At 39.3% G+C, this 461799-nt stretch overlaps 3 protein-coding genes, 1 long non-coding RNA gene, 3 other non-coding genes and 3 pseudogenes across 11 annotated transcripts; 6 read left to right on the top strand and 4 right to left on the bottom strand.

Annotated features, from left to right (window-relative positions):
• The first annotated feature begins 410 nt into the window (after positions 1-410).
• Positions 411-74542, top strand: RAB3B (RAB3B, member RAS oncogene family). The gene is made up of 5 exons (XM_065929061.1): positions 411-508; positions 12851-13078; positions 48746-48864; positions 51692-51816; positions 70741-74542. The coding sequence occupies exons 2-5, from the start codon at positions 12851-12853 to the stop codon at positions 70926-70928; spliced, it is 660 nt and encodes a 219-aa protein (XP_065785133.1). The 5' UTR covers positions 411-508; the 3' UTR covers positions 70929-74542.
• A 7724-nt stretch (positions 74543-82266) lies between these two features.
• On the bottom strand, positions 82267-104791 carry LOC136151891 (uncharacterized). Its single transcript, XR_010660104.1, has 3 exons — positions 104582-104791; positions 102371-102460; positions 82267-82492 (listed from the first exon to the last, which is right to left on the bottom strand). It is a non-coding gene; the product is annotated as an uncharacterized lncRNA (long non-coding RNA).
• A 156-nt stretch (positions 104792-104947) lies between these two features.
• NRDC (nardilysin convertase) lies at positions 104948-205567 on the top strand. 2 transcript variants are annotated; one of them, XM_065913231.1, is made up of 33 exons: positions 104948-105447; positions 130517-130838; positions 133460-133593; positions 134530-134599; positions 134756-134837; positions 135659-135812; positions 154532-154605; positions 159768-159863; positions 160905-161027; positions 162910-162967; positions 164931-165004; positions 166378-166447; positions 168486-168563; positions 169859-169979; positions 170061-170119; positions 170637-170691; positions 185237-185341; positions 189571-189694; positions 190248-190334; positions 191751-191870; positions 192988-193039; positions 194116-194266; positions 197412-197539; positions 199029-199191; positions 199947-199978; positions 200221-200359; positions 201582-201629; positions 201919-201971; positions 202403-202486; positions 203014-203104; positions 203639-203755; positions 204724-204813; positions 204967-205567. In XM_065913231.1, the coding sequence occupies exons 1-33, from the start codon at positions 105107-105109 to the stop codon at positions 205162-205164; spliced, it is 3693 nt and encodes a 1230-aa protein (XP_065769303.1). In that variant the 5' UTR covers positions 104948-105106; the 3' UTR covers positions 205165-205567. The 2 variants fall into 2 exon arrangements, with proteins under 2 accessions (XP_065769303.1, XP_065769311.1); XM_065913239.1 differs by lacking the exons at positions 133460-133593; positions 134530-134599 and having other exon boundaries at positions 104949-105447.
• On the bottom strand, positions 113709-113952 carry LOC136164298 (V-type proton ATPase subunit e 1 pseudogene; annotated as a pseudogene).
• A 341-nt stretch (positions 205568-205908) lies between the features above and the next one.
• OSBPL9 (oxysterol binding protein like 9) lies at positions 205909-371577 on the bottom strand. Of its 4 annotated transcripts, XM_065913280.1 has the most exons (24): positions 371441-371577; positions 344770-344820; positions 319058-319136; positions 283896-283972; positions 247286-247381; positions 246442-246489; positions 245426-245455; positions 244348-244398; positions 234182-234220; positions 230500-230590; positions 229101-229205; positions 226451-226610; positions 221042-221154; positions 220791-220909; positions 215388-215473; positions 213033-213204; positions 211494-211578; positions 210652-210762; positions 210367-210430; positions 210107-210247; positions 208670-208748; positions 208065-208156; positions 206811-206946; positions 205909-206592 (listed from the first exon to the last, which is right to left on the bottom strand). In XM_065913280.1, the coding sequence occupies exons 1-24, from the start codon at positions 371549-371551 to the stop codon at positions 206518-206520; spliced, it is 2211 nt and encodes a 736-aa protein (XP_065769352.1). In that variant the 5' UTR covers positions 371552-371577; the 3' UTR covers positions 205909-206517. The 4 variants fall into 4 exon arrangements, with proteins under 4 accessions (XP_065769352.1, XP_065769358.1, XP_065769337.1 ...); XM_065913286.1 differs by lacking the exon at positions 234182-234220; XM_065913265.1 differs by lacking the exons at positions 283896-283972; positions 319058-319136; positions 344770-344820; positions 371441-371577 and adding an exon at positions 261765-261922.
• On the top strand, positions 337244-340297 carry LOC136164305 (sterol regulatory element-binding protein cleavage-activating protein-like; annotated as a pseudogene).
• Positions 371578-396434: 24857 nt separating the features above from the next.
• Positions 396435-430720, top strand: LOC136149609 (calreticulin-like; annotated as a pseudogene).
• LOC136156665 (U6 spliceosomal RNA) lies at positions 409992-410098 on the bottom strand. Its single transcript, XR_010661154.1, has one exon. It is a non-coding gene; the product is annotated as a U6 spliceosomal RNA (small nuclear RNA).
• A 14522-nt stretch (positions 430721-445242) lies between the features above and the next one.
• On the top strand, positions 445243-445345 carry LOC136156782 (U6 spliceosomal RNA). Its single transcript, XR_010661259.1, has one exon. It is a non-coding gene; the product is annotated as a U6 spliceosomal RNA (small nuclear RNA).
• A 5473-nt stretch (positions 445346-450818) lies between these two features.
• On the top strand, positions 450819-450953 carry LOC136156460 (small nucleolar RNA SNORA48). Its single transcript, XR_010661010.1, has one exon. It is a non-coding gene; the product is annotated as a small nucleolar RNA SNORA48 (small nucleolar RNA).
• Positions 450954-461799: the final 10846 nt, after the last annotated feature.

Here is a 461799-nt window from a genome sequence, read left to right on the forward strand (position 1 = left end):
GTAGACAGCCACTCAGATCCTGCCTCTCTCCATGTGCTTCTTTGAGTACGAAGTGATAAATGCACAAGTAAGAGCTGTAGAAATGGCAGAGTTACAAACCCGTCATCATCTACTTTATCATCAAAGCCCTTTGATCACCCTACTAGTTCAGTCTATGGAACGAGGCGTGAGAATTAAGATAAATCACGATAGTCAACCAGGTACTGGGGATCTTCGGGTCCCCAACAAACCTCATATTCCCTACACCTGCCGGGAGCCCAGGGCCAGGGGAAAGCGGGCTCCGCCCCTGGGCGGGGCATGGGTGGGGCCTGGACTCGGCCGTAGCCCAGCCCAGCTGCAGCCCGAGCCTCTGCCCGAAGTCGCCGCGGAGGGGACCGGACCCGCCCCGCCCCGCCCTCCCACCTCCCTGCTCCGCGAACCCGCTGCGCCTTCTGCCGCCCGCCGCCAGGTCCAGGGGTTCCGCGGCGCTGCCAGGGAGCGAGCCGCTCGTCCTCACCCGGAGTCCCAGGTAAGGGGCGCGGCCCGGCAACCCGCCTGGGGCGGATCTGGGACCGATCCCCGGAGCGGTGCGCGGAGGACAGTGAGCGGGCATTGAGGAGGAGCTCAGGGCAGCGGAGGGGACCCCAAGAAGAAGGGGCCAGGGGAGACCACTAAGGAGAGGTACCGCGGCAGTGAAGGGGCACGGAGCCTGGCAGGGGCCCTGAGGAGGGTCTACCCGGGCTTTGAGGGCCGCGAGGGGAGCCTCAAAGGCAGGAGCAGCGGGATCGGAGGAACAAGAAAGAGGGCGCCGGGGCTGGGGAGAGGGCTGAGCGGCAGCTGGAGCGCAGCGAGGGCCGGTTGTGGGGGAACCTGGGCGGAGGGGGATGGAGGCGGGGGAGATGTCGGAAGGGAGCTCAGAGGGGCAGTGCGGGCAGAGGGTACCGAGCAGACGAGGGGTGGGGAAAGGGGTGCTGAAGCGTAGGGATTAAGGAGAGCGAGGGAGGGGAGGCGTGGAAGTGAAGAGCTAAGGGGAGGGGACTGGGTGGTGGGGGTCGTTTTGAGATGGAGGGGTGAGACGACGAGGGGAAGGAGCGCTGGGCTGGAGGGGGTGCTGGGCGGGGAGAGGGTAATGTGAGTGTGGTGTGGAGCGGAGCCCAGCTGGGTATAGGCAAGGTGGGTAACTGGAGTGGGGGCTTGGAGGTGGGAAACTAGGAAGAATGAGAAGGTGGGAGGCAAGGCTAGGTCTATCCAGGCTGCAGAGAAAGCGGGTGGGGAGCTGGTGAAGGGAGAGTCCTGGCCTCCGGTATGGGCTGTGGCAGCCTGAGTTCTGGCTAGAGGTGGGCTGTGGAGAGGCACTGCAATTTAGCAGGGGGTTGGGGGAGCTGTCCTGGAACTTGGAGAGTTTAGGGTGGTGGATGGGCTAGGTCTTAGTGTGGAGAAAGCCAGGTGTGGCTTGTGGTGTGAGAGTGGGAAGATGATGGGGGCCCAGAGTGGAGTCCGAGTGCATCCGAATGCTAGCCCTGTCTTAGCTCCTCACAAGCCGAGGAGGGGGCACAAGCACTGGACCCTATTATACTGCTACCTGGGACCAGAGACAAGAAAAGAATCATTGACAGGGAAATTCATCCACAGGCAGACTCTTGTTCTAGAGTCCAAGTGTAGGAAGAAATTTTTAGGGAGGGCAAGGTGGCAGCCTCTGGCAGCTAGTAGAGGTGTGGAGGGGAGTGAGAGGAGGACAGGGACATCTATCTCAATAGTAAAAGGAGCTGGATGTGTGTGTGTGCACAGGTGTGTGCCCACCTGTTCTACTCTTATAAACGGAGGAAGACAATGGAAGTCTGTGAAAAGCCGCCTATGGTATAAGGAAGCCCTGGTGCTGTGTTGTTGCTGTTTAGTTGCTCAGTTGAGTCGGATTCTTCGTGACCCTGTGAACTGCAGCCTGCCAAGTTCCTCTGTCCATAGGATTTACCAAGTAAGAATACTGGAGTGGGTTGCCATTTCCTCCTCTGGGGGATCTTCCCAAGCCAGGGATGGAACCCGTGTCTCTGCATTGGCAGGAGGATTCTTTACCACTGAACCACCGGGGAAGCCCCTGGTGCTTGTTTGAGGGAGCAAAGACATTCTGCTAGAGGATGGTGGGTCAGGGAAGACTTTCTGGTCATGAAGGATTTAGCTAGCAGCAGAGGAAAGTATGTTCCAATCAGAGGAAACAGTATGGAAGAAGGCAAAAATCTAAAATGATCTCCAGCCCAAGAAATAAATCTCCAGTTTCTTAGGGATTATGATGTGAAGGGAGGCACCAGTAACCTGTAGAGGATGTTTGAAAAGGTTTTCCCTCTAAACTGGAATTCCTATGGTTTCTCTTCATCTCCCCAGAGGACAGGGGAGATGGCACACAGTAGGTGCTCAGTGAATGTTGACTGAATGAATAATTGAGCTGTGGTTTTGCTCTTGCCTCGATTTCCTCACCTACTCCCAAGAACTGTGAGAATCAAATATAATTTGGGTAAAAGAGCTTCATAAACTGTAAAGCACTGTATAGAAGAGAGAGGCCACTGACGTTATTATGCAGGTTTGCCTACATTATGGTGGTGGTCATATCAGCCGCTATCTCTTTCTAGCCTGGAGAAGGAAGTAAATGTTTATCAAGCATCTATCGTATGCAAGGCAGAATACAATGAAAACGCCTGGTAGAGTGTCTGGCATTTAGTAGTAGGTACTCACTAAATGATAGCTATTACAATGTTGTTTCTGTGGCTCTAAGAGATCAGGGGAAACAAGAGGAGCTGGGCTGGGCTGGCCTGGTGGTGGGGAATGGTTTCAAGAAAGGTTGAATCAGAAAAACGAGTAGAGTATGGCTTTAGGGAGGAGAAGCAGGGTGAAGTTCAATTGTCTAACTCCCTCTTTAACCTCATGGATAAATCTTCCCAATAGGAAGACAGAATTACATTTACTGTGTCACATAGCAGAATATCTGTATGCTTTACCAACATTGTGAGTGAACTGAAAGTGTTAGTTGCTCAGTTGTGTTGGACTGTTTGCAACCTTGGACTGTAGCCCGCCAGGCTCCTCTGTCCATGGAATTCTCCAGGCAAGAGTACTGAACTGGGTAGCCATTCCCTTCTCCAGGAGATCTTCCCAACCCAGGGACTGAACCTGGGTCTCCCCCATTGCAGGCAGATTCTTTACCGTCTGAGCCACCAAGATTGACTGTAATCCTCCCAACAATGCTTGTTTTACAAATGAGGAAACTGTCTTACTCAGGCAAAGTTTCTTGCCAAGGTCTCATAGCTAATAAATGTTAGACCTGGAAACTGAATCTGGCCTGTTTGTTTGGAATCCCAAGCAATTTCCACTACCCAGGATGACTTGGTAGAAGAAAACATGAAGCACACAGACAAAAAAAATTTTTTTGGAAAGGAGTTATAAAACACTGTCATATACTAGTTTTAATTCTTCCAGTAGTTTGCCCAGAAGTCATTTTATTAACCCATTTTATAGATAAGGAAACTGAGAGCCAGGGTGTGATCTGCCTGAGGTTACACAATTGCTTAGAGAGCCAGGGCTCAGTCCAGGTGTCTCTGACTTAATCCTGTGCTCTTTCCATCAAAGGGAATTTGCTCCGTGTACCTCTCCACTATGTGTATTCAGTTGATCTCTTGCTGCATTTAAGGGCTGTCTCCTCTCCTTCCCCCTTTCATGGCTGAAGCTGGCCTCTTCCTTAGTCAATCAGACTCAAAGTGTTATTTTTCACGCCAGTTCTCCTAGGAGCCACTTCATTCTTCTCCCAACCTGGAACCAAAGATGACTTCCTGGATGGTCCCTGGGCCTTCATCTGTATTGCTTGTCACGGAAGAGCAAGAGCTACAGAGCTCTATCATTTATGTGACTGTCACAAAAGAGAGGGAAGATCTGATTGATGCTTATCTGACAAATGCAGTTCTTCATTGACCTGTCTGCTCAGATCTGCCTCAGGCAGTTGCCTGCTGGGGTGGTTTTTACCTCTCTTTTGAATGTCTGCCTTCCTTTTGAAAAGATCTCCTTGTGTGCTCCCATCTGAACCTATCTTCCAACTGAACTTCTCAGCTCTCTGCCTCTCCCTGTTCTCACACTATCTTCTGGGAAAGCTACACTGTGTGCACATAAACAGAGGTTGACAGTACAGTATGGCAAATGCTAGGAAAGAGATCTCAGGGTGCTGGGGATGTTTTTCTTTTCTCTTTTAAATTATGTCTGTTTATTTTTAATTGATTGATGATGGCTTTACAAGACTGGTTTTGATTTCTGCCATACTGGGGATGCTTTTCTATTCACCCTAAAATTGTTGTGGGCTTTCCCAGTGGCTCAGTGATAAAGAATCCGTCTGCAATGCAGGAGTTGCAGGAGATGCAGGTTCAATCCATGGGTCAGGAAGATCCCCTGGAGGAGGGCATGGCAACCCACTCCAGTATTCTTGCCGGGAAAAAAACCTCATGGGGTCACAAAGAGTTGGACACAACTGAGCACGTATGCAGTAAAATTGATGTGGTTATTATTTTCTTTAAGCCCAATCCAATCTGAAAGTCATCAGATGACAGAAGTTCTAGTAATGATGCTCCAACTGACTTGCTGTGTGACCTTTGACAAATCAATTCTCTTTGTGGAGCCTTGATTATTTTTTCCCCTGAAAATTAGGAGAGTGTATCAGACCAGGAACTGAAACTATTTTTTACTCTTGGCTCACACCTATGGCAGACATAGCTAATAAAGGCAGACACTTTACCTACTAATTCTACACAAGGCTAGTATATTTTTTTTCCATACACTGTACACATGAAGCACCATTATATACGTTTTCTTATTTAAAAATCATAGCAACCTTCTGCAGTAGGTAACATGATCTCATCATAGATGAGGACACTGAAGCTCAGAGTTTAGGTTACTTGTCCAATTTCATACACTGAGTTACTGTGAAAGCTGGGACCAAGAACCAGACTTTTTTGTTATGATAAAGTTGCCACTCTAAAATCTCTTCTAATTCTAGAAATCTAAGAGTGCGAGCAGCTGCATCAAAAAAAGAAGACCAATAATACAACATTTACATCAAAGTTTGGCACACGGCAAATGCTCAATAAATGTTTATTGATAGGAGTAACATGCCCAAGGATTTAATCTAGGTTCAGTGTTGACAGGGTGTAAGGATAAATAAAACTCAGCTGAATCCAGAAAGAGAGATAGACAGTTAATTGTCAAATAAGCTCAAATTATGGAGCCCAGATCAGGTACGGGGCACTTGACTACAGAAGTGAATTAAAGAAACCAGTGAATTAATATTTACTGAGTACCTCCCATAGGTCAAGAAACCACAGCAGCTTATTTACATATGATAAATACTCACTCTTTTGGTACCATCGCTTACTGAAGTAGGTGGTATTTTCTTGGTTTCAAGGTAAAAATACTGTGGCTTAGAGAGCTGATATAACTCACCCAAAAACTCAGCTGAGGAATAGAGCAGGGATTTTTACTTTTCCCTTATTACTGCATAAAGTGAAGTTGCTCAGTCATGTCTGACTGTTTGTGACCCTGTGGACTGTAGCCTACCAGGTTCCTTCATCCATGGGATTTTCCAGGCAAGAATACTGAAGTGGGTTGCCATTTCCTTCTCCAGGAGATCTTCCTCTCTCCCAAACCAGGGATTGAACTAGGGTCTCCCGCATTGTAGGCAGGCACTTTACCACCTGAGCCACCAGGGGACTCCTTATTATAGCATGGTACTAAGCTAATCTCAGCTGTTAGCTGTGCTGCTGCTACTGCTGCTGCTGCTGCTAAGTCACTTTGGTCGTGTCCGACTCTGTGCGACCCCATAGACGGCAGCCCACCAGGCTCCCCTGTCCCTGGGATTCTCGAGGCAAGAACACTGGAGTGGGTTGCCATTTCCTTCTCCAATGCATGAAAGTGAAAAGTGAAAGTGAAGTCGCTCAGTCTTGTCTGACTCTCAGCGACCCCGTGGACTGCAGCCCACCAGGCTCCTCCATCCATGGGATTTTCCAGGCAAGAGTACTGGAGTGGGGTGCCATTGCCTTCTCTGTGTTAGCTGTGAGTCCTGAGCAGATCCTCACAATTTCTGGCTCTTAGTTCCTTTCTTGCTGGAGCAAGAAAGTAATCACTGCCCTTCCAATTTAATCCTTCAGGTCTGTGTATAGGGTAAAATAAGATAAAGAAAATGAGTAAGGATCAAATCTGTGTTTTAATAAAGTTATCCTTTGACCAGAAGTTCCACTTCTGGAGATCTCTCCTAAGGAAATAAATTGTTGTGTTGTTCAGTTGCTAAGTCATGTCTAACTCTCTGCTACTTCGTGAACTGCAGCACACCATGCTCCTCTGTCCCCCACCATCTCCCAGAATCTGCTTAAATTCATGTCTGTTGAGTTGGTGGTACTATCTGACTATCTCATCCTCTGTCATCCCCTTCTGCTTTTGCCTTAAATCTTTCCTAGCACCAGAATCTTTTCTAGTGAGTCAGCTCTTCCCATTAGGAGTCCAAAGTATCAGAGCTTCAGCTTCAGCATCAGTCCTCCCAGTGAATATTCAGGTTTGATTTCCTTTAGGATTGACTGGCTTGATCTCCTTGCTATCCAAGGGACTCTCAAGAGTCTTTTCCAGCACTACAGTTCAAAAGCATCAATTCTTTGGTGCTAAGCCTTCTTTATGGTCTAACTCTCACATCTGTACATGACTACTGAAAAAACCATAGCTTTGACTATACAGATCTTTGTTGGCAAAGTGATGTCTCTGCTTTTTAATATACTGTCTAGTTTTATTATAGCTTTCTTTCCAAGGAGCAAGCATCTCTTAATTTCATCCTGTCATCACTGTCTGCAGTGATTTTGGAGTCCAGAAAAATAAAATTTGTCACTGCTTCTACTTTTCCCCTTCTATTTGCCATGAAGTGATGGAACTTGATGCCATGATCTTAGTTTTTTGAATGTTGAGTTTTAAGACAGCTTTTTCACTCTCCTCTATCACCCTCATCAAAAGGCTCTTTAGTTCCTTTTCACTTGCTGCCATTAGAGTGGTATCATGTGCATATGTGAGGTTGTTGCTGTTTCTCCCAGCAGTCTTGATTCCAGCTTGTGATTCATCCAGCCCAGCATTTTGCATGATGTACTCTGTATATAAGTTAAATAAGCAGGGTAACTGCTTTCTCAATTTTGAACCAGTCAATATTTCCATGTCTGGTTCTAACTGTTTCTTGGCCCACAAACAAGTTTCTCAGGAGACAGATAAGGTAGTCTGGTATTCCCATCTCTTTAAGAATTTTCCACAGTTTGTTGTGATCCACACAGTCAAAGACTTTAGCACAGTCTTAATGAAGCAGAAGTAGATGTTTTTCTGGAATTCCCTTATTTTCTCCGTGATGCAATGAATGCTGGGAATTTGATCTCTGGTTCTTCTGCCTCTTTGAAACCCAACTTGTACATCTGGAAGTTCTCCATTCATGTAGTGCTGAAGCCTAGCTTGAAGGATTTTGAGCATAACCTTGCTAGCATGTGAAATGAGAGTAATTATATGGTAGTTTGAACATTCTTTGGAATTGCTCTTCTTTGGGATTGGAATGAAAACTGACTTTTTCCAGTACTGTGGCCACTGCTGAGTTTTCCAAATTTGCTGACATATTGAGTACAGCACTTTAACAGTATCATTACTTAGGACTTTGAAAAGCTCAGCTGGCATTCTATCACCTCCACTAACTTTGCTCATTGTAATGCTTCTTAAGGCCCACTTGACTTCACATTTCAGGGTATCTGGATCTAAGTGAGTGATAACCATACCATCATGGTTATCTAGGTCATTAAGACCTCTCTTGTATAGTTCTTCCACGTACTTTTGCCACCTCTTCTTATGACAGTGACCAAAACCATCTCAAAGAAAAAGAAATGCAAACAGGCAAGTGGTTGTCTGAAGATGCTTTACTAATAGGTGAGGAAAGAAGACAGGTGCAAGGCAAAGGAGAAAAGGAAAGATATGCCCAACTGAATGCAGAGTTCCAGAGTATAGCAGAGTATAACTTTTCAATAAACACTGCTGAGAAATAAGAGGAGAATGATACAATGGGAAAGACTAGAGATCTCTTCAAGAAAATTCAAGATATCAAGGGAACATTTCATGCAAGGGTTGGCGTAATAAAGAAATAAATAGGAAAGAGAACAAATGTTTATATAAAGAAATGGTCACTCTAACTTAATTATAATAATTGAGACCAGAAAAATAAATATACAACTTTAAAGAATTGGTCATGTGACACAAACATAGGGTGAAATAAGGTGTAGTCAATTGAAATGGTATTTACAAGGAATTTTTAAAGTGTAGTAAGATGTTTATGATATAATGTTAAGTGAAAAGGAGTAAGATACAAAACTAAAGATCTCAGCTACTAAAATACACATGGAAGATATAGACTCGAGAGTATGGTATGCTACCATTTATATATATATATATGTAAATATATATAAAGTATGAACAGACTTCTATGCTTATATATGCTATATAAGACTACCTTTGAAGGATACATAAATTGTTAACATGTTTGCCTCTGGGGAAAGGAACTAGAGATTGGGAATCAGGGATGGAAGCAACACTTACTTTTCACTGTAAACCTTTAGGTTCCATATTACTTACTTTTTATGCTGAAAGTTAAGAAAATAATGCAAATGTGATAAAATAATAGTAATTTTACTTTATGATAACTAGCAAATTGTAAAATTTGAATTATTTTTAGTGTAATATAAATGTTTTCAACATATATTATTTATATATATAAAGAGTAATGCATACACTGCTTTATTATAAAAGTGTAAAAGGAAACAACTTAGGAACAGCTAAGTGGAAGAGATGCATAGGGCAGGGTATGGGGAAAGGGAGGTCTTGGAGCTTCCATGGTCTCTCTAGGTGTACCACCCTTCCAACATATCAATGTCATCACCAGCCTGGAAGATCTCCACACCCATTTGGTTAGGGTTGTTTATGAAGACTTCGTTCCTGTAGTCATGATTGATTAAGTCGTTGACCTTTAGTCATCAACTTAATTTCCCGCCCTTCTCGTCTTCCCAGAGGTTAGTGGGTGATGCTGAAAGTGCCAATCCTCTAAAATGTGGTTGGTTCCTCTGGCAACAAGCCCCTACTCTGAGGTTGTCCTGGAGCCCCAGTCACCAGTCATCTCATTAGCATACAAGAAGACACTTTATCACTTGCACTTCCAGACATTCCAAAGGTTTTAGGAGCTCTGCCTGGAACCAGGTACCCAGACCAAATGTGTATCTTTTATTATATCACAGTGCTCAATAAATGGTAACTGTTACATGGTTATTGTCACCACCATGTCCCTCATGGAAAATAACGAGTACTTAACAAATATTTACTGATAATATTAAGGCCCAGGTATACCACAATATATATACCATTTAAATTAAATAATAAGATATAATTTCAAAATAGATGGCACTCTGGTGTGTGAAAAAATAAAGGAGGAAATGTACTTCAAATATTAGTGATGGCAGTTTCTGAATGGATGGGGTGTCTAGTAATTTAATATTTTTCTTTTTTATAGTCTTGTGTTTTTCCCTAACATTTAATAATGGATATATACTTTCAAAGGCAAAATTTTGTCTTGAAAACAAACAAAGATGACCAGTAGCAGAGCAGAGGATGGTGTGAGGTCATGGTGATTGCTTCCTTTGTCTTAGATAGAAAAAAGCATAATTCCTTTGACTTGCCAGTTCTTGAAATGGGCTCTGCATCTTGTACAATGAAAAACTGTAAAGTTCGGGCTGTGAGACAGTTGGATCAGGCCAATTGTTCCCCTCTAATCTCACCATCTTCTTTCATGTAAATGCTATGTCTGAGTCTCCAACTGTCCTGGGCATGTTCCACACCCACCTAGTGAGCTTGCCAAGGGGCAGGCTGACACAGGGGTGGGTGTGTAGGTCCTAAAAAAGCCTTGAGAGCTGGGAGAAAAAGAGAAGGAAGAGCAGAGGCCTGCTCACCAGAGAAGGAAGGCTGATGGTAGCCTATTTCAGGAAGTATTATTAAGGGCTGCTAACAATCCTACATATTCATCTGGCTTTTCTTCAAATGAGCTTTTCACCTTCTCCATTTGTCAACATCTTATCTTTATAGCTCACCTGAGAGGCCCAGAGAGATAAATCCATCTCTTTCTTTTCTTTTGAGGAAAACAGCAGGAATTCCTAAAGAGGATGACACTCTGGACATCTTATGTCAGGGCTGTCCTTCCACCCTCCTCTTGACTACACACCCCGCACACCTGAATACCCAGTGTTAAGTAGAAGGAGTGATGGCAGGTGGAGAAGTGATGCAGGGTCCCTGCAGAAAAAGAAATAAGAAAGCAAGTAAGACTATGGGGCTGAGTGCTTGATTATGGATGGCATTCAAACTCAATTCATTCTAGAAAAGGAGAGGATAGTGGCAAGACTGTGAGTGCTGAGGTCTCAGGGAAGGAAGGTCTGGCATGTAATAAATACTTGCCAGATGAATGAATGAACAAATGAACAGGTAAATAAATGAAGGAGCTAGGCTTTGAAGGACTTGGAATAATAATAACTTATATCCACACTTGTTGGGATTTACCAGCTTATTAAGATCTTACTCCTTTTTATCTCATTTGAGTCCTGTAATAGCCCTGTGAGAAAAGCACGGCAGAAATTGTTCTCCCCATTTTCCAGATTATGAGATTGGGCCCCAGAGTGGTGATGTGACTTTTATTATTTCAGTATACATTTACTGGGTGCTGATTACATACTAGGACTTGTGCTGAAACTAGAGAAATACATTAAGAAAGGAAATACATTAGGTCCAAGATGCTTGGTCTAAAGGAGACGCTGGAATAGTAAACAGTTCTGAAATGATACAAATGCTATTGGAGCGCACTGGGAGCCTGGGGCCAGGAGCGCATGCCTCTGCCCTGCCCAGGGGAGGTGAAACTTCACATGGATCTGCAAGGTTGAATAGGAGCTGATTTGAAGGAGAAGAGTATTGTGGGCAGAAAGAAAACATAGCTAAAGGGACAGAAGCAAGAAATAACAGCATATTTGGAGTGGAGTATAATTTGGTATTGGCTTCCCTGGTGGTTCAGTGATAAAGAATCCACCTCCCAATGCAGGAGACACGGGTTTGATCCCTGGGTTGGGAAGATCCCCTGGAGAAGGAAATGACAATCCACTTCAGTATTCTTGCCTGGGAAATCCCATGGACAGAGGAGCCTAGTGGGCTACAGTCCGTGGGGTTGCAAAAGAGTTGGACATGATTTAGCAACTAAGCCACAACAACAGCAGCATAATTCTATAAAAAGTAGCACAGATTGGTAGGGAGAAGCCTTCAGTTCAGTTCAGTCGCTCAGTCGTGTCTGACTCTTTGTGACCCCATGAATCACAGCAGGCCAGGTCTCCCTGTTCATTGCCAACTCCGGAGTCTACCCAAACCCATGTCCATCGAGTCAGTGATGCCATCCAGCCATCTCATCCTCTGTTGCCCCCTTCTCCTGCCCCCAATCCCTCCCAGCATTAGGGTCTTTTCTAATGAGTCAACTCTTCACATGAGGTGGCCAAAGTATTGGAGTTTCAGCTTCAGCATCAGTCTTTCCAATGGACACCCAGGACTGATCTCCTTTAGGATGGACTGGTTGGATCTCCTTGCAGTCCAAGGGACTCTCAAGAGTCTTCAACACCACAGTTCAAAAGCATCAATTCTTTGGCGCTCAGCTTTCTTCACAGTCCAACTCTCACATCCATACATGACCCCTGGAAAAACCGTAGCCTTGACTAGACAGACCTTTGTTGGCAAAGTAATGTCTCTGCTTTTAAATATGCTATCCAGGTTGATCATAACTTTCCTTCCAAGGAGTAAGCATCTTTTAATTTCATGACTGGAATCACCATCTGCAGTGATTTTGGAGCCTGAAAAAATAAAGTCTGACACTGTCTCCACTGTTTCCCCATCTATTTCCCCATGAAGTGATGGGACCAGATGCCATGATCTTAGTTTTCTGAATGTTGAGCTTTATGCCAGCTTTTTCACTCTCCTCCTTCACTTTCATCAAGAGGCTTTTTAGCTCCTCTTCACTTTCTGCCTTAAGGGTGGTGTCGTCTGCATATCTGAGGTTATTGATATTTCTCCCAGAAATCTTGATTCCAGCTTGTGCTTCTTCCAGCCCAGCGTGGGAAGGTAAAATTTAGAAAATTTATTCTTTGGTTAGGTGGTTCTTTGTCAAGTTGAACAGTTTGGGCATGATCTTTAGAACTATAGGGAGCCATAAATGTTTTTGAAACAGGAGAATGAGAGCCTTGTGTTGGCTTTTCCTGGAATGTTCAAACATTTGCTGTCTTGACCTTCCTCCCTCCAACCACTCCCAAACTCAGCTTAGGAGCTGTCTCCTAGAGTAGCCTCTCCTTGACCACCATGTCTTCAGGCTGGGTTAGGTGCTTCTGATGAGCTTCCTCAGCCAAGGCTTCCCTCTGTCTTATCACTTATCCACTGCTTTGTTACTCTTGAGTTTTTAACTCTAATCTGCGGCCGCTCAGAGGTCAGACACCATGTCTGATTCATATTTGTATTCTTTGTGCCCAGCACAGGACTTGACTCAGAACAGTGTACTCAGTAAATATTTGCTGAAGAAATATTTAGGAGGATCTGGTTCCACCCCAATCCTGAGATGACATTTGGGGCAGATTCAGTGCGGGGGTGATTCTGAGTAGTGTATTTCCTCAGTGATGCTGGGGTGGGGAGTGAGTGTGTGAATGGGTGTGTGACCATTAAAAGTTAGGTGACTCAGTGTGAGACTGGAGATGTGTTCCTGAGTGACCACAGGTCTCTCCTGCAGATGGCTTCAGTGACCGATAGTAAAGCCGGAGTTAAAGATGCTTCTGACCAGAATTTTGACTACATGTTCAAACTGCTCATCATTGGCAACAGCAGTGTTGGCAAAACTTCCTTCCTCTTCCGCTATGCCGATGACACCTTCACCCCAGCCTTCGTCAGCACCGTGGGCATCGACTTTAAGGTGAAGACAGTCTACCGCCACGAGAAGCGAGTGAAGCTGCAGATTTGGGTGAGTCCTGAGCGTCTTGGGCAGAAATGTCCTGAGAGCTGACTCGCTTGCTAGTACAAAGGCTGGGCAGTGGGGCCAGTTTAGAACTTTGCTGGGGTTTATGACATTAGACCCCAGTGCTATTGCATATCTGGCCCCTGGACTGCCCCTAGCTGATTTTATGCATTTACTTTCATCTGGGGACTCAGTTGCTTCTGTTGCTTAACTGTCCAAGAGGTTTTATCCTGGATTATACAGATGAGTGACTAAGAGTCTGGGCTTCAGAGTTACAGGCCTGGATTCAATTTCAGTTTTGCCAGTTACTAGTCATGGAACCTGGACTAAGTTACTTAACCTCTCTAGGTCAAGCGTTCCTCTTTGGGGATTATAATGACATCTATATCATAGGGTTGGTGAGTGCTTAGCATAGTTCCTGGAGTGTAATAAATGTACAGTAAATATTAGCTACTATGTCCATAATCTATCACTGTGTAATCACCTTAAAACTTGATGGTTTAAAACAACAATAATTCATTAACACACAGTTCTATGGATCGAATATTTGGGAGTGGCTTGGTTTCTGGCTTGTGATCTATTATGAGGTGGCTGGCAGATGTTGGTTTGGGTTGCAGTCATCTGAAGGCTTGAGTGGACCTGCAGGATTCCTTTCCAAGGTGGCTTACTCATGTGTCTGGCACTGACTTTAGTAGGAGACCTCTGTCCCTTCCTACATGGCTCTCTTCATACAATGTCTTAATGACATGGAGCTAGCTTGTCCTAGGGGGAGCGATCCAAGAAACCAAACCAGAAGTGGTGATGTCTCTAATTAGAGTATGCTGTCGGTCACTAATTCAATGTAGAAGGAAACTATACAAAGGTATGAGTCCTGGGATGTGAGGATTATTGGGGACCATCTTGGAAACTGGCTATCACAGCTACTATTATTGGTATTTACCAGTGTACTAATAAAATATATACATATTTGAGATGATAATAGCAACATGTACATCATATACTTTTTGATAATGAATTATCGTTGAGATTGGAAATTTTAAAAATCTGTGATTTAAAGTATTCAAAATGTATTATTTATTATCAGTCCACTCAACATTAATACATTGTGCATATATGTTATTAGTATAATCTGTATACAGTGCTTTTTGTTTTACAATTTTTTCCATGTATTAATATTATCTCACAACCCCATGGGACAGATATTCAGAGCATAATTAATTTACCTTAAGTTGACCTCACAGCTACAAAGTGAGATTCCAACTCAGATCTTCTGATTCTAAAGTATGAGTTTTTTTTTCCTACACTGTGTTCATTAGGTATTATAGAGCCCATGTTTCCATTTGTGGTCATATTAAGTATTAATTTATATAGAGATAAAAGTTTATTTTGTTTATTTATTCTCTATTACAAGCATCAAGGAATCATAAGCCATTGGAAATGGGAGAAACTATGCAGACCATTTAGTTCATTGGTTCTAGAAGTGTGATGTCCAGATCAACAGCATCAGCACCATTAGGAATTTGTTAGAGATGAAGAATCTCAGGTCCCTCCTCACACCCAGAGAATCAGAAACTCTGGGGTATAGCCCAATAATGTGCTATAACAAACCATCTGGGTGTTTTGAGGTAGGCTAATAGCTCAGACAGTAAAGCGTCTGTCTGCAATGCAGGAGACCCGCGTTCAATCCCTGGGTTGGGAAGATCCCCTGGAGAAGGAAATGGCAGCCCACTCCAGTATTCTTGCCTGGAAAATCCCATGGACCGCAGAGCCTGGTAGGCTACCGTCCATGGGGTTGCAAAGAGTCGGACACGACTGAGTGACTTCAATTTCAATTTCAAAATTGAAGAACCACGGATCTAGTTTAACTACCTCATGGTGAGGATCAATCAGCATTTATTAAGTGCCTATTATGTGCCAGTGCTTCCATTTGTGTAGTCTGGCATCCTCCCTGAAGCCAGTGCACAGAGGGGGCTGAAAGCACAGGATATTTGGGGCATGGTGAGCAATCCAATGAAAATGGAGCAAGGCCGAGAAAGAGCGCGGAGGGGATGCTGAGAGAAATTTGCTGGAGAGGCTGTCGGGTGGCAGTTTGGGGGCTAGAGAGACCTTAGACAACAAATAAAAAGTTCTTGACACGGGCCAGAGGCTACGTGCCTGATTATTCCTTAGGGAGCTGAAGAAGCTTACTAGAGTTTATTATCTTGGAATACAAAATCAATGTATACTAATATTTGCTATATGGATTTACACGGATGTCTTCATTTGATCTCCACATTAGATGGTCATATATCCTGCACTCAAATACCCTTCAGGTAGAAGGAGACAGTCTATATTCTACACTCAAACACTCTTCAGGTGGAAGGAGACAAGTCTGCCCTTCTAAGGGATTGGCAGTAGCGGCTCCCTTACTCTTTTATTCATTTTCAGCCCATTGTGAGCTTTTGCAGTTTTCCTGTGCCTCATTAAGTGGGTTTATTGATTGTACTATCTATTTTTAACGAAATGAACCCCCATGATATATATGTAGCTTAAAAGAAACCCACAAAGAAGCTTCTGATTGAGGACTATACTAATTATAGTGAACCTAAGTGAGCACAGAAAATGGCTAGACATGTTTCCCCAACACCTAGCATAAGTTCAATATTAGTCATGTTTTGAGGTAAAATCAATGACAATCTAATATGATCTGACATAAGCACATTGCTTTTGCTAAAAAAAAAGATTAGCAAAGGTTTTTGTGTGTGTGTGTGTTTGTATGCATGTGTACTTTCTGTAGCAGAAAATAAACATTTCTGTACTGTTCATAAATGCTTTAAAATGTATGCATTTGAATATTGCCTTTGTTATTGTAATATATTTTAATATCTTTTGTGTACCGAAGCAGGCAGATATATAGGCTTTGGTAAGTCACTCCACTTCTATGAGTAGATAATATCCTCAACTGTAAAGGTCTCATAGGTTTGTTGAGGGGAAGCCACACGTGATAACATAGTATTGTGCCTGGCACATATTAAGAATACAATAAAAGTTAAGTCCTGTCCTCTCTCTGCTCCTGACCCTCATGCAGACAGTGACTGACTTCCCTCCCAAGGTTTCCCACCTGTGGTTCCAGAAGTGCTGGAATGGCATCCAGGGATTCATTAACACTGTATGAAGCGTTCAATTAAATTTCTCAAGCTCATTCAGTCTCTCCCGGGGGATTTCAAAAACCCATTGTCAGGGTGGAAGGTGGAGAGGGAAGAAGAGGAGGTTAATATTGCTGAGCAGGACCATTCACAAAAGGAGTTTCTGCCGTCTCTGGGGGATCATGAGGGTACTGGTGGTGCCTTGTTTCCCAGCGTCCCTTGCCATATAAGTCCTTGAGAGCCCCTTCTGTGTCCGGAATGGTTAATTTTTGTGGACTAGAGAAGATAATCTGACTGGGGAGGTAAGGGTAGGGGAGAAATCTCATTAATAGAGGGTGAGAGCATGCACAGGTGTGGAAGGAGGATGGAGGATTGGTAACTACACAGCGACAGACCTGACTAGAGGCCACTTATTGCTTGGGTGCTGGTTGCCAAGCAGCCCCCTGGGACTTGTGGGAAGAGAATAGTGGTAATTGGCTTTCCACTACCTCCACGTGGGACCCATTGTGAGGGCTATTGGGTCTGAGGGAAGGGAAGAATCCAGGGTTCTGTGGGATGATGGAGCCAACCCAGGAATCCTGGGTTTTAGTCCTGGCTCTGCCCTGGTGTGGTCATCGTGTGATCTGGAGTAACTCTTCCCCTCCATGGACCTGTTTCCCCAAAGATCAAAAGGATAAAATAATCCTCTCTCTTCTTGCCTCATGGGATGTTGTGAAGTTCAAGGGAAGACATGGAAAGGAAAGTCCAAGGAGAATTATGAAGCTTTGAGTAGATCGGGATTATGGATATTGTCAGCCATGTGAATTCTTCCTGTATGTGCTTTAAACCATTCTTTGTGTCTTCACATCTTCCCTCTGACCCAAGGAAGTAGTCATCTCCTTAAAGAATGGGTGGTTGAGCTTCCCTGGTGGCTCAGTGGTAAAGAATCCATCTGCCAGTTCAGGAAGATATGGGTTTGACCTCTGATCCAGGAAGATCTCACAAGCTACAGAGTAACTAAGCCTGTGCACCACAACTACTGAACCTGTGCTCAAGAGCCTGTGAGCCGCAAATGCTGAAGCCCACATGCCCTAGAGCCTCTGCCCTGCAACAAAAGAAGCCACTGCAGTGAGAAGCCCATGCACCACAACTTGAGAGTAACCCCTGTTCATCACAACAGCCCATGCAGCAATAAAGACCCAGCACAGCCAAAAATAAATAAAATTATATATATATGCTTAGTTGTTCAGTCTTGTCTGACTCTTTGTGATCCCATGAACTTTAGCCGGCCAGGCTCCTCTGTCCATGGGGATTCTGCAGGCAAGAATACTGAAGTGGGTTGCCATGCCCTCCTCCAGGTGATCTTCCCAACCCAGGGATTGAACCCAGGTCTCTGCATTGCAGGCAGATTCTTCACTGTCTGAGCCACCAGGCAGGTATATATATACCCCACCAATATAGGTGGTTGAGCCCAGAGATGTTGACTTACTTGTGCAGAGCCAAACAGTAAACTTCATTCTTTATTCATTCAGTAGACATTTATCTGGTACTCCCTCTGTGCTAGGCACTGTGCTAGCTGTGGGGAAGTACTCTTCTTACTCTCTTGGGAGTTTTCATTGAAGTGGGGGAGATAGACACTATCTCGTCTATCTGTCGTCGTTCAGTCGCTCAGTTGTGTCTCATTCTTTGCAACCCCGTGGATTGCAGCACCTCAGGCTTCCCTGTCCATCACCAACTCCCGGAGCTTGCTCAAACTCATGTCCATCGAGTTGGAGATGCCATCCAACCATCTCATCCTCTATTGTCCCCTTGTCCTCCTACCTTCAGTCTTTCCCAGCATCAGAGTCTTTTCCAATGAGTTAACTCTTTGCATCAGGTGGCCAAAGTAGACACCAAGTATATGAATGAAAAATATCTAATTTCATCTGTGTTAAGGGCCATGAAGAAAAAAATAATCAACTTATTTCAAACTCAAGCACTGAGGTGCTGAGCTCAGGAATCAGTGAACTGTGACTTGGGTCTCATCACCAGCTTGCAACTGCAGCTCAGGCTCAATTCTATTCACAATTTAAAAGGCTCACTCCAGGCCTGGTCTCTGTCAGGGGATGCAATGGCAGGGGCCTCCACTGTGGAAGGCCAGGATGTCCTCTTTCTCACTCCCACTAGTGAGGCTTTTTTTTTTTTTTTTTTGGTGACCTTCTTGTCAGGAAGAGTTAAAAATAGGTGTGTCTTTTGTGTCTGGGATTACTTATTTAGAGACTGAGAAATGGATTGGCTGGCCCAACACTTTTCTGTCGAGAGTTCAAGAACTCTGTGTTTTGTGAAGGATTTGAAGACCACTGTCCTCATTCCCAGGCTTGTCCTGGAATTGCTGTTCTCCATCCTCTTTCTTTCTCTGACCTCCCTCCTCTGAAATCCTCAGTCACTATGGTGCTTGTGTGTACCTCCATTATTCAACTTGTTTTGTTGTGTTGGTGATGATTTTGGGGGAAGGGGCACTGCACCACACAATCCCTTCCTCCGTCTTTTAGCCAGCTGTGTAAATTTTGTCAACCTCTCTCTCTGACTTCCTGCCTTTCTCTTATAATGACCCATATGATTACCCTGGGCTCACCTGAATGATTGAGATAATCTTTCCCATTTTGAAACCTGAGCTTAATCACATTTTCTAAGTCCCTTTTCCCATGCAAGGTAACATATTCACAGGCTCTGGGAATTAAGACATGGATATCTTTCGGGGACCATTATTCTGACTACTAAAGCATCTATTAATAACATGGAAAAGTCCTCATATAAATTCTCCCCATTTTTCAGGGCTCTGACTCGGGTTCCCTCATCTCTAATGATAGCCCCCTTTGGTAACTCCCTGAAAAAGGTCCTGTCTGTGGCTTAGGCTCAGACTTCCTGCTGAGAACGCCTGCCGTCATATTTGGTGCCAACAAGCCTGTGAGCTTGGAGCTTATTTCATCTCAGTCTCATTTTAGACATGAGGAGGCTGAGGTCCAGAGAGAGAGGACTTTACTAAGGGCCATTGCAGGGTCCTTATGCCACCTTCAGGAAGTTGGAATCTGGTCACCAGAACATAATTTGGACCCACAGAGAGACCGATGGGCAGCACAAAAGAGGCTGGAGGCTGAGCGGGAACATGAGGCTGTGACAGGTCCCTGTGGCTTCAGGAATATGGAGACATTGCTGAGTACAACATTCCCTACTTAGTTCTTATGATATTCAGGATCGATTTTTCTAGGCAGCAAATTTCCTGGTATGGCTGCAGAGACATGTTGACACTTTCATCTTCCTAAAGCCGGTAGGAACCAGCTCCTAGGGAAGTTTAATCTGATTTTTAAAATCACAACAAAGACTATGGGAGGTCAAATCAGAGTTGCGGGCATAGTCTGCTTTTGTAATTTGCAAAAGAGTGAACCAGCAGTCCTGATCGGCTCTTCTAGGGGCCTGTATATTTTAGGGCCACCACTGCCTTCCTGCCACCCAAATTGGCATGGGAGGAAAAGAAGTAACCCACACGCCATTTGCACATTCATTCATTCAATAAACATGTGTGCCTATTATGTGCCAGGCACTGTCATAACAGGGCAAATAAACAGCTACAGTACAAAATAAATGATATAAAGGGATGAAGAAAGTGCTGTGGGAACACAGGAAAGGAGCTACTACCTCTGCTTGGGAAAGTTATTTTAAGCTTCACTAAAAGGGGCCATTTGTACTGGGTGTTGGCAATTGAGTTAAGAGGTTTCCAGGTTAGTGTTGGGGAAGATCTTTAGAAGCGAAAGATGTGTGCAAAATCACGATTGCTTTCAAGGACCCATATTGTGTCTGGCTCTGGCAGGCTTTGCAGGGATTGGTGAGACAGTACCCCTCCTTCAAAGGAGAGGGTGGTGCTCGGGTGTTAAGAGAGGTATGACATGTACACAAATAGCGATGATGCTGCAGATATTAATATGCCTTGAGAGAGGTGCAGAAAGTTTTGAGAGTTCAGAGAAGGAGCAGTCCTTCTAAACTTGAGAGCATCAGAGAGGGCTCCATGGAGGAGGTGGCTTTATAGTAATGAAAGTTAGCTCTAGCATATAATATCCTCAGGGGCAGGGCTCTCCGTTTCATTCATTCCCTCTGTGGTTCAGGCTGACCTTAGTTTTTGACTCTGAGGCTGCGTGCTGAGATCCCTGCAATGATTTACTTGATCAAGAAGCAGCACAGCATGTGATCAGGGTCACAGCCTTTGGATGGAGCAACCTATGCTCCAAAACCACTTCTGCTGCCATCACCTAGTTCAAGTCCCATTATTTCCCTGTACTTCACTTTCCTCTTTCTGAAATAAGGATAATTTTAGTAACAACTGCATTGTGTTGTTGAGAGAATAATATGAGATAATGCTTAGCCTAGTGGCTGGTACATAGTAAATGATCCTTAATTGGTAGCCTTGTTCTTACTAACTCTGTTACTCTCAAGGGTTGATTTGTGGCAACTGAAAGCCTGAATGTGATCTGAGCTGATTCTTCTGAGGAGTTGAGGAACATTCACCGGAATTCTTTCTCTGACTGTCAAGCTGAGTCTGTGGTGTTGATGGCTGACCGCTTTGTCAGAGCCCTGCCATAATGACACATGCAGTTTAGTTGGGAAGAGAAAACAATTCAGAAGACGATTAAGGGCTAAAATGTGTGTTGCTGATAATTTTTCATCAGGACTTTTCTTTATTTAATGAGCACAATACTGTTTTGGTTTTCCTCCCCTAACCACACAGCTCCTTGTATAATTTTTAATTGTATAGCTGTAGGAAAGAAGTAGCCAAGACCTTTGCTGCACACACACGAACTGTTGGGTCAGCAGCTTTGTGTTACTGCCCTAACTCAGCGAGAAGGTATTTGTGTCTTACGGGAATAGGTAGCTATATATTTTGTTTGTTTTTATTTGTTTTAGTCACTGAGTCGTGTCCGACTGTTTGCGACCCCATGGACCCCCTACCAGTCTTCTCTATCCATGGGGTTTTTCAGGCAAGAATACTGGAGTGGGTTGCCATTTTCTTCTCCAGGGGATCTTCCCAACCCAGGGATCAAACTCACATTGGCATGCAGATTCTTTACCACTGAGCCACTGCTATGTGTTTTACTAATTGTGAAACACTGGAAATTAGTGATGTGGACAACTTGATGTGGTCTTTAAACAACTCTCTGCAGTATTCTTTTCTGTTACCATAAATTGTATTTTTTTTCATAAATTGTATTTAAGTGCTTGCTCTCTTTTGCTTTTTGGTTGTATCGATACAATTGGTAACCCTCAACATTTTAATATTAATAAAATAAACTGTGGTGCTGAGTGTATGTAGTGGCATGCAGGGAAAGGAGAGTTCAGTATATAAAGTGGGTAAGAAAGACCTGGGAGGAAGGTGGGGGGCATTGCAGGGTAAGGCAAGAGAGGAGAGTATAATAGAGATATTCCAAGCAAGCGGGGGCTCTCATAAACTGAAATGAGGGCAGATATTAAGAGATAGGGTGAGTTGCCATGTGCTTTGTAGGATGTTCTTTCTGTGAGGTGACTGAAATCCTCCCACATCTCCCAGTCACAGCTCTTGCCTCTGCTCCACCTCCCACTCGCTGTATCCTTTCCAGCCACAACAAACTTCTATGTGTTTGTTCGTTTATTCATTCATTCATTCATTCAGCAATATTTACACTGTGTGCACCAAGCATTGTTTCGGGTGCTACAGACACAGCAGTGAAAGTAACAAATGGAATCCCCTTTCCCACATTCCCCTAGATTTAAGGAGGGAGACTGGCAATAAATAAATATGTAGTATACTCTGTGATGATAAGTACTCCGGAGGAAGGTGCAGCAGGTAAGGGGGATAGGCTAGGATAGGTGGGCTGTTTATAAATTTAATCAAGGTGGTCAGGGTGAACTTCATTGAGCAGGGCACTTTTCAGTAAAATTCTAAAGGAGATATAGGGTATTTGGAGGAAGAGGATCCCAGGCAGAAGGGAAGGCAAGTGCAGAAGCCTCAAGGCAGGGATATGCTTGGCATATTCCAGGGACAGTAAAAGGCCAGTGGGACTGGAGTGGGAGTGTGGTCAGAGATGAAGCTGAAGTTAGTGGGAGGACTGGGTTGTGTTGGGCCTTGGATTCCTTGTAAGCCTTTGAGGTTTTTTTTAACCCAAAAGGTGTAATTGTTATACAAAAACCTGTACATATTTAATGTCTATAATTTGATGGGTTTGGACACATGCAATACCTCTGAAACCATCAGCACAATCAAGATAATAGATTTATTCATCAACTCCAAAGTTTCCTTGTGCCCTCTTACCCCCTCCTTTTTTTTTCAGTAGTAAGAGCAATTAACATGAGGTTTGCCCTCTTAAAAATTTCAAGTAAATACTACAGGTCTGCTGACTTACAGGTACTATGTTGTATACCAGATCTCTAGAACTTACACCTTGTATAACTGAAACTTTATAGCAAATTCATCAAGTCCTCATTTCCTCTCCCCTCAGCCCCTGGAAACCACTGTTCTATTTTCTGTTTTTATTTGACCATTTTAGATATCTCATATAAACAGAATCATGCAGTAATGTTATTGGCTTATTTCACTTAGGATAATGTCCTCCAGATTCATCCATGTTGTTACAAATGGCAAAATCTCTTTTTTTAAGGCTGAATAATATTCCATTGTGTGTTTATACCACATTCTCTTCGTCTGTCTAAATCAATGGACGTTTGGGTTGTTTCCATATCTTGGTTAATGTGAATAATGCTGCAGTAAACATGGGATTCAGATATTAGTTGCTCAGTCGTGTCCGACTCTTTTCGACCCTATGGACTGTAGCCTGGCCCAGCTCCTCTGTCCATGCAATTCTCCAGGCAGGAATACTGGAGTGGGTAGCCATTCCCTTCTCCAGGGGGTCTTCCCAACCTAGGGATCAAACTGGGGTCTCCCGCATTGCAGGCAGGTTCTTTATTGTCTGAGCCACCAGAGAAGCTGAGAAGATTCTTGAGAGTCCCTTGGACAGCAAGGAGATCAAACCAGTCAATCGTAGAGGAAGTCAACACTGAATACTCGTTGGAAGGACTGATGCTGAAGCTGAAGCTCCAATACTTGGATCACCTGATGCGAACAGCTGACTCATTGGAAATGACCTTAATGCTGGGAAAGAATGAGGGCAGAAGAGAAGAGGGAAACAGAGGATGAGATGATTGAATGGCATCACTGATTCAATGGACATGAACTTGGGCAAACTCCAGGAGATAGTGAGGGACAGGGAGTCCTGGCGTGCTACAGTTGGTGGGGTCGCAGAGAGTCAGACATGGCTTAGCAACTGAACAACAACAAAAAACATGGAATTGCAGGTATCTCTTTGAGGTTCTTATTTCAATTCTTTTGGGTACATACCCAGAAGTAGAATTTCTGGATCATATGGTAGCTCTGTCAAAGGACTTGAATAGACATTTCTCCAAAGACACATACAAAAGGTCCAACAAGTGTGTGAAAAAATGTTCGGCAGCACTAGGGAATGCAAATCAATGCCAGGAAATATATTCTCATACATGTTAGGGTGGCTATTATAAAGTTAAAAAGATATTAACTGTTGCCAAAGACTTGGAGCCCTTGTACACTGTTGCTGGGAATGTAAAATGGAGCAGATGCTATGGAAAACAATATGGAGTTTCCTCAGAAAAATCTTTGAAGGCTTTGGGTTTTACTCTGGATGAGATGGGAGAATTTTGGGCAGTGGAATTATATGATCTGACTTACATTGTTTAAAATAAACTTTAGTTTTTGATAATTTTAGATTTATAGAAAATTTCCAGTGATAAAACAGAGACTTCCCATATATCCTTCACCCAGTTTCCCTATATAACCATGGTGCGTTTGCCAAAACTAAGCTAAAATTGATACAGTACTAGTAGCTAAATAGACTTTAATTGAATTTCACTAGTTTTTCCAACTAATGTTCTTTTACTGCTTCAGGACCCAATCCATGCTGCACTTAATACCTTTTAAAAATTGAGATATAATTCTTATATTATAAAATTCACTTTTTTAAGGTTTACAGTTCAGTGATTTTTAGTATTCACAAAATTGTGCAACCATCACTACGAATTCCAGAATATTGTAGTGTCTTGCACTTTAATATTTAACCGGATTGCTCTGAGGCAGGGTATGTCTGTTTCAAGAATAAATTATAAACCAACAACAGGCAGAAGTGGGAAGATTGGTTAGGAGGTGTAATAATCCAGGCTGGGAATGATTGTGGTTTGAAGTAGAGGGGTAGGAGTAGTGGTAGTGAAAGTGGTCAGTGATGGTAGTCCAAGTGTGTATGGTTTGAAAATATTGTTGACAGGTCTCCTGTTAAAGTGGATGTGGGAGAGAAGGAAGGAGAGGAGTCAGGGGTGATCCCAAGTGTTTGGACTGAGCAGCGGGAAGGTTAGTGATGCCTCTGACTCAGATCTGGAAGACTTCGGGGACATCAGGGTTTGGGGAGACAACTGGGTACTGAGTTTTGCTTATGTTAAATTTGAGATGCCTGTTAGATAACCAAGTATAGGTATAGAATAGGCTGTTGGATAAATGAATCTGTGGGTCAGGACAGAGGCCCTGCCTGGAGATATAAACTAGCAAATCATTAGCATAGAGAAGGTATTTAAAACCATGAAGCCAAACAAGATAAAAAGGGATGGTGTGAGGATAGAAAGGAACATCTTAAGGAGTAAAGACCAGAGATATTCCAACATGAAGATGTTGGGAAGATAAGAATCACAAAGGATACTGAAAAAGAACAACTGAAAAAAAGAACAACTGAAAAGGGAAAATGTGGGGTCTTTGCAGCCAAACAGAGAATTTTCTAGAGGGAGAAGAGATAAGCTGTGTCCAGTGCTGCTGCTCTGTCTGTATGAGGATTGAGGATTGACTACTGGATCTAGCAGCAGGAATTTTATTGGTAACCTTGACACTAGCTGTTTTGGTGGAGTAGTGGCGATGACAGCCTACTAAGAGTGAGAGAAGAGAAACTAGAGAGACCAGGCGTACATAGCACTTTCTAGGATTTTTGGTAGCTGAAGATGAAGGGGGATGTTAGTCAGAAAATGTTTCTGATTTTTGTTTTTTTAAGATGAGAGAACTAGCAGCATGTTTGTGTGCTGGTGGAACAATTCAATAGAGATCAACAAATCAAGCAACCAACAAAGAAAGAAAACAAAACTGACATTGTGGGAGACAGAGGAGAGCTTCTAGGACAGTATCCTTGAGTTGATGAGAGAATGGGATGGCAAACACAGTGTGAGTCCTTGCTAGGAGCACAGACTGAATCCATATTAACATGGCAGAGCGCGGAAGGAATGGGTGCAGGTGCAGCTAGGGGTTGGGTTCCCAGGTGGCGCTAGTAGTAAAGTACCCACCTGCCGATACAGGAGACATAAAGTGATGCAGGTTCGATCTGGATTGTCCCTAAGTCGGGAAGATCCCCTGGAGGAGGGTATGACAATTCACCCTAGTATTCTTGCCTGGAGAATCTCATGGACAGAGGAGCCTGGGAGGCTACAGACATAGCATCGCAGAGTCAGACACAACTGAAGTGACTTAACACACACACATGCAGCTAGGGGCTACATGTGCTGGTGGGAGTTCTCTTGGATACACTTTTTTTGGTGGAGTAGGAAGCAAGGTTGTCAGTTGAGAGTGAGGTTGAGGGAGGGGACGTAGAGATTCAAGAACAGAGGAGAAAGTCGTTTCAGAAGGTGGGAGAGGGAATAGACTAGGGAAATGTAATTTGATTGCTGATTAGCATTAAGGCTCCACTTGAAATTAGTGATCATAAATTTAAATTCATGAATTCAGAGCATAGTTGTGTGTTTTCTCCGACCATGTTTTGCTCTGTGGATGCAGTCATAGAAGAGGCAGAGAGCTGGCTCTAATGAAAGTTTTGTTTTGCTGAATGGGTATGACGAAGGAATAGAGGACCAAGGGAGTCTGAGGTGTGTGCGGGAAGCCATTGAATTCAAGCTGGGCAGAGAATTCAAGCTGGGCAGAGAAGGAGACGATGATGTGAAAAGATGGTAGAGGTTGAAGACTTGCAGCTGGGAATCTAGAAGGAATGAGCTAGAAAGATCATAGCTATCTGAGAATAGGAGGTTGAAATTCCTATTGGTATCAACAAGGTGCAGGGCATAATTGTGAGTGGCTGAGGTAGGGATGGAGATCAGCATGATGGGAGAAGAGGAACTTGAGGGAAGATGTGGGAAGGCTCACCTCTGTGGCTATGAAATCACCAAGAATTATGGAGAGAGTAACATGAAGCAAGAACTGCTCACTGGTCAGCAGAGGGATGAGTGGGTGGTATAATCTCATAATGTAAGACCCAAAGCTGGAGGGCATATTGTTTTTTGAAGGAGGGAAAGAGAATGATCTGCAGGCAGGGGTGGAAAGCAATAACATGTGTCCTACTTTCTGGCCCAGAGATTCAGAGGTGGTGAGAGAGGAGCAGCCATCAATTTGGGAGAAGCCATGCCCTCAAGGAGAATCAGCTTTCAATCACAGCAGGAAGGTGAGGAAAACATCCAGACCAGAGGTGGAGGAAAATGAGATTTTTCTGATGACCAACTGTGGGTTTCAGAAGGCCCAGGGAAAGCCTTCAAGGGGAAGAGGAGAAAATAGGGTTAGAAAAGATGATGTACACAGCTGTATGGGAATCAAGGCACAGTAATTAGGAATGGCCTGGAAGACTGGGGCTTCTTGCCATGACTAACTTGAATAGAGGAATAAAGGCTACAGACAGTGGTTGTGTGGGGGCCACAGGGGAGGGATATGGGTCCTCTTGATCCCTGGTTTTAGAGGCCCGGAGGCTGGAGGAGCTTGCTTGCTGACTCAGAAGGCCTCCCTCTCCATTTCACACATCAATAGTTATGGTGGCAATAAACAGCAACCACCATTTATGTAAAATATCTTCACCTGTAAAATGGGGCCAATAATACCTCCAGCAGGCTGGATGTGAGCTGACAATGGCACTGGCTAATGGCCAGCACTGTGCTCGGTGTTTTTAGCAACTCATGTTATTCTCACAGCAATCCTGTGAGCTAGGTAGGTATTGTTATTATCCCTGTTTTGTAGATAAGTAAACAGGTCCAGGTTTCCCCAGTGGCTCAGCAGTAAAGAATCCACCTGCCAATGCAAAAGACACAGGTTTGATCCCTGGGTTGGGAAGATCCCCTGGAGAAGGAAATGGCAACTCATTCTAGTCTTCTTGCCTGGGAGATCCCATGGATAGAGGAGCCTGACAGGCTACAGTCCATGGGGTCTTTAAGAGTCGGACATGACTTAGTAACTAAACAACAAACTGAGGTCCAGAGAAGTTAGGTAGCTTACTTAAGTTCACAAAAACAGTAAGTGGTAGAGTGCAGATTTTTTTTTTAAAGATTTTTATTTTGATGTGGAGTATTTAATCCCATCAGGGATTGAACCCACACCCCCTGCATTGGAAAGCAAAGTCCCAACCGCTGGAACTAGGGAGTCTCTACACTCCAGATTTTAATCCAGGCTTTTCTGACTTTAGGGGCTTCCCAGGTGGTGGTAATGGTGAAGAACCTGCCTGCCAATGTAGCAGACCTAAGAGAACAGGGTTCGATCCCTGGATGGGGAAGATCCCCTGGAGGCAGGCATGGCAATCCACTTCAGTATTCTTGCCTGGAGATCCCACAGACAGAGGAGCCTGGCAGGCTACAGTGCATAGGGTTGCACAGAGTTGGACATGAACGAGGCGACTTAGCACGCATGTACATTGAACTTCAAAATCCATGTATGATGCCCTATACCCCACCCTCCTTGTTATATCATTACATATGTAACGACTTGGGTGCTCAGAAAGCGCTCAATAGATGGTGAAAATATTGTTGAGTTATAATTTATCGGGCAACAACTATAGATTGTACAGGTACTTTACATACCTTTAAAAGAAAATCACAGTGATGGAGCACAGAACAGATGATAAAACTATCAGACTCAGAAGTTAAGAGACTTGAACAAATATCATCAAAATTAGTAAATGGCATAATAGGGGTTCAGAACTTGTGCTCTTTTGATAGCTGACTGCCTTCACCACTCTTCCCGTGGCCCTGTGATGCCCCAGGGACCTCACAGGTGGTTAAGAGTCAGTGTCATAGCTGAAATTCGGAGCTGCGTCTCCAAGGAAACACTCTCAGAAAGGGATGGGTTATCTGTTTCAAACTATCTCCTGTTAGCTTTCCAGTTTCTCTCCCTTTCTACCAGCCCTGTCTCTCCACAGCTTCACAGGTGATTCTAATGGGCATCATTGATAAACAGGTATGCAATTAAGTGGCCCAGCCCTTAACGCAGCGCTCGGTGAGGGGCGCATTCTGGCAGTATGAGAGGATGGGTGGGGGCTTCGTTCGTGGTAGAGGTGGAGTGAAAACATGGCCCCAGCAGTGTGACAAATAACAACGTCTCTGAACCTCTGTCTCCTCAGCTGTAAAATGGGGATAACATTAGTAGCTACTTTAGTAGTGCAGTAAGGGAGAGAATAAAAGGAAAGGACTTAGCATGGTGCCTGTAACATGTTAGGTGGTCAGTGAGTTTGCCCACAGTCACACAGTGCATGGAGGAGCGGGATAAGTTCATGAGTGCTCTCTTGTACTGTACTGTTGTGACGAGTCTTGGTTGCTGCGATTTTTAAGATTGGAGCCGTGGTGTGTACAGGGTGGAGTTCATCAGCAGAGAAGTCAGATGTGAGCTGTGGACCTTTTACTCCCATTTTCAATGGGGGCTAGAGAGAGCAGCAGTGCTCTGCCCCTGAAGAAGCCTGGATACCTTCAAAGGCAGGGACATTCTCCTTACTTGTTTGGGTTTTGCCTGACGGGTTGCTAAGGGCAGGGGGAGGTGTCAGGGAGGCCACTCAACTGAGGATTTATCATTCCTTTCTTCTGCAGACTCCCCCTTCCCCCACACCGTGGCCCACACCACTGTCCCACACCTTGTTGCCAGGTGACAGCTGGAAACTCTTATCCTCTCTACGCCTGTGCTTCTCACCTTCCTCTGTGAAGTCTGTCGACTCTGTGTTAATGACGCAGAGACTTGGAGCTCAGGCCCAGGAGGTGGTGGGGAGGGAGATGATGGGGGGGTCAAGTCCAAGGAGGTGTCTATGCTCCCTCTCTTGAGCACCCCAACCACTGCTCCCAGCTTAAAACTGAGGGTCCCCCTTTATTCTCAGTTCTGGTCCTACTCATCCAGTTGTTCATAAAAACTATCAGTTCTATCCTCCAAATTTCTCCTGTATGCATCTCCTCCTCAGTTCTGTCCCCTAAATATTAACCAGGGCAATCTGAGCCTGGCTGTCCCTCTGCCCCTTTCCTACCTCAGATTCTTGTTCTCTCCTCCTTAGACTGTATCTGGAGCCTGAATGGATCTCCCTGCCCTCAGCCTTGCTTCCTTCACATGCTCTCTGATCACTGTCACTGCATGGCTTTAAACCCAGGGAGGGCTGCCCATCCATACCCAGGACACTGCTTTGCCTGGCATTCCAGGCCCTATCTTACCTTCCCAGTTCCATCTTCAGTCACTCACCCTTTAGGCAGTCCACACTCCACCCTTGTGTTCTCCAAGCTGCCAATTCAAACATAGGATGTGCTTTAAAAAACCCCAAAGTTTATTTTTAAGGATAGTTTTAGATTTGCAGAAAATTTACAAACAGTGTTGCAGAGAGTTCCCACTTATCCCATCCCCAGTTTCTCCTTTTATTACCTTATTACACTAGTATGGTACATTTGTGCAATTAAACAATATTGATATCTTATTATGAATTGACATTCACAATTTATTCAGATTTCCTTAGTTTTTTTTTTTTTTTAATCTAATATCCCCTTCCTGTTCCAGGATCCCATCCAGAATGCCATATTACACTTAATTGTCATGTCTCCTTAGGCTCCTCTTGGCTGTGAGAGTTAGGATGCAAGTTTTTGCTACTTCCTCCCCCTTCTCCAGAGGTGACCTCTCGTCCACATTTCCCACCAGCAAACTTCCATTTGACTTAAAGACAGTTCAAGTCTAAGCTCCTCTGGGACTCTTTTGCTGACCCACCTCTCCTTCAGTCTGGGTTTAGGGCCCCTCCTTTAGTTGTCACACTTACCAGAAATATTGCATTTATCTGGAACTTGTCTGTCTTCCTCTCAGACTGCAAGCTCCTTGAGAGCAAGGACCAAGTCTGACACAGAGCCACAGTTCCATCCCACAGCACAGGGCCTGGCAAGGAGTAGGCATTCAGTAGAAGCTGTCAGAATGAAACTGAGTTCTCAGGTTGTACTTTATACCTCTCAAAGTCAAGGCCAGCATTCTCTGTGCATCTGACATGCTCGACCCTTCCCTTGGCCCCAGATTAAGTTTTACCTCCCTCCAGGGAACCTCCTCTGGACAGTTCTGCCTTCAGTGGCTGGGAGGCCTGGGCTTTCTCTCGGGTTGGCCTCTCTGGAATGGACATGCTGCTTTCTTACTTGCTGTCCTCTCATTGCCCTCTGGACACTAGTCCGGTCAGATCATCTGGTATATCTGATCTCATTTGATCCTGAGAGGTCTTGTTATCCTCATTATATACATGCTATATACATGAGGCCCAGAGAAGTAAAACATTTATGCTTTATCAGAGGTCACATAGCTGGATTGCGTGAGACTCGAACCCCAATTTTTGTGACTCACCTCCAAGCCTGGGCTCTTCCCACTGGACCACATGATTTCTGCATATAAATATTGAGACCTAACCACAGCAACAGTTAAGTGCCGCCGTGAGCCATCCCAGGACACCCCAGCCTCTTCTGCAGGGACGGTACTAATAGGGCTCCGGGTTGAACCCACAATGCCATAAACTGGCTGAAGCTTTCAGTTTTCTCTGCTGGGACTTGAGGAGGAAGAGATAAGGGAAATAAGAGAGAAGAGAAAGAGTGATTGGAGAAAATCAGAGGTGATTCTAAGGTTGGACTTTGTGTCCAGGCTCCCATGAGATGCCATTTTGCGGGGAGAGAACGCGTTCTCTCTGGCTCCTGTCCTCCTCCACTGCTGTGTTGCTGTGTTAACTGATTGAGCCCAAGGCTGGCCTGGAAATTTACCACCAGCAGAGGCGTAATTAGACCTTTAATTTCCTTCCAGTGGAAGTTTGCTCAGGCAGTTAGCATCCCTGCTTTCTTGGATTCCTCCCTCTTCACACTTTCCTGCAGCTCCAGCTCTCCGGGAATCCAAGGCCTGTCCTGCATATGACACCAGGGGAAGAGCCACAGATTATAAGAGCAAACTGTCAGTTGAATGATTGTGACTAATGTTTATTCAGAACTTTACAGCTGCCCAAGCACTATCACAACATTCATCTCATTTTATCCTCCCAACAACACCAAAGAAAGGATGTTCACTTTGCAGCTGACTAGTTGGCTCTGAGTTAGATCTGGTTCAAGGTACGGTGTCAGGAAATGGCAGAACTGGAATTTGAACTCAGATGTGCTTAACCCCCAAATCTAGACTCTTAACCACTGCCCCTCGCAGAACCCACTCATTAATACTTGGCTGTATTTAATTAAATGAACTATAAATGCTGAAGGACACTAAAATTAATGGGATGATGAGAATGAGGATTTCGAGTGGCTTCTTGGAGGAGGTGGTTCACCTATACTCCTGAGATGGAAACTAAAATGGTGCCAAGGTATATAATTAAATATATATACTTATTCCCAAAGGGATTTTTAAAACCTATTTTTTTTAAATTTATTTATTTGGCCTTGTTGGGTCTTAGTTGCAGCATGTGGGATCTTCAGTCTTCATTGAAGCATGCAGCATTTGGGATCTTTAGTAGTGGCAGGTGAACTCTTAGTTGCAGCAAATGGGATCTAGTTCCCTGATGAGGGACCAAACCCAGTCCCCCTCCATTGGGAGCATGAAGTCTTAGCCACTGGACCACCAGGGAAGCCCCTCCCAAAGGGATTTAAATGGCAGAGAAAGATTAGACAGAATGAAGAACTTCGTCTTTCATCTTTTCTATGCTGCTCCAAATTACTTTCCAGCAATTCAGTTAATCCTATAAAACAAAAAGCAAAGCAAAAAAAAAAAAAAAAAGAAGAACTAGAAGAGTTTGTCGTCTGGTGGAGGAGACAATCACCTTGGCAATTCATACGTGATTTCATTAGAGAGAGGGTAGAAAAGGGCTTAGGAAGGCTGTGAGGTCAGATTATCTGATTCAGATCTTTTATGTAGTTATATGACCTAAGGCAAGTATTTAACCGCAGGAACTTCATCTGTAAAATGGTTGTGATAATAGAACCTCTCTCAAAAAGTTGTAAGAATTAGCATAGTACCTGGCATACTCTTATTCTCAACAAATGGCAATCAGTCATCACTTCTGCCTGTGGGTATTTGAGAAAATAAATCATTGGGAAGGAAGCATTTGAACTGAATTCTGATTGGTAAGTGGTAGTTCAGCAGGGCAGGGGATCAGGCTGTTCCAGTCAGAGGGACCAGGATGAGAAAAGCAAGGAGACTTTGAAGAACACAATGTTTGGGACCTGGGGAACAGCCTAGGGTGGTTAGAACCTGAGGAGAAAGAATGTAAGAGATGGCATGAGCTTAAGGCAATGAAACTGTTAGATTAAAAAAATCAGGAATAAGTGTAATATTTTAGTATTCTGGAAGTCACTCTAGCACAGGGGTTAAACTCCTACCCCCAACATTTGTTAGTTTGGGCAAGTACTAACACATGTTGTGCCTCAGTTTCTTTCCTGCCTGCCTCAAAGAGCTGATTGTGAGGGTTGATGAATAATGCAAGAAAAAATGCTTGTCACACTGCCTAACACTTAGTAGGTACTCAGTTCATGCTAGCAATTATTATTACTCTTGCTATTATTATTACTACTACTATTGCTATTTACAGAGCTAGAAGGGACTCTAAAAATCATCTAAAGATGGAAAACCCAAGACCCAGAGTGTGGGGGGTTGGGTGGGGTAGCTGGTATTCATAAACCCACAAAGCAAGTTAGTGGTAGAATTGAATCATACCCAGGCCTCCTGACTCCCAGCCTGCACCATGTGGCTCCCTTATTGTCAGGCTGCCTCTGACAGGTCCCCCTCCCTCTTTAGGTGATTGTCTCCCCTCCCTTGTAAATAAATTTCAAGGCATTTGCTTTGTAGAGCTGAGTGTTTATTCTATCTTTAGAACACTGTGGCACCTGTATGCAAATGATCCTCAGGGGACTTGTCTGCTATGGTGACTGAGGCCAACTCCCAAGAGAAAGCAGCTATGAGACCAAAGGGAAAGCCCAGCCCAGGGTAGGATGGAGATCCTGGACTGTCTTTCTAAGTTAAGTCCCAGAAGTCCTAGGGAGTTCATTCTAGCCTATTACCTGCCTGTATATATTAACTCCCTATGTCTCTGTTTAGAAATGAGTTCATAAGTGAGTCCCTGGGCCAGGCTTTAGCCCAAGGTTTTGCCTTGGGCTAGAAAGGTTTTGTTTTTTTTTTGTTTTTTTTTGCTAGAAAGGTTTTAGAATGTCATGTCAGAAGGTACCATGGAACCCAGGCTTGTGGACATTTACATTTATTTAGCTTTTGTTGGCTCGGGTTCTGGGAAAGTATTTCTTACTATCAGGAAAATGGAAGTAACTGGGGATTTGGAGAGAGAAAGGCTTTATCAAGACAACCTGATGGTTTTGCCCTGCAGAGCTGGAGAGAAATGGGACTCATGAGATGACAAGCAGGCGACAGCAAGGCCTCAAATTCATCTCCCATAAAAGTCAGTGCAGTGTCCCGGTGTCCCCTGGCCCTTGGCATAAGCAGCAGTTTCCCCATCCTCAAAAGCCCCACCATTTAGCACACACTTAATGAATGTCCTCTACACAAAGGTTGGGTGCATGCCTGTTAAGTCACGTCAGTTGTGTCTGACTCTTTGCAACCCTATGGACTGTAGCCCACCAGACTCCTCTGTCCATGGGATTTTTCAGGCAAGAATACTGGAGTGGGTTGCCATACCCTCCTATAGGGAATCTTCCTAACGCAGGGATAGAACCTTACATCTTAGATGTAAGATGTGTCTCTTCCATCTCCTACACTGGCAAGTGTGTTCTTTACCACTAGTGCCACCTAGAAGCCCCCTATGTTGGGTGGGTACCACTAAATCCCTCAGTGGTTCCCTGTTCTCTTCTGGACAGTGTCCAAGTGCCTGGCATTCAAGACCTCCATGATCTAGTTCCAGCCTCACTTCCTACTTTAAGGACTGTGTTTCGAAAATTGAAAATGCTATCAACTGTAAGGTATACCCTTATTTCAGCGATGTTAAAATGTGAAACAAAAAAGGGCACCTTAGAATCCATACAGTATTGTACTTTACACTTCAGTGGAAATGGAACTGCTTATACTTTCCCCAGATGCCATGCTGTTTTAGGCCTTACTATTTTTTTTCTTTTTAGCTGTTTATAATGGAAAATTTCAAACATACACTCAAGTAGGAAGACTAAGGAGTACTTGAGTACCATCATCCGTCTACAACAATGATCAACTTATGATTTGTCTTCCATATTTTTTCCCATGTTTCCTTCTTCCTGGACTATTCATAATAATAGCAACTGCCAGTATTCATTATGAGTTTAGTTTTTCTTAATTATAAAAGTAATATATGCTCATTAAAAAACACTTTGAGATTATATACAAACAAAGAAGAACATTTTACTGACACTGTGGTTGGTTTCTTTTCTATGAATTTTCAACATAATTGAGGTCATGATGTATATTCAATTTTATATCTTGTCTTTTTTAATATAAAACTATGACATAAATACAGCTAAGGTTGTTAGAAAATCTTTTAAAATATGTTTTTAATGACTTCATAGTATTTTACAAGGAAAATATACCATATCTATTCATTAATTCATTCATTAACAGTATTTGTTGCATTTACCACATTTTGGTCACTCTGAACAGCAGCAAAACAATGAGATACAAGCTCTGGCCTCTCAAAGTTTAGTTGTTCTCCATTGCTTGAACATTTAACTACTTTCCAATTTGGGTCTGTTATGGATCACATTGCAGTCATCAGTGATCATTTTTGTATGTAAAACTCTTCCTCAGTTTCAGATTATATCCTTTGGATAGACTTTCATTAGTGAGATTCCTATTATACTCTACCTTTGCCAGCATCACATATTATCTTAGTTTAAGTTTAGCTAATTTAATAGGTTAAAATGGTATCTCATTATTTCAAATGGCATTTCTCTGATTACTTATTGAACAATCATCTATACATTTATTAACCATTTGTTTTCTTCAAGGGACAAGGGCCCTATTTTTATCACCAGCCATTTCTTAATATAAGACCTAAAAATCATTTCCTTTTGCTTGCTGTTACCTGGGGATATATTAAGTATAATCTTGTTTCAAGGTTCTCTTTTTTCTCCTGGCCCTCTCCCACATCACTTCTTCTCCCATTTCTTCCTGTCTTGAAGGGGAGTTGGGTGAGTCACTGAAAGGATACAGCAGGTGGCAAATTAAGCAGATTCCCTAGGGAGACTCCTCAGCATGCTCTGAATAGTGCTGATGTCAACTGGGAGGCAAAAAGACTGAAGAGGAAATGGATTGGCAACTCTGGTGCTAAATTTGTCCATTCCAAAGCACTGGGGTGTCAGGGATGATTGTTCTTTCAGCAGGCATCTTTAAAATACCTGCTACATGCCCAGATCTGTCCTGGGTACTGATGAGGGCTTAGTAACTGGAGAAGACACAAATGAAGTAGGTCTTACTTAATAGTCAACTATGTACATGTCTAAGGCATTCAGACTAAATGGAGATGTCCAGTAGACAGTTGGAAATTTGCATCTGAAACTCGGAAGAGGCCCAGGGGATAAAGAGCCAGTTTAGGAGACAGGAGCAGGAGGAGGTGCAGGGGAAGCACTCGTGAAGTAAGGTTTCATAGAAACTGAGGTAAGGAGGGGTTTTGAGAAGAGGAGCAAGTATGGGGCATGTCATCTTTGTTATCTGAGGCAATGGAGAGATAATATTACCCAGCTTTCTCTCATTTATTCATTCCTTTGTTCATTCAGTATTTTTGGAATACCTGCCAGGTGCTATGCCTTGTTCTAGGCTGTTGCTGAGGCGATAGAAATGAAAGGCACGGCCCTGAATCCACAGCCTAGATGAGGAGATGTAGATGGGAGTTGAAACAAATCCCTGATATAGATTCTATGATCCATTCATTCAAGAATATTTATTGAAGGGACTTCCCTGATGGTCCAGTGGTTAAGAATCCGCCTGCCAGTGCAGAAGACACCATTCAATTGCTGGTCCAGGAAGATCCCACATGCAGTGGAGCAAGTAAGGCCATGCGCCACAACTACTGAGGCCCCCTCGAACTAAAGCCCCTGCTCCACAACAAGAGGAATCTCCACAATGAGAAGCCTGTGTCTGGCAACTCGAGAGTAGTCCCCACTCACTGCAACTAGAGAAAGCAATGAAAACCCAGCACAACCGAAAACAAATAAATAAATATTGAAAACCTAAGATATGCCAGGTTCACTGAGGAGCAATGAAAGGAACCACTGTATCTTTAGTTTATCTGTGTGAAGTAAAATGTAGTGCCTGTATCTTAGTGGAAATCATTCGTATCTGTAAGAGGCTTTGAGGGTTTTGTGTGAGATCAATGCCAAAAATAAGAACGCAGGGTATTCACCTCTCTGGGGCTGGACTTCTCACCTGTAAAATGAGGGAGGTGACCCTATAGGTATCATATGTATCGTCCTATAACCTCTCAAAGGATTTGCCACATGTGAGGTCGCTTCCCTGCTAGACTGAGAATTCTGGGGGCAGAAATCATGTGGGTCTTATTTACCAGCACAGTGTAGGTTCAGTAAATGTTTGTGGAATTGATTACTCTCACATATGTAATCAGTCCTACAAGGGCTTTCTAACTTGAATGTTCTGTGTTCTGCCATCACTAAAATAAGGCGCAGGTATATTCTGTGAAGGTCCAAAAAAACGATGATGAATTTTGATATTGGATCCCCAAGAACTTCCCAGAGTAGGTGCCCTTTGACCTGGACCTCAAAGATTAGAGAGGAATTACGGTGGGCAGGGAAGTGCTTCCGAATACCCAATCCTGGGTTCCAGTGACCTCTTTTCCTGCCCGCTCTCCACAAGGATCACTACCTGTGACTGAACTCCTTGGACTCCAATCTTATCTGTAAATCAATAGTGACAGTAATTCATGGTGTGATGGAAAGAATACTGGAGGTGGAGTCAGAATATTTGCATTTGAGTCCCAGCCTAGTCAAAAAAATGAGTAGCTGTAACATCTTAGGAAACTCACTCTACCTCTCTGAGTCGCAATTTCGCTACATGCAAAATAAAGCAATCAAAACTGGATGAGCTCAAAGACTGGTTTCTTCTGACTCGCAAAAGTTTGTATCACAAGGTCATTGTTAGAATCCAATGAGATGATGCAACAAAAATGCTTATAAACTGTAGGGTGCTCCAAGTGTGGTCTATACTACTGAGGACAGATGGGTGTAACACCAAGCCAGCTTTAAGGGGACACTCTTTCCTTTCCTCAATCCTTTGCTTCTCCTTGGCTCCACCAAATGTCCCTGAAAAGCTCTCTCCTTCTGCTTTCCTCCCATTCTTATGGGACATGATGCCTCGGCTCCCAGGTGCTGCAGAATACAAAGGGTTTGGAGTTTGGCAGCTGTGGATCAGGGTGTAGGATAAGGGGAGAACCAGCTCAGAGGCTTTTATTACCTGCCTTCCTGATGCTCATCATCCCGCCACCCCACCCCCTGCAACCTCACCTGGAGGGAATGAGTTAAAGAGTGGCAGGGAGAAGTTTGACTAGCAAGTTTGACTAGCGAGCTTGTATATAATAGGGCAGGATCCAAGCAAGGACAGAGGCCCCAGAGTTAACCTCTTCCTAGTTGTGTGACTTCTTAAGTCTGTCACTGCTCTGGACCTTCCTCTTTTGTCTAATAACTTGGAAAGGAATCAGAAAGAAGAGGTAATTACCTTTTCTCACAGGTAATTTTTCTACCAGTCCTGAGTTTCTAAATGAGTTTTCTGTCCTTAGCACAGGATCAGCCTTTGAGTTTCATTCACCAGCATTCTTATTAAGTGCCTACTATGTGCTGGGTTGTCTGAGGAGGTTGTCTGAGGAAGCCTTACAAATAGCTGTGAAATGAAGAGAAGCGAAAAGCAAAGGAAAAAAGGAAAGATATTCCCATTTGAATGCAGAGTTCCAAAGAATAGCCAGGAGAGATAAGAAAGCCTTCCTGGGCGATCAATGCAAAGAAATAGAGGAAAACAACAGAATGGGAAAGACTAGAGATCTCTTCAAGAAAACTAGAGATACCAAGGGATCATTTCATGCAAAGATGGGCTTGATAAAGGACGGAAATGGTATGGACCTAACAGAAGCAGAAGATATTAAGAAGAGGTGGCAAGAATACACAGAAGAACTGTACAAAAAAGATCTTCATGACCCAGATAATCACAATGGTGTGATCATTCACCTAGAGCCAGATATCCTGGAATGTGAAGTCAAGTGGGCCTTAGAAAGCATCACTACGAACAAAGCTAGTGGATGTGATGGAATTCTAGTTGAGCTATTTCAAATCCTGAAAGATGATACTGTGAAAGTGCTGCACTCAACATGCCAGCAAATTTGGAAAACTCAGCAGTGGCCACAGGACTGGAAAAGGTCAGTTTTCATTCCAATTCCAAAGAGAGGCAATGCCAAAGAAGGGTCAAACTATCGCACAATTGCACTCATCTCACATGCTAGTAAAGTAATGCTCAAAATTCTCCAAGCCAGGCTTTGGCAATACGTGAACTGAGAACTTCCAGATGTTCAAGCTGATTTTAGAAAAGGCAGAGGAACAAGAGATCAAATTATCAATATCCGCTGGATCATCGAAAAAGCAAGAGAGTTTCAGAAAAACATCTACTTCTGCTTTATTGACTATGCCAAAGCCTTTGACTGCGTGGATCACAATAAACTGTGGAAAATTCTGAAGGAGATGGGAATACCAGACCACCTGACCTGCCTCTTGAGAAACCTGTATGTAGGTCAGGAAGCAACAGTTAGAACTGGACATGGAACAACAGACTGGTTCCAAATAGGAAAAGGAGTATGTCAAGGCTGTATATTGTCACCCTGCTTATTTAACTTCTATGCAGAGTACATCATGAGAAATGCTGGGCTGGAAGAAGCACAAGCTGGAATCAGGATTGCCAGGAGAAATATCAATAACCTCAGATATGCAGATGACACCACCCTTATGGCAGAAAGTGAAGAGGAACTAAAAAGCCTCTTTTTTTTTTTTTTTAACAATTTCAATATTTAATAGAGGATTATTTGGCTTAATTTCAAAATACAGTCATTAAAAGAAGAGAAATAGAAACAGAAGAAAAGAGTTATAGCACATACATCACCAAATCGGGCTGTCCAACATCCAGACTTTAACAGCACTGGGAAAGTCCCTTGCTAACAGCAATTGGGAATCCCAATTGGGAAAAGGTTCTGGGCGGTGCAGACACCCCATGGGTGAGACTTGAAATTGCAGTTTGGGGTCTCCTGGTTCTAATCCTAGGCCGCATACTGATATTACCATTAGTTTGCATGCAAAAATGTAGCTCTGATTTACTTTTTATAATGCTGTTTGTTTCACCTTGTGAGTCATAGGATTTCCTTAGACCCCAGGCAGGGTGGGGAGGTGGGGTTGGCCAGACCTCCAGGGGCCTAAGACTTCCAAGACCCACTCCCTTCTTTTCTTTTTTTTTTTTTTTTTAATTAGTTGGAGGCTAAAAAGCCTCTTGATGAAAGTGAAAGAGGAGAGTGAAAAAGTTGGTTTAAAGCTCAACATTCAGAAAACTAAGATCATGGCGTCTGGTCCCATCACTTCATGGCAAATAGATGGGGAAACAGTGGAAACAGCGTCAGACTTTATTTTTTTGGGCTCCAAAATCACTGCAGATGGTGACTGCAGCCATGAAATTAAAAGATGCTTACTCCTTGGAAGGAAAGTTATGACCACTCTAGATAACATATTAAAAAGCAGAGATATTACTTTGCCAACAAAGGTCCGTCTGGTCAAGGCTATGGTTTTCCAGTGGTCATGTATGGATGTGAGAGTTGGACTGTGAAGAAAGCTGAGCGCCGAAAAATTGATGCTTTTGAACTGTGGTGTTGGAGAAGACTCTTGAGAGTCCCTTGGACTGCAGGGAGATCCAACCAGTCCATCCTGAAGGAGATAGGTCCTGGGTGTTCATTGGAGGGACTGATGCTGAAGCTGAAACTCCAATACTTTGGCCACCTCATGTGAAGAGTTGACTCCTTGGAAAAGACCCTGATGCTGGGAGGGATTGGGGGCAGGAGGAGAAGGGGGCAACAGAGGATGAGATGGTTGGATGGCATCACCGACTCTATGGGCATGAGTTTGAGTAAACTCCGGGAGTTGGTGATGGACAGGGAGGCCTGGCGTGCTGCGATTCATGGGGTCGCAAAGAGTCGGACACGACTGAGCGACTGAACTAACTAACTATGTGCTGGGTGCTATAATTGAGGACCTGGGATTTAATTTAACTAAATAAATATTGGGTCTCAGAGATGAATAACCCAGTAACTCTAATAAATGTGATACATGCAATGATCTAATGCCAAACTAAAGAGGGCAGAGAAAGAAGTTCCTTTGTCAGGGGAGAGGAGGTCAAGGACAGTTCAGAGGATGTGACCTTGAATAAAGTTGTGAATCATAAAGGAGAAAGGGGATTTTAGGCAAAGATCAGTGTATCAGATTAAGGTCCAGGGGTGTGAAGGAGCAGTGTTTGGAAAACCACAAGTAGTTAGGCAAAGCTGAAACTCACTGGTTCAGTGGAGGAATGGGAGGGAAGGAACTGAATCAGTCCTGAAGGGTCTGCTTTCTACTGAGATGCTTGTAGTCTATGAGGTGGCCTGTGGGAAGTAAAGGGAGGGATTTAGACCAAAAGAAATGAGATTTTAGAAGACGAGATTTAGAAAGACCCATCTGACATTCATTGTGCTCTATCAGAAATGTTGCAGTCACTCTCAAAGTTCACCCTTTCAGTCCTTTTCAAATATTTATTGGAAATCTCCCTGCCCCCTGTGCCAGTGTTTTGCCAGGCACTGGACACCAAAGAATAAGCAAAACCAGACACCTTGTTCTTATGGCACTTGCAGTTTGGCAGGGGAGACAGACTTTAATCAAATAATTGCACAAAGAAATGCAAAATTGCAGTGAGGATGAGTGCTACAAAGGAGAAGTACATGGTGCCAGGAGAGGATGTAATTGTAGCATTTAACATTGCCAGGATGGTCAGGGCGGCTTCTCTGCTGAGCTGAGCTGAGCGCCAGAGGAGGAGTGTTGCCTCAGGGAAAGGTGCTAGAAGGCTCTGTGGGAATGGCCCCTCCTGCTTTAAAGTCCCCATTCAATACATGTTTCTCTTGACAGTAAACAGACAGTATAGAGTTTAAGCAGGCATGTATAATATTCAACCTTATATCTTCAGGACCTAACCAACACTTACCACAGAATCAGTGCCCAGTGAAGATTCAGGAAAAAAAAGAAAGGAAAAGAATGAAAATCCTTTAGGCACTTTAGATATTTGGAGATGGCAGTACCCTTCCTCAGAGCTTCTTTCTTGCTTCAGCTGCTCTCCCCATGACACTGTTTCAAATTTCCGTCACTGTTCTTTCTGGTCATTCCGTTTGATTGTGGCTCCTGTGACAGATGATTTGAAACATCAGAGATGGAGTCCAGTGCCAAGAACATTCATCCCTTGGAGCCAGAAGACCTGGTTTTATTTAAGCCTCTTTTCATCATTCACCTCTACAAGTCTCAGGTTTTTGTTTTTTTTATATGGAATGGAGATATTGGTTATTCTTTCATAAGATTTCTCTGGGAACTAACTGAGATAATAAGAAAAAAATACTTTGTAAACTCTAAGAGCTAAACAAACATAGGACTTAAATATTTGGAGGGCTGCCACATGAATGAAAAATTAAATTTATTCTTTGGGTCTCCAGAGAACAGAATTAAATCAATGGGTAGAAATTACCACATGCAGCTTTCAGCTCAACAGAAGGAAGAAATGTTGTAATACTCAGAACTGTCCATCAGTGGAGTGGCTGCCTTTTGAGGTGGTAGGCATCTAACACTGGGAACACTTAAATGCAAGTATACTATAGAAGGAATTCGTTTTTTAAGTAAGTGGGTGGATTGAGTAACTTCTAAGATTTACTTTTAATTTTAGAATTCAACAGTCTGATAGTTAAGACACGTGGAGGAGCTGGGAGAGGGCATATGTGGCCAAGAGAGTACATGAACAGACATATGGAGCAGAAATGAGTAGTGCTTGTGTGGGTGACAATGTGGAAATTCCAGAAATGATGGATGTGTGTTGGATCGATGATTCAGTGGGAGATAAAGAAGATAGCTAATATTGGCTGAACACCTGTGTGCCAGACACATGACTCTATTTAAGATTTGTGGGTGATTTCCAGCCCTTTCCTATGGTGGAGGAGAGATGTTGGCCTTAGGAAACGTTAGACATGGTTGGAGGTTCTCCTGTCTGGAAGTGGGCTGGGTCCTATCCTGAGGAGCGGAGAGGAATTCAGAATATACAGTCTGGTTGGGCTATAGGCTGTGTAGAAAATACACAAACTTTTGTCAAAACACAGAATTTGAATCCTGACTCTACTTCCTTATAGTTTGTGACTCTAGCAAGCTACTTAAACTCTGTGACCCTCAGTTAATTCATATATAAAATGGGGACTCAAACTTGCCCTGCTTCAGGCTGATGTAATAGTTAGGAGGAATAACCTACAGCAAAGGATATTCTGGGAAGAGCACAGGCTTTGGAATCAGACCTAGGTTTGAATCTCAGTCTGCCATGAACTGGCTACAAGATCTTAGGCAAGTTATTTAAATTTTCCTTATCTGTAAGTACAGAAAACAGTATTTCAAGGCTGTTTTGAAAATTAAGTAAAATAGGAAAAGTGCTTAGCATAGCGCCTGGCACTTAGCAGGTTTTATTTGGTTAGTAAAAATAATAAGATGCCATATATGAAGCACTTATTGAAGTGCCTGGCACATAGTAGGTGTTCAGTTAATGTTATCACCCTTCTCTCTGGCCCCTGTGTCTGTCAGTCACGCTGACAGGGCTGCTGGAGGCCAGGGCAGTGGCTTGCGTGTCCCCGTGTCCAGTCTCTGGCATAGTGCTCTGCCCATGTGAAGAGCTTAATGAATGTCTGCTTCGTAGAAGTGAATCAATTGCTCTTGATGACACGGTCTCCTTCTTCAAGTAGATAGTGAGTCATGCCTCTTTTTTTCCCCTCCTTCCTGTCTTCTCTTTGGTTCTATTTCTGACTCTCATCAGTGGGAGGGGAATCAATGTTCATCAAAGTGATTTTTAAAAATAAAAGAGAGAGGGAGTTTCAGGAGCAATTCTCTGGGCCACTTTCCATTGAGCACAGGATCGTGAGAACTGGATTGTTGTTTCCAACCTTGGTTTTCTTTAGGTGAAAAACAACAATATCGACAGTAATAAGCACAGCTACTATAAGCTTTATTACACACCTACTATGTACCTGGCACTCTCCCAAGCTCTATGAATACGTTATCTCTAATCCTCACACAACCCCTTCAGGACTGGTGTTACTATTTTGCAGACAAATACTATTTGATTTCACTTATAGGAGATACCTAGAATAGTCAAATTCATAGAGTCAGAAGGTACATTGGTAGATGCCAGGGGTCAGGGGTGGGGGTTTGGGGAGGGGGAACAGGGATCAAGTTTCAGTTTAGGAAGATGAAAAATTCAGGGGATGGGTGGTGGTGCGAGTTGGCCAACAATGTGAATGTACTTAGTGGCACTGAACTATAGACTTAAATATGGTTAAAATAGTATGTTTTATATTATGTGACTTTTACCACAATTAAAAAAAAACAACATTAAAGAAAAGGACTGGTATTATTGTCACCACTTTATTAATGAGGAAATTAAGCCTTAGAAAAGTTAAATAATAATACAAGGGGCAAATACTCCTATACTTGAGTACCTAGTATGAGCTAGACATTTAAAAAAATCTTACTTAATTACAAACACCCTACAAAGTAGGTATTATTATTATCATTTAAATTGTGAAGAAACTGAGCCTCAGAGAGATGAAAAAACCAAGCCATCCAAAATCACACAGTTAATGATAGGAAAAACTGTGAGTCAGACCAAAGCCTGCTCAACTCTTAATTCATCCACTCCCTTTCTGTCTGTCCATTTTCTGCCCTTTGAGGGAAGCTTCATATTGAGGAGCTTCCCAAGTGGCTCAGTGGTAAAGAACCAACCTGCCAATGCAGGAGATGTGGGTTTGATCCCTGGGTTGGGAAGATCCCCTGGAAAAGGAAATGACAAGCCACTCCAGTATTCTTGCCTGGAAAATCCCATGGACAGAGGAGCCTGGCAGGCTACAGACCATGGGGTCGCAAAAGAGTTAGACACAACTAAGTAACTAAACAATGACAACAACGACAAATCATATTTAGACCCTGAGTGGATGCTGCCCTGAGCAGGTCTGAATGAGAGCAGGGTGGCCTGTGGCATGAGACTTGTTCAGTCCTGCTGGGCAGACCCTTGGGAGCTGGCCCTGCTCCTAGGGCTGACTGTGGAAGTACAAAAACAACGCCTAAGTGGCACTTATGCTGTATAAGGAACTGTTCCAAGCATTTCAGATATAATAACTTTCTTAATCTTTGAGGTAACTTTGTGAAATAGGTATTGTTATTATTCCCACTTTATAGATGAAGAAACTAAGGCCCCAAAAGGAAAATTGCCCCAGGAGAGAATTATCTACAAGTGTGAATACTAGGACACGGGAATCATTGCGATTCATTTTAGAGGCTGTCTACCATTGTCACAAAGTTAGTAAGTGCTAGAATAGGGGTTTACACCCAGAAGTCTAACTCGAAAGACCACGCTCTTAACCTCAAAACCATATGGGCTTTTTGTTTAGCAAGTGGTGATTGAATCCCTAATGTGTGCATAGCCCTGTCCAAGGCACTGAGAGTGTAGAGGTAAAACTAATTCCTTGTCCAAGCTTATTTATTATTCAGTACCAGGATTTCCAATTAATTGGGCATCAGTTGAGTAGTAGGATTCTTTGTCAAAGAGATGGGGCACAGGTCCAGACTCCAGGTAGAGATGGCAGACTGGAAACTGTCACAGAGAAGTGGTATAATGCAGGTGGAGTGAGGAGAGATGAGAACTGCTGGCAGTGCAGTTGCTCAAAAATCCTGCTTGGGCCTTCAGATCCCTAGTCTGGACAGGTGGCTTAATTCTAAACCCTACAGAATGAGATTTGGGGCCTGAGAAAGATTTGGGACTGGTGGAAAGAATCTCATCTGTCTTGTCGGCTCTGAGGAGTTCAGGAAGTAGAGGTAAGAGCTGCTGCAGTGGTTCATAGGTACACACGCTCAGAGCTTTTGTGTAGATATAACAGACAGTGAGTATCTCTCTAATATTAGTGCCTAAGATTTCTGTGTTAGATGTTTACTCACTCACCCTCACTCACGCACTCACTCATCTATCTCTTCATTCATCTTTTAATTCATTCATCTACTCACCCATTCTACACTACGTATTCATTACACCCATCTACTCATTCATTCTACACTACTCATCCATGAGCTGGATACAATTCTATTTGCCAGAACTCTTAGGGAGAAGTACTGTATGTGGTCAGAAGGAATAGTGTGATAAGCTGCTTGAAGTAAAGAGTAAGACACCCCCAAACCATGCTTAACAAACAGGAGATGGTGACGCAAATGCTCTTCAGGGATGGTGGATGTGTTAAATGCAGACTTTGTTTTGCTGAGTAATGTGCAAGTCTGGGTCAGAGCTGAATTGCATAGGACGTGAAGAAACTGGGCCCTGCCAGAAAAATAACTGACCTGTTTGCCATGTCTGTAAGTCACCCCTTAAATACTTGTTGAATCTATTTCTACTCCATCCCCACAGCTACCACTCTAGTTCAAATCCTTCTTGGGTCTCACCTGAGCCATTGCAAAGATCTCACCAACCAGCCTGCCTGCTTCCCATCTCTACTTTCTCCAATTCATTCTCCATATCACAGTCAGAGTGGTCTTTCTAAAGTTCAGATCAAATCATGTTAATATCCTACCTCAAAATCTTTGATCCTAAAAGATCAAATTCAAATTCCATAGCATGGCATTCAAAGCTCTTTCTAGTTTCATTGCCTACTCATTTCCCACACTTCCTTAAGTTCTTCTGGAGTAGCCACAGGAAAAAACTCTTCCTTATGCCAAAATACCTTTCCTTTACTTCTCTGCTTGGAAAATTCTTATTTAGGAAAATCCCTGTTGTCTTCCTTCTATTACCAAGTAACCACATCTTTAGCTAATGCTGCTGGACTTGGTAGAGATTCCATCCATGGGAGTGGTTATGCCATCTACCACATTTCCCATTCTCCTCCTGGACATTTTATAGGATTGTGCTTTCTTGGGTGTGGGCATGTGACTTGCTTTGGTCAGTGAATGAGAAAAATGGAAGAGCCAAAACATCACTTACACACTTTCTTTCCTTCTCATAGCTGCTCTGTCAGTCTTTATCCTGGAATGAGGCAGACAAAGAGCAGAGCACCCAGCCAACTCTTAATGGATATATAAAAATAGTGAAAGATAAAAGTTTGTTATTGAAGCTGCTGAGATTTTGAGATTGCTTATAATTATTGAGTAACCCAGTCTATCCTAACTGGTGCACTATCTCTGCTTTGACATCTTTCATAACTGCCCTAAATCACCATATTTCTACTTTATCTGAATTGTGTGACAACTTTTCTTTATACCACTTATTTGATACTGATGACATTGCTAATTATGAATTTGGTGGTATGTCTTAGCCACCTCTATACTTTTTCTGAGCCTTCCTGAGGGCAAGGATAATGCTTGTTCCATTTCTGTATCACACAAATTATGATTCATAGCCAAGGTGAGATACTGAAATAGGTGTAGAAGTCAGACAGACAGACTTGTTTTGAATCCCAATTCTTACATTTGATGGATAGTCTCTGTGAACCTCAGTTTACTCAACTGTAAAGTGGGAGTAATAATATGTACCTTACAGGGTTTTTCTAAAGTTTGTGGATAATAGGTGTAACATATGTACTAATAATGGCATGTTATAATTCTTTTGTTCCCATTTTTTGTTTGTAATATCATTATGGGTAGTGTTCAATAAATGCCTGTGGATAAACCTTTCACTGACTGAGGTATAATGGTATGTGCATCAGACTTGGAATCAAAGTCCTAGATTTAAGACATAGCTTTTTTTTTTTAACCAGTTTGTGCCCTTGGGAAAGTCACTCACCCTCTCTGCAGTTTTGCATTCTCAACTATAAAATGTAAATACTGATCCTTACCTCACAGAGTTTTTTTAGTAAAATTTAAATGAGGTAATATATGAAGAAATGCTTTATACGTGCTCCAGTATCACACATCTAAAACTATAATGATGCAGAGATGACTGATTGGTCCCTGACATGAGGACTGTGTGGACATTGTGAAGCACCCCAGAGTATTCCATTAGCGCTTTATTGTCTGATTTGACTTAGCTTGTTTGTGTTCGTCTTTCCAACTAGACTGTGAGCTGCTTGAGATAAAGAATTGTCTTAGTCATATATATATATATATATATATATATATATTTAGTGAAAATGTTTGTTTCTCCTTGTATAAATAATACATGTTTAGCATTAGAGACAGTAAAAATACCTGAAGAAAATGAAAATCCTGATAATTCTTACCTTTCTTACAGAGATAGTCACTATTAACCTTCTGATGTGTTTCTTTTCAGTTTTCTTCTCTGCAAATATCGTTATGAAACTGACATTACAAAAAAAAAGAAAAAGAAACTGACATTACATTGCACATACAAGCATTGTTCCATCTTATATAAATAAACACATAACCATTCTAAAGTTGGATATATGTTAATGATACTTTTACACTGTCTAAATAGAGTTGTAATCAAAATTTTTGTGCATAAATATTAATGTTAGTCTGATTTTCTATTTTTGTAAAAAAGTTTTTAGAAGGAAAAATTTCCAGATAAAAGGGTACAAATATTTTTAATACTTTTGGGACTTCCAAATTGATTTCCAGAAAGACTGAACCAAGTTCCACTTACACAAACAAGGTGTAAGGTTGTACATCTCACTGACATCTTTGTCTGTAACAGAATTATAATTAAAAACAAAGAAAAATCTTTTAATATAATAATTATCTATTTACAGTTTTTTTGTGAAATGTTCTTTCCTCCTGCTCATTTTTCTACTGGGATTTTAATTATTTTCTTATTAATTTCTATGATGTTTCAAAAACCATTTTATTATAGTCACCAAGTACAAGGTAAATAATAGATGCTCCTTAAATATACTTTGGATTATTAGTTAATTGTCCTGGGGACTTTTTAGAAACAAAAACAGATTTTCTATGAGGCTGACTCCTTCCTTTCCCCACCTAGGACACAGCTGGGCAGGAGCGGTACCGGACCATCACCACAGCCTATTACCGTGGAGCCATGGGCTTCATTCTGATGTATGACATCACCAATGAGGAATCTTTCAATGCTGTCCAAGACTGGTATGAGATTCATTCATTCATCCATCCATCAAATTGTTCATGAAACCCTAGCTTGTGCTAAGCCCTATGCTATGTGTTAGGGAAAACCAGGTGAATAAGACATGGCTCTTTGTCTTCACAAAGTTCTCAGATGAGCAGAGAGGATAGATCAGTGAACAAGCAATGACAATATCCTGTGACATGTGCAGTGATGAGAGTGGTACCCGGGCTGTAGAAACCTAGCTTGGGGAGTTAGGGAATGTGTCCTGGAATTGCTGACATACTATGGTTTGAAGATGGATAAGAATTAGCCAGAGGGACAAACGGATAAAAATGTTGCATAAAAAGAGTACAGATGTGCAAAGACAAGAAGGTAGGTGAGAGGGTAGGAAGAGCAGAGGTCATGAAGGATTTTATGTGCTGGGGTAAGGACTTTGGATTTTATTTGTAGGTAAGGACATTTGAACTGGGAAACAACAGGTTCAGATTACTGTTTGAGAAAAATTCATGCTGGATAGAGTACTAAGTGAATCCACATATTGTTTCCCTATAAAGTTTATCCCTTGGCTGGGGGGTGGGGGTCAAGTTCATAACAGTTCAATATACAATAGAATCTGACACAATTCCCTAGAGGTATAGCCTCTGAGCAACTTATATCAGGGGCCCCCAGCACCCCCTGGCCACATCCCCATCTCTTGCATTACTGCCTGAACTAAACTCCCCTACCCCAATCCTGGAAAGACTGCCTTCCATCAAACCAGTCTCTGGTGCCGAAAAGGTCGGGGACTGCTGACTTACTTCTTTCTCCCTGGAAAATTACTCACAAGGAGAAGGGAGCATGAAGAGACGGAGAGGCGAAGAGGGAAGGCCAGGACCGGGTGTCCCTGTTCAGTGGAGAGGATAATGTGGAAGATGGAGAATCTGTGCCTGGTCCTTACCCACAGTCGGAGAGGCAGAGCAGGCAGTGCAGCACTGCTGGCCAGTGCCAAGCTTGCCTTCCGCTCTTTTTTGCCCAGCGGCTTCCCTCTGAAGACTTCGCTTCTGCCAAGGAACAGCTGCCATGACCATGTAGGCACCATTGGTTCCTTGGAGCCTTGAGCTGGCAGTGACCTTTCAGGCTGCCTACCCCCGCTTCCCAGTTCTGAACAGCGGTCTAGGGTGCCACCCACATGCCTGTCACTCATGTGTTCTTCTCAGCCTCTTGGTCATTCCCTTCTTCCTCCTTTCTCCCTCTTTCCTTTTAACAACTCCTTTTCTCCACCTTCCTTTTTTTCTCCTTTCCTCCCTCTTTTTTCTCTTGCTCTCTCATTATACCTTTTTTTGCTCCTTTTTTTCCCCCTGTCTTATTCTCTCCCTTCCCTCCAGTCATGACTTTTCCCTCCTCCTCCCTTCTCCCCTCTGTCTATGTCCTCTCATCCTCACCTCCCACCATGAAGAGATTAGCTCTTTCTTTAAGTATCTCCACACTGCCCATTCCCTGCCAGCCTTGACCTCCTTCCCTTTCTCCATCAGTCCCTGTTCATCCTGCCTCAGGAACACAGTGACTTTAACACCTGGTGATGATTCCTCCAAGAATAACCTAAGTTGCTAATCTAGGAGCTGAGAGTGGATGGAGGTGGGAGGAGGGAGGAAGATGACAGAAGAGTGGCACAGGGAGTTGGCTCCAGGTCCCTGCCTTGAGGCTGAAGTCTATCTTCTCCAAGCTCTGGCCTTCAATTTTGCCTCTGGGAAACTTGGTCCCAACCTAGCACCCATCTGCCATCTAAACCTCAGTGCCCAGCACAGAACCTGGCTGTATGTATTTTCACCACAAATGGTGGTTGAGTGAATTCCATCCAATGAGGAAGTGGCTTTTCACCCTTAAAGAGAAGATGGGTAGTGAAATCAGCTTTAGGAGCAGGGTTGGTAGTTGGTTCAGTCTGCAGTTAACCTTAACTGCAACCTTGAGTTAGATTGAATGTCAGTATCAGGATAGGATCAGAGTTTATTTAGATCTGCTTCAGGATTAACTATTTGCTGGCTCCTTCCTTTGTCAGACATTCACTGACTTCTCTATGCTCTATGCTGGGGGGCGGGGTGGCTGGCACCACAAAGATGGGGCTTCCCTGGTGGCTCAGTGGAAGAGAATCCGCCTGCCATTGCAGGAGACATGGGTTTGATCTCTGATCGGGGAAGATCCCACATGCTGTGGAGCAACTAAGCTTGTGCCCCATAGCTACTGAACCTGTGCTCTAGAGCCCAGGAGCCGCAACTACTGAGCCCATGTGCTGCAACTCCTGGAGCCTGCGCTCTCTACAGCCTGTGCTCTGCAACAAGAGAAGCAACGACAATGAGAAGCCTGTGCAGGGGATTGAAGAGTAGCCCCCACTCGCTGCAACTAGAGACAAGCCGGCATAGCAACAAAGACCCAGTACAGCCAAGAATAAAAAATAAATACATAAATAAAATTATATATAAAAAAGAAAAAGCCTATCTCTGCCCTCAAGGAGAGACAGATAAATCCAGCCAAATGTAATAACAGATGCCACAGTAAAGGTGTAGGGAAACAAAAGCGGGGTAACTGTTCCTACCTGTGAGGCGTTGGGGGACTGAGTTAGACCTGCTTCACAAAAAATGTATACTCAATATAAAGATCTGGTTTTATTTCCTCTATTTAAAAGTTTATTTCTCATTTTAGAAATAATACGTGCTCACTTTCAAAAACTTGTCGAGAAAAGGTTTTTTTACTGGCCACAATGCATGGCTTGTGGGATTGCAACCTTGTTGAAGGGGCTTCTGTGAGCGCCTCGAGGTCCTTTCTAGCCTAGGAGGGTGTCAATAACACAGTCCTCTCCCTGTCTCTCTTTAGGGCTACTCAGATAAAGACCTACTCCTGGGACAATGCGCAGGTCATCCTGGTGGGGAACAAGTGTGATATGGAGGAAGAGAGGGTTGTTCCCACTGAGAAGGGCCGGCTCCTCGCAGAGCAGCTTGGTATGTATATGACACATGTGGGTGCATGTGTGCACTGGAGTGGGGCAAATGGAGGGAATAAGTGTGTGTTTGTATTTGGGACATTAAGGATGTGCTGTGATCTTGAATTATGTGCATATGTGCTCTGTGTGTGTTGTTTCATATTTAGGGCATATACATGTAGGCGTCACGCTAATGAATTCTAGGTAATGCATTATTTATGATATATATATATTTTGTTACACTGGATGTATCAATAAAATTTAAATATATGAAATCTTTTTTTTTAAACCAGTTCCTTCCACAAAGGATTTGAGGTATCTGATAACATTGTCATAGTATATCAACAAAAAAATGAAACAATTGGAGCAAAGGGAAAAAAGGCAAGGGTAGGAGAACATAAGAGAAGGCCAGGGGTGAGATAACTATATTTTGTAAGTTTTGGGGCATGTGCAAGAGCTGGACTGAAATAGTCACTTTGAGCTTCCTAGCAACCCTTGCAAAGAGGGAAACAATCAGTTACATGGTTCAGAGATGGTCCTTAAGATAAAAACAAACCCATTATTCCAGAGAAGCACTGCTCTCCACTGACAACTGTAGACTGAGTGTGTGCATGCTCAGTTGTATCTGACTCTTTGTGACCCCATGGACTGTAGTCTGCCAGGCTCCTCTGTCCATGGAATTTTCCAGGCAAGAATACTGGAGTGGGTTGCCATTTCCTTCTCCAGGGGATCTTCCCAACCCAGGGATTGAACCCGCGTCTCTTGCGTCTCTTGCATTGGCAGGCAAATTCTTTACCACTGAGCCACTTGGGAAGCCCGGCAACTGTAGAACAGACTCTATATGCTGAGTGTGATGATGTTCTTAATATCAAACATCCTTTATAGCAACTACAACACTGAATATCGTAGGCTGTGTCTTACAATTTCTGTCACTGTAAACTGATGTTTTGTCACCAAAATACAATTCACAGCAAAAATGATTGTATGAAGTCACGAGACAATGTAGATTAAACATGCTGCTCAGTGATGCTCTTTTTCCAAGGTTAATGCACCTTGATCCTTGTGCTCCATTGAGACCCAGGTGTCTCAGGTGTGTCTTAGTGGCCACATAGCAGGACACCTCCCTACACCTGCTTAAAAGAGAAGCTTTTCTTTTCTTTTTCCTACTGGGGTTTAATACAAGATCACCTTAGATAAGTCTTCTTTTAGAAGAATGCGTGTACTGCTTAGCTTTTAGCCAGTATTTCTCACAACCTCAGTGCTGTAAGTATTAAGGAGAAGGAAGTTTAAAGTTATATTCTCTGCCAGTTTCTGAAGTTCAGATATTTGGGCTGGTAGGTGGGTAAATTGTGTAATATATAGGTGTGAATTTGTGTTGTATGTATTTGTATTATGTATATTATGAGGACATGTATAGCAGAGTGTCCTATACTTCTTTATTCCCTCTCCTATTTTCCAGTGTGGCCTGGAATAGAAATTAGCACAATGAAGGTGCTTAATAAATAGGGAGGGTGGGCCATTTGGCTCTTGATGGTTCTTAGCCCATCACAGGTGTCCTCAGGGCCCATAGAATGTGCCTATACCCATTCCCGTGGTTCACAGGACAGTAAGCATATGGCCAAGCCCACACATGAGTGACCTCTGGCTATCTTATGCCTTCAGCCTGCTGTCCCCAAAATGCCCTGCACTTTCCCTGGACCAACAATACCACTTCTGTTTGAAAGGCTCTTTTTAACCCCCCATCTCCCACTCTTATCTAGCTGTTGAACCCCCACTCAGCTTTTAAAACACACCTCCCCAGCTCTTTTCTTGGTTCCCCCACTCAGAGTACCCTATGCATGCAACAGTCACAGTACCCATCTCCCTTGGGTGCACTTGTTTCCTTATCTGTCTCCAGAAAACTTCATGAGGACAGGAAATGAGTCTTGTTTATCTTTATACCCATAGTGCCTGGCATATGGTCTGGCAGTGAGTAAACACTGTAAAAATATATTTTGATTAAAATTTTATGGAGTCAAGTATTTGGCTACTTCATTTTACTTCATTCTAATTATGACTTCCTAAGCTCCTACTCCATGCCAAGTACTGTACTGCAAAATAGGCTATGTTCCCTGGTCTGAGACAGAAACTGTGATAAGCCAGGTGATCAGTGCTGTGATAGAAGGATGCACCAGGGGCTGTGGACACAGAGGAGGCACATATTCAGTTTGGGTCAGAGAATATGAAGCTCATGCTGAGTTTTTTTTTTAATTAACTTGATTTGAGTACAGTTTGCTTTACAATGTTGTGCCATTTTCTATTGTACAGCAAAGTGAATCTGCCATACATATTTACACGTATTATCTCCTCCCTTTTGAATTTCCTTCCCATTCAGGTTGCCACAGTACATTACAAGGGAGTTCCTTGTGCTATACAGTATGTCCTCATTAGTTATCCATTTTATGTGTCATATCAAGAGATAACTCATTGAAAAAGACCCTGATGCTGTGAAATATTGAAGACAAAAGGAGAAGAGGGCAGCAGATGGTTAGATGAATTTGAGCAAACTCCGGAAGATAGTGAAGGACAGGGAAGCCTGGCATAGTGCAGTCCTTGAGGTCAAAAAGAGTCAGACATGACTTAGCAACTGAACAACAACAATCAATAGTGTGTATCTGTCAATTCTAATCTCCCAATTCTTCCCACCACCTTCCCTTCACCCTTGGTATCCATGCATTTGTTCTCTACTTCTATGTCTCTATTTCTGCTTTGAAAAATCTTTAAAACATTTAAAAAATTTGTTTTTGGCTGCACTGGGTCTTTGTTGCTGTGCTTGGGCTTTCTCGAGTTGCAGTGCTGAGCTTCTCATTGTGATGGCTTCTCTTGCTGCCGAGCATGGGCTCTAGGGAGCTTGGGCTCAGTAGTCGTGGTGCACAGGCTTAGTTGCCCTGAAGCATGTGGAATATTCCTGGAGCACAGATCGAATTCCTGTCCCCTGCATTGGCAAGTGGATTCTTAACCACTGTACCACCAGGGAAGTCCCTGATTTGCAAGGAAAACAGAGCTGGAGGGGTCAGGTTCCCTGACTCCACATTAGGTCTTGGAGATAAATAGGAGCAGTCAAGTGAGGAAGAAAGGCAAGGACATTCCCGGCAGGGGGAATAACACTGGCAAAGGCAAGGAACAGTCCTGTGTATTTAGGGAACCAAAAATGATTGGAGATACCAAGGGAACGTTTCATGCAAAGATGGGCTCAATAAAGAACAGAAATGGTAGGGACCTAACAGAAGCAGAAGATATTAAGAAGAGGTAGCAAGAATACACAGAAGAACTGTACAAAAAAGATCTTCACGACCCAGATAATCACCATAGTGTGATCACTCACCTAGAGCCAGATATCCTGGAATGTGAAGTCAAGTGGGCCTTAGGGAAGCATCAGTACGAACAAAGCTCGTGGAGATGATAGAATTCCAGTTGAGCTGTTTCAAATCCTGAAAGATGATGTTGTGAAAGTGCTGCACTCAATATGCCAGCAAATTTGGAAAACTCAGCAGTGGCCACAGGACTGGAAAAGGTCTCTTTTCATTCCAATCCCAAAGAAAGGCAATGCCAAAGAATGCTCAAGCTACTGCACAATTGCACTCATCTCACATGCTAGTAAAGTAATGCTCAAAATTCTCCAAGTCAGGCTTCAGCAATACATGAACTGTGAACTTCCAGATGTTCAAGCTGATTTTAGAAAAGGCAGAGGAACAAGAGATCAAATTGCCAACATCTGCTGGATCATCGAAATAGCAAGAGAGTTCCAGAAAAACATCTACTTCTGCTTTATTGACTATGCCAAAACCTTTGACTGTGTGGATCACAACAAACTGTGGAAAATTCTGAAAGAGATGGGAATATCAGACCACCTGACCTGCCTCCTTAGAAATCTGTATGCAGGTCAGGAAGCAACAGTTAGAACTGGACATGGAACAACAGACTGGTTCCAAATAGGAAAAGGAGTACGTCAAGGCTGTATATTGTCACCCTGCTTATTTATTTAACTTCTATGCAGAATACATCATGAGAAATGCTGGGCTGGAGGAAGCACAAGCTGGAATCAAGATTGCCGTGAGAAATATCAACAACCTCAGATAAGAAGATGACACCACCCTTATGGCAGAGAGTGAAGAGGAACTAAAAAGCCTCTTGATGAAAGTGAAAGAGGAGAGTGAAAAAGTTGGCTTAAAGCTCAACATTCAGAAAACTAAGATCATGGCATCTGGTCCCATCACTTCATGGCAAATAGATGGGGAAACAGTGGAAACAGTGTCAGACTTTATTTTGGGGGGCTCCAAAATCACTGCAGATGGTGATTGCAGCCATGAAATTAAAAGACACTTACTCCTTGGAAGGAAAGTTATGACCAACCTAGATAGCATATTAAAAAGCAGAGACATTACTTTGCCAACAAAGGTCAGTCTAGTCAAGGCTATGGTTTTCCCAGTGGTCAAGTATGGACGTGAGAGTTGGACTGTGAAGAAGGCTGAGTGCCAAAGAATGGATGCTTTTGAACTGTGGTGTTGGAGAAGACTCTTGAGAGTCCCTTGGACTGCAAGGAGATCCAACCAGTCCATCCTAAAGGAGATCAGTCCTGGGTATTCATTGGAAGGACTGATGCTGAAGCTGAAACTCCAAAACTCTGGCCATCTCATGCGAAGAGTTGACTCATTGGAAGAGACCCTGATGCTGGGAGGGATTGGGGGCAGGAGGAGAAGGGGACGACAGAGGATGAGATGGCTGGATGGCATCACTGACTTGATGGGCATAAGTTTGAATAAACTCTGGGAGTTGGTGATGGACCAGGAGGCCTGGTGTGCTGCGATTCATGGAGTCGCAAAGAGCTGGACGTGACTGAGCTACTGAACTGAACTGACTGAAATCATTGGATTGTGTGAGTCTACTAGAGTAGCGACTTAGCGGCAGCAGCAGCAGAGTAGCACTTCCCTAATTAAGAGATTCATGCCACTAGATGTTCATGATGATTTAATGTATGTATTTTGGTGTATATTAGGAAAAAACATAATTAGCATCTCAAACCCTTAAGGTTAAACAAGACTGTTTTTAAAAGGTGAGTTAATTTTATATTAGGAAAAAATATAGCTAGCATGCCAAGCCATTATGACTAACGTTTTTAAAGGTGAATTTGTTAAACATTTATTAGATATTTACCATGTGCCAGGCCCTATTCAAAGTGTTTTAAGTAATACTCATTTAATTTAAGAGTGCCTAATTTAATTTAGGTACATTTCTTACAGAGATGAGAAAACTGAGGCACAGAAAAGTTGAGTAACTTGTTTAAGATCACATAGCTAGTAACAGGTAGAGTCAGAATTTGAACTCAAGTAGTAGTCTGGCTCCACAGCTGCACTTTTAACCACTTAACCTCACTGTAAAGCAAATATTGTAATAATAGCTAATATATATTGAGCCAGGCATTATATGAAATGCTTTGTGTTAATTATTTCTTTTAATTCTCGACATAACTCCTCAAGATAGGTCAAGTTCAGCATAGGTTCATGAGGTTCTTGCTTAAGATTATGCATTTAGGAAGTGGTAGAGCCAATAAAGGGGCTTCCCCAGTGGCTCAGCAACAAAGAATCCGCCTGCGATGCAGGCGCCAGTTTGATCCCTGGGTCAGGATGATCCTCTGGAGGAGGAAATCCAACCCATTCCAGTATTCTTGCCTGGGAAATCCCATGGACAGCAGAACTTGGCAGGCTACAATCAGTCCCTGGGGTCACAAAGAGTCGGACACAACTGAAGTGATTTAGTACACGTGCGTACACACATATACACACACACACACAGAGCCAATAAAAATCTATCTAATTTATGTAGAAAGAGACGGAAGTGAGATTAATTCTTAGTATAGAGTTTAGGAAGACACTTAAAGAGGGTGTTAATGAATTGATTAGATTTGCGTAGGTCAATGTAACCCACCTCAGTCCTACTGAACTTCCTGAGCTTTTCTCTACTACTTACCAGAACGCAGCTGTTTACACGTCTGTTTCACACTACACCTCAGCAGTAGTCGGGGTTATGTCTAATTGTTTTCATTATCTCAACCATCCAGCACAGCATACTCATTCACTCATACATTTATACACTGAAAAATATTTATTGAGCATACACTCTGAGACAGGTTGTATCTTGGCACTTAGGTGTGATTCTTACTTTCATGGAACTAATGGGGAAAAGAGACATTAAACAAATAATCATACAAGTTAATATATAATTAAAAATTTATAAATGGGTAAATCATATGCAAATTACATCTCAATAACACTGTTTAAAACTGTGATATGTTCTGTATGACTTAGGACTCTCATTATGGCAAGTGATAAAAATCTCAAACTATCTTTAATTTAAAAAAAAAATGTATTAGCATATGTAGCTGGGAAGTCCACTAGTCACAGGACTCAACTGGGTCTCTATTTCTCAGCTTTGGACATCCCTTCATCCTCTTTCCGTAGCCAGACTCTGAATGGGGAATAAGATAAATGATGGCAGCTCCAGATTTATATCCTCCAACTTCTGTAAAAGAGGATTCTTGCTCCCAACCACTATATATCAATCTCAGGGAAGACTATGATCAGATACCTGTGAGTTACATGCCTATTTCAGTGGCTGAGGGAGACAAGTATTATAACCTATAGTCCCACCACAGTTGTTTAAAGTAGCAGTTCCATAAAACAAGGAATGGTGGACAGATAAAAGTAAGGTAGTGAAGTGAAAGTTGTTCATTTGTGTCCAACTCTTTGCGATATCATGGACTGTATAGTTCTTAGAATTCTCCAGGCCAGAATACTGGAGTGGGTAGCCTTTCCCTTCTCCAGGGGATATTCCCAACCCAGAGATCGAACTCAGGTCTCCTGCACTGCAGGTGAATTCTTTACCAGCTCAGTCACAAGGGAAGTCCAAGAATACTGGAGTGGGTTAGCCTATCCCTTCTCCAGGGGATCTTTCTGACCCAGGAATCAAACGGGGCCCTGCTGCATTGCAGGCGGATTCTTTACCAACTGAGCTATGGGCTCCCACTAAAAGTAAGGTAAGTCCACCACAAGTGATATGAAGAAAGTAAAAAAGAGAGACCTAATTTTAGACCGGAGCATCCAAGTCTTCTGAGAAAGTAACACTTAAGCTGAGAACAAACGGATCAGAAAAATATTAGTTAGGCAAAGAGTCAGGGGGCTGGAGGGATTGGGAGGGGAGTATTCCACACCAAGACCAGACCTAATGTGGTTTACTTATTTATTATTTATTTTTGACTGTGCTGGGTCTTCATTGCTGCATGTGAGCTTTCTCTAGTTGCAATGAGTGGGGGATAAATAACCCTTTGTTGCTGTGTATGGGCTTCTAATTGCAGTGGCTTCTCATAGCGGAGCACAGACTCTAGAGAGCTGGCTCAGTAGTTGTGGAACATGGGCTTAGTTGCCCCAAGGCATGTGGGATCTTCCTGGGTTCGAATTAGTGTCCCCTACATTGGCAGGTGGATTCTCTACTGATGGACCAGCAGTCAGTTCAGTTCAGTCGCTCAGTCACGTCCAACTCTTTGCGACCCCATGAATCGCAGCACGCCAGGCCTCCCTGTCCATCACCAACTCCCAGAGTTTACTCAAACTCATGTCCATCAAGTCGGTGATGCCATCCAGCCATCTCATCCTCTGTCGTCCCCTTCTCCTCCTGCCCCCAATCCCTCCCAGCATCAGGGTCTTTTCCAATGAGTCAACTCTTCGCATGAGGTGGCCAAAGTTTTGGAGTTTCAGCTTCAGCATCAGTCCTTCCAATGAATACCCAGGACCTATCTCCTTTAGGATGGACTGGTTGGATCTCCTTGCAGTCCAAGGGACTCTCAAGAGTCTTCTCCAACACCACAGTTCAAAAGTATCCATTCTTTGGCGCTCAGCCTTCTTCATAGTCCAACTCTCACATCCATACTTGACCACTGGGAAAACCATAACCTTGACTAGACGGACCTTTGTTGGCAAAGTAATGTCTCTGCTTTTTAATATGCTATCTAGGTTGGTCATAACTTTCCTTCCAAGGAGTAAGTGTCTTTTAATTTTATGGCTGGAATCACCATCTGCAGTGATTTTGGAGCCCCCCAAAATAAAGTCAGTCACTGTTTCCACTGTTTCCCCATCTATTTGCCATGAAGTGATGGGACCAGATGCCATGATCTTAGTTTTCTGAATGTTGAGCTTTAAGCCAACTTTTTCACTCTCCTCTTTCACTTTCATCAAGAGGCTTTTTAGTTCCTCTTCACTCTCTGCCATAAGGGTGGTGTCATCTGCATATCTGAGGTTGTTGATATTTCTCCCGGAAGCTTCATTCCAGCTTGTGCTTCCTCCAGCCCAGCATTTCTCATGATGTACTCTGCATAGAAGTTAAATAAGCAGGGTGACAATATACAGCCTTGACGTACTCCTTTTCCTATTTGGAACCAGTCTGTTGTTCCATGTCCAGTTCTAACTGTTGCTTCCTGACCTGCATACAGATTTCTCAGGAGGCAGGTCAGGTGGTCTGATATTCCCATCACTTTCAGAATTTTCCACAGTTTGTTGTGATCCACACAGTCAAAGGCTTTGGCATAGTCAATAAAGCAGAAGTAGATGTTTTTCTGGAACTCTCTTGCTATTTTGGTGATCCAGCAGATGTTGGCAATCTGATCTCTTGTTCCTCTGCCTTTTCTAAAACCAGCTTGAACATCTGGAAGTTCACAGTTCATGTATTGCTGAAGCCTGGCTTGGAGAATTTTGAGCATTACTTTACTAGAATGTGAGATGAGTGCAATTGTGCGTAGTTTGAGCATTCTTTGGCATTGCCTTTCTTTGGGATTGGAATGAAAACGGACCTTTTCCAGTCCTGTGGCCACTGCTGAGTTTTCCAAATTTGCTGGCATATTGAGTGCAGCACTTTCATAGCATCATCTTTCAGGATTTGAAATAGCTCAACTGGAATTCTATCATCTCCACAAGCTTTGTTCGTACTGATGCTTCCTAAGGCCCACTTGACTTCACATTCCAGGATATCTGGCTCTAGGTGAATGATCACACCATTGTGATTATCTGGGTCATGAAGATCTTTTTTGTACAGTTCTTCTGTGTATTCTTGCCACCTCCTCTTAATATCTTCTGCTTCTATTAGGTCCCTACCATTTCCGTCCTTTATCAAGCCCATCTTTGCATGAAATGATCCCTTGGTATCTCTAGTTTTCTTGAAGAGATCTCTAGTCTTTCCCATTCTGTTGTTTTCCTCTATTTCTTTGCATTGATCGCCCAGGAAGGCTTTCTTATCTCTCCTTGCTATTCTTTGGAACTCTGCATTCAAATGGGTATATCTTTCCTTTTCTCCTTTGCTTTTCACTTCTCTTCTTTTCACAGGTATTTGTAAGGCCTCCTCAGACAAGCATTTTGCTTTTTTGCATTTCTTTTTCTTGGGGATGGTCTTGCACCCTGTCTCCTGTACAATGTCACGAACCGCCATCCTTAGTTCATCAGGCACTCTGTCTTTCAGATCTAGTTCCTTAAATCTATTTCTCATTTCCACTGTATAATCGTAAGGGATTTGATTTAGGTCATACCTGAAGGGTCTAGTGATTTTACCTGCTTTCTTCAATTTAAGTCTAAATTTGGCAATAAGGAGTTCATCATCTGAGCCACAGTCAGCTCCTGGTCTTCTTGTTTTTGCTGCCTGTATAGAGCTTCTCCATCTTTGGCTGCAAAGAATATAATCAATCAGATTTCAGTGTTGACCATCTGGTGATGTCCATGTGTAGAGTCTTTCTTGTGTTGTAGAGTTAGGAGCAGTTAAAGTAAAAACCTAGGAATGTTCAGGCCTGCTCACTGTTTTTTTTATCTTCTTTGTTCTCAGGAAAGGCAAGGAGAAAAATCCATTCTTTTTTTCCTTTTCATTGCAACATCTGTTCAAAATGTGGTTTTGAAACACATGTATAAATGTTCACTGTAGTGAAGTGTGGAGGGAAAAGTACCAGCCTACGCGTTTGGAGACTTGAGGGTTTTATCCTGCTTCTGCCACTAGTTTACTGCGTGACCTTGAGCGTCTTATTTCCTGTTTCTGGGTCTCAATTTGCCCTTTTGAAAAACAGTGGATTTGGATTAGCTGAGTGGGAAGATCTGTTCAGCTCTATCCCTCTGATTCCATGATTTCAATTCACACAATTCCTGACTCATCATTCAGTGCCCACAGACCCTTGTACATGGCCCCTTTTTGAAGGAAATGTTGATATATATTAAATTTGAGTAGTGGATGCATCAGGGTGTATTATGTTATTTTGTCTACCTTTATATTATATGCATCAAGATTGCCTCTTTTATTTTTAGGTGCTCAATAAATGCTTTTTGGATTGGGATGAATTGAAACCTTGCATCACTCAGCCTTGTTGCAGATAAAGACCTACTTGACACTGAGAATAACTAACTTTGGTGTAATGACTTGTGATTCACAATGTGTTTTCACAGCAGGTCTCTTGTGACTCTTACCCTCTCCCCTATCCTGGGAGGCAGCATTGTATTCAACTCCATTACACTGAAGAAGCTGACCACTTATGTTTTCTTGCACACAATGAGCTATGCCACACCTCCATGTCTTTTTTTTTTTTAACTTAAAGACGATGTAACTTTTCTAAGCCACACAGGTCACAGGTGGCAGGTCCAATACTCAAACAGCCTTCAGAGTCAAAATCCTAATGCTCCCATTGTATCATCACCCAGTGATGTTTTTGCAAAAGCTTGACATAGTTTCTCTTGGTATTTCCGCCCTCAGTCATAATGTTGGTGAGAATTCTTTAGATTACGACAGCATAATGGTATGTGGTAACAACCCAAGTCAGGAGCTTAGATAGTAAAGGTTGATTTCCCACTCACATTATATGCCAGTTGCAAGTCAGCTGCAACTCTGTCCATGTCATGCAACGCTGAGATCCAGTCTGGGAGGCCCAAGCCACACAAAGACGTTCAAAGCTTCCACTGGCACTTGGAATACACACATTCCTTGTCCAAAGCAAGTTAACATGATGAAATCTGATGTTGATGGATGAAGGAGATACATTCCTCCCACAAGGAGGCACTGCAAGGCACTTGGCAGTGGGTGAGAATATAAAATCTTCTACAGGGAGTTCAGTGAACAGTCTGCCACCATCACTGAACATGTGATGGACCCTGGTGACATAGAGGTGGATAGGTTCCCTGCCCTCAAGGTGCTCATTGATCAGGGAAACAAAATGGTAGAGAGATAAGCTCAACATCCTGTGCCAGTCCTTAGCTTGTTTGCTGTCATTCCTCACCCTTCTCCTGCTCTGTCTCTCTCTCTTGAAACTGCCCAAAGGCTGTGTTTCCCAGGCTCCTTTGATAGCGGCTTCTGGCTCGGTTTAGCCAAGGAGAGACACAGGCAAGTAATTGACATGTTGAAAAGGGGAGAAGTCTGCATGTGTATCTCCCATACCCCTTGGCTGGCTCCTCCAGGAGGGGCTGCTCTTCTTCTCCGACTCCTGCTCCCATGGTTTTAACTTCCTTTGGTCCCGTTAATAGATCCCCCCACCCCACTGTTGATAATCTCTGGGTTTCTTCACTATTCTATTTGGCCTCTTAGTTCTTCTGTCATCCATATAACCATTTCCCTCTGTTTAAATGTAGAAAATAGTTCGCATTTTCCTGAGGGAATCTGACTGAAACAGTCATGTCAGGTGCCATGGGGGCCTAGGGGAAAGACACATTGTATGTCCTGAGTTCTGAGTGGTGGAGATGGGGTGGGAAGAGAAAGGAAAGGCTCTTTGGAGTCAGGGATTCCACAGATGAGTAATAAAGAGGATCAGGAGTAAGAGCTAGAGAGTAGTAGCATGAGTAACAGCACCAAATAAGAAAGTGTTGTTTTTGGAACATGGTGTGAGTCAGGGAGATGAGGCTGAGGAAGTGGGCAGAGGCTGAGCCATGCAGAATCTTGGGTGTTAACCTAATAAGGTGAAGGCTGGATATTGGATTAATTAGACCTTTGTGAGCTGTAGTGACACAAATCTAGACAAACCTAAACAGTTGTATAGGAAAGCAAAGACATCACTTTGCCGACAAAGGTCTGAATAGTCAAAGCTATGGCCTTTCCAGTAGTCACGTATGGATGTGAGAGTTGGACTGAACGCTGAGGAATTGATGTTTTTGAACTGTGGTGCTGGACAAGACTCTTGAGAGTCCTTTAGACACCAAGGAGATCAAGTCAGTCAATCCTAAAGGAAATCAACCCTTAATACTCATTGGAAGGACTAATGCTGAAGCTGAAGCTCCAGTACTTTGGCCTCCTGATGCGAAGAACTGACTCATTGGAAAAGACCCTGATGCTAGGAAGGATTGAAGGCAAAAGGAAAAGAGGGTGGCAGAGGATGAGATGTTTGCATAGCATTACCAGTTCAATGGACATGAACTTGGGCAAACTCTGGGACATGGTGAGAGACAGGGAGGCCTGGCATGCTGCAGTCCATGGGATCACAAAGATTTGGACATGACTTAGCACACAAATCTAATTCAAAATAGCTCAAGTTATAAGGACAGTGACATAGCATAAGCAAAACGGAAGATAATTTTGTTGGAAATGAGATGGTTAAGAAATTAAGAGCCAGGGTATTGGGGTGGATTGTGCACCTGAAAGCCTAAGTTCCTGAGAGTGAGTACATGCCTGGGTGGAAAGGAAGACAGTGAGTCACTTGTCAAAGTCATCAGTGACTAGAGGGGCTTGAGTTGCAGATTGATATAATACAAGATGGAGATGAGGAGGTACCAGAGCCAGCTAGAGAAGGGATTTAAATGTAAAAGTAGGGGAGAAATGTTCTGGGGCAATGTCAGGGTGAGGAGAGGTGAGTTTAGTTCATTGTGAGTTTCTGAAAAGAATTCTGAGGTCACATTCAGAAGCAGGCAATGTGGCCAGAGCCAGTGGAGCCTGTGGGGCTGTGACAGCTGCCTTTGGACAGGATGGGTAAACAGGAGCATTGGGGGGGGGGGCGGTGAGGATTTTCTCAGATTCAATTAAGAATTGGGCCCTGTTAAGGGCAGCAGAAATTCCATTGTTCTGAAGCCAATTAGAGGGAGGAAAGGACTGGGGGTTAGTCTGATTAATTGGTTGTCATCTTCCAGAGCTCTGCAGATTCTCAGCTCCTGAGACTCCTCACTAATGAACCTGAGGAAAAGGTTACCATCTTGGCCTACTAATGAAGAGCCTTCCAGTAGTCTGACAGTAATTGGTTGGAGATGCATTTGAGGTTGTTCTGATAGCAAAAGAGACCCATGAGCTGGCTAGGGTGATGCACCGCTTACTTGAATCAGAGGTCTCCTACCTTGGGCACCTTTGAGAGGACAGTGATGACATCTCCTTGGCATGACATACACACTGTCTGTGTTTGGTTACTTATGGCCTCTTATCTCGCCAATTTGAGCTTTCTGCTCTAATGATAACAAACTGCTATGGGCATTCTGGGATAAAAAAGGCTGTTTTCTGCTCCCTTATATGTGTTTATGCTGTTTCCTGGGCCTAGTGTTCTATATGTGTGTGTGTGCTCACACTTATACTATGTGTCCTTTTTTTCTTTCTTTCTTTTTTTTTTTTTTTAAGATTTCTTTATTTTTGGCTGTGCTGGGTCTTCATTGCTGCACTGGGTCTGCAGTTCATTGTGGTGCATGCGCTTCTCATTGCCGTGGCTTCTCTTTTTGCAGGGCACATGCTCTAGAATGCTGGCTCAGTAGTTGTGGCCCACGGGCTTAGCTTCTCTGAGGCATGTGGAATCTTCCCAGACCAGAGATGGAACCCATGTCCCCTGCATTGGCAGGCGGATTATTAACCACTGGACCAACAGGGAAGCCCCCCTCCCCCCCACCCCACAGCTTTATGTAGCTGATATATGCTTAGGAATCAGCTTTTCCAAGAAGCTTTCCTTGGGCCCCAGGCTTAGACAGGTGCCTCCTGTGTGCCTGACAGTCCCCTCGCTACCTGCCTTTCCAACATTGTCTATATATCTATCTTCCACACTAGAGTAGGAGCTCCTCAACAGTGGGAACTGCATTTGATTCACATCAGGGTCCCCAGTGCCCAGCACAGGATTTGTCCTGCTTGTTGAGGTGAGTTCTCATGACCCTCACTATCCACAGCCCCCTAGCCACACCCTCCATGCTCATTCCTGTCCCCTTCATCCACCTGTCCATTCATTCAGTTAATACTCAGCAAGCCTCCTCTGGCTGGTGCTGGAGCTCGGATAAACGACATGATCCCTGCTTGGGGAGCTCCTTGTCAGATGGACTTGCACTGTGCAGGGTAAGCTGTGCTGTGGCAGAAGAAGCACAGAGAACCACAGAAGAAGCCATATCTAAGCTCAGGCTTAAAGCATAAATTCATTAGGTGAAGAGTTTTGTTCGATTCTGGCCTTAAAGTCTCCCCTCTCTACTGACTTTTGGACGCTTATTCCCCATCCCCTCCCCTCCCGTTCTCTCCCTCTGCTGCACTCCTGCACAGCCTCTCGTTTGCTCTCCCTGGGTTATAATATGTTTGTCACTGTCCCAACTGAGAGCGAGCCAAAGGCGCATAAGCAATAAGAGCCCTGGTTTATGCTCCGTCCCTGAGCCTCAGTTTTCCTATCTGTGAATTACAAATGATAACCCTTGCCTTGCCCCACTCCCATCACAAAGTTGCTTTAAATTTGTATTTGTGAATCATTAAGGACTATGCACACGTGAGGAACTGACACTCTGATTGGTGTGTTTTTTCTCCATAATTAGATTTGGTCTTCTTTTGTCCCTGGCACTCAGTGCAAGACATGGTACAAAGTCAATGTTCAGTAAAGACCTGGTTTGTTGATCGGCCCTGAACGATGAAGACAAAAAGAGGCTTTCCTCCAAAGGCCCTGGGAAATGATGGAGGGGCAGGGAAGCTAGGACTCAGATGGGCTGGGAATATAAGAGAAAGGGAATTGCCATTGATTTCACATGCCAATCACTTCACGTACTTTCATGCATTTAAACCTTATTCCCACTCTATGAGGTAGGTCATATTTACCTATTCCACAAATGAAGAAACAGGCTGGGAGAAATTAGGCAACTTGCTTGAGGTCACACAGCTGGTAGCTGACAGAGACTGTTCAAATCCAGGCTTTCTGACTCCTGGGTTTCTTACCCACTGCCCTCTTGTGCAGTGAGCATGTCCTCCCCTCGGTGCCAATTCCTCATAAGGGATCAGTGCCCCTGGCCTTGACCTGTGTCCCCATCTTCATCCAAATTGATGATTTAAGCCTATTTACTTCTTTACCTATTTTCCCCTTTCCTAGGCAAGCAACATATACTGCCTGCTTCCCTAAACAGTATCACTTGTAACAAACCCGTCAAAGGCCAGAAAGTCAATTTTTATGATATTCATTAAGGACAGGCTACATGCTGAAGAGTCTCTAAAGCCAGCTGAGTTTCAACAGCCCGTGGATAACGACCCAGCACCCACTTCCTTCCTTATCTTGTCCTCAATTAGCAGGCACTTCTATGGCTTGCCTTACTCAGGTCGGGAAGTGGACCCCAGAAGAGGCTGTCCACCAGAGGTGAGCTAATGTAATTGTGAATGCCTTCAGGCAGGGATGGCCTAGGGAAGAGGAGCCTTGTTTGTGCCTGGGGGGCTTCAGCCCTCTCTGTGGACAATGAGATATTAGAAAGAGGGAGGAGGAAAAAGACTCCCCTCCTGTGTGTATGAGAGGATGATCAAAGAGGGAGAAAGTGGTGAAGTGGAGGTAAAAGGAGCAGATGAAAGAAGAGCAGAAAGAAGCTGTCATTGTAACAAGCAACTTTGTACAGCAATTTATCCATCATCTGGCTCCATGCTCCCAACTGCTCTTGGCAGGAAGATGCTGTGATTATTCCTATTTGACAAATGAGGAGTTTGAGGCTCAGAGAGGTTAAGTGATTCAGAAAGATAAAGTGACTTGCCCAGATTCAGATACTGTGGTAGACAGATAAAAGCAAAGGAGGCCAAAGAGACTTGTAAAGTAAGAAAAAAAATATGAGCAGAAAGAAAGAAAAAAGGAAAGTGAAAGGGAGAAAGATGAAGAAATGAGAGGCAGGGCTGTGTATGGACATGGAAGCCAGCCAAACCCAGATCTAAACCCAATTTCCACTCACACAGTCATGTGACCTTGTGTGAGTTATGTAATCTCTTGGAGCCTTCATTTTTCTTTTACAAATTGGAGTTGATATATTTACCTCAGAGGCTATTATGAGGATTAAGTAAGAATATTTGTAAAGCTCCTAGCATAGCATCTGGCATACAGTAGGTACTCAACAAATATTAATGATCCCAAGGAATGTGAGGAACAGAAGAGAAAAAGAGCTAAAATGGGTAAAAGCAAAGAGGGAAGTTTTTGAAGAGAAATAAAAGATGGACTTGGAAGGAAGGGAAAGAGGAAGGTGGATGGACAAAAGAGGAGGAAATAGGCTGGTGCAGGGATGAAATAGAGAAAGCAGGTTCATGCATCTAAGGACTGCCACCAACCTGGCTAGGACTCCTCAGTTGGGAAGTGGCCACTTTATCTGAATCAGGAGGACCTTTTTCTCGTCTCCTGGGACAACCAGGTTCTGGTCATTGTCACAGAAAGTATCTTTGAGGGTCTTAAGGCACAAAATGTAAGAAAGTCTCACGCTTCAGATGCAGTTTTTCCTGGGCCATTTGTCAGGATCTTGTGAGGCAGGAGAGATCCAGAGTAATTCCTGGGAATTGAGGGAGGAGAAAGCCCTTAGAGGGGAGATAAGCCAGTGTGTCTGTGGGTAGAAAGAGCAAATGAAGCTTTACTTATTTGGTGAAGATCTTGGGGTGCCTCCCAGAGTCTAGACTAGAGCTGGCCAGGCTGCGGTAACCGGGGGGCCCAGGGAAAGAGGAGCAAAAGCCCTGGTCAAAAAGGACAAGCTTAGGCTTCTTATACTGATGACCTTGGGCAGGTCAGCTTTTTTCCTCAGAGCCACAGAGTGGGTGTTAGTGAAATGGAGAGGGTCTGCCTGGATCCTCCATCCCCCAGAGGTGACATGAGGATCAAATGAAATAAGGCATGCAATCAATGCCTTGGAAATGGAAGTGTTGTATATACATAGTCACGTAGTCACTCTCAAAAAACATCTAATTATTACTCCCACGCTGTCTCACCCCATCAGGTACAGGAGTGTATACTTTACCTGCATTCTCTTGTTTAATCCTTGAAATAAATCTATGAGATAGGTAAGATTATCCCAATTTACCAACCAGGAAATTGATTCATAAAAAAATAGGTGACTTGCTGGGGATTACACAACTAGTTAATGATAGAGCCAGGAACAATCTGACTCAGGATCCTGGGTCACTGAACCATCTCCTTCAAGCAGAGACCTCCTTGAAGCAGCAAGCCCTCCTTGCTTCAAAGCCTGAGCACTGGCTATATTAATGCAGAGTGTTCTATCAAGGGGGCATGAAAGGGAAGGGAAAAATCCTTACTGCTATCTCTCTTCTCTCTCTTTTTAAAAATTTTATTGGAGTATAGTTGCTTTACAATAATGTGTTAGTTTACACTGTACAGCAAAGTGAATCAGCTGTACATATACATGTATTCAGGCTTCCTTGGTGGCTCAACCAGTAAAGAATCTGCCTGCAGTGCAGGAGACCCAGGTTCGATCCCTGGGTCAGGAAGATCCCCTGGAGAAGAGAATGGCTACCCATGCCAGTATTCTTTTTTTTTTTTAATTTTATTTTATTAGTTGGAGGCTAATTACTTCACAACATTTCAGTGGGTTTTGTCATACATTGACATGAATCAGCCATAGAGTTACATGTATTCCCCATCCCGATCCCCCCTCCCACCTCCCTCTCCACCCGACTCCTCAGGGTCCTCCCAGTGCACCAGGCCCGAGCACTTGTCTCATGCATCCCACCTGGGCTGGTGATCTGTTTCACCATAGATAATATACATGCTGTTCTTTCAAAACATCCCACCCTCATCTTCTCCCACAGAGTTCAAAAGTCTGTTCTGTACTTCTGTGTCTCTTTTTCTGTTTTGCATATAGGGTTATCATTACCATCTTCCTAAATTCCATATATATGTGTTAGTATGCTGTAATGTTCTTTATCTTTCTGGCTTACTTCACTCTGTATAATGGGCTCTGTATAATTTCATCCATCTCATTAGAACTGATTCAAATGAATTCTTTTTAACGGCTAAGTAATATTCCATGGTGTATATGTACCACAGCTTTCTTACCCATTCATCTGCTGATGGGCATCTAGGTTGCTTCCATGTCCTGGCTATTATAAACAGTGCTGCGATGAACACTGGGGTGCACGTATCTCTTTCAGATCTGGATTCCTCAGTGTGTATGCCCAGAAGTGGTATTGCTGGGTCATATGGCAGTTCTATTTCCAGTTTTTTAAGAAATCTCCACACTGTTCTCCATAGTGGCTGTACTAGTTTGCATTCCCACCAACAGTGTAAGAGGGTTCCCTTTTCTCCACACCCTCTCCAGCATGTATTGCTTGTAGACTTTTGGATAGCAGCCATCCTGACTGGCGTGTAATGGTACCTCATTGTGGTTTTGATTTGCATTTCTCTGATAATGAGTGATGTTGAGCATCTTTTCATGTGTTTGTTAGCCATCTGTATGTCTTCTTTGGAGAAATCCATTCCAGTATTCTTGCCTGGAGAATCTTAGGGATGGAAGAGCCCAGTGGGCTATAGTCCATGGGGTTGCCAAGAGTCAGACATGACTGAGTGACTAACACACACATACATGTAGCTCCTCTTTTTTGGATTTCCTTCCCATTTAGGTCACCAGAGCATTCAGTAGAGTTCTCTGTGCTATACAGTAGCTATTCATTGGTTATCTATTTTATGCATAACATATGTCAATCCCAATCTCTCTTCTGTCTTCAGGGTTTGACTTCTTTGAAGCCAGTGCCAAGGAGAACATCAGCGTGAGGCAGGCCTTCGAGCGCCTGGTGGATGCCATTTGTGACAAGATGTCTGATACTCTGGACACAGACCCCTCCTTGCTGGGCACCTCCAAGAATACCCGTCTATCAGACACCCCGCCTCTGCTGCAGCAGAACTGCCCATGCTAGGCCAGGCCCACCACCCCGATCTCCTTTCATTGTGGCCCTATTCCCACTCTGCTTCCCTGTTACACTCTGTCCACCCCAAGCTGCGTTGCTGCTGTCGCTTGCCTGCAGTGGAGGTGGAAGCATGGCCCTGGGGTTCTCTACGGGTGGCCCCACTCACAGACACTCAGCACTAGACTAACTAGGTTACAATGTGGGTGGAGATTCGTTTGACAAAAGTTGACTCCACTCTACGAAGGCAGTTCACTACAGGGACTTGGAAAAGCAAGTCTCTTCTCTGCCTTTAAAATAAGATTCTCTCCCTCGACCAAAATTTGTCACACCCTTGCACACTTTTCAGGGCCTGGCTAACTGTGTAAAGTGAGACACACCTGCATAGCTAATCTTGAAAAAAAAAAAAAAAACCACACTCCTTACACAGCCTGCTTGTTTCATATCAGGCTCCCTGTGGGGCTTCCTCTCACCACTAGACAAGCCTTGTTTCTCAAAGCCCTCGTCTGTTACCACGGAGGCCCAGAGGGCTTGGGCAGTTGCTGTGGTGACAGGCCAGAGCTAATCTCCAGAGAGCTCAGCCTCTCTAAATGATGCTGAAAGAGCAACGGCTGAGTCAGGAAACACACTTAAAAGAAAAAGATTATCCCCTGCAAAATGTCAAAGGTTCCTGCTATATGGAAGAGCAAATGCATAAGTTCGAGGAAGACAAAAAGAGAAACACAGGCAAAATCAAGAAATGGGTCATAAACCTCTGATTTTGCTGCTTTCCAGTGGGTTCTCCACTGTGAGAACTCCATGACATTGGTCGTTGGTTCTTAGGCTCCCAGAATCTAAAAAATTTACAATTGGTGGGATCCCAAATTTTACCAAGTCTCACTAGTCAATTCCAATCTTCATATCTCTGACAAGTGGCTGTCAAGCCTCACAGTCAATCTCTTCTAAAGCATACTTCCTAGGCAGGGATGGGAGCTCAGTTTCCACACTATCTTTGGGTAGCTCATAATCAGAAAGTTTTCCTTGCTTTAAGCTGAAATCTGCCTGCTGGAAATTCTTCTTCCTCTTCCAACCCCATTTGTAGCATCTCTGTTGTCAGAGACTTCACAGTCTCTACTCCCTCTGCCATGTGACCCCCTTAGATGATTTGAGAACAGATACCATGACCCCTGGAAACTGCCGTTTCTTTAAGTCAATAGTTCTCATCCCATCTGCCATTCTTCTTAGGGTCCTCTCCCCATCCTGCCTTTTCCTCCAACCCGTGTTTCTATCACTCTTGAGTAGTCCAGCTGAGAAATCTGATTCAAAGCAGAATAAATCTTAAGTGGGCACAACCCTGAAAAAAAAATGAGAAAAGTGAACTCAGAGGTCCCTCATTCTCCTGAGAGTGAAACTTTGGTTTCTACCCAAGAGCTGATGTGAAACTACTACTTCATTTAACACCTGAAGAAAACAAAACCAGAAAACCCCTCTGGTACTGGAAATGAACCTAATGCATTAGCTCATGGTTCTAGCTTGTTTGGACACATTTGATTTGTTACTGAAACAATGATGTGGAGCTAGCAATGATTCCTGAAAATCTTTCATCCAGCCCTGGCCTGAATCTCCAGTTGTCTTCTGCACTAAAATGCTGCTTCAGAATTCAGTGGAGGAGGTGGGAGAGTCTCTCCCAAATTTACCTTCCATTCTGAACACAGTTTATTGTCCTAGGAAAGTGCATTAAAGAACCTTCAGGTTCAACTCTGTGGAGAGGTTACCTTCTGTGACACAGTGCAGAGGATAGCACTTTGAACTTGGAATCAGGAGACTCAGGCTCTGCCCTGAAATCAGGAGACTTAAAATCTCTGTCCTGTGATTCTGGACCAGTTCCTCCCCATCAGTGAGTCTTGATTTCCCACTTATAAAATGAGGGGACATTTGGGAAATCTTTTCAGTCTTTTCTGGCACTAATAACTCTGACAGCCTAATTTTCACCTTCAATATTTCAGTTGATCTGCAAAATAAACCCAAGAGATGAGGATTATCACCCCTATATCACTGTATCCAACACTGATATAAGTAAGCAAGTGATGCTTACTCAATACTAGGTGTTGCTCCAAGCACTTAATATGTATTAACTCATTTATCTTTTCAACATCTTTGTGAGGGAGGCACTATAACCCATCTCGTTTAAAGACAAGGAAATTAAGGAACAGATAGGTTCCCTAGCTTGTCTAAGGTCACCTAATGAGTAAATGGTAGAGCTGGGGTTCAAATCCAGAAAGTAGGCTCCAAAGTCTGTGCTCCTCACCACATTCTGTAGTACATTTTTATAGATAAACTGTGATCAGAAGAAGTTAAGAGACTTGGCCAAGATCACACAACTAGCAAGGGTTAGAGCCACAGTAGAATTCAGCCCCAAGGCCATCAGATTCCAAGTCCACTGAATAAAAGACATATCTCTAATTCGTTAATGAATTGTTCAACTACTCAGACTAATCTGAGGTGATAGCTGTCTTAACACTTCTGGGAAGGAGTCTCTGAGGAAGCCCAGGTACCATGGGCCTGAGCAAAAACTGCTCAGTGTTTCTGAGGCTTACGTGCTGGTGTTCCTTGTATCTGCCTCTGTCAGGCAATTTTTATCAAGCTCTGAAGCAGTGCGGTGAGTAGCCTGCCTGTGTCAGCAGTGGGTCATCTTGGGAGGTGTAACTTGATAAAATTCTCTGACTAAGAAAGAATGTGGTCCCTTGCCAAGGCAGTGTTTCTGGATGTGCTTTTTACACTATAAATTCCTATACAGGTCAGGAATAATTATTTTTCTGGGCAGTCACACCCTTCTACCCCAGTATTAGGATTTCAGACCAAGCTCCTCAGGACCCCTGGGTTTGTTAGTACATGTATTCAAATCCTTTCTCTCCTACTGAGTATCCAGGCAAAAACTGAATTTTTCACCTAAAGATTGTCAAAATCCTGAAAACTCAGGAGCCAATTCAAGGGAACAAGCATCTTCACAATAGACAGAATCAACAGTTAAATGTAATAGTGGCAAACTCTTCTACCAGGCAACAGACAGATCTGCTTGTTAGATGGCAATTCCTCAATCCTGCTCTGTGACCTCGTTTCTGCAGAGTGAAGGCAGCAGCTTCCAGCTGATTGTGGTGAATGTTCATCAATCATGGTAATAGTGCAATTAGGTTCAAGCTGCATAATATGTGTTATGGCAACTTGTCCCAGTTTTCATTTCGCTTAACATTCCAAATAAAAAGAGATTAAAAAAACCTCTTGACCTCTAAAAATGCAAAAGTTGGCCAAAAGTGCAATACAGTATTGTAGCTATTTACAGGATCTGGTTTAAATGCATGTGTATCTGTAAATACAAAGTGATTGGTGACAATACTGTCTTCTCAGTCTGTAGCATTATTAACTTCTAGGCAGAGCAATGCAGTAGATTGTACTGAATGGTCACAGACTCATTAAATATTGTATCTGGAAGGGAGTTTAGAGGAAATCTTGTCTGGGCTCCTCTTGGTACAGAAAGGAAGGTGGAGGCCCGGGGAGGGGGAGGAAATTTCTTAAGGCCACTCTGAGTGAATTTGTGATGGAGCCAGGACTAGGTCTTGGATCACCTCTAGGAAGAAATTCACTTCTGTATCTACTATAGGTCTGGCACTATTAAACACTGAATAAATATACATGAAAACAAATGGTCCCTGCTTGCAGGTACCTATAGTCTAATGGAGGTGCTTTTTTTGGAAATATCATTATCCCCAATTTGACAGGTAAGGAAACATAGCCTTGAGAAAGTTAACATGCCAAAGTCATTCATTTACTAATTGAACCCACCTCTGTCTAACTCTTGCTCTTTCAGTTTTCCTCTTCAGATTGTGTATTTGGGATATTGGTAGTAACAGATTTCCAAGGATTGTCAGAGTTAACAGCCTCACTTGGGGCATTTGTTTCACAATTGCTTTGTGACTGCAGCCTTATAATGTCCACAGAATGATATGAACATTCTCCAGACATGACTTTCCCACTTATACCACCTGCTCTTGCCCCAAGCTCCTTGCTTATGTATCAAGTTTCTTAAAGTGTCTTGAGTAATGTTTATTTGAGTTTGTTTGCCAACCATTTGGTGTAAGTAGAAGGAATTACAGCAGCGAGTGTCCTGGGATTTCATTGATTTCAGATTCCCCATCCCAAACCTACACTTGATTACCTGCTTCTGCTGAAGAATCAAGCAACAACCTGTGACTGGGAGGGCCTGTGAGAGGCAGGTCCATTGGATACAAATACTGTTAAGTGATGTTTTTGAAGGCCTGGATCCCTTATATGAAGTAGGCACAATTGAAATATATTCTTTCAACAAATTAGTGTCTAGTATGTGCCAGGATACAATCACTGGTAAACTAGACACAATCCTTGCCTTCATCAAGCTTATAATCTAACAGCTTGTTGTTTAGTCTAGACATTGTAAAATAATCACCAAAATATAATTACAAAGCACAATGAAGGAAAGCTACATCATTCTACGAGAACACAGAACTCTGAAACCTGTCACCTTTGTGGAGCTATTTCAGGGACCTCAGGAAGACCCCACTGCCCCTGGCCATCACTCTACATTTCTAAACAATTAAGCTTTCATCTTTTAGTTTAAACCTTTGATGTAACCTGATTGAACACAAATCCTCCAAAAAGAGTAAGAAGGAATTCCTTGGAGGTCCTGTGGTTAGGACTCTGACTTCAAACCCTGATCGAAGAACTGAGATCCCACAAGCCATGTGGTGTAGCCAAAAAAAAAAAAAAAGTGAAATATAGAATATCTGTACTTGTGAAACATCTGTAGACCACCTGATTCAGAGTTAATTGTCCTCTGAGACACATAACAAACCACTCCAAAATTTACTGATTTAAAATAATAAATGTTATTTCTCATCATTGGCTAGAGATAGGTAGATGGTTCCTCTGGCCAAGGTTGGATGGTCTAGAGTGGCTTCATTCATATGTCTGGAGTCCCAGCTGAGAGGACTAAGGTGGTGAGATCTTCTCTCTCCATGTTTTCATTCTTCAGAAAGCAACCCAAAGTTGTTCTCATGGTGGTAGAAGTTTTCCCAGCAGCATGAGAGGACAAGCTCCAATGCAGAAGCATTTTTCAAGCCTCTGTTTATATCATGTTTGCTCATGTCCAACTGAATAACAAGTCATACGGCCAAGCCTAATTTTAAGAGGTGGAAGAATAGATGCCATCTCTTGATAAGAAGAGCTGCAGAAAATTATGGCCATTTTTCAGCCTACCAAAGGAAATAACCCTAAGTCATCTGAAACCAAGTCTGGTAAAATTTCCTGGGACCTAAAACCTGGCTCTGAAGATAACCAAGGGAAATGACACAGCGGTTTACAACAGGCTTGTTTCTCATCATTTGTTTAGTTGTCCAAAGGGTATACTTTGGAGCAATCAACACATCTCATGGAGTTTAGATGCTTGTTTAACAGTTCATTTGGTTAGTTCTTAGCTCCCCACTGAGGGATGAGTCTGTCTTCTCATTCCATGGGATTCACTGTAATAATGATTGTGATTCCCATCTGAAGTTCCTGGCTGGAAGCCCAGCAGAAGGATTCAGTATATGCAAAAGAGATGACTAAAAGAACAGTTGATCCCTCTGCTCTAGATACACTTTCTTCCTTGAAGTCTCATCTATTCCTGAGGCTTTAGGTGCCACATCTTTGGTGATGACATGTATAAACAAGTGCCTAATATACATCTCCATGTCTCAAACTTACCATGTCCAGGAACTCTTGATTCTGCTCCAAATTTATTTTAACCCTAGTTTTCACAGAAATCTTGGTATAATTCCTAATTCCGTGTTTTTTTTTTCTTTTTCTTAGTGTCGACATCTAATCCAACAGGTCCTGTGATTCTCCTTCTAAAGTCTATCTCAAGTCTTCCCACTTTTGGAAGTAAGGCTTCCCTGATAGTTCAGTTGGTCAAGAATCCACCTGCAATGCAGGATACCCCAGTTCAATTTCTGGGTCAGGAAGATTTACTGGAGAAAGGATAGGCTAGCCACTCCCGTATTCTTGGGCTTCCCTTGTGGCTCAGCTGGTAAAGAATCTGCCTGCAAAGTAGGAGACCTGGGTTTGATCCCTGGGTTGGAAAGATCCCCTGGAGAAGGGAAAGGCTACCCACTCCAGTATTCTGGCCTGGAGAATTTCATGGACTGTGTAGATCATGGGGTTACAGAGAGTGTGACATGACTGAGCCATTTTCACTTTCATGGCCATGACATTGGTCCAAGGCACCATTGTTTCTCCCCTACCTAGGAGCTAACACAGAACTTGTAGCCACTTTCCCTACTCCATGCTTGCTCACTTATGGTTTACCCTCCACACAACAGCAAGTTTTTAAAAATATAAATGAATGAGCATTCAGTAACACTGAAGTCTACTTCAATGCCAGACATGAATCTAGAGACTTCCATTATTATTAATAATCATTATTTTATTGATTCTCGTTCTAGCCCTGAATCTGTTCCTCACTTGCGGCAGGATCTCTGGTAAATCATTTCTTTTGATAGCCAGCTATCATGTTTTCCCTCATTTCTTCCGAAAATGGCAACCTCTTCTTTTGTAGTACTACTACTTCCTCATCCAAACCAGGTGATTCTAGTGAAGACTGTCAGTAAAGGGGGCATGTGATCAAGTGGGGCCACTCAGAATCCTTCCTTACAAATCTTTTTAGCTGGAGCTATTTTCTTTCCTTTTGAATGGCAAATATACAGGGATGTGTGCTCTAAAACTGATGGTGTATCCTCAACCCACATGTAGAATACCACTCGGTAGTAAGAGAAAACAAGCTCATCACGCAGAGAGAAGCATAGATTTAAGATAAGAGAGTGTGTCTTGTGGATTTCTTATTGATTCTGGCTTCTTGAGGCTTGACTGGTCACCACATTCTTTGATTCTGCTAGACACCTCACTAGTTTCAATAAAGTCCCTATTGAGCTTTGCTCATTAGAGTTAGGTTCTTATCATTTGCAACCAAAGTCTATTCTTTCCTCCTTGGTTCTCAGTTTTCTTACTGCTCCAAATTTTTAAACACCAAGACTTCAGAAAATCCCATTTCTATGGGATTTTCATTTCTTATACCTGAATGCCTGAGGAAGAGGATTTTGCAAGGCAAAAAGCAGTTCTCCATGATGTCATCTCCTGATGATAGCACAGGCAAAGGTTACTATGGTTAGGTCACTGATCCACACAGTGTCTGGCTTCCCAAGTACCCAGAAACTACACAAAACATTTAATACCACTGCTGCAAGTTCATATCTGTTCCTATTTCTGTGCCAACTCAGTGACAGCCACCATCTTGAGAGAACACAGTTGAATGGACTGAGTTGTATGGCATATGCCTTCACCTGCTTCTCTTCTTTCATCTTGAAGTGACCAAACAGCAAATACCCAAATAGGAAGTCTCTTGAAAAGAGACTTGATTAAAAGAGTTTCCTTTGCTTGATGTAAAATTGTGCAATAGAAATGCAAAATAAGTCAGTAAGTCTCCGAGGAATGTAATTAGAATTGCATCTCTTCCTGGGGTTCACCAATGGGCTGGGATAAAGTTAACAGGTTGTGCAACCTTAGTTAAGTCACTCCCTATCTCTGAGCTTCAGGAGCTTACAGCAGATGGTTTCTTCAGGCGCTTGGCACTAATACTCTATGATTTTATGCCCATTTTCTGTAAGAGCTGCAAGTGGCAAACAAGGTTTTGGCAGGGAAATGTTGACTATGAAAGCCTCTTCTCTTCTTGGGTATAATTAAAACAGCCAAGGCTTTGTAACCCCCCTCATCACACAACCAGGTTTGTGACTCTTGTTTCTGAGGCTGTCAGAAAGCATCTTAACAATTAAGTGCATCTTAAGTGATGCACTTAAGTAATGCATCATTAAGTGATGGTTCCTGACTGCCTGTCCCAAGTCAGAGTTTCCTAAAGGGTCACAAGAGGAAGAGAAGAAACAAGAATCTCTGGGGAGACTTATTAAGAATGCAGCACAGACTCATGCATTTTGAGAAGAAATACTAGGGCAGGCAATGTTTAAGAGCCATAAATGCATTCTAATTCAAGGAGGACTAATTTATAGAGCACTAAGTGGATGCCAGACTCAGCTGGGTAAGATCTTTCTGAGGACAATCTCTATCATGCAGCTGGAATCCTGGAAACTAAAGGGTTGAGAGATTTGCATGTGCTGAATTATCTTCCAATCCCTCTAAACTTCAGACCACAGAATGAGGACCGAATATGCAGTATGGTGAGTGGTCTAAGATGGCTTGTAGTTCAACGGACCCAGGTTCAATTTGGTTCTTTGTCATTAACTAGTTGCATGACTTGGAGCAAATTAATCTCTCTCCATGCCTCAATTATTTCATATATAAATGGAAAATTAACTCTCTCCTCAAGAAACTGTTGAGAGGATTAATTGTGAGAATAGTATAAATAAAGTCTTTAGTGCAGGGCCTAACACACACAGTAAGTGCCAAATGTGTGGTGTTGCCAGTTGTGCTGCAGAAGTTCATCCCAATCGGGCAAAGCAGGGAGAAAATCCAACCTAGGATCTTTGTAAGGGCTCTTGGAGCAGAAACCAGAAAGACCCTGTGTAAACACTATGAGCAACAGAGCAATGGGGGTGGGACAGGGCCTGTAAGGAGGAGATGGAGCCTGAACTTGGAAAGTGGATGGAGAAAGAATCTCATTGGGAACAAGGGAAGAGAATCCAAGAAAATGGCTTTGAACAGTTCCGTTGCATGACCTTGTTGGGCTGGCTGCCCCCAGACACCTGACAGAATGTAGAAACCAGCCTCCGGAAGTGAAGAATAAGCCAAAAATGAGGTTTAGTGTTCTGGAGCCTCTGTTAGAGATTTCCTCCAATGTCCAGGAAACCAGGATCCTGGAGACCTGGGTTTGAGTCCTGCCTTTGCAATATATTAATAGTGTAACCTTGGGCAAAGATGTGTGCATGCATGCTAAGTCGCTTCAGTCATGTCCAACTCTTTACAATCCTCTGGACTGTAGCCTGCCAGGCTCCTCTGTCCATGGGATTCTTCAGGCAAGAATACTGGAGTGGGTAGCCATACCCTCCGCTAGAGGATCTTCCCGACCCAGGGGATCAAACCCACATCTCTTACATCTCCTGCATTGGCAGGTGGGTTCTTTACCATGAGCACTGCCTGGAAGCCCTTGAACAAACATGTATTCATCTGTAACATGAGATTAATAATTTTGCCTACTTCACAAAATACCTGTGACAGTCAGATGAAAGTACATTTTAGGAACTGCAGAACACTGGAGGCATGTAAGATGGAACCACTGAGAAGGGCTGGGGTAGGCAACAGGTGGCATTCATCATAGAATGAAACTGAGCATACCCCTCCCAGAGCCATTTCCAAAGATCCCCTCCTCCCTCCACCTCCTTTCCCATTCCCCTACATTTTGGTCCCTCACATGGAAATATCAGAGCCAGCATGCCCTACACCCAGAGGTTTGGTTGACTTCAGAGAAACTTCCAGAGGCTAAGAGCACTGAAAGGAATTAACCAGTGCATGTGGGACTGAATGAGCAGATCAGTGAGCTGAGACTGGGTGGGGACCCAGGAGGGGCAGACAGTGGAGTCCATATGCACTGTAATTAGAATAGCATAACAGAAATCACTAGTCACGTGTTTGGCACTTTATAGTTCCCAAAGCACTTTCTCACTGAAGCCCTAATGATCTTTGACACAACCCTGTAATGTGGGTTTTAGAATTTCCATTACTCAGATGGGGAAAACTGAGGCCTGACTCTGAGAAGCAACCAACCCAAGACTACATAGAGAAAGCAGCAAATGGCTTGGTTGATTTCAGAACCGGGTAGGGTCTGCCCCCAGGAGTGGGCAGTCTTGGTCCTGAACCCTGTGTATTGTGGGCAGGGGGAGGGCAAGCTGAAGGAAAAAACCTAAGCATCCGTTGTGTCTACATCTGTCTTCTCTGCTTGGGGGAAGGATGAAAGCAAGGAAAACACGTTCCTCATGGCACCCACACCCTCAGTAAAATGAAACCCTGGAGCAGGGTTGAGCAGCAAAGGCTTTCCTCCCATCACAGGGGCAGATGGTCTCCCGAGTCACACAGTGAAATGTCACCTTACTCAGTTTGCACAACATCTTCAATTCCCCCGATGACTCTTTCTAATTTATTCAATCAGGGACCAACCTGTCTCATGCCAGCCTAGGAGATGTACCACAACTGGCTGAAAAGAATTCCTCAGGAGGAGCAATTAGCAAAAATCAGAGTTGTTGCTCTCTAAGACTGAGCAGAGAGAAGGATCATAGCTCTCTTGTCCCCATCCCTCCATCAGATTCTAGCTAAACACATGTTTTCCTGGTTTTATATTTTCTGCTTACTGACACCCCTTCTCAGTGACATATGAAATATGAAATGTCATGCAGTGTTGTGAGTTTGTACAAATATAAAGAAACACCAGGGTATACACAGTAACAAAAGGAAAGATCCTATTTGCAAGTATCTGTGGTGTCTCCTTGTTCTGTGTTGATATGTTGTATTGATATAAGTTGGCTTTTCTTAATATACCCTTTACCCTCATCATGGTGGCAGTGTTGGGATATGCATTAAAGTTCATCTGAAGTATGCATTATTTATGCATGACTCTTCCTTGAGTTTGTGCTAAGAGCTTTGGGAAAAGACTCCTGCCATGAGATCTTAGGAACTAGGGAGACAGGTCCAGCACCAATGCAATAAAAGTCACAATACAAAATAGTAGTTCATGAATGACTCAGAAAAGGGGGAGATCAGGACAGACTATAACAGGAAAGGCTTACTGGAGGGGGAAGGCTGCAAGAAGACAGGTATGGCCATTCAGCTTGCACTTATGAAGATCCTCTGGGTCCCAGTTCTGTGCTGGGTGATGCAGAGAATTACAAGGATCAGTGTGTCTCCAAGGAGCATGGCTCACTATTGATGCCCAACAGTGGGTTAGGATACACTGCTGGAGCACTGAGGAGCAAGAGAGCTACTCAATACATGGCTGAGCTGGAGAGAGTGCTCAGCCCACAGGAAAATGAAAAAGTATAGACAGAAATCGCAGCTTCCCAAAGGGACATAACCTACGCCCCACTTACCAACTTTCAAAAGTATAACATAGTTCTTCACTTTTCCCCACCACAGTGTGATAGGAAGCCCTTTCCTTTTCTCTAGCCTGGTTAACTCCTATTCATCTGTAAAGACGCAGGCACCAAGACCCTGGTGAGCCAGAGATGATGTGAAGCTTTGGAAACAGAGCAGAAGTGATGGAAGTGTCAGATACTGCATTAGTGAGGATTCTTTTGATTTTGTGACATATGCCCACATTTAATAATCACAAGGGGGGAAAAAAGAGATCATGGTAGAAGGGGAATTTGTTAGCTCATGTTACTGCAAAGTCCAGGAGTACAAGTAGCTTCAGGCTCAGCTAGAACCAGGTAATTGATTTATATTATCAGGATTCCATTTATCTCTCAGTTTTACTCTCCTCTGGGTTGGCTTCATCCTCAGGTTGCTTCAAGTTTATCTTAGCATGTAGCCATCTGTACAAAAAAAGAGAGTCCATTTGCTTCAATAGCTTTCTCTTTTTTAAAAAAAGCTGATTTACAATGTTAATTTCCACTGTATAGCAAAGTGATTCAGTTATACATACATATACATTTTTTACATTCTTTTCCATTATGGTTTATCACATAATATTGAATATAGTTCTCTGTACTTACAGTAGGACCTTGTTTATCCATTCTCTATTCAATAGTTCACGTCTTGTAACCCTAAACTCCCAGTTAGTTTCTTCTAACCCCTCCTCCACCACCCCTTCCCCTTGGCAACCACAAGTCTGTTCTCTATGCCCGTGAGTCTGTTTCTGTTTTGTAGATAGGTTCATTTGTGTCATATTTGAGATCCCCCAAATAAGTGATGTAATATGGTATTTGTCTTTCTCTTTCTGACTTACTTTGCTTAGAATAATCCTTAGGTCCATCTGGGTTGCTGGAAATGGCACTATTTCATTCTTTTTTTATGGCTGAGTAGTATTTCATTGTATATATACATGACATCTTTATTTATCTGTTGATGGATACTTCAATAGTTTTAGCAAAAGTCCTGGGTCATGTACCTGTTTTAGAATCAATTATTATACCAGGAGTCAAGTGTTCTGATTGGCTGAACCTGTACCTTGCGCCCATCTCTGCATTTGGGAAACGGAGTTAGTCCCACTGAAACCAGATGAACTCCAAGTGGGAGAGCAGTGGTGCCCCCTAAGGAAAATCTGGGTGCTGCTTTTAGATGAGAAGAGAATGGGTGCTGGCCAGGCATAAATGCCACCACCTATTCATAGGAGATACAGAATCAGATCATTTCACAAAAGATACCCAAAGACTAGACATAGGAGAACAAGACTGAGTTCTACTCCTAGGATATGGAAAGGGAAGGAATAATGCAGGCAAGTGTTGTGGTCCTTTAATGGACCAGAACCTGGTGGTCCAGAGTTGATGATAAGAAAGTAAAAGAGAGAGCTGGAGGGAGGGAGAGAGAAAGACAGACAGACAGACAGACAGACAGACAGACACGGGGACCCAAGCTCTGATGGAACAAGGGTGTTTTATTAGCAGAAATGCAGGCTTATATATCTTTAGTAAGATGATTACTCAGATATTACACAGGATGAAATTTTATCAATAGTCACAATATGGATAGTCCTAATACATACAAGTTTGCTGACACAGAAAAGAGTCACTGAAGGGGATTCATACATGTCTTATCCTATGACCTCAGTCCTGGGAACAGCATGCTGTTTCATTCGTTCCCAGAATAGGAACTGATACAGAACAGAGAATCCTTGAGAAATGGCAACATATTGAATTCCTTAAAGTCAAACATCCCCTGGCAACTCCCCCTTTTTTTTCATAATTTGAGTGACTGCAGATATTTTAGTGAAAAGGGTCCTAATCAAATGAGTTTGTTTAGTTTAAACAATTTTTGCATAAAGGCAATGGTAAGCAGTGCATACAATTGTAACAAAAGGAAGGGGAACACAAGCTTGTATGAAATATGATTGATTATAATGAAAGAAATAGTTACTATGACTACAATTGGTCTCTGTGAAATGTCCAGTCCAAGTTCTAAGTTCTTTGGTGTTCGTAGCAAGTTTCCAGATGTCTCATTGTTTAGGCCCAATTCGTTTATTGAGGACTATTTGAGGGCGAGGTGGTGTCATTTTGCCGTCAAGCCAACCAAAGAGTCCTTTTCATGGAAGTGTTTTATTGAACTGTTGGTAATCTTCTATGCTACTTGAGTAACATAATCATATATAGTACTGTTAATATCATCTGAGCAGTTAAATAACCATATACAATGGGGTCCCCAACTACAATTGTATGATCAGCCATAAACATTAATTCTTCTGATTTGGGAAATCCTGATTTTGGATTCTGGTCCCTTTTGATACCCTGCTCATGTCTAACTGTCTACCTATTTCCCTTCTCAGGCATTTGGGAACCCAGTCTCAGGGGAAAGGGGGCAATGACTGCTCTGGCTTCTTCAGGCTGTACAGGGGCATCATGGGGTTCTGGGTTCCCTTTGTCTGCCCTCTGTCAGGGTGCATTAACAGAGAGAGATGAGAGTCCATGGAATGATTAGGTGACTTGTTTCAGCATTGTCTAGGTGTTGGTCAGGGAATATTCTTGTCATAATACCATTTGGAGATTTGTTGTATTTTGAAAGAAACAAATTTAACAAGCAAGTTAAAGGTACATGGCCCAAAGATTAATAGAAGTAGAAAAGCTGTTCAGGGGCTACCAGGAGAATTAGGACCAGACATTGGTTCATGACATTAGTGTTTTTCTAGGTATGAGAAGATGCAAGAATTTGGGCTCATAAAATCTTTACCTGAAAACATCTGACTGTCTGAAGGCCAGTTCTTCTGGGTTTTTCCCAGAGCAAAGAGTGCCTTATTTTTTATTTCTACCCTGAACTCCTTTCAGGGGGTGTCGAAGGTGAGCAGCTTGCAGTGGTCATGATGTAATCTTTATAGAGGCAGCTGGCAAGTACCAACTTCCAGTCAGCAGGGTCTCTTCATAGCCACATATTTGACCATGTTTGGGGGGCATTTTATGGCCCTTGTGTCCCATGGTGCTGGGAAGGCTTATTCCCAGGTCTAGCGAAGATTCCATTGATAGGCCACTCAGGGTGCTGTTACTGGACCAGGCCTTGCAAGTAGCAAAAGTCTCTGGACCACTGTCTTACTAGCCTCTTGGTCCAGGAAAAATATTTCCTCTTTTTGCTTCTTCCCATATCCAGAGTTACATTATTACAGTCACTGATCTCATATGGAAATGTATATCAGCATTATATCATAGGCTCAGTCACACATTTGTTAATGTAAGAAATAATCTTCTGAAACAAGTGACATAGAAAATAATATAGCTATAGCTAGCAGTTATTAGTAAAGTCATAAGTCTTAAGAAACTTGTATCATGCATAAAAATCTCTTCTATTTGCCACAAACCTTTTTTACACTTTCTGTATTCATCACTTTATTTGTCCATTCATAGAACAGCCATCTATAAGCCATATTTCTTTCTTTTTCTCTTAATAAAATGTACCACACATAGAACTTTCTTTTTGGGTTTCATTTTTCACAAACCTTTTTTACACTTTCTGAATTCATCACTTTATTTGTCTATTCATAGAATAGCCATTTATAAGCCATACTTCCTTTTTCTTTTAATAAAATGTAATTCCATTTCTTAAACCCTTTTTACTGAAAATATGCATCTTACTTTCTTTCAGAAACCATGAACTGTTGTTTAGCTCATTTGTAAATTAATCTCAGCAATATTATCTAGAGACAAAGACATACATTGAGACATATATATATATATATATATATATATATATATATGTGTATATATATATATATCTCCAGACAGACAGAGATCTCATAGTTTTCTGCTTTAAGATTTAAAAGGTCTTTTTGAACAAACGGTGAAGTAGAGAAATGATGGGACTTTTCAGCCGTTTGACCCGTGTCTTAGAACTTACCGACCTCAATAGGCCCTGAGTCACTCCGTCTAAAATGCCACATATATCAGGTCCCTGTTCGGGCGCCACTTGTTGCAGTCCTTTAATGGACCGAAACCTGGAGGTCCGGAGTTGACGATAAGAAAGTGAAAGAGAGAGCGGGAGGGAGAGGAAGGGAGGGAGGGACAGAAAGAGAAAGACAGACAGACACGGGGACCCAAGCTCTGATGGAGCAAGGGTGCTTTATTAGCAGAAATGCAGGCATATATATCTTTAGTAAGATGATTACTCAGATATTACACAGGATGAAATTTTATCAACAGTCACAATATGGATAGTCTAATACATACAAGGTCGCTGATGCAGAAAAGAGTCACTGAAGGGGATTCATACATGTCTCATCCTATGACCTCAGTCCTGGGAACAGCATGCTGTTTCATTCGATCCCAGAATAGGAACTGATACAGAACAGAGAGTCCTTGAGAAATGGCAACATATTGGATTCCTTAAAGTCAAACGTCCCCTGACAAGCAAGGATGGCATGGGATGGGGGTGTGCAGAGACCCAAGGCAGGCAGCCGAGTGTAGAGCAGGCAGGATGAGTATCTATGATTGAATAGGTTGTGTCCTGCAAGAGGGACTGTGTGAACTGAATGGCAGTTGAAATGCAGCCTGGGCTCCAGCTGCTGAGTTTTGTGTCCTAGTGTGGGGCTGCCTCACCAGAAGGAAGGGTTCCTTTGTATAATTCACCCAAAGGTGCTATCAGCTCGCTAAGCCATGAGTAGAAGGGCAACATCCATCGAGAGGGAACACCTGCTTCCAATTTGCACAAAGATGCTGTAGTGGGTTGAATTGTGTCCCCCTAAAAGATATATTTGAGATAGGCTGGGGCCTGGGACCCTTTGCTGCACTGGTGCAATGCTTGCACCTGAACACACCTCTCCTCAAGCAACCAAATACAAAGAAATTATATGGGACTAAAAATAACTGTGTGCACGGTACAGTTAGAGCAAAATTATGGACAAAAGATACAAAGAGACCAAAAAATCCAAATGCCACGTTTGAAGAGCCTGGAGCAAAAGCAGAGGGTCAGGATCAAAAGCAAGAGAACTAAAAAAAAAAAAAAAAAAGCAAGAGAACTCAACATACACCCTACACACACCACCACCTAAGGGGCAGGCAAAATACCTAAGCCATCCCTCCACCAGACCCCTGGACATATGCCTACCCTCACCTCCTGAAAGGAATAAGCTTGCTCCCACTCATGGAGTGAGCAAACAAGGGAACCTGTTGTTTGTTCTTATTCCCTGCTGCTGCAGTAGGGGCCCCAATAAACCCTTGCCTGTATTTCTTGCCTGGTCTCTGATCAATTCCTATTGACTGAGGAAGGCCAAGAACCTTGGTAGATATCATATTCAGTCCTAACTCCTGGTACCTACAAATGTGACCTTATTTGGATATAAAGTCTTGGCAGATGTAATCAAGTTAAGATGAGGCCATACTATGCATAAGTGCAGCGCTAAATCCACTGACTGGTGTCTTACAAGAAGACAGAGATTTGATCACAGAGACACAGAAGAGACACAGGGAAGAAGACTATGTGATGATGGAGGTGGCAACTGGAGTAATGCAGCTACAGGCCAAGGAATGCAAAGGATTATTGGTAACCACCTGTAGCTAGGAAACAGGCATGAAACATTCCTCCTCAAAGCCTTCCAAAGAAACCATTGCTGCCAACACCTTGATTTTGGACTTCCTGCCTCAGAGCTGTAAGGGAATATGTTTCTCTTGTGTTTGTGGCACTTTGTTACAGCACCCTTAGGAAACTAACACAGGTACTAAACGGGCTAGCAGCAGCCCCAAGAGTGATGTTCTCCTCTACCCTCATGTCCTGGTAGAAGATATATAGAAAATCTAGGGGCTCAAGAGATCCCAGCAGAAGTAGTTGGACCTCCTCATAGGCACTACTCCCCAAAAGTGTACTGGAAGCGCCTGTCACTCCACCATCGCACAGCAAGTAAACAATATTTTCAAACGTAGTAGTTCATAGTGAGGATTGCCAATAAAACTAGTGACAAACTTTTCTTGGTTTGAGAAGATGAATGGGGCACACATTAGATTGGAGCCTCTGCATCTGCTGTTCTTTCTGCTTTCTGTCTCCCAAGCTTCCTTATGTGCCTCCTCTGAGAAACCACATCCCCCTTTGTTTTCCTTTGCCGTAGAACTTACTGTGCCATATTGTAATTTTCTGAGTACTTGTGGGAATAGATTGCCCAATGACACTGAACACAATTTTTTTTTTCTGTGAAATAAACCAGGCAAGAACTAGGCAAATGTGCAGGAGGAGTCTGGAGACCTACTTAAACGAAGGAAATGAGACTCCAATAGTTTCACTAACAAGATTCAGAGTTATTGAAATGTATTGAGGTAAACCAGGGTAGCTATGAACACAGGCCAATGACAGGAAAGGCTGGGGAGTCCCTGGAATGTCATTCCTCAGAGAAGTATACCCTGACTCTATCATACCCCCTCAGCTTGTTTTATTTTCATCATGAAAATAAATCTTCATTAATCATCATGAAATTAATTTATTTGTTTGATGAAAGGTTCACGAGAGTGGGGATCTTGCCTGTTTCGTCCACTGCTGCACCCTCAGAGCCTTGGGCAAGTTACTTAACCTCTGCTTTGCTTAAACCTCTCATTTGTAAATCATGCCAACCTCATATGGTTATTGTGAGGATTAAATGCATTAATGTAAGAGCTTAGACCAATGTCTGGCACATAGCTGATAACTGATACTAGGTAGCATTTATATTGTGCTTGCTATGTTCTAGGTACTAGTCTAAGCACTCTATATATACAATTGGCCCTCCATATATGTGGGTTCTGTATCCACAGATGCAATGAACAGCAGATTGAAAATAGTCAGAAAAAAAAAATCCAGAAAATTCCAAAGAGCAACACTTTGTCACGTTTGACAACTATTTACATTGTAATAAGTATTATAAGTAATATAGAGATTATTTGATGTACACTGGAGGATGTACATTGGCTATGTACAAATATTATGTCATTTTATATAAGGGACTTGAGCATCCACAGATCTTGGTATCCTCAGCAGTGCTATAACTGATCCCTCATGGATACTGAGGAGGACACTACATCAATTTAATCCACAAAACAATCTTATAAGATCACCATCTTGTAGATAAGGAAACAGAAAGTTATTTATCTAAGACCACGCAGCTGGTAAATGCAGAGCAGGCATTGAAACCTCAGAGTCCCAGTGCTTCACCATGACAGCGTGCTGACTTCTAATATAAATCCTTTCAAATGAACATAATCACCAAGAGAATGGGAAAAGATGGAACCACTGGACTAGTTCAAAAATCAAGACAAGTATTGAAGGGGAATGGTTGTTGGGAGTCTGTGAGGCAATGACACTGAATTTTCAGCTATTTTATATTTCTGTAGGGGTTTCCCTGGTCAATCCTGTATCTGGGGAAATGGCTGTGAGGGTTAACTTATAAAGTAGTAAGGAGTAATGCAATTCTTGACTGAGTGTAGCGCTGGGATGGGATGTTGTCTTTCTTCACATCCTAAGAGCCTTGAAAACCTGGTGAGGGATTCTCCCAGTGTCGAGAGCAAGGACTGGTGCTGGAGACCCAGCCCCTATCTCATCCCATGAAACACACTGAAAGCAACTCACTCCAGCGGTGACAGAAGAGGAGAGGATCTCTTTTCTCTCGACCGCCCATGTTTCAGCCCCCTCTCTGGCTTTGACAGCTGCACCAGTGCTTTATAGGACATTGCTGGGGCATTCTTTAAGAAATAAACTGCTATGGGACCCAACCATTTGTCTTTGCCACCACTAGAAAGTGAGTTACTGAAGGCCAGGGAATAGAGTTTTACTTCTATCTCAAATCCCAAGTCCCCCACAGATTACAGCACTTTAAGGGTGCTCAGTGGCTATTTGCTGAATGAAGAGAATTGAATGCTCTTGATCAGCAGATGGGATAATGCCTAGACAAGGCAGTTACTATCTTAGATTTGTAGCTGAAAGGTGGCAATGGCGATAGCATTTTGGAAGGGTGTTGAGAGGATGAAGAGATCACAATCAAGCTATTTCTGGAGGAAGCTATAAAAAAGAAATAATGGTTTGTACCCGTGGATATAAATTTAAAGCACTTCATGGCCAAAGGCCTTTTAAAAATCTTTCCTTCAAACCTCTGGAGTCTGCTTAAGTTGAAGAATCTTTTTCCCCCTGTTTTTCTTTAAGGATAAGCTGGCAGCAGTATCCAGCATCCACCACCAGGCACTCATAGGGAGCTGTTTTTCCCAGCTCCCAGTTCTTAAAAGAACTGCCTAGATCACAGTTGTGCCTATGGAAACAGAAGTCTCTACCTTCCCATATTGGTGTCTTTCTGCCTTTCATAGTGTATATACAAAATACCTGGGAATCAGCTGGCAATTGTCTAAATTAAATACTTAGGTTGTCTATGCATGACTCAATAAGTGACTCTTTAAAAGAGCAGCTAAAAATAAAAGTACCTATTTTCCCATATATATTACTGTATATGTATATATTGTATTCATTACATAAGCAGATTTCTTCACATCATATGAAAATATGACTCTAGAAATACTTCTGCTCCATACACATGCTTGTCCTCAACTGATCAGATCTGTATAAATATCCCTTGGATGCTAGGATTAAGGTCATCTTCCTTGATCTGTTCCCCTTTGCAAAGGGAACCACCTTTCATGTAACAAGTGTTTTCATGCTATCTTAGAGCCTTCTTTTCCCATTTTTCTCCCAACATTAAAATAACCACATTCTCAGTCCTGATGTAAGACAGATGCTAATAAATTACTCTCCCATTGAGATGAGCTGAAAAGTAATGGATTAAAATATATTTTCTCCAGGGGAACTAATATCAAATAAAAGCCTTCAGGAACTGAAGTCCTTAAGGGTAGATACTCAAGCTCTGTGGCAGGCCAGCAGAATACACTGAGAATCCTAGAAAAGATTAATACATACACGGAAACAAGTTTTTTTTTGTCACAGAAAGTGTTTACAGATCAGTTGGGAAAAGATGGACTATTCAATAACTGGTTATCTATATGGAAAAAAAAATCTGATCCCTACCTTATACTATATACAAATATCAGTACTAGCTAGACTTAAGACTTAAATCTCAAAGCATAATGTAAAACAACTGAACTTTGAGAAGACAAAATAGGAAAATATTTTATGACTTCAGGATAGAGAAGGATCTTTTTAAATGGAAACTAAAAGTGCAAGCCATGAAGGAAAAAAAGTCTAATTTAAGATAATCTTATTCTGAATGAAAAAACAAACCTAAGGGGGAGAGGATATTGATAACATATGACTGACAAAAGAAAGAGAGAAAAATTCAATAGTAAAATGAGCAAAAGGAAAAATACCATTGTATTAAGGCCCAAAAGCATGTGAAAAGATGCTTAACTTTGTTAGAAACAAGAAAGTGAAAATTAAAATCACAAATCACCTAAAATCATTTCTCACCTACCAGACTGACAAAAATTAGAAACTCAGATAACCAGGTATTGGTGAAACTGTAGTGACAGGAACCCTCATTTAGTGCTAGTTGGAGTTTAAATTAGTAGGACTTTGGAAAATAGTTTGGTATTATATATTTAACTTGCACACATTGCACGATCTAGCAACTGCATATGTATATGCATTCTTGTGCTTGCATAGCAAGAGATATACATAAGAATTCTAAAGCAGTATCACTTGTGAAAACAAAAAGCTACTAACAGTCCAAATGTCTGTCAACTACAGAATAGATAAGTATATCATGGTAGATTCATACAATGGGCTATCATGCAGAACTGAATATGAATGAACTGTACCTGCACACTTGGGACTCCCAGGTGACTCGGTTGTAAAAAATCTGCCTGTCAATGCAGGAGATGCAAGAGACATGAGTTCGACCCCTGGGTCAGGAAGATCCCCTCGAGAAGGAAATGGCAGCCCACTCCAGTATTCTTGCCTGGAAAACTCCATAAGAGAGAGGAGCCTGGTGGACTATAGTCCATGGGGTTACAAAGAGTTGGACACAGTGACTGAGCACGCACACACGTAGCTATACAATTGAACTATTTTAATGAATAAACAATAAAGGTAAGCAACAGAAGAATAACATACTAAATGGTTCCATTTATGTAAATTTAAACAGGCAAATCTAAGCAATATATTTTGCCCAGATAACTTCAGTTTGACCCTCCAGATTCACTTTCCACACTTCTATTTCCAGGAGGCAGCACTGAGTGGACCGAATCTATGGGCCCTTTATGACTTATAGCTTCTGGTTAGATTTGGCTGATGTGCGGTGCCAGCAGAATATTGGATAGGTAGAAGCAAGTGGGGTTGAGTGTTTATTCTCTGGTAACCTTGCTGTGGGTTGCTATAGGCAGGCTGGATTCCCTCCAATGAAGGTCTCAGCTCCTATCAGGAGGGTCTCTCTGTCTGGCTTCCTGAAACCACCTCCACTACTCTTGCTTCAAGCCCATGGTGATAAAGAGCACTGTTACTAAAGATAATATCCTGTTGTTGTATTCTTCTGTATCCTGCCTGCACCTTTGTAAATAATTCCTTTAATAAACTCTCCTCAAATTATACTAATTTGAGTGTGCCATCTGTTTCCTGCCAGGACCCTAACTGATACAATATTGTTTGGGGATACAGAGACACTGTGGTAAAACTTACAAGGAAAAGCAAGGGAATTATTAACATAAAATTCAATATAGTTATTACCTCTATGGGGGAGGGAAATATGATACAAAAGAGCCACATGGGGGACTCATGTACTGGTAATATTCTATTTCTTAAACTAGGCTGTTTGTAGATGTGTATTTGCTTTATGATTATTCTTTAATATAATTATTCTTTAATACGTTGTAGATAACCTTTTGTATGTGTAATATATCTTAAAGTAAAAATTCAAATAAAATATAATAAACTCCCACTAGAATGAAAGATTGTGAGGACAGAGCTTTTTGTCTTGTTTTTTTGCTAGAATGGTGTTGACACTAGAAAATACAAAAATATCTGTTTGAACAACTTAATGGATATCCAACTTTGGCCTAGGACCTCCCCATCCATGATAGGGAGTCAAGGAATTTTTTTAAACTCTGAATCCCACTGTACAAGCTAGGAAGAGCTTTCCTTGTCCTGTCGTCCTTTTTACATATTCCACAGACTCTCTTTCCCTCTCTTCTTGGTGACTACCACAAATCTATAGAATGGATAAGTATATCATGGTAGATTCAAACAATGGGCTACCATGTAGAACTGAATATGAATGAACTGTACCTGCACACTTGGGACTCCCAGGTGACTCAGTAATTCTGTTTTGGGTTATTCTACTCCACCTCCACCCCATCCTTCTCTCAATCCAATTCCAGAATTAAAGGTACTCTCCCTTCATCTTTCTTTCTCCTTAGACCACAAATTCAAAGAGTCATTTTATTTAAAGGATTTTATTACCAACCATTTGGGGGGAATAGAACAGGAATACAAAACAAGAAATATTTATATATGAAAGTCTTGGTCCCCTGGCTGTGATCTGAATTCCTTGTAGGAAGTCAGGTTTTAGCCCTTCCCTATTCACTATTTTTCCTGTGGGTTTGGTCATTACAACCCACTCTGGGTTGGTCCTTGAAGGAACAAGCTTGGTGGAATGACAGTGAACAACTTGCTTCTCTGAGGACTTCCAGGGAGCATCATTTCTCATTCTAGGAATTATTCATTTGAAGGTGAAAGTCGCTCAGTCCTATCTGACTCTTTGTGACCCCAAGGACTGTACACCACCAGACTCCTCTGTCCATGGAATTCTCCAGGCAAGAATACTGGAGTGGGTAGCTATTCCCTTCTCTAGGGGATCTTCCTGACCCAGGGATTGAACCTTGGTCTCTTGCATTGCAGGCAGATCCCTTACTATCTAATCCACCAAGGAAGCCTTTTTTAACATGCTCTGATAGTGGGTAATGGGATAGCTAAGAACAGGCAGATCAGCATAAGAAAAACAAAACTATAAATCAGTCTCTTCCAAATTTTTTCTCACAGAGTAGAATATTCACTGCCAAAAAATAAAAATTAAAAAAAAAGAGAAGCAGAGGGTGTCCTATAGTCAAGCAAGTTTGGGAAATGCTGCATGTTACATTATCCTTTTCGAGAATCAGAATATATGTTACCAGATTAATGACCTTGAGAACCAGCTGTCTCTCTCTCTCTCTCACATACACACACACACACACTCACACACACACACACACACACATTTCGTTGCTAACTTGTGCCCAGCTCTTTTGTGACCCCACACACTGTAGCCTGCCAGACTCCTCTGTCCATGGTATTTCTCAGGCAAGAATACTGGAGTGGGTTGCCATTTCCTTCTCTAGAGTATCTTCCTGATCCAGGGATCGAACCTAAATCTCCTGCATTGGCAGAGTCGTTACCACTGAGCCACCAGGGAGGCCCTATATATATGTGTGTGTGTATGCGTCTGTACAGGGTTCTATTTTCTTCACATTCTTGCCGACACTTGTTATTTTGTGTCTTTTATTTTTATAATAGCCATTTTAACAGTTGTGCAATGATATCTTGCAGTTTTGATTTGCATTTCCCTGATGACTGGTGATGTTGAGCACCTTTTCATGTACCTTTTGGCCATCTGTATGTCTTCTTTGGAATAATGTCTATACAGGACCTCTTTCCTTTTTAAAATGAGAGTCTTTCTCTTTTTGCTATTGAGTCATGAGTTCTTTATGTATTTTGTATATTAACCCCTTATCAGATATATGATTTGCAAATATTTTCTCCCATTCTGTAGGCTGCCTTTCATTTTATGAATTGTTTCCTTTGCTCTCCAGAAGCTTTTTAGCTTGATGTAGTTTCACTTGTTTATTTTTATTTTTGTTGCCTTTGCTTTTAGTGCCAAATTCTCCAAAAATCATGGTTAGACCAATCAATGTTAAGGAAATTACTCCTTTTATTTTCTTCTAGGAGTTTTGCGGTTTGGTGTCTAAGTTTAAGACTTTGATCCATTTTGAGTTGATTTTTGTGCAAGGTATAACATAAGAGCTTCATTCTTTTGCATATGGATGGCCAATTTTCCCAACATTTATTGAAGAGACTGTCCTTTCCCCATTATATATTCTTGATACCTCTGCTATAAGTTAATTGATCATATATGCATGGGTTTAATTCTGGACTCTATTCTGTTTCATTGATCTGTGTGTTTTTGGTCCAGTATCATACTGTTTTGATTACTGTAGCTTTGCAATATAGTTTGAAGTCAAGAAATGTGATGCCTCCAGCTTTGTTCTTTCTCAAGACCGTTTTGGCTATTTAGAATCTTTTGTTGTTCCAAATAGATATACAGTCTACAAGATCAAGGCTGAATGTAATGAAAATTCAGATTTTTTTTTCAATTTTTATTAGTTGGAGGAGGCTAATTACTTTACAATATTGTAGTGATTTTTGTCATACATTGACATGAATCAGCCATGGATTTACATGTATTCCCCATCCCGATCCCCCCTCCCACGTCCCTCTCTACCCGATCCCTCTGGGTCTTCCCAGTGCACCAGGCCCGAGCACTTGTCTCATGCATCCAACCTGGGCTGGTGATCTGAGAAAATTCAGATTTCTTTTGTGAATTAAAGTGTAGATGATTTACAATGTTGTATTAGTTTCAGGTGTACAGTGAAGTAATTCAGTTATATGTATATACACACATGCATGCATGCATGCTAACTCACTTCAGTTGTGTCTGACTCTTTGTGACCCTGTGGACTGCAGCCTGCCAGGCTCCTCTGTCTATGGGATTCTCCAGGCAAGAATACTGGAGTGGGTTGCCATGCCCTCCTCCAGGGTATCTTCCCGACCTATGGATTAAACCCTTGTCTCTAACCTCCCCCGCACTGGCAGGTGGGTTTTTTACCACTAGTGCCACCTGGGAATCCCATATATACATATATATGTATATATTCTTTTCTAGATTCTTTCTCATTATAGGTTATTACAAGATATTGAATATACTTCCTTGTGCAATGCAGTAAGTCCCTATTGTTTATCTATTTTATACATAGTAGTATATATCTGTTAATCCTAAACTCCTAATTTATCCTTTCCATCTCCTTCTGTAATCACAAATTTGTAATTTTTTTTTTTCAGATTTCACATGTAAGTGATGTCATATATCTTTGACTTATTCCACTTAGTATGATAATCTCTAGGTCCATTCATGTTGCTGCAGATAGCATTATTTCATTCTTTTTTATGGCTGAGTAAAATATATTTGTTGTTCAGTTACTAAGACATGCTCGACTTTTTGTGACCTCAGGGACTGCAGCACGCCAGTATATATATATGTGTGTGTGTGTGTGCCACATCTCCTCTGTGTGTGTGTGTGTGTGTGTGTGTGTGTGTGTGTGCGCGCGCCACATCTCCTTTATCCATTCATCTGTCAATGGGCATTTAGGTTGCTTCCATGTCTTGGCTATTATAGTGCTGCTATGAACGTGGAGGGGCAGATATCTTTTCAAGTTAGTGATTTTGTCTTTTCTGGATGTATGCCCAGGAGTGGAATTGCTGAATCATATGATAGTTCCATCTTTAATCGTGTGAAGAATCTCCATACTGTTTTCCATAGTGACTACACCAATTCCATAGTGACTACATTCTTACCAACATGGTACTAGGGTTCTTTTCTCCACACCCTCTTAAGAGTTAAGTTTTTAATGAGCTTATGAAAACATTCAAAGTGATCCTCTGAGAACAACAGAAGCCTAATTTACATCCTTAGAATCTTGGGATGCTAAGTAGACTTCTATGAGTCCTATTTGTATGGGTACACAATGGGCTCCTTGGGAAAAATGATAAATATGCCTTTTGGAGCAAGGGGAGTAGACAAGAACTGCCTCCGTTCTTTGGATTGAAGAAGGTAAAGAAAATAAAGTGAATTAAAAATTCTCTTTCATAACTGTATAGTCTTCTTCAAGTAGAAGTGAAATTTACATCATTAAGGAGTAGCTACTGAAATCTCCTCTGTCCATCTGGCTCTTTTTGCAAAACAAAAACCAACAAGCCAAACAAAAACCTCTGAGCTCTCACAATGGAGTAATATCAGCAGTGGCTTAAAGTGAGACAGGATTTATTTTGTTAAGACTAGAACAGAGTGGAAAGGAGGTTCAAGAGGAAGGGAATATTATATGTTTATAGCTGATTCACGTTGTACAGCAGAAACCAACACAACATTGTAAAGCAAATATACTTCAATTTAAAAAAATAGACTTCTCTGACTGTTCAGTGATTAAGAATCTGCCTGCCAATGCAGGGTACACGAGTTTGATCCCTGATCCTGGAAGATTCCACATACCTTGGGGCAAACTAAGCCCTTGGGGCAACTAAGCCCATGTGTCACATCTACTGAGCCCAGAAGCCCTAGAGCCCATGACCCCTGCAACAAGAGAAGCCACCACATTCAGAAGCCTGTGCACTGCAACCTGAGAGTAGTCCCAGCTCACTTGAACTACAGAAAGCCCACACACAGCAAGGAAGACCCCACACAGCCAAAAATAAACAAACAGGACTCAAATAGGCTTTTCTTTCCCAGCCTAAAATCCAAAATTCTTGCTCAAGTACAGGACATACATTCCCATGGCTCTAGCTCCACCTTGTGATTAATCAAGAAATCACCTACTTCCCATCAACTGGGCAGTTGAGTAGTCATCGGGATCTTTGCAGTCAATACTTGCCAACAGTTCCTAATAACATATTAATTAATACTTTAGGCCAGGCTCTGTGTACATGATATTCAAGAACTATGGCATTTAAACTTCATAACAACACTATGAAAGATGTATTTTATAGATGGAAAACCAATGTTGAGAGAGTTTACCAGAGTTTGTTGTGTCCAACTCTTTTTGACCCTATGGATTGTAGCCTGCCTACATGCACCTCAGTCCGTGGGATTCTCCAGGGAAGAAAACTGAAGAGGGTTGCTGTGCTCTCCTCCAGGGGATCTTCCCAACCCAGGGATCAAACCTGCGCCTTCTGCATTGCAGGCATATTCTTTATCCCTGAGCCACCAGGGAAGCCCCTTTCCAGAGTTCAGCACTTTTCCAAGATCATACAGGCAGGGAATTAATTCTCTGGTGGTCCATTGGTTAGGACTCTGCTTCCGTTGCAGGAGCCCTGGTTCAGGAACTACGATCTTGCAAGCCACATGGCTTGGCCAGAAAAAAATCATACAGGTGGCAGTTAGGTCTTAAACCAACCATTTCTAGGCTTTTCTTTTCAATCACAACTGTCTGCTTATAAACTAAGGCACACATACATCACATACATTTTTTTCCCTTTACAACACACATGTAAATACATATCTTATTTAATCTTCTATTGCACAGATTTGTACTTTCAAAGCAACCTTAAGTTGAAATGAATGATCCAAAGGAACAAATTAATGTTTAAATGAGCATTGGGCCCTAGAATTAGGCTGTTTCTTGGTGATAAAATGGTATATTGGAAAAGCCAAGAGATTTGCTAATTTGAATATCTGCTCTACCACTTAATAGCTGTGTGACCTTGGGCAAGTTACTTAAGGTCACTGGCCTCAGGTCCCTTAAGTGAATTAAGAACCAATGAACTCAAATAATGCTAATTTTTGTAAATCAAACTCTGGCTTACTTTTCATAGAAACTAATTTCTAAAAGTTACTGTATCAGTAAACAAAGAATCCTGTTGGAATCTGGAGATTGATTTTTAGTAGGTGGAAAAATTGGTCCCATAATGAGTTGTTTGAGTTGTTAAAATGCTCAGTGAATCTTTGAGAAGTGAAACTTTAAGAACATACACATAATAGACTATTCCCCCCACCCAAAAGATGTCCACATCTTAATCTCTGGAATCTAGGAACATGTTCAGATACACGGCAAAGGAGAACTAAGGTTGCAGAAGGTATTAAGATTGCTAAATCAACTGACCCTAAAATAGGGAGATAATCTTGGATTATCTGGGTAGGTCCAACTTAATCATAAGGGATTTTTAATAAATGGGAGAGTCAGAGGAAGATGTAATTGTAGAGGAAAGACTTTGAGAGATGCACTATAGCTTGCTTTGAAGACAGAGAAAGAGGGACATGAGCAAAAAAATGTGAGCAGCTTCCAGAAGCTAGAAAGAGCAATGGAACAGATTCTCTTCTAGAACCTTTGGAAAGAAATGCAACTCTGCTGAATCTTTAGTTTTAGCCCAGTGATACCTGGGTCAGGGTTCTGTCCTATAGAACTGTAAGATAATATATCTGTGTTGTGTTGGCCACTAAGCTTGTGGCAATTTGTTATAGGAGCAATAGAAAACATACAGTATCTATGACCATCGGTGTGTCCAGACTTCTTACCTGTTTCCTATGGTGGTGTGGAAAAGGCACTGGACTTGGAATCTAAAGACTAAGCATCTCAGTTCTGCTTTTAAATAGCTGTGTGACTTTCAGTAAATCACAATTCCTCTCTAAGCATGTTTATCATGTCCTGGCACCTACCTCACAGAGTTGTTATGTACAGGAAGCGAGATAATGGATGTGTAGGTGCTGTAAAAACTATAAAGCATTCTATATATGACAGGAATTATTATTTACAGGGCCTAATACATAGTTGATATGCAAGAAATATTTGCAAAGTGGGATGTGGAAACTTGATTGCCAGGTACTCGGGAGAACAAGAGATCATATCTGATACCTGCTCTTAAGTTTTGTTGTTGTTTAGTCACTAAATTGTATCCCACTCTTTGCAACCTCATGGACTGGAGCTCACTAAGCTCCTCTGTCCCTGGGATTTTCCAGGGAAGAATATTGGAGTGGGTTGCCATTTCCTTCTCCAGGGAATCTTCCTGACCCAGGGATCAACCCATGTCTCCTGCATTGGCAGGTGGATTCTTTACGGCTGAGCCACCAGGGAAGCCCTCTTAAGTTGATTACATATAATTATGGAGATAACATATTCAGAAGATTTAAACTGTAACTCAAAATTTACATAAGATAATAACACAAGAGAAGTCACAAGGTTATATATGATTAAGCAACAAAGAAGTGATATAAAACAAATATGTATCCTGAGTTCAAGTATGGAATGGATGGTAAGTGTGGGATGAAAGACTCACAGAAGGATTCCAGCAGGAGGAAGGTCTTGAGCAGGATCTTGGAAGGTGTGGTCAGATGGAGAACAATTGCTACCATTATACCTACAAAGCACTGTTTTTCCACACACAATTCCTGGAATCGTATTTTACATTTAGGATACTGGCATGCAGTTCCAGTGTTTCAAATGGTATTCTTTTTGATCCCCTTGGTAATGTTTTTTCTTTTTAAAAAATTTCAAACTTAGAGAAAATTTGTAAGAACAGTACAAAGGAGGTCTTTTCCCCCCCTGAACCTTTTAGAATAAGTTACCCATATGATGCCTCACCACCCTCAAATTATCAATTATATAGGGGTTCCCTGGTGGCTCAGTGGTATATAACATTATGATAATATTATATCAATTATCATATATAACCTTGTGACTTCTCTTGTGTTATTGTCTTATATAAACTTTGAGTTACAGTTTAAATCTTCTTCTGAATATATTATCTCCATAATTACATGCTATAAACAATTCAGAGCAGATATCATATATAATCTACTGTACTCCTCCAAGTATTTAGCATGTTTCCACATCCCACTTTGCAAATATTTCTTGCATATCAGTTATGTATTAGGCACTGCAAATAATAATTCTGTTTATATATAGAATGAATGCTTTATAGTTTTTTACACCTATACATTGTCAAGAAATTAACATCTATGCCTTACTATCGTCTAATCCACAGATTCCATTCAAGTGTAGCCAACTGTCCCAATAATGTCCTTTATAGTGATGCATTTAATTTTCAAATCTCATTAGTCTTAAAGCAAAACAGTTCTTGAACCTTCGATTTTCATGACCTTGCCCTTTTAAAGATCATGTAAATTATTTTACAGAATATTTCTCCCAATCTGTATTTCTGATGTTTCTTCTTAATTAGATTCAGGTTTTACATTTTCAGCAGGGATAGCACAGAAGTATGCTGTTTTTTTCCCTCATTGCATACCATTCAGTTCAGTTCAGTCGCTCAGTCGTGTCCGACTCTTTCTGACCCCATGGACTGTAGCCTACCAGGCTCCTCTGTGTGAAATTCTCCAGGCAAAAATACTGGAGTGGGTAACCATTCCCTTCTTCAGGGGATCTTCCGGAACCAGGGGTTAAGCCCAAGTCTCCTGCATTGCAGGCAGATTCTTTGTTTGTTTGTTTGTTTGTTTTTTTCAGGCAGTTTCTTTACTGCCTGAGCCACCAGGGAAGCCCTTCTTTTAGATAGAAAGTAAGAGAAGGCCTCTCTTAAGAGGTGACATTTGCGCTGACATACAATGGTAAGAAGGAACCAGTGATGCAAAACGTAAAGGAAGAACAGTCCAAGCAAAGGAACAGATATAATGATCCTAAGGCAAGAAAAACCTTTGTATTTTGGAAGACATTAAGATTTCAAAAATCTCAAAATCTGTCTTTTTAGATCAGAAATGAGGAGCACTTACAAATGAGGAGTATTTGTAACAGATAAACTAGTGATAAATGGGATTCCCAGTTGGCTCAGTGGGTAAAGAATCTACCTGCCACGCAAGAAATGTGGGTTCAATTCCTGGATCAGGAAGATCCTCTGGAGGAGGGCAAGGCAACCCATTCCAGCATTCTTGCCTGGAGAATCCCAAGGATAGACGAGACTGGCGGGCTACAGTCCATAGGGTTGCAAAGAGTTGGACACAACTGAAATGTCTGAGCATGCATGCACACAACTTGTGGTAAAGAATCCACCTGTCAATGCAGGACATGCAAGAGACAAGGGTTTGATCCCTGGCATGGGAAGAGCCCCTGGAGGAGAAAATGGCAACCCACTCTAGTACTCTTGCCTGGAAAATTCCATGCACAGAGAGCCTGGCAGCTACAGTCCATGGGATCAGAGTCAGACATCACTGACACACACAGTAGCATGAGCAATTCACATATGTTTTAGAGTTACTCAACTTATTTTGAAGTTTGAACACCAACTTCTTCCTAGAAGTATGCTTATACAGGAGAAAACTATTTTTATAGTCACACAAACTCCTTGGTATGTTTTGCACATATTTAGTCTCACAACAGAAGATTCTATAATATGCCTACATCTTGATCTTGATACAAGGCTACCAAATGTGGAGTGGGCAGGACATTAATAACTAAAGCTCCAAAGGCATAACTGCCTAGAGTGTGGGTCCAGGACTTAACTGTAAATATGTTGTTTACCTATTTCCTCTTTCTGTGCCTTTCCTCCCACATTTAGCAATGTCTTCATCCACCCCAGGTTCATGGTGATCTCAAGCTGGCCACAGGGTGCTTCAAGCAGGGGGAAATCAGAACAAATCGATTCACAAAATGTTACTCATTTTAAATTTCTCTCAAGGGTATTATTGGCATTTAGGAGGAGTTGTAAAGAGGACACTGCATCATTAACAGAGAAATTTTAGACACTAAAGTAAAATAGATAACTCTGTACTCTTACTCGACTTAGAATCAACATTCCACATTTCCAATTAATCCACTTGTAAGCTTCAAGAGAACAGAAAAACTTTTGTTCATTACTCTATTCCCAGTGTCTGGTACATGTTAGAGCTCACTTTGCTGGCTAAATGAATAAAGGAATGCCTAATTACAGACTGTTACTATATTTCAATAATAATATAGTAATAACCTGTTACTACATATATATAGTAATAGTCTGGTGACCTGCAAGATTCAGAGGTCTCTTTGTAAAGGGAAAAACAGGTCACACTTTAGGATGTGGCCTTTGATTCTAGTCAGAAAATTCTAATTATTGTCTGCATTTGAAGCTTCCCTACTGTAAGTATATAGGGCAGGGAGTCCTGGGAACAAAAGAACCAGGAGAAAAGAACTAGATACAGTTTTTTGACATTTGTTGTCCTTGTTCAGTCACCTCTGACTCTTTGCAACTTCATGGACTGCAGCATGCCAGGCTTCCCTGTGAGAGTTAGACCATAAAGAAGGCTGAGTGCTAAAGAATTGATGCTTTAGAGTTGTGGTGCTGGAGAAGATTCTTGAGTCCCTTGGACAGCAAGGAGATCAAACCAGTCAATCCTAAGGGAAATCAATCACCTGATGCAAAGAGCCTGCTTACTGGAAGACCCTGATGCTGGGAAAGATTGAGGGCAGGAGAAGAATGGGATGGTAGAGGATAAAATGGTTAGATAGCATCACCGACTCAATGGACATGAATTTGCACAAACTCCCAGAGATAAAGGACAGAGAAGCCTGGCGTGCTCCAAGTCCACCCGGTCGCAAAAAGTTGGACAAGACTTAGTGACTGAATATCCACCGCCAAGAGGCAAACCCAGTTTTGGGAATCATTACTTGTAACGTGTTACTGCTTTGGAGAATTTCAAAACACAATACCTCAAAACAGACATGTCACTTCAGGTATTTATTCAACAACAAACATCACAGGCTATTTTACTATAATGTACTGGGAAGCTGTGCTAGGAATTGGTAATAAAGGGAAAAGAAAACACTGCTTTGAAGGAGGACAATCTAGGGGAGTTGCTTACTATAAAAACGATAGGTTCTTGCAAACAAACGAATATAAGAGGAATATTTTTCAATGAATTTATCTCATCTGCTGCCCTAGTTCAGGTTTCATAATCTACTTGAATCTTTGCATTCTCCTTCCCAACTTTTTATTTATCCTGCGTTGTCATAGCTTTCACTTAAAAAAAAAAAATAAAATCGATTTTATGTTTCTCTTTGAAATCAAGCTCCAAAAGGGCAAAGATTTTTTGTTTTGTTTATGACAGTATTCCCTGTGCCTGGAGTTGGGGATGCCTAGAAAAATTTAAAGACTTACGACAATCATCAATAAATCTCCTTGCTTCAAGTGTTTTTCCATTCCTTCATATTTATTCCTTTGATGTGCTAGGAATCCATATATCATGGTTAATAAAATATATTGTATGGTAGTTGCTTTTTATTTTCCAGTATGTCTGTTTCAATTACATTTTGCCTACCTAAAGCCGTTGAAAGCAGAAAAACCTTTGGGAAAAAGGACTTGAGGGTAGAAGCCTGACACGAGATGGCTGCTCAATAAAAGTTGGCTGACTTAACGCTGTGAACTCTTCTCTGCGAGGGAGCTAAAAAATGTTTTCGCACAGTAGAGTGAACACATCTACACCTGTCTTTTAAGCACTTTCTAGGCCTTGAGGGCGAGCAGCATTTATGTCTGGCAAGCTACAAAAAGGAGACTCAAAACGACTATTTCTATCGTTCAGCTCAGCTCCACTCACATGCCGCTTCCATCCGGCGGCAGAAAAATACTTCCGGCGTTCTGCTTTTAACGTGCTGAGTCACTGCCAAAGTCTCCACCATAGGTTTGAGGCGCAGGATGCACAAAATATGACATAAATGGTGGGGGGAAGGCTGGGGGATTAATTTTCTCCACTCGCTTACCAGTTTTCGCATCAGGGGAATATTTTCCTCTGAGCCAGAGAGCCCACTCAGTTTCTACCTCAAACCACCTCCACGCTTACGTCATAAATGCTGCGCATCAGTCCTGGCGCCCTTCTCCCGTCGTCCTCCGCGCCGCTCTCTCCGCCTCTTCTTCTTCGCCCCTCCTACCTCTGGTTTCGAAAAGCTCGCTGGGTGCTCTGAGAATCCGGCCCGGTCTCTTTGACTCCTTTTTTAATTCTCTGTTCCTATTGGTTGGTTACGTGCGCGTGACTGCTCTCTTGCCTTATGATTGGCTAGAATCAGTTGCGTCATCGACGGTCTGGAGGGCGGGGGGGATGAGGGAAGTTGGCTTGAGGGAGACCGAATTGGGGGAGGGGTTCAGGCCTGTCCACCTCAGCGGCTGCGGCAGCAACAGCGCCGGCCGCCACCGCCTCTGGAACGCGGAGGAGGAGGAGCGGCTGGAGGAGTAGGAGGAGGAGGTGGACCCTAGGGTACGGCATGCCCAGCGTTCCGGTTTGGTAGTGAATGCTGAGGAGAGTTGCGGTTGCTGCAGTCTGTGCCACCGGGAGGAAGTTGTGTGAGGCCGGGCGGGAGCTCGCGGCGCTTTGGAGAATAGAAGCGCGGGGTCGGTGTGAAAACTCGGCGGCTGCCAGACGCTTTCCTACACTGACCATGCCTGGAAGGAACAAGGCGAAGTCCACCTGCAGCTGCCCTGACCTGCAGCCCAATGGACAAGATTTGGGCGAGAGCGGCCGGGTTGCCCGTCTCGGAGCCGATGAATCTGAGGAGGAGGGACGGAGGGGGCCTGTCAATAATGCCGGAGACCCTGAGATCATTAAGTCTCCCAGCGACCCCAAGCAGTACCGGTAAGGGAGGAGGCTTGAACCCGGGAGAAGAGCAGGAGGCGGGCCTCTCTGTTCCTGCTGTGGTCCCTTCGTTTATCCTAATCTTCCGAAGGAGCGTCAGGGGCACTATTTCCCACCCCAAAAACTTGCTTGGATGGAGGTGGCAGTTAGGGGCATCTATGTGGTGTCAGCTCTAAGAGGGGGAGATCTTGGGTTCCATCAGGAATCAGGAAGTCAGAATGGGGAGGGTTTGTTCGAGTAGTTTTGACATTGTCTCAGGCGAGAATGGAGGTTTTTCTTCACTTTTTAAAAAAAACTTCTTATTTTGTATTGCGGTATAGCGGATTAACAGTGTTGTAGTAGTTTCAAGTGAACAAACAAGGAATTCAGCCATACAAATGCATGTATCCGTTCTCCCCCAAAACGCTCACCCATCCTGGCTGCCACATAACGTTGAGCAGAGTTCCGTGTGCTATCCAATACCTGTTAGTTATCCATTTTAACTATAGCAGTATGTACCAAATTCCCTTTTTCCACCAGACAGCCATAAGTTCGTTTTCTAAGCCTAAGAGTTTCAGGTTTTTTAAGTTCATTTGTATCTTTTTTTTTTCTTTTTAGATTATATAAGGGATATCATATGGTATTTATCCTTCTCTCTCTGACTTCACTCAGTATGACACTCTTCTAGGTCCATTACTTCATTCTTTTTAATGGTTGAGTAATATTCCATCGTATGTATGTACTACGTCTTTTATTCATTCCTCTGTCCGTGGACATTTAGATTGCTTCCGTGTCTTGGCTGTCGTAAACGGTGCTGCAGTGAGCACTCGGGGTGCAAGTATGTGCCTAGGAGTGGGACTGTAGTGTCATTTGATAGCGCTGTTTTTACTTTTTTAAGGAACTTCCATACTATTCAAGAATGGGGTTTTTCTGAGGAAGGCAGGCTGGGTGGTCAGGGACACTTGGTATTATATTTAGGGAAAGGTTGAAGGAGCTGGGGGTTTTAATTTTGAAGAGGATATGTAAGGGGCATAGTGTCACTATCCACAACTACTTGAGGTGCCTGTAATTGAAAGGGGTAAAACTAATGGCTGTAAGTTACTAGAGGATCATGTAGTTTCAGTTAAAGAACTTAGGTATTAGAGTTGGCCTAAGATGAGGTAACTTATTTCCATGGGTTGTTTCTCATTGCTAAGAATGGTTGGGTGCCCTCTTCTAAGAATATATTGGAGAGATCTTGAGTGTCATTTGGGTGAGTCAGAGAAGACTTTTAAGATTTCTCACAATCCTGAATATTTCAATTTTTGGTTTTTACCATAATCCTCTAAACATCTGTAATAACAATCCCCCCTAAATATTTTCTTCACATGTAACTTATTCCATAGAATGCCATAACTATAATGTATTTTAAAGAGAGATTATATTGTCCAACTTTATTTTAAAGGTTGAGAAAACTGAGATCCAGAGAGTTTGCTTCTTGCTTAAAATTACACACCTAAATAATTATAGAGTTGATATGAACACCCTGTCCATCTGACACCAAATCCAGTGCACCATTTACTGATTTTTATAAAGTTTTTATTCATATTGAGTTGGAACCTGAAGCATTCTGGTTTTTAATTTGTTTTATGCCCCTACATTGTTAGAGCTGGAAAGAACCTTAGAGATAATCTTTTTCACTCCCCATCACTCCCAATGTATAGGTTACTGAAACTAAGGTAGAGAAAGAAGTGTTTTAGCCCTAAATTGAAGATAGGCCTAATTTCTTCCTTCAGTCTAAGTCTAGAGATTAACAGAACACAACTCTTTATACTGTTTTTCCCAGGCGGTAGGTCTTTATGAATAGGCCAGATTTTCCCTCCTTCTCATCAAAAATGTAGTTATATTAGAGCTAATTAAAACTTTGAGAAAAGTTATTTAGTTTTTGCCATCCAGATTAAATAATAGCTTCAGGTTTTGTTTTTTTTTTTTTTACCTATATAAACTTACATAATATCAGGTAATGTTTACAGAAAGTACTCTGTGTGTCAGATGTTGTTCTAATTGCTTTCAATATATCATTTAACGACCTAATTTTTGGCAAATTCATTTGAAAAATACTAAAGTCTTACTGTGTTTTATGCACACATAAAGATATGAGATATCTTTAATTCTTTTCCGAGACGTGGTTGGAATGTAGCTTAATAAATGATATTTTATTCTGCATACTGGGTATACAAAGATGATTAAGACAGTCCCTGCCTTCAGGGAGCTTCCACTATAGTAGAGGGACATAGACACATTAAAAAGATATAATTAGAGCACTGGAGTTTTATAGAAAACAAAATAGAAGCATGTTCTGGGTATAGCAAGGAATAAAGTGAGAAGTGGTAAAACTCAACCTGGGGAGAAAGTTAGAAAAAGACTTCAAAGAGAAGATAATGCTTAAAAGGTATTCTTTGAGTAGTTGTTGCATTTCTACATTTTTGTGGTCTTTTGCCAAATCATTGTCCTTCTTAGTGTCTCAGTTTTCTTATTTTAAAGTGAAGGGAGTTGATTAAGACTAGCAATGTTTTCCAATAACTTCCTCTTCTTTCAAAAGAGCAGGTCCACGTTTATCTGTTCTATATACTAAAGTTTTCAGTTAGACTTTTAAAGGAAAGATTTTGTTACTTTAAAACGAAGATGGAAAACCTGGATACTAGATGCTTTTTAAAGATTTACCCATCCCAAAGTTAATTCTCTGAATTTTGTAACCAGAAGTAGACAGGAGGTATGTACAACCAAAGATCTGAATTATTCTTCCAGAACCTGCTCAAATGTTATCTCTGTGAAGCCTTTCCAGGTGGAATTAATCCTACCTTTCAGTGTATTTCACTGGGACTTTATACATAATCCATTACAGTTCACATCCATCGTTATTATAATTTATTTATCTTTTGAATGTTTGATTAAGTACCAGAGGTGGACTTGATTAGAATATTTTTTGTTAAAAATAACACCTTGAAATAATTGTTTACCAATCTGCATTTATTAAGTAATAGCCTGTGGAATTGTACTTCTCTGTGTAATTTGTTTTAAGCTTTTTTGAAATGTTAATCATACCTCCAGGACATCTCTTCTGCTTTTTTTTTTTTAAGTGATCTGTATAAATGCTTGGTAAGTGTTGATTTCTTTCTCTTCTGGAAGGATTAGGGACTTTTTTTTTTTCCTGTGAAGTAGGTACTGAGGTCTACCTAAGTGGTCCTCTAAGAAGTTGTAGGGGAAGTAGTGGGAAACATAAGGAAAGCCTTTAGTGGTAAAGGTTTGAAATAGTGTAGAGAATGAGTTAGGTATACTTGGGAAATACTAAAGAGAGAAGTTAATGAGTTCTTCAGCATGAAAATTGTATAAGTAAAGCAGTATTTTAAGATTAAGCTGAAAGTATCAGTAGTAGCTAAGATCCACAGGATGAGGCAAGACTGTTTTAAAGAGGTAATTATAATTGTGTATTGACTGGTGTAGTGTTTCTCTAATTGATGTGTTCCCCTGGTCACTCTTTTTTGCTTTCCTCTTATTAACCCAGTGTTTGTTAGGCTAAAAACTTAAGAGTCCAGAGTTCAAGTCTGTTTTGCTCACTCATAGCTTCTCAGATAGTATTTGTGGAATGTATAAATGCCCGTATGCCAGACATTTTCTTGGAACTCCTGGGAATATTCTGCTAGAAACTTTTTAGATCAAATTTGTATCCTGGCCAATTTTTAAAAAAAGAACTCAATTTTCAGAGGAAACAAGCATGAATAGGCAGGTTACAGAAAAAAAAATGTGTTATACAAATAATAATAATAATATGAATAGTGATATTGTAGTATGTTAATTCATATAAAAGCTTGTGGCAGTTGGCATATAATAAGCATTCAGATGTTAGCCATTATTGTTTTAATATGTTCACAATTATTAAATGATATTTACAGCACTGTAATAGCAAAGAATTGGCAATAACTTTATTGTCCATTCTTTGGCTAAAAATTGTTATTATACCATTCTACAGTGAAAATGGTATATAGCTGTAAGGATAAATGGTTTTATATATCAATATGGAGAAATGTCCCATGGTTTACTATTGAATGAAAAAGGCCAGTTGCAAACCAAAATATATTGTACAATTCCATTTTTATAAAGAAAAATACCCCAGAAAATAACACTTCCCGTTATATATTTGCCTAAAATATAATTTTCTTGTGTTTAGATATGCACAGAAATGATTAGAAATGATATTAAGCAAGCTTATTTCTAGAGAAAAGTGGAGAGTTGAGTTGTTTACTTTTTAGTAATTAAAAAATTGATCAATAGACAAAGTATTATTTGTTTCTTGCAGGAAATTTAGATAAGAAAAATTTTTAATTTCCTACAATTATTCTGTCCAGCACTAACCACTGGCAATGTTTTTTATAACCTTATTTCTTTTTTGCTATGCAGGTTTAATTTATAGTTTTAAAATGGTATAATACCATATTGAGCAATTGTGTGAGCATTTTCTTGTTGTGCTTTTCAATATATTTTGTCTAGTTAGAAGTCCAAGGTATAGATATATCATAATTTAATCGTTAGCATTTTATAGTCTAGATTGTCAGATTTTCTTTAACTTAGAAATCTTTATTCTCAACTGAATCCTTTGGGTGTAGACTCAATCATAATGGTTTTGATAGATATGTAGGATAACTTTTGGTGATTTGACTTTTTTTCTAGGATATTCTTTAATCGGGAGAACTGGCAGACAAGATGTTTTGTTCTGGGACTTCCACTCTGACATAGGTCTTACATTCATACTGGTTCCTAGAACAAAGTCAGTCATTTAAGCCTATCCAACTCAAAGGAAACTGAGTAGATTATAATCCCTTTCTAGTGTGTGTGTATTTCTCTCTTTTTTTTTTTTTTTTGTGGCAGGGATGATGGGCTTAGTTATATGGTTGGACCGGAATTAAACTTTGCAGAAAGGTTGGAAGTTGATTGTAGTTTGAAAAGTTCACTTGGTATTCTAGAGATGTGTTTACAGAAGTTTTATATTTTTATTACCACCACCACCGATGATCTTTGTTCTCCTGAAATAACTGGTATTTGCTGGATTCTTACTAGGTACTAAAAAATTTATATAATATCTCATTTAATCTTTATAGTAGCCCTGTGTTAAATACTATTTTATGAAAACATACTACTGAGCAAGTACTGAGCACTAACTAGACTATAAATGAATTGTGTTCTCTCATTCAGTTCCTTCTAAGCAAAGTTCTTACCATGGCAGATAAGGTCTAAGTGCCTCCATTTTTTGGTTCTTAACTTTCCAGCTTTACCATCTGTTAATATGGTTTTGTGCTACTTTTCTTGGCACATGCTATACTCTTTGGTCAAACATTACCTCCTCTGTGAACCTTTTAACTCTCCATTCAGTCTTCCCCTCCTACATGTGAGTTATTTACACTCTTGTGTGCCCCTGTAGCAATTTTTTCAAGGTATTTTGTATTTTTCTAAGTACTACTTTGTCTTTCCCCTCTATCATGCTGAAATTTTTGTAGATAGGGACTTTATTTGAGTCTTTGTGTGCCTTCTCTTCTGTTGTTAATAAATCAACTGTCTATACACATAAGACCCATTTCTCTGCTTGTGCAAGCCAAGATTGCTTTGGCTATTTGGGGTCTTTTGTATAATTTGTATAATTCCATACAAATTATAAAATTTTTTGTTGTAGTTCTGTGAAAAATGCCATTGGTAATTTATAGAGATTGTATTGAATCTGTAGATTTCTTCGAGTAGTATAGTCATTTTCACAGCTTTATTCTTCCAATCCAAGAACATGGTCTGTCTTTCCGTTTGTGTTGTCTTTGATTTCTTTTCTTTGTTTTTTAGAGTTTGGACATTTTATTTCTGTATTTAATGATTCTTTAAAGTAAAATCCATATTTCACAGATAAAATGATTTTTAAAATTTATTTATTTTTATGCAGTTTTTAAGAATTAATTTATTTTTTATTTGAAGGATATTTGCTTTACAGAATTTTGTTGTTTTCTGTCAAACCTCAACATGAATCAACCATAGGTATACATAAATCCCCTCCCTTTTAAACCTCCCTCCCATCTCCTACCCCATTCCACCCCTCTAGGTTGATACAGAGCCCCTGTTTTAGTTTCCTGAGACATACAGTAAATTCCTATTTATTTTACGTATGTAAGTTTCCATATTACTTTCTCCATACATCTCATCCTGTCCTCCCTTCTCCCCATGTCCGTAAGTCTATTTTCTTTGTCTGTTTCTTCATTGCTGCCTTGCAGATAAATTCTAAAGTACCATTTTTCTAGATTCTGTATGTATGCATTAGTATACGATATTTATCTCTCTCTGACTTGCCTTTGATTTATTTCATCAATAGCATATAGTTTTCTTTCTTTCTTTTTTTTAAATATTTATTTAGTGGCACAGGATCTTCATTGCATTGTGTGAGATCATCCATTGCGGACTCTCTGTGGTGCTTGGGCTCAGTAGTTGCAGTGCATGGGCTTAGTTGTGGTGTGACATATCAAATCTTAGTTCCCTTGCCAGGAATTGAACTTGGGTACCATGCATTGCCAGATGGGTTCTTAACCCCCGTTGCAGCATGGAAGTCCACATGTGGTGACACTGAAACAAGAGGTTAAGGTGGGCACTTGTCACCTATGGGAAAGCTGCATTCTGTGGTTTGGGTGTTCCCAGATCCTTGCCTCAGAAGGGCACTTCCCTATATTGGGTGCCATAAACTGACCAGGGTTCTTGGCCTTTTCCCATCAATAGAAATTGATAGACCAGAAATTCAGGTGAGATTTTATTGGAGCTCTTGCACTGGGCACAGGAGGGTCATGTAGTTTTCTGAATACAGGTCTTTTGTGTCTTTGGGTAGGTTTATTCCTAGGTATTTTATTCTTTTTGATGCAGTGGTAAATGGGATTGTTTCCTTAATTTTTCTTTCTGATCTTCTGTTGTGAGTATATAGGAATGTAAGAGGTTTTTGTGTGTTAATTTTGTATCCTACAACTTTACCAGATTCATTGATTAGCTCTAGTAGTTTTCTGGTGGCATCTTTAGGATTTTCTGTGTGTAGTATTGGGGCTTCCCTGGTAGCTCAGTTGGTAAAGAATCTGCCTGCAATGCAGGAGAAGATCCTGGTTCGATTCCTGGGTTGGGAAGATCTGTTGGAGAAGGGATATACTACCCATCCCAGTATTCTTGGGCTTCCCTTGTGGCTCAGCTGGTAAAGAATCCACCTGCAATGCGGGAGACCTGGGTTCTATCCCTGGGTTGAGAAGATGCCCTGGAGAAGAGAACAGCTACCCACTCCAGTATTCTGGCCTGGAGAATTCCATGGACTATATAGTCCATGGGGTTGCAGAGTCGAATATGACTGAGCGACTTTCACTTTACTTCACTTCATGTGTAGTATCATGTCAGTATGTTAATATGATGTATCACATTGGTTGATTTGCATATATTGAAGAATCCTTGCAAACCTGGGGTAATCCCACTTGATCATGATGTATGATCCTTTTAATATGTTGTTGGATTCTGTTTGCTAGTATCTTGTTGCAAATTTGTGTTTATCAGTGATGATGATGATGTTCAGTCATTAAGTCATGTGCGACTCTTTGTGACCCCATGGACCAGGCTCTGTCCTCCAGTACTTCCTGGAGTTTGCTCAGATTCATGTCCATTGAGTTGATGATGCTATCGAACCATTTTTTTTTTTTTTTCCGTATAGAAAGCAGAAAAATAGTTTATTCCAAAAGATGGCAGAAATAAGAAATTCATCCCCAAAATATTTTGGTATAATACACTTTGGTTCAATTCTGTGGGACAGACTTTTCCCTTGAACGTGTTCTCCTACTGACTGCCCAATGGGAGACTTATTGTCATGTAACAGTTCCTAAACACTTCACTGATTCTCATTTTGTGAGCAGGCAGGCACCGTCTTCAAATCCATCTGTTCCGAGAAGAGAGTAATAACATTTTTATTTCTCAGAAGATCAACATTTTTCATTTCAGAAGAGTACACACACATTTTACAGAGGCAGCGCAGTTTAGATTAAATAGGCACATCATTTATCAAAATGTAAAAAGGGTAATTGAAAAAAATACTGCATTGTAGAATAAGATATTCAAATGTGGGTGAACATTTAAGGCAACTGATGGCCACAGTGGGCAAGTCAAGGGAGGTGGTCTGGGTATAGAGGTGATTTTGCATTTAGAGGAGTTCTCTCCTTGATATCAGTGACTGAGTACCGGCAAGGAGGTCTTCTTTCTCAAGGCCAGTGATACTTGAGATACCAGATGGTTTCATTTTTCAACTGTGGTCTAAAGAGAGAGCTGGATTGGGCCAGAATTGCAATCAACCAAAAGAGATAGCAGCAAACTGAACAGATCACTAACAGTGATGATGACTCCCCATCTGGGACCTTTAGAGATGAACCAGGGCACCAGGAAGCCGACAATGCCCCGGAACATGCTTATCATGATGAGAGGCATGGTGAGGCTGGTATACGCCATGGTTGCTGTGGGAGGCACAAACCTCTGCCCAGCCACCTTGCTATGTAGCCATCTTGGCCTGTATTTTCTTCTTTTGTGTGGTATCTTTCTCTGGTTTTGGTGTCAGGGTGATTGTGGTCTCATGAAACGAGCTTGAGAGTGTTTCTCCCTCTGCAGTTTTTTGGAAGAGTTTGAGGTGTTAGCTTTTCACTAAATGTTTGTTAAAATTCACCTGTGAAGCCTTCTGGTTCTGGACTTTTGTTTATTGGAAGATTTTTAATCACAGTTTCAATTTCATTACTAGTGCTTGGTCTGTTCATATTTTCTGTTTTTGCATGGTTCAGTCTTGGAAGGTTGTACGTTTTTAAGAATTTGTCCACTTCTTCCAGGTTATCCATTTTATTGGCATTTAGTTCCTTGTAACAGCTTTCTATGATCCTTTGTATTTCTGTGGTGTCTGTTGTATCTTCTCCTTTTTCATTTCTTATTTTATTGATTTGAGTCCTCTCCCTTTTTTCCTTAATGAGTCTGGTTGAAGGTTTATCGATATTGTTTGTCATCTCAGAAAACCAGCTTTTAGTTTCATTGCTCTTTGCTATTTTTTCTTCATTTCTATTTCATTTATTTCTGCTCTTATCATTATGATATCTTTTCTTCTAACTTGGGGTTTTGTTTATATTTTTTTCTCTAGTTGTTTTAGGTGTAAGATTAGGTTGTTTATTTGAGATTTTTCTTATTCCTTGAGTTAAGATTATTTTGCTATAAAATTCACTGTTAGGAATTGCTTTTGCCCTTTCTTAATGTCATCTTTGTGGTAGTGGCAGTGGTGTCTGCAATCTAGTCACCAACATGCAGCTTTTTGTCCGTGCCCAGGAGCTACACACTCTTGAGGTAACTGGTCAGGAGACACTTGCCCAGATCAAGGCTTTTGTAGCCTTGTTGGAGGGCATTGCTCCAGCAGATCAAGTCCTGCTCGTGGCAGGGACACCCTTAGAAGATGAGGCTACCCTTGGCCAGTGTGGGGTAGAAGCTCTGAGCATTCTAGAAGTAGCTGACCGCATGCTTGGAGGTAAAGTCCATGGTTCCCTGGCCTGTGTTGAGAAAGTAAGAGGTCAGACTTTCAAGGTGGCCAAAAAGAATTGCTTTTGCTGAATCCCATAGGTTTTGGGTTGTAAATTTGTTGTCATTTGTTTTGAGGTAATTTTTTATTTCCTCTTTGATTTCTTCCATGATCTCATGGTTATTTGGTAGCATATTGTTTAGCCTCCATTTGTCTGTTTTTTTTTTTTTTTAACAGTTTATTTCCTGTAATTGGTTTCTAATCTCATAACACTGTGGTATGAAAAGATGTTTGATGCAATTTCAGTTTTCTTAAATTTACTGAGGCTTGGTTTGTGACCCAAGATGTGATCTATCTTGGAGAATGTTGTGTGTGTACTTGAGAAGAAAGTATATTCTGCTGCATTCTGATGGAATGTCTGTAAATGTCCATTCAGTCTATCTGGTCTAATGTGTCATTTAAGGCCTGTGTTTCCTTATTAATTTTCGTCTGGATGATCTGTGCATTGGTGTAAGTGGAATGTTAAATTCCCCAGTGTTACTGTTGATTTCCCCTTTTGTGACTGTTGGCGTTTTCCTTATGTATTGAGGTGCTTCTATGTTGGATGCATAAATATTTACAGTTGTTTATCTTCTTCTTGGATTGATCCCTTGATCATTACGTAGTGTCCTTCCTTTTTAAGTCTTTATTTTAAAGTCTATTTTGTCTGATATTAGTATTGCTACTCCAGCTTTCTTTTGGTTTTTGTTTGCATGAAATAACTTTCCATCCCCCAACTGTCAGTCTGTATGTTTTCCTAGGTCTGAAGTGGGTGTCCTGTAGATAGCATATATGCGGTCTTATTTTTGTATTCATTCAGCCAGTCTGTCTTTTGGTTGGAGCATTTAATCCATTTACATTTAAGGTGACTATTGTTATATATGTTCCTTGTACCATTTTCTTAATTGCTTGGGTTTGTTTTGTAGGTCTTTTTCTTTTGTGTCTTCCACCTAGAGAAATTCCTTTAGCATTTGTTGTAAAGCTGGTTTGGTGTTGCTGAATTCTCCTAGTTTTTCAGTTCAGTTCAGTCACTCAGTCACATCCAAATCTTGGCGACCCTGACCCTCTGGACTGCAGCATGCCAGGTTTCCCTGTCCATCACCAACTCCTCCTGGAGTTTACCCAGATTCATATCCATTGAGTCAGTGATGCCATCCAACCATCTCATCCTCTGTCATCCCCTTCTCCTCCTGCCTCAGTCTTTCCCAGCACCAGGGTCTTTTCCAGTGAGTCAGTTCTTCACATCAGATGGCCGAAGTATTGGAGTTTAAGCTTCAACATCAGTCTTTCCAATGAATATTCAGGACTGCTTTCCTTTAGGATGGAGTGGTTTGATCTCCTTGCAGTTCAAGGGACTCTCAAGAGTCTTCTCCAACACCACAGTTCAAAAGCATCAATTCTTCAGCTCTCAGCTTCCTTTATAGTCCAACTCTCTCATCCATACATGACTACTGGAAAAACCGTAGCTTTGACTAGATGGACCTTTGTTGGCAAAGTAATGTCTTTGCTTTTTAATATGCTATCTAGGTTGGTCATAACTTTTCATCCAGGGAGCAAGCGTCTTTTAATTTCATGGCTGCAGTCACCATCTGCAGACCAAGAAAATAAAATAAAGTCTCTCACTGTTTCCATTGTTTCCCCATCTATTTGCCATGAAGTATTGGGACCAGATGCCATGATCTTAGTTCTTTAAATGTTGAGTTTTAAACCAACTTTTTCACTCTCCTCTTTCACTTTCATTAAGAGGCTCTTTAATTCTTCTTTGCTTTCTGCCATAAGGGTGGTGTCGTCTGCATATCTGAGGTTATTGATACTTCTCCCAGCAGTCTTGATCCTAGCTTGTGCTTCATCCAGCCTGGCATTTCACTGATGTACTCTGCATGTAAGTTAAATAATCAGGGTGACAGTAGACAACCTTGATGTACTGCTTTCCCAATTTGGAACCAGTCTGTTGTTCTATGCCTGGTTCTAACTGTTACTTCTTGACCTTCTTACAGATTTCTCAGGAGCCAGGTAAGGTGGTCTGGTATTCCCGTCTCTTTAAGAATTTTCCACAGTTTGTTGTGATCCACACAGTGACAGGCTTTGGCATAGTCAGTAAAAAACTAGTAGATGTTTTTCTGGAACTCTCTTGCTTTATTGATGATCCAGTGGATGTTGGCAATTTGATCTCTAGTTCCTTTGCCTTTTCTAAATCCTAGCTTTTGTTTGTCTATAAAAGCTTTTGGTTTCTCCATGGAATCTGAATGAGATCCTTGCTGAGTAGAGTAATCTTTGTTGTATGTTTTTCCCTTTTGTCCCTTTATCTTGCTACTCCCTTCTGGCCTGTAGAGTTTCTGCGGAAAAATAGACTGATAACCTTATGGTGATTCTTTTGTATGTTATTTGTTGCTTTTTCACTGATGCTGATAATATTTTTTTCCTAGTATTTTTGTTAGTTTGGTTACTGTGTGTGTCAGTACCTTTCTTCTTGGATTTATTCTGAATGGGACTCTGCATTTCCTGGACTTGGGTGTCTTATTTCTTTTCCCTTGTTAGGGAAGTTTTTGACTATAATCTCTTCAAATATTTTCTCAGATACTTTCTCTTCTTTTCTGTGTGCGTTCAGTTCTTATTCCAGTGGATCTTCCTGATTCAGGGATTGAACCTGTGTCTCTTTCATCTCCCGCGTTAGCAGGTGGATTCTTTACTGCTAGCTCTGCTGAATGATGGTGCTTTTAATGTTGTCCCAGAAGACTCTGAGGGTATCTTTACTTCTTTTCGTTCTTTTTTCTTTACACTGCTTCATCACAGTTATTTCCACCACTCTGCCTGCCAGCTCACTTATCCTTTCTTCTGTCTCAGTTATTCTGCTGTTGATCCCTTCTAGTGTATTTTTTATATATTTCATCTTTGAAAATATGTTTTTACACTGCCAGGTATTGCCAGATACTGGTATTAGTCTATGAGTGTTTGATTTTATTTGATAATATTCATTACTTGGAAGGCATTTATAGAATTCTGTTAGGTTCTTCTCTGACATTTGCTGTTTAGAATGTCATTACAGTGTAGATTAATCACTTCTGATTGAAAAGTAGATGGAAGGTCCTCAGTTGCACAGTTAAAAAATACTTTGAAATAAGGAAATTTCCTTTGTGCTTGCACCAACATGTGAAAAACACTGCTGCCAGCGTAGTTTGCTTAGAAAACAATCTGTGGCCAATTTGTGTAGGAAAGGAGATAGGTCTTCTTCTTTTGACAGCACAGTAAATGTATAAAGTGGCTTGCCACTGCTTGTAATTAAGGTAACTGTTTTTGAAACATAAGTTTTGCATATAAGCAATTTGATAATTTATGGTTGAAATCATTAAGAAACATTATGAAGACTGCAGCAAAAACTAACTTCCAAAGCCATCTGGTATTTAATAGTGGTTGAAGGTTTTTCTTCAGAAAAGCTTTTTTTCTACTCTGAGCTCAAAACATTGCAATAAAATGTTCCTATTGCTAAGCCATCAAACTGCTTCCTCTGGAGTAAGGGAAATTAAAAATATTCGGCTTCTGGGAATTACCTGATTGTCCGGTGGTTAGGACTTGGCGTTTTCACTGCTCTGACCTGGTTCAGTTCCTGGTCGGGGAGCTAAGATCTTGCAAAGTACACAGAGCCGTCAAAAAGAAAAAATCAACTATTTCTCACAGAAATTAACAGAATTAATGATTGTGAAGTCTCCAAGAGCAAATGGCTATATTGAAGATAAGAATTTAATAGCAAAATCTACATTAAAAGTGTGACGTTTGAATTCCACATTCTCCTTTCCTTATTTGGACGTGATAGATACATGCTGCTGTTGTGAAGAAAAAGTTATAGTACAGTTATACTGTAATGTTGTTGAGTTATAAATACATTGCTGACACTTTGAGTGTCAAGCAGCAGTGCAAAGCAGTGAAAATACTACATGTGCTGTCTCACAACTACCCCATTTTTCCATTGTGGCTCAAAATCAGTTATAGACAATTAAGTAAATGAATGAGTGCGGCTGTGTTCCAGTAAAACTTTATTTATGGACACTGAAATTTGAATTTTAGATAATTTCATGTATCATGAAATACTAATCTTTTGTTGGGTTTTTCCAACCACTTAAAAAAGTAAAGTGTTAGTTACTCAATCGTGTCCAGCTCTTTGCAGCCTCATGGCTCCTCAGTCCATGGAACCTCTAGGCAAGAATACTAGAGTGGGTTGCTATTTCCTTAAAAAAGTAAAAACCGATTAGTTTGAGGGCATTTTTCATTAATAGGCCTTTTTTGAAAATGAATCTTAGATTGTAATACCTTACTTCCTCTATCTATTCTAAAATACATCCGAATTTTTTTTATCAACCAGTATTCAGTTATTTATAACTCAATATATTGTTCATACTGAAACATATAGTCTATTATGATTACATTTTCCTTCTCAAAGAACTTTGTTTTCTGTAGCATTAAAAATTGCCTTATTTTTTTCCCATTTATTTTTATTAGTTGGAGGCTAATTACATAAAAATTGCCTTATTTTTGAAAACAGTTTTATGGAGATATAATTCACATACCATCCAATTCACCCATTTAAAGTGTGCAGCTCCCTAGCTTTTAGTATATTTACAGAGTTGTGCATTCATTATCAGAATTTTAGAACATTTTCAATATCACAAAAAGTAACCCCAGGGACTTCCCTAGTGATCCAGTGGCTAAAACTCCATGCTCCCAATACAGGGGACCTAGGTTTGATCCCTGGTCAGGGAACTAGATCCCACATGCCACACCTAAGACCCAACACAGCCAAATAAATAAATTAAAAAAAAGAAAGAAAGAAATCCCACACCCCTTACTGTCAGCCTTCCCAGTGCGCCAACCCACACATGCCCTAGACAAAGACAAATCTATTTTCTGTCTCTAATCCACTGTCTCTCTAGATCTACTTTCTAGAAGTCTTTCTACTTTCTGTGTCTCTGTGTATACTGGACATTTCATATAAGTGGAATCATTTAATATGTCATCTTTTATGATTGACTACTTTCACTTAGCATAATGTTTTTAAGTTCACCCATATTGTTGGGTGCAGCAGTACTTTTATTTCTTTTATTACTGACTAATTCATGGTATGGGCTTCCCTGGTGGCTCAGATGGTAAAGAATCTGCCTGCAATGCAGGAGACCCGGGTTCGATCTCTGGGTCAGGGAAGATCCCCTGAAGAAGGAAATGGCAACCTACTCCAGTATTCTTGCCTGGAGAATTCCACGGACAGAGTAGTCTGGTGGGCTACAGTCCATGGGGTCACAAAGAGTCAGGCATAACTGAGCAACTAACACACAATCCATTGTATGGGATATATTTTGTCTGTCCATTCAGCAATTGATGTATACTTATTGACTGTTTTGAATAATGCTGCTATGAACATTTATGTTTAATTTTTTCATTTGTTTTCATTTATTTAGAATATATAATAAATAGGAATAGAACTACTGGATCACATGGAAAGCACTTAACCATTTGAGGATCTTTCAGACTGCTTTCCAAAGTGACTATACCATTTTACCTTTCTTCCAGCAGTGTGTGTGATTTCCAATTTCTCTGTATCCTCACCAACATTTGCCACTCTCTTTTTGATTATAGCCACCCTAGAGGGTATAAGTGGTATCTCATTGTCATTTGCATTTCCTTGATGGCTGATGATTTTAAATATCTTGTCATGTACTTATTAGTCATCTGTCATATTCTTATCTTGGGGGCTTCCCAGGTGGCACTAGTGGTAAGGAACCCAACTGCCAATGCAGGAGACACGGGAGACTTGGGTTCGATCCCTGGGTTGGAAAGATTCCCTGGAGAAGGACATGGCAACCCACTCCAGTATTCTTGCCTGGAGAATCACATGGACAGAAGAACCTGGCAGGCCACAGTCCATGGGGTCACAAAGAGTTGGACACAACTGAAGCAACATAGCATCTTCTTATCTTACGTGTATCTTCTTTGGACAAGTATCTGTCTAAATCCTTTGTCCATCTTTAATATTTTTGAGTAGTAATAGTTCTTTGTATATTCTAGATATAGGTCTTCTTAGATAAATGATTTGCAACAATTTTCCCTTGATGGTATCCTTTGAAGCACAAAAGTTTTAAATTTTGATAATTAGTTTATTTTTGTTGTTGCTTATGCATCATATCCTAGATGCCTGATTATTATTTTGTTCAGTGCTTTGTGATCTAACGTGAGTTCTACCCTAATTCTTTGTCAGAGTTTTTAAATGCCTTTAAGTTTTAAAACTTCTAAGTCAAATTCATCAATAAATCTATCAGTTCAGTTGTTTTCTTGTATCTTCATTCCTTAATCAGTTTAGAATGTACGTTTTTCAGTCCTAGGAAATTCTTATTGAATTTTTTTCTGTAATTCTTCCCCTTTGTTTTCTTTCTTTTGAAACTACTTTATAATATGGGAACACTGGGTCAGTGTAGAGGAACTCGACTATGGTAACACTCTTAGCTTCTTTCTCTACCTCTTCTTCTCTTTCACAGGAGGAAGTTAGTGAGTACAGTAGATTAGTGAGTGCAGTAGAATGACCAGCATGGTCAGTCTAACCTTTTCATTTCTTGCTTCATTCTAGCCTGCAGACAGTCAGTATTTTGCCATATTCTTGGCTAGTGCAGTAAACTGAGTGCGGGACATGCTCTCCATTTTGGGGGAAATAGTTCTAGTGGATAACTTCAATTAAGAGAGTGTTAGCAAGCTGTTTCCAAACCACTTTTGAACCATGTTTTCCAACCAAACTTTATGTCAGAGATAAAACTGACATTTTGCTCTCTTTTTTCTTTTCCTTTTTTTTTTTCTCATCTAATTCTGAAATCAAGTGGGAAAGAGAGGTGCTTTTAAAAATTTTTTTAAATTAATTTTTGGTTGCACTGGGTCTTTGTTTCTGTACACAGGCCTTCTCTAGTTGTGGAGAGTGGTGGCGACTCTCTGATTGCGTTGCTTGGGCTCCTTGTGGTGGTGGTTTCTCTCATTGAGGAGCACAGACTTGGACATGCAGGCTTCAGTAGTAGCAGTGCAAGGGCTTAGTTGCCCTGTGGTATGTGAAATCTGTCTGGACCAGGGATTGAACCTTTGTCCCCTGCATTGGCAGGCAGATTCTTATCCACTGTACCACCAGGGAAGTCCGAGAGGTGTTTTTTTAAAATTGTGGCACGCTGTACATAACAGAATTTACCTTAATCAATTTGAAGTGTACTGTTCAGTGGCATTAAGTATTCACATTGTACAACCATCACTACCGTCCATCTCCAGAACTTTTTTCATCCTAAACTGTGAAATAATAACTCCCCATTTCCTTCTCCTCCTCCAAGCCCCTGACAGCTACCATTCTATTATCTATTTGTGAATTTACTCTGGGTACCTCATGTAAGTTGAATTATATAATGCTTGTCCTTTTGTATCTGCTTTATTTCATTTAGCATATCTTCAAAATTCATCCATGTTGTGGTATGTATTAGAATTGCCTTCCTTTTTAAGATTGAATAATATTCCTTTGTTTGTATATATCATAACTTGTTTGTTCATCTGTTGATAGACATTTGAGTTGTTTCCTCTTTTTAGCTATTGTTAATAATGCTGCTTTGAACATGGGTTTACAAATTCTGTTCTAGTCCCTGCTCTAAACTCATTTGGGTATATGTATATATATCTAGAAGTGGACTTGCTCAGTTATTTGAGACCTCCTAGTGTCTTAGTGGGCTTCTTCGATTGCTCAGTGGTAAAAAATCTGCCTGCAATGCAGGAGGTGCAGGAAACGTGGGTTTGATCCCTGGGTCAGGAAGATATCCTGAAGGAGGAAATGGTAATCTACTCTAGTAGTCTTGCCTGGAAAATCCCATGGGCAAAGGAGCCTGGTAGGCTACAGTCCATAGGGTTGTAGAGTCAGATACGACTGAGCAAGCAAGCCAGCAAGCATATTAGCATTGCCTTGTAATAATCCACCTCAAAATCTAAGTGGCTGACAGCAACAATGATTTATTATGTTCTTGCAGTTCTCTCAGATGGCTGGGCAATTTTTTGTTCCTGTTATCGGGGCTTACCTGTGTGGCTATATTCATTATGTAGGTCGATTGAAGTTAGAGGATCTAAAATGGCTTTAATCACATGTCTAGGGCCTTGGTGGGAATAGCTAGAAGGTGGGCCTTCTCTCTGCACTTAATCTGTCCTCATGCATAGTCTAGTTTAAACTTCTTGACATGGCAGTTAAGTCCCAAAGGAGTGAAGAGAGAAGCTGCAGGACATCTTGAGGCCTAGACTCTAGGACTTCACCACAAATTAAAGGCAAAGTTGGCTCAGACAGTAAAAGCGTCTGCCTACAATGCAGGAGACCCAGGTTCAATCCATGGGTTGGGAAGATCCCCTGGAGAAGGAAATGGCAGCCCACTCCGGTATTCTTGCCTGGAAAATCCCATGGACAGAGGAGCCTGGCAGGCTACAGTCCATGGGGTCATAAAGAATAGGACTGAGCGACTTCACTTCACTTATGGAGTTAGCCCAGATTCAATAAGTGGGAAGAAATAGTCTCCAACTCTTGTTGGGAATATTGACCAGGTCACTATGGGACCATTATTAAAATGGTTAGTTACACCTAATAACCTAACAACTGATCCATAGATGAGGAATCTTGAGAAATAGGGATGGACTGCTATTGGGGAACAAAAAGGCCTTCTGGTAGTCCCTAAATGGGTTGGCTTGCTATTATGTTTTAACAAGTATAGAACCATGTGGATTTTTTTGAGCTTGGTTGTTTGTAAGAACTATATTGTACCATGCAGTAAGTTTTTGTTTCTTTTTCTTTTTAAAACAGTTATATGGTTAGCTTTAAACTAATTCAGCTTGGGTAAGAAGGCTTTGACTGACTCAGGCTATATCAACTTTAGAGTTATAACTGCCCTGGACTTACAGGCAAAGCTACACAGATTTAATTTTTAGTGGTTTGGGTGGGCATAACAATTAATACTTCTATGGACTTCTTAAACCAGGTCTGCAGCTTTAAACTGCAAAGATGTATACAGTTTAAAGTATAGAGTAATTAATGACTGAGACTCTAGCCTTCAATTGTTAATTCCAGGTCTAGACAGATAGTACCCTTCCCTGACTTTGTGGTATCAAGTATTTCTTATGTATTTTTGCATTTAAATAAATGAACTCTTAGCTGTGGTAATTTTAATGAAAGTAGCTTCACAAAAGTTTGGTTCATTTTATGAAGGAACAAATAAAAATGAATGAGTGGCTACTTTATTATAAGAAAATAATACCACCTTCTTGATTCTTGGGCTTGGTTTGAAGAAACCTACTTCAGTCTTTTAATTTCTTTTTCTTTTTTTGGTCATACTGTATGATTTGGGGGAATCTTAGTTCCCCAACCAGAAGTCTAACCTAAGATGACAGTGAAAGCACCAAGTCTTAACCACTGAAGTGCTAGGGAAGTCCCTACTTCAGTCTTTATAGTCAGTACAGGAACCATGAGAGGGTGAAACCAAATTGATGTAGACAGGTTGAATAAGCTAAAGGGAGAGAGGTTTTCTTAGACATCTTAGAAGAGCCTTACCCCTCCAAAAATTTATACACAGTCACACACACACATAAATAGAGACTACATGGTTTAGTTGGGAGGTAATGACAAGTTATATAATTACATGGTTATCTTCCCAAGTACCCTTTTTTGACCTGTAATGACTTAGCACTATCTAGGTCTAGAAATAGCAATTTAAGAATGGAACCTGAGTGGCTAATTATTTTATCTCTGTATATGAAAATGAGGTCTTGAAAGTTATATAGTATACTATGGTATGCCCAGGAGATAATTTATTTGCATGTTTTTCTCTATGTGGAAATTTGGATGATTTCCAAATTTTCTCTATCACAAATGTTGCTGCAGTGTGAACATTGTTACATATCTTTGTGCATGTGTGTGAATATTTCTCTGAGACATCTAGAAATGTAATCACTGGGGTAAAAGGTATGCAGAGTTCTCATTGTTAAGAAAATAGGTTTGCCATATACTACAAAAATACGATACCCACTGAGATTCATAAGCAAGTGTGTGAGAATACCCTGTTTGTATATATTTTTAAACTTATTTTTAATTTGTTTTTGTTTTATGCTCTTATTGATTTGAAGGAACTCTTGTATCTTGTTACAGGCTTCCCTGGTGGCTCAAATGGTAAAGAATCTGCCTGCAATGCAGGAGACATGGGTTGGAAAGATCCCCTGGAGAAGGGAATGGCAACTCACTTCAGTATTCTTGCCTGGGAAATCCCTTGGACATAGGAGCCTGATGGGCTACAGTGCATGGGATCGCAAAGCATATCTGACACGACTTGAGGGACTGACACTTCTTTTGTATATTGTTATTCTCTTCTCTCAGTATACAGTTTTCTGTTAGATTTAGTTTATGATGTTTTGTTTCAGAAGAATTTTAAGTTAGAATACAGTGAAATCTCCCCCAATACAATAATTTTGTATCTTATTTAGCATAAATTTTCTTCATCCTAATATTGTAACAATATTTTCTCTAATTACTTTTAAGACTTTTTTTTCTTTTAGCTCTATAAGCTATTGAATTTATATGTGTTAGGTGTAAGGTAGAAATGGCTATATTATCTCCCTAAAGAATTAACCTGTTGTTTCAAGATCATTTATTGAAACATAATAAACAGTGTTACAACGATATTATAAACAGTGCTCTGTTTCTAAAACCTGTTTTCTTAAATTGATCTGTCAGTATTTTTGTACTAGTATACTCTTTAATTTTAATTGTTTTAAAAGATTATATTTTATAATTAGTAAGGCAGTTCCCATCATGTTTTCCCTTTTGAAAAAGTTCTTGACATATTTTTTTTGGTCCATATGAATTTTAGAATCAGTATGCCAAATTACCCAGGTAGTGCAGTGGTAAGAATCCGTATGCAATGCAGGGAGGTACAAGAGATGTGGGTTCAATCCCTAGGTTGGGGAGATGCCCTGGAGTAGGGAGTGGCAACCTGTTTCTGTATTCTTGTCTGGAAAACTCCATGGACAGAAGAGTCTGTGGGGGGCTACAGCCCATGGGACAGCGAAGAGTCAGACTCGACAGAGCATAGCACAGTCTCGACAGCTAGTTACACACACACACACTTACTGGGATTTTAAAATTGGAATTGTCTTGAATTTATAGGTTAATTTGGGGGAAGAATTTATATCTTTGTAATACTGGGTGTTCCCATTCCAACTGCATGGTATGACTAGTCATGTCTGTTATCTTCTCATGTAAAGTTTTCTAGTTTTACTATTGTTGGATGAGGAACAGATTAGCTTCTGGTGCCATGCTACTTGGGCTCAGTCCCTGCTAAACTTAGGCAAATAAAAATCCTTTTTTGTGTGCTTTAGTTTCCTCATCCGTAAATTGCAAAAAATATGTAAAAATTATAGTGTAAAGCATGAAAGTTCTTGTATCTTGTTCTAATTTCATTCTCTCTCCATATATATATATATGTATGTATATATATATATTACTATTGGTTTGTGTCCTTTTAGTTCTTTAGCTACTCCTTTATGTACATTTAGGGCTTCCCAACTTCCCTGGTGGCTCAGATGGTAAAAGCGTCTGCCTACAATGTGGGAGACCTGGGTTCAATCCCTGAATTGGGAAGATCCCCTGGAGAAGGCAATGGCAACCCACTCCAGTACTCTTGCCTGGAAAATCCCATGGACAGAGACGTCTACAGTCCAGGGGATCGCAGAGAGTTGGACACAACTGAGCAATTTCACTTTCACTTTCATAGCTCAGTTGGTAAAGAATCCATGCCTGCAATGCAGGAGACCCCGGTTTGATTCCTGGGTCGGGAAGATCCCCTGGCGAAAGGAAAGGTTACCCACTGTGGTATTCTTGGGCTTCCCTTGTGGCTCAGCTGGTAAAGAATCTGCCCACAGTATGGGAGACCTGAGTTCGATCTTTGGGTTGGGAAGATCCCCTGGAGAAGGGAAAGGCTACCCACTCTGGTATTCTGGCCTGGAGAATTCCATGGACTGCATAGTCCCTGGGGTTGCAGAGAGTTGGACATGACTGAACGACTTTCACTCGCTTCACTTATGTACATTTAATGTATATTTGTGTACATTTTATGTGTATGTGTGTACACAGTTTTATTTATTTTACAGAACTACTGATATTTTGTTTCACTTAGCATATTAAATACCTATTATGTATCAGGCCCCCTTTAGGCTGGCATTCTTCTGCTCATTCAGCAAATGTTTCTTAAATGTTTCCTATGCCAGGCAATGTCTTAGGTGCTGGAAATATAGCTATGAAGAAAAAGAAAAGCCTGTCCTCAGACCTAACTTTCTAAAGGTGCAGACAGAAAATTAAAAAACAAAACAAAACCAAAACCAGAAAAAAGGGATGATAAATGGTATGAAAAAAAGTTAAAACAGGATAAAAGAGGATAGGGATTGTTGTTCAGTCGCTAAGTCCTGTTCGACTCTTTTCGACCCTGTGAACTGCAGCACGCCAGGCTTTCCTGTCCTTCACTATCTCTCTGAGTTTGCTCCAATTCATGTCCATTGTGTTGATGCCATCTGACCACCTCATTCACTGTCGCCCCCTTCTCTTGCCCTGGATATTTTCCAGCATTAGCATCTTTTCCAGTGAGTCAGCTCTTTGCATCAGGTGGCCAAAGTATTGAGCTTCAACTTCAGCATCAGTCCTTCCAATGAATATTCAGGGTTGACTGCCTTTAGGATGGACTGATTTGATCTTGCAGTCCGAGGGACTCTTTAAGAGTCTTCTCCAACACTACAATTTGAAAGCATCAATTTTTTGGCACTCAGCCTTCTTTGTGGTCCACCTCTTGTATTGGCATATGACTACTGGAAAATCATCGTTTTGACTATGCAGACCTTTTTCAGCAAAGTGATGTCTCTGCTTTCTAACACACTAAGCTTGTCATTGCTTTTCTTCCAAGGAGCAAGTGTCCTTTAATTTCATAGTTGCAGTCACCATCCACAGTGATTTTGGAGTCCAAGAAAATAAAATCTGTCACTGTTTCCACTTTTCACACATCTATTTGCTGTGAAGTGATGAGACTGGATGCCATGACCTTCGTTTTTTGAATGTTGAGCTTTAAGCCAGCTTTTTCACTCTTCTCTTTCACCCTCATCAAGAGGCTCTGTAGTTCCTCTTTGCTTTCTGCTGTGAGAGTGGTGTCATCTACATATCTGAGGTTGTTGATATTTCTCCCAGCCATCTTAATTCTAGCTTGTGAGTCTTCCAACCTTGCATTTTACACGGTATACTCTGCTTATAAGTTAACAAAATGATAATATACAGCCTTATTGTACTCCTTTTCCAGTTTGAACTAGTCTGTTGTTCCCATGTAAGGTTCTAACTCTTGCTTTTTGTCCTGCATCCAGATTTCTTAAGAGACAGGTAAAGTAGTCTGATACTCCCATCTATTTAAGAATTTTCCAGTTTGTTGTGATCCACCCAGTCAACAGATTTAGCGTAGACAATGAAGCAGATGTTTTCCTGGAATTCCCTTACTTTTTCTATGATCCAGTGGATGTTGGCAGTTTGATCTCTGGTTCCTGTGCCCTTTCTAAATCCAGCTTGTACATCTGGAAGTTCTTGGATCATGTACTGTTGAAACCTAGCTTGAAGGATTTTGAGCATTACCTTGCTAGCATGTGAAATTCATGCAATTGTGCGGTAGTTTGAACATTCTTTGGCGTTGCCTTTCTTTGGAATTGGAATGAAAACTGATCCTTTTCAGTCCTGTGGCCACTGCTGGGTTTTCCAAATTTGCTGGCATATTGAGTTCAGCTCTTTAATAGCATCATCTTTTAGGATTTGAAATAGCTCAACTGGAATTCTATCACCTCCACTAACTTTGTTTGTAGTGATGCTTCCTAAGTCCCACTTGACTTTGCACTCCAGATTGTCTGGCTCTAGGTGAGTGATCACACCATTGTGATTATCTGGGTCATGAAGATCTTTTTTGTATAGTTCTTCTGTGTATTCTTGCTACCTCCTCTTAATCTCTTCTGCTTCTGTTAGGTCCATACCATTTCTGTTCTTTATTCTGCCCATCTTTGCATAAAATATTCCCTTGGTGTCTCTGATCTTTTTGAAGAGATCTCTAATCTTTCCCATTCTGTTGTTTTCCTCTGTTTCTTTGCATTGATCACTGAAGAAGACTTTCTTATCTCTTCTTGCTATTCTTTGGAACTCTGCATTCGATGGATATTTTTTTTTTCTCCTTTGTCTTTAACTTCTCTTCTTTTATCAGCTATTTGTAAGACCTCGTCCGACAACCATTTTGCCTTTTTGCTTTTCTGTTTCTTGGGGATGGTGTTGAACACCGTCTCCTGTACAGTGCCACAAACCTCCATCCATAGTTCTTCAGGCACTCTATCATATCTAATCCCTTGAATCTATTTTGTCACTTCCACTGTAAAATCATAAGGGATTTCATTTAGCTCATACCTGAATGGTATAGTGGTTTTCCCTACTTTTTTCAATTTAAGTCTAAATCTGGCAATAAGGAGTTCATGATCCGAGCCACAGTCAGCTCCCGGTCTTGTTTTTGCTGATTGTATAGAGCTTCTCCATCTTTGACTGCAAAGAGTATAATCAGCCTGATTTCGGTATTGACCATCTGGTGATGTCCTTGTGTAGAGTCTTCTCTTGTGTTGTTGGAAGAGGGTGTTTGCTATGACCAGTGCGTTCTCTTGGCAAAACTCTGTTAGCCTTTGCTCTGCTTCATTTTGTGCTCCAAGGTCAAATTTGCCTGTTATTCCAGGTATCTCTTGACTTTCTACTTTTGCTTTACAGTTCCCTATGACGAAAAGGACATTGTTTTTGGGGTGTTACTTCTAGAAGATCTTGTAGGTCTTCATAGAACCATTCAGCTTCTTCAGCATTACTGGTTGGGGCATAGATTTGGATTACTGTGATATTGAATGGTTTGCCTTGGAAAAGAACACCGATCATTCTGTCAATTTTGAGATTGCACCCAAATATTGCATTTTGGACTCTTTGTTGACATGAGGGCTACTCCATTTCTTCTAAGAGATTCTTGCCTACAGTAGTAGATACAATGGTCATCTCAATTAAATTCACCCATTCCAGTCCATTTTAGTTCACTGATTCCTAAAATGTCTATGTTCACTCTTGCCATCTCCTGTTTGACCTCTTCCAGTTTACCTTGATTCACGAACCTAACGTTCTAGGTTCCTATGCAGTATTGCTGTTTACAGCATCAAACTTGACTTCCATCACCAGTCACATCCACAACTGGGTGTTGTTTTCACTTTGGCTCCGTCTCATCTTTCTTTCTGGAGTTATTTCTCCACGGCTCTCCAGTAGCATATTGGGCACCTACTGACCTGGGGAGTTCATCTTTCAGTGTCATAGTATAATGAATAGCTGAGTTGAATGTTTTGTGATTTTTTTTCATTTTTATTTTTCAGGTACATCAAATTACGAAATGGCTTGCAGGCACTTTTGATTTCAGACCTAAGTAATATGGAAGGTAAAATGGGTGATGCAACAGATGATGAAGAGGAAGATGAGGAGGAAGAAGAGGAAGAAGAAGATGATGATGATGATGACGACGATGATGATGAAGATTCTGGAGCAGAAATAGAAGATGATGATGAAGAAGGTTTTGATGATGAAGATGAGTTTGATGATGATGATGATGAACATGATGATGATCTTGACGCTGAGGATAATGAGTTGGAAGAATTAGAAGAGAGGGCAGAAGCTAGAAAGAAAACCACTGAAAAACAGGTGTGAGTCATGTCTGTTACATCTTTTTCTAATTTGGGAATTCTTTGTGATAAGTTCCAAATTTATGTTTTGTCTCTTACTGGCAAATAGGAAGTATATATCTGTTGATCTTCAGTAAAGGAATATTTATTCTATGTAAAGATTACATTTAAAAAAACATTTTCCTCTAGGGACTTCCTTGGTGGTCCACTGGTTAGCAGTGGTTAAGACTCTCCATTTCAAATACTGTGAGCCTGGGTTTGATCCCTAGTCGGGGAACTAAGATCCGTCATGCCAGATGGTGTGGCCAAAAAATTTAAGGAGAAAAAGCTTCTTTTTGCTCTATTATAAAAATGACAAATGCTCATTATAGAAGCTAATGGAAAATAAACAAAAATATAAAAGTTGTCCATAACCATAACTCTCAGAGATAATCACTGGGAGTATTTGACTGCATGTTTTCAAAACAAATGCCTGGAGCTGTGAATCTGCAAAGTTCTTAGCATGGGATAGAGGAATAAGAGAATGTATTATCCTTGGAGAGACTGGAAAAAGCATAAGAGAAGAACAAGTGTAGTGTAGAATTCTTACATAGGCCTGTGTTTCTGAGAATCCTCATCGGTAATTTCTATGTAAGTAACTGAATGTAATTTGTATTTTTATGGGGAAGCTTCAGTGGTCCAAATAATTAATAAGTAAATTGGAAGAATTGAAATAGAAATGGGGAGTTGAGCTTAGTTAGTGGATTATATTAATAATAGTAGGTGAATAGATAAGTACTGGTTGATAGAAATAATGTTTCTCTCTGGATATTTTTTGAAGAATGCTTCCATTTTGAAGTAGAAAATATCTACACTGGAGTATAATATGCTGGAGCCATTATAGTGGAATTGACCAGCAAATGTTTGTTAAAGCTAGTATCTTAAATATTGGTAATATATTCAACATGGTACCATTCTCAAAAAAATGAATTAAAGTTCAGATTATTAATACTAAAATCTAAAAGATCACATGTATAACACTATAAAATCAACCCTCAAAATTTGACAGTTTGAAATGTAAGTAGTAGGTATGTCTTATATAAATTAATAGGTATTCTTCCTGAAAAAAAAATTTAAAAAAAAAAAAAAGAAAAAAGAAAAAAAAAATTTTTTTTAAAGAAGATTGTGCCAGTTGTTTCACTTAGGTGTTGGAGGGATTGAGTCATGTTTAAATCAGCTATTCCCTCTTGCTATTCAGATTATGATTGATGCCTGTTTTGGCAGAGCAGGATAGGCCAAGTGATTTTAGCTTGGAAGGCTTTATGGATAAAAACCAAAACACCAGGAAAAAAAGTATATATATGTAGATAGTCTGTTGTCTTTATAGTCTGTACTAAAGTCTTTATAAATAAATCAGGAGTTAATGAACTCACTTTTAATTTAAAATAGATCTTATAATTTCAAATAGAGAAATAATAGAAGGGAAGAAATAAGTCAAGTGAGAAGAACAGTGATAGTTAGGAAACCTGAATTCTAATTCTGAGACTGCCGTTATCTTTACAAATGATCTTAGACCTTTTCATTTTCTCATTTTTCCCCCTCATTTCTGAAACAAGAGAATTAGGTTACATACATTTTGAAGTCCATTTTAGCTCCAGACATACTGTGTTATAACTTCATAACTGAATATTCCTGGTTTATAATTTTCTTCCTGTATCTCTGTTAATAGCTTTTCCTGTATTTTGGACTTCTTCATACCCTCTATCAATTGATAAGCAAAACTCTAGGATTAAGTTAAAAAAATTTTTGATAGCCAATTTTATTGTCAAAATGTAATAAAATATTTTAGATTTATATAGCAATTGTGAACCTGTTTGACAAAAGAAGATGTGCATACAGTATTTTGGGAACCCCTTTTTATTTTGCTTATTACGTACATCAAACTCTAAATGTTACCTTGTCTAGAAGCAGCAGGGTCAGATTCTAGTGATCATTTAAAAAATAGCTTAGATGCTGCCTGTCTTTTCTGAGAACTTGGTATGATATTATTCCCTCTTAAGATACTGATAGCTGATTTTCTGGATTTTAGAAAGGAATGGAGGAGGTTAGTGCAGTTTGAAGATGAGATCAAATTGTTTTATGCTGTGGATACACTAGTGAAAGGAAAGATCCCATGATTGTAGTCATGGAAAATTATTTCTATTCACTGAATGAATAAATGCCTACAAAAGGTAAATAAAGTAGATAGTCTAGATAAGAGGTGGCTTAAGAGTAGTATAGGATTTTGCAGTGGTTTTATGATTTTTTATTTGAAAAATGTGAACTGTGCTTAAGATGAATATGTGAATGTGTAAGGATAGTAGGAAGAAAATTTTTTGAGGTTTTTGGAGAACATTTACCTAATTAGGAAGTTGGCTACTCTTTCGAATCATCATTTTTACCCCCCTCCACTTTCTTTCTCCCAGAGGGAAGTTGTTCTTGATCTTAAAGTTTTGATTAAAAAAAAAAAAAGTTTTGATAAATTAACAAGATTGGAATTTAAGTTTGATATATGCTGAATTATGATTTGTTCAAGGCTTTCTTAAATCAAGTCTCAAGTATGAATTTCTCAAGTATGAATTTTTTGGATAGATAATTCTCAAGTATGAATTTCTTTTCTAGCAATTGCAGAGCCTGTTTTTGCTGTGGTCAAAGCTGACTGATAAACTGTGGTTTAAGTCAACTTATACAAAAATGTCTTCAACCCTGCTGTTCAAGACAAGAAATCTTAATGGGGTAGTTGGAGCTGAAAGCAGGTTAGGCATCTATTAAACACATCACAGAACCCATTAGACTGTGCTTTGAAGAAGTGGATATTCCCTCATGTTTTAACTGAGTTTATGTGTCTACGTCTTAAATAAGGGATTTATGAGTATTAAGTGAGGCTGTTTGGTTCTTCCAAAAACGTACACCCCCGCCCCCTGCCAACACATGGTTAGACTTTATACCAGGTGTACACTATTTTTTTTGAAAGCCTTCTAAGAGGATAACCATTTATCAGAATAGTCTGTGTCATCAAATGTGTTAGCCCTTTAAAATTGACATTTGTAAAATTTGGGAAAGTTAATAATTCAGCTTTCTGTCCTTAAGGATTCAAATTGACTATTTTTCTCTCCTTTTTTATGTCTTTTAACTTACTTTGATATAATGTTTGCCCTGATCATTTTAAATGCAGAATTTGGTATACCTCCTGACCATCTATTTTGTTGTGAATTAATTTTCCCAAAGTACTGGGAAAATGTCAACCAATAAGTAATGTATCTTTTTTTTAAAGTAATGTATTTTTTATACCTTAAATAAGAAGTGAAGAACTAAAAAGCCTCTCTAAAGTTTAGTTCTATAGTTCTTTAATGGCTAAAGATTTTTTTAATAACCATTAATTTATTATCTTTGTTAGATGTTTTCCTGACTTGTTATCTTATGCCCTGTTTTAATAAAAACAATATTTTCTGAGTGACATATTGAGAAGTTTCCATCTAGTAACTTGAATTAACGAACACAGAGCCTTTAATTGTTTAGAGATCTTTCGAGAAAATTTCCTCAGATATATTACTTCTGCAGATTTCTGAAATCTGGTTAATCAGGAAACAAACTTGGTTCAGAACTTTGAAATGCTGACACAAAGTGATACTTGGGTGGGCTGGCCAGTCCCCCTTGGCTTTTTTTCTGTCTGTTTCTGCTTTTTCCCTTAGGTCTGCACCTGTTCAGCATTTTGCAGGATGGCAAGAGGAGGAGCAGCAGGGTGAAACTGACACAGTTCTGGTGAGTTTCACTTTGCTGCTCCTCCTGATTCTCAGGGAAAGAATTCTGTTACTTTCTATTGGATAAGGTCCATCTCCAAGTGAATCCTTAAAATGAGATGACATTATTACTCCTGTAGGATTGACTCACTATTTGTATGTGTTCTACTTACTCCAGTCTGCAGCGGCTCTTTGTGTTGGAGTTGGGAGTTTTGCTGATCCAGATGACCTGCCCGGGCTGGCACACTTTTTGGAACACAGTAAGATCTTTGTAAAATATTCTCGGGTGTGTTTTTACCTCCAAATTTGTAAGAATTGATTTCAAAGATAAGTAACTGGTTTGATAGGATTGTGATAATGTTTAATAAGAGAAAAACTAAGAAAAGAAATCTTAGTGAATATCATAGGGGAAAGACTTAATTTTAATCTTGAGTGTACTTGTTTTGAGGATTAAAGTGAAACTGCTTAGAAAACTATGTTAAAATGTAAGTCTTATTATTCAGGTACACTAAGGCCAACCAATCAGGAGGAAATTGCTAATCTTGAGGAGTTTAGACTGTCATCTTGGGAGGGGCAGTTCCTTCCAGGGTTGGCAAGACCTCAAGATGTCAAAGCATTAGAAATATGCTTTGAAAAGTAAAGGCACGATTAATATCAAAGCAAAACAGTAAATCTTCAGTGTAATTATTAATGTACCCAAGTAAAACCTTTGTGAATGCTATCCAGTTATGAACTCTTGAATTACTACTTCTTTGTATTCTAGTTTTCTCAGCTACTCAAGGGTGAATTTCTTACCTTATGAGTTTTTATAGTAGAAATTAGTTTGCATATATGTCAGTTTACATTTTAACCTTTTACAAATAAATTACATATTTCATTAAAAATGTTTAGTTTTTGAATTTAAAAGATATATGAGCATTATAGAAAGTTAAAAAACAGAAGTACTATGAAGAAAATAAGTATTATCCATATGTAACCATTGTTGGCATATTTTATACCAGTTTTTTTGAAACTTCATCCTTGTTAATAAAAACATTGTCTGTATCTTTGTGTTTTGTGACTTTGTATTCTTTTCACTTAGTGGTATTCATGGGTAGCTTGAAATATCCAGATGAGAATGGATTTGATGCCTTCCTGAAGAAACATGGGGGCAGTGATAATGCTTCAACTGATTGTGAACGTACAGTCTTTCAGTTTGATGTCCAGAGGAAGTCCTTCAAAGAAGCCCTGGATAGGTAAATAACCCAAAATATATTTTTATTTTGATTATCTGGTGCCATCTTACAACTGGCAATGTTGGGCATTGTTCTGTGGTATTTCTTTTCCAGTACTCTTAATTCTGTAGGATTATCAACAGTACTTTATTTGGAGAAAAGAGCAAATTGTGAATATACCTTGGCTCTTGTTCTGTATACTTAGTCTTTGTATTAAAGATTAAATTGAAACCATTTAAACATCTTTTGAATTTTGTAAATAATGTAGTCTCTATTGACTCATTATTGCAATTATTATTTTCTAATTTAGTAGAAAATATGGAAAACAGAGAAGGGAAAAAGAGGTAAGATTGCTCTCAATTTCACAATCTAGAGATAACCATGATTGATATTGTGGAATGTAACCACCTATAATTGTAACATATATGGGATCAACTTATTCATATCTTTTCATATTTTAAAACAAGGTTTATCACATTTGCATATAGTTTTATAATTTACAAAACATGACTAAGTAATTGTGGATCTGTTTAGCCATTCACATATTATTGGACAGTTGAATTATTTTTATTTTTCTGGTACTGTGATGCTATAGTGAATATTCTATTTGTGTACATCCTTAATCATTTCCTTTTGCTAAGTTCTAAGGAGTGAAATTTCTGAGTGTATTTGCATGGATTTTTTTAAAACTTTTTTAAAAAGAGCTTTTGATCCTCAAAGTTATCTTCTCAAAAGTTTGTCAGGGCATTAATAGAGCTTTGATATAGCAAGGTTGTAAGGCAAAGCATACAGTAGTAAAAAGAAGTCACTTTATACCAAAATCTAGATAAATACAAGATTGAAATACTAAGAAAGAAAGAAATAATCGCGTTTGACCAGTATAATGTAAAGTCTGATGGCAGTTTTTGGTCCATTTTTTGTTGGTTGTCTCTAGTATCAAGAATCTGGCAGATACCTATTTGAGATGTCTTGAATGAATTAATACAGATTTTTTTAAATATAAAAAAATGCCATAAAATCAAAACACAAATGACAAAAAAAGTTTCTCAAAACATGACAGTGGTCAAGTTTTCTTAAATTGTCTCATCTCTAAGAATTAATTTGACCCTGAGAAAACTTTTGGGTAAGGTCCTGTAAGTTTAAAGAATATGCCATTATTTTCAAGGAAATAAATATTTGTCTGTTATTGAACCCCCAAGTTAACAGCTTTTCCACTAAAACAATGCCAGAATCCCATTAAAATTGACATAATTACTTTGATGACAGTGTTTATAATAGGATACAACATAGTGGTTTTTCTTCTTTAATCTGAAATATGGCTCTCTACTTTGTATTCAGTGAAATAGTTTATAGCTCTTTTTAATTGCATACTTAAGGATATGCTCACAGCACATATATTTGATATCAGTGTTTATCTAATTAAACATTTAATTCCAAAGTAACAAACAAAAGAATAGAGACAAAAGAAGTTAATCAAGCAGTGCAAATGAGGCCCAAATTTATCTTTTTTATAAACTTAGAAAATCAGGGATACTCTTTAGGGTGACTGTGTGTTTGCTTTTGTTTCAAAGTTTTCAACTCCCAAGTTTTACAACATGTTAAGAAAACTTAAGCAGTAGACAAATTGAATACTCATAAATAAACACATTTCATTGGGAAAAAAGAAGAGGCAAAGGATATGTTGAAAAAATTACGACCATCTCAGAGATGATGAAATCTGCTATAAAGTCTAGTTAAAGAACTTGTTTCATTTCTTCTTAAGAAATTCTGTACATTTTTAATCTAAGGAGTACTTCAGGAAATCCAAAGATATTTGTACATTTATTACAGATTATTTCTACTTAAAAAACTGTCAGAATTAATAAGAAGAATGCTACTGCCTAATAGAAGAAATTATTAAGAATATCAGGCCAGGAATTTATGCCATAAATGGTAGACAGTGGTAGAGCATTAAGCATTGCATATTCTATAATACATATGATAATTATTATACTTCTGCAGTTAATATGACTTCTTTGGTGGCTCAGACGGTAAAGCGTCTGCCTACAATGTGGGAGACCAGGGTTCAGTCCCTGGGTTGGGAAGATCTCCTGGAGAAGGAAATGGCAGTCCACTCCAGTATTCTTGCCTGGAAAATCCCATGGACAGAGGAGCCCCGTAGGCTATGTCAGTGGGCTTGCAAAGAGTCGGACACGACTGAGCGACACTTTAACTTTTTCACAGTTAATATGAAATAAAAAGTCTTTGGATAATTTGCAAAAGACTCTTACACAGCATGGATTAAATGTGTCTATTTTTTAATAGGTCAGTAAAATCTAGTTTCCTCACAGGTCATATTGTTCAGTATCTTGAATCATTTAAGTAAAAAGTTGAGGAAATAACTGAATTTTTACTCTATTAAGTAAATGAGAATGAAAGCTGCTTTTACCCTGGTGGCCTTTGCTAATTTCAATAAATTTGAACTTTAGTTTATCAGTATTTCAGGGCAAGAAGAAGATTTATCAAAGTCCAGGAAGTTCACAAAGTAGGCTATTTAATAGGAGACTCTTCTCATGATAAATTGGGACTTCAAAAGGCATCACCCTTAGGCTGAGGAGATGGATTAGCCATCCTGAGGAGTTACAGACTACTTTGAAAAATGCCTATGTTGTCTAGTGAACCTTAAGCCTTGAATATAGTTTAACATGGTCCAGAACCGGTAGGGTTCTCTGATGCCCAAGAGAAGCAAAAACAAACCCTCTCAAAAAGAAAATGCCTTTGTTTTATCTACTCTAAAGTAGAGTGACCAGCATTCAGTCAAACATAGAGATTGGCATGGTTAAGTATTACAAAGATGATTCCTTTTTACAGAAATAAGGGACAAGTTTGAATACAGTTGTAAGTCATAGAAAACTATAAAATGTGACCTATGAGATTTGAAATATAAAAAGTAAGAAAGGGCATTGTGAATTGAGACATGATAATTGAAATTTAAACCATGGATAGGTTTAAGAGAGGAGTACATATAGATGATGTTAGAATTTGTGAATTGAAAGATAGACCAAGAGAAATCCCAAATACAGTGTGAAGAGAAAAGAAAAATGAAAGATACAGAAGAAAGGGAAAGTAGCATAGAGAATAGAGTGAAAATGTCCAATATATATATATACCTAGAGAACTAGAAGGAGAAGAGAAAAAATTAATATGAAATATTTGAAGGGTTGATCACTGGAAAATTTCTAGAACATCAAATCAGAGGGTAAAGAAGTCTAACAAATTCCAAAAGTATATATTAAATCCACATGTAGAAAGTTATAGTGACTACAGAAGACCAAATATAGAAAATCTTTGCCAGATGAAAGGGCAGAAGTTCTTTAAAGTCATGTTAGTTAGTCTGATGGATGACTTTTCAGCAGCAGTAGTGGAAGCTCAATGACAGTAGAATATTTGTAATAGCATGAAAGAAAATAACCACCAACTACAAATTCTACACCAAACAAAAGATATCTTGTAAGAATGATTGTAAAATAGACCTTTAGACACACAGTTGAGTGTGCATGCCACCAGCTTACCAAAGAAAATTCTAAAGAATATATTTCAGGCAGAAGGAGAATATAGATCAGAGCTGGAAAAACGATAGTGGGGCAATGAAAGTCATTTTATATGAATAATATAAATGAGCATTGATTATTTAAAACAGTAATTATGAAACTTAAAAGTATACAGAGTTAAAACAACAACAACAATGTATCAGGAGTAATGCTAAATGGAGAAAAAGGTATTTTTATAAGATGAATATTAGACTTTGATAAGTTAAAAGGATACATGTAATATTTTTAAGGGTAACTGCTGAAAGAACATAGTTTGGGCATAAAAATTCCAAACCAGTACAAGGAAAGCGTTTGGAATAAGTCTCTCAAAGAAATTCAAAGAAGAAAACTGTAGTAGGAGGGATAGAACAAGTGGGACAAGCAGGATGAAGGAGGATGGAGGTAGATGTACATCCATATGTAACAGTAATTCTTATTAAATATGAGTGGATTAACTTCCAGTTAAAAGATAAACATCAGACTGGATTTAAAAAGCCTAAGCAAATAGTTTTTAAGACTTCTATATCTAAGACTTGGGAGGGGTTCCCTGGCAGCTCAGATGGTAAAAGAATCTTCTTGCAATGCAGGAGACCTGGGTTTGATCCCTAGGTGGGGAACATCCCCTGGAGAACGGAATGGCAACCCACTCCAGCAGTCTTGCATGGAAAATTCTATGGACAGAGAAGTCTGGCAAGCCACAGTCCATGGGGTTGCAAAGAGTTGGACATGACTGAGTGACTAGTACATGTAGTAAGTCTTGGAAAAAAAAGTGTTGCTCAAGAGGCTCATGTCATATTGATAAAACTTAACAAGGAAGACATGATTGTTTCCAGTCTGAACTCATCTGATAGCATAGCCTCAAAGTAAATCAGATGTAAAGACCAAAGAATAAGTAAACAACTGCAATGGGAGATTTAACATCCGTTTCTCAGTATTTGATAGAATAACTGTAAAATCAGTAAGAACTTTGAAGATTAGGACAAAAAGATTACCACTTGAATCCTCAGTCAACACCTTCCAGCTACAAAAATTTTCATTTGAGCATATTTTAAGCCACAAATTCAGTCTCAAATTTCAAAGCATTGAAACCATATTATTAATGATTGTGTTTTCTAATCACAGTGTATGTACAGTTAAATTTTAGGTAGAAATCAGTAACAGACAACTAGAATATTACCTTATGTTTGGAAATTAAATACATTTCTAAGGAACACCTGGGTAAAGAGGAAAGCGTATCAGAAATTAGAAAATACTTTGTATTGAATTATAAAAATATTATAAGTTGTGGGATGCAGCTGTAATCGTTCTTAGAGGGAAATAAATACTTTTAAATGTGTATTCTGTCAGCTTCTCTCATGTCTCAGTTGGTTAAGAATCTGCCTGCAATGCAGGAGACTGCCTGCTATATAGTAGACCTGGGTTTGATCCCTGGGTTGGAAAGATCCCCTGGAGGAGGAAATGGCAACCCACTCCAGTATTCTTGCCTGGGAAGTCTCATGGACAGAAGAGCCTGGCAGGGTACAGTCCATGGGATCCAAAGAGTCAGACACGACTTAGCAACTAAACCACCCCTAAATGTATATTTTAGAAAAGAAGAGTTTAAAGTTAATGAGCTGATCAATCTCAGGAAGTCTGAGTAAGACCAGCAAAGTATGCCCAAAGAAAGAAGAAAGAAAAGGTGAAGATAAATGAAATAAAAAGCAGATTGACCTCAGCAGGAATAGTGAAATAAGGACTTCTGAAAGCCCCTCTGTAAAAGCAATGAGAACCTTGCCAAAAATTGTCAAAATCAACTTTTTCAGAACTCTGAAAATAAGAAAAGCTTGCAACAATCCAAGGAGTTTATTCAAGCAGGTGACTAAATCTTAGTAAGAACGGTTTGCTTTGTGACATTTTAATTTGCCCTGTTTCCATTCCCTTCTACCCAACTCTACAGTAATCTTGAAAACGAAGAGGTCCCACAGTCTTAGTGAAAACAGCAGTCTAGCAGCCACTGAAAGGGGCTGGATGGATTAAGAGATCTCTAAAAACATCATTCTAGAGAATCTTCATTATTTGACCTGTCTAGAAATTCCCTGGGAACCACCATTCATGAACTTTTATGATTTGGTCTGAGTGGGAGCTCACGTATTTGCAAAAATCTTTTTCTCTGGAGACATTTGTCTATAGCATTTAGATGGCAATAGTTTAACTTTGTGACCATCTGAGGCAGTGGATAAAAGTTGGAGCAAACAAAGCTTAAAAGGAAGAACTGCAAAATAAGATATCCTAAGGGGCTTTGAAACGCTCCAGGATATTCCTGGGAATTTTGAAGGTCACGTATGTGCATAAAGCTGTGTCATGTCCAGGGCTGTATGCATGCTCAAGAAAGACTTAAGGCCTTACACTCTTGTCATGGCTGATCTTGAGTCTCTGTGCAAGCAGGATGTGATGGCTAATGTAGAGTTGTAAACTGCCTGACTGAATGTTGAAAGCATCCCCCAATATGCATAGAGAACCCCTTGGCAAGGCATTTAAGGAAATCTCTCTGCAACTAGAGATTATCACTAAGCTAACCAAGCCATCAAAGAATACAGACTTCACAGGATTAGTTTAAGGTAAGTGTGAGTTGCTCAGTCATGTCTGACTCTTTGCAACCCCATGGTCACAGGCTCCTCTGTCCATGGAATTCTCCTGGCAAGAATACTGAAGTGTGTAGCCATTCCCTTCGCCAGGGCATCTTCTTAAACCAGGGATTGAACCCAGGTCACTCATTGCGGACAGTTTCTTTACTGTCTGAGCACCTAGGGAAATCAGAAGAGCACTAAATATGTAAATGGTAACAACAAGAAACAGCAATAACAAGAAACCCTGAAGAGGGAGGAGAGGCTTGATGAGTTGCTACATTATATTACTAGAAAAACTTTTTTCAATAAAATTATGAGGGATGCAGAAAAGTATAGATACTGTTCCTACTAAAGCCTAGATTCTGGAGTTAACTAGACAGAAACTTTAGATCACCTGTTTTAATTATGTTCAAGGAGCTAAAGAAAACTATGTCTAAGAACTAAAGGAGAACACAAGAATGATGTCTTACTAAATAGAGAACATCAGTAAAGAGATACAAATTATTTTTTTCCCAGGTAAATAGTTGCTTTATTTTTACTCACTTAAGGAAAAAAAATTAGAGTATCATTGCTGTACAATTCTGTGTTAGTTTCTGCTGTACAACAGAGTGAGTCAGTTACATGTATACATGTATCCCGTCCCTCTTGAACCTTCCTTCTAACACCCCCCAACAGATACAAATTATTAAAAGAACCAAATAGAAATTCTAGAGTTGAAAACTACAACTTGAAAAATTAACTAGAAGAGCTTAACAGGAGATTTGAGCTACCTGAGGAAAGAATGAAAAAACTTGAAGAAAGATTAATTGGGATTGTCCAGTCTGAGGAACAGAAATAAAGAAAAGGGATGAAGAAAAATAAAACAGAGCCTCAGATATCTACAGGATACCATCAAGCATACTAGCATGTGTTTTATAGAAGTTCCAAGAGGAAATGAGAAAAACATAGAAAGTATTCTTGAAGACATAATAGCCAAACTCTTTGCAAATTGGTAAAAGACAAACATCTGCACATTCAAGCACCTCAGCAGATTTCCAGAAGAATAAACAGTGATATTCACAACAATGACTTTCACATTAAGATATGTTATAATCAAGCCATTAAAAGCTAAATGTAAAAAGAATATTGAAAATAGCAAGAAAGGAGCAGCTTTTTTCATAAAAGTAAATCTCAGTAAACAGGTGCTTTGAGAAATCATGGAAGCAAGAAGACAGTGGTATGATACATTCAAAGTACTGAAAGAGTGCAAACCCAAGTATTTTTTATCCAGCAAAAATATCCTTCTAAATGGAGAAATTAAGACATTCTCAGCTAAATTAAAATTGTCATTAAGCAGATCTTCTCTGTATGACGTATTAGATGGATGGAGTCCTTCAGACTGAAATGAAAGGACACTCAATTCCACATGAAGAAATAAAGCACACACTTATAAAGATAACTTATACTATACTATATAATTTATACTGTCTTTGTTTACCTATATAAATATAAAAGATACAGTTTTTGTAATTTTTTCCTGATTTAAAAGATAGCTGTATAAAGCAAAAATTATAAATGTGTTGATAGGCATATAATGTATAATGATATCATTTGTATGGCAATAATAGCACAAAAAAGAGAGAACAGGTATATAGAAGTGAAGCTTTCATGTAATATTGAAGTTAAGTTGGTATTCAAAACGGATTGTTATAAGTTATTAGTTAGGAAAATAACTCAAAAATATAGTAAAAGAAGTGGCAAGGGAACTTAAGTGGTACTGTAAAAAATACCTATTTTAACAAAAAGAAGTCAGCAGTTGAGGAATAGAGGGGAAAAAAGGCATAAGACTTGCAGTAGATAGCAAAGACAGATATAAATCCTGTCTTATCAGTAATTAAATGTAAATAGATTAAGCATTTCAATTAAAAGATAGGACATTGGCAGACTGGGTAAAGAAACATGAGTCAGCTATGTAATATTCTGCCTGTAAGAGACCCACTGTATTTTTTTAATTGACATATGATTGCTTTGCAGAATTTTGTTGTTTTCTGTGAAACATCAACATGAATCAGCCATAGGTATACATATGTCCCCTCCCTCCTGAGTCTCCTTCCTCCCTCCCTCACCATCCCGCGCATCTAGGTTGATGCAGAGCCCCTGTTTGAGTCCCCTGAATCATACAGCAAATTCCCATGGCTTTCTGTTTTACATATTGTTATGTAAGTTTCCATGTTACTCTCTCTGTACGTCTCACCCATTCCTTCCCATCCCACCCCACCCCCCATGTCCATAAGTCTGTTCTCTATGTCTGCTTCTCCATTGCTGCTGTGCAAATAAATTCATTGGTACCATCTTTTTAGATTCCATGTATATGCATTAGTAGACGATATTTATCTTTCTCTTTCTGACTTACTTCACTTTGTATAATAGGCTCTAGATTCATCCACCTCATTAGAACGACTCAGATGTGTTCCTTTTTATGGCCAAGTAATATTCCATTGTGTAAATGTACCACACCTAATCCATTCACTCTGTTGATGGGCATAGAGGTTGCTTCCGTGTTCTAGCTATTGTAAATAGTGCTACAGTGAACACTGTGTACATGAGAGAGACACACTTTAGGTTAAAATACACCAGTAGATTGGCAATTAAAGGATGATATGTGTCCTGCATTGGCAGGCGAGTTTATCACTGAACCACCAGGGAACCCTTAAATATACACCAATAGATTGACAATAAAAGGATGAAAAAGTATATACAAATACTGTTTAAAAGGGAACTATGGTGGCTGAACTAATATCAGACAAAATAGACTTTAAGATGAAACTTGTTACTGGAGACAAGGGAATTTTATAATAATATAAGGGTCAGTTCATCAGAAGGTGTAACAATTATAAACACACGTTCATCTTTCAAAGGAACCTCAAAATACATAAAGCAAAAACTGACAGAATTGAAGGCAGAAATACACAATTCAGTAATATTGGTTGCAAATGTAAATATTCTACTTTCAATAAGGAATAGAACAACTGGGTAGATCAACAAGAAATAGAAGACATGAACAAGCATGTAAATTTTAACAGAGCACTTCACCCCAAATCAGCAAAATTCACATTCTTCTCAAGTATTTCATGTACTTTTCTTCAGCATTGATATATATTAGGTCATAAAATAAATTTATTTCCAATATATTTGAAAGAATGAAATTATACAGAGTATGTTCTCTAGCTGTAAAGGAATGGAATTAGTAATCAGTAACAAGGAAATTTGGGGAATTTCATGAATCTGTAGAAATTTAACAGTCTTCCCTTAAATAATCAATGGGTCAAAAAAGAAATCACAAGGGAAGTTAAAAAATACTTAGACACTAGTGAAAATGAAAACAACATACAAAAAATTATGAGATGTATCAAAACCAGTGCTCAGAGGGAAATTTATAACTGTAAACCCCTCCATTAAAAAAGTAAGATCTCAAGTGAACCTAAACTTGCATCTTAATTAGCAAGGCAAAGAAGAGCAATCTAAACCCAAGTAGGCAGAAGGAAGAACATAATAAACATTTGAGTGGGAATAAATGAAATAGGGAATAGAAAAACAATAGAAAATAAACAAAATCAGAATTTGGTTATTTGAAAAGGTGAACAAAATTGACAGACCTTCAGCTAAACTGACCAAGAAAAAGAAATGAAAGAGTGGACATTAGTATAATATTAACCAAAATTTAAAAATTGTAATAGAATTGTGAACTATTGTATGCCAACAAGTAGATAGCCAAGATGAAATGGACAAATTTGTAGAAAGACACAAAACTATTGAAACTGACTCGAGACAGAAAATTTGAATAGACCTATAATGAGAGATTGGATTAGTAATCAAGAACTTACCAAAAGAAGAATATAGATCCATATGACTTTACTGGTGAATTCTACCAAACATTTAAAGAATTAAAACTAATGCTTCATAAACTCTTCTGAAATATAGAAGAGGGACACTTCTAAGTCATTCTATGAAGCCGGTATTACTCTGATATTAAAACTAGACAATGATTGTACAGGAAAACTACAGGCCAGTAGTAGAATGTGTGTGTGTGTGTTAGTTGCTTAGTCATGTCAGACTCTTTGCAACCCCATAGACCGTAGTTCACCAGTCCCCTATGTCCTTGGGATTCTCCAGGCAAGAACACTGGAGTAGGTTGCCATTTCCTTCTCCAAAAGGAACTATAGAAAGAAAGAAAGTGAAGTCACTCAGCCGTGTGCTACTCTTTGCGACCCCATGGACTGTAGCCTACCAGGCTCCTCCATCCATGGAATTTTCCAGGCAAGAGTACTGGAGTGGGTTGCCATTTCCTTTTCCAAATAGTAGAATATAGATGCAAAAATCTTCAGCAAAATGCTACAAAACTGAATCAGCAGCATATAAAAAGAATTATGCACCATTCAGGTGGGATTTATCCCAGGATTGCAAGGGTAGTTCACCATACAAAAACCAGTCAACATAATTGCCAAATTAATGGGAGGACAGAAACACATTTCAAAAATTATCTCAGTATAAATAGAAACGGCGTTTAATTGAATTCAGCACCCTTTCATGATAAAACCTGTAATAAACCATGAATGAAAGGGAACTTCCTCAACTTCATAAAGAGTATCTATGAATAACCCACAACTAACATCATTTTTAATGGTTGAAGATTGAAAACATTTCCCCAAATATGAGGATCAAGACATCAGCTCTGTCCACCTCTATTTGACATTGTAGTGGAGGTTTTAGCTAGAACAATTAGACACAAAAAAGAAAGCATTCAGATTGGGGAACTAGTAAAACTGCTTGTAGATGGTATCATCTTATATGAATGATTCTCATTATTTATGGAGAATTCATCTACCCACTTAAATTTTTTGTAGCTCCAAGATGAATACTTGTGATGCTTTTGCAGTCATTCATGGACATATGGGGAGAAGAAAAGGAAAATTGTGAAAAAGTTGAGTTGCTTGACCTACACATTCTCACCTGAGGTTAAACAATGCAACACTCTGCCTTTTTATTTCAGCTTTCATACAGAAGTGACCGGAGGATTAGGGAACAGAATAACATAGTAAAAGCAGCTCTGGCTCAGGAGCCAGTTCTATGGAGTTTGAGTCTCAACTCTGGTACCCATTGGGAAAGGCCCCTTGGAAAAGTGGCTTTAGGCAAAGTCCTTAATGCTTCTGAATCTCATTCTCTTTTTTGTGAAATAAAAGAGAATCAACTAGAATGAGATACCTTTAGGATTTAAGGTCATAATCTGTGTGTGTGAGTGTGTGTGTGTGTGTGTGTGTGTGTGTATGTATGTGTATGTATTACTCCTGGAGAGTCATTCAGTACTTGCTTATTCAGCAGATGTGATGACTTTAGAAAGCATAACTACTGCAAATAGCAAGAACTTAACTATATGTGAATAACCCTACAAATTCTATAGATGAACTGTTAGAGCTAATATCAAGTTAATGGGGTTGCAAAATCAAGATCATTGTACAAAAATCAACTGTATTTTTACACACTAGCAATGAAAAATTCAAAAATGAAATTGAGAAAATTCCTTGTATAGTAGTATTAAAAAGAATAAAATACTTAGGAATAAATTTAACAAGAGAGTTGCAAGAGCTGGAAAGACATCCCATGTTCATAGATTACAAGACTTAATATTGTTAAGATGGCAGTACATCCCAAATTTGTCTGTAGATTGAGCTTAGTCCATATCAAAATTTCAGCTATCTTTTTTGAGGAAATTGATGAGTTGGTTCTGAAATTCATATTGAAAGGAATTGACCAAGAATAGCCAAAATTAATCCTGAAAAAGAACAAAGTTAGAGGACTCACATTCTCAGTTTCAAAACTTACTCAAAGCTGAATGATACTGACATAAGAATTGACACATAGGAGAATTTCTCTGGTGGTCCAGTGGCTAAGACTCCATGCTTCCAATGCCTGGGCTCAACCCCTAGTTAGGGAACTAGATCCCACATGTGACAACTAAGACCCAGCACAGCCAAATAAATTAAAAAAAAAAAAAAAGAATAGATATACTGATCAGTGGAATAGAGTTGGGGCTCCAGAAATAAACCATTACACTTATGGTTAGTTGCAAGGGTGCCACATCAATTCAATGGGAAAAAACAGTTTTTCAACACATGGTACTGGGACAGCTGGATATGCACATACAAAAGAATCAAGTTAGATACTTTGTCCATACCATATACATATTGAGACATATACTTAAGTGTAAGAGCAAAAGCTGTAAGACTAAAGAGAACATAGGCTTAAATCTTTGTGACTGGACATGGTAATAGTTCTGCAGATATGCCATGAAACACAGAAGGAACAAAGGAAAAACTGGATAAATTGGACTCCACTAAAATTAAAATTTTTTTTGCTTTAATGGGTCCTATGAAAAGACAGTTCATAGAAGGGAAGAAAATATTTTAAAATGGTATATTTGCTAAGGTGCTAGTATCTATGTTCAACAGTAAGACAAATAATCCAATTTTTAAATGGGCACAGAATTTGAATAGACATTTCTCCAAGGAAAATACTCAGGTATCTTACTCAGGTATGAATAAGCACATGAAAAGATGCTCAACATCTTAGTCACTAGGAAAGTGAAAATCAAAATTTCAGTGAGGTGTACCACCTCACACTGGTCAGAATAGCCATCATTAAAAAGTCAACAAATAATAAATGTTGGAAAGTGTGTGGAGAAAAGGAAACCCTTTTACATTGTTGGAGGGAATGTAAACTGGCGTATTCACTATGGAAAACAGTGTGGACAACATGATCCACCGTCATGGTCCAACAGTCCCACTCTTGGGCATACGTCTAGAAAAGACGAAGACTAGTTTGAAAAGATACATGCACCCCAGTGTTCATAGCAGCACCATTTACAATAGCCAAACATGGAAGCAATCTATATGTCCATCAATAGATAAATGGATAAAGAAGTGCTGTGTGTATACAATGGAGTACTACTCAGCTATAAAAAAGAATGAAATGATGCCACTTGCAACAACATGAATGGACCCTAGAGATTATCATACTAAGTGAAGTAAGTCAGAAAGAGAAAGACAGAGACCAATATGATATCACTTATATGTGGAATCTAAAATAGAACACAAATGAACATATCTATGAAACAGAAACAGACTCAAGGACATAGAGAACAGACTTGTGATGGCCACAGGAAAGGGGGGTGGAGGGGGAACAGTTGGGAGTTTGGGGTTAGCAGATGCAAACAAGTATATATAGGATGGATAAACAATAAGATCCTACTTAATAGCTAGGAAATTATATTCAGTATCCTTTGATAAACCAGAATGGAAAAGAATAGAAAAAATAGGTGTAACCGAGTCACTTTGCTGTTCACAGAAAACAGTTATACTTCAATTAAAAAAAAACTTCAGTGAGGTATCACTTCAAAAAGGAGAACATTAACAATTATTGGTAAATGTGTAGATAAATTAGAACCTTCATACATTGTTGGTGGTATAGCTGTGTTAGAAAATGTAGTTAGAAAACTTCATCAAAAGTTAGAATTACAATATGACTTAGCAGTTCTACTCTTTGTATACATTCTCTAGAGAATTGAAAACATACGTTTGCATAAAAATATCTAAATGAGTGTTTGTAGCAGCATTATATATAATAGGTCAAAAGTGGAAAAACCGAAATGTCAATCCACTGATGAATGGATAAACCAAATGTGGCATATCCATACAGAGGAATGTCACTTGGTAATAATAAGGGAATGAAGTTCTGGTGCATGATACAATGTTTGAATGAATGTTGAAATGAATGTTGAAAACATTATGCTAAGAGAAAGGGGCCAGACACGAAAGGCCCCATATAAGGTTTGATTCCATTTACATGAAATGTCCAAAATAGGCAAATCCATAGAGATCAAAAGTGTTACAGGGGTTAGAGGGATGGGGGAATAGAAGATGACTGTTAAGAGGTACAGAGTTTATTTTGGGGTTAATGACTATTTTCTGAAATTAGTGGTAATGTACACAATTCTGTGAATGTAGTAAAATTCTTTTAATTATATACTTTTAAAGGGATATTTTGTGGTATGTGAATTATGACTCAATAGAAACAGCAAACATAGACTTTCTAGAAAGCTAAATGTTGGTTTGAAAAAACTAGCAAAATAGATAAACCTTTTATGAGACTGGTCAAAGGAAAAAAGTATGTGAAAATATCAGGAATAAAAAAGAATATGATATATTGGCTGATATTGAAAATATAATAAGATATTTTGAAAACTTTTTCCAGTAAATGAAAAAACTAGAGGGCATTCCTAGTAATATTATTTATAAAACCCACATAAGAGAAATTATAATTTAAAAGTTTGCATACTCATAATCATTAAAGAAATCAATCAGTAATGAAAGATCTTCTCAAAAATAAACTTGTTTTCTTTAGAGTCTTACAAAAAAATGGAGGAAAGAAATAATTCCTCCCTCGTTTAAAAAACAGCACAACCTTGATATAAGAAAGTATAATATAAGAAAAAATATAGACCAGATTAACAAACAGGCTGATACAGCAGTACTGAGTTGGGTTCATCCTGGAAATACAAGGTAGGGTTAACAAAATCAGTGCTGTTCATCTCATTGCCAGATTGAAGGAGAAAAAACCATAATTCTGTGTATGTAGAGAAAAATTACATGGTAAAATTGAGTATCTGTTAATGAAGATGCTGTTGGCAAGTGGAATATAATCTCAGTGTGATATTTGATATTTTATTTATTTATTTATTTTTTGATATTTGATATTTTAAATCAAACCTTATATTTAATGATGAAACTTTGAAAGATTTCAAGCTGGGATCAACAACAAGGCAGATGCGGTTTATGGTCACTTCTATTCATCATTCTATTAGGGAAGAAAGAAAAATAAGCAAAATAAACTGTCATAGCATATGATATGATTATGAACATAGAAAATTTAAATATACAGGTAAAAATTACTAACAACAGAATTCAGTAAGATAGCTGGATATGCACAAATTTAAAACCACAAAAATTATGTTTAACATATAAAAGTATAATTTCTGTGTATCTGCAGCAGTTAGAAATTGAAATTTAAAAACAAGTTTATAAGAGCTACATAATCAGACATTCAAGAATCATTCCCCATAACCAACCAGGGACCTGTTGTATAGCACAAGGAAGTCGGGTCAGTGTTATGTAGAAGCCTGTAAAGGAGGGGTGTTTAGGGGAGAATGGATACATGTGTATGTATGGCTGAGTCCCTTGTTCATCTGAAACTGCTGCAACATTGTTAATCAGCTATACCCTAATACAAAATAAAAAGTTTAAAGTTTGGGGAAAAAAGGAATCATCCCCCAAATTATATATAAGACTTCTTCATGGAGGATATATTAAAATCTTATTTAAATATTAAATAAAAGACCTAAATAAATTGAGAGAAATACTATTTATGGATTTTAAGCCCTTTTAAAAAATTAAATTAAAAAATTTAAGCCCTTTTAAAAAATTGAAAAAAATTTTTCTTTTGGTCACTTTGCTAAGCGTAGAGGATCCTAGCTCCCCAACCAGGGATCAAACCCCTCCCACCTGCATTGAAAGTGCAGAGTCCTAACCACTGGACCACCAGGGGATTCCCCAAAATCTTTCTCTCTTGTTTTTTTCAGTGACATTAGTTCTTCCTATTTAATGTACAGATTCAGTGATATCACAACCATAATCGTAGAAGATTTACTTAGTCTTAAATAGACAACCTAACTCTAAGATTTATAAGGAAATACAGAGGGCTAAGTATAGCCAGGATACTTTTGAATTGGAAAAATAACAAGGTCATAGAACTTGACCTACTAGATATTAAGATTTGTTTTGTAATTAGGACATTGTGGTGTTAGCAGAAGGCTAAACAAAGAGACGGTGGAACAGAATGTTTCTTGGAATGGAAATAGACCAACACATACATGGACACTTGATTTTTGATAGAAACATTATGAAGCAGTGGTCAAGGGCTTTTTAAAAAAATAATACCAAGATAGTATAATGGCAAAAACAAAATTGACTCCCTATCTCACAACATACACAAAAAAATCAATTCTATGTGGATTATAGACCAAAAAGTGAAAAGTGCCATTAAAAGTTTTATGGAAAAGTGTGACTTTAACCTTAGATAAGGATTATCAAACAAAATGGAAAAACAAAAAGGAGAGATGATAGTACATTGTGTTCATGTAAAGGTAACATAAAGAGAGTGAAAAAAGCAAGTGTAAAGTGGAAGAATATATTTGTAACACATGTAACTAACAAAGAACTTAGAATAATACCATTGAGTTTTAATTATTAGATTACATATGTTTACATATGATTATATATGCTATTACATTATTACATAAGTGAAGTGAAGTCGCTCAGTTGTGTCCAACTCTGCAACCTCATGAACTGTAGCCTACCAGGATCCTCCGTCCATGGGATTTTCCAGGTAAGAGTACTGGACTGGGTAGCCATTTCCTTCTCCAGGGGATCTTCCCGACCCAGGAATCGAACCCGGGTCTCCCACATTGTAGGCAGACGTTTTACCGTCTGAGCCACAATGGATAATTAAATATATATACTGTTAGAATCAATAAGAAAAGTACAACCCAATAGAAGAAGCCCTAAAACAGGCATATTATAACAGAAGAAATTAAAATTATTACTAAATTTACAAAATGTTCTATCAGGAAAATGTAAATTCAAATCATTATGAAATTTAATTATCCTTCTAAAAGTTACAGAAAATTTTAACGTCTGACAGTACCAAGTGAAGATGAGGTTGTAGAGGATTGGAGGAATGTTCTGATGCAAGAGTAAACTGGCACAATCACTTTTGGAAAGGTTTGGTATTAACCTGGTGATGTAGAACATATGATGCATATGCTGTTTCCTTGGGGTTCTTAGATAGATATTTAGACAAACTTGTGCATATGTGCCGTGGTACATATTTATAAGAATGTTTTTGACAACAACCAGCACAGATATCCATCAGCAGTAGAATGGATGAGTAAATTCATGCAGTGGAATATTCTTTTTTTTTTTTTTTTTGGAATATTCTATTGCAGTGAAAATAAATCAGCCAGTGTAAGATCGTGAATGACTATTAAAGTGTTGAGTTAAATAAATCATGTAAAGGGTATATAAACTACATATCCATTTATATGAAGCTCAAAAATGAAAATATATTGTCTAGAACATGCATTCTTGGCAGGGTTCATATTGTTTCTTTTGGTAGCAGAAATTGGTTCTTGGAGGTAAAAAAATGTTTGATATTATAATGGTTTGTGGCCCTCCAAAGCTTAACCCTATCTGCAAAATCTTCACTTAGTATTAATTTCTGTCTGAGTTTTCTCAAGAATCACATGAGCACCATTTACACTGACACTGAGTTCATGGAAGAGATGCAGAGCGTATGTAAGGTCTGGGCTACAATTGTGGTGATAGATGATTGGAGGACGTTCACATGACTGTTTGATCATGAAGTTATCACTAGAGGTAGTCTGCGTGTGTCAGTTGGTTGTCATTAGCTGCCTTGTGGATATTGTTTATGTTTGACCCTTTCTCTTCTTTTGTGTGTGACTTTGATTTTTAGAATTAAATAGAATCTGTTTTATTATTTAATTCAACAAAAGTTATTTAGCCCATCATTAGTTATAACAAGTACTGAAAAGAAAAAACTGTCAGTAACATTTTAATGAGTACTAGTAGCTAATTAAGTTAAAAGTTTCTTCTCAGAGCAACCAGAAGTTCAAAGTTTATTAAATATTGTAGGAAATTAATTTTTAATGTCTTGCTGGAAAAGTAAATATTAATTTTTAAAAACTTGATTGTATTAATGTTATTATATAAATGGGTAATTTGCATATGTAATTTGATGTACTACAACCTCTATAAGGAATAAATTATATTAAAGCTTACAAATACAGTTATACAATTAAGTGAAATACTATTAACTGTTAATATTTTAACTTAAAAAGTTAAAAAAGAGTAGTCCTCAGATACTTTTTACTTATGAAATCAGGTACACATACAATATGTAAACAGGCTGTATATGTGTGCAGAAATTTCATAGGGTAGTGACTGGAATAAGATTTCTGAAAAGGCTCCTTAGGGTTGATAATGGAAAAAAAATCAAGAAACATGTCTAGAAACACATGTATATGTGTTAAAACTACCAAGAAAAGCAGAGAAGTGATTACTGTAACTTTTATGATATTACTTCTGAGATGGGTACTGGGTGCTTCTAGAGCTTCGACAGTGTTCTAGTTCTTGAACTGAGTAGTTGCCACTTTGGTATTTGCCCTGTAGTCTTTATGCTCATGTTTTATGTATTTTTCTGTAGTGGGTGTTATATTTCATAATAGAGAAAAAGTGGTTCATAGACTTCAAAATCTAGAAATGCTGTATATTGTTTAGGTTTTATACACATGATTATGAACTAAATCTCCAACTTAGTAAAGTTTCTTACTTTAAAAAAATAGATGTTGGCTGGTGAACAGCTTTTACCAGACCCTGTTTTTTTTTTTTGTCTTAAGATGGGCCCAGTTTTTCATTCATCCGCTAATGATCAGAGATGCAATTGACCGAGAAGTTGAAGCTGTTGATAGTGGTAAGTGCTTTATGTCATACTGTTTTTTCCTTCATTGATCCAGTTATTTAGCATATTTATCATTCTTTATCACTGTTTATGTCATAAGGGGCTAAATTAAAATAGAAATGTCATGTTTATTACTGAAGCCATTAAGTGTCTATTCAGTATAGATTTGAAATAAATTGAAGGATTGTGGATTTTTGATTTTTCAGCCTTTGCTTTTTTTGAGGGTTTTACCACAGTGACTGACCTCTTACCATGATTCTTGATTCTTAAGATTAATACTGGGTATTCAAACTTTAGAAGTTCATATACTCTTTTTGCATGAAGAAATATTTCCTCTGAGGCTTTACTTTATGCACCATCCTGATATTAAAATAGCTTATTTTTTGTTACTTCTGTGTGTCAGTGCTTTGTGAATTTAGCTTCTGTACTGATAATAATTTTGGTATGTTTGTGGATGAAGAAACTAAACTCTTGAGCAGGAAACCTGTTAATTTTACTTTTTGATGGTCTTTCTTATCTTTGTGATTTAAAGATTGAAGACAATAAGGAAAACTGTGTGTCTGTATAGGGTGAGGATTCATTAGAGAACTGTGCTACAGATATCCCTCAGTTACAGGATATCAGTAAATAATATCACTGCAGATTAACCCTGCTTCCTTATTTTAGCATTAGAAACATATAATAGTACACTTGGGGGGACTTCTAGTTCATATAAGTTAGGCTTGGCTTGCATAACTGAAGAGGCAAGGTCTTTGTACTAGTTCTTCCTTTTGTAACATTTTCCCTTTGGTTTGATTGTGTGTCTATTTCTGATAATCATTTACTGCCTTCACTAGGCAAAATAAACTGCAGATGACTGGAAAGGACTATTTGTTTTCAAGTCAGCAAACTGTGTTTTACTTATAGAAATGTCACTAATTGTGGCCCTCAATTTATTAGTAAAAGAGAGTAGAATGGAATTAGATTCCTCCTAGCTCTAGTCGCTTCTTATAACCAAAGATTTATTTTCTTCATTTTTGTTATTTACTTACCCACAACTGGGTTTTTTCATAGGCCCAGATAACTTTGTTGAATGCATGAAAACTAAAATAAATAAGAAAAACTCTAAAAGCCTTCCCTGCTTTTGGAACCTAGGAACTATATTCTGTGTCTTTAATTCTTTCAGGTGTGTTTTTATTTGTATAGTTTCAAGAGTGGGTTGAAATTGCCATTTAAAAGGTTAAACCCTGATAGTCCAATGATAGGACTCAGAAATTGTACTGCTGTAGCCAGGCGACTTCACTTTCACTTTTCACTTTCATGCATTGGAGAAGGAAGTGGCAGCCCACTCCAGTATTCTTGCCTGGAGAATCCGAGGGACGGTGGAGCCTGGTGGGCTGCCGTCTAAGGGGTCGCACAGAGTCGGACACGACCGAAACGACTTAGCAGCAGCAGCAGCCCAGGCTCAGTCTTTGGCTGACAGACTAAGAGTTTGCTAGCTGTGTGGTGCACCCCCCCCCAAAAAAAAGATTAAACATCTCATTTAATTTTATGAGTTTAATTCAGAATATATTTTATTTTGAATGTGTGATATATGATATGTACTCACACACTCACAATAAGTAGTTTTGGTTTAAAATGAACTTAAGCTAAAGGCTCTGTTTGTTTTGTTTTTGATGATAGGAGACCTAGGTTTCAATTTGTAATCTGATACAAATAACTAGGTATATATCATTAGTTACTTAACCTTCTAAGTATAAAGGATTTACTTGAGATTAGGGAGATGAAAGGGATTTCCCCAGTGGCTCAGCGATAAAGAACCCACCTGTAGTGCAAGAGATGCAGGTTCGATCCATGGGTCGGCATGATCCCCTGGAGGAGGGCATGGCAACCCACTCCAGTATTTTTGCCTAGAGAATCCGATGGGCAAACCTGGCGGGCCATGGTCCATGGGGTCGCAGAGAGTCGGACACAGCTGAAGCGACTGAGCATGCCATGTATGCAAGGAGATGGGAGCGGTCTTAAAATTTTGGTGTAACAAACTAGTATTCATTAAGTAGTTGTTTTTTAGCTTATTAAGATTAACTAAGTTTAGGTTCTGTGAACATTGAACATATGAACATTTGGGGACTCAGTATTTACACATTGGTAGATACTGATATTTATTATGAACACAGCATAAATTTATCTTGGCTAAAGCCACAAAACATTTATAATTGAATAGTGTCACATGTTAACACATATCATATGTAGACCATTAAGAGTTAACAGCTCTAGGCCAGGTCGAAGTCAGTATTATAGTCACACATCTTAGCCTTTCTTTTTCCAGAATCAGTATCTACAAATAATGAGGTCTATTAAGCACTTCTGAAAGCTTCACAATTGGATGTTATTTTCTTTTATTCAGATGTAATAATCTTTATTCTATCATTCTCACCTCATTTGCATGTTTTTAGTTGCCTGCATGTTCTAATGACCCATTCAGTGTGAGAGGAGTTGAAATGAAATTCAACTGTCATGGTAGATTCATCTTTTCATTTTCATTTCCTTCTCCTCCTGCTTATGGAAGAGATTCTTTCCTAGGTTTTAAATTTATCACTTGTTGTACCTTCATTACCATGCCCTGCATTGACAGTCTGTTTTTGGTCTGATCTTTCAATGGAGTGGTTATACACATAAATATAAGAATTTGTTTGTACAATGCAGATAGGTCTGTTCAGTGTTTTATAATTTTCGTGAATACATTTAATCACAGAAGCCACAAATGTACACAGGATAGATCTTAAAATCAGATTGACTTATTGCTAAAATAAGATTGTAGAGAAAATATTATTCTTAATGATTAGCTCTTTATTTTAATGATTATTCATACTCTTACATAATCATGTGTAATTGCTTACATATTGTACCTTAGTAATTGAGATTGGGGATATGACCAAAGCTTTTTTTTAATATAATCAAGTGGTTGAGTGTGTTCTTTAAGTGTTCAGTATTTGTACTCTATTTTTGTCAGTTGTAGGGAAATTCTAGATTACTTTTTGTAGATATGTTTATATGTCTACTCTATTATAGTTTCCTGTTGCCGCTGTAACAAATTACCAGAAACTCAGTGGCTTAAAATAACAGGTTTTTTTTTTAAACTTTTGGAGGTCGGAAATCTAAAATAATTTCCTCAGGACTGCATTTCTGTTGGCAGCCCCAAGGAAGAATCTGTTTCCTTTCCTACCTTCTAGATACCACCTACTTTCCTAGACTGTGGTTCCTTTCATTATCTTAAGAGCCATTGGTGTGGAATCTCCTTTGCTATCTGACCCTGCTTTTGTCTTAACATCTTCTGCCCTTGATCCTCTTTTAAGGACCCTCTGATTACATTGGGACCACCCAGATAATATAGTAGAGTCCCCTCATCACAAGATCATTAATTTAATCACAGTACAAAGTTCCTTTTACCATATAAGGTAACACATTCACAGGTTTTGGAGATTAAGATGTGGCCATCTTTGGGGGCCATTGTTCACTTAATAATGGAATTGTTTCTTCTGTGTTATAGCCACCATATTTTCATATTTTTACAGAGATTTTAAAAATTTGCTCTGTTGAAGCTATGTATATATACTTTTTACTATGTATACTTTCCAGATATGGAAATTATAAATGTAGTTTTTTTTACTGTCTCATCTTTAATTTAGATTTCATGATTTATAACTGAAGTATGTTATTTCATATATGTTTCTACTACTTTCCATCTCTTCCGTCACCACTTTGGTTTCTGCTCTCTTTTCCAAGTATAACAGTGATGGCTCCTCATCAGTTTTCCTGTCTCTGCTTTTGCTTCCGCATTTACAACCAGAATGAACTTACTGAAGTCTAGATCTATGATAATGATAATGTTACTCTCCTTACTAAACATTTGTAATGCCTTACCATTATTCCTGTAAGTAATAATAGCTAACATTTATTGAGCTTATTATGTGCATCATTATGATTATTACCTCCATTATCCTTGTTTGACATGCAGTGAAACTGAGGCTTAGAAGGGCTCTTTCAAAAATTGTTTCTTCCTTATCTCTTCAGCCTGATATCTTGACTCTGCTTTGATTCTGAACTTTCTACCTCCAGCAACTAGTTTAGTAGTATAGTAGATGTTCAGTGTAGGAATGTATCTTATTTTAAAAAATCCTATGAGCTTGGTACTAGTAACTCCATACTGTAGACAAAAAATAGAATTTGGGAGGTTAGATAACTTTCTCAATGTTGTGCAGCTTAGTTATTGCAGAACTTGGATTCTAGGCAAGATATTTCTGACTTCAAAGTGATTGTTTTTAACCATTAGTACTTTATTATCTACATAGTTGGCTTTGGAGAAAATTTAAATAATATATATAGCAAAGTTCTCAGATAATAAGGAATTTGATTTAACATTTTATTAACACCTTCATTAATAAAATCTTGGACATAGCATCTGTTGACTGAATAGAAATGCACAGCCTAAAAGTTGAGAGTTATATTTAACTTGACGGGTTCTCTGAGGACTTCAAGCCTGGGACACAGCATCTCAGATAATGCTGAAAAAACTGTTCCAAAGTGGCAAGGGGGATCAGGGAGCCAGGATATATAGGAGTTTTTTGCAGCAAGAGACCAGGTGGTTGAAACATCAAAAGATTACTGTTAATAAAAGAAAATGAGATATCTCAAGATAAGGAATTTAGTGCTTTTCTATGTATGGGAAGATGCAAGAGTCTGGACTCATTGAAATCATTCCTTTGATAGCATCTCAGCTATCTGGGGGCCAGTATCCTGTGTTTTCTCATGCTGAGTTTCCTTAGGACGCACTGTCCCTGTGGCTGTAATGTGATGGTTTGATGGCTGTAACATCCTTTGTTTACTGATATGGCAGGCAGTATTTTAGTTCTCATATTCTAGACTTGAAACTTTCAAGTCATTAACTACCTGTTTCATTGGAAAATAAAGGAAAATCTCTAGAGAGGTGAATCGACTACCCAAAGTTACAGAATATATTAAGTCATAGAACTTGTCCTAGATCATTGAATTCCCCACTTCAGGCTTACTACACATGATTCATAAAACTAATTTTTGTTACTTCCTTACTTTCAGGTCTTTAAGCTTTAATTTCCAGATAGTAAATCAAGATACTGAATTTCATTTTATTAAAAGTATTTCTTTAAAATTGACAGAATATCAGCTTGCAAGACCCTCTGACGCAAACAGAAAGGAAATGTTGTTTGGAAGCCTTGCTAGACCTGGACATCCTATGGGGAAATTTTTTTGGGGTAAGAGACTAAATACTTCATCCTGTTTCATATTTTCTAGTAAAGAAAGATTAAGAGCATGAAGAGTTTATAAAGAATGGAAAGGTAAGGTAATTAGGTACTTTTTACGTTTGGGGGTAGATAAGTAGCTTTTCAAATAGAAAGCAGTTAAGTATGCCTATATTTTGGTTCCCTAATGTTGGATATATGAGGAATAGCACCTAATATTTAGAAAATGTTTTTTGGGTGCCAGATGCTCTACTACCACAGTGTGAATTATCCCATTTAATCGTCATAACAATGTTATGAACCTAGATACCATTATAATCTCCATTTAAAGATAAAGAAACGGGCTCAGAGAAGTTAATTTGCTTAAATACGATAATGGTGGATGTGGGATTTGAACCTCTTAAAAAACTGTGTTATAAGATATGTGCTTTACCCCAACCTGAATTTGCCTTTATCAACAGAGATTGAGCAGTGATTTCTCTAGTAGTTTTTGAGCTGTGACCTAATTTTGTTTAATTGGTAAGCTGTTTAAATGGTGTCTGTTTTTCATAATGACTGTTTCTTATTGTTAGAATTCAGTTATTATAGCCTTGTATTAATCCTCTTGACAACAGAGTAGAATCTGGAATGAGTTGGCCTAATAGCATTTAGACCAGTCATTCAAAGGATGATTTGCTTGTTTGCTTGTTTGTACAGTTGTATACTCTTTATATGGCATCCTGGCTGTGTGTGGTTTATGTTTAAGAATTATGCAGAATATTGCTGAAATAATTCACAGATAAAACCTGATAGACTAATTGTTATGAAAGGAAGTGTAAGGCAAGTGCTGTTGTTGAGGTATTGCTAACTAGAGACTAATTCCTTATGTGTTAAAATATACCTTGAAATTGTTTCTTGTGAATTTTTGTCTTATTATTATAAACTATTTCAGTATTTTGAGTCACTTGGGTTGTTTCCTTAGTTGTATATAGTAGCAGAGGATGCGTTGTCAGTGTAGAGACTTTTAATACAGTAAACTTAGTCATATTTATAATCTTTTTTGTTTTTTTATAGGAAATGCTGAAACTCTCAAACATGAGCCCAAAAGAAATAATACTGATACACATGCTAGATTGAGAGAATTCTGGATTCGTTACTATTCTGCTCATTACATGACTTTAGTGGTTCAATCCAAAGGTAATATCATCTACTATGGCCCTTAGAATTACTTGAAAGTACTGCTTTCTTAGGATTTGTCTGTCATATCAGTGTTGCTGTGCAATGTTAACTTACTTTAGTGCTTGATCCTAATATGAACTAAAGGATATCAGAATTTGAAGAGGCAAAGCTCAGGGACACACAAGATCATCTGATTCTCAGGCAAATGTTTTTTCTTTTATAGACATAAGTCTTATCTCTTGGCTAGTGTTAGTGTATTAATGTACTAATAGATTGTGAATTGGTCTTTTGAGCAACATTTGGCTGCTGCCTTTATCACCTCTGCTTTTGCATTTAATCTGTGTTAATCATTAACTCTTAGAGGGCACAGTGTTTGTCTTTTCATCATTACATAGCATCCAATAAAATGGCATGATTAATTGAAGCCTATCAATTAAGTATCTGAAATGTAAAAGTATTGGTCAGTACCTCTACACTTTTCCTTCTTTTTTTTTTTTCTTCTTTTATCTTTAGTGAAGATAATGTTGTATCAACTTTTCTCATGAAAGAAATCATAGTATCTTTCTTTTGTTTTCTTTATATTTTTTTCTCCTTAGGTTACTTTTCAAAGTCAGTCATTTGCTGAACTATATATTTTGATATACCTCATATTTGATATACATTTGATATACCTCAGTTTGTATATTTCTTTTTAAAAAACAAATTTTCTCACCCTAATGTAATTCTCCTTTTTATAAAATTTTGCTCTCTCATTGTCAAAATTAAGGTCAGAGCTGACTTGGCACTTAATTATAAAACATTTTTATATTTAGAATCAAAATTAGTCCACTAAAGTTGACATGAACATAAGGTTATGGATATGGTATGGCAGTTAGACTGCAAATGTGCATCTCATTTTTTTTTACAACATTTGTTAAAATAGGCAATTCTATATTTAGTATGTAATGTTAGTTTGCAATTTTAAACTAATTTTTGTTTCCAGATCTGTCGTGAACATGCATTTTTCTCCAACTGGGTGTTGCTTCTTTTTCATTCTTTTCTTCAGTGATAGCAAATATAAGTATAGTAATGCTTCTTGCAAATTTCTAAAATAAGTCCCACATATTTGGTAAGAGAACTTTGTCCAATCTAGAGTCAGTTGGGAGCATCAGCATTTATTGTATCATTTACAAGTTAAATATCAATATAAATAGTATGGAGTAAATTTAGAACTTGATTACTGATTTGCATCTTGTGTTATAAATCCTGGGGCATCTCTTTTTGAGTTAGTGAAACTCATGTGTCTGTTGGAACTAACAAGTAATATCCAGTGATGGTAACGAATCACTGGGATAAGACTAGAAGATTTCCTTTTTCATTTAGAACTCCTGCTTTACTAGAAATTTCAAAAGAATTTCTTATGAAATATAAGAAAAAGAATCGAGAGAAGATAGAAATCATATCAACCTAAGAAGACCTCAACAAGTGTATATTGATGTAAAACAAATGGAATATAATAGTACTGATGAGCTGCTGAGAAGGGTCAGTGTAGTTAGTGTAGGTTAGTTAAGAGAAACCTTCTTAGAGGAGGTAAGTTTTGAAATGGTGATTGATACATGCTCATTTCTTGGTCCTTCAGTCTTGCCTAGCAAAACTTTTTTTCTACTTGTGTGCTTTCTCTAAATTCACTAGGAAAAAAGAATAAAGGAGTCTTAACAAAATTAAATTATATGTATCTCAAGGTTTTCTTAAATATTGTTATTTTTTCTGTTACTGTTTACTGGTTAAGGAGTGGCAAGTGATGCCCAAATTAAAGTATTCCTTTGTTTTATAGCTAAAGATCCATGAGAAATCTAATTGCATTTCTACTTTTAATAACAACATTGCCTTTCCCTGTCTCCTTCCTGCCTTCTCCACAAAGAAACTCTGGATACTTTGGAAAAGTGGGTGACTGAAATCTTCTCTCAGATACCAAACAAGTAAGACATTTATTTTCATAAATCATACGCCTATGGAGTTAAAGAGGCTGCTTTTTGCTTTTAGTTTATTTTTTAAACAGGTGATTAAATTAAAACCTGAAGTAGTTTGGATAACAGCAAGATAACACAGGCTTTGAGAGGGAAAACTGACTTGAATACCCAAGTTTCCATAGTTTCTGTAGTTCAAAACTTCCAAGCTTGTAAACTTATAGTAAGCAGTAACTTTGAAGAATTTATGCCTCATTTTATGTTTGTTCAGAGCTTTTTTGTTACTGTGTCCAGTGCTTGAAACTCTGATATTATTGTGTTGAGAGGTAGAATATACATATACTTACATGTATCCCTTGCCTCAGAACAAATTATGTTCTGAAGGTTTGTTTTTTAAGTCCATGGTTTGGATTTTTAAGTCCATGGTTTGGAACTTGGAAAGCTTTTCCCTTACAAAAGAATCATCTTGTAGATGATAATTGACTTTACATATTGCCTGAAAAGCCAGTTGCATATATTCGAATCAAATTGCCTTTTATTAGAAATTGGATGTAGAGTTCCAGCTCAGAAAGCTACTATTTTTTGGTCTACTTCAAATTCATAAAAATAATACACATATTTAAAAGATACTTTATTGTTACATTTTTTTGTTACAGAGAATTAAAAAAAATTTAGTTGTTAAGCAAATAAGTCTCTTCCCACTCTTAGCAGTTTGCATTTTAGTAAACTAAATGAAATCAGATTGTTTTTTTCTTGTATCAGGTGAGTAAGCTAGACTTTTTCCAGTTCTTCATTCCAAGACAATTTGTTTTAAATTTATGAAAGAGAAATTAGTTTTAAAAATGTTAGAATTATTTGTAATAACAACTGATTGGTTATGATTATCTTGCTTAATGTAAATTTGCATTGATACTAGCAGTACTTTTAAGTATGGAAAGATAATGAAAGCCATGCCAACGTTATGGGGTTGTTTTGTTTGTTTTGATAAGAAATGAATATTAGCTTCTTAAGTGTCAAGTGACAGATTGAAATGTGTTTCACTGTGAAACTTTACTAATAAAATCATAAGTATATTGAATAGAGGGGCTTCCCTGATGGCTCAGATGGTAAAGAATCTGCTTGCAATGCGCGAGACCTGGGTTCGATCCCTGGGTTGGGAAGACCCCCTGGAGGAGGGCATGGCCACCCACTCCAGTGTTCTTGCCTGGAGAATCCCCATGGACAGAGGAGCCTGGCAGGCTACTGTCCATGGGGTCACAAAGAGTCAGACAATACTCTAAGTTGCTCCATATGTGCTGAGCAACTAAGCACAGCACATATGGAAGAGAGGGATTCACTAGGTCTTGTTGGTCAATCCCTGATAAGAATTTTAAATTTAAAAAATTCTTTTAAATATTATTCATTAAGAACTTTGGTTCCTTAATCAGACAGGTTAAAAAGTCTTCTGGGTAATTAATACTGATTTCATATTGACCATGTTTAGGAGAAATATTAGTTAACAGTATATTCAACTCTGTGCGAAGCCTTTAGAAGGAAGAATCCAAGTTTTTTAAATACCACAGTGCTTAATACCATACTTTATTCCTAAGAATCACTCAGTGTGTATTTGTTGTATCAAAAAAATATCTCTAGTATAAATTTTCTCTCTGAAATGGCTTTCTATTAAGAGGAAAACTAAAGTTGAATGGGACTGATAGAGACAGTAAATATTGGGAGGGGAGGTCCCTTCAATTCATTGTTTTTTGTCTCCCATGAGTTTTAAAAGTATTTGAGTTATTGGGGCTGAAGTTAAGAATAGTTTGTGTAGTTCAGGATTTTGTGGCTTTCTTGCCATCTATTTGCTTATGCCTAAGATGCTTCTCAACCAGGGGTGCGTAGAATAGATTATAAATACCTATCAGCTTAGGTATCCCTAAAGAGACTGCTTATAAAGGCTTTTGCCAATTAAATTTTAATGTATTTGTTTTATTTTCAGTGGGTTACCCAAACCAAACTTTGGCCATTTAACGGATCCATTTGACACACCAGCATTTAACAAACTTTATAGAGGTTCGTGAACCAAAGGTTTAAAACTATTTGAAATAACTTTAGCACATTCTCTAAAACTTAATCGGGGCTGCCAATTTTCTTTGAAAATGAGAATACAACAGAAAGTACAGCTAGATTGGAAAGGAGGTAGACAGACAATGGAAATCCAACTAGTGACAGATGGTAGGCCGCTAACTAGTAGCAGATCATTGGTCTGGTACCTGATGCCGCTTGAGTCTGTTTCGTGCTTTCTTCCTGTTTTTTCTCTCATTTCCTTTTGTTCCTGGTGTTTTTTGTTTCTTTCCTATTTTATCTATAATCTGCTCTTTTTTGCCTTTTAAAGACAAAAATAGAGGATGGGAAAACACGTTGGAAATAACTTCCTTTTATCTTCACTATAAAACTAATTTTTATTAAATGAGACAAATTTAGTATTAAAAAAATGGATGAGGGGAGTCACCCATAAATCTTAGCATCCAGAGAAGTGGTTTTGGCAAATTTTCTTTTGAGTCTCTGTACGTATATTTTCTTAACATAGTTGAGATTATAAAGTATATACACTTCTGTCTCTTGCTTTTTTCATTTAATATTATGTTTGTAATAACTGCCCAATGAGCCATTACATGGTTATGCTATAATTTACTTAATAATTTGCCTATAGTGAATATTACAAAAGCATTCCTAATTCACCATTTCTCTTTCTTTACTTTTTTTTATCATGGCAAATATTTTCCTTTCTCCTAATTGGCTAATTATTCCCTTCTCCTTCACCCCAGTTGTCAGTCTCTTTCCTCTTTGTTTTCTCTGACCAGTGACTTTTGTCACACTATTTGCTGCTGCCTCCATTCTAACTAAGCTGACTCTTCCCAGAGACAACTTATTTTTGGTTGTATTTTTTCTGACTGTAGATTTTCTCTTCAAAGAATCATAGAATAGTAGCACTGGGAAGAATCTTAAGAGTTACTTTAGTTTATCCCAGTTCATCATACCATAACAGATTCAGAAGGAGTTAAATACAGTTTATTTTCTCAAAATCATATAAAATCACATAGCAAGATAGGTAGTAGGGCTAGATTTCAGTCATGGGTCTCCTTATTCCTAGTCATGTACCTCTTCTTGCAAGAAGGGATCCATCTTTTGGGGTGTTCATATTTTTGTAGTTCTTTTATCCATGCCTTCTCTATCTGTGAAACCAAATTGAAAAGAAATTTACAAAATTGCACTATTCAAAGTGGAAAATTGGCAACTTGAAATAATAATTGCATTGTGTTTAACTTTCCCCTGCTTATTAGAGGATGAAATATATTGAATTTTTAAAAATTTCATGTAACATAGTATATATAAGTTGTGGAGAAACACTTATGTCTGCTCTTCTGAAAAATATTTTTGTTCAGTTGTTCCAATTAGAAAAATCCATGCTCTGACCATCACATGGGCACTTCCCCCTCAACAGCAGCATTACAGGTAAGAGTTCAAAGGCAAATTTACTCCATTAGATACTAACTGAGAATCATATTTTATTTAATTAATTAATTAATTTTACAACATTGTATTGGTTTTGCCATACATTGACTTGAATCAGCCATGAGTGTACATGTGTTCCCCACCTGGAACCCCCCTCCCCCCCCCCTCCTCTCTCCCCACCCCATCCTTCTGGGTCATCCCATGCACTGGCCCCAAACATCCTGTTTCATGCATCAAACCTGAACTGGCAATTCGTTTCACGTATGATAATTTACATGTTTCAATGCCATTCTCCCATATCATCCCGCCCTCACCCTCTCCCACAGAGTCCAAAAGACTGTTTAATACATCTGTGTCTCTTTTGCTGTCTTGCATACAGGGTTATCGTTACCATCTTTCTAAATTCCATATAAATGCATTAGTATACTGTATTGGTGTTTTTCTTTCTGGCTGACTTCACTCTGTATAATAGGCTCCAGTTTCATCCACCTCATTAGAACTGATTCAAATGTATTCTTTTTAATGGCTGAGTAATATTCTATTGTGTATAAAAGCATACTGAGTGTTTAAATTTGGGCACTCCAGATTTATAAATGCGGGTAAGATGATAAACTGGGACACTACTACTTCAGGATTTTTGTCTTTGCTATATGTTTTAATATCTTCCTGCATATAAAAGCTAGAGTTTTCTTAGGATTAGTTGCTTTTCCTGAGTGTTTGAAATTACGTATCTTAGTGTGAATGCTAACTTTTGTAATAACTTCTTTAGTACTTTGAGTATAAGTATATATTAGTTTATGATTTGTTAGTGGTGACCATTTAGTTTGATCTTGTGAAAAGTAAAATTAAGTAATTTTGAGCCTAGCATACAACTACAGCGTAAATCTCAAGAACTTACTTGGGTTGGGAATGAGTTAGGTCAGATTTTTAGAAGGTAGGAAAACATTTCAGTTTATTCTTAAAATTATCTTACAGGAGCAATATACATGAACTAAGAAGTTCTTTAAAGGTTAGGATCATTAAGTGGCTACAAAGGCTTTTCCCATTGGAAATGATAAAAAGTTAAGTTTGTAAAACTATTACCAACAAAACAAACCCAAGAAGACACACAAGCAGAAGGAAAGAAAAGTAATGTGTATTGTTTAAGCTCAGTTCAGTAAAAAATACTTCTAACAATCTAGTCCCATGAAGTTAACAAACAAGATCAGTATGCCTCCATTTAGAAAGCAGAGAACATGTGTGTTGTCTATTTGGGTTTTTTTAGTGTAGGAATAATATAGGAAGTAGTAATATTCATTGATTGTATGTTAGAGTATCCAAAAAAATGTTAAAATGATCATATGCATATTTAAAAGTTTATCCCATTTGTTTTAAATTTTGATTAGAAAAATAGTATGCTTACATAATATTAAGGACAAAGAATATTAAGTAAAAAGTAAAACTCTGCATCTCCTCTGTCCTCACAAGTATGCCTAACGTTAATAGATTCTTATATATCCTTCAGACATTAAAATAATAAATATAAAACATCTTTTTATGGAAATGGAATTATACTATCTATACCATTCTTCCTCTTCGTTGCATTTTCTTATTCTGTTTTCTTAATTAGCAAAGCCTTGTTTACCCTCTGCCTGATTACTAAAGTAATTCATTGTAGAAATCTTGAAAACTACTAAAAAGTAGAAAAAAATCATCCATGATTCTGTTTTCCAGAGACTGTACTATTTCTATATGTTTTGATCCAGTTTTTCTTTTAATGGAGTGTGTATTTGTTTTAGCCTGATGTTTATTCCAGATATATGAACTTTCAGTAAATTAGCTTTTGTGGGGAAAAATTTATTTTTACAAAAAAGCAAGTGTTTTTGTCTTGCTGCTATCAAACTAATTATAATTTCATATTTAATGGAATTTATGTAAAAATAAGTTTATACCACATTCTCAAATATCAGTCTCAGAAGTGAGATTTTCTAAAGTAAAATTAAGGTATTTGTACCTTAATATTTTAAAATTTCTGATCTTAACTTTTTTTTTTTTTAAGGGTGAAACCACTTCATTATATCTCTTGGCTGGTTGGACATGAAGGCAAAGGCAGCATTCTTTCTTACCTTAGAAAAAAGCAAGTATTTAATAAATATTTTCAGTGTAGCAATCTGTGAAAAATAATAGACAACAGTTTTATAGAACCATGAGTCCTAAATTACATAAAAGGTTAGCTCTAATTAAAAATTTGTATTTGAACAATAATAAAGTCTATTATTTAAACGCTGTAGATCTCCAGTCTTCCTCAACCCAGAAGGTCTACTTTAATGAAAACTTCATTGGGAGGATAAATTATAGAAATATGTGGGACTGTGAACAGCCATGTGTTTTAGAAAATAGCCAGGATGTCTCCTAAAGCATTTAAGCACTTGTTTAAATTGCCTAGTCAAATAATAGAAATATAACTTTAGAATCAGGACCAAAACACATTAAAGTAATTCCTTGCTTGACTTTTCCATACACTATTCAAGAATGGAAGGTGGATGAGAAATTTAAATACTTTAAAACATTGATGTGTACTAAATTATTCAAAGAAAGCTGAGGGGGTAGGGTTACTAGAAAAAAAAGTGAATGAAATTAAATATATTCTTTATATAATAAATGTAATTTGATTTTAGATTTACATAACCTTTTTATCTTACAGTAATTTATTAGAATTTCAAATTTTTCATTCTGGCTGCTTCTTTTCTCATTTTAGACTTTCAGGATTATTCTAGTCAGAATACAGTCTTACTGATTCTTTCCTAGATAACCTGTGCAGGCAGGTTAGCTGATGGTCTCAAAGAGCTTACTTAATATTCTAAGTAGGGATGTATCTGAAGTGTTTTTTAAGGCTTATTCTGGGAAATCATTCAAAATGGGATGTGAGAAATGCCTCCCAGGGGAATTCCCTGGTGGTCCAGTGATTAGGACTCCATGCTTTAACTGCCAAGGGCCCAGATTCAGTCCCTGGTGGGGGAACCAAAATCCTGCAAGCTGAGCAGTGTGGCCAAAAAAGAGAGAGAGAAAGAAAATGCTTTCCAGAAAACGTGGCTTCTAATATTTTGTGCTGTTCTCTTCAACAAAAAATTACTGTAACTTCATGAAACTGTTAATGTTTTACTATGTTATAATATTAGGGTTTCCATTGAAGGAGTAAATACAGCTATTATTTCCTCCTGGTCATTTCTGTATGCACTACAATTCCTTGGGAAGCTTTGTACTTTGTAAAAAAAATTATACTTTTAAACTTACTGTTGGAAAGCATGTTTGCTTCAAAGTCTGGGCTTCCCAAATTTTACATGGAAAGCCTACCTATTTTGTTAATTTGAAGCATTTGTGGACTGTCAATCCCCAGATACTGATTGGAATTATTTTTTCTCCTCACTGTAGGTGCTGGGCTCTTGCACTCTTTGGTGGAAATGGTGAGACAGGATTCGAGCAAAATTCTACTTACTCGGTGTTCAGCATTTCTATTACATTGACTGATGAGGGTTATGAACATTTCTATGAGGTAAATAATTAAAATGGAAGGGTTTTTAAGTTATATAGATACCACTTTATACAAGAGTATAATTAGATGCTTTGTTTTTAGGTTGCTCATACTGTCTTCCAGTATTTAAAAATGCTGCAGAAGCTTGGCCCAGAGAAAAGGTAATATTTATATATATACACTTATTAGAATTAGGCCAAGGGTCAATCCTAATATGTTTTAGCTTTCAGGCTGCCAATAGACATGGATTAGGCCTACCTTGATGATGTTCCAGGCATTTCTTGCTTAAACTCCACTTACTTAGGGACTCCCCTGGTGGCTCAGATGGTAAAGAATCTGCCTGCAGTGCAGGAGACCCAGGTTCCTTCCCGGGTCAGGAAGATCCCCTGGAGAAGGGAATGGCAGCCAACTCCAGTATTCTTGCCTAGAGAACCCTATGGAGCCTGGTAGCCTACAGTCCATGGGGTCGCAAAGAGTCAGACACAATTGAGCGACTAATACTTTTCACTTTTAAATTTCTGTTGTTGGTTCCATACCCTTATTCTTCTACATGTGAATTTATGTTAAATATACAGGTTATATAGGCATTCTGTTTATTTTTATACTTCTCTTTTCTTGCTGATGGTTCCAGTGAGAAATTTAAATATGTCTTCTAATTATAATTTTCTTCTTTCACAGAATTTTTGAAGAGATTCAGAAAATTGAAGATAATGAATTTCATTATCAAGAACAGGTACTGGAAGTCAAATTCTTTTTGAATATTGTTTGTGACCAAGTTGAAACTGGTATGGACATTGTTCCTCTTTTTGGAAGTGTGACTGGAGTTTTAATTCTGCCACTGTCTGTCATGTGAGTCTCAAGATGGCCTTGAGGCTATCTGAAAATTAACTCTTGTGTTTTTGAGCATTTATATTGAGTAACAGAAAATTAGGCAGATTGACACAGGTCATTTGTTGGGTAGCAGTCATTCATCTGTGTAGTCATTTAGTCTGTGGATCCCTCTGATCCCTGTGGTAAACGTTGATGGAGAGCTTATATTTTGGGAATTCAGATGCTGTGAGTTACACTTTACAGGGCGGTGTGAAGTGACTGCTATTTGTAGTGTTAGAAACTGTGTGCTTTGTGCTTTCAGGGAGAGGAAAGCATTTGTCTTGATTGGAATAGGGCAGGGAAGGCTTTATAGGTATAATGAATTTGAATTGAATTAGGTAAAGTTTAGACACATTCTAAGTATTAGGAAGCACATAAGTAAGGAACTCTGGTGTACTGTGAAAAAGGAAATGGTCCTTCATGTCTTCAACATAGAGTATACGAAAGGATGAAAGGAAAGGTAATAAGTTTAAAGGAGGTTTTTAAAAAACCCCCTTTTTGTGTCTTGGATCCCTTTGGAATCTCTTGAATCCTTTGGCCCCCTCCTCAGAACAATCTCTTATCTCTTCATTTTTTTAAACTCTCAGAAACATTGCCCTAGTGGTACAGTGATCACTGATATATCCCTCATCCTGGGTTTACTTGCCATATTTTCTTTCTTCTTTCTCTCTCATGCCTCTTCTTATTTATGTGTGTGTGTGTATGTATTTTTTGGAGGTTTCATAATTACAGTCAGCATGATACCTCTTACCATGCATCTGCTACTTACAAATGTATTCTTACATAACCTCACTAAAATTGTCATGCTCAGAAAATTTAACTTTGAAACAATACTGTTAAGTATTATACAGACCATAGAATAATGGGTTTTTTTGTTTTGTTTTTATATTTTTTTATTTAAGTATAGTTGATCTATAGTATTATGTGTTAGTTTCAGATGTGCAGCAAAGTGATTCAGTGATGTATATGTGTCTATATATTGTATATATCAGATTATTTTCCATTGTAGGTTATTATAAAATATTGAATATAGTTCATTGTGCTATACAGTGAGTCCTTGCTGCTTATCTCTTTTATGTATAGTAATTTGTATCTGTATCTATACTCCTAATTTATCCCACCCCCCATCCCTTTCGCCTTTAATAACTATAAGTATATGAGGACAAGGTTGTAAAAGCTATAAGCTTCCAGTTGCTGTTGATTCCTATGCAGTCTGCTCTATATGATTGAAGTCATTTGAAATTGATATCTTATTCTATGAAAACAGAGAGCTTTTGTGATTTATTTTGGCCATCTGATGGTCCTATAGACATAATCTCTAAATAGATTGATATGCCTAGAACCCACAAGTCCTTCTATCAACCTTAGCAGTTGATGGGAAAAAACCTGATTTTTTTTGGTGTTCTTGTCAGCTGTTGTGGCAGCGTTGTGGGCTAGAACTGTGTTAGGGAAGAGTGGGAGTAAGAATTGTGGGCCAGCCATAAGTAATACCCATATTCCTTTTTTAGGGATTGGATTTTTAGCATTAGTTGAGTAACATTTTCTTTCTGCCCCTCTAGTTCCTTCTTAGTAAGACATTTCAAGATACCTTTTCTGTAGCTCCCATTTTGTAGCTCTTTTTTCTTTTTTTTTTTTTTTTTTAACCTTTAGTGCTGTGTTACTGAATGCTTGCCTTAATTTTAAAACATGAATCCAAAAGATTTTAGACTAAAACCTAATTAGAACAAAGAACAAATGTGAATGGTTCATCTCTGAACCTCTAAATTTTAACTCAAGTAGCTCAGTATTTCAGCTTTTATTTATTTCTGTTTTACTAACAAAGTTGACCTATCTTCTTTTCAGACATTTTTCTTGTTTTCATCAGTAAAGAAAAATAGAAATGCTCTTTCAGACTGTTTAAACCAGTCTTTTATAACTAAGAAATTTAAAAATAATTTTTATTTCAATGGGAACTTGGACTCAACATATATAAATATATATAATGTGTAATACAATTAGGAGTGTAAAGTGGTGCAGCTGCTTTAGAAAACAATGAACTCCTTAAAAAGTTTTGCATTGAGATACCCTACAAGCCAGCAGTTACTGGCTTACAGGTATATACCCAAGAGAATTGAAAATGTATGTCCACACAAATACATGTATACTTGTGTTCACAGCAGCATTATTCATTATAACCAAAATGTGGAAGCCAAATGTCCTTCACTGAATGAATGGCTAAACAAAATGTAGAATTTTCATACTGTGGAAGATTATTCAGCATAAAAAGGAATTAAGTACTAATTCATTCTACAACATGCATGAACTTTGAAAACATTATGCTAAGTGAAGGAAGCCAGACACCACAGGTCACAGGTCACAGGAATCACACCACATGATTCACTTTACATGAAATATCCAGAAAAGGTAAATTGTAGAGCCAGAACACAGACTGATGGTTTTCAGCAGCTAGGGGTTGTGAGTAACTGGGAGCAACTGCTTAGTGGGTATGGAAGTTTCTGTTTGGACTGATGAAGATATTCTGAAACTAGAATATCAACAGATATAAATGATATAAATGATTATTATACCACTTTACAAATACACCAAAACCCACTGAGTTATATACTTTAATTGTATACCTTAAAAGTAGATTTTATGGTATGTGAATTTTATCTTTAAAAAAAGTAAAGGATAGCATTCAAGTGTTTTTTTCTAGTACTTTCTGCATCACCTTGGCACTGAAAATCTACTTTTAACCAGGGTCCTGTTTTTGCATAGGAAATATTGAGTCACTCAATTTAGGAGCATGCTATTTGTTAACTTATAAAGTTAACTTACAAATAACTGGTTAAAAAATTTTAAACACAGAGGGAATCATTTTATTTCTTTTTCTTCTCTGATTGATGTAGCTAGGACTTCCAAGACTGTGTTTAATAATGGTGATGAAAGTGGATACCCTTGTCTTGTTCCTGATCTCAGGGAGAATGCTTTCAGTTTTTCACCATTGAGAATAATGTTTGCTGTAAGGCTTATCACATATGGCCATTACTGTGTTGAGGCAGGTTCCCTCTACACCCATTTTTAGAACAGTTTTAATCATGTATGGGTGCTGAATTTTGTCAAAGGCTTTTTCTGCATCTGTTGAGATTATCGTATGGTTTTGATCTTTCAGTTTGTTAATATGGTGTATCACATTGATTGATTTGCATATATTGAAGAGTCCTTGCATCCCTGGCATAAACCCAGCTTGATCATGGTGTATGATCTTTTTGATGTGTTGCTGAATTCTATTTGCTAAAATTTTGTTGAGAATTTTTACATCTATGTTCATCAGTGACATTGGCCTATAGTTTTCTCTTTTTTTTGTTGTCTTTGTCTGGTTTTGATATCAGGGTGATGGTAGCCTCGTAGAATGAGTTTGGAAATGTTCCTTCCTCTGCAATTTTTTGAAAGATTTTTAGAAGGATAGGCATTAGCTCTTCTCTAAATGCTTGATAGAATTCTCCTGTGAAGCCATCTGGTCGTGGGCTTTTGTTTTTTGGGAGATTTTTGATCACAGCTTAAATTTCAGTGCCTGTAATTGGGTTGTTCATAATTTCTATTTCTTCCTGTTTCAGTCTTAGAAGAAGACTCTGTCCATTTCTTCCAGGTTATCCATTTTCTTGACATATAGTTGTTCTTAATACTCTTATAATCCCTTGTATTTCTGCATTGTCTATTGTAACCTCTCCTTTTTCATTTCTAATTTTGTTGATTTGATTCTTCTTTCTTTTTCTTGATGAGTCTTGCTAAAGGAGTGTCAATTTTATCTTCTCAAAGAACCAGCTTTTAGTTTTATTAATCTTTACTATTGTTTCTTTCATTTCTTTTTCATTTATTTCTGCTCAGATCTTTATGATTCCTTCTACTAATTTTGGGGGGTTTTTTTGTTCTTTTTCCAGTTGTTTTAGGTGTAAACTTAGGTTGTCTATTTGATGTTTTTCCTGTTTCTTGAGGTAGGATTGTATTGCTATAAACTTCCCTCTTAGAACTGCTTTTGCTGCATCCCATAGGTTTTGAGTTGTCGTGTTTTCATTGTCATTTGTTTCTCGAAATTTTTTGATTTCCCTTTTGTTTTTTTCAGTAATCTGTTGATTATTTAGTCTGTTTAGGTTATTAAACTTGTTGTTTAATCTCCACGTGTTTGTGTTTTTTCTTGTAATTGATGTCTAGTCTCATAGAGTTGTGGTCGGAGAAGATGCTTAATACAATTTCAATTTTCTTAAATTTACTGAGGTTTGATTTGTGACCCAAGATGTGGTCTATCCTGGAGAATGTTCCATGTGCACTTGAGAAGAAGGTGTAGTCTTCTGCATTTGGATGGAATGTCCTGAAGATATCAATGAGACCCATCTCATCTAATGTATCATTTAAGACTTGTGTTTCCTTATTAATTTTCTGTTTTGATGATCTATCCATTGGTATGAGTGGGGTGTTAAAGTCTCCTATTATTGTGTTACTGTCAATTTCTCCTTTTATGTCTGTTAGTGTTTGTCTTGTGTATTGAGGTACTCCTATGTTGGGTACATAGATATTTACAACTGTTATGTCTTCCTCTTGGATTGATACCTTGATCATTATGTAGTTGTCCTTCCTTATCTCTTATAATTTTCTTTATTTTAAGGTCTGTTTTGTCTGATAAGAGGATTACTACTCCAGCTTTCTTTTGCTTCCTATTTGCATGCAATATATTTTTCCATCCTCTCACTTTCAGTCTATATGTGTCTTTATGTCTGAAGTGGGTTTCTTGTAGACAGCATATATATGGTCTTATTTTTGTATCCATTCAGCCAGTCTGTGTCTTTTGGTTGGAGCATTTAATCCATTTAACATTTAAAATAATTGTTGATAAATGTTCCTATTGCTGTTGTCTTAATTTTGGGGGTTTATTTTGTAGATCTTTTTCTTCTCTTGTATTTCTTGACTATATAAATCCCTTTAACATTGTTGTAAAGCTGGTTTGGTGGAACTGAATTCTCTTAACTTTTGCTTTTCTGAAAAGCTTTTTATTTCTCCATCAATTTTGAATGAGATCCTTGCCAGGTACAGTAATCTTGGTTGTAGATTTTTCCCTTTCAGAACTTTAAATATATCCTGCCATTCCCTTCTGGCCTGCAGAGTTTCTGCTGAAAGAACAGCTGTTAAACCTATGGGGTTTCCCTTGTATGTTACTTGTTGCTTTTTTCTTGCTACTTTTAATGCTTTGTGTTTTAGTCTTTGTTAGTTTGATTAGTATGTGTCTTGGCCTATTTCTTCTTGGGTTTATCCTGTATGGGACTCTGCGACTCTTGGACTTGATTGACTATTTCCTTTTCCATGTTGCAGAAATTTTCAACAATAATCTCTTCAAAAATTTTCTCATACCCTTTCTTTTTCTCTTCTTCTTCTGAGACCTCTGTAATTCGAATGTTGGTGCATTTGATATTGTCCCAGAGGTCTCGTGAGACTATCCTCAGTTCTTTTCATTCTTTTTACTTTATTCTGCTCTTCAGAGGTTATTTCCGCCATTTTATCTTCCAGCTCACTGATTCGTTCTTCTGCTTCAGATATTCTGCTATTGCTTCCTTCTAGAGTATTTTTGGAGAAGGCAGTGGCACCCCACTCCAGTACTTTTGCCTGGAAAATCCCATGGACGGAGGAGCCTGGTTGGCTGCAGTCCATCGGCTCACTACCAGTCGGACATGACTGAACGACTTCACTTTCACTTTTCACTTACACACATTGGAGAAGGAAATGGTAACCCACTCCGGTGTTCTTGCCTTGAGAATCCCAGGGATGGGGGAGCCTGGTGGGCTGCCGTCTATGGGGTCGCACAGGGTCGGACATGACTGAAGTGACTTAGCAGCAGCAACAGAGTATTTTTTAATTTCAGTAATTGTGTTGTTTGTCTCTATGTTTATTCTTTAATTCATCTAGGTCTTTGTTAATTGATTTTTACATTTTTCTCCATTCAGTTTTCAAGGTCTTTGATCATCTTTACTGTCATTATTCTGAATTCTTTTTCAGGTAGTTTGTCTATTTCCTCTTCATTTATTTGGACTTCTGTGTTTCTAGTTTGTTCCTTCATTTGTGTAGTATTTCTCTGCCTTTTCAATATTATTTTTTTAAAACTTATTGTGTTTGAGGTGTCCTTTTCCCAGGCTTCAGGGTTGAATTCTTTCTTCCTTTTGGTTTGTGCCCTCCTAAGGTTGGTCCAGGGGTTTGTGTAAGCTTCATATTGGGTGAGAATTGTGCTGAGTTTTTTTTTCTGTTTTACCCCTTCTGATGGGCAAGACTGAGTGAGGTGGTAATCCTGGCTGCTGATAATTGGGTTTGTATTTTTGTTTGGTTTGTTGCGTAGATGAGGTGTCCTGTATAGGGTGCTACTTGTGGTTGGGTGATGCTGGGTTTTGTATTCAACCGGTTTCCTTTGTGTGAGTTCTCACTATTTGATATTCCCTAGGGTTAGTTCTCTGGTAGCCTAGGGTCTTGGAGTCAGTGCCCCCCCCCCCCCCCCAGTGGCTCAGGACTTGATCTCTTCATCTAGGACTGATGAGATAAAAATGACCTCTTTGTTTTTCAGACCTCTTGTTGTAGTTATTTCCAAAATCTGATAGACTCCATCTTTAGTTTCCCTGCATCCCGCATGCCTCGGGAGCCACAGTTCCTCTATCAAGGGAGTGATTTTAAACAATAATAGCACTTGAAGGTGTGGGAGCTAAGTGAAATAGGCAAAGGAGATGAAGACATGCAGTCGTTGAGCTATAAAGTACATGAGTCATGGGGATGTAATGTACAGCATAGGAAATATAGTTAGTGACGTTATAGTAACTTTGTAGGGTGACAGATGGTAACTAGACTTACTATGGTGATCATTTTGTAGTATATGAAAATATGGACTCACTATGTCAGACGCCTGAAATTAATATTATATATCAATTATACTTTGGGGAGAAAAAAGTACCTTAACTTAGACACACACACACACACACACATACACTAGTAGTACTTTAATGACTCATCAACATGATGATTCAGGAATGTTTCCTGAAGTGGAGCAAAAAAGGCTAACAATACTTTTTTTCCCATACTTTTTCCATATTCTATTTTAATGTGATAATGTCGTAGTTAGCATATACCTATGATTTTGGATTTGATACATTCATGTCTCATTTCTCCTCCATGAATGTAGTAAGCTTTACCTCTCTTTCTGTCTTCTGTTGCATGAGGGAACAACCAGATTGTCTAGGAAAGGACTTGGCAGTATAGTATTTTGGAAAAGAGTGTTCACTATTATGTTAAGAGGCCTGAGCTCTAGTGTTTATTCTGCCTGTCACTTACTGTGTGTTCTGGAGCTGCTGCTGCTAAGTCACTTCAGTCGTGTCTGACTCTGTGCGACCCCATAGACGGCAGTCCACCAGGCTCCCCCATCCCTGGGATTCTCCAGGCAAGAACATTGGAGTGGGTTGCCATTTCCTTCTCTGATGTTCTGGAACAAGTCACCTAATTAATCTGAGTAATTTTCTCATTGGAAAATGTAGGAATAGAGCCACTTGGTGTCTAAAGGACATGTCAGTTTTTAAGATTCCATGCATTTGGGTGCTCAGGAAATACTTGAATTGGTTGTTTTCCTCCACAAAATATTTCCATTTTATAGGTTATAGGACTTTTAGTCATCGGTTCAATTTTATTTACTTATTTCTTTTTAATTAAAAATTTTTTTTTCCAATTTTGTTGTTGTTGTTGTTCTTTTTTAAAAAAATTATTTTAATTGGAGGCTGATTACAATATTGTGGTGATTTTTGCTATACATTCACATGACTCAGCCATGGGTGTGCATGTGTTCCCCATCCTGAACCCCCCCCCCCCCCCGCCTTCCTCCCCATCCCATCCTGGTTCATCCCAGTGCACCAGCCCTGAGCACCCTGTCTCATGCATCGAACCTGGACTGGTGATCTGTTTCACATATGATAATATACATGTTGCAATGCTGTTCTCTTAAATCATCCCACCCTCGCCTTCTCCCACAGAGTCCAAAAGTCTGTTCTTTATATCTGTATCTCTTTTGTTGTCTCACATATAGGGTCATCGTTACCATCTTTCTAAAGTCCACATATATGCTTTAGTATACTGTATTGGTGTTTTTCTTTCTGACTTACTTGGCTCTGTATAATAGGCTCCAGTTTCATCCACCTCATTAGAACTGGTTCAAATGCATTCTTTTTAATAGCTGAGTAATATTCCATTGTGTATATGTACTACAGCTTTCTTATCCATTCATCTGCTGATGGGCATCTAGGTTGCTTCCATGTCCTGGCTGTTGTAAACAGTGCTGTGATGAACATTAGGGTACATGTGTCTCTTTCAGTTCTGGTTTCCTCAGTGTGTATGCCCAGCAGTGGGATTGCTGGGTCATATGGCAGTTCTATTTCCAATTTTTAAAGGAATCGCCACACTATTGTCCATAGGGACTGTACTAGTTTGCATTCCCACCAACAGTGTAAGAGGGTTCCCTTTTCTCCACACCCTCTCCAGCATTTATTGTTTGTAGATTTTTTGATAGCAGCCATTCGGACCGGTGTGAGATGGTACCGCATTGTGGTTTTGATTTGCATTTCTCTGATAATGAATGATGTTGAGCATCTTTTCATGTGTTTGTTAGCCATCTGTATGTCTTCTTTGGAGAAATGTCTGTTTAGTTCTTTGGCCCATTTTTTGATTGGGTCACTTATTTTTCTGGAATTGAGCTGCAGGAGCTGCTTGTATATTTTTGAGATTAATTCTTTGTCAGTTGCTTCATTTGCTATTATTTTCTCCCATTCTGAAGGCTGTCTTCTCACCTTGCTTATAGTTTTCTTCGTTGTGCAAAAGCTTTTAAGTTTAATTAGGTCCCATTTGTTTATCTTTGTTTTTATTTCCATTACTCTGGGAGGTGGGTCATAGATGATCCTGCTATGGTTTACGTCAGAGAGTGTTTTGCCTATGTTTTTCTCTAGGAGTTTGTAGTTTCTGGTCTTACACTTAGATCTTTAATCCATTTTGAGTTTATTTTTGTGTATGGTGTTAGAAAGTGTTCTAGTTTCATTCTATTACAAGTGGTTGACCAGTTTTCCCAGCACCACTTGTTAAAGAGATTGTCTTTTCTTCATTGTATCTTCTTGCCCCCTTTGTCAAAGATAAGGTGTCCATAGGTGTGTGGATTTATCTCTTGGCTTTCTATTTTGTTCCACTGATCTATGTTTCTGTCTTTGTGCCAGTACCATACTGTCTTCATGACTGTTGCTTTGTAGTATAGCCTGAAGTCAGGCAGGTTGATTCCTCCAGTTCCTTTCTTCTTTCTCAAGATTGCTTTGACTAGTCGAGGTTTTTTTGTATTTCCATACAAATTGTGAAATTATTTGTTCTAGTTCTCTGAAAAATACCATTGGTAGCTTGGTGGGGATTGCATTGAATCTATAGATTGCTTTGGGTAGTATACTCATTTTCAGTATATTGATTCTTCCGATCCATGAACATGGTTTATTTCTCCATCTATTTGTGTCATCTTTGATTTCTTTCATCAGTGTCTTATAGTTTTCTATATATAGGTCTTTTGTTTCTTTAGTTAGATATATTCCTAAGTATTTTATTCTTTTCGTTACAATGGTGAATGGAATTGTTTCCTTCATTTCTCTTTCTGTTTTCTCGTTATTAGTGTATAGGAATGCAAGGGATTTCTGTGTATTAATTTTACATCCTGCAACTTTACTATATTCATTGATTAGCTCTAGTAATTTTCTGGTGGAGTCTTTAGGGTTTTCTATGTAGAGGATCATGTCATCTGCAAAGAATGAGAGTTTTATTTCTTTTCCCATCTGGATTCCTTTTATTTCTTTTTCTTCTCTGATTGCTGTGGCTAAAACCTCCAAAACTATGTTGAATAGTAGTGGTGAGAGTGGAGAGTGGGCACCCATGTCTTGTTCCTGACTTTAGGGGAAATGCTTTCAATTTTTCACCATTGAGGATAGTGTTTGCTGTGGGTTAATCATATATGGCTTTTACTATGCTAAGGTATGTTCCTTCTGTGCCTGCTTTCTGGAGGGTTTTTATCATAAATGGATGTTGAATTTTGTCAAAGGTTTTCTCTGCATCTATTGAAATAATCATATGGTTTTTATCTTTCTGTGGTGTATCACATTGATTGATTTGTGAATATTGGAGAATCCTTGCATCCCTGTGATAAAGCCCACTTTGTCATGATCTTTTTAATATGTTGTTGGATTCTGTTTGCTAGAATTTTGTTAAGGATTTTTGCATCTGTGTTCATCAGTGATATTGGTCTGTAGTTTTCTTTTTTGGTGGCATCTTTGTCTAGTTTCGGTATTAGGGTGGTGGCCTCATAGAATGAGTTTGGAAGTTTACCTTCGTCTGCAATTTTCTGCAAAAGTTTGGGTAGGCTGGTGTTAGCTCCTCTCTAAATTTTTGATAGAATTCAGCTGTGAAGCCATCTGGCCCTGGGCTTTTTTTGTTGGAAGATTTCTGATTACAGTTTCAATTTCCGTGCTTGTGATGGGTCTGTTAAGATTTTCTATTTCTTCCTGGTTCAGTTTTGGAAAGTTATACTTTTCTAAGAATTTGCCCATTTTTTCCAAGTTGTCCATTTTTATGGCATATAGTTGCTGATAGTAGTCCCTTATGATCCTTTTTATTTCTGTGTTGTCTGTTGTGATTTCTCCATTTTCATTTCTAATTTTGTTGATTTGATTCTTCTACCTTTCTTTCTTGATGAGTCTGGTGAATGGTTTGTCTATTTTATTTATCTTCTCAAAGAACCAGCTTTTAGCTTTGTTGATTTTGGCTGTGGTCTCCTTTGTTTCTTTTGTGTTTATTTCTGCCCTGATTTTTATGATTTATTTCCTTCTACTAACACTGGGGTGCTTCATTTCTTCTTTTCTAGTTGCTTTAGATGTAGAGTTAGGTTATTTATTTGATTTCTCTCCTGTTTCTTGAGGTAGGCTTTTATTGCTATGAACCTTCCCCTTAGCACTGCTTTTACTGAATCCCATTGGGTTGTTGTGTTTTCATTTTCATTCTTTTCTATGCATATTTTGATTTCTTTTTTGATTTCTTCTGTGATTGTTGGTTATTCAGAAGTGTGTTGTTTAATCTCCATATGTTTGTATTCTTAATAGTTTTTTCCTGTAGTTGACATCTAATCTTACTGCATTGTGATCAGAAAAGATGCTTGAGATTATTTCAACTTTTTGAATTTACCAAGGCTAGATTTATGGCCCAGGTGGTGATCTGTCCTGGAGAAGTTCCGTGTGCACTTGAGAAAAAGGTGAAATTCATTGTTTTAGGTTGAAATGTCCTATAGATATCAGTTAGATCTAACTGGTCCATTGTATCATTTAAAGTTTGTGTTTTCTTGTTAATTTTCTGTTTAGTTGATCTACCCATAGGTGTGAGTGGGGCATTAAAGTCTCCCACTATTATTGTGTTACTGTTAATTTCCCCTTTCATACTTGCTAGCATTTGCCTTAGATATTGTGGTGCTCCTATGTTGGGTACATATATATTTATAATTGTTATATCTTCTTCTTGGATTGATCCTTTGATCATTACGTAGTGTCCTTCTTTGTCTGTTTTCACAGCCTTTGTTTCAGTCTATTTTATCTAATAGGAGTATTGCTACTCCTGCTTTCTTTTTGTCTCCATTTGTGTGAAATATCTTTTTCCAGCCCTTCACTTTGAGTCTGTATGTGTCCCTAGGTTTGAGGTGGGTCTCTTATAGACAGCATATATAAGTGTCTTGTTTTTGTATCCATTCAGCCATTCTTTGTCTTTTGGTTGGGGTATTCAGTCAATTTACATTTAAGGTTATTATTGATAAATGTGATCCCATTGCCATTTACTTTGTTGTTTTGGGTTCGAGTTTATGAACCCTTTCTGAACCCTTTCTGTGTTTCCTGTCTAGAGAAGATCCTTTTGCATTTGTTGAAGAGCTGGTTTGGTGGTGCTGAATTCTCTTAGCTTTTTGCTTGTCTGTAAAGCTTTTGATTTCTCCTTCATGTTTGAATGAGATCTTTGCACAGATCTTTGTACAGTAACCTGAGTTGTAGGTTTTTCTCTTTCATCACTTTAAGTATGTCCTGCCATTCCCTTCCGGCCTGAAGAGTTTCTATTGCAAGATCAGCTGTTATCCTTATGCAAATCCCCTTGAGAGTTATTTGTTGTTTTTCCCTTGATGCTTTTAATGTTTGTTCTTTGTATTTGATCTTCGTTAATTTGATTAATATGTGGTTTGGGGTGTTTTGCCGTGGGTTTATTCTGTTTGGGACTCTCTGGGTTTCTTGGACTTGGGTGGCTATTTCCTTCCCCATTTTAGGGAAGTTTTCAACTATTATCTCCTCAAGTATTTTTCTCATGGCCTTTCTTTTTGTCTCCTTCTGGGACTCCTGTGATTCAAATGTTGGGATGTATAACATCGTCCCAGAGGTTTCTGAGGTTTTGCTCATTTCTTTTAATTCTTTTTTCTTTTTTTCTCTCTGCTTCATTTATTTCCGCCATTCTATCTTCCACCTCACGTATCCTATCTTCTGCCTCAGTTATTCTACTGTTGGTTCTCTCCAGAGTGCTTTTGATCGTTAATTGCATTATTCATTATTGATTGACTCTTTTTTATTTCTTCTAGGTCCTTGTTAAACTTTTCTTGCATCTTCTTAATCCTTGTCTCCAGACTATTTATCTGTAACTCCATTTTGTTTTCAAGATTTTGGATCATTTTTATTTTATTATTCTGAATTCTTTTACAGGTAGACTCCCTATCTCCTCCTCTTTGGTTTGGTGGGCTTTTATCATGTTCCTTTACCTGCTGAATATTTCTCTGCCTTTTCATCTTGTTTAGGTTGCTGTGTTTGAGGTGACTTTTCTGTATGCTAGTAGTTTGTGGTTCCTCTTTATTGTGGAGGTTCCTCCCTGTGGATGGGGTTGGACGAGTGACTTGTCAAGGTTTCCTGGTTAGGGAAGCTTGCATCCTTGTTCTGGTAGATGGAGCTGGATCTCTTCTGTCTGGAGTTCAATAAAGTGTCTGGTAGTGAGTCTAGGATCCCAGGATACCAGGAAGACTTGGTTAGCAACTGGGAGTCTGCTTGCAGTTTGGTAGAGGATACCTGTCTCTGGAGCCGAGTTTGCCCCTTGCCCTCCGGTTCTGGCTGTTGCATGCCTGCCTCCCTGCCTCTGGCAGGGGATGGGCCGGCCGGTCCTCTGCCGGCTCTCTGCCGCCGGCTCTCTCTCCTTTGGTATTAACTCAGTTGTTTGTTCTGTGAGCGACCCAGCATTTTCGCGGGAAAGTTCTCTCTCTCTCTCTCCTCTTTTTTTTCCCTCTCTCTGGCTATCCCCCGGTTTGGGTTGCTGTCTCACATTAGCTCCCTCAGATTGCCCTCAGGGCATTCAGGCCCAGTCCTTAGCCTAAGCAATGCAGCCGGCGCCTCCAGCCGGCTTGCTGGTGGCAGATGCTAGTGTCTGGGCTACTTCTCCGCTGGGAGTTGCAGTTAGGCACGTAATCTGTGGGTTTTATTTATTTATTTTTTCCTCCTGGTTATTTTTCCTCCGAGATTCCCCACAGACCTGCCAATGAGAGAGTTTCCTGGTGTTTGATAACTTCTCCTCTTTTATGACTCCCTCCCTGGGATGGGTCTCTGTCCCTAACTCTTTTGTCTGTCTTTTTATCTTTTATATTTTGTCCTATCTCCTTTCGAAGACAATGGGCTGCCTTTCTGGGTGCCTGGTGTCCTCCGCCAGCGTTCAGAAGTTGTTTTGTGGTATTTGCTTAGTGTTCAAATGATCTTTTGATGAATTTGTGGGGGAGAAAGTGGTCTCCCTGTCCTATTCCTCCGCCATCTTAGGACTGCCCTCATTAGTTCAGTTTTAAATTGAGATCATATACTAGTTAATTTTACCATTTATATCAAGAATTTTATCTAATGACAAAATTTGATTTCTACCTTGATTTTGATTCATGCTTACAGATAGTTTTTAGGTTATAGTGCTGTAGTGATTAAATGATGACGATCCTGTCTTTGGGCACTTCACAGTCATGTGGAGCACTTAACATGTAAACAGAAATTTATAGTCCATTGTTAAAATTTCTCCCATGAAGATGCTGTGACGTGGTTAGAGCCTCATGTGTTGTGGGGCTCAGGATGGGGGGGTTGGTGGGGTGTTAGGATAAGCTACTTAAAGTGCTTCTCTGACTAATTTGTGTTAGAATTCTGAGCATCAGATCCTTAAGCTGCCATTATATTTGGTTGTATCTGTGGGAAACTTTTGGTTTCATTGTTTAAAAAAAAGAGCTAAGTATTTATAGTTTTTGGGAAATTAAGGATAGTAATGAGGAGTTGCTGGTGTGAAATAATTTTACCTCTTTACAGACAGATCCAGTTGAGTATGTGGAAAACATGTGTGAAAACATGCAGCTGTACCCACTACAGGACTTTCTCACTGGAGATCAGCTTCTTTTTGAATACAAGCCAGAAGTAAGGAGGTTTCCATCTCTAAACCTTACTTTTAGAGAAAGAGGAGGGTGAGAAAGTGCAGAGAGGTACATGAGAATGGAGAAAATTAGGTTATGTTTAGTTAGGTTTTTGTTTCTTTTAACTGAAGAAATATCAATAGTTTTGTGTATGATTTTTCATGATTGTTGTATATGACTGTGTTTTAAAATGAGGAGAAAATCAAGTCCTCTCCTTAGGTACTGTTCTTACTATTTTTCAAGTGTTGAAACATCTATTAAAGTCATTTCTAAGAATTATGTGCTTTAGGTGATAAACATACTTGCTTAGCTTGCCTTTTAATTCTGTTGGAGACTCTGTACAATTTTAATCATTTTGAGAATACAAGAAAAATACAAGAATCCTTGATTTCAAAATATATGATTTATGTGTAATAAATTTTACACATAAATAGTTGGTCAGGGTCTTTCCTCCACTAGTCCAAGTAAATAAATCATTTCAATCCATGTGGGGTAGAGGTTCTCAACCAGGGGTGGTTTTGTCCCCTTGGGATATTTGTCAATGCCTGGGTGCAAGGAAAACCATTCAGCATCACAGTAATCCCAGTGTGCTCCAACTACTGATGCTGAAGAAGCTGAAGTTGACCAGTTCTGTGAAAACCTACAACACTTCTAAAATTAGCACCAAAAAAGATGTCCTTTTCATCATAGGAGATTGGAATGCAAAAATAGGAAGTCAAGAGATACCCAGAATAACAGAAAAGTTTGGCCTTAAGTATAAAATGAAGTAAGGCAAAAGCTAACAAAGTTTTGTCACGAAAGCACACTGATCATTGCAAACACCCTTTCCAACAACCCAAAGACTACTCTGCACATGGATATCACCAGATTGGTCAGTACCAAAGTCATATTGATTTATGTTCTTTGCAGCTAAAGATGGAGAAGCTGTAGATAGTAAAAACAAGACCTGGAGCTGACTGTGGCTCAAATCATGAGCTTCTTATTGCAAAATTCAGGCTTAAATTGAAGAAAGTAGGGAAAACTGCCAAGCCATTCAGGCATGACCTAAATCAAATCCCTTATGATTATATGGTAGAGGTAGCTCATAGATTCAAGGGACTAGATCTGGTAGACAGATGACTAAAGAAATATGGATGGAGGTTCATAACATTGTATAGGAGGCAGTGACCAAAACCATCCCAAAGAAAAAGAAAACAAATTAAAAAAGGCAAAGTGGTTGTCTGAAAAGGCTTTACAAAGAGCTGAGAAAAGAGAAGTGAAAGACAAGGGAAAAAGGTAAAAATACACCCAAGATGAATGCAGAGTTCTGGAAAACAACAAGGAGAGAATAAACCTTCTTAAATGAACAATGCAAAGGAATAGTAGAAAACTATAAGATGGATAAGACTAGAGATCTCTTCAAGAAAATTGGAGATACCAGTGCAACATTTCATGTAAGGATAGGCAGGATAAAGGACAGAAATGGTAAGGACCTGAAAGAAGCAGAAGAGATTAAGAAGAGGTGGCAAGAATACACAAAAGAACTATACAAAATCGGTCTTAATGACCTGGATAACCAAGATGGTGTGGTCACTCATCTAGAGCCAGACATCCTTGGAGGGTGAAGTCAAGTGGGCCTTAGGAAGCATCACTATGAACAAAGCTAGTGGAGGTGATGGAATTCCAGCTGAGTTATTTCAAATCCTAAAAGATGATGCTGTGAAAGTGCTGCACTCAGTATGCCAGCAAATTTGGAAAACTCAGCAGTGGCCACAGGACTGGTAAAGGTCAGTTTTCATTCCAATCTCAAAGAAGGGCAGTGTCAAAGAATGTTGAAACTACCATACAATTGCTCATTTCACATGCTAGCAAAGTAATGCTCAAAATCTTTCAAGCTATGCTTCAGCTGTACATTAACTGAGAACTTCCAGATGTACAAACCTAGGTTTAGAAAAGGCAGAGGAACCAGAGATCAAATTGCCAACGTTCTTTGGATCATAGAGAAAGCAAGGGAATTATAGAAAAACATCTACTTCTGCTTCATGAAGACTGTGCTAATAAAACCTTTCTGTGTGGATCACAACAAACAGTGGAAAATTCTTAAAGAGGTGGGAATATCAGACCACCTTACCTGTCTCCTGAGAAACCTGTATGCGGGTCAAGAAGCAATAGTTAGAACCAGACATAGAAAAACTGACTGGTTCAAAATTGGGAAGTGAGTATAGGCTGTATACTATCACCTTGCTTATTTAATTTGTACATCATGTGAAATGCTGGGCTGGGTGAATCACATGCTGAAATCAGAATTGCCAGGAGAAGTATTGGCAACGTCAGATACGCAGATGATACCATTCTAATGGCAGGAAACAAAGAGGAACCAAAGATCCCCTTGATTAGGGTGAAAGAGAAGTGAAAAAGCTGGCTTAAAACTCAGCATTCAAAAAAATGAAGATCATAGCATCCAGTCCCATCATTTCAAGGCAAATGGAAGGGATAAAAGTGGAAGCAGTGACAGATTTTATTTTCTTGGGCTCCAAAATCTCTGCAGATGGTGACTACAGCCATAAAATTAAAAGATGCTTGCTTCTTAGCAGGAAAGCTATGACAAACCTAGACAGTTTATTAAAAAGCAGACATCACTTTGTCAACAAAGGTCCATATATAGTCAAAGCTGTTTTTTCCATTAGTCATGTGTGGATGTGAGAGTTGGGCCATCAAGAAGGCTGATCGCCAAAGAACTGATGTTTTTGAATTGTGCTGGAAAAGACTCTTGAAAGTCCCTTGAACAGCAAGGAGATCAAACCAGTCAATCTTAAAGGAAATCCACCCTGAATATTCATTGGAAGTACTGATGCTGAAGCTGAAGCTCCAATACTTTGGCCATCTGATATGAAGAACTGACTCATTGGAAAAGACCCTGATGCTGGGAAAGATTGAAGGCAAGAAGAGAAACGGTTGGCAGAAGATGAGATGGTTAGGTAGTATCACGGCTCAATGGAATGAGTTGGAGCAAAGTCCGGGAGATACTGGAGGACAAAGAAGCCTGGTGTGCTGCCGTCCATGGGGTTGCAAGGAGTTGGACACGACTTAGTGACTAACAACAGCAACAAAGGGTACGTTTCAATTGTCTCAGCTGGAGAGTGATCTTGGAATCTAGTGGGTAGAAGCCAGAGTTATTGCTGAACATTTTACAGTGCAGGAGATGGCACTCTACAACTAGGAATTATCTGGCCCAAAATGTTACTAGTACTGAGGTGAGAGACTTTGATGTAGGTGTTTTAAAACTGCTAATTTTAAACAAGATAGGGAAAGGGAAAGGAAGAAGCAGTAACCACATATTCTTGTCATTTCCCTAGGATGATTGTGCCGAGGGGTCTAAGTATTTTTTTCTGAACCACTGTTTGTTGTTTTTTTCTCAAAGAAATGTTTTTAAGTGGTAGTTAGAGTTTCAAATCTAACCCACAAAAATCTTATGCTTAGTTCTTATCATAGCTGAAGGAGTATTGCAGGAGGCTCTACATTGGATCATTTTACTGATTCTTGTGTTTGAAGTAGTATAATATGTAATAGTTAAGAGCATAGTTTTTAAAATTATGTACAAACTTGGTTAGAACTCCACTTTTGTCACTTCTAGGTGTGTTGGTCTGTGCAGATTATAGATTAAAGAATTAAAATCTTTAATCTTAGCCAATTACTTAAACTTTTACCTCTGAGGCTGACTGAGTGCTTTCTATAAAATAGGTGTGAAAAGTAAAGTGAAACTATTAATTGCCTAATCGTGTCCAACTCTTTGCGACCCCATGGACTGTAGCCCACCTGGCTTCTCTGTCCATGGAATTCTCCAGACAAGAATACTGGAATGAGTATCCATTCCCTTCTCCAGGGGACCTTCCCGAACCAGGGAAAATGGGTATACCTTAGGGTTACTTTTAGGATTAAATGAAACACTACCTGGCACATAGTAAAAGCTTAGTAAATGGTAGCTCTTTTCACTGCTAGTCCTCTTATGTAGGATTTGAGATGAGAACTGTTGGAGCATTCTGAAGAAAGATATTTGAAGCTGCTGATAGACTAATGAAGTTTTGTCAGTTAGGGTGGTCATAGACTATAGACAGTTTCATGAGCATTAAGGTGCTAGGATCTCGGGTGTCTAACATTGTGTGGCTTTGCCTTTTTAACAGAGATGTATTAGATTGAAGTTATAATTGTTGTATATGTGTCTCCCCCCTCCACTTTCCCCCTGCCCCCAATTAGGTCATTGCTGAAGCCCTTAATCAGCTAGTTCCTCAAAAGGCAAATCTTGTTCTACTGTCTGGTGCTAATGAGGGAAAATGTGACCTCAAGGAGAAATGGTTTGGGACTCAGTATAGTATGGAAGGTAAAATATTTTAAAATTGTGCTACATTTAAGTATATGATTCACCTGGGAAGTTTTATTCCTTAATAGTTTGTCTGGTAGTTCCTGTGGGGAAAATAGTATTTATTTTTTAAGAAGTTTACTTTGAAATGAAAATGATTTATATTACTTTGCCAGAAATTATTTTCTGCGATGCTTATATCTATATTAGTTAGTGAGAAAATCCTGTTGTCTTGGTAGCCTGGGGGTATTTTCGACTGTGTTTTAGAAAAGTGCCCCTCAGACTTTAGTGTGCATATGTATCACCTGGAAGTCTTATTAAAATATGGATTGTGATTCAGTAGCTCTAGAGTTGAGCCTTTGATTCTGTGTTTCTAACAAACTTTCCAGGTGATAACAATGCTGATGAAACCACCCATTGAGTAGCAGGAGTTTGGAAACTCTGGTTATGTCACTTACAGTTTTCCTGAGAAAAAAGAATTGGTTAGTGAAGACCAGTTCTTGACTGGTTTGTTATTATGAGAATTCTGAACATTACATTCTTTATTGGATCAGTTTGTCTTTTATCTCTACAGATATTGAAAACTCTTGGACTGAACTATGGAAGAGTGATTTTGAATTGAATCCAGATCTTCATCTTCCAGCTGAAAACAAGTATATAGGTCAGTGAAATATCAGTCATTATACATAATCCATCCATGTACTAATATTAAATAGCATCTGCGTAGTATGTTTTACAGAGTATCCTTTGAATTCATATTTAAGTTTCCCAGTCATCTTTGGGATGAGCATTACAGTTTTCTTACTTTTCTGAATGATAAAACTGAAGCTCAAAAAACCAAAGTGACTTGTCCTGGACTGTTCAGTTGGTGAATGCAGGAAACAGGGCATAAGCATAGATCCTGGGACTTTTTCTGGTCAATGATGACTGATCGTTTCACGTCAGTCCCTGCAGGCATTGCTATTATCTTGTCTGATTGTTCTAGAGGTTTTCAAACTACAGGCTTCATCCCAGTGTATTGAATTGTGAAAGTATTAAAAAAAAAATCAGAATGGAAAATAGCAAAATGTTTCATTGAATAAAGAAAGGGTATTATTTTCAGAAGTTTTGTTCCCGGTAGGTATGTGTGTGTGTTAACCTGTCTACTAGCTTACAATAGAAAACAATTCTAACTGTGAGGAAGTCACTGGTCTAGGACAAATATAACTAATTTACTCAGAGTACCATTTTTCCCAGCAGTTCTATTTGTAGGTATATACCCAAAAGAAAACAGATATTCAAACAAATGCACGTACATGCATGTTGATAGCAGCATTATTCACAAAGGCAAAAGGTGGAAACAGCTAGTGTTCATAATAAATGACTGGATATATAAACTATGGCACATACATATAATGATGTATTATTCTGTCAAAAAGAAATGAAGTACTGATATATGCTACAGTATGGGTGAACCTTGAAAACATGCTAAATGAAAGAAGACAGACAAAAGGGGTTACATGTATGATTCTGTTTACATGAAATACCCAGAATAGGTAAAGCCATGGAGACACAGAACTCAGGTTGATGGTCGCCAGTGGCAGGGGGGAGTGGGTAATGGGGAGCAACTGCTTATTGGATTTAGGGATTTCCTTTTGGGCTGATGAAAATGTTTTGCAACTAGAAAGAAGTGGTAGTTGCACAACATTGTGAGTGTACTTAATTCCCCTGAATTGTTCACTTTAAAATGGTTAATTTTATTTGTTAACTTCCAAAAATATGTAAATTTGGTAAAAGATATTCTCATTCAAGAATGCATTCATAAATTGGTCTATATAATTATTTTGACCAAAGGTCCCTCTCACAGTTAAAATTCGTCAGCTCTTGGGAAATTACAGATTTTCAGAGTTCATGTAGTTTAAGGCCAAGAGGACTTTCTTTTTAGCATTGTTCTACTAATTTATTGTACTCTAACATTTGAATTTGCCATGTTTTTTGCCTCAAAAAAGAGTTACCTAAAGAGTTCTGAAACCAAAAACAGATTGATGGGAATTTTGTTGTGATAACCGAGTGATTTATTACCTTTTGCTTTTGTTAGCCACGGATTTCATGTTGAAGGCTTTTGATTGTCCAGAGACAGAATACCCTGTTAAAATTGTGAATACTCCACAAGGTTGCCTGTGGTATAAGAAAGACAACAAATTCAAAATCCCCAAAGGTAAAATGTTTCCCTCCTTAAAAATAGTGAAATGAGTATAACAAATCTTTCTCTAGTTTCTCACAACTGTTTACCTCTTGTCTGTCACACCTCCCTTCCTTTCCTCTTCCCCTTCTACTTGAAGACCTTTCCAGGCTTACCTGTCAGATCCAGGCTGTGCTCCTGTGCTGTCACAGAAAGGCTTACGGACACTGCAGATTCCAGGGAACAAATAAGGATTCAAGCATAAAATGAAATTATTTTTTTATTTTATTTTTTCAGTAAATGAAAGCAGAGCCAGGTGTTTGGTTGTCTCAGGCAACAGGTGGTGTTTTTTGAACATTATTATTAAAAAGAGAACAAGAATAAGAGTAAGCTGAAAGGAATTATTCTTAGACACGATAGATAGCCAAGTCCAGCATTATAAATGTGAGAAAATCCTCCATCTGTCTCCTTGTACTTTTTTGTTTCTCAGCCTTAAAGGAAGCGTATACAGTTAACCAGACTCTGAAGCTCTTATGTTCAACATGGTAGCCCAAACTGTGTTGCTTTTTAAATTTTGTGTTCTTATGCAGAGCATAGGAACTTACTGAAGCAAGTTGGAATCAAAGGCTGAGTGCTCTTGGTTGCCATCTAACCCATATCCCTAGCCTTGATGCAACTGTACTATAGTTCTGAGGGATTCTTGACTTCACTGGGAAGGTGTTTACTCAGTTTTTCTTGGATAGATTATGAGTTTCTAAAAATGTTCTTAACATTTATTCTGCTTCCTTGGAATAGTGCTGATACAACTTTCTGTGAGCATTGGTATTTTTCCCGTAATGTTCTTGACATGTATACCTCTATATGCATTTTTCCTGACCAAGACTATTGATAAGAAGAGTATTCATAGGCCTCTCTGCCTATCTGTCTATATATGTGATTTTCCTATAGATTAAAGTTTGCCTTCTGGACACTATTTGGAATGGTAAATATTACTTTATAAGGACCCTTAAGGATAAAAATGTAATGATTTAAGGATGAGTGGTTTATTTCAGAATTTTTAAAACATCATCATATTGGGGGAAGATAACAGATGTATGAAGTATTTGAGGCCTCTGGCCATTAGTTTCTTATTTAGGGTCTTTTTTTCTTTCAGCATATATACGTTTCCATCTGATCTCACCTTTGATACAGAAGTCTGCAGCAAAGTAAGAAATTGTTCTCTTTTCTGGAAGATATATATATATACATATATATATATATATATATATGTATATACATATATATATATATATATATGTATATTTTAATTATTGAAAGACTTATTTCTGAATCATTATATCATTCTCTTTGTTAGTACTTGAGCTGTGCTCATTTATGTGTTTTTTATGTGCCCAAAACAAATTATTTGTGTTAATCACTAAGGTGGAATTGTGGCTTCTCTGTCTCCAGCACTTATTTGTACTGGATTGAGAAAGTTCTTTAAAGATGAGCTTGCGTTAGCTTCCAGTATAAAATGAGGACTAATGTGGTTCTGTTGACCTGTATTTTTAGACTGCCAAGGAGTCTGATTTTACTTCATTCTTAGCAAATTATTTACACACTTATGTAGATAGCTGTATTGTAGGAGGTCAGAGAGCCTAAAATGTACCTGAATCATAGGAGGTGCTCAGGAAATTTTACTACATTTCTCCCTTTCTTTTGCCCCTTAACCTGTAAAATCCAGCCTTAAACTGACAAACAGCACTAACATTATTAATATCCAGTTTAAAAAGTGCATTACAGGACTTTCCTAGCCATCCAGTGGTTAGGACTCTGCATTTCCAATGCATCAATCTCTGGTTCAATTCCTAGTTGGGAAACTTAAGATTCCACATGCCACATGCCCCCCCGCCCCCCACCAAAAAAAAAAAAAGCATGACCCTCCTCTCTTCCCTCAGATTTTTAATTTGTCAGTCAAAAAACCTAGGCCACAGGGATAGCCAGAGCTTTTCATGTATTTTACACTTATCCCATTGTACAATATAAATACTATCATATTCTATGTGTGCATGACATGAAAAAGATAGGGAAACACTATTGAAGGTGGGAGTTCTGTAATGCCCCTGTGAAACTGAGCCCTAGTGAGCTGTATTTACCTTTGAGCTCAGTTAGTATATAGAGTTTCACATTCTGGAGTAGTGAATTAACATCTTTATAAAAGTGAAGTTTCTTACTCTAAGTTGAAGCATATTTGTCTATTTCTTGTCAGTTAATGATGCTGTTTGCATTTTTATACTCTTAGTGTGGTCCTCTTTGATATCTTTGTCAATATCCTTACCCATAACCTTGCGGAACCAGCTTATGAAGCAGATGTGGCACAGCTGGAGTATAAGCTGGTCGCTGGAGAACATGGTTTAATTATTCGAGTGAAAGGATTCAACCACAAACTACCTGTAAGTACAGTGGTCTGATTTCTTTGCAGACAACTTTAAAACTTCGTATTTGTTTGTTGTGCCTATAGCACCAAGCATAGAGGTTTGTGCATGAGGTGCTGTATATGAAAATAAATATGTATTAATATAGATGATTAGGTTTTTTTGACTGATGGCAGGTATTCCAACTTTGGCCACATATAAGAGCAACATATATTCTTTAATTAATTGCATTTATTAGGCTTCTCTGGTAGCTCAGCTAGTAAAGAATCCGCCTGCAATGCAGGAGACCCTGGTTCGATTCCTGGGTGGGGAAGATCCCTTGGAGAAGGAAACAGCTACCCACTCCAGTATTCTGGCCTGGAGAGTATTATGGTTTTTTTGGCTGATGGCAGATATTCGGACTTTGGCCACATATAAGATCAGCATATATTCTTTAATTAATTACATTTATTAGTGTTGTATGCATTAGTAATAGATACAGCACAGCCTGTGCTTCAGACTTGATTACACTCCTCTTTGCTGTCAATATCTCTGCAGCCAACACTGGCATTTAGGACTTGTTTGAGTGTAATTGGGCTTCCCTTGTGGCTCAGACAGTAAAGAGTCTGCCTGCCATGTAGGAGACCTGGATTCTATCCCTGGATTGGGAAGATCCTCTGGAGAAGGAAATGGCAACCCACTCCAGTATTCTTGCCTGGAGAATTCCATGAGCAGAGGAGCCTGGCGGGCTACAGTCCATGGGATCACAAAGAGTTGGACACAACTGAGTGACTAGCTCTTTCTTTCTTTTTTGAGTGTAATTTCATGCCATAGTGCAAGGACAGATTTAAAACACCTGACATGTTCCCTGATGCCCTGACGAAGAGTAGAACTCAGATGTCTGTGTTCTTTCTTTGTCTTCTTACAGTCTTTTCCATTGTTTCAAATGTGTACGTCTTGTTCCCTTCTAAGTTTATGACTCTTTAGAAACAGAGTTTATATCTTGTTAGTGATTTATCTTTTGGTAAAGAATATGTTTCAGTGTCATTTGTCAGTACTTCATAAGTAAAGGAAGAAATACCAAGTACCAGGTAAAATAATGCACCCAACAACAAATTTTATATGTTGGTTTCTTGGGTAGAACATATATTAACATTTGGGGAATTGGGTACATCTAAGAAAAAATCTGGAGGAGAGGACCTGATAGTAATTAGACCTGTGCCAAGAGATGATAGCCTCCATATTTTAGCAAAAACCCTAGAAAAGAGTATAGTTTTCTTCTTTATACCCTCTTACCTGTCAGTCTCCCCTGAGAACAAAAATTGTTCTTAGGAGGAGATACATGGGATCTTTTAGTAACCTTCAAAAGCGTAAATATAATGTAGCTTAAAATCCAAACATATTAAAGCCAAATACAGTAGTTGTCATTTGGTAGGTATGTTTTGGAATTACCTGGAGAGCTTTTTAGAAATACAAACTATAGTATTTGAGGTTCTTCATTTTATGAAGCTTACCTACTATAACATTAAAACTTGTTATAAATACTATGAATACATATATAAAACTAGAGATTATTTACACCTATGAAATACAGAGTCAAGCATTCTAAAAACTTGAAAATTCAAGTTCAAATATAACAAAAAGAATAATTCACCACGACCAGTGCCAACAAAGCAGAGTTGGTTGTTCAGTTTTATGAAGTTGTTATAAATCATTATAACACAAGTCAGTTGAGAAACACTGTGAATGTAGTGATGATGAACATAAATCATATCAAAAGTCAGTTGAGAAACACTGTGTGAATATAGTGATGATGAACATAAATCATATCAAAAGTCAGTTGAGAAACACAATATGAATATAGTGATAAATGCCCCCAAAATTATTTGATAAATTTGAGTTGTCATTCCTGATAAGTAGGAATGGAGGGAGGTTACTCAACCACAATAAAAACCTTAATTTAAAAGAACAATAGCAGATGTTCTGCTAACTGATGAAATCCTGAACATTAAAATTAGGAACAAGTCAAGGATACCCACGTTCACTTCTATTACTCGACATTATTTTTAGAGTTTCTGGCTACTACATTAAAGTGAAAAAATAAAAACACCTGGAAGAGAGAAAGCATTTTTCTTTGCAAGATACTACTAGAATTTAAAAAATAATTTGTGATATGACTCATCATAAGACCAGTATATCAATGGTTCATTTTCCTATAGTGCAATAACCACTTAGAAATGGATTGGGAAAAACTATGCCACTATTCTATTGAGAAAAATAATCAAATATGTAAGAATACAGAAGAAAAGTGCAGAACCTATCTAAAGAAAACTATAAATATTTTTGAAGCATATAAAAGATTTTAAGGGAGAAGACTCCACATGTTTCTGGATAGCACAGGTTGATACAAAGTCATTATTTCCTAAATTACCTTCTCCCAGTTCCAGTTAAAATCAAATTTAGGGGAAAAAAAATCAAATTTAGGGGCAGTGGAGATGCTTGATAAAATTATTTTTAAGTTTAATTGGAAGGAAAAATGTTTTAAAATACCTCTGAAAATTATTAAAAAGAAAATTTATTCCTTAAGATTTTATAATTATTGAGAATTTTAGCTCCTAAAAATTCTTTGAGGGAGGGGCTTCCCTGGTGACTCAGTGATAAGCAATCCACCTGCCAGTGTAGGAAACACCAGTTTGATCCTCGATCTGGGGAAGATCCCACATGCCCTGGAGCTTGTGTGCCACAACTACTGAGCCTGGGCTTAGAACCCGGGAGATGCACCTGCTGAGCTCACATGCTGCAACTACTGAAGCCCATGCATCATAGACTGAGCTCCACAACAAGAGAGAAACCACCGCACTGAGAGGCTGACGCACCATAGCTAGAGAGTAGTCCCCACTCATTGCAACTAGAGAAAAGCCTATATAGCAATGAAGACCCAGCACAGCCAAAAATAAATAAATGTATTACTGGGGGAAAAAAAAAAAAGCTAGCTGGTGTAGCCATGAGTTAAGGAAAAACAAGATTCTTAGTCATAAGTCATTAGTACTTATGTCCCACACAATGCCTATTTTATTTATCATATTGAACCCCTGGTAGAAACCAATGGGAAATAGTTTTCCCCCTAAAAATCAGTGGATTTACATGTTTCTCCACTTAAGGTGTTTCTTTCTTTTCTTCTTAGCTACTGTTTCAGCTTATTATTGACTACTTAGCGGAGTTCAGTTCCACACCAGCTGTGTTTACAATGATAACTGAGCAATTGAAGAAGACCTACTTTAACATCCTCATCAAGCCTGAAACTCTGGCCAAGTGGGTATACATGGAATCAGCTTATATTTTGAAGGCCTAAAACTATTTGCCTTCCTTGGAATTAAGTGTGAGGAGTGAGGCTGTTGCTTTAGTGCTAATTCAGATGTGATAGAACTGTGCTGTGTTTTAGGAAACTAGCCCATAGAGTTAGAGTTTCTAAACTCAGTGTAAGTAGTTATCAGTGAGGAGGACTGTAAGCAGTCTGCTATACTTAATTAGAGACTAAAGGTTTTAAAAGAGTGTTTTTTCCTAGTTTCTAAGTAAAAAACAGTTCAAAAGTGCTTTGTTGTTGCTCAAAATTGCTTAGTGTATTGGATGTTACGATAAGTAGCTGAGTTAAATTGCCTAACAGGTCATTTATCTGACAACTGCAACTATCCAGAATTCAGCCAGGTTGCAGAACAGAGCAGAAATGCTTCTGGACAGTCTGTATGCTGATGCTTAAGCCCTCTGCTAATAGGCAACCGTCTTGCGCCTTTCACCAGAACCTGTTCTTTAATCCAGGGCCAGTGGTAGCTTATCGGGTACCTTTGTGTGAATCAGAAAAAAGTACACTCTTGGGGTAAAAAGGCTCTGTCAGCAGGTAGAGCCTTTGTGGGAGTCCCCTCTGAGCAGATACAGCCCTTTATGCACATGACTTGTAAGCCCCTGCTTGTCCTGTTTGTTGAGCATCTATAAATACCCTGCATTAGACATAGCTATAATGAGACCATAAATGGCCAAAATTCGAAAGCAGGGGAGAGAGTAGTTAAGAATCAGACATGTAATAACTGATAATCTGATCACAAAAAGTTATAAAAACTAATAACCAAATATAAGTGGGAAAGGAGAGTTGTCTGGAACTATATGATGAAAAATAGCCCCATATATCCTATAACTCCTGAATACTACTTTGTTAAAATGTGGTAGAGTAATAATAACTTGTTTGTTGAAGATTTGGTATGTGTTAGATCTAAGAACTTTAAGTGTATTTTTTCAATTCTCACCAAAACTGACAATAGTATGGTATTTTTATTTCCCTTGTTTTACCAATGAAATTGAGTCACAAATGTTAGGTAACTTGGCCATATTTAAACAGCTACTGTGTGGGAGGGGCTTAGTCTGATTCTCGCCTAGAGCCAATTATGCTGTATTGTCATTGTATAATCGATACACATGATGGTCACCTCCAGTAATGAATAAATGCTAGTGAGATTTGAAATTAAAATAGTAATGTTAAATTGGTTTGTGACTCATTTGGCAGCTTGTGTGAAATGTTTTATTTTGCAATTGAAACAGATAAGTTTTACCAATGAACTAATAATCTATGTAATAGTCTATATATGCAGTATTAAATGCTTTTTGGTGGTTATGACATTGTTTCCCTATTTTAAGTAGTGATAGAAATTGTCTCTTTAAAGAAACATATCATCTATAGAACCTTAACCCAATCCTGTACCCTTAAGATTCGTTTCTTACAATAAGACTTCTTTTTTCCTGCTCTCTGTAGAGACGTTCGGCTTTTAATCCTGGAGTATTCCCGTTGGTCTATGATTGATAAGTATCGCGCTTTGATGGATGGTCTTTCCCTTGAGTCTCTGCTGAGCTTCGTCAGAGAATTCAAAGCCCAGCTCTTTGTTGAGGGCCTGGTCCAAGGAAATGTCACAAGCACAGTGAGTGTCAGGGTTCTGTTGGTGCGGGCCAGGTATGAATGCTGTTCTGTGCTCTGGAATTCGGTTAGTTCTTCCCTTTAGGGGAAGCTCTGTAGTTTTGGCAGGCCAGCATCATCACAGTCTGTTTAGAAGGGAACTTGGCCCTTTCAATGCTGGACAAGAATTTCTTATGAAGGAGACTTCTGGTATTGGACCGAATTTTGAGTTAAATGGGTTTGGTAAATACATGGTATTGGTTACATTTGTTGACGATTGTGGAAACTACAAACAGTTTAATATAGAGATTAAAGTGGGAGCTGGGGAGGGCTGAGGGGTGTACGTATATATACATCATTCACTTAGTATCAAGTATATTCTGTTGCTCACTCTATGCCAGGCGCTGTATTAATAGATCTGGGTTTCTAAAACACAGCCTAGTGGAGTAAACCAGACAACTAAGTTTGATCCCGCAGTGGAGAAAGTTTCACAGTGGACAGTAAACAAAGCACCAAGGGAGAACAGAAAAGGAGCCACTTCAGTTGAGAGCCACTTAGTATTCAACAAACATAATCAATATTGAATCAATGAATGATAATCCCAGTGAATGAATAATAAACCCAGAATGAATGATCAGCATTTTGGGTGACAGACTATATCTGCTTTCCTAATGCATTCCAGGGCTTCCCACCACTTAGAACATTGGTATTAGTTGGTTTGGGGTGAAATTAATGTCAGTAGAGTCTGATATAGATATTTTCTTCTCTTTCACTCCCTAGGAATCTACAGATTTCCTGAAATATGTTGTTGAGTGAGTATTGGTCTTGAGTTTTCTCTTTAGGAGTTATGTGTTCTTAATAGCAAGAGGACCCTGAGACCAAAATTCAGTTGTTACTAAATCCGTAATGGAAATGCTTCTTGTAGGTTTATTTGAGGTTAGTTATATAAACAAAGCAATTCAGTAGGCAGTGTAGAAGGCCTGACTTTCCGTTTTGGGGGCAGGAGCAGGAGGATAAAGTCTCCGCCTCGGTGACCCGTATGATTGTTTTGCAGCAAGTTGAGCTTCATGCCTCTGGAGCAGGAGATGCCTGTGCAGTTCCAGGTGGTGGAGCTACCCAGTGGCCACCACCTGTGCAAAGTGAGAGCTCTGAACAGGGGTGATGCCAACTCTGAAGTCACTGTATATTACCAGGTCAGTGGCCCCTTTGCACATTGCTGTCCCCATGGCTGTGTCTTTTAGACACTAAAGACTGGTGAAAGGACCACAGTGTCTGGGAGAAGTGATCCTATGCTCTTCAAGGCCTGTTTGTGGTTACACTGTGGTTTTATGCTTGGGGTCATGTGTCCTCTTGAAGCAATTACATTTAAAAACTGCTCCTGTCAGTGAAATGGATCCTTTTTCAATCACAGTGCTTTATTAATCACCCAGCCACTAGTCCAAAGGGACAGAACTGAAGTATGGTTGGAAATTCCTACATATTCACCAGTCAGGACTCCAGGGAGCAAGAGGACATTTGTTAAAAGGACAGTTTTGAAATATGACCAAAGTAAACATAGTCAACCAACATACAGCAAATAGAATGGCTTCCAGAGTCATAATGAATATTTTCAAAGCACCTGAGAGAGAGGATTTATCACCTCTATTTTATGTATGATAAATCTGAGGTCCTTCACTTACCTGAGGTCATACCAGCTGGAGTTCAAATTTATACCTTCTGTCTTCAAATCCTGTGTGTTTTCCACAGCATTCTGGAGAGATGGGATGGTGCTTAAAATAAGAAAGAGCTTTGCACTGATCTCGATTGGTCCATAGACTACTTTAGCCTGTGGTTGGTCCAACTCACTTTTAGGACGATGGGGACCTGTGTCTGTTTAGACTGGTCTCAGACTTCCCAAACTCTGGGGCTGTTCATCTGGTGCTTTGGTCCTGGGTTTTCTACATGAGGAAGTCACTTCTTTGTTTGACCTCGTGAAGATCTCTGGCCTGGACTTTGAGCAGGACTCCATGGCCTCACTTGTCACCTAGTCCTTTTCTTGTTTCTGGCCCTGAATCTTTGCCTAGAGGTCCAGCTTGTCTGTAGAGCCTATGTTCCTCTGCAAGTCCTTGAGTTTGGGTTGTGAATTGGTGTGTTTTGGGCGGGAGCTGGCAGGTCAGGGATTACTGGACTCAATTCTATGTCTGCCTGCAGTTCTGAACTAGGACTGGGGATACAAATCATTATGCATGATTCTCATCTGCACACACCTCCTGTTTTGTGGGAAGGCAGGAAGTATAACAGTAGAAGGTATGAGGGTTGGGGGAAGAGAAGAGTAGGGTAGTAACCTGAATAAATGGTTGTCAAGAAGAGCTGTATTTTTAAAAAACCCTGTAAGCCATTGGATTTTCAGATGGTCTGATCAGCTTCTCTTCTCAGTCAGGTGCCAGGAGTCTGAAAGAATACACTCTTATGGAGCTGCTTGTGGTAAGTTGTATAAAGGAAAGCCCAATACTTGGGAACCCCTGGCTCACTGTGAGGACTGGCCTGTCTACCTGGGGGCTGGGGACCTGGGAGTGGTCAGAGATGTGGTTTGTAAGTGAGCTGGTTGTTGAGCATTTTTTACCTAGTATGAGCCAGGATAATGGGCCTGGGCTATTTAAGAAGGCAGTAAGGGAGGCTGGACTCTGGGGTCACATATAACACTTTTGGGGGAAGAAATGGAGGTTTCTCTGCTAGGAGGAATTGAGCTGATAGGTAGTATGTTGAATTACAGATGCACATGGAAGAGCCTTGTTTTGACTTCCTTCGAACCAAGCAGACCCTGGGGTAAGTCTGCTGGCAAGAGCACTGAGCTCAAGTAAGATCTGGGGCTTACTTTGCAGGATTAAGTCGATCAGCTGTACTGACTCAACAGTCTCCCAGCGCTCTTTGGTCCTCCCAGGCCTTAAGAGTCATACCTACCGAGTCATACTCGGTAGAGTCATACTGTCAAAACTTTTGCAGTTTGCATCTTCGACTATGATCAGACTGTCAGTTTGGTCAAGCTTCAAGATTAGCAGAAGAGGCTGGCCTGTGGTCCTCAGTGCGGGAGAGGGGTGGATACCGTAAACCCAAGAGTGAACATCTATGGATCCTCTTCCAGGACCTCTGGGGTCCAGTATGGATGGGCAGAAACCCTTCCCACTGCTCTCTAGCACCTCCAAGGACAGGGTGCAGGTGAGCACCTGAGCTCATAAAACTTTTCACTCTGGCCATAGGTACCATGTCTACCCTACCTGTAGGAACACATCTGGGATTCTAGGCTTCTCTGTCACCGTGGGGACTCAGGCAACCAAATACAAGTGAGTAAACAAGTGAGACGAAGGGCCCAGCTATCAGTTTTCTTGGCGAAGAGAATAGGGGCTGCATCCTTGCCCTGACCACTTGCTTCCCATTTAGTCACAGCTGCAGCGGGTGGCTCATATATGGCCTGATCCAGGACTTACCAGTGGGTTTGTAGGGTTTGACTCAAGTCCTGTGGTGACTGTGCAGGGCTTGCCACTGCTTCCTCTTTTCAGGCATATCTAAGGACAACAAAGGCAGATGCCTGACATAGCATTCAGGCTGGAAGCAAGGTACAAGGCCTTGTTGGTCCTCAGCTTTGAAATGGTCAGCATGGTTGTCTACTGCTTCCTATGAGGATACCAGGGAATTGGGCTAGAAGTGGAGTAGGGGTGGGGGTTCTTCAAATGTTCGCTTCCCTCCCACAGCTTAGGGGAGAATATCACTTCAGCCTCTTTCTGGAAATATGCCTTAGACCCAATTCTCTCCTTTGCCTTCTGCTCGAGACCTGGTCAGTGATGACTTAATGGAAGATGTTTTATTTTAGCTCTGAAGTTGTTGATAAGAAGATAGAAGAGTTTCTTTCAAGCTTTGAGGAGAAGATCGAGAACCTCACTGAGGATGCATTCAACACCCAGGTGATTGTGCTGGCTTTGTCTTTTTGTTTGTTGGCTCACCCAAGCCCTCATGACACCAGTCTTAACAGTACTGTGTGCTGGGTTCTTGAGCTTTGTTCAGTTCAGTTGCTCAGTCGTGTCCAACTCTTTGCGACCCCATGAATCGCAGCACGCCAGGCCTCCCTGTCCATCACCAACTCCTGGAGTCTAGCCAAACCCATGTCCATCGAGTCAGTGATGCCATCCAGCCATCTCATCCTTTGTCATCCCCTTCTTCTCCTGCCCAGCATTAGGGTCTTTTCGTGAGCTAACTCTTCGCATGAGGTGGCCAAAGTACTGGAGTTTCAGCTTCATTATCAGTCCTTCCAATGAACACTCAGGACTGATCTCCTTTAGGATGGACTGGTTGGATCTTCTTAATCTGACCATGTCTTCCTAGTTCCATCCCTCACCATCATGCTGGCAGGTCCATCACAAATCAGACTAGACAGGGTTGAGTGTACTGAGGATATTTGCGTGATGCCATTCCTGAGAGCGTCTTTTTGATGGTAACAGGTCACAGCTCTGATCAAGCTGAAGGAGTGCGAGGACACCTACCTTGGGGAGGAGGTGGACAGGAACTGGAACGAAGTGGTGACCCGGCAGTATCTCTTTGACCGCCTTGCCCATGAGGTAGTAACATGGTTTTCAGAGTACGATAGCTCTGACAGGGATTCTTGATTTAACAGGAGACACAGTTCTGAGCAAATTAGTATTGTGTGGAGGAGAGACTGGGGGCACTCATCTCAGGTTGGTTATTTACTTGCCCATTTCTTGATGTGATTAATCTTAGTTTCCAGACTGGCTGCTGTAGTGCCTCAGGTGGTCAAGTGAGCAGGATGCTGGGTATTCTTACTCTTCTTCTTACTCTTGCTCCCCCAATTTCTGTCAGATCCACTTTTTGATTTACAATGTTGTGTTAATTTCTGTTGCAAAGTGATTCAGTTATATATAATTTTTTTCCTTTCATTTTTGTATTATATATTCAGATTCACTACAAGGTTTGGGAGAAAAACAGGTTCTGCTAAAGAAAATTTCGAACTTCTGTTGTTTATGAAGTTCCTTCTCCAGATTTAAGGATTCTGTGTGTAGGTCTTTGTGACAACTTCTAGCCCCAAGTAATCAATCCCATTTAAAGGAGCTCTGAGTCCTATGGCCCAGTGCTCTGATGCTGTAACCCTATGTGGTGAATTACCAGCAGACATTAAAGCAGAGGGGTGTTTAACACAGAGGCTTCCTTCAGCCCAACTCTTGAGGTTCTGCAGTTTTCCTGTTAGAAGCCAGAGGGTAAATACTTACCATGACACTAAGGTGTGCTGGGTTTGACTCCTTGTATAGTACTTAGCTGTAGTTAGAGCATCTGCTATTCTCTCCTGCTTATTATCTGCCAGTCAGTGCTAAGAAATATGGAAGGTATGTCAGGCTCATTTGTATCTTTATCTGGAAGGTTGGGAGCCAGCTCAGTCATGTTAAAATAGTGTGCTTACAATAAGCAGGACCAAGGAGGTCCGCCTAGGGTGTTATGTTTAATAACTATTTTTGCAGAAATATACTGCTAGTTTTTTATAGCTTTCTTTCATATCTTCCCTTCTCCCATTAAGATTGAAGCACTGAAGTCATTCTCAAAATCAGACCTAGTCAACTGGTTCAAGGCCCACAGAGGACCAGGAAGTAAAATGCTTAGTGTTCATGTGAGTATTGTTACTTGAGCTGTAGCTCGGTCCTTTCCAGGCCTGTCATTCTCGTCCATTTACTGAGTTTGGGTTGGTGTCCTAGATCCTACTAGGTCTTTGCCCAAACATGGTCGGCATTCTCTCTCACCTCAAGTCTTTGGCCTTTTTCAGGTTGTTGGATTTGGGAAGTACGAGCTGGAAGAGGATGGTACCCCTTCTGGTGAGGATTCAAACTCTTCTTGTGACGTGATGCAGCTAACTTACCTGCCAGCTTCTTCTCTGCTGGTAGACTGTACCATCCCCATTATTGATATCAGGGGTTTCACATCAAGACTTAACCTTCTCCCCTACCATAAAATAGTCAAATAAACTGCAGTCTCGTTGGCCTGAAGCACTGTGCATTTAAGTGTTTGAATTTTATGAAGTTACACTACTACTGCCTTAGGGCTTCCATTGAATTTTTGCACTGGCATCATAGAATTTGATTTACTACCCTCCCCTTCCGTTGTGACTAACAGACCAAGGGTTACTATAGCAGCTGCAGAGATAAATGAGCAGGGTGGGCCAAATGTAACCAAAAAGCTTGCCGGAGCAGTCTTGAGATGCCCTGGCCTGTCCTGGTCTTCTCAGATTGAGAGTCCAGTTCTGTATGACTGCCTTGAGAGGCCCTATGTAACTAGTGTCTTCTTAGTACCTAAATGCCAGGTGCTAATACCTGTGTTGTTGTTTTTAATGTATTTAAAAATAAAGATTAATTCTGTATTGCCCTTCATTCTGAGCCATTTGCTGCTGTGACATTCCTTTTATTATATTTTATTTCAATGTGGGGTGGAGATCTAAAAATAAACATTCTTCCCAAATTCTCTAAGGCAATAAAATATATTTGGATAAAAGGTTGGTAGCCCTATGTGTACTATTTGAGAGTTCAATTAAAACAACAATAGCATGCTAGGGGCTACAGACAGAACAGAGGAGTATAAGGAAGGGACAGGATGGATGGACTGACCCCCTTCATTATTCGAAGAGTCCCTGTAAAAGCTAACCCCTGTATTCAAGGTTGCCAAGTAACTGGGTCCAAGTTTATTCATAAAAATAATAAGCACATTAAAAAAAAAAGGTTGGAAAATTACTTTATGAAGCCTTAAGCATTGAGTATAATTAAACCATAGTCCAGAGTTAGATACAATAATAGTTCAATTCCAAAATAAAAGTTATTATAGGTGAGACCATGAAATTTCCTAACACGTGATTTTAATACATTACACTAAATTTTCTAAAACAACTCAGAGGAACTGCTATTTACAGTAAATGGAATATTTATGAAAAATCTGGCATCAGCTGTATTATATATATGTATATATGTATATATAGAACCCAAGATTATATGAACTAGGAAACAGGTTGTATTGTATATCTCAACAGCAGTACTAGAATGCAGAGTTTAAGACTGGGATTTATACCGTGGGATTTGGAAAAGGAGCAGACATCTTGTTTTCAAAACCTGAAGTTTTTCTCAAGACCAAAATCAACGTTGTAACTGCCACAGACAGGAAAAAGGGAAGCTTTGCTCGCTTTAATTGTTCATCTGCATCAGAAAGTCCAGTATCCCTGAGATAGGAACCACTGCAATAAGAAGGGAGTGAATAGGTTCTCCCAAAGGAAGATTGTTGCTTAATTATGCCTCCTGCCCTGGAACCAGGAGCAAACTTTGTGTTTCCCAACCTAATGCTTCGCAGCACCGAGACGCTTCAGTAATGGTTCATCATAAACCCAGCATTCTCCATCTTCATGAAACAACTGTTAGAGAAAGAGGGAAAATTCAGTTACACACTTGTTTTGTACTTCTATATCATACTTTTAATTATTTGATGTGCTCCCCCCTCAACAGTGAAATGAATATTCATCTCATTTATCACCATGCTTATTTGGTACTTCAGTATTCACTGAAATGAATGAATGACAGCTCGGGGAACAGCAGCTAGCAGACCGAGGCAGGCTCCCCAAAACAAACTTACCCTTGTCTCCCACTGAATTTCCTTTTCCTTCCTTTCTCGGGCTTCTGCTCTTTGTCTTTCTTCAAGTCTATGCTTGGCTTCAGTTGCTGCATCAATGTCTCTGATTTTTAAGTTGAAAGTGACATCCTTCCAAAGGCTAAAGAAAAGAAGTGAAGGTGCTAAGTACTTGGTAGAGAGAGGAGTTAGCAATTTGAAAATGAAAGGCTAGAGCCATCTAGAACATAACATAATTACAGTACAAGTCAAATGGCTTTAAATGTAGTTCACAGACTAAATCTCCTTAGGCTGACACAGGGCACAGGAGTGAAAAACAGAAACAGACTCGGAAGATCCCACTGCTAGTTGTCAAAGAAGGAAATAAAGCATGTGCAGAAAGCTGTATATATGGTTGGGACGAGAGGAGAAAGATCAACTGAGACTACTTTTTGCTGTACCTCTAACTAGCGATGCAACCTTGGGGCTGTCAGTTCACCTCTCTAGGGCGTCAGTGTCCCCTTATATTAAATAAGCTCAGGGAACAGCAGTTTATATTAAATAAACTAAACGGGAGATGAGAGGAGCTGAGACGTTCCATTTCATAAAGACTCCTCTGGAATGAATGAATCTGGGAGCAGTTTGAATATAGAGTAAGGGTCAAGAGAAGCATTGCAGAGGCTTAAAGTTGGGGGTGGGGGGAGGAGATCTGGCTTCTTGTCAAGGCCTGGAAGATGGTAATAGAAAAGTCTGGTCCAAACAATGCTTTATAAGTGAGGATGCACAGGGATTAGAAAAGTAGCCATCCTAAGATCCCCTCGTGTGAGCAGCAGAGCATAAAAGTCTATAGATTTCCACTTACAACTATGAACAGGCAGTCCAGGCAAATAAGACTGTTTATTCTTTCAAGTTTTTAAGTTTTTTAAGACCTAAAGATGTTTTGAGATGTATCTATGTCCGTATATACAGATAGTCTACAAAGATGATGATAAGCCAACATCCACTTGATACTTATCATATGTCAAGCATCATACATGGGCTCCATCTATATCTCATTTAGTTCTTGTAGCAGTGCTGAGAGGTGGTTTCCATTTCAGGAAAGGATGCAGACAGGTTAGCTTACAGTGAAGGTTACAGTGCAAGAGGGGGAGCACCGTATGAACCCAGGCATTCAGACTCCGCCCGTGCTGTTACACCCTGCTATGCAGTCTGCAACCTGGCCCGCACCTATGCCTGGCCAACAGCAAGAGCACTGCTGCTACAGTTATGTTGTCTCCTTACCAGCGGGATTCGTACTCATTCTGATCTTCCAGCTTCCTTACTTTCTTCTTAATTATAGGCAACTTCTTGGTATCTATAAAAACTACATTTTCCTAGAAAACAGAAAAGGTAGGTAGATGTTTTATTGTTCACATTGTTCTAAGAGAAAAAGCCAACTCTTCCCATTAACAGATTTAATAATGAAATCTCACAATATGTTAGTGATGTAGACAATGAATTCCATATGCAACCTAAAGCCTAAATTGTTTTAAGTCTTGGTAAAGGCTCTTGGTAAAAATAGGTATTTTCGATGTGGCTATGTGTTGGGATGTAATATGATTGGGATGTAATATCTTGGACTAGCTAAACAACTAATCCTAATGTTGAAGTACTCTGACCACTTTTTCCCACATATTATTCCTGAGTATTTATAGGGGTCAGGAAAGTAAAAATCATTCTATTACCTGTACTGCTGGGGAAAGGTGGAAGAAGGAAAAGGCTTGGCTTTAAGAGATGGCATTAGAGCTCATCTTGGTGGTTAAGATTACCAGATGAAGGAAGCCAGAGTAAGGGACAGGCTACGATTCAATGAAGCCTAAAACAAGTGGCAAAACACATGTTCTTACCCCTGTTGAGTATTTTGCATACATTACACCATTCCACTCCCCTTCGATTGAGCAGAAAGACTTCTTGTCATTTGGAGAACTACATTAAAAACAAAAAACAAACATTAAAATACATTTGTATCAGTCTCAAATTGAAATTTCTTTACCAAAGAATCTTGTCAGTTGTGGCCTACCTACCCAGAGCAGAACACAGAAGAGCAACTGTAAAGGCAGATTAATAAAACTGGTTTTCTCAGCCAACTATAAGAATTAATGCTCTAAAGATGCTGCTAATGGACTCAAGATCCCAGAAACTGGGTATGAGAGATGTTAGGTGCTGGGACCACAGCAGACTACAAACTCGAGCTCTTCACGGTCTAGTGGGGAGACACTGGCACCGAAATTCTGGGTGCCAAGCGCTGTCACGTCCGGGTGACCACAGGAGATGAAGGGCAACACTGCTGCGATGAGGGTCAGGGAAGGCGCTGCTTAAGGATACAGTGACGGAGACCTGACTTTCATCTTCAGGCTGGGCCACTCTTTCAGAAGGCTGTGACTGGCCAAAAAATCTGCTAGCAGTTCCTCTTGGTGCTGGTTGCTGTAAGGAACTCTGAGAAGCAGGCCCACCCATGTCTCTGTTCTGGACATCCTTTTTCTCCCGCCTGCCTGTCTGAGGGGGGCACTCACATTATAGCAGTGAATTGTGCTGCTCCCTAAGCTCTGCCCCTATTTCCTGACTGCAGTAATATTTTGGATTTTACAGTGTTCCTTAGTAAACTTCATCTTTTGTTCATGGTCCCTTCCTCCCAAGAATTTTCTGGATGTTAACTCCATCATCAAAATTAAATTATCTCCCTAAAAAACTGGCTAACCAATCCTGTGTCGGCCATCTGCAACACTGCTGCCAGTGAGGCCTCTGAGGACAGAGAAATCCCTGCAGGGTCTCCTTGTCTAGGCAGGCTCTCCTTGTCTAAGCTGACTGCTGACTTGGGACAGCACAGCCATCTTCATCTAATCCTGGAGCATCAAACAGAACCAAAGATACAATGGTTACTGTTTTTCCCCAGCAAAGGCACACAAAAAAACAAGGACGACAAGGGCTTTGAGACACTACCCACAGGGTCTCCTATATAGACAAGCTCATGGTCCAATCCAGCAATAATGAGTTAGGCATACACAATCTGGGTTAGCCAGGAGATCCAGGAAGACTCCTTAAGGTTCCTATTTGCAAGTCAGGTTCCTAGGAAAGAAATCCCACCGGTGACCTCAGATTGTTCTTAAGTCTCCCTTCTGGGATGGGATTTTAAGACGAGACATGAAACACAGCATGTAAAATAAGTTTACAAAGACAGGACCATTAAAATGGTCAATTTTTGATGGAAATTATAGTTCAAGACAAAAGGAAAACTATTTCAGAGATGCAGAAGGAGCATCGAAGCAGAAAAACAAAATACCTACAAAATCTCAGCAGTAATTCTGTGCTTCTTGCCCCCATAGAAAGGTTTAGTGTGGAAGACGATATTTGCACTATAGCCAGTTTTGGAACAATTAATATTGCATTCTCCGCCTAGTTCCACCCAGGGCACTGTGAGGATAGACCTGCAAAATCAAAAGTTTCAGTAAGGCTGACAGTTCAAAGGAAAGAAGGGAGGGGCACAATTTAAAGAAGAGCAGGGTCTACTGCTTGCGCATCAGAGGAATGGACCAGCTCTACTTGCCTGCCGTAACCATTGGGGAACGTGAGAATGTAATGTTCATCATGCTCTAGACACGAGACACAGCCTGTGGAGAGAAGGGATGGAATCTCCATTCAGTTTAGGGATAATCACTCTTGCATCTCAACTTGGCTCTCACCCCCAACAGACTTGCGTCCCTGCACACAATGACATCCAACCTGACTTTCTGGGGTCATTTCCTCTTACTAGACAGATGTCCGGCACATGGAAGAATGACACAGAGTTCTCCCATTAACACTGTAGTCCACCCAAAGCCCACAGACTTACCCTGCCCTATGTTGTGCACCCCAATTGACATGCCAAGGAATTTTGATTTGGTCCAGATATGAGCATTGAATTGTATCTTCTTATTAAAACACTCAGCATAAAAGGCTGAAACTGGAGAAATTGTTTCAGTTAGTGCACTATATAGCCTCATTTTATTTATGAACATACGTGCCCCCCCACCCCCAACTCCCTTAACTCAGAGAAACAACTGGCTGCATGGGGAAAATCCTTTACCTTTCAAAGAACAGCCTTGAATGTGGTCAGGATTTACCCACTTGCCCTTTACACTGTTTCCCCCAGTGCAAGCCACTCTTCAGGACCACATGGGGAAGAACTTCCTGAACCATGAGGCCAATCCCAGGGCTTAAAAACAAAGGGTCTGTCGGTTCTGATCAGCAAGCATGCTGCTGCCCCAGCCCAAACCTGGACCCATACAGTATAATCAGTCTTAACATGGCATCCAGCAAGTAAGATGGGAAGACATGCATTCTTTCCACTGTGCTAGGAACATACCATACTGAAACTACATCTGTTTTATATGAACTGTCTTCAGAGTTGCTGAGATCGCTACAGCACAGCTCATGATGTGAAAGATGACTTTAGAAGCATTAAAAGTTGACTTCCCAATCCCTTCTTTTTATATTAATTAATCAGTGAAGCTAAGAGAGTCTTTGGAACTCATACCAGGAACAGATATGAAGAACCAATCTTCATAGGACTGGGAAGACACAGATAGCCATTAAACACGAGGACAGTGCAGAGACCTCAGTCACAGAGCTTTCTATGACCCTCTTTAGACAACAGTTTGAAAGTGGATGTAGCTGAGGAGCTCTGTCACTTACTGGGTGGATGATGAGAAACCTGCTCAGCCACAAATGTTACACTATTCTTGGAAACCCAGGGAACTGGTCCTTCTGAAACTAGCTCCTGCAAGCAAACAGAACATCATTTTCTTTTGATGTGGAAACAAACAACATGCAGAGAATCTAATAACTGGAGTCTCTGTCTCATAAGGTGGTTCAATGCTCTCTCCACTACACTCACAAAGCATCTCATATACAGTTTTCCTGCAGCACGTAATTACACTATTGGAATGACTGCTTTGTATAAGTCTCTCTAAGACATGCATGAAGGCAAGGATCATGTGCCAAACTCAGGTCAAGCCTGGCGCAGAACAGGTACTTATCAAGGTCTGTACCATGACCAAGAACAGACACACACTGCTTGTGTCTTTAGTGTGTATGCTCAGCTGCTCAGTCATGTGTGACTTTTTGCAGCCCCATGGATTGTAGCTTGTCAGGCTCCTCTGTCCATGGGATTTCCCAGGGAAGAATACTGGAGTGGGGTGCCATTTCCTTCTCCAGAGGCCACTTGGGAAGCAGGACTACATGTAATGCATCATTCGGAAAGCGAAAAATATGGAGAGTTACTTTTACTGAGAGATTATTATGTGCCAACCACTGTGGGCTATGGGCTTATTTTTTCATCTCTTGTACTCCAGATTCTTTCTAACTCCCTAACAGTCCACTTACATGTCTAAGAGACTTGTCATACGTTATAATTCAAATTGAGAGTTCTAGACTTTTCCCTCTCCAAATCCAATCCTTCCCTTTGTAGTAAATAAGCACCAGCCCACATGCAAGGATTCATCTCTAACTTACCTCCCCCAATCTAACAGCTCTGGCTCCAAAATATAACTTGAATCAACTATTCTCCTGGAATAATGCCAAAGTCTCAATGGTTTCCTTGCTTCTATCTTTGTCCCTTTTCAACTCCTTTGCCACAAAATAATCATAATGACCTCTTCATTACAAAAATGAGTTCTTGATAAAATTATCCTTATGGTCCATGAGGACTTGCATGATCTTATTTCTCAATTTCTATCCTCATCTCGCACCACTCTTTTCCCTTGTTCACTATATTCAAAATATGCAGATCCAACAACATTGTTCTTCCAGGGATGGTAAACATCTTTTAATCAGTGCCTTTACCACTATCATCTGCCGCCAAATAAAATGAAATCTTGAATCAGTACATTAAGAACTAAGTACTAAGATACATGTATATTATCAAGTGTGAAACAGATCGCCAGTCCAGGTTGGATGCATAAGACAAGTGCTCAGGGCAGGTGCACGGGGATGACCCAGAGGGATGGGGTGGGGAGGGAGATGGGAGGGGGGTTCAGGATGGGGAACACATGTAAATCCATGGCTGATTCATGTCAATGTATGGCAAAAACCACTACAATATTGTTAAGTAATTAGCCTCCAACTAATTAAATAAATGAAAAAAGAAAACAAAAAGTAGGCTTCTCAAAATAAATTAAAAAAAGAAAGAACTAAGTACACTAAGATAATTAAAAACATTAGTGGAGAACTCACCACATTCTCTTCAGTATCATTTGGTAGGGTCCAGTGACACTGAAAGATTTCGCCCAAAATGGGGTTGTATGGCTTTTTGGCAACCGATCCTTTCCTTCCTGCGTGAAAGGCTGAGAGATACCACTTCACAACCTGAACCATTCGGTCTCTGGCATCCTTCTGGTCACTAATGCTGCAAGGACGAAAGACAAAATTTAACATCCTGTGTTTTGACAGTACCCCTCAGCATGGTCCACCCCCTAAGCCAGGCTGAGAGGACCTAGGACCAGTAACTACCTCAGCTCCTTTTTAAAACTGAAGTATAATACACATAATCAAACATACCAGTCTTAATTGTTTGGTTTCATGAATCTGAAAAATGCATGTATCCATTTAATTAATCTTGGGTGTAAGGGAAATGTTCTATGTCTTGATTGTACTTAAATAATGACATACAATCAAGACACAGAACATTTCCATTACCCCCAGGTTTCCCCATCCTCCTTTCCAAGCAATCCTCACCCCTTGAGGCAAACACTGTTTCTGGTTTCCTGTACCATTAGTTTTGCTTTTTCCGTAACTTCATACTTGTTAGTGCACTGTTTAATTGCAAAACAGTTGGAGATTTTCTGGATGTATCTATGTTACTGATTTCTAATTTAATTCTTCAAAGATCAGTGGATATATTCCATATTGTTCCAATTATTTTATTAAGTCTTCCTATTATATAGGACATCTTGATGAGTGTTCCACGTGCACTTAGAAAGACTATGTTATAGTGTTTGGTACTGTTTTAGAAAGGTTAACTAGATCTGCCATAGTCCCACTGATTCTCAGAGGGGTGGGGAGAGGTGCCTGCTGTTCCGTCAATTCCTGAGGGAGGAATTTCCAACTGTGATTGTGGGTTTGTCTATTTCTTCCTTTAGTCAATTTTTGCTGCATATAGTGTGAAGCTGTTTAACATATTTACACTGATAAGCTGACTCTTATGAAATACACCTACTTGTCTCTGGTAATATTTCTTACCTTAAAAAATATTTTTTGTCTGATACTAACACAGCAACACCAGCTTTGTTATGCTCAGTGTTTGGCATGGTATGTCTCTGTCCATCCTTTCACTTTTACCAGCTAAGCCACAGGGAAGACCTATCCTTTTACTTTTAACCAGTCTGTATCTTTACATATTTAAAGTCTCTCTCTTGCAAACAGAGTACAGATGAGTCTTGTTTTTTTTTTTTTAAATCCAGGCTTAAAATCACTGTTCTCTTAAATGGAGTATATATGATATTCACATTTAATGTACTATGAATATAGCTGGGTTTAACTCTATCATCATGGCATTTGTTTTCTATTTGGCCCCTTTATTCTTTGTTCTATTATATTTCCTTTCCTCCTTTTTGGGAGAGTTAGAATTTTTAGAGTTACACTTAATCGTATCTATTGGTGTTTTAGCTGTATAGTTTTTAAATGGTTCCTTCTAGGGACCTAAATTCTCATACATTAAAATTATCCTTAAGCCTCAAATCTATATATAATGAATAACTGGTACTTTCTATGCATGTTATCAATAAATGCTTACATTTTATTTGTTCAACTTTGTATGAATTTAAACAATGCCATATTTAATTTCTGCCCTTTGGGAAATGGTTAAATGAATCTCTTAAAATCTTTAAGAAGTTACGTATCAGCGTCATCCAACGTGCAACCACCCACTGTGAAACTGGTGATTTGTATCTGGCTTTAGTAAATCACAGTCCAAGGCCAAGGAATGCAATCAGAGAAGACAGATTAGAACATCCTGTTACAAAGAAAATGCTCCTGCTACCAGTGAAAAGCAATGTGAACTCACTCACCTTCTCATAAATCAATCCCACCTTTAGATTACTCCTGTCCTTTATACATATATCTAATATTGCAATCTTTGTATTTAAAATTTATGAATCAGTCTGTAATCTGGACACTGGACTATAAACTCCTCAAATGCAGACACTGCAACTCTTTCCCTTTCCAGCTCATAATAAAGTGCTGACAAAAAACTAGTGCTTTAGAAAAGTTTGTTAAACTCAAATAACTGAACTTCATCAGGATGTAGTATCAATAATTGGATAGTGATTACCAATTCCTAGATCAAAAAAGCTCTGTAAACACTGGCTGCCTTACTAGTAGGCGCTCAAGGTTTTTTAAGGCGTTCAACTTGGTTGCCTAACAGTATCAGCACCAGACAATCTAAGCAAAGAGGCGTCTAATACAAACAAAAGATTCAATGCCTTTTTCCCTGAGAAACATCGGAAAGGCAAAGGAATCTGTCCCGCAAAGGCAGAAAGGTAATGAGTAACATCTTTAAAAAAGTGGAATCTACTATATCAAGTCAAATACCTCACAAACAGGTCCGGGTGAGCAAAAAAGTCTGCATACATTTCTAAAAGAGATCTTCTTTCAAGAATAAATGTTGGAAGAACTACCTGAAAAACATACATATTTGACCCTTGAGAATCAAATTCCACTACAGATATATAAGACTGCTGAGCTGCATTTAAAAAGAAAAACACATAAATGAGAACAAAAAAAACTGATTCCAATCACAGTAACATCCACCAAGCACTGCCCAGGCATGTTTTTGATACCTACTTCTCAAACAGTTCTGATTCAGAAATGCCCATTAACCTGCCTAAGAGATGAAAGACAGAGATTCTGAATGTTCAAATGTCACTTTCTCTGAGCAACCTCTCTTTGGCTCCCTGAGTCAATAATCAAAGTTTTCGCAATAACAACTATACACTAGCAACCCTTTGATATCTTTGACCTTCTGGAGCATCACACACACACATTATCTTATTAAACCATACAACCATCTTGTTAAGAAGAAATTATCATCCTTATTTTACAGTGCAGAAAGTTCAGTTCAGTTCTGTCGCTCAGTCGTGTCCGACTCTTGGTGACCCCATGAACTGCTGCACGCCAGGCCTCTCCGTCCATCACCAGCTCCTGGAGTTTACCCAAACTCATGTCCATTGAGTCAGTGATGCCATCTAACCATCTCATCCTCTGTCGTCCCCTTCTCCTGCCTGCAATCTTTCCCAGCATCAGGGTATTTTCAAATGAGTCAGCTCTTTGCAACAGGTGGCCAAAGTATTGGAGTTTCAGTTTCAACATCAGTCCTTACAATGAACACCTAGGACTGATCTCCTTTAGGATGGACTGGTTTGGATCTTCTTGCAGTCCAAGGGACTCTCAAGAGTCTTCTCCAACACCACAGTTCAAAAGTATCCATTCTTTGGCGTTCAGCTTTCTTTATAGTCCAAATCTCACATCTATACATGACCACTGGAAAAACCATAGCCTTGACTAGACGGACCTTTGTTAACAAAGTCTCTGCTTTTTAATATGCTGCCTAGGTTGGTCATAACTTTCCTTCCAAGAAGTAAGCGTCTTTTAATTTCATGGCTGCAATCACCATCTGCAGTGATTTTGGAGCCCCAAAAAATAAATTCTGACACTGTTTCCCCATCTATTTCCCATGAAGTGATGGGACCAGATGCCATGATCTTAGTTTTCTGAATGTTGAGCTTTATGCCAACTTTTTCACTCTCCTCTTTCACTTTCATCAAGAGGCTCTTTAGTTCTTCTTCACTTTTTGCTATAAGGGTGGTGTCATCTGCATATCTGAGCTTATTGATATTTCTCCCAGCAATCTTGATTCCAGCTTGTGCTTCTTCCAGTCCAGCGTTTCTCATGATGTACTCTGCATATAAGTTAAATAAGCAGGGTGCCAATATACAGCCTTGACGGACTCCTTTTCCTATTTGGAACCAGTGGAGAAAAATGAAGCTCAAATGGGTGAGAAATTTTCTCACTGCTCTGTTGTTAAGTGGAATCCAAAATGGGCTCTGTTTGACTTTGGGGGTGGGGGATCTACACACATTCCTCTCTACTGTTGTGTCTCTATCATCCTAAGTGCCTAAGGAAATTTATCTACTGGATCTGTGTACTTATGGATCTGTGTTCTCAAGTAGACAATGAGCTCCTAGAATGCAAGAATCATACTTATTTGTACTTGCATTTCAGCTACTATTATAAACTAAGAAATTTTTAGTAAGTAACTGAAGGAATAAACAAAATGAAGAAGAGAATAAAGATGGGATTCCTCTAACTCTTTCTTCAGGAGGCTGGGCCCATGAAGAAAAATGCTGAGGGCCTGGGAAAGTGGCAGAGGAGAAAGTAAAGAAAAGAAGTTGGAGGACTTCCCGGGTGGTCCAGCGGTTTAAGAATCCATCTGCCAACGCAAAAGACAAGGGTTCTGTCCCTGGACCAAGAAGATAAGATTCCACAATGCTGCGGGGCAACTGAGCCTGTGTGCCCCAACTATTGAAGCCAGCGTGCCCAAGGGCTTGTGTTCCTCAACAAGAGAAGCTGCTGCAATGAGAAGCCCATGCACTGCAACTGAAGAGTAGGCCCCACTGGCTGCAACTACAGATGAGTCCATGCACAGCAACAAAGATCCAGTGCAGCCAAAAATAAATATAAGATAAAAACTTAAAAATTAAGAGAAGAAATTGAAATATGGGGAAAAAGAATAAGATTAATCAATTAAGAAAAGAATTTTATTACAAATAGAGGAAGAGTTTTTGAAGTCTGTATCAGATTAGACATTATTCATTTTGGCAGCTGAGCATCACAGTAACCAAAGATGCCTTTAAATGTAGTAATTACTGCAATATTCAAGAACCTGTGGTAAATGCTATGGAAGTAGCAAAGGTTAATTGAGAGAATAATACCAGTATCTAACTTTTAGGTAGAATGTGCTAAATATTGGGATTCCCTGGTAGCTCAGATGGTAAAGACTCTGCCTGCAATGTGGGAGGCCTGGGTTTGATCCCTGAGTTGGGAAGATCCCCCTGGAGAAGGGAATGGCTATCCACTCCAGTATTCTTGCCTGGAGAATTCCATGAATAGAGGAGCATCCAGGAGATGTTCAGTGTACTCTGGAAATTCAGGAGAGGCAAAAGATCATGCTCTGTCTGCGAAACCAGAATGAGGGCAAAGCTGAGAAACAACATATTGAGGTGGCGCTAGAGAAAAGCCTTAGAGAGTAGGCTATAATAGAGGGAAAACATGGAGACATGGAGATGGTGGTGGGGGACACGGGGAGGGAGGGCGGCAGAAAACGCGTGTGACAGGGACTGACCAGTGGACCAGTACTGCTGCTGTATATAAAGAGGAATGATAGAACACCACAGCCTGGAAAGAACCCCTATGGCTCTAACATTTGAAATGCTTATTATTAGACTCCTGAGTTTAAATGTTCCTCAGAACACCTATATTCATAATATAAATATGCTTAAATTGGCGAGTAAGTTTGGTGTAATTTTCTACCACTCTGGGAGAACACAGAATATACATTACTAAGTAAGACTGAAAAAGAACAAGCTAAGTATCTCAATATATAAATAGGTCTTGCAAATCAACAAGAAAAAGATTAGTACTGCCAGCAGAAAAATGAACAAAAGAACAGAACATGCAATTTGAAAAAGAAGACATGGCCAAAGACCATAAGTTTGATTTGATGTGTAATCAAAAAAAATTTTTCCCTCCCTACTTAAAATTTTTCTTAAGAACTCTCATTGAACAGATCTTCTTTATTGTTTTTAGCGCTATCTGGATACATGCCATTATGTCAAGTTGCTGAAACACTGATATAAGTGAGCTGGACTAGGCTGTCTTTAACCTGAGTTCAAATACTTATTTTGGTGTGAGGAGGCCATAGAAAATTTATTCAACATCTGAAAGTTTCTGTAAAAGGAGGATAATTATATGCCTTGCTTAAGTCTTAGGACTTTTGAAGACCAAGTGAGGTAAACAGGATGTGACTTTATAGTAATGTTTCCAAACACTTAATGGCATATTTGCAAAATAACTCTTTTTAGAAAATATTTGAGGTGAGAAGATATTATTATAAGTAGGAAAATGAGATACAAATTTAAGGCATTATTGTACTAATACTTTGAAATGCACACGGGAATCAAGATTTCAGAATCTGCTGATAACCACAACTGTGTACGCCAATAAAGATTTCTAAAATATCTAATAAGTCAGCAAAAATTAACAAACTTTTTAGTGGCTACAAAACCCAAACATGGAGCATATGACAGAGGAAACTATGTCAGGTAAGAATTACACACTTGATTGCGGCACATCCTTCTGGTTGCCTATACATATCCCTACCGAGGGAACTTTGATTCAGTTCAGGTATAGGTTATAGGTTGCTATGAGTCACAGGGCCCTCCCACACCCCAAGGGGTGAATGTAGATTAACCTAAACCAATCTATTAACCTCTTTTGCCAGTGACTGGTGTATGCATGCATGGTGGCTGAGTTCGGGCCAATGCGATTCAACTGGAAGTCTGACGGGCCACTGCGGAAAAGGATGTTCTCCCTATACCAACAATAAAACTCATGAAGAGAATTATTTTTCCTGCCTCTTGACATACCTGCATAAGGATGTAATTAACTGGAAGTGTGGCAGTCATTTTTCAATGATGGGAAGACAGGTCTGAGTGTGAATGTCAGCATGCAAAGGATGGTAGAGCAGAGAGATGAAGGGACCTAGATTGTTTCTCACATTGTTGACCCACTATGAATTCATCAAACCTGGAACTACTCTTGTTTCTGGACTTCTCATTTCCTGAGATAGTAAACCTAGTATTGTTCAAGATACTACTAGGTGGCTCTTCCACTATTGGAGACCAAACCCAACCAAGGTAGAAGGTGTAGAGAAGAAATATAAACATCAATATCTAAAATGAAGCTCTATTTCTCAAATTTGAAGTGACAATTTTGCTCCAGCAATTATACAATCAATCTAATGATCAATGAAAAAATTCTGGAGGCAAGCGCCTGCAAATATTCTCTTACCTAGAACTTCCCCAGCAAGTATGTTTGCTGCACAAATTAATGCTATCATTGTGCTTCTGTTCTTAGATTTGGGGTAGAAAGTTTTATTATACACACTTACTAGAAAGTATTATGGTTTAGTTTATAGACTTTGAAATCTACGACCAGATTAGAATCTTAGTTAGCTAAAGGACTTACTTAGTCTCTGTGGGCTTTAATTTCCTCATCTATAAAGTGGAGTTAACAACCATCACCAACTTTGCAGTGCTATGGTGAGAACTGGGTCAAAGGAGAAGGCTTTTAGCAGAGTGGCAGGGACCTATAAACCAGTCTCCTGTATCAATCAGGCATTCTGTTTAGAGTGCCAAGTTCAAATTCAAATCCAGAACCATAATAATTATATGGTTCAATGTATATCATACAATTTCCCACTCATTACCTGTTCCAATATCCATTTTGCATATGCAAAACCCAAAGGTTATGGAGGAAGGAACTTGCTCAAGGTCACAGAGTTTGGTAATAGCAGAAGTAGGATGTAAGCACAGATCCTTTAATCCCGAGATCAGAACTCTGCTCATTTTGATTCTATGCATACTACACTGCTTTGCGTTTTGTCCAAACTACTAACCAAGCCCAATACTACTCCACGCTTTCTCCCAATAAAATCCAATCATAATCTATATATACTATCCCTATGAAATTACCCTAGTTTTATTTATGTCATCCATTTATAAAATTCCCAGTTTACTCAGGTACATATATAAAAAGACAAAGGTATAAACAGAAATTATGTCATTATACTACATGTGCAGATACACTCACCATACAATCACTGTGAATCTACATATATACATTAAGATTAACAGCAAAACCAAATTTGATTCTTACCTTCGTAAGATCCATTCCAAGTCTAACCTGTGACAACAGATGCATGATAACACTCTTGTGCTCTTCCACCGACCCTGCCTCCCCTTCGTCATCTCTATCATCATGTGAATCGAAAAGGTCTAAAATAAAACAAATCTTCTTAGACTGGTGTTACACTGGGCCAATCTGTGCTGGTACCACTATTATAAATAATTTTTTTCAAACAAATTATTTTTAAGGAAAAAAAGTTAAAACTCTCAAAGGCTGCTTACCAGCATCGCTTGTCCCATTGGACATGGAAGAATTAAGTGATTCCGTGGTATCTGGGCGCTTTAGACTATTTCCCGAGCTGCTGTGTGTCAAGACTGAGGCAGATCCAGAGGAACTAAAAAAAATCAATCACCTTCTTAAGCTTTTTAAGGAAGCAACTTAAAATCACAGTAAGACATTAACCTATAAAGCTACTTAAAATCAGTATTTACAGATAACTGACAGAAACAAACTAGACCTTTAAAGTTAGCTGGTTATATACATATATATATTCTTGATTCTCTCCCCCCCCATCAGCTTCATGTTTTTTGCATGGTGTATGCTCACATGTTGAAAGGTCATGAAAAATTAGTAAGATTTTGCCTCTTCATGTAAGTTTAAAACTTGAATTCAATTTTCAAATCTGTTTCTTTGCATAAATGTAAGTATGTCGTAATTCTTGGCAACAATTTCCAGAACCTCAAAAATGATATATCTATTAGTCTCAGAAAGATGTCTGTATTCTTGTGATCCTTTGAAAAAGCCTACATGGGTAATAACATCTTTCCTAGTCAATAAAAAACCATATTTGAAATTAAAAAAATTTAAAAGTACATTAACTTTTACAAGTAAATTTATGGTAAGTGGTATTACGGGCTGATTAACAGGGTCTAAAGAAAGCTCCCTCTATTATACAGCTCTGATCATAACCTACCCAGGACTTATTACCAAGCAATAAGTAATCAAAGTTTACTTATTAAGGATAAAAACAGAAACCAAATTTCTCACATTGCAGGTATTGTTTATAAAATGGTACACACATTAAAGTCTTTTATTGCAAATTTATAGATGCAAAATGCTACTGTTCTTCAGTTGCCAAGTTGTGCTCGCCTCTTCTGTGACCCCACAGACTGCAGCCCACCAGCCACTCCGTCCATGGGGTTTCCGAGGCAAGAATACTGAAGTAGGATATCATTTCCTTTGCCAGCAAAACACATTATATATTCTAATTTAAACATAGTTTGCCCTGATTACTTTCTTTTGATTTTTTTTTTCCATTTATTTTTATTAGTTGGAGGCTAACTGCTTTACATTATTGTAGTGGTTTTTGCCATACATTGACATGAATCAGCCATGGATTTACATGTGTTCCCCATCCCGATCCCCCCTCCCTTGATTTCTTATTTAATGATAAGCGTGATATTTTTAAAGAGTAATTTCAGGTTCAGAGCAAAACTGAGCAGAAAGTACAGAATTCCCACTTGCACAACTTCCCCACCATCAACATCCTGCACCAGAGCGGTAGTACATTTGTAGCAACTGATGAACTGACATGACATGATCACTGAAAGTCCATAGTTTACAGTAGGGTTCACGTTTGGTCTTGTACATTCTAAGGATTTTGACAAATGGATGTTGATAAAGTGTCCATCATTGTAGTATTGCAGAGCATAGTTTCATTACCCTAAAAATCTTCTGTGCTCTGCCTATGTTAGAACATTAGTTCACAGAGAAGTTATCATTACGACAGGTCTTTAGAAACTGAACGGTGGAAGGACTTAAGCTTTCAAATTCTCTTCCTTCAGGGAGAGATACTGTAGACAGAAACTTGACTCAAGACTAGAAAACTAGTGGTAGCAGCTGATGGCCAGCAGGTGGCATGCAAGCTCACTGCCTACAGACACCAGGCAGCATCAGTATGAGAATGGTGGTGACGGTGGTGTAATTGCCAAGTTGTGTCTGACTCTTGCGACCCCACGGACTGTAGCCTGCCAGGCTCCTCTGTCCGTGGGATTTCCCAGGAGTATTCTGCAGTAAGAATACTGCAGTGGGCTGCCATTTCCTTCTCAAGGCTATCTTTCTGACCTAGGGATTGAACCAGTGTCTCCTACATTGAAGGCAGTCTCCTGAACTGCCAGCAGATCCTTTACTGCTGACCAATCAGGGAAGCCTAAATATGTGAATAGGGTCAGGTGGGCTTCCCAGGTGACTCACCAGTAAAAGAATCCACCTGCAGTGCAGGAGACCAGATTCGATTCCTGGGTTGGGAAGATCCCCTGGAGGAGGAAATGACAACCCACTCTAGTATTCTTGCCTGAAAATTTGACAGAGGAGCCTGGTGGGGTACAGTCCATGGGGTCTCAATGAGTCAGACACGACTGAGCACTCCCCATTCCATGAGATAATGGAGAGCTGGAGCCAGCAGAGTCAATTTGAAGGGATTTAAACTCCCATTAAAAAAGAAAAAAAAAGTCAACAAACACTGTGCTGGCCAAATAAAATACCTATAGTCCCTACTAGTTTTGGAATCTAGATTAAGGCATATAAGGAATTAAGGCATATTCATAGACCATATGTTTGTTATGGGGTGGGTACTGGGAGAGCACAGAGAAGGAAGTTTCTAAGAGAAAAAAGAAATGCCTATGAGCCTGCAGGTAACTTTGTAGACATGTCTATCACAGGTACAACAGGTAAGCAAGCATTTAAAATTTAAGGAGTACCCCTAAAACTGGGCCAGAGACTATCAGTGATGTAGTAAGGAGGCTAACCATATCATATCATCATCAAGCTTTTAACAAATATAGTTAGGTTTCTAGAGGATAGATGATTCATTTTGATACTCAATTTGTACTATGTTTCAAATAATAGCTAATGTCCCATGAAGGAGACTGTCTTTAACTCTGTTTAAGCAAACAATGACTTAACACTTCAAAAATCAATAATAATCTTTATTTTGAAATTTTCTCCCAAATGCCTATTTTCTTTTAACCCATTATAAAAATTATTTTTCAAAATGAAAGTGAAATTTCTATTAGCAAACTGTTAATAATGGTCTTGTAATAGTTTACTGCCCCACATACAACCACTAAGAAACCAACATGCTAAACCAAACTCTTTCTGCTGGACTAGTCTTGAACTGTGGGCTCAAATATCTCTTCCTCTCATGTTAGTAACAGTATGTATTCACCTAATGGAATATATTTTACGTTTCTCACATTCAAATGTTGAATTTGATCTACTATGTAACAAAACTTCCTGAATTAATATAGTCATTTTCCTGATATATTTTGAGATTCTGAACAGTTATGGTACAATTACATATGATACTGTATTTCTCAGTTCATGTGCAAACTTAAGAGAACTGAAGTGCTACACAAGATTTCTTATTAAAAGAAACCAAGGTTCAAGGTCTAAGTTTGGCTGATGGTACTCAGCTTGCAAATTCACATATAATCATTTCCAAACCTGTACTGTATTTCAAAGCAAACCCCAAACTGCAATGATAGCATTTACTCTTTGAGATGCAGGAGAGTTGGAAAAAATACCCAACAAAAAGTAAGCCAGTTACATCTACAACAAATATAGGAACATTAAAGCAAATAAATGTTAATTTGCTTTCTGTAACAGCTATCGCTTACTGCATACTTATTATACATGCCAGACATTACGGTAAGCACTCGACTGACATTATTGTCATCTACATGTTCACAACGACTCCTGAAGTTGAAACTATTATCATCCTCATTTTACCAACAAGGAAACTGAGGATTACATAGGTTAAGTAACTTGACCAAGGTCACACACTTTTAAAGCAAAACAGATTTAGAACCTATTATTTCTTTCTAAGATTCCAGAATCCAAAGTCTAACCACAGCAACCTATATACCAGCATGGATAAAGAGGACTTTGCTGACTGGCTATCATGTAAGTGGGCTTCTCTGATAGCTCAATTGGTAAAGAATCCGCCTGCATTGCAGGAGACCCCGGTTCAATTCCTGGGTCAGGAAGATCCCCTGGTGAAGGGAGAGGCTACCCACTCCAGTATTATTGGGCTTCCCTTGTGACTCAGCTGGTAAAGAATCCGCCCGCAGTGCGGGAGACCTGGGTTCAATCTCTGGGTTGGGAAGATCCCCTGGAGAAGGGAAAAGCTACCCACTCCAGTATTCTGGTCTGGAGAATTCCACAGATTGTATAGTCCATGGGGTCACAAAGAGTCGGACACAACTGAGTGACTTTCACTTTCTTTAACTATTATGTAAGTGACCTTATGTGTAAAGAAAGACCTTTTCTGTACAATGGAACATACCTAGCTTTGACCTGACAGTGTAAAATAGGTCAAATATCTCCTAATAAAAGAAAATCTACCATCACTATCTGCCAAAATCTGCCTACTTTGTATCTCTGGAGTCCACATGCTTCCCTCCATTCTTATGCTTTGACCTTAGCTCAGGTTATCAACATTTCTCAATTTCCTACCCAGTTTTGGCTGGTCTTCCTACACATAATGCATTCCCACCATACTCAAATCTATACAATTTAGGCATATTTTTCCTATCTTTCTAAAAGGTAGACCTGACCAGCAGCTGTCATCACCTGAGAGAAAATGTTCAAAATTCATAGACGGCTAAAAGGACTCCTTCAAGACCTGGCCCTTGTCAACCTCTCCTGTATCCTGTATCTTCTTAACCACTTCCCACAACTTATAACCACACTCAGCCACGCCCACTAGCTTATAGCTTCTCAAAGAAACCAAGCCCCTGCTGCCCCCAGGCCTTTCTTATTAGGGTTCCATCTTCATGAGAAGAACATTTTCCATTTCCCCCTCCTCTTCTCACCCCCATGACACTTCTCTCTCATCACATCTCATCTTAGGATCACATTCCCTCCATCCTCTGTGAATCCTTTCTTGACTTCTCAGGACTTCAAAATGCTCCCAATTCTTCCTGGGCTTATTCTTATAAAGCATATTTCACACTGAATTATAAAAGTCTGTTTTCCCCAGAAAAGACTGTTAGTTCCTGAGGGCAAGGACTGGCTCTTGTTTCACTTCTGTATAAGGTGGCGCTAGTGATAAAGAATCCGCCTGCCAATGTAGGAGACACAAGAGACATGAGTTTGATTCCTGGGTCTGAAAGAGCCTGTGGAAGAGGACGTGGCAACCTGCTCCAGTATTCTTGCCTGGAAAATTCCATGGACAGAGAAGCCTAGCAGGCTACAGTCCATGGGGTCCAAAGTGCTAAACACATCATTCTTCTACCAGGCTAGTACAGAGCCTTATACTTATAGGTACCTGAATACCTCCACTCTAATACAAAACAAGTAATAGTAACCTCCTCTTATAGGAATAATTCCTAGCATCCTCACTTTCATTTGATTCTCTCCTAATAGTGGTTCTATGGAAATAAAGCCCCAATCCTGGCATGTTACCACAACTGATGCTAACTTATTCCATTTAAATTAAATCGGGAGTAAAATGAACATTTTCACAGAACTAGCCTTGACTCAGTAAGTCAACTGAAAATAAGCTGCCTTTTTCATTTTTTCCAAATAATAATTTTTAAAGGAGCCTGTCATTAACACCAGTTTTAAAATCAAATCACATTTTTAAAAATCAGGAGACTCATGTCAATACAGTTAGTTCACCTACTTACTCTATTAAGCGCTTTGGTGATGAGCCACTCTGATGAAATTCATCTGCATCATAGAATTCATCTTCACTGCTAGAGTAAGAGAACTCTGGGACGGTGTTTGGAGACAAGTTGACATGGCTTGGAGAAGTCAGACTGCTACTAGGTGGTGAGTGGCCACTGCCTAGAAAGTTAAGAGTTTTAAATTAAGAGACAATGTTGGTAATAGAAAGGAAGAAATTAGAAAGATGGGGTCAAAGCAGACCTATTAAAATCAAGAAAAGAGTTAAGTTGGCACAAGTCCCTAGACTATTTGTAAAGAAAATCAACATTTAGATTAGACAAAGAAAAAGGCAAATCACATCAGAGAATGGGACACAGCCTTCTAAATAAATGAAAAAATGCTCTGTCTCTTTGATAATCTTCTGGGGTTCATTGTCCAGTAATAAAAAATAATAATGAAAGTATCAAACAGAACAGTGAAATATTGAGAGCAATTTAAAAAGTATTTATTGAGCATCTAAGGACTCTCAGGCAATTTATGCCAAACTGCTACCGATGTCTGGTGGAGAGTAAAGTCACTGCTGACAATCTAAAAGCCAATGCCACACTTCTAGAAGAAAAGAACAGCAGCAATAAAAACGAATCCAGTGCCACCCATGGATTTTTTGCCCATTCCACGGTCTACACTTCAACAGTTATGAGAGCGCACATCCACCTGCCGCACTCAGTTACCATGTTCACAGAGATATTTTTAAAACACAAACACAGAAAGTTTGCTGCCTAAATAGGCAAAGCTTATTGTGGGAATGCCAGAGATAGTTCATCTTAGCAAATGACTTTAAAATCTTCTCCCCACCCACCTGCCCTGCTCCATATCAGCAATAAGATGAGAAATAAATTTTCCCTTATTGAAATAAGGGGGAAAAGATGACAGAGAAAGGAAGAAAGAGACCAGGAATTACAAATGATTAAGTAATATGCAAACAGTCCCGGCAACCACACAGAACTGAAAATGTATTCAAGAAGAAAATGAGTTAGAATGGGAACTGCAATCCAAAGAATTGAGTTTTCCTTATGAGAGAAAAAATTGTTTTCTTTTTTTATGTATTAGTGACAGAGATAAAGGAAAGAAAGATGAAGAATTTAGGCTGAAAAATCAAACAAGACATAAACCACAAAAGATTTCTTTAAATCCACCTATTCTAAAATGTTATATTTTTATAATGCCTCCTGGAATAATTTATCCTAAATTATTTATCATTATTTATAACTAATTAATGACTCTAAACTTCATGTACATAAAAAATGTCAACTTTTTCAAAGTTTGCAACTGACTAGTATTTTATATTTCCAAATGGATATATTTTGGCTGTTTGAAAATTCTAACATAATCCCACCTTATAAAAAAAGAAACACAGATACCATTTTTAAAATGGCAAAGTGTAATGATATACAGAAAAAAGTCAGCCAAACATTTCAACTTTATTATTCAAATTGCTTATCATCACTTTACAGTTTCAAATAAGAGAGCTCTTGTTGCTTGCTTTTTTCCAAAATTAAGAAGACATATGGTTCAGGCTGTTAAATATTAAAAATCCAAAGTAACAGCATCTGCATTTTTACTAATTCAAATTTCATATTGGGCTAAAAATCACAGGGTAGCTTTTCATTATTACACAGGAAAGTCCCACCCAGGAAAGAATCTGTGGAGCAATAGCATGGGCTCATCTCCCATGTCCTTCATGTGGTTTTGATTTTGGCCTCCAGGTGGAATAGGGACAAAAACCAAGTGCTCCCTTGAGTTTGGTTCAACTGATAACATCAACCTGATTAGTTTTAAAATAAGGAATAAATCTATACTAACATTGATAGCATCCTTGTGAATCAGAGAAAAAAATAAAAACCAGGAATCTAAACAAATTAAGAAAATGCAAATTAAAATCAAGTTTCCTTTTTTTGCTTATAAAATTGGTGAAAAATGTGACTGATAAATCTATCCATAAAAATACATTATGTGCTCAAGTTGCTGTTCAAGAGTATTCCCTGAAATACTGCTTATAATAGGAAAATACTGCAATTAACCTAAATGTCCATCAGCAGGAAAACAGGTAATAGCTCCCTGAGCAGCTGTAAAAAGTATGCTGTAGACCTAAGTGTATAAACACAGAAAGTTCTCTAAATGGTTCTCGGTTAAATGAAAATTGAGAAAGTCACAGAACCATATGATCTCATTTAGGTTAGAACAAAAACAGTAATGAGAGTATGCAATACAGGTAGACATGTACATACATGTATGCAAACAACAAACAGTAAAGAAGATTTACTAGCTTTTGTTCTCATACTTCTGTATTATTCGATTCCTTTACAATAAGAAAGTATATAAATCTAACCTGAGCAATTTTTTTAAAAAGCCAATACATATCTTCAAAATAAATCACAACAAATACACAAAATTCTGCAATAATTTGTCATACAAATTATAATTATTATTAAATTTCTGGTTCAATCACAAAGCTAACCACTTCATGGATGGAACTATAATGGTAAAACTAAGGTAACTCCAACACAAAATATACCACCTTTCTTCAATGTTTTCCCATCAGTAATCAGACACAAATCTCAAATGTTAATGGGCAGTTATGAGAAGTAAAGGAATCACACAAATCTGTACCTGTACTATTTGGTGTTGGAGTCTGATGATGTCCCAAGGTTGTTAATACAGGTCCAACTGGTAGAGAGGATGGACGCTGCTCTGACTTACACAACTGAGTAGGTTCTAGGAGATTTAAGATGTGAAATAAGTGAGAGAAAAAGCCAAACACAACTTTTAACTACAACTCTGTGGAATTTAAAATCTTAAAGATCAGTAACTTTTGAGACTATATTCCAGTAAGTCACCTTTCATGCTGCTACTCCTTTCCGACACCCTATGCTCTTTAAACTCAATGATGGTAGGCTACCAAGTTCTGAGACACTAGGTAGGAGATCAAAGACTAGTCAAGATAGGCCAATATCTTAGTACAATTGCTCTGTACAACCAGCAAATGCTTCTGATGATAAACTATTTCCTCCCCAAGGATGGGCTTCCCAGGTGGCTCAGAGGTAAGGAATCTGCTTGCCAACGCATCAGACCTAAGAAATGCGGGTTTGATCCCCGGGTTGGAAAGATCCTCTGAAGGAGGGTATAGAAACCCACTCCGGTATTCTTGTCTGGAGAATCCCATAGACAGAGGAGACTGGTCCATAGGTTGCAAAGAGCTGGACACAACTGAGCAACTTAACATGCACAGAGCATGCACCCGAGGATTAAACCCATGTAAAATCTAAAATGCGGTCTTTAGTCTCATGAGATATTATGCTCCTAATTTTCTCCTAAGGAGAAAAAATTCCTAAAAAGACCTCACATACTTGTAAGTAATTTTAAAAAGATTTTTTTCCCCCCAGTAAAATTTCTGACTTAACGTCATCACCAATGAGAACATTTCACCCAACAACTGAAATGTTGGATGCCACAAAAAAGTAAAAGGAATCAGTGGGTTTTGGACCTAAGCCCTCCTTTGCCAGTTTAAAAAAAAAAAAAATTATTACTCTATCCTTAAAAATACACATGTGTAACTAATCAGTAGGCATCAAAATCTCATTCCTCACTTTCTCATTATCCCGAAGTCCACCATAAAGAAATCACTTGTATAATTCAGATTTATAAAGAATATACAAAAATAGAACATTTCTGGGTTACCTTCAAGTAGATCAAGGTATATTATGTTTTCCTTGGTAGCCATGAATCCTGGGTCATGGGATTCAGTCCTATCAGCTAATCCAAGTAATCATGTTTGTCTTCCACCTCACTTTGAAAACCAAAAGCTTTTGAATTGTATTTAAAAACCTCCAATCCCAAAAATAGTATCATTTTTTTCAAGTTCATTTTTGGCTGTATTTGTGTGTGAAATTCCTTTTACTTATTACAAAAAAAAAAAAATGAGTTCTTCAAGATCACAACTGCCATTTAAAAAAAAAGGTTTTTGTCATTAATGAATCTGTGAAACATTTTTCCAAATACTATACTATACCTGGAGGTAAGACAGTCTGGGAAGGCATTGTGTTGACCACAGGTTCCAAGGGACTAGGTTGATATATTGCATCCACAGGATTAATAGTACTCTGAGGTAAAGAAGCACGGCATAGTTATTTCTATTGTAATTACCCTTCTGGTGTTGACCCTCCCAAATGTATGAAATGCCCACATTTCTGACAGCAAAGTCCTGGGAGCAGCTTTGCAGACATGTTGGTCAAGTTTCAACGAGGAAATAAAACAACTTTACTATACAGCAGGTTAAGAGTTTCTTATAAAAAAATTTCTCAGAAAGCATAGTAAAGAGGAAAAATGAATGAATCTGTCACATAGAAAGGTGAAGCCAAATGAAAACACATGGAAAGAGTTGTAGAATGGTTTCAGGAAGCCAAAACAATATATTCTCAATTCAACTCAGTGGTTCTCAAATTTTTAATTCAACACAAATATCAAAGCTGGGAGAAATGCTCTTACTTTGGTATTAACGAGCATTATACCTACGACGAGCTAATATACCTGCGCCACTATAATCTTATCTTCACATCCCAGACTATTGCCACCTTCTGTCAATGTGTATTGCACTGTATAGGCATCTAGCTCTACAGTCACTAAAGGCAAAGAAATGTATCTCCTAATTGGTTGTTGGGGGGAAGAAAGCTTTTTTTTTCTTGAGGATTTAGAAGGAAAAAAAATACTCAAACATGTAGTTACATTTGAGAGAGAGAGAAAAAAAAAAAAGCCTAGGTTTTCTGACTCCAAGGCAAGAAACTATTTTGCCAGCATAATGGTATTTTTAAAACAGGACTCCACAGCTTCCTGATTTTTTTTTTTATTTGGAGGAGGGGGAGATTTTAAACCAAGGTCTTTGCCAAAGTAAAGTTTAAATAAAAAAAAAAAAGAAGTTTAAATCCACTATTTAGAAGACTATATTAGATAAAACCCAAGAAATAAAAAGTTCTTCAGCTTTCCTTGATCTGGAAAACTAAACTTCAAATTTATTAGGTAGAGCTTATAACAGAAAATACTAAAATAGAATTAGAAAAGATGTATTTTACTGATGAATGAGCTTCAAAAGCATTTGTGAAAATTTAAAAGCACCTAACAATGGAAACTGAGATAATGGGAAAGTTTCTTATAGCATTCTTATGTAATACCTGAGTTAATTTTTTTCTTAAACCCCTCTCTGCATACAGAAAAATCACTAAATCAGATCTCTTAAATTAAGTAATTTAAACACAAGAATTCTGTCACAATAGTCAATCTACCATAAATATTCTAGGCCTAGGATATAAAGGACACAGAGAAGAAACTCTGAAAACGATAATTAATAATCTTAAAACTCAGTAAAGTGAAGTGGGGAAGGTTCCAAAGCATTAGGAAAAGCACGGAAACAGAGACTTAGAACTTTAATTCCTAGAATCCTTGCTCTACCAGTGACCTGGCAAGTCTAATCACCTTCCCAGTGTACAAAATGAAGAAATGTCTGGATGCTATGGTCTCTAAAGGCTTTCTGGTTATTACTTTAGGATTCTATTTTCAGATACCAGACTGGGCCATAATAACTAAACAAGTGTCTCAACAATCCTGGAGCTGTTCTTAGAACACAGTTCTTATTTTTAAATAATAATTTTTCTCTAAAGGGACCCAGGCGCTTTAACAAAGGCAAAATCCCACTTCTAATACTTTGAGCCATAGGGACAAGAACATCCTGCCTCCTTATTCCCACCTATTACATTAATGTAAGTAAAATTTATAAAGACACTAAGAAATAAAATAACTTTGGAAAAATGGACCAGAATTCTATCTTTTGAATGCAATCTTCTGTTTTTCAAAAGCCTAAGATTAGGCTTGTCAATCCCACAGAACACTTTTAGACTTTTTAAGATGTATGTTAAAGGGCACCAAATATTTCTTGCTGCTGTTGTTAACAGAAAAGACAACTATTCTACACATATCTAACAATCTGTGATCAATCAACTTCAGGCTAAAATATGTCAAATAACATTCTATGCTTTGCTTTAAAAAAGAACGTGAAGAGCTTGAGAAGTGCAAACAAATGACAATCCCGAGCCCTAATCTGTTAACATTAATAAAGTTCATGCAATACAATACAAAATATATTAATTATATACACATACATGTATGTATAGCTAACATTTATTGAGTACTATGTGCATACTATCTTACAACAACCCTCTGAGGTAGAAGTCACTTTTCTTAATAGATGAGGAAAAGAAGACTCAAAGGTTAAGTAACTTGCCTGCAGTCACAGCTAGTAACTGGCAGGGCTAGGTCCTAGTAGTCTGGATTCAAAGCCTAAACCATATACAATTCCTTAAAAAAAAAAAAAAAAAAAAAACAAAAAACTCTTAGGGAAAAATGCTATGGTCCCTAATCAAATGATTCAAATATGTCTGTTTTCTATAAGTTTAGATTTTCTATGAGTATAAACTTTCTAGATGTTTTTAAACTGCAAATAATCAAACATTTTTGGTATGCTTTATAAAACTGTTGTTTAACATAATAAAAAGCAATTGATTTGCTTTGAGGGAAAAGAGATAAAAATAACTGCCATCATTATTTTTCCTTAAGGTCTTAAGGAACCATGAAATTCTAGACAACTTACACAGTCTTTTTCCATGAGGCTTATAATCTTAACTGCTATCTCAGGAAGAGATATACTATATTATGTATTTATATCACATAGTTCTATTAAACCACCAGGACTCAAACCCTGAATTCATACTGTGAAGAGAAACAAAAATTTAAATGTGTTCAATTCAAATTTTAAAAATGTTTCTCTTATCTCTGTTTTCTCAAGAAATATGTAAACAACATAGACATCTAACTTGTGTTCATTTTATAGCAAATAAAAAGATAACATACTCATCCTTTCAAGTATAATCATAAGATGGTTTTGAAGATTTACAAAATGAGTTTGCAGACCTCTGGCATTTGTAAAGCCTTAAGACTAAAAGAGGCTGCCTCATGCTTCAAAAATACAGTCTGAACACAAATCACACATGCATCATAAAATCAGGGAAGCTTAAACTGCAAACTTTCAAACTCTAACTTTTATTTCCAATAAAATTTTCTTTTTGGTGGCCAAGTTGAATAAAAGGGAAGAGTAAAAAACCAAGGGAAGGAAAGAAGAGAAAATGGCTATATGTGAAAGAATTCACATTGCAACCTGCTGCTACAAAAAAGCAGTATACACCACAGCGGCAGTGACAGCTAACACAATACACAAAATCTAAAAAAAAAAAAGAAAGAAAGAAACCTATAAACATATAATTAGATTAAGATATGTTTCAGTACTGTGCCCCCTACTTTCATTAGAAAAAGTTTGCCAAGAAATGTAGCATTGTGAGTTATGCAGTATTTAGTCATAAAAGCCATATTTTTACACCGTGATTAACCCATCAAGTTAACACATGCAAGGTGATTCAATAAGAACCAACACTTAATTTTAACATCTACATTTCCCCTCCAAATGATTGCTGAAAGACGGCCAACTGTAAGAGCTCAAGGAAATCGCAAGAATCAACAATAGAGAGCAGTGAGTGGGTAAAAAGAGGGATTTGTGTTGAAAAATAAGTGGAAATTCAGGCTTCTCCTGACATAACTGGTTATTAATGCTCTGCAGAAGTAAAGCGGAGTAAAGATTAGATTAAACTTACTATAATTCCATCTGCGTGATTCTCCGCAATATACTGGTCCTTAAGGAGAAATGTTAAAAATATTAACTTCATTCTTTCATTTAAGTTAATGCCTTGTGTACTCTCTTCCCTGGTAAGAAAGCTTATTTTACTGTGTAAGCAACAATGTTAGAAAACTACTAATCTGTTTCCACTAAGATAATTTCACTTGTCCATTCCTAGCCAAACAGAATTCTAACCAAGAACATGGAAATTATTTTTCTATACAGGCATTTAATTATTTGTAGAAATATCCTATTGAACTGTGCAGTCACATTGGTACCAATGATTAAAAGTAGATACATAAAAAAAAAAGTAGATACATTAATTGAGGATTAAAGGTTTAACTTCACAGCAAATTATTCCGACTCTCCACACCCCCAACCTCTTACTGTACTTTAAAGATATGACAATCATATATCTTTAAAAACTTAGGATAGACACAACTTCCCATATTCTGGCTACCAGCCCCCAAATTATATTCTTTTATAAATAGATGATCTGATTTTTGTCTCAGTAATAATTACTATAACCACAGAATGATGATATAGGGGCTAACACATACTACCTGGCAGATACTTAACATACAGCCTTAGACCTCAGAGGTATTCCAGTCTACCACAATAAAACAAATATCACAATAAAGCAACTCACACAAAATTTTTGGTTTCCCAGTGCACATAAAAGTTGTATTTACACTATCCTAGTAGCCTATCAAGAGTGCAGCAGCATTATGTCTTAAAAAACAATGTCCATACCTTAATTTTAAATACTTTATTGCTAAAAAATGCTAACCATCATCTGAGCCTTCAGTGAGTTGCAGTAGTAATATCAAAGACCACTGATCACAGATCGCCATAACAAATATAGTAATAATGAAAAAGTCTGAAATACTGTGAGAATTACCAAAATGTGACAGACCACAAAGTCAGCAAATGCTGCTGCAAAAATGACGCCAACAGACTTGCTCGACACAAGGCTGCCACAAACCTTCAATTTGTAAAAAGTAGTATCTGCAAAATGCAACAAAGCAAGATATGTGTGTACATTAATTCACCTATTTCACCTACAACTCTATCAAGCAGATATTATTATTCTTCTCCTTGGATAGATGAGAAAACTGAGACAGTGTGAGAAGTCAGGACTCCAAGACATGTAGTTTAGTTCTAGAACTCAAGCTCCTTAACTCGTCTCTCCTCTCCAAGAATGTACTTAAGAAGAAGCTGGTGGAAAGTTATTGAACGTATTTGTTCCTGTAACTATAATCCATCTATTAATAATACACAGACAATATATTTAGCTTAAAACTGTTAACATTTCAACTCCATACTATCAGGAAGCTTTTAAGTTTTAACAGAAATTGATATTTGGCTTTGGTTTTAAAGTTAATAGCCAAGTTATATCTCATTTATGTTTAACTCTTTAACCATGGAGTTTACTGAAAACCTACAACATTGAAGGGTCAGTCAAGAACAATTTAAAGATTAGGGGATAATTAAAAAAAAAAAAAAAAAAGAATTAACACAGCAGGCCTGAAACGGCTATCTTTAGAAAAGCCTGCCTACAAAGTTGGCCTTTGGCTGGTGTCTGGGAACTTGGATTTTAGGAGGGTTCCCAGCACCTAACTATCATAAGGGTACCTCACTGTGCCTGAACTACTTAAGCAACCCAAACGGTTGGTTTATGCTGAACACTTGCTTTCCTTCTGGGACTCTGGAATTTGGTAAGTACAAGGTAGAGAGTGCTACAGGACCAGAACCCAATAAAAACTTTGGGCACCGAGTCTCTAATAAGCTTCCCTGGCAGACACTTCTCATGTGTTGTCACAATCTGTTGCTGGAGGAATGACGCACACCTTGTATGATCTCACTGGGAGAAGACTGTTGGAAGTCCGGGCCTAGTTTCCTCTGAATTTGGCCCCATGTGCCCTTTTCCTTTGCTGATTTTGCTTTGGCTCCTCTGCTATAATAAACCATATCTATGAGGAGAGCTATATGCTGTGCCCTCCAAGCACATCACCAAACCCAGGGGTGGTCTTATAAACTGCCAGCACAATGCATATTTTCTTTGCATATACTTTGCATATCCTTGAGAATAAAAGCATGCTGATAAGTACATAATTCATGCTGGGATTTGCACAAGTGAATTAACTATATATTTACAGTATCTAAAGTTTTGGATTCAGTAATTCTTAATAGAGGCAGTTGAAAATAAAATCTCGAGAACTATAGAGATAGGAAAATTTTTAAGTTTCTTGCTCAGATGATATTTTATTTTACTTTTAGTTTTCTACTAACTTGCCAAACATTAAATTGATTTTTTCCAAAGAATTTCTCAGAAATACATGTAAGTGGCAATAAAGTGGAAAAAAACACATGGCGTAGATTAAAATTTCCAAAAACGGCCCCAACAGGAGGTAGAGTTCATGGCCCCTACCCTCAAAACTTTGTGACTGTCTCTACCAATAAACATAACAGAAGTGACTATTTATGACTTCTGAGACCAGGTCACAGAAATACCTTGGAACCCAATCACCACACCGTTGAGAAAGGCCAAACAATTTTAAAGAGAACTATGTGGAGGAGAACCTAGGCCGCAGCTCAGTTTCCCAAGCACGTGAGTCATCTTGAAAGTGCATCCTTTGTTCCCTCCCCCTCCCCCTGCAATTGTGCCAACAACAGGCACTGTGTGAAACAGAAGAAAGTCGTGAGGCCTACCCAAATCACTCCAGATTTGTGCAAAATAAATGACTGCTATTTTAAGACAGTTTACACGGGTTTGTTATATAGCAACGCATTATTGATACAGTACATCATATTATCTAAGAAAACCACCATTTTTACTTCTGGTGTAACTTAAATAAACTTAAATATCCAGTTTTAAGATAAATAAGTACTAGGAATGTAATGTACAACATGATACATATAACTAACACTGCTGTATGTTTTATACGAAAGTGACTAAGAAAGTAACCTTAAGAGTTCTTATCACACAAAATTTGTTTTCTATTTCTTTGATTTTGTATCTAAATGACATAATGGATGCTCATTAAACCCACTGTGAAAAAAAAAAAAGACTGTGATAAACTTTTATGATGTATTAACAGTAAAGTTAATCACACCCATAACTTACACAGTGCAGTCTCCTATATCTCAATAAAACTGGAAGAAAAAAAATAAACTTAAATATCTGACAATTTTTCCCTCAAAGTGTTCTCAATAATAAATGCTATCTACAGGGTATTTTAAGGTAGGGTATTTTTGTTACTGTTGTGCTTTATCTTTCAAGGCAGAGTCAAATCTAGACGAACCTACAGACTATTAAATGCCTTACTACCAATCCATTCCCATCATGAACTTAAGGAATTTTGTACTATTATTTTAAAGGGTTTACAACACTCATTCCCACCCCCACCCTACCTTTCTTTTTAAAAATTTTATTGTTCTTGTTTTGTATGTAAACCACAAGTTGCCTTTTATCAGGGTCAGCTAAAGCTCAATTTCAAGTACTACTGAACCAGAGATTCAACTGAAATCAATGTGAATTATGTTAATTAAACAAAGAAAGGATCTAATGCTACTTCTCACTTGGATTATAAATATGTTTATCTGATTTTACATCCCTCATTCCTTAACACAATGGATATTCTCTTCTTTGAACAAACCAACATGACTGAGATCTGGAAATATGATCATAACAAAAACACCAGCACAACATAATTTGGGAAGACTTTTGACCAGAATTATAGACTCCAGTATTTTAAAACCATACAAAACCATATTTAAAACCAATAAAATCCATGAAATATATTGCCATCTTTCTAATAAGGAAATGGGAGTCTAATGAAAGCTCTCTTAATTATGGGCCTATACATGTACTTATTACATAAAATAAAAAATAAATATGCTATGGAGTTGAAAGAAAATTTCCAACTCACTTTGATGACATTCAACAAATGGGACTAGGACAACTGGATAACCACATTCAAAAAAAAAAAATAAAAGAACTTGGATCCACACCTCACACCACAAAGATGAACTCAAAGTAGATTATACACTGACTTAAATATAAGAGCTAAAACTATAAGACTCAAAACACAGGAATAAATCTGTCATTAAGGCTTAGGCAATGATTTCTCAGAAAAGTCACCAAAGCCAAAAGCAATATAACACTGATAAACTGGATTTCATCAAAATTTAAAATTTGCATGCTTCTCAGGATGCTATAAAGAAAGTAAAAGGACAACCCACAGACTTGAAGAAAAATTTCTAAGTCACATATCTGGTAAGTTGTATCCAGAAGATAAAAAATCACTCTTACAACTAAATAAGAAGATTAAAATACTCATCTAAAATAACGGGAAAAGAATGTGGACACTTTTCCAGAAGTGCAAATGAAAACCACTGAGACACCACTAGAATGGCTATCATCAAAAAGACAATCACAAATGTTGGTGAGGACGTGGGGCAAATAGAACCTTCATGCATTATGAATGGAACATAAAATGGTGTGCGTGCTTTGAAAAGTAGTCTAGCAGATTCTCAAAAAGTTAAACAGAGAGTTACCTTATTACCCAGTAACTCCACTCCTAGCTATGTACTTAATAGAAATGAAAATAAGCATCCAGGCAAAAACATCATACACAAATGTTCAGAGAGGCATTATAATGGTCAAAAACTGAAAACAAGCCAAATGTTGTATATCATAAACAAAATGTAGTATATCGTTCAAAGGAATATTATTCAGCAATAAAAAGGAATTCGGTCCTGACTCATGCTACAACATGGATCAACCCTGAAAACATTATACTAAGTGAAAGAAGCCTGTCACAAAATACTACGTATTGTATGATCCTAAATATATAACATGTCCAGAATAGGCAAGTCTGTGCTGTGACGTGTGTACTTGAGTCATGTTTGACTCTGTGACCCCATGGATGGTAGCCTGCCAGGCTCCCCTGTCCATGGAATTTTCTAGGCAAGAGTAATGGAATGGGTTGCTATATCCTACTCCAGGGGATGTTCCCAACCAAGAGGTCGACCCACCTCTCCTGAATTGGCAGGTGGATTTTTTACCACTGTACCACTTGGGAAGCTCCATAGGTAAGTTTAAGGCAGAAAACAGATTAGTAGTTGCCAGGAATTAGAGGAGAGGCAGGAGCAAGGGTGAGTGAGGGAAAGAGGTATTGGGATTGAACTCTTCATAGGTCTGGTGTTTCTTTGTTGGGGGGCAGTGATAAAGATGTGCTAAAATTAGATTATAGTGATGGCTGTGCAACTTTGTAAATATACCAAAAACCATTAAAGCATAAACTTTAAATGAGCGAATTTCATGACGTATGTGACAGCTGGACCATAAAGAAGGCTGAGTGCCAAAGAATTCACGCTTTGGAACTGTGGTGTTGGAGAAGACTCTTGAGAGTCCCTTGAACTGCAAGGACAACCAGTCAATCCTAAAGGAAATCAGTCCTGAATACTCACTGGAAGGACTGAGGCTGAAGTTCCAATACTTGGGCCACCTGATGCAAAGAACTGACTCATTTGAAAAGATCCTGATGCTGGGAAAGATTGAAGGCAGGAAGAGAAGAGGACGACAGAAGATGAGATGGTTGGATGGCATCACCGACTCAATGGATATGAGTTTGAGCAAGCTCAGGGAGATGCGGAAGGACAGGAAAGCCTGGCGTGCTGCAGTCCATGGGGTCGCAAAGAGTTGGACATGACTGAGCAACTGAACAATAAAATTTCATTTTTAAAAAAGTCTTATAAGAAATTAATGAATGCTGAGATATAAACAAAAAGTCTACACAGAAAAATATTCCAAGGAGAGAATCTGGGATCCAAGGATAACTTAAAGATACATCTACTATAAAAGTATCTAGGTGGCACAGTGGTAAAGAATGTCTGCCAATGCAGAGATGCAAGAGACATGGGTTTGATCCCTGAGTTGGGAAGATCCCCTAAGTAGGAATTGGCAACCCACTCCAGTATTCTTGTCTGGAAAATTCCTTGCAGAGAGGAGCCTGGCAGGCTACAGTCCATGGGGTCGCAGAGTCAGACACAACTGAGCACACAGCACACGACATGTTCAGGCAACTCCGTTTTAAAAATTTAATCCAGAGTTGTGAAGTCCAGTCTGGAAGCCACTAGTCACATGTGGCTATTCGGCAGCTGAATGTGGCTAGTTCAAAGTATAAAACATACTCAGGATAGTGATGACTGTGTGCCAAGGGAGAAGGAGAGAGAAAAGGAAATATTTCATTAGTGAATGAAATTTTATATTGGTTACATGTTGAAATGATACTATTTTGGATATAATGAGTTAAATAAAATACATTATTAATTTCCCTTGCTTGTATGAGTTGTGACTTCTGGTCATATCACCTAATCTTGATGAACTGGTCAAGTCCTCTGCTGTAGGGGTCTCCTAGATTATCTTCAATATGCTCCCTCCCCTCACTCCTTACTTCCTCTGCAGTTATGCATGAATGGAACACTGCTGTCTCTACGTATGGTTCAAAGGAAGAATGAAGTTATATAAGCTAACACAACTTACCTGAAAATCCCAATAACCAAGGAATGCCCAAACTTTGCTACACATTAGAATCCACCTGGGAGCTGCAAAATCCAGTGCCTAGGTGACACACCAAGCAAGTACAACAAGAATGTCTGGGGGTGGGAGCCAGGCACCAGAATTGTGAACGCCCCCACCCTGCGGTTCTAACACGCATCAAAGTTTGGGAACCAATGCACTAATCATTCAGGCAGGTGGGAAGCTTTAGGGAGTGAGAATTAAAATGATTAAAACCCAACCTCTGCATACTAAATCAACCGCAAACAAGAAAGGTATCAAATTATCTATATTCTTTTTTTGGCCGTGTCTGTTTGGAGTCTCAGATGAAAGTACCTTTTCCAGAGTAGCTGATTCCAAAATTTTATTAACCCGCCAGGGCAGAATAATCCCCCAAAGTAACTATAGCAATTTATATTCCTATCAGTTCTCAAAATTATACTAACATGTCATTTGGTGGCTTTAAAATTATGCCTTCCTAGAGAGGTTTTTTTTTAACTTAACAATTATTTAGGACTAATTAATGCTTGGTACTAAGAGCACTACAAACACTAATTCATTTAAGTTTCACACTACCAGTAAGAGAACAGATACTATTATTATCCCATTTCATACAGGAGAAAACCGAAGCAAAGACAGGGTAAATAAACTTGCTCAAATGGTGAAGCAAAAATGCAAACTCAGACAGTCTGGCTCTGAAGTCCATGCTCTTAAATATAAGGTAATGCTGCCTCTCATTATTATTTAAAAACTAACATCTTAATCACAGATTGACTGATTAGCCAAAATTAATTTACAAGGATGATGAGTCATATGGCTAACTAAAAAATCATACATATAGTAGAAGTACTAAACCACGAACTATTACAAATTATGTATTAAAAAATGCATTCGAAATTCACAATTATTTATCAGGTCCCTACCACGTGGCAGGCAACGTTCCAGACACTGAGGATACATCGCTGTTATGGAGTAAATGTCTATGCACCACCCCCAATTCAGACAACGAAGCCCTAACCCTAGTGAGGCTGTATTTGGAGTAAGGGAAGTAAATTAAGGTTAAATACGGTCTTAAGGATGGGGCCCCAAACCAGTAAGTGTCCTCCTAAGAAAAGACATGAGAGTTCTCATTCATGCTCACATTGAGTGTGTACACACCAAGGGAAGGCCCTGTGAGGACATCATGAGAGGGTGGCTGCCTACAAACCAGGAAGAGTCCTTACCAGAAACCATATCCATAGCAATCTTTATCTTGGACTTCTAGCTTTCAAAACTGTGGGAAAATACATTTCTGGTGTTGAAGTCACCCAGTCTGTGGTGTTTTTGTTATGGCAGTGCAAGCATTCTAATACAAGTAGTAAATAAGACAAAGTCTTCAAGGAGATTATAGTCAGGTGTAGACAGACAATAAACAAGGTACCACGTAAATCTGGCTAATGATGCAAGGCCAAGAAGAAAAAGAAACTAATGGGAGGGGGTAAGATTATTTTAGATAGAGTGGTCAGTAAGGTCTCTCCAAAGAGAGTTCATGTGGGTGGAAATTTGAAAAAAAGTAAGGGAGTAAACCACAAAGTCTGGAAGAAATGCCTTCGAGGCAGAGGGGAAAGCAAATACAAATCCCTGAAGCAGAAAATGCTTGGCCTGAGAAAAAGAAAACAGGCCAATGTTGTCAGAATGGTGTAATCAAGAAGATGAGGTGAGGGAGTAGTGATGGCTCAAATGCCATTAAGTTAAGATAAGTCATTTAGATTCCATTCCAGGGAAATGGGAAACCATTAAGAGGATTTGAACAGGCAAGCAACACAGCCTGATTTACACTTAAATTGTTTAAAAATACAAAGAGTTCACATAGGGTACATAAATAATTTGAGGGATATATCTGTACATAAAAAGCTTGAACAGTGAAATTCTTTCTGGAAAAAATTAAAAAGCCAAACTCCATTTATTTGATCCAGGTTATCCATTCTAAACTGAAATGCAGGTCCATTAAGCTGGGCTAAAACAAACAGGTAGCAAGTACTGACTTAATTGAACAAATTTCTAGAGTAAAGTTTTCCTAATTTGAATTGTAACTCATTCAAAAGACAGAGCATCAAAAATGTTGTTCTTGGGTAGCTAAATGGTGAGCTACTGAAAGAGGCTAGGCTGCTCTGTTTTACAAAGAGCAGCTATTTAAAGACTGAATGGGCTTCCCTGGTGGCTCAGACTGTAAAGAATCTGCTGGCAATGAAGAAGACCCAGGTTTGTTTGATCCCTGGGTCAGCAAGATACCCTGGAGAAGGGAATGGCAACCCACTCCAGTATTCTTGCCTGGAGAATTCCATGATTTGCAGAGATGATCCAAAGTAGCCTAAACACTATCAGTTCTTCCTCAGTCTTCTAGAGAAGACAGTCCCTAAAATACCTATCTACTCACACTGAGCTTAATGTTTTTTACTGGTTATCTGTATGTAAGCTTTTGGGTTAATTGTAGGTGCCCCAACCCATTCATGTAATTTCACAGTAAAGAAAACAAAAAATAAAAACCTTACCCTCCTTATCCTTCCAACCCTATTTTCCCTTTAGAATATATTCTGATCCACAAAAATAGATGGGAAATTTAGAAACATATATAGAAAATCAGGTGTAGTCATCAAAAATACCTAGAAAATGAACATAAGTCCTTAAGTTCTGACACTTTAATAGCCTCAAAAGAAAACGATACTTCCCCTCACCCCTACACTTACAAGCTTAACAGACATACTATCTAAGCAGAAACACATTTTTCTATACTATTGTGTCATTAATCATGCTAGGAAAATAGTGTTCGTTATTAGGCAAACAAGTATATACAACTGAACATGTAAAATAGGCCAAATAATTAAAAACTTAAACATTTCCAAACCTGGTTGCTGAATTGGCTCCCCACCTGCTTCTAGCCACTGGCTAGAAATACAGAGGTACAGTCAATGGTTAAAAAAAAAAAAAAATTTCTAAATGCTTATTTTCAAATACTAAAATTTTTATTTCTCAAAATATCATGCAATCAAGTACATTTTTAGGTTGAATACACCAAAATTTTTCAGAAAAGCAGGCACTATCCATGAAATTCTTAACCAATCACAATAATCAAAAATATTTATTCTATGAATAAGGAATAGCAGTTTATTAATGTAATTCAGTACTAGAAAAAATGTGTAAAAAACAATTTTATCTCCATTATACTCTTCATTATGGATGAACAAAAAAACTCTGCTAAAATTCAATTCTTTTTTCCCTAAGAAAAACTTTTTTGTGAAAGGTTTTGCAAAATATGCCTGTGTTTCAAGCAGTGATAATATGGAAAGCGTAAGTCATTCAAATGTGCTCCCTTCCTTCCCAGCCACCATCACAAATGACTTCATCAAAAACAGGCACAGGCTGGCAAGCAACATCCAAACACAATAGTTTTTCAACAGTAACAGGAACTCCAAAATAGAACTTAAATTTACTGTAGAAAGGTACTATATTTCAGAAGTGAGTATTTTGGTTACTAGAGAAAAATGCCATTACATTTAAATCCCATTAAATGAAAATAATCAAAAATAAAATTTACTTACTTTAGCGATCTGCAGCAACACAATGCAGTGTTTAATTGATTCTACCATGCTCTACAAAAACAAAATACTGATTTTAGGATCTTGCCCCCAATAAAATGGCCAAATAATGTTAAAGCTTAAAATATAAAAATCAGTTCAAATACACAGGATTTAAGTGTTCTCTACATAAGAAATACCCTCTGTGATTTCCAGTGGGTTCTAATATATGTGTGTGTGTCTGACTCTTTGCCACCACCTGGACTGTAGCCTCTAGCCATGGGATTCTCTAGAGAAGAATACTGGAGTGGGTTGCCGTTTCCTTCTCCAGGGGATCTTCTGGACTCAGAGACTGAACACAGGTCTCCTGCATTGCAGGCAGATTCTTCACTGTCTGAGACACCAAGGAATATGCTGATAGTGTTAAATAAAATTATTATTAGCAATTCTATGAATCGTTTGGGAATGCCAAAAAATTGCTAATTTACACTGAGTAACATCTAAGTTATGGGACCGGTGGCATAATGGATAATGTGTCTGACTATGGATCAGAAGAGTCTGAATAACATCTAAAGGGTTTTTTAACACTTCAAACAAAGGTATATGAATCTAATTAACCTCCAAATTATTAGATAAATAGCAGGCTATCTCAATGTAAATTCTCAAAATGTCTATTCAAGACTTTCATGGAATTACAGAGAATAAAGGATCCTATCAAAATATTGGTGAACCTACAAAACTACTATATCTGTATCTAAAATGCTTTCATGAAAATAGAAATTTTATTAGCATTCCAGTACGTAACGTCAGGAGGCCAGTATAACAGAAAACTCGAATATACATTGTACACAGGTAACACCTTTTAGCCAAGGATCTCAAAAAGACAAGACCAGAAACATAAAATGGCATATGAAGTCAATTCAATTAAAGGGATTATTCTATTCATTTAAATTCCTTTAGAAAATAACTGAATTCTTAAACTCTTGTAAAAATTCATAAAAATTAAAATCTCTATTGCTCTTATTAATAGTAGCAGCTTAAAACAGAAACATTTTAAAGCACTTTCTAATGCAAAGCCAGAGTTAATCAATACATAACTTACATTTGTTGTCTCTTTGAGGGTTTCAATTTTCTGTGAAAAATAAGTTTAAATAAACTGTCAGAAACACAAGGAGATATCATTGCTGTTTTTTACTGGTTAGACATTTAAAAAATTTTACTGAAAATGTACTCATTACTCTAAGTGAGTTCAGGCAGGTTCCAGAGTGGTTTTAGCTGTACTTCTTAATTTAAATCAAACATTTAAATAAAAAATTCAGACACTTTATGGATTACATCCTCAAACAAAATTCATGTGATTCAATTCAAGATTTGTAACAATAATACAAAACACTCTTACTCCTTACCTGAAAGCAAGTTTTGTCTTTTCTATAGGATATGCTATGTGATTTTAAAATGCTTATTTTAGAATCACTTTAAACTTTGCAAAGCTGCTTAAAAATGACATGAAACTAAATTTCAAAACTAAGAAGGTGAGCTGAACATGACTCACTACTATTACCAAGTGTAAAAGAGCCAAATGCAAGGCTATGGCTAATAGAAATGCAAAAAAATCAATGATGGTGCATCAGGAAATATAGTCAAGGAAAAGGAAAACATTAATTGAAAAAAGAAAACAGTATTCAAACTACAAAGTGGTTGTCAGAAACCCAAAGGGAGAAACTATAATTAAAGCAAAATTCATTTTGTGTCCTCATCTGTGGCTTCTGGTTTATTTTGAAAATTTTACCAGTTGCCTTATTAATATCTCAAGTGACCACATATAAATTTAATAAATTTCTACCTTCAACATATGATCCCTCAACAGAAAGAACTTATTCCTAGGAAAGTGGTACTTACAAAAAGGGTATCATAATAAAAATTTCAGTTATTCTTTTGTTCAATTATGAAACCATACAAGAAATGCACCAGAAAACTCCCCTTAAAACCTATATGGCACATTATAAGAGGTCAACAGTACTGTTAAAGTAGTCAAAATACTGAGGTCCTTCTATTACTTCTCCAAAAGGCTCCTGGTTTAAAATTTTTTTAAGTCAAAATCATGATTATTGAAGTTACCTTTCTCTGTTCATCATCTTTGCAGTTTTGAAGTTTATCATCAAAAAGCTACAGGATTAAAAAAAAAAAGAAGACTATAATATCAAGCTACTTTACTACATTGTATATGTTTACTAAACAAAGAAAAACAAACATATTTCTTCTGGGGATGATTTATACATGGATTAAAAGTATAATGTTTCTTAAAATACAAGATAACATGTATTTTTTCCAAGGCATTGTTATTAAGTCAAATTCTACTGAACTATCTTAATCAGTCAAGATCAATTACTGTGGTAGCATTACAAAGCAAAAGAAAATATATGACTTTAAGAACTTAAAATGTCAGTTTGGAACCTGTTTTTTTCTGCCTTGTCTTTCAAGTTTATCAACATTCCTGTTTCTTTCCAGGACCTTTGCTTGTAATTAATTTTAAAGTGGGAATTGAAAGAGATAATTTTAGTAATGATAAAAAAGAAATAAACTCTTCCAAACCCTTAACTCACCCAAATAAAAAAAGGCCTTAGAAACTAAACCATTTGAAATTTACCAGTTTCAGAGAACTTTTAAACAAAATATGAAACTAACCTTGTTTTATTTCCTTCTAATTATTAGGTTAGTTTTAAAAATTAATGAAGGACTAGTAAGCATTGTAACATTCAGTTCAGTTGCTCAGTAACATTCAGTTCAGTTGCTCAGTCGTGTCCGACTGCACACCAGGCTTCCCTGTCCATCATCAACTCCTGGAACTTGCTCAAACTCATGTCCATCTAGTCAGTAACATTAAGTAACTGTTTTTACTCAAAATCAAGCTCTGGAACATTTACTACTTTGTATCAATTCAATATATAATCGAATACCATACCTTCAACTGTTCTATCAAGATTTGTAGGTATGCATCAGCCTCTGTAAGTTTCTTATCAAAGTCCTGGACACTAGGAACAAATCCTGAATCCAAACCCTAAAGGGGAGAAAAAAAAATTGCAATAAATTCCAGCAATGTCTAATAGTACAAAAGATCATCCTTCATACATGATACTTCACTTTTCTAAATTAAAAATAGTCTTTTACATAAATAATAGGTCTATTTAAATTATCTAAATTCTCCAAGAATAGCTGGTACATCAATCTCCTTCATGAACTTCTAGCACTATTCCCTTCTCATTAATTACATGTGCTGCTGTTCAAATTAGGATTTATCCTGTTTTTTCAGAATAATTTTCTTCTCTCCCAAAAGCCCCACACTGGGCTCCAGAGCAACAATAATTAAGCTAAAGGAACATGCACGAAACAACCTAGATTACCCTCCTATTTCCCCCCTACTTTTTGTTCAATTGAATCCTCCAGTCCCCTAATCTCAACTTTATATTCTCACGTTTAGTTCTCCTGTTCCCTAAATTAACCCATTAGCTCAGATGTTTTCCTCCTCCTCCCTTATTTAAAAAAAGAAAGAAAACTCAAAATTCTCACCTCTTCTAAGAGAGCTCTCCCTAAGTGAAAGTGACAACACAGTCTGTCTTAAGTTCCCTACTCATTTTCCCCCTTGGCATGAACACTACACTCTTGACATAGTGTAAATGTTTATTTATTTAGAGGGCCCACTTATTTCTCAGTTTTACAATCTAGAATGTGCATGTCCTACTTTTTGTACACTAAAAACTTTAAGCTCCAAGAGTACAGGATTCCTATGCTTTAACTCAAAAGAAAGATTTGAGTTAATCATCTTTGACTGAAAAATACATAAATCTTGGCTGTAAAAGACAAAACAGTCCGAGATCAAAAAAGGCTATCATCTTGCCATATTTGCATGACTAGAAGTCATGCAGTTAAACAGAGAAATAAGGGTCAGGAACCAATAAAGTCACAATAAACCCAACCCAACCACAAAACTCTGCATTAAAAGGCTGAGACACAATGCTCCAACATAACATACTTGACTTTCAGTTGTTTTTTGTTCCTCTCTCCCTTTTGCCAAAAAACTGCTTATCATTTCATGTTCTCCATTTTAGTCAGTTGAGGCCAGAGTTCACTTTATATTAAACCAACACCTCATCGTTGCCTAACACTGTCATTGGCAAAGCATTTTCTCTGCCATGATCTCAAACATCAGATTGACACAGTATAGCAATATGGAAACAACAATGGGTTGGCAAACCTGGTTTCTAATTACAGCTCAGCCATTAACAAGATAGTGTGTTTCTCTAAGCTATTTTCTTACCTGCCAAATAGAGGCTCCTCCTCCTACTATTACTAATGTGGCAGCTATGACTTCTACTAAAGACTATAATTACTATCAATAACTACTGTTACTACTGCTGTTCTTCCCAAACTAAAATTTAAATTTGTAAACAAAGCATTAAAAACCTAACTCTTATTAAGATCATGGGAAAACAACTAATCTTATAATTCATTTTCTTTTTCAAATTCAAAGGCAACAAAAAGTGCCTACTTTTTTTTTTACATACACACTAAGAAACTACTTGAAATGAGTATTGAAAATAAGAGATGTCATGTAAAAACGAAGTGTAAGAAAGAAAAATAATAAGCAATGTATGTAAAATCCAGATATATTTATAAAATTGTAAACACCTTCATTTTTAAAGATAACCCCAAAGACACTGTTTTAAAAACATTTCCTTCCTATGTAGAATATGATAATAAAAGATGTGGGAAAGAAAGGATAAATCCATCATATTCCAGAGATACTACAGTATTGTACTAAGAAAGTAGGGAGTGATTCCTTTCAATGTAACTACACCACAGGAAAATATGAAGGACTGCTTGGCTTACTTTTTGTTTCAAAAATGATATAATTATCAATAACTTAACTATAAAACCTCATTAAAATCAGTTAGATACATTATTCTTGCTAAATATTAAAAAGGTCAATGGCATACTCATAAATAAATAAAAAGGTGAAGGATCTAAATGACACAAAGTGATCTTCAAGAATTTTCCCTCTTCTGAATTCATTGAGAACCACCACTATAAAAATCTAATTAACATATCCTTCTAGACAAATCGCTATTCGATTAAAACTCCCCCAATAAATAAATGGAAAAACTTAGATTTAAATTACTAAGATCTGAAAGCTACCTAAATTAAGTCTTAAAAACAACTGCTTGATTTTACTATTAATGTAATCATGCGAACCTCACTGTGGCTCTTTTCTCAGACCTCCTCTCCCTAGACAGTCTTCCACAACATTCCTTTACCCTTAAAACCCCCAACATCATAACATCCAAGTCAAAGACTTACTCAACAATCCACTTTTCTCTATTAACTGTATAATGGGAAGTTTGTAACAATAGCTATTAGCTTAAAATCCCAGAACTGGCCTAAACTCTCTTGCATAGTAAATTCATAAATCTTTGGTCTACCTTAAAACAAAATCTACATATATAGTTTCCCATCTGCAATCAATAAAATAACATGTACACATTGATTTAATGTGGACAAGCAATTGTTAGTAATTAACCTGTTTTCTCAAATCTTTTACGAATAACGTGCTAAAGGAAAATATATTTTAACTACATAGTGTGATTCAGGAAAGTGAAAGTGAAGTCGCTCAGTCATGTCCGACTCTTTGCGACCCTGTGGACTGTAGCCTACCAGGCTCCTCTGTCCATGGGATTCTCCAGGCAAGAATACTGGAGTGGGTTGCCATTTCCTTCTCCAGGGGATCTTCCCGACCCAGGGATCGAACCCAGGTCTCCCGCATTGCAGGCAGATGCTTTAACCTCTGAGTCACCAGGGAAGCCTCCACTGTGACTCAAGACATAGAATTAAAGCCATGTAGTCCAACCTCCCATTCAACAGCAGTTACACTTATAATGTTCTCGAAAGTCATCTAGTCTTTGAGCATCTCAAGAGAAAAGGAACTTATTACCTTCTAACATAAACGATTTAATAAAATCCCTTTATTCCTCTTTTCATTCAACATTTAAAACATAAGGTACTACACTTATCCATATCCTTTTTAACGGACTTGTGTTTTCTAAAAGGCCATAAAAATAGAATATAGTCCTTCACCATGTCGAGAGTGGTCTGTCTTCTTTTGAACAGAACTCAGAACAGGCAGACCCTTTAAAACACTATGACTTCATACTTCCTACAGTGACATCTTAGCTCTTGGGAACGAGCAGGTTGGGAGTCAACCAGACTCTGTACTTGCCTTTTAATCTAACACTTAGCACATTTTACTGTATCTAAATATTTACTTGATTGATTTCCCTGAAGGATTATAAGCTCCACTAGGGCAGAAACTACCACTCACTCAGCACTGGACCACTCCACCCCCACACCAACCCCAGGCTAGCTCACTGCTGAGCGAACGTGTCCTGCACTGATGGCAGCTTCTGGAACCTGCAATGCCATGACACCCGTCCTCTCCATGCACGGCTTCCTAGGTTTCCCCTGCCTGTGTGCTCTTTCTCCTTCTACTCCCTCGGTCCTTTCTTCAGGTCTTTCTTTCCTTCTCTTTTTTCCTTCAATAGTAAGTGGTTATACTGCATTTTTGGCAATCAGGACCAAAAGAGGTGGTTGCTCCATAATTTACCACATTGATGAGCCATAGTTCTAAAGATGATTTCTGTATGAATTCATTTAAAGTTTAAAATAAAACTATTATAAAGAAATAGAGACAAAATGGTTTGTAATATAAGCTAAACTAGAAAAAACTCAATAGAAATCATACCTAAATCTAACCATAAAGTAATCTATGTAAAGAAAAAAAAAAACACTTATGTGGCAAATGTGGTTTAAAAAAAAGTCCCTAGTCTTCAAGAGTAACTTGCTAATTAAAGAAAGCTAAAGTATATGTATAAAGTTAACAGTAACACAATTCTCTAATCAACTAAGATCTATGTATCCAGATTAAAAACATACACATAAAAAGTCAGACATCTGGCCCAATTTAAGGGGAATCCCAAAAATAATATCTAAAATGACAGAAGAATATTAAACTGCCTCAAAATTGTATGTAAGTACCTCCCTACTATCTTTCTAATACTTATGTTGAATATTATCACTTTTCTCAGAGGTACTTCTAACACATCAGCAAAATTAAATGGAATTTCTATTAATAACTCTAATAGGGACATTAAACATTATACTTTATACATATACATAACTGAATACTTCACTGCCATTAGAAAGAAGAGTATTATAAAGGATGGCTTTAATACTTTCTGAAGTACACAGGAACTGTACTTCTTGTGTAGCTGCTTTGGAGAGACACTTAGTAAAATAGTACAAGAGGCAATTTTTGAGGCAAAGAGTAAAAGCTTTTAAAGTAATTCCTGCTGACAGAGGAAGACTAATGAATAGTGGAGGTAAAGGTGGGGAAAGGTGGTTTAAGGTCTTCTTGACGTCAGAATCAGGAAATAAGAAAGTTATGAGTAATTTAAGGAACTGAGAAGAATAATGCAGAACAGGAAGGGCTATGACTGAATAACACTGTAAAAAGAAATTCACAAATGAGTAATTATTTTCATATCAAATCTTATTTCACAGCAAAAACTTAAAGGACTAAGTACCCTATACTCAGTGCTTTCTCATACAGGACAAAGTAGTATATAATATGTTGTGAAAAGTGAAACACTGAAATTATTCCATGTAAGTCTCATAGGAAAGTTCAGAGTAACACGAAAACAAAATAAGTGACCAGTAGCAGAACTGTAAAAGGGAATAACAGCTTAAAATTTTAACAAAGGAAAAACACCAAAGAAAACAAGACACCTAATGAAAAACAAATGGCATAATCCAGACAAAAGTAGGTGATTTTTAAAGGAAAATTAGCATAACACAGTCCTTAAATAAAATAATAAAAACTTTGCAGAAATGTTGTTTTGGTTAAATATGAGTATTTGGAAAGTTTATATTCACAGTTAGCAATTTGAGATGACATGCATCACAGATACGCTTTCAGCCAATGAAAGAAGTATAGGGCATACTTACAATTGAATCACTTACAATTATTTTTGAAAATTCAAGAACTGGAGAGATACCAGAAGACTGGAAAAAAGCAAGTGTGGTACTGATCTTCCAAAAAGGTAAGGAAAAGAGAGAATAGAAAGTTACTATGCTGTGCGTCTGACACGAGTCATTTATTAAAGGAATAATAAGAGAAAAATCTGCAACTGTACAGAGGAAAAGTATCAATAGGTACATGAGCAGCAAGTGGCAAGTTAAAAAATAAATTTAAAAATTATGCCAAAATTTGTAATGGCTTTTCTGTTCCTTAGAAATTTATTAGCAAATTAAGTTTTTTGAAAAATGACACCACTTTGTTTCCTTACCAAGTTACTCAAAAGTTGCTTTAATGATGAAAAAGTATATTAAAGAAACCAGAAATATTAGTAAGACCAAGATTTTATGTGGGGTATACTAATTGGTGACTTCCTTGGTTTAATTTGGAAACATTTATAATCTGCTGTTTCTGTGGTTTACCCTCTTCAGCTAAAAGAAAAATAGAATTTAGAGGTATAGAGAAGTTCGGAGAGTATGAATTTTTAACCCTAAAAAATACTCATATACCAATTTGTTTGGAGTAAAGATTTCCAATTCAAAAATATCCATAAAATTGAGCCTATTATTAAATTCTTTCCTCCAATGTAACTTCAGAACAGTATTTTCCATCTAAGTCAATGCTCTGATAGTCTAAGACTCCAAATTAGGTTCTCTTTTATCAACATGATAGTTATAGCTATTTTATCAAAAACTGCTTAGGTGCCCCAAGAATGCCCTAAACGGCAAAGCCTTTTTCCATAGTTTTAAAAGAGCAGTACTAGCACCACAGATTCACCAGGGATGCACAATACAGTATGGTAAGTTTTGTCAAAGTACTAGATCCTCTGGGTAGATATTTTACTGGATGTCATTTCTTGTTTCATTATTATAACATAATCATAATAAAATAGATAGATATTAACCCTATTTTATAAGTGCTTACCCAAATCATCCAGATGGGTTTTTAAATTGAGATTTCAACCCAGTCCTTTGATTTCAAACCCACTACATTTTTCTATTAAATCACAATGATATTTGAAAAGAATTCATAGCATATTAGACTAAAACTTAATCTAAAAAATGTCTGAAGGAGCCTGGTGTACCCAAAATGAACACAAGCTTTAAAGTCAGACTGATCTAGTTTTAAATCCTGAATCTGTAATTCCCTAATTACCTACATGATCTGGTCAAGTTACTTTCTCTACCTCCATTTTCTTACCAGGGAAGAACACAAAAATAAACCTCTCAAGGTTGTTGGAGAGATGAAAGAATATACATAAAGTAACACAGTAGTTGGTGTTCTATTTCTTCTTCATAATGTGGAACTGAAAAAAACCAGGATTCAGCACTGTATCCCAGACCCTAAACTAGGCCTAACATACAGAAAAGGTTCTCAATGAATATTTGATGGATTAAAAACAAAATAAATTAACAACTAGGTAATACACAAAACATATGCAACTCTAATAGAGAAGTATAACCGAGAAAAGGATACAAGCATAACTTAAATTGTATTTAACATTCCTTGAAAAAAAGGAAAATAAACAGTAAGCTGATGAACTCTGAAGAAAACAGATAATAGTAATAAAAAAAGGTATGAGAAATAGACAAAACTAGTGCTAAAATACAGTCTTGGAAAACAGATCAAAAACAAAATTCCTTATGAGATGTTAAGAAAAGTATCAGGTATTATACCTGAACCACAAAAGGTAAATTATGCTTGGTAAATTATTACCTTGTAACAAAGAGTCAAACAATATAAAGAATCACTCTTTTCCATAAAATAAAAAGATTTTGAAAATACATTAGTTCTTTGAAAAATACAATCATTTTTAAATTTACAAAGAAAATAACTTCTCTTAAAAAAAACAAACACACACAACAAGAAGTCTAAATCAGAAAAGAGCTGCTTTGTCAAATAGGAATCAGGTACATATACCTTTGTCAAAATTCCTTAGCTTTATCGTAACTCTTAGCACAACTGCTTACTCTTCATGATCTCTCTCCATCTAATACCAACACTGTTATGTAACCTTTTGACTTATAGAACAAACTACTAATATTGATTCCATAAAGTGATTTGATTACTCAAACAACTGCACAAGAAAGGTTTGGGTTTGTAACATTTTCCTCTATTTAAATCACTGATACCTTGTCTTTCCAAATGACTCTCCCAATTTATTCAATAAAGTCATATGAAAACTTATTGCCAAAAGTAAATAGAACACACAAAAACCTGGAGTTTATAAACAGGGTGAGCACTATCCCAGTTTGTCTGGGAGAGTCTCTTTTTATACCTGCTGTCGCAACAAAATTATTAGCAGCCTCCTTCATTCTCCAAGTGCTCCAGTTAGGACAATAAATTATATGTTCTCCCTCTCTATAAAGGTTTTAACTAGCATTTTAGAGATATAAATGTCTGGGAGGCATACAGAATTGCCTCAAGATTTCAGAATGCAGAAAATTACTTGAAAAAAATTTTAAATGAAATATGAGTTTACAGCTTCTGAACATAGAAAGCAAATTACAAAAATAAAATAGACTTCAAAAGTCAGGACAATTAATACTGCCTGAGTGATTACTTTATTCTAGACAGAGACATGAATAATAAGATGTCATATTTTTGAAAAGTTATTTTATTCTCACACACACACAGGTCTGAAATAAAACACACAAGAAGCAGATGTTACACCTTCAAAGTGAGATTGAGAAAGAGGAGCATTTGAGACAAGGACTTCTTAATTTTTACTTTTTATACATTCATGATGCCTGATTTTTAAAAAATTAGTATTTAAATTCAAAAACTTTATGTAAAAAGTATTCAGAAACTGTACAGGTTATAAATATGTTTCAAAAATTTTGTAACTCTTTTACCTTGCAAAATCATCAGCATTATTATTTCAAAACTATCAAACCCTAAAATGTCTTGAGAGAGTAAACTTGGTAATGTTAAAGCTGCTCAGATACATCTTGCCAAGTCAAATATATACTTTGTTTAATACAACAAATTTATAACATTATTTACAGATAAAGTACAAACTAGCACATGCACACACAAAGAAGAAAAATGGCCAGTAAAACAAAGCAGAATACCTAATTTTTTCCCCACATCCTTCCTGCCAATTCCATGATCATGAGTCCACACTAAAGAAAGTAAACTCCTAAGAAACAAAAATACCTGCGATCCAAGTCCCCTGAGTGAAGCACTGTTTGACCATGAGGTGCTGGCAATCAGTCAAAGCTTTATTTTCCGCACGATAATCACTGGTCAAGCTACTGACAATATCTTTCTTAAAATTAAAAGTCATAGGTTAAGTCATTCCAGGATCTTAAATAAGCTCTGAGTTGCTTACTAGGATGGGATGCAAAAAATACATTCTTCCCCTTTCCAACTTCACATGACTGCCTGTCATTGAGCTTCACAGAATTTTGGAAAGCAAATTCTCATGATTTTCAAGGGTCCACCAAAAAGGAAGTTTTAGAAAGTCTCCTGGAAATCTGTTCTACATATAATGAGGAAAAATTCACGTTAAACACATGAATTCTTAAAACTGAATGCCTTAGTAGTTCAAGTTCTCAAATAACTACAGAATTCTCATACTCATTCATAATACTTGTTGAAATTAGATTATGAAGTGTTTCTACAAAATCTAATACATTCCTTTAACAAAACTGATCTCTCTGTACAGCAAAATACAACAAACTGAAATAAAACCACCAAGGGAAGTTAAATGATAAACTAGTCAGGCCAATAGACAATCAGTACTAAACGGCTTATTTCTCACACGAAAAAGGAAACAAAATAGAACAAAAATAACCCTGATTGGAAAGAATAGATTCTGTAACTGGCTTGGTGCTTATTCCTTTAAAATTACATATGCCAAAGCAGTTTTTGTATATCTGATTTAGCTGCCAGTGAACATCAAACAGAAGGAAACAAGTTGTTTTTACTAAGGCTGTTAAAAGTGCAATACAAAATTATTCTGATTAACCTCTTGTTAGAAATCTATCAAAAAGGTCTAAAATATGACTAGAATATATGCCTGACAGGACAAGACTCTTTTTATTCTCTACTGTATCCGCCAGGCTAGTGCTTGGTTTGTAGCAAGTGCTCAATAAAATTTTTGTAAATGAATGAATTAAGGAATTCTGAAAGTCGCCAACCTGTTAGGATTTAAACATAAAAAGCAATCAAAGAAGTTCTTGCAGATTATAAATCAGAGTACTCGTGAAAAAAAATCACAAATAGCATCTAACTATTCTAAACAATTTATTATAAGTATGGATGCTGAAAACTTTTAAGAATAACTGAAAGTTTTTAAGAGAAGAGAAATTAAATCAGAGGAAAGACACCACTGAGGCAGTTCAAGAAGCGAGACCAGATGATAGCAAATAAAACAAACTTCTAAAAATTCATTCTCTCATGCCAAGTCTCATGAGCACAGTTTCATACATACTACTCTGGGTTTGGAATTCAGCATTACAATAATGATTTATTTACTGGGTGTTTATGATTATGACACGGCGCTGGATGCTCTGGACATGCCAAGATGAAGCAGATATAGCCTGAAATCTGTAGCAGGAGATAAACATCTAACTACAAATAACTGCTCTGCACACCTAACAGTTTCAAATCTGTAGTAGGAGATAAACATCTGTCTACAAATAATTGCTTCAAGCATGATAAATTATTATGAGAAAGATACTATGAAATTCAAGAGAAAGTTAAGGGGATCAGAAAAGTGTCACAGAGGTAGCATTTTGATTTGGACAAAGATGAGGAGGGGGAAATAATTAACAGCGGTGAGCAAGGGTGGGAAACAACATAAATAGATGGGATGTTTGAACTTTTCTTTAGGAGAGAAATGAGGGCAGGGTTAAGTAAACTAGCAAGGGATGCTAAGGTACCCAGGAATCAGGAACAGCAGGAAGCCTTCACCACCCCCCAAGACTGAAGGGACAAGGAGGGAAACAATGTAGCTCCGATCAGGCTCAAGGGACACTCAAGCAGTAGGACACAGCCACTGCTACAAATTCATCAAAGCAGAGAACAAGAGGGATAAATACCCCCAAAGGTTCTCTCTTTTTTTCCTTCCATCTTCTGTCCTTCCATTGGCTAAACCCTACGAGAAGCCAGAAGGTAAAAAGGGCTCTAGGTGACACAGGCTGTCAAGGTCAGCCTCCTGGGGCAGAGAGAGAGGCAAAGAGAATGAATTTGCAGGAAAATGGAGAGTAACCAGAAAAGCCATCTTTCCAGACTTGGGAGCAAGTATAAGCACAAAGAGAGGCTGAAAAGAACAAAGAGGTGAAATAAGGAACAATATTCTCTTGGAGAAGTATGTAAGATATTTTTCAGATGCAGATGTTGAATCGAAAGGAAACCAAAATCAGTGTCTGAATTGGAAACATTACTGGGACTTAGGAGATTGAGGTGAGCCATGAATGAATACAAGCATCAGAGCAGCACCCCAGTTCTCTCTAGAGTTAACAGAAGAGCAAAAATCATAGACAGCAGTCCTATTAGTCTACTCTCTAAATGTGTGACCTTGGGCAAGTCACCTGGCTTCTCCGAAACTGTTTTCTCCATTTTACAAATACACAGAGGCTTAATTAAAACTTTAAGATCCTTTCCAGTTCTAAGAGTCTGTGAAGCCAGCATTTCCAAGTAAATAACCATATTCATCAGGTGAGTGAGCAGCTCACCATACTGGGAAAACCGAGGGTCCATTTACTGGCTTTTAAAAAAAAAAAGTTAACTTCATTTAAACAAAGAAAATAAGAACTTAAAGGTTCTAACTGCAGTTGGGTCCTCCACCGTAGGACAAAAAAAAATGTCAAAACACAAGAAAAAATTTAATGTAACCTTGAAACTGAGTGAGGAAGATTAATGTAACCGGATTAAAAAACATGCTCTGGAATGCAGAGAATGCAAAGAAACAACCGAGTAAGCAGAATACCTTGGTTGAAATGGCACATTTCAGAAAAAACAAAATTAGCTGCTCTGTCAATACAGCAAAGAAGCAAAGTTCTTAAAGGTCCTTCTAGAAATAAATGAACTCCTATAGTATTAATAATTCCCTCACCCTCCAACACACACACAGCAACCATTAACATTCCTTTGCAATACAAATATTCATTGAAGACCTGTTATGTGCCAGGTGCTATCAATGTCTTCAAAGGATTTCTTTAAGGACAAGAAAGATAAGAGCAAATACAATTAATCATTACCTAATCTTCTGGAATGAGATCAGATTTCACCCTTTCCAAGCAGTCTCCCTGACTTCTCTAGCCAGCAACATGTTCTTTTTCCTATGATACTAACTACTACAGAACCAACTTGTACTGGTACCACTACTAGTACTCTTTCCACTATATTAGAGGTCACACAGGTTGGAAGAGTAGGCCTTTGCCTGGAAATCCACTCACCATTTGTAACGCTGTTTCTAACGTTTTCTGCAGTCCTGTCTCTCAGGTGTGGCAGCAATTAGGGAGCTTGGTGACTTGGAATATATTTCTAACTCACATGGATAAACCACACTACAGTACAATGAGTCAAAGGTTTGTACAGTTAACAACATGATTAAGTCAAGTATTTTGATCATATGCCAAGCACTAGACTAGGGACAAAGGCCCTACAGAAATAAAGAAGGTTAGAGTCTAATCCAAGAACCAGATACGTGCACAAAGATCTATAGCATAGAGGTATGAACAAAGTGCTGTAGTAACACATGAAGGACAACAGTAATCCTAACTTGCTCTGCCTGAAGGAAGGAAGACATCAAAGAAAAAGTAACTCAAAAATTGTATGTCAAAAGAAGTAGCGATATAGCACTGGAATGAATTTTAAGCAACTGTAATTTTAATCAAGAGGGAAAGGCAGTGACTGTGCAAAGAGCTACAGAGGCTATGTCATGTTCCAAACAGGTAAGAGTTCATAATGCTACAGTAGATACCCTGGGTAGCATGCCTGCAGCTGAGTCCACACCAAGAGTGATAATTATCACCAGGTTGTGAAGGGCCTTAAAGAACATTCTCAGCAGCTGGGCTTGAGCAAGGGGGAGCCAAAACAGACTTTTAAGCACAGCTGTGACTCAGTGGGCTCTGACTGTGGAAAAGAATATGAGTAGAGGGAGTCTAGTGACAGGGAGACTAGTTAAGTTTCATGAAAGTTTAGGTGAGAGATGATGAGGGCCTAAATTAAAACACTGTTATGTGGGGGGGGGGGGGGAGGATAAACCCAAAAGCTATTTCTAAAGCAAATTAAACAGGATCTGGTAACTGGACACAGAACATAAGGAAGATGGAAAATGGATTTAAATGACTAACTGCCTGTGTGTTGTGGAATTTCAGTTAACTAAAATATTTAGGGACAGGTACTTGGTTTAAGCACATTTTCAACCTAAGAATTATTCTTTCAAACATAATCTTTGCTTAAACATCTACTGGAAAATCTTCCTAAATATAATCTCGTGGTGGTTTAGTCACTAAGTCGTGTCCAACTCTTCTGACCCCATGGGCAGTGGCCTGCCAGGATCCTCTGTCCATGGGATTCTCCAGGCAAGGATACTGGAGTGGGTTGCCATTTCCTTCTCCAATGGATATTCCTGACCCAGGAATTAAACCTGTGTCTCCTGCATTGTAGGCAGATTGTTTACTGACTGAGCCACAAGGAAAGCTTTAGTATAAATATAATCCTAGCCCAAGTACATTACAGTATCCATAAAAAACTGTCTTTCTATAGAATCCCAATAAACATCAGTTCTCAGATACTGACAGAACTCAACATATCCCAGGGGACATCTCAGAATTTCCTTTTTAAAATAAAAGCCTCATAGCCTCTTTCTCAAGCAAGAAACTGCAAACTATGCAACTGCCTGATTTTCCAATCAGCAGAATATGGTTGTATCATAATGCTCTCTACTGCCTCAACCAAACTTATCAACTGGGGATGGCTCAGTGGAGCCAATCTTTTTACCAATCTTTCCACACTAAAGGAAAAAAGACCACCCCCTAAGACTTTGGAAATATCACAATGAATGTGATCAAGAGTCATTGCAACCTAGTGTTTACTGAGGGGTACTTCAAGTAGTGTCATCTTTGTCAAAATCAAACTCAGAACATTTTGAAAATAGATTCAGTTTCTCTGTTATCTTTCTAATTTCCAAGGTAAGCTTTCCAGACTGCAAGTCTGATTTTTACTGGTTTTTATCTTTCCTGGGATAGGAAAGGTAACACGGTATTTTAAGGTGCTGGGGTACATAAAGAGTGAAATTAAAAAATAATTAATTAAAAGTAAATGAAAGATGTAAATATTATTTATTAAAGGGCTTTATCACAAACTCAGTTCAAAAAAGGAAATATTCTGAGAGATGATCCACGGTGGATGAGAATTCCCAACTACAAGAATTCTTAAAACTGCAACTACTATTTTAAGATCTCTCCACCTTCTTAACTCAATATTAGAATAATTCCTTGATTTGTTTTTGATTTCCTGAATACAGCTAAAAGTACACAGTTTAATCAACACGTAAAGCCAAATGTTACTTCAAATCGGCAAACAGACATTTTCTTAATCAATACATCTCTTACTCTTTCATATCAAAAACACTTAAATATGGTAGGAATGATGCAATAAATGCATGATTCATACCTGCTTCCTAGTCCATTGCTTATAGTTAACTTTCCATAACCAAGCTTACTGAGAACCTAAACTTTCCCCTCCAGTTTTTACGTGAACACCATAAAACTATTCCAAAGTTTTCAGTATGTTTGCACAAACTACCCCAAAAACATAAAACCACCTCCCCTTCCCAACACACACATACTCACAAGAAACAATACCCATAATTATTACACACAAAAATATTGGCCAAGGCAAGAACACAGCCAAAAATAAAACTACAGAAAATGTTTGGCCCGCAACAGGAAATTCTACTATTGGGCAACTGGTCAAAATTAAACTTCCACATTAAGAGAAAGTCTAACTCTTGTGTTCAATATCTTGAGAAAGCTTTCGAAAGAAAACTAGAGTTTCACGAAAATGAATCAAAAAAGGGAAGCGATCCTCTCCAGACTGGTTTGGTTGGTGGCGAATGACCTCTCCGGGATACAGAAGGCCCCTAGTCTCAGCCTCCAACCATCTCGGCCGAGGAAGTGAGGAGCGTCTCACTGAAGGGAGGGCCCGGACGGCCACAACGTCCTACTCACCCCAGGGGCGACGGGATGGAGGCAGGGAGAGACTCACACTCGCGCCCACGGCCTGGGCAAGCAGCAGGGTCCCTGGGAACTCAGGGGTGGGAGCCGGCCCCTCTCCCAGACCCTCCGGGTCTACTCACTCCGCAAGTGGCCAGCAAGAAAGCCATTCGCCAAGGCCCCCGCCCTCTGTGCCTCCAGGGGAGGGAGCCGAAGGCTGCTGCCGAGCACCCCTCTTCGCCTCCCTCCGCCTTTTCACCGACGCGGTGCAGTTGGTCTCCTCAGGTTCTGCCTTTCCCGCGGGACAGTCCCTCAACTCCCTACCCCTGCCCCGCCCCCGACCGAGGGACCGCAACGATTGGCTGACTCTGACGCCTCCTGGCAAAGAGACCCCTGGCGATTGGCCATGGGTCACCTGCGGTAAAGGAGGTGAGCGGCCGACGATTGGCGGTTAGGCCAATTTTGGGGTGGAGAGGCGGGAGGGGCCGCCCGAGGCGGCCGGGCATCTGGACCGCCCAGCTCCCCAGCCCTCCCACCGCCTAGCGCGGGGCTCACCTCCGGGCTCTGGCCGGCTGCCACGCCCGGACCTATTCCTCGGGGCTCGCGGCTGCCCCACCACGCCAATTGCTACCCCCAGGAAAGGGAGCTCGAGGAGCTCAGATAGACGTCGGGGCTTCGGTCCCGAAGGTTCCCGTAGGGTGGCGACTGCGGAAAGACCCGGTCACAGACGAAAACGTGCTACACTAAATCCACCCGCATCTAGCTCGACACCCTCTATTTTGGCAGCTGTGGAGTCAGATTTCATCTGGATGACTGCTTTTTCTTACTTCCGGAAAGTTGTTTGTGTCGCGAGGCGAGAGAGTGCGTCGGGGGGGTGGGGCAGATACTATATCAATAAACAAAAGCAGCGGTGCCTGTTTTATTAATCCAGGCAAACATGGGCTTGCTGTTGTGCCACAGCTCCATAAGGAATGTAGGTGGCTTGTGAAAATACTTTGGGAAGCCAAATGACATAACTTCTAGGGCTTATGGAACCTGAACAAAAAAAATCATCCAATCTGCAGGAAATCACAGACACAAATTACTGAGTTACTGATCTGGAGGGCAATTACCTCCTGCTCTTACAATTCTTTCATTATGGTTATCTCAGTTCCGGTGCTCAGTCCTGTCCGACTCTGCGACCCCATGGACTGCAGCATTCCAGGCTTCCCTGCCCATCACCAGCTCCTGGAGCTTACTCGAACTCATGTCCATCCAGTCGGTGATGTTACCCAACCATCTCATCCTCGGTCGACCCCTTCTCCGGCCTTCAGTCTTTCCCAGCGAATCAGCTCTTTGCCAAGAGAGCCAAGGAATTGGAGCTTCAGCTCCAGCATCAGTCCCTCCAATGACTGTTGAGGACTGATTTCCTTTAGGATTGACTGGTTTGATCTCCCTGCAGTCCAAGGGACTCTCAAGAGTCTTCTCCAACACCACAGTTCAAAAGCATCCATTCTTCAGCTCTCAGCTTTCTTTATAGTCCTACTATCACGTCCATACGTGACTACTGAAAATTGCTGCTGATGGGAGTTGCACTGGACCACAAGAGCTGGAATGGAGGGCCCTGCCCGTTCCTGTTTCCCTCCTAGGAGGGGAGGGCCGGGATGGATAAAGGAATGGGTAAATATACTGAGTTGATAAAAAAATAAAATTAGCAAATGAAGGAAAAAAAAAAAAACCATAGCCTTGACTAGACGGACCCTTGTTGGCAAAGTAATGCCTCTACTTTTTAATATGCTGTCTAGGTCGGCCATAGCTTTTCTTCCAAGGAGTAAGCATCTTTTAATTTCATGGCTGCAGTCACCATCTGCAGTGATTTTGGAGCCCCCAAAATAAGGTCTGTCACTGTTTCCATTGTTTCCCCATCTATTTGCCATGAAGTGATGGGACTGGATGACTTGATCTTAGTTTTCTGAATGTTGAGCTTTAACTCAACTTTTTCACTCTCCTCTTTCACTTTCATCAAGAGGCTCTTTAGTTCTTCACATTCTGTCGTAAGGGTGGTGTCATCTGCATATCTGAAGTTACTGATATTTCTCCCCGCAATCTTTTTTTTTTAATTGAAAGATAATTGCTTTATAGAATTTTCTTGTTTTCTGTCAAACCTCAACATGAAGCAGCCATAGGAACACATATATCCCCTCTCTTTTGAAACTTCCTCCCATGTCCCTCCCCATCCCACCCCTCTAGGTTGATACAGAGCCCCTGTTTGAGTTTCCTGCAAATTCCTGTTGGCTATATATTTTCCATAAGGTAAGTTCCCATGTTACCCTTTCCATAGGTCTCACCCTCTCTTACCCTCTCCACATGTCCATAAGTCTATTCTCTATGTCTGTTTCTTCACTGTTGCCTTGTAAATAAATTCTTCAGTACCATTTTTCTAGATTCCGTATATATGTATTAGAATACGATATTTATCTTTCTCTTTCTGACTCACTTCACTCTGTATAATAGGTTCTCAGTTGATCCACCTCATTAGAACTGACTAAAATGTGTTCCTTTTTATGACTGAGTAATATTCCATTGTGTATATATACCACAATTCTTTATCCATTCATCTGTTGATGGACATCTAGGTTGCTTCCATGTTTTAGCTATTGTAAATAATTTCCAGCAATCTTGATTCCAGCTTGTACTTCATCCAGCCCGGCATTTCACATGATGTATTACACAAATAAGTTAAATAAGCAAGGTAATAATATACAGCCTTGGCATACTCCTTTCCTGATTTGGAACCAATCTGTTGTTTCACGTCCAGTTCTAACTATTGCTTCTTGACCTGCATACAGATTTCTCAGGAGGCAGGAAAGGTGGGCTGGGTATTTCCATCTCTTTAAGAATTTTTCACTATTTGTTGTGATCCACACAGTCAAAGGCTTTGGCATAGTCAGTAAAGCAGATGTTTTTCTTGATCCCTCTTGCTTTTTCGATTACCCAACGGATGTTGGCAATTTCATCTCTGGTTCCACTGCCTTTTCTAAATCCAGTTTGCACATCTGGAAGTTCATGGTTCACATACTGTTGAAGCCTGGCATGGAGAATTTTGATCATTACTTTGCTAGTGTGTTGAGTACAATTGTGTGGTAGTTTGAGCTTTCCTTGGCATTTTCTTACTTTGGGATTGGAATGTCAACTGACCTTTTCCAGTCCGGTGGCCACTGCAGAGTTTTCCAAATTTGCTGGCATATTGAGTGCAGCACTTTCACAGCATCATCTTTTAGGATTTGAAATAGCTCCGTTGGAATTCCATCACCTCCACTAGCTTTGTTCATAGTGATGTTTCCTAAGGCCCACTTGACTTCACATTCCAGGGTGTCTGGCTCTAGGTGAGTGATCACACCATCATGGTTATCTGGGTCATGAAGATGTTTTCTGTACAGTTCTGTGTATTCTTGCCACTTCTTCTTAATATCTTCTGCTTCTGTTAGGTCCACACCATTTCTGTCCTTTATTGTGCCCATCTTTTCATGAAATGTTCCCTTGGTATCTCTACATTTCTTGAAGAGATCTCTAGTCTTTCCCATTCTATTGTTTTCCTTTATTTCTTTGTACTGATCACTAAGGAAGGCTTTCTTATCTCTCTTTGCTATTCTTTGGAACTCTGCATTCAAATAGGTATATCTTTCCTTTTCTCCTTTGCTTTTCACTTCTCTTCTTTTCTCAGCTATTTGTAAGGCCTCCTCAGACAACCAATTTGCTTTTATGCATTTCTTTTTCTTGGGGATGGTCTTGATCACCACCTCCTGTACAATGTCACGAACCTCCATCCATAGTTCTTCAGGCACTCTATCAGATCTAATCCCTTGAATCTATTTGTCACTTCCACCGTATAATCATAAGAGATTTGATATAGGTCATACCTGAATGGTCTAGTGGTTTTCCCTACTTTCTTTAAGTCTCAATTTTACAGTAAGGTGTTCGTGATCTGAGCCACAGTCAGCTCCCGGTCTTGTTTTGCTGACTGTATAGAGGTTCTCCATCTTTGGCTTCAAAGAATATAATCAATCTGATTTTGGTGTTGACCACTTGGTGATGTCCATGTGTAGAGTCTTCTCTTGTGTTACTGAAAGAGAGTGTTTGCTATGACCAGTGCATTCTCTTGGCAAAACTCTGTTAGCCTTTGCCCTGCTTCATTTTGTACTCCAAGGAAAATTTGCCTGTTATTTCAGGTATCTCTTGACTTCCTACTTTTGCATTCCAATTCCCTATAATGAAAAGGACATCTTTTTTGGGTGTGTGTTCAAGAAAGTCTTATAGGTCCTTCATAGAACCATTCAACTTCAGCTTCTTCAGCATTACTGCTTGGGGCACAGACTTCAATTACTGTGATACTGAATGGTTTGCCTTGGAAACAGAGAGCATTCTGTTGTTTTAGAGATCGCACTCAAGTACTTCATTTCACTCTTTCGTTGATTATGAGAGCTATTCCATTTCCTCTAAGGGATTCTTACCCACAATAGTACATATAATGGTCATCTGAGTTAAATTCACTCATTCCAGTCCATTTTAGTTCCCTGATTTCTAAAATGTCTATGTTCACTCTTGCCATCTCCTGTTTGACCACTTCCAATTTACCTTGATTCATGGACCTAACATTCTAGGTTCCTATGCAATATTGTTCTTTACAGCATGGGACTTTACTTCCATCACCAGTCACATCCACAACTGGGTGTTGTTTTTGCTCTGGCTCCGTCTCTTCATTCTTTCTGGTGTTATTACTCCACTGTTCTCCAGTAGCATATTGGGCACCTACCGACCTTGGGAGTTCATCTTTCAGTGTCCTATCTTTTTGCCTTTCATACTGTTCATGGGGTTCCAATGGTTCATGGTTATATATATAACTGTAATTTTATTAAACTCCTAAACAAAGTTTAGGCATGTGTGCTCAGTCATGTCCAACTCTTTGTGACCCCATGGACTGTAGCCCACCAGGCTCCTCTATCCGTGGAATTTTCCAGGCAAGAACTGGAGTGGGTTGCCATTTCCTCCTCCAGGGGATCCTCAAGACCCATGTCTCTGGCATCTCCTGTATTGGCAGGTGGATTCTTTACCACTAGTGCCACTAAGCAGCTAATTAATGTTTCTATCTCTACTGGTAGCCCTTAAGACTAGCACCTTGTACACTGCACAAAACACTTAATAGATGCTTGATCCACTGTAAAGATCCCATTGGTTTTATGTACATTTTTTTCAAAATGTCCAATACCAAATACATTTTCTTCTTCCTGCATCCCCTCCCTCAAAAGCCTGATCCTCTTCCAGTCCTACCTGTATCAGTAAGTAAAAATCAGTACCATCCACACAGTAAATTAAATCTGGCAGTCCTTGACACTTTACCCATTCCACATTCAATCCATCACCACATTCTGCCATTTTCCCTCCTGAATACAATCTCAAGTCTATCTACCTAACTCTATCACCACCACTCAATTACAGATCCAGCCTCTTGCAATGATCGCCTTAGTAAAGTATTCCTGCTTTTTAAAGCTCCTCCAATTCTTTCTTAACACTTCGGGCCACAGTAGTTGGTTTCCAAAACCAGCTGTGACTGCCTCCTCACCTGACCTTGACCTATCCAGCTCAGTTCAGTCACTCAGTCGTGTCTGACTCTTTGTGACCCCATGAACCGCAGCACGCCAGACCTCCCTGTCCATCACCAACTCTCAGAGTCTACCCAAACCCATGTCCATTGAGTCAGTGATGCCATCCAACCATCTCATCCTCTGTCATCCCCTTCTCCTCCTGCCCTCAATCTTTCCCAGCATCAGGGTCTTTTCAAATGAGTCAGCTCTTCACATCAGGTGGCCGAAGTACTGGAGTTTCAGCTTCAGCATCAATCCTTCCAATGAACACCCAGGACTGATCTCCTTTAGGATGGACTGGTTGGATCTCCTTGCTGTTCAAGGGACTCTCAAGAGTCTTCTCCAACAGTACGGTTCAAAAGCATCAATTCTTCGGTGCTCAGCTGTCTTTATAGTTCAACTCTCACATCCATACATGACTACTGGATAAACCATAGCTTTGACTAGACGGACCGCTGTTGACAAAGTAATGTCTCTGCTTTATAATATGCTGTCTAGGTTGGTCATAGTTTTTCTTCCAAGAAGTAAGCATCTTTTAATTTCATGGCTGCAATCACCATCTGCAGTGATTTTGCAGCACCCCCCCCCCCAAAAAAAAGTCAGCCACTGTTTCCACTGTTTCCCCATCTATTTGACATAAAGAGATGGGACCAGATGCAATGATCTTAGTTTTCCAAATGTTGAGCCTTAAGCTAACTTTTTTTTTTAAGTCAACTTTTTCACTCTCCTCTTTCACTTTCATCAAGAGGCTCTTTAAGTTCTTCACTTTCTGCCATAAGGGTGGTGTCATCTGCATATCTGAAGTCATTGTTATTTCTCCCCGTAATCAGCTTGTGCTTCCTCCAGGCCAGCGTTCCTAACCTGACCCCATTAAAGAACTTCAACTACTTACCATTGTGCTTAGGATACAACTGAGTATTCATCAATAGTATGCAAGGTTTAGCCCTCCCTGTCCATTAGCCCTACCTGTCTTACACCTTCTACTCCCTCATTTTCTCCACTCCACACAATGGCCTTTTCCAAGTTCTTTCAATTTGCCATGGATCATCTAACCTCAGGGACTTGACACGTGGGCCCTGTGGTTATTTCATGTCCCCATGAAACCAATCCCCATCCTTCACTTAATTTACTTCTACTCATCATTTCCTCCCTGCCTATGTGAATTCTATTTTATGTTCTCATAGCCCTTGCAGCACTCCTTTGTAAAACTTATTACAGCTATAATTTTACATGTATTTGAGTTATTTTTTAAACAAACATGGAGAAGGAAATGGCAAACCACTTCAGTACTCTTGCCTGGAGAATCCCATGGACAGAGGAGCCTGGTAGGCCACAGTTCATGGAGTCGCAGAGAGTCAGACACAACTAAGTGACTTCACTTTTTTTCTTTCTTTCTTTAAACAAACATACTGTTGTGATTTATATATAATTAAATGTATCTTTTTTAGATGTACAGAGTTCAATGTATTTTGATAAATGTATGCACAAGTGCAGCCACCACCACAATTAAGACATAGAACATTTCCAGTATCCCAAAATTTCCCTTGTGCCCCTCAAGCAGTCAATCCTGCCAACCATGGCTCTGTTTTCTATTTGCATAATTCTCTATTTAATGTTTATGTTCATCACTAGACTGTAAGAGGTAAAGAGGTAAAGATCTATCTGATTCTGTTCATCATAGCGTCAGTATTTAGCCAAATGCCTGGCACATATTAAGTGCTCAATAATGAAGTTCCTCTGTTAACAGTCTGAAAATAAACATTAATTCTATGATAAACATCAGTGAAACTATAAGCAGTGATGGATAAAAATACATTAATTTTGCCAGATGGACAAGGTTAAGGTCACTGTCTAATAACCTTCACTAATGCCCTTTACATTTTTTTCCTTTCATATCTGCTTTTCTAGCAGTTAATTTTGTGCCAGAGAAGCTCAAAGGACTTTGATTCAATACTGGTTGATCAAACAGTTCTCCAGGTCAAGGCAGAAAAAAAAGCCTATATCTCTAAATCTGTTTATAAATTGCACTGTTTGACCCTATAAGAGACAAACTTAATCTATGTAATTTTTGCTTACCAGTTCGTTCATGTGCTTTTCATGTGTTCTTGTTATCTTCCCAACAAGACAGATCCATAGGGTCATTAAAGACTTTGCATTTAACATTACATACCAAAGTATAGATTGTGTGTGTGTCCTCCAAATCACCTATCACCACCACCACCACCATTATCATCATCATCATCATCAGGGGTCAAGAACTTCAAAATCTAAGGCACTATCATTTTTGACAGTGTAGTAGAAAAAGTAAATCCTAGTATAAATTTAGTGGACCCAATTATAAATTGGGTTTGTTTTTTATTTTTGATAGACTTAAGTGTCTAAGACTGGTATAATGGCAATGCTGTTGTTCAGTTGCCAAGGCATGTCTGACGCTTCACAACCCCACAAACTGTAACATGCCAGGCTACCCTGTCCCTAACCATCTCCTGGAGTTTGCCCAAGGTCATATCCATTGAATCAGTAATGCTATCCAGCCATCTCATCCTCTGTCATCCTCTTCTCCTTCTGCCTTCAATCTTTCCCAGCATCAGGGTCTTTTCCAATGAGTCAGCTGTTAGCACCAGTTGGCCAAAGAACTGGAGCTTCAGCTTTAGCATCAGTCCTTCCAAAGAGTATTCAGGGTTGATTTCCTTTAAGATTCACTAGTTTGATATCCTTGCTGTCCAAGGGACTCTCAAGAGTCTTCTCCAGCACCACAGTTTGAAAGCATTAATTCTTCGGCACTCTGCCTTCTTTATGTGTCCAGTTCTCACATCCATACATGACAACTGGAAAGACCATAGCTTTGACTATGTGGACCTTTGTCAGTAAGGTGATGTCTTTGCTTTTTAACACACTGTCTAGGTTTGTCATAGCTTTCCTGCCAAGAAGCAATCATCCTCTAATTTCATGGCTGCAGTCACCATCCACAGAGATTTTAGAGCCCAAGAAAATGAAATCTGTCACTGCTGCCACCTTTTCCCCTTCTATTTGCAAAATGATGGGACCAGATGCCATGATCTTAGTCTTTCTATATTGAGTTTTAGCCAGCTTTTTCACTTTCCTCCTTCAAGAGGCTCTCTAGTTCCTTTTCACTTTCTGCCATTAGAATGGTATCATCCACATTATCTGAGGTTGTTGATATCTACAATCTTGATTCCAGTTTATAACTAATTCAGACTGGCGTTTCACCTGATGTACTCTGCATATAAGTTAAGTAAACCGAGCGACAATAAACAGCGTTGTCGGACTCCTTTCTCAATCTTGAACCAGGCAGTTGTTCCATACAGGAACTAACTGTTGCTTCTTGACCCACATACAGGTTTCACAGGAGACAGATAAGATGGTCTGGTATTCCCATCTCTTTAAGAGTTTTCCACAGTTTGTTATGATCCACACAGTCAAAGGCTTTAGCGTAGTCAATGAAACAGATGTAGATGTTTTTCTGGTATTCCCTTGCTTTATCTATGATCCAGCGAAAGCTGGCAATGTGATCTCTGGTTCTTCTGCCTTTTGTAAACTCAGGTTGGACATCTGGAAGTTCTTGGTTCACATGATGCTGAAGCCTAGCTTGGAGGATCTTGATCATAATGGCAACAGAGAATATGATTTACCATAGTCTTTTAATAATTTAGCTAAGTCCAGAGTCTACCTTTTCTCAGTTTCATATTAGAGGTAACTGTGTTACAGATACATAATTCTCATTTTCCTAATCCCAGTATAAGATTAGTGTGCACAAAAGTTGTAGCATTTAAAATGAAAGGTAATTAAATAATACAAGGCAACATACTCATTTTATTCCAAGAAACAGTAGGACTTCTAATCAAATCTGGCAACTCAAGTGTTTCTAAAGAAATCTACAAGTTGTTTTAGAAGAAAATTAAGTGACCAATGCCTTAAAGTCACATATGACAACCCATGTATCAGAGGGATCTTCAATACTTATCTTTGAACTACATAACTAAAGCTCAGTTCAGTTCAGTTCAGTTGCTATTGTGTCCAACTCTTTGAGACCCCATGAACCACAGCATTCCAGGCCTCCCTGTCCATCACCAACTCCCGGAGTCCACCCAAACCCATGTCCATCGAGTAGGTGATGCCATCCAACCACCTCTGTCACCCCCTTCTCCTCCTGCCCTCAACCTTTCCCAGCATCAGGGTCTTTTCAAACGACTCAGCTCTTTGCATCAGGTGGCCAAAGTATTGGAGTTTCAGCTTCAGCATCAGTCCTTCCAATGAGCACCCAGGACTGATCTCCTTTAGGATGGACTGGTTGGATCTCCTTGCAGTCCAAGGGACTCTCAAGAATCTTCTTCAACACCACAGTTCAAAAGCATCAATTCTTTCGCACTCAGCTTTCTTCATAGTCCAACTCTCACATCCATACATGACCACTGGAAAAACCATAGCCTTGACTAGACAGGCCTTTGTTGACAAAGTTATGTCTCTGCTTTTTAATATGCTGCCTAGGTTGGTCATAACTTTCCTTCCAAGGAGTAAGCATCTTTTAATTTCATGGCTTGCAGTCACCATCTGCAGTGATTTTGGAGCCCAGAAAAATAAAGTCAGCCACTGTTTCCACTGTTTCCCCATCTATTTGCCATGAAGTGATGGGACCAGATGCCATGATCTTAGTTTTCCTAATGTTGAGCATTAAGCCAACTTTTTCACTCTCCTCTTTCACTTTCATCAAGAGCCTCTTTAGTTCTTCTTCACTTTCTGCCATAAGGGTGGTGTCATCTACATATCTGAGGTTATTGATATTTCTCCCAGCAATCTTGATTCCAGCTTGTGCTTCACCCAGCCCAGTGTTTCTCATGATGTACTCTGCATAGAAGTTAAATAAGCAGGGTGACAATATACAGCCTTGATGTACTCCTTTTCCTATTTGGAACCAGTCTGTCGTTCCATGTCCAGCTCTAACTGTTGCTTCCTGATCTGCATACAGGTTTCTCAAGAGGCAGGTCAGGTTGTCTGGTATTCCCATCTCTTTCAGAATTTTCCACAGTTTGTTGTGATCCACACAGTCAAAGGCTTTGGCATAGTCAATAAAGCAGAAATAGATGTTTTTCTGGAACTCTCTTGCTTTTTCGATGATCTAAAGCTACTAAGCGATTAAATTAAATTGATAAATATTTTTGTTATTGTTCAAGAAAAGAATAGAATAGGATTTCCCTGGTGGTCCAGTGGTTAATAATCCATCTGCCAACACAGGGGATACTGGTTCGATCCTGGTCTGGGAAGATTCCATGTGCTGCGAAGCAACTAACCACGACTGAGCCCACACCCTAGGGTCCATGTTCAACAGTAAAGACCAGCCCCCGGGCTCACCACAACCAGAGAAAGCCCGCACAGCAACAAAGACCCAATGCAGCCATAAATAAATAAATGAATAAAAATATTTTAAAATAATAGAATATAGTGATTAAGAAGTATAAAAAACAGCATCATGTTGTATACCTTAAAGTAATACAATGTTGTATGTCAATTTCCTTCAATAAAAGTGGAGGAAAAAACTGAAAAACACATAAATAACAAGAAAAAGTAGACTTTAAAAATGTATACAAAAATCTGAAAAATCACGACACTAAGGTTCAGACTGGTGGGGGATCTTTAAAATGACAGGAAGTCTACTGAATAAAAAGAAGGCCAACCTTACCTATAGCTATTAAGATGAAAAGAACATTTTAACTGTACAAAATTTATGTACTACTTTCAAAAATATTATTTCTGCTAGAGTCCAATGTTTACCTACAAATCACATTCCAGTCTGATGTCATTTTAGAGATAGACAAATACTTTCAATTACAATAGAAAAGAAGCAGCAAAAATGAGGTTGGGGGGGATAATAATAGTTTCCCTAGGAATTTGCCTAGCAATTTGAGCCAAATTATTGGAGCAGACAACATTAAAAGACAACTCTTGGAAGCAGAATATGTAGCTCCTATATTTTGTCTGACTAGTATCCAGAAGTCTCAAAATTAAAGTCAGCCAATAAATTTTCACAGAGAAAATTTAGCCAAATGGAATAAATACAATACCTGGCATATGGTAGAAGCAGTCCTTAATTTGTGATCTGGATCACCATATTCCAGAAGTCTGTATGTAAATTATTTGCAATTCTCAATGCATCATCAAACAAGTTCAGATTTAGGAATGAATACCCTCTAAACAACTCCACAATGGTTATCGATAGTATACTGCCTTAATCATCACTGTATCTTTAGCATCTCCTCACAGAGAGACAGGCATGTACTAGGTCCTTAATAAATGTCTACTGAATGAATGAAATGCTAGGTACATTACAAAAATAGCAATATAAACAGCAAAAAAGGTTGAAAATGGGTAGTCTAACAAGCAGAACAGAGAAAGCAAAGAGGCAGAAGTGTTAGGGGAAGCACAATGATCGAAACTGCCCACCCTAGCCAGGCACCATAGTAACTATTTGCATAAGTTGTTTTACAACAGGAGGTCCTGGTAAGGAACACGGAACTAATAAGCCACCACCAACCGGAAGAGTTCAGGAAAGGTCAAAAGGAGCACCACATGTCTGACCACCTCCCAGAATCCTCTCTGGCATCCATCTTGGCTGATCAAGGGTATACCACCAGGAAGGACTCTTGAGTCAGAGTGATTGGTTAAAGACAACCCGGAAACTAATCCCATCACCATAAAACCCAAGACTGCAAGCCATGTGACAGAGCTGTTCTCCTGGGTTCCCTTACCCTAGTGCTCTCCACCCGGGTGCCCTTTCCCAATAAAATCTCTTGCTTTCTCAGTAAATGTGTCTCTTCAGACCATTCAGTTCTGAGTGTTAGACAAGAGACCAATTTCGGGCCCTGGAAGGGGCCCCCCTTCCTGCAACAGAAGGGCAATGTTTTCTATATGAGCCTTCGTGTCCGACTCTTTGCTACCTTGTGGATTGTAGCCCACCAGACTCCTCTGTCCATGGGATTTTACAGGCAAGAATACCGGAGTGGGTTGCCATTTCCTTTAGTACCATTCAATTTTTAAATTATAGGAGAAAGGTGCTATTGTCCCTATTTTTATAGCTAAACTCTACACTGGTCACTTAACTTTCTTCTGAAAGTTCTGATTCCACTAAAACCATGTGAGTTGCCAAAACTGGGTAAAAGTACATAGAGAGTTTCCTGCCACAAGATGGATAAAATGTCTTTGTATTGTGTGATTGCTCTTCACTTTAAATGCTCCAGGCTTTTAGGGACACTAACTTTACATGAGAATTAGGACATTAACAAGTTGGAACTCCATGTTTTTCTCAAAAGAAAAGGTGTAAGAAAAGCTATTGCTTTTATTTTATATACTTTTATTAATATGTCACTGCTTCAGAGAAGTGGTCTCTGATCAACCAGCCTACCTCAATGGAAGCATAACTTATGACATTATTATAGTTTTTTAAAGATTCAATTCTCATGATTTTTATTTTCTTCTTTCTACCAGACTGAGCTCAGTAAAGACAAGGACAGTATGTCATTTATTCACAATTATATCCTCCACAACTAGTACAGTGCACTGAACACATTAAGTGTCTTATAAATATTTATGAAATAAATAACTTTTCTGTATTCTCTGTATGTTCTGAATTGAGCATGTACTATTTTTTTTTTTAATTTTTAAACTTTATTTCTATAAAGAGAAGGCAGTAAAATATAAGTTCTAAAAGATTTCCAAAAGGCCACAATAAAAATAAATTTCTGGCACCTAAAGGAACAATCTTTAGTATCTACAAAACTGGACTATTTGTTTTTAGCTGTTTCCCAAGAGTTCAAGATAAGATGGGCCACCACTATTATAACAAAATTTCTTATTAAAAAACGAATCCTTGAATCCTAAATTCCAATTTAGGAGCCAGAAATTCCTCTACCTTCAGTAATAGCAACAATGTTGGGAACATTCCTTAGAGGAATTTTCCTTTGTTGTAGGAGCCCCAAGTACCTGGCTACCTCTGCATACCATTTTACCTGTGGAAAAAGTGACACATCTATATTGCAATCATTTCCTCTGGGAAACAAAGGGCTTCAAGGGAGAAAAACAAAACACATGTATTTTTCTATATGACACAAAAATAAAATCTATATGAGGCCAAGGGAAATGATACAGTGATAGTTATTATGTTTATGCAGTCAGTATTATATACTAAGAAATTGAAATATAAGTTCCAAAAGCTAACCTTCAGTAAAATAGCTTAACACTCAAGAAAAATACACAAGGGCTTCCTGGTGGCTAGTGGTAAAGAATCCGCCTGCCAATGCAGGAGGCACGGGTTTGATCCCTGGTCCAGGAGGATCCCAGAGACCACAGAACTAAGCCCATGTGCCACAGTTATTGAGCCTGTGCTCTAGAGCCTGGGAGCCACAACTACTGAAGCCCCCACTCTCTAGAGCCAGTGCTTCATAAGAAGAGAAGCCACCACAATGAAAAGCCTGAACACCGCAACTAGAAAGCAGCCCCCAATTGTTGCAACTAGAGAAAAGCCTGCGCAGCAATGAAGACCAGCACAGTCGAAGATAATAAATAAAATTTTAAAAAAATATTTTAAAGAAGAAAAGTACTCAGATTTCTACTAATCTTAACTACCCAATTAGACACATAGCTATTATAGAAAAGAGGGGAGACTCAAGCTAACTAATACTAATAATTAGTTCAACTACTATCCTAAATTGCATCTTAAATATTAAATTTATGGTTACAACTGAGCGACTGAACTGAACTGATAATAAAACTTTAGCATGTATGTAGTTATCATACAAAGTATCTAGGTTTGAAAAAATGCTTCAGAATGGTTCTATTGTTTTTTTGGTCTCTATAACGAATTGTAATCTGAATTCTATCACATCTCTTTTATGTATAATGATGTTTTACTTACAGATTCAATAGCATTTCTGGTGAGATTTCTACCAGCCCTCACTATTCCCCTCAGCCATATTCTTATAGATATCATGTCCTTTTTCTCTACAGGCTTGAGATCAAAGCCAATATATAGTGAACAAATAGGAAAGGGCAAAAATTAAAAGATTACAAGTCAGTAGCAATGAAATTCCAATTTGATAACCACCTAAGATACAGTCTACAGTGGCCTACAGAAACTTACACAGACAAGGACAAGTATTGCCCAATTTCCTGACTCAAATTATAATCACAGAAACCATTCAGTATAAATTTTTTTAAAATATCAGCTCCATTTATAGCATGGAAGCCAAAAACTTAAAATATCTATGAAAAATTTAAAGTGTTAGTCACTCAGTCATGTCCAACTCTTTGTCATCCCACGAACTGTAGCCCACCAGGTTCCTCTGTCCACTAAATTCTCCAAGCAAGAATACTGAAGTGGACAGCCATTCCCTTTTCCAGGAGATCTTCCTGACTCAGAGATCAAACCCAGGTCTCCTGCATTGCAGGCATTCTTTACCACTGAGCCACCAGAAAACCTATAAAGGTCTATACTACTCAAACATCTACTTTATGGTATTCAAATTGGGGTCTAAACAAGTTTCTGTATCTCAATCTTATGTGTTTTAGTTTCTGATAACCTATAAAAATTAGTATAACCACACACTGAATCAGCAGTAACAACATCAAATTCAAGTGCTAACAAGATACTTCATTGCCCATATTGTTTATCATCAAGTTGGCACCAAAAACTATCACTTGCCATAGAAGAGCCTTGACCATGAAAATGACATATGTGGGAAGTCAAAGTCAAAGACCTCATGATACATGCTGTGCAAATGAAGGATTTCCACTAGTCAGAACACAGAAATGTGGAGAGATTACAGTTATCACATTCCACACAATAGTATGTGCATGCCAAACTGAAAAAGAATCTATTCCTTACAGTATCATACTCATGTTCAAAGTAGTGAACCACTTTAAGCAAGGCAGTATCATTCAGCACATCAACTTAATGTTAATTTAGATTTTATTGTTTTGTGTTTTATTTGTATTTAACTTGAAATTTTCATTTAAATGTATGGTTAGTTCTATAAGATTTTAAACTTAAGAAGTTGATATATAGATTTATGTTTGCCCACATTAAATAACACTATGATAGTTTACTTTAAACACTGGGGTTCAAGAGTTTTTTCTTGCAAAAGTTGTTTTTTTTTTAAATGGGCCCATTTACTCAAGTAAACCTGACTTTTATAGCTGTAAGATATCCAGACCAGTAGCTATAATTCATAATACATTAAAAAATTAGAATACTTCAAAACATACAGGATATAACATCCTAAATCTTATTCCATGATCAATCATTTGCTTAGGAATCTCTCAGCATTTAGTCCGTACTAAAGCTTACAAGGGTAAATAAAGAACTGAAATGTTTACTTTCATTAATTAGTATCATCAGATATCTACTAAATGCCTCTTACAGGCTAAAAAGAGGGAATAAAGATGCTCAGCAGCCCCTCTGGACTCTCTCAAAGAGTGAAGTTGGCTGCAAATACATGAAAAGATATCACAACCTAAATACAAGTCTAGAGTAACTATCAGAAATTCAACATAGGAGTCGAAAGGAGAGAGGTTTCAGTTGTCTTCTTCCATCCTCAGACTATCCTAATTGTAATTCACGGTTACCCGCAAAGCAACAGGAACAATACTAAAAGAAAAGAACAAAGGTAAGATAGAAGGAAAGGGAGAAAGTACAAGGGATGCTCCAGATGAATTTCCATTAATCAGAATGGAAGGAAAAACAGAACAAATATTTATGAATAGACGGTAAAGCGTCTGCTTGCAATCCAAGAGACCCGGGTTCAACCCCTGGGTTGGGAAGATCCCCTGGAGAAGGAAATGGCAACCCACTCCAGTACTCTCACCTGGAAAATCCCATAGACAGAGCAGCCTGGTAGGCTACAGTCCATGGGGTCACAAAGAGTCGGACATGACTGAGCAACTTGACTTGACTTCACTTCTATCTACAAAGTATAATATGTTGGAGATACAATAATACCTTAGCACAACTACTTTATTAAGATTTTATATATACCTTTAAGGAGAAGGGAAAAGCTACTCACTCCAGTATTCTGGCCTGGAGAATTCCATGAATCATACAGTCCATGGAGTCACAAAGAATCTGACACAACTGAGTGACTTTCACTTTCACTTTCTAAAGATCAGGTAAAGTTTAAAAGAGGTTTAAAAGACAGATTACACAGCACAGAACCAGGAATAATTTCTGCGTAGAGCATCAAGTACATGCAGGGACAGGCAACAGAAATTTAGGCTGGAATCAAATCGATCAGACAGTGAAATTCCCTAATAAGAATTTTCATTTCACTCTACAGGCAAATGCAAACCACTAAAGGTTTCTCACAGTTATAGAGGCCTTAAGATCATTAATTACAGATGCTCAGTTCATAGGATGAAGAAAGGAATAGATTCAGGAATATTAGGAGGGCACTAGAAACAGAGTTAGTCAGATGTAAGAAAGTGAAAGTGAAGTCGCTCAGTTGTGTCTGACTCTTTGGGACCCCATGAACTGTAGGCCACCAGGCTCCTTCATCCATGGAATTTTCCAGGCAAGAGTACTGGAGTGGGTTGCCATTTCCTTCTCCATAGTCAAAGTGAGCACAGAAGTGTAAGTAATTCTATTAAAAAGAGAGGGGAAAAAAAGAAGAAAAGAAATCCCCAGGCTTGGCAAGTTAGAAGTTATTACCTGAAAAAACCTCAATTTTCAAACCTCAAAGGATCAGACTATAATATAGTCATTAAGAAACAGAAAAAAAAGGATAAAGAGATGGATTTGAGGAGAAAAGAGCTGATAAGACACTTTTAGCCTTATTGAGGTTGAATTTCAGAAGACATCTATGAGGCAAAATCCACGAGGAAAGAATTGAGGACTTAAGGGAGAAGCTAAACAGCAAAAGAGATATAAAGATGGGGGAAGGGAAGAAAGTCATCAACACAGAAGTTTTAACTGAATTCATGGAAATAATGGGGACTGCTGGAGGGTAAGTAAGGTCATAGTCTAAAGGAAATGCCATGTAGTCAAGATTATGGGGGTATCATTAACTTGAGGAAAGAGTGAGAATATTTTTTGCCTTGAAATATGCAAAGCATAGAAAGAAAAAAATAGGTGCAGTCACTTATAACTGTTGAAGAAGTAGTGAGATCTTTTCTGTAAAGAAGGGAATAGACTATATTAGATATTGAACAGTAATTTAAAAAAGAACCACTGTGGGAATTTAACTGGCAATCAAAAAGAAATCAATAGGAAGACAAATATTTATAGAAATTTGATTAAAGTTAGACAAAATGTAAAGTGACAGATAAAGCCATCTCGATTTTGTGACCTCCAAGCAGAGAAATATAAGAGCTGGGGGCATTGGGGAATAGAAATAAGAATGGCATCAGTTCAGTTCAGTTCAATCGCTCAGTCATGTTCGACTCTTTGCGACCCCGTGTACTGCAGCATGACAGGTCTCCCTGCCCATCACCAACTCCTGGAGTTTGCTCAAACTCATGTCTATCCAGTTGGTGATGCCATCCAACCATCTCATCCTCTGTTGTCCCCTTCTCCTCCTGCCCTCAATCTTTCCCAGCATCAGGGTCTATACAAATGAGTCAGATCTTCGCATCAGGTAGCCAAAGTATTGGAGTTTCAGCTTCTGCATCAGTCCTTCCAATGAATATTCAGGACTGATTTCCTTTAGGATGAACTGGTTGGATCTCCTTGCAGTCCAAGGGACTCTTAAGAGTCATCTCCAACACCACAGTTCAAAAGCATCAATTCTTCGGTGCTAAGTTTTCTTTATAGTCCAACTCTCACAACTATACATGACTATTGTATACATGACTTATGGAGGTGTAACAGTATGTTAGACAACAGGGCCGAACAATATGTTAGACATCTCAAAGAATGTGATACACAGCAATATAAAAGCAGTCTATACATCATGTGTTTATTCATTAATTCCCTCGTCAATTCTTTCCTTAATTAACATTTATCAAGCACCATTTACAATGCCAAGTACTGGGGGTAGGAATGGTAAAAGTAACTGTAGCTTTAGTCCTACATTCTATCCTTATGGATTTTGATATTTGGATGTCTCCCTGAAATTCAACCTCGGCGAGGCTAAAACTGGCTTATCAGCTCTTTCTCCTCAAACCCATGTTTATATCCAGTTTTTCTGTTTCTGCTAATGATAGCATTATAGCCTGAGCTGTTGAGATTTGAAAGTTGAGTATTAGTAATCGCTTAAGATTTGTTATTGTTTTTTAGTCACTAAGTTGTGTCCAACTTTTTTACAACCCCATGTATGTGTAGCCCACGAGGTTCCTCTGTCCAGGGGATTTCCCAGGCAAGAATACTGGAGTGGGTTGCCATTTCCTTCTTCAGGGGATCTTCCTGACCCAGGGATCGAACCTGCATCTCTTACATTGGCTGGCAGATTCTCTACCACTGAGCCACGTGGGAAGTTTTTTTGTTTTTGTTTTTTTACCAAGTTCTTAACTATAGCCAGGCATTATTTCAATACATTTGCATTTAACTAATTTAATCATCAAAATAGCCCTGAAGAATAGGTACTTTTATTATCCTCTTTTTATACATGAGGACACTGGAACTCAGAGTGATGTAAGTGGTGAGTAAGTAGTGAAGTAAGAGTAAGTGGTGGCACTGGGACATAAACGAAGTCATTATGGCTCCAGAGTCAAGTCTTTCACCATACTTCACTATCTTTGAAAAGAATCTCTTTACCTTTTTTGCCAGTCAAATTAACATTTAATTACAGATCTCTAAATGTCCTATTTCCTGCGTGTATTAACTTTAGAAAAAAATATATAAATAACTTATTCCATACATGTATTTTAAAATATCAAAGCTATCAGTATTTAAGACTTCCCCCCTTTCATTGTGTTATTCCAAAAGACATGTAAGCTCTCTTCTTAGTAAAAGTTCATGTATTCCAAAATTGGATAAAATTAGGTACCTTAACGAGTCTGCATCCTATCTGATGAGGTGGGAATTATATATACTTAAAGGATAACAAGAATATAATAAGAACTCAGTAAACTGTGCAACAAGTATGGCATTCAAAGGAAAGAGATCACTGAGTTTGGGAGCTGAGGGAGGAGGGGTTGGTTCGGAGAGGCTCCACAGAAGAGGTCAGTTCTGAACTGGACTTTGAAGAAAAGAGGAAGAACACAAAGGCAGAGTGGAGGCAGACGGTATTACAGGCAGACAGAATATCACATATAGGAATGTAGAGACCAGAAATGAACAAATGGGTTCAGAGGAAAGCAGCAGCACTTTAGTAGATTTATGTAGGTGTAGCACTCTAGTAGGTTTATAGAAACGTCTAGAAGAAAATAGATCACACAGGGACTTGACTATCAGTCTAACAAACTGTGGTGGGAATATTATCTGCCACTTACAGTCTAAGCTGATTCTTAAAATACTTATCTTCTTATTGGATCACAAATTTCCTAAAACGACGCTAGTCATTTATACAACTGCCTAAACTGAAAACTCAGATGACCATTTTATCTACTACTGTGGGCAGGAATCCCTTAGCATAAATGCAGTAGCCATCATAGTCAACAAAAGAGTACAAAAAGCAGTACTTGGATGCAATCTCAAAAATGACAGAATGATCTCTGTTTGTTTACAAGGCAAACCATTCAATATCATAGTAATCCAAGTCTATGCCCTGACCAGCAATGCTGAAGAAGCTGAAGTTGAATGGTTCTATGAAGACCTATAAGACCTTTTAGAACTAACACCTAAAAAAGAAGTCCTTTTCATTATAGGCCAATACCTTGGCCACCTGATGCGAAGAGCTGACTCATTTGACAAGACCCTGATGGTGGGAAAGATTGAAGGCAAGAGGAGAAGCGGACGACAGAGGATAGATGGTTGGATGGCATCACCAACTCAACTGGACATGAGTTTGGGTGAACTCTGGGTGTTGGTGATGGACAGGGAGGCCTGGCATGCTGTGGTTCATGGGGTTGCAAAGAGTCAGACACAACTGAGTGACTGAACTGAACTGAACTGAAATTGAAAAGAAATTTATGAAGGAATTCATAGAATTTCTTCATAGTACACCCAAGCCAGATGTGGTTATAAATTTCCTTTTAAAAAGCACAGCTAATAAATAAAGTCAGTAATCTTAAAAAAAAAACAACAACCAATAAGCACAGCTGGCTCACAGAGTAACTTCAGAGATCTCTGAGTTCAACTCCATATTCATTTCTTACAGTTTCTTAATAGCCATATCCTCACATATTATTTTAAAGCATTTATCTGAACAACTTTCAAAGTGATAGGGAGTTTGCTATTTTGTAGGACCTGGGATTTTCTAAACTAACTTGTCTAACCAAGCCAATTCCTGGTATGTGCATGCATGCTTAAGTTGCTTCAGTCATGTCTGACTCTTTGCAACCCCATGGACTGTAGCCCTCCATGCTCCTCTGTCCATGGGATTCTCTAGGCAAGAATACTGGAGTTGACTGCCGTGCCCTCCTCTAGGGGATCTTCCTGACCCAGGGATCAAACCCATGTCTCTTACACCTCTTGCATTGGCAGGTGGGTTCTTTACCACAAGCACCACCTGGAAAGCCCCCATTCCTGATATAGGACAAATTAAGTAGACAAAGGATTACAAAACATCAGTTTCCTATGATTCCGTCCTGTAAATCCAAATAATCAAAACAAAATTCTCTATATATACCACAATATAAGCTCTTTCAATGGAGAACAAACACAGAAAACTATCCTTAGTATGATAGATATAGACATTTTTTTTTTTGGTCACCTAGCATCTTTTCTCCCCCATTCTGACTTTGCCTGGGGACAGGGAGGACCACTTTCTCCCCTAACTGCTACATTTTCTTGATGTAGCAGGTAAATCCCATTACCAAGAGGTAGAACATATGACTATGAAATTATGATTGGTTAGGACTGGAAAAATGACTGAAGCTAAGGTATCAGCACTAATCTCACTAATCTTCTTAATCCAGAAAGAACAACAGCCTCCTATGGATCTGGAGTTCCACCAATGGGAGGCTGAAATTGCTGCTACCGTTTTACTACCACAAAGAGAGAATCTATCTAAAAATGAAGTCAACCCAGAATAACTGAGACCGAGAAACAGAGATGGGGATCTGGGTCCTCATGACATTATTTAAATGCCTACTTCAAACCACACCCAAGTTAGATGTGTTTTTCTCTTAAGCCAAGTTTGGATTTTTTTCTTTCACTTTCATCCCTAACAGTACTATCCACAACAGTAACTGCCAAATCCTACAAAAAGAAAAGTAGGTCAACTTCTCAGCATTTTATCTATTATCATGCATTATTATATAATTTGGCTATACCAATAACCAACTATACATATTAAATTTTAAAAATGAGCCTGGCACGCTTTAACACAGCATTTCACTTTCAACATTGCCTTGTACTGTCTTGTTTCTAGACAAAAATCAGTATTTTAAGCAGAAGAAAATGACTATAACTTTATATATAACACTGTAAAGGCAAAAATAACTCAGAAATTAAAAGTTTCCATTATATCCTATTAGCTATTTTAAAAAAAAACAGAAAACAAACAAAAAACCTAATGAACTATCCAGAAGCCATGTAAAGATTCTTACTTGAAGCTGAAGAGTATGTCGAAGAATAGTTTCTTCTAAAGCATGGATCCACTTCTCTCTCTCATCAGCATCACGAGCTGGAATAAAAGTTTATAAAAAGCAAAACCTTAATATCTACAATACAGCTCCATAATTGGAAGCAAAAATTTTAAATCATGAATCTAAATAGAAAAGGTTTCCCTTAACAGGTTTTACCTGTTTTTTTCAAATATGCAACCTAATTGCAGCAATTTATAACAAAGAGAATAAATATGTTCAACAATTGCAGGCTACCTTCCCACTGGGAATAATTAGAAAAGTTAAAATAATTAAAAATAACTGTTTTGAAAGCATCAGAAAATAGCAAGATAGTAAAGAATTAACAGGCCAAAATCTAGGAAAAGACAAACATCCAGCCTGGTATTTAGGGCCACTGTCCTCCTGGAGGCATTGTACATTTCAAAAGAGGAGTTGTAGACTGAGCAACTTCTTAAAAGACTTGTCATTATGTCTGAGCAGGGGACATATGGGGACTCCAGTACTTTCTGCTCAATTTTTCTGGGAACCTAAAACTACTCTAAAAACATCTGATGGAAAATAAAAAGTCTTGTCAGGCCAAAAATAAAGAAAGCAAGGCTGACCGACAGTGGTGGCTCTGGCAAATAGCTCAGGTTTTGATTGGGATCTCAAAGAGCTCTACCTCGGGATTAAGAATAAAACAGGGGACTTCCCTGGCAGTCCAGTGGTTAAGACTTCACCTTCCAATGCCAAGGTGTGTGGGTTCAACCCCTGGTTAGAGCGCTAAGATCCCACATGCCTGGAGACTAAAACACCAAAACATAAAACAGAAGCAACATTGTAACAAATTCGGTACAGACTTTAAACATGGTTCACATAAAAAAAAAAAAAAAAAAAAAAAGACTAAAACAGAATTAAAACAGTTGCTCAGTCCTGTGGCTCATCCAGAAAAACCTTGATGCCTGAAATAAATTAAAACTACCCCAAGTTGTTACTGACTCTAAGCATCTAGCTAGCAAAAGCAAATGAATATATTTTCTGTAGAAAGATAACATCATATCAGCTTCCAAATTATTTTTATAATAAACAATTTTTAAATACAATGACTAGCACATAAGCAAAGATAACCAAAGATATACAAGGAGACAAAACCACATATATATGAGAAATCAAATGATAGAAACAGATCAACAAGAGCTCCAGATATTTGAACAAACAGTCCCACAACTGAAAAGTAACTATGCTTTAATTCATTCAATAAAAGACTGGAAACTTTGACAGAGCCTTAGAAACCATTTTCTAAATTATATGGGCTCTTTAAATAATTAAATATAAATTCTAAAATTAAAAAAACATAATAAGCAAAATTAAGAACTCCGTGAATGAGTCTGAGAGCAGATTAAATTGGTTAAAGAGACAACGAGAGAACTGGAGGAGAGACCAGAAGAAAATCATCAGAACAAAAGACGAGTCAGAGAGAGAAAATATAGACGAAAGGGAGAGCAACACAGACAGTGAGAGGGTGTAATATGCTTGTGACTGAAATACCAAAAGAAGACAAAAGAGAGAAGAGACTAGAAGCACTATCTGATGAAGAATTTTTCAAAACAAGATGAAAGACATTAAGCCATGGATTTCAGAAGCCCAGGCTTCCCTGGTGGCTCAGACAGTAAAAGAATCTGCCTGTAAGGTAGGAGACCCGGGTTTGATCCCTAGGTGGAGAAGATCCCCTGGAGAAGGGAATGCCAACCCACTCCAGTATTCTTGTCTGGAGAGTTCCATGGACAGAAGAGCCTGGAGGGCTACAGTCCATCGGGTCACAAAGAGTCAGACATGACTGAGTGACTGACACACACAACAATTCTAAGCAGGCTTAATCAAAGAAAATCCACAGTTAGACCAATCCCAGCCAAAACTTACTACAAACCAAAGACAGAGGGAATATTTTAAAAATAGCTGGGGGTGAGATCTAGACAGTTCAGACAGTTCTATAACTATTAGGTGAGGTCACAGAAAAAGTGCACTTTTGGTAGATCAAAAATATTCTATATTAAAATAATTGAAAAGTCATCCCATTAAGGAAACTCCAGACCCAGAAAGTTTTGCCAGAGCACTGTCAGACATTTATGAAGAAAGAATACCAATCAAACACAAAATATTCCAGAGAAAAGAAAACAAAGAACACTCTTCAACTCTTTTAAGGTCAGAATAACTTTGATATTAACCTGACAAGACTATCATAAGAGAAAAAAATTTAAGGCAACTCTAATGCAAAAAGGATATGCAAAAATTCTTTATAAAACTTAATATGTCAAATTGAAGTTGAGTTTATTCCAGAAATACAAGGTTGGTTGGTATGGGAAAAAATCAAGCAACATCAAACAAGATAAAAATACATATGAATAAGGTTAGTCACTGTAGCATTGTTTATAATTACAAAATACTGTAAAACAACCTAAATGCTCAGATAGAGGAAGATGGTTGAGTAAACCACGGAGTACAACGCAAGTGTGAAAAAGAGACAACAAGATCACTTCTGAGTGATGTGGAGTGATTTTTCAGATACATTATTCAGTGAACACAAAGAAGAAAGAAAGAAGGGGATATAAGAAAATATACTAAAAAAAAGGAAAAGAAAATATACTCACATCTGTTTGTTTGTGCAAAATAGATACAAGGAGGATGAACTATAAACTGATGAGATTGGTTACCTACAAAGCACAGTGGGAAACGATGGATATCAGGAAAAACAGGAATGAGTTAGGGGTACAGAGGTAGCAATACTTCTCTGAATTTATCATTTTGTATCTACTCAGACTCTTTAAAGCCACAGTAATATTTCACATTCTCCCCCAGATAAATAATTTAAATCAACCAGGATGGGGAGAGGGAACCCAAAATTCAAAGTAATTCTGTATATGTGCTCAGTCATGTCCAACTCTTTGGGACTTCATGGACCCTCTGTCCATTGGATTATTCACACAAGAATACTGGAATGGGTTGCAATTTTCCTCTCTAGGGGATGTCCCCAACCCAGGGATTCAGCCCATGTCTCCTGCATCTCCTGTATTGGCAGGCAGATTCTTTACCACTGAGCTATCTGGAAAAATATAATATAAACAGTAATAAATTAACCTAACTGTATTACAAATGAATAAGACAATCACACCGAAGGGTGTGAGGAAGAAAAAAGAAAAGATTAAGCCCCACTAACTTTGAAAACAGTATTCTGACTAGACAATGCAAGGCTAAACCAAAATAGAACCATACAGAAATACTGTACAAAAATTAAAAATTGCACAAGTACTGTAAATCTGGTTTTCACAGGAGTATAGTTTAGCAATTCTGTAACTACAAACAAGTGAATATATTGTAGATAATGCCTACTCCAGTTTCTCAATGTCTGAGGGAAAAAAATTACAAATGAGGAAGAAGGATAGAATGAGCCATATGGTATTAAGACTAGAAAAGAAGGTATCACTATGAACTCAGGGCTCTAGATAGGGAGACAGAAAGACAGGAAGTGCATGAAAAAGAATGGGGGCATGTCAAAAGGTAAAAGGAGCCAAACTGAAGGAGTTCCAAAAACCAAAGACTAAAGAATGTGAGCAATATAATAACTGATAGTACTGAATTATAATCCAAAGAATAAAATAAATATCTAAGAGTGCAATATTGATATACATTACTTGAATAAGTAAATAGATGGGGAAGAAGGCACAGTTCTTTCTTCAGAAGAGTTACAATTCATAAGTATAGTAGGAATGAAACAAATGTTTAAATCACCCGTAGACAAATATGACAGTAATAATTACTGAAGGCAAGACTGGTCAATGGCATACTGATAGCTAAAATCAGTGGGCAAAAGTTTGAGGAGAAAGAGGATATTAGCAGAGTCTCAAAGTATCTTTCCCAATATATTTATTTAACTATGAAGGGAAAATCAGTAATTTTATAATGGAGAAGTCTGGCAGACACCACCTTAATCCAGTGATCAAGATTAATACTACCAGTAACAAATTTCTTGATAGCATATACCACTCCCTCGATAAGACCCACTGAGAAGGAACAGCATCACTTCTGTAGTATTCTTGCCAAAAACACATAATCTCAATTTAATCATGAGAAAACATCAGACAAATCCAAACCGAGAGGCATTCTACAAAATAACTAAAACTCACCAAAAATGTCAAAGTCATGAAAGACAAGAGGAGTAAGGAACTGTCATAACTAAAGGCAATATGGAATCTTAGGCTGAACCCTGGAACAGAAACGGGGCATTAAAAGGGGAAAATCACATGAGCTCTGTGCTTTAGTTAAAAGTATTGTACCAAATGGGTAGAAGATTCAGCTCAGGACATCCGAGTCTGAACAGGACAAGGAGGGCATACATCAAACCAAGGAACAACCTGGCATGGGGTATCAAAGCCAGCAGGATGAAGAGGGAAATCACACAATGGAAAAGTCCAGCATGGGGAGTCAGAGCCCAAGATGGAGTCCACATTGGGCAGGGGGATTGGGTCAGGCTGGTACAAGGTTTCCAAAGCTGAGTGGAATGAGGGTGACATTCACACAAGGAAGTGGGTGATGATGGGAAGCTAACTGCATATAGAGGGATTGATCAAATGAGTAAATATAACAAGGATGAAGGGTTTCTGACTATTGGATAGTTGCAAAAATGGTAAGGGAGAAAACCAGAATGATTTCTGCAATGGTAGGCTGGAAATACAGGTATCAGTATGAACTAATAGTTTTTAATATTTACGTAAATAAATACATATGGAAATATGTATATGAATATACATTTATGTACACATGTATATAACATTCATATTTTCTTAGCTCTGAGAGGGCCTGGGCACCATGAAAGTCAACAGCAATAAGTACACCTAGCATCAGGTACTGATTTCTAAATATCTTTCTCCATTACAAGGAACTAGGGCTCCTTGGAAAAATGGTTGATTCCAGGACTGGCACAGGGAAGATAGAAAACTGGCTTGGAACATCTTTTGTGTGCCTATAAGTTAAAGAAGAAAATACTCAAGAGAATGATAGGAACATGTCAATAGAACACAGAAGTCAGCTTAAAAAAAATCCTACTGGCCAAATTAAGGACAATTTGAGCATTAATTTGAATTACAATCCATTGAGTATAACAGGAAACTATTAGTTAGCACTGATACATATAAATTGAAGGTTTGCTCAGAAATGGGATTCTGCATAGCTTCAAAATACCCCTACAAAATATCAAGAAAGGAAAAAGATAAAATACCACCTCAATCATGTGATCAAAGTAAATGTCATTAGGTTATGGGACAAACTGAAATCCTGTGAAAAGAACAAAGAATCACTTCTGTGATCTTCAGGCCAGATATACAATCTGCATCATGAACAAACATTAGGAGAAAGCAAACTGAGGGACATTCTACAGAATAATTAGCCTCTGATCTTTTAAAGTGTCAAGGTCATAAAACTCAAAGAAAGACTGAGTAGCTGTTCCAGGCCAAAGGAGGCTAAAAAATGTGACAACTAAATGCAAAATGTGATTCTGAACCAGATCCTCCTGCTATAAAGGACATTACTAGAACAACTGGCAAAACCTGAACAGACTCTAAGGAGCAGATGGTTTTAATGCGTCAATGCTAATTTCCCGATTTTAATGGCTGCATAGTGTGTTTACAAGAAAATTTCCTTGTTTGCAGGAAATATGTAATAAAAAAAACATTCAGGGGTGACGGGACTTCCAGTTAACAACCTTCAAACAGTTTTGGGATGGCAAAGTTCTTCGTACTGTATTTGCAACTTTCTAGTAAATGCAAGATTATTTGAAATTCTTAAAAACTATACTTTAAAAACATTATTATGATAAAGAAGACATAAATAAATGGAAAAACCATTTTATGAATTGAAAGATTCAATATCCTGAGAGTGGAAAGACACTAGCAAAAGACACTGAAGCATGAAAAGAGCCCAATTAGAAAACTGGTCTCAATGTGTGTAGAACAGTGGGCTGATGGGCGAGGAGGAAACAGCAGAAGTTTAGGATCTATCCCAAGGAGTGTGAATGGACTTTATGACAATGGGAAGCCCCTGAAGAGTTTCAAGCATGAGAGTGACAAGGCCTAATTTGCATGTTAAAAATATCAATCTGGGGCAAAAATAGAGGTGGTATGCCAGTCAGGAAGTGGTTGTGAGGGTGAGGCCTGAACTGAGAAATGTCTGGGACGTGACATTTATATGTATCAAGTGCCATTCTCACAGCCATCAGGGCACTTAAATAGCAATCACCTTTAAACCTGCCACATCCTTCAGATTCTTCCTTGATACAGTCCCTCTCTCTAGCCTTTCTTTCCACCTCTACTGACAACATCCTTGTTCAAGCACTCGAATAGTTTCATGCCTGTGAACAAAACATCATCACAAAAGACATACATGTGCTAACCTTTGCTAGGGTCAGTGGAGCCTGCATACCTCATGCATATTTAAGCTTATATTTCAAGGCTGTTTCCATCAAAAACCTCAACATTCTCTAATACCATATTGAATTTACCCAACCTTCCTGAGTAACAATAAAGGCCCTCCACATCTTTTATTTCATGCCTTTTTTATATGACCCAAACCATCTTCTCATTGGCCCCTAAACACTCTAAATGAATTATTATTTTCCTGTTCATGGCATACTTTTCCCCTCCTTGAATCTTAACGCTGACTCTACCTTCCTTCCCATCTCTAAGCCCCATGTTCTTCAGAACAAGTTCTACTTCTCCTTTTGACATGCCCCCACTCTTTCTCATTCTCTCTCTCTCTGAAACCACGAGTTCATATTGATACCTCCAATTCTAGTCTAACACCACATGGCTTAGAGGTTTACTGACACCAAGACAGACCAATGAAACAGAGGAGAAGCCAAAATGATTTTTGTATATATGTATGCCAAAATGATTTTTGTATGTATACTAAAATGAATTTTGACAAGGATGCCAAGACTATACAATGGGGAAAAGACGGTCTTTTCATAAGTGGTACTGGGAAAAGTGGATATCCACATTCAAAAGAATGAAAGTGGACTCTTAACATCCAAAATCTGGCTGAAAATATATTTATTTTTATTTATTTATGGCCATACTGTGCATCTTGGAGGATATTAGTTCCCTGACCAGAGACTGAACCTGGGCCCATGGCAGTGAAAGCATGGAGTCCTAACTGCTGAGCAGCCATGGAATGCCCAAAAATGTTTTAAAGACTTATGTGAGACCTAAAACTATTAAACTCCTAGAAGAAAACATATGGGGAAATCTTTAGAACATTGGAATTGGCAAGGATTTGTTCACTATGATATCAAAAGCACAGGCAACGAAATTTAAAAATAGACAAACAGAACTATAGTAGAACCTCCTTTATCCACAGTTTTGCTTTCCAGAGTTTCGGTTACCCCTCCAGGTAACCAGATGCTAGAATAAAATATTAAATGGAAATAAACAATTTGTAACTTTTAAGCTGTGTATCATTCTGAGGAACATGATGAAATCTCACATCATCCTGCTTTGTCCTGTCCAGGATCCCCAACCATTAACATAACGTTCTCCTTACAGCCAACAATCACTATTGTCATGGCTCCATGACCCACACTGAACAGAAGATCCTCCTTCCAATGCATCATTACATCAATGATGGCCTAATAATACTTCAAAAGGCCTACATCATTCACCTCACTTCATCTCATCACTAGTCATTTTATCATCTCACATCATATAATAAGATAATTTGAAGGAAGTTACATTCACATAACTTTTACTACAGTATATTACAATCATTTTATGTTACTATTAGTTATTGTTAATCTCTTACTATGGCTAATGCATAAATTATACCTAATCATAGGTATGTATGTATAGGAAAAAACATTAAGTATATATAGAGTTCAGTACTATCTGCAATTTCAGGCATCCACTGGGTGCCTTGGAATATATCCCTGTGATAAAGGGGGGGACTAATGTACAACATTACCACACAATTCCACTCATCTCACACACTACGAAAATAATGCTCAAAATTCTCCAAGCCAGGCTTCAGCAATACGTGAACCATGAACTTCCAGATGTTCAAGCTGGTTTTAGAAAAGGCAGAGGAACCAGAGATCAAATTGCCAAAGTCTGCTGGATCATCAAAAAAGCAAGAGAATTCCAGAAAAACATCTATTTCTGCTTTATTGACTATGCCAAAGCCTTTGACTGTGTGGATCACAATAACCTGTGGAAAATTCTTAAAGAGATGGGAATACCAGACCACCTGACCTGCCTCTTGAGAAACCTGTATGCAGGTCAGGAAGCAACAGTTAGAACTGGACATGGAACAACAGACTGGTTCCAAATAGGAAAAGGAGTACGTCAAGGCTGTATATTGTTACCCTGCTTATTTAACTTCTATGCAGAGTACATCATGAGAAACGCTGGTCTGGAAGAAGCACAAGCTGGAATCAAGACTGCTGGGAGAAATATCATAACCTCAGATGTGCAGATGACACCACCCTTACGGCAGAAAGTGAAGAGGAACTAAAGAGCCTCTTGATGAAAGTGAAAGAGGAGAGAGAAAAAGTTGGCTTAAAGCTCAACATTAGGAAAACTAAGATCATGGCATCTGGTCCCATCACTTCATGGCAAATAGATGGGGAAACAGTGGAAACAGTGGCTGACTTTATTTTTTTGGGTTCCAGGATCACTTCAGATGGTGATTGCAGTCATGAAACTAAAAGACGCTTACTCCTTGGAAGGAAAGTTATGACCAACCTAGGCAGCATATTAAAAAGCCGAGATATTACTTTGCCAACAAAGGTCCATCTAGTCAAGGCTATGCTTTATCCAGTGGTCATGTGTGGATGTGAGAGTTGGACTGTGAAGAAAGCTGAGCGCTTAAGAATTGATACTTTTGAACTGTGGTGTTAGAGAAGACTCTTGAGAGTCCCTTGGACTGCAAGGAGACCCAACCAGTCCATCCTAAAGGAGATCAGTCCTGGGTGTTCATTGGAAGGACTGATGCTGAAGCTGAAACTCCAATACTTTGGCCACCTCATGAGAGTTGACTCATTGGAAAAAGACCCTGATGCTGGGAGGGATTAGGGGCAGGAGGAGAAGGGGATGACAGAGGATGAGATGGCTGGATGGCATCACCGACTCGATGGACATGAGTTCCAGTAAACTCCAGGAGTTGGTGATGGATAGGGAGGCCTAAAGAGCTGCGATTCACGGGGTTGCAAAGAGTCGGACACGACTGAGCAACTGAACTGAACTGAACTGAATGTACAACAAACTTAAAAATTTCTGTGCATCGGAGGAAACAATCAATAGAGAAAAGGCAACCTACAGAATAGGGAAAACTAATTGTAAATCATGTATACGATAAGGAGTTAACATCTAGACTACATGAAGGACTTCTACAACTAAACACCAAAAATACAATTTAAAAATTGGCAAAGAACAGCAGTCAAACAAGAAATAAAATGTACCTAGATTGGAAGGAAAGAGGCAAAACTGTCTTTATATGCAAATGACATGATACCATACACAGAAAATTCTATAAAGACTCCAAACAAAAACTATTAGAACTGATAAACAAATTCAACAAGGTAGCAGGATATCATATTAACTTGCAGAAATCTGTTGCATTTATTTACACTACCAATGAAGTATCAGAAAGGGAAAGTTTTTTAAAAATTCCTTTTAAAATTCCATCAAAAAGATAAAATGGTTAGATACAAAATATGACCAAGGAAGTGAAAGATTTAGATGCTGAGAACTACAAAATATTGATAAAGGAAACTGAAAATGATTCAAAGAAATGGAAAGACATCCCATGCTCTTGAATTGTTAAGAATTAATATTATTAATATGGCCATACTACTCAAAGCATTCTACAGATTTAATATGATGCCTACCAAACTACCCATGACATTTTTCACAGAACTAGAACAATCTACAAATAATCTTAAAATTCATATGGAACCATAAAAGACCCCAAGTTGCCAAATCAACCCTAAGGAAAAAGAACAAAGCTGGAGACATGACCCTACCAGACTTCAGACAACATTACAAAGTTATAGTAACCAAAACAGCATGGTTAGGGGGCAAAAACAGATAAATGGAGCAACAGAATGAATAGAGAACCAAGAAATAAACCCACACACCTACAATCATTTAATCTTCAAAAAATGAGACAAGGATACACAATGGAAAAAAATCAGTCTCTTCAGCATGTGGGGTTGGGAAAACTAGACAACCACACGTAAATCAACGAAGTTAGAATACACCCTCACACCATACACAAAAATAAACTCCAAATGGCCTAAAATAAAAGTGAAAGTCACTCAGCTGTGTCCGACTCTTTGCCACCAGGCCAGAATACTGGAGTGGGTAGCCTTTCCCTTCTCCAGGGGATCTTCCTGACCCAGGAATCGAACTGGGGTCTCCTGCATTGCAGCTGGATTCTTTACCAACTGAGCAATGAGGGAAGTTAAATGGCTAAAGACTTAAATATAAGACAAGACACCATAAAACTCCTAGAAGAGAATATAAGCAAAACAGTCTCTGACATAAATTGTATCAATTAAAAAAAAAATCTGACTCCCAAGGCAACAGAAATAAAAGCAAAAATAAATAAATGGGACCTAATCAAACAAAAGCTTTTGCAGAGCAAACGAAAAGAGAACCTACAGAATGGAAGAAAATACTTGCGAATGATGCAACCCACAAGGGCTTAATTTTCAAAATATACAGACCACTCATAACTAGACCGCATAAGGTTGTTATGACATTTAAATGAGATAATTAATCCATACAATATTTACCACAGTACCTAACATAAACTTAAACATCAATATGGTAAACTCATAGATAAAGAGAACAGATTTATGGTTGCCAAGGGTGAGGCAGAGTGGAGGAGGAAAGGATTGGGAATTTGGGATTAGCAGATGCAAACTATTACACATAGGATGGATAAACAATAAAATCCTATGGTATAGCACAGTGAACTATATTCAACATCCTGTGATAAATCATGACATAAAAGAATATATATATATGTGTATGACTGAATCACTTGGCTATAAAGCAGAAATTAACACAACACTATACATCAACTATACTTCAATAAAGTTTAAAAATATATGCTATTCTTATTGCACACAGCCTTAAGAGAAAACAAGTTTTACTAATAATCTAATAAATGATTAGTTACAGAAAATGAGTTAGGAGGAGATTATTGGTAACTTCTAATTCCCAATGCCTGACTTATATAGAAACAATATATGGTACACAGAAAGAGAAACAGTATTCATCCAGTAAGTAAAATACTTCTGTTTACAGGATTTTAAATTACATATCTATTCACATTTCCTCCATTATACACATTTAAAATACATTTTTAGACAAGTTTTCAAAACTCTGATACCTTACCATTCCTGATCCACTATTTAGGAATCTGTCCTCCTTGTCATATTTTCTTCTCTATGAATAAACTACTGCTTGTTTGCAGAAGGAAGTGGTTATTTCCCTGTTTTGTAACTGAAGTAAAAAGAAGAAATAGCCTCTATAATCAGGAAGCCCTCCTTTCCTCTGAAAGTTGTTGTGAAATGAAAACATTACACAAAAATCATATTTACAAGACCAAATGCTGAGACACTCCTCAAATATCTACTGAGACCCATCATGCATCAGGTACTATCTCGGCGTTACCGACAAAGATAGTGTTAGTCACTCAGTCGTGTCTGACTCTTTATGATCCCATGAACTGTAGCCCACCAGGTTCCTCTGTCTATGGAATTTTCCAGGCAAATGCTGGAGTGGGTTGCCATTCCCTTCTCCAGGGGGATCCTCCCAACCCAGGGATCAAACCCAGGTCTCCTGCATTGCAGGCAGATTCTGTACTGCCTGAGTCACTAGGTCTCCCACTTGGTAAGTGGATTCTTTACTGTCTAAGCCACAGGGAAGCCCATGAGTACTGGAGTGGGTAGCCTATTCCTTCTCCAGGGGATCATCCTGACCCAGGAACCAAACTGGGGTCTCCTTCCTTGGGCGGATTCTTTACCAGCTAGGCTACCAGGGAAGCACAGGCAAAGATAAAACAATCCATAATCTCAAGCAACTTAGTCTCTTGGAAAGTATAACCATTTGGTTGAACAGTGTATTGTTTAGTGAAGTATCTCTACCAATTCTATTACATGCTTATTAGCATCCTAGTCATTCTTGTGAGCTACATTAAAATGTCACCTTCTCCCTATATGTTGCTTATGATGGAGGGATCTCCTCTTTCCTTCTTTAAATTTATTCAAATGTTCCCGCACTCAGGTAGTATATGAATATATGTTATACTAGTCACTGTCTTAGGCATTAGGGGCACAATTTTGAGTTTCCAGATCTAGTCCAGCAATAATCAGATCCAAATCTACCTTTTCTATCTTACTTCCCAATACACTCCTCCACAAACCAGTACATTTCAGTTACACTGTACTTACTACTCACATGATTCACAATTCTCAGCTTTGGCTCAAGTTGTTCCTTCCACTGAAATGCCAAAGACTTGTCTCTATCTGTGTAAATAATATAAGCTAACTCTAATGCATGAGACAAGTGCTCAGGCCTGGTGCACTGGGAAGACCCAGAGGAATTGGGTGGAGAGGGAGGTGGGAGCGGGGATCGGGATGGGGAATACGTGTAAATCTATGGCTGATTCATATCAATGTATGACAAAACCCACTGAAATGTTGTGAAGTAGTTAGCCTCCAACTAATAAAAAAAAAAAAAAAACCTAAAAAAAAAAATAAGCTAACTCTATTGAGCACTTAATTTGTGTCAGCACTGTCTGACACTTTTGTCTAAATGCATATTAACATAATTAACATATTAACATACTTAAATCCTCAAAACAACTATATGAGATAGGTATTATTATTATCCTTATTTTCCAGAACAGAGAAATAGAAAAGTTTGGTATTTTGCCATGGTATACCACCAAGAAGGGCTTTCCTGGTGGCTCAGCTGGTAAAGAATCCGCCTGCAATGTAGGAGATCTGGGTTCAGTCCCTGGGTTGGGAAGATCCCCTGGAGAAGGGAAAGGCTACCCACTCCAGAATTCTGGCCTGGAGAATTCCACGAACTGTATAGTCCATGGGGTTGCAAAGAGCGACACAACTGAGCGACTTTCACATACCATCAAAAAAGGAGACAGCAAAAATTTAGTCTCTAGGTTTCAAGTAACCCTAGCTCTGTTAAATAAGCCTCATTCCATGCCCTTCTTACTATAAGTCCTCCTCAAAAGATAACAATATAAACTTTTCTGCCTTGGAAATAGTACATGAAATAGAAAAAACAAGAGCTCAAAACTCTAATCAGAAAACTTGGATTCAAGTCACAGTGTCACTAATTTTGTGTGACCTCAGGAGGGCAGTACTTAATAACTGAGATATATATACACAAATTTCAAGAAGGGGTTTTAACATCACCAATCAGCTCAAAGGTCTACGGTGAAAAGAGGATGAAATAAGATATTTGACAATGTTTAGGGTACAAGGTATCCTTACCTTAGGGCAAAACTCTTTTCAAGACATTAAAATGCTATCTGTGTTTTACACTATGTTGACATTTGCACCAATGGTGCAAGAGCAATGGCGGTGAAACTTAATGTATCAGCACCAGTGGAGCCCACGGCATCAAACTAAATGTGCTGTCATTATATTCTTCATCACCATGAACAAGAAAATAACAAACAAACAAAAAATCCTCCTGTTCTACTCCAGAATGCCCTTAAAGAAACAGTAAATATGACGACATCTTGATCCTTCAAAGTATGCTTTTGAAATAATCTGTGTGGGAAGTACACTGCTGCTACACATCAAAGTATAATGACTATCTCAAGCCAAAGCACTTGTGCAATTGTCTGAGTTGTGAATTAAGTGGCTTTTTTCTCATGTGTTTGTGTGCTCAGTCGTGTCTGCCCCTTTGCTATTCCTTGGACTGTAGCCCACCAGGCTTCTCTGTTCATGGGATTTCCCAGGCAAGAATACTGGAGAGGATTGCCATTTCCTTCTCCAGGGGATCTTCCAGACCCAGGGGTCAAACCCCCACCTCCTGTGTCTCCTGCATTGCAGATGACTCTTTACCTGCTGAGCCATTGGGGAAGTCTCTTCTTTTCTCACAGAACATCATTTTTACTTGAAAGAACAATATCGACAAACTATATTATTCACACTGGGGTATTTTGTAGACATTTCCTTGAAAATAACCTGCCATTTGACAGTATTTGCTGCCAATTATAAAACTCAGGCTTCAAAGCAAACATTAGCATTTTAGAAAAGCTATATTCACCAGGCACCATGACTCTGACAGATTCTCAATACTTAAAGCCTTTTTCGATGAGTTTGGGACACTATCAACAAATATAATTTTTTATGTGGTATGCCGAAATGTATCAATATGGAAGATCTGCATATGACCAATGCATGATGTTACAAAATGATACATAAAGATCCATTCAAAATACCAGACAGACCACTGGATTTAAATGTAATATTTTCATATGTAAATTTAATTGTTATAGTTAAATTCCACACTGCAACTAATCTTTAAGAAACTTATCACTTGTTGAGTTTTGGTCAAGTATCAAAGAATATTCACAATTATCTGAAAAGGTTATTAAAGTACTCCTTTTTCTAACTATGTATCTGTATGAGACTATATTTTCTTCATATACTTCAACCGAAACAACATATCACAAAGACTGAATGCAGAAACAGGTATAAGAACACTGCAATCTTCTATTAAGCCAGACATTTAAAAAATTTTCAAAAATGTAAAACAATGTTTCTTCTCACTAATTTTTTTTCACTTGGGAAAATGGCTATTTTCCCAATCTGATGAATATATTCTTTTTTTAAATAAACCCCAATGCCTTTTTATTTTTTATTGGAGTACAGTTGCTTTACAATGTTGTGGTGATTTCTGCTGCACAATGAAGTAAATCAGTTATGAAAGTGAAAGTCACTCAGTCGTGTCCAACTCTTTGCCACCCCATTTGACTATAAAGTCCATGGAATTTTCCAGGCCAGAAAACTGGAGTGGGTAGCCTTTCCCTTCTCCAGGAGATCTTCCCAATCCAGGGATCAAACCCAGGTCTCCCGCATTGCAGGCGGATTCTTTACCAGCTGAGCCACAAGGGAAGCCCAAGAATGCTGAAGTGGATAAACTATCCCTTCCTCCATGGGTCTTCCTGACCCAGGAATTGAACTGGGGTCTCCTGCATTGCAGGCAGATTCTTTGTATACATATATCCCCTCTCTTTAGGACATTCCTCCCATCCCCCTCCATGCCGCCCATCTAGGTCATCACAGAGCACCAAGCTGAGCTTCCTGTGCCATATGGCAGGCTCCCACTAGTCACCTGTTTTATACATGCTTGTGTGTCTATGTCCCAATCTCCCAGTTCATCCCACCACCACCCGCCCTGGTGTTCACATGTCTGTTCTCCATGTCTATGTCTCTACTTGTGCCCTGCAAATAGGTTCATCTGTATCATTTTCCTAGGCTCCATATATATGATACATATTTTCTTAATTCTCAAAAACCTACATGTCCTTAGCAATTAAATGATATTCATAATTACCAGATAAATAATAACCTGTCATTTTCTCAAATGACACTTTCTCCATGAGGTGTATGCTGAAACTTGGCTCCCCAACCTAGCATTTCCTATTCCCCATATCTTGCTGTACCTTTTCTTTTCTTCATTGTACTTATCACTTCTTTTATATATGTGTGTGTGTGTGTGTATATATGTATACATATTTACATATATATGTTTATATATATTTATGTATGCTTATTATTTATTATCTGTCTCCTGTCACAGAAATGTAAGCTCCACAAAGTCTGGGATCTTGATTCATTTTATTTATTTATGTATCCCAAGTCCCTAGAATTATGCCAGGCAAACAAGTGTTCAGTAAATATTTGTTGAATGAGGAATAATGATTGCGCTATTTGGTGTATGGTTTACCTAATGTTTTATATTTGGAATCTAAAAACAGGTTTGATTTCCTAAGAAATCAATATTTTTGCTTAGCATCCTTTAAAGCTTCTCCCTCAAAGATTTATGAACAGTTTTAGCTGAAGTCTCCAAACTGCTGAATAAAACACAAGCAAATATTTACAAAAGTGTTCTCCCCCACAACTTCTGCTTTGACTATCTGAAGCAATACTGTGCTTCTCCTGGACAGAGTCAGCATTGCATTGGGCAACTGGATATCTTTGATTCAGTCAAAGTAGACAGTGAAAATGGGTTATTTTCAAATCATTCCACAACCAGAGGCTTCTAAGTCAAGTTATTCCCAGTAAATATAAATCTTCACCATATGTAAATATAGCCTAAAAATTTTAGCTGCTGCAGAAGATGTGTCCTAACTACTTCAACTCCAGGTTTTGGTAAAGGGGTCACTATTCTTTACTCATAAATTTAAGAAAAATTAAGATTTGACTTTTCAGTCTTTAAGACTTACAATATTGGAGGAGAAAAGCTGTGGCAGAAGAGAAACAAAAAGAGATTCCAAGCCTGAGAAAGATCTGATGCACTATGGCTGGTTGTGAGGTACAGGGGTTCATATGCAAGAACCAGGGAGAGCCTTCTAGGAGTTAAGGGCACCCCCAGCTGACAGCCAGCCAGCAAGGAAATGGAACCTCAGTTCTATAGCCATAAGGAACAAGATTCTGAGAACAACTTGAATGAGCACGGAATCTGATTCTTCCCAGAGTCTGCCAGTAAGAGTCCAGTTAGCACTTTGATTTTAAACTTGTTAGACCTGGAACAGAGAAATCGGCAGAGCTGGAGGAACCAGTCCTACAAAACAGAGATAATAAATCTGTGTTGTTTTAAGCCACACACACACAAAAAGACAATACTAAGGAGGGGAGGAAAAAAATGTTAGGAATAGGATGGTTTTAGAGACCTCACCCAGACATCAATAAAGAGGGAGATTTGGCAGAAAAAAGACCAGAAAAAAAGGAGAGAAGGAAGCTGAAGAGGATCCATATAGAAACTGAAAGAAGGGATAAAGACTTGGACTATGTAAGTGACTTAGGAGATAGAAAAAGGGTAGAATCCAATGGCCATGCTTACTCAAGTGATATATGGAAAATGTGGTAGATGCAGATGTAGAGAAAGAGAAGTCTTCGAATTTGGCTAACTGGGTAAATGAAAGTGCTATTCCACAACACAGAGAATACAGTAAGAAAAACAGTTTGGGAATGGTGGATTGTAAAATATTACTTTGGGTTTGAAGAGACCTAGATTCAGTGAATCCTGAAATTCGGTAAACCTGATCTTCTGAAAAATCTTATTAAGTTTTACTGAATTCATTCATTTTTATAGTTAGTATATATATTGCTAGAAAATACTCCCTCTCCAGGAGAAGCCAAAAAGTAGAGTACATCTTTAATGCATTCTGGGGAAGAGAAAGGAGAGAGGGATCAGTTCAGTTCAGGTGCCCAGTCATGTCCAACTCTGTGACCCCATGGACTGCAGCATGACAGGCCTCCCTGTCCATCACCAACGCCGAGTTTACTCAAACTCATGTCCATTGAGTTGGTGATGCCATCCAACCATCTCATCCTCTGTCGTCCCCTTCTCCCGCCTTCAATCTTTCCCAGCATCAAGGTCGTTTCAAATGAGTCAGTTCTTCGCATCAGGTGGTCAAAATATTGGAGTTTCAGCTTCAACATCAGTTCTTCCAATGAATATTAAGGACTGATTTCCTTTAGGATGGACTGGTTGGATCTCCTTGAAGTCCAAGGGACTCTCAAGAGTCTTCTCCAGTGCCATAGTTCAAAAGCAGCAATTCTTTGTAGTTCAGCTTTCTTTATTGGAGAAGGAAATGGCAACCCACTCCAGTATTCTTGCCTAGAGAGTCCTGTGGACGGAGGAGCCTGGTGGGCTGCCATCTACGGGGTCACACAGAGTCGGACAAAACTGAAGCGACTTAGCAGCAGCAGCAGCAGCTTTCTTTATAGTCCAACTCTCACATCCATACATGACTACTGGAAAAACCATAGCCTTGACAAGACGGACGTTTGTCAGCAAAGTAATGTCTCTGCTTTTTAATATGCTGTCTAGGTTGGTCATAACTTTCCTTCCAAGAAGTAAATGTTTTTAATTTCATGGCTGCAGTCACTATCTGCAGTGATTTTGGAGCCCCAAAAAACAAAGTCTGTCACTGTTTCTACTGTTTCCCCATCTATTTGTCATGAAGAGATGGGACCAGATGCCATGATCTTAGTTTTCTGAATGTTGAGCTTTAAGCCAACTTTTTCTCTTTAAGCCAACTCTCCTCTTTCACTTTCTTCAAGAGGCTCTTTAGTTCTTCTTCATTTTCTGCCATAAGGGTGGTGTCACGGCATATCTGAGTTTATTGATATTTCTCCCGGCAACCTTGATTCCAGCTTGTGCTTCTTCCAGACCAACGTTTCTCATGAAGTACTCTGCATAGAGATTAAATAAGCAGGGTAACAATATACAGCCTTGACATACTCCTTTTCCTATTTGGAAACAGTCTGTTGTTCCATGTCCAGTTCTAACTGTTGCTTCCCGACCTGCATATAGGTTTCTCAAGAGGCAGGTCAGGTGGTCTGGTATTCCCATCTCTTTCAGAATTTTCCACAGTTTGTTGTGATCCACACAGTCAAAGGCTTTGGCAATAGTCAATAAAGCAAAAATAGATGTTTTTCTTGAACACTCTTGCTTTTTCAATGATCCAATGGATGTTGGCAATTTGATCTCTGGTTCCTCTACCTTTTCTAAAATCAGCTTTAACATCTGGAAGTTCACCGTTCACGTATTGTTCATGTACTGTTGAAGCCTGACTTAGAGAATTTAGAGCATTACTTTCCTAGCGTATGAGATGAGTGCAATTGTGTGGTAGTTTGAGCATTCTTTGGCATTGTCTTTCTTGAGGACTGGAAGGAAAACTGACTTTTTCCAGTCCTGTGGCCACTTCTGAGTTTTCCAAATTTGCTGGTATATTGAGTGCAGCACTTTCAGAGAGAGGGATGGAAGGAGGCAATTTTGAGAAGCTGAAGCCAACTACTAGTTCATGAGGATAAACACAGTTTGACTCTTAAATAATATGGGTTTGAACTGCATGGGTCTACTTCTACACGAATTTTTAAATAGTAAATACTACAGTACTACACGAATCATGGCTGTTTAAATCCACAGATTTGGGAGAACAGATATAGCGGAACCACAGATATGGAGGGTTGGCTAGAAATTGCAGGTAGATTTTCAATGCCCAGTAGAACAGGACACCTACCCCTATCTTATTCAAGGGTCCACTGGAAAGAATGTCAAACACACTTTCATTGACTACCAAAGTTAAGAATTATTCAGAAAAAAAGAATGCTGTTACAGAATCATTCAACTTTTGAATTAGGCAATGAAAGGAAAGAGAGGGGGTAAAGATTAATACATGTTAGAATTCAGGAAGAAAATGAAAGCAGGGCAAATAAAAAATATATATATAAGAAAAGAGAATTTGCTACCTAATTCTTTTGGGTACTTCCAAGCTGCTGTGCTGAGTCACTCAGTCATGTCCAACTTTTTGCAACCCCATGGACTGTAGCCTGACAGGTACCTCTGTCCATGGGGTAAACAAGGCCAAAATAGGTGTGGCCTAACAAAGTGACAGAATCAATCTAAGAAGAAACTATAATGATTATGTTACTTTAAAGAGAGTTTTCTGAAGACAGGTATTATTCCTTATACACAGAGGACAGGGAGACCCTTTAGACTTAAAGAAATATCTAGGGAATTCCCTGGTGGTCCGGGGTCAGGACTCTGAACTTTCACTGCTGAGGACGTGAGTTCAATCCCTGGATGGGGAATTAAGATCCTGCAGGCTGCATGGCATGGGCAAAAGAAAAAAAAAAAAATGCAATATATCTGCAAATATGTTTTCAGTACATAAAGTACAGTAGAGACACTGCTGCATTATAATCCTCAAAATATTCCCAGTGAACAACCTTTCTGAAGGCTTCACTCTTTGTCCCCAGTAACTCTCCAAGGAAATCTGCTCAGGGCACAAAGCTATCAATAAGTTACTTCCTTCCTTCTCTATAATTAGCTGTAAGCTGTTAATATAATATCTTCACCTTTCTTTAGGAAAGTATATGTTTCCAGACCAAGACTGCAATATAAATTTGCATAACCTCAGTGCATCTCACAAGATTTAACTCTATCTGGCAAAAAACAGTCTAGATATAGTAACACGTCATTGATTCAGCTCTCCCTACAATTTAGGACTTAAATGATTTATACTAAATCACTATGCTTAAACCAACTCACTAATTACAAAGTGTAAATAACAATAAAAGAAATTCTTAATGATGATAAACATGCTAAAAAATACATCATACAACAATGTTAACTTAATTCTAGTGTCACAGATAAAGCTAGAAAAGGGCATTTCTTTTCAGATAGCCTATAATTCAGGTTTGCTTCTGTCTACCATGAATTAACTTGTTCATATTACTAAAATATTACATTTATGGCACTACCCTGACTTATCTCACTAGCCTGAAAATTTAGATTCCTGAAAGGAAAGGACTCCAGTTGGTTCACATTCAAAAGTGCTGCAAGATGGCTAGAAACTTCCACACAGAGAACATGGTCAAGAATTAATTTATATATTTCAGTCATATTCTACTTGTGATCTTCCCATTAACAAATCAGAGTACACTCTGTGCTAATATAAGTCAGACACTGATCCCCAGGTGCTGAGTACTTCTTTCCAAGCCTAAGTTGCTGATCTTCTGATACTTCTTAATTGAAGACTATTTTTCTCAGGGATCTGAAGCCCTGAGGTTTCCTTCAGTGGGAGAATACCACCTGTTTTTCCTAAACAATTGCATTTACCCTGACATAGTCCAAAATTACGCTTTCATTAAAAAAAAAAAAAAATGCATTGAGGGTATATGTGTCCACAGCAGGTAGGCACTGGTGACACTGCAGTGAAAAAGACATAGTCCTTAATACATCTGAAAGAACAGTGCCACCATCCTCCCATTACTCTGTCAGAAAGCCTGGGATAATGCTGCACTCCTTTCCCCCTATCTTCCTAGAAACAGTTAAGTCACCAAATTCTGCCTGTCATACCTATTTTTCTGTGTTTATCCTCTCTGGGGCACTCTTATTGCCTTTGTTCAAGACCTCATCACCTCTTACCAGAACCTCTGCAGCAAGCTCCAATCCAGGCATCCTGCCTCCAATCTCACTTCTCTTCAAAGTATTCCACAAACAGCTCCCAGTGTTCCTTCTAAGCCACAAAAGGGATCATGACATCTCCATGACTAAAATAATTGATGTTTCTCGCTAACTTACAGAAAAGGTAAGTTTACCATTCTGGTATATGAGACCTTTGATGAGCTACCTAGTTCCCAACAGAACTCAAGCTCCTTTTCCTCACTTCTAATGTATTCTCAAATGTACTGCACTTCCTACATTTCTCAAATAAATCATCCTTTTTCATCCTTCTAAGCTTTTACACATACTTTCCCTTTACCTGGAATGTGCTTCTCCTTTCTTCCTGTGAAGTTTGGTAGATGTTCTTTCTTTTCACTTCTCTTCCTCCCTGACTACATCTCATTTGAAGTATTCTTCATCCTTCAAAATCCATATCAAAACCATCTCTTCTGTGATGTCTTCCTGCCTCCATCAGTTCTCTTTTCTACATCTCTATACATCTCTATCAATTTTACATTGTACTGTAACTAGCTGTTCCAAACTAAATCACTTGGATAAGTGATTTACCACTCTCTGCCTCAGTTTCCTCAAAACTATTTCTTGGGTTGTTAAAAGAGGGAAATGAAAAAACACATGTTAAGCCTTTGGTACAGAACCTGCACAAGCTGCTATCCTCATTGTTGTCTTTCTAGTAAATATTCCCATAGTCATTCCTCCTACTAAACTGAGAGCTCTCTAACTAGTAGGGAATCAGCTTTCTTTCCCTCGTATCGTGCTCTTGCCTGTGGCATTTTCAAAAACCTAATTTGGGTTACCTCAACCCAAACCCTTGGCTAGAAAAAGGAGAAAAGGGAACACCAAAAACAGCAGCAGCATGATCATCAGCAACTTCATAAAATAAAAAACAATAATAACAACAGCTACTATTTTTTGAGCACTGCTATTTATCAGGCACCATACTGAGTATGTATATACATTTTCTCTAACAGTACAATTCTGGAGCTCGGTATTACCATCCTCCTTTTACTGATGACCCCCTGCTCCACATTTAGGTTTCTCGGGGAGGCAGAACTTCCTCTGCAAAGGAGGAATAAATATCATAAGATATATTGGCCTATTTTCCTCAACAACTTGAGCATGCTATCTCAGTTGACATATTATGAGAACTCCGCAATCAGAATAGAAGTAAAATTAAACAGGGTACAGGTCAATATGTGTTTGATATGCTGCCTTTAAATCCGTACAGGGACATTCCTGAGACTCTCTTCAGCCACACTTCCAAGCCTCCCTCACACGTGGTGACGGACTGCTCACCTCACGCTTCACACTAGTCTATTTTGACCAATATCCCAGTTCCCTTGCTTCAGATGGGCCCGTGCCAATGACAACTGACAACTACAACTTGGATATACACTGAGTACAGGAGAAGCTGTGACAACCAAACCACCTGATAGCATGAAGACCCTGACTACCATCAGAGCAGGAATGCTGTACTATTCAGAGGAGAAAACAGAATTGAAGTTACAGCATTGTTGTTGTTTAGCTGCTAAGTCACGCCTGATTCTGTGTAATCCTGTGGACTGTAGGCTGCCAGGCTCCTGCTGTCCATGGGATTTTCCAGGCAATAATATTGGAGTGGGTTGCCATTTCTTCCTCCAGGGGATCTTTCCAACCCAGGGATCGAACCTGCATCTTCCTGTATTAGCAGGCAGATTCTTCACCACTGAGCCACCAGGGAAGCCTGAAGTTAGAGCTGCAGGGAGGCTACGGCATGATGAAAAGAGAAGTCAGTGTGACTAAGGGTAAAAAGGGAAAAGAGCTGCGGAGAAGCAGCCCCGTATAATGGAGACAGCATGGGCCTGAATTCAGGCTCAGCACCCTCCCATACGTGGTGCCTCGGGTAAAAACTTCTCCAAGCCTCAGTTTCCTTTTCTATAAAATGGGGATAAAAATACATATCTCATAAAGATGTGTGGGGGTACATATGAGGATTATGGTGCCTAGCATCACATTAACTGCACTCTGAATGTTTGCTTCCTTTCTACTCCATTCCCTTCTTTTATTCATCAGAGGCTCACTTCTAGAATAGAATCACCTCCAGAAAAGATTTCTAGTCAATCATTCTCTCCAAGATTAAAAAAAAAAAAAATCCCATTGACACTCATCCCCACTTGACTTAAATCATCCATATACAAAGGCTCTCAGCTTAAATCTTTTTTATATGATCCACTAATTCCACTCACTAGGCAGTCCCACCCAAAGCAGATATATCCTCATTAAAGCTACCAACCCAGCAAAGATGCAGCTTTTTTATAGTTTACCTGAATTCTAATTCTTTTTCCAGGGTTATGAGTCAAATTGTCTTAGGGTTCTCCAAGTTTAATATTAACAAAATGCAATGATGAAACATACCCTCAATTTATATGAACCAATGTTACATGTGGAGTACACTGATTAAAGCCACCATGACCATGAGAATGTTCATAAACTACATGTAGTTCATAAACTGCATACAATGTTAGTGAAGGAGGTTGAAAGGCCAAAGATGACCTTGGCAGAAGTAAGTATTTTCTTAGAGAGTTCACCATCGAGTTTGCTAAAAGGTAAATGCAATCTAGGCATTACTAAAGGATAGCGCTTTAACTCTTGGATATTTAACCTGGAGTCAGAGAACTACCTGAAAGTGTGCAAGCTGGAAGATTCCTCTAGAATAATGATTTTCAAAATGTGAGACCCTTAAGGACAGGCGCTTAGCTTTGCTCACTACTTCACGCTCAGGAAACAAGCCTAATTACAATAAGCATTCAAATATTTGTTGACAATGAAAATGAATGAATGGATGAATAAAAAGAAAGAATGGCTAAAATAAATCAAACACTGGTATTTACTCAAAGTTCCTAGGGCATGGATGTAGGCCCTCAACCCTTTGACTTTCACCAGAGCAACTATACTTTTTTCTGTCTCACATCTAGGCTTCTAAATAAGGTTGCACATGTAAAATGCTTTTTTTAAAAGTTTGAAAAACAGAGAAAATCTAACTATCATTGTAATTTCCTTCTCTGAATTCCTATTATACTTAAAAGTGTATATAATTTAATGCTCACTGTTCCCTAAGTCATGGAGCTTCCCAGGTGGAGCAAGTGGTAAAGAACCCGCCTGCCAATGCAGGAGACATAAAAGACATGGGTTCAATCCCTGGGTCAGGAAAATCCCCTGGAGGAGGGCTAAGTTGGTTTTGAGTCCCCAAAGTTTTTTGAGGTATGACTACATTTTACATAAGCAGTGCTTGCCTATTCAACCTTCCATATAACCTGTACTTTCTTATACACTGACTCCTCAGAGAAAGTTTTAATTTTCTTATATCAAGCAACAAGTGGACATTCTGTGCCAACACACAGTGCAAAAGTATGTTGCAAAAGCCTGCCCGGCAACAATTTAGTTCTTATAGCATCACCACCTCCACTGGAAGAGCAATGCTCATGCAACTATTTTAATATACTTTACATTTATTTTATCATTCTTTTAATTAGTAGAAAAAGAAAAAAATTAAAGTGCCAATGGGGGTGACAATTAATATAAACTTTATAAACATAACAGAGAAATCAATTGAGAAATCATTAGGCATGCTAAAAGCAGTAAATCTTGATCATCAATAGGACACTCCTTAGATGTTAGCCCCTAAGACTTTAGTCCATTGCCTATACGTTCATTTTTAAAAGAAAGGTATGAAATGTATGAATATGTATTATGAATAAATGTTATGTCTAAAAGTCAAGGTGTCATTAAGGACTTCATAATACGTGGTGAGAATGCAACCCCTTTACATCCTCCAAGTCTGTTCAACTCAGTTTACTTCCATGCACATTTTCAGTTACACATTATACATTCAAGTAGGGAAATGCTCTTCTTTATGTATCTTCATTTACTCTTCACAATACCTACCAGCAACATGTTCCAAATTAGACAAAAAGATTACTTAGCAAGATATAATGAATGAGTCTACCCTTTCAAAAAGGAGAGTATAAGAAAAGCATGAGCATACCACCACCAACAAAAACCAGGACAGAAGAATGAGTGATTCACCAAACAAGAAATAAACACATTAAAAAAATATTCTTGAGGACACTGGGTTGGCATTCTCTTAAAATTAAAATGCTAAATGCTGATGGTGTGATGAAGCAGAAGGGAACTCTAAATTGACAATCTCCCTTCAAAGCTATAGGGGAAGGTTTATATAAGGAATAAAGTATTTCGGGAATATTAAAATATTTATGTCTTTTGTTCTGACAAGCTATTTTATGAATCTACCTACCCTAAGCTAAATAGAGATTTGGCTGAAGATTTATGTATGAGGATATTCAACACAGTATTATTTAATATAGAGAAAAATCTGTACAATACAGATGAATGGTTAAGTATCATTATTTATTAAATGGTATAACACAAACTATTAGAAATCACATTTTCTTAGATCGCTCAGTGTCAAGGGAGATTTTTCATAATATAATATTTAAAATTGGAAGTATGGAAATTTATTTACACAGAATGACTCAATTTTGTAAAATTCACACATACACACACTCTCACACAAACAACTGAAATATCAGAAAGGAATCCACAAGCATGTTACTGATAATTATCTTCTGGTGGGCGATTATTAGTATCAGCTGTATACTACTCTATTTCCCCAAATTTCTACAGTGAGCAGTTATTAATTTTACTACTTAAAAATGATGAAAAAGGAAACGGTGGGATAAAAATGTAAAGAACTAAGAAAAAATAAAATTATATATCAACTAATCCTGGCTATTCAGTAAGTCAAACAGTCCACAATTGGTTAAATTTTGATAAACTGTAATTTCAAAAATTCAGGGAGGATCACGAACAGAAAGCAAATTAAGAAGGATGGTATACCACTGAGATCCAATTCTCCTACAGTAATGTAACAAACTCTCAATACACAAATTCAGTAGCATTTCCCCTCCTGATGCCAAGTGAAATTATAATATCTAATTAGAGAATTAGTTATAGGGGATTTATTTCCCTTAAATGAAATCTATAAAAGGTTATTTTGTATTGAGGAGGGGTTATCACATAAAAATAAAAACTATAGCCACAGAGGGAAATTTTTTTAAGTCCATAATCAATAGAATAATGGAATCTGTTTACTAATGATGATGCTGAGATGGTTATTTTTAAAGCAGAAGACTTTTAATTTATTTTTAAAGCAGAAGCCTGCAACTATTAGTTAGTCTTTTCTTCTAAATGATTAATGATGCAGATGTGTCATGCCATGTTGATTGATGTTAATGCAGTAAGGGTGATGTTGCAATAATATCCTTGATCAATATAACATTTCTGAATTCAACACTTTCCTTCACCACTGGGTTGATTTACAGTAATTTTACTGATTTACAGTAAGCAAGCTCTAATGGAGTGAGCTGAAAACATCAGCGATCAGTGCAACAGATGACTTCTGCTAGACTTACACAGTTCCTAAAGGTTCTTCTAATTTAAACACTTTTTATTGTTTCAAAATGTTGCATATTGTCTTATGCAACTTGTATTGCTTTAAAGGTATACCCAAATAAATTTGCAAACAAATTTCATATTGAAATCACTTTGAAAACACATTGATTAAAGAATGCCTTTATTAAAATCCTTTGAAAGTAAAGGATTATTTTATAATGAAAGAATATACACATATTGCTAATTTTCACCCTATAAAAACTTAGATTTTTTCCCACACACCAGGTTTACTTAAGGCAAGATACTCCTTCTATGTAGCTTGTCGCTGCTGTTTGGTTGCTAAGTTGTCTCCTCCTCTTTTGTAACCCCATGGATTGTAGCCTGCCAGGCTGTTCTGTCCATAGGATTTCCCAGGCAAGAATACTGGAGTGGGCTGCCATTTCCTTCTCCATGGGATCTTCCTGACCCAGGGATCAAACCCTAGTCTCCAGCATTGGCAAGTGGATTCTTTTACCACTGAGCCACCAGGGAAGTCCCTCTACGTAGGTTGCTGTGCTGTGCTTAGCCGCTCAGTCATGTCCGACTCTTTGAAATCCCATGGACTGGAGCCTGCCAGGCTCCTCTGTCCATAAGGATTCTCCAGGCAAGAATATCTGAGTGGGCTGACATGCCCTCCTCCAAAGTTTATGTAGGCTAGGACATAGTAAAAAACAATCTAAGATCAAGGCCAGGACCCTTGACTCTGTCTTCTCACACATATAAATTGGGGATAGTTACACCTAATATATAAGATGAGAATAAAGTGGAATAACAACATGAAACCCTGGATCCAGATCAATGATTACCAAACTTCAGTGTGTGTCAGATTCACTAGAGGACTCATTCCCAGAGTTTCTGATTCAGCAAGTCTGGGGCTTAGCCTGATATTCTGTGTTCCCAACAAGGTCCCAGGTGATGTTAGTTAGGTTGGCCTGGGACTGCACTTTAAGAGCTACTGATCTAGACAGATGTAGGCACAATCTACTAATCCTGGGCATTTAGCTTCTCTGAAACTCAGTTTTTCTGACTCTAAAACTAGAAATATAACTACCTCATTGGGGAGTTTAGGAAGTATGGAAGTAACGTACATTGCCTGTTAAACAGAGTGCCTAGTTTATAAGACACATTTAGTAGTGGTAAGAGTAGCTGTTACTGCCACTACTGCTACTATTTCTACTAAGCAATGGAACATGTAGAACATCACAGAATTTTTTAACTGCATTAAACTGCACTGTAATTTTAAGTTCCTTATATTTTACACCAATTCCTTTCTGGATAAAATTATAAAAGTTAATTATAAACTAGTTGACAAATTTCTATAACTTACTGGTAGCATCTAAGAGAATGGCTCTAGAGCACAACTGTTTCTGTTCAAATTCCATTTCTGCCTAATGTTACCTACATGTATGTGACCCCCAGTTTCCTTACCCATAAAATAAAAATAATAGTACCTACTTCATAAGGTCATAAAAACTGAATGGGTTAAACTATGTAAAACTCTGAATAGTGCCTAGTATAAAATAAACATTTGATAAATGCAGCTATCATTATCATTATTCCAATACACTACACTGTCAGTAACATTATAAATCATTATATACATATATAAAAGCATTAAATACATATAATTTTTTGAAGGCAAAATTCAAATAACTGAATATCTTTCTAACTAGTATGAGTTATGGTCCATTTAGTCTTTTATTAAATTGTCACATATGAACTGCTGATAAAAACAGTATGTACTTTCATATAGTTGAAGCTAGTAGCTTTCACCCCAACCTCTGATCATTCCTTTGAGCCTGTTGATGGTCCTACCCTAGAATACTGCCAGGTTTAGAGGCGCTCTTCTCATTCACATCTGCCAGAAGGATCATAACCACCACTACCATAGTTTAAACCACAGACTAAAATATCTAGAAGGTTTTAGCTAGCTCATAGATGCATTGCGTTGGTCTACATAATTGAACTGGAAGATTTAATATGCACATATCCAAACTCTTGCACATACAAAAAAAAAATTTGGACTTCTGGCTTCTCTTGAAAAACTAGGCAGTTTTCTCTTGAAAACATTGGACAAGTATTACCAAAAGTCTACAACTGTCTGGAATTAAGTACTAGCTACCCCCTCAAACAGGGCTCTCCAAATTGCTAGTCTTCAGTCAGCTTTACTCTTTACTTCTTTACTTATCTGCCTAGCCCTGAAGCATTCAATTAATAATTCTACCTTCCAGTGATATGTTCATAACCACTAATCTCCATCTTCAGTCCAGGAAGGAAGGCATGCATGTTCAGTCGTGTCTCACTCTTTGTGACCCCAAAGACTGTGGCCAACTACGCTCCTCTGTTCATGGACTTTTCCAGGCAAGAATACTGGAGTAAGTTGCCGTTTCCTTCTCTACAGGATCTTCCCAATCCAGGGACTGAACCTATGTCTCCTGTGTCTCCTGCACTGGCCAACAGATTCTTTACCACTGCACCACCTGGGAAGCCCAGACTTAGACCCAACTGACATCACCATCAATATCTGTATGTTCCAAAGACATCTCAAGTTTAAGAAGTCCCTCACCATCTCTGTTCTAGATTCTCTATTTCAGATGTTGACAACATCCAAACAAAACAGTAAGCCACGTCTTTCTTACACCTTTACTACTCTCATTCTCTCAGCTCCCGTTTCCAAGAAATCAACAATTCCTAAAGATTTACTTATTAAAAAATCTCAAGTCTGTTTTCCTCTTCTCCTTCCCCACTACCAATGGCTTTAATCCACTCAGGGCCTTAAAAATCAAGGCTCTTTATCTAGAGAACCATGTCTTATTCTTTCTTTTTTTTTTTTTTTTTTATTACTCTTTCTTATCTCTGCTTAAAACTGTTTCACTGGCTCCTACCAGACCTCAGGATAAAAATAAAACCCTTTCATATTAGACATAGGCCTCTGCCTTAACTCCTGTCCACTGTTCTAAGAGTACCAAACATTCAAAGTTCTTGGAACACATGTGGTAGCATCATATTTCCATACCTTTGCAAATGCTACAACACCCCTCTGCCTGGTAAACTTCTCTTCAGACTTCAGAACTCTACCAAGTAGGTAAGGAGGGAGAGGTGAGACACAGAGCCTGGTCACAGGGACTTTTAGTTTTTATATTATGTAATTCTGGGAAACCTGAAATTTTTTAGAACTAGTATAATTTTAAGTTATTATTATTTTAAAAAGAATTACCTGGTAACAAGAAAAACTCTGCTCTTCTGTGAAGAACTGAGTGACTGTCTTCTTTTGCCTCTCCATTATTTCAGTGTCCTATACATATTTCTACTACTATAGCATATTTCATACTACATTATAATTACTTCTTCACAAGCTCTCTAACATCCTGGCTTATGTCTTATTAACCTGTATACAGTTCTGAGTACAGGGAGTTACACATACTATTCATACATTAAATGTCTGAACTCAATAGCCAGTCTAACTGATACCAAAACTGCGGTCCACACAATGACTAGCTAAGAATCCAAACGCAAACAACTCTGGTTGACTGATGGAAAAAGGAATCATTTTTTGCTCTTATCAGAAGAGCCAGTTTATAAAGATGAATTGGCAATCATTTTCTTTTTAATCTCTGAAAAATGACAGAATGAAGCTGTAGTTTTCAAATCCAGGTAAAGCTCTAACATGCAAGGACTGTAATTTCAATTGTCACCTTAAGAGGGAAAAGGGAGCATTTTTTTTCCCTCAAAACTAAAGTTAATTTAAATTAACTTTGTTTTGAGAATTTTATGATATCTCTTTAAAATTGTAGCTACTCTGAAATATCAAGCTACCAGAACTGAGAATCATTATAATGAAAAATTACCTACTGTTTCAGGAAAGTTTGCTCTCTTCATGGCACCAGTCCTTTGATTAACAAAATATATTTCAGGATACAGGACATGTAGGTCAGCTAGAGGGTCAAACCACAGTGGAAATGAAGATGATCGATAATAGCCTGCGACATATATACCATAGACCTGACTTTCTAGTTACTATGGATGAACTGTTTATGCTCTGAGCCAAATGCAACGCTCTCCTTGTGTATTAGGTCTCATCCTGTCTTGCTGTCTCTAAAACACCAATCTAATAATTCTCCCTTTTCTCTCTTGCATCATGGACTTTTCACTCTCTACTGAGTCACTACCAACAGCATAAGAACAGCATGTCATTATTGCTCTTATCTTTAAAAAACTTATTTCCCTCTCCCAGCTACTATTCTATTTCTCACCCTCCCTTTATAGCACTACTTAAAAGCACTGTCTATATTCTTACTTTTAACAAGGTTATCAATAGACTTAATTGTTAAATCTTGTGATCATTTCTCAGCCCTCAACTTTCTCAATCAAGAGCATTTGACACAGTTGCTGATGCCTCTCACCTCCAAGAAACACTTCCTATCTTGGTTTTCTGGATACCACATTCACCTGGTTTCCCTCCTCCTCTTTGGTTGATTCTTTTCAATCTCTTTTGCTAGTTCCACTTCTTCTCTGTGCCTTCTAAATGAATGTTAGAGTGTTCCAGAGTTCACTACTTGGACCTCTTCTCTTTTCTCTCCATGAGTGAGTGAAGTCACTCAGCCGTGTCCGACTCTTTGCGACTCCAAGGACTGTAGCCTACCAGGCTCCTCCATCCATGGGATTTTCCAGACAAGAGTACTGGAGTGGGTTGCCATTTCCTTCCCCAGGGGATCTTCCCGATCCAGGGATTGAACCTGGGTCTCCCGCATTGTAGGCAGACGCTTTACCATCTGAGCCACCAGGGAAGTCATACTTCCTCCCAAATTTCTCTCCATACTTTCTCCCAAATTCTCACAGCTTAAATACCATCTATATGCCAATGACTCCCAAATTTATTATTTCAGCCTGAACTTTTCTCCTGAATACCACACTTCAATTACCTACTTGACATCTCCATTTGGACATCTGATAGGCATCTAGAACTTGATTAGAAGCATGCCCAAGGCTAAGCTCCCAATGCCCACCTGTCCCCCACCCACAACTGGTTCCCCACCTCAGTTAATGGCAACTCCAGTCTCACTCAAGTCAAAAATATGGTGTCATCCTGTCTTCCTACTGTCTTTCTTTCACATGCTACAGTACAACCTTCAAAAAATATATAATATCTAACAACAGACCACTACTTAGCAATATAAAAGGAACTACCAATACATACAACAAGAAGGACGAGCTAAAACATATGAAGCTAAAATAAAGCCAGACAAAAGAGAGTACATACTGAAAGATTCTATTTGTGTGAACCTCTAAAAAAAAGAAAAATCTAATCTTTAGCAATAGAAACTAGATCAGTTGCTGTCTGGAGCCAGGGGCTGGAAGTGTAGACTGACGAAAGAATAAAAGAATCTTCTGGGTGACAGAAATGTTCCAGATCTTGATTATGGTAGTGGCTATATGAGTAAGTAAATTCGTCAATATTCATTGAATTTTATAGAGTATACATTTTATTGTATATTAATTATACCTCAATAGAGTTGATTAAACACACATGCACAATTCAACCACTTCTCACTACCTCTCTACTCCCACTGCTACCACAGGGAGCCGCCATCATCTCTCTTCTGGATTACTCTAGCCTCCTAATTAGTTTCTCTGCTCTGTTCCTGCCTCTTGCATTTTATTCTCAAAACAGTGGCCAGAGTGATAACTGTTTAAAAATCACATCATGTCACTCCTCTGCTTAAAACCGTCCATAATGGCTTCTTATCTTAGTAAAATTCAATATCCTTACTGTTGCCATATAAGGCCTCATAAAACGTTACCTCTTAGACATCATCTCATACTACCCTCCCCATGGTAATCCACACTCCAACCAGAGCTGGCCTCCTTGTTGTTCTTCAAATATGGCAGGCACACCCTTTTGCACTTACTGTTTCCTTTGCCTGGAGTGATTTACTCTTCACCATCATCACCAGCAAAGCCGTATAAGCTTGTTCCCTCACTTCTTTCAGTTCTTTCACTGAAATGCATCATCCCAGTGAGTCTCCCCAGCCATCTAAAATTTTAAACCATCCCCTACAAAATACACATACAAAACCTAACAATTCTATTTCATTTTCTCCTTTCCTGCATTTGTTTTTTCTCCTCCCCAGGACTTGCCACTGTCTTATTTCCTTATATTTTACCAATTTATCTTATTTATTGGCTTTCTTCTCTACCAGATTAGATGCTACAGAGGGGAGGACTTTTATATTTTGTTCACTACTGTATCCCCAGAACTTAAGAGTAATGTCCAAAATAGATGTTGGAACAAATTAGTGGATCTAAACAAATTCTAGCTTTCCCTTTAAGAGTTGACAGTGAGCAGAATTTGTTTTATAGATGTCTCAATTGATACTTCACTTGCTTCAAAAAATTCTGTTATATTAAACTTTAAAAGTCAACACATTTACACACATGCTAATGTACATCCATCTTAACTTGTTTTCAATTCTAACCAAGAAGATAAGACCTTAGACATTGAAAATTTCATCAAATTTTCAGCAAACTTATGAGCAAGGACCTATGAATGCAAAATAACTCTTATTATGTCCAAGAATATAAAGAATATTAGGGTTACAAAAGGTTACAAAAGCCAAATAATCTCATGTTGTCTGAGACTTCCAAAACTATTACAGTAGAAAATAAACTAATGAATCCAACAGTCTCAGAACTAAGTATTCATTTAAAAAATACATATAACACTTATTTATCCTTGTCATTTAAATGATTCATTAAAGGAATCACTTGTTTTACAAGCAAACAACATAAATACAGAAATGTTAAAGGGAAGATCAGTTTAACATAAATAATTTAAATCAGAAAAGGTAGAGATGCCTTTGCTCTAGAGACCTGAGTCTTCTCTCCTTTAAACAGGCAAACAATACAGCTTCTGAAGTCCAAAGATGATGTCTCCTTAGTAACTGCAGAGGAGAGAATTTCATACTGCAGCCTTTACCTACATCTAGCAGCTACTACTTAAAACACATTAAAGTATTCAAGTTCATTCAAGTAAAGAGTTCCGGAGTGTGGGTATTATCTGGTTTCACTGATAAACAGTATTACATATTTAACCTAAAAATAAAGGCCATGGACTTTCTTAAACTAAGATTTTAAATGTTTTATGAAATTAAAAGTAGTAGAAAATTTCAAGACAGCATTATTAGTTAAAAGCAGTTCTGAGTAAAGAATATGACCAAACATAATAAATACTCTAATAATGCTTTTTCCTAAAAGCACTAGAGATATCACAAGTGAGTACATTGGCTTGTCTTTACGATATATAAGCTGTATCTTTCATTTCTATGTGCCAATTTCTTAAACAAGACAATGAAGAAAAATTACTGCAATATACTATCCTAATACAGAAGGACAATAGCTGTCTGAACATCTCACATAACATATCTGGTCACTGTTAGACTTCATAACCAAAATATTTTTAAACAATTAATTGATTTACTATCATTTTTTCATCCTGGTATACCTAGCATCTATCACAGTGCATTGTCACTTGTAGTTCAGAAAAAGTGCAAATATTCTCAATTTCTAAGTTTCTTGGACTGCTTTAAACATAAAATAGAGGTTATTCTTGATAGGCAAAATAGCAAAAACATTAGTATCAAAGCTAATAGACACTCCTAACAGATGAGAGTACGTTAGGACAGGATCATTAAAACTGACTTTTATTTGCTGGTTTAGAGTTTTCAAAGCAAGATGAAATGAGAATGACATCCAGTACCTTACCCTTTCTACCGGTGAACCATAGCATGCAATGCCGAAACATAGCAGTGGCAGATGGCATTTGGTGTTATTAACGATAGAAAAGATAATAGCAGAGAAATGATGGCTGGCAGACAAGACACAGAATGCAGATGAAATGAGTGCAAAGTTGTAGTTCTTGAAGCAAAGCAAAACCTTTAAGCCAAAGGCTGCCAGTAGCTTCAATTTAATTTACATTTTGAATTTTACAGGGACAAACACTGCAACCTTCACAATCAGTCTTTAGACTCCTCATGCAGAAGCAGAGCCATACTCCTCGATAAAGAAGATCAGCAACCTTCTGTAAACACAAGCCAGCAGCAGCAGCAGCAGCAGCCCATTACTCTCTCCCTTCACTGATTTTTATCGTTTAAATTTTTAATCTCCAATTGCAGCCAGATCCACAGTCGTTTCAAAGAGATCTGTATCCGCTGCAGATACGATTAAATCCCTGCCTAACCTGCAGTACCACTTCATCCAGAACGTTCCTGTGCACGCGTTCATACAGGATCAGTTGTAAAAACCATTCTAGTCGTCCAGCAAACAACCCAAAGAAGGAAAGAAGCAGTTGGGACTGTGAAGAGAAAAAAATCTCTTCTGTCAGCTCACCCTGGAAATGGAAGGTTTTCTGATCAACAGTTATTGTGAAGGTGCTGTCGTCCTCATCGTCTATACCAATCACAGCTCCCTGTGAAACAAAGAGCAAAATCCCAATAAGGCAAACAATGACATCAGCAATATTCGCTACCGCTACAGCCCTGGAATGCTCAATGCACCCACGACACTGGAAGCAGGCTAGACACAGAAGAGAGAACCTGAGACTCCAGCTTCGCTTAGAGAGAAGGGGGGTGGCAGAGCACTGCAGTAGTCTGCAAGGGGGCTTTCCACTCTTGCTTAAGGGGCATGGATATGGTGAGGATGAGGGGATAAACACAGTCTAAGTCTAGAATCTATTTGAAACCCAGCCATTGACCCTTTCTGAGTTTCGGGTTGCTCTCTAGAGTGGGAGTCACCTCAGTTGTTCTGGAGAACACCAGAGCTTTCCATTAGGCTGCTTCTGTGTCATACTTATTAGCAAAGAAACACCGGGTGACAGTTGCTTCAGAACCCCGTCCCAATGGCTTCTTCAGGTGTGCTCTGCAACTGCACTTCCATATCATACTGTGATCATCTGTGTCCGCCTTCTCCCACTGAAATGCTATGAGATCTAAGGACTATTTTATTTTGAGACATGGCATTCAAGTACACACTCAGTATGTTTTTTAAATAAAAGCATGGACAATTTTCCAAAAGAGAGGGGTAAGGTAGGCCTGCAGTTATAGGTTGCTTGTTTCAGGAAGGTGGATGGACAGTGGGTTTTAAGCTTTTTCTTTTTTTGTATTCAACTATATGTGGCCATATTAGAACAACATAAAGCTATGAAAAACAGGGAGTCTACTGGTCAGTGTTCTTAAGAAATAAGGGTCCTAAGTATTCCAACAGAATAGCTAGAGAACATGACACGAGCACAACGCCCCACATTGGTGACAAAAGCAGCAGTATACCACAACAAAACTAGCACCTTGTAAAATGGGATTGGAAGGACTTAAGGGGCCAAAATTCCAAATCTTGTGAAAAAAGGCTACTCCTATCCCAGGAGCTTCAGGTAATAGTCAAACATTTACAGGTCACCCATTCCACTTTACTTTTAGTATAGATCACCCCCAACTTATGATAGTTTGACTTAGGACTTTTCAATTTTACAGGTGTGGAAGCCATATATACTCAGCAGAAATCATATTCTGAAATTTGATCTTTTCCTGAGCTAGCGATATGTGGTGATACTCTGTCATGAAGCTGGGCAGCAGCTCCCAGTCAGCCACGTGATCACAAGGGTGAACAACAAACACTGACAACCATTCTGTATCCAATTAACCACTCTGGTTGTCAGCATGGTATTCAGTAAATTACATGAGCTATTCAACGGGTGCGTGCGTGCTAGTCATGTTTGACTCTGCAACTCCATGAGCTGTAGCCCACTGGGCTCCTCTGTCCGTGGGATTCTCCAGGCAAGAATACTGGGGCTGTTCAATACTATATTATAAAACAGGATTTGTGTGAGATGATTTTGCCCAACTATAGGCTCACATAGGTGTTCTGAACATGTTTAAGGTAGGTGAGGCTAAGCCATGGTATTCAGTACATTAGGTGTATTAAATGCATTTTTTACTTACAATAGGTTTATTGTACATAACCCCATTATAAGGCTGTACCTGTTTTCACTTACCAAAAGAAATCTGGAAATTTTCCAGAAAATAGGTGAAAAGCAAAAATAGCATTCAACATTTGTTTTGCCCTAAGCCATTACAGAGGCAGCACACACCACAAACAGTAAGAGTAGAACTGCCAAGCTCCCTCCTCAGGAACTAAACTCAGCATCTCAGCATCAAGTTGTCATAGCTTTGAACTGTATCTATGAGCATCTGGGCTTTATCTCTATTTCTTTTGTGTATCCGTTAGGAAGCAGCATCCTAAGGTAATCCTAAGGTTTTTCTGCTTTCCCCATTTTGCCTTACGAAAGGTTTCATAAGAATACTCATCTTTCAGATAGGAGAGGAAACCTGTGTTCATTTCTTCTCAGAGACTCTCTGGATGAACCCCAATTCTATCCAAATCCCATCAACCTGAATTGCCTTAGTTATTCCTCTGTACTATATTGAGTAGGGATATTTATAACTATTTTCAGATATAGAAAGTGTATCCAGAATATAATGACTTACCCAGGTCATACAGAGTTAACAGCAGAACCATTTGGCATAGTACCTACTTATTCTATGACAGCAAATAAAGACACGCCTTAGGGGGTAAGCATGTGTGGGAGCAACTCATTCAGGTTAAATTAATTTCATGGTTAGTGGAGTTAATCTTCTAACTTTATGATGCAGCAAATATCTGCTAAGTCATAACTAAATACAGCATATATACTGTTAATAGATACAACCTTAGAATATATAACAATAGGGCCTCCGGTAGAGGAGAGAAAACATGTAAAGAGATGAATATATATAAAACAAGGCAAAAAGTGACCTCTACTTGGATGAACTTTGAATATACGCTGAATAAAAGAAGCTAGTCACAAAGGACATATTGTATGACTCTATTTATATGAAATGTCCAAAACAGGCAAATTCATAGAGACTAAGAGTATTTTAGTGGTTGCCCAGGGCTGGGAGGTAGGAGAAGGAGGTGCGGTAAAATGAGGAGTAACTGCTAATAGGTATGAGTTCCTTATAGGGTGATGAAAAAAATTCTATAATTGAAACAGTAATGGTAGTTGCACAGCTCTGTGAACACACCAAAAACACTGAAATGTCTACTTTAAATGGGTGAATTATATCTCAACTGTTGAGATATAACAACTGACCACCATCCAAAACTTGGGTTCTTTTTCTTTTGGCTCCTTAATATAAATTCACCAGTTAACTAGTCAACTCAGAAATCTCTAGGTTCTAACACTTGTTCTCCCTTATTCCATCACCACAAGTTGTGCTCATTCCACTTCTGAACTATAATCTCAAATTCTCCCAACTCTTCTTCATTCTATGAACTGTTATTGCCCTATTTCAGGTTTTCATCACTTCTTGCTTGATGAAGCAATCTTGTCTTCAGTCTGGCTACCTTAGTCCACAGTTCTTGCTATTGCCAGAATAGTATTTATAAAGCACAAACTCTTACAGGAGCCTCAGATATTAAAAACTTTCCTTGGCTCTCCATGAACTATGAGATAAAGCCCACAACTATGAAATAATGCCATTCAAGATGGTTCAAAATCTGGCCCAATCAACATTTCTACTGTCATCACCCAGCCACTTCTTCCTCATCTCACAGAGACCCTGTAGGTACTCAGCCTCAAGATTTCTTCTATGCACTGAAAGAAAACACCAAGCAATTTCACTTTTTCGTGTCGTTCCTCAAGATCAATTCCTACCATTTGCTAAACAAAAGCAAAATCCCACATTTCCCACTAGCTGCCACCTCCTTTCTTACTGCTTTCACCAGGAGGAGCTTTTAGAAAACTGCCCACACCTTAGCCTTTCACCTACTCCTGGCAATTAGCTTCCTTTCCCACCTCTGCACCAAGTTTCACTCTCACAGCTCTTCAAGACCTCTTTACTACACTAGAGTTTGGTCACAGAACACCGCTCTGAAGTACTGCTACTGTTTCTGACCACTTCTTTTTTAAAACCTGCTCTTTCAATGACTCTTAATTACTATAAGTTGTGCTTCGGAAACATTTCTATTCAAGTATCTTTGACAACCCATAGGGGAAAGAGCATTCTTTCTTGGTCCATTACACTTTCCCCCTCCTCTATCCAAATGCTTCTTTGAAGACTCTGGAACCTACCTAACCACCTGCAATGCCAACCCAATCTTGCCCTTGCCCTGAGCATTCTTCAGTGTACAGATGCACAATTCACCTGACACTCTGGTCTCCCAGTTTCTTGATTTAGTCAACTAAAATAAACTTCACTGCCATTCTCCTTCATTGACTCATTCCCATGGCAATTCCTTAGACCTGCATATCTTACCATATCCAATATGATAGCTATTAGTCACATAAAGGTATTTAAATTTTAATTATAATTGAGTAAAATTAAGTAAAACTTTAAATAAGTTCTTCAGTCATATTTCAAGTACTCAACAGCCACATGTGGCTAGAGGCTATGCGACTAGACACTGTGGATACAGAACATTTTAATAATTACAGTAAATTCTACTGGACAGCATTGCCCTTGACCTAGTCATTACAGAGAACTGAACCATAGTAAAAAAGTTAACACTGCCAGTTACTGAACTGGCAGTAATAAACCAGCCACTACATCACTTGAAGATAACATTATACTGAAAGGTAAGTAGTCATGTGCAAAAGCGAGAGTTGGACCATAAAGAAGGCTGAGCACCAAAGAACTGATGCTTTTGAATCATGGTGCTGGAGAAGACTCGAGAGTCTGTTGAACTGCAAGAAGACCAAACCAGTTGATTCTAAAGGAAATCTACTCTGAAGATTCATTGGAAGGATTGATGCTGGAGCTGAAGCTCCAATACTTTGGCCACCTAATATGAAGAGCTGACTCATTGGAAATGACCTAGATTCTGGGAAAGATTGAGGGCAGGAGGAAAAGAGGGAGGCAGAGGATGAGATGGTGAGATAGCATCACCAACTGAATGGACATAAAAGTAAAAGTCACTCAGTAGTGTCCAACTCTTTGCAACCCCATGGACTATGCAGTCCATGAAACTCTCCAGGCCAGAATACTGGAGTGGGTGGCCTTTCCCTTCTCCAGGGGATCTTCCCAACCCAGGGATCAAACCCAGGTCTCCCTCATTGCAGGCGGATTCTTGACCAGCTAAGACACAAGGGAAGCCTGGTGTGCTTCCCTGGACATGAACTTGAACAAACTCCGGGAGACGGTGAAGGACAGGGAAGCCTGGTGTGCCATGGGATGGCAAAGAGCCGGACACAACTTAGCAACTGAACAACAAACATATACACAAATCATAACTGTACAAGCTCAATAAAGAAACGCTCTCCTTGTACCCTTTCCTAATCATTAGCCTTGTCCTCCATCCCAAAGTCAAACAGTATCCCTGCTTCTAACATTAAAAGTAGTTCTGTCTGTCTTCATACAAATGGACTCATATCACATATTTTCTTTCATGTCTGGCTTCTTTCTCTCAACACGTTTGTGAAATTCATCTAACAGGTTGCATGTAGCAATGGTTTGTTCATTTCTATTGCTATATATATAGTACTCTTTTGTAAGAATATCCACAAGTTATCAATTTCATTGCAGATGGACATTTATGTTGTTTTCCAGTCTTAGGTTATTAGAATCATGCTGCTATGACACTGTCATTCATATCTTTTGTGTTATATACATGTATATATATGCTTATATTTCTAGTAGATATAATCTAGGAATGAATTTTCTAAGTGTTATGGTATGCACACACCAATTTTAATAGACACTGTCAAACAGTTCTCAGTTCAGTTGCTCAGTCGTGTCCAACTCTTTGCAACCCCAAGACTGCAGCACGTAAGGCTTCCCTGTCATCACCAACTCCCAGAGGTTGCTCAAATTCATATCCATTGAGTCAGTGATGCCATCCAACCATCTCATCCTCTGTCATCTCCTTCTCCTTCCGCCTTCAATCTTTCCCAGGATCAGGGTCTTTTCAGATGACTCAGTTCTTCAGGTGGCCAAAGCATTAGAGTTTCAGCTTCAGCATCAGTCCTTCCAATGAATATTCAGGACTGATTTCCTTTAGGACCAACTGGTTGGAATTCCTTGCAGCCCAAGGGACTCTCAAGAGACTTCTCCAACACTATAGTTCAAAAGCATTAATCCTACAGCACTCAGCTTTTTTTTTTTTTTTTTAACACTCAGCTTTTTATATAGTCCAACTCTCACATCCATACATGACCACTGGAAAAACCATAGCCTTGACTAGACAGACCTTTGTTGGCAAAGTAATGTCTCTGCTTTTTAATTGTCTAGGTTGGTCATAGCTTTTCTTCCAAGGAGCAAGCATCTTTTCATTTCATGGCTGCAGTGACCATCTGCAGTGATTTTGGAGTCCATAAAATAAAGTCTGTCACTGTTTTCATTGTTGCCCCATCTATTTGCCATGAAGTAATGGGACCAGATGCCATGATCTTAGTTTTCTCAATGTTGAGTTCTAAGCCAACTTTTTCACTCTCCCTCTTTCATTTTCATCAAGAGCTCTTTAGTTCTTCTTCGCTTTCTGCCATGTGTGTGGTGTCATCTGTATATCTGAGATTATTGACATTTCCCCCGGCAATCTTGATTCTAGTTTGTGCGTCATCCAGTCTGGCATTTTGCATGATGTGCTCTGCATTTAAGTTAAATAAGCAGGGTGACAAGGTATACCCTTGACGTACTCATTGAGCCAAAAATACTCCAACCTGTGGTGTATGAAAGTTTCAATTATTCTACATCTTCACTAACACTTTTTTTACGTTAGTCATTCTGGCAGGTGAGTACTAGTATCTCAGAGTGGTCCTAATTATATTTTCCTGAAAACAACGAAGTTCAGTATCTTTTTATATTCATGACCATTTGGCAGGACTTTTGTGAAATAGTTCTAAGTTTCTTGTCTATTGAATAGACTAGACTATCATTTTCTAATTATTTATAGGAGTTTTTTTTTTTTTAATATATCCTGGACATGAATCTTTCATTAGTTATGAATTAGGCAAATATTTTCTCCCACCCTCTTGCCAGCCTTTGTACTCTCATAATGATGTCTTTTCATGAAGAGTTAACTTTAACGTGGTCAAATGTATTGGTTTTACATCTGTGGTTGTGTTTTCTGTATCTTCTTTAAGAAATCTTTACCAATCCTAACGCCATGAAAGTATTCTCCCATGTTATCATCTGGAAGTCTCTACATTTGGGTTCCAAGTGATGCGAAAAGGTGACTCACTGGAAAAGACCCTGATGCTGGGAAAGACTGAAGGCAGAAGAACAGGGTGACAGAGGAGGAGATGGTTGGATAGCATCACCAATTCAATGGACATGAACTTGGGAAAACTCTATAAGATGGTGAGGGACAGGGAAGTCTGGCATGCTGCAGTACAGGGGGCCGTGAAGAGTTGGACATGACTTGGCACCTGAACAACAACAAAAATCAAGTGGCATAAGTCCTCCAACATTTTCCTTTGTCCTTTATAAATTGTAAACCAACATCACAACCATGGTCATAGCCAGTTCTCCCTAGAATGGCAGGTGAGAGAAGCTGCCATATCTACTGGGGTCTCTTTGTTGATTAAGACAGGAATCAAAAGCGAATATTCTTTGCTCTTTATAAACTTTACAATCAGGAGTTGAAGTTTTACACACACACACTCACTTGTTAGGATACTGATTAGGAACATACTGGGACGGCCATTTATTTAGGTCTTTTTTTTTTTTTTTTTAATTAAAGGACAACTCCTTTACAATGTTGTGTTGGTTTCTGCCATATATCAACATGAGTCAGCCATAGGTATACACATAACTTCAGTGTTTATAGTTTTCTGAGTAAAGGTCTTATCTGCCTATTGTTAATATTTATTCCTAAGTAATTAATGTTTTGATGCTATGGTAAATGTTCTCATTTTTAAAAATTTATTTTCTAATTACAAGTTGCTGACAGTTTATTTTTATATAGTGTCCTTGGATGTCCTAAACTTGCTAAATTCACTTTTCAATTCTAATAGTTTATCTGCAGATTCTTTTGAATTTTCTATATGTTCAATTAAAGCTGCTATGAATAATAACACTTTTGTTTCTTCTACCCCAATCCTACACTTTATATTTATTTTTCTGGTTTTATTCATTGGCTAGGACTGCCTGGTTTCAGATTGACCCTAGAGTGTTAGGCAATGTTGAATACAAGGAGAGTAGTGGGCATCCTTGTCTTGCTATTGGTCTCTTTCCCATTGTCCACTGTAGCTATTTAAAATCTTCTCTACTTTCCTTGAACCCTCCACAACCTAAACAGTCATTAGGTAGGAATTCTACACCTATTACGCCCTCCCACCTGAAGATTCATCTGCATTCATACCCAGTCTTGCTTCCTTTCACTTCTCATAGTGCCTATTTTTTGAAGGAAAAACGAAAAAGTGTCATTTTTTCACTTGAAAAAGTGCCTATTACCTTTCCTCATGTCTCTTGACTCCAATCTTCAACTCCTCTTCCTTTCTACTGGCCCTTTCTCAACTTTATTTACATATGCCAAGACGTTACACTCTTTAACAATGACAAAAACAATACCAACAATCTTTCTCCATTATATATCCTAATCTAGCAAATGGCCCACCTCTCTTTCTATTCCAACCAAGTTATTATTCAGACTTGTCCAAGTCTCCTGCCTAAAATTTATTTTAACCTCCCACTCCTTGTAATCATATCAGTGGCTCTTCTTTACACTGAAATAAGGCGCTATATGATCTGGTTTATCTGTGACAGTTTCAGATTTTCCTGTTGTTCAGTTGCTAAGTCATGTCTGACCCTTTGAGACCCCATGACTGCAGCACACCAGGCTTCCCTATCTATCCTTCACTATCTCCTTGAGTTTGCTCCAACTCTTGTCCATTGAGTCAGTGATGCCCATTCAACAACCTCATTTTCTGTTGCCCGCTTCTCCTTCTGCTCTCAATCTTTCCCAGCATCAGGGTCTTTTCCAATGAGTTGGCTCTTCACACCAGGTGGTCAAAGCACTGGAGCTGTTTTTTCATTCCTGTTATCCTAGCATAATGATGAACAGAACCCCCTTTTATTCTTAGAGGAGTGTCCTGGTTTAGGGGATATGGTCACTCTATCATGGCCTAGCCCAAAGACCCTCAGTGATTTGCTCCACGCCTACCTCTCATCTAAGAAGCCTCTTGATAAAAGTGAAAGAGGAGAGTGAAAAAGTTGGCTTAAAGCTCAACATTCAGAAAACTAAGATCATGGCATCTGGTCCCATCACTTCATGGCAAATAGATGGGGAAACAGTGGAAACAGTGTCAGACTTTATTTTGGAGGGCTCCAAAATCACTGCAGATGGTAACTGCAGCCATGAAATTAAAAGACGCTTACTCTTTGGAAGGAAAGTTATGACCAACCTAGATAGCATATTAAAAAGCAGAGACATTACTTTGCCAACAAAGATCCGTCTGGTCAAGGCTATGGTTTTTCCAGTGGTCATGTATGGATGTGAGAGTTGGACTGTGAAGAAAGCTGAGTGCTGAAAAATTGATGCTCCTGAACTGTGGTGTTGGAGAAGACTCTTGAGAGTCCCTTGGACTGCAAGGAGATCCAACCAGTCCATCCTAAAGGAGATCAGTCCTGGGTGTTCATTGGAAGGACTGATGCTGAAGCTGAAACTCCAATACTTTGGCCACCTCATGCGAAGAGTTGACTCATTGGAAAAGACCCTGATGCTGGGAGGGATTGGGGGCAGGAGGAGAAAGGGGCGACAGAGGATGAGATGGCTGGATGGCATCACCAACTCGATGGGCATGAGTTTGAGTAAACTCCGGGAGTTTGTGATGGACAGGGAGGCCTGGCGTGCTGTGATTCATGGCGTTGCAAAGAGTCAGACACGACTGAGGACTGAACTGAACTGAACTGAACTGAACTTCTCATCAAATTCTATAGTTGGGCTATTTGAGGTTTACCAATTTCCCCAAGATGTCTTCCTCTCCCCTAATCTGGGTTTATACTATTTATCTTAATATCTAGTAAAGCAAAATTCCCTTTTTTAATCCATATATGGAATAATGTTCTATCATTAAGCAAAGTTCTTTGTTATGCTAACTCATCAAAATTTCGAAGTTTTTACTTCATCCCTGCTTTTATGACTCATTGTACCAACATAATAAGCATATATATCTTTCAATGACTTTCCATGATCTTTCTTCGGAAGGTTTCAGATGATCAACCTTTCAGGTTCTGCCAGGTCTTGGGCTCACCACGGTGCCTGCTGCTCCAGGTCACACTATCCAGGTTCCAGAAGGTAATGGGAGATGGAGTTATGAAATCAGTTGAGTTTCCTGACTTCACCTCTTCTCTTTCTTTCTACATCCACAAACATATTTCAGACACAATCATAGTTCTGGTACCAAAGACATGAAGATAGTTTTGCTCTCACGTCTTGGGAAAAAACAGAATGCTGGCTATTTTAAGGCCAATCTCCCTTCGTCAGAAGAGAAAAGTAAAATGGTAAACTGGCTCCAAAGAAAATAAAAAAGAAATGATGACTCCTCTGGGACACAGATCGCTCATATGGCTCCTAAAAGGAATGTTGACAGTGCTAAGAATACACAGCACAGCTACTCCCACTGCGACTCTACAACTGCACATTTTCCCTCACTGCTGAAATATTAGAAGTCTTACATTCATGTATCGTTTTCCTAATCTCACATTATATGATCTCACATGAATATAACAAACAAATATGATCTCTCAGATTTAGGCAGAACAGGTATTATTCTTCTTTAGAAATTAGAAAACCAAGACTCAGAGTATATTAAAAATATATTGCCTAAGGTCTGACAACTAAAAGACAGGAGAATTCAGGTCTTCCAACTCCTGAGCCAAAGTTCATTCTTAACAGGGCATAGGTATAATAAGCAATATTCACTAATTCAACATACTTACTAAATCCCTATTCTGGGCCAGGAGAAATTAACAGCCAGGGGATATAAATAGAAATAAGATATATCTCTGCACTATAAGAGCACATAGTTCAGAGAGGAGACAGAAGAGTCAACAACACAGAGGGAAGCGGGAAAGCTGGAGGTCCAGCATGCTCATCAAGGGCACTGCTGCATAAAAAAGAAATGATGCATCAATATCATTCAGTGATTCAATAAGTATTTATTGAGTTCTCTGGTGAGAGCAATAGAGTGGTGAACAATTTGCTTTCCTTTTTTCACTCAATACTATTTTGAGGTTTGTTCATATCGAATAAATATATATATATATATATATATATACTTTTCATATCAATAGATATATATGTGTGTATACACATGAATACACATACATATATACACAAATGCTATCCATGTTGAGAATATGCATGTAACTTTTATCTGTTATATAGTATTCTATTATATAAGTATACCACAATGTCTAATTTCCCTGTGTAGAACATTTAGGTTACTTTTAATTTTTCCTATCCCAATAATGCAATAATAATCATCACTGTGTATGTTTCCTGATAACATTTCTGCAAGAGAATATCAAGCAAACACTCTGAAATGGCAGAGTTCCATTTTTATGTAGAATCAGACACATCTTCAATCTTACTAAAGATTACAAAGTGTTAGTCGCTCAGTTGTGTCCAACTCTTTGAGATCCCATCGACTGTACGTAGCTCTCTAGGCTCCTCTGTCCATGGAATTCTCCAGGCAGGAACACTACAGTGGGTAGCTATTCCCTCCAGGGATTGAACCCGGTTCTCCCACACCATCTGAGCCACCAGGAAGGTTCTTTACCATCTGAGCCTCCAGAGAAGCCCTCAGACTATAAAACTGCTCCCCTAAGCAGTTGTCCCAATTAATATCCTCACCAGCACTGGGTAAAAAAGTTCCTATATCCCCAATTGCAGGCCAACACTAGATAAAATCAGACTTTATAAGACCTTGGTAATCTGATCAAAACACTATCTTACTGAACTTTTAATTCAGAATCTCTGATAATCACTGAGAACAAGAATCAAGTCACTTTTATTGTCATTCTTATTTTTTTTACGTAAATTGAGTGTATCCTTTGTACATTTTCTATTGGGGTATTCTTTTGACTTTTCTACTGACTTGTATGTGTTCTTTGGGTTTTCTTTTTGTCTATTTGATTTGTAGGAATTCTTTATATATTCTGCATATTAAACCTCTGTCAACTGTATGCACTGTAAATATTTTCTCTCCTGTCCAAGGCGTGCTTTTCTCTGATTGTACAGTCTTTTGTTATTGCTGTTGAAAGGTTTTAAAATTTGAATGTTGTCAAATCTAACAATTATTTCTATCACTGTTTGCTTTTTAAGACATCTTCCTTTATCCTGATATCACAGAGACACTCTTCTATACATTCTTATGAGTATAAAATTTCATTTTATGCCTTTAATACTTCTGGAATTCATTTCTGTGTATAGCATGAGGTAGGGAACAATCTTATTTTCTTCATATAGGCAGCCAATTGATCCAACTTCATTTACTGAGTGATAGTGTCTAGTTTGTAATGCTGTTATACACTAAATTTACATAGATGTAAATATTCCTAAGCTTTCTCTTCCATGCCACTGATCTATTTATTTCCCCTTATACCAATACCATACTTACTTTAATTTACCATAGTTTCATTTAAAAAGTTTTAATATCTGGAAAGGCAAGTATCCCAACCCCTTATTCTTCAAATTCTTCTTGCCTGTTTACCATTTTAAATGACTTTTAGAATCATCTTGTCAACTTCGTTAAGCCTGATTAAGATTTTTTACTGAAATTACATGTATTTATAGATTAATTTAGGGAAAACAAACACACAGATAATACTGAGTCTAATAAGCAGGAAAATGAGATAGCTGTTCAGATCTTCCTTTAGTCTTTCAATGATGTTTACTTTTTTTCCATCAAAGGAATGTATTTATTTGTAAAATATATTCCTATGTAACTTAGAATTTTTGTTACGATTAGAATCCTTTTTTTTAATAACTTTTTTAAAATTGTGGGTTGCATAGAAGAACACTATTTTCTGTATATCAATTTCAGATCCAAAACCTTTCCTGAAGGCGAGACATTTAAACAGTATTTATGTAAATTTTTATGGATTTTTAAATGTAGACAACCATATCATCTGCAAATATCAATAATGTTTATTCTTCACTTCCAATCCTTTTTCTTTGATTTCTTTTGTTTCTTATTCTTGTGTTTGCCAGGACTTCTAGTACAGTTACAGAAACATCATCTGCAAACACTAATTTTGATTCATCTTTCCAAAGCTTACATCTTTTGTATCTTATTGCATTCCTGAGGACCTCCAGAATACCATATATAAAAAAGTAGCAATCTCTACCAAAATATCCATGACATTTTTAAGAATTAGAAGAAATAACCCTAAAATTCACATGGAACCACAACAAGTCAGAATTGCAACAGCAATCTTGAGAAAAAAGAAAAAAGGCTGGAGGTATAAACCTCCCACACTTCAGACTATACTATATAGCCACAGTAATCAAAAGAGAAGGTACTGACATAAGAACAGACTCATTAACCAATGAAACAGAATAGAGAGCCAGAAATAAACACACAAACCTGTGGTCAGTTATCAATGACAAAGAAGGCAAGAACACACAATGGAGAAAAGACAGTCTCTTCAAGAAATGATGCTAAGAAAACTGGACAGTAGACAGTCACAAGTAAAACAATGAGATTATAATGTTCCCTCATAGCATATTAAAAAAATAAAATCAAAATGGTTTAAAGACCTCAACATAAGGCTGGAAACTATAAAACTCCTAGAAGAGAACATAGGCTGAATACTCTTTGAAACAAACCATAGTAGTATTTTCTTGGATCACCTTCCCAAGGCAAAATAAATAAATAAATGCCCAAAACCCATATGGGACCTAATTAAAAGCTTTTGCACAGCAAAGGAAACTGCCAACAAAACTAAAAGACAACTTACAGAATGGGATAAAGCATTTGCAACTCATGCAATCAACAAGGGGTTAATACCCAAACTATACAAACAGATTATACAACTTTATATACAACTCAGAAAAACAAACAAGCCAATCAAAGAAGACTTGAACAGATTTTTTCCCCAAACAAGACAGATGGCTAACAGGCACATGAAAAGATGCTCAATGTTGCTAATCATTAGAGAAATGCAAGTCTAACCCACAATGAGATAGCACCTCACACTTGTCAAAATGGCAATCGTCAAAAAAGTCTGCAAATAACAAATGCTGGAGAGGATGCAGAGAAAAAAAAAACCTTTGTACACTGTTGATGGGAATATAAATTGGTGCAGCCACTATGGAAAACAGTAAGGAGGTTATGGAAGCTCCTCAAAAAACTAAAAATATAACTACCATACAATATAGCAATCCACTCCCAGGTATATATCCAGGGGAAAAAAAATACTAATTTGAAATGATATTCACAGCAGCATTATCTACAACAGCCAAGACACACAAGCAACTCAAGTGCAGTCAACAGACAGCTGGATTAAGAAGATGTGGAGAATGTGTGTGTATGTGTGTACACACATGATATATATACATAGAGATGTATATATGTATATGCATATACATATAGAATGGAATATTACTCAGCCATAAAAAAGAACAAAATACCACCATTTGCAGCAAAGTGGATGGACTCAGGGTTATGCTTAGAGAAACAAGTCAGACAGAGAAAGACAAATACTGTATGGCATTGCTTATATGTAGAATCTAAAAATATTTCAAATAAATGTATATGTAAAACAGAAATAGACTCACAAATATAGAAAACTTGAGGTTATCAAAGAGGAGAATGGAGGAAGGACAAATTAGGGGTATGGGGTTAACGGATACAAACTGTTGCTGCTGCTAAGACACTTCAGTCGTGTCCGACTCTATGCGACCCCATAGACAGCAGCCCACCAGGCTCCCCCGTCCCTGGGATTCTCCAGGCAAGAACACTGGAGTGGGTTGCCATTTCCTTCTCAATGCATGAAAGTGAAAGTGAAGTCATTCAGTCGTGTCCGACTATTCGCAACCCCATGGACTGCAGCCTACCAGGATCCTCTGTCCATAGGATTTTCCAGGCAAGAGTACTGGAGTGGGGTGCCATTGCCTTCTCCAACAGATACAAACTACTATGTATAAAATACATAGCAACAAATATATACTACATAGCACAGAATATCACAGCCGTTATCTTGAAATAACCTATAATGGAATATAATCTGCAAAAATACTGAATCACTATAGTGTACACCTGAAACTAACATAATATTGTGAATCAACTACACTACAGTTCAAAAACAAAAACAGAAAAATCAAGCACCTTTGTCTCGTTGCTAATTCTACGGTAGATGCTTCTACTATTTCACTGTTAAGCACACTAGAACTTTTTATTAGCACATACTCCTTACTGGGTTAAGAATGTTCTCTTCCTATTCCTAGCTGGTATTGATCTTGAATGCATGTTTCATTTTATTCATTGCTTCTCTTCCATTTATTCAAATGGTTATGTAATTTCTCTTTTTAATTTGTTAATATGTTAAATTACCTTAATTAATTACAAAATTAGAATATATTAATAAAATGTTCCAGTGTGCTTAACAGAGAAATAATAAAAGCATCTACCTTAGAATTAGCAATGAGACAAAGGTGTTTGATTTTTCTGTTTTTGTTTTTGAACTGTAGTGTAGTTGATTCACAATCCTATTATTAGTATTCCCAAAATAAACTCTGTTTGGTCATAACCCTTTTTGTTTATATATTACTAGGTATCGTTTGATGCTTTTTGTTCATGATTTTAACATTTACATTAATAAATGACTCTGGCCTAAAAATTTCCTTGATTTTTCCTCTTTCTACTTTATCATTAATTTTTTTCTTTTTCTAATTTTTTGAACATAATGCTTATCTCATTAATTTTCCATCTCTATTTTATAATATATTCATTCAAGGTTATAAATCACAGACTGCCTTAGATGCAGCTTTAACATGTGGTCCCTTCACTGTCACTCAGGTTTAAATATTTCATAATTTCCATTATAATTTCAACCTTCACCAATGCATTATTTAGAAGTATGTATGTGAGGTGGTACGTGGCTTCTGTTTTGTTAAGGAGTTTCTAATTTATTCCACCATTGTCAAAGAATGTTATGGATGCAACACTGAGTTTTGAGTACCCTCTTTTCCCATACAATTCTAATCTTTTCCTTAAAGTCTATTATTTATTTATTTTACCACCAATAGTTCATTATTAGATTCCCAGGAATTTTTATTTAAAAGCTGAAGATTAAGGTTACATAACTCCTAGAATCAAACTTAGATTTACTTTCTGAAATCAACCCAGGCAAGCCTTAAAGTCTATTATTTCTGGTATTATTAATAATACTATTTCCTAGCTTTCTTTTGGTATTTTCCTGGAACATCCTTTTTCATCACCTTATTTTTAAATTTATAGCCATAAAATATGATAAACATTCAGAAAACAGCATTAATGACATCTATGTACCAATCACAAGAGATTAAATAGATGTTTACATCTTGTCCAAGAAAGTCAGAGAAGGGATTTTTGATGTCAAATTCACAGAGAAGAGATGATGCCTGCAAAAAAAGCTAGTGAAGTAACAAAAAAGGACATACAATAGAGTAATTTTTCAAAATGAAATGACAAAACAATTGACAGAAGGATGCAGACAGGATGTAGATCTAAGAGGATAGGGGAGAAGGACACTCTTAAGGTTATAGATGAACCTAAAAATATCTAATTGTATCCATGCTAAGATATCAATGATTATAAAATGCATTCCAATGCCAGAGATGTTAACATATGCAAAAATAATGTAGAATCACTGAAATAGGCACTGGAAGAAATCAGTGCTAAACTATTAACCCATCACAGGACAGGGCTGTACTCTCTTGTGATGGACTAAGAGAATATGAGACTCCTTCCTCAGGGAATCAGTCAACTCTGATGATAAACACAATAAATAAATGAAGTACTCAGATTGGTGAAAAAAAAAAAGTCACATGGATTAACAGTTTCCAAAAACTCACAATACATTTAGTGATTACTTTGGTTATTCCTAAGGCCCTGCAGAATTCTTCAGAATCTGATATTCATCTCACCAATAGTAACAACAGTAACTATCGTTCATTAAGAACTGAAGTCCCAAATGTTGTGTCTGGATACTTTCTAATGTATCAGTTAATGTGATATTCATAATTACATGAGTAGGAGCCCATTCCAGAGGTAAAGGAAATAGAACTCAGAACTGAATAAATGAGTTCTCTGAAGTCACAACTAGTAAGTGGCAAATCTGGATTTGAATTCCATTTCATTTTTTACCTTTTCTTGTCTCTACCCCCACACTGCCTCTTTAATACTAACACTTCTCCATTTTTCATGTTACCTGGAAACACTGATGCTTTGCTTTTGGTTGAGTCCCAGAAGGGGGAAAAAAAAAAATCAGACTCCAGGACTCAACTGGCCATTGTACTTCTCCATCAAGGCAAGGGCACCATCTAGTGGCCACACTCAGACATTAACACAGTCAAAGGGAAAGGAAAAGGTTTTCCAAAGGTGCGTCTTCCTCCACTGGTTTTTCACTTCTTTGCATCAAGTTGGAGCATCTGCATTATTGACTCCTGTAGTCAAGAATAGGAGCCTGGTAACATTAAGGGCTGGACAGGGCTTTGGAATGAGACAGACCCAAGTTCAACCCCAGATCCACCATTTACTACCTGTGTGACTTTGGTGCTACTACAAGTAGTGTGAGTCTCAGTCTCCTTATTCGTAAAACGAAATAACACCACTGACCTGAGAGGATTATCATGGGGTATCAATGAAAATCTGGCAGCATAGTCACTGATCCAAAGAGCTTCCTCAGTAACTACTGGCTCCTTTCCCTATTCTTTCATGTAGCCTAAAACCACATGGGTGTTCTGCTTTTTTTCCCCAAGAAAACACATCCACACCTCTGGTGTTTAACTTCTTTTGTCTATAAACTATAGTAAAGGTAAACTCCCTAAAATATATTCCTATTTTTATAATTACATGAAATCAACAAGAAGCATTTTTTGAGTACCTACTTACAATGTGCCATGCATTTGTGACACTGGGTGTGAACTCACTAGTGGGCAGAGAAAACAGACTATTCAACATGTAATATCATGGAAAAGTCCTTTCATGGCTATAAGTGACAAATGGAAAAGGATCAAATCTGTTAGAAGGATGTGGGTCAGGAATGCTTCATGAAGAATCACCATTTGAAAAGTCTCTTAAAAGATGAGCCTGGTCACCATGTCCTGCCCGCCATCTGCCACTCACGGTGGGATACTGCTTCAAGAGCTTGCTTCAGACTTGTGTGTGCAGACAGTGTCCACTGTCAGGGCTGTCCAATATGTGCCAGGCTGATCCATGGTCACTTTCCAGGAGGGAAGCAGGGTGACTTCAGCTGAGGATGACCCTGACTGAAAGGCTGCATGAGAAGATATTTCAGGCCTGCTACAACCACAGGCGGTTCCATGAGTAACAGCCTCTACACCAGGAAGAGACTGGTCTCATACACCATCATCCTGATCCTCCAGCACTACCATGTCAAGTTTCTGGGCAGTCTGCGGGCCTCCCTGATGCTCCTGCACCCCAGTCCTAACTGGGCAGAGGGCCTGGTTCATGTGCACTCCAAGGAGGAGACTGGCATAGCTGAGCTCCTCCTCCTGTGACTACCTACATCAGGCCTACCTCTTCTTCACGTGCAAGGTACACAAGGCCAAGTCCAAATGGGGGCTGGCTCTGCCACCATGGTCACAGTACTCAGATCACTGCTCACATCTGTGGGGCTCTGCACACTCTTTGGCCTGATGCCCACCCTCAACTGTTGTGAGGTTTTCCCCTACCTTGCGGAGATCACTGGGCTAAAGAACGTGTTGGTGCTCACCAAATCAGCGGTCTCCACCCCAAAGGATCTCAAGATGAAGCTGTGCACTGCCCAAGGCCTAAGCAGAGAGAGCTGGTCCATCAGGAAAACCATGGTCACAAAACTGGGCATCATCCTCATTGGCTACTTCACCCTCATGCCTGCCACCCAGGAGTTTTTATTGCTCTGCCATTGTGGGCCTGGTGTCTGACTTATTCCTTCAAATGCTGTTTTTCAGCACTGTTCATTGACATTTGCTGGATAGAGCTGGCAGATCTGAACAAGTGGCTGCCCCCTGAGGCCTGACTGCCCCCAGCTAAGCCAGTGGCATGGCCAACACACCTTGAGCGGCAGTTGTCTGTCCACACCCCACACCATCACACTGCAACCATTCTCCTTTCAAATCCCACGGTTCCCCAAGAGGCTGCATGCAGTCTACTTCCTGGCCTGAACCCGTCTAACACAGCTCCTACCATGGCTGGCACTGTTGTCTTGACTGGTATCCTGGTGTACACAGACCTAGCTGCCCAGGTGACATAACAGGGCTCTCTGGGTGAGAGCACCCTGGCTCCCCTGCCTGTACCTGGTGATGTGGTGCCTGCCAGCCACCCAGATCCCACCATCTCCATCTTCCCACCTGACACCTCTAAGTCACCCAAGAACCAGACATGGCCGGGGGAGCTGCCCAGGCCCAATGGTCCATCTGAGGGTGTCCAAGACAGCCCAGCCCCAGAGTAACCTGGGGGCCTGAGGATGAGCAACATTGGAGGAAACTGTCCTTCGGCCACTAGCCAACACTCTTTAGCTACTACAACATCACACTGGCCCAGACGTACGTCAGCCTGCTGCCTGTCACACCCCCCGCCCCACACCCAAGGGAGGCCTCTGGAGGGGGAGCACCCTTAAGACACCCACAATCCCTGGCTTCCACCATGGCCTGGGCAGAATGGGCTCTGGGAGGCCAGCCTCGGGGGGGCCAGACACGGTGCATGCACACAGAGACATCACCCTGTACAATGTGGTGAGGCTCAGCGAGGCCTCGGGCATCATTGTGCTGCTGCTGCTCTGCCTGTACTGCATGCTCTGCCCGAGTAACTACAGGGAGCCCGGTGCGGGACCCTGGCCAGCCCATGGTATGGGGTGCTGGCCTGCAGTGACTACAGCTACAGGCCACCCGAGACGGAGATCGTGCCCCTGATGCTGCATGGGCACCTCATGGACATCGAGTCTCTGGCCAGCGATGGGATGCTGCTGGTGAGCTGTTGCTTGGCAGGCCACATGTGTGTATAGGATGCACACATCGGAGACGACCTCACCAGCATCCTGCGCCCAGGTGGGCGGCACCATGACAGTGGTGCTGTCAATGTGTTGGGGGCTCAGGAGAGCTGGGAACGGCTGTCAGACAGCAGGAAGAAGGGCTAGAATGGCCTGGGGACAGCCCTCCACTACAGCACCATCACAGGGGCCTCCGCTGCCTCCCTTCTTTGGGGATCTGTCAGACCTCACCTGTTTGATCAACACCAACTTCTCAGCATAGCTGCAGCTCCCAGAGCTAACTCAGCCTGAGTCCTAGCGCTGGGTGGGCTCCCGCCCTGCTCAGGACTCCCCAGGCAATGATTTCAGCCGCCTGGTGCAGCCAGTGTACTAGGAAGAGATTCAGAATGGTTCCTGTCCACACACCAGCCCAGCACCCACCGTGCCCCAGGCCCCTGAGGATGAGGGAGGCACTCCTCTCAGAGAGAGCTTCCCTTTCCTCACCTGGTCCCCAGCACAGACGGCTCCATGTGGAACCTGGAGCTTCAGGGCAATCCTGTCGTGGTGGGTGGAGCAGGGGTCAGCTGGAAGTGGGGGAGGCCACTGAGGGCACTCTGCACTGCAGCAGCGAGGAGGTCTCCTCCGGCAACATAGAGACAAAAGGATTGGCTGCCCAGCTCAATAGTTCTTGACTTCTCCTCGGAGACTCACACGTGCCCTCAGCTTCCTGCAGTTCCGAGGGGCTCCAGGGCAGGGCAGTCCCCTGAATTCCCCATGGACAGCAGCAGGGACACAGTGGCATTGACCCACAGTGCCCTGTGCAACCAGAAGCCCGTCACAGCCTGGGGGCAGGTGCCAGGCACCGTGTGACTGGGAGCCAGGACCACACATTGAGGGTGATCGGTCTGGAGGACTCAGGCTGCCTCTTCACTCTGCAGAGGCACTCAGAGGCCATCATGACTATGTACACTGACCAGACCACAGTGTTAGTCAGGGGAAGGTAAGATGGGGCCATGCGACTGTGGGATGTGTTGACTGGCAGCCAGGTCAGCCACACGTTCACTCACTGTGGAAATGCCACCTCCCTCCCCTACACCACCTCCTGTGTCACCAGCTGTGGTCTAGATGACCTCATCAGGATCTGGGACTGCATCATAGGCTTCAAGCTCTACTCCATTCACCAAGACCTGGGTTGTGGTGCAAGTGTCATCTCAGACAACCTGCTGGTGACCAGCAGCCAGGCTACGCTTGCTTTACGGATCTAAACCATGGGGACCTGTTACAGACAGTCTACCTGGGGAAGAAGAGTGAGGCCCAGCCGGCCTGCCAGATCCTGTTGCTGAACAACACTACCATTGCTTACAACTTTGGCAGCAAGTTTAGCCGAGCGTATGTGCTCTCTGTGCTGGAGAAACTGGACTGAGGGTGGGCCTCCCTGCCCATCTGGCTGGGGTGCTCTATGGGGCAATGCACTGGACCTGAGGAGAAGACCTGGCGTGTCTTTGGGAAGCTGCCTGTGAACTGTGCTGTCCTGCCTCATGATTGTAATATTAAACTTTAAAAAAAAAAAAAGGATGAGCTCACCAGATAAGGGCATAGAATACTCCTGACATAGAAAAACACATGACACAAGGTTGAAGAAACTGTGGTGTGGTTAGAACACAGGATAGGATGGATGAATAGGCAGGAAGAGATCTGTGAGAGCTTGTTATGTTCCTTTGGAATCTAGATGATAGATGCATTATCACCACCACCACTACCATCATCGCTCACAGCAGTTATCACTGCACGTGTACGATTTGCCAAACTCTGTACATATGTAAGTGCTAAACCTCACAATCTTACAAGTTATATGTTATCTTCACAGAAGTTAAAAATTTTGCTCAAAGGCACAGAGTCTGTAAGGGGTGTAGCTAAATGAGATTCAGCTCCAGGTCTCTCTGATTCTGGACTTCTCTGGTGGCCCAGATGGTAAAGCATCTGTCTACAATGTGGAAGACCCGGGTTTGATCTCTGGGTGGGGAAGATCTCCTGAAGAAGGAAATGGCAACCCACTCCAGTATTCTGGCCTGGAAAATCCCATAGATGGAGGAGACTGGTAGGCTACAGTCCATGGGGTCACAAAGAGTTGGACTTTGAAGCGACTTCACTTCACTCTCTGATTCTACCACACCAGTGGTCCCAAACTTGGCTGTACAATGCAATCACCTGGAGAAACTGTTTAAAAATAAAAGGTTCCAGACCCAGTTCTAAAACAGTATATCGCTAGAGAGTGGAACTTGGAAATCTATATTGCAAACAAACTCTCCAGATGTTTCCTAAATAGAAAGCCAAATGGCAGTTCAGCTTCTTGAAAATAACACAAAGGGCTTTTTAAAACACACATACACCACACACACATACATGACACACACACACACACCCTAATTAAAAGCCTAATTAAGTGTGTAATCCTCACAAAATTCTGCAAGAGTATTATAATCCCCACTTAAAAGAAGAGAAAAGTTAAGGTCAGGAGAATTACAGATTGCTTCCCTCTTCCAGTCAACAAAGCAAAGAGCAAAAATAAGATTCAAACACAGGTATAGCGAGCTCTTCTCAGTCATGCTGTGTGGTAGAATTCTAAAATACCACCCCGCCCAATGACCCCTGTTTTCTCCCCTCCCCTTTGAGTGTGAGTGGAAACTGTAAATATGATGAGAAGTTACTGCAAGGATTATGTTTCAGGATGAGTAATCACTGAAGTGATTACAGGGCAAAAGGGAGATTATCTGGTGGGTGTAACCTATTCTAATCATATAAGACCTTTTAAAAGCAGAGTATTTTCTGCAGCTAGTAACAAAAAGGAGAAGTCAGAGAGGCTTAAAACACTAAAAGAATTCCATGCACCATGCTAACTTGAAGATGGAGGGCCACAGGACAAGGAGTATGTATAGCCTCTAGAAGTTAAGAGCAGATCTCAAGCTGACAGCCGGCAAGAAAATGAGGGCCTTGGTCCTTTCACCACAAAAAGCTGAATTCTTCCAACAACCTGAATGAACCTGGAAGCAGACTCTCCCCTTGTAGTCCTCCAGAGCCTCCAGATAAGAGCCCAGCTTGGCTAACATGATTTCAACAAGGAGAGAACCTTTCTAAGATGTTTGATCTACAGAACTGTAGAAATATACCATGGGGTTTTTTTAATTGTGGTAAAGTACACATAACATAAAATTTGCCATTTTAATATTTTTAAGAACATTCACATTGTTGTACAAAAATCCTAACTATCCATTTCCAGAACTTTTTCATCTTCTCAAACTGGAAACTCTGTATCCATTAAACAAGAAATCTCTAATCCTCCTAGCCTCAACCCCTGGAAACCACCATTCTATTTTCTGTTTCCATGAATTTGACAACTCTAGGTACCTCATATAAGTAGAATCAAACAGTATGTGTCACTTTGTGACTCACTTAATTCATGTAGCAAATGCCCTTAAAGTTCATCCATTTTGTAGCATGTGTCAGAACTTCCTTTCTTTTTAAGACTAAACACTATTCCATTGTTACGGATATTTCACATTTGTTTATCCATTCATCCATCAAATGGACACTAGGGCTGCTTCCATGTCTAGACTATTGTGAGTAACGCTTTTGCAAACAGCACCTATGTATACAAATATCCAGTCAAGGCTGTGCTTTCAATTCTTTTGGGTATATACAGACATTTATATATATAAATGAGTGTTGTTTTAAGTCCATTATTATGAACATTGAGTAAGTAAAAGGAAATAATCAATCCTTTATTTATCCTATTTGAATTGTAGTACTGGGTAACCAAATAACTGATGAAGTGTTTCCTTATATAATTATTTCTGATAAAAAGTAAAAAAAAAAAAGATAAAATATCATAATTTTGCAAATGGATCTAAGTATTACATCAACAGTTGGTAATATCTGGGAGTTCCCTGGTGGTCTAGCGGTTAACACTCAGCAACTTTCAGTGTTGTGACCTAAATTTAATCTCTGGTTAGGGGACTGACATCCTGCAGCCAAAAAAAAAAGTCACTAATACCAATGACGAGCAAAAACCAGACATTGCCTCCTAATAAAAGAACACAACACCGCCTAAAGTCTTGCCAAAAGGATCAAACCTAAATCTGACTCAGTCTCTGGATCAGCTGCCAATATGTAGGAAAAGCAGAGACAGAGGAACATGCTGAACTGCACCAGTATGCAATCGATAAAACCTACACTATGGAAAACTCCTACAGGTCAAAGGGTCTGGAGTCTTCAACAGATAGTTGCAAACAAAAAATATCAATTTTTTAAAATGGGCAAGATAAAATGTAGAATTTAGGAAGGCAAATCCAAGAAGTGGCTCCTATAAAACAAGAGTGGTTATTTTAGGAGACAGGGAGAGGGCTGCAGTTTGAATGGGACACACAGACAGGCTTCCACAGTAACTGGCCAAATTCTACTTCTTAACCTACAAGGTAGTCACAAGGTTTAATAAATAGTTAAGCTATATTTAAAAGAAAAAAATTGTCTATTAAATGTAACAATCCAGACTGTCTCACTATAGCTCTGCCAAAGTCTCACTATTGAGTCTACCTTAAGCCAAGAAAGCAGTTAATACCAGACTGAGCGGTGACTGAGGTCAATAACAAGTGCTTAGAAAAGCAATTAAACCAAGAAGGCAAAAGCAAAACCCAAAGGAAAGGGGAAAAAATAGCCAACAGTACAATAAGCTGAATTTTCAAAAATCTTTATGCTGTCATATATACACCATCTGTTCAAAACAAGCCTGTCTCATTTCCCTCCTGCAAATTCACCATATTTAACTCCTATCTCAGTGTCAAAATTTTTCCATTAGAATTTGATTTCTTTCTCAAAGTTATCTCCCATTTCTACCAATAACCTAATGCTAATAATGCTAACGCTAATCATATATTTATGAAATATATTTACATCTTCAAAAGTAAGGGTGCAGAAAAAAAGATGGCAGAAAGAAAGCAACAGGAATCCGAAAGAAGAAAATGCCACTAGAAGCTGATTTACCTATTAATAGTTACGACAGAGATAGGCTCTTCTTTAGATACAGCTGAGTACTAGAAACTATATCCCCAACCATGCATTCCTCCTTGTCTTTAGCTATTCAGACAGTGGTGGAAACTGAACAGGAAATAAAAAACAGTTTGAAGCTATAGGCCTGTACTGTCCAATAACGTAGCCCTGAGTCACATGTGGCTTTAGGGCACCTGAAATGCAGCTGATCTGAACCAAGATGTGCCATAAGTACAAAAGACAGAGTGAATTCCAAAGACATAGTATGAAAAAAAAGAATGTAAAATATCTCAATAATTTTTTTATTGATTGCATGTTCAAATAATATTCTGGATATACTGGCATAAACAAAATATATCATTAAAATTAATTTCACCTGCTTTTTGCTTTTTAAATGTGACACAACAGAAATTTTAAATTATATATGTTGCTCACATTATATTTCTAAGGGACATAACTGCTACAACACCCATTATTTAATAGCGTTGAACAGAAAGGAATTAAGCAGCTGAAAGTGGGGATTTCCCAGAGTTTTTCCTACTGCTTACTCTATTGCCAACACTACAACTCATTTAATTTCCAGCCCCTGTCCCTGGACAGAAAACAGAGATTTAAAAAATCAGTAGGTGCATCAAGTCATGTATACAACATTAAATTAATGGGTCAAAAGAACTAACTATAGCCCTGGTTCTGGAGTTAACCTGGAGAAGTTGTTTTTCCTCTGAGTCTTAAACTTGTCTGCCCCAACAATTAAGTGAGGGAGTTAAACTAAATTTAGACTCCCATGAATCTGTCAAAATAGTTTTTTCTTTCTGTCAAAATTGGTTTTCATAAAAATGAATAAATACTCACTCTGAGTCTAACACATCCTCTGCGAGAGCCTCTCATCATTTTGTCCTTGGACTAAAAGAAAAACAAAAACATTAAATGAATAAAAGATAAACAGACTTTTTAGAATCATCTAGGGATAAAGAGATAAATTTTATAGTAAGATTCCTCCCTTTTCCCCATTCCTGTCCCACCCTACCCAGCCATCACTTAAAGACAGGAATTAGCAAATTTACAATGTTTTATCCTGTGCTTGGTCACTCAGTCATGTTCAATCTGCAACCCCATGGACTGTAGCCAACTAAATTCCTCTGTCCATGGGATTCTCCAGGCAAGAATACTGGAGTGGGCTGCCATGCCCTCCTCCAGAGGATCTTCCCAACCCAGGGATCGAACCCAGGTCTCCCACATTGCAGGCAGATTCTGAGACATCAGGGAAGTAGTTTATACAAATAAAACTAATCACAGAATTTTATGTGTACCTTAAACATAGCATATATTACACTATATTTTCATTTTTCCTTCATATCCTTTAACTCTCAACTAAAATGTCTCCCATATTTCAGTGAGTTTGAGAGTCACCTGAAAGGTGACAAATTATCTGGGGGTTTAAGAATCACTCCCAGATGATTCTGACTCAAGCAAACAGAGAACACATTTTGAGAAAAACTGCTTTAACTTTGTCTTTGCAGGTCCCCAGATGGGTCCCCTTCGACTGTCACTCATCAAGTGCCCTAACTCTCTGTCCGATTAGAATTCCCACCCCTGGACTCCTAGAGTCTCTTGTATGTTTCCCAATCCTGGCATGTACCACCTTGTGCTATAGAGGCTGGTTACTTGTCTGACTCACCCACAAGACTGCAAATTCCTTAGGGGGTAGAAATTGTATCTGACTTATGCTTCAGAACAGTGTCTGGCACACAGTAGGTGTTCAAAAAATACTTACTGATAAAACATTTTTATCCTTTGTTTCTGATGCTAGACTGAGCTAAGCAAAGACTGTTCTGAACAATAAGCCCCATGTTGACATTCAGTAAATATTCCTAGAATTAACTTAGTCATGTGTAAAAAATAAAGTAAAATCTCAAACAACTAAAGCTTTAAAAATATTTAATACCTCAACAACTGGTATTTTTTCCACTATGTGACAAAGAAGTAAAACAAGCCAATATCATGGAGCTACGTTTTTGAAGAAAATTGTCCCATTTTAAACCACAGATGCCCTACATCCATTGTACTGAGCCACAGGCAAACTTCCAGCTACAAGATAACTATATCTCGGGGATTTCATATACAGCACAATGACTACAGTCAACAATACATACTGAATACTCAAAAGTGGCTAAATGAGCAGGTCTTAAAAGTTCTCATTACAAAACAAAAGGTAACTATAAGAGGTGATAGTGGTTGTGTTATTCAATCTTATTGTAGTAATCACTTCACAATATATATGTATATCAAAACATCACATTGTACACCTTAAATAATGTTACATGTCAATTATACCTCAATAAAGCTGAAAAAGTAAATTTAATAATTTCTCAGAGATGTTTGCATGCCTGTACACAAAGATCTGCCTTATCCTTCTCACTGCAACATGCTGTTAACATAGGCTATGTCATTGCTTTCGCTGACTGTAAGCTTATCAATGGAACAACATTACAATAAATCAAAGCAAACTTTCTTCAAAAATAAAAAAACAAAAAAAAAGAATAAAAAAATAAAGTAAAAAATAAAAAAACGAAACAAAAAAGCACAGTACTGAGCTATAGAAATTCATGTTCAGAAATTACTGAAATACTGTAGGGTCTTCTTGCAAGTATAAGCACGACTCATACATTTTATAAAAAATTCTCAACATTAAGCAGGGTTAAAATGAGTTCTTTACTAAAAAACAACTGGCAAAAACACAGTTGACAAAAACATTCCCTAAGCATTTAATAGCCCTTTTACTGTACCCTATATTTATCTTCCCTCCAACAGTGTCATGGCAAAACACAAAAATAATAATTAGGTTTTAAAATACCCAATGAGAGTTAGAATGCAACTCAAACAAGATAACAAACATCCTTGATTCTCTTCCATTTTTAAAAATCAGACTATAGTAGATAAAAAAAGGGCAAGACGGGGCAATAAATCAGAAAACACTGAAAGAAATAAGTAAAAATAATTACAACAAACCTAACTAGGAAACAATCAGACAAATTCAGAATGTGGGACATCCTATAAAATAATTGGCCTAGACTATTTTAAAATGTAAAAAAAAAAAAAAAAAAAGACTAGCACATAAACAGTTGTAAAAATAAATTAATTAAAAGGAGCAAAAATAAATTATGTGCATAAAGGCAGAAAGTACTGTGAACAGAATGCTCCCTGCCATTGAAAAAGATCAAGGAAAGCAACAGAGACGTGATCAGGTCTCAAGCTTTAACCTGGGACTTAAAAAAAAAAAAGAATTCTGATTAGAGAGAGAAGGTAGGCAAAGAGGGTATTCCAAGCAAGGTGACAACATCAGCAAAGGAACAGGTACAGAAAACCTTACACATGAGGCCTTCACAGAAGTGTAGACTGAGAGCCCAAGCACAGAGTGTGGAGAGAGAGGTGGAGAGATGAAGTGAATAGGAAATGTGGGGACCAGGTCCTGCAGGGGGGTCTGAAAGAAACAGTGAGTAGTTACGGAAATTAAACTTCAATAGTTAATGGAGAGCTAAAGGTTTACGAACATTCTCAAGGGTATGTTATAGAAAAACAGAAAAAGTTAAATATGAGAACTTGAGGAAAAGGGCTGATGGTGACTGATGACACAGCAAAAGCAGCAGCAGACTCTCACTCACTGATGACCTCCATGTGACACGCACTTTATACACAAGAAACCTCACAAGACCTTGCATTGGTGAGAGTTATTCACATAAATGAAGGTGACACCAGGGAGATCAAGTAAATTACCCAATTAAATTACATGTGTAAAATATAGCGGTTTGATGCAGCCGACACAGTTTGGAATGGCTGCCCCACCAATCATTCTCCCACATCACGCCTGTGCTGATACCCTTGACTCCTCCTCCTTCTCCTCAATGACGCAGAGCCCTCTCCCTCATTTTCTTGCCACTCAGCTCCAATGTGAGCCCAAAGAGAAGCTGGTATGACTAAGTCCCCCTAGGCACAGTGAGTGCTGAGGGGTGGTTATCTGACCAAGCTGGCCAATCACAGGGCCCACGGCCTCAGGGACAAGGCAGGATGGAGTCCTTTCACAGGAGTTTTTCTACTGGGGTTGACAGAAGAGTTCCTTCCTACATGTTCTTGAAGCTTAAGAACAGTTGCCACAGGTCTTATGCCCTTTACATGAAGGAAGCAATAACTAAAGCATACACGCTGAGAGGAGAGGAGAGAGGCAGAAAGTTCTAGCTGCAAGTGATCTCCAGCTACCCTCTGATCTGAAGCAAACCTGCCAATGCTATTCACTAAAGAGAAGGGGGTTTTGTTTTGGAAGTTTGGGGGGGGGGGGGCGGTATTTTTGTTTTTGATGCTCTTATTGTCTTTCTTTTTTCTTTTTTCACAAATACAAGTAGTGATAAGAGAAAGATAGAGCCAACAAACATAACCCCAACACCAGTTATCTTCCTACCAGGTGCTATGCTAACAATGTTCTCAAGCTTAGTAACAAAAGTATTTTCTAGCAAGTTGGCACAAACATGCCTCCAAGCCTCCAAGGCTCAGCACCTTGAGAGGATCACTCAGAAAACAGATGCTAAAATCTTTTCAGCGATTTAAGAAAACAGAATCCCCCATGAAGCAGAAAGATACAGGGGTGACATGTTCTACTTCTAAGAGGCTCCAGGACTAACAAAGATTGGTGGATTTGGTGGCTGGATTTGCTGGTTTCTTATATCTTACTAATGCAAGAGCAGTGGATACTGTTACAACAAGCCACGCAATCAAAAATAACTTTTTCGACTTTGTTGGTGATCCAGGGACTAAGACTCTGGACTCCCAATGCAGGGGGCCTGGGTTCAATTCCTAGTCAGGAAACTAGATCCCACATGCTGCATCTGAATGATCCCACATGCCTCAACAGAGATCAATGACCCCACGTTCTGCACTAAGACTCAGCCACCCCCAAAGAAATAATTTATATTAATCCTTAGATAACCCCAAGCTATTGATTCAGATTACAATTTGTATTAAAATTTCAAAGTAAATTACCACAAATATAATATAAAGGTGCCTATCACAGGCCTATCCTCCAATATCCATTCTCTTCTTCCTTTCAGTATTAACATCCTCCACCCCAAATTTTAACTTATACGCAGAGTACATCATGCGAAATGCCGGGCTAGATGAAGCACAAGCTGGAATCAAGATTGCCAGGAGAAATATCAATAACCTCAGATATGCAGACGACAGCACCCTTATGGCACAAAGTGAAGAACTATAGAGCCACCTGATGAAAGTAAAAGAGGAGAGTGAAAAAGGTGGCTTAAAACTCAACATTCAAAAAACGAAGATCATGTCATCCAGTCCCATCGCTTCATGGCAAACAGATGGGGAAACAATGCAAACAGTGAGAGACTTTATTTTTCTGGGCTTCAAAATCACTGCAGATGGTGACGGCAGCCATGAAATTAAAAGACGCTTCCTCTTTGGAAGAAAAGCTATGACCAACCTAGACAGCATATTAAAAAGCAGAGACATTACTTTACCGACAAAGGTCTGTCTAGTCAAGGCTATGGTTTTTCCAGTAATCATGTATGGATGTGAGAGTTGGACCATAAAGAAAGCTGAGTGCTGAAGAATGGATGCTTTTGAACTGTGGTGTTAGAGAAGACTCTTGAGAGTCCCCTGTACTGCAAGGAGATCAAACCAATCAATCCTAACGGAAATCAGTCCTGACTACTCATTGGAAGGACTGATGCTGAAGCTGAAACTCCAATACTTTAGCCACTTGATGTGAAGAACTGACTCCTTGGAAAAGACTCTGAAGCTGGGAAAGACTGAAGGCAGGAGGAGAAGGGGCTGACACGAGGATGAGATAAGTTGGATGGCATCATGAATTTGAGCAAGCTCAATGGACATGAATTTGAGCAAGCTCCAGGAGTTGGTGATGGACAGGGAACCCTGGCACGCTGCAGTCCATGGGGTTGCAAAGAATCGAACATGACCGAGCAACTGAACTGAACCCCAAATTTTAACTGAACACGTGGTTCCCCTGCTGGCTATTACATTTCAAGCCTCTTGCAGCTAGCTCTATGCTGTATCTAGGTATAGGCCAGTAGGCAGTGAACAGAAGCAATGTGCAACAGATTGTGCCTTTCAAAAGAAACTGCTTGAAAAGAAGTTATTTGCAAATGTAATTTAACATTATCCAGGACTGATAATGAAAAGTGAAACTGTTAGTCACTCAGTTGTGTCCAACTCTTTGTGACCTCATGGACCACATGAGGTCACGCCAGGGCCAGGTTCCGCTGTCCATGGAATTCTCCAAGTAAGAATACTGGATTATAGGAAAATAAAATAAAATATTAAAAAAAAAAAAAAAAAAAAAAAGAGAGAGAGAGAGAGAAAACACTGGAGTAGGCAGCCATTCCCTTCTCCAGGGGAACTTCCCAACCCAGGGATCAGACCCAGGTCTCCTGCACTGCAGGCAGATTCTCTACCATCTGAGCCACCAGGGAAGCCCTGGGACTGACATATGTTAAGCCACACAACAAGCATCAATAAATTTAAAAGGACATAAAGAAAACAAAGTTTGTTGTTTGACCAAAACAGATTAAAAGGGGCACTCAGTAACAGAAGGAAATTTGGGAAGTCCACAAATAGGTAGAAGTTAAATGATACTCCTAAACAACTAATGGCTCAAAGAAAAAACAACAAGGGAAACTTGAAAATACTTCAGATGAATGAAAATCAATATTCATTATTATTGAGGAATATTCCCCATCATTCACCCCTCAAGTTTTACACTACAGATAACTCCCACATCTCCCATTCCTCATTACAGAAGGCCTCAGTTGAGCAGCAGTAGATGGCACTAGTGGTAAAGAACCTGCCTGCCAATGCAGGAGACGTAAGAGATGCAGGTTCGATCCCTGGGTTGGGAAGATCCCCTGCAGGAGGGCATGGCAACCCACTCCAGTATTTCTGCCTGGAGAATCCTCATGGACAGAGGGGCCTGGCAGATTACAGTCCACAGGGTCACAGAGTCAGATACGACTGAAGCGACTTAGCACATATACACGCACATACTACAGAGACTTTGTTGTTGTTTAGTCACTAAGTTCTGTCTGACTCTTTGCAACTCCATAGACTGCAGTACGTCTGTCCTTCTCCCCTGCTCTTCACTATCTCCCAGAGTTTGCTCAGATTCATGTCCATTTAATCGGTGATGCTATCTATCTATCTCATCCTCTGCCACCCCCTTCTCCTCTTGCCCTTAATCCTTCCCAGCATCAGGGTCTTTTCCAGTGAGCTGGCTCTTCACATCAGGTGGATAGAGCTTTAGGAAAATATACAGAATCAGTATACAAGGGGACCATGATGTCTGGGGTCTTTCCAAGATCCTGGAAGATGACTGCCTCCCTTTAAAGAAAACAGACACAGAACAGAGATATATACAAGATCATCTTTAAGAACTGGAACAGCCTGGAGGTAATTATAATAATTATGACATTATACTAAGTATAGAAAGTATTAATAGTAATAGAACTACAGTAGGCAGCTCAGAACTAGAACCAGAAAGTCAGAAGTTTTGCTGACCAAGAGATTAGATCTGTTCTTGTAATAGGTATGTCTCTAATACAGAGATATTGCATCTTGATACCAAAGCCTGATGACATTAAATATCTATACACCTTTGGCCTGCTTCTGCATATAAATTTGGCATCCTATATAGCTTGCTTTCAGAGACTGTATGAATTAATGTACGAATCAGATAGCCTAAATATGCAGTCTCCTTAACAATTATATTTCTTGTTATGAATTAACAAATTTGAATATTAATTTATGCAATAGTGACCACAACATACATACATTTAATGAATATTATTACATGTTAAACACTGTCATAAACTATAGTTTTTTGTTAACATTTACTGAACTCTGAGATCTGATACACAGAGTACCTGATGAACTATGGACAGAGGTTCATGACATTGTACAGGAGACAGGGATCAAGACCATCCCTGAGAAAAAAAAATGCAAAAAAGCAAAATGGCTGTCTGAGGCCTTAAAAATAGCTGTGAAAAGAAGAGAAGCAAAAAGCAAAGGAGAAAAGAAAAGATATTCCCATTTGAATGCAGAGTTCCAAAGAATAGCAAGCAGAGATTAAGAAAGCCTTCCTCAGCGATCAATGCAAAGAAACAGAGGAAAACAATAGAATGGGAAAGAAGAGATCTCTTCAAGAAAATTAGAGATACCAAGGGAACATTACGTGCAGAGATGGGCTCAATAAAGGACAGAAAAGGTATGGACCTAACAGAAGCAGAAGATACTAAGAAGAGGTGGCAAGAATACACAGAAGAACTATACAAAAAAGATCTTCATGACCCAGATAATCATGATGGTGTGATCACTCACCTAGAGCCAGACATCCTGGAATGTGAAGTTAGGTGGGCCTTAGGAAGCATCACTACGAACAAAGCTAAAGGAGGTGACGGAATTCCAGTTGAGCTATTTCAAATCCTAAAAGATGATGTGAAAGTGCTGCACTCAATATGCCAGCATTTGGAAAACTCAGCAGTGGCCACAGGACTGGAAAAGGTCAGTTTTCATTCCAATCCCAAAGAAAGGCAATGCCAAAGAATGCTCAAACTACTGCACAATTGCACTCATCTCATACTCTAGTAAAGCAATACTCAAAATTCTCCAAGCCAGGCTTCAGCAATACGTGAACTGAGAACTTCCAGATATTCAAGCTGGTTTTAGAAAAGGGAGAGGAACCAGAGATCAAATTGCCAACATCTGTTGGATCACTGAAAAAGCAAGAGAGTTCCAGAAAAACATCTACTTCTGCTTGACTATGCCAAAGCCTTTGATTGTGTGGATCACAACAAACTGTGGAAAATTCTGAAAGAGATGGGAATACCAGACTACCTAAGCTACCTCTCGAGAAATGTGTATGCAGGTCAGGAAGCAACAGTTAGAACTGGACATGGAACAACAGACTGGTTCCAAATAGGAAAAGGATACATCAAAGCTGTAGATTGTCACCCTGCTTATTTAACTTATATGCAGAGTACCTCATGAGAAATGTTGGGCTGGAAGAAGCACAAGTTGGAATTAAGGTTGCCAGGAGAAATATCAATAACCTCAGATATGCACATGACACCACCCTTATGGCAGAAAGTGAAGAAGATCTAAACAGTCTCTTGATGAAAGTGAAAGAGGAGAGTGAAAAAGTTGCCTTAAACGTCAACATTCAGAAAACTAAGATCATGGCATCTGGTCCCATCACTTCATAGCAAAAAGATGGGGAAACAGTGGAAACAGTGTCAGACTTTATTCTTTTGGACTCCAAAATCACTACAGATGGTGATTGCAGCCATGAAATTAAAAGATGCTTACTCCTTGAAAGGAAAGTTATGATCAACCTAGACAGCATACTAAAAAGCAGAGACATTACTTTGTCAACCAAGGTCCATCTATTCAAGGCTATGGTTTTTCCAGTGGTCAAGTATGGATGTGAGAGTTGGACTATAAAGAAAGCTGAGCACTGAAGAAATGATGCTTTTGAACTGTGGCGTTGGAGAAGACTCTTGAGAGTCCCTTGCACTGCAAGGAGATCCAGCTAGTCTATCCTAAAGGAGATCAGTCCTGGGCGTTCATTGGAAGGACTGATGTTGAAGCTGAAACTCCAATACTTTGGCCACCTGTTGCAAAGAGCTCACTTTTTTTTAAAAGACCCTGATGCTGGGAAAGATTGAGGGCAGAAGAAGAAGGGGACGACAGAGCATGAGATGGTTGGATGGCATCACCAACTCAACAGACATAAGTTTGGGTAGACTCTGGGAGTTGGTGACGGACAGTGAGGCATGACATGCTGCGGTTCATGGGGTCGCAAAGAGTCAGACACAACTGAGCAACTAAACTGAACCGAACTGAACTCTTATAATACTGGGGTAGTGCTTTAAACACAATTAAATATAATTTTATTTACCTCTCACACCAATCTTATGATATGAAGGTGAAGGTGAAGTCGCTCAGTCGTGTGAGACTATTTGCGACCCCCTACGAGGCTCTTCCACCCATGGGATTTTCCAGGCAAGAGTACTGGAGTGGGTTGCCATTTCCTTCTCCAAATCTTATGATATAGGTTCTTTTATTATACCCGTTTTATAATTTAGAAAATAAAGGCTCAGAAAGGCGTAAGTTACTTGCCTATGGATTCACAGATAACAGGTAAGTAGAGAGGATTCCAATCCAGGTCTGACTCTAAAGATTATGCATTTCTACCACAGTTACTACAGATCTGGTTAACTTCAGTGTCCTTTCAAAGTTTCTCTGAGCCACAAAGGCTGTGTGTCAAATCAGAGATCTTTCTGAATTCATCAGTGCAAATAACACCCCACAAAGCACTGCAGCAGTGCTTCAGAGGGTGGTACCCCTGCGTTCTGAACTGCTAGCAGATAAACCCTAGGTCATTAGACCACAGATAGAGGTCCACATTCCTTATCTGAGATTTCTGGATCAAACGTGCTTTAAAATTTAGAATTTTCAAACAGTAACAAATATAGAGTACATAAACTGTCACACACCTGCAACAGAGTCTGGAGTATTAAACATTTAATGAATTTCACAATCAAGCATACTAATATTTTGGTAGTATAACATATATTTATACTAAGCATAATAAAGATTATAACTAACCACACAGTTCAAGGCAGGCTTTACTTCCAAATGAGAATATAATACATTTAGAAAAAAAGAAAGCTTCTGGAATTCAGAGACTCGGGGATTTCTGAGCTACAGGTAAAGGACTGGAGACTTGTATTTTGATCTGTGATCTCTTAAATTGTAAAGTCCCAGGTCTTTTTTTATTTCTTAAAAAGGATAATTTTATCTTCAATTCAAAAATTCAGGTCAACAGATCAGTGACCAAAACCACTTTCACAGGGTTTAATTAAGCACAACTCTGATGATGGGGATTTCTGCATCCTTTCTAAGAAAAGTTATCTATAACATAAAATACTAAATTGTAACCTAAGTGCTGCAAATTACTTAGCATGTCAATATATACTGAACCTCAATGTATAGTTTCTATTTTTCTTTTATTCCTCAAAATCAATTCAGTTCAGTCCAGTCACTTAGTCGTGTCCAACTCTTTGCGATCCCATGGACTGCAGCACGCCAGGCTTCCCTGTCTATCATCAACTCCCAGAATTTGCTCAAACTCATGTCCATCAAGTTGGTGAAGCCATCCAACTACATCGGCCTTGTCCTACTCCTTGCCCAATTTGGAACCAGTCTATTGTTCCATGTCCAGTTCTAACTGTTGCTTCTTGATCTGCATACAGATTTCTCAGGAGGCAGATAAGGTGGTCTGCCTTTAAGAATTCTTTAAGAATTTTCCACAGTTTGTTGTGATCCAAACAAAGGCTTTGGCGTAGTCAAGAAAGCCAAAGTAAATGTTTTTCTGGAATTGTCTTGCTCTTTCTATGAACCAACGGTTGTTGGCAATTTGATCTCTGGTTCCTCTGCCTTTTCTAAATCCAGCTTGAACATCTGGAAGTTCTCAGTTCACATACTGTTGAAGCCTAGCTTGGAGAATTTTGAGCAATACTTTGCTAGGGTGTGAAATGAGTGCAATTTCTCGGTAGTCTGAACATTTTTTGGCATTGCCTTTCTTTGGGATTGAAATGAAAACTGACCTTTTCCAGTCCTGTGGCCACTGTTGAGTTTTCCAAATTTGCTGGCATATTGAGTGCAGCACTTTCACAACATCATCTTTTAGGACTTAAATAGCTCAGCTGGAATTTCATTACCTCCACTAGCTTTGTTCATAGTGACGGTTCCTAAGGCCCACTTGACTTTGGACTCCAGGATATCAGCTCTAGGTGAGTGATCACGCCACCATGATTATCTGGGTCATGAAGATCTTTTTTGTATAATGTTTCTGTGTATTCTTGCCACCTCTTCTTAATATCATCTGCTTCTGTTAGGTCCATACCATTTCTGTCCTTTATTGTGCCCATCTTTGCATGAAATGTTCCCTTGGAATCTCTTAATTTTTTTGAAGAGATCTCTAGTCTTTCCCATTCTATTGTTTTCCTCTATTTCTTTGCATTGATCGCTGAGATAGGCTTTCTTATCTCTCCTTGATATTCTTTGCAACTCTGCATTCAGAAGGGTATCTTTTCTTTTCTCCTTTGCCTTTCGCTTCCCTTCTTTTCTCAGCTATTGGTAAGGCCTCCTCAGCCAACCATTTTGCCTTTTTGCATTTCTGTTTCTTGGGGATGGTCCTGATCACTGCCTCCTGTACAATGTCCCGTTCATAGTTCTTCAGGCACTCTATCAGATCTATTCCCTTAAATCTATTTGTCACTTCCACTGTAGAATCATAAAGATTTTGATTTAGGTCATGCCTGAATGGTCTAATGGTTCTCCCTACTTTCTTCAATTTAAACCTGAAATACTAAATTAAATCTTCCCAAATACTAAATTAAATCTGCCCAAATACTAAATAGTGATTGTTATTTCACAAAAAATGACTGAAGGAAATGATAGGGGTGTGTTAAACTCCAGGAAGTTTATGCTGTTTATTTATATTTCTCCCACCAAACTTACAGTGATAATCCATTATTATCATTCAACTTCACTTTTCCATCCAAAATTGCCCAAGAGTGTTTCTCCTTATTTGGAAAAGACTAAGTCAGGGTCCAAGATAGTAAGATCATGAAAAGATGAAAAACAAGAACAGCACTAGAAAAATTTAAAGATGGGAAAATTTGTACAACATCTAAAATAATCTGGTTAGCAAGAACAATAGCCAGAGCCACAGATATTTGAACTCTCAGTCCTAATTCTAAGACTCATCCTACAGGCCTCAATTTAGAATAAGGTTATGCTACAAAAGCTCCTTGTTCTCATTTGGAATTTAGAACCCAGAACAAATTCTTGCAAAGAAACTGTTGAAAATGGTCTCCAGATTAGCTAGGAAAAGCACTTAAAATACAGCATGTGATCAAAAGATAGGGGGAACGTTGTTATCAGTTCAAACACTGCCTAAGAAATTATTTTCTTAAAGAATTTCTTTTAGATGTTGTTGCTTAAGGGAAAGCAGGACTACAAGGAATAAGGAAGTTAGTCAAGAATTCAAGAACTATGCCGAAGGGCTTACAAGACTGTCAAGGACTTGATTAGTTAATGATCTATGATAAACATTTCACTTTTATAAACGGGGCGGAGCGGGGGAGAAACACATTTTTAAAAGGCAATTTAAAAACACTCATTCCAAACAGACTTGTGATTGCCAAGGAGGAGAGGGGTTGGGGAGGGATGGCTTGGGAATCTGGGGTTAGCAGATGCAAACTATTATATACAGAATGGATAAACAACAAAATCCTATGTATAGCACAGAGAGCTATATTCAATATCTTGTGATAAACCATAATGGAAAAGAATATTTTTAAAAGTGTATATATATAACTGAATCACTTTGGTGTACAGTAGAGACTGGCACAATATTGTAAATCAACTATAATTCAATAGTAAATAAAACTTTAAAAATTGTTTCAAATAATAAAAACACTCATTCTTTATCAAGTCTAATTTTACTTCAGAATCGCTGTTGCTGTTCAGTTGCTCAGTAGTGTCTGACTCTCTGTAATGGGTTTAAAAAAAAAAATGAAGGCAGAAGAGTTAACACGCAAGCACAGAACAGTGGGTTGGTCACACAACATATCACCTATCTGAAATGTACATTTCATCCTCTTCTGGGTGACGAAAATTTCAAAGGAGAATTATGTTCAAGAATGTGCCACTATAGAGGAGAAGCCAAGATGGCAGAGGAATAGGATGGGGAGACCATTTTCTCTCCTACAAATTCATCAAAAGGATGTGCCACTATCTTTCTGTGGTCATGTTTTGTGAATATAAAAAACTCATTACTCAACAAATTCTAATACTTAGTATCTGCTCCTCCTTTCCCTTCTCTAGGAGGCTTTCACTTTACTGGAATAGATAAAGAGTTTTTCATTCATCCTCAGTGTTTCAAAGAGAACGATCTAAGTCCCTGTCTTAAACAACTTAGATGTAAAAGGACTCAGTACTTTTTAATGATTAATCAATGCAGTTTGTACTTTAGAGTAGCCTATGCAGAAAGTTTGGGAGAAGGAAATGGCAACCCACTCCAGTATTCTTGCCTAGAGAATCCCGTGGACAGAGGAGCCTGGTGCGCTGCTGTCCACAGGGTCGCACAGAGTCAGACGCGACTGAAGCGACTTAGCATGCATACATGCACTGGAGAAGGAAATGGCAACCCACTCCAGTATACCTGCCTGGAGAATCCCAGGGACGGCGGAGCCTGGTGGGCTGCCGTCTATGGGGTCGCACAGAGTCGGACACGACTGAAGCTACTTGGCAGCAGCAGCAACAGCATACAGAAAGTTTATTTCATTGTGATAATGATGTAACTCAGTTATCACCTATAAGCAGACTAGTGATAACTTGGGTTTGTCATTTCAAAATATCAACACTAGCACAATTCAGTATCTATACAGAGAACATTCTATCTGGAGTTAGAAGACTTAATCACATACAGAAAAACTATTGTGTGATTTTTTTAAGTCTCAATTTCTTCATGTGTAAAGGAAGTAATATATAAACTACTTCACCTGTTGCTCATTCCATAAATATTTACTGAATACTCACTAAGTGCCAAGCATTGTTCTAGATGCTAAAGACAAAATGATGAAGGTAAGTCTCTGTTCTCATGGTGCTCACTTACATTCCAGAGGAGGGAAACAGACACTAAACAAGAAAAACAAAATAACTTTAGCAGCTAACAATAAATGCTATGAAAAAATACATCAAGACCAGTATGCTACACCGAGGAAACCAGAACTAAAAGAGACATGTGTACCCCAGTGTTCATCACAGCACTGTTTACAGTAGCCAGAACATGGAAGCAACCTAGATGTCCATCGGCAGACGAATGGATAAGGAAACTGTGGTACATGTACACAATGGAATATTACTCAGCCATTAAAAGAATGCATTTGAGTCAGTTCTAATGAGGTGGATGAAACTGGAGCCTATTATACAGAGTGAAGTAAGTCAGAAAGAAAAACACCAATATAGTATACTAATGCATATATATGGAATTTAGAAAGATGGTAATGATGACCCTATATGGGAGACAGCAAAAGAGACACAGATGTAAAGAACAGTCTTTTAAACTCTGTGGGAGAAGGCAAGGGTGGGATGATTTGAGAGGTTAGCATTGAAACGTGTATATTATCATATGTGAAGCAGATCGCCGGTCCAGGTTCAATACATGAGACAGGGTGCTCAGGGCTGGTGCACTGGGATGACCCTGGGGGATGGGTGGGGGGGGAGGGTGGTGGTGGTGTTCTGGATGGGAAACAAATGTGCACCTATGGCTGATTCATGTCAATGTATGGCAAAAACCACTACAATATTGTAAAGTAATTAGCCTCCAATTAAAATAATTAATTTTTTTAAAAATAAAATAAAATAAGCTTATATTCTAAACTATCAAGTAAAAAAAAAAAAAGACCAGTGTGCTAGTGCTAGTGACTGACAGTAAGGTGTGTACTTTAGACAGGTTGCTAAGGAAAGGCTTCTCTGAACAGGGATGCCTAAATGAAGACCTCCATAACAAAAAGGGAATCAGGCATGCTACAGCCATGGGATAGTATCAGTCCAAGAAGCCAGAAAATACACACGAAGACCCTGAGATAGGAACAAGCTTGAGGCGTCCAAGGAATGGGGGGAAAAAAAAGCTACAGTGGATATAGTGGTGAGCAAAAGGTTTACTGTAGAAAGTTAAGTGGAGAAAGATCACAAGGCCATCAGTTCAATTCAGTTCAGTCGCTTAGTTGCATCTGACTCTGCGACCCCATAGACCGCAGCACGCCAGGCCTCCCTGTCCATCACCAACTCCCAGAGTTTACCCAAGTTCATGTCCATTGAGTTAGTGATGCCATCCAACCATCTCATCCTCTGTCGTCCCCTTATCCTACTGCCTTCAATCATTCCCAGCATCAGGGTTTTTTCAAATGAGTCAGCTCTTCGCATCAGGTGGCCAGAGTACTGGAGTTTCAGCCTCAACATCAGTCCGTCCAATGAACACTCAAGACTGATCTCCTTTAGGATGGACTGGTTGGATCTCCTTGCAGTCCAGGGGACTCTCAAGAGTCTTCTCCAACACCACAGTTCAAAAGCATCAATTCTTCAGTGCTTACAAGGTCGTAAGTCATAGTAAAGAGTTTGAATTTTTTTTCCTACAGTCACTAGAGAATTTTAAGCAGGGGGAAAAACATGATCTTCCTTTTTCCTTTTTTTAAAAGATCACTTGGGCTACTGATAGAAAATGGACTTTAGAGAGCAAAAAGGAAACAAAGAGAACACTTAGGAAGTTTTTGCACCAGACCCTGGTGTTTTACATGCTATAGCAGTAGCAAGGAAAAATGGAAGAGGTTATGAGGCTTAATGAAGCAATATATTTGACAAAACTAGAAAATACCTGCAACAGTGATTAATATAGTAGAGGCTTATGGCACACTGCACTTTCCAAAAATGGCCTATAATAGTATTTCTCATTCTACAAGCTCTTCTAGAACTTTGTCACTCCCTCATTAAGAAGAGGAGTCTTCTGTTTGTGGGTGGGTTTTTGAACTGCCCTTAACCCTGGTGGCTCAGAGGTTAAAGCATCTGCCTCCAATGCAGGAGACCCAGCTTCCACCCCTGGGTTTGATCCCTGGGTTGGGAAGATCCCCTGGAGAAGGAAATGGCAACCCACTTCAGTATTCTTGCCTGGAGAATCCCATGGACGGAGGAGCCTGGTGGGCTACAGTCCACGGGGTCGCAAAGAGTCGGACACGACTGAGCAACTTCACTTCCCTTCACTTTTAACCAAGTACCATCCAGCTGAGCAGAACTATGGGAGATAATACAGATTATTGTATATTGTCTTCCTGCATCACAGACAGCATAGGAATCTTAATCTCCCAAAGCCAGATGACTGAGATCTCATTAAGTAAGGATGAAGGAAAAATGATATCCTTTCCTCATTTTGCTACTTGAAGAAATACAATACAAAATGGTACAACAAATCACATAGAAAAATTTTTAATAAAATGCTTCTGGGTTGTAGAATATTATATATATAATGATTCCATTTGTATAAAATATACATAAAGGTGCATTTAAGCATAAAGAGTTGTTAGGAAAGCTATTCTCCAAAACACAGATAGTAGGATTTCAGGTAGTACTTTCCTTCTTTCTGTTTTATATACTTTTTCAATTTTTTTAAAATTAAGAATATGTTACAGCTCTTCAAGAACAATGAAACTATATTTTTGAAACTTAAAGAGTAATAATGTCAAATTCTGCAGAGACAGTGCTATTAACATGAAAAGTTAAAAGCACCCACTGGGTTCAGCAGCAAAGCTTTCATTGGAGACTTTTGCTAGGATAGTCAGTGAAATTTGAAGGTGAAAACAGATTGCTGTACAGGAAATGCATGAATAAAGACAGACAATGTAGAAGACTCTTTCAATAGGTTTATCTAACTTGAAGAAGAGAGGTAAAGATGGTTTTTCCAAGGAGACATAGAATTAGCAGAGATATTTTTCAACTTGAGAGAGATATAGCCCAAGTTAATTTGTTAATGAAAAAGTCAGTATATCCTAAAATTCGTACAGAAATTCAACGAACCCAGAATAGCCAAAACAATCTCGAGAAAGAATAAAGCTGAAGGGCTTACACTTTCGAATTTCAAAACTCATTATACCAAAAAAATGAAAATCAACAGGCAATCTCAAAATGTATTAAAATTTTCCATATGAAATTGTTACAACTATGATGTTTAGTTGTTATATTGCAAAATAAATATTCTTAAACAACAAAAGTCTATACATAGAAGGAAGTGGAAGACACATGGGCGAGAGGAAGGAGAAAGCAGAAAAAGAAGAAAAACCTATAGACTGAGATCCTCTAAAAATTTGTAAGCAGATGGAATCCAGAACACCCAAGAATTGGTGCTGTTGCTTAATTGCTAAGCTGTGTCCAACTCTTTTTGCAACCCATAGACTATAGCTTGGCAGGCTCCTCTGTCCATGGGATTTCCCAGGCAAAAATACTACAGTGGGTTGTCATTTCCTTTTCCAGGGGATATTCTCAACCCAGGGACTGAACCTGCATGTCCTGCATTGGCAGGGGGATTCTTTACCACTGAGCCACCAGGAAAGCCCACCCAAGGATTACCTCTTCCATTAAGACAGGAAGGACGCAGGAAGGATAGGCAGGAAAGTAGCTATACCAATAGGTGGCAGTACAAGGAGTTGAGAGTGTTCCCACCACATGAACTCTATTGTCTCTGGGAAGCATGGTATCATCTGTGAGAGATGGAGGAAAGAGGAAGATTAAGAGACTAGAGATAGCTGCCAGAATGACAAACCAAATATTTATCCAATATTTCATTTGACCACCTGTGCCATAAGAGTAATGCTAAAATAAAATAAATTCAGTTAAATAAATAGACAATCTTAGCACAAAGGCTCAATGTGAAAAAACTCCAGGAATCAGAATATTAACATTCATAATAATCTTTGTCATGTGAATGGGAAAAAGTTAATTTTGAATACCTCAAAATACTTTCCCCAAATATGATTCCATTTATATCATTCCATGTATCATGTAAACTTAACTTTCACAAAAAAAGTAAATTTTTTTTTTAGTTTAAATTAGTCTAAGGTGATTATCCTTTACAATACAGTAAATGAGAAGAAAAAGACTGAATTGGCCATTTGTTTTTCTCTATAAGCAGTAAAAGGAAATAGGTCCTTAATCTAAATCTCTTGAGCATTGTCCTAGCTAGCTTTGACTGGCATTATATAACTAGTTGAAAATCTAATCCTATGACAACTGCCACATATAAGAGTGGTATATTTAAGAATAGCTCTACTGTCTATCCTTCTACAAATTACTATCATCAACAAAACTGCTTGCAATAAAGCAAGAACTGACTGCTTGTCTGATATAACACACTAACCAAAAGATCCCACACAGTTCTACAGACTAAGGAAGATTAAAACAAAAGCCATTGTTATTAATATAAGCTTAATCAGGTTTTACATAAGCCATAAACATATTTGCTATCAGTATATTCTGCCAAACTTACAAGGCTGTATAAGCAATGATTTCATAACAACCTTCTATATCACATCTCTTAGTTCAAAGGACCTTAGAATGATGTGCTATATTTATAGGGCTTGAAAATTATAATGCTAGTAGTACTATCAAGGATTTACAAGCTTGCTATACAGATAAAGAATGCAATAGAGGGACTTCCCTGGCGGTCCAGTGGTTAAGACTCCATACTTTACACTGCAGAGGGTATAGGCTCCATCCCTGGTTGGAGAACTAAGATCCCACATGCCATGCTCAGTGCAGCCAAAAAAATAAAAATAAAAAAAGAGAAAAACTAAGGTTGACTAGGGTATTCGAGGAAACCACAAGACATAAAATTTCCACATACTTCTTTTCAGGGCATTTAGATTAGGTACAATTTTTCTTGTGTTCCTTTTGCAATTCTAAAGCTACTTTATTAATTTGGATTATTAATATGTACCATGTAAGCTTAATAAAAAACATAGTTAATATAACCAAGAAGTTTATTTACAAAAGTATAAATTCACTTTTAAATGCTTGATGGGTGTGGTGCTGATACATTTCTAGGAGAATCTGAGATTCTCTCTTTTACATCTTTGCAAGAAAAACACATACATTTAAGCTCTTCAAAAACCTAAAATCCAAGAATTAGATGAGAGATGTTATCACCTTCCAGACATTGCTAAGGACTGTCAAGTAACATTTAAATGTGTTCAGATCACCAGTGGTTTTGAAATGCATAGTCTCACATGAGTCTCTTCCAGCTAGCAAGTTAACAGCCAAACACATCACTTCTCCAGTGATTCCTTTTAAAGAAAACCTTCGATGACCCTGACAACATATTAACTCACTATCTCTCACTTTTCTCTCTGAGATGTCATAAAGACAATGCAAACAAGAGAGAGTGTTAAATACCTACAGGTCGTGGCTAAACAAATCATATTTTATAATCTCAACTAGCTCCTCTTACAACCTGGTTAATTTCAATGTGACCCTAGTTATTCCTTTTTCCAGTTCCCATGGCCACTAATCTAAATCTTTACTACATTCCTTAAATCTTTACTCTCATCTTTAATAAGTACCCTGCTTCCCATCGCTAAAACATTTAAGCATACTCCTACCTTAGAAACTCTTTCCTCTCAGTTCCATATTCCTTTGTATTTCTCTCATAATGAAACACCTTGAGCAATCTACACTCATCTTCTCTATTTCTTGCCTCCTATTTACTCTTCAAACCACTCTGACCGCCAAACTTCTGACTCCATGGAAACTTCTCTTTTTGATGCCCCAATTGATCAGTCCAATGAGTATTTTTAAGATTTCATCTATTCAATTCTCTCAGCAGTATTCAAGCCAGTTCCTGCCCTGACTGCCGCATTCTGGTTTTTCTTGGATATCTCTGGCTGCCCCTTTTCACTCTTCTGGGCAGGTTCTTTTCTCTACCCAATCCCTTAGAAACAACTGTGATGGCTTAAAATCCCTCCATAAATTGACACTCCTTTCAAAAGGTAGAGGCTAATTCTCTTTCCCATGCCTAAAATTCCCATCCCCTGTAGCATGAACTGAACTTAATGATTCATTTCTAATGAATGGAAAAAGGCAAAAGTGATGTTCTCAGACCAGGTCAAACAGGCACTTCAGCTTTCTCCTTCCTCTCATTTGGATTACTACTCCTTCTGGGTGAAGCCAGATAGATGCCCTGTCATGATGACACTCATGTAGTCCAACAGAGAGGTTAGCTGGTGAGGAACTGAGGCTACCTTCCAGGAGCCAGTAAAAGGACTAAGGCTTTCTGCCAACAGACATGAGAGTGAGTCATCTTGGAAGCAAATCTTCCAGCTCCAGTCAAGTCTTTCAAATGACTGCAGATATAGCCAATGTCTTGACTGCAACTTCGTGAGAGACCCTGAGCCCAAAGTTCTGAGCCACAGATAATGAATGTTTATTGTTTTAAGTGGATAAAATCATTATGGGCAAAATTTGTTATAAAGCAATAGATACCTAATCCAACGGTGTTTCTCAGTGTTCTATCTAAAGCTCTCTATTATTCCCACTCATTCACTTTCTCATCTCTCCGCATGTGTAAAGCTAATATTTATCTGTAGCCCAGATTTTTTTAAGTTCTGACTATGCAATATCTTTACTTCAATTTCAACATGCCCCAAAGCAACCACTGTTCTCCACCCAACCTATACTTATCTCCCTATCATCATTCATTCAACTAAATCTAAAAACCTGGACTCTCGGGCCTGGTGCACTGGGAGGACCCTGAGGAGTCGGGTGGGGAGGGAGGTGGGAGGGGGGATCGGGATGGGGAATACGTGTAACTCTATGGCTGATTCATGTCAATGTATGACAAAACCCACTGAAATGTTGTAAAGTGATTGGCCTCCAACTAATAAAATAATATTTAAAAAAAATAAAAAAAAAATAAAAAAATAAAAATAAAAACCTGGACTCCATCAAACTCCTCCTCCCCTTCACTCACATCCAATCACTGAAATCCTATCAATATGACTTCAATATTTCTCCATAACCAAAGTATTCTTTTAAAAAATACAAATTTTATCTGAACCTATTGTTTAATTTTAAAAATCACAGAGACAACCAGACATCATGGGCCACTTGATGTACAGGTTTCCCCTGTTCCTAAGAAACCTTCCCTAAGCCAAAATGACATAAAGCAATGATGCAACTGCCTTAGGACACATCTTGCTAACAGATGCACAAAAAAAACTGAGATAAAGTAAAGATGCTCACAGACACAGTTCAAAACTACGGCAGCTTGCTATTATGTATTAATAGTTCCCAGCATGCATGCTAAGTCGCTTCAGTTGTGTCTGACTCTTTGTGACCCTACAGACCTCCAGGCTCCTCTGTCCATGGGATTCTCCAGGCAAGAATACTGGAATGGGTTGCCATAACCTTCTCCTTGGGATCCTCCCAACCCAGGGATCGAACCTGCATCTCTTATGACTCCCACATTGGCAGGTGGGTTCTTTACCACTAGTGCCACCTGGGAAGCCCATAGGTCCCAGGGGAGGAGCTTACTGGTGCCACTCTTGCTGCTTGGGGTGCTCACTGACTCTATAGCAGCTTGCTGCAAAAAAAAAAAAAACAAACAACTCTGAAATGCTTTTCACTTTTCATGTATTTTCCCCAAAAGCAAAAATCCTTTCGATTTCTTTTGGTTAGCAAAAACAGGTACTAAATAAGTCTTTTCTAAAAATGAAGTAGGGTAAAGCAAACTATCAAAAAGTGGAGATACTTGTAATATGTTCCACCTACAAAGTATTCCTGCCCAAAGTGGGGGGTGGGGGGGTGGGGAGCTGAATTTGATTAAGCTTCTAGCTCTATTCAGTTTATAGGAAACATGGAGGATAAAGGAACATGTTTAAATACACCACAAGAATACTCTCAGCAAAATCCAGAATGTGGAAAATCTACAGAATCATTTGCTTTCTTCAACAAATGAGTGGCAAAGAAAAAGAGGGAGGGAAGACATACAGAGTAAAAGAGGCTCAGTTTTACGTGTGGATCTTGTTTGGAATCCTGACTCAAATAAACCAACTGGTGAGGGACAGATGTTTGAGAAAAATCAAGGAAATTAAACACTGCAAAACATATTGAAATATTCACAAATGAAATAATAAGAGATTTGGGATCTGCTTTAAAGTAATCCAGTGGGGCAGGAAGGAGCTTTGGGAGTATTAGTAAGACAAGATTAGCCATATATTGATAGCTGCACAAGCTGGGTGACAGGAATTCATTTTACTATCATCTTTCGTATATGTTTCAAACAAATTTTGTATTATGAAAGTTTTTTCCACAACAAACAGTGCTTACAACACTTAAGTGACTTTCCACTGCCCTGAGTGAAAAGTTCAAATTCCTTATCTCAGTTTACCAAGAAAGTCTTTCATTATCTGGCCCCTGCTTTTCTCTCCCTCTCATCGCACTATTGTCCACCTCACAGCCTAAATTCCAGAACTAACAAGCTCCTTACTCTTGTCTCTCTCTTTTTTTTTCCCCTTGTCTCTTTCAAAAACCTCTATTTCCTCTATCTCAAGCAGTTTTCCCTCTCTGCTTACATGGCTATTCTCTACTCACCATTCAGGTCAAAGCAAACCTACTTCCTCAAGGAAATCTTTTCTGATACTCCAAGACAGAGGCAAGCTGCCCACTTGCGTACCTCCCAACATCCTATTCTTCCCCATCACAGCTCTTACTCGATGTACACCCCAGCAGACTCTAGGCATCATGAGAACATGGACTATTCCCATCTTATTTACAGTTTTAACCCCTCTTCCCAGCACAGTGCCTAGCACATAGTACATACTCAATAAACATTTGATCATCAAAAGGTATGAACACCTACTTTCTAGTCTTCCAACTCCTTGCATATCTGTATCTCCCTCAATTTTCTTTCCTTTCTCGTCTTTCTCTGTGAGCATGATTCACATAAATGGTTAGCTGTTTACACAGTGTTCCCAAATTTATATCCTTGTCCCTCCCTGGGTATCTCAATTAATAAAAATTCAACTAACAGGGGACTTCCCTGATGGTCCAATGGTTAAGAATCCACCTGCCAATGCAGGGGGCACTGGTTTGCTACCTGGTCCAGAAACTAAGATTCCACACGCCAGGGGGCAACTAAGTTAATGTGCCACAACCACTGAAGGCCTTGTGCCCTACAGCCTGTGGATGCAACAAGAGAAGTCACCACAATGAGAAGCTCACACACCACAATTAAGAGAAAAGCCTGTGAGCAACAACAAAGAACCCATGTGCCACAAGGAAGACTCAGTACAGCTCAGCCCCAAATTCAACTAACAAATTCCATGCTATAATCTAACAGATCTTCATCTCCAGGCCTGACTTATGGTTCCAAATACCTTCTGGATTCAATCTCCTGTTATCTCCCCACATGCCTTTACATTAAAGAAGCTCAGAAATTCTCATTATCTTCTTAATGGACTTTATGTTCTCAAGTTTCCCAATTTGTGCATATTTCCCACTGCCTGAAATGCCCTTCTTCTCTTCTACCTTTAAGTCTCAGCTCAAATGTCTCTCTAGCCTTTTTTATGCAATGTTCCCACAGCAGTCTATTCTTATTTCTATTGTAGAATTTATCATACTTTTTTGAAATTATGTTTAGGTGTCTACTCTGCAAGATTTTGAGTTCCTTGATGGAAGGGATTCTCTCCTTCATGTTTTTATCTCCAGCATATATAGTAAAGTGAAAATGAAAGTCGGTCAGTTGTGTCTGACTATTTGCATCTCCGTGGACTATACACTCCAAGGAATTCTCCAGGCCAGAATACTGGAGTGGGTAACCTTTCCCTTCTCCAGCAGATCTTCCTGACCCAGGAATCAAATGGGGGTCTCCTGTATTCCAGGCAGATTCTTTACCAACTGAGCTATGAGGGAAGTCCATATATAAAGTGCCTATTAAAGAGTCCCAAATTAATGCTTCCTGAAGAAACCACTGTTTCTAATAATTAAAAGACAGGAGCATGACCTGAAAAGGTTGCCTAAATCTATTTTCTAAAGAAGGTAATCAGTTTCTCTGTCCCTGTATTAGAAAGAATATCTACTAAACAGTTTTTCAAGAACTGAAAATTTACATAATATGAAAATAAAAGAAATGTAAAATAAAAAGACTATTCATTCCCAGAGGACAGGTTAGGGTCTGGGCCCAGGACCAAAAGATCCAGGTGAAGGTAAGGTTTGGGTGAAACTATTTAGTTCACAGCAATTCCTGTGATCTTTTCCAAAACCTTGAGATTATCTCAATATCAATTTTTGGCATAGGCTAACTCTAAAGCAAGGTCAATCTAGTTTAGTTCAGGGTTTTCATGGCCACCCTAGAATAGACAGACCTCAACTACAGAGCCAGACCAGAGCGCAAATGATTTTGGAAACAAGGAATGGAATGACTTGCCATTTACAGCTCTGCTTAAAATGCTGTGCAACTATTCAGATAATCTTCCTGGAAGATGCAGCTCCCAAGTTATCAGCCGCATGCAGATCATTAAGATGTACCTTCATCCTTCCAAATCCTAATGTACTGAAACAATGTCCAAGTGTACAGAATTCACTGCCAATATTCAATGTGTCTCCTACTTTCTCTTTAAGTGAATACCTATCCTTTACTCATCTTTACTGGACCTCTTTTAATTTGGCATTGAGTATCACCTTATTTTCACAAGATCATTTTATTTTACAATATTTTTCTGTTGTTTCTCTGCAAACACTTTAACACCAAAAAACAAGAGAAAAAAAGAAAAGAAAATTTCTAAGCATCCATTAGTGAGAAATATGATACCTCCTTCTACTGGCAAGCATGATGTTTTACAGTTTAATCTCAGAAGGGAGGATAAGTAATGGGAGGGAGAAGAAAGAAGCATAATGTAAAAAGCCACATTTAGCCAAAGACAAGGAGAAATTTGTCCAAGATATTCAGAAACTAAAAGGGCAGGAGGCAGAAAAAAGATAAGCCAAAGTGAGAAAAACAGGAAAAAAAGAAGATTCTGTCTGGGAGAGGAGTTCCCAAGAAACCCAACTTGGGGCCCCTCCAGTGTGGTCCTAAATTCAGACCCACACAAATTTGGGATTTGTACAGTAACTTCATTCCACAGTGCCACTGAAATTACCTTGAATGGGCTGTAAAGGGTCTGTGGGATTTTCTGATTATCACTTCTACTGAAACTTATTATTACTCTTCATCTATCTGAACTATGAGATTTCATAATTCCAGAGTTTTCAGGGTATAATGTTCATTTGCCTCTCTTTCACAGCTAGCTAATCTTGAACAATATTTAAATTTCATTCAGGTTTGTTTAGTCTTTTCCGCCTTCAAAATCATGTAAAGAAAGGAAGTTGGTGTTGAAAGTTTTCACTTTTTACTCCTGTAGGTTTGTCTTTAGTAACTCAAAGATTGCATTTTTCTCATTCCTGTAGTGAAAGTGAAGTGTAAAAGAAAAGGAAAGCCAAGTTATTAAGACTCCTGATAACACTGCTTACTGCTAGTTCTGTGACCTTGAGCAAATCGCTGAAAAGCCTGGAGCCTCAGATTCCAAAACTGTAAAATGGGGATAATGAATACTTTATTCTGCAGTTACTGTGAGTAAAAAGAATCAAGGGAACCACCTGATTAGAATATAAGCTCCAGAGAAAAGGAATAGTGAATATCTTGAACTTTGTTGATTCTCGCTCACATGCACACGCATAAGCACACACACCCACACACACCTAGCCTAAAGCAGTAATAATTAACACGTAGTGGGCGCTCAATAAATATTTAAATTAACGAAAAAATATCAATACTAGTGTACCCATTCCTCTCGTTGACATTAATCCTTCTTCCATAATCCTAATTTTTTCCCTCTGTCTTCTATTATTTTCTAAAGGTTTCAGGACATTCTATTTTGTCATTTGAAGAGGTTTCCTCCCTCTCACTGGCTATTATTAACTAGACACCATTCAGAGACAGTACCTTTGGAAATAATTTCTCTAATTCCACCCACCTTCCATTTCTAACGCGTCGGGGGTGGAGCGAGAGTCAGAACATAATATTCTCAGCAATTCATGGACCTTTCCCACAGTCACTGATTTGTGTTTAACGACACTGAAGCCCTTAACTCAGCCCTTCCCAGAATATAACTTTCAGGAGACATCGCACTATCCAGTCTCTCTTCGCTAACAAGAGACTCCTGTGAAGGAAATCCTCCGCTCTCAAAAGTTAAGGCGTCGGTGACGCTCGCCCCCAGCTGAATGGACGAGAGTCCTGTGAAAGAGACTCAACTTGGGCAGACTGGAGGAATTTCAGAACCTTTCATGTTGAGCAAGAGCCAGTCACTTCAAGACCTGGCCAAGTTCGTCAGACCACTGCTCTAAGAAAGCAGCGCTCCTCAATCCCTGGAGGGAAGCTAAGGGGCGCGGCCGTCTACAGGGCCTGGTGGGGGACACTGTCAGGTCCATGATTAACATGTGGAAACTGCACAGACCCCGAGACCGAACCCTTCAAGCCACGACTACAACCATGCACCTACCTACAACCGCGCCCCGCTTTACCCCCCAACAAACACCGGACCGTAAGAAAGGAACACGGCTCGCCCCCACCCCATAAATCATACAACCGGTGCCTACTTATTGGCTGCAAGAGAATCTCCTTCACCCTCATTGGCTATCCGGGGCGCAAAACCCTCCCCTACGAGGGAACCCTCCCGTACGGCGGCACCCCCATCCTAGCAACCTCTGCCGGGCTACCAAAAAGCCTGGCCCCCACCTCCATCCAGGAATCGCGACTCCCAGGGCAGCCGGGGCTTTGCCTCCAAGGACTTACTGTGTAGTAGGAGAGCAGCCCTGCATTGTAGTCCAGCACGAACCAACGGTACTGCCAGCCCTTCATTACGTTAGTCCATTTACTCAGCGGCCCTTCCATGATGGACGCCATCTTGGGAGCCGCCAATGACAACAAACGGCCTGACGTCACTCGCCTATAAGGCTGTCAACATTCGGTGGGCGTGGTCATCGCCGACAGGGACGGGCCCAGGGCGGGGCCAGCAACTGCTTCCCGCCTTGGTGGACTCGCGGACTCACGCCTCCAGCTATAAAACTCAAAAAAACCGATTTTCTTTCGGAGTCTGTTGTGTGTAGGACTCCGTGCCCGAAATGTGAAGAATTCAGACATGAATACTGAAGTTAAGGTTACTTATTAACATAGATAATTTTACTGCCCTTAATGATACCTTACACATTCAAATAATTTCACATCTGATATTCATTTAAGCAATTATTCCGCAAACCCATTCATTTAATAAATATTTTTTTGTTTTGTGCTAGCTACTCTTAGGCTTGGGGGTTCAGCAGACTTCATGAGGCGAACAGGCAATAAAAAAATTAGTGTTATATAGTATATTACAATTTGGTAATTTGGAGAAAAATTAAGCAAGTAAAGAGGCAAAGGGTAAGGGGCTGCCATTTTAAGTTCCCAAAGGCCTGAGTGAGAAGGTAACTTTTGAACAAAGACCTGAAGAAAGAGGAGGGAGGCTGGCAAAGGAACAGCAAGTTGTTCTTTGTGAGTAGTGAGCAAGGAGAAGGTAGTTGGAGACAAGGTCAGAGAAGTAAGAGCAGGTTTCTTAGAGCCTATAAAGACAATGGAAGTATTGTCCTAGTATATTGAGGCAATCTTCGAGGTCCTGGCAATGCAACACTGAAGGAGACAGATTCCTTGCTAAGAGTTAAGGCACATAAATTCTGTGATGGAAAGCAAACACAAAACAAGTAAACGTGAAAAATATCTAATAGTGATGAATGCCTTGTGGAGAATTTAAGTAAGTGGATGTAATAGGAAGACAACGGGTAGCTACTTATAAAGTATATAATTGAGTGGTTGTGTAAAGCATCCCAGGAAAGGGCACTGAGATGTGAAGGATAAAAAAAAGGGAACTAAGAAGCAGGGCATTGGCTAGAAGTGGCTGTGAAGTCAAGGGAGAGGTTTTCTTTGTCTTTAATTTTTAAATTTTTTATTTTAGGGGTTTAAAGGTGTTTTGTTTATTCAGGTATTGTGCTGTGAATCCCTCCTATTTGCTGATAACAGAAGCTCTAGGAAAAAAAGAATATTACTGAAGGAGCTAGACAAGAGAACCAACTTACTAGTTAATCAAGTTGGGTGAAGATCTAAAGATCAAATTATTTATGCTTGATATCCTTTTTCTGTTTCATTGAGATATAACTGACATACAACATTGTATGAATTTAAGATGCGCATGATTTGGGAATTTCCCTGGTGGAACAGTGGTTAATGCCACACTCCCAATGCAGGTGGCGTGAGTTCGAGGATCCCTGGAAGGGAAGCTAACATCCCATGTGCCGTGTAGTGTGGCCAAAAAAACCCCCAAAGATATGCATGTGTATATTGTGAAATGATTACTACACTACATTTAGTTAACTCATCACCTCACCTCAAATTTTTTTTTTCTTGTGATAAGAAGTTTTAAGATCTACTCTCTTAGCAACTCTCAAATATATAATACAGTATTATAACTATAGTAACCATGCTTTACACTACATTCCTAGAACTTATTTATCTCATAACTAGAACTTTTAGCCTTTTGACCAACTTTTAGTTTCATGTAGTCCCTCTTGCTTATTTTTGCTTTTGATGCTTTGTGCTTTAGGTGTCATATCCAAAAAAAATCATTGCCCAGACTGAGTTCAAGAAGCTTTCTTATATGTTTTCTTCTAGGAGTTTTATGGTTTCAGGTCTTACAATTAAGTCTCTAACTGATCTTGAGTTAATTGTTGTGAATGATTTAAAATAAGGGTCTAGTTTTATTCTTCTTCATATGAATTGGCACCATTTGTTGCAAAGACTATCTTTTCCTTAACGAATGAGCATTCTTGGCTCTCCTGTCAAATATATATGTGATTGTATATACATGGGTTTATTTCTGTACATTTGATTCTGTTCCATTGGCCTATACATCTGTTTTTATGGCAGTGTCATACTCTTTTGATTACTATAGCTTTGTAATATAGTTTGAAACCAGGACGTGGGATGCCTCTAGCCATGTTATTCTTTCTCAGGATTGCTTTGGCTTTTCAGACTCTTTTGTGGTTCCAAATGAATTTTAGGATTTTTTTTTTTCTATCTCTGCAAAAAACGTCACTGGAATCTTGAGAGGAATTTCACTGAATCTATAAGAGGCTTTGGGTATATGAACATTTTAACAGTATTAATTCTTCTAATTCATGAACACAAAACATCTTCCTATTTATCCATTCCTTTTCCAGTTTCTTTCATTTATGTTTTATAATTTGTAGTATACAGATCTTTTACCTCCTTGTTTAGATTTATTTTTAAGTATTTTATTGCTTTTGTTGCTACTGAAATGATGTCCCATAGGGTTAACAGATGGAGAAGGAAATGGCAGCCCACTCCAGTACTCTTGCCTCGAAAATCCCATAGACGGAGGAGCCTGGTAGGCTGCAGTCCATGGGGTTGCTAGGAGTCAGATGACTGAGCGACTTCACTTTCACTTTTCACTTTCATGCATTGGAGAAGGAAATGGCAACCCACTCCAATGTTCTTGCCTGGAGAATCCCAGGGACAGGGGAGCCTGGTGGGCTGCCGTCTATGGGGTTGCACAGACTCGGACATGACTGAAGCTACTTAGCAGCAGCAGCAGCAGGGTCAACAGAAGCTGGAGCCTAAATAGAAGACCTTGCTTGTGTCTTACAGAGCAACAGTTTATAACCTGCCTTCGCTGATCAGGTCTGCTTTCAGTTTGTTTGATTTATTTTTCCCTTTCTCTAATTGCATACCCTCCAAGCTTAACATAGCCTAGGTAACATATCACCACACTTCTTTTCTTTTTAAAACATTTTTGTATATTTATGACTGTGCTGGGTCTTTGTTGCTGCCTCCAGGCTTTCTCTGTTTGCATTGTGTGGGCTTCTCATTGCGGTGGCTTCTCTTGTTGCAGATCGTGGGCTCCAGAGTGTGCAGACCGCAGTGTGCAGACCAGCAGTTGCAGCTCATAAACTCAGTAGTTGTGGTACCCAAGCTTAGCTGCCCAGAGGCAAGTGGACTCTTCCCAGGTCAGGGATTGAACCATGTCTCCTGCATTGGCAGGTGGATTCTTTACCACTGGACCCCCAGGGAAATCCCACCACACACTTCTTAACACTCCTATAGATAACACTTCTGACATATGGATCACTATGGTAACAGGAGATTAAGTTGTTTTCCAGAAATCTGGAGTTGGTTCTTGCCCAGTTCCGACTGGCTAAGACTAGTGGGGAACACTGACCCTAAAACTGGGCCTGCTCAAAACACTGATTACCTCACCTTTTCCTTACCTCCAATCACATTTCCTCACACCTAAAATCACCCTGCCTCTTTATCCCATAAACATCACAGACCTGTCCCCTTCAGGGAGACAGATCTGAAATTTGTTCTCCTGTCTCCTTGCATGGCTGCCTTGTGAACAAACTCTTTCTTTACTGCAAAGCTTTGTGTTTTACTTTAGCTTTCAGTCAGGCAAACAAACCTCATTTGGTAACACTATTGTAAATGGGATTGTCTTTTTTGCATATAATTTATTGTTAGTGTAGAGAAACATTGGGGCTTCCCCAGTGGCTCAGAAGTAAAGAATCTGCTTAAGTGCAGGAGACGTAGGTACTATCCCTGGGTCGGGAAGATCCCCTGGAGAAGGAAATGGCAACCCATTCCAGTTTTCTTGCCTGGAAAATCCCATGGACAGAGGTGCCTGGTGGGCTACAGTCCATGGGGTTGCAAAGAGTCAGACATGACTTAGCCCCTAAAAGCAACAACAAATAGAAACATTACTGATTTTTGTATATTTATTTGTATCCTGTAACTTTACTGAATTTGGTGATAGTATGTAACTTTTTTTGTGCAGGCTTTAGGATTTTCTGTATATAAAATCATGACATCCGCAAACAGAAAATTTTACTTCTTCCTCTCTGATTTGGGTGCCTTTTACTTGCCTGATTTCTCTGGCTAAGACTTCCAGTACTATGTTGCATAGGAGTGATGAGATTGGGTGCCCTTGTCTTATTCCTAACCCCTGAGTAAAACCTTTCAAGTTTTCACCATGTGGGATGATGTTAGCTGTGGGTTTGTCATACAGGGCCTCTACTATGTTGCAGTCTATTCCTTCTATAGTTGAGAGTTCTTATCATGAATGGATATTGAACCTTGTCAAATGCTTTAGGAAAAAATCATGTATTGTGATGATCTTATAATTTTTATTTTTCATTGTATTAATGTAATATGTCATGCTTATTAATTTACATGTTGAACCATCCTTGCTTCCCAGAGATGAATCTCACCAGATTACTGTGTATGATTGTTTGAATCATACAGTTGAATTTGATTTGCTAGTATTTTGTTGAGAATTTTTGCATCTATATTCAGGGGGATCTTGGCCTGTAGTTTTTTGTTTTCTTGTTGTGGTTCTGGCTTTGGTTTTAGTAATATAATGCTGGCCTTGTAAAATGAGTCTTGGAGTATTCCCTTCTGTTTAGTTCTTTTTGAAGAGTTGAGAAAGATTGGCATTAATTTTTCTTTGAATGTCTGGTGAAATTCACCAGTAAAATCAGGAACAGGGATACTTCATCCATAGCAACAAGAGGGAGAACAGAGAGTATGGATTCAAATGCCATGGATTTGTAGCTTGGTGGTAGAGAGATGAATAAGCATCTATCTGCTTTTAGTTGAGCTCAAAGCTTAGTGGTTAAGAATATGGACTCTGATGCCACACAACCTAGGTTTGAATCCTCAGACCCATCAGTTAATAGCTACATGAGATTAGGTAAGTTTTCTCACTTCTCTGTGCCTCTGTTTCTCCATCTTTAAAATGTGGATAATAAAAGGTTGCCTTCGGGATTAAATGAGCTCTTATATGTGAAGACCTTAGAACAATAATACTAAGCACTCAATATATATATTCTAGTTCTTAAATTTTTCTGAAAGAAATGTGGCATGAAATAAAAGAGGGTAAGGCTTGAAAGACAACCCTCAGAATGGGCGAAAATAATAGCAAATGGAACAACTGACAAAGGATTAATTTCCAAAATATACAAGCAGCTCATACAACTCAATGCCAGAAAAACAAACAACCCAATCAAAAAGTGGGGAAAAGACCTAAACAGATGTTTCTCCAAAGAAGACATACAGATGGCTAACAAACATGTAAAAAGATGCTCAACATCACTCATTATTAGAGAAATACAAATTAAAACTACAATGAGCTATCACCTCACACCAGTCAGAATGGCCGTCATCAAAAAGTCTACAGATAATAAATGCTGGAGAGGGTGTGGAGAAAAGGGGAACACTCTTGCATTGTTGATGGGAATGTAAATTGATACAGCCACTATTTGTATGGAGATTCCTTAAAAAACTAGAAATAAAACCACCATATGACCCAGCAATCCCACTCCTAGGCATATACCCCGAGGAAACCAAAAGTGAAAAAGACACATATATCCCACTGTTTATTGTAGCACTATTTACAATAGCTAGAATATGGAAGCAACCTAGATGTCCATCAACAGATGAATGGATAAAGAAGTTGTGGCACATAAACACAATGGAATATTACTCAGCCATAAAAAGGAATGCATTTGAGTCAGTTCTGATGAGGTGGATGAATGAACCTAGAACCTATTATACCGAGTAAAGTGAGTCAGAAAGAGAAAGATAAATAGGGCAAGGAGAACGTTGAGGGTGAGAGGCTCTCTGTGTTCCTGGAAGCCTAACTTGCTATTGAATATGAGGCCCTTGCAGAGGAAGCTGGTTGCCCTCTGACTAGAGACTGGAGAGACTGTGTTGACAGTGGAAGCGCCAAGCACTGTCTGTTAGCAGGAAGTGCCAGGGGGTCCTGGGTGGGTGGGTGCCGGGGTGCATCTCCATCAGAGCACATGCCACAGAGGAGTCTGCACTCCCCACTCCCAGGTGCAGGACCCAGTGCAGCTGCTGGCCGCCCTGCTGGAGGGACGGTGCATGCTCACACCTTGGGGGGCAGAGTGGGGGGTGAGGCAGATGTCACTGTTGGAAAATTCCTCTCTAAAGTACCTGGTCAATCGGAGAAGAAAACATTTTCATTATCAAGATGGGCTATTCAGGAAGGAAGTCCGTTATCTTCCCATATTTATTCAATAATAGAGTCAAGTTTTTAAACCTTGACAATGCACCATGCCTGTGGGTACAAAACACTTCCCAGAAGACTGTGATTTACATCCATGCTTTTGCCGTTTGGTAGGAGCAGATGCTCTATGATCTGTCATTGAAACAAGGTTGAAAACACATCCACAGAGAGCATTTGAGTCTGTGTCACTTGTATTATGACTTCCCAGGTGCCTGAACGGTCACCCCTGGGGGTACATCACGTAGGACAGCCTGGGAGGAGACGTAGTCTGTCTCACGTGTGCCTCTAGGAAGTGACAGCAGAGCCAACTCGGTTTAAAAAAATGTAAACTGGAACCCTGGTGGTTCAGTGGTTAAGACTTCCCCTTTCAATGTAGGAAGTGTGGGTTCCATCCCTGGTGGGGGAAGCAAGACTCCACATGCTTCGAGGCCAAAAAACTGAAATATGAACCAGAAGCAATACTGTAATAGATTCAATAAAGACTTTAAAAGTGGCCCACATCAAAAACAAAATGAAAACTAACATGCTTCATGTTTTACTGTAGATACATATATATAAGGACTTCCCTGGTGGCTTAGTGGTAAAAAATATGCCTGCAATGCAGAAGACTTGGGCTTGATCCCTGGGTCAGGAAGATCTCTTGGCAAAGGGCATGGCAGCCCACTCTAGTACTCTTGGCTAGAGAATCCCATGAACAGAGAAGCCTGGCAGGCTGCAGTCCATAGGGTTGCACAGAGTCGGACACAACTGAAGCGACTAAGCAGCAGCATCAATGCATATATATGGCATCTAGAAAAATGGTATTGAAGAATTTATTTACAGGGCAGCAGTGGAGAAACAGACATAGAGAATAGACTTATGGACGTGGGGAGAGGGGAAGAGAGGGTGAGATGTATGGTAAGAGTAACATGGAAACTTACATTACCATATGTAAAATAGATATCCAACAGGAATTTGCTGTAAGGCTCAGGAAACTCAAACAGGGGCTCTGTATCAATCTAGAGGGGTGGGATGGGGCAGGAAATGGGAGGGAGTTTCAAGTGGGAGGGACTATATGTATACCTATGGCTGATTCATGTTGAGGTTTGACAGAAAACAACAAAATTCTGTAAAGCAATTATCCTTCAATAAAAAAATAAAGAAAAGAGGGGAAGGTTTGAAAAAGTCATTTCAGAGAATGAGAAAGCAATAGAAGCAGAGTAGGATTGCTGGGCAGTGTTACATGCCCATTTAAGATTTATGGTCATGAATTTAAAGTGAGACCAGTCAACAGGGATATCAGCTTTTCTTCAGCAATATCATGTTGAAGAATAAAGAGCAACAGGGTAAGCTCAGAGTGTGTAGAGAGATGAATTTATCCAAGTGAGCCAAGTGACAGGAAAGGACAATTGAGTTTATAGTGATATCCAGGGTTGTGATTATGATTATGAAACCTAGTTTAAGTAAGGAAGGAAGTGAGAACAGGAGATGAAAGAAGGATAAAACTACAAATCTCACTAAGGTCGAGGAAGCCCTGGAGTGGGAATAGGTGACCTGGAAGGGTAGGAAGTGGTGATTGAAAGATGATGGGACACCTGAAGTCAAGATTTTGAAAGTGGAACAGTTACTGATGAGGGCAAAGACCACGTCATGATGAGATACGATCACAGCCACAGATGATCGAGGTCAAGTAGAAGAACAGATTTGAGGATGAGGAGGTCCAGGAGATAGAAGTGAAAGAGTTTAAAGCATGGTCTTAGAACATGTTGAGAGTAATGACAAGAACAGTAGTGTAAAAGAAGTGGGAGCTCGGCTAAAATCACCATTGAGTGAGGACTAATGCCCAGAGGATGGGACAGCAACAAAGCAGAATAGCAGGGAGTGAAGTACAACGGCAAGATCTTAAAGGAGCTAAGGTGTATGAGGGAGGGGAAATGGCTTAGAGGCAACAAAGGGAACATGTAGTCTTAACCACCCTGTGGAATAGATAGTAACACCCCCTCTAGTTGATAAAAAACAAACCCAAGAGACTACAAGTTCACAGAGTTACTACTATTAAATAGCAATGCTGTAGTTCACCACAGAATTATTGAGTGTTTCCTATGTATCAGGCACTAGGCTAGATATTGCTATTACTAAAAAGAGTAAGATCCTTCCCCTAAACATGAGGGGTATGAAACAGAAAAACAATATATAAATAGACAATGACAAGACAGAGTGATGAGTACTTTACACTTCTTCCTTCAACCCAACACTTCTCCACTGAATTCACTTTCATGATTCCTAGATACATAAACATTTAGTTTAGCAGCCCCCGCCCCCACACACACCAAATAAAAGATATTATGGAAGAAGCTAGAAGGTATATAACTATGTATTGTTTCTCTTCCATTTTAAATGTAGTCTCTGTGAAAGTAGATTTTGTCTCACTTGCTTACAAGTGTATCTGCAGCAACCAAAGCAGAACCTGAAACATGGTTGGGGCTCACCCTCTTTCTTCTCTTGCAAAGAGCTTCTGATCTAGTTCGATTCAGCAGTTCAATGTATTAAAATCATATGGCATGAAAGACATTGCTTCAATGATATGTGGATATAGTCCCTGCCCTCAGGGAACTTCTAAGCTAGTGAGAAGGATGGGCCACACACATGAAAGTCAGAGGAAAATGAAAGAGGTGCAAAGAAAATGCAACTGGAAATCATATAAAGAAGAAACCTGGTCAGGGAATAGAAATTGATGTTCAAGCAGCAGAAGTGCTCTTTGGAAAAGCCATTCTCATAATTATTGAAACCATATTACATAAGATGTTTCCTACACACAAGTCACTTTGTTCTATTGCAATTTGAGTTCTTCATACTATTCCTTACAAACTATAATTTGTCTTCTTTAAGGAATGCCACAGATGGCAATATACACAAGGAATATTTTCTATATCCGTATTTACTGACATTCCTATACTTTTCTGTAAATAGCAGCAAAATGGAATAAAAAGAACTCGACCCTAGAATTAAAGAGATGAGCATGAGGTATCCTGGATCTGCTACTTTGGCTGTGGGACATTGGGTAAGCCTTTGTAGGACTGAAATTCCTCTTCTGTAAACATGAAGGTAAATCTCTATCTAATTTAAGCAGTAAGAAAGAACATATCTAAAAGAGATAGCAGCCAATAAAATCACTTTCCAGTTTCCCCTTCCTTCCTTTCTTTGGGATATCCTCTTTCTTAAATACAACTCAGCAGTTTGTTAAGAACAAGACACATGTTTAGCACCTTCAACAAAGATAAAGATGAAGAGCCAGTTCCTATCCAGTAGCTAATCAGGAGCATGGAACATCCGTGCAACCAAGTGTAATACAAAGCTAATCTGGATATGCATATGTTTTTCTCACTAATTCCACCATTTATTTTCTACCCTGTGCCAAACTGTGCCATGAACTGTACCAGAAGTATGTACCTTATCACATTTAACCCTATCACAATAACCCTATGAATATGTTCATCTCCATATTTTACAAATAAGGAAAATGAGGTTCAAAGAAATTAACCAACTTACCCAGGTACCTATAAGTATTAATTGATGAGTATTTAAGTCCAGGGGTTCCCAAGTGGCACGAGAGGTAAAGAACCTGCCTGTCAATGTAGGAGACATAAGAGGTGTCGGTTTGATCCCTGGGTCAGGAAGATCCCCTGGAGGAGAGCGTGGCAACTCACTCCAATGTTGTTGCCTGGAGAACCCCATGGACAGAGGAGCCTGGTGGGCTACAGTCCGTTGGTTCTCAGAATTGGACATGACTGAAGCAACTTAGCACACACGCCTCTGAGTCCAATGTAAACACGTCTGTCTTTTCATTATGCTACCTAGCCTCACCAAAAGACACTACACACTTCATATAGAAAACTTAAAATTCTAAGAACATTATTCAGCAGCAAACCTCATGTTGCTGATGTCCTTTGACATAAAGTGTTGGGATCTTGAAACATGTTTCAGACTGAGTTAAAAGCTTTACAATGTGTCAATTACTATTCTTCCCTTGGCTTCTTAAGAGCACCAATCAGATCATATTTATCTCTGTGGCTCAACTAGCCCAACTCCAGGCACACAGAGATACTTAAAAATTGTTATTTGACCTCAATTATGTGCTCTATTAAAACTGACTTACTGGGACTTCTCTGGGGGTCCAGTGGTTAGTGAAGGAAGGTTACACTCAAAATAGCCTGGAGTTAAAACTCCCTTCTGGGTCCTCCCCACCAATCCATCCAAAACAAAAAACTCTCTCATCCGGGGCGGGGGCGGCGGTGGTGGTGGCGGGGAATGGACATTAAGGTTGATTACGCCCAGCTCCCAGCGGGTCCCAGCCTCTGGCCAATGTCCAGAATTCCTTGCCCCAGCAGTTTAAGAGATAACTACGAACAACCTTGGAGAAGAACAGGCCCCCTTAAGACAGTAGATTTCCACATATATGCCTATATATACTTACTCTTTTCTTGGGTTAGTGCAGCAGCTCACTAATCTGACTGCTGCCCCTTCTCACCTCATTAAAGGTGATCTGTTCTTGTAAAATGCTGCTCTCATTCTTTTTCTGAACCTCGCCTTCTCTAACTCCCTTATACTACAGTTAGGATTCCACGCTTCCAATGCTGCACTGGCCCAATGGCCAAACAAACAACAACAACAAAAGCAAACACCAAAAACTAAGTTCCAAGTTCTGTGCTAAGAAACATCACCTACATTTTCTCCTTTCATTCCTACATCAATCCTTTAAGATTCGTATTATTACACCCATTTTACAGATGAGGACATTGGGACATGTAGTTATTGAATGGCTTGCCCAAGGTTACACAGCTAGCAAACAGCAGAACCAGAATTAGAATCTAGATTTTTGTCACCCCACAGTCATTTCACCCCAGCTGCAAGCTATGTTTGCATTGTCCATGTGTAAATAAAGGTCTTGGACCTGACACGGGCAGCATCATCAACATCTAAGTCAGTTTTAACTTTTATCAGGCTCACGGAGGTATCAGCATAATCTGTGCATGCAAGCTCAGTCACTTCATCCGTGTCTTTGTGACCTGTGGACTGTAGCCCACCAGGCTCCTCTATCCATGGGATTCTCCAGGCAAGAACACTGGAGTGGGTTGTCCTGCCCTCCTCCAGGGGATCTTCCCAACCCAGGAATCGAACCCAGACCTCCTGGGTCTCCTGCATTGCAGGAAGTTTCTTTACCCACTGAACCACCTGGGAAGCCCTCAGCAGGCTCTACTTAATTTCAAATGTCAAAACATAGGTCATCAGAGTGAGCCAGGAGCTAGGACAGTTCTTGACTCCTAAAACCATGTCCAGTTGCACAGCACTTTTTCTACATTCTGCACCAAGTATCAAGCTACATGCTTTAGATCATCAGCTAAAATTAAACATGGTGGAGACACATCAGCTCTCATTCCCACATTCCTCAGTGACTGGCCTCTCATTGAATGAGATGGCAGCTGAAGCAGAGCAGAAAATGAGGATCAGGCTCAGAATCAGAAGGTAGAGACAAGTTTACCACTAAACATTGTAAGCTCATCAAGGACAGGAACTTGGACTAATTCATCCTGCCACTTAGAATAAATGTTAAAGATGTGATTTTTAAAAAGATCATTCTGGTTATAAAACTGAGAACAAATCTGAGATGGGCAAGACTGCTAGTAAGGAGACAAACTAAGAGACTTTTAAAAAGCCAAGCAAGTAGTAGCAATAGTCTAAATGTGAAGAGTGAGAATAATGACAGGAAGGATAGAGAATGGGAAAGATACTGTACTGCATTGTTATTGAAAAATGTTTTGGAAATAAGATTTTAAAACTCACTAAATGATGGAATTAGAGAAGAGGGAATATAGGGAGGGAGAGGAAAGACCAAGGTTTCAAACTTGCGCAACTGAGTAATTATGTAGTCAAGTTTCTTTTTTTTTTTTTTAAGGAAGAACAAAAACGGCTTGTGTTTCTCAATACGAAGTTTCCTTCCTTTACACAGCTGTTTAGAAACGTGATTTTTTTTTTTTAAGTTTCCAGGAAAATGTACTTCCAACTTTCCACAGCCAAGATTTGTAGGTGCAAATTGCTTCAAAATGCATTCTGTTGTTGCTGGTTTGTTGCCTTCTCTTCCTAAACTTCCCACCAACTGCTTTTTGTTATTGCTGTTGTCATGTTTCTTAATTGGCCGTTGTTGGGCATCAAATAAAACATTTACAAAATGCTGCCTCCTTAAGAGAAAACACATACACCTACAAAAACTGGACTATCCTTTGCTGAGTGTGGAGGAAACAAAAGATCGAGTTTAAATATAGGAAAAGCAAAATAAGACAGTCTCTTTTGCCCACAAACAAATCCCAATTCTTTCCCACTCTTTCCTCCAGCTAGAGAGCAAGAAAGTGAAATGTCAAGTTTAGGAAAACGCAGCTTAGATTTTGAGGCAGAAAGGAGCAGGGGAAGGGAGAGAAAACACTTTAAGAAGTCTAGACTCTGTTTTAAGAAGAGAAAAAAAGGAATGCACTTATCTTTTGACCTCCCCTTCTAAAGTCCCCTTGGAGATATCTGCACATTCCAGCTACCCTGGGCTTTAAACATTTCACAAACATCCCCCCACCCAACCCTCAGATGGAATTGACCCCTCATTCTCTTGTGCCCCACCTATTCTCTGAGCAAATTTCTAATAGAGAGTCTGAGACACCTAATTGCCTTAATTATCATGTGGTTCACAGAGGCTGAAAGTCCCCCCTTGACAGTGGGTTCTTTGAGGATTTGGTCATATATACATTCTCACCTTAGCTCAATGCCTGATACAGACAATAAGGAAACAGTGGAAGCAATTTAGCAGCAGCACCAGGCAATCTAGATAAAAGGGGAGGAGAAGAAAGGGGAGCTGGTTTGCTAGAAACAGTTTTCACTTATATTTATTTTGCATTTATTTGAATGGATTTAGAGGAGTTAATAGAGATTAAGGGGCTAAATCTCCTGAGTCGCCTTTCCTAGTAAATGTCAAGGAAAAAGTAGCTTCTCAAGTCTATAATCTCCTTGAGGTCAGTGACTTATTCACCTGTATATCCCCAGTGTGAGAACACTGCATGGGACACAGCAGCCCCCACTGAATGCTTGTGAAACTAATTTGCATTTAGCTCCTTGCTTTTCTCCTATTGACTTCCTTGGTGGCTCGGACAGTAAAGAATCCGTCTACAATGCAGAAGACCCAGGTTCAATCCCTGAGTCAGGAAGATCTCCTGGAGAAGGAAATGGCTACCCACTCCAGTATTCTTGCCTGGAGAATCCCACGAATAGAGGTGCCTGGAGGGCCAAAGACCACGGGTCACAAAGAGTCGGATGTGACTGAGATGTCACACTTTCCTCCTGTTACTGTTGACCCTTGAACCATGCAGGGCTAAGGGCTCCCACTCTTAGCAGAATGGAAAATCCTCATGTAATTTTAGAGTTGGTGCTCTCTATCCATATCTCCCTATCCACAAGTTCAACCAACCATAATTCAGATAGTACCATGGTATCCTATAGAAAAAAATCCAGGTATAAGTGGACCCACACAGTTCAAACCCATGTTGTTCAAAGGCTACCTGTGTTCCCTTTTCTTTGAATGAGCTTTCCGTATCCTCTGCCTGGGGGACTTTTTACTGATCATGCAAGTCCCAATTAAAATGTCAATTCCTGTTTGAGGGCTTCTTCAAACATCCCCCTATGCCAACCAGGTAGAACTAATTTTACCCTTTGCTATGTCCTGCAGCAGATTGCACACTCCTCTAAGCAGACAGCAATGATCTCACCACATCCTTAATGAGTTCATATACACAATGCATTGTGATCATGTATGCAACATTGTCTGGACATGTTAGGAAGACAATTCTATCTACTGGGACCAGGATGGATGTCATGCTCGATTCAAGGAGCACATGGTCAAGAAAACAGAAGATGGTGGAGAGGAGAAATGTTTAGTGATTAGGAAAAGAAAGGAATCAAAGGGGACTCCAGATTTCTAGCTTAGGAACAAAGACAAAGACAAAGATTGGGTTTGGGGAACTCTGATAAATGTAATATTGGACATACTGAATTTTACATATGTGGCACAGCTGGGTAGAAACAGGTGTTCAGCAGGCAAGTGGATAGAATTAGAAGCTCAGGAAATAAATCTGAGTGAGAGTTACAAGTTCAAGAGTTTTAATCCAGAGATGGTAACTGAAGGCATGGGAGGCTCTGAGATCACCAGCGAATGTGAACAGAGAGTATGGTTCAGGAGGGAATCCTGGAGGACAGAAACATTTTAAAAAGGGGGAAAGAAAGACAGAAAGAGAGAAATCAAGAAAAAAGACTGAGAAAGAACAATTAGACTAGAGAAAGAATAGAGGGTTTGGGGAAGCCAAGACTGAAGGAGAACATTTCAAGGTCTTATGCAAGAAATGAAGCAACCTCCTCCCCTATGAACTCTGTTTATAAGGTTATTGGCAGATAATCAGAGAGGAAAACGAGGTGGGGAGACAGGGAATAGACTAGACAGTGAACTTCGGGAAGATGATGAAAAATGAAAGGTGAGAGGGAGGGACCCTGTGACATGAAGAAAGAATTTCTAAGTAGTAATGAAAATCTAGTCTAGTTGAGTTTTTAGTAGCACAGGTTTGTCTGGTTGTGGAAATTTTTCCCCCCAGTAATTCTTAGTAACTTGACTATAGGAACATAAAAGCACATAATTGGTATTATCCAAGGTGGGCTTCCCTGGTGGCTTAGAGGGTAAAGCGTCTGCCTGCAATGCAGGAGACCCATGTTCAGTCCCTGGGTTGGGAAGATCACCTGGAGAAGGAAATGGTAACCCAGTCCAGTATTCTTGCCTGGAAAATTCCATGGACAGAGGAGCCTGATAGGCTACAGTCCATGGGGTGACAAAGAGTTGGACACCGACTGAGCAACTTCACTTTCTCTTTCTCAAGAGGATTTAGCAACTGAAGCGACTTAGCACACACATGTGCAAGGGGATTTAGAGAGTAGGGGTGGCAAGAGGACTGGGAAAAAAGGAGTTGAGAGTGCTGACTAAGGTGAGAGAGATCATGAGATCTAGGCTGATTGTAGCAGAAAAGTGAAAGTACAGGCAAGGAAGATAGAATAGGAGAAAAGAGTCAAGAGGATCCCCACTGAGGTTTAAGAGATTGAGAGCCTGGTGGTAGAAGGTTATGATCAGAGCAGTTTCAGATTTCAGGGGTAGAACAGTTCCAGGTGATGGAAAGGTAAGGGTTGAAGTGTGTGAAGAGGTATGGAGGTCAAGGAATTGTGAGGCCACTGTGCTGGAAAATTCATTTACATGGAAGTTGAAATTACCCACTTGATGGCAGGGGTTGAAGTTGAGAGGAAAGTTGTGGGACAGGTGACATGGCCTTAATGAAAGAAGTTGCTCAGTGACAAAATGATAAATGGAGATTCTTCTGTGATTCCCAAACCTTTCCAGGGGACTAGGCGAAAGACTAGAGAGGCTAAGTTGAGTTTAGAAATTATTTGTAGATATCAGTTATCTATCAATATGATATCCCTTCACAGGACCAGGATGGAGTTTCTCCAGTTGCTGCAGCAAAATAGCATCAAGAACTTGTGAGAATTGGTCAGTAAGGAAATAATCAGAGATTTATGTGCTAGGATCTTGTTTGTAGTACTAAAACCCTAGAAACAACCTATAACCCTAGCAAAATGGAAAAGGTTAAACATGTTGTAATAGATCTGTATGATGGACTGAAGTACAGTGATTAAAGATGGTTTGAGACATTAATGAAAAAAAGTATAATATAAAATTATACATACATATGAAATGGTTAAAAATTACATATGTAGTATGATTCTAATTTTATTAAAAATGTGCACATCTTTCCAGAGGACTATAAAGCTAAATAGAAAAACATCTGTAGTCAGTTTGTGGGATTGTGGTCGATTTTACTTTTTTCTTTATAATTCTTCAGTCTTTTCCAAATGTTTGACAAGTAACAGACATTGTATTTATAATAAGAAAAAAATGCCATTTGTGAAGGAATTTAAAAAAAGAATACAGTAGAAAAACACCACAAGGTAATTACGCCAGCTCTGAATTTTCCAGATATTTGTCATCTATAATCATAATACGTCTGCCTACTTAAGAAACTGGGATAAGCCAGCATCACAGTTCAAGCATAGATAGCTTATCAGATCCTGCCAGAACAGACTTCTGCCCCAATCAGGAACCCTGCAGATTTCCTATGGCTTGTTTCTCATTCTGTATTTGTCTAGGTCTCCATATGAGCTGACACTGCAAGTCCACTTTGCAAACTTGGAGACAAGTTACTGCAGCCACAATTTTGCAGTACACTCATTTACTGTTTTCAGGAAGTAACCTTCACTAGCAGCAGTTCTGTGTCAAGCCCCAGACCAAGCACTGAGGACAAAAATCAGTCATGGATGGTTCCTGTCTTCAAGGGGTGCAATACATTGCCACCCAGGACAATTCGTGCTACGCAGTGAAGAAGGGTACTAAGGGAGCCCAGGGAAGGCACCTAAGCCAGTCTATTGCCAGGGGGAGTGTATCAGTCTGCACTAGAAATAGCCTTTCTCTCCTGTTCATATCCACGGCTAGCACCTTGACTTAAGCCTGCACATTTCATGCTTAGATTTCTATCATAGCTTGGACCTATCAACTCCACTGTTGCTCCCTTCAGCCTGACCTCCACAGTGACTATGGGAGCCATTCATATTTCTAAAGAAAATATAAAATTTAATTCCTTACTTTTCAGTCTTACTTTTTGTGTCACTCCTTTCCCCATATCCAAATATGACACTAGTTTCCTAAATTCATTTCATTGTTGATCTATGTTACATCTTCGCTACTTCTGCCACCTCTCTGCTAAATGTCTTTCCTCCTCTATGTTTGTAAAAAAAATACCACTCATCTTTAGGGGTTCTACTTAAATGTTTCTCATGTCTTTCATGAAAATTTTCTTTCTCTTTTTTTTTAGACTGTCCCACTCCCTCCATCTATGATTTTCTTGATTTCTCCCCCCAACTAGTTAGATTAACATTCCCTCATTTGAATGCCTACTATCGCACTTGTAACCTTTGATTTACACATCTGTCTTTTTCATTAGATTATAAACTCTCTAAAGGCAGGAGACTTAAAATTTTTATTCATCTTAGTATCCCAAGTACCTAGCCCAGGAGTTGGCAAACATTTTCTGTAAAGTGCCAGATACTAAATACTTTAGGCTTGCAGACCAGACCTTCTCTATCGCAACTACTTAACTCTGCCATTGTACGGTAAAACCATAAATGAATGGGCATGGCTGTGTTACAATAATACTTTATTTACAAAATAAGTAGTGGGATAGATTTGCCTTTGAACCATAGTTTGCTGATCCCTGACCTAATGTGTGATGGACTTACAATAAATATTTAATGAATTTCTCTTGAATGTAGAATGAAGTGGTAGAAGCAAGATTTGTATCTCATTACATTCTGTAGTAGATGCTAATGGCTTGCTGTCTATTTTTTTTATTGGCATTCACTTCTATACACTGAAGCCACTTACAGGGAATACTTACAATTCTTTGCCTGAAGGCTTTAATTTTTTTTTCCTTGTCCAGAGAACATACTTGGCCTGTGGGCAAAGCAAGCTAAACATTTCAGAGGTTTAATGTCACAAGAAGCTGTCCTGAACTCCATATGGATGGTGAGTTAGTGGATAATAGCCCAGCTTCCTCGCCCCTCCACTGAGACACCCTGAATGTGTCCTATACATTGGCTCCGGGAGTTCCCCAGCATAACTGAGCTCCAGCTGGCTACCATGGTAACTAGCTTGATACTGTATACATTTTTGGCTTTGTTTGCTCTCCTGTCTCACTGCCCTACTCCCACCCAAGTTTCCAGACATCACATCCTAAATAAGTTACTTGGATTCCAGCTGAAACCAAGAAACATACTACCACAACTAAACATTCTACTACACCAAGATGTGTAGTAAGTAGACCTTTGCTGAACTGTTTCTGTTACCTGTAAAAGTAACATAGAAATTATTGGTATCCCCTAAAATACTGACATAGAATAATCCAGCTATTATAAAAGGGAAAATAAAAAGAAAGAAAATAAAAAAGGAGAGGACTCTTAGAGACTGGAACATAATAGAATAGCTTCTGCTATAAACCAGCTGTGTGACCTTAGACAAAACACGTAACCTCTCACACAAAGAGACTTTGTTCTCTTTCTGGGAAATAGAGGCAGTATCACTTCACTGGGTTTTTGTGAAGATGAAATAAGACAAGGCACTTAAAATGTTTCAGCAAGTACCCCAGATGGAGCTCAAGGATGGTTTTCTCTCCAAGTCTAAAATCGTTTTCCGAGTTCTCATTCTCCTTGGCCTCAGCTGACTTATTTTTCATATCGTCATACAATGTTGTTATTCCTAATAGTGTTTTGTTCATTATCTTTTTCACCTGCATATGGTTTTTCTCATTTATATTGCTAGCTTCCAAGGACAAGGGTTTTATCTTATGTTTATTTATAGTTAAATGAATTCATATTTTTGAAAATGGTTTGCAGAGTGCTTTGTTATTGTTCACCTCATTTCATCGATATGTTTTGAGCACTCACTGTATGCCAGTCATTGTGCCACACATTCAGGATACAGAGAGAAGTAAGATTTAGCCTTTCATTTAAGAGTTTAGTGAAGGAGATAGATTTTGATGGTATATAAATAAATTATCATACAATGAGATGTATCAGGGGAGGGGTATGATGGAAGGCTTTGAAATCTCCAATTATGAAATTATTTGCCTGAGAAAGACAGTGACTGAACTGAATTCCAGTGCTACCTCCACCCTTGACTGGCATGGAACACTGGCCAAGATACTTAAACTTTAGACCTCAGATTCTTAAGCTGGGAACTGAGAATAAGAATACCTCCCACACAAAATTACCCTGAGGACTAAATTAGATGATAAATATATAACTGGTGTCTAATACCCAGGTGCCCTTCTTTTTTTCCTTTCTTTCTAGGGAAGGTAGCAAAGGCTTCCACAAGAAATAGCATTTAAGCCGAATTTACCAACATGAAAACTTTGCTTTCTTACTTAGGGAGGAGAAACTAACACAGTAGAGTAGCTACTAGGAATACAGCAGTCTCTCTGGGGTTTCCCAGAATGAAGTGTTAGTTGCTCAGTTGTGTCCGACTCTCTGCAACCCCATGGACTGTAGCCTGCTAGGTTCCTCTGTCCATGAGATTCTCCAGGCAGGAATACTGGGGTGGGTTGTCATTTCCTACTCCAGAATGAAGAGGGGAAGAGTATTCCAAGCAAAGAGAACAGTATTGTAAAGACAGTGTTTTGAGACAACGCACATTTGGGGAATGGTTCATCCTTCCAGATGGGGTAGGGTAAGGTAAAAAACCAGTGAATCCGTGGTGGGAGATGAGGCTAGACAGGGAGACCTGGGCCAGATTAAATATTGTTTGCAAAGTTCTTTTCCTTCTAATATCTATTGTTTAGAGTTTAAACATCCAGCTAGCACTGCAGAATTGCAGACACACTGTCTTTAGACAGAAAAAGTTTCTCACAGTTCCACAGCGTTCCAGCCCTCGAGTGGAAGCATATCAATTACAAGGATATAACCTCCTATCTAATTCCCAAGGCTACACAGTGATTTCCAAAACATGGGCCTTGGTGCATAATTTATGCTTTCACTTTGTAGCTTTGTAATTAAATCTGCAGAGGATTTGGAGATAAGCACAGCCGTACTGGTACAACTCCTTGCATATATAAACACACCATACAGGAGAAGAAAATTGATGGTTTTCAACACTCCCCTATCTATGTAGCTAATGACAGATTGTGTTATGAGTGCAATTAAGTGGACCCAGGACATGTCTAAACTGACAAATAAAAGATTAAAAAGTATGTGAACTGATGGTCCCATACCATCTTTCCCGATCCAAATTTCTGTTACAGAGTTTGTACCGTAGATTCCAGCTTTCTGATACTTATTATATATGCTCTGAACTATTTTCTAGGACATCTGTTGGAAGAAATGATAGTTGTCAAGTGTTTACTGTATTCTGGCACTTTGAGGATAATTTTCTGTTCAGATTACTGAACGCTTACTCTTTGTTAAGTGCTCTAGACATGCAGTGGAGAACAAATAAGACTTGGTTTCTGCCCTCATGCAGCTTTTAAGTATCTCAAGTAAACCTCATAACAACACTTCAAAATTAAAATCTTAAAGTGAAGGTAATGAAAACTAGGTGAGGTCAGTAATTGGCCCCAGAGCCAACTTATACATTAGGCACAGCAGACAGTGTTTAGGGCCCAAGAAAACATTTTAACATTAATTTCTTTTTAAATCAGAATTTTTAAATGATTATATAATAATGAATCCAGCCTGCATTTGTCTTTATGCCATGCAGAGAAAAATATATATTTAAGTACTTTTTTTTTAATGGAGGTTAGGGTCCATGAAGGCATAAGTGCCTAGGGCCTACAAAAGTCTTAATATGGCCCTGATTGGCCCAAGGTCACACTGCAGGTAAGGGACAGAACAAGGTCAGGCAGGCCCTGGTGAGCCTGACATCCCGTTTGATTAGATGCATCTGGAAGGCAGAAACTGTGCCTTCATTCCTCTCTTGGTATCTAATTCCTAGGGATAGCTCAGTAAATGTTGAATTAAATTATATTGTCACCTCAAATTGCTTTATACAGTGAACAAAGAACAGTAAATCCTTACAGATTTTTTTTGGCTATGCTGGGTCTTTGTCGCTGTGCCCCGGCTTTCTGTAGTTGCAGGAAGCTGGAGCTACTCTCTTGTTGCAGTGCACAGCCTTCTCACTGAGGTGGCTTCTTTTTTGTGGGGCACAGGCTCTAGGGAGCATGGACTTCAGTAGTTGCAGCACATGGGCTCAGTGGCTGTGACTCATGGGCTCTACAGCACAGGCTAAGTAGTTGTGGCACACAGGCTTAGTTGCCCCATGGTGTGTGGGATCTTCCTGGACCAGGGATGGAACCCGTGTCCCCTGCATTGGCAGGCGGATTCTTAACCACTGCACCAACCACTGCACCACCAACTTAGGAAGTCCTAAATTTTTACAGATTGAAGAAAACTCTGTGAAGGCTGCAAAAAAAATCACGTGGGCCTACCTATCTGGAAAATAAACCTGTAAATGAAGTCTATGAATTTTATCAATTTGTAGAATTTTAGGGTCAAAAGATTAAAAGACAGCTTTCTTTCCTTGCAAAGATGTTTATCTTATACTGTGTATATCAGACCTCTGCCAAATCTCTGATGTCAGCATGATGTCCTAAAGATAAATGCAATTATGTAAATAATAAAAATTTAAAATACAGCCATTCATTTCACATTCAGTCCGTTAGGCACTGAGAATATACAAACAAAGAAGGCACAATGCCTTTGAGAAACACATGTTTAACTTAATCTACTTGTTTCACAAAAAAAGAATAGAGTTTGCAGGAATGTTACCAAAGTAATACAGATGATTCCAATTTATCAGAAGTGAAACATAATACAATTTCTCACATGTGGGAGCTTCCTGGACCAGGGAAGTATAATAATGGTATTGATTTTGAGTATAATAATGGTATAGGCTATTAGTGTTAAGGGTGCACTCCTAGTACTTACCATCTCACATTCCTTTCAAAACTCTGAACCCCACCAGTGCCTAGAGCAGCAATTCTCAACTGGAGACCAGTTCTGCATACAATCCCCAGAGGGACATATGGCCATGTCTGCTAGCTCAGACCGTAAAGAATCTGCCTGCAGTGCAGGAGTTGCAGGTTCTATCCTTGGGTCAGGAAGATCCCCTGGAGAAGGGAATGGCTACTCACTCCAATATTCTTGCCTGGGGAATCCCATGGACAGAGGAGCCTAGTGGGCTACAGTCCATGGGTTGCAGAGTCAAACAATTAAGCACGCATGGAGATATTTTAAATTGTCACATCTGTAGGGGAGGGAGAAGTGCTAGCAATATTTAATGACTAAAAACTGCTAAATATCCTACAACTTGAAGGAGAGACACCCCTCCCCCATCCCCGCTCCCCGCAACAACAAAGAATTATCTGGCCCCAGATATCAACAGCATTAAGGTTGAAAAACCCCGGCCAGAAGAACCAGATCCAAATTCCTGCTGGCATTCAAAGCCTGGACCTTGAATTTAGCCCTTCCCACCTTTTCATTTTATTTCCTTGTGCCTTGTTCTCTGGGCCTTCTATCTTCCCAGGAATGCTCCAGCCCTATCAGAGAGTCACAGAATTTTAAAGAATGATTAAGCACTGGGCTCCAATGTGAGACAGACCTGGCTTTACAATCAGTCAACTGTGTATCTTTGGGCAAGTTACCACTATCCTTAAGATTCAGTTCCTTCTTCTGTGAAGTGGAGATTACAATAGTTACTGTTTTGGAAAGGATGGCATAAGATGATGCAAGTAAAGCCACTGGACACTGTTTGTTACATCTTTATGACTCTGTGCTCTTGCTACTCTCGTCTTGTTTTTTTTTTGTTTTGTTTATTTTTGGTTTTGTGTGTGTGTGGCCACTCTATGTGACTTATGGGATCTTAGTTCCCTGACCAGGGGTTAAACCCAGATCCCTGGCAGTGAGGGCATGAAGTCCTAACCACTGTACTGTCAGGGAATTCTCATTCTTGTCTTTTTTAGGGAGCCAAACTCAGGCCCCCGAGTTTCCAAGTTATCTGCCTAAAGGTCTGTCTCTCCAGATGGATCAAGAATTCCTGGAAGCCAAGAATTAGGTCCTAGCTGGCTTTGTCTCACCAAAACTTGGCACAGCATCCTGTCCACAGTAGATGATCAGGAAATGTTAGCTGAATTGCAATTATGGCACTACCTTTAAGAGAAGACTGCCCTGCCAATGGGTAACAAATCTAGAATTCTAAGGGAATCTCTTTGAAGCTCTTTAAGAGCCAGTCATTGTTTCCTTTGCTGCCTCCACTTCTTTATTTTTTTTTTTAAGCCAACAACTACCCTAAATCTGTGCAAGTTCCTATTCTGATTAATGCTTTGATTTAATTTTTTTTTTTTTTTTTTTTTACTTTTTAGTTGGAAGATAATTGCTTTACAATGTTGTGTTGGTTTCTGCCATACATTAACATGAATCAGCCATGGGTACACAGGTGTCCCCTCCCTCTTGAACCTCCCTCCCATCTACCACCCCATCCCACTCCTCCAGGTTGTCACAGAGCACTGGACAGAGCTCCCTGTGTCACACAGAAAATTTGCACTGTGTTGTCTCCATTTCCTCTGCCCACCTCTCAGAGTTGCAATTCTCCAGGCTTGGGGTCTTGCATGATTCTTGGCCAATCTCCTCGCCCTCTTAGAAAACAATCTCATCTATCTACATGGGCTAAAATGCCACCTATATGACCCCAAACTTATATTTATATCTAGGATCTCCTCTATGAACTCCAGATTTAGATATTTTAACTGAGAACTCAATAACCTTAATTGATTTTATGTTGACATCCTCAACTTAGCCCACAACAATGAAAGTGACCTTTTGAAAATATAAATCCAATAATGTCACTCCCTTTAAGTTTTCCCATTGCACCATTTATAAATTCTTCCCATGACCTACAAACCTTGATTTCTCATTTCCTGACATTGTCCCCTTTGCTCACTCTGCTCAAGCCATGTTGGTTGTCTTTCCAATGTTGCAATAAGACACCTCATTCCCCTTCTCTGAGCCATTGCCTTTGATATTGCTTCTGCCTGGAATACTTGTCTCCAGTTTAGTACAAGGCTTTTCATTCATATCTCAACCAGTATCACCTCTTGAGGAGGACTTCCCTCCCCTCTCCCATCCTATCAGCCTCCCGCCATCTCTCTCCAACTCTCTAGGTCATAACCTTGTGTTACTTTTTCAAATGCCTATCATTATTGATATTCATTTGCTTCCTTAATGATTTTGTCTCCCCAATTAGAAAGTGAGCCCCATAAGAGCAGAATTGTCAGCCTTATTCTCCACTATATCTTCAGCACCTAGCCCAGTGCCTGGCACATAGTAAGACCTTAAAAAACAGATACTGACTAGCTGAATCATTGAATAAAGGTGCAGAGAAGACCCTGGAATGAGAAGGCTTAAGTTCTAGTCCTTGTCTCATTTCTGTAACCTTGGCAAGTCATTTTGTCTCTCAGAGTCCACAAGTTAAGTCTCACAAGATAACACCCGCCTTATACATTTAGTATGAGGATGATAGAATGATGATGATGCGTGGTAAGTTCTTGGCACAGTGCTTAGCACACAATAGGATGATCAACTAATATTGGTGCTTTTCCCCCCTCTTTGAGCTTCACTAGCCTCACAACAAGGGAAATGACACCGATTACATGGTATTGGGTTATGATAGAAGTGATATTAAGTGACAAGCCTCTCCCTCTTCTGGGCCTTTGCACATAGTATTTCTTTTGCTCGTCTCTCCCCATTTCTTCCTCCCTGGCTCACCTTATCACCCTTTTCAGAAAGCCTTCCTTCAGATCTCATGCGGATTTAGAGCTTCTTCTGGCCTCCCTTCCTCCCTAGGTGTTTCTGTTAGACATATATCATACTGTTATTGTTCAGCATAAGCCCAGTGGATGGATGGGTAGATAGGAGGAAGGATACATGAATAAAGGGAAAGGGGGTAGAAGGATGGACGGTCAGAAGGATGATGGAAAGAGGGTAGAAGGATGGATGGACCGTCAGAAGGATGATGGAAGGAAGCATGTGAGAGCACTTTGAAACCGGCTGCACCAACAGTGAGCAGGCTCTCAGGGTCCCAGAGGCCAGCCTCAGCTGCTCCTCCACGCCCCCACTCCTTAGGGACCCTGCCCTCTAGCTCCCTCAACACGTAGTCGCCTCCCCACATCTCTGTCCTCCAGCACTCGCAGCGCGTGGTCCCTAACCTTTGGCTGCGGTCATTATCATCCCCAGGGCCGCAAATGCGAGACAGTCAGGTGCGGGGTGCAGGTGACCTCAGCCATCGTCCCAGGGCCCAGGCAGAGCCTGTAACACCTGGCTAGGACAGCAGCTCTCCAAGTTTGGGCGTGAGGACACCAACCTCTGCAAGATGAAAGGGCTGTCGCGCTGCCACTGCAGCTACTGCTGTTGGCTACTGCGCGCTGGAGGCGCGGGCGCAGCGCCAGATCTACCTGCGCGAGGAGTTCCTAGACGGGGGTAAGAGGCTCCATCGAATGGGAAGGCGTGGGAGAGCGAAGGTAGACCGGACCCTACCTGCTCGTCCTCAATCACCTGCCCCAGCCTTGAACAGTTCAAATCTCAGCTCCTTCCTTCCTGGCTCTGTGATCCTGGGTTAGTAGTTTACCCTGTCTACAAATTAATTTCCTTGCCTATGAAATGAGGACAGCCAAAGACATCTTGCAAAAATTGTTCTGAGAATTCAGTGAGATAAGGCCTAAAGCATTGCCCCTTGTATATAGAAGATGTGCAATAAGTCTATGGCCATACCACCCTGAACGCGCCGGATCTCGTCTGATCTCGGAAGCTAAGCAGGGTCGGGCCTACTTAGCACTTGGATGGCAGAAGGTGTGCAATAAATGCTTGTTCCCTTCCTGTCATCCTAAAAACACTAGTGAACTCTGGAGGGAAAATGTGAGCACTAATTGTGATAGTAAAATTTTGTGTGTTTCATAGAATATCAGAGCTCAGAGGATCTGGGAGTTCTCCTTCTCCTCCCTGGAATGTCTCAGGAACATCAGAGAATTACCGTAGAGCTTATTTACCTAAGGACAGATGTCCAATGGTACTATTTTTTAGTCCACAAAGTATTCTCTGTGTGTGTGTGTGCACGTGTGTAAAATAACGATTAATTCTTTGAGGGTGCAGTGGATAGGGCTCTCATCTAGGAATCAGGATTTGAGTACTACATTTCACCTTAAAAGCATGCATAAGCCCTTTCCTCTTTCTGGTATTCAATTTCCTAATATGTGATACAAGTAACGTTGTATTGAGAATAAGCCACAGAGATGGTGCAGAGGAAAGAATAAATAAGCCCAGACAAGCATACTGGACAGGAAAGGATCAGAGAGAAGGTGAAACCGAAGTAGGGTTTTCAAGAATGAGTAAGAATTTATCAGATGGGTGGGGATGGAGAGAAGGGTGTTCCAGGCAAGAAGAACAGCAACGACAAAGATTCCCAGTTATGACACAGTCAGCAGTGGTGTCTTCAGGAAACTGGGAAGTGTGAAGGGGAGAGTGGTTAAAGGGAGGCTGGCAAGCAGGCAAGGCCTAAGGAACCTGGCTTTCAGCTGTAAGCAGGGGGAGCCAGAGAAGAACGCAAGAGGGAGAAGCAAGATCTGGCCCTCGTATTAGAAAGAGCACTTCAGCAAAAAATGTGGAGAATGTACTATGAAACTGACCAAAGTTGAGAATGGAGACAAAAATACCCCCAAGACAAACTAAAAACAGAGCCATCTGGGGGGCTATAGTTATCTTGGTGAAAAGTGGAGAGGCCTGCTTTGCGGAGGGGGTCATGGAGAGATAGGGGAAGGGGCATACAGGAGATACGTTTAGGAGTTGGCTGAAGGATGAGCTGCATGAAGCCCTCAGCTTCACTGACTTGCTGTGGGGGGCACCTTTTGACAAGGCATACGCCCCTTCCAAGTGTAGGTTGGTGGTCTCCCATTTTCTGACCGACCTCAGCTATCCTTTGTGTTGAAACCTGAGAGGCTGAACTTCTGACTCTTAATCTCCCCCATCCCCACCCTGCCTGCCTGGGATGGCTTTACACACACCACAGTTTCTCATGTTGGAAAATGGAGAATATGCCCAGATGGGCAGTCACCTCCCCAAGGACTGAACTTGCCCTGTGTGGCAAAAGTAAAATTCTGAAGGATGTTATCAACAGATATTTATGAAATGTTATTCAGTCGCTCAGTCGTGTCTGACTCCTTGAGACCCCATGGACTGCTGCACACCAGGCTTCCCTGTCCATCTACTGGAGTTTGCTCAAACTCATGTCCATTGAGTCGGTGATGGCATCCAGCCATCTCGTCCTTTGTTGTCCCCTTCTCCTCCTGCCGTCAATAGTTCCCTGCATCAGGGTCTTTTCCAGTGAGTCAGCTGAAATAACCCTTGGAATCAAAGAAAAAGGGGCTCCAAGTCTCAAACCCTAAGACAATCAATCATGAATAAAATTCAATACTTTATCTGTAGAAAAGTCTGCTCTGCCTGTTGTCACCTTCTGCAGGAAGCCTTGCCTAGGCATTCACTAAGTCCCTTAACCTCTGTGCTTCCTTTGTGTTAGTCAGTAAACAGTCTCTGGCTGTCTATTTACCTGATTCTCCTCTGTTTCCAGTGTCGAAGTCAGTGCCTGACTTAGACAAGTGCCTACTAAAGAATTATTGAATGGTTGAACTGAACTTAGACAAATAAACATATATACCTATCCTTTTGTATGATTCAATTTTTTTTTTTTTTTTTTTTTGGCCACACCACATGGCATGTGGGATCTTAGTTCCCCTACAGTGGAAGGGCAGGGTCTTAAGCTCTGTACTGCCAGGGAAGTCCTGCTTTAATTTTTTAAATCAACCTTTTTGAGATATCATTTATATATATAAAATACTCATTTGAAGTGTATTATTCATTGGATTTTGAAGTATATATATACCTGTGTGACCACCACCACAAATAATATATAGAATATTTTCATCTCCCCTAAAAGTTCCCTCATGAACTTTTGCATGCTTAATGTTTTGCAATACTTTTCAGTGTTGATTCATTTCTTGTTCATATGTTTATTGATTGTCTTTCTTCCTCTCCTCACCATTACATTTGCTTCCTTAGAACACACAGTGCTTCTCTGTTATGTTCATTGCTGTATCTGTAACCCCTAGAAAAAGCACATAGCAGGTGCTCAAAAAAAATTTTTTTTTAAGAATTAATGAATTGTACTGGGAAATGATCCTTTTCAAGAGAAAAGAATGCTTATACTAGCCAAAGCAAACCTTTCCTGATTGTCAGGGACCAAGGAAACAACGTTATGTCAGAACTTAATTTTTGTTTGATGTCCACTGTATGGCAGTGGATTTTTTTCTTTATATCTTATTTTATTGAATCTCTCAACAGTTATATCAGAAAGATGCTATTATCTCTCTTTCACTGGTGAGGAAACAAGTTCAAAGAGTTGAGTGACTCACCCAAGGTTACACAGCTAGTGTCAAAAGTGGTTTGGAGGTAAATGAGGCAAATTCTGGAAAGCATTCATTGTATTTTGAAGTTTGGAGACCAATTCCATGACTCAGAGGAGTGCTGGGGGTGGAAGGCTGCTATGGTAGGTTGAGGGGCAAATGAAGACCTGGGAAATGAAAAAGATAGTCATGAAGTATGTTTTGAGAACTGTGGCTGAGAGAGGAAGTTGTGTAAGGCTCAAGAAAATAATTTAGGATGCAAAGTGAAAGTGAAGGTGAAAGGTTTGGATGACACAGAAGGAGTTTTTGCAGAAAGGCAATAGGCAAGGGAGTCAGCACGTTGATGGATTCACACCTACCACTTTACAGCCCCTGGACTTGGTACAGTGCCTGGCTCATACAAGAAGGCAGGAGGGAGAGAGGAAGGATGGACCATGAGAATTAGGAAGGAGTCAGTGACTGAAAAAAATGGAGGGGATCAAAGAACAGGTGTACTTTAAGTAACAGAGTGCGAGAATTGGAGGATAGAAAGCCGCAGTCATAGAGGGGGAGTCTGGGCTTGAGATCTCAGAGATGGAGTAGTTTCTGGTCACAATAAGGTCCAAGACGTGAATGCAGGGGCAGATGGCTAAAGAATGGATGTGAAGGTCAGTGGAGATAGGGTGTGTAATTAATAATTGGAAACATTTGAAGCAAACCTAAATATCCAACAGTAGGGGCACGCTGAAGTGAAATATGATACATTCACAGAATGTTTGGAAAGTTTATAATGTCATGGGGAAATGTTTAAGATCTAAGTTTAGTTGTAAAAGGTACAAAATTACATGTAAGGCATATGTGGTCACTGTGTAAAATATATTCATGCAGAGAGGAAGGGATTAGACGAAAATACACCAAACATATAAATGGTAAATAATGGAATTTCAGATGACTTTAATTTTTTTACTTTCTATAATGACTTGTGTTACTCTTTAAATTAAAAACTATTAAAAATTAAGAGAATTGATCTGTCTTTTCATTTCTTTATAGAACTGAATTTCCACCTTTTGAACCCTTGTTTTTACAGCTAATAGTATCTGATGCCTTAAGTAACCTTTATTAACCCCAATTTTACTCACTAGGCATGATAGTTCTCTAATCACACTCCAATTCTCACCTCTACTCTCTAGTAGTTATTATTTTCCTAGTCTATATATAACATAACTGAAGCTCAGAAAAGTTGCATAATTTGTTTGAGGTCACACAGCTATTAAGTGGCAAAGTCAGGATCTGAACCAAGGATTGTGTAATATCAAAACTGATTATTCTTGTATTACTCTTATTCCCCACCCCCCCCCCTTCCTCCCATGAATCTAGTAAGTGGAATGTCTTCTAACTCACATTTTAAGTAGTGCCTAGCAACCCCAGGAAAGCAAAGCTTATATCCTTTGAATGTCTGAACTGAAAGGGCCCTGAATACTCATCTAACTCCAAATAGTTTCCTATTTCTCATTTACAGATGGGATAATCGAGGTTCAGAGAGAGGATATAATATGGCAGGGCCAATTATGAACTATGGCAAAGTTTGACTCAGGCTCCTTTCTTTCTGCTCTTTCTCCAGACTATTCCAGGTCTCATCAAGTAAAAGGTGTTTAGAATTCAACCCTATCATTCTACAGATAGGGAAACTGAGACCCAGAGAGGAGATGTAGTTTTCCCAAAGTCACACAGTGAGTCAGCGGCTGAGATGTTTTTTGAACCGAGGTCTCTTGCCTGCATAAAGGATGTACTTCCTGGCCCTTGCTGCAGGCTGTGAAGTGTCAGTTGGCCAGTTAGTCAGCAGGTAATAATACCAATGGCCCCAGGGACAACACGAACTTTTGAAATCTCAGGCTTTGTGTTAAAAAGGGACACATTAAAATGTGCAGGAATTGTGGTTGATTGAATTGGGGAATCATTGAATTAGTGATACAAAGAGGTGTGACAGGTGACAGGAGGGCTAATGGTAACAGCAATGGCCATTGTCAAAGTACAAAATCAGACAGAAAGAAACTGGAATTCACATGAGGTACAGAAATCACTGAATGGTGCAGAAGTCACAAGATGTGTGTGTGTGTGTGTGTGTGTGTGTGTGTGTGTGTGTGTGTGCGCGCGCGCGCACGACAAGTGAATGTTAATTCTATCAGCTCTCAGACTTGACCATGAAAACTTGGCTGGAAAGACATCCTGAGACAAAGGACCTCTGTGTCCAGCTGGCTCAGACTTTCTGAGGACAGCCCAGCAGGGCTGAGGAACAGCCTGCTGCTCGGGCCTCTGACTGATAAGCTATTGGGACCATCTGTAGATCGTGGATACTCAGACAAGCTGGGCCTGAGGAAGAATCGCTCTGGACAGATGCCCAAACCCAAGAGGCCTGATCCAGCTGGACTTTCCAGGTCTCAAGTACAAACTGATGGCAGGGATCTCTCCAGGGGCAGCAGGGATGTGAAAGCAAGAGCAGGAGCCATTGCTCACATACAGGAAAAAATAAGCTGGGGGGAAATATATAAAAATGTTGACAGTGGTCATCTTTGGGAGGTAGATCATGGATGTATGTTTTTACTGCTTATTTGCTTCCTCTGGGTTTTCTGCATTTTCTACAGTATTTACTTTGATAATTCAAGAACAATAAAATAAGAAAAGCAGGTGCTTTATTTTCTTGTCTTTCTAATCAGACACTGAGCTCTTTAAGGGATTACATCTTGTTTGTAGCCTGGCATCTAGCACTCACACTGGCACAGGATAGGTTCCCTACAAATATTTAAATGAAGGGCTTGTATTCTATCCTACTTCAAACATATAGGCTATTGTTTAATGCTCACTTTCTTGGCAAACTTGACTATGTGCTTATTGCTGCTGCCACTGCTAAGTCGTTTCAGTTGTGGCCAACTCTGTGCGACCCCATAGACGGCAGCCCACTAGGTTCCTCCGTCCCTGGGATTCTCCAGGCAAGAATACTGGAATGGGTTGCCACTTCCTTCTCCAATATGTGCTTCTTAGGGTATACTTGATTAGAAATGGCAGCCTACAAAATGAATGAGGGACCCACTACAAGAACCCATTCAATGACAGTAATAATTTTAATGGTTTTACTGATCATAATCCTGATGTTAATTAATAATAATTTGTGTGTGTGTGTGCGTGTGTGTGTGCGCGCTCAGTTGTGTCTGACTTTTTGCAACCCCATGGATGTAGCTAACCAGGCTTCAGTCCATGGAATTTTGCAGGCAAGAATACTGGAGTGGGTTGCCATTTCCTACTCGGGATCTTCCCAACCCAGGGATTGAACCCATGTCTCTTGCATCTCCTGCATTGGCAGGCAGACACTTTACCACTGTGATACCTGGTCCTCATGCCAATCTATCATTCAGCAAGCTTTCATTGAGCACCTACTATGTGTACAGTGTTTCTTTTTTTTTTTTTTTAATCACCCCCCCAGTGTTTCTTTCCTTAAAGAATTTAAAATACACAGATTCAGAAAAATGACTGACCCAAGATTCTTATCCAGTGCTACTTACCACCCTATAAGGCTCTTTACTAGTTGACAAATATCTGGGTGACTATGGTCTACTTGGCAGACATGCAGATAGACTGGCAGACAGAAAGAAAAGAAAGGAATTGAACAGGTAAGACGGCAGGCAAGTAAGTGGGACGTAGGTCCACTGGTTTCATAACAGCTGGGTAGATTGATCACTAGAGGCAAACATATTGACTTCAGGGAGAAGCGAGTGCTCACAGCTGAATAGGAACAGTGGAGACAGAAAAATTTCAAAACAAACCCATACTTCCACTGCACATTACAGCTTCATATAGTGCATGAGTCTTCAAGAAACTTTAAGTTTTGTTTATGATTCTCTGCAAAAGGGATCAGAGTCTTTTACAAATGTCTGCAAAACTTTTCCAGTGAAAGTGGTAGAAAAAATGTTGGCCCCTGAAGAGCTATGCTTTAGTTTATCTAGCAAATTCTCTTCTGCAAAATATAATCTCACAATGTTGAATAAATGCAGCAAATGTGTATTTTTATCTAGTTATACAAGCATTTTCTGAAGGGCCTATTGTTCCAGGCTTAGGACTAAGGGCTGGGGGAGGTACAACTTTTATTCTCAAGGCTGAAAATATTTCTCTCTCTACCTTTGATACGTATATCTTTGTAAACACATACACATATATACAGATCCAGTTTTAAGTAGTATTTACTGAGCATTTACGATGTGCCTAATGCTGTGTTGCATGCTATTTCATTTAATTCTCCCAGAAACTATGAGTTAGGTAAACCCTTTCTGTAGCTGAATAAACTGAATCTCAGAGAGGTAGAGCTAGTGCTGGAATGAATCTCTAGCCCAGTCTTTTTAAAATTTTTATGTATTTATTTATTTGGTTGCATTGGATCTTAGTTGCAGCATGTGGGATCTTCATTGCATCATGTGGGATCTTTCTTTGTGGCTCATGGACTCTCTGGTTATGGCATTCAGGACCCAGAAGGCACTGGCTTCAATAGTTGCAGACCTCGAACTCTCTAGCTATAGCGAGTGGGTTTAGTTGCTCTGTACATGTGGGATCTTAATTCCCCGACCAAGGATTGAACCAGGATCCCCTGCTTTGCATGGCTGTTCTTAACCACTGGACCACCGGGCAAGTGCCAAGTCCAGTCTTCTGAATTGAACTACCCTACCAGCCAGGCACCTTGGGGGGTGCATTAAGGAAATAAGTTCATTTGGTAGAAGAATCATAGTTATTTGGCCTCCTTGGTTCTGCATCTCTACAGATTTGGCTGTGATTATGTGCATTTATCAGCTAGATGTGCCTGCTCCCAAACACCTGTTATTTTTCGTTGGAGGGATTTCTGGTACATACAGATATTTGAACAATTTGAATGAAAGATTTGGCAAGGAAAAAAGATGGTAACATCCAACCTTGGTAAACACACTGTTCTTCTGTTCTCAGTTAAAGAGTTCTCCTTGATCTGGCTCCTCTAGCCTGCAGAACCACACAGTACTGGTTGCATTTCCCATGAAATACCATGCTGTTTCATGCCTCAAGGCCTTTACACATGCAAGTCATTCTGTTCGGAACACTCACTCTTCATCTTTTCTGCCTTTTCAGTTCTTCTTCAGTCAGGGCTTCTCTGAAATCTACCTGACTCTGGGGGGTAGTCAGTGCTTTTCTGAAAGTCATGGTCCTGTGCTTCCCTCCATCACTGCCCTTACTGCACTGCACTGTAGTTGTTTACTTGTCTGCCTCTTCAGACTATGAGCTCCCTGAAGCTCACAGGTCCCTGGAGGAACTTTATAAAACTCAGGTTTGTACCCCTGGTGCCTGGCACAAAACGGATGCTTGAGAAATATTTGTCGAATGAAAGAATAATGAGTCTGCGATGAGGGCACAGAAAGACTGGGCTCTAGTCTCAGCTCTGTAACTGGCAACTGAGTCCATGAGCAAGTCATTCTTTCTCTGGGCTTCATTTTCCCTACCCACAATATGAGGAGGTCAGATTAAATGACCACAAGGAACATTCTGGCCTGAGCCTTTTATGATGTTAAGATGTTATGATGCTAAGAGGAAATGTATAAAACATAAAATGGGATCTTAATTGACTCTATGACATTTTGTTTGTTTGTTTGTTTGTCTGTGCTGGATTTTAGTCATGGTGTGTGTGATTTTTTTTTTTTTGCTTTATTTTTATTAATTTTTTAAAAAAATTTTTGAGTGGATGACATTATTTTTCTAACAAGAAAGACTCCTTATTGGAGGACATCCTAAACTGAAACAAGTTTGATTTGTATCAGTATTGTTAATCCAGAAAAATAATCAGTGATAAGAAGTCCTGAGTTCTGTTCTCACTGCTTCAATCATAAAGTTCAAGGTCGAAGCTGTCAACTGTTTCAACATGAATGCCAGGCTCACTTAACATTTGTCAAATGGATTAATAAATGGATCAATCCAATTGGAAGGCTGAGAATTTTATGGCATAGGCAAAAGGCAGGACCATGCATCCATTCAGTCATTCAAAAAAGTGTTTTTGTAATTACTCTGTGCTAGATACTGGGACACAAGAGTTTGTAAAATTGTTATGAAACTTATCAGTCCAGTGGAGAAGACAGACAATATTCAAATTATATACAAATAGCTTTATTACTTAGGAACTGTAAAGTAGTATGATTGACTCATAGTTTCTGCATACTCTTTAGGTTATAAAAGGCTTTTCATATACATGACCTCATGGAAGTCATAGAGTATAGCAATTAAAAGTACCAAGTTTTTAAAAAATTATTTATTTATTTGGCAGCACCAACTCTTAGTTGTGGCACCCTGGATCTTCAATCTTTATTGTGGCATGCAGGATCTTTACTTGTGGCATGTGAACTCTTAGTCGCAATATGTGGGATCTAGTTCCTTGATCAAGGATTGAACCCAGAGCCCCTGCTTGGGAGCGCAGAGCCTTAGCCACTGGCCCACCAAGGAAGTCCCAAAAGTACAGATTCTGATGTTACAAAGGCCTGGGTCAAACCCTGCTTACCACACTTAACTTAGAGACTTGGTTCTTGGACAGATTTCTGAGCTTCACTCTCTTCATCTTTTGAATTGGGGAAAAAATAGAACATTTGTCATAGAGCTATTATGAGACTGTGGTGGTGGTGATTTAGTCACTAAGTTGTGTCTGACTCTTGTGACCCCATCAACTGTAGCCCACCAGGATCCTCTGTCTATGGGATTTTCCAGGCAAGAACACTGGAGTGGGTTGCCATTTCCTTCTCCATGGGATCTTCCCCACCCAAGGATTGAACCCACATCTGGAACTTGTTTCTCCTGCTTTGTAGGTGGATTCTATACCATCTGAGCCACCAGGGAAGCCCCAGTTATGAGACTACAATGAGATAATGCATGTAAGGCCCTCTGTACAATGCTTGACATGTAGTTACTAAACAGTAGCTATTATTATGATTATACAAGTTTTTTTCTTCATAGCACTTTTCCCTACATCTCCCTCTCCTTCTAGAAGAGAGGAGAGGTTTGAAATCAGACAGATGTAAATTCAAATCTCAGGTCCACCACTTGCTAAATGAAAAAAACTAATAATACCTATCTTAAAGCATCATCCATGGGAGTATATGAGGAGAAATTTTTAGTGAGCCACATAAAAGTCTAACACATAATAACAAATCTTTTGACTTTGGCATCAATTCTTATCCTTCATTGGGTCAACTATGGTCAAGGAAGCAGGACCTGCTTCTTTCAAGTCACAGCAACTTGAGGCAGAAAGAATCTTCTGGGATCCCTCCCTTGGATTGATGGATGAGGTGGTCACTGACATTTTCTGGCCTAACACTGAGATCTTAGGAGCAACAAGGGAAGACAAAAGAGAAAGCAAGCCCCTAGGCCTCAAGAAGGGAGGTTGTTGTGTGTGTGATCAGTCATGTCCAACTCTGTGACCCCATGGACTGTAGCCCGCCAGGCTCCTCTGTCCATGGGATTCTCCAGGCAACAACACTGGAGTGCGTTGCCATGTCCTCCTCCAGGGGATCTTCCTGACCCAGGAATCGAACCCATGTCTCAGTGCAACTTCTGCATTGGCAGATGGATTCTTTACCACTGAGGCAGTTTGTATTTAGACTTAAGTAACAGGAGCCAAGAGAGCCACTCAGGGTGGTATTATTGGATGTATGTTGAAATGGGCTTTTCATGGGCAGAGCTAAGGCAATAATCCTGGATATCAGGTAGTGGTATCTGAGAAAGACTGACTCAGCTGCAGGAAGGAGATGAAATGAAAGCTACCCTCAAGGCCTCTTTCATCTTAAGCTGCCAAATTGCCCCATGACTCTGAGATCGTGGTGGGTCCAAGAAGTGGGAGTCAGCAATTCTGAGGCATAAAATCAGACAGGCACTGAACGTTTGGAAGGAGTGCCGGGTCCCAAAAGAATGCTTCTTTGTCTGTATGCCATCTATGCCAAAGCAAAACAAATTTATCAGCATCTCCTTGAAACTGCAGAGGAGAGTCTAAAAAGTTTAAGCAATAAAAAAGGTAAAGGGAAATTGATTGTTCAATATCATCATTATTAATTCAAGAAGTATAAAATGACATTGCTAATCTCTTTACTTGGTAAGCTAATTTTATTATCTTACTAGACATAAATATGTATAAGCACTCAGTTCTTCAACCATAAAGGTACTTTACCAAACATTCCTGTAATGATTTTCATAATTTAACTTTCATAGGGGAGGGTGTGTTAGAGCATTAATGGAGCACTAACTACATAACAGTACATGAATAGTGGGTTCAGGTATCAGATAGTGAGGGGGTTTACAGGAATATTGGAGTTACCTTCTGATAGCCCCTTTCTGTCTTCATAAGACTTGATCAACCTTGGCTGCATTTCATTGTCTTTAAAATACACAAACCATTTCTATACGCTGCTTTTTTCTTCTTTAATCCCATAGATGGATGGAAAAAACAATGGATGGAATCTAAACATGGGTCATTTATGGCAAATTTCAGCTCACTGCAGGAAAGTTTTATGGAGACAAAGAAAAGGATAAAGGTAATTACAAGAATCCAGAAATATACTAATTCATTGAGAAAGTTCTGACTTCGATACAACTGTTTTTATGCATGATTATCAACTTACTTTTTGTTCTTAGTATAAAAAGAAGTAGTAGGTGGAGAAAAGTCTTTACAAAAATAATGTATTTATTGAATAACAGGTATTTAAAACTAAGTCCTTAGACACATTACCCCATTAATCTTCCTAACAACGCCATTGAGAAGGTTACTATTAGGTTCCCAATTTTGCAGAGGCCCTCAGAGAGGTTGAGCAATTTGCCCAAGGCTATATTCACAGCTGGCAAGAGGTGAAGCTGAGATTTGATTCTAAATCTGACACCAGACTGTGTTCATTACCCAGGACTATACTGCTTTCCCCAATCCTAAGCTTTTTTAAATTTAACACTCTGCACTTGAAAAAGGGGACAGCACTATATAAGCCCCCAATACTGCTGTCCCCCAGAGCTGCTTGCTACGATGGAGAATTGAGCAGACAGACCTAGGGCCATGACTTGCTAGCTGCATAATTTGGGCAAGTCTTTTCACTTCTCTGAGCTTTGATATTAGATGGAGATACTAATCATCATCTACCATTCATTAGGCAGGGCTGCTGTAAGAGCCTCATAATGTTTTATGAGGGAAGGCGGACGCTTGGCGAAGTCTTTTTTTTTTTGTCTGAGAAAGCTTTTGTCCTATAAATAGAATCCATTGATTGTCCTCTGGAGTGATTTCCCATCTCCTCTCTCCTGGATACTACTGTGAATCTCAGTTTCATGTTTATTAAAGGAGAGAATTACGAATTGGCTTGCACATTTTAAAATTTCATTTAAATCCACTCTGGAAAATTGTTTCCAGAGAGAGAACAGAGAGACTGTCTGAGCGACTCTTGAGGACAGTGTGCACAGCCACCCACCTCCTCTCAGCTTGACTTGGTTGTTGCCCCATATCTCATCCTATTCAGGTTCATCAGGTGCCCCCTGGTTGTCTAAAAGGGTTCTGGATACAAACGAGGCTTGGAGAGCGGGGAAATCACATGGCTACATAGCTACATCCAGTAGAGAGGAGATTCAAGGATTGGTCTTCTGCCCATGGGTTTAGTACTCTTGCCTTTGTGCCCATGCCTCCTCCATGAAGCCTTCTCTGACTACTCTGGCATTCCTGAGGTCTTTGGGGAAATAAGCATCCACTTCACTTTTTTTTCAGCTGTGCTGGGTTTTTGTTAGAGCATGCAGGCTCTTCACTGTGGCCGGTGGGCTTTCTCTGGTTGCGGCACACATTTCTCTAATTGTTTCTCTTGTTGCAGAACGAGGGCTCTCTAGTTGTGGCACACAGGCCTAGTTGCCCTGAAACACAGGTGGGATCTTAGTTCCCAGACCAGGGATTGAACCTGTCACCCCTGCATTGGGAGGCAGATTCTTCTTTTGGAAGGGGGGTGTGGCTTCTTAACCATTGGACCACAGGTGAAGTCTTTTTTTTTTTCATTTATTTTTATTAGTTGGAGGCTAAAACATGGAACGCTTCACGAATTTTCGTGTCATCTTTGCGCAGGGGCCATGCTAATCTTCTCTGTATCGTTCCAATTTTAGTATATGTGCTGCTGAAGTGAGCACAGGTGAAGTCTTAAGTGTAAGTGTATGCTTTAAAATATAGACAGCTCTTAATGCAATATCAGACTTGAAAGTGCTTAGCACAAAGCCTAGTGTACAATAGATGCTCAAGAGACATCTCAATCAGGACCTGTGATCCTTCTGTGCAATTTAACACATATTTATTGAGCATTTCCTCTATGTTGGACCTTGCCCTAGATCTTTATGTTAAAGAGGCTTCTGCAATCCAGGAGTTTAAAAATTATTCACAGAGACTGAAATAAGCTTAACTGCAACATAATGTGATCCAGGGAGGTAGCAAGAGTTGTGGGATCATAAAGGAAGGACCCTCATCAGTCATGAATAATGATAGTCCCTTGCATTTTATATTGACAGTTTACAAAGTGCTTCTTACATCTCTTACCCATTTGACTTTCAAGAGAACCCTCTGGAGTATGATTAATTATCTACATTTTGCTGATGAGGAAGCTGAAACTCAGAGTTAAAGTGATGTCATAACCAGAAAGCTGGGCAGCGGCTTGGAATAATGAAAAGACCACTAGCTTGGAGGTCTGGACACTGGCTTATGTGTATGTTACTTGTGAATATATGATCTTAGATTAGTAACTTTCCCTCTCTGGAGCTTGGCTTTCTCATTTATAAAGCAATGTAGTTAGACAACAAAGGCTCTAATACCCCTTACAGCTCCAGTATTGTCTGGATGGGGAGTTAAAATCTCGGGTAAGGGGCTCTGAAATTAAGTATGATTGTATGATTTCGGACAAATAAAATAGCTTTAGTGATTTCGTAAAAAGGTAGAGATATTAGTAAGGCCCACCTCATAGAGTTTTTCTGAGGATTATGAGTGGTAACACACATGAATGAAACATACTGCATGGTAATGAGGAAGTGTTCAATAGGTGTTAGCAATGATTACTATTTACTCTAAGAGGCCACGCTGGGCCTCTTCTTACCACAGCAGTTGTGCACAGCAAAGCCTGATTCTGGCCACCCATGGGGTCTCTGTAGAAACCCCATGTTTTGTAAAACTTCAGAACAGTATTTAAGTATCTCTTGTAAATCAGAGGCAGTATGGTATGCTGAAAAAAAGAAAGAATCAGTCAAACATGGCTTAAAAATCTCAGTTTAGCTCCTTACTAGCTATGTGGTCCTAGGCAGCTCACTTCACCTCCCCATGACTCAGACTCCTAATTTGTAAAAGTGAAGATAGTACCTGTTTTGCAGAATTGCTCTGAGGCTTGAATAAAATAATGTGTGTAAAGCAGCCACGACGGTACCTGCCATGCAGCGGGTGTGTAAGAAGGTACCAGGAATTGGTAAGACCAAGTGCTTGGTTTCTGTGGCTGCTCTTAGGGTACTGAAGTCTGAAGACTCCGTGCTCTCTGCTCTCAGGTCTCCAAATCAGCGAAGATACTAAGTTTTATGCCCTCTCAACCAGATTTAAGCCATTCAGCAATGAGAACGAGACCTTGGTGGTTCAGTTTTCGGTAAAACATGAGCAAGGCATTGATTGCGGTGGTGGGTGTGTGAAAACTCTTTCCTGACACCCTGAACCAGGAGGATATGCATTCAGAATCAGAGTATTACATCATGTTTGGATAGCAGTCACTGTCAGCTACGTGAGGTCTTTTTTTTTTTTTTTTTACTGTTCCGGGTCTTACTTGTGGCACAATCTTTGTTTCGAGACGCAGGTTATTTTAGCTGCTGCATGCATGATCTTTTTTTTCTTTTTCGGTTGTGGCATTCAGTTCAGTTCAGTTCAGTCGCTCAGTCGTGTCCGACTCTTTTTGACCTCATGGGCTGCAGCACGTCAGGCTTCCCTGTCCATCACCAACTCCTGGAGATTACTCAAACTCGTGTCCATCCAGTTGGTGATGCCATCCAACCATCCCATCCGCTGTCATTCCCTTCTCTTCCTGCCTTCAATCTTGCCCAGCATCAGGGTCTTTTTCAAGAAGTCAGTTCTTCACATCAGGTGGCCAGAGTATTGCAGCTTCAGCTTCAGCATCAGTCCTTCCAATGAATATTCAGGACTGATTTCCTTTAGCATGGACAGGTTGGATCTCCTTGCAGTCCAAGGGACTCTCAAAAGTCTTCTCCAACACCACAGTTCAAAAGCATCAATTCTTTGGTGCTCAGCTTTCTTTATAGTCCAACTCTCACATCCATACATGACTACTGGAAAAACCGTAGCTTTGACTAGACAGACCTTTGTCAGCAAAGTAATGTCTCTGCCTTTTAATACACTGTCTGGGTTGTTCATAGCCTTTCTTCCAAGGAGCAAGCGTCTTTTAATTTCATGGCTGCAGTCACCATCTGCAGTGATTTTTGGAGCCCAAGAAAATAAAGTCTGTCACTATTTCCATTGTTTCCCCATCTATTTGCCACACAGTGATGGGACTGGATGCCATGATCTTAGTTTTTTGAATGATGAGTTTTAAGCCAACTTTTTCACTCTCCTCTTTCACTTTCATCAAGGGGCTCTTCAGTTCTTCTTCACTTTCTGCCATAAGGGTGGTGTCATGTGCATATCTGAGGTTATTGATATTTCTCCTGGCAATCTTGATTCCAGCTTGTCCATCATCCATCTCTTTTTTCTTTATCAGTTGTGGCATGCAGAATCTTTACTTGCGGCATGCAAGATCTAGTCCCCTGACCAGCCATCAAACCCTGGTCCCCCTGCATTGGGAGCCCAGAGTCTTAGCCACTGGACCACCTGAGGACTCCTGGTCCTGTGAGATCTTAATGAGAGCCACTGTAGTTCTAGAAAAGGCTCAGAAGCACCTGGAACAGGAAATTTCTTTTTTTTAATTTATTATATTGAAGTATAGTTGATTTACAGTGTTGTGTTAATTTCTGTTTACAGCAAAATGATTCTGATATATATATATGTATAATATATCCAGTTATATACACACACATTCTTTTTCATATTCTTTGAAGCAGGAAGTTTCTAATGTGATATCTCCACCTCCCTCTGCGGTAAGACTCTTCAAAGACCTGAGAAAAGCAACTCTAAACCTAAATGTTAATATAAATAGATCAAAAAGGTGGAGAGTCACATGGTATTAATAAGGCTATAGTACAAAGAGACATTCTCTACGCCTAAGAATAGGAGAAAGGAACAAGAAACTATGCAGACACCTTCAAATGTACAGATGTAATACAATAACCCTTTGTGGTCTGAAGGAGATTCCTGCCCCCCAGGCAGAGAAAGACATAGAAGGTCAGGGAAATTGCTTTTATCCAACATCTGTGGTGCATCCAGTGATGCACCTGTAACCTCAGTATACTGGGCCTCTTTGGGGCAGTCCAGCCCTTACTTAGCTCCTACTCTTAGACCAGCTTCAATGTTGTTGATATTTAAAAATAAAGAAATGACAGCAACTAATCCCACTCCCAAATCACTGATGAAGAATGTGGATTTTACTGAATGTTTTTGCACAAGTTCAGAGGAAAAGTTTAAACTACACATCATACATCAACATTTCTTTAAAATTCTCTCTAAATATTTTTTTCTATTCCCAAAGAACTCCATGTCTCTCTCTGGCCCTTCCTCAAATCCTCCTCTTCAGCTGCTTCACCCTCTTTCTGTCTGCATCACTGCTCCCTCAACTCTACTTTCTTTTAGTACTTGTGATACCGAAGCAAGCACTACTCTCCTTCTTTCTTATATTTCAATGTCTTTCTTATTTTTTAATCTTTTTCTTATGTAGACCAATATAGCATTCTGGGGCTCTAAAAGTGTGTGTCTTAACACCTCTACTTTTTTCAGAATCCCCCCTTCTCACAAGGAACTTATATTTGAAGATGTACATGGTGGTTGTAGTAGGGAAATTGGAAATAGGTTTCTTTTAATGGGATTTTTTTCAAATTAATATTATTTATCTGATGCTCAAAAAACCCAACAAGTTTTTTTGGGCTATCATCATCTCCATTTTATAAATGGGAAAATACAGGCAAGAAATTTGCCCAAGGTAAATAAGCAGAAAGTAAGATTTTGAATCCAATTTGTCTGGCTGTAACTCCTGGGCTTTTTCTCCTCTACCCTTTTGTATTCTGTTTGGTTGGGGACACAGGCATATGAGTCGTGTTTTAAAAGACAGAATGAAAGACATACTTTTAAAAAGCTGTTGATGAGGTGCCATGATATCGCAAAAGTTGGCATGACTCAGTCCAACTGGGGGGTTTTGGGAGAAGGTATTAATTACTCTTTGAAGAATGGGTTAGGTTTTAATAAGCAGAAAAGAAAACAGAGGAAATATAATTCAGGCATAGGAAACTGTGTATACAAAAGCTCAGGGGCATGAAATTCAAATGCAAGTAGAAAAACGATGAGACCAATGCTTTTGAACTGTGGTGTTGGAGAAGACTCTTGAGAATCCCTTGGACTCCAAAGAGATCAGACCAGGCCATCTTAAAGGAAATCAATCCTGAATATTCATTGGAAGGACTGATCCTGAAGCTGAAGCTCCAATACTTTGGCCACCTGATGCCAAGAGCCAACTCATTAGAAAAGACCCTGATGCTGGGCAAGATTGAAGGCAGGAGGAGAAGGGGATGACAGAGGATGAGATGGTTGGATGGCATCACCAACTGGATGGACATGAGTTTGAGCAAGCTCCGCGAGTTGGTGACGGACAGGGGAGCCTGGTGTGCTGCAGCCCATGGTGTTGCAAAGAGTCAGACATGACTGAGCGGCTGAACAAGAACAGCGTGGCCGGCGCACACTCTGTGCGTGTGTGTGTGTGTGCGCATGCACGCGCGTGCATGTGTCTGTTGTGCATGCAGGCACATGTGTAGGATAGTCAGAGAGCAATATCATGAGAAATTAGGTTGAAAAACTAGATTAAAACCTATTCTTGGACCTTTGTCTAAGTTTTCTGGGCTCAGAACCACCAACCGTGTCCTCTAAAGTTTTCACAATGCAGAAAGAGCCCCCGGCTCTGTTTCTAGTTAAGCTTGGGTTTAAATCTTGGCCATGCTACTTATTTGCTGTTTGATCCTGTGCAAGTTGCTTAACTTTTATGGGCCACAATTTTCCCAACTAAAAGTTGGGATAGTAATACCTACTTGTGAGAATTAAATGACATGCTATTACGTGCCTGGCACAGAAGGGGCTTCCTGTCAGGTTTGGTCAGTGGGAGCCCTGGCAGAAGATCACAGGAGGGAAGAGAATTGTGTCCCTTGATTGAAAGTCACAGCTTCTCTCCAGGCTGCCCTCTCTACTGAACTCTTTCTCTTTTTCTGGGCTCTGATAACCACTGAACCTCCCTCCTTCAAGCCTAGGGATGGGAATAGCCCTACTGTTGCTAGCCTGGAATATAGCATTATTCCTTATATTTTCTCAATGTCTTGCTCCCACTATTTAAAATAGTCCCTTTATTAAGTTCTTCTGAAATAATCCTAAATTTGTTTGTGCTATTTCCTGCTGGGACTCTGATGATTGCACAGACCATGTCTGTTTTGGCCACAGAACAGGCAAACTGCCTAAAAGTGATGGAAAATCATGCACTGGGATTTAATTTCCAGGCCCTGACATCTGTGGCTTTGGCAACAACAAAGTACAAGTCATCCTTCGTTATCAAGGGAAATACCATGAGAACAACAAGATCATCAAGTGCAGGGTGAGTGTGTGGGCTGGTCATTAGCCTTGGGAGAAGGGCAAGCATTTTGAATATGTTATCTAATTTAATCTTTATAACATCCCTCTAAATTAAGTACTATCATCTCCATTTTGCAGATTAGAAAATAAAAAAATGGTATAAATTACAGGAGTTCACAGAAGAAACTGATCTGAAAGACAGGAAGTCATATAAAGTTGTATCTTGGAACAAGGCTCAGCAAGTTCCCATTCCCCACTGCTAGAAATTGGAAGAGATGGGGGAAGTGTGGAGTGCTGGACTTAGAAATAGGTGGTGAGTTTACCTTAGGAATATCTCAGCTAGAGAGATTTAGGTTGGCTGGAGGGTTATAGCTGGATTTCATCAGCAACTCAACAGGAAGTCACTGAATGTCAACTCTGTATTAGGCCTTGGACTGGGGATAAAGTAAGTTAGGCGTGACCTCTGGTCTCACAGAACTCAGAGTCTAGTAAAGGTAGGAGTCAAACAAAGGAGAATGACTATTTAGTGTAATGGGGGTCTATGAGAGCGTGGAGGAGACCCCACTGCCACCTGACCTGGTGTCTTAGGAAATGCTTCTTAGAAAAGTTTTCCCCTGAGCTGAACTTTGAATGATGAGCACGAACTGGCCTTGTAAAGGATGGTGACAAATTTTGGAAGGATTGAGCTACTAGAAGAGGTAATCATATGAGAAAAGTTGAGGAGGCTTGAGAAAGAGTAGCACTGAAGAAGTCTGGCCCAACTAGAGCACAGTGGGGAGGCAGAGACCAAGTCCAGAGCAGCCCCTAGAACCTGGGTCATTGGAAAACTTGTTTTCAGGGCAAAGTCTTCCCTACCAGGTCAGTACAGGAGCTGTACATACAGGGACTCCCTGGGATCCTGCTCAGGGTAGGCCTTGCTCTGGAACACACAGATATAGCAGATGAGTCAGATACGATCCCTGTTATTGAGAAGCTTAGAGTCTAGTGGGACAGACAGAAAACTGGAAAAGAAAAAAGAATGACCAGAGTTATGATGAGGGGAAGGATGGGAGCTAAGGGAGGCCAGAGGAGTATGTACTTAGGAGAATGAGACCCAAAGACTCTTTTGGGTTAACCAGAGAAATAGGATGAGGAATATGATAAAGTGTGTTTGTGACTACGTGGGAGGTAGCATTCAGGAACTGAGGGTCTGTTTTAGACGGTGCATTTAATGCTTGAGGTCCAACAAGGGACTGAAATATTCCTTTTTCCCTTTCTAGATCAATAAAGATACTCACCTGTACACACTCTCATTATTCGCCCCAGTGCTACTTATGAGGTCAAAATCGACAATAAGCAAGTAGCAGCTTGGGATGTGGAGGACGACTGGGCCTTTTTGCCTCCCAGGAAGATAAAAGCCCCCTATGCTCAGAAACCAAGGAAATGGGATGAACGGCTGCAAATAGAAGATCCTGAAGATAAGAAACCTGAGGTCAGAAGGTGTTTCCTGGGAGGCAACAGGGGATCTTAGCTGTGGGGATGGGCAGAGGAGGCTGGGAACATTGGAGCACAAATGGGAGACAACAGTCCCTCAAGGAGGTATCCAGCTAAATACTGGTATTCAAAGAAGCATGGAGGGAAGAGGAAAGCACCTCACATTTGTTCAGGATCTATTGATCCTGCTAGCAGCCTCGATGAGGATAAGGAAACTGACACTTAAAAATGAATGAAGTGACTTGCCCAGCCTCACATACATTAGAACCGACATTTGAACCTGAGTATCTTTGACACCAAAGTTACTGAAATGGGAAATGTGAGGAGTATATGGACTGATTCATTATTATTCACTGGAAAGCTGTATTGGATACAGCTATGAATAGAACAATTCAGGGACTGTGAAGCCTCTTGGATTTCAGAATCTAGTGAGGGATGCAGGCAGGTACACAGATGCAGGTCACTGTGTAATTAATGGTGAGAGTCAGGGAAGTCAAATCCTGTGGGAGCCATGAAAGTGAAGTCACTCAGTCGTGTCCGACTCTTTGCAACCCCATGGACTGTAGCTCACCAGGCTCCTCCCTCCATGGGATTCTCCAGGCAAGAATACTGGAGTGGGTTGCCAGTTCCTTCTCCAGGGCAGCCATGAGTAGGTTCCTAATTCAGGTTGACTTGGGGGTGTAGGTGGTGTTGGGACTCTGGGGTCAGACAGATATGGGTTTGTATGGGAGCACCACCATTTACTAACTACAACATCCCACATATAAACAGACCTTGGGCAAGGAACTTAGCTGCTATGAAATTTCACAAACAGGGTTTTTATAATACCTATATGTGAAAGTTGTTGTAAAGATTAAATGAGCTAATATATATAATTTAGTGCCTGGTACATAATAAGTCCTTAATACATGGCATTTATATGTTAATCATGTACTGAATTTCAAAGAGCAAATTCATTAGAGCAAGGGAAATTGAGCTGAAGGGAAGATATTCCAGACCCACAGCAGGTATGCAGACACATCACTTAAGCAGAAAGTAACATGGTTATGCGAAGTACTGAAAGCTGCAGTTTAGTATTTTGGGAACATAAAGTTCAAGGTGGAGAGTGAGTGGGAGATGAGTTGGAATGGTCTGTTGGAGCCAGGTCATGGAGGGCCTCACCTGCTGGACTGCTGTTCCTCAGGGCAGAGCAGATTCAGCTTCATGTGGAAGAGATGCTCAGGGTTAATTGAGGAGCAGCATGGCACCCAGCAACTGGAATTCATTCCCTAAGGAGAGGCCTGTAGAGAAGTGGGCAAGGCCCAGCCATGTGTAAGGAGATTCAATGGGCTCCAAACCCAGGAGGAGGGAGGTATGGTCAGGGAATTAAGGCAGATGACCAAGCAGTGTCTGAACCTTCAGTATCCTGGGAAAATTACGGGCTGGGTTAGTTCCAGACCCAGCAGGCAGGCTCAAAGCAGCAAGACTAACCATTGACCCTTCCTCTTGGTGTGGACTGAGAACCTGATGTAGTCAGGGATCTAGGCCTTGGGCAGAGGGGAGAGGCTCAAGCCTCTATGCTCCCTGTTGAGGGGACCTAGAGAAGGTAGAAACTACTTAGGTAGGCTGGACCTATCAAGTCCATAGACCCCAGGATAAGATGCTGACTGTTAATATTTCAGAACCACAAAGCAGCTGAGAGAGCCCAGGAACCTGGGAAACTATGCTGGTGAATGACTGTGTGCCTAGTGGGCTTGGCATCAAAGCCTTTATTCAAGTTCGAGAAATGGTCAGCACCAAGGTGAACTGTCAGGTAGATAGACCAGAACTTCAGAGGCTCCAGAGCAGAAGAAATATGAAAGTTAGGACAGGCTGTAACTTGGAGTTCTGTCTTAGGAAATAGAAGGAATCTGGGGTACAAAGGAGGACTGATACAGATCTGGGAGCATGCTGGTGTCCAAACCAGGTCATTAAAACATATCTTTAGGAAGAGGGACCCAGGCTAGAAGATTTGTTCTAATAATGGGGCATATGACTGTGGAAGGGAGAGGTCCAGGATAAGGAAAACGCCCAGCTTCTTTGAGCTTAAAGTTGTCAGGGTCAGAAGGATGGAGAATTTCAGGAGAGGCTGGATTACTTAATAGCTTTTTCTCTGCTGTATGTATCGGATTTGTTTGCAGAGTCCTGAGCTGAGCTTTCATAGGGGTGAGGACAGGAGAGCAGCAGCGGCAAGGTGCCAGGTCCACCTGACTGTACTCTGGACCCCAGTTTCACTCTGGCCCACCCATCTGTCTTCATGGAGGAACATTTCATTTTAGGACTGGGAAGACTGAATACATCCCTAACCCGAATGCCAAGAAGCCAGACAACTGGAATGAAGCAATGGATGGGGAGTGGGAAGGGACCCTGATACCAAACTTGAAATATAAGGTGAGTGGTGGTGCCGGGGTAGGGGTAGGGGGGGATCTCATCTTTCAATCAGTGTGAGAAATAAGACAGAAGAGATGTAAACTTTAATTTACAGAACAGAAACACTAAGATCCTGTGGTCATCTTTTTGCTTCCCCACTGCCCCCTGCCCTGTTTCCCTCCATAAGGTTGTAGCTTCATCTGGGCCCTGTACTCAGGGCTGTGTCTGGCTGGGAGCAGGTGGGCTGTTCAAGGTTGACGCTGGGAGGCAGAGGTCCAGGGAGTCCTAGGCAAGGAGTTAGTCCCAAGTAGTGGATAACAGCCAAAAGAACATGATCAAAACAGGAAATGGGTCTGAGGTCAGGGACCAGAAGTCTCAGAAGTGGTCCAGAAAGGGGAAGAGTAGGACATGAATAGCCAAACATGCTGGAGTAGGGGGGCTTCTTTTTAAGGGCCAAGTCCTGACTTCATGTCAGAAGTGAGAGGGAGCTGAAGGAATCAACTATCAAAAGGTCCAGAGATAGAATTGACTGAAATAATATTGTTTTATTTGGTCCCAGTTTCCTGTGCTGCACACCAGGAAGAGAATGGCCCCAAGTCCAGAGTCCTCAGATGGTATTCCCTATGAGGTTACATTTCTTAACCCCATGATCAAATTTGCACAGAGAACTGGGACCAGGCTCATAATGGGTCTCTGCCACCTTGTTCAGATCCCTCTGGGGAGAAAGGGGAACCTGGAAGGGTCTTGTGAGTTAGCTCAAAGAAAAGGAAAGAAGCTCCAGGAAGCCTGCTCTGAATCCTTATGCCTAATCCACAATTGTCTTTACAAACTGATTAGTCTTTCTAATTGCACGAGAAGAATGGAAAAATACTAACGCCATGTTCACTCTTTGGTTCTTTGCTTAGGGGCAATGGAAACCTCGGACCACTGACAATCCCAATTACCAGGGGGAGTGGATTCATCCAGAAATAGACAACCCTGAATATAAGCCTGACCCCAACATTTGCCACTATTACAACATCAGTGTCCTTGGCCTGGACCTTTGGCAGGTAAAGCTCTCTGGGCTCAGAGCCATTGAACAACAGTCCCTCTGAAGTTTCCACAAAGTGGAGAGAGCGCCAGTCTGGAAATTACAAGAGCTGAATGAGTCTTGTTCTTTCTAAATCTCAAACTATTCATCTTTAAAATGGGGCTAGTTATATTTATCCTGATAATTATAATGGCTAAAATTTACTGAGTCTCTACCCTGTACCAAGCTCTATTTCAGGGACTCTGCAAATGCCATTTAATTCTCATTATGAAATCCCCTGTACCTAAATGTAGAAACTGACATTCAGAAAAGTTAACTAATTTGCCCGAAGACACATCTGGAAAGCAGAGAAGCTGAGATTTGAGTACAGGCCTTTCTGAGGCTAGATTCAGTGTTCTAATAGCTTGCATTGGAATGAATGCACAATATATGAATCTTGGGGGGTAGTTCTGGAGATAAAAGGGAATCAGAGATGTGGTAAAACTCTGAAATGCTAAAATCCCCAGAGACAGGTTGGGGCTGATTGTCCCAGCTATGATGACAAATCCTGACCTCGCCTCCCTCTTCTCTGCCAGTTACCTTTCCTGGCTCTGACTGGAAGGCAAAGAGGGGGGCTCAGAAACGTCAGATTGTTGTTTTCTTCCAATGAGACCTATTATGATTCTTCCCCAACTCAGGAGAAGAGAGTACCTTAAGAGCATGCCCCAGAGGGAAAACTTTAGCCCAGGAGACCTCTTGGAAACTACAATCTATGTAGTATTGGAATTCCCTTGGAGAGGAAAGGAAAGTAAACATTACTATCTGCTTATTATTACCCCATGTTACATTTGAGAGACTTTAGAATCAGAAATGTCACGTGATGTGCCCAAGAGCACACAGGTAGTACATGGGAAAGACAGGATTCAAAGACCTGTCAGCCTAAGTCCTTTACTGACTACACCCACTGTACAATGGAGCCTCTTGAAAGTAAAGCCACTGGTTCCTGGGTGTATTCTGGAATGTTCCATGGCCAGGGAAATCTCTGTTTTTGACCAGCGATTTCTATAGTTCAGGGCTGCTAAAGGTCTCTTGAACAGACACCCGCTATTTGAAATTTTCTTGGATAATTTATTTCAACTTTATTCATTTCCTGATTCAGTGACATCAGCATACAAGTGCAAGGAGATGAGGTAGGTAAATTACCAGGTACACAGTAGGGGTTCAGGAGAGAAGGAAGGAAGAAAAAACAGAGGGACATATGTTCTTCTTTCTTTGCTTTCTTATCTAAAGAATATGGATACAGTCTCTGCAAATTCCCATTATCTCTTTTTCTCAGCTGTCCCTTTTTAATAATAGGAACTTTCTACATCTTGTAAAAATATGTGGTCATGTTAACATGCCTAACCTGATTGTTTCCTTAAAATGCATTGGGTTTTTTTTAAGGCACACACTAAACAGTATCTTTGTTCATTTACAAAATTTTAAAATTATTTGGCACTAATTTCTCTGAGTTCTATCTTCCTCCCCCAATAGGCAAAATTTCCTATTTGAGAATTTGAACTGTGCTGAAAGAGTGTTTCTCAAACTGTCACATGCATATGAATCACTCAGATCTTAATAAAATGCAGATTCTGATCCAGCAGGTCTGGGATGAATCTTAAGAGACAACATTTCTGAAACTCCAGCAAGATCTCTTTATCTATTTTTCCTCTTGTAATATAGTTCTGCACAATGCTGACATCACCCTTGCAGGCATCCTGTTAAGTTCTAGTTGGGTCTGGCACTCCCAAGTCCTACTCCACCCTACTCACTCAGCCAATCCAGCACATCCAGCTTACCACAGGATCCCTGAATCTCGTTGGAAAGCCTAGCGGCTCTCAGTGTGGAATGGGCGGGGATGCGCTCACTGGCTCTACTCCAGCCTGGGTTTCCGAATGCTCTGTGAACCCATCACTCTCTGCATCAGGTCCTAGCCTCGTAAGTTTCTTAACCTTTCTGCTTAGTTCCCGATCCAGCCTTCTCTCTTCCATACAAAATTCCTTTTCTTTCCTTCTATTTTTTCCTCTTAGGCAGAAGATACTGCCGTCTTTCATTGGGACTGAGCCTGGGAGGAGATGGCAGTGAACAAAGAAAAGACTTTCTCTTAGCTTTGGGACTCCTTATGATCTTTGAAGGAGTATAGCCTAGCAGTCATAATGCAGAGCACATTGACATTCCTTGGGTCATAAGGTCTGTGTCACAGCCCTATGGGGCTGGAAGGTAGGGTTTATCATCTTTATTTTAGTGACCAAGAAGTGGAGGGCTTAGAGATGTCAACGTGACTTGTCAAGATCTCATAGCTAGTAAGTGACTAAATCTATACTCTTTCCATTTTATGATTCAAGTGGGACATCAAGGGAACTAGGTAACTTCCAGTGAATTAATTTTTTAGGCTTTATAGTCTCACAAAAGTCTTTCTCACAAGTTCTCTCCTGAGAAGTGTGTGAAGGAAACAGGGAAGTTATATTTTCTTCCATTGTCCAGATAAAAACATGGAGACACAGAAGGATAGAGTAGACTGAGGTCCCTCCACTAGTGAGGTTTAGGAAGCAGGACTGGCCCTCATGTCCTGATTCTCAGCTGGAGGCAGAGCCATGAGTTTAGTGTAAGGGGATGGAGGTAAAGGAGCACCCGAAGAGAACAGGGTAGATTGGAAACATTTCTTGTGGGAGTAGGAAAAATGGAAGAGCCAAAAAATGAGCAGTTCTCTAACCAAGGCTGCTGACAACTCAAAAAAGAAAAACAAAACAAAACATCCAACTCAAAAAAGAAAAAACAATTCCAAAGAAAAAAATTGTAAAGTTTCATAAAAAAATTATTAAAACAAATTTTTTGAATGGCTCAGAGGAAATTAACAATCTCTATCCAATGTAGCTATTTTGTCATTTATTTTTCTGCTGAAGGCAGGGTTGGTGGGATGATGTAAGCCAAATAAACTTCCTTCTTATTTAAAAAAGCAAAACAAAACTTTTTTTAAACCTGAGAGGGAGGCTATAGTGTTAACACATGCTGCAAACTTTCTCTTGGTCACACAACTGCTCTCACACAACTAATTTGCTGATTTATTTAACATAGTGCTGAAGTTTCAAAATCCAGAATGACCCTTCTGTGTTTCTTTTGAAACATATGGAGATACTGAAAAATTATGATAAAAACTTATCATTTATCAAATGACTATTATAAACACTGTGTTTTACATGTATTATTTTTAATGCCCATGACAGCACTGCAAGAAAGTTATTTTTAATACTTCACTTAAGAGGGAATAAAATAGATGGGGAAGCAATGGAAACAGTGACAGACTTTATTTTCTTGGGCTCTAATATCAGTGCAGATGGTGACTGCAGCCATGAAATTAAAAGATGCTTGGTCCTTGGAAGAAAAGTTATGACAAACCTAGACAGTATATTAATAAGCAGAGACATACTTTGTTGTCAAAGGTCCATCTAGTCAAAGTGTGGTTTTTCCAATAGTCATATACAAATAAGAGAGCTGAACCATAAAGAAAGTTGAGCACTCAAGAATTGATGCTTTTGAAGTGTGGTGTTGGAGAAGACTCTTGAGAATCCCTTGGACTGCATGGAGATCCAACCAGTCCATCCTAAAGGAAATCAGTCCTGAATATTCATTGGAAGGACTGATGCTGGAGCTGAAGCTCCAATACTTTGGCCACCTGATGTGAAGAACTGACTTCTTGGAAAAGACCCTGATGCTGGGCAAGATTGAAGGCAGGAGGAGAAGGGGATGACGGAGGATGAGATGGTTGGATGGCATCACTGACTTGATGGACATGAGTTTGAGCAAGCTCCAGGAGTCAGTGATGGACAGGGACTGCAGCCTAGCATGCTGCAGTCCATGGGGTTGCAAAGAGTTGGACACGACTGAGCGACTGAACTGAACTATGAGGGAATAGGCTCAGAGGAGTTGAGTAACATCCCCAAAGTCACACAGATAGTATGTGGCTGAGCTGGTCTGACTCCATGACTTCTGCTCTTTCTATTCTATTTCTTTATCATTGATAAATGGTGAAAGTATTTTTTTCAGCTATTCCTCATGACATGTGGGATCTTAGTTCCCTGACTAGGGATCAAACCAGTGCCTCTTGCAATGGAATTTTGGGTTCTTAACCACTGGACCACCAGGGAACTCCAATGAACACTGAAATTATTATATACCATTGACTAATTCATCTTCTTCTGTAATTGTAAATATTAAATACGTTATTTTAAGAAAATAGAGAAATATGGTAGAGAACTGTGCTCACACTTCTTGTCGAACTTTTCTTTTCCATGTATTCTTTTAGTTTTTCTGACTATATTGAGGAGAGAACCTTAAAAAGGCATCTGTAAGTGATAGCAGAGGTAGATGCTGCCAATCTGAACTGGGGCAAGAGCCACTGGGCAGCAATTTGGAGCCTGACAGAGTGATGGAAATTTCTTCACAACCCTCTGAAAGAGTTGTCAGAGGCTTGGGGACATAGCACCTTGGGAAACAGTAAAGTAACTTATTTCTAGAGCAGATCAGCTAAGGTGGTACAGCATTCTGGAGCTTTTCTATTCTTAATCACCTTAGTATTCCCTCACTCCACCTCAGTTATTGATTAAAATCACTGGGCTCCTGACCTGGGAATCTGCGTTTTGCAAAGCTTCCAGTTGATATTTTTTAAGCTGGTCGACCTAGTTCTAATAATCCCATCATTTTCATTTCAACAGGTGAAATCAGGCAGCTTCTTTGACAATTTCCTTCTTACAAATGATGATGAGTTTGCAGAGGAGGTTGGAAATATGACCTGGGGAACAAGAAAAGTAAGATGTTCACTCATGTGGATTTCCACATGTCTGATGCCTCAGCTGTGCACTGTTCTCTGCATTTAAAAAAATCAGTCTCGTAGTCATTGTCTCATTTGCTGGTTACGTGGCCCTGAGAGGCAGGGTAAAGAATTTGTATTCATTGGACATCTATAACCTTGTACATGACTCTATGACAATTTCCAAAAGTCTTCCCACTTAGACCTTAAAACAACCCAGCAAGACAGACATTAGAGCTTGTTTGTTTGCTTGTTTTTAATTTCGATGGGAGTAGCATTGCTTTACAATGTTGTGTTAGTTTCTACTGCACAGCAGAATTAATCAACTATACATAGTCCACAGGGTCGCCAAGAGTCGGACATGACTGAGCGACTGAACCGAAATGATACATATATATATATCCCCCCTTTTCAGATTTCCTTCTAATTTAGGTCACCACAGTTCATTAAGTAGAGTTTTCTATATTACTGCAGTGTATACTTAGTTGTGTGTTTCATATATAGTATCTAATAGTGCATAAGTGCCACAAGGCAGATATTTTTATTCCCACTTTTCAGATGTAGGAATTGAGATTCAGAGAATATATATAAACTGTGCAAGGTCACACACAACCTTTAACTTGTTGAATCAGAATGCACACACCTGTGTCACATTTCCTGCTCACAGTATGATGACCTTGAAGGGAGCCACTGAAGCCATTTCTGATGGATGATTTGTAGAAGGAAACAAGGTGTTAGTGCTCTCTACCAGCTTCCCTGCTCTCCTAGAACTACTTTATGGGTGGAGTGATACTTGGGACAATAGCTTCTTAATGGAGCCACCCTTCATCCAGACCTCCTGGTTCTGCAGGAAGGGCCATTGAAGCAGGTTTGTGGCCAATGCCTGATTACCCTAAAGGCAGACTAGGCCCATGCTTACATCAGTAGCAAAGCACAGGCATCACAAAGAGATATTTGAGAGAACTTTAGTATTTAAACTTTTCAAAGAGGCAGTGATACAGTCACCATAGAAAAAAATAAAAGTTAGACATTTTTACACTTTTTAGTCTGGTTTTATTTTTATTTTGAGGTTATCATCTAACATTGTTTTATTGAGGTAATATTACATATTGGTTAAGAACATGAGTTTTAGAGCTAGATTGCTTAGGTTCAAATCCAGGCTCTATTACTTGCTAGCTGTAGGATCTTGGGCAAGTTATTTACCAAGATTATAACTTCAGTCTCCTCATCTATAAATTGTGAATAAGATAGCAATTATCTTATAAGTCCCTGGCACATAATAAAGTGAAGTCTCTCAGTTGTGTCTGACTCTTTGCAACCCCATGGACTGTAATCTACAAGACTCCTCTATCCATGGAATTTTTCAGGCTAGAGTATTAGAGTGGGTTGCCATTTCCTTCTCCAGGTTATCTTCCCAATCCAGGGATCGAACCCAGGTCTCCTGCATTGCAGGCAGACACTTTACCGTCTGAGCCACCAGGGAAGCCTTTAAATGTTGCTTACTCAACAAAGCCTCTTTTGACCAAAGAGCAAAATCCCCATGATGACAGGCATATAGTAATTGATCAATCAATGGTACTTATTATTATTAACCTGTATATTCACTTGGCAAATATTTGTTGAGTACCTGTTCAAAGTACTATTGTAGTTGTTGGGGATATGCCAGTGAAATAAAACAGAAAAGTTTCCACCCTCATGGGGCTTACATTCAGGGGAAACCAACAAGAAACATATAAAAAAGCAAATATATATGATGAGATGGTGAGATAAACTACAGAGGACAAAAAAGCAATAGAGAGGCCTGTCATCATGGGGATTTTGCTCCTTGGTCAGGAGATGCTTTGTTGAGTAAGCAACATTTAAGTAACTTGGAGGAATAAGGAGCAAACCACACAGATATTTGTGAAGAAAAGCCTCTGGTAGAGAGAAGAGCAAATGTAAAGTCCCTGAAATAGAAGCATAACTTGCTTATCCAAGAAAGAGTAAGAAGGAAAATGTAGCTAGAGCTGAGTGAGAGAAACAGAGTAGTTGCCGCCATTTCTCTGAATAAAATGGGGAGCCATTTTTAGCAAAGGAGTGATATGAACTGGCTCATAGATGAATATGTCACTCTGGTTGCTGTGTTGCAAAAAACTGTAGGAATAAAGGCAGAAGTGAGTGGCGGTGGTGAAGACAGAAATGTTCAGATTCTGGATTCATTTTGAAGGCAAAATTCACAGGAATGATGGATTAGATACAAAATATGAGTGGGAGTAAAGAGGGATGGCTCCAAAGTTTTTGACTCCAATGATTAGAAGGGTGGAGTTATTGAGATAGGGAAGAAAAGGAAGGAGCATATTTGGTGTAGGAGTGGGGACAGAAACAAATAACATATTATTAAATGTTAAGTCAGATATGGTGATTAGAAATCCAAATGTCAATGAGGCAACTGGATATAACCTAAATAAGAGATATAATAGTATATTTGAGGGTGATCATCCTACAGGTAATACTTGAAGCCCCATGACTGATGAAATCCCCTATGGAGAGGGTCTATATAGAAGGAAGATTCAAGGATGAGCTTTGGAAAGAAAGTGAAGTCACTCAGTCATGTCCTACTCTTTGTGACCCCATGGAATATAGCCCGCCAGACTCCTCAATCCATGGGATTTTTCCAGGCAAGAATACTGGGGTGGGTTACCATTTCCTTCTCCAGATGATGTTCCCTTCCCAGGGATCGAACCCTGGTCTCCCGTATTGCAGGCAGACTCTTTACTGTCTGAGCCACCAAGGAATCCCGAAGAGCTTTGGAGCACCCCAGTATTTAGAGATCAGGGAGAGAAAGTGCAACCAGTGAAGAAGACAGAAAGAGTAGCCGATGAGGTAGGAGGAGAACCAGAAGAGTATCCTGTAGACCAAGTGAAGAAAGCATTTTAAGGGGAAAAGGAGTGATCAATCATATTGGATGGTCAATAAAGATGAGGACTTAGAATGGACCACTGAATTTAGTAACATGGAGTTCATTGGTGACTCTGACAAGAGCAGTTTCAGTGAAGAGGTACAGGGAAAAAATGGATTTGAAAAAGAATGAAAGAAGAACAACCAGAGACATAAGTATAAGCTAGTGTTCTGAGGAGTTTTGTGGTAAAAAAAAAAAAAAAAAGGGTAGAGAGAATAGGGTGGCAGGTAAAGGGAAATGTTGGTCAAGACTTTTTGACCAACGTGCCTGCTTTTATGTTAATGGGAATGATACAATAAAGAGAAAAACAATATTGGAGAAAAAGAGAAGAATTGATAGAGCACTGTTCTTGAGATTATGAAAGTGGGTGAGAGCTAGTGCTCAAGGTGCACTGGCTTCCCATAGGAGTACGGATGTTTCATTCATAATGACAGGAAAAACAGGAATGACTGTATAAAAAATATAGGCAGGTGGGCAGATGTGGTGGTTACAGTACATGTAGTTGGATTCTCTGGGAAGCAGACGGACACCAAGATGGTGTTAGAAATGTAAGTGATTTATTGCGAATAATGCCTGGGAAAGATGAAGGGTAGAGGGTGTAGGAATAGGCACTTCTGAAAGGAGAAAGGGAAAGGAGGGTTGGGTAGGAATTATAGCTAAATGCAGTGCAGCTCTGAGAAAACCTTGTTAGCCCAATATGGCTCCAGGGGAAAAGAAGGAAATTGAATCAAACACAGAACTATAGTAGGCTCACCAGTCACCACTAAGGTCTCACTTGAGTTGTTTTAATGAATTTAAAATGACAATCAATTTGTTTTTATTATTTTCTCTAGTCATTCTCTCTGCTTAGGTGCAGGCATTGCAAAATGGAATTAATCAGATTTGAGGACCTGTCCAACTAAGGGAGGGAAGGGCAAGGGAGTTGAAGATGTTTGCAAGAGAGTAATCACATAAAAATACAGAAAGGAGGGTAGTGAAGGTATGAGTTGGATGAGGTCCAATGAAAAGGAAATGGTTCAATGGATTGTTATAGGTCCAGGCCGGCTTGAGGAGTTGGTAGAGTTTGGTTACCTTTGGCAAGATCTGCTTTGGTAAAGAATGGAGGGTAGAAACAGATCAGCGAGTAGAGCAGTGAGAGGGAAGTAAAGAAATAGAAACGTTAACTGTGGCCAGTGCTTTCCAGGCACAAGAAAATGAAGGCTTGACTGAAAGAGAGAGTATGCCCCCGCAACACAATGAGGCAAACACAACAAGATGTCAAGCATTTGCTCCCAGTAGGATTGTCGAGGGCCCCAGCCTATGGGGCATGCAGTTTCTCAATCTAGCTTTGTCTCCCAGGACTGGGTAAAAGACTACTTGGCCTAGATTCTCTATGTTGAGGATTAAAGACCTAGAAGAGTTCCAACTCTGTCCTTTCTTTAAGGGCCCTCTGAGCAGTAAAATTTATGATAATGGCTCTAGGGATCGAATTCTAGAACCTGGATGACACATTAGAGATCACAGAATCCCACTTCTGACTGCAAGTTCGTAGTTGCTATAGTTCAAAAGCAAATTCAGCGTGAATTTATTTTTGACATAAATCCCAACAATATTTTTTAAACCGTGTCCTACCTAGAGCAATGCAAACAAAAGCAAAAAATAAACAAATAAAACATAAAAAAAAAAAAAGCAAACTCAAAGAGCTTCATTAAAACTATTTTACTGTAATATAGCAGAAAGAGGGTCAAACTCAGAACCAGAAAGCCTGATTTCTAATTCTAGTTCCACAACTCACTAACTGTATAGCTTGGGCAAGTCATTTAATCAATATGAACCTCATATTCCTAGAAAATGCAACCTTGTACATTGTTGTAAGGAATAGAAATAGCATGTGTATATTGTCTCACACCATGCTTAGCAGTGCTGTAAGCACTGAGTAAATGTTTGTTGAATCTGAACCAATTTTACTTATGAACAAATTATACACATGCATACTTCTTTCCACTCCACACATACTAAAAATTTGTATGTAAATAAACACCATACCACAAATCTTTAAGTGTGTGGGGAGATGCCAGATGTTTCTAAAGTGATTCAACTTTGTTTATAGCATCTGTAAATTACTATTTTGAAATTCATACTCTAAAGAGGATGTAGATAAGCAATAGAGAGAGCTGTATAAAGAAATGGAAAAAAGAAAACAGGAAGAAGAGGCCAAGAAGAAAGAGGAAAGGGAATATGACATTTGGGGAATTGAAGAAAAGGGAAGTGAAGAAGATTCTGCTGAGGAATCAGGAAATGACAGGCAGCTGAAGGAAGATGATGATGAAAGAGCATTTCTGGGTGAAAATGTAGAAGTCTGTGTTGACCGGAAGGATGAACTATAACTGGGTAAAAGGTGGTCCCCACTCAGAGGCGAATGATACTGCTTAGAAGGAAGAATGTTCAGGAGTTTGGGGGAAATCTAGGGAGCAAAATTACTTGCTCTTTTTGAATGAACACTGAATTTGTATTTCTATCCTATCATCTTCGCTCTGTATGTCTTTGGGAAAGTCCCACCAACTTTAGGGGCTTCTATTTTCTTGTCAATGGAAACCTGTTTCATGAGGTTGTTTTAAGGATTAAATTAGTGATGTGTATAAAGTACCTGATTCAGTCAACCAATAGTAGCTATTACTACTATCATTTTCATGGTGTTTATAAAATTAATTGACAGTAAAAGAGCTTCTTTATAAACTCAAGCCTCACTCTCAATTTATTCCAGTATATACAATAATTTTATTTTATTTTAATATCTATGTTATTTAGTATTTACTGAGCAGTTCTGATAGTTGTATTTGTGGGAATGCTATTTGATGTTTTCTTCTTGCAGGTATATCAAGCACTTAAAAGCAAAATCGGACTTCCACTTAAACAAGGATACTTTGTGAAACTCCTTTTGCTTCTCTGCTGTTTGGGGCCCTAATTTTTTAATTAATTATTACTTGTTTGCAGGTTTGCTGGTTTTATGTTTTGGTACTTTTCTGTACCACTGGCACACAACATCATTATATGCATTCACATAGCTCTTTACAGGTCACAAAGCACTTTCCTATCAATTTGAGGAGCTCCTGCAATGTGCTCATTTAACCCTCAGAGAAGCCATTGTATAGGATACCATTATTATCTCCCTTTTACAGATGCAGGAAGTGCTAAGAGCAGGGAAGTCACTTGCTCAGGTCAGCCCGTGAGGGACGGGGCCAGTATCTGAATTCAAGTTTGTCTGGTTCCAAAGATTATCCTTCTATTGCATTAGACTGTTGAATGAATGAGTATTACTATTGAATACAGATAATAGGCAAGTCCCACATGGGAAAAAAAAATTCCTTTAATGAAGATAATCATAAAGAAATTTTTCTCTTTTAAAATTTTTCTCAAAAAATATACCAACAAGCAGTTGAATGACGTGTGACAGTGACAGCCTCTTCATATTAAGAAGCTAACTAATGTGGTTGCCAGGTTCTCAAGGTCATCGTGGTTGATTCCTGGCCCGACTTACTTACCAACTGTAGTAACTTGGACAAGAAATCTAACTTTTCTGGGCCTCGTTTTTCACATTTGCAAACTCAGCTGTGAGAATTAAATGCTGACTCCTTCCTTCATTTAACTAGGACTACACCGATGACCAATCCTAGTCTAGCTGGAGCTTCAAGCCCAGACACAATGATAACATGACAGCACAGGGCTAAAGTTTGAGTCTGGAACACAGTAATGTTAGTCACTCAGTCATGTCCCACTCTTTGTGACCCCACGGACTGTAGCCTGCCAGGCTCCTCTGTCCATGGGATTTCCCAGGCAAGGATACTAGAGTGGGTATCCATTCCCTTCTCTAGATCTTCCTGACCCAGGGATTGAACCTGGTTTGCCTGCACTGCAGGCAAGTTCTTTACCATCTGAGCCACCAAGGAATCCCAGAGAAAGATACGTGTGAATCAAATTTCAGTGTCAAAAAGCAGGGCACCTGGATGATAGGAATGGGGTGGTGAAGTCGCAGAGGAGTAGCAACAATTTCTTCTTCCTTCTTTCCTGTAGGTTGGAGTCTGCTGTAGCTTCTGGGCCTTAGAATCTTTGGAATATTCTGGTTTGGGAAACTTGCCTCTGCAGGGGAGGCAAAGCATTACCTCTTCCCTCTTAGGGTCTTCAGCTGAGCCTGAGAATTTAATGTAAGACAGGTGAAGTCTGAGGTCTTCAGTAGGAGTTGTTCCACATGCAGATGTATTTGTGGGGAGGAAGATGATCTCCACATCTTACTCCTCTGCTATGTTGCTTATAAGATCCCACCCCAGATCCTGCTGGGTTATTTGTAGTGTATAAAGAAAAGTGCTGAGCTATCTTCAGTTCAGTTCAGTTCAGTCACTCAGTCGTGTCCAACTCTTTGTGACCCCAGGACTGCAGCACACTAGGCTTCCCTGTCCATCACCAACTCCTAGAGCTTTCTCAAACTCCTGTCCATCGAGTCGGTGATGCTATCCAACCATCACAACTTCTGTCATCCCCTTCTCCTCCTGCCTTCAATCTTGTCCAGCATCCAGGTCTTTTCTAATGAGTCAGTTCTTCGCATCAGGTGGCCAAAGTATTGGAGCTTCAGCTTCAGTATCAGTCCTTCCAATGAATATTCAGGACTGATCTCCTTGCAGTCCAAGAGACTCTCAAGAGTCTTCTCCAACACCACAGTTCAAAAGCACCAATTTAGAGCTATCTTTGTAAAATCCAGTCTAAGTATGAATTCTTGAAACACATGTGGCCCCAAAGGAAATCAGAAGCTTTTTGGAAATTAGAGTTTGTAAGAAAGTGAGTCTTCTGTTTCATGGACTGAAATTACATGTGATATTGTAGGTATGGAGTGGGGATGGTAGGGTGGGGCAAGGTAAAGATAAAAGGACAGATGTACAAGAGAAAAACAAACAAATTTATTCAATGTAAGTTTTATGTGACAAGGGAGCCCTCATAAGGAAATGAAGACCCAAAGAAGTGGCAAAACCTAAATGCTTTAATACAGGTTAAACAAAGAGGCAATTGTGGAGAAGTAACTAAAATGTACAGGGAGGCTGAAGGAAGATAAGAATTATTTTAACAATGTCAGTTTGGGTAGAATTCTCTTGGTCTCAGTTTGATAAGACTGTTTCTTTTCTCCTGGTATGTGAAGGGCAGCTCCTATGTGGGAGTTTTATCTCATGTGTTCAGGAGGAAAGGGGAGATCAAAGTGTCCCTTTTGTATCTTCTGTTTTTCAAGTCCCTTTAGCTCAAAGTAACCCTTATGCCAAAGTGGCATATTTTGGGGTAGCATACCTTGGCACTCTTCATCTTCATACCTGTTTCTGTAACATAAGAGTCTTCTCATGATGAAAAAGAGCAAGGCTTCAGGCGCTGAGTCTGGACACAGTGTCGGGGCTGCAGGGCTGGTGTACGGGAATCTTATGTTTTAGGGTTGCCAGTCTAATAGGAGCACTGTTTACTACCAGTATCTGCTCTGATTGGCCAGGCATATGTTCAGTTGTTATATATTTTCACATATCACCAGATAAAGATAATGATCTTCATGCAGAATTTTTGGGGAATAGTAAATAATAAAGATCCATTTTAGGGAATTCCATGGTAGTTCAATGGTTAGGACTCTGCGTTTTCACTACCAAGGGCACAGGTTCAATCACCAGTGGGAGAACTAAGATCCCATAAGTCATGTGGCATGGCCCCTCCAAAAATAGATCCATTTACATATATTTTTAAAGTTGCTGCTTTTACCTTTGTTAATTTTTTTACCTTTATATGAATCGATTATATAAATATTATTGCAGAAATTAATGTAATTTTGACAAAAATTTATGTTTAGTTCCATCCATTTTGCACACAGGCTGAAATTTTTTTGTGTTTCCTTCTAGGATTTTGTGTTGTTAACACCACCATTCTGTCACTGAACCATCTTCCTCCAGGTTGAGCTTTTCTTTCAAACTTTCAAAATTAACAGGTGCTTAATGTAAAAAAAAAAAATTAGTATCTGCAAACACATTAAGAAAAAACATTTTATTTACAAATCCAGAGACATCTGTGTCATATTCATTTTCTTTTCTTTCAGTTTTGTGTTCATTCATTGGTTGATTGGTATAACTTTGGGCTGAAAGTGTTTAGCTATTCATACTCCTCAGAACATGGCACTTTATCTTCTTTGGTCAGTGATTATCACTCAAATTTTATTTGGTACTTGTTTTTTCCCTTTTATTCCCTTTTCCTTCTCCACACTATCAACTAATTTCTATTTGATGTAAAATTTTTCACTTGCATATGTTCTTACAAAATAATGGATTTTTGTTTAGCCTAGATGTATTTTCAATTTATGTAAATCAGGTAGTGTTTAAATCTCATTTTGTTTCCTCATGTTTTTCACTATGCACTGTGTTTAAAAATGCATTCATGGTCTTCCCTGGTATCCCACTGGTTAAGAATCTGCTTGACAATGCAGGGAACATTGGTTCTATCCCTGGTCTGGGAAGATCCCACATGCCACAGAGCATCTAAGCCTATACATCACAACTACTAAGCCCACATGCTACAACTACTGAAGCTTGTGCAACCCAAAGCCCACGCTCCAAAACAAAAGAAGCCACTGCAATGAGAAGCCTGAGCACTGCAGTAAGAGTAGCCCCCCAATCGCCACAACTAGCGAAAGACTGTATGCAGCAATGAAGATCTATGACAGCCAAAAAAGTATTACAAAACTAAAACATGAAAACTTAATAAAAATTAATGTTAGAAATAGACAGTTTGAAAAGACCAATCATTATCAGTGAAATTGAATTTATAATTTAAAAAAAAGAAAAAGAAAAACAACCTCCCAGCAAAAAAAGTCCGAGGCTGGAGGACTTCCATGGTGGTCCACCTTTCAATGCAGGGAACGGGGGTTCAATCTCTGGTCAGGGAACTAAGATCTCACATGCTGTGGAGCAACTAAGTCTGAAGCCACCAAAACCGAGCCTCACACACTAGAGCCCATGCTCTACAACTAGAACAAGTTCATGCACTGAAATGAAGACCTAGGACAGACAGAAAAGAAAAAGAAGTCCTGGACCAGACAACTTTATATGGAGTTCTACTAAACATATAAAGAAGAGTTAATACCTATCCTTCTCAAACTATTCCAAAAAACTTAAGAGGTTGGAACATTCCCAAATTTATTCTAAAAGGCCACAGTTACCCTGATACCAAAACCAACACAGACACTACAAAAAGAGAAAGTTACAGGCCAACATCTCTGATGAATATAGATGCAAAGATTCTTGACAAAATATTAGAGGACCAAATCCAATGATATATAAAAAGGATCATACACCATGATCAAGTGGAATTATTCCCAGGATGCAAAGATAGTTCAATGTCAATCAATGTGATATATTTCATTAACAAAAGGAAAGATAAAAATCATATGACATCTCAATAAACACAGAAAAAACATTTGACAAAATTCAACATCTATTCATAATAAAAAACTACCATCAGATTGGTATTTGTTTTTGTTGTTCACTTGCTAAGTGATGTCTGACTGTTTGCAACCCCTTGGACTGCAGCACTCCATGCTTCCGTGTCCTTCACCATCTCCTGGAGTTTGCTCAAACTCATGTCCATTGAGTTGGTGATGCTATCTAACCATCTCATCCTCTGCTGCCTCCTTCCCATCCTGCCTTCAATCTTTCCCAGCCTCAGGGTCTTTTCCAATGAGTTGGCTCTTTGCATAAGGGGCCAAAGGATTGGAGCTTCAGCTTCCATTGAGAATTCAGTGTTGATTTCCTTTAGGATTGGCTGGTTTGATCTCCTTGCTGTTCAAGGGACTCTCAAGAGTCTTCTCCAGCAACACAATTTGAAAGCATCAATTCGTCGACACTTGGCTTTCTTTATGGCTCAACTCTCACATCTGTACGCGACTACTGGAAAAAACTATCTGTCAGTTCAGTTCAGTCACTCAGTCGTGTCCAACTCTTTGCAACTCCATGGACTGCAGCACGCCAGGCTTTCTTGTCCATCACTAACTCCTGGAGCTTACTTAAACTCATGTCCATTGAGTTGGTGATGCTATCCAACCATCTCATCCTCTGTCGTCCCCTTCTTCTCTGGCCTTCAATCTTGCCCAGGATCAGGGTCTTTTCCAAGAAGTCAGTTCTTCACATCAGGTGGCCAAAGTATTGGAGTTTCAGCTTCAGCATCAGTCCTTCCAATGAACATTCAGGACTGATTTCCTTTAAGATGGACTGGTTGGATCTCCTTGCAGTCCAAGGGATTCTCGAGAGTCTTCTCCAACACCACACTTCAAAAGCATCAATTCTTCAGCACTCAGTTTTCTTTATAGTCCAACTCTCATATCCATACATGACTACTGGAAAAACCAAAAAAAGCTTTGACTAGATGGACCTTTGTTGGCAAATGTCTCTGCTTTTTAATAGGCTGTCTAGATTGGTCATAGCTTTTCTTCCAAGCAGCAAGTGTCTTTTAACTTCATGGCTGCAGTCACTATCTGCAGTGATTTTGAAGCCAGAAAAAATAAAGTCTGTCACTGTTTCCATTGTTTCCCCATCTATTTGCCATGAAGTGATGGAACCAGATGTCATGATCTTAGTTTTCTGAATGTTGAGTTTTAAGTCAACTTTTTCACTCTCCTCTTTCACTTTCATCAAGAGGCTCTTTAGTTCTTCTTCACTTTTTGCCATGAGGGTTGTGTCATCTACATATCTGAGGTTATTGATATTTCCCCTGGCAATCTTGATTCCAGCTTGTGCTTCATCCAGTCCAGCATTTCACATGATGTATTCTGCATATAAGTTAAATAAGCACAGTGACAATATACAGCCTTGATGTACTCCTTTCCCGATTTGGAACCAGTCTATTGTTCCATGTCCAGTTTTAACTATTGTTTCCTGACCTGCATACAGATTTCTCAGGAGGCAGGTCAGGTGGTTTGGTATGCCCATCTCTTTAAGAATTTTCCACAGTTTGTTGTGATCCACACAGTCAAAGGCTTTGGCGTAGTCAATAAAGCTGAAATAGATGTTTTTCTGGAACTCTCTTGGTTTTCTGATGATTCAGTGGATGTTGCAATTTGATCTCTGGTTCCTCTGCCCTTTCTAAATCCAGCTTGAACATATGGAAGTTTATGGTTCATGTACTGTTGAAGCCTGGCTTGGAGAATTTTGAGCATTACTTTGCTAGCATGTGAGATGACTGCAATTGTGCAGTACTTTGAACATTCTTTGTTCTTGCCTTTCTTTGGGATTGGGATGAAAACTGACCTTTTCCAGTCCTGTGGCCACTGCCGAGTTTTCCAAATTTGCTGGCATAGTGAGTGCAGCACTTTCATAGCATCATCTTTTAGGATTTGAAATAGCACAACTGGAATTCCATCACTTCCACTAGCTTTGTTCATAGTGATGCTTCCTAAGGCCCACTTGACTTCACATTCCAGGATGTCTGGCTCTAGGTCAGTGATCACACCATCGTGATTATCTGGGTCGTGAAGATCTTTTTTGTATGGTTCTTCTGTGTATTCTTGCCACCTCTTAATATCTTCTGCTTCTGTTAGGTTCATACCATTTCTGTCATTTATTGTGCCCATCTTTGCATGAAATGTTCCCTTGGTATCTCTAATTTGGAAAAACCATAGCTTTGACTATATGGCCTTTACTGGCAAAGTGATGCTTTCCCTTTTTAATATGCTGTCTAGCTTTCTTTCTAAGGAGCAAGTGTCTTTTAATTTCATGGCTGCAGTTACCACCAGCAGTGATTTTGGAGACTAAGAAAATAAAATCTGTCACTGCTTCCACTTTTCCCCTTCTATTTGCCATTAAGTGATGAGACCAGATGCCATGCTCTTAGTTTTTTGAATATTGAGTTTTAAAACAGTTTTTTCACTCCCCTTTTTATCTTCATCAAGAGGCTCTGAGGGAACATATATCAACATAATAAAGGCCATATATGATAAGCCCACAGATAATACCATTTTAAGGGTAAAAAACAAAGCATTTCCTCTTAAAATCAGGAACAAGACAAGAAGCCTACTCTTTTTTTTTTTTTTAACTTTTAACTTTTATTGTAGTATAGCCAATTAACAATGTTTCGATAGTTTTAGGTGGACAACAAAGAGATTCAGCCATTCATATACAGGTATCCATTCCCCGCCCCCGATCCCCCTGCCATCTAGGCTGGCACATAACATTGAGTAGAGTTCCATGCACAGCAATAATTTTTGGCTCTATCTCTTAAGGCAAAAGAAACAAAGTGAAAAATAAACAAATAAACTTAAAAGCTTTTGCATAGCAAAGGAAACTATTGACAAAATGGAAGACAACCTATTGAACGGGAGAAAATATTTGCAAATGATATAACTGATAAGGGATTAATGTCCAAAATGTATAAACTTCTTACATAACTCGGTATCAAAAGAATAAACACCTTGATTAAGAAATGGGAAGAAAAACTGAATAGACATTTTCCCAGAGACATTCAGATGTCCAGCAGACACATGAAAAGATGTTCAACATTGCTAATTATTAGAGAAATGCAAATCAAAACCACAATGTGATAATCACCTTACACTGGTCAGAATGACTGTCATCAAAAAGAACACAATAAATGTTGGTGAGGATGTGGGGAAAAGGGAACTCTAGTATATTGTTTGTGGAAATAAAGTTGGTGCAGCCACTATGGAAAACAGTCTGAAGGGTTCTCAAAGACTAAAAATAGAGCTCTGTGTGATTCATCAATTCCACTCCTGGGTATATACGTGAAGAAAATGAAAACTAACTCAAAAAGATACATGCACCCCAATGTTCACAGCAGCATTATTTACAATAGCCAAGACATGGAATTAACCTAAGTGTCCATCAACAAATGAATGGATAAAGAAGGGGTGATAAGTAGTCTTTATTTTGTAATAAGTTTAAATATAGTATAATATTGAATCACTGTGTTGCACAACTGAAACTATTATAATATTGTATATCAGTTATGTGTGCTATGTGCTCAGTCGTGTCTGACTCTGCAACCCCATGGCTGCATGCAGGACTGTAGCCTATCAGGCACCTCTGTTCGTGGAATTTTCCAGGCAAGAAAACTATAATGTGTTGACATTCCCTTCTCCAGGGAATCGTCTCAGCCCAGGGTCTGTACCCAAGTCTCTTATGTCTCCCACATTGGCAGGTGGGTTTTTTACCACTAGTGCCACTGTAAAGATAAAATGCATTCATGTTGCTGTGTGCATATCTAATTCATTTCTGATGACTACTACATAATATTTCATGACATAACATTTATCATATTTTAGCGGTCTACTCTCCCAGTGACAGACAGCCAGCTTGTCAAGTCACCACCATCATAAATAATATGAATATGTTTCTGTGTCTGCAAAAGAACTTCTTTGGGATATATCCCAGGAGTGCCACTGTAGGCTCATAGAATATGAGTTCTTAATTTGCATAATTTGTGTCAGATTGCTTTCCACATTGGCTATACCAGTCCATACTTCTGCCACCATGGATAAAGGTTTCAGCATCCCCACAACCCAACTGGAGGGCATTATCAATTTTTTACAGTTTAATAGATGTAAAAGTATAGTACATTTCTGTTTTAATTAACATTTCACTGATATTTTTGAGCATCTCTTTATAAGCCTTTTGACTTTTGGATTTCCTCTCTGTTCTTGTTTTTTGCTTATTTTTTTTCCTAGGGGTTGCTGCCCTGTTATTTATTTGCAAGAATTTTGTATATTAAATATTTCACATAACTTTTCTCACTCTCTTATCTAGTTTCTTTGTCTACAGTGTCTTTCAGTGAATGTAAACCTTTATGATTCATTAATATTATTATCTTATAGTTTGTGCTTTTTAGGTTTTGCTTTTCCATTCTTCTCAGTCACAAACTATAATAGACTTCTATGTTTTTCTTTTATAATTTTACTTTTTACATTTATTATGTCTTTAATCCTCTTTGAGCCAGTCTTGTATAAAATGTAGAACTGATGAAATATGGTAATTATACTTTAAGCCTTGATATATCAATTTCTGAGTGGAATCTTAAAACCTTCTGCTACAATTATGTATTTACCTATAATATTCCTCCCTGCAGTTCTGCATATTTTAAGACTGTAAGATTAGGTGCATCTATGTGTTTTACTTATTGCATTTTGCCTACTGTTTCTTTTATGAATACGTAATGACTTTTTATCACTTGTTCTCTTTTGAAACTAAAATTCCTCTTTGACAGATACTACAGCCACAACCCAGTTCATATTTTCCCGGTGTATATTTTTTTATCTTTTTATTTTTAGTCTTTCCATCTCCTTATGTTTAGAGTGTGTCTCTGATAACCAATTTATTGTTAGATATAATTTTTAAAAATCCAGTTAGTGAGATTAATTTGTTTTCATGTAAAGTAATTGCCACATATTCTGTTACTCCTACCATCAATGTACTATTCATTCATTTTCATTTTTAACTTCCACTTCTGTTTTTGTTTTTTTTTTTTTAAGTACAGTTAATTTACAATGTTGTGTTAGTTTCTGGTGTACAGCAAAGCGATTCAATTATACATATATAATCTTTTTTAATTCATTCTAATTTATTATAAGATATTGAATATAGTTCCCTGTGCTATAAAATAGGACCTTGTTGTTTATCTATTTTGTATTATAGTAGTTTGTATCTGCTAATCCCAAACTCCTAATTTATGGTTCCCCCTGCTATCCCCTTTGGTAACCAGAAGTTTGTTCTCTATGTTCGTGAGTATATTTCTGTTTTGTAAATAGGTTCATTTTTATCATATTTTGAATTTCACATATAGATGATATCATATGATACTTGTCTTTCTCTGTCTGACTTCCTTCACTTAGTATGGTAATCCCTAAGTACATCCATGTTGCTACAAATGGCATTAGTTCATTCTCTTTTATGGCTGACTAGTATTTCATTATTTATATATGTGCATACATATATATGTATTATATAACATCTTCATTACCTAGTTGTCTGTTGATGGACATTTAGGTTGCTTCCATACCTTGGTTATTGTAAATTGTGCTTCTATGAACACTGGGGTACATGTGTCTTTTTGAATTGGAGCTTTCCCCAGGAGTGGGATTGCTGGCTCCCATGGTAACTTTATTTTTAGTTTTTTAAGGAACCTCCATACTGTTCTCCATAGTTGTTGCACCAATATACATTTCCACCAACAGTGTATGATGGTTCCCTTTTCTCCACACCCTCTTTAGCATTTACTATTTGTAGGCTTTTTGATGATGGCCCTTCTGAACAGTGTGAGATGGTTTTGATTTGTACTTCTCTAATAATTAATGATGCTGAGCATTTTTTCATGTGCTTATTGGCCATCTGTATGTCTTCTTTGGTCTTCTCTGTGGCTCAGATGGTAAAGAATCTGCCTGCAATGCAGGAGACATGGGTTCGATCCCTGGATAGGGAAGATCCCCTGGAGAAGGGCATGGTAACCCAATCCAGTATTCTTGCCTAGAGAATCCCCATGGACAGGGAAGCCTGGCATGCTACAGTCCATGGGGTTGCAGAGTCGGACACAGCTGAGCAACTAAGCATAGCACAGCATGTCTTCTTAGCAGAAGTGTCTATTTAAGTCCTCTGCCCATTTTTTGATTGGGTTGTTTTTTTGTTATTGAGTTATATGAGCTGTTTGCATATTTTGGAAATTAAGCCCTTGTCGATCACATTGTTTGCAAATATTTTCTCCCATTCTGTGGTTTATCTTTTTTTTAATGGTTTCCTTGGCTGTGCAAAAGCTTATAAGTTTGATTAGGCCCCATTGACTTATTTCTGTTTTCATTTCTATTGCTTTTGAGAGATTGATATAAAAAATATTGCTACTATCAACATTAAGAAAACCAAGATCATGGCATCCGGACCCATCACTTCACGGCAAATAGATGGGGAAACAGTGGAAACAGTGACTGTTGTCTCTCTCAAAGCCCCATGTCTTCATGGTTTGGACCAGGAATACTTGCCTGCAGGATAAAGGCTCACAGGAGATCCTGTTCTTTATGGACAACTGGAGTTGATAATTCTGCTTTTCACATATGAAAATTTAGATTCAGACTAAACTGAGATATACTAATGTGACTATTATGTTTATTGGAATAGATTATGATTGCTCATAAATGTATAATAATCCCATGAATTAAGTACTAATACCCTCATTTTGCTGATAAGGAAATAGAAGGTCACATACATTAAGTAACTTGACCAAGGTGACATGGTTGATAAGGAGAAGGTAAACAGTCTAGCGTCATGTAAGGAGGATGGGCTATGGAGTCAGACAAATCTAAATTAGCATCTGGGCATTGCCATTTACTAGATCTTGATCTTTGGCCCAGGGACCAAATCCTTTAAATCTCAGTTTCCTCACCTGTAAAGTGGGGATTATAATACTATTGACGTCACCTGAATGTTGTGAGGTTGAATCAAGAGAGTACGTGTAAAGCAGAGTGCCTGGCACGCGGTAAATGCTCCATAAGTCCTTAGGCACTGCTTGCTAAGAGTCCTGGGAACCCAGAGCCCATAGAGCTCACCCACAGTACTGCCTTAGGGGAAATCTGAATCATCACCAAGCTCCTTTAGAACACTTCACTGGGCAGTCAAACTTTGGCCTGACAATTTTCTGGGCTATGATTCAAGATAAGAGTCCCACCTCCAACTAATTAAAATAAATAAATAAATAAATAAATAAAAATTAAAAAAAAAAAAACAAAAGAAGAAAGAAAATAAATCTACTTGAATTTGAAAAAAAAAAAAAAAATTAACTTCACAGTGGTTTCAGAAAAAAAAAAAAAAGATAAGAGTCCCAGAAAGGAAACGGAGCAGCACAGTGCAGACCACCCACACCCTGCTCAACACAGCTGTTTGGGCCAGGACTGGGAATCTGACCCAAAGACAAGCAACCAACAGCCTATAAATGTTGCCTGGCTTCTAAAAAATGAGTTGGACAAATCAATATTTCTCTCTCAGGGATTCGAGTTGGGAAACATGAAGTGATTGAGGCCATTAACAGCAATAAAAATTATAACTAAAGAGAGAGGTCATGAGGTTAAGGGTAAGAGTAGGAGAAAATGGAGCCTGGGCTGTGACAAACTAAAGTGATGAGGAAGCAGAAAATACAAGTAAACAGAAGCTATGAAGTTGAAAAACATATGTCTATTCAACAAATCTTCTAGAGTTCCTTCTATGAACTAGGCACTGTGTAAGCTCTGAGTACACAAACGTGAGGTAGAAAACAATTTTTTACCAACTAGACACAGCCTTTGCCTTCACAGCACTTCATTTTAGTAGGGGAGAGAGACAAAACAAAAAAAACCAAAACTTGTTTATTTACAAACAAATAAATAGTTACAAATTGTTTTAAGGGCTAAAAGAAAACAAGAATGGGGCTTCAATAGAACATAGCAGGAAAGGAGCTGTTTAAGAAATATCATGGTGAGGGAAATTCTCTCAGAACAGATCATTCAAGTGAGGTCTGTAGAATGAGAAGGAGCCAGAGAGAAGAGTGTTTGAGGCAGAGGATGTGTAATGCCTGCCAGTAAGAAAGGGCTTATGTTCAAGGAAGCTGGGAAACAACAGAACAAGCCAGGTTGCTGGAGGGAAGTGAAGGAAAGGGAAGCAGCCTGGGATGAGTTTGGAGGGGTAAGCAGGAAGCATGGCACAGGATCAGCAGACGCTGGAATGGAGTTGGGTATTTAGTCCCTGTGTAGAGAGAAGCCATGAAAGTATTTGAGGCTGGGTAGTAATATGACCCAGTATAATGTGGTAGATAAGCATGAAGACTGAAGATTCAGCCTGAGTCCAAGCCTAAGTTCTACCGTTTACCAGCTGTGTGACCTTGGGCAATTACTTGACCTCTCTGGGCTCCAGTTTCCTTTCCTATAGAATTGAGGTAAATTGGTTTTTATCTAATAGAGTGGTTGTAAGGACTAAATACATATAAAGTGCTTACAGCACTTCCTGGCACTTAAGAAACACCTAATAAATATAAACTTGTATTGTTACTTTGTTTTCAAAAACGTCATGGTAGCTACTAAATGGAGAATGAATGTGTGGGGGACAAAAGAGAGGCCAATTATGAGACAGTTGAAGAGTCTGAGTGAGAGATGAGTGAAGTGGTGGAAGTAGAGACAGAAAAATGGACGAATTTGACTTATTCTTGGAAGTAAAATTTTCATATATTGTAGATAGCTTGGACACTGTGGTTGAGGAAAACAGAGAAATCAAGAATGACTCCTAAGTTTCTGGCTAGAGCAGCCAACAGATGGAAGTGATATCTGCTGAAAGGGAGGAGCCTGGGGGAAGCAGGTTTGGCCAGGAAATGAGGAGTTCTATTTTAGACTTGTTAAACTGAAGATGTCAGTGAGATATCCAAGTAGTTGTCAATTAGGCAGTTGGTTATAAGCTTGGAGACCAGGAGAGAGGTCTGGGATGAAAATATGAATTTAGAAGTCATTAGCATAATCAGCACTTGAAGGTTTAGAAATGACTGAGATCAGCTAGAAAGAGAATACACAGAGGGAAGTGAAGGGAGCCAAGGGGACTGAGGAGTAACACATTTTATTTAGGGTGGTTGAATAGACAACGGGAATGAGGACAGGTCTATGAAAAGAAAGGAAAGCCAGAAGAGTAGGATAACAAAAACCAAGAGAAGAGACTGTTTCAAGAATATTGGTGAGGTTTATTTAGAGTGTGGAAAGTCCACTAAGATGAGGATAGAAAAATATTAGTCACTGATGACTTTGACAAGAGCAGTTTCAGTGAAGGATGTGTGTGTGGGTGAAGGGGGTCACATTTCTATAGCATCAAATAGGTTGAAAAATTAATTGGAGGCGTTCTTGCTTTGACAGCATGTATAGTAAGACTGGAACAATACAGAGAAAATTGGTATAACTCCTACATACAGATGACACACAAATTCGTGAAGTGTTCTGTGTGTTTTGTGTTTGCATTTGACTTTTGGACAATGTCAGCTTTCACATATTCAAAAAAGAAAATTGAATCCACAAGGATGAAAGGGATCCTAAAACTGAACATAAACAGACAGAAATAAACTTAACTATATTTAAATAAGTAATATAACCACTCCGAGGGAAAATAAAAAACGAATCCAGATAACTTTTGAACACAGTATTTTGACTATATTCCTTCAGTCTAAAAACAAAACTGCAGACAAATATTGAGCCATATTTAATAGATTGTTGGGGTTTTTTCTTTAGTGGAACAAATATAGCAATTCTGAAACTATTTGGTGTGTATCACAACCCTGAACAAATGAAAAAAAAAGACATCAGTGCTGTTGAGAGCCAGAGTTCTTAACTGTGGGAAAAGGGAGATGCAAATTAGGAATGGGAGAAAGAACCCTGTGGTGTTGAACTGGAGTTAGAGGTACCCAGTACTGAATTCATGATTAAAAATAGTTGAACTGTTTTAAGTTACCTTTCCTCCTTGGCTCTGTTAACTTAAAGGGCCTAGAAGAAATTACTCCCCAGTAGCAATGGATACACCTGGTGCCCAGGTCTTGGCTTCTAAATACCATTCCCCACTAAAAGCAGTGCTGTTGCAGAGAGAGGGATGATTTCCAAGGCTAGACAGGGAAAATACAAGATGAATATGGAGCACTGTACTGTATTATATCAGAAAGCTAGGAAAAGCTAAAAAGCAAAAAAATGAGCCTGTGTCAAAAGGACACAGAAGCTAGCTTAAAGGGGGTCTCAACAGCCAAATCTAGGACAAGTTGAACAATAAAATGAACAATGACAATAATGGATTAAATAAAATAACTATAATCTATTAAATAAAATAAGAATTGATGAGGTTTTTTTAAAACGGATAATATGTAAATAAATAAGAGATAAGGGAAAGATCTTATTTATAGTAGAATGCTAACTGAAAAAATGAAGATGAACTAATGGAGTTATAGAATTACTTTTTTTTTTTTTTTGGCTGAGTAGTTTGTGAATCTTAGTTCCCTGGCCCAGGGCAATGAAAGCATGTAGTTCTTACCACTAGACCACCAGCGAATTCCCTAGAATCACCATTTTGCAACTATCATAGTAATTGATTCAGGCAAGAATTATCAGTGAGTGTTGAAACCTCAGGCACAAGTTTTGAAGAGGAACAAGATATTTACAGTCTCAGAGATGTTGTTCAGTTACTTAGCTGTGTCCGATTATTTTCAACCCCATGCCAGCCTTCCCTGTCCTGCACTATCTCCCGGAGTTTGCTTAAACTCATGTCCATTGAATTAGTGATGCCATCCAACCATCTCATCCTCTGTCACCCACTACTCCTGCCCTCAATCTTTCCCAGCATTAGGGTCTTTTCCAATGAGTTGGGTCTTCACATCAGGTGGCCAAAGTATTGGAGCTTCAGCTTCAGCATCAGTCCTTCCAATGAATACTCAGGGTTGATTTCCTTTAGGATTGACTGGTTTGATTTCCCTGCAGTCCAAGGGGCTCTCAAGGGTTTTCTCCAGCACCACAATTGAAAGCATCAATTCGTCGACACTCAGCCTTCTTTATGGTCCAGCTCTCACACCCAACTTGACTACCGGAAAAACCATAGCTTTGACTACACGGACCTCTGTCAGCAAATTGATGTCTCTGCTTTTTTAACGCGCTGTTTAGGTTTGTCATAGCTTTTCTCCATAGGAGCAAGCATCTTTTAATTTTGTGACTGCAGTCACCATCTGCAGTGATTTTGGAGCCCAAGAAAATAAAAGCTGCCACAGTTTCTACTTTTTTCCCATCTATTTACTATGAAGTGATGGGACCAGATGCCATGATCTTAGTCTCAGAGTACCTCTCCACATATTACTCATTATTTATGTAGGAAAAAAATTGCTAACTTTACAGTGAAGACCTAGCAGATACCACTGATCAAAATGAATATCATCAATAATGGGACCAGATAGCACCATATGTCTCCTCATGTGACATGCTAAGAACACAGCATCCTACAAGTAGTATTCCTGCCCACTCCAAAAAGAAGAAAAATATAAATCTCATCATAAGGAAATAGGACACAAACCCAAAGAGAGGGAAACTCTATAAAAGAGTGACCTGTACTTAAAAAAAAAAAAGTCAGTATCATGAATAGCAATCTATTTTAGATTAAAAGAAACTAAAGACTCATGAGAGTTAAATGCAGTACATGATTAGGGATCAAGACTGGATCAGAACCTGTATTGGAGGGACGACTGCTAGATAGGATATTACTAGGCCAATAAGTTAACTTCAAATGTGAACTATAAGTAAGGATTATATCAATGTTAAATTTCCTGAATTTAACCATCATACTGGGGTTGGGGGTAGGGAGAAAGGTATGTAGGTATGTAAGATAATGACCTTGTTCTTTGAAAATACACATTGAAATATTCAGAGTGTTAGGAATGAAGGCTACAATTCAAATGGTTCAGAACTCCTCGCTCTCTATATAGAATATATAAACATCTATATATTTATGTGTGCATGTGTACAAATAAACACACATACAGATAAAGAGACTGGCAAAATAATAACTCCTGGTGCACCTGGCTGAAAGTATATGGGAATTCTTTTCACCTCTTCTGAAAGTTTGGAATTACTTTAGAGTGAAAAGTTTAAAAATGACTTGGAGATGATTAAGTAGAAAAAGTATATAGATAACTCTTTTGAGAAATTTGGTTGTGAAGGGGAGTAGAGAAATAGACCCAGAGAGAAAGGGTTTTAAAATATCTCTTCAAAGACAGGAGAAACTAGTATAGGTTTGCATGGTGATGATAACAATGATGGGCCTCAGCTCCTCCTTCTTAAGAAGAGGGATCTGATTAGATCCTTTCCTTAGGCCCTCTAAGACTCCCCTACCTTTATATAATGTGAGCTCCTCTGAAAATTCATTTTATTGCTTAAACTTCAACCAGGAAAAGGCGTTTGGGCCACCACTGGAGGGCAGTACAAAATGATGCTGCATGGCATTCTGGTGGTTTTATTGTTTTCAGCTGCTGGAACAAAACAAAGCCTTTTACATGATTTTCTCTCAAATGTGTTACATGAAGAAAAACACTACACAATTCATAACAGTAGCTTGGCAGACAGAGCAAAGGGGTGAGAGGATCTCGTGCTTGGAAAAATGCCTGCCACATAAGTTTAATAGTGAATAAATGATAACAAAAAAATCGGAGCATGTCAGAGTTGGAAGGGACCTTAGAGAAGGCTGACTGCAACCCTCTTTTTAAAGACAGCACCTTGGGTCCAGAAGAGAGGAGGGACTTGGCCAAAGCTGCAATGGCAGATAGAGAATGTAATAGTTTCAACACTTAACTGGTAAGTCTGTGAAGACAGAGACTGTGGTATCTTCAAATCATATCATAAATATAGCTTGCAAAGAGACTGACCCCCATCGTTGGTACTGACACTGAGCTCCTAAAAAAAATCTGACACCTCAGTTTCGAGGTTGTGCCCCTTTAATCTTCCTAAACTTGGAAAAATATGATTATTTAATCTTCCACTCTGCTGAAAAGTGTTAAAGTGTTAGTTGCTCAGTCATGTCCACTTCTTTGTGACTCCATGGACTGTTGCCCACCAGGCTCCTCTGTCCATGATTGAATTCCTAGGTTAGAGTACTGGAGGGGGTAACCATTTCCTTCTCCAGGGGATCTTCTAGGCCCAGGGATCTAACCCAGGTCTCCCGCACAATAGGCAGATTCTTTACTGTCTGAGCTACCAGGGAAGGCCCTTATGAGCTGCAACCAGTCTTAATACTCTGGACAGCATAGTTCTGATCATACTAAGCCCATTTCAGAGCTACAAGGGATCACGTTAAGCTTTCCTACTAACATCGGGTGGTGGATTTGAAGGCTCTTCGAAAGAAAGTGAACGGGCATATAGCAGTACATTGTTTGGGTAGAAACAACAGTATCAACACAGTTGAGGGGAAGTGATCTTAAAAGGACAAACAGAAAATCCTAGTGAAATGTAAAAACTCTAAATATGACCTATGTATATAATGGCTAAGAAAGACTTTAGACTGATCAATATACAGAAACCAATATGACTTCATACCATGCTTTAAGTGGACTCAACTACATAGAAGGGCCCCTAAGCTCACATTTACCTACAGAAAATATTCAGGCATTAGCTTGACATTTCAAAGATCTCCTAATCTGGCCCCAGTCTTCTATTTTGCCATAGCTCTCATCCTGTGCTCCAACCACTGTTTCCTGAACACTCGCTGCAGTGGTACAACTGCTATGATGTATTAGGCTATGCTCTGCACTTGCTCTTGCACTTGTTCATCTCAAATGACACTTTTCTTTGCATGCATTCCTTTATCTGACCCTCACACTTACTTGAAATTCTTTTCGGCTACAGCCATTGAATGCATCTGTCATTAGCACTCATTTCATTCTGCCTTGTCTTCCCCACTTCATAGTGAGCACTTTGCTGTCTTACTGTACTATTATTTCAGAGGTTGTTTCCATTTATTAATAATCTACCAAAAATCTTTCTTATCCTTCTATCTCTCCACTCTTTCCAACTCATTCACTCCAACAGATTTTTGGTTCCCCACCTTGACCCTACAATCCAATGATTCTAACACCTATTCACCATTCCTTACCTATTTCATGTTCTCTCATTTCTCTTGTTTCCACTTCAATTGCAAGGCCCAACGTTATTATCACTCCCTTGATATGTCCTAGTACCTCTCGTCTCCTCTTTGTTATTTTGCCTTACAAAATCCCTACCCTGGACAATCTAACTGTTCATTTACTCTCCACCTTTGGGAAAGTGGATGAAGAAAAACTTACAACTACATCAATTGACTTTTAAAAATTCATTTACACTAACCTCAAGTGGGCCCTTAGTGCTACCTGGGAATCATTTTATTTTAAAAGTCAATCCACATGATGTAAATCACAGCAAGATCCTCTATGACCCACCTGCTAGAGTAATGCAAATAGAAACAAAAATAATCAAGTGGGACCTAATCAAACTTACAAACCTTTACCCAGCAAACTATAAACAAGGTGATACAACAACCCTCAGAATGGGGGAAAATAATAGCAAATGAAACAACTAACAAAGGATTAATCTCCAAAATACACAAGCAGCTCATGAAACTCAATACCAGAAAAACAAATAACCCAATCAAAAAGGGGGCAGAAGACCTAAACAGACATTTCTTCAAAGAAGACATACAGATGGTTAATAAACACATGAAAAGATGCTCATTACCAGAGAAATGCAAATCAAAATTACAATGAGATATCACCTCACACCAGTCAGAATGGACATCATCAAAAATATACAAACAATAAATGCTGGAGAGGGTGTGGGGAGAAAAGAGAACCCTCTTCCACTGTTGGCAGGAACGTAAACTGATACAGCCACTATGGAGGACAGTATGGAGATACCTTAAAAAACTAAGAATATGTCCCTGACCTGGGTAGAGTGGCACCTGGTTGGTGGTGCCTGTCTCATATCAGTGAGAGACAAAACAACTCCTTGTTTATCCCAGCTTGGCTTTTGCTCTGTGCCTATGCCTGGTTCATGCCCTGGACACATGGAAAAAAAAAAAAACCAAAAACCTAAGAATAAAACTACCATATGACCCAGTAATCCCACTACTGGGCATATGTTCTGAGATAACCATAACTGAAAAAGACAAAAGTACCCCAGTGTTCATTCAGCACTATTTACAATAGCTAGGACACGGAAGCAACCTAGACGTCTATCGACAGATATGGATGGATAGAGAAGCTGTTATATATATATACAATGGAATATTACTCAGCCATTAAAAGGAACACATTTGAGTCAATTCTAATGAGATGGATGAACCTAGAGCCTATTATACAGAGTGAAGTAAGTCAGAAAGAGAAAAACAAGTATCGCATATTAACACATATATATGGAATCTAGAAAGATCTGAACAGATTGCAGGGCAGCAGTGGAGACACAGACATAGAGAACAGTCTTGTGGACACAGGGTGGGAAGGAGAGGGTGGGACAAATGGAGCGAGCAGCATGGAAACATATGTACCATCGTATGTAAGATAGACAGGCAGTGGGAATTTGCCGTATGACCGCTCAAACAGGTGCTCTGTGACCACACTGCTTCGTGATGGGGCAGGAGGTGGGAGGGAGGCTCAAGAGGGAGGGGACACAGGTATACCTATGGCTGATTCATATTGATGTATGGCAAAAACCAACGCAATATTGCAAAGCAATTTTTCTTCAATTAAATAAATAAAAGTTCATCCACTTTCTCTAAAGATTATTTCATACATTTTCTCTCCACAAACCTCGACACCTTCCTCGTTCTTTTCCCTCTGACCAATGGCTCACCCACCTGCATCTATACCCACATACTCAGTCCTCCCTCCAGCACTTGAAATCCTTTCCCCTATGTTCTTGCAACCCTGTCTCTTACCTATATAACCAATACTTCACTTTTCAAAGGATCAACCCATCAGCTTAAAAAAGTGTTATGCCTCACTTTAAAATAAGAAGTCTCTCTGAACTTTGTATCCCCTTCTAGCTACCACACTATTTCTCTGCTCTCCATTTCAACTAAACATCTCTAAGTGATTATCAGTATTCCTTGACATCAAGTCCTCTCCTTTCATTCTCTCCTGAGCCCTCTTTAATCAGACTTTATCCCTTTCCTTAACTGGAACTCTTCTTACCAAAGGCACCAAAGACCATTGTGTTGATAAATCTGGAGGTTAATTCAGCTCTAGAATCAGGTTTGACACATCTGCTCACTCTTTCCTCCCTCATTTCTTCATAAAACACTTTTCTTGATTTGACTTCAGAGTAGACACCATACTCGCCTGGTTTTGCTCTAAGCACACCGCTGCTCCTTTTCAGTCTCCTTTGTTAGTTCTTCTTCACTTCCCTGATCTGTAACACTGGAGTGGCCCAGGGCTCAGTAGTTGCACTTCGTGAATTTGTAGACATGTATTGTACAGATGGTCCCACTCAATCTCATGTCTTTAAATGCCACCGTATGCTAAGGAATATTCACTGGAAGCACTGATGCTGAAGCTGAAGCTCCAGTATTTTGGTCACCTCGTGTGAACAGACGACTCATTGGAAAAGTCCCTCATGCTTGGAAAGATCGAGGGCAGAAGGAGAAGAGGGTGTCAGGGGATGAGATGACTGGACAGCATCACTGATGCAATGAACATGAAATTGGGCAGACTCCGGGAGACGGTAAAGGACGCGGAGGCCTGGCATGCTGCAGTCCATGGGGTTGCAGAGTTGGACGTGGCTGGGAGACTGAACAACAGCAACATGCTAATGATATCCAAATTTATATCTCTAACTCAGACCTCTCCCCTGAACTCCAGACTCTTATTCCAATTTCATCTTTGACATTTCAAATTGTATGTCTAGAAGTTATCTTAAACCAATTCCAAGACCAAATTCCTTATGTTTTCCCTGAGTTGGTTTCTTCCACAGTCTTCCCTATCTCAGTAAAAGGCAATTCCATTGCTCCAGCTGCTCAGGCAAAAACCTGACATCATCTTTGACTCTTTCCTTCTTCTCATACCTCACAGTTAATTCTTTAGCAAATCCAGTTGGGCTACCTTCATGGGCTTCCCATGTAGTTCAGCTGGTAAAGAAACTCCCTTGCAATGCAGGAGACCCTGGTTCGATTCCTGGGTTGGGAAGATCCGCTGGAGAAGGAATAGGCTACCCACTCCAGTATTCTTGGACTTCTCTTGTGGCTCAGCTGGTAGTCTGCCTGCAATGCGGGAGGCCTGGGAGTCGGGTTGGGAAGATCCCCTGGAGAAGGAAAAGGCTATCCATTCCAGTATTCTGGCCTGGAGAATTCCACAGACTGTATAGTCCATGGGGTCGCAAGGAGTCAGATGCAACTTTCACTTTTACTTTCTACCTTCAAAATATATACATATCTGACTACTTACCATCTCTTTCCCCAGTGCTCCTACCCTGCCCCAATCATCACCTGGATTATTGCAACAATCTCACTTTTTTAAAAACCAATTTCTCTCTTGTTTATCTATGAACTGTTTCCCACAGTAGTCCAAATAATCTTTTTTAAACCTAAGCTATATCATGTTCTTCCTCTGCTCAAAATTCTCCATCTCATTCAGAGTAAAAGGCAAAGTTTTTTTTTTTTTGAAATGGAAAAGTTATTTAATTAGGTTCTTTGCAAGAAGTTCAGAATACTACTTTGTGAGGATAAATTCCATTTGTGAGAGCAAACACAGAGCAGAGGTAGCCCTGGAACTGAGGGACAGCTTTGATTCTTCACAGAATTTGTGAGTTCACAGCTTTCTGATCAACCTTGCGCTGCTCTGAGATCTCGTATTTCTCTGTGTGTTGAAGATCTCACCCTCCTGGTGTCTGGGCTTACAGCAGCTTCTTCTTGAAGTAAGTGTCAGTGAGATGTTCTGGGATTTTTCACACCACTGATATCGATATTGGTGGAGGTGGCAATGACAAATTTCTGGTGTGTTCTATGCAGAGGAACTCGATTGAGGGATAGAGGCCCAGTCACAAGTAGCAAGCCACTGCCCAGCTGCTTCAGGAAAACAACCCTCTTGCCTCTGTGGTGCCCCGTGAGGATTTTCAGAAAAATAAACTCTGTCACTGTTTCCATTGTTTCCCCATCTATTTGCCATGAAGTGATGGGACTGGATGCCATGAAGTGATGGGACCGGATGCCATGATCTTAGTTTTTTTAATGTTGAGTTTTAAGGCAGCTTTTTCACTCTTCTCTTTCACCTTCATCAAGAGGCTCTTTAGTGCCTCTTCACTTTCTGCCATAAGGGTGATATCATCTGCCTGAGGTTATTGATATTTCCCCTGGCAATCTTGATTCCAGTTTGTGCTTCATCCAGCCCGGCATTTCGCAAGATGTACTCAGCATATGAGTTAAATAAGCAGGGTCATGATATACAGTCTTGACATACTCCTTTCCCAATTTTGAACCAGTCTGCTGTTCTGTGTCCGGTTCTAACTGTTGCTTCTTGACCTGCATACAGGTTTCTCAGGAGGCAGGTAAGGTGGTCTGATATTCCCATCTCTTTAAGTATTTTCCATAGTTTGTTGTAAACCACATAGTCAAAGACTTTAGCATAGTCAATGAAACAGGAGTAGATTTTTTTCTGGAATTCTATTGTTATTTCTATGATCCAGAGGAGGTTGGCAGTTTGATCTCTGGTTCCCTGACTTTTCTAAATTCAGCTTTAACATCTAGGAGTTCTCAGTTCAGGCACTGTTGAAGCCTACTGCTGCAGCCAGAGCCCCTATCCCTGAGGCAGGTCACTGCTGTCCCATACCTCCATAGGAGACACTCAAACACTCAAAGGCAGGTCTGGCTCAGTCTCTTGTGGAAGTCACTGCTTCTTTCCCTGGGTCTTGGGGCACACAAGATTTTGTTTGCACCCTCTGAGAGTCTCTGATGGGTCTGAGACAGCCCCCCTCATACCATCTTGTTGGGGCTACTCCTTTGCCCTTAGATAGGGGGTATCTTTTTTTGGTGTGATTCAACATCATCCTGTTGATGGTTGTTAAGCAACTAGTTGCAATTTTGGTGTTCATGCAGGAGAAGATGAGCACACGTCCTTCTACTCTGCTATTTTAGATCCTTATATCTATTATAGTCATAATTATAATTAGAAAAGATTTATAATTTACAAATATGTATTTTTATTAGTTTATAATTTTATTTATAGTTTATATAATTTTCACTCCTCCCCACTGAAATATAAGCTACACGAAGGCAGAGTTTGGTCTGTTTTATTTACTGTTGTGTCCTCAGTACCTACAACAGTGCCTAGCACATAGTAGACTCAATAACTCTTTTTAAAATAAATGAACAAACCCTCATGATAATCCTACAAGGTAGATCTATTCTTATCCCCTCCATTTTATGAATGAGGGAACAGGGGTTCAGATGGACTAACTTAAATGATACAACTCAGAAGTGGCAGAGATGAGGTTGAAATTAAGGTACACTTTCCTTTAAAGACTACAACTTGGGAACTCCCTGTTGTACCAATGGTTAGGATTCTGTGCTTTCACTGCCAACCACACAAATTCAGTCCCTGGTCAGGGCACTAAGATCTTGCAAATCATGTAGTAAGGCCAGTCAAATAAATAAATAAATAAAGCCCACAGCTTTAACCACTGTGGTAAAGTGCCTTCTCTATGCCCTGACAATCAATCTTCTTAAGTCCATCACCACTGCCTCTGCCTCTCTCCAAAAACTCTTACCAGGACCTCCAAAGCTTTCGTGACCCCCAACCCTAACTGCTCTATCCTTTACACAGAGCCAGAGTGACTTTTCTTTGTGTGTGTGTGTGTACAGTTAAATGGTTTTTTATTAACTCATAGAGTTGCACAACCATCAGCTCAGTCTCTCAGTCGTGTCCAACTCTTTGTGACCCCATGGACTGTAGCATACCTGGCTTCCCTGTCCATCACCAACTCCCGGAGCCTACTCAAACTCATGTTCATCACATTGGTGACGCCATCCAACCATCTTATCCTCTGTTGTCCCCTTCTCCTCCCTCTTTCAATATTTCCCAGCGTCAAGGCCTTTTCCAATGAGTCGGTTCTTTGCATCAGGTGACCAAAGTATCACCATTATCTAATTACAGCACATTTTCATCACCCTAGGATGAAATCCTGTATCCATTAGCAGTCACTTTCCTTTTCCCCTTCCCCCAGCTCCTGGCAGCTGCTAATATGCTTTCTGTCTCCATGGCTTTGCCTTTTCTGGATATTTCAAATTAATGGAGTCTTAAAATATGTGTTCTTTTGTATCTGGCTTCTTTCACTAAGTGTAATGTCTTCAAGGTTCGTCCATGTTGCAGCATGTATCAGTACTTTATTCTTTTGCATGTGGCTATCCAGTTGTCCCAGTACCATTTGTTGAAAAGATTATTCTTCCTCCTATTTGAATTGTCTTGGCACTCTTGTGGAAAGTTCAACAGATCATAAATATATAAGCTTATTTTTGAAGTCCCAATTCTAGTCCAATATATGTCTCTCCTTATGCCAGTACCACATTAACTTGATTATTGTACTTTTGTGGTAAATTTGAAATCAGAAAGTATGAGCCTTCCAACTCTGCTCTTCACTTTCAAGGTTGAAATTGAATTTTTCCTTGAAATTCCATAGAAATTTTAGAATTGTTAGTTTCTTCAGAAATGTTAGGTAGGATTCTGGTAGGAATTACCTTGAATCTATAGATCAGTTTGAGGAGTATTGCCATCTTAAGTTTCCTAATCTGTGAATGTGAGTAGTGTTTCCATTTATTTAGGTCTTCTTTAATTTCTTTCAATGAAGTTTTGTAGTTTTCAATTATAAGTCTTATACTTCTTCTTTGGTTGAATATCAGCTGAAATCTTTGGCTTGCAATATAAAGACAATATTGAAAATAACAAAAAACCCACTGAGCACTGAGAGTGTATAATTACATTTATATACAGTTAAATGCAAACATGATGCTACCCTTCTATTTACATACTGATTTTCTGGACTGGGGGACAGAGTGGACAGTGTCTCCAGTCCAAGTATGTGCCTTTGTTGGTATCTCTTAATACCAACTATTGCTGTTGTTTGAGACAGTTTCCTCAGATTTTTAAAATTTGACAGACTTGCTTCAGATTTCAGTCAGGGATGAATATGGGACTCTTATAAAGATAACCAAATCCTTAATCATCATTATCATAACCATAATGTGATCGTTCCCATTTGTTAGGCACTTATTCCCATTCCCATGTACTAGACACTGAAAAATGCTTTATAAGCATCAACTATTTAATTTTCTTAATATAGTTTGCATAAAACTGAGACTTGAAGACTTTAGATAACTTGTCCATGGTGTTATAATTTTAGCAGAGGACCTTGATTCAGTCTCAAATTTGTCTGATTCCAAAGTCCATCCTCTTAACCACTGTCCTGATGTCAGGGTTTCTGGCCTATAAACCTGACTTCCTTCTGGAAGGATATAATAAGCTTCTGATTGTGCTTTTAAAAAATCAAGGCCACCAGATTTAAAAATCATGATCAACACAAAGCAGTAGTTGTCAGGACTTCTCTGGCAGTACAGTGATTAAGACTTTGCCTCCCAGTGCAGGAGGTACAGGTTTGACCTCTAGTCGGGGAGCTAAGATCCCACATGCCTGGAAGCCAAAAAACCAAATCACAATAAAAAAAAAAGCAATATTGTAACAAATTGAATAAAGACTTAAAAAAAAATCCCAACAATGACTGTCCTATTTGCTTCCACTGGTGATTTTGCATCTCTGGGAGTCTCCAGACAGACACATTACTCTAATTCTGGTCTAGCCATGACTTCCTCCAAGTATTTCCTAACATCCTTTCCTCTGTTTTCATCTGCTAGTTCCTCCCTCTTCCATTCCCAACATGCTCCAGCCCACCAAACATCTCCAGAACATGCTTGCTCTTCTGTGTTTGTTGCCACATACTTCACCTGGAACAACCTGGCCTTGTTCTAGGGCAATGGTCAGGAGTTTGATGAGAAGTTCCTGGAGATTTTTAAACAGGGAAATGATAAGATCTAAAGTACATTTTAAAAAGATCACTCTGTCTGTAAGAATAACAGATGTAGGTGCAAACATGAAATTCGAGAGATTAAGGAGATTTAGCAGTTGTCAAGGAAAAGGTGAAGTGAAGACACATCCAGTGAGGACAGGGAGAAATGGTCAGATATGTAATTTTGAAAATAGAATCGGAATTTCAGATATATACTGAGGGTTGAGCCAGCAAAACTTGCTGATAGTTTGGACTCGGGTTATGAAAGAAAGCATAGAATCAAGAAAGAAAAGCAATGAAGGCCTGAACAAGGCATCTCCTATTTGTGTTATGAGATGTTCAATACAGTCATCGTTTTACACTGAGACACAACTGTGATTGTGGCTTAGAACATCTTTGACTGAAAGAGTTGTCTGTTTGACCTCATGTGTGCATTTGGGATATGTTAGCTTTCTTCATGTATTAATACATGAACCTTTGAAGTGCAGGATTCTGTGCTAGGTCCGTCACAAAAGTTGTCACAAAAGTTTCCGCAAATCCTTGGAAATAGGAGTTAATATCCCTATTTTACAGAGAAGGAAACTAAGACAATTTATGATTTCACTGAGGGTACATATTTAGTAAGGGGCTGAGCTGAGATTTGAAGTCAAATTTTACTAAAAGCCCATGCTTATGTCACTGCAATAATTCAAAGGTACAGAATCAGAATTCCCCAAACTTTTCTCCTCATTAATTGAAGCCTCTGTTGACTCTCATGTGTCCTACTTTAGAGCCCAAGGCTGGCAAACAGGACAGCTTTGTTCTGTCTGTAGCCCATCTGCAGACTTGCCTTGTGATTTAGAGCAAGCTTCTTAATTTGATGGTGTCTCAGCATTCCCACATGTTAAGCAGGACTTGTAATTAGTGATGGAGACAATGCTTTGAAATCTGCAGATGAAAGGACCTGCAACCTTGAGTGCAAATATTTTCTTTCCCATGGTGTTCGTTTCGTTTCTTATAGCTTCCAGGACCCTTGATAAGGAAAAGAACCAAAAAAAAAAAAAAAAAGAAAGAAAGAAAGAAAAAGGAAATAGGGCAAGTGTAAAACTGTACTTGCTTGCTTGCTAGAAGTCAGTGGAACTTCGGGGTCATAAATGTAGTAATCTCCTTTACTCTTCAGAACTCAACAAAAAAACTTTAAGGTAGACTTTTTTTTCAATGCTCCATTTCCTTTAATAACCCCCATTGAAGATCTTAAAAAATGATTTCTATTTTGTTTCTGACTTCTTAAACCTATTCTCCAGGAGGAAGCAAAGGGAGCTAATAATTATCTAGTGTCTGTTGTATGCCAGGTATCATGCTAACTGCTTTCACATGAAACCTTGTTTAATCATTATAATAGCACTATCAGATAGGTGCTATTGTTACCTTCAGTTTAAAGGAGAGGAAATGGTGGCTTGGTATGGTTCTTTGACTTGTCCAAGGTCACAAAATTAAGAAGCTGGACCAAGCTGGGTCTTCCCAGTTCTAAATTCAGCCTCTTCCCAGGACACCCCTTTGCCCTGAAGAATTAGCAATGACAATTTTGAACTGTTGCATCACACCCTGGGTGTGTGTGGCATTTAAAAATCTCTTACTGCTTGTTCTTTTCAGTCCCTGGCACAGGGACAGTTATTTGTACAACACAATTGTTATTATTGTGCAGCCTCACATATTTTTTCTGCCCTGGGCAAACATGAACAATAATGGACTATATTTATGAAACCAGCAGCTTGGAAGCATGAGCTCCAGATTACCATTACAATTGTAGTTTAATTTTTTTCTTTTTTGGTAGCTTAGCACCATTTATATAGAAGGGCTTTCTCAAAGTCTCATGCCAATATTCTGGTTCTTTGTATATTCAGAGAGCCCCTCACAGTTGTTTTTTTTTTCTCTCATAGTTTCGATCAATCATCCTGCATTTCTAAAAGCTGACATCACAGATGTGCAGTGTTCACGAAGAGCTGATATGATAGTCACCTCCCAAAGTTGGAAAACAAAGAAATAAAAGCAGCAATCATTGGCTATCAGTATCCAGATGTAAGTAATAACACATAATTTTACCTAGGGAAACAAAGACAAGGATATGTGTGTTAGCTGTTCAAGGCACTCCTAATAGTTAATGTGGCTCAGAGAGTAAAGAGTCTGCCTGCAATGTGGAGACCGGGGTTCAATCCCTGGCTCGGGAAGATCCCCTGGAGAAGGGAATGGCAACCCACTCCAGTATTCTTGCCTGAAAAATCTCAAGGACGGAGGAGCCTGGTGGGCCCCAATCCATGGGGTTACAAAGAGTCAGACACAACTGAGCGACTAACATACAATAGTTAATGTATCTGCAAAACTGGCTTAGTAATTGGAGGGTTGTTTCCTGCTGCTGCTGCTAAGTTGCTTCAGTTATGTCCTATTCTGTGTGACCCCATAGACGGAAGCCCACCAGGCTCCCCCATCCTTGGGGTTCTCCAGGTAAGAACACTGGAGTGGGTTGCAATTTCCTTCTCCAGTGCATGAAAATCATCTCCGACTGTTAGCGACCCTTGGATTGCAGCCTACCAGGCTCCTCTGTCCATGGGATTTTCCAGGCAAGAGTACTGGAGTGGGGTGCCATTGCCTTCTCCGGGAGGGTTGTTTGACAGAGGGTTAAAAGGTGATCTTGAAGAATGGCATTCTTAAGAGCTGCCACTTCAGGCCAGGTTCTTTAATAAGGCATTTATGCATAATTTCTAGTCCTTACAACATCTCTACATGGTAGGTATTATTGTCTCCAATGTACACATAAGGAATATGAAGGTTACAGACCCAGAGACATTAAGTTGCCTTAAAAAAATAGGTAAGTCCTTTTTGTCTGCTCCATGAAATTCATTCTCTTTACAACAAATTAGATCATATCTTCCATTAGCTACATTTTACTCTCCTAAAATAGATTTGTGATATGACCCAGTGCTTTGATGAGATCTGGGACACGAATTTGCAAACTGTCACTGGTGTGTCATCTAAAAAAAATCCAGTCCCGGAAGTTCTAGGCCTTTTTGGGAGTTTGGACCATCACTCCCACCCCCTACTTTGTCAAGTTTTTGATTTAAGCCAGAACCAATGGGCAAAAAAGGAAGTCAGTGCAAACTATTGGTGGTCTGGAAGGAGCATGGGGACAATTCTCATACAAGCAGTCTTCCCTTGCTTAGGGGTCTGATCATCACTATTACTATTTTAACCAAGGTCCAGATCTGCTCTAACTAGTCCTTACTTAAACAAGTTATTTATAAAATATTTGTTTCTTGGTTTTTCTAATTTGTGAAATGGAGATAGAAAGAGGATTCAAATATTAACTACACATGAGACTATGCATTCATTCAGTTCAACAAACTTTTACCACATACCAATTTGACTCTAGTTGTTAGATGCTAATATAAAAACATTCATAAACTGTGAAAAGCAATATTGTGCAAAGACAATATTCTGTTTTTGACTTAATATAAACCACACAATAATTATAACAATAAATAATTCCTTATATTTCCTCAACATTTTCCAAATCTATTTGCTCATTTTTTTTTTTTTTTAATATGTGGGAAACAGAGTCTCAAACAGGTTGAATGCTTAGTCTGAGGTCACATATTGACTCGAATACTCTCCTTACTATCCCATGTTGAGTTCTAGGAAACTATACACCAGGGACTCCCAAGAGTCCCTGTCCCCCAAGAGTAATATCTTGTATCTCATGTGGTTTGGTGGAGTCTTCTTGAATAGCAAGTGCATTTGTACTCTACGAAATTAAAAGACACTGACTTCTTGGAAGAAAAACTATGACAAACCTATATAGTGTATTAAAAAGCAGAGACATCATTTTGCTGACAA

The sequence above is a fragment of the Muntiacus reevesi genome, chromosome 1 (assembly GCF_963930625.1).
Source record: "Muntiacus reevesi chromosome 1, mMunRee1.1, whole genome shotgun sequence".
Taxonomy (NCBI): Eukaryota; Metazoa; Chordata; class Mammalia; order Artiodactyla; family Cervidae; genus Muntiacus; species Muntiacus reevesi.

Coding starts and splice junctions, on each gene's coding strand:
- RAB3B (XM_065929061.1), top strand. CDS start 12,851: ATGGCTTCAGTGACCGATAGTAAAGCCGGAGTTAAAGATGCTTCTGAC. Junction 48,865..51,691: donor TTCAATGCTGTCCAAGACTG/GTATGAGATTCA, acceptor GTCTCTCTTTAG/GGCTACTCAGATAAAGACCT. Junction 51,817..70,740: donor GCTCCTCGCAGAGCAGCTTG/GTATGTATATGA, acceptor TTCTGTCTTCAG/GGTTTGACTTCTTTGAAGCC.
- NRDC (XM_065913231.1), top strand. CDS start 105,107: ATGCTGAGGAGAGTTGCGGTTGCTGCAGTCTGTGCCACCGGGAGGAAG. Junction 161,028..162,909: donor TTTAGTGGTTCAATCCAAAG/GTAATATCATCT, acceptor TTCTCCACAAAG/AAACTCTGGATACTTTGGAA. Junction 190,335..191,750: donor AGCTGAAAACAAGTATATAG/GTCAGTGAAATA, acceptor TGCTTTTGTTAG/CCACGGATTTCATGTTGAAG.
- OSBPL9 (XM_065913280.1), bottom strand. CDS start 371,551: ATGGCGTCCATCATGGAAGGGCCGCTGAGTAAATGGACTAACGTAATG. Junction 220,910..221,041: donor CAATGGGACAAGCGATGCTG/GTAAGCAGCCTT, acceptor GTTTTATTTTAG/ACCTTTTCGATTCACATGAT. Junction 210,248..210,366: donor TTCCCCAATGGTTACGGCAG/GCAAGTAGAGCT, acceptor TTGATTTTGCAG/GTCTATCCTCACAGTGCCCT.